The sequence below is a fragment of the Panthera tigris genome, chromosome B1, assembly GCF_018350195.1.
Source record: "Panthera tigris isolate Pti1 chromosome B1, P.tigris_Pti1_mat1.1, whole genome shotgun sequence".
Classification (NCBI taxonomy): Eukaryota; Metazoa; Chordata; class Mammalia; order Carnivora; family Felidae; genus Panthera; species Panthera tigris.
Genome location: NC_056663.1, coordinates 80217920 through 80794635, shown reverse-complemented (window position 1 = coordinate 80794635; position 576716 = coordinate 80217920). Strand labels below are relative to the sequence as shown.

The 576716-nt window shown below is 39.7% G+C and overlaps 4 protein-coding genes, 2 long non-coding RNA genes and 3 pseudogenes across 18 annotated transcripts; 8 read left to right on the top strand and 1 right to left on the bottom strand.

Moving 5' to 3' along the window:
* The first annotated feature begins 90708 nt into the window (after positions 1 to 90708).
* On the top strand, positions 90709 to 95445 carry LOC122237661. The gene is made up of 3 exons (XR_006216257.1): positions 90709 to 90807; positions 91370 to 91407; positions 95137 to 95445. It is a non-coding gene; the product is annotated as an uncharacterized LOC122237661 (long non-coding RNA).
* A 61729-nt stretch (positions 95446 to 157174) lies between these two features.
* Positions 157175 to 171740, top strand: LSM6 (LSM6 homolog, U6 small nuclear RNA and mRNA degradation associated). Of its 2 annotated transcripts, XM_015541919.2 has the most exons (5): positions 157175 to 157297; positions 158951 to 159040; positions 165698 to 165813; positions 169440 to 169553; positions 171516 to 171740. In XM_015541919.2, exons 3-5 carry the CDS (start codon positions 165720 to 165722, stop codon positions 171548 to 171550), a joined length of 243 nt encoding a protein of 80 aa, XP_015397405.1. In that variant the 5' UTR covers positions 157175 to 157297; positions 158951 to 159040; positions 165698 to 165719; the 3' UTR covers positions 171551 to 171740. The 2 variants fall into 2 exon arrangements, with proteins under 2 accessions (XP_015397405.1, XP_007091822.1); XM_007091760.3 differs by lacking the exon at positions 158951 to 159040 and having other exon boundaries at positions 157177 to 157297.
* Positions 171741 to 176169: 4429 nt separating this feature from the next.
* Positions 176170 to 176341, top strand: LOC122238300 (annotated as a pseudogene).
* Positions 176342 to 182151: 5810 nt separating this feature from the next.
* REELD1 (reeler domain containing 1) lies at positions 182152 to 204506 on the top strand. Of its 4 annotated transcripts, XM_042983825.1 has the most exons (10): positions 182152 to 182280; positions 186398 to 186556; positions 190456 to 190587; positions 191002 to 191252; positions 192968 to 193208; positions 196230 to 196452; positions 198569 to 198732; positions 201693 to 202005; positions 202529 to 202592; positions 203405 to 204506. In XM_042983825.1, the coding sequence occupies exons 5-10, from the start codon at positions 193001 to 193003 to the stop codon at positions 204011 to 204013; spliced, it is 1581 nt and encodes a 526-aa protein (XP_042839759.1). In that variant the 5' UTR covers positions 182152 to 182280; positions 186398 to 186556; positions 190456 to 190587; positions 191002 to 191252; positions 192968 to 193000; the 3' UTR covers positions 204014 to 204506. The 4 variants fall into 4 exon arrangements, with proteins under 4 accessions (XP_042839759.1, XP_015397370.1, XP_042839760.1 ...); XM_015541884.2 differs by lacking the exons at positions 186398 to 186556; positions 190456 to 190587; XM_042983826.1 differs by lacking the exons at positions 186398 to 186556; positions 190456 to 190587 and having other exon boundaries at positions 190980 to 191252.
* Positions 204507 to 224042: 19536 nt separating this feature from the next.
* SLC10A7 (solute carrier family 10 member 7) lies at positions 224043 to 473462 on the bottom strand. Of its 9 annotated transcripts, XM_007091757.3 has the most exons (12): positions 473106 to 473462; positions 463809 to 463891; positions 457678 to 457814; positions 452925 to 453000; positions 397828 to 397866; positions 293196 to 293231; positions 274298 to 274381; positions 264965 to 265130; positions 263964 to 264015; positions 253375 to 253448; positions 227499 to 227644; positions 224043 to 225205 (listed from the first exon to the last, which is right to left on the bottom strand). In XM_007091757.3, the coding sequence occupies exons 1-12, from the start codon at positions 473203 to 473205 to the stop codon at positions 225176 to 225178; spliced, it is 1023 nt and encodes a 340-aa protein (XP_007091819.1). In that variant the 5' UTR covers positions 473206 to 473462; the 3' UTR covers positions 224043 to 225175. The 9 variants fall into 9 exon arrangements, with proteins under 9 accessions (XP_007091819.1, XP_007091820.1, XP_042839757.1 ...); XM_007091758.3 differs by lacking the exon at positions 397828 to 397866; XM_042983820.1 differs by lacking the exons at positions 224043 to 225205; positions 227499 to 227644; positions 253375 to 253448; ... (3 more) ...; positions 293196 to 293231; positions 397828 to 397866 and adding exons at positions 427613 to 428065; positions 429854 to 429963.
* A 76-nt stretch (positions 473463 to 473538) lies between these two features.
* LOC122237660 lies at positions 473539 to 474636 on the top strand. The gene is made up of 2 exons (XR_006216256.1): positions 473539 to 473780; positions 474492 to 474636. It is a non-coding gene; the product is annotated as an uncharacterized LOC122237660 (long non-coding RNA).
* Positions 474637 to 508158: 33522 nt separating this feature from the next.
* On the top strand, positions 508159 to 508557 carry LOC102949046 (annotated as a pseudogene).
* A 34821-nt stretch (positions 508558 to 543378) lies between these two features.
* Positions 543379 to 545062, top strand: POU4F2 (POU class 4 homeobox 2). The gene is made up of 2 exons (XM_042982678.1): positions 543379 to 543663; positions 544121 to 545062. The coding sequence occupies exons 1-2, from the start codon at positions 543379 to 543381 to the stop codon at positions 545060 to 545062; spliced, it is 1227 nt and encodes a 408-aa protein (XP_042838612.1).
* A 23569-nt stretch (positions 545063 to 568631) lies between these two features.
* The window catches only part of LOC102948469, a 21425-nt pseudogene continuing 13340 nt past the window's right edge, over positions 568632 to 576716 (top strand).

Sequence of the window (576716 nt, the reverse complement as noted above, 5' to 3'; positions counted from 1 at the left end):
ATACCAATTAAAAAACAGCAGATGGCAGAGCAGATTAAAAAACATGACCCAACTATGTGCTTTCCATAAGAAACTTACTTCAAATATAATGTCATAGGCAGGTTGAAAATAAAATGATATTATATACATACATATATATGTGTATATATATATATATATATATAGTGTAAAAATTAATCAAAGGAAAGCATAAGTGGCTACATTTATGTTAGATAAAGTAGACTTTAACACAAAGAAAATTTCCCAAACAGAGAGGGATATTATATAACGATAAAAGAGTCAATCTGCTAAAAAGACATTGCAATCTTAAATGCATATGTACCACACAACAGAGTTGCAAAATACATGAAGCAAAAACTGATAGAACTGAAAGGAAAATAGACAATCCTCAATTGTAGTTGTAGAACCTTAGCATCTCTCTCTCTCTCTCAACACTTGATAGAACAACTAGACAGAAAATCAGCAAGGATTTAGGAGAGCTCAATAACATCATCAACAAATAAGGTCTAACAAAAATTTATAGAATGCTCTACCCAACAATAGTGTTATACACATTCTTTTCACATGTCCATAGAATATATCCCAAAGCATACTATGTCTTGGGTTCTAAAACAAACATCAGCAAATTTTTAAAAACTGAAATCATATAGTGTGTGTTCTCAACCACAGTGGAATCAAATTAGAAATCAGTTACAGAATAACAACAACAAAAAAATTCATACACTTGAAACTAAACAACACACTATTAAATAACCCATGAGTCAAAGAGGAGATCTAAAGGGAAATTTAAAAAATATGTTTAACTGAGGGGCACCGGGCTGGTTTATTGAGAGTCTGATTCTTGATTTCAGCTCAAGTTATGATCCCAGGGTTGTGGGATCAAGCCCCACTCAGTGTGGAGCCTGTTTAAGACTCGACCTCTCTCTCTCTCTCTCTCCCTCCCTCTGTCCCTCTCCCTCCCTCACATGTGCTCTCTCTCTAAAAAAAAAAAAAAAATGTTTAACTGATACAAAATAGAACATATTAAAATTTATGGCACATAGCTAGCACATGCTGAGAGGAAAATGTATAGCACTAAATGCACAATTTATAAAAGAGGAAAAGTTTCAAATCAATAATTCAAGCCTTTACTTCAAGAACTTAGAAAAAGAAGAGCAAAAGTAACCTAAAGCAAGCAAAAAGAAGGAAATAACAAAGATTGCAAATGAATAAAGTTGAAAACAGAAAGCATTACAGAAAAATCAAAGAAACAAACAGTTGTTTTTTTAAAAAATCCATAAAAGTAACAAATGTCTAGCAAGACTGACAATGAAAAAAAAGAGAAATGGCAAAAATCACCAATATAATGATTGAAATGAGGTATCACTACAGACCCTGCAGATATCAAACAGAGAATAAGGAAATTGTACAAACAACTCCACATACATAAAGTTGATAATTTAAATGAAATAGACCACCTACACAAAAAAACACAAACTACCCAAAGCAAAAACTTACACAACATGAAAAAGATAATTTGAGCAGCCCTGTAATTATTAAGAAAATGTAAATAGTAATTTTCAAACTCTCAAAAATGTAATCTTCAAGCCCAGATGGTTTCATTGTAGAAGTCTACCAAAGGTTTAAAGAAGAATTAACACCAATTTTACACATTTTTTTCCAGAAAATAGAAGAAAAGGGACCACTGCCCAGTTTATTTTATGAAGCTAATATTATACTGATACCAAAACCAGACAAAAATAGTACAAAAAATAAAAATACAGACAAATACCTCTCATGAATGCCGATGCAAAAATCCTTAACAAAACATTAGCAAATAGAATTTAGTGATATATAAGAAGAATTATATACCATGACTAAGTGTGATTTATTCTAGGGGTGTGAATTTGGTTCTGTATTTGAAAATAAATCAGTGTAATCCACTATATTACAAGGCTAAAGAAGAAAAATTACATGATCATATCGATTGCAGGAAAAGCACTTGACAAAACAACACCTGCTCATGATAAAAACTCTGAAAAAACAGAATAGAGGAAAACTTCCTCAACTCAATAGTAAGCATCTACAACAAAAAAAACCCTCTACAGCTAACATTATATTTAATAGTCAAAGACTGAATGCTTCCTCCCTAAGTTGGGAATAAACCAAAGATGTATCTTTCACCACTGTGAAAGAGTGCTGGAATTTATAGCCAGTGCAATAAGGCAAGAAAAGGAGATAAAAGGCACCAAAATCAGGAAGGAAGAAATAAAACTACCTCACTGACAAATGACATGATTGTCTACATAGAAAAATCTCAAAAGTATACAAGAAAGCCAAAAACCTTCTTAGAATAAGTGGATTTAGGTACAAGGTACAAGAATAAGTGAATTAGGATACAAGATAAATGTACAAAAATCAATTATATTTCTATATACTAATAATGAATACATGTAAACTAAATTAAAATATAATACCATGTAAGATTATTTAAAAATACTTATGCATAAATCTAACACAAACAGTACTTATATAACAACAGGCACACAATGCTGATGACAGGAGGAAGAACCCTAAATAATGGAGGGACGGGCCATGTTTATGGATTGAAAGACTTACATGTAGTAAAGATGTAAATATTCCCCCAACTGACATACAGGTTTAATTAAGTTGCTATCAAAATCTCCACAAGATTTTTTTTTGTAGATAAAGGTAAGATTATTTAAAAAAATTATATGGAAAAAGCAAAGAAATTGGAATAGCTAAAAAATTTTGAAAAAGAAGAATAAAGTGGGAAGAACCAGTATATCAAATTTCAAGAATTTCTACATAGTTACAATAATTTTAAAAAAATGTTTAATTTTGTTTATTTTTGAGACAGAGAGAAAGAGAGAGAGAGACAGAGTGTGAGCAGGGGAGGGGCAGAGAGAGAGGAAAGTACAGAATCCAAAGCAGTTTCAAGGCTCTGAGCTGTCAGCACAGAGCCCTATGTGGGCTCAAACTCATGAGCTGTGAGATCATGACCTGAGTCAAAGTCAGACACTTAACCAACTGAGCCACCCAGGTACCCCTACATAGCTATAATAATAAAGACTATAGTATTGTGTAGCTTTAGACATATAGATTAGTGGAACAGAACAGAGATCTCAGAAATAGATACACAAAAATATGCTCAAATGATTTTTGACAAAGGTACAAAAGCAATTCAGAGGAGGAACAATAGCCTTTACAATAGTTTTGAAGCAAGCGGGCATTGATAGGTAAAATACTAAATCTCAAAGTCACTCTCATACCTGATATAAAAATTGACTCAAAACGGATCACAGACTTAAACGTAAGATGTAAAATGACAAAACTTTTAGAAAGAAACATAGAATAAAATCTTCAACATTTAGGACTAGGCGAAGAGTTTTAGACTTGATACCAAAAGCATGATCCATAAGAGTAAAAAATAGATAAATTGGATTTCATCAAAATGAAAATTTTTATGTTAAAAGGTTGAAAGGCAAGCTACAGAGTGGAAGAAAATATTTGCAAACCATATATCCAACAAAAGATTAGTATCTAGAATATATAAAGAGCCCTCAAAGCTCAACAGTAAAAAACAAACTACCCAATTGAACATGAGCAAAAGATATGAAGAGCTACTTCATTAAAGAAAATATACAGATGGCAGTAAGTACATGAAAATATGTTCAACATCTTTAGCTATTAGGGAAATTAATATTTTAATCACGTTGCAATACCATTATAGACCTATCAGAATGGCTAATAAAAAAATTATGACAACACTGAATGCTACTGAGGATGCAGAGAAACAGAGTCACTCATAGATTGCTGGTGAGAATTTAAAGTTTGGCAGTTTCTTAAATACTACGATGCACTATGATATGACCTAGCGATTGTGCTCCTGGGCATTAATCCCAGAGAAATGAACACTTAAATTCACACAAAAAATTCTAAATTAAGGTTTATAGCAGCTCTAATTGTAATAGACCCAAACTGGAACCAACCCAGATGTCCTTTAATGGGCAAATGGTTAAACAATCAGTGGTATATTCATTTCATGGAATTTATTCTGTGGCACAGAATGAAAAGTAACAAAACATTGATATATACAATAACCTGGATAAATCTCAGTGGGATTACACTGGTGAAAAAGGCAAATCTCACAGTTACATACTCTCTGATTCCCTTTATATAACTTTCTTGAACTGACAAAATTATGGAAATGGAGAGCAGATTAGTAGTTGCCAGGAATTAAAGAGAGGATGGGGATAGGAGACTGTGATGTGGCTGTGAAAGGGCAATGTGAAAGACCCCTGGGGTGATGGAAATGTTCTGTATCTTTTACCTGTACCAATGTTGGTATCTTGGTTGTGATTTTTTTTTTTTTTAAGTAGGCTTCACAGCCAGTGCTGAGCTAAACGGGGCTTGAACCCACAACCTTGAGATCAAGGCCTGAGCTGAGATGAAGACGCTTACCAACTGAGTGACCCAGGTACCCCAGTTTATGATTTTCGTAAGATGTTATCAAGGTCACAGAAAACAAGTGGTGAACCTGTTGGAACCCAGCCTTTTGTCTTATCCCCTATGCCATAGTGCTTCTCTGTATATCTATTTAAGATTCCTCTTTTCCTTTCTCTTTCTTTCCCCTCTGTTCATTTCTTTTCCATTCTCTTCTTTCTCTTTCTTTCCTTTCCTGAAAAATTTGGTCCTAAAGCTGTTTCGGTGGGGCAAAACAAGGTGGGGGAAGGGGTGGGAGAAGGACTTGTGTTTCAGGATGGGCTAATTGAGCCTGAGCAGGGTACCCACACGGAGGACAGTCCTGCAGGAGGTGTTGGGGGCCGAGTGGGCTGGGGAGGGCGCATCTGTGCTACCGAGGGAGCAGCAGAAGAGCTGAGGAGTGTATTATATATGGTAGATTGGTCATAAGTAACCAGAAAGCCAAGTTTTTCACTATTGGAAAATGAATTTACAAGTACGGAAAAGGAGAAAATTAGAACAAGCCCTATGACGTTAGGTTGGCAGTATGAACTCATGGTTTTCAACATATGTAGATAGATTTATTAAAAAAAACAACAACTGTATGTGTGAATCTATGTATGTTTGTATGTGTGTTTAGATACATACACAAATACACAGATATATTCCCTAGCTCTGTCCCCGAGAGGGCCTGGCACAGTGACACTGCAATAATATGAGCACATGCAGCTCCCAGAATGCAACTTCTAAATATCATTCTCCACTAAAAGGAAACAAAGCTCCTTAGAGGAATGACTGATTTCAAGGCTGGTAGGAAAAGTACAAGATGAGTCTGGAATATCTTATTTATGCCAGAAAGCAAGGAAGTGTTCAAAGAATGATAAGAACATGTCAAAAGGACACAGAAACCAGCCTCAAGGGGATCCCAGTGGCCAAATCTAGAACAATTTAAGCATGTAAATAAATGATGACAGTAATGGATCATAACCAATTGAACACAGAAATCACAAATCCATTCCGATATAAACTGGTGAATGAATACATTCATTACAAGTTTGATGAGTGATAGCAAATTTACTTATTAATTACATAAGCAGAAGAGCAACTTTCAAGTGAAGAAAACGGGCAGATACCACTTTAATCAAGCAATCAGAGCAAACATCATCAGTAACAGGATAAATTGAAATAGTACACCACTGATATGATGCAATAAGAGGAAGGTAGCATCATTTCATTGATTGTCACCTGAATCCAATCATGAGGAAACACCAGACAAACCCAAACTGAGGGACGTATACAAAATGACCTGTAATCTTCAGAAGAGTCAAGGACAGGAAAGGCAAGCAAAGACAGGGGCCCTGTTCCAGAGTGAAAGGGACTAAAGCAAACTGGCCTCTGAACACAGCCTGGGATTCTTAACAGGATTCTTTCGCTAAGAAAGATTGATGAGACATTTGGCAAAACTTGACTGAGGTTTGAGGGTTAGGTGGTAGTAATGTACCAAGATCATTTCCTAACTTTGTGATTATCTTCCCATTGTGTGGGAGAATTTCCTTGCTTGAAGGAAATACACAAAGAATTAGGAGGTAATGGGCCATCAGACCAGCAACTTACTTAGACATAGTGGGGCTAAAGGGATAGAAAGATTTTTTTTTTCTTTTTTACTCTATTCCCAGCTTTTCTATAAGTTTGGAATGTTTCAAAATTCAAAAGAACACAAGGAGAAAGAAAAAAAATGCCAGCTGGTTAAACCACAGGTATTTAAAATTCAGTAAATCTTAAACAGAAATGATCACTCTTCCAAATGCTCCTTTTCTGATTCTCGATTTTCACAAATGTTATTTTTACCTAAGCGCTTATTAAAGCTGGAAACCTTGGGGTCATTCTTAATGTCTCCTTTCTCTTACTCCCACATCTAAGCTTTATCTATTCTGCCTCAGAAATCTCTCTGAAGTTTAGCCCATCTTCACCACCCTCACTACCACCACCTTGGCCTCATTCTTGGTCCCTGACATCACCAACCAGCCTTCCTGCATCTGGCCTATCTCCTCTACAGGCCTGCTGGCAATTATCTTACTAAAAGGAAATCTTCAGATCATCCTTCTGCTTAGAGTCCTCATCTGGCTCGCCAGGGTATTCAGGATAAAGTCTAGTGTTCGTAGAGTAGTTTTCCAAGACTTCCTCAATCCTAACCAACCCCTAGTCATATCTCCTGCCCCTCCCGAAAAATTACAGCTGGCTGCCCAAACTTCTCTACCTCCCTCCTTCACTTCAGGTTTCTGTGCATGTTGCCCACCCCCCCACCATTGCCTAAAGCGCCTTTAAAGTAGAGGACATTGGAAGGCCCACACACTAAATCTGACCTCCAGAATATTTTGTCTGGCCACCACAGAGGTTTCTAGAAGGGTGAACATGTATCCTTCAGGTGGAGCCTTCTCTACAGCACATCACGAAGCCCTCCACATCTGGCCACACCACACGTTCCTTGGAGTTGGATCTTTCAACACCCATCTCTCTTGAAGCCTTTCATGGCTTTTCCCTCATCAAGGCTCTATTCATAGCCCCAGAATAGCACCTATCACATTATCTTGAGGCGTCTGCAGCAGATTTGCTCAACTGTGTGAGCTTTCAGCAGGAACTGTGGCACCAACCTACATTCTACTGGGGAAAATACAGACATACATTGGAAAGCACCGGGTAGGGATTCAGAATGGATTCACTCCTTGCTTGGAACGTTTCCGAGCCAGAACAGTATAATCTGGAACACTCATTTTCAGATGATCCCAGGTCATATATCTTTTAAGGAAAGTTCCAGAGGGAAAATTACTTTAAAAGTGTCTTTCATCTTCTTTGGGAAAGTGGTAATCCTAAATGTTTGGGCTTGACTGCGTATTTTGCTTAATTATGCTTTTTGGTGGGTTGTGAAGTAGAATGTGAGCTCTTTCTAACTTTGGTGCCGGCTGATTCCAATTTTTTCAGGTCTGCAGGCCTTTGGACAGAGAGCATGCAAATGAAGGAGCACCATCACTGTATATGATTATCCCAAACCAGCAAGGCAGCAAACATATTCCTGTTATAATAATTAAAAAGCTTTTTGGTTATGTGAGTAAACATCAAACTTCAGCCCAAATAGAAATGAGCAAAAGGATTTGCATGATTTTGCCAATACTGTATGAAGGCTTTTTTTTTTTTTTTTTTGGTCATTTAAAAAAATTGTAATTATGTTCTCTCACTACACATCTTTAGAGGGTTTGACAAATGAAGAAGCACAATAAGCAGACAAACAGAAATAAAGAAGCAACAAAAGTACTCACCAGGTGGATTCCCTGGGTGCATTCGTAGCTCTGTTTGTTCACATCACAAATTAGAACTCATAAAAGCCAGTTTCCACAGAGATGGCAAACAGATGCCAGGCCCATGTGGCTGCCTTTAAGAATGATCTTCTGCTTCTGACAGTCCTCTCTGTCCACCTCCCGGACCCCGTAGATTAAAGCAGGCTCCTCGACTCCTTCCTGCAGTGGGAAGGAGGGAGGTGGGCTAGAAGAGGAAAGGGCATCACAGGGGGTGGCTTTTGTATTAATAATGGAGTGGCAGTCAGTTCCTAAATCGGATTCCTTGCCTATCTACCTGGAAAGCAACACATTTCAAAGTCAAATTCTGGTGAGAGTCAAAGTTAGCAAACTTTATTTCTTCATTTTACTGTTTTCTACTGGATAGAGTTGGTAGAAGTAGAAAGTTTCAATTTCTCAAAGCCTAAAAAAAAAGTTTTAAAAAATTCATTGTATAATTAAAGATGGTGATGGTAATACCTAACTATGGGACAATCTTGGGGTGCCTGAGTGGCTCAGTCAGTTAAATGTCCAAGTCTTGATTTCGGCTCATCATGATCTCATGGTTCGTGGGATCAAGCTGCACGTTGGGCTCTGTGTTGACAGCACAGAGCCTGCTTGGGGTTTTCTCTTTCTCTCCCTCTTTCTCTCTGCCCCTCCCCAACTTGCGTACTCGTGTGCACTCTCTCTCAAAATAAACAAACTTAAAAAAAAAAGATGGGACAATCTGTATAGACCTTTTTATGACAAGTGGGTTTATCAGCTTGAAACTGCTGAGCTCAAATAAACATAATAAACCTTGTCTCTCCATTTGGTTCTTTATAATTACCTAGCCATTTGTGAGATATCTATATGTATATCTATATCTGTATCTATACCTATATCTATCTATCTATCTATCTATCTACATATATATCTAGAATAGAATACTCTAGACACTTCTGCCTAAAAGCTATTAGGACCCCTTTACTTGGGGAGCATGCCGGTAAATAGCATGTAGCTGACCAACCTTGCTTACTTCTTAATGTTCCATAAACCTGGGTTCTGACATGCTGTTACATGCAAAATGCACCACCAACTTCATAACCTTCATTATATTTGACACTCATTATATTTAACCCTCATTATATTTAATATGCCTATTGATTGTGTGGTAAACCCTGATATCAGAGATTTTATGGAGTGGCAGGGAGTAGGAGGGAGAAGTTTATCTTAAAATTGGGGTAGAAAGATAAAAACTTGGAGTTTGTTCTTATCAAATTAGTTCAAGTAAAAAAGAAAAAAAGGCATTTATTTTAAGGACCTGGAAATGGGGTCTCTGGGTGGCTCAGTTGGTTAAGCAACCGACTCTTGCTTTTAGCTCAGGTCACGATCTCACCGTTTGAGAGTTCAAGCCCCACATCAGACTCTGTGCTGGCAGTGTGGAACCTGCTTGGGATTCTCTCTCCCTCCCTCTCCCTCTCTCTCTGCGTCTCCCTTGATTGCACGTGCTCTCTCTCTTGCTCAATAAATAAATAAACTTAAAAAAAAAAGATCTCCTAGAGCCAGGTGGTGGCAGGAAGCACAGGAAGACTACACATGAACCAGGTGGTCATGAGACGCCAGGATCTCCATACTGGTGCTCTCGTCTCTCTGCATGTCTCTCCACTTCCTCTTCCTGCAGATCTTCCCATTCGCCTCTCAACTTCCACTCCCCCATAGTTTCAGCTTTGACTTCCTAGGGAGTCAAATTTAAACTCCATTTAGCCCTTACCCATTGCTCAGAGACTTATCCTTAACGTGTTCCAATGGCAAACCTCAGTAGGAGAAATCCAATTGGTTCAGCTTGGGGTATGGGTGCAGCTATGGTCTCTGAATATGGGAGGGGAGATAATGATTCTCACTGCATGAAAACCATGGATGCACAGGGACTTTTTCGTATCTATAGATTTTGGAGTTAAATGAAAGGTGGTCATAAGAACCTTGGCTTATATGTGAAGATGACCAAAACAGTTGTTTACTGCTCACCTAACTTACTCTTACTGTTTTAAGTTGTTAACGGTCCATCATCTAGGCTATAAACTAGATACTCTGCTATCTAAAATGTCAGGGATCTAAAGCTACAGGACATTGGGTTTCTGCAATATGCAATTTGTGTGGCACTCTTTTTACTTAGGGTTTTAATTTAACGCAACAGTATACAGTGAAACAAGGATTTTCTTACATTGCTGGTGGACGTGCCAATCGGCAGAATCCTTTTAGAAGGCAATTTGAAAGTGTGTATCAAGACCCTTAATGTGTCCATAGCTTCATTTTGAATTCCGTTTGGGGCTTACTTGAGCTGGTTACATAGTTGGTGCTCAGTGAAAGCTTCTTGAGAGATGAGTTTACATTTAATTTGCTTTTTATGTCATGTCCTTTCATGTTTTTCTGTGTAACCTGCTTTACTGCATATGGCATATCAATCTTGTGTTTGAATGGGTGGAACAACATTTGCAAAAGCAGGTTAAAATGTGTGCCTGCAATTTGTACAATGGAATATAGACTGCATGAAAGTGGAGCTTTGTGTCCGAGTTGGCCTGTGAATACAGGTTTATAATGTGAGCTTTAGGACGTGATGACTGAGAGTAAATGTGGGTAAAGGGCACTGATGAGAGGTTGAGGTTTTATGTCCACTCTTGAGTGAAATTTCACCGTCCCAGAATTTTCTTGGTCTGGCTCAACTCAGTTTCATTGGCAGCTAGAATTCATCACCTTATCCAGCGTGCAAGAGGCCCATCTCTTTCCTTCAGCACTGGCTCTTTTTCAGCAGTTGGCAAGAAGGCTGTGTAGTGTGATATAGTCTTAAAGCTATAGGCGTAAGAGCTCCTCCCCTTTTCCCACTCATACTCGCACGCGTTTTATGGTTGTTCTAGCCTGTGCCTTTGGAATTTTTATTTACAAAGTCTTCCAAGAGTGAGATCACCAGTTAGTCCTTCCCGGGTTAATACAGCAGGAAATCTTTTATTGCCTTCATTTTTATTGAGATATAATTGACATATAACATTGTATGAGTTTTAGGTGTGCAGGTGACGATTTGATATATGTACACATTGTGAAATGATCCTCATGATAAATTTAGTTGACATCTATCACCTCAGATAGTTACAAATTAATTTTCTTGTCACAAGAACTTTTGAGATTTACCTTCTTAGTAACTTTCAAACGTACGATACAGTATTGTTAACTATGGTCACCATGCTATACAGCATATCCACAGAACTTGTTGATCTTACAACTGGAAGTTTTTACCTCTTGACCACCTTCACCCATTTTGCCCATCCCCCACCTCCTGCATCTGGCAACCACCAATCTGTCAGCAGAAGGTCTTCTAACCTGGTTCTGGGTGTCATCTTACAGAATTGCACAAAGGTGGTCCCTGATCTTGGAACGAACTTGTCATAACACATTCTGGTTGCACACACCAAGGTGTAGATCATTCTTTGTTTACCTTAGGACTGTTGTTTCCAGGACAGCAGTGGGGATTGGTGAGTGCCGAGATTCTGCTTCCCCATTGCAGATTAGCTCAAGTACACTGCCATTTTTACCTATTAGATGACAAACCTCACCTGAAATCCCCATACTTCAAGGGTGTGCAGACACATACATATGCCTGGTAATAGCGTTCTTATGCGACATGTTGAATTTAGATATTTTTAATGCTATGTGGAAATTCATCACTGAGTAGAAGAACTCAACGTTTGACTGTGAAATTACTTAAATAACTTAAAAATTCAGTATTAACTGAACTCAGAGTTTTTATTGGGTTTCTGAGATTCCAATGAAATCGTTAACAACATCTGTCATGAGAAGTGCCAGCTGCTTTTGGCAGGTTTGTGTGATCTATACTAAAGAATATTTTGCTAAAGGCTGCTGCAGATTTCATACGTGGACTTCTTTTTCATCAAGATTCCCATACCAGTATGTTACAAAAAAGCAAGTTATATTGAGTTTGGGGGGTTCAGGAGAACTTGTGAAGAGTGAGGAAAAGAAGACGATGATTTTGCCTATATTGGCTTTGAAATAAAAGTTTTAAGTAGGCACTTGCCAAAAATCAGCATAAAGGTGAGTTGTTGTAGATCAATTTATTCTCAGTATTTAAATTGTAATTCTAACTCACTTCCCAGGATTTTCTGCCAAAACCTGTATTTTTAAAATTTTTTTAAAGGTTTTTATTTTTAAGTAATCTCTACATCCAGCATGGGGCTCGAACTCACAAACTGATCAAGAGTCACACAGTCCACTGACTGAACCAGCTGGGTGTCCCTAAAATTTGTATTTCCTAAGAATTGATGATAGAGTGACAGTATGAATCTTCTAGGATCCAGTCAGTTCTTGACCTTGGTGTGCAAAAAGTCCTTTTCTCCCAAGGCTAAGGGGGTAAGTGTAGGCTTATCTCCCCGTTCCAGACCCTTTAGGGTTCCGGGAAGCCTTGGCCTTTGTATCCTTTCGTCCATGAGCTCCGACAGAACTGCAGACAAATCTGGCCACTGGGTCATGATGCAGAATTCTGGCCTGCCAGGATGGTGGAGGGGAGACTTCCTATTACCTACCTGCTTTTGTTGTCAATTCCTAAGTTCAACAACAAAGGAGACCTTTCCACTCTGTCCCTGGACCTCATTCCTTCCTGGAAGTGAGGAAGCTGTTGGCAATAGTACACACATTCAGAACAAGGACAGCCTGCATTCCTTGAGTCTTGTGATAACAGAAGGTATAGAAGGTAACCACAGAACTTTCCCCGGGAATCACTCTGGGGCACTGAGGCAGATTTGAAATTAGTGCCTTATTGCTGAAGGTCAGGTTAATAAGAGATATCCGACCCTCATGCCAGCTGCACACGTAGAGTCCTGTCAACCCCACATTATGCATTCAGAGTTGTAGGGAAACAAATTGGAATCTCAAATTCAATATGCCCCATTTTTAAGTCTTGCTAAAGTAAATGCGTTTGGAAAAGGTAAATGTTTTTAAGTCTTTCTGCCAAGGGCAAGGTGTTTCAGTTTTTCCTTTGTGGTAAGTGCAGCAAGAGACAAAGGGAATGCCTGCGTTCAGCCTGGACAGTGTTATACATCTATACTTAAAGTCATTACTCTGTCATCATGCAGTCATAACAAACAACATTGAGCTTATTTTCCTAACTGCTTGGGAGCCACATAAATAATTAAAACTCATATAAAGATATACTGATGTATACAGCTTTATGTTTCTTTGCTTGTTTGATTTTAACCGTTTTCTGACATAACGTCTTACACGTGGATATAAAAATATCTCTTTTGTATGTGAAAGTGTTTATCCTCTGGAAAAAGGTTAAATTAATGTTTTCTGGCTTTTATATATTTCAATGGTTTTTTTAAACTTTATATTTATTTTGCAGAGGAAAGCTCAACAAAGTCCTACAAAGCATTTCTTTAACTTGCAATTGACTGTGATTATTCAATGCTTACTTATTCTTCAGCTAAATGCATTAAATACTATTGTTTCAATGTCCCTTGCTGTGTCAAACTGTTATTTCTGGCATTTCAATGTAAGCATCAGGTCAAAAAGAATAGAGAACACCAAATAAATTTCTCACCAGGAATTCCAACTTCCTTTCTCCTATATGTTCACGCTTCTGATTTCCAAGAGAAAAAAAAAGAAATCTTACAGGTAGATAAAATTGTCTGAATTTGGCTAGCTTTTCTTCTCATTGCTTTAGGAACACTAAATATGTAATATTCTATACTGTAGTGGATATTTCTGATAGTAGATGCTGCCTATAAATCCTCTTGGTTCATATTAGAGAATAATCTTAAAATAAAATATATTTTAAGTCCTGAACTTACCTACTCTTGAGTTCTTCCTTCTATAATTCTTCTACAGGGAAATAAACCACCATGACATCTCATTTCCAGAACTCTCACTGACTGGTGCTTTCCAAACTTTGATATCTGGATGTCTTTAAAAATGTTTAATCATCGTAATGCATAAAACAACTTGGAGCAGTCTGACATTGTTTGTCTTTGTGTGGTTGAAAAAAATGCAAAAATAAATTGTTTGTATAGTGCTGAAAATAGAGGTTGGGATTAAATTGACCTCAGGTTAATGATAGGATGAAGATCAACTGTCAAGTAGCAAGAAAATGCTATCGCCTTGGCAATAATTAATGTTGAACAATGACTGGAGTTCAGATTATTGTAATGAGAGATGATATGCTGTTCTAACTGTCCAGGGGTCAATGTTACTTGGTTTCCTATGGTTAGGGGTAAATAAGGAGGACTTCCTAGTAAAAACAATGTAACTGGATACAATGAGCCTGCAGCGACCCAAGGTTCATGGGAGACATTGTTAGTATGTATAAAGAGTTTATAAAATATGTAGCAACCAATGTTTTATGGAATTTGGTGCCTGAATGGAAGGGGCGGGGGAGCCCGTGGAGCAAGGGAGCTGTTTATCTAACCGGTAAAAAACAGACCAAGATTACAGTTTCCAGAGTCCCATATGTTGGCTATTATCCTGTAATTCTAATGAATCTTTTCTTGAATCCTTCATTTTCTGAATGGCACCATTACTTCCCATAATATATCATCAGTTGTCCTTGCTCTGATAATGTATTACATTAATATATCATTAAAGCAACAGATGTATTAGAGTAATACATTATCAGAACAAAGCGCTCTGGTGGTGATGTATTTCATAAAAGATGGCTCCACCTTGGACAGAACAGATCCAGAAGCAGAGTCAGTTCAACAGTACAAAAGGTAAGCCCATGGCGCATACTCATTGGCACCTAACATTTGGCTCCAGCGGTAGGTTGTGACCCGAGTGGAATGTGTTTCTATTGAATCGCTGAATCTTCAGCAAAATCCTTGAATATGGTGAGTCTCATTTCTGAAAAAGAAACAGAGTTTAATGAAAGTCTTCTCTGAGAGAGGATCGTTTGTAGGCAATGAATTGTCCAACGCTGCTTTATTTCTGGGAAGGCAAGTTCGTCTGCGAGTGCAAACCTAAGTTTCACTGGTCAGGGTGGCATCTGTCCCATTTGCTGACTCAGAATGGCAGCTATATTTGCTTCCCCTGCCACCTCACTGCAAGCATCATTTTCCTTCAACACTTTACCAAAGTCCTTTAACCTGGGACAAGTGCTTTTAAAATCAAACATTTTGTTTATATGTAAAGAGAACAGTTGCTCAATACTTCCAGAAACACCAAAATAGAAAAAAGAAGAAAGAAAGAAAGAAAGAAAGAAAGAAAGAAAGAAAGAAAGAAAGATGAAGAGAGGAAACCAGTATACTTCATCTCAGACGGGCGTATGTTAGTTCTGGCAACTGGCCAGAACAAAGAAGCCCAGCTAGGAGCAAATATGGAGTGCTTCAATACTCGTTTAGTGCGCTTTCAGACGAAGGTGGACTTTTGTTTTAATGGTTTGTCTATTATCAACTTCAACCTCTCTGTAATAGATGTAGGAATTCAGGATACGGGGAGGGTTGGACCTGTAGGGTGCTCAGATCACATGTGGGTATGTTGACATGTTTATGTGCAGAGAGGACCACGGCTAGTGTCGTGATCAGTGCTGGGATTTGTATGACAAAACCCCAATCACATTACTGCTTTCCCTGTGCAGAAATCATATTTCTTGTTCACTGCCACCTTTTGCAGCTCCTAGGCTTAACCTGCAAAAAGCCCAGGGAAAGAAACAGAATATTTATAACTCCAAGACAAGCTGGCCAGAAGCTGCAGTTGATGGGAAGATTTCCATCAAATATGGTGTGAGTGAGGAGGGGGTAACACCTTCTGGGTATTGACCTCTTCCATTCGAATGAACCTGAGAGAAAAGGTTATTCACCTAAATTCTTTCCCTTTCAGAATTCTCTCACAGCTGTGAAGTTATCAGCCTCTTTGTCCCTCCCACCTAAGAGAAAGCAATATTCAGCTCCCAAGAGCCTGCAGCAGCAGCCAACACCTTGAGAAAATAACCCCCGTGTAAAGAGTGGCATTCCATAGGGGTTTTCCTTTAGCACTTGAAGGAAAGATTTGGACATGTCCAAAGGGAGGAGCCTATAGACTTGCTGATGTTATTTTACAGTAATTATTGTGACTCTTTGTCACGTGACTTTTTCCTAGACTCTTGGTATGCGATATTCGTTAACTAACTGGACATTTTCTAAGCGGATGACCTAGAGGAACAGAAGGATCTATCCCTTAATGGATTGACTATCTCTTTTTTTTTTTTTCTCAACGTTTTTTAATTTTATTTTTGGGACAGAGAGAGAGCATGAACGGGGGAGGGGCAGAGAGAGAGGGAGACACAGAATCGGAAACAGGCTCCAGGCTCCGAGCCGTCAGCCCAGAGCCTGACGCGGGGCTCGAACTCACGGACCGGGAGATCGTGACCGGGAGATCGTGACCTGGCTGAAGTCGGACGCTCAACCGACTGCGCCACCCAGGCGCCCCTGACTATCTCTTAATAGAATGCCTGATATCCCAGGAGAGAGAGGTGGAGGGAGAGAACTGTTGTCTTACCAATTCTAGTTCCTTGCCTGGAAGTTACAGGGTAAAATACACATGAGTAATATACCTGAAAGGGAAAAGGATTTGGAGTGATACTCATTGCAAAATGCAAACACCCTTAACTTAAAGACTCAGCAACAGGCTGTAAAAAGAGACAATTATCTCCCATGAACTTGAGTCCTGTTTTGTGTATATTTACCATGACCTCGCCGCTGTCACTTTGTACTGAATGATATAAGAAATAATTGAGTGCCATTTTTTTACATTTCACCAGAATAGACTCAGTCTCCACAAAGGGAGTGACATATCCATTCCCTGAGGTACCATAGATTAATTCATTGATTTTAAATATTTTATAAAATACACCCATCAAAAGGCTAGAAGCATATATCCATCAATTAAAAATTAAACAATCAAGGCAAAACAATACACACACACACAAACTCAATCATGCTATCCATTTCTATAAATAAGCCATCAACAGGAAACCAAGGAAAGACAAATAACTTACATCAAGACTGCAAGTGAAATACATTTATCAGGCCACTTAATAAATGCTTTTTGACATTTAAGAGCCTGTTTCTATGTGGTCCTGTACCAAGAAAGATTTACACATACATAATCTGTGCATCCTCGGAGCTTATAGTCTAAGACAGCTGAGCAGAGTCCATTGATGTACGCTATACCAATAGGAAGTTATTTTTTAAATACAAAAAGATAATGTGAGTATGTTTTATGGGTTTTCTTATATTACATTCTGAAATAGGCAGGTAGATGAATAAGAAGACTCACATCACATAAGTATGCAGGGACTCACAGATATCACTTAGGTGAGTACAAATAGTTTCCAACTTCCTAGGGCAATTTGGCAAATGCATATTTAACGCTTTGAAATTTTTCATTCCTTTTGGTCCAGGGATTTGTTTTTTACAAAATAATCATGGAGATTGCAAAGATTTAGCAACAAGAATATTCATCTCAGCATTGTTCACAACTTCCCACATTTGTAAACAGTGTAAGTGTTCAAAAACACAGTATTGTTTCAATCCATTATGGAACACTTACATAGTGGAAGCCTGTGACGTTTTTAGCAAAATAACGAAGAATACCTAATTACATCGGAAGATGAAAGAAATACTCTCCAGAACAAAATTTACTGAATCATCATGTTTTGGCAAAAAAAAAAAAAAAAAAAAAAAAAAAAAAAAAATGCACATGTTACACATATAGACGCTAATTTCTGTGTCCCAAACTGCAAGGAAACACATCAAAATATTAATGATGATTACCTCTGTGTGATGAAATTATGGATGATCTTATTTTATTTTTTGCTTATTTGTATAAGCTTCATTTCTAAACTGAACCATTTGAAACCAATGAAAATGTAGCGAGGTGCACGAAAACAAGTGTCAGTATGGCTGGGGATGGAGGTGGCAACGAGATGGATTTGGAGATATAGGCAGAAGCCAGAAAGAGTCTGGAACGCTAAGCTAAAAAACAAGACAATTTCTCCATGTGTGGGGCATTTTACTGAAGTCGTGTAAAGTGGAATTAGTGCCGTGTAAAATATTAGCAGTTCAAAACTGAAGTTCAAAATTTAAATCTCCCCTCCCATTAAAAACCGTCCTCAAGAATTACACAGCACAGGGGCACCTGGGTGGCTCAGTCGGTTGAACTTCCGACTCTCGATTTCAGCTCAGGTCATGATCTCAGGGTTCGTGGGACTGAGCTGGCGTCGGGCTCTGCACTAACAGCTTGGAACCTGTGTTTGCTCTGTGGCCACACCGCTGCACCACCTTGGCCGCCATCATTCTTTGTAAATGCCCGGTGAACCACCGCTGTTCACCTGCGTGGGAATGCCTGTGAGAGACCTGATGGCTTCTCCTCTGTTATTTGAACATTTGCTACCATTATAATTTAAAATCTTCTTTATATCTACCTATAATCCTATAACAAGGTCACCCAAGAGTTCATTAAGTGGTAGAGCTATAAAACACTCAGGAAAGTCGGAGACTTTGGAACAGAACTTAGATGTGCTAAATCTCCATTGAGAAGGCCAAACAACCACCATGATGCTCTGTAGTGTTAATTTAAGAGAGAGCACTTCAAAATATTAGAGAAAATACAGGGAAAATAAAAAGGCGTCTTAAAGCAAATATACCTTACAACGCTTGCAGATTTATGCACTCCAAGATTGCATTCCCCCTCCTGTATACGCTTTATATTCAGTCCTGTGGGAAAAGCAGGATTGAATTATGTAAGTTTTGAATTATATGAGGTCTCCAGGAATACATTCTTTGCATAAAATGTACAGCAGGGATGGGGTGGGGTGAGGGTGGTGGTGGCAGAATGGAGAGCAGACGAGATTTTGAAAAGAAGGCAGCAGTAGTAGGTTTCTGGGTTTTAGAAACCTACTCAGGCTTCTACTTAAGTAGGAGGAGGAATTGAAGGGAAGGTAAAGATGGGGTCCAGGGAAAAACTGGAAAGGGGCAAGAAGGAATTAAAAGTGGCTCCTTCAAGGCACTGGGGGAATTGATTTACATAGACCATGTCACTTAACTTTTACCACCTGCAAGACCTTATTTCTTCTTGACAAGAGAAAAAAAACAAAACAAAACAATGGAGACCCCCCAAAGAGCCTTGCATGGAAAGATTCTTTTATTCATTCATCAATTTGTTTTTCATTCTTTTGATATTTCTAAAATGAGAATTTTAATTATAAAAGCAATGCATGCTCTTAAAAAAAAAAGCAGTTCAAACAATAATGAAGTATTTAAAACAGAAAGTGGAAGTTCACCATCCAATAACTTCCCTGCTGTCCCACCATTGAATTCCACTCCTTAGAGAGAACTACTGTTAATCATTTAGCTGTGACCTTCTAGACATTTTTTTTTTACTACTGAACCTTATTTTTTAGAGGTGCCTTTGTTTCACAGCAAAATCAAGCAGACAGTAAAGCCCTTGTCCCTACACACGTACAATTTCCCTCACTATAGACATTCTGAAACAGTGGGACATTGTCATCATCGATGCACCTATATTGTCACATCAGTATCACCTGAAGTCTGCAGGTTACATTAGGGATTACTCTTGGTGTTGTAGATTCTCTGGGTTTGGGCAAATGCATAATGACGTGTATCCGCCACTATATGGCACGCAGAATAGATTCAGTGCTCTAAAAATCCTCTGTGCTCCACCTACTCAGCCCCCCAGCTCCTGGCAAGCACTGATCTTTTTACTGCCTCCATAGTTTTGCTTTTCCAGAGTGTCATATAGTTGGAATCATACAGTATATAGCCTTTTCACGATTGCCTTCTTCCACTTAGTAATCTGCATTTAGGGTTCCTTCATGTCTTTTCAAGGCTCGATAGCTCATTTCTTTTTAGCACTGAATAATATTCCATGGCCCGGAGGTAACACAGTTTATGTATTCATTCACTTACTCAAGGACAACTTGGTTGCTTCCAAGTTTTGGCAATTATGAATAAAGCTGTGGAGACTTCTGGTTTCTGGTTCTACATGTAAGGAGCTTGGAAATTGGCACTCTAACCTAACAACAAGTAAAAAGCCAAATGGACTAAAAAAAAAAAAAAAAAAAAAAATCAACAACTCCTCTTGGAGATAGAGGAGGACACCAGGCAAACTGCTCTCCCCTACAACTGGAGAGTCAGACAAGCGAATACAGCTCACCAGAGCAGAGATTTCACCCGTGAGTGGCAACCTCCACAGGACCCAGTGCCATGGCCAGAAAACCTGAGTTGTAATTGCCAACTGTTGGAAGCACAGGAGTTAAAAAAAAAACTCCAGGGGTATCCAGGCATGAGGAAGCCCCCACAATATTGTGAGTTTTACCTCACAGAATTGGGTCAGAGAGCCTGACCAAGTTCTCACAGAAAGTATTGGGGGGGGGGGGAATTCCCTTATCCCTCCTGCAGAGGAAAGGTAAAAAGAATGATTTTGAAATAATGCCAGAGCACCTTGTTCTTAGCCATACCTGCCCTCAGGAGATACTAGTAAACCTACACTGCTGGGGTATTATCAGAGCCTAATCGACCTGAGGAAGGGAAATACCCTGATTCAGCCCACTCTGTCTATCCTGATACACTTCAGCGGCGGGTGGGGGGAGGAGAGAAAAAACAGAAACACTTGTGATGTTCACTGTCCAGAGACATAGGCTTGCTAAAAGACTGAGACCTAATCACAGGACTCTAGAGCACTTCTACGTGTATCTATGTGCATCTTTACATTTAAAGTGTGTTTCCTGTAGTTAATATACACTCAGCAAGTTAATATCTTGCTTCTTGATCTGCACTAACAGTTTCTGTCTTTTAATTGGTGCATTTAAACCACTGACATTTTAAGTGATTATTTATAAAGTTGGGCTATTACCACCACATTATTACTGTTTTCTATTTGTTACCCTTTTTCTTTATTCTTGTTTTTGCTTTCCACACTTTTTCTGCCACCCGTGGTTTATATTGAACATTTTATATGATTCTATTTCTCTCCTCTTTCAGTATATTAATTATATCTTTTTAAAAAACTTATCTTAGTGATGCCCTATAGACTGCAACACACATGTACAACTAACTAATCCAAGTCCAAGTGTAAGGACCTTGTAATAAAATAATGCTAATTCCCCCCTGTTGTCCTGTATGTCATTTGTGGCATTCACCTCACTTATAAACATGTATATATTCATGACATATACATAAGCTTACATAATCAAATACATTGCTGCTACTATTATTTTGATCAAATTATCTATTAGATCAATTAAGAATAAGAAAAACAAAAGATTTATTATACTTTTACTTATTTATTCTCCAATGTTCTTCCTTTCTTTCCATACACCCTAGTTTCTGACATATGTTACTTTCCTTTTGTCTGAAGAACTTTGAACATTTCTTGCAAGACACATCTACTTGTAACAAATTCAATTTTTGTTTCTCTGAGAAAACCTCTATTTCTCCCTCACTTTAAACATGTTTTAAAATGTTTATTTATTTTGAGAGAGAGGGAGAGAGAAGGGGCAGAGAGAGGAGAGAGGGAATTCCAAGCAGGATCCATGTTCGGCACAAAGCCTGATGCAGGGCTTGATCCCATGAACCGTGAGATCGTGACTGAGCCAAAACCAAGAGTCTTATGCCTAAACGACAGAGTCATCCAGGCACCCCTCCCTCACTTTTCAAGGATAATTTTTCAGGGTACAGAATTCTAGGTTGGTGGATTTTTTTCTCTTAACACTTTAAATATTTCACTCAACTCTCCCATGGCTTCCGAGAAGAAGTTGGGTATAATTCTTACTTTTGCTTTTTTTTTTTTTTTTTTTTTTTTAGCTTTTTACTTGTGAGTATGGAGTGGCAGCTTCTAGTCTTCCAAGATGCAGGTCGAGAAAACAGAAATTTCTACCTTATCCTTTTTAAAATAGACTCACATAATTTCACTCATAGTTGGACCATCCTTTACCAGTTGTCTGTTATCATGAGCACTTGTCATTTTTTTGGCTACCCAGCTTCTATTCCTTGTTCTTGATTGGCACCTTGGTTTCCTTGTATTTAGTCTTGGTGGAACTTAAATCCTTTGCCAACCTCTCACTAAAGAAGTCAAAGGGGCCAGTCTTTCCTCTCCTTGCCCTAGGTACAGAGTGCTCACCCAATCAGATGCCCTCTGCTGCGATTTTGATCCAAGGAAACATGTTGGAATAAGCTGTAGGAGATCCTTCATGCAGGCAACCATGTCCTGATTAAACTATTCCTTCTACTGGTTATTGTCTGTGGTTCCTGTTTCCCTGGGCCTCAGAATCACCTGGAATTTCAAACAGGCACCTCAGCCTTCTGTTGATCTACAAGTGTCTGAGAGCCTCTAATAAGTCAGCCAGACGTTTCTGTTCTTTCTACCCTAGAACCCTAACCTGTGCTTCCACCTTTTCATGTCATGCTTCACACAAAAACTTATATGGAAACTATACTTTTATGGCTCAGGTGGCTAAAGCTTAGACCCCTGCTAGCTGTCCCAAGAGCCGAAGTAACCAGTCTCAACAATACCTGCACCCGCACTCGGCTCACCAGTGGACAAAACCCATTGGATGACAGCTCTGCCCTCACTTATATACCTGTTGATGTAGATTTAGATTTTTTCCAATTTTACACTATAAGAAACTATACGATAACAGGTGTTATCAATTGTTATCAATTGTTCTTTCGATTCTCAAATAACTTAGTGCATTTAAAATATCCCCTACATTTGATCCATAATGGATTTTCAGAAATGCATGTATTACAAACCAAAGCATTATCTGTATTTCTCCCTGGCTCACAAAGAGTATTCCTACTAGCTGTAGGCAAGTGGGAACCCTACTGGATGATGCCAAATGCTTTGCTATCATCTGTGAAAAGGGATGAACCACATCACAGGGAGAACTCAGGTTGCAAGGTCTCTCTGGCCTAACAGTCAAAATTCTTTTTGTCTGGCAGTTACAGGTATCTATCAGATTGTCACAGACTCCTGTGTCCTGTCCCAGTTGTGAGGCCTTTGTAGAGCTGTGGCAGACAAGTGATGGCAGCCCCAGTATTTATCAAGGACTCATTTGTGGCACAGTCTGCTCTAGGTGCTGTACTTGTCACATCAGTCCTGAGAGGAAGATCCTAGTATCGGTCCTCATTTACATGTGAAAAACCGGGCTAAGAGAAATTAAATAACTTTCCCAGGGTTACCTGCATTGTAAGCACTGGAACTAGGAGTTGAACCCAGAACTGTCTGCTTCCACAGACCTCAGGAACAAGTACGTATAAAACAGACAGCTTTAGTTTAGCATTTTAGGATCTAGTTTGCCAATTTTATATCTCTCAGATATTCAGGATTGGTATCAGTTTTGTTGTCTCAATGAAAACACAATGATTGTTATAAAAATAGAATAATTTATTTAAAGAACTGAAAAAAAATCATAGGCAAGTATTAACAGGAAAGAAAAGGAAGAAAAATATGTCACAGTAACCCCACTGTTCTAAGATGATCATCCTTAAGGGGAGACTGGGTGGCTCACTTGATTAACTCTTGATCTTGGCTCAGGTCTTGATCTCAGGGTCATGAGTTCAAGCTCTGCTGTTGGGGCTCCATGTTGGGCGTAGAGCCTACTTAAGAAAAAAATTGATTTTATAATACATACGGAATTACAAGTTAATCATCCTTAATATTTTGATGAAATTCTTATTTGTATTTATGCTAAAATATTATTATTTATTTTATAGAGTTAGGATATACTGTACATACAGTTTTATATATTCTATTATATATGCTTTCATTATAACACATTTACTGTATTTAACATAATGTTCAAAGCTTGATTTTTAGTGGCTACATATGATCCCACGGCCTTGAGTATACTATCATTTATTTAGTCACTTCCCTTTTGTTGACTTTTAGCTCAATATGGATTCTTTGCAGAAATAGCTATTGCGATGATGAACATCCCTGTGTTTTCGATCCTGATTTTCTGAAACTTTCATCAACTCAGAAAATCCTGAGCATCTGTGCTCATGCCATTCCATGCAACGCTGATGACAAATTGTGGAGCTGATAGACATAGCCTATCAGGCCCATTCCCCTCCCTCTTTGATGAAAATAGAAGCCATGTGAAAATGAAGTGGGAGGCAGATCAATAGATGTTCACACTTAAACCCTAGGCGTGGCATCCAATGCCTTCTCATTACCACCCTTCTTCAGCTGAATTGGGTATGCTAAAGGTGGGTCCAAGCATCATACATGAATTCAGGGAAATGCATCAATTATGGATAGAGTTCACAATGAATGGATGCCATATTTTAAAATTTCCTTTTCCTACTTTGTTCCATTTTGAATCTTAGAACTTTTATCATCATCATCATCATCATCATCCTTCCATAATGTACTCTCATCTTACATGCTCTATTTTTTTTAAGTGACATTTAAATTATATTTTGGAATAATTTGTGATGGATCAGTTTCCAATAAATGTGGTGGAAAGTTTGTTACAATTATTCTTAATATTTTATAGTCTTAGGAACTCAAAGACCCCAAATCTTTTTGTGATTGAAAACTGCATCATCTTCCAGACTAATCAACGTATCCTACTCGACATGGTTTACTCACTGATAGGACATTCCTTGGACCCTGGTCATTGGACTCTGGCTCACTGGTATTGGGTCACAAATGGTTTTCTTCCTTCCTAGCAGTTTCTACAAACAAGGAGAACAGCCTCCTCCACCTTCATTCCCTGTGTCTTTTTTTTTTTTTTTTTTTTGGCACATTTGTAATAGAAATTCCCTGAACCACTGTTTCCTAAAGTATATTCATGTTCATGGAATACTTTTCTTTCTTTCTTTCTTTCTTTCTTTCTTTCTTTCTTTCTTTCTTTCTCTTTTTTCTTTTTCCTTTTTTCCAAAAATGAGGCTCTAAAGAGGCGGTGTACTATAGTGGCAGGGTTTGCATGGCACTGGAGCCAGACTTTCCTGGTCTGTACACTTGCTCTGTCTCTCACAAGCTTTAATTTCCACATCCTTAAGGTGAAGATAATTGTACTTACCTCTTACCATTGCTATGAGGACTAAAGGAGGTAGTAAATGTAGGTGGGATGCTTAACATCTCGATGGGCATGTTGCATGTGCTAAGTTTGAGAAACTCTGGGTGAAACATGTTTGCTTATTTGTATATTGCAAGGATTCCCAGAACCTGTTGGTGGGCCAATATGCTTTTTTTTTTTCCTTTTTAATTAGGCTTCATGCCCCGTGCAGAGCCCAACTTGGGGCTTGAACTCATGACCCTGAGATCAAGAACTGAGCTGAGATCAGGAGTCAGACGCTTAACCAACTGAGCCTCCCAGGCGCCCCCCAGATGCTTTTTCAATCTCTGAGAAGGGTTCCCCTTAAACTTAACAAGAAAACCTCCTTAAAGGAGTGTTTCCCAGGACTACTATTCCAGAAAGCTCTTCTGGGAACCACGTATCCAACGAAACACTATGATATTGGTCAGTACTCTCTTCACTTTTACATCCATGATGTATAACTTAAGATTATTTTTAAGTGGTCTGACTACACCACAACCTATGTAGTGCCTCCTCTGATGCAGTTCACATCTTTGGGTAAGTGTATGGGGATGAAGGGAAAATAACTTGCCCACAAATGAGCCAATGTATGTGCCATACATGCATCAACACGTTCAGATGGATAGGACCATCTGCATAGGGCTAGTGTCAGTAAGAGAGGACAAAATTTTTAATTTTGCTTTAATTTAATTTACTTCACTGTTCTGCAAGAGGTTCTATGTTTAGAACCAAATATAAACTCTTACAAATATTTTATGGGAACCGGAATCTCCTTATAATCAGTCATATATGGCCTCTGTGACCTTCTTGAGTATGCATGATTCTCCAAACACCATTTCAATTATTTCTATTTTTAAAAAATTTAAGTATGGTTTACACATCATAAAACTCACCTATTTCAAGTATACAGTTCAAAGATTAAAAAAAATTTTAATGTTTATTTATTTTTGAGAGAGAGAGAAAGAGAGCACGAACAGGGGAGGAGCAGGGAGAGAGGGGGACACAGCATCTGAAGCAGGGCTCCAGGCTCTGAGCTGTCAGCACAGAACCCAATGTGGAGCTTGGACTCACAGACTGAGATCATGACCTGAGCTAAAGTCTGACACTTAACTGACTGAGTCACCCAGGTGGCCCAAGTTCAAAGACTTTTTTAGTAAATTTACTGAGTTGTGCAACTACCAGCGTAATCTAGCTTTTGTCACGGCAGTAGGGTGCCTCATGTCCATTTACATGCCCAGGTAGTTCCCAGTCCTCCCACCAGCTCTAGGCCACCACTAATCTACTTCTTGTCCCTATAGATTTGCCTTTTCTGGACATTTCACATAGATGGAATCATACAGTATGTGGTCTTTTGTGTCTGGCTTCTTTCAATTAACCTCAACATTTTTGAGGTTCATTCATGTTACAGTGTGCATAGTTTGTTTCTTTTTGCTGTGAAACAGATTCTACTGTATGACCACAGCACATTTTGTTTATGCAGCCATCCATCAGTTCATGGACATTTGAGTTGTTTCCACTTTTTGGCTATCATGAACAATGCTGCTTTGAACATTTGCAAGTGAGTCTTTGTATGTATGTAAACTTTCAGTTCCCTTGGGTAGGTACCTAGTAGTGGAATTGCTGAATCTCAATTACTTCTTATTTGACTTTGGGAAGTGTCTGATGAACAAAGAAATCCAGTAAAAATAGATCCATTTCTACCTGATCTACGGAAAATAAAGAAATGTTAATGAGGACAAGGAAGATAAAATTAGGCATGAAAGGTTGCTGATTTCCTTAGGAAATTTATGTTGCTACATGTGATTTGTTATAAATCTCTTATCCCCAAAGTGAATATTCAAAGCTGGCCTTTGAACAAACCTGTAGTAGATATGGTGACTGCCACTCAGCATGTGTTATGTGTTCCAATGCCCGCTTCTTGTGCCTTCGTGTCCCACACAGGCCAGAAAACAAAAATATTTCCCAGACTCCCATGCAGTTGGGTTTCTGGTTGTGAATTAGGTTCTTCTGATTAGGTCCTGAGACTTGGAGAGCAGAAACGTAGCAGGGCCTTATTCTGGTTACTTGGCTACTGTTCCTGACAAGCATGGGGCTCATTGTGTTTTCTGCAGCAATGTTCCTGTGTCCAGGCTCTAGTTTTACAAATGTCGAAGAGCAGGGCGCAGTAGCAGTGGCTTTCTGGCCTCTGAATATAGCCAGTGTGTTCTCATAGTCAGCAATTCTGTTCACTTCTATCTTCAGGACTGTAGGAAGCACCCCCTCCTGTGGGCTAGTTCAGTGATACTGTGCAGGGAGACCCAGCACAGGACCAACTTCTTAATGACTTGTAAGGGCATCATTCTTGTATTAAATTCCTTCTGCTTGACACAACTAGGGTAGTTTCTGTGTCTAACCACTGAATGCTACTAATTCCAAAACCTATTAAGTATTTCTTGGTAATACAAGATAAGGTGTCTGATTCAAATTCCCCAGAAGCAATTTTTTTAGTGAGATAAGAATTTATGAGCAAATGCTCTATTAAGAAAGTTTTTCCAGGGAAGACTAGGAAGGGTATGGAAGAAGCAAATGGGGGAGGAGAAGATGGGAAGCAAGGATAGGACCTCAGGAAAGCTCTGCAGAAGGTAATTTCCAGCCAATCCCACCAAGCAAGTGATGGTAATTGTAGGGTCAGTGACACCTCAGATTTGTCCTGATCTGGTGCTCATATTCCCCCATTGGTCAGCCATTGGTTAAGAGCGGCCTCAGGGGAAGGGAGTCTTCAGGCACTCCCAGCTCTGCACTTGTGAGCAATGTGGTTCTAGTAGCAATGCTGGTCCTCCAAAGAACTGCAGGTGCTGGCTGTTGGAAGTGAGAGCACGTCAAGGGTAAGAAGGGTGCCCAAAAATAGTAGGAAGGGAATTAAGGGAGTCTGAACAGTGCTCCGGGCTACACTGGGCATTTTTTAGAGCAGGGTTGAAATTCTAGAGCACTGGAAACCTTCTGGCACAGCTGTTCCCCTTTTATCTTGGTGCAATTTGGGGTTAATCCTAAAACCAAAATGATGTCAAAGGGACAATGTTAGCCATACAGAAGATCTTTGAGTGAATCTTCACTTTATAATTAGTTAGGATTTTCTTAACAATGAAGGTTAGTTTGTCATCTGTTTTGGTCTCAATAACCATTCACACTGATTATGCATCTGTTCTTATCAAGGCACTGTTAGATGCTAAGGGTATGAAGAGATGTAGAGCCCCGACTCATTGGTGAGGCCCACAGAGATCATCATGCTTCAACCCTGTCTCCTTCTCCCACTGTTTCCCATTTCCCTGCTCACATCTGGTGCTCCAGCCATATGGAATGTTGGTAAACAATTAGAATACATTGTTCTTTTCCCTACTACATGCCTTCTATCATGCCATTTCTTTAGCATGCATGCCTTTCCTTGTTTCTTTGGCGGTTTTCTACACGTTCTCCAAGATCCGGCTTGTGGCTGGAAGGAACCCACCCACGTTCCCAGCTCCTTCCCCCTTGATCGTTTCCCCTGTAAAGGAGACAAACGAGCACTTCTGCAGTCTCCTTTGCTGCCATGGTTGACCATGTACTTAGTCCTAGCCAATGAGGCAAAGGGGATATCTATGTCTCTTGAGAAAGTTTTTGCTTTTTTAACAAAAGGGACAGACACAAGAGGAGAGCAGCTAGGGCTGCCTCTTCCCCTTTCTTCCTTTCTTGAACGTGGATGGACCCAAGGCTGGGACTATTCAAGTCATTTGGTGTCATGATAAAACATGCATGAAGGCAGGTGAAGCAGGCAGATGGAAAGAGCCTACTGGTAGCCAGCAGCTCCTGAGCCAGAGCCAATAACCACCCACCTCTGAGTTCCTTGTTATATGAAAGAAAAATAGACTTCTATTTGTTTAAACCAGGGACTGGTGAAGTATGGCCCCAGAATTGGTTGCCTTTTGTTTTTTTTCTATTATTTTCAGCCAAAGCATTCTTAATTGAAGCATGACTGAAGGGTCACCTCTTCTAGAATCTTCCCTTCAGTCCCCCATGCTACTAATGTATAATGTACATTTGTAGATTATTTTACTGCAGTTATACCACAGTGCTAGAATAGCAGATTTCTCCCTTCTCCTATAGGCTGTGAGCCTGTGAGAGGGAGGCCTTTGTGTTATTCATGCTAAATTTTTAGTACCATTCCTGCCCCATGCTCAGTTCTCAGAAAATGATTGTTGAATGAAGGAAAGCCATAGTCTCCCCTCTGCAGTGCACACTAGGGATTGCCTCTCCAACTACCAAGTCATCCTGCAGCTGCAGTATTCCTTCCAGCTTGCTGACTGCCTTGTGTGGCCACACTCCCTCCTCCTTTACTCCCCAAGGCACCACGATCATCAGGCTGTTGGGCATAGCCACGTACAGTGGAAGTCTGAGGGTAATGGATAAAAATTTTACCACAGCCCAGAACAGGAGCCAACTTAAAATGAAGTTTAATATTGGATATTACTGTCTGAAGTTTCTTAGTACCGTGTACTGTAGAGAATCTGGGGAAATCTCACACTGGTTGTCTTTGTCCTCAGGTCTTGGCCTGCTGCCATGTTGCTTGCTCTCCTTCTTTACCCAGAGATCTTTTCTTTTTTCTGCCCCCTCTGGCCCCTTCCAGAGTGTGCTACCTGTATTTTCCTACCTCACTACATAAATACATTAACCAATTTAACCCTCAAGGGTTTTCCAAACGGACTGGATTTATTTTTGAATATCAATGGTATCTTGCTAAACAAAAGTGTGATCTATCTCTGAGGACATTTGGCAGAAGGTTTGAAATTCATTTTTCTTCTACCTCTGCAGCATCAATTTCTTCGGCAGGTTTTACTGCACCCTATAATCTGTGGACTAGGGGTGGAATGGAGGTGGAGTGTTTCTTTTTCTTGCTGCAGATGGGAAAAAAAAATGAGATGATTTATCCTAGAAAAGAGTAAGCTAAGAAACAATTTAATAGTCTTCAAATAAAAATTTTATTAGTATCTTGAGTGAAGAGAGTGGTAGCTCTGATAATCCCAAATTTATGAAGAGCATTGAAATGCCCATGTTTGCACACCTGACTTAGCTAATTTTATAATGAGTTTGCACCTGCTTGCTTTTTGAGACTATGCTAGCTGAGTCAGAAAAGGTGATGGTGCCATGGTAGTATGTAGGATGGCAGGGTCACTTAACATAGGATTTAAACAAAAATGTCATGGAGTGGACAATTCAGAACTAACTACCCATGAGGAGATATTCTGCAATAATTCTTCCGCCCAGAAAAAACGGAAGAGGGATGAGGGAGGTGAGAGGAGTGAGAAAGCATAGGGGATGAGCTGACCACTCTACCTCTTCAATGCTTATAGTGCTAAGATTTTCTGCCATCCCTGTTGAGGTTCTTTCCCTTTAAGTAAGAGTCACATAGCCTTTCCATGCCCGCTTGTGATGATCTGAGTTCATTCTGCTGAAACTATGGGTCTAGAAGCTGGTAGTAGAGTCTAGACATGCACAGTCAACTTCAGCCGACACCAGTGTTCCTTGGAATAGCTTCCACCTAGTAACAGAGACCATGCTACTCTGTGCTTGACTTTCTTCTAACTTCTTCCCATATGTTGTTTTCCCAAGGATGGAATTAAATGAACACACAACTGGAGGGAGGAGGAAAGAAAGACCATTGTGTTGCCTCACAGGAATAGCAATGATAAATACCAGGTTGCAGGGCCATTCAAGACTCCATCCCCTGCAACATACTCACTGCCTGTACCCCATGTGTCTACCTGTTTTAGGAATGAGTGATACAGGGTGTATCCAAAGTTCAGCTTAGCATGGGTCTGAAATCTACTCCATCCAAGACAGCAGATTTTCTAGATTCTAGAAGAATTAAAGAGATAAAATTAGGTTTGCCTTGAGTGGAGGGAGGCAAGGGGATTAAGCACGTGGGTGGGGAGGAGGGAGTGAAGGAACCACATGACACATTATGATAAAGGCTATTGTCAAGGTCCTAGCTTTGGTTAGAGGCTCCCAGGTGTTTATGATATTATTAAAAATAACTAATTAACCAAATAGGCAAAATTAGGTTATAGATGAACCTGCAGTAATGCAAGTGCACCATAAATTAAGGATTATGATCGATCCATGGTTGCATTCCAATCTAAGGGAAGGAAACACCATTGATTGTGGTAGGTGATCCTCACGGTGAGTTTGAGGGATATGTATACAATGCAATTTCACTCAATCGTCATCAAGAGTCCACGGATTTGGAATTTACACCCATTTCACAGGGGAGAGAACTGAAGCTCAAAGAGATTAGATGATGGGTTCAAGGTCATGGAGTTAGAAAGTGGAGTCATCTGGTTTGTAACCTGGGTGTGACTCCCAAAGTCCATGCTCTGCCTGAGTTGTGCCACTCCACTGGCCAGTGGGCCCGTGGAGAGAGAGCTGGGTGAGATGGGGAGTGATCACTCCTCTCTCATGGGTCCCCGTCTGGTGCCAGTTTTGTGGGCAGTGTTTGTGCTCTTATAAAGATTAAAGATTCTTTAATAAGATGAAGCACCATTACAAGAATAATCGTGCTCCACACTGCAGACAGACTCGACACACCACATTTCCCAGAAATCTTGTTTTGAATAATAAAAATGTTTTTCCTAAGAACCAAATTTTGTAAGTTTTTAATATCAAGCAATATTAAAACCGTGCTACGCTGTTAGCCAAAATGTCAAAAACAACAACAGAAATAACAGCAATCCCTACAATAGACATAAGGCACTCTCAGGACTTGCTAGAAGAAAATATAGTGCCAAACAAGGCTGGGTACACAACCCCAGGTCATGTTACCTCTCTGCACAGGACTCACAATAGTGTCCTTTAAAATAACCAGTCTTGAGCCATTTCTGCATTACAATTTTTTTAATGTTTATTTAATTTCTGAGAGAGAGAGAGAGAGAGAGAGAGAGAGAGAGAGAAAGCACTCATGCAAAAGGGGGAGGGGCAGAGAGAGAGAGGCGGGGGACAGAGGATCTGAAATGGGCTCTGTGCTGACAGCAGAGAGCCTGGAACTCACAAACCATGAGATCATGACCTGAGCTGAAGTCAGACACTTAACTGACTGAGCCACCTAGTTGTCCAGAGCCATTTCTGCATTTTGAATCAATTTAGTAGGTTTCAACCAGAATTTTTAAAAAATAATGGAAAATAGAGTTCACCTATATAGCGAGGGTGAGTATTGTTTTATAAGGCTATGTTTCAGTCACATAGGGGTGTGTGTGTGTGTGTGTGTGTGTGTGTTTACACATGTGGGCATGTGTGCATGTATGGGCATTGAGTTGTGGACCTCTGACTGTGGGTAGTGGTTAAAAAGCTTGATGGCCCTTCCGCATGACACCCTCAGAGCACTGATGGACGCCTCTGAGGCACAAATGAGAAGGCAGGTGAGAATGGACCCAGATCTTCTGTGCGCAGGAACACAGGCTGGCTCACATAGAGGATTTAAATCCATGACCAGTGCTTTGCAGGGTTAGAATTAGATATTGAAGCAAATCGTGAATGTGTGCCATTTTCAAGATGGCACCTGGGTGTAATTTGGAACATGAATGGTCAGCTAGAGAGTTTGGCTGGACATGGCCATTTGGACCAAGTAATTGCATGAGTTATAAGACGGTAGAGAATTGCAGACCCTTAGAAATATTGTAGCCTAACCGCTACCTCACTGCCTTTAGGTGCATTGGGAAAGAATTTCTATTTATTATAAAAGGTGGTTATTTATTACTTCTTTTAAGAGTAATTCAAGACATGCATAATTATCTCCAAAATGCGAACAATAACAACAACAGCAATATCTCCCATGTTTATTGTCCACTAGGTGCAAGGCACCCATAGGTGCTCTGCCTGCATCATCTTTAATCCTGTCAGAAACCTTACAAGGCTGCCCTTATAGAAGTGTTACATATAAAAGGATGATAGCTATTTGTGGTTCCCAGTTGTTAACAGGAAGCTGGTTGCCCAAGTGCAGGGTTCACAGGATGCCATTAATTTGGTGACTTTATTTAGCCCGTCCTCAGCTTTGTGAGCTCAGATGCCTGCTTCTGACAGCAAACTGAGTAGGTCTCTGAGACACAGGTCATGCCATCCTAACTCACACAGGGGAGGTATGGATAACTGGAATGCTTATTGATTTAATATACGGTGGGAATAACTATGACACAGCCTGGACCACTGGAGGTAAGCATGAGCAGCCCATGGGAGCTCAAAACCCATTAGAAATCTGCTTGGTAGACAAGGCATTAGAGAATGGGATGAAAGGTGGTGAGCCGGGTTTAATGTTATCAGGTCAGGAACACCTGAAGCCTTTGGAGACGAAGGTTGGAGGTGAGGTTTGTCAATCGTTAACCTTCACCCAGGTGAGGTTCTCAGTGAGAAGGAGAACACACCCAAGGAGCTGTTTAGGGATCAAAGTAGTAGTCTGTGCACCTGAAGTTCCCATGCCCTGAGCAAAAGACTTCAACTTGGGCTTGAATCCAATGTGCCGATTTTTGACAACTCCCCCCAAACTGAAGATGGGCAGGGCGACTGTCATGGTGGGGTGGACAGAGAGAAGGCAAAAGGCAGCCTACTGAATATGTAAGGCTCAAGAACTCCAGTGCTGGACGGGCTGATCAAAGAAAGCAAAAGAGCATGCCATGCATGAACATCGCCCCTGACTCCATGGCTCATCTCTTGAAACAGGAGGTCCAGCAGTTGACAGGAAGTCCTGAGTCTGATTAGTTCCTCTTCCTTTGGGGACAAAAGAGTAAAAGGGGGAGGGAAAGGAGAGAAAGATTGCAACTCTTCTCTACATTACTGTCTGCAAGTTGGGTGGAAGAAGTTCCTCATCTATGAGCCTGAGAAGGGAAATAACATTCATGGCCACAAAGGAGCTACATTGCCTTTGGCCTGGAATACTGGATGCCCTTGACCAAGTTGCTTTTTCCCCCTGAGTTGTTCTTAGATGACTCTGTGAGTTTGGCTTAGAACTCCATGAAGGTAGGGTAAGTGGGATTTGTTCACTGTCCTTAGCTCAGTGCTTAGCAGACCCAAAATGTGGATGGAGTACACAGATTTGCTTTCTCTCCTCTCTCCTTTTCCTTCTCCCATAGTATATAAGCCTGCTTCAGATTGACCACTAGTCCTTTAGCTCTGTTAATACCTTCAATCAGATTACTATGTTCATCATGATGACTTTGCACATCTCTGCTCCATACAATATATATCGATTTTGTTGTTTAGCTCATGGAGGACAATCTCATTTTCCTTCGTTGCTGATATCAAGTTCTTTAGTGGGACATTTCCCTGTAGATGTCAAGTGCTGACCATCTCATTCCATTCTCCCATCACTTGAGAGCAGAATCAAAGTTAAGATCCAAGGTCACAGAAAAAAAAACCACAAGTTACTCGATGTGCTGTTTGAACCACTCCTGTTAGACATTAGTGTTTCAAGAGAACTCATCAGAGAAATCCAAGTGTTCCCAAAATTCCATATGTATTTCCACCTCCCGAGGCAGTCATCTTACCCAAGAGAGAAAGCTGTTTCCAATTTACACACGGTAAAGGGCACCTTCTGATATTTTCCCTTGGGGGCCCAGAGTTTAATCTTACCACTGGTTGAACACTTTTATTCCAGTGGCTCCTTTGCTTAAGTAAGGAATCAGCACTTCTTAGCTGGGTGAAAGGCAGCTCTAGTGGGATTGCTGCAGAGGCAGCCCAGGGACAACCTGGGAAGTGAGATGCTGTTGCTGGGGAACAGAGACACCCAGCTGCACCCACTCCAGCCAGGAGCCACGCTATCTGCTGTCCCTCACCCTCACGGAGCCAAGCCCCGCAGGCAGAAAGGCGGATTTCTCTAAGCCTCTTTCTTCCACTTCCTGTTCTTCCACTGCTTCCGTTGCCTTCCCACAACTAATCTGGGCTTTCCCCTTCCTTTTGTCTTCTCTTTTATGTTCTCAAATGACAGGATAACTTTCAAAGCCTTTCTTTCTTTCCTCACTCCATGCACACACCCCCTCAGCTACTCAAATGCACAGAGTTCACCCTCCAGCTAAGGAGACAGTGCAATTTTCCTAGCTGATTTGGCTCTCAGCTGCCTGGGACAGTTAATTTAATCTCTTGGTGCCTGTGTTTCCACGTCTGTAAAGAGAGGGTGATACGAATAGTGCTTAGCTCATAGGGTTATTACAGGAATTGAATGAGTTAATACGTGTAAAATGCTTAGAAATGTGCTTATCACATATGAAAGTGTTTGTTGGGGAAAAAGCAAAACCCCAACATGTCATAAGTGGGCATGAATGGAGAAGAAAGTAAAAATGAGCCTCAGGACAGGGATCATATTCCACACCCTGTTCCCCTGATTGAGGATGGGGGTTTGGCTGCATTTGTATTTCTTTTCCTACAATACCCATATATTTAACCCTGATTCTGTTCTTTTTATGTAAACTGAGTTTAGTCCAGAAGTGTTTGCTCATTTCTGGTTTTTTTTTTTTTTTTTCCATTTGTTCATACTTGCTACCATTTTCTTTTTGTAGAGTGAAAAACCTGGTCCTTTTTGTAAAAAGGTATCTCTGGGCAGTTTTTAAATAGTGTTTATATTAATGACTATTTATTTATGCTCATATGATCTAAAAGCCATACGACTGCCCATGCATTATATAATTCAAGTCCCAAGGTATGGGGAGAAAAAATGTTAGGAGAGCATAGAGAAGAAAAAAAGTACACATCACCAACCCACGAATACCCCCCCCTTCCCCATTCACTCTTTAATTACAGAACTGTATTTATGTACACATTTAGATAATTACATGTTTATATGGCTTGTCTCCCCTAGATCATAAGCTAGTGTCTGTTCCATATTATGTACTCTCAGTGCTTACATCAGTGCTATACTTACCTATGGGTATAGAAGTACAATTTGCTGACAAACTGAGCTTGTTTATGCAAATCAATATAAATGTACCATATATTAAGCTAGTTTTAAAAATATAGAGTCCATCAAATTTACAAGTCTTGAATGACAAAAATTAAAGGAAAGAATGAAAGAAAATGACAGTAGTTTGCATTTTTCTAATCACATTTTCTGCAGAAAGAGAGGCGATCTTAAGCATACTCTTATTCTCATTTGCACATGGAAGGGATATATATATATATATATATACACACACACATGGCATATATATGTGAGGCATATATACGTATGAGATATGAACATGTACACACATAGACACACACATATATATACACATACCTACCTAACGTGTGTATTAAGATTTTTGTTTTGTTGCATGACTTCTAGACATGCCCAAAGCTTGTATCATTTCCATATGAACAGACACATGTGTATCACAGAGGGTAGACTGTAGGTTGGGCTGTGTCTGTGCTGGGGAATCTCTATAGAAACCAGCTGGCTTGCCTAGGAAGAGGATTTTTGGTCTCGCATTAACCATGTGACTTTTTACTTCTTTGTGCTGGAGGTCATGGTGGGAACTCTCAATGTAGGGTTATGGATGGCTCAGCTCGACCCATTTCTTGCCTTTGGGAAACAATTGTAAGCTCAAAGCCTATAGCTGGAAGGCAATTGGGTTATATTCATACAAGGACGGCCCAATTTCCTTCTGTGTGATCAGTTCTTTAGAAAGCCAAAAATAAGTTGCTATGCACCATCACCAAGCATGGGCAAATTGGTACAGAAGTTATAAAAGAACCTATCTCTTTAGTGACACTCATGTCCCACTTATTTTTTATAATTTAGTAATTTTTCATGATCTTTCATAATTTAGTAGGGCAGAAATTACCAAAAAATTACTATCAAATAATACTGACTCTCTTACAGAGGCAGATGGAAATTTTTTAATTTTTACCAGATATGGGGTTACAAATTGAGAAATTACCAAGGAACCAAGGGGAACCTATGTACTTGTTCCAAGCAGAGAGGTTATATTAAAATAATTTTGACATTTAAAAAAAAAGAGAGAGTGAGAGAATCAGTCACATGGCTGAATCAGATACATGGCTAAAGTCAAATAAGACATTCCCATGTCAGCACATAAAGCAGGATTCCGCCTAGTTCTTACTCTCGAGGAGTCCATTAGAACTTACTGCATATTTTATAAGCGATTGAGCTATTAGGATTATTTTGAATAGTGAGGGTATCTGCCATTGAAGGTTATTAAAAAAATCCATATCTATATATAAATTAGCTAAGTGTGATATTAAAGTTGGTTTCTATGAACAAAATGTAAGAGTCAAGCTGAGAAGGACATGGAACATTGTGCCTGACCCATTTAATATGGAAACACACGAGAACGAGTTAGGCACTCCAAGCCACAAACAGTAGCTGAACATATTACCGATTTATTTCTGAGCAGAAAGGAGCAGTCTTTTGTGTAAACACTAACCCATAAGATGAGCGGATGAGAAAAATCACCTCTTGTGGAAAGAGCACTCACTCTGGGCAAGACTCAGTGCTCAGTGGTTTACCTCAATGACTTGCCAAATAATGAAACTACTGCTGATTATCAGTCCTAAAGGCCTGTTAGACACTTCTCTAAACTCCCAAGTAAATTTTTGTTGAGCAGCTCCTAGGTGTTAAGTGCTATGGGGGGTAAATAATTAAGCAGACAATGACTCAAACACTAATCCTGTCCCCAGTGAGCTTTCTCTCAAGCCAATAGGAGGACCACACATCTGCTCAAGTAATTATAATTCAGGAAGGAAGTGGTCAATGTAATTAGGAGAAGTTATCATCTTTAAGTTTCATTGCTGTGGTGTTCGGAAGGAGAGATCATAATTTAACTGGGTTAAAGCATTGTGTCATCTAGGATTACCAAATTGATGGGGACTAGTTTGTTTTTGGATAAATCACTCCCACTGTCCTTTCTTTTCAGCAATAGTTTCTAAACATTTCTGATTGTACAGGCCACTCACAGATAACAATTTGAGTAGCAACTTCCAAGCATGTATATTTATATTTTGTTTTATATGTGGATGGCTAGGTGAACATATTATATACAAATTAGATAGTTTTAAAGGATGAGCTAAGTTTGAAATAAACAATATTTGAAAATATTTCATTTTTATTCATGGCATAAACTTTTAAAAATTCTATTTTAAAATTATTTTTTTAGAAGTTTTTTTGAGAGAGAGAGAGAGTGTGAGAGAATGGGGGAGGGACAGACTGGGAGGGGGAGAGAGAGAATCCCAAGCAGGCTCTGTGCTCTCAGAGCAGAGACCAATGCAGGGCTCAAATTCACGAACTGTGAGATTGTGACCTGAGCTGAAGTCAGACCCTTAACCGACTGAGCCACCCAGATGCCCCTTAACACTTCTATTTTTAATCAGTACAGTGTGGTTAAATATGTTTCGTTATTTTTGAAAATCGTAATTGAACATTTTGTGATACAGCAATTTGAAGGTCTGCTTCTAAGTTCAGTTTGCTTTGTCACTGGCTTTAATGGTCAACATAGTTGAAAAAGGCATTTCACAGACACAACATAAACGCAATAGATACACGTAGAGTGAATTAGATGTGTGATAGCAGACACATTTCGTATATCTGGAGGTCTTCTTGATGTTTCTAGTTTGGTGGGAATAACTTCTTATTCAATCCAATTAGATCATCCTTGTTTTTCCTGGGTGACGTGGCTGCAGAAACCTTGTTCTCGGGACACAAATGTCAGCTCTGCCATTATCTGTTTGATTTTGCTTGCCTTTGTAAGATCTTCAATTAGAGGACTTTTTTTTTTTTAAGTCATTTGTGTATTTTGTGTGGACTGCTTTACATAAAATTAGTTACTGTGATCTATGAATCCAGTTAACCGGGCATAAATAAATGGTCACGTGTTGCCAGATGCTGGAATAGCAAGAGAAGTGGGATGCCACAGTCGATGCCCCCAAGCCCTGAAGCCCCTGCTATGGGTAGAAATGTCCCCTATGGTAAGTGAGGCCTGGCCATCTGACATAACTTCGTAGTGTTGGTGCTTCGGTCAATCCTTCTATTGAATATTTGTAATGCATATTTCCCTTATTTTTAAGGTAATCAATTTTTTAAACGTTCTAATATTTTCCTCTCACACCCCAGTGATTGCATTGAGAATACTATTTGGTGCACGTTCACGCCCCACTTTGGAGACCTCCGAAGTCTGTCCTTTCCATAAGAGAGACAGGGGTCAGGGGAAGGGCTCGACATCCCAGAATGGAGCCTTGAAGTGGTGCCCTCTCCCTGGCAAATAGAATCCCACCTATTTACAAAGACCATTAGGTGGCAACTACAGCACTTTCTTTTTGGGGACCCTTTGGACCAAATAATCATTTACTCCGTTCTGTTTTCCAAGTCTCTTTAAAGTGTTCTTAAACCTGTGCTGGTAGATTCATTACTTTGATGGATTAGAACTCTCTTCCCCCCCACCCCACATATCAATAGTACAACACCGAACATGAGGCTCCTGTTTGTTAACCATCAGCACTGGGAGCTTGATAAACAGTTTTAATACTAAATGCCAAATAACTGTGTTTGTAGATGTGTCAAAACAGATGGTCTGTGTTGTTCTTTTCTTACTTCTCAGACTCAAAATGAAACACTGCCCTCTCTAGGATTTCACTTATTCCAGGGACAGCCCCTGTGGCTTGGTCTCTGGGGGACTTGCTAATGCATCACGCCTGTTCTGCTCCTCCCAAGGCCAGAAAGCTGCTGCCTTTCATTATTTAATGCTTGCCTTTGACCAGCCTCTGGACTCCAGCCGTGTCCCTCAGCTCTCTTAACTCCATTAGGTAGTGTCTCACATTAGGCATTTCTATTGGCCTGAGAATATTTGTATGACATCGAAACCCCCAATTCAGCTCTGAGTTCCATTGGGTTAGTTGTTTGGCATCTTTTAAATGGGCTCAACACCTAGATCCATGGTTATTAACCTTTCTTGGGGCCATAAACTCCTTTGAGGATCTATGTAATGTTTAATCAGAAAAATGCTCAAACACATAAATTATGGATAGAATTTCAAAGGGGGGGTAGTTCATATCCCTTCTGAAGTTCATCTAAACTAGTACTTTTTTTAAAAAAAACTAAATTTCCTGAATTGATGTCTTACAAACCAATTCATAGTGGAACTGATTGGTTTAGTTTTTAAATTTTTATTGCGGATCTTTTTCAATGGGTTAGCTTTGAACAGTTATAAAATGTTTATGGTATGTCTATTTATATTGCCTTGAACAGTTAAGGACTATTCATTGTGGTATAATGTTTATCTTTAAAGACATAGTTACAAAGGTCCCTGCTTTATAATTTGGTTGTCACTGAAGCCTGTACACAGGCTGTTAGTTGTTTACCCAAAATCAAACTCTCCCCTTCTTCCTCACTAAGAGAACCCTGATTTTGTTGGGGGTGGCAATGTACCCAGCTGAAAATCTACATTTTCTAGCCTCCCTTGTGGACAGAGGTGGTCATATGGCTAGATTATTGCTGCCTATTCAGTTCCTTAAAAAGGCTGACTCAGCTGGAACTGCTCTTTTGCCTCCCCTTTCCCACTCTAATCTTTCTTTTTCTTGCCCAGAATACAGATGTTATGGCTGGAACGCCTGCAGCCGTCTTATGGTCATGAGGCGACCTTGGGAATGAAAGCCATATTCTCTGTCACATGGCAGAACAGAGTTTGAAGGAGACTGAGAAATTTATAACCTTGCAGACTTTAACTAACTTTAGGCTTTCTTGCTTTGGACCTCTGATCTTCAAGTTACCTAAGAGAAAAAAAAAATCCTGACATTGGTCAAACAAACAAACAAATAAATGGCTATGTATGTGTACACACACACACACACACACACACACACACACGTACACACCTACATATGCACACATACACATACCCATGCAGCTTAACACATTTCTTAACTAATATAGCCTCTTATAGATTTATTTTTTTTAATGTTATAAAAGTTAAGTAGCAAATTATCCCTCGTAAAAAACTAATGATTTCAGCAAATTCAGCAGTCTTCTCAAAATGAGTTAGCAAACAACCTATTTGTAGGGTATCACCAAATACATATATATTGGTGTATAGCATACAAATAATACATTTTTGCAAAAACTTCCAGTTTAGAAGTATTAATGGCCCTTGATGTCTCCTCCCAGTTCCTTTTCCTCCCAAATCTACTTCCCAAGAATAACCACTCATATCACCTTCCTATTGCTGTTATAACAAATTACCACAAACTTAGTGGCTAAAAAAAGAACCCCGCAAATTTATTATTAGAGGCTGGAGATCCAATATGGGTCTTACTGGGTTATCATCAAGCTTCTGCAGGGCTGAGTTCCTTTTTGGAGATTCCAGGGGAAAATGAGTTTCCTTGCCTTTTCCAGCTCCTAGAGGCTGCCTGCTTTCCTTGGCTCCTGGGTACCTTCCATTGTCAGAGTCAGTGGTGGCTGACCAAGTCTTTCTCATATTACATCACTGTGACACTCCTCTGCTTTTCTCTGTCACTTGTAAAGACATGTGTGTGACTACATTGGGACCACCCGGATAATCCAGGATGTTCTCACCTCAAATACTTAATTCAGTCATACATGCAAAATTCCTTTTGTCATGGGGCTCTGGGAATTGAAATGTGGGCATATTTGAGAGCCATTCTTCTGCCTACCACACCACTGTGACAAGTTTAGTGCATCTCCATGAATACTTTAGAAAATGTATCCAATTATGCATTTTAATATATTTTATCAAAACGAGATTTCATACTAGTCTGCAAATTGCTTGTTTTCACTTAACAAACATATAAAATACAACTTTCCACATCAGAATTGATAGATCCAGTAAGCTGATGTTCTAAAGGAAAAAGCTTCCTTCTGAAATTTTGAGAAAATATATTTGTTTGTTTTTCTGTAGAAAAAAATAAGAAGGAAGAAAGAAATTTCTAGGCATCTATCCTAAGGCTAAGTGAAGTGAAAAATGAAAGCATGTGACTCTTTATCTGGGGGTCATGAGTTCGAGTCCCACATTGGGGGTAGAGATTACTTAAAAAAATGAAAGTAGGAATTTCAAGAGAAACATTCTCATCTATTTACATATTGCAGGTGAATGTGATATTTCAGGAGGCAGTTGATACCCAATTTCATTCAGCTTAGCTCTGTTGAAAACACTGGAAGTTGTCTGCAGTGTGTATTTGTGGTTATTTGATTGCTTAGCATCCATTCCCCTTACCAAAGGCATCTGAATTCCCTTGCAGAATCATCTCCCAGCGGATAAAGTTTTGGGAGATTAAAATAGGTGCTCTGCCCACCTCTCAGCCAAGGGTGGCCACGTGACCCAAGCCAAGCCAATCAAATGCTCCCTCTCCATAATATTAAATTTTGATCAGAGCATTATGAACTAAATGTTGTGTGCCAGTCTCCTCCCCACCACAATTCCCACCCCCCCCCCATTCATATGTTGAAGCCCTAACCCCTGATGTGATGGTATTTGGAGATTGGGGGCCTTTGGGAGGTGATTAGGTTTGGATGAGGTCATGAGAGTAGGGTCCTCACAGTGGGATTAGTGGCCTTATAAAAAGAGGAAGAGAGAGAGAGAGTCCCCCCCCAGTTCCATGTCCATGTGCCAAGGAGAGGCTATGTGAGGGCCCAGCCAGAGCTGGAAGAAAGTTCTCACCAGGAACCAAATCTACCAGCACCTTGATCTTGGAACTTCCCAGTTTCCAGAAGTGTGAGAAATAAATGTCTGTTGTTTAAACTGCCCGGTCTATGGCATTTTGTTAGGGCAGCCAGAGCATACAAAGATAGAGAATGACAATGACACTGAAAATGGTTGACATTCACGCAACACGCTGTGACTCTAAAAAGATTAAAAACAGGAGTACTCAGTGAAATAGAAAACAAAATCCCTAAAAACAACACTGAAGCAGGTCTCCAGAATTAGATCAAAGGATGATGTTAAGAATGGTCAGTCCTACCTTGCAGTTGACAAGAGCTATTTGTTGAGATCTCTTGTTTTTATCATTGAGGTAAAAAGGCCAGGGTAATCCTAGGGATTGCTTAGGTACTCCTGAGAACACCTTATCTTTGGTAACCTGCTATTATGATTTAGGGAGGTATGTTCCCCAGTGCACCGGAGGGGTGGTACCCACCTGCTTCTGGAATCTGTGGCCAGGCAAGCAGTGGATCACAGGTAGGCAGTATCTGAGCTGGGGGTTGAGCTGAGTTTCCCAGCAGGTGGGAAAAATCCCAGTAAGGGAGCATATATTCCTTAAAAATCGATGACTGAGAGACCAAAAAGGAAAAGCGATAGAATGCTTTACCTAATTAAGCAGTGATTTTATAGCTCTTTGATAAAACAGCTCAAAAAGTAAATGCACTACATTCATCAGAGCTCTTGGTTGTAAATCCTGGAAACCCCACTTGACTTACTTTGGGCAGGGAAGAGGAGCAAGAAGAAAGATATTAGAGCTCGCAGAATAGAGAGAAAAGAGGGAGTGCCAACCCCCAGAGGCAGTGGAGGCCAAAGAGGGCAGTGGGGGCCTCAAGGATTCTATCCTTTGTATCACCTGTGTCTGCCACTTGGCCTCCATCTCGCAGACGTGCTTTCTCCGCATGCTGGAGTTACATGGCTGTTTCAGGCATCATCACCAGAAAAGAAAGGGCTCTGCCTTCTCTCCTAGCTCCACTTTGAAAATCCTGGAGAGGGTTGCTAACTGGTTTAGCTTCCATAGCCGCTTGGAGCCATCACGAAAGCCAGTGCATAATACATGATGATTAACCACATTCCTGCCCATATGACAGGAACAGAGAAGTCAGGGCTCTATAATTAGCAGTTCACACTAGAACCGCACGGTTGAAGTAGAGAAAGAGCAGTTTCCTCTACAAGGTGGGGGAGTTGTTTTCAGGAGAAACAAGAAGCAGTACCCGGTAGACAGAGATTCGACAAAACCTGTATACGGAGGCAAATATGCCAAGAAGTATATTTGAGTGTTCAGCAGGGTTTTCCGAAGAATCTGTATATCATTTGGCCTCAGAAACTAACATTCCATCAAAAGAGGATACAAATAAAATAGAATTTATTCAACAAATATTTGTATAGTTTAAAATGAACAAAGATTATTTACTCCTGAGTTTTGATCACTGTCTGGCTTTCTCAGGAGGGCGCTGACGTTTTCTTCCTCTCTGTTGACTATGGAGTCCCTTCTAAATTTGGCTTAACAATATCCCTGCTAGAGGGTTTTGTACTATGTGCGAGAGAGAAAGGAAGAACACCTCTACAGTTGCCCCCATTGTGGATTTCTTTGTAAATTCTATTCTAGAGGGAATACTGCATGCGTTACCAAAATAAAATGTAGGAGTCTGTAGAGCTACACTTTGAAAATGTTTAAAATATCAAGACGTGTGTGTGTGCGCATGCACACGCGTGCACGTGCACATGTGTGTATTGTACCCATATATGTGAAAACTCTTCTGTAAAGTGAAAGATAAAGGGGGTTCAGTAACCTAATAGCTCAACAACTTTTAAAGAAAAAAACGTATCTATTAAATTTGACTTATAACATTTATTTCTCCTGCATCATGAAAACGTTGATTTCATTAATCATAGTAGTTGGCCAATGGTAGCAATTTCAAAACAATCCCTTGATAGTTGATAGCCCTGCCAACTATTTCTATAGTTATTAAAATATTCCTTTTCTTACAGTGCAAGTATGTATTACTGCATTTTTTTAAAGTTCAGTTTTCTCATTCTTTATAAACTAGTGAAAATAACTCTTTTTACTGCTCTTTGTATTTTACCATTACTACAAATGTGTATTACTCAGGCCTATCAACCAAAATTTTATTATTTCTCCTCCGTAAAGTTATTTTTGTGGCAAATAACACATGAGTATAGGCAGACAAACTTGTAAGGAAAACTTACCATCTTCGTTTAGGCTTCCCAAAGAGCAGACCTTGAGATAAGGACTGGGCTGCATATGGTTTGACGATCTCAGGAGCTCGTGGGATGGAGCGGAGAAGGAAAAGAGAAAAGTAAAAAATGCATGCATTAATGAACAAGCTACCACTTTGGGCAACTGGGGCTCACCTCCACTGGAGGTCCTCTGAGAAACTGTGTAGAACGTCTCAGAAGTCATCAATGTGGAAGAGTGGAGGAGTTGGAGCATTTGTCTCCTGACTCTGAAACCTCAGTGGTTAACGTTTGTCTTTGAAGGCATTAATCCCGCTACTTCCAGGCTATCCTAAGTGTGGGCTGAGAGGAGCCTAAGGCAGAGAAGCAGAGAGTTATGACACTCCAGGGAGAAGGCTGTCCAGTGCATGGAAATGTTTGCTACTGCTGCAGGGGGACAAAGAGGTGGACCAGGGACATGAGCTGCATGGTAGTGGTGATCACCACATTCACACTCCTTGCTCTGATTAGGCCCTCTTATACCTACCTCAAGTTTACAGTGTTACTGACTTTCAAGGTTATGCCTGTCTACAATCTCCAAAAAAAGAAAAGACTGAAAATAACAGAAGTAGTGGGACACTGCACAGTCTTCACTGCTGTACCTGGTCCCAGGGCCATGTGCAATACCCATCATCTCTCTCCTCTTCTACCTCTTCTAGATTTCCCTTACCCCTAGCTAGCAGTGACTAGTCTAAGTTGCTTACTCAGTGGGATGACCAGACCTTTATTTCTAAGAAACTGAGGCCTGGCTTCCTTGCTACTCTCAGGCTCTGGTTGCCTCAATTGCCCTTCCACTGTTATCACGGGCATAAAAGCACTAAGTGGTACCACAGTGAATCCCCCAAGTCCCAGACATCTTCCTCCCTGCCCCCTTGTATAGCAGCAACTCCAACTCCTCAATATATTCATAGTCAAGTATCCCCACTAGCTTAGTAATTCCTATTTTGCCTGTTGATCTATCAACATGAGGATCCCAAGGTCATCCAGTGGCAATGATTTAAATCCAGTGAAACCATGACTATATCCTTATTGGAAGTGTCCCCCTCTCTACACACATGTCCTGAGATCAAGGTCTTTGATGAGGAAGAGCCTAAATTTACGAGGATTAGAACCACAAATGTTCACTAATGGGTCACTGGGAGTTCAGTGCATGGAGCCATCCCTACTTGGATCCTTTAGCCACCATTCCTGTGTATTGTAGATACTGGAAACATGGCACACATAATGACTACATATAGAGATCATTATTTTAACATATATGCCACATCCTTGAGAACAGTGTCCCAATCATGTGAGGTGTCATCCCTAGGCTGATGGCTATGCTGAATCTTTAAGAGGCTATTTAAATACTCTCTCAGGTCCTTTCAAAACCAGCAATCTTCTAATAAGCAGGCCAGAGTAGTATTTGCAAGGGTAGTAGTTTTTGCCTCAAAAATCCAAAGTAGCTCACCAAGTGCTGTGCCTCTTTCTTGGTGGTAATAGATGCAGTGCATCCTTTTAGATGAGATGTCTTAGACCTTTGGGCCCCTAAAGCCTTCCCTGATGTGGCAGGCTTCAGAAATGGATAGGGTTTATCTCTCAACCTCGGGAATGAAGTATTTTACTCCAGCAACCAGCATACTTGCTCCTTCCTAAAAGTTAAGTCCAATTATCATGCTCTCATTAATACGATGGGACACTGTGATGTACAGAATGTGAAGATGATCAAGGTCCCTGTAGACGATATTGTAACAGAAAGGAGGAAAGTTAACATATCTCTAGGACCAGGTAGTGAATGATGAATAGAATGTATTCATAAACAACAGCCTTTGGCATTTAGCAGAAGGCTCTTGCTAAAGCAGTATCCATTCACAAGAGAAAGATAGCAATGTTCATTCATTGCCAGTATGGGTATCCTACTAAAGCAACCAGTCCTTGCTTTTCATGTGCCTTGGTTTTTTTTACAGCGTGGTGGCCTTAGGGTAGTTGGTCTTTTTACATGGTAGCTCCAGTTTACAAAGGCAAACATTTCTGTGAACAAAGCAGAAGATGCATCACATTTTATGACTCAGACTTGGAGATCACACAGCCTCACTTTTGCACACTGTTGGTTAAAGCATGTAAAGTTGAGCTCAGATTCAAGGGGAGGGGAATTAGACTCCATCTCTTGGAACAGCAAGGTTGCAGTGGAGAAGAGCCATTGAGATGAGGGATATTGCTGCAGCCATATTTAGAAAATAAAATCTGTCACATCTCTCAAAGTATAACTCAGGCTATGCTGAGACCTGTCCCTAGTTTTGGGACTAGAGACAGTGAGGGGAGGTAGGGGCAGACATTGAGGTAGACAGGCATAGTCTGGGAGACATCTGCTTCATTAAGGACTTTGTAGGGTCTCTAGGCAAGGGGATGCTGTTCTCTTTAACTAACAGAGTAAAGGATAGTTCTTGTAGCTTGGCTGGTTCAGGGAGACCTAGAGGTTTAAGGTTCTCTAGTGCACCTACCCCACAGGCCCTTATCTCAGTTTCCAGGGACCATTTCCTCCCTCCCAGGGCTTTGACTCTTCCCTAGGAGGCCTGCCGGTCCTGTGCCTTCAATCTCCTTTGCAGTTTGGTCATCCTTACAATTAAACCCTGGCCCAATTTTTCAGAACAGTGCTCTCTGGCTGCAGGAAATAGGGATCTCCAAGGAGGTTCTCTGGCTTTCATTCCATGTTCTGAATTGATAGTTGGATGATGTAAACCTATCATTCTCCTTCCTCAGTGCTTCTGGCCAGTGAACAAAAAGCCAGACACCTCTGCAATTCCTATGATTGCCACAACCCCATATCTTTCAGGCGTAGACTACTGCATGATCCAAGCTTCTCCTTTATCTCATCCCAGCACACAGTAGGTGAAAGCTTTGGTAATTGTGATTTTATGGAGTGCTAGGGTTTATCACCGCCTAACTTACCACCACCAGCAGAGGCTTTCTTGCCTCCATACCATTGAGAATATACTTTCTAGGGTCACATACAGTACCAGTTGTCTTCCTTTGAGTTCCTCCAAAATCAGACCTTGAGACAAGGTCTTAGATACAAAGAATTTATTTTGGAGAGGATACCAGGAAGCATAACTGAGAGAGTGTGGAAAGTGAGAGAAGAAAAAGGCAAAAAAACCCCAATTAATAAATAGGTTACTCCTATGAACAATTTAGGTCCATCCCTTTGGGAACTTCTGAGGAACCATGATACCTCAGAACAGTTTCACCACAGTATAAGAAAGTTGGCTATTAACCCACTTATTTCTATTCATTGTTTGGGAGGTGTTAAATCCCCAGCATTTCCAGGCTACCCAGGATACCTTAAGTGAACAAACTCTTGTGGTTCTGGAGAAAATCCTCAGCCAGAGAAGCAGGATGAGGCAAGAGCTTGAGCGGGAAGTTGTTAGCATGGCTTAGAAGATGCTGGTTCCTGCACCTGCAAAAGTGAGTCAAGGGGAGATGTGGCAGGGTATCAAGAGCGTCTGCTATACCTACTTTTCAGTAATTCATATGAGAAAATCAGAAGGCGGTCTTTGTCGAATGCATGCATTTATCACACCTCCGTCCCTTAGCCTCTCTAAAATGACTGAAAAGGAATATATTTTTTAAATTAAAGCCCTGAAGGATAAAGAAGACAGAAGAAGTAACAGCAGACAAGAGCTAGCAACAAAATGTTGGAAGACAGAAGGCAGATGGATGAGTGGTAACAAAGTTAACAGAGTAGCAGGAAAGTTTGCTTTGCTGTGGAAACCATCAAAAAGCAAATGCATCCCTGCTATAAAATCCTGCAAAGGCTCAGAAACTGAACTTTCCTCTGTAGGAAGCGGTATAGGGTGGGGCTGAAAAAAAGACTATGGTTGGACCTTCCAAATTTCTGTTCTCTCCTGTGCAGGCAGGGGCCAACACCATTACCGACCCAACTGGCAACTAGAGGTTTAATTTCTGGAGAAATGGAGCAGGAGAGTCTTCAGGCTGGATGATACCAGGTTTGGTAGAGGATGGAAGTAAAACTGAAAAAGGAGGGTTAGGTAAGGTCTACGTACCATGTACTGAATAGTGAGAACCACCCCCCACTCTCTCTGTCCCTCACAGTACCAGGGCACTGATAGCTAGATTTCTATTCACCACACAGGAGATTGGAAGATTCATGTCTGATGAAACCAACTGGTTGGAGAAAAGACTTTATGTACTTTTGAAAGTCTCCCATGGAAATGACCAGGTGCCTGACTGATAATTCTAGAGTAAATAGTAGTAATTGACAAGCACTGCAAATGAACACAAAACTGTCGTCTGCTAATTTTAGTGCATTTATTTTTAATTTTTAAATTTTATTTATATCCAAGTTAGTTAACATACAGTGTAATAATGATTTCAGGAGTAGAATTTAGTGATTCATCACTTACATGTAACACCCAGTGCTCATCCCAGCAAGTGCCCTCCTTAATGTCCATCACCCATTTAGCCCATTCCCCCCCACCCAACTCCTTCCTGCAACCCTCAGTTTGTTCTCTGTATTTAAGAGTCTCTAATGGTTTGCCTCCCTCTCTTTTTATCTTATTTTTCCTTCCCTTTCCCTATGTTTATCTGTTTTGCTTCTTAAATTCTACATATGAAAGAAATCATGATATTTATCTTTCTCTGATTTATTTTTTTAATACAATATATTCTAGTTCCATCCATCTTATTGCAAATGGCAAAATTTCATTCTTTTTGATTACTTAGTAATATTCCATTGCATATATATTCCATATCTTCTTTATCTATTTGTTAGTTGATGGACATTGAGCTCTTTCCATAACTTGGCTATTGTTGATAGTGCTGCTATAAACAGTGGGGTGCATGTGCACTCCTGTATTCTTTGAATAAATACCTCGTAGTGCAATTGCCGGGTCATAGGGAAGTTCTATTTTTAATTTTTTGAGGAACCTCCATGCTGTTTTCCAGAGTGGCTGCACCATTTTGCATTCCCACCAGCAGTGCAAACGTGTTCCCTTTCTCCACATCCTCGCCAACATCTGTTGTTTCCTGAGTTGTTTATTTTATTAGTGCCTCATTCTTTTTTTTTTTTCAATATATGAAATTTATTGTCAAATTGGTTTCCATACAACTCCCAGTGCTCATCCCAAAAGGTACCCTCCTCAATACCCATCACCCACCCTCCCCTCCCTCCCACCCCCCATCAACCTCAGTTTGTTCTCAGTTTTTAAGAGTCTCTTATGCTTTGGCTCTCTCCCACTCTAACCTCTTTTTTTATTTTTTTCCTTCCCTTCCCCCATGGGTTTCTGTTAAGTTTCTCAGGATCCACATAAGACTGAAAACATATGGTATCTGTCTTTCTCTGTATGAGTGCCTCATTCTTAAATATGAAGTCAGTCAAGTATCACCTGACATGTGAGGAAAGTTTCTAACACTAACTATAGAGATTAAAACTACTAAGCAAACAAACGAACAAATGTAACAGAGTAAACAAAGACAATGCAGTAAAAAGAATATTTAAACACACTTGTTCCTAATGACCTTAGAAATGTAAGATAAAATAACTGCATTGATGAAATAAGAACACGACAAATAACAAAAAAAAGGAACATTTAGAGAACAAGAAGTAGCTCTTGGAAAACAAAAACAGAATTTCAGAAAAATTCAATAAAAGGGCTGGAAGATAAAGTTTTCAGGAAAGAAAGCAAAGGACTAAGATATGGAAAAATAGGGGGTCAGGTAAATTAGAGGATCAAATCAGGGGACCCATCATTTACTAATAGGAGTTCAAGAAACAGAAAATGTAGAAGACAGGGAAGAAATCATGAAAGATGTGACTCAAGAAACCTTCCCAGAACCAAAGGATAAGAGTTTCCGGATCAAAAGACTCGTGATAAAAGTTTGAGTAATAAAAGATCAACTTCTGGTTCATAGTTGCTCTTTCCAATATTCATGTCCTCATAGAATTCTTGGCAACTCAGTATCTGTGTGGGTATTTCTTCTAGAATCCTGGCCTTTCAGTACCTTCACCACCTTTCTTTCAATTATTTACCTAATTTCCACCATTTTCCAGCCACCTTCTTCTCTCTCATTGGATCTGAGATTTATCAAGCCCAATAACTGCATTGATTTTAACTTAATCTCAACTTCAAGCTTCCCACTTTCTGACCACCACTGCCTGTTTGTCCAGTTCACTCTCACTAGCATCCCAACTCCAAAAAATATTTCAAGACCTTTGTGACCTAAAATTGATTAATCTGATTCTATTACCTTTTCCTAGTCCTTCCTCCACCTCATGTCCTCATCCATCTTAGGGTCTATGCTCTATCATTATAAATATTCCTTTGCATATTTTCAATTCTTTTGCTCCTCTCTCCTTCCATTGTGTTTTTCTCCCTCCTTTCCTCCCTCCTTTCCTTCCTTCCTTCCTTCCTTCCTTCCTTCCTTCCTTCCTTCCTTCTTGCCCTCTTGCCCTCCTTTCTTCCTCCCTCCCTTCCTTACTTCCTTCATTCCCTCTCTCTCCCTTTCTTTCTTTTTAAGATTTTAAAAATCTTAATCTCTACAACCAACATGGGGCTCGAACTACAACCCTGAGATCAGGAGTCACATACTTTACCAACTGAGCCAGACAGGCACCAACCCCCATAATGTTTTCTTGATACAGATCCAATCCCAGTTTAATCCTACTCTCTGCCTCTTCTGTTCTCACATATGCATGCAATTTAACATGGGTGCAGGAAAATCCATATCTGTGTGAGGCGGTCCCTATAATTCAATGTTATTCACCTCCAGTGAGCCTTTTGTCCTACTCAGAAATCCTACCATATTTCTGTGTGTTCATTGTCCACTTTCCTCATTTATTTCCCCTCCCACTCTCCTTTTTTTTTAACCAAAAAATTTTTTTAAATGTTTATTTTTGGAGAGACAGAGAGTGAGCAGGGGAGGGTAGAGAAAAGGAGACACAGAGTTTGAAGCAGGCCCTAGGCTCTGAGATGTCAGCACAGAGCCAGATGTGGGGCCCAAACTCACTCGCTGTGAGACCTGAGCGGAAGTCAGAGGCTTAACTGACTGAGCCACTCAGGTGCCCCTCCTCTCTCACTCTCCTAAATGACTATTAACATCTTCTCTCCTACCCTCATATAAAGTGAATGACCTTACTTCCCAAATCACTGAAAAAAACGAAAGCTATATTTCAGGTACTTTTAAGTACCTCTGCTCATTTTCGCCACCATATTCATTTGCATCTGTTGGTATACTCTGCCTGTATATAGACTGTCCAAGCTCTGACCTAAGATAATCCTTCCATGTTTACTCTAATGTTTATTTTTGAGAGAGAAAGAGCAGGGAGGAGGAGCAGAGAGAGAGGGAGACACAGAATCCAAAGCAGGCTCTAGGCTCCGTGCTGTCAGCACAGAGCCCCACACGGGGCCTGAACTCACAAAACGCGGGTTCATAACCTGAGTGGAAGTCAAACACTTAATCGACTGAGCCACCCAGGCGCCCCACTCTATGTGCATTCTAGATTCCATTCATTTACTAGCATGTTCTAGCAATTGTCTCCTCTCTCTCCCATATCATCAATTTCCCCCCCTCTCTTGTATTGTTCTCACCAGTTAACAAATGCACTATAATGTCTCCCATTCAAAAAATTAAAACTTCTTCCTTATATCATATCTCTGCTTCCCTTTAGGACAAAATTTAGAGTTGTCTAAATTTACTATCCACCCCAATCATATTTTAACTCTTGCAAGCAGATTTAATCAAAATCACTGATGACCTCCATGTTGCTAAAACCAAAGGTTAATTCTCAGTCTTTATCTTTACCAACTAGTCATCCATCACCCTTTCTTCTTGACACTATTTTCTGATTTTCTTTCTACCTCTCTGGCTACTCCTTCTCAATTTCCTTGATGGGTTCTTCCTCTGAAACCTGGTCTTTAATATACTGACATGCCCCAAATCTCAGTCCTCAGACCTCTTCTCTTTTTGGATTCCCCCTTTCCTTTGCTGATCTCACCAGTTTTGTCATTATTTATATGCTGATGACTTTAAAGCTTATATATCTAGCCTTGAACTCTCCCCTTACCTCCAGGTTCCTGTTCCCAGACATCTGGGTCTCCACCTGAGATCTTCACTCAGATGTCTACTAGGTATCTCAAATGGAGATGTCCAAAGCTGAGGTCTTGCTCTTCCTACAGACTTCTCCATTTTATTTTGATTATTAGTTTTAAATATTTATTTCTTTATTTTGAGGGAGAGAGAGAGAGAGAGAGAGAGAGAGAGAGAGAATCCCAGGCAGGCTCTGCACTGTCAGCACAGAGCCTGACTCGCGGCTCAATCTCACAAACCATGAGATCATGGCCTGAGCTGAAATCAACAGTCAGACACTTAACCCACTGAGCCACCCAGGCTACCCCAGACTTCTCCATTTTATAAACAGCAGTTCCTTCCTTCCATTTGTTCAGGATAAAAACATTGCTGTCATATTTGACTCTACTCTTCCTTTATTCCACATACAATCATAAGCATATCCTGTTGACTGTACACTCAAAGCCTAACCAGAAACTGAACACTTTTCAACACTTCATACCACTAACAGGAACACCCCTAGTTGGGTACAAGCCCATTATTACTTGCCTGGTTTACTGCAGCAACCTCCCCACTGGTCTCCTTGCTTCTGCCCTTAGCCCACTCAGTCTATTCTCAACACAGCAGCCGGGATGATCCTTTAAACATATAATTCAGATCATGACATTTCTCTGCTCAAAACCCTTCATTGCCTCCCCAGCTTATTCAGGATAAAAGCCAAATCCTTATAAAAACCTCCAAAGCCCGATATGATCTGGCCACTGACTACCTCTTGCAGAGAGGTACTTCTTACCTCTCTCCTCTCGTGCTTGCAAATTCTGCCCCAGCCTCTTTGGGCCCTTGTTGTTCCTGCCCCTCACCCCACAGACTCTTCACACTGGATGTCTAGTATCTGTCTAATACTCTTCCCTCAGTGGCCCACTCCCATACTTCCTTGAGCCCTTTTCTTGAACTTCAAGAAGAAAGATAAAATAACAATGACTTAAGAATTTTACTGGAAAAGATTTCCAATCTGTAAATCTCTACATATCTAGAATATCAGTCAAGTTTGAGGGTCAAAATGATATTTGAAGGCATGCAAAATTTCAACATATTTCCCTTCCATTTCTTTTTCAGGAAGCTCCTAGAGGATGTGCTCCACCAACATGACATAATAACCCAAGAAAGAGGAAATGGCATCAGACACAGAAGAGAGGCACTGGGAATTCCCAGGATAATGGTGATGGGAAGTCTCTTCTAAGAGGAGGAGAGAGGTCTCTGGCAGGAAAGTACCAATGTGGGACGAAATGGAACTGCAAGATTGTGTGTTGTATTTGAGCATAGTAAGAACAAGGGTGCAGCTTTGGATTTTGGGGATGACGCATGTGAGTTACATGGGAAAACACATAGTTATCAACATGTCTCGACCATTCACAACAATATTTTCATAGTCATGAGAATGACTTAACCAAAAATTGCGTACTAAGTATGTTGGAAAGATGTCAGAAGACTATGTGGAAAAGAAGGGGTAGAAAAGAGCTAGAGCCTCAATTTCCAGATTTAGAAGTTAATATGTTACGTCTAAAGGTTTAAAAATTAAGATCTATCAATGGAGTCATGTTATTTAAGAATATAGAGGTATAGCTAGCTAAAAGATTTGGCTCCCTCTGGGAACAAAAATCAGGATTGAGAGGGAAGGGTTTTTCTTTCTAAAATTAGAAGCCTTGGGGCACCTGGTCGCTCAGTTGGTTGAGCTTCTGACTTTGGTTAGAAGTGATCTCACAGTCTGGTCAGTGAGTTAGAGCCCCGTGTCAGGCTCTGTGCTGACAGCTCAGAGCCTGGACCCTGCGTCAGATTCTGTGTCTCCCTCTCTGCCCCTCCCCAACTCACATCTCTGTCTCCCTCTCTCTCTCTTAAAAGTAAATAAACATTAAATTTTTAAAAAAAAAAATAAAAAGTAAATAAAATTAGAAGCCTTGTAATAATTCATTTTTAAAAACTAAGTTGTGATGGTCAATTTTATGTATAAACTTGACTGGTCATGGGGTGCCTAGATTAAACATTACTTCTGGATGTGTCTGTAAGGATGTTTCTGGATGAGATTAGCATTTAAATCAGTGGATTTAGTAAGGTAGATAGTCTTCCCTAATTTGGGTGTCATTCAATCCTTTTAGGTCCTGAATAAAAAAAGGCAAGGAAGAATTTACTCCTTTTCCTGTTTCACCACTTGAGCTGGGATATCTCATCATCTCCTGCTCTCAGACTAGCTCAGTGCCTGTGGCTCTCAGAACTTCATATCTGGACTGAATCACACCGCTGGCTTTCCTCAGTCTCAACCTTGCAGACAGCAGATTGTGGGACTCCTCCACCTCTAAGCTAGCATGAGCCAGTTCCTCATACCTACATATCTACACAATAAATCTACATATATTGCCTATATATATCCACTATTGGTTCTGTTTCTCTGGAGAAACCTAACTCTCTGTGAATTTTACATACAATAATAATTTCTCTGTGAAAATTAAAATAAAATAAAAATAAATTAAAATAAAATAAATAAGCCCTCTCCAAACACCCTCTTCTCCCCAATCATATGAGAATTATATAAATCATACTTAAAAAACCGGATACGTAAGTGGGATAAATTTCTCATAGAAACAAAGGAAATTACGTTGGTGTGCTATAACCCTGTGACTATCTAATAACCTAGTCAGCTAACATTCCTCCTTTCTTCTGGGAAATTCATCCTCTTTGTTTTAGAGAATTTCTCCTTTCTCCACCCCAAATACTCATTTTTTTTTTTTTTAATTTACCTATCTCGACATCCTACTTTATGTATACAGGGTCAGGTATAGGACTCAGTCAGGACAATCTGAGCCCTGTCCTGGAAGTTTTTGAATTGAATAGAGAAAGGAGGCTCTGTAAATGCCGTCCCAGAGCTGCCAGCAAGTATGTCTTTTTCTGTGTGAAAAATCCTGTTTAATATTTCTGGTTTACAGTGCTGCGTGTAAGGAGCTTGGAAGTCACCACTCTATCCTAACAACAGGTAAAAAGCTGAACAGACGGAAAAATCAAAACTCTCCTTGGATCTGTAAAAGAGGGGAGGGCACAGGGTACAGGGCAAACCATTGCCCCCAAGATTGGAGAGTCCAATAAGTGATTACCCAGGGAGTCTCAGGTGACCAAAGCAGAGACTCTTGAGCAAAAAGTACTGTGGGAATCAGTGCCAACGTAGGAAACCCTTAACTGTGATTAATGAAGTTGCTCGAGGCTCAGAGTGGACAACACTGGGAGTTAAAAATGTCAAGGTGCCCAATCACAGTGGGCCCCTCATACTTCTGTGAGTTTTCCCTCCAGGAGTTCAACCAGCTTCTTATAGTAAATATTGGAGAACAATTCCTTCATGCTATTGGCATGGAGAGGACAAAAGAAACCATTTTGAAATATGCTGGATAACTCTATTCTTTTTTAATAAGGTCTGACCTCAGAAGAAGCTAGTTAGCCAGAGCCAAGCCACTGGGGAATCATCAGAGGTTAACTAAGCTGGGAGAATGGAAACACACAATTCCTACTCACTATAGTTATCCTGTTCCACCCAAGGGGGAGAAAAAAACTGAAAAACAATTGTGATGTTCACAGCCTGGAGGCACAGGCTCAGTACCTACAAGCCTGAGACCTAATCCTAAGAGTACAAATCACTTCCCCTCCCCCACACCTCACTGACACAGTGCTAAAGGCCTATTTATAGCAGCTCCTTTCACAGTACATTGTTAGACTATCAAGAAAAAGTAACAAGACATATTAAAAAAAACAAAATACAATTTGAAAAGAAAGAGCAAGCATCAGAACTGGGTATAGAAAGAGTGTTGGAATGATCGGATCAGGATTGTAAAACAACTATGATTAATATGCTAAGGGCTCTCTCAATAGAGTAGACAGCATGCAAGAACAGATGGACAGTGTAAGCAGAGAGAATGAAATCCTAAGAAAGAACCAAAAAGTGCTAGAAATTAGAAACACTATAACAGAATAAAGAATGCCTTTCAAGAGCTTATTAGTAGACTGGACATGGTTGAGAAATGAATTTCTGAGCTCGAGGATATCTCAGTAGAAACATCAAAACCGAAAAGCAAAGAAACAGAGACAGAAAAAAACAGAACAGAGTATCCAAGGACTATGGGACAATTACAAAAGGTGTAACATATTCATAATGGTAATACCAGAAAGAGAAGAAAAAGAGAAATAACAGAAGAAATGTCTGAAACAAAAATCACTAAGAAGTTCCTCAAATTAATGTCAGACATCAAACCGCAGATCCAGGAAGCTCAGAGAATACCAAGCAGGATAACAAACAAACAAACAAACAAACAAACAAAAACTACATCTAGAAATATCATTTCCAAGCTATAGAAAAATCAGAGGTTAAAAAAGAAATTCTGAAATAAGCCAGTTTGGGAAGAGGGGATCTTACCTATAAAGGAAAAGAATAAGAATTACATTCAACTTTTCAGAAGTCATGCAAACAGGAAGAGAGTGGAGTGAAATATTTAAAGTGTCATAAGAAAAAAGTACCAAACTAGAATTTTCTACCTTGTGAAATTATTGTTAAAAAATGAAGGAGTAATAAAGAGTTTTTCAGATAAACAAAATTGAGGAAATTTGTTGCCAGTAGACCTGCTTTGTAAGAAATGTTAAACATCCAATAAAGGACTGTTATCTAAAATATACAAAAAAACCCAAAAACCCTGTTATTTGTTTTTAACAATAAGAAAGCAAAAATCCTGATTAGACAATGGGGAAAAGATCCGAACAGACAACCTACCAAAAAAGATACACAGAAGGCAAATAAGTATATGAAAGGACGCTCCACACCATAGGTCATCAGGGAACTGCAAATTAAAACAATAATGAGATACCACTACACACCAATGAGAATGGCCCAAACTGGCCACAGCAAACTGACAACATCAATTACTAGTGGGGATGTGGAGCTACAGGAACTCTCATTCCCTGTTGGTAGAAATGCAAAATGATAAAGTCACTTTGGAAGACAGTTTGGCTGTTGCTTACAAAACGAAACATACTTTTATCATACAATCCAGCAATCATGCTTCTTTGATTTACACAAAAGAGCTGAAAATTTATGTCTGCACATCAACCTTCACACGGATGTTTATGGCAACTTTATTCATAATTACCAAAACTTGGAAGCAACCAAGATGATGCCTCAGTAGGTGAGTGGATAAATAAACTATGGTACATCCAGAGAATGGAGTATTATTCAGGACTAAAAAGAAGAGACCAATCAGGTCATGAAAAGACTTGGAGGAACCTGAAATGCATATTGCTAAGTGAAAGGAGCCAATCTGAAAATGGTACATACCACATGATTCCAACTATCTGGCATTCTGGAAAAGGCAAAATTATGGAGACAGTGAAAAGATCAATGTTTGCTGGGGTGAAGGAGGTGAAGGAGGGCTGAATAGGCAGAGCACAGAAAATTTTTAGGGTACTAAAAGTAGTTTATTTTATACCATAATGGTGGATGTATGCCTTTATATGTGTCCAAATTCATAGAACACACGACACCAACATTGAACCCAAATGTAAACTGTGGACTTTGGGTGATTACAGTGTGTCAGCGTAAGTTCATCGCTTACAACGAATGTGCCACTCTGGGGGAGGGTGGAGGGGAAGGTATGCATGTGTGAGGACAGAGAGGATGTGGGAAATCTCTGTACCTTGCTCTTGATTTTGCTGTGAACACATACCTATTCTCAAGAAATATCTTGTTTGCAATAGGTAGTAGGCAACAATGAATGAGACATGCAGAGAAATCTGGGGAAGAGATGAAGAAAGAGCCATAGCGTGGGAGAGAAATAAAAGCCTGATAGCATTCAAGTTCTTGGTTCCAGTTGTCCCAGCTACTTCCCTGTGTTCCTAATTCACAAGCCAAAAAACCTTCCCTTTGCTCTGTTGTTAGCTGTTACAGTTTGGATTTACAGCAGTCTCCAAAAGCAACGGTAATATACATGTTACTCAGGCAGAGGTAGCACCATCAACAAAACATTTATCGTTCCCTGACTAACTGAGGGGCACCGTGCTTGACACTGGGTCCACTCTCAAGGAATTTATGCAATCAGGACACAAAGACCAATAGAGTCCTGCAGAGCTTCAGTTGCGAGAGATCTGTGTAGGTAACAAGAGCATGCAGAGGGAGGTATAGTAATCCAAGAGTAGGGAACCAGGTCAGGAAAAAAGGTGGCTCCAGAAGGAGGAGGAGAAAAGTGGGAAGTATATTTTGGGCAGAGGTCGGTGAGAGCTGGGCTTGCAAACACAAATGCTCACTAGGGCCAGGCATAAAATGAGTCAGGTTGGAGGATTGTGGGGGACCTCGTTGCTCCTCTGCAAAGCGCTGCTGTGCCCAATAGATGAATGTTACCAGAGGACACCTCGGTGTTGTCCAATCTTCCAGTTTTTCAGGAAGAGTGAGGAATCTTCATTCTGTTAGGAAATGTATTACTTTTAAATGTTGACAACAATTTTTAAAAATTAAAACAGTATGTGAGCCCAACCTAATACATGTGTTGGCTGACTCTGGACTGTGGGTCTTCCATGAGAGACTGATGCTGTCAGCAAAGGCATCACAGGGGGAGGCGTGATTGTAAAAAGGAGACATGGAGCAGATGGTTTGTATAGAAGAATAATAGGAGAGTTTGGGGGTTCAATGGGGCCTCAAGTCCTGTTAACAGGTTAGTCAAGAGGAACGTGTGCAGAACAATATTTTAGGAAGATATATTTGGTAGCTGGGTGAAGGATGAGTCAGACATGGGAAAGACTAGAATACTGTTTTATTTAAAGATTTGATTTCTGTGTTTTTTATTGTAAACTGGGGTCCAAGTTATTTCCATATGAAACAGCAAGGTTTTTGCCCTATGAGCCTGCAGTAAAAGTGATCTCTTTGTCACTTCCTGACAGCAGCATTGAAATGACAGGTGATTCTGTGAGGAGGTGGAGGGGAGGATTTACATTGTACAAAGTCTTCGAGTACAAGCTAATAAAATTCCCATCAGGTATTTCTACACTTTCCCCAAAGCCCCTCCTTGATCCCCAGCACTGAGTCTCCTCTCTCAAGTCTGTCCTCTTCCATCACTACCTGTACATGGCTCCTCCCAAAGAGCGTTGCGGTAACACAACTGTCTATCACGGCACCCAGATCTTCCTTCCAAAGAGAATTTGTCATGAGCTGAGCTAGCCTGAAGCCCCTAGCTGCAGTACCTTTGGGATCCACCACAGGCATGCTTTCCACAGGTTGCTCTCAGCCAATAACTGAACGTGAGACCTTTCTAATGGCCAATATTTACTCTGGGGTCCTCCGCTGTGCTGGCTAAGATTTTCTTGGAGCTGCACTTCAGTTGATACCTCTTTCCCTTCCTTCCTCCCCATTTCCTTTCAGAGTCAGACATGCTTCTTGGTCTGAAGGTTTCCCCTACCTACATCTGGTCCCTCACCCCTGTATCTTTTACAGTCTTTTCCTCCAATAAATCTTCTGGGCTTCTACTTCTATCTTGGCACTTGCTTCTCAGGGGAACAAACTGACGCACTTAGAACAAGAATTAGTCCAAGAAGGTAGATAGTAGTATGGTTTGGGGACAGAATCCCTCACTGCCTGGCTGGCAAGGAAGACCTCATCCTGTATGGAGTGTGGGGCATGGATCATCTCTGGCACAAGACGGTAGTCTGATTGCAAAAGCTTTCATTGGTATCAGGCCTATTAAAGTTATGAGGGGAACAATTCATACAAGGACAATGGACTTCTGGGCTTTGACAAAGTTTTCCTATACCCTGCAAAGGGATTATGAAAAATAAACAGGTAGACGCTATGTGTGAAAGACAAAAAATAAAATAAATAAATAAATAAAATAAGGGGGAGGAGATACAGACACTTCCCTAAAGAGAAGTGGATGGTGAATAGACCTGTAGAAAGATGCTCAGGATGGTGAGTTATTAGGAAAATGCAAATTAAAACCAGAATGAAACATAACTAACTATACACCTAATAGAATGGCTATGATTAAAAATACAGGTAACTCAAGGTCCTGGCAAAAATATGTAACTACTGTAACTCTTATAGACAGCTGATAGGGATGCAAAGCGGTACAGCCTCTTGGTTAAAGTTTGGCAGTTTTTTTTTTAATAAACTTAAACATACAAATTATCATTTGACCCAGAAATCTCACTCCTAGCTACCTACTCAGGAGAAATGAAAACAGCCTTTACATGAAGACCTAATATGTGAATGCAGTAGTTTTATTCATAATCGCCAAAGACTGGAAAAACACAAATGTCCATCTGTTGGGGAATGACTAAGTAAATTGTGGTACATCCACACAATGGAATACTATTAACAAAAAAAAGAACAAGCCACTGATACGTACAACAACATGAATGAATCTCAAATACGTTATGGTAAGTGAAAAAAAAAAAAACCAGATGCAAAAAACCTCTTGAATAATTCCATGTATATGACATTTTGTAAAAGTCCCGGGGACAGACAGATCAGTGGTTTCCGTGACCTGGGGTTGGAGAGAAGATTGAATACAAAGTTACATGATGAGGAAGCTTTTTGGGGGAGTGATGATAATAGCATGCATCTCAGTCGTAGTGGTTGTTACATGACTGTATAGGTTTGTCAAGATTGATCCAAACATTCATCTAAATTTTACTATATGTAAGTTTTACTTTAAAAATCTGAATTAAAAAAAAATAACACCTAAGTATGAAAGCCAAAGACTCTTTTTGGTAACTTACAAAGCAGCGCATGTCTTTGGCAGTAGAACGTGGACATGGCCGAAGAGTAAAGTCAGCAGTTAACAGAGTCACAGACCCACAGAGATAATTGAATGGTCAGGCAAAGCAGGTGTGTTATGCTGAGATCAGGGCTCTGGTTGAGAAAAGTTGGAACCCTCAGTCATGGAATGGGGACATTTGGTGACTGTCCCCCAAGATTATGGCTTTGCAAATTCCCTGAATTATCTGAGCTGCCAACATGCTCCACCTCTCCATATTGAGAGCTAGCTCTTTCCCCAGACAGGAAGATACTACAGAGGTCCCTTAATACAACAAGTGACCCCTTAGGACAACCGCTTCTTGTGCCAGGTGGAGAAATATGGTCAAGTGCCAGCGTCCCCCTGCTGAGATGTTCTGGGCATGATGAGAGAAGACAGTACATTCCAAAGGGGCTGGAGGCATTAGCCAGTATAGACTGACAGCAGCCAGGGGTATACTCATGGCATTTGATGATGAAGGTATTTGATCAAAGAGGCAAGAATGTAAGATTGGATAGGCAAGAGTTCATTGTCCTGGAGACAATTTAGCATCCTGGCAAGGACCCTGGGAGGTAAGGCAAATTTGTGACTGGACGGTTCTTTGAAACAGAGAAAGTGACGACCTTCCCAGAAAGTATTTACCATGGAAGAAGTAAATTTGCTCTGAATAAGTAAACAGACAAAATGACTCGGTTAGTTGATGTGACCAGAATTGGCATGACTGCCACATGAATGGAGGGGCCATCTAACCAAAGATGGCAGTCACATATGGGCCCAAGGGCATGAATTTCCCATAATATAGCTATCGCTGCTTCTGAATGTCCAAGCTTCCAGCAGCAGGTACCAGTGCTAAGTCTGCAATAAAGAACATCTCTTAAAAAGACCAAATTGCCGCTTGGTAGAAATACATAGGATCCTTTTGAGGACAGGGTCTGATTCAGTCTCACAGTATAGACAGCTATTCCAGTATGAGTTTGCATTTCCCGTCCACAGAGCCTCAGCCTGCACTACTATTTGGGAGCTTATGGAATGTCGGATTCACAGGCGTACATCCGTCACATTATAACATCCAACAGGACACCCACTTCACACTTAAGGAAGCCCATGACCATGGGTCCTGGTTGTACCAAATACCACATCATCCATAAGCAGCCACCCCAAAGAACACTAACCTTTTAATGGCCCAACTTCCAGTGCCAGCAGGTATAATACTTTGTAAGAGAGGGTGTCATCCTCCTTCAGTGTATACACTGAATCGGAGACTTTTTATGGAACTGTGTCCCCAGTAGGAAAAATAGATGGTCCCAGGAACGAAGGAGTGGAAGCAGGAATACTTTTATTTCTACTATCATTTCTTAACATTGTATCATCCTTTCTAATAGCTCACAGGGATATTGATTTCCTGGCCCCTCCACGGTGGGCTCCACAGGGTTAGAACTCCTGGTCCCCAAAGGGGGTGCATTCTTGTCTGGGATGTGGCCAGAATTCCACTGAACACAAGTTAAGGCTGCTTCTGAGGCTCCTTGAGCTCTTTGTCACCAGGGACCAGCAAGTGAGAAGGGAAGTCACCTTCTTGGCAAGGGTAATTGATTCCATCAATAGGAGGAAGTAAGACCAGTATACATGATGGGCACGGGAGGAATACTTCTGGTAGGTACTCAGGGGATCCACTTGTGTGACTCTTAGTACTCCATTGCCCAACTGTATTGTAAAAGGAGACGTACAACTGCCCTGGCCAGAGAAAGGCATGCTCAGACCTCGCAGTAATGTGGTCTGAGTCACATCCCCAGATAAGTCTCCAAGACTTGCAGAGGTACCAGCTGAGGATGAAGGGAATTTACAATGGATAACAGAGGAGGGGAAAATTGAACCCAATTGCAACCCCCCAACCAACTACAGTGATGGGGTCTGAGGTTCGTTATGCTGACCTCCCTCCTCTGAGTTTCTCCTCAGGAAGCAAAGTCCACAGTAACTGTAGAAGAGCTGCTGCCCGATCTTGCATGGAGAAGAGGGTCACACGGCTGAACTGCAGTGGTCATGGATTTGGTGGCCGCTCCCTCTCTCTCTCTCCAAGAGAGCTTGCTGCAAGAACTGTATGTAGTTAGGTGACAGTCTCTAGCTGCAGAACGTTCTGGATCCTGTGCAAGATTCACACACACTGTAATCATGTTCTCTTGAATGTGCATGGCAGGGGTACTATAGCTTGGCAGTTTCCACCCAACTCAGGGCCCTCTCACAGGGCCCTCTCACCCTCTCACAGGGCCATCTCTGCCCTGTGCCTCCCTGCTGGGCTGGCCGAGACTTTCTGAGAGCTGAAGCACAGTCCTAGGCTCTTCTCACCCAAGTCTCCTTCCTTTTCTCATTCCTCTCAGAGGTGTTAGACCTACATCACAGTCTTGAAGGCTCTCCCTGCCTTCAGGGAAAGCCTACTCCCTCTGTTCTGCAAGAGCAACATCATCATCAGGAGGGAGAAGTCTCTTTTGTTGGGCAAATGCCTGCACAGAAGCTGGACTTTAATGGGATCAAGCACGAGAAAGATGGTACTTCCCCCAATAAGCCTTCTATTTCTAATTCTGTTCCCCAGAAGGAGGACTGACAATCACTCTTTCTTATGCTACCAAAAGGAGGAACAAAAATTAATATTTTGCCATATTTCAACATTCAGAACACACAGGTATTAAAATTGAGGGGACAGACTTCATTTACACAAATGTAACCATTTATATTTTAGGGGAGCACCATCCCAAAAGTGAGTGCACATGTAGTGTATCTGCTGGAGAAATTTCCAAAAGTTCTTCAGTTTTTAATCTATTCTTTTAGATCTCATCAAGTTTTATTAATGTCCACACTCCTTATCTTAAAACACACAAGTCAATTTTTCTGTTCCACAACATGTTAAGAAAAATTCAAATTTCCATTGAATTGAAAAGGAAACTGCTGGCATTAAAAAAAAATAATCTGACAGCTTTAGAGGGGCTTGCACTATTATGTTTAATTGGTTTTGAGTGTTTTCAAAAAAATGTGTATTTATTTATTTTTGAGAGAGTGAGAAAGCGAGCCCGAGCCCGCATTCACCTGCATGCCTACAAGTGGGGGAGGGGCAGAGAGAGAGGGAGACACAATCCCAAGTAGGCTCTGAGCTGTCAATATAGAGCCTCACACAGGGCTCAAACTCACAAGCCCCGAGATCATAATCTGAGCAGAAACCAAGAGTCAGATGCTTAATCGACTGAGCCATCCAAGCGCCCCTTGAGTGTTTTCATGTCCCAACCAGATTTTATGCAAATAGAGAACAAGGTTTATGCTTTATATTTTATATATCCCTCTTAGGCCCTAGGTACTCTGCCTGTGCTTAACAAGTTCTCAATAAACAAGTGTTTTTCTCTTCCCATGTCCTCTCCTCTTTCAGCACCTCCCTAGGGTAATGGTCATTATTCCTTTCAGGGTCAAATCATTCCTTCTCTTGTTTTCCTTCTCCCAATATGCCTAAATATTTAACATGATTATTTTTCAGGGCGCCTACTTGGCTCAGTCGGTTAAGTGTCTGACTTTTGATTTCGACTCAGGTCATGATCTCATGATTGTGAGTTTCAGTCCTGTGTCAGGCTCTGTACTAGGTGCAGAACCTTCTTGGGATTCTCTCCCCGCCCTCTCTCTGTCCCTTCCCAGCTTGTGCATGCTCTCTCATAAATAAATAAATAAATAAATAAATAAATAAATAAATAAATAAATTGTTTTTCCTTATAAAAACAAATGTGCTAATTGAAAATAGTGAAATCTACCCAACTACATATAAAGAAAGCATTAATAAAGTCTTCCCATCCCTTCCATTCATCCTTCCTGCCCCTGCCCCAAGGGTAAGCAATGGCCAACATTTTTGTGTACCCTAGTCCACATCTTTCCTCATGCTCATACAGAAATGTGAAAACAAGTGTACTAATGCACAGTGTTTTTGTTTGACAAAGAAACAATCACACTTAAGCAACTTGTTTTTCTCATCTATCTCAGTGAGACTATGGCCCCTTAAAAAAAAATTGTATCATATTCCAAATTATTGGTAAAACCACAATTTATTCAGTTTGCTTATCTCTGAGTCCTAATGACATTGAGCATATTTTCATAATGTTATAAAACACATAGGGGTGCCTGGGTGGCTCGGTTGGTTAAGCATCCAACTCTGAATTTTGGTTCAAGTCATGATCTCATGGTTTCTAAGGTAGAGCCCTCGTACAGGCTCCATGCTGTTAGCATGGGATTCTCTTTCTCTCTCTCTCTCTCTGCCTGTCCCTCACATGCATGCACATACTCTCTCTCAAAATAAATAAATAAATTCAAAAAAAAAGATATATAGGGGTGCCTGGGTGGTTCAGTCGGTTAAGTGTCCAACTTTGGCTCAGGTCATGATCTCACGGTTCATGGGTTCGAGCCCCACGTCGGGCTGTGTGCTGACAAGTCAGAGCCTGGAACCTGCTTCGGATTCTGTGTCTCCCTCTCTCTCTGCTCCTCCCCCACTCATGCTCTTTCTCTCTCAAAAATAAATAAACATGAAAAAAAAAAAAGACATATAGTCACTTGTCTCCTATGAATTGCATGTTCATATTCTTTATTTCTTATGTTTAAATCTCTAAGCATCAGAATCTTATTTTTGTGTAGTGCAAGCTAGGGGATTTACATCTGTGTTCTTCCCCTTTAGTACCATTAAAAAAACCCTCAAATATGTATAGAAGTATAGAAAATAATATTCAAAGCAAAAATGTCCTCTCTCAGACTTGTTACATTTTAATATTTTGATATATTTATTTAAGATTTCCTTATTTAACATATAAAGAAAGAAAGAATGGGGTGACAGTCTTCCATCTTCCCTCTTTCCAGAGATGTAATCACTCTTCAGAAGTTAGTGTGTTGGGGCACCTGGGTGGCTCAGTCGGTTAAGCATCAGACTATTGGTTGCAGCTAAGGTCATAAGCTCATGGCTTTGTGAGTTCGAACGCTGCTTCAGATTCTCTCTCTCCCCCTCTCACTCTCTCTCTCTCTCCCTCTGCCCCTCCACTGCTCACACTCTCTCTGTCCCTCTCAAAATAACTTAAAAAAAAAAGTGGGTATGATTGCCATGTATGTGAACTTTTGTTACCTATACATGTATTCCTAAATAATATAAAATCTTTTCATGTGATTTTATACTTGTGTATATATATATATATATATATATTATATTATCATATAAATTGTTTTAAAACCAGTTTATAAAAAGGATTTTTTCTTAAAAAAGCATTTAACTTGATTTGAGATACATTATCAAACTATTTTAATCATAGTAGTTCTGTTAGCATCTTAGGTTTTCTTTGTTTACAATGGTATCACATGCAAATAAATATACTTTCGTCTTTTTTTTTACATAATATGAATACTGGTTGTTTTCTTTTCTGTTTAATTAGCTAAGTATTCCAAATAGTGTTGAATAATATTATTTACATTATGTGAAGAGCACAGTGTACAAGGATCACAAAATGTGGTTCCAGCCCAGCAATATCAGTTATCCCCTGGGAATTTGTTTGAAATATGACCTCTTGGGTCTCACCCCATCTTACTAAATTTGAAACTCTGGGAGAGGGACCCAGCAATTTGTGTACTCACAAGCCCTCTGGCACACAAAAGTTTGAGCACCACTGGTCTGAAGGGCAGTACAGGCTGTTTTATTTTTTTAAATCTCATTTAAAAATTTTTAAAAAATCTTCTTTTGATCTCAATTCTCCCACCAGCTATCACCTCATTTCCCTTTTATTTACAGAAAAAAACTTTTTTTTTTAAAGTTTATTTGTTTTGAGAGAGAAATAGAGAACAAGTGAGGGAGGGGCAGAGAGAGAGAGAGGGAAAGAGAGAGAATCCCAAACAGGCTCCGTGCTGTCAGCGCAGAGCCTGACGTGGGGCTCAAACCCATGAACCGGGAGATCATGACCTCAGCCGAGATCAGCAGTTGGACACTTAATGGACTGAGTCACCCAGGCACCCCATACAGAAAAAAAAAAACTTCTCAAAAGAGTTATGTTCATAGCCTCCATGTTTTCTCTTTCCACTCATTCTTCAAGCCACCTAGAAAGTGGTGGGTTTTTTTTTTTTTTTGTGCCTACACTCATTGAAACTGCTCTTGTCAAGTCTCTGTGAACTCCATGCTGCTAAATCTAACGGTTGTATTTCATATTTCAACTCAACTGACCCATCAGTAGCATTTGGCAGCGTTGATCACTCTTTCTGGATGTACTTTATTATTATTATTTTTTTAGGATATCACATTTTTAGGCTTTTCTCGTACTTCCTGGCTGTTCTGCATCAGTGTTGTTGTTGTTACTGTTAGCTTCTCTTTTACTGCCTGCCATTTATTTATTCATGTATGCATGTATGTGTGTATGTATGTATGTAATCTCTACACCCAACGTGGGGTTCGAAATTATGACCCCAAGATCAAGAGTTGCACACTTTTCCGGCTGAGCTAGCCAGGTGTCCTGCTACCTGACCTTTAATGTTGGAGTGTTCAAGTGCTTAGCAACTGATCTTTTCCTATTTTCCTCACTCACTTCCTTGGTAGTCACATCTGCTCAATGCTTCAAATGCCGTCTTTGTTAGAGCTGCCCAATATAGTAAATATAAATACAGGATGGACACTGAAATTAGAATTTTAACAAATAATAGAATTAGAATTAAGCAACAAAGAATTTTTTAATATACATGTGTTTCAAATATTACATGGGACATGCAATTTTTATTATATTAATTATGTTAATATCGTTAATTATTAACAATAGTTATAATAATTCATAATAGTTATATTAAGGGATTAATTACATGTCCCAAGAAATATTTAAGACATACATGTACTAAGAAATTGTTTGTTGTTTATCTGAAATTCAAATATCATTAGCTGCCTATGTTTTATCTGGAAATACTGATCTATGGGCCAAGAAACTCCAAAATTATCTCTCCTTCCCAGATCTTTCTTCAAAACTCCAGAAGTGGACAACAGTCTACTCTACATCTCCACCTGGATATCCGGTAGACATTTCAAACTCAACGTGACCCCAACTGTATTCCTGTATTCCCCATCTTCAGATCTGCTCTCACCATAGCCTTCCCCTATCCCACTTGGTGGCAATGCCTTCTTTACACTCTCTCTGGACAAATTCTTGGACCCATCATTTTCCTTTTCTCTTTCTCTTGCAACCCATATCCATTCAGTCAAGAAGTCCTGTTTGTTCCACCTACCAAAGGTATCCAGATTCCAACCATTTCTCACCATCTTTACTCCACTGCCTTCCTGGTGCAAGCCACCATCATGTCCTACTTCCAGTAGCCTCCTAGCTGGTCTCCATTCTTTTCCCTTTTTCCTACTATAGTCTCTTCTTATTACAGAAACTACAAGGATTCTTTTAAAATGGAAGTCAGATGTTTCTCTACTGCTCACCCCTATCCAATAGCTCACCCTCATGAAGAATAGAAACCAAATTCTTCTCAATGGCCTACAAATCCTTTCTCTGCCATCATATCCTATTGCCTTCCTTTTCATTTACACTCTTTTAACCATACTGACCTCTTGCTATCGTTCACGTGAGGCATAATCCCACCTGAGGACCTTTATACTGGGTGTTCTTTCTGCCTGGAGGGCTCTTTGCCCAGATATTATGTGGATAATTCTCTTACCTCCTTCAAGTCTTTGCTCAGGTGCCACCTTCTCAATGAAAGCTCAAACTGATCACTTTATTTAAATTTGTGATTTATTCAACTCTCTACACACCCACATATCTGACATCTTTTACTCTGCTTTATTTCCATAGTACTTATAATTTTAACTTATGCATTGTGTTTATTACTTGTTATCTGTCTCTTTTCTCTTACTGTTGCCCAGAATGGTCAAAGGAAGTCAAAGGAAGTTTTCGCTTTTGTTTTTAATTCTTTAAGTGGACTTGCCCAGTCTTCCTTACACCTACTTCCTTCCTACACACTTTCCATTTTTTTTTTTTTGAAAGACAGACAGAGAGAGAGAGAGAGAGAGAAAGAGAGAGAGAGAGAGAGAGAACACATGCACATGTTAGTGGGACAGGGGCAGAGGGAGAGAGAGAGAGAGAGAGAGAGAGAGAGAGAGAGAGAGAGAGAGAGAGAATCTTAAGCAGGTTCCATGCCCAGCACAAAATTTGATGTGGGGCTCAATCTCACCACCATGAGATCATGACCTGAGCCAAAATCAAGAGTCGGACACTTAACCAACTGAATCACCCAGGCACCCCCTGACACACTTTTCTTGATAGTAATAAGACTCTAATTTAGCTTGGCCTCCCTTTCCAGCAAGATAATGCAATTCATTCAAGGAAATAAGGTGCTGACAGGTTTTTATATCAGGTGAGTATGCTGCATCTCCAAGGACCTCAAGATTAGGTGATGCCCAATACATTTGGCTCCAGCCAAACTAACATGACTCCTATAGACATTTCTTCACAGAAACTTATATAAAATATGTTCCTCTGCAGAATTTGCTTCCAGTTGTAAAAGACCCTAACTGCCTAGCTACAGGTTTGTGTTAATAAAATATTTCAGCAAATTAATTATTATGAGGCAATGCTTTACAAAGTGCGTGGCACATGGTAGGTACTTAATAACTATGTTTAGACACTCACATTCTCTCTTCCTTAAAATGTACTACTTATTTAATCTAACATCTTTCTTCTAAGAGTTCGTGGCTCAGCATAGCTCAGGTGAGTTTATAACCATGACTCCATTAATTCAACTTATGAAGTCGAGAGTTACCAACTGCTATTACCCTCATTTTGTGGAATGGGAAATGGAGTTACATGTAAGTCACGGTGATTTGTCCTAACTTCTCTGTATCACTGTTATAGGTTTTCTTTTCATCAAGTCTTGGTTTCTTAAAGCCAATATTTGGTTGCAGTTTCATGAGAGCCTTTAAGTGAAACTAGCTGTAAGAAATCAGCCTAGCAAAAATACTTTATATTTATTACACTTCCCTGGGACCCTTGAGTATTCAGCATCTCAGTACTCAAGAAACGAGCAGTAAATTCTGAGGTCCATTTCATGCTGAGGGAAATGATTGAAGTCATCAGTCATTAAAGGCGATGAAAGTGATAAATTCTGCCCCATGTTTCAACTGTTTATCATCACTGCCTATGCTCATTAATCAGCAAATTAGAAGATAGTGTCTATATTGATATTACTATTTATTCAAATCATTTTTTAACCACTTCCACAGTCTTTTAATATAACAAAAGGAGATTTTTAAAAATTCCACTGAATTTATTAAAAAAAAGATAAATATAAATTCAATTCAACATGTTAGCAACCTCACAAATTACATGGAAGCTATGAATATCCATTCATTCCAGAGTTCCCAAACCTGGCCACATCTGAATCATCTGTTGATGAAGAAAGAAAGAAAGAAAGAAAGAAAGAAAGAAAGAAAGAAGGAAAGGGCCAAGTTCTCAAATATTTTGGATTCAGTAGGTTTGAGTTGATGGCTCAGGAATCAGTGTTTGAAAACCATCTCCCCTCTGACTCAGGGACAAGCAGGTTTGGGACCCACTGAGTTAAAATAAACAGTGTTAGGATGAAAAAAGAGAGTCAGCCTGGAACTTCTCATCAACTCGCTGGTTATTAATGGGCCCAAGCTGGACAAACCAATTTCACTGGAAAGTCTTCATTCAGAATGTCAGATAACTTAACATATTAGATTTCCTTTACAAACCGCTGACCTATGCCATGTGAGGCCAGTGTGACAACTTTTGTAAATATGCAGGAAAAAGACTGTATCAGACCCATATCTTTTGAAACGACCATCTTGCAGCTCCCTACCTATGAGCTCACAGGTGCCCTAAGTTTTGCCTTTCTCCCTACTAGTCATCTTCTTTCCCCAACCCTCCCTCATCTCCCCACCCCTCCCCCCAGCTCCCTGCCCCACCACCTGGCCCCAGAGCCTTCTACTTCTCAGGGTGAACTGAGCCCAAGTCTAAACTGAGAGGGCACGTGTGAAGTAACAGGCTTCAAGCAAACAAAGAACTCATGCAGGCCCTGAGTACCCAATTTATTTTAATAGAGTCTTTTTAAATAATCACCCCACAAAAGATCATATTTTTCTTTGCTGTCTTACTCCTTAATCCTTTCCCTCTACTTAATTTATACATTGAATCATTACTGTCTTCTGATAGCTATTCTATATTTATCATTATTAAACTCATTTTATTGATCTCATCCTTTGCTCTAATTTGTCATGATTTTATGAATTTTAATTCAATTCTTTTTGCATTTGTGATCCCTCCAGCATTATACTATCTTCACATTTTTATTAATATGGTCTCCAGTCTATCTTCTAAGCTGTTAGTTATTATTATGATGTGATGTTTATGAGACTATTTAAAAATATTATGTCACTGCAGCACCTTATTGGGGAAAAAAAAGTCTTACCTTGACATTAAGCCATTAATATTAACTTTTATGTTTAATTTTTTTGCCAGTTTAGCATTCATTTTACAGCAGAGTTCCTTGATTCACGTGTCTCTCATTTTTCTCTGAGTGTTGTGTAAAGACAAATGCTTTTCTAACACAGTGAAATAATACCATGAAATGCCCACTTTGAGACTGTATTTCCTTTAGCTACAGAACTTGTCCGTCTATCAAATAGATAAATTCTCAACCTTCTTCACCTACATTAGTTAAGGTAAAAAACAAAATTCAAGGCAACGTTAAAATAATATAAAGCCTTTGACATAAAACTACAAATTCTAGACATTTATAGGTAAAGCTTACACTACATCCTAAATTCATTCTGCAGAATCTAACTTCTAGTCAATACAGGATTTTCAAGTTTCCCCAAAGAGCTGCTCATCTTGGATACTTACTGTCCATAAAAGAAGTGTGTTAAGATAAATTAATGGATTAAGATATAGATATCCCAGAACTTTCTGGCAATTTTAGTCGAAATATTATATTATATATCTACATAAAGATGATAAACCTCAGTAGTGACACTCTGCATTTGTTCGCACCTTGTAGTCGCAAATTTCAGCTCTTTCTAAAATCATTAAACTTCAGAATACTTGAGAAGCAAAGTTAAGCAAGGTTACTCTCGATTTCTGTATTAACAAACAGATGGGTGAGGAGTGTTTATACATCCCAATGGTTTTAAACCTAGAGATCCAGCCCGCCTCTGTCTCTGGCACTGTTGTAAAGTTCTTTTTGCACTGCTCTCTCCTGGCAATCACAGGACTTGCTTCCAAACTGGCCTCTTGACATGGTGACCAGTTTTCAGGCTGAAGGCCTCATCATTCCCACTTGCCCAGTTTTGACCTTTTAATTCCCAGTGGCCTAAAATTCATGATTTAGAATTTCCCTCCGACTGGGCTTGTCAACTACTTCTGGTAATTGCATTTCTGGGTCCAGCCCCTAAGGCATTTCATCTCAGCAGGACCTGGGGTCTGGCACCTGGCTGTGTTTACCCTGGATCCTTCTGGCAAATCCAGATGGCATTCATGCAATCACAGCCTAATTGGCCTGAAATGAAAAATGTGGTTATTTCAAATCAATAAGTTTTGTCTGTACAGCTGAACCATGTGGTGCTGCCCCTAATGATTATAAGACCTTAAAGACATCCTCTCCCACACCTGTGAATGTGAAAAAAAAAATGGCACTTTATGGTATATGTTTGATTTTCTAGAGTAGAAAAGACTTGAACTGTCACTGAACTAAAAGGTACTTCAAAAGGCAATCTGTCTAAGGCTTTCAATTACTGGATAGGCTGTATGATGCAGACTTCTAAAGATGGCCTCCTGAATTCCTTTTGGTCTCATCAAATATTAGAGGCAGGAGGTAGGGACCTCAAAGAACATGTAATTGACCTTTTCATTTAACAGAAGAAGAAATCTAAGTCACAAAGAACCTAAGTTTTCTAGAGCTCAAACTAGAACTCCAGCCTTGATCTAATCTCTCTAGTACTCTGCTTGACCTTAGTATGAAAATGTTACAACTTTTCCAATGATGAGTAAAATGAGGCCATGATGCACTAGCAACAAAATACAAGCATTGTGTGGAAAATAATGTAGCATATGTTAGAAGGTTCTGGAATTCTTATGACTTGTACTCTAGTGGAATAGGACCATGACATTTTAAAATTGGGAAGAACACATTATCTTCTCCATTCTATCCTGCATAAGAAGGCAAGGGATATGGCTTATGTTTATATTAGCTCAGAGGTCACTAACCAGCTATTTGTTCTTAATTCTATCCAAAGAAGTTGCCACATTTGAAGGTCTCATGTGAATGTAGCTGAAATAACTAAATGGAAAAGTCCGGTTTGAAAATTCTCAAGTTCAGCCACTGGAATTTTATGTCATGGTTCCGGATAGTTTCATTCAACACCCTTAGCCAATAAAACCCTATCTATAAGGCATACTAAAGGAGTCCAAATTCATTTAAGAATTTTAGGCAAAGAGGATAAATCTCTACATTACAGATAAAAAGATGACAATACACACATAAATGTGGTCCTTCTGCAAATGGTCAAGCCTGGTGTTTGGTTTATGATTATAGATTGAGTGACAACCTTCTGACATTGTCTGTTAGGACAGCCACTACTGTATATTTGCCACTCTTCAGACACCTGGATCCAGTCCTCTGTGTTACTGGGTAGTTTCTTTGGATTGTTTCTCAACCAGCTATACTCGCTCTTAGATTAATCAAATCTCAGAGACCTCAGTGATGACGTAGGAATCATTGACTTCACCCAGGATGATCAGGTTGCAGCCACTTGCAGGTATGAGTATCCTAGGGAGGAAACTGAGGAGGCCTTTCTGGAGCCCTGAAATTGGGTACCTTGAGGGTTATGCTAGACCAGTGCTATCCAACAAAAATATAAGAGTCCCTTATGTAACTTAAAATTTTCTGGTAGTAATACTTTACAAAAAAAGTACATAAGAAACACATGAAATTAATATTAATGATCTATTCTATTTAACGTGGTACAGTATATTCAAAACATTATCATTTCAACATGTGGCAGAACCACATTTTACGTACTCAATAGCCACATGTGGCTAGTGGCAGCCATAATGGAGAAAACAGTGCTAGATAGTTCTCTTGGCAAGTCACTTTCTTCCCTTAATCCTAGTAAGCTCCCACCCTTTACAATGAACTTACCATGTTGGAAAAATCATGGCAAGTCAGGATTTCCCAACTGCATTAATCAAGGTTCTCCAGAAAAGCAGAACTCATAGGATGTGTGTGTACATATATATATATATATATATATATATATATATATATAAAATTACAGATATAAATGTGTGTGTGTGTGTGTAATTTTAAGGAATTGGTTCATACAATTATGGAGGCTCACAAGTCTGAAATCTGCAGGGCAGGTCAGCAGACTAGAAACCCCAGGGAAGGGTTGATGTTGAATCTTGAGTCTAAAGGCAGGCTGAAGGCAGAATTTGCTCCTCTTCTGAGAACTTCAGTCTTTTTCTCTTAAGGTCTTCAACTAATTGGACTCATCCGACTCATTAAGGAGGGTAATCTGCTTTACTCAAAGCCCACTGAGTTAAATGCTAATCACATCTAAAAACAAAAGCAAAACAAACACATAAAACCTTCACAGCAATATCTAGACTAGTGTCTGACCAAACATCTGGGAACCATAAGACAGCAAAGGTGACACATAAAATTAACCACCACATCAACCAAACATATAATATATATTTAAATTATATATATATGTATATATATATGTATGTATATATATAATATGTATATATATGTGTGTATAATATATAATATATATGTATGTATATATATGTATGTATATATATAATATGTATATATATATGTATATATATATATCGGTATCTATATAAAACATTTCATGACATCATGGGAGAGTATAGAAGATGGTTATTAATCTTTTTTCACGTTTTCTTTTATACAGAACTGATAAATACAGAAATCACATACTCTACTTGATTGCTTTTGCTGTCCTTCACAAGTTAAGATTTGGATAATAAATATTTTGGGGGTGAACTGGAGAAGGTTGAAGGCAGGCCCTCCCCTCCCACTTTGTAACCCGAAGGGAACAGATGTTTCTTTTGCCAACTCCCTGGGGCCGGGTGGCGTAAGGACATAGAAATCAGGCTCAGCCAATCAGGTGTTCCTCTGCAGATGCTGACTGCGGTGCGGGAGGATGGGAGATTGCTCAGGGAGCTGTGGTGGAGTCCAGAGCCCAAGGTGTGGGTGTGAATGTGCAGCGGTAGCAGCTCTCAATGCCAGTGATGTGCCATCACGGTCTGTTCCCGTGATTGAGACTGGGTCTTGGCTGCACCTTGTGTTCTTGGCTTCTGCTCACCTTATAATGCTAGGAGCTAGCAAGTATCCTTCCCACAATTTCTTTTTTCTTCTAAAGTAGCCAGAGTTCATTTCTGTTGCTTACTACCAAGAACGTGGACATAGCATGGAATCCTAGCTATAGGAAGTGAGATATATGTGATACCTCAGATCAGAAATGAACCGTAGGGATCTCTACTGGCTCAACAGAATGGTTGTCAAATTACTTGGTCTCAGAACCTCTTTTGGAAGTCTCAGAACACTTCCAAAAATTAAGGACACCAAAGAGTTTTTGTTTATCTACATTATGGCTATTGACATTTATCCTATTGGAAACTAAAACTGCAAGTTCAAAATGATCTATTAATTCAGTTAAAAATAAAATGGTAAACCTAATTACTTGTTAACATATATAATACCTTCAATGAAAAATGGCCTTTTTTCCAAAACAAAAAAGAATAATTGAGAAGAATGCCATTGTTTTAGATTTTTGCAAATCTCTGGCACAATAGAAGACAACAGGATTCTCAGATACACTTTTGTATTCCCTCTGTTGTATGTTCTTTCAGTTAAAATACGGAGAAAATCCAGCTTCACCCAGACGTATAACTGGAAAAGAGAAGAGGATGTGGATAGTCTTTTCACATAGTAATTGTGGATATTCTTCTTCGAGACCACACCAAAACTTAGCAGGTGGTAGTTCCTTTTTTTTAATGTAATTTTTTTAAACTTGTATTTATTTTTGAGAGAGAGAGACACACAGAGCATGAGTTGGGGATGGGCAGAGAGAGAAAGAGAGAGAGAGAGAGACGCAGAATCTGAAGCAGGCTCCAGGCTCTGAGCTGTCAGTGCAGAGCCTGACGCCAGGCTCGAACCCACGAACCATGAAATCATGACCTAAGCTGAAGTCAGTTGTTCAACCGACTGAGCAACCCAGGTGCCCCAACAAGTGGCAGTTTCTTAAAGATTTGTTACATCATGGAATCTGAAACCATATCAATAAACATTTCCTGTTGCGTGGTAATACAACAGATTTTAAAATGATTTCTCAACAGGCATTGGTTATTCGGATAATATTGGTTTACTGCGGTATGAAGAGCCTCCAAGTGTTGACATAATTCACTATAGGATATCAGAACCACATTCATTAATGTCACCACCAAACTCCTGTAAAAGATCTTTATGTATTAGGAAGTTGTCAGGCTGACAGTGGCAAATATAGATTTTCAAAATTCTGATTTTCACTTGAAAGCTCAAATTTTATCATTGGCAACAAAAACTGAGTTGTTTTCCTTCAAGTGACAGGATCATTTCATTCACTTTAAAAAAGGAATGTCTAAAAAAAGTAGGAATGTCTACCATAGGCAGAAATCGCAAAAACTATAGTTTGAGGATAATCTTTTCAGGTAAAAACGATGTTCTATGAAGAAAAAAAAAAAAGCGGTCAGTTCAGCTGCATTTGAACATTTTGGTAGTTTGTTTTTGTTGTTGTTGTTGTTGTTTGTTTTGTTTTGTTTTGTTTTTTTTTTTTTGAGACAGTCATTGTACTTTGGAATGCAGCAGAAATGTCTTACGGGTATTTGCCACTTTAGGTACAATATTTTTAAAACCTGAATTTAAGAGTCTAGACTTAGTAAAATTGATAACTTTTGCTGCTTCCTCAAGGTCGTTTTTAAATGAAACTGGTGTTTTCTGCGCCTGCGAATGGGGGCACTAAAGGATGCAGTGACAGCCAGGACCGTTTAGAGTCACTGCCTTGACTCCTGCTGAGGCTCCACCTCCCATCACCTGGGCGCAGTCAGTGCCTACCCCAACACAGCGACAGAGGCAGATAACAGCGCTGACTTCATAGGCCCCCCAACTGTTCTCGGGGTCCCCCAGGACTCCGCGGACCACACTGGGAGACGCGCAGGGCCAATCCGTTAATGAGTGCCCAGGCCAACCAAATGAGAGGCTTTGTGTCTCTGTCATTGCAGAGGCAGGTGAAAATAAGACCTGTCTTCTTAGTTTACACTCTTTTGTTGTAATTGTATCTAAATAAAGAGCAAACTGTCCTGCTTTCTGGCAAGATCCTTTTCTATCGTACTCGAGGTATAGGCCAAACAGGATTTTTTTTTTTTCTTCTTTTTTTAAGCTGGACTATCTGGGTCCTTAGCACCTTGTGACCAAACTGGCTATTTTGCCACTTTGACCTCTCAGACTGTGGCAGGTTGTGCCATAAAGTATCACTAAACTCATTTTAAGGTTTGCGGCTGGAGTGTCAGGAAAGGTTAATTGACTTGAGCCCCTGTAATGATCTGCGGCTCTGCTGGGTTAGATATCAGAGATTCCAGGAGGCGGTATCCCTGCAGCCTCTCCTGAAATCCAGCCTCCGTGGGTTCTGGCCCCTTGATTAAAGGCTTTTAATGTGCGGTTAAATAAGGCGCGATTGTGAGGGTAGAGACGACCTGTGTACACGAGCTAGCTTGAAATGATACCACAGAAAGGATCCTGGCCGGGCGGGGGTCGGGGGGGGGGGTGGAGGGGGGGTGGTGCACGCTAGATCTTCTTGGGTTGGCACTAACAAGCAGGCCCCCAGAAAAGGCTCTCTTTGCAGTAATGATGTATTAGACCAGGGGCCATTTGTAGACCCTACCTCAGGTTTAGGGAGTTTATTACCGAGTATCCAAGAACCTACTTTTTTCTCCCAGGAAAAGACTGTCAAAGTTTGCCGACCGTGTCTGATAAAGACTGGAGTGAAAAACAAAACAAAACAAAACAAAACCCAGTTTGAAAGGAAAAGTTAACTAGATAACAAATAGAGTAATCGCAGTTTTAAACATCCCCAATTAAAAATGTATGATATGGGGCGCCTGGGTGGCTTGGTCGGTTAAGCGTCCGACTTCGGCTCAGGTCGTGATCTCACGGTCCGTGAGTTCGAGCCCCGCGTCGGGCTCTGTGCTGACAGCTCAGAGCCTGGAGCCTGTTTCAGATTCTGTGTCTCCCTCTCTCTCTGCCCCTCCCCTGTTCATGCTCTGTCTCTCTCTGTCTCAAAAGTAAATAAACGTTAAAAAAAAAAATAAAAAAAAATGTATGATAATAATTCTAAAGCGATATATCTGGTAGCCACATACCTAGCAAGTGATGTGGTTTGTATTTTTATTTTACGGAGTTAAAATGTGAAGGATTGGTGTATAGGAAAGTCTGGATACACAAATCCTTCAAAATACCTCTCACCCATGTGTGAGATGAATAACACACCGTTATGTAGCAAAATTCCTGCATATCTTTTTTTAATAAAAAAATTAAAAAAAAATTTTTTTTTAATTCCTATCTTGACTTGGGGATGTAATTCAAAGAATTAGAGTCCTTGGCCTGGCGCAGGGTCAAGGGCATGGGAAAGCCAAGTACTGGTAAAGTTTGGAGGTCATGAGAACCACCTTCGCTGCTGGTGGGGTAGGAGTAAGTCCAATATGGAAACACCTTGGTAATATTAAAAATCTGAATATGCACATATCTTGAGACCAAAAATCTCAATTCTAGAAACATTTCCTGGAGAAATCTTCACACATGTGCACAAGGGGATATATAGAAAGAATAATCATTGCTATTATTTATAATATTATATATTATAATTATACATTATTTATAATTTATAGTCATTTATAATAGCAAACATGTAGAAAAAAAATCTAAATAGTCACCATTAAGAAATGGAGAAATAAAGTGTTGAATAACCAAGTACTAAAATATTAAATAGTTAAAAAGGGTAAACTACAGGTATATGTTGTGGATCTATCAACATAAATAAATTTTATAAATTTAACTGCGACTACCAAAACCACGCTACAAAAGGTACACATACATCATAATACCATTAATGTAAGAAGGTAAAATGAGCAGCAAACAGTATTTCCTGTGGATATATTTGTAAGAATTAACTGTACAAAAGAAAGGTGACATCATGGATGGGAAGCTGTGCCCCAATTTTAGGCTAGATTTTAATTTTTTTTTAACGTTTATTTATTTTTTGAGACAGAGAGAGACAGAGCATGAACGGGGGAGGGTCAGAGAGAGGGAGACACAGAATCCGAAACAGGCTCCAGGCTCTGAGCTGTCAGCACAGAGCCTAGGCTAGATTTTAGAGATTTTAGAGAGAGAAGAAGCAGGAACTGGATAGATGACTTAATTTTGTCTATAACATTTTATTCTTAATTTAAACGAATCAGGGGCACTTGGGTGGCTCAGTCAGTTAAGCGTCCAACTTTGGCTCAAGTCATGATCTCACGGTTCATGAGTTTAAGCCTGTGTCAGGCTCTGTGCTGAGGGCTCAGAGCCTGGAGCTGCTTCAGATTCTGTGTCTCCCTCTCTCTCTGCCCCTCCCCTGCTCAGTCTCTGTCTCTCAAAAATAAACATTAAAAAAATTTTTTAACGAATCAGAGGTAAATATGGCAAAATAATAACATTTATTAAATGCATAGTAGGTATGTGGTAATTTGATAGATCATTTCTATTTTTGTGTGTATAATTTTCATCATGAAACCACAAACAAATATATAAAAAGGGGAATGAGCCTGAGGGTCAGAGAGATCTGGGTCCTAATTTATGTCCTATTATACACTAGCTGTAGGTCTGCAGGCAGGTTATTCAATCTTACTAAACTGGTCCCCTCCCCCATATCTACCTACCTCTTGGGAATATTGTGAAATTTAATGGAGCTCACTTAAAGCATCTGGCATACAGCATACAAAACCAATGCTTAGGTCCCTTCCTCACAAAGTCCTGTTTGGTAACGTTGGTTCAAACTTGATGATTTTGTGTAAATTAGAAAAAGGCTCTAAATGGGGACAGGGGTGTAGTGGGACAACATAGTCTTCCTATTTTCCTTATTCTGGCCTTCCTTTTCTCTTAACGCCCTACCTTGCTCATGTGTTTAAATGTGTATGTGCATACATATGCACCTAAACAGTAGTATACAAGTGCTTTAGAGTAGGGGCTAAGTTTTGGAAGGTGGGGAAGCTATTTAATATCATGTAATCCTGAAGCATCTCTAGACTTCTGATTTCCAAAGACTTCTATCACAGCGAAACTGGAAAGCAGTGAAACTTTTCATGTTCAGTAAAGTGCTTGCTGGTTGAATTCTCATGGTGTATGCATTCATTTTTATGTAGGCTCTCACAGCAATATAATGAGGACAGTTTTGTATGGTCAGCTTTCAATTATCCTTGCTATGGAGATATTTCAGAGAGCCCAGGCAAATCCAGAAACTATCTGAATCAATAGTTTCAAATTTTTTCAATTGCCATTTGAACTAGCAGAAAAGATAATAGATTCAAGTGCATACTCCTTTTTGTTCTTTTTTTCATGCTAGAGAATTTATTAAAGAAAAATGTAAAAGTCAAAATAGCAGCAGCAATAAAAGTTATAAAGAAGTGATTGAACAATTAACAGGTCCCTGTTACTTTGGGGATCTTGTAAAATTCCTACTGAAAATCAAGCTGACCAATATGGTTGTCTTCAATTCTACACTGTGTATCTCAAGACTGAATAAAGCTCAGAGCTTCTTATAACTAAGCTTAGTGAACAGAGGAGGAAGGCATGGAGAAAATAGGTGGGAAGGAGGCTGGATCACCAAGGACTGCCATGAATATTGTGCACTGCACAACTCCAGAGAGTGCCATTCATGTGAACAACCACGTGTGCATGCAGAGTCCTGAAAAGAGATATCAAAGTAAGGAACAGATAAGACCCCCTAATGGCACAGAAGAGTCTCTGGTCTCTACAAATGCCCCACAATCCAACTCTATAGGTAAAGCCCATTTTTACCTCACCACACAAATAAGTGACCCATACGTAGAATCAAAGCCCATAATGTAGATCACATATAGGACTATTTCAGTAGGATACCTCCCAAGAACATGGGAGTCAAGAGAATGAAGCTAATACAAACCAACATTTAATAAATAAGGGTCATTTCTGCAGATGTTACCCAAAAGATTGAAATTGGGTAGCAAATAGGTGTGATAAACAGCCAAATCTAATTTTAAAAGGAGATTTGTGTGTTGAGTAGTTTCCTGTATTTATAGTAGTTTCCTGTATTAGAAGTTGGTATTGGGATGAAAACATGTACCTAATGAAGAACCCCATCTTTCCATTAGTAGACACATCTGAGGGGTATGGTTGAAATTTTTTGTAGCTCTGAGAATGAGCTTACTAAGTGGATAGAGAAGAAAAAAATACTGTACAGAGTACCTTGAGTTTCATTGCTCTGGTTGGAATTGTAAAGTGAGTGAACCCCCAAGGGTCCTTCTCTTTATATATGAAACCAAAGGGGAATTCATGAGTTCTTTTTGGCTTTAAAGTTGTGTGATTCTATCAGCAATGATGGATGATACATAAGAAAGAGGGGCAGAAAGAAATCATTCCTTCCCATGAATTAATGTTGTTCTTCTTTGTCACTGTATTTGCGTGTGATTAAATTCTTTAATTTTGGTAGAACAAAATATTATTCCACATGCTTTGCTTCAAATCTGTAAGCAATAGAGGGCAGTTGTTTAAAAATGTGACTTGGAGATCAAGTTCTTGACCTAATATGGTCAAAATCTATTTTGAACTCCTTCATTTGAAAGTAACAACAACAGATTAAGGACAAGTTTACACTGCAAATTGAAAGTGGAAATGTGTTTTGACCAACATTTAATATTTTCCTCTTCAAGATTCAAGTTTGGTAAGTCATTAGAGGTTCAGTATTAAGATAATGTTACTGCCTTGTGCAGAAAAAATTAGTCTAGTCTATATAATGGAATAGTAAGCATTCAGAAAGCTCCACTGCTTGTTTTCATGGCACATTGATGGCTACTGGCTTGTGACTCATTAATAGGTCAAGTTCATTGTCAGTAACCACCATGTTATCCTAACCTTTACTGATGACCACAGACAAATGAACCAGAAGATAAGGTTCTTTCCTGGATCATTAAATTTTTCCATTTTGGAAAATTTATATCTTTCTGGATATAGCAAAGTAGCATTAAGCACTGTAATTTCTAGAGCTGAAGTAGAGATTTTATAGAAAGAAGCCAGAAGGCTGCCAATACAGTGGTAGGGTCATGGTGATGTCCTCACTGTCTCAAATCTGTAATCAGAGTTTCAGGTCTAGAATTGGTTCTATTTACATATCTAGATTTGATTGGGCTCAGGGTAACAGCAAATAACCAAACTCAAAAGGGATTGATATAAAAACCAATATTCCAATTTCTTAATTGTAGAGGTAAATATTAGTATATCATGAACAGATTATTTGTACTCCATATTCAGGGGCTACTCTTTTAAAGAATTTCAATTTCTGGAAAGTTAAGTGAATTTTACCAAGATGCTCATTGTATCAGCCAGGGTCCAATCGAGAGAGAGAGAGAGAAAGAGAGAGAAGAGAAAACCCACAGTAATTCAAACATTAAATGCGAAGATTTATTAACTATCACAGCGAATTGGAGTTACAAGGAATTAGCTCAGAGAGAATATAAACAATTCTAAGGCATACAGGAATAGCAGATATAAGGAGCAGTCACTAACCTTGGGGCTGAGATAGAGCACCAAGGAAGACACAGACCTTATTGGAAAGGGTGCAGCCATGTCTCACTGGACGGCTCCACTTCTCACTGGAGAAGTCACTGAGATGTCTTGCGAGTAGAACTTGTTAGAAACGCCCTCTGGGGTGTTGGGGAAGCCATCCACAGGGAGGCACCACACCTTGGAATTTACCGTGAAGTCACTCAGGGAGGTGCAGGAAGAAGCTGTTGGCCAACTGGGTGCTGTTGGCTGCTGCATGCTGCTGAAGTTTGGCAGAGGGGAGGCCACACAGAGGGAAGTTATGTGGAGAAGAGAGCAGACCAGAACCTGGAAGAGAAACCACCTTCTTCCTCTGATATTTCTCTTGGTAACTTCCACTGACATACTTACCATCGTGCCAGATGGAAAAGGAAAAATATTTATAGGGTCCTTCTCCATTCTCATAGAGTAGGTAATTAAGGGTGGATTTAGAACTGAGAGGTAATAAATTGATAACTGGAACACTTACCAAGTCAGTCAGCATGAAATGAGTTCAAAGAAAGGTAGGCAGTTTTGAAAAATATGTCATTCAAGCCATGAAAAATCCAATATATTCTCTCAGTCCCCAAACAGTGCATACCTTTCTGCCTGAGAAAAATGTCTATGGATTCCAGATTCACAACTCTCGGGTAGTTATGGATAAACCCGATCCAACCATTGTCCTGTTTTCGAAATTCTATGATGGCCATCTTCTTGCCGTTTGGGCAGTGGGTAATACCACCAAACTCGCTTACAGTTTCCTCAGGTTTTTATCACTTTCATGGCATATGTCCCTCATATTATAATCGTATTACTTTGGTTAATCTTGGGTGTTCTCTCATTTCTTCAGCCATACATTATGATCTTTAGATGACAACTATAGATGGCTAACTCCTCCAGGCCAGCATTTCAGATCAGAGATTACCTTAGTTCCAAGTTATGAAATATCTCTCACTCCTGCTTCCTTCATGCCTACAGAATAAACTTTCATTCTTTCCAAACTGACCTGAGAGAGGTAACATCATTTATCTTCTTAGGCCTGTAAGTGTTTGATGTCAGGAAGGACTAAAACACTTAGTTGCCTTCCCATCAACCTTTCTTATTCCCTGGAAATAAGCTTTGCAAAACAGAACGAATAAGACAAAAGGAATACATACTCATAAAGAAAAGTATTTACTAGCTGTGTACCTTCAGGTATGTTGTGCCTTGTTTTTTCATGATGCAAAATGTGGATACCAACCAATACCGACCATTTTTTAGGGTCATTGTGAAAATCAGTTGACATGTGCTAAAGCACTTAGGCGAGAGCCTGGTACACTTGTGAGTGATATGCATGATTTGATGTGCAAACTAAGAAATGACTGAAATTATGCTCATTTTGAAAGAAAAAGGTCAGTGAGAATGAAGAATTTTAATAAATTTTTGAAATATAAAGAAGGCACTTACTGTTGGTCCTAGACTAAGTTTACTTCTTTCGACTGCAGTCAGATATGCTCTATTTATTAAGCATAGCGAGAACTTGTGAAAAGTTGTAAGATCTGTCCATTCAGGGCCTAAAATGCTTGAGGGAAACGCTGTCTCCAATGGGTTAATGATGGATTGCCATGCGTGGTGCAACATTGAGAGTCACTAGATGGCGCTGTAGAGCAATTCAGCTCTGTTTTGTTAAAGGTGATTTTAAATAGTATTTTAAAATTAGATTATTCTTAAACATTTTGCACAGGCACAGGTATTTAAGTGAACTAAAATAACGTGGATATTTTCACCACGTCTTTTACTTTCAAACAGCTGGTGTGGCAAGAGTGACTGACCTTGAGAACAAGTGGACCAGCAGGACTAGCAGACATGTAGGGAGGTAACCGAACACAAACCAAGGTCAGACCAAGTCACTACTTGGGATCGCTAAATGATGCCAAGGCAACCATGGCTCAAGGTCAAACCTTCAAAGCTAGGGCCGGTGTCACCAAAATGAAAGTGTGAGCCAAAGAAACACTTGAAAAATAGTGCATTAAAAGAGTATGATTTCGTATTTTATTTGTATGTGAGGTTCCAACACTACACCTGATATTTTGCTAAATATCACACCAACAATGCTAAATTGAAATTACAATTTTTTCTAGTGTTACTTTGGATTAGCATTTCCACTTTGTAAAGGGCAGTTTTAAGGGATGTAAAGCAATGATATTTAAAAAAAAATTGTGTTTAGGATATAGCAGAGCATTTTTAAGGTGGTAGTGAGTCAAGTAGTGAGGCATGAAGTCAAGCAAGATAGGAGTTGGTTTTATATACAGATGTTAAGGAAGGCTATAAAGAAAGGAGAGAAGGTGCAGGCCATGTTTAGACATTTGACTCACACTACAGTGCAGTAAAACTAGTCGATTCAGCTCATTGCCTTCAATCTCCTCAATCAGTACAGCCTTGCCAATTTTTGAACCAGCCAGCGGAGAGCAAGAATGACTGGATGGCCGTGCTGCAATCCATTTATTGTACTACACAGAGCTATAGCCAGATTCCAACTATGCCATAACACCGGAAAGGAGCAGATTGCACTTAACCTATAGATTAATGGCTTCTGATGGCGACTCAGACGGAAATCAGGGAAGGCAGCTGCTGTGGCTCAGACATTAGAAATGGCGGGAAAAGGAAACAATCTAACAGCCTTGGAATAAAGAAGTGGAGATAGGAGATTTACAAGGTCAAGGAATGAAGAGGAAATATAAAGGAATTTATAAGGAAATTATTCTCTGGCGTCAGGAAATTAACTGCTGATTCTTGCCTCATAAGTTGGAGTCTTAAACAATCAAAGATGTCTGTGGTGTGTTGGGAGGAAAATCCGTTTGATTGTGTTGTAATTCAGAACGCTTGTTGACGCCCAATGTATGACGTTTCAGTAGTCTGGACCTTAGAACCTCATTGGTTTTAGTATGGTAATCTTTTTAGTTTCTATAAAAGTTCACCACAACTGAAACTTGATACTTCATTATCTTCAGATTAGTAGACATTCAGTTTGAGTAAAATCCCTATTGTAGAGATCTTCTTTCAATGTACCAAGGGCAAACATGTAATTCTTAGGTATTGCCTCAGCACTCAAGGTTCAATGATAACTCAGTTAAAAAAAAAATTCAGTTACTGAGTATAATGATGCAGAGAGATGTTTTTCTGTTGCGTCTGGCATGAGAATCCTATATTTGAGGAGATTTCACTGGGTAAGACTGGACATTTGCTCGGGAGGCTCCCTGTGGTGGGAGGTGAGGTGAGGTGAGGTGGGAATGAGCAGATTGGAAGGTGCTAGGGGAGAGAAGGAGATGCTGGTGAAGGGGCAAGAAGGGACACAATGCTCACTGCACCGTCTCCTGTGGCCCATGTTACTCAACACATCATATGCTTGGTGCAAGTGGGCCCAGACTTTTTAGGGAAAACCCTGAAGGGATTAGGGCTTGTGTCTAGCTGGCATGTTTGAATTTGGGGGCAAAGGCAGAAGCAGCAACCAGGAGGAAGTACGATGTTGAGACTGATGGTTTTTATTTACCGCAGTCATTTAGATTTGACACTGAGCTAGAGAGTGGCAGACCTATCGCACCACACTTACCTTAACAGAGTATAAAATTCAACTCTTATGCAACGAAATTAATGAACATGGAAGTTCCTTGCTTTTTTTAAAAAAATATATTTATTTATTTTGGGAAAGAGAGTAATAGAGCTCGAACACATGAACAGGGGAGGGGCAGAGGGAGAGAGAGAGACAGAGAGAGAGAGAAAATCCCAAGCAGGCTCTATGCTGTCAGTGCAGAACCCGACAATGCAGGTCTCGAATCCACAAACTGTGAGATCATGACCTCAGCCGAAATCAAGAACTAGACGCTCAACTGACTGAGCCACCCAGGCAGCCTGGAAATTCCCTGTCTTTTAAGACTGAATAGTATTCCATTGTATATATACATCACATTTTCTTTATCCATTCATCTGTCTGTGGATATTTGGGTTGTCTCCACATTTTCACTACTGTGAATAAGGCTGCAGTGAATATGGGATGGGTACTATCTCTGCAAGGCCATTAGGCAAACAACATAGATGAACCTTGAGGACATTATGCTAAGTTAAATAAGTCAATCACAGAACGACAAATACTACATGATTCCACTTATATGAGGTGCATAAAAGAGTATAAAGTTCATAGAATCAGAGTGACATGGTGGTCATCAGGGGCTGGGGAGAAGGGATGTGTGGAGTTACTAATCAATAGACACAAAGCTTCCATTAAGTAAAACGAGTAAGTTCTGGGCATCTGCTGTATAGTATTGTACCTATAGCCAGTGATACTGTTGCACACTTAAAAATTGTTAAGAGGACAGATCTGATGCTAAATGGTCTTTCCACAGTATAATAAAATAAAAAGAAACTAATGAACATGGAGACTAGTAAGGCTTTCTTTCTACTACAACTCACTCCTCTTTAACTATGTGCAACCTGTATGTCAACGAGGACAGCTACCTCCCTGCAGCTTGAAGGTTGGGTAAACTGAATCGCTGATAAATTACCCCTTCAGTTTCTGTATTGGTGAATTGGGGACGTGATAGAGCCTCCCCCTGAGATGTGGTGATAGTTAACATAAAGCCTGTAGACTATCACCTGTCATATAATTGACTATAAAATATGTATGAGTTCTTATTATCATTAAAAAATGCATGGGGGGGGGCGGTGACTGGGTGGCTCAGTTGGTTAAGCGTCTGACTTTGGCTCAGGTCATGATCTCACGGTTTGTGGGCTTCAGCCTCGCGTTGGGCTCTGTGTTGTCAGCTCAGAGCCTAGAGCCTGCCTCAGATTCTTTGCCTCCCTCTCTCTCTGTCCCTACCCTGCTCGTGCTCTTTCTCTCTCTGTCTCTTAAAAATAAATAAACATTTCAAAAATTAAACTTAAAAAAAATGCTTTGGGGAGTTCTTATTCAAAGGGTGTAAGGTTTCAGTTATGTTAGATGAATGAATATGTTGTATGACATAGCATCTATAGTAAGCAATATGATATTATTCATCTTAAAATTTTTTAAGAGGGTAAATCTCACATGAAGTATTCTTATTCCCCAGCACCTAGAAAAGGGACACACTGACACTCTGGGAGGTAACAGGTACAATCACCGTGATTATACTGATAATATCAAAGGGGTTAGCATATGTCGAAGCTCATAAAATTGTACACATTAAATATGTGAAGTTCTTTGTATACAACTTATATTACAATAAAGCTGTTACAGGGAAAAGGACTTAAGTCTCATACCCTCTGCAGTAGCAACAGATGAAGGAAACATTATCCTCAGTGTTTCAATTTTGTGCTTTACTACCATGATTTCTGAGCCCCCAGCAAAAGTACTAAATCCGGAAAAAACCTTGGTATTCTAACATAGGGAAACAACCGGAGGTCTTAATGCCATACAGTCTACCTTGCAGCTGTGAGGACTATGGGCAAATACCAAGCACTGAAATATTCTAAGACAGATGAGCAGAATGGAAAGATATTAGAGGCGAAAAAAAATAATCATTTTAATGACATCCAGTTATAATTAAATAATACAGAACCAAAACTGAGCATTTTTTTGTTACGCCTTCTATGAGTAATGTTTGTACTTTGAAACTTCTAAAATATTTAAGGCAAGAAGAAATGAAACGCATGGCAACCAGTTAAGGTCATACATTTAGGACAAAAATGATAAAATATTAAAATGAAGGAAATAAATGTTCTCACCGAAATACTGAGATTCTGTGGAGATGAATTATTCAAAGTAGGAAACACACGTGACCTCCAATCTATTATATAACGGGGGGAAAGGGTAGTAAAGATCAAGTGTAGAACAATGCCAAGAGATGAGGGAATGGCAGCAGGTGGTGCTTCATAATATTCTGACTTCATGCTTAGATTCAACGGAAGGGACTACGCGGAAAGAAGTGGTGTGGATGGATATTGTGGAATGAAGTGAGAAGTGTAGATACTGGGGGCTGGAAAATAGTCAGCAGTTAGGACCCCTCAGTGGTTGGCGTAGAGCAGGTTATGTTGCAGTAATAAACACCGTCTAGTCTCAAGGCCTAAAACAACACTGCTTGAGTTCTTGTTCACAGTAGGTGTCTACCATGAGTTGGTAAAGATCTCTGTTCACCAGTTACTTAGGGAATGAGTTTCAAGGTGGCCAGTGGTGCAGCCACTATACTATCTTGAACTTTGCCGATTTCTGTTCCAGAAGAAGTGAGAGCCCAGGGTTTCAGATCTTATGAAATGCTAAGGTCCAGAAGTGACACATGTTACTTTTGCTCACAGCTTCCTGGCTAGGACTATGGCAAGGGGATCAGAAAGTACAATCTTACCCTGTTCTCAGAAGTGAAGAAGGAACAAAAAGATTTGGAGAACAACTCTGGTGATTCTCATATAGCTGGACATGGCACTTGTTAGAAGAAAAACTTGTTTGCCTGGCTGGGGGCTTCATACACCTTTGGTCAAAAGAAAAAGCTCTTGACCCCAGCACTTATCATGAGCAGAACACTCATGGCTAGGATGTTCATAAACTCAGGGTGACTATACGGACAGGATTTTAGCTTTAATTTTAGTACTATTGCCATAAATGTAATGGAAATCCAATAGACTATGGGCACAGGCAAGGGCCTCAACAATTATCTAGCTCAGGGTCTTGAACTCAAATGGCTACAGGATTAAGGCAGGTAATGTTAGTGAATGGAAAGGGCCAGGAGTCATACGAGAGAGCATGACGGGGACAGGGTGACAGAAAGGACACCTTCTGTCTCAAGGGAGCAGCTGCTTCTCAGCACCAGCTCATTGTTTTCAGGACGGATTGTGAGGTGAATGTTGCCTGACTTTCTGATTTTTTAAGAGGAGCTTGAGACCCATTTTTTTAATGTGGAATTTTATGATTTTTGAACATTGATTATAAATTTCAAAATTTCATGACACCATTTGGAACTAACAAACAGGACTAGAGTCCATGGTCTACCAGTTTGTGGCATCTATTTAGCCAGTGTTTTCTACCCCCTGCAAAGTGGCAGTGGCACAGTCCTTTGTTAGGTCAAAATTGAACTCAGAAACCCCATTTGTAGAGTGGATGTGTCTGGACAAGTGGAAACAGAGTAAAGGTCTGGACCCTAAAATTCACAGTTCTTTTCATTCTTCTCCCGGGACTCAAGAAGCACAGTTTGGAAACCAAGAAATGAGTGAGAACCTCTCCTTTTGCCAGTGACGCTTCAGACTGGGCTGGAGGTCAGGGGTCTCTCAGTCTGGTTCCCCTCTGAGTAAGAGAAGGCTGTGGAGAGTGTTCACCAAAGGTGCTGACCAAAAGTGCCCGTTGGAGCTCTCTGTTTATTTACAGATTCACTGGGGTATTTGCTAGACATTATTTCACTTGGCAAGGTCATCACCACCCTTACCATCATGAAATGTGTCCTGAGAACACTCTTGTGTAGGACACTCTGCTGGCAACGGGTGAGGCAAACTGGGCAGGTGCTCCCTTCTCCAAGGGACCATTTCCTAGGATGCACATTTCCTTCTTGGTGAGCCCAGAAGCAAACACCCAGGTGCTGTCCTACAGAGAAGAGCAATTAATAAATTAAGATGAGTAACATATTGTGGAGCATTAGTGCAGGTGTTCTTTGTGTAGTAGGACATGGAGAGTGGGAGCACTATGACAGACTTGGTGGCAGGAGTGGGAAGGAGTTACATGGAATCATCGGTATAGGAGAGTTTTAATAACTTAATAATTATGATTACTTTACAAAGAATTCCCTGTATCTGCAGCCAGACTTTCAGGTCTAGAGGTATGTATATATCTATATGGCACGTAAATGTGATACATCTATCTATCTATCTATCTATCTTACACACATATATATAATTTTCCCAATGGGTTTTCTTTTCTTTTTATTTTTTAAAAATTTTTTAACATTTATTTATTATTGAGAGACAGAGAGAGATAGAGCACAAGCAGGGGAGGGGCACAGAGAAGCGGGGAGATACAGAATCCGAAGCAGGATCCAGGCTCTGAGCTGTCAGCACAGAGCCCGAAGCAGGCTAAAACTCACAAACTGCGAGATCATGACCTGAGCCAAAGTCAGATGCTTAACTGACTGAGCCACCCAGGTACCCTGCAATGGTTTTTTTTTTTTTTTTAAATAGAAGATATATGGGACACCTGGTTGTCTCAGTCAGCTGGGAGTTCGACTTTGGCTCAGGTCATGATTTCATGCTTTGTGAATTCAAGACTTGCGTCAGACTCTGTGCTTGACAGCTCAGAGCCTGGAGTCTACTTTAGATTCTGTGTTCCCCTCTCTCTCTTCTCCTCCTCCACTAGCACTCTGTGTGTCTCTCTCTCTCAAAATTAAACATTAAAAAATTTTTTTAATGAAAAAAAACCTAGAAGATACACAAGTTATTTTTTAAATTCACTTATGAATATGTGCATGGAAAAAAAACAACTCACCAGTCACCTAGTCCAGCAGTCAGCCAGTTATGGCCTGTGGGCAAAATTCAGTCTACTACCTGTTTTTGTATATAAAGGTTTACTGGAACAGAGTCATGTCCATTCACTTCTGCTCTGTTAACAGTTGCTTTCATGCTATAGTGGCAGAACTGAGTACCTACAACACTGACTGCATGGCCCACAAAGTCCAAATATTTACTGTCCAACCCCTTTACAGAATACGTTTGCCTACCTCTTACCTCCTCCCACCAACCAAAGATTATCAAAATTATTATTTGGCCTATTTCTTCTAAGTTTTTTATGTACACACATACACTGGGAAAAAAATTCTATTCTATATTAGTGCCCTTGAATTTTACGCTTTCTGCAAATGATGGAAATATTCTATATCTGCACTGTCCAAACCGATAGCTATTAAGTACTTGAAATATGTCTCATGCAACTGAGGAACTAGAGTTTGAATTTTATTTAATTATAACTAATTAAAATTTAAATGGCCATGTGTGGCTAGCAGATACTACATGGAACAAAACTTTCTTGAAATATTTTTATTTGCTTAATATTTCATGATCATTAATTCAAATCATTACATATTCTTTATAGAACCCCTAGTTACAACTGCATAATATTATAACGTATGGAGTGTCATCATTTACTTAACCAAGCCTCTTTCATTGAACCTTAGATTAATTCCAAGTTCTCACTATTGTAATCCAGTTCTCTGATGAACATAACTGGGCATCCGAATATTTACACATGTCTATGATTATTGATTTAGGATAAATTTCTAGATGCAGAACTGCTTGTTGTTGACTGTGCATAAATGATCAAACATACTGTTAAGTTTCTTGAAACATATCATCAAATTGCTAGAGACATCCTTTTACTTCACATACTTCTATGTCTATATTAAAGAATTATCTTGAAAATGCTCTTTCTTGTATATTCCATCTAAACTAAAGCATCCCTTTGGATTTCAAGGGGAAAAAACTGAGTAGGACACGTTGTGAAGACCCATTGTGTGCTGAGAGAGGTGGGGGCGGAGGGCAAATAGAGTGTTTTTCTCCTGAAGTTTTCTACACAGTTAAGTCTTCGGGCAACTTGATTAATGTGGGTAATCACTTCCGAGTTTAGTGCTGTGGACAAAGTCCTTAGCCTGTGGCAGATCTTGACATTGAAATATTCTTGCTTGGGGGTGATTAAGACTTAAATGAAGTTGTATGTGGGAAAGTCAAATAGGTACGCAAACGGGAAGGAGGAAATTAGCTCCTTTCCTTCGTCCACTTCTCATCCCTCAGGGTGGAAATGTTTAGAAATAGGCAACAGGGAAACAGAGGGATGGAAGAATAAGGAAGTTAGAGGTAAATAAGAGGCTCAGACACCAACTACAAGTGGTATAAACAATGGTCAAATGTTGTGAATCAGAGCAGGCTCTTCTGGTCAGAAAACCACGGGACTGGATTTTACTCTGCTATCTCATCACGTAACTGACTTTATCTCTCTGAGCCTCAATTTTCTCACGAGAATAATAATAGTACTTTATGTCTAAGGTTATTAAAAATAATCTATGTGAAAAATTCAGTGCAGGCCTTGACTCATATTTATAGCCTTTGCAAGGACAAGGGAGGCCAACAGTGGGATAAGGCTATCTTTCTCTCACACCTAAAGCCAGGGGCTGCCTCCTGCGGGTCCACCCACTCCTTCACTACAAGCCTCACCAACAATGGCGGGCCCTTGGCCTGGATAGCATATGGTTTGCTCAAAGAGAAAGGGCACATCTTGCAATGTGCTTCACCCAGGTGTTCCTGAAAGTCAAATAACCTGTATTTAGGATGGCCGGGGCTCCTCGCTGCCATCAGGATGTGGAGTGGAGGTGGCTGTCCTCTTCCCTGCCTTAATAATTACTTTCTTCCTGATAACTGATCATAATGGGTCAGGTCAGACTCACCTGGGGCTGCCTATGTGTTTAGATGTTTCCCCTTAGTGTTTGTTCTTTGTTTTTTAAAACGTACCAGGTTTTTGTTTTTGTACTGTAAAGGGGCTCTCATCCCTACCAACAAATACCAACAAAACGAAGCAGCACTGTTGTAAAACTTCGAAAGAGAGCACATTCATTCCATCCGCGGACTTTCTGCTTCCTTAAAATAAACAAAGGCCAAAGGGATTGGGAACATGCCCAAAGGAAAGAATAAAGCCAGTGTGAAACACAGTCAAAAGCAGGCTCACCAGAATTATTACCGCAGGCCCCTGCCCCCCCACCTGGCCACCACACACACGCTCCCTTTTTAGCCGATCTCACCGCACAGTACTAATGTTTCAGGAAAGGCTTGGGTGATTTTTCTTTAGGAAATAATGGTCAATGCTATTCATAAACTAGCCAAGCTCTAGCTGTCCCTTGACTTGGTAATACATTGTATTGGCAACGATGAGGTTACATAACCCAGACAACCTTGCTGTGGCCACAGAAAATCTTCTACCGCTCTGTTCAAGGCTCATAGTGCTGATATTTCCCCAACTCAACAGTGGTTGGGGAAAGCATGAACCAAATGTTTGAAGCAAAGAGAGGACGGCCATGCAGCTCCCATGAAAAGCAATTGCAACTCAATCTGAGTATTACAACAGTGGGTTTAATTACTAACAGGAGAAAGTTGACTTCTTCCGTGTGGAGGAGTTCAGAAAGTGAGTTAAAAGGTTACATTTTCATAAAGATGTATGTGGGTAGAGCATGCAAAACCAGTTCGTGCTTGCTTAAGAACAGAAACCCTGGCTGTAGATGCTCTTTCAAGTTCGAACATGGAGAACAGTGATCGATTTTGTCCCAAACTGTCTGCCTTCATAAAGCTTCTCCTGGGTCTACACTGGGAAGCAGCCACTGAGCTGCTTTTGTTGTCCTTATCCACCATGTCCCCCTACTCTATTTACCTAATATAGTTCCTGGCGAAACAATTAATACGTTCGCACGTGAAACCAATTATGATAGAATTAAAGCTTTGCCTGCTCCTTTCTGCAAATTGAATTACTGAGACTCAGATTGAATTCTAAAAAATCTCTTCTTGAGTCATTCCAGGAGGAAAATGAATCACACGTGTTGTGAAGCTTCAGCATCATGGTGTCCTTATGTTGCCACATGCTCCTGGGTGAACCCGCATGACAGAAATCAGAAGATTGGAGCGGGGACCTCAGCTGGATCTTTATGAGAGGCTCCAGGGAGCACGGAACTCAAGAACATGACACAATTCGTCTTGCAGCTGAGATTCAGAGAATCTGAAGTTCACCGTTTGTACACTTGTTTAGTTATGCCTCCTTTGAGAAATTAAAACGTCTGTCATATCGTGGGCATTTGTGGGCTCCAAATCATAAAGTAGGCTGTCCATAATATTCTGAGTGGCTGTCTTTACATCATCCCTTTAAACTGGCAAGTCAACATTCATGTTGCTGAAGAAGTAGCTTTGGGAACTATTGTCCCGAATACAAACCAATGATGGAACGGACCAGTCCAATAGCATGGGGTGGTGGAAAACCTCAAATACTTGTTTTCAAAAACTATATATGAACTGAATGTGTGTGTGTGTGTGCGTGCTGGTAAGCATTAATAAGTTGGCATTGGGCAACACAATTAAAATTCACTTTATGAGAAGCACACATTACGTTAGGATTTTTTTCCCAATGGTGTTTCATAGCAGGATACTTTTATCCCAAATACAGTGAAACAGTGACAGTGAAATGCTACAGTTCTTGTTTGTAGAACCTATCAGGTCTGAGGCACCATGGGAGACACAAAATAATCAACCCCAGACCCCACCTTCAGGATATGTACAGCCTATTGGAAAAAAAACATTTTTCCCAATAACAGAGAGAACTAAAATACAGCCAGTTTCCCTATGCGCCATCAAAAATAGAAAGCTTATTCTGCTGGAACACATTAAAATTAGCTTAAAAATACATATAAGCAGATGCCAGCATCGTAAACTTAAAGTCTCATGAAACTGGAAGTCCCTTGTTCAAACGGACCAATAAACTGAGACAAAGAAAATATGAATGGCTTGCCCAGGGTTACATAGCTATTTACGGGCTCAGATGGCACCAGAAACCAGCTTTTTAACCCTCTGATGGAGACTTCTGTGTATTCAGAGAGCACCAGACAGGGTTTCAGTGAGGCCCTTTCTGGCTCTAAAATTCAATGACTCTCTGAGGACTCCGTGACCATGCCACCACGCCAATTATTCCTTTTAGTAGATAAAATCACTCAGTTGAACAACAATAATTATTTCATTAAGATGGAGGAAATACCACATTTAATCACTAAAAATGACCTAATAGGGCAAATTTTTATATTTAGGGACACTTTTTACTGAAGTCCTTAACATATAGAGATTTTAGAGAATTCCTTAACAAGGAAAGCAAGTAGTCTATTATTTCAGAACATTTCACTGCCTCTTCACTTTGATTGTACCACTGAACACACATAGCAAACTGTACTGTCGCTTCCTTGCACTAAAGCATGTGTAAAAATTGCCCTATTTTTACACTGCTGTTCTAGTTGCTTCTAGGACTTATTTCCTTTTATTTGGAATGATGCTTTAAAGTGAGCATCTGATGTCAACATTGTCACCCACTGACAAACTACTGAGTTCTCTCTGAAGAACGCAAGGCAAAGGGAGCCCTCTCAAATCAACGTGTGATGCTTTGTCAGTATTTGCTATGTGTCCAGCCTCAAGTCAGGCCTGTGAGATAAAAAAAGAAAGTTTTTGCCCGTTTTTATCATATGTGGCCAGTTGCCTTTGCATTAACGTTCTCCCAGCCCTGCTTGCTAAGCCCTGGGAAGTAAGAAATTGTGTTAGAAGACAGCCATGATAGTGATAAAATGTGACATTTGTATAGATAGTACTCTGAAACTTTGTTTCAGTGCACTTTCCTACACAGTATCTCAATAACCCTAAGGTAGACAGAAAACAAATACTATTATGAGAAAACTGAGGCTCAGAAAATTTAAGTGACCTGCCTGAATTTGACAGAGGGCAGACCCAGAACTAAAATCCAGGTCATTGGAAGCCTGGTGTGGGGCCATTCTTCCACGGCCAGAAAGTGTATGTAAAGAGATTGCTCAGTTTCGAGGTACCTTAGGTGTGGGAAATATTTGTGTGTCTATCCCCTTGATGACTCCAGGAGGAGATCTCTGGTTTCCAGGTATCCCCAGCTGCTGATGTCTCATCTGTCATGGGTCTCGGCCACATCTTACCCTACAATGTTCGTGTACTTCCTTGCATTCTGGTCTGTCTTGTTGGTACTTTGATATGTCAATCACGGGCTACCTTATACCCCCAATTTCGATTTTTGGATAAATTGGAGAAAATTTTTAGAAAATTTTGGACTCAAGATTTTGAGCCTGACGCCCATAGTCTCAATCCCAAGCTATGCCTACATTTCTAAAAAGATCTCATTGGATTAGGAAAACAGTATCATTAGCATTTATTGGGCACCGAAAATGCTAGGCATTTTTCTAAGAACACTGAGTGTCCCCAGCAGGCTAAGGGGACAGAGACTGCAGGCAGTCTAACTCCAGAACCCACACTCTCAGATGTGACGGCACCATTGTCTCCCACGGTATACTTTCAAGTTTTGTGTAACACTAGCATTTAGAAATCTTTTCAATATTCTGGGATTCTGGGTTTTCTTCCCCTGCTGTGACATAAGCATAAACTAAGAACATACCTAATGAACAGCTGCAATTGATATTTTCATCTTCATTAGGGATTAAATATCAAAGAAATTGTTCTATTTAGCATGATTTATGATGTCCTAACTTTTCCAGTAGTTCATTTCAAACAGATTTTTTTTTAAATAGTAGGAGAAAACATTACCATAGGAGTTTCTAAAAGTATATGTGGGAAATTAACTGCAAGTATTAAAGAGATCACTCACTCAGGATTAGCATTTATTTTTAACCCCCAAAGAGCAACAATTGGAGAAAATGTGACTATTTTTTTGTCTATTGTATTTGGTGTACTTTCCTCTTTGAAAATAAGCCCATTAAAAAGGGGGTATAAGAGAAAAGCTTAGGTATCTCAAGATAAATTATACTAAAAGTTTTTTTTAAGAAACAATTTTATCAAGACAAGTTTGCATATTAAAGAAAACTACCACATGAACATATTAGGGGAGTGTAGCCATTAGGCATGTTTTTATTATGCAATAATTTATCCATGGACAGTTTATATTTCACATTCATATTACAGTATTTCTTCCCTGTCACTGGGAGTACTTAAGTAGAGTTGAATGAATGCTCATCCATCTGGAAAGTTCCAGAAGGGATTTTGCAGTGGGTAGGAAATTGAGTTATGTTGGACTACTGGGTCCCTTCTAATTTGAAGATTCTGTAATTTCCAGCTTAGACAACTGAAATAAGATCAATACTCCCATGGACCTCATTCGATGATGAAATGTCAGGCCCTAGTGGTGGTAGGCATATTGGGCTGTCCTGGGCTCTGGAGCCTGCCTGCCTGGTTTTGCCACTTGACTCCACCACTCACCAGCTGTGTGACCCCAGGACAGGTTATGTCCCCTGTCTGTACCTCGGTTTCTTCATCTGTAAAATCTGGGTACTTGTACCTACCTCACAGGATTGTTGTGAAGAATAAATGAGTGGATGGAGTAAAGGGTTTAGAACAGTCCCTGGCAGATGGTAAGCATAACATAATCTTAGTCACGCTATTATTTTCAAAGAACAATGGGGCTAGATTGTTCATTTTGAATGAACAATATTGTCTGGTCCTCCTTATTGTTTCCGACATGAAACAAATGGCAGTGTATTCAGAGTTTAATTAAGGCGGGGTTAGGGCTCATATCTCGTGTGAAGTAAAGGAAATAAGGAAGAGAAGCTGAGAGGCAAAATGAGGGATTTTATTTAAAGGGAACAGAGAAATGTCTGATGTGCATGGAGAGAAATGAAAGTTCCATGGGCTTAGTGACATTGAGATCAAAAGTGCGATAGGACACGGAGAGAGAGCTTGTGATACATACTCTCGTCACACATACATACATATATGCTCACACACACTCACACACATGCATACACTCACACACTCACACATACACACACACTTTCTCTCTGTCATACACATATACACATACATGCACACACACGCTCCTTAGCAAACAGTTTGGGAATGACTGGTCTACTGTGTTTTAAGGTTTCCACGTTAGCACAAGTATTCGGTTCTAATATTGACCTATAGCTTCCGTGCAGTGGCTCATAGCCACGAATCTGCCCTGGGCTCCCACTACAGTACCAAAGCCTGGGTGAGGTGCCACGGAAGCTAAGACGATGTTGCCCGTGGTGCTCAGTCTAGAAGGAGCACCCAGAAGGCAAACACCCATAGATTTCACTCAGTGTGGCGAACGCTATAGTCAACTTCTGTGAAGGACACTATGGGAGCTCAGAGGAGGCCACCTGACCCATCTTAGAGGGACAGGGAAGACTGCCAGAAGGTGAAAGCTTATTGGCTTATGAAGAAACTAAATCAAATCAAACTAAACAAAGCAAAATAAAGCCCCAAGAAAATTAGACTTCTGAAATGCTTTAATTCCCTCCATCAATTTTGAAATTTGACAGACTTGGTTCTGCTCCTTATTAGTTTTGTGACTTTAGGCAACTTATTTAAATTCTCTGAACCTTAGTCATCTCTGAGACAGTCTCTAGTTCATTGGGCTCTTTTAAGAATTGGGAAAACAATGTAGAAAAAACTCCTATCTCTGTGCCAAGGAGCGTGTACAGGTTTACTTTGAATATCGGTCGTGGCATTAAATCAATCATACTACAATCCAACAAAAGAGGAAGGAATGACTTGTTAAGTTTAGAGTAGGAAACAATGTCAAAGAAAGCAAAACCAGGGCAATAAGCTGAGTGTTAAGGCTCGTGTGTCAATTCCTGCCAGAGCCACTAATTCAGAGCCCGGACGGAGAAGAGCAGGTTGAAGTCTGCCACATTCTACCTGACAATATGCCTATGGGGACAGGGGGAAGGCTTGTGGCAACTCACTGCATCTATTATCCTCCTGTTGTATTACAAAGATCCAGCCCCAACTAAACATTTGGAACTTTCATAAGAATCCGTCTTCTCAACCATCCACAACAGGTAAGTGCAAAATATCGATCTGTTTCATTGGCACCATCCATCATTTCACCATGACATAAAAGATGTAGCCAAACTTCCAAACACCTGGAAATCAGTTTAATAACAGCTACCACTTATTACAAGTCTGCTATGACTTGGGTACCCTCCATATAATGTTTCTAATGCACATTGAAACTTAAAAACAATTTTTTTAATGTTTTTATTTATTTTTGAGACAGAGAGAGACAGAGCATGAGCAGGGGAGGGGCAGAGAGAGAGAGGGAGTCACAGAATCGGAAGCAGGCTCCAGGCTCTCAGCTGTCAGCACAGAGCCTGACTCAGTGCTCAAACCCACGGACTGTGAGATCATGATCTGAGCTGAAGTCGGACGCTCGACCGACTGAGCCATCCAGGCGCCCCACACATTGCAACTTATTAGACGGTCTGTTTTTGTTTATAAATGAAGAGCTCAAGGCACAATCCGTTACTTAACAAAGGTCCCATTTCTTCCACGTGGGAAACCACCAGAAGGCAGATCTGTCTGATGGTAGAGCTGCTGTCTTCATCACGGGGCGGGTACACTTCTCTCTCTGTGATCAGGGAATAAAGAAGCCCCCATGTCCATGCCAAGAAGTCTAGGAAGGCTGTGCTTCCTCCTTGTGCCTCTGTGATGTTACTAACAATGTTATGCTAAATATTGTGTACTATGCATGTTAAGTCAAGAATTTTCCCAAAGAGAAAGGACCACCCAAAATGGCAGAGGAAAGACTAATTAGAGTTCTTCAGAAGATGAGTGGAGTTAAGAACGTGGTCCTGCACATGAAAAGATGTTCATCATCACTTACTATCAGGGAAATACAAATCAAAACTACAGCGAGATATCTCCTCACATCTGTCAGACTGGCTAAAATCAACAACTCAAGAAACAACAGGTATTGGTGATGATGTGGAGAAAGGGGAATACAAACTGGGGCAGCCACTGTGGAAAACAGTATAGAGGTTCCTCAGAAAGTTAAAAATAAAACTACCCTACAATACAGCAATTGCACTACTGGGTGTTTACTCAAAGAATACAAAAATATTAATTTGAAGGGATACACATACCTCAATGTTTATAGTAGCATTATCTATAATAGCCAAATTATGGAAACAGCCTAAGTGTCCATCAACTGATGAATGGATAAAGATATATATACACATATATATATATATACATATGCATACATATATATGCATACATATACATACACATGCATATATATGTACACACACAATGGAATATTACTCAGCCACAACAAAAGAATGAAATCTTGTCATTTGCAATGACATGGGTGGAGTTTAAGAGTATAATGTTAAGCGAAATAAGTCAGTCAGAGAAAGACAAACACCATATGATTTTACTCATAAGTGGAATTTAAGAAACAAAACAAATGAGCAAACGGGAAAAAGAGAGAGAGAGAGAGAGAGAGAAATCAAGAAACAGACTCTTAATTACAGAGAGGGAAAGAGGGTTGAGGGAATAGGTTAAGTAGGTAATGGGGACTAAGGAAAAAAAGAAAAGAAAAGAAAAGAAAAACCCTAAGATGTATTCACTTCTAAAAACAACAACAACAAAAAAGGAATAAAAAAAGCGTGGTCCTGACTGGGGCTGTCCTAACCCAACAGTGTTCGTAGTCTTAATATAACTCTGCTTTGCAAGTGATCCAAGATATAGCTTCTTTGAAAAGAGAAGGAGATCTCTGGTTGTGAAGAGGTGTATTCACTTCTTGGGTGGAGTGGAATCCTTTTTTTTTTTAAAGTGGATTTTAAAAATTGATACTTTGGTTCAAATCCCATCTCTGCCAGTTAATAACTATGATGTAACCTCTCTAAGCCTCATCTACTCACTTGCTAAGTGAAATTAATGGTATTTACTTCACTTTCTTATCCCTAAAATAGTGATAATAATGCCTAACTTTTAGCATAGTTGCAAGAATTCAAGGAGAATAAAACCTGGCATGGAAGAAAACGTTCCTCAAATATCTATTATAATCTGTATGTTATTCTTTTCATTAGCTATGTTATAGAATTCTGAAATTTTTTTAATGTTTATTTATTTGAGAGAGAGAGAGAGAGAGAGAGAGAGAGAGAGAGAATGAGCAGGGGAGGGGCAGAGAGAGAGCCAGAATCCCAAGCAGGCTCCAGGCTCTGAGCTGTCAGCTGGACCTGGGGCTCGAACCTGTGAACCACAAGATCGTGACCTGAGCTGAAGTTGGACGCTCAACCGACTGAGCCACGCAGGCGCCCTTACATTATAGAATTCTTAATAAAGTGCCTGAATGTGGTAGATGCTCAATAAATGGCAGCTATTCATATTAACAGGCAACATTACTACACTGGTGCTGGTCAATTGGTGGAATAGAGTGGGATGGAATGAGGAAAAAGCCTAAGGCCATATGCAAACATACAAATGAAACAACGATACAAAAGCAGACCTGGAAGGAAAAAAAATCTGAGCCTAATTCTGTTACCAGAATGTAGTTGTCAGAAATCTTTACATTGTAAATTCGGCCTTTAGAGATTTTTAAAATTACATCGTTTACTGTTTTGTTTTACCAAAGTCCATTTGAAGAATCCAGTCTTCGTTGGGCCAAGGAAGAAAGGGAAATAAATTTAAATTTCTATTTGTTTGGTTTGACAAACAAACTAGTTTTCTTTGTGAAAGAAAAGAACAGCCCTGTTCAGGGTCAAGTTCTTAACTCTACTCACCTCTGAAGAATTTTAATTGGCCTTTTCTTTCGATTTGTGGATGATGCTTTGTCTATGTCTGTTGTAGGGGAAATAGGACCATATGCTCCAGAGGTGATAAAGACAGAAAGTAAAGTATCCCTAATAAAGGGAGAAGATTCAAGGGAGAGAGTCGGAGGCTCCTCGTGCATTTATCCTCCCCCAATACCTCTAGGAGTGGTTTGCCCATAATAGGTACCTGGTTTTTTCCTCGTTGTTTTTTTTGCCCTATCCTGGGTTTCAGTGGAGCTTGCATTATTATATGGTCAAACACCCAGCCACCGCTGTCAGGTAAGATGGCTGGAGCCACGGAGGGTCAGCTGTGAGGGCTCCTGAAACACCACATCCTTGTGACTGATGCAGGACAGCCTAGGCAGCCAGCAAGCACTGCATCCTTAGCACTCTGCTAAGGGTGCTGCCATATAGTGGGAACCCTGACAGGTGAGCAGAAGCCATGGGGGAATGCTGATCGAGAGGTAAATGTGGGAATGCTGGAGAGTTCTGGTAAGTCACCACAGTAATGGATAGTTCTCCTCAGGAAGTGAGGCTCACAATTTATATCTGTCTATTTCTGTATTTATTATCTATCAATCCTATCTATAATCTATTATCTATCTGTCAACTTTATCTGTCTGTCCGTCTGTCTGTCTACTCTATCTATCTACTCTATTCTATGTGTCTATCTACTCTATCTATCTATCTACTCTATCTATCTATCTATCTATCTATCTATATCATCTATCATTTATATATCATCATGTATCATCTCTATACCTACCTATGTATGTGTGTGTGCATGTTTGGTAGTGGGGTGGAGTGATGTAAGGTAAGTCTGTGGACACTGCTATTTTTAAACCTACCTGGAATTTGCCCCTACTACTCAAGGGGTGGAGGCAGAATTCATCTTCAGAGAGACCGTCCTTTTGATTAGAAAAGTACTGTAATAGGCTTTTTTGTTAAACAAAGATAAGGCTATGCTTCTCTTCTGAAAGAGAGAGATTAAGACAGAGAAAAGCTAAGCTGCTCTCCAGAGAAGTTTTAGTGAATAGATTTTTTTTTCTTTAATAGGCTTCCTCAGGGGAGGCGGAGGCCAGGGGAGGGAGGTGACAGGCAGGATGGGGATGAAGAGGATTCCTAGAGGAGAAGTGGACTTTAGGATCAGAATGGCAGGCAGTTCAGAAGAGAGTGTAGTTGTAAGGGATCCCTTTGACAAGGCTATGAACAATGGACTTTAGGAGCAATGATACCAAGTTTTGTATTTCCCTTTTCTGTGGTCGGACTTCTCAGATTGTTCCCAGACCCTCAGTAAAGTTTCATCACACTCTATGGCTGGTGTCTGCTATGTCTTTGGAACAAAGGGAGTAGCTGGCATCCACAAAGGATGGATAAGTCACAGGGAGATGAGGTCAGGAGACAAAAAGAGTTGATTAGTAGCAGAAACTAAGCCAAAGCTATGAGCTTCTCCCAAAGTTTCTCAGAAATTCTTGGTAAAGAACACTGGATATCTTGTGGTCACACAGAATGGGGTTCAGATTATTGGAGGGGAGATACTGTTATAGATATTTGTCATTTGGGGAACCATGCAATACATGGACCCACTTTTAATGTTCAGGAAAGCTCAGAGGCTATATGAGTCTTGAGAGTTAGAGACCTGCTCCACTATGATAATCGAGCAGATCAGAGACCTGCTTTCCCAGCCCCCACCCTTGGAGGGGTGTGGGACAGGGTTGGTCAATCAGGTACCTGCCCCATACCATGAATTGGAAGCTAGTGAGTCAAAAAAGAGGGGCTGTGGGGAATCCATTCTGGGGAGTGTGGGGTAGGGGGTGGTGTGGAGGACAGCTAAAACGTCCAGTTTCCAGGGGAAGGAGAGAGTGGGGCTGGTAGCATTTGTTGGTGAAGGTTCTCTGAGAAGCAGATGTCAAGATGAGTTAGAACTGCAAGAGATTTATTGGGAAAAACAGCTCTAGAGGATAAAGAGCAAATGGGAGTTGGTGGAGAGCCATTAGACGGAAATGCACGTCTGACAATTGTGAAAGGAGGAAGGAGGAAAGAGCCTTAGACAGCAGCACAACTCGGAAACTCTTGGCCTGGCCAAGGGAGAGTCCCCAGGCCAAAGCTGCTGTATTCATCCCTTCTTATGGCTGTAACAAAGGACCAGAAGCTTAGGGGCTCAAAGCAACACAAATTTATTATCTTACAGTTCTGGAGGTTGGAAGTCTGCAATGAGTCTTACAGGGCTAAAATCAATGTGTTTACAGGGCTGGTTCCTCCTGAGGGCTCCAGGGGAGAAGCTGTTCCTTGCCTTTTCCTGCTTCTAGAGATTGCCAGCATTTCCTGGCCTATGGCTGCGGCACTCCAATCCTCCTTCTTATCTCCAGCTTCCTTCTTATAAGAATTATATCAGGCCCTTTTGGCTCATCCAAAATAAGCTCTCGTCTCAAAATTACATCAGCCAAGCCCCTTTTACCATATGAAGGTCATGTTTCAGCTGATCACAGTTGCCCTTAGGAGGAATCCTGCCTTGGGTAGGAATGGGTGAGCACCAGTAGCCTGGAGAGGCTTAGCAGCTTGATGTGAGCAGCCCCAGGGAAGCATGGCCTCAGTGATGGCAGGCCAGCAGCTGGAGGCCTGTGGTCAACTCTGTTCCTACAGAAGCTTCTCTTAAAGATCTGAGCAACATCACTCCAGGCATGCACATGGTCTACCTTGGTGTCCTGTGTTGGTGGCAAGAGCGAAAGCTCTGGTGTCCAGGGTGTGGTGCTCCCAGAAGCAGTGTCCTCTCCTTATTGTCCTGCGGCTACAATTTTCTCTTTGGTTCTTGTCTTTCTTTGCTTCTGCTTGTTTTTGAGCCTTCTTGTCAAAACTTCCTGGTGTTTCTTGGTCACCTTTGAATAAATGTCTTTTCTACTTACATCAAACCAAAGTCAGTGTGGCTGGTCACTGTTTCCCAATATTTATTTTCCCCTTTTTCCTTTCAGTAACAGAGTCTCCTCCCCTGAACTTCAGCAGGGCAGATGGCCACGGGGCCAGAGCCTAAAATTTCCAGTCTGCTTCGTAGCCAGGCATGGCCGTGTGACTAAACTGTCATCAGGGAAGCATGAGCAGAAGTCATGTGTATAACTTCCACATTGCTTCTTCAAAAGGAACTTGCCTGCATTTCCCTTCCTTATTTTCCTGCTTGTGGGCTGAATGTGTATACAGTACTTTGTGAACTGGAGCAAATTTGAGGGGATGACGGGACAATTCAGAAAAAGAACCAGGCCCCCTGGGTGACTTCATAGAGCCGAGCCACCTATCTATCTTGGATTGCCTGTGTTCCCCTGGACTGTTCTGCTGTCTGAACCACTGTACTTTGAGGTCTCTTTTGGAAGCCAGAAAGCCTGTTGTAGGTTTACTATAACCTGATGAAAGCAGGTTAAAACTCTAATAACCCTGAATAGTTCAGAAATAGAAATTGGAGTGATTCTAGCACCCCAGGAAAAAGGAGAGGGAAGTATTCTGGAATTAGTTGTCTGGGAAGCTGGGGATAAGGGGAGCAAAATTACAATAATAGTGCTCAAGAGTGAGGATTTGTTAGCCTGTGGCACAGAGGGAGAAGCAACCAAATTTGGGGAATCCGATCAGCCACTGCCATTGAATAGAACAGATGGAAAGAAGCCTACAAGGACTGTGGGGTGGGCTGGCTACTTGCAGCAATTCAAGAGTAGCTTATAGAGATGGTAACGACCTCAAATCACTAAATTCTCAGCTCAAGGCATCATTAGAAAAAAGGGGATCATATACAACTATGCTAGAACAATCCACCAGAGCGGGGTTGAAATCACTGCAAGCCAAATGCAATGGTAAATGTTGAAGTTTGCTGTGATCTGTCGAGTTCTCAGCCTTGTGGGTAGAACACTGAACATAAAACACATGGAATTCTGAGAAGTGAAATGGGGATGTATGAAAGGACTCAGAGGCCTCACACTATTTTGATCCCCCAGTTGTCACTGAGTCTCCGGTGGGGCACGGAAGACCATGTGCCCACAGGTAACAGTCCACGAAGCATTATAAAGAAACTAGCTTTTGAAAATTTGACTGAATGTTAGCAACAGAAAGAGTGGAAAGCCTCTGTCTATGTCCTGATGAGCATCAACTATTCGAAGAAGTTGTTCTTGCCTTAGTTGAAATTCCTGTAATAACCTCTCTGAGGGCTTTCTCTACAAAGAAATGTCAATTCTTTATTTCCCAGCTACCAACATCCTCCATTGTCAACAGACCTATAACTAAAATGCCAGCGTGCCTTCTGGGGGGAGGGGTGAGCAATTACAAAGTCAAATATCAAAGGAAAAGGCTTTACAGGACAAAAGAGTCAATTTTCCCCCTTATTTTATATTATCAAAATATTTTTGGAATATTATTGGGAAATGGATTGTGGCATGCTAAGTCAAGGAGGGGGAAAACATACATTTAACTTAAGCAGGGGCACCTGGGTGGCTCAGTCGGTTGAGCATCCAACCTCAGCTCAGGTCATGATCTCACGGTTTGTACGTTTGGGCTCCACATCGGGTTATGCGCTGACAGCTCAGGGCCTGGAACCTGCTTCGGGTTCTGTATCTCCCTCTCTCTCTGCTCCTCCCCTGTTCATACTTTGTCTCTCTCTCTCCTCTCTCAAAAATGAATAAACGTTAAAAAAAAAAAAGAGTTAATCAAGCCAATCTAACATCTATGAGGAGATTGCTAAGACTAATGACAAACTTTGATGTTGGAAGCATATCATCATTCAGCATCCATGTGTAAGTTTCTCCTGTGACTGGAGCAGCACATGAATGGATCTCAGAGAGTCCAGTGGATTACTGTAACCTCAATCCGATGATGACTCTAATTGCAGCTTCTGATACAGATGTGGTCTCCTTCCCTTCATGGGGAAATTACTAGAGCCAATGTGTGCAGTTACAGGTTAAGTTTATTCTTTTTTTTCTCTATTCCAGGGATTGACAGACTTTTTCTGCACAAGGCCAGATAATATATAATATTATATAATTAATATTTTTATAATAAATAATATATATTACATCGTTTGTATAATACATAACATAATAATATAATACAAGCTTTGTAGATCATATGGCCTCTGTTGCAACTATTCAACTCTGTCACTGAAGGAGCATGAAAGCAGCCACAGACCAAATGGACATGGTTGTGTTCCAATAAAATTTTATTACAAAAATAGGCAGTAAGTACCCTGTAGCAACAAGCATATCTACTGCCTGGATCTTGGTTCCTAACATAATTCACCAGTAAAACGAATGACAGCTTCTTGGATAAGTGTTTGATTCTAAGACTAGAGCAAGAAATACACAAAATGAACCAAAAAGTAAGGTGTTCAGAAAAAAAATCACATTGATGGGGGTATATCAAAGAGCTCTCAGTGGCCAAAATGGAAACAATTTGAACAATAAATGAAGTACTACTGGCTTATAACCCAAAGTCTAAGGTAAATATCCATGAGCCCATACTGATATCAAGTAGATGATTGCACAAATCAGGCAGAATTCCAAGCATGCAGACTCCCTACTTAAAAGAAGAGGAGCACGTTTCCCCAGTTTTTAAGTGTGAGCTCAGCATAGTGACTTCTTTCCAAAGAGTACAGTGTGGAAAGACAGAAAAAAAGTAATTTCACAATAGAGAAACCTGACAAACGCTGCTTCAGCCAGGTGATCGAGGTCAACATCAATAGTCATAAATCAGATTGATAATATGTACTTTGATATAATGTGATGAAAGTGGCACTTTAAATCTGCACTCTTCCTCTCCCAAATCCATAACTCCAGTCTAATCATGAGCAAATTATCAAATTCCAATAGAAGGACATTCTATAAAATTCCTGACCATTACTCCTTAACACTGTCAAGGTCATCGATAACAAAGAAAGTTTGAGAAGCTGTCACAGCCATGAGCAACCTAAGAACATATGACAATAAATGTAATGAGGTATCTTGGATGGGATCCTGGCACTGAAAAAAATGACATGAGGTAAAAATTAGGGAGGCTTGAATGAGCTATGGGCTTTATTCAGTAAACAAGTATATCATACTCATGTATGCTAATAATAAGAGAAACTGTTGCAGAGGGGAGTTACACGGGAGCTCTGTACTATTTGATCAATCTTTCTGTAAATCTAAAACTATTCTAAAACATGAAATCTGTTAATAAAATAAAAATAGACAGCGAACCAGATTTTACCTTCTGACCCTACTTTGTTGACCTCTGATCTGTGCCATTAAGCAGAGAAAACAGTCCAGTTTGCTTTCATCTGTTAGGAATAGTAGAGCACCTTTGCATTTTGCCTCAGGGTTATGTCAATTTTCAGGTTCCATGCCACAATACAGTACACAGGAACCTTGAACATCTCATTATCCCATGCGATAGCATAGTGGTCCCCTATGTCGATGATATCATGCTGACAGAAGTTGAAGAATTGAGTAATCAAAAAGAATGAAATCTTGCCATTTGCGTCAACACGGATGGAACTAGAGTGTATTATGCTAAGCAAAATCAGTCAGTCAGAGAAAGACAAATATCACATGACTTCACTTATATGTGGAATTTAAGATACAGAACAGATTAACATAAGGGAAAGGAAGCAAAAATAATATGAAAACAGGGAGGGGAAAAAACACAAGAGACTCTTAAATATAGAGAAGAAACTGAGGGTTGCTGGAGTGGGTCGGGAGGATGGACTAAACGGGCAAGGGGCATTAAGGAGGACACTCGTTGGGATGAGCACTGGGTGTCATATGCAGGAGATGAATCACTGGAATCTACTGAAATCATTATTGCACTATATGCTAACTAACTTGGATGTAAGTTAAAGGGTAAATTAAAAAAAAGTCAAAGATGTTGAAGAGCTGAAATGAAGAGGTATCCTAGATGCCTTGCTTGGTGAGATACATTTATGCAAGAGAGAAGGAAATATGCCCCATAAAAATAGAGGAGGGGCCTACCACTTTGATGAAGGTTCCAAGAGTCTTAGAGTCCTGGACATATAGGAATATCTTCTTCAAAGAGAATGGGCAGACTGGAACATATGGTAGTAGTCCCTGCTTATTAAAACAGGTGCAATCTGAGGATCTGTGGACTTTATTGCCTTCGAGTGTGTTGCTCTGAGCCATTTACAAGATGACCCCCTGAAGGATTTCTAGGCTCTTACAAGATGTAAGGAATATGGAACAGTCTATTATCTCAGTTAACAGGGCTTATTGTAAGATTACGGAAGAAAATAAGAAAACCCCGAAAAAGTAAAGATAACCCAAGCTAACCCCTAGGGAACTAAATATAAAACATTAGCGCTCTTTAGGATGCAGTGAAAGCTCTCATATTACGTCTACCTAATGACTTAACAGTTACCTCTAGCAGTTGGCCATGCTCCTGATTCAGATCTCCACTCTACTTATCTCAACTTATGATTATTTTTTGTTCTTCTAGAACTAATTCTCTACTCTTTCCTGGCTTCTGTTTCTGCTCTTGTTACTACTACAACGGAGTAACTATTTTTTTAATCTCCTGTATTTATCTCAAGATTTTTGTTTACTCAGAGTTTCTACCACCACCCAGTTTTTGCTTACTTCCTTCTTTTTGCGTGTGTGTCTCTTGGCCTCTCCAGCCTGCTGACTCTCTCAAAATGCTTTGCATTCAATCTCTCAGAAACAGTTTCTGGTTGGACTCTTAACTCTTACCCACTGTCCTTTTATGGCCTAGCTCTTGTACTAGACTCCTTCATAGGCCTCTAGCCAAGTTACCATTGGCTAACAAACACCTATCCCTAGTCCAATCAGCTGCAGCCGTGGCCGTGACGTCACGGGCTACCCCACTGACTTATGCACAGGAGTCTTTCAGAAGAGGTTGTGGTTGTGGCAGGCCACCAAAGCGTCTCAGATTGGGGCGTCATAGCCAGTATGCACCAGACAATTGACTTTGTGGTTTTGACAAGGAGGGCTCTGAGCTTTAACACTTTAAAGAATTAACGGGAAAAGTGAAAACTCATAGTTATTTCAAGTTGTCAGATAAACTATAAAGTTCTGATGGAGAGAAAGGTGCTTTGGAAGACCACTGGTATTAGCATACTTTCTGTTCCCTTTTCTTTGTTTCTGTGTGGAAGGTTTTCTCACCATGGATTCTCTTGGTTTATGGTGAGAATATGAGTAGGGTTGTGGAGCAAAAAAACAAAGTGGCTCCTAACCCCTCCAATAAGTCTGCCATGGGAGGCCACCACCATGTTAGTATGCTGTGGAATTACAATTCAGGGGGATACTTTGTTCGTCCCTGATTGAGTTGGCTCCTGTGCACAGTGATGAACTATTTGCCGCTCTCACTCTTAAAACAATTGACCTGAGGGGCGCCTGGGTGGCTCAGTCGGTTAAGCCGCCGACTTCGGCTCAGGTCATGATCTCGCGGTCCATGAGTTCAAGCCCCGCATCGGGCTCTGTGCTGACAGCTCAGAGCCTGGAGCCTGTTTCAAATTCTGTGTCTCCCTCTCTCTCTCTGACCCTCCCCCGTTCATGCTCTGTCTCTCTCTGTCTCAAAAATAAATAAACATTAAAAAAAAATTAAAAAAGAAAAATTGACCTGAACTCGGGAACTATGTTTTTGTTCATGGAAACTGCCCATAGAAATGCTTGGCACCGTTGGTTTGATTTCTGCGTCCCAGCCCTCAATCTGTAGGTGTCCTCAGTCTCTCTGCCCAGACAACAGAGCTCTGCAAGGTGTGAGCAACCAAAGCACATTGTTGGATTTTTCTCCCTGTTTACTACAGCTGGTGTTATCAATCCCCCTTAAGGGTTCATCCCCTTTAAGTTCTGTAAAATTCTCTCCTTATCCGTTCAATGTGAAAAGACACTTTTTTTCCTGATTTAGTCTTTTGGAAATGGCTTTATTGATTGTGTTTTCAGTAACAAATGAGTTTCACTGATATTTCCCATTATGTCCATAAACACTCCTTATCTGTGGTGCTCTTGTTTCACATTAATGTTAAAAGAATGTGAAATGAAATTTTCTTTCAATCACCACTCACATTAACACTTATTTTTTTTGCAATTTTAAACTAAAGATGGATGGAATTTAAAATATAAACTCCCTAGACAAGAGGCTTTCAAATAATCATGACTTATTGTCTTTAGTGTTGAACTTACAATTTGGAGAGAGAAAGACTGGGTGAAGTGAAAATACTTCAGAGACTCAGAAGTCATCTCCAAAAAGCAATCATATATCTTTTTTTTTTCATATAAAAAATAGCACCGTAACAGGCTTAATTCAAGTGAATATCTAAGAAAATATCAGCCTATGCATTTTACACAGCTTCAACACCCAGTTTCATTTCACTGCAAGGGACTATAAATTTTATTGGACAAGCACACAAAAAGCCTGTCATATTATTCATCACACTAAGAAGCAGGTCATAGAACAGCAAAGTAATATCACTAACAAGAAGCAGTTTTCTGTAGTAGACAGCAGTTCTTACCCTGTCATGGATTTATCTTATTATTGACAGCAAATTTGGCTGGCATTGACCATAACTGGTGCTTTACCCAGCCCCATACCAAAGCCTGAACATGAGATAGGTTTATACCATATTCAATGTCAGTCATGTACTTCCTTCACCCAAAGTTACATCCTCCTGATCTGAATGATTAGGAAGGATGTTTAAAACACAGATATCTCTATGCTTTGTTATACAGTGGTCAGTGAGTACTGTTTTGCAATGTCAACACTTGGATAGGGAGATGGTAACTACCTTAATATGATTAAAGGTAGCAGTATTCATTTCTATAGATACAACAGTATTCACTTCTATAGATACAACAATATATATATTGTTGAAGTCTACCATTGGCCACAAGGTATTTCTTTGTGGCTGGCTAACTTTCTATTTACATCATTCAGGAAAATGCCAGGTCAATTAGTACAAGTCTTTGTTGTGCTCACAAATGACCCCATAAAGAGTTGGCATTCTATTTTTCTAGTTCTGTTATTTCTGTCACCTTTTTAAGTTGTATCATAAAGTTTAATGCAACTCTTGTTCCTCAAAGTCACTTGAGGGATGAGATACCAATGAGAACTGGGCATGTACAGAGACAGTAACCAATAAAATTGCATGAGTATTTGGGCTCAAGGTATGCAAATCAGCAGAGAGTGGGATGTGCCCCCTCAGTGAGTAAGTGCTTGGTTGAAGGCCACTGACATGGGAAACCTACTGGGATCAGTGAAGAGACTGGCAAAGCAGAAAAAACAATACCCGCCATTTTTCTCTGTAAACTGGCTTAGACAAGTCAGTCTTTATTTTCTATTATTGTCAAGAAGTATAAGGGCTTGAGATCTTACCTTACTCGCAAGCTAATAAGTTGTGCTATAGTTTCATGAATGCTGGCAGAAGACATGAGACTCTTAGGTCAGAGACAAAGAACTTTATTACTCCCAGCACAGCAGTAAGTATGAATATCAGTGTGTCTATACTAATTATCCTTGCTCCCAAGTCTTATGAGAGTGATGCAGATAGATACCTGCACATGCAGTGGTTGCATTACAGAATAGGAACCCTGAGCTTAGAGAACTTAAAACTTTTCTATGAGGCAGTAAGCATGCCTGATCTTTGCTCCGGAGGGAGCCATTATCTTTATTGTCTAAAGCTGCAAGCCAACCTACCCTTTCCTCTGGAAGGAAACATGTCTTTATCTTCTGAGACTATTTGCTATACAACATCGTTGAAACAATAGTCTGAAATTAAGGACAGTTAGTACCTGTTTCCAAGACAGGCAGGAATGCAACAGACTCGTAGAGAATGGTCTCTCAACAATATCCACCCCTTGTTTTATACTGTCTTGGCTTCTGGAGAATTTTCCCATTAGCATGTCACTACACTGGCTGCTCTTAGCAATCTGAATGATGGAGGCTGGGACCAATTCCACTGAAACTGTCTCATGTAGCACTTAGGAAGCTTCCATGAGGCTACCACAATTATGACTATTATTAATAAGATTCCAAGCAGCAGGATGAGGGCAACCTATAGCATTGACCTCAAACATGCCCCTTGAGTTCTAGACCAACCAACTTAACATATCTCATAAACCATCAGGATCTACTTAGAAAGCCAGGTGGCTTTTTCCTTAAGTTTTTGCTTTGGTCTTTCCACTTGGTCATGGCATTACTCCAGGTACAGCAGGGTATTGTATTGATGGCACAGATTCCTCCTTGGCCCACGAGGAGGAAGTTGAGGGCAATTCTAGCATTTGCCACAAGACTGGTCAGTGAGTTGAGGCTGGCCTAAATGCCTTCCAGGGCTCCAGTGATATCATCAATCACTTCAGTTAAGTGGAGGACATTTTCTACTACCTTTTTTTTTATACCACCTTTTTTTTTATACTACCTTTTTGTACTACCTTTTTTTTATACTACCTTTTTTTTTATACTACCTTTTCTAATGGAATGATCCTCATTTCCTATCATAGTGACAATTGCTTGATAAGTGTGCATAAATAACAAGGTACCTACTTGGAAAGCAAGCCCAAGTAACCGAGAATAGCCTCATTTTAGAGAGGTCTCCACAGCCATCTGAGAGCTACGTGATCTACACAGGGTGTTTCCTTACACATTTAAGTGTCTCTTGTGACACCCCCCTCAAAAAAGTACAAGTCACCATATTTTGAAGAGAGAGGTAAGTTGATGCCTGGCTTCCACAGAAAAAGTATAGTCCTGGGGTGCACATGGTGCCCTGGAAAGAAATTTTTGTTTACAATTGTCAGAGACCCCATGAGGAACCTACATCAGATGTGGGGCACAGGTTGGTTGTGCCTCTAATGTACCCCCATAGCCAACTGGTAAAGCTTAGCATTCCTAGTTCACTTAAAATAATTGAGTCTAGTCCTTGTTTTTGGAGAAAAGGCATCTATACTTACTTCAGCTTCTATAGATACACAGATAAATGATCATGTTGAAAAACGATCCATCTAGCTTTGTTTTGTTAAGAATTTGGTCCATAATATATTTGAATTGTATCAAATGCTTTGAGCATCTGTGGAAATAATCATACAGGTTTTCTCCTTATATGTGGTGGTATGAGAAATTAAAGATTTCTAAATATTGGAATTTTTTTTATGTTCTTGAAACAAATACTCCCTCTCCATTTTGTCATGGTGTATTATTATTTCAGTATGCTGCGGTTCTGTTATGAATATTTTATTTAGTGTATGTTAATTGATATTGATAAGAAAATTTGGTCTATAGTTTTCTTTTATTCCTTTATGTATAGTCTTTTGTTAGCCTTTGCCTGAGTTATACTCACTTCACGTAAAGAACATAGTCTGTCTATAGTATTTGGAATTTATTAAAGTTTTCTTCATAGCTTGCTACATAATAAACGTTAAAATATATTTTATATAGACTTGGAAAGAATGTGTAATTTTGTATTTTGGATGGCTTGGTAATTACGTGTGATTTAAATTCTCTATAATGTTCTCTCCCTGCCCCTGATCCCTATGTCCTCCCTCTTAAGACAGCCAATGTCAACAGTTTCTTACACATTCTTCCAGAAAAGTTATTTATGTATTTAATATCACATATGTGAATACACTTTTAAATATATAAAAAATTAAATTGTTTTATAAACCTTTATAACTATTGTTATTTTAATTTAATATAATTTGGAGATGCATTTATGCCACACATGTAGGTGTACCTCATTCTGAATAGCTTTTTTTTTTCTAATAATGCCTAAAATAGTCCCCCCAGCCCCCAGTGTTTAGATTTTTTTTGGATATATCTTGTTCTTAATATCTAGTGTTCTTGCATAATGATCAGGGAATGTGGCTGTATCTAACATTTAAACTTTATTGAGATTTTCTTCATAGCCTGCTACATAATAAAAATTTTAAATTTTCTCATGGGGATTTGGAAAGAATGCGTACTTTTTGTATGTTGGCTAGCCCGTTAATTATTTGTGATTCAAATTCTCTGTAATGTTATAGGTTTTGACTACCAGACCTGCCAAGTTTTGGGAAGTATGCATCTCCTGTTATGATTGTGGGTTTGACAATTCTCCTTCCATTCCTAAGTTTTGGGGTTTCATATATATTTTGATCACTATTGTTTGGTGTAAAATAGTTCTTGGTGATTTCATCTTTTTTATATTGTATTTTTTCATCAATACAAAATATCTCACATTATGCTAATGATTTCTGCATTACAATCTATATTTTTGACAGGTTTTGCCATTTGATTTACTTTTGTCTGGTATATCTTTGCCTACTTTTATATCCAGCCAGTGACAGTTTGCTTTAAGTATGTTTCACAGAAATAGCACATAGCTAGATCTAACAGCTATAAGAAGGCAATAGGGTGTGCAGTGGAATTTTCTGGAGTCTCCCAGACCAAGATCTAAGTCTTGGCTTCACCATTTATTAGCCATATGAGCTTACACAGATTTTTAAACTTCTCCAAGACTCAGTTTCCTCATCTGTAAAATGGGACAATAGACTCATATTAGTACTCTAGATTGTGATAAAAAGGTGATTCAAATGAGGTTACAAACAAAAGGAAACTTCTGTGATATCTCATAAGGAAGCAATAAAGACCAAACTAGGAGGAAAGGCAAGGCTAGCTACCCCTGTGCTTCATTCACTCTTCTTACAGTCCAGCTTCCTCCATGACTTGTCTCTTGCTCCCACGTTGTTGTCTCCAGAAAATACCCACCTCATGCTCTCTGTCCCAAACTCTAGAATCTCAGAGGACTCTTGACCTCTTTGTGGCTCAATAGAACCACATCATTGAAGTTGGAGGAGTAGTATTTCCTAAGAGAAGGGGGAGGAAATGTGGAAGACAAGCAGTCCACCTGCAGGACGAGGTGAGGACCACAGGTCCTATATGTAAAGCCTCTCCCATGGAGCAGGTGCTTGACAGATGGCAGGCTTCGCTGAGAAATCTATGCTCTTCATAATTATTGTTACATTTAAATAAGGAGTCCATCTCAGCAAAAGGACTGCTTTTCCCTAACTTAGTCATGAAGTGGGAAATAGTTTAACTGCAGTGTTTGCTTTAATGCTGGATGGCTATCATTTAGCTGAGAGATGATCCTTTAAGAAACAAAGTTTTTGGCTTCTCTGAACTTTGAAAACTGGGCTCTGTCAAATGAGCTCCAAGCTTCTTGGAGGGCGAAACCTCCCTCACTTGCTGGGATCAGTTTCTAGATCTAAGTTATGCCAGAGATGTCCTACTCCAAAGCCTTCCATCCTTCTCATCTGTCACCCTTTCCACTAGGGCAGATCTGATTCTGAGAGTCAGCTATCCCAGGGAGTGGAGACCCACTCAGAACCTCCAGGCAGGGAGTTTGCAAAGCTTTTTCTCAGAAGCTCTGTAAGTCCAAGGTACGAGTCCTAAATGTCTTCCTAAAAAGGCGTGTCATCTGATACTGCTGAGTATCACATGAATCACGTGGAAATCAGGCCCCATCAGCTCCTTTTCCATTGCAATGAATAGAGCTGTAGACTGGGATGCTCTGATGAAAACAGTTCATTAAGTCTGGGGATCAGAAACACAGTTGCTTGGAGGCTTCAACCAAAAGGGGGTAGGTCAGGAAAAAAGAAGAAGCTGAGGCTAAATGTAGCGAAGGGCTGAGGGGGAATTAAATCTAGATATACAAACTAGTTCTGATCTCGGAGGCAGGACACGGGTTCAGGGTCCAGACAGAAGCCCACACCTGACACTAGCAGGTAGCAGCAGCTGAGACCCAGATCAGGATTCTTGCAATAGAGTTTCTGGACTTCTGGCTGGTGGCCAGGGAGCCGAGGGTGGAGCCAGGTGAGTGAGTGACAGGTGCCAGAATGGCAGGTGAACAGGTGGCAGCTTTGCACGGGCCAGTCCCAGCAGAGGGCTGGCAGGCTGGATGGAAAGGTCAGGCAGTACCCAGCCACACAAACTTCCCCTTCTCTCACCCCTCTCCTCTGTGCAGCTCCCTCTTGGGGCTTCTGCACTGCTATGTCTCTCATGCCTTGCCGGTGGGTGGCATATAGTAGGTCCTCAAATAAACATATTTGAAGAGTAAAAACAGACGAATTGGGCCATCGTGGTAAAGGGTCAAGAAGTGTTACGGGTTGAATTGTGCCCCCTCCCGTACACAAAAGATATGTTGAAGTCCTGGTGCCCAATATCTCCGAATGTTACCTTATTTGGTAATAGTCTTTGCAGGTGTAGTAAAGCTAAAATGAGGTCACTAGGGTGAGCCTAAAAAGGGACAATTTGGGCATAAACATGGACATGCACGGGTGAGTACATGAAGGGACATGAGGAGAATCCTGTATGAAGATTGGAGTGATCCTGCCACAAACCACGGAATGTCTGGGGCTACTGGAGCTGAAGGAGACACGGAAAGGTCCTGCCCCTGCAGGTTTCAGAGGGAGCACAGACCTGTTGATACCTTGATTTCAGCCTCCAGAACAGTGACACAGTAAACATCTGTTGTTTTAAGGCACCCAGTCTGTGGTGCTTTGCTATGGCAGTCCCAGAAAACTAAGACAGGGAGGGGGTGGCTCTGCAGGCTTCAGGTACCAGAGAGTCACTTCAATTATTCTAGAAGCATATGGCTACCATAAAGCCAATCACAGATCCCCTAGCTGGAGGCCTGGGCTGCTCCTGAGTCAGGACAGATTGGGAAATGCATGGATGAAACTGCAGATGATGGTTCCAATGGCGTGTGCCCGAAAACCACGGTGCCTCACCACTGGGAACTGAGCTGAGCATCATGCAGAACGATGCCTTTGGGGCGAGGGAGGTCATTTCTGACTCTCTGCCGAATTGGTTGTGAGTGTCGTGAAGTCAGAATTGTGAAGGAAAGCACTCAGAACTGAATGAGTAATCAATCATGTGCCACCCCTGTTTCAGAAGTAGAAATCATAAAAGGAAAAGCTGGACAGCACACTATTTCTAAGCAGCGTTTGGAATGCCAGAAGTAATTGAGGAATTAGGATTTTAAAAGTTATTAGGAAGGATAAACTAACAAATTACATGGAGAAAACTGAGGAGGAAAATGACTTGCTTTCTTCTTCTGACTTCTAATTAGCCACAACGAGAAAATGCTTGAAAAATTCACTCCCACAAAGCTAGAACCTTTCGAAGGTCCTTGTGAATAGTGCTATTTGTATGGAGAGGTACTCACTGACAGTCAGTCTAGAGAATTGATTGGACTGATCAAAATTTATGTGACTTGCATCAAATATAGGTAAATATCCACATGGATAATTTATTTAAAATGTTGTTAATGTTTACTTATATTTGAGGGAGTGTGTGTGGGCAGGAGAGGTGCAGAGAGAGGGAGACACAGAATCCGAAGCAGGCTCCAGGCTCTGAGCTGTCAGCGCAGAGCCTGACACGGGGTTTGAACTCACGGACCATGAGATCGTGACCTGAGCTGAAGTTGGACGCTTCACCGACTGAGCCACCCAAGTGTCCCTGGATAACTTATTTTAATGACTACTACTGGGAATTATGGACACACGTTGCTATGTGGGAAGCATAGAACAAATCTAAGATTAGAAGACATTGGAAGTAAGCCCATTAACCCCACATGATCTTGCTTACCTTTCAATAAAAGCAGTCCAATCAACTTCTTCCCGTTCTCTCAGTACCGTCTCCAAGTGTAATACCAATAATTTTCTTTTGGCTTTCATTGCTGAATTTGATGCTTTCCTTTGGTTTGAAGTAAAAATCCAGGACCTTTGGATCCTGGATCAAAATAACCTTATTCCCAATAATTTCAATTTATCGGAGACTACGAAGATTTTGATTTGGTTCCCACTCTCCTATCTTGATTTTGTTCCTTTTAGGCTGACTTTTTAAAAAGGTTATACAGAAAGAAAGAAAGAAAGGAAGGAAGGAAGGAAGGAAGGAAGGAAGGAAACATTTTTACAATCAGGAAGGGAGAGAGGATATAAAATTGGACTTAGAGCAATGGCTTCTCCTATTTCTACTTGACACAGAAATGCAATTGTTAATAAAATGGAGTCAGTTCAAAAACTGAGGAAGGCTGAACTGATGGACCCACATTCTGGAATGTTGACTCAAAAATGTCAATTCAAAATGGATTCAGATAATGATGCAACAATTCAAAGAGTGAGTTTTTAAAATCTTCAAACAGGTACTTCTTAGAGTTCAACTGAAGCCTCTTAATATTTGACTTTGTATGTTATTCTGAGACATAGGACTTCATTGAGGTACAAATTTCATCCCCTGTGAGATTGTCACTTACCGGGACCTACATCTTGATGACCCATTATCTCTGTTACTAAATGTTTGAGTCCCTCACCTTAGTTTTCTCCTGGGCTGTTTATCACCAGGCTGTCACCAGAAAGTCACTGCCAGCCACAGAGGGAAACCTGGGGTCTGTGCTAACATACATTTAGAACCCTTTCCCAAATCTTTCTTTCTCTCTCTCTTTTTTTTTAATGTTTATTCATTTTTGAGAGGCAGACAGAGACAGAGTGTGAGTGGGGGAGGGGCAGAGAGAGAGGGAGACACAGAATCCGAAGCAGGCTCCAGGCCCTGAACTGTCAGCACAGAGCCCAACACGGGGTTCAAACTCACGGACGGTGAGATCATGACCTGAGCCGAAGTCGGACACTTCACCAACTGAGCCACACAGGTGCCCCCAAATCTTTCTCATGCTAGTACTATCACGTTTCTCCCTTCTGCATTAAACTTGGGTTGTTACCAAGCTGTCCTTTTGATGGGAGGATTCTGCTGTATCATATATGAGATTGACAAGACGATGCTGGATGATAAGTATGCTGTTGATGATTTGTCTGCTGGACCAACTTTCTGCAGAGCTGAATGATCCTATAGGGTGGCTGGAGCATCAAGGACAAACAGAAGGAGTCATTCCCCATGTATGGGGGGGTTACCTGCATCTACCCTCAGCACTCCCCTCTGTGATTAAGCTGGGAACCTCACCACTTGATGGCTCTGATTTCTATGTTTGCCCAACGTGCTTGGCTAAAAAGTTACCCTAACCAAGGAACCGCTTAGATGAAAAAAACTCCTTGTACCCTAGTTGGCAGATAGTAGCTATTCCTTTTGAAAGTCAATAGCCTTACCCCTTCCTTCTCCCCCTCAGACCCATACCTTCCTGTTTTTTTCAGCTATTTGGGGCATTTAAGAATAAATCCAACCCTGACTTGCAGCAGTGACATTGATACCATCTTCCTTCCCCCCGTGGCACAGGAACTCAGCACAATTGACTGTTTGGATATTTCTGGGCTAAAATCCTTCTCCTACCCAGATCTGATGTGCATACTGGTTCCCCAGCGTGTCTGCACTCATACCCACCAATTAGTAGGGCGGGATGCCCACTTAAACAAGGTGTGGAGCCAATTTCAACAAGGCAACATGCCAGTCCAGTCCTGGCTCAGACGGGAACTGAAGCAAGTGACACCGCGTGTCCACGAAGATCCTTCCTGGTGGACAGTGCTGCCAAAGTAGGACCTCGTGTTTCACTCCAGGGAACTGTGGCTGTGGCAATCTTGAATCACCACGTGTTTTCACTCTGTGCTTTTTCTTGTTAGAAAAGAAAGTAGTATTATGGGATTCTGTGAATTTAGGATTCTTCTTTTAAATTGAAAATTTCTCCTGTACAAGCAGAAGACATAAATGTGGGTGTTATACAGCAGGGAAGGGCATAAATAAGTGTGGGGCCATCCTTCCTCCCTGACACTGAGAACTGCCCGACAGTCAGATGAAGCGTGATCACAGGAAGACAGCAGAGCCCTTGTTGCAGGCTGGTGTGAGGACCTAGAAAAGGCAGCTCTGATGGTTGTAGAGAAGAGAGAAACCGTGTAGAAAAATGCTATAGAGTTGTCCTTTCCCAAGTGGTCCCTCCTCCAGCTCATGGATAACGACTTCAAATGAATCAAGGAGGCTGAAGGAATAGAAGGAACAGGTAGCCTATCAGGGTGGGAGGAGGGGGGTAACCCCTCAGTAGTCTGATGTTGAAATAAAAAGGAGCTGCGAAGCTTTGCTCTGACCCCTCTCTGCAAAAGACATTTAAAAAAGCCAGTCCATCGAAGAACCGTCCTCAAGACGGAATGAACTTTCCAATAGTGAGGCAAATTCAGGTAAGTGTCCTGGAGTCATCTGGGCACAGAAAAACAAAGGTCATAATGTCAATAGTATTTTCTCCTTTAATAGGTAGGTTTCATATTATATATATATATATTATTAAAATATATATTATATATATGAAAATATATATTATATTTTTTATATTATATATTATATATGTAATATATATGTTATATATACTATATATATGTTATATATAGTGTGTATATATACTATATATGTTATATATAGTACATATACACTATATATGTTATATACAGTATATATATAGTATATATACATATATGTATATATACATATATGTTATATATAGTGTATATATATATACTATATATGTTATATATACACTATATATGTTATATGTTGTATAGTGTTATATATAACACTATATGTTATATATAGTGTGTATATATACTATATATGTTATATATACACTATATATAGTGTTATATATAACACTATATGTTTTATATAGTGTGTATATATACTATACATGTTATATATAGTATATGTATATATTATATATGTTGTATATAGTATATATATACATTATATATGTTGTATATAGTATATATATATACTATATATATACTGTATATATATATACTGTATAGTATATATATATACATATATAGTGTATATACTATATATATGTTATATACTATATATATGTATATATATGTATGTATGTATATATATGTATATACGTATATATATATACACTATATATAGTATATATATATACTATATATATAGTATAGATAGTATATATATCACCATGTATGTTTTCACTCTGTGCTTTGCACATATATATACTATATATACGTTATATATATAGTATATATACGTATATATAGTATATATACGTATATATACTATATATACTTTATATATAAAGTATATATACGTATATATACGTATATATACTTTATATATAAAGTATATATACTTTATATATACGTATATATACGTATATATACGTATATATACTTTATATATATAGCATATATATATACTATATATACTTTATATATAGTATATATATATTATATATATGTTATATATAGCATATATACGTATATATGCTATATATATTTATATATATACTATATATAACGTTATATATATATATAATATATATTTATATATATACTATATATAACATTATATATAGTATATATTAATATATATACTATATATATGGTTATATATAGTGTATATATATATATACTATATATATGTTATATATAGTGTATATATATATACACTATATATATGTTATATATAGTGTATATATATATACACTATATATATGTTATATATAGTTATATATATATATATATAGTATATATAATACACTATATATATGTTATATATATATAGTATATATATATACACACTATATATAACATATATATAGTGTATATATATATATGTTATATATAGTGTGTATATATATATATATATACTATATATATGTATATATACTATATATATGTTATATATAGTATATATATATATACTATATATATATGAAAATATACTATATTTTCCCACTGTTTTCTTGAAATAAATGCATGATTGCTTTTTTAATATGGAAAAAAATGCGAAATCAAAAATTTCATTTGGAAAAATAAGATGGCAAGGTATAAAAACAAAACAAACAACAGCTACAGGAATTTGGGAGACATGTGCAAGGTTCAGTAGGCATTTGGGGCAAGTAAAGGCATTCGAATAAAATCTACATCAGCAAGGGGGAGGAATTAAAGCCTGATGTGCAGCTGGGTTCCGTCATGGAGTAGAGCTAAGGAAGCCCACATTCACGGAGGTGAAGCAGAATTGTGGACTTGTGGCAGCTGACCTTCCCTGGGAGTGTTTTGAATTAAATTCAATAAACATTAGCCGGGGCAAACCCTGTGCACAGCTGCGGGTACTGCCAAAGCTCTGGGCCCGTGATGCCGAATGCACTGCCCTTTGGGGCCCTCTGTCAATGGTGAGCCGTTGTGAGGACCACTCACACCACCTGGGTGTGACATTCGAGAATTCTTCCTGCAGTTGTTAAATACAGGCATTATTAAAAACTAAATTATATAAACTTGCCATTAAATACATTATTAAAAACAAAAGCAATAAATACTCTAAGCTAATCAATTCCTAAGTGTTCTGCTATGATCTATGTTCTTAAGGTTTACTTGTACCTATTGTATCTGTATGATGAAAATGTTACTTAACAATGTGCTGTATCTATTTATTCCAAGCTCTGTGCTTGATGACATTATGCTGGAAGCTTAAAATCAGCCATAGTAAGAATGTTTACACCATGAAAATCAACAAGTTCTACAAATTTGGACTTTTATTGATTTTTTTTTTCCAGAGAGCTGGTTGTTAAAATTTATCAGGACGCCAATGCTTGAAATTCACAAACACCAAGCTTTCACGTTCTGTGATAAAGTGAGCAGCTCCCTCCCATTCCCTTTTGTGTTATTCTGCTGCGTTTTTTCAAAGTTGAGCTCTGCTTTGGGTGTCCACAGTCTCAAAAGAACTGTGGGAAAGGCCCTCTCTGTCTTTTTGTCCCTCCCAAGGACTCAGGCACAGGGATGATGTTAAAATGGAACATGGAGAGGGAAGAACACCAAACTGGATGAAGAACTCCCTCCTTCTGAGCCTAAGGGGTTGTCACTGACCCACACCAGGTGCCTATCTCCTCTTTTAGAATGAGTTCTTCCCCAAGATGCTCCTCAGTCCGTCGTGTTCATGCACACTGCCACCAGTCCTGCTTAGCCTCGAAGCTCCGAGACTACAGGTGAAGTGAAGCGGGCTGCAGTGATGCCAATGAGAACTGGAAAAGAAAAGAATACAAAACAAAACAAGATACGTCTGAGCAAGGAGGACTCTCATAGTCCTCCTCATATGTCTCATAGTTACAGGTGATGAAAGAGAAGATCAAGTGAAAGATGAGACAGTTTAACATTCCTTGGCCACACTGGGTTCCATACCAGGAACTATCAGCATTGCAAAGAAGAATAAATTCTGTCAGGGACTTATGCCTGAGTGCAACATTTCAGTTTGCAATGCTGAGAATAAGGGGTGACAGTGATCAAAGTGTGGAAGTGATTGTACTGATTCAGAATGCCTCTCAGAGACTAAAATACTTCTCAAAAACACAGTAGTGCCATAGGGAGAGTTTAAATATCCATTTATTTTGATTATCTTTCTTTTGCTTCTTAATACTTCTAGGGCATCAGACAATCAGACAGTGGAGGGTGCTGGTCATGGACTCCTTGAAATACCCTCCTCGCTCAACTTTTGTATCTGTTACGGAGAGAAGGAGAGAGAGATTTACTTTAAGGAATGGGCTCACAGAATTGCGGGAACTAGCAAGTCTGAAATTTGTGAGCCAGGCCAGCAGGCTGGAAACTCAGGCACTTCTTCCTTCCTTCCTTCCTTCCTTCCTTCCTTCCTTCCTTCCTTCCTTTCTTTCTTTCTTTTAATGTTTATTCATTTTTGAGAGGCAGAGACAGAGTGTGAGTGGGGGAGGGGCAGAGAGAGAGGGAGACACAGAATCAGAAGCAGGTTCCAGGCTCCGAGCTGTCAGCACAGAGCCCGACGCGGGGCTCAAACTCACAAACCGAGTGATCATGACCTGAGCCCAAGTAGGACGCTTAATCGACAGAGCCACCCAGGCGCCCCTCTCAGGCACAATTTCTATGTTACAATCCTGAGGTGGAATTTCTTCTTCTTAAGGAAATCTCAGTCTTTGCTCTTAATGGTTTCAACTGGTTGGACGAAGCCCACCCACATTATCAAAGGTAATCTCCTTTACCTAAAGGCAACTGATTATAAACAGTAGATTAATCACATCCACAGAATGCCTTCATTGCAACATCTAGACTACGGTTTGACTAGGCAACTGGGCACCGTAGCTACACTGACACAGAAAATTAACCATCACAGTTCTAAGCAGGGCCTCCTCCCAGGCTGTTGGGATTCTTCCCCACAAGTCCCTCTCCAGCCTCTTCTTCTTCTGGCTACCTCTCAAATGTTGCTATTCTCTAGCATACATCTAAGTTTGGGGTACAGTCTCTAAGAGTTAAAAGAAATTTTATAATGTGTGAATAAAGATGGAATTGTCAAAGCCCTTAAGACATCTGAGTAAATTCTGAAATTTAAGACACGATTTTATTTGTTCGGAGGTGGTATAACAACAGCAATTTTCATTGGGATGGAAAATTAAAATAAAGAAGAATCAAAATAAGCACTGTTTTTGCTCCTTCAACTCTGTGGCCATGACATATATAGATTCCCCAAAGTGTCATCTTTAGCGCTCTTCCCTTACCACTCAACATTATTTCTTTGGGGATCTCATCCATGCCCAGCCTTCAAAGACACCAACATACCAATGTCTCCAGAATAATTTTCCAAGGAACATTAGGTCCCATGTTCAAATAAGTTTGAGAAATGCCAGCTGTACACCTCTTGTTCCTGCAGATTTGCGGTACACTTCGTCAAACTAAAGGCTCTGTGAAGTCCCGCAGTATGAGGGAAACACTGTCCTAAATCTATATTCTGAGCCTAGGCCCCTTTCTTCAGTTTCAGAATGCTGCTTCCAAGCACTTACTGTTTATTACACTGAGCTGTCCTGTGGCAATTCAAACTCAATGTGATCAAAACTGACATCATTTTGTCTGACCCAAAGCTTCTCCTCCTGTGTCCCTTTTCTCCTATAATTTTTATCTCTTTCCATAGTTGATGCTTCAGTTGTCAAAAGCAATGACCTGGGAGAGCACATAGATTTTTTCTCTCCCCTCATTGCTCCCCATTTACCAGTTTACTTACTTAGATCTGTCGAATCTCCCTACTTAGAATGTCTCATGGGCTCCCTCCTCTCCACCCACCATTTTTCCTCTATCTGTGACAGTAATCTCCTCACCACTTGCGCAGAAGGATAGTCTTAAAACACAGAATGACGACATTTCTCTCGTGATCAACACCCATGCTCCTTGTTGACTCTAGAGAATGTCACACTCTCATCTTGGATGGTGTTGCACGTTTACTTTTTTTATTTTTATTGTGTAAAAGTTCATTTATTTATTTTGAGAGAGAGAAAGAAAGAGCATACAAGTAGGGGGGAGGGACAGAGAGAGAGGGAGAGAGAATCCCAAGCAGGCCCTGCACTGTCAGCTTGGAGTCCCCCGCCTCAGGGCTCGATCTTACAAATTGCACCATCATGACCTGAGCTGGAATCAAGGGTCATTTAACTGAGCCACCCAGGCCCCCCATGGTGTGGCATGTTTAGTTTAAGATGAAGCGCTAATATTTCCTTAGTTCCTTCTGAGTGATTTAAAGACAACTCCTCTGCCTTCCTTGTACGTATGAATATGTCTCTTTTGGATTTGAAAAGGCATCGACAGTGTTAAAGTGAACTTTGGGAAGCAAAAACGTGGAGGGCATTCTTATTTATTTATTTTTTTAATTCGAGTATAGTTGACACACGATGTTATATTAGTTTCAGGTGTACAACAGAGTGATTCAGCAAGTCGAAAGTTATGCTCTCTGTAAGTGTAGCTACTGTCTATCACCATGCAGTGTAATTATAATATCACTGACTACTTCCTATGCTCCGCCTTTTATTCCTGTGACTTATTCATTCCACAACTGGAAGCCTGTATCACAGTAGAGGGTTTTCTTTGTTTGTTTGTTTGTCACTGGTGTCTGACCACAGAAAACTGAGAGCTGTTTAGGGAATCACTGGATCAAATAGTCTGAATCAGGCTCTTAATTGACTTGGGAAAATGGAATAACTAACGCCATAACTATGTTGAGCCTTTGCACATATTAGAAAAAATTTGACTGCTGTTTAAGAAAGTGATGTTTTAAAATTTTTCTAATGATACAAGTTGTTAAATATGGGGGAAAAAAGCAGGTTTCAACTTAAAAGTTTCGCCTTTACACCCTCAAGCGTTGCAATGAATACACGTTTCTGTCCAAGGAAACAAAAATTCTTCAAGAATACTCCCAAACTATTAAAAGAGTTTATCTCTGGGGAGGCTAAATTGGTCGTTTTTGTATTCTTTTATCTGCTTACTTGTGTTTTCTAACATGTCGACAATGAATATGAATTATTTTTGTCATAAGAAAAAAAAAACTGTGGGCTTTTAAAAAGTCCTTTAAAAAATCCTGGCAGCTTACTGTACTGACCAATCTTAGTCTACTTATGTCCAAGATGACCTCAATTTACCTTTCATGTCCCTAGGTTTTGTTTTTCTTCCAGAAAGCAGCATGTCAACTTAAAATAGTCAATAGTACACTTTCAGTGGCCGTGTGGTCTGGCATTTAACAAATTTTCAAGGAGAAGGTAGTACAACCCGATCACGATGACAGCCCTTCTAAGAAAACTCTGGCTCCTCTGTTTGAGTTTAAAAGTAAAAATTGCAATAGTTTAATCTCAAAATATATAAAGGATGCATGCTGAGAGGCATAAAAGTAATTTAAAGACCTCTTATCTAGGCTAAGACTGCTATTTCCTTGGATTTACTCATGTACCAATTCATTCTAACATCATGGATATTTTACCAATTCTGCATGGGTTCCCCCACCCCCCACCTTTTATTTACATAAGTGGTCTCATTAAGGCTGGAATGCTTAATGATTAACTTCCCAATTGTTTTCAAATAGATTTCAGGTTTAAGTGCCTAAAGCGTTAGTTTTTCTTTACAACTTTGAGTGGGTGGGCTGTATGTTTTTACTGATTTATTTTCATGCTTTTATTTAAAACGTGCTTTCTCTTTCAATATTCTAAAACAAAAGTAATTCTGAATATATTATACATGACTTAAGATCTTATCTTCACCCCAAGAATTTCGAAATTAATTAAGTTGCTACAATGCAACCGAGAACAACACCCACATATTTAATTCAATAATTGAATTATTAGACTCAATTGAATATCTTCTTATTTCATTATTTTGTTCAACAAATTGGATAAATTTTATAACACGTGGCTTAAAAATTCCTGAAATAAGTCTTAAGGTCTTTTTTCCTCTAAAGGATCACAATAGAGAACTCTCACTTCTCCACATAACACACACACTTAATATAGTTCTCTGGCATCTGATATCTTAGCACCCCAAAACTTCAATAAACACAGTACTTTTAAAAATACAACTTAGAGAAATGTAGGGTTTGTTCTTAGGGGGTATCCAATAGAATATTCTTCAGTGATGGGAAAGTTCAGTCCGTGCTGTCCAACACTGCAGCCACCAGCCACCTGTGACTACTGAGCCCTTACGGTGTGGCTAGTGTGCCTAAGGAGCGGAATTTTAAATTTTATTTAATTTTAACGAATTCAAATTTGAATAGACACACGTGGCTAGCTGCTATCGTATTGGACCGTACAGCCTTAGAGTTATAGTTGGTTATGTTCAGATAAAAGTATTCATGGATATTTGCCACTTAATAATATTCCTTTTGCCCTAATAAAATCAATGTTGGGACTTGCCTGATTTCCCAAAAAGAGTAAATTAGCTGTTTTCATTACCTCTTTACTTCCAATTCGTCCCTGGCAGATGGTAGGAGATGAGAGTTCCATCTATTTCCCCTGAGAACACATTGGCATTTCACTCCATCTCAGCAATTGTCTCCTGGAGCCCTAGGGACTCTACTGATGAGCCTCAGCCTGATTAAAAAATGAAGTCTTTTATTTTCTGCTTATAGGAGAACAATGAGCCAATAATAAAACTCTTATTTTTATATATGACTAAAGAGTATTTACTTGAAATCTACTAGTAATTATTAGGGCCTACTTTTGAGGATCTAGGGGTGATAATTAATTATATTTCTGTCCCCACCTGTATCAGTTAGGGTTCCAACAGGAAACAGAAGTCACGCTCAAACTTACAATTAAGGAGAGTTTTGAAAAGGACACTTTACAAAGGTGTGGGCCATGGTAAAGGAAACCGGTAAGGTACGGTGCAGCATCCTAGGGTTAGCAACAGAGGTGAGCTGTCCCACTACTAGACCTGACACGGCAAGGGGAGAAGGAAGTTTCTGGAACCATTTAAGAGTTGCTGTAGAAGATTGCTTGATAGGAGCTGTGGTCTTTGTTAAAGGAACAGCTAACTCTGGCAACCTTACTTTTATCTCATCCTCTGATCTCTTGGTGCATCCCATTGGCTAAATCAACTGGAAACTACAAAACAGGGAAAACCACAGATACAGTCTATAAAGACAGCCTTCCAGACCTCAGACAGGCAAATAAACATGGGTAGGAGATCTAGAGAGGCAACAGAAAATACCCAACCACCCCTCCCAAATTTGGAACTAATTCAGAGCGGCACAGATGGTTCTAAATCAACCACAAGAGACCCTAGATGAATATAAAAACATCTGCTTTATTACTCATGAAAGCTAGGTTGAATAACAAGGCTTAGATGTGTGCATTGGACCTAATTTATGCATCTCCCCAGATTCTCTCGACCCTACCTGCTCTCACTGGGAAGCCCTGCCCACCAGTCCTGTCACCTAAGATAACCAACACCAGTTTCTAACACCATTAGCTATCAGGTTAAGGGCTGCCTCCAGGATGATTCAACATGCCTACCACTGCCAAGAGCTACAGGAGCTTGACCAATGAGGCCTGGAGGCTCTGAATCCTCCCACTTACTTCTGGACTCAGAAGATCCTCCCACTTACTTCTGGACCCATGCAATGGGTCATGGAATATGGCTTCCCCAGCAGCTTCCTAGGAAGTAGGGTGACTAAGTGACAGAACCCACAAGTGTAGGCGTTACCACTTCATCTGTCAAATGTTGACCAATGAAAGACAAGAGACCATATGGGGATGAGGAACTAGCAAATAAATTTTTCTTTCTTCTCCTCAGTAGACTATTCTGAGGCAGTTTCCCCAAATACCTATTTGGAGACTGAAATATTCAAACAACTGGCTGTGTTTTTTCTGTGAAACTCTAGACATCTCAGTAATGCACCATCTTATATTTGCTGTTTCTTTTCTCTTGCCTGTGGACTGCTGTAGATTAAATATGGCTGCAAATTCTTTGCTACTTTTTCCACTGAGAAGTAGAGCCTAGTTTTTCCTTCCCTTGAATCTACACTGGCCTTAAGGGCCTTACTTGAGCAATAGAGTATAGCGGACATTCTTACATTTCTGAGGCAAGGTCATAAGAAGCCTTGAAACTTCTGTCCGGTTCTCCTGGAATTATTTTTCTTGGGATGCACTCTCTGGATACTGACCCATGATCTGAGAGAAGCCCAAGCCACATGGAGAGTCCTTGTGGCAATAGCCCCAGCCGAGCTTCCAGCCAAGAGCCAGCATCAATTACTAGTGATCTTGGACCAGGTGCTACATATGAGTGAAGAAGCCATCTTGGTAGTAGATCTTCTATCCCAGCCATCGTAACTGATGCCCCATCGATCAGAGATGAACCACTCAGCTGAGTCCTTCCTGGATTCCTGACTCACAGAATTGAGGGCAAAATAAAATGGTAATTTTAAGCCACTGTGTTCTCAGGTAGTTGTTACACAGCAGTAGAAAACTAGAACACTCCCCACAATGGGCTAGTCTCAGAAGTTGTTTCCTAATAGTTTGTGTGGATACTTCTCACATGATCAAGCAATTGCCTGTGTTTTCCTATGAAGCTGTGGCCAGCTCAGTAATGGACCACCTTGTATTTGCTGTCCCTCTTTCCCTGCGTTATTTCCCTTTTTCATGACTCTGGCTGCCCTGGGATTACTGACTGATAAATAAGGCATTAGCATACACACTGCCTCAGATTTTGTTTACTAAGAAAGTTAGTAGAATCGTTCTAGAAAGGAGACTGTCAGAATCAGATTTTGGATTTGATATAGGATTTGATTGTCTGAAAGCAATCAGGTAAGTGAGGTGGTGATAGTCCTGAGAAGTGGCATAGCCTGAGAAGTTGCTAGCTTTTTTCACCTGTGGTTTCACCTGTGTACATCCCAGTGATGTACACGTAGAGGGCAAGACTTTGGAAAATCATGGAGCTACCACATTCGATCCAAGGGGCAACAACTGTGGTGTAGATGTGGCTGTTGTGGGGCATTTGAAGCCTTGCTAAAAGAAAATAATAGACTCAGGTCATCTAATTATCAACTTAAGTCATGCTCTGAAAGCCAGAGGACCTCATAGCAGCATTAAATGAGGCTTTCATCTCCTGCAACTGAAAAGCATATGCACTTACAATTTGTTCAGGGTGACAGAGTTGTAAAAGAAACTTGATGTGCAGCCTCAACAGGCCTTGTAGGTCAAATTCAGGGTCTTGATAGGGAAAGAGTGGGAAATTGAAACCTGGAGTGGAGATATTTGTGTAGACAAGCTTGAATCTTCCTGGATGGCAGAAACAGCCTTGTCGTGGATGAAGGACCACCTTTTGCCTAGAAAGCATCAGTGATCTCACTTGAAGTAGATGCCTCCCAAAATGATGCTTGTTCTCAAGATTTCCTCAAAATCCGTTCCCCTCATGGCCCCCAAGCAAATATAAAGAGAAGTACAAGCTGTGCCAGGGAAGAAGTAAACTACTTCCCAAAGGAAATGTTGCACCTGACAAAATGTGCAGGCAGGAACTGTGGAAACACTGTGGGTGTGAATCTTGAGGTTATTAGATGGGAGGAGGCAGGCAGAGGCTGGATAGGTGAGAGCAGATTGACATGGACACTTACCTATGACTCAGGATTCAGTGTTCTGACAAGGATGCCTGGGGCTGGTCCTTACATGCTGCTGCAATGGCTCATTTAAGCCTAGTTTTCATGAAAGCCTAACACGAATGAGTAGAGATATTGGAAATTTCTTGACATAGTTTTGAGATAGGGGGTAGAAGTCTCAAAAGGTGGGTGTGTGGGAATGGATTCACTTTGTAAAACCTGCCACTTATGTTTCCCAGAAGGACTCCTCTCATGATGCAGTTGAGGATTGCTGTGAAAAAACAGCGGTGGTGGTTGTGGTAGGGCACCAGTATCTTTGGGAAGCTCAGTGGTGGCTGTCCTCTGTAGGCTAGGTTCACAGTGGGAGATGTTACCATGGAATTGGGCCCCCTCTTATCCATGGTGGTAAAAAAAAAAATGTCTGGACTGTCAAAAAGTGGGTGGCAGCCCTTAACCACCAAAGGAAAGAGAGACCTCATTAACATTAAGAGCTGCAATGCCCCAGTATGAACAAGACTGCCTACTTTCAGGGATGTATGGCAATGGGAAACTGTCTAGGGGGATAACTGATTTGAATAATTAAAAAAATCAAAAGCTGTTGAGCAAAAGGCTATCACTGTCTGCCATGATGGAGAATTGCACTCTATATTGAGTTTCCAGATCTAAGCCAGTTAACAAACCCAGAACCCATTGATTGAAGGAGATGCTGGATCTCCTTAGGAAGGACCCTATAATTCCACTGTAAGTATATGCAGTAATTATTCCTCTGATCCTTCCCCAGAGGGAAACTGAAGCAATTTGCCAGGGTAACTATACACTAGGGAAAGAGTCAAACCTTGACTTTTCAAAGACTATTAGTTACAGTGTATGAGGTGATACCGATATCAGGAGGTCTGAAACACCTGCACAGTCCCCTGGCTAGAACAGAGGCTTATGGAGACCAAGCCCACCTAACCGTGGGTCCAGTGGTTTTGGATACCCCCTTTGCGATTATTTCCATGGTTCTCAAATGCATTATCAGGACAGATATACTTAGATTCCGGCAGCACCCTCAAATCGATTACCTGTCCTGTAAAGGAAGGGTCATTGTGGTAAGATAGGCTAAATGCAGGATTTCTCAGTCTCAACACTATTGACATTTTGATCCCGACATTTCTTCACTGTGGGGGCTTTTCTGGGCATCATAGGATGTTTAATAGCATCCCTGCCACCACCAAACCCACTGGATGCCAGTAACACCTTTTTGTTATGACAACCAAAAATGTTTCCAGACATTGCTAAATGTCCCCTAGGAGGGCAAAATCACTAACGATTGAGAACCACTGGGCACGTCGAAGTCCCTGAAACTCCTGCGTCTTTTGCAAATTACAGAAGTAATATCACGATCCTTGAAGAATTACAGAGATTGACACCAGCATCAAAGATGGAGGGGTTACCATAATATTCTCTTGGATTCTTCTCTTTGGCTACTGTAAGAATTAAGAGGGATCATAGAGCCTGATAGTGAACCATTACCAATTTAACCAAACGATAGACTTAGGCACAGCTACTGTGCCAGATGTGGTATCTTTACTATTGCCACCAAGCCTCTAACACTTGAGATGTGACTATTGATTTGGCAAAGATTTTCTTGTCCATAGCCAGCAGCAGAGAATGAAGGAAGTGGTGTATCTGTATGTGGCTGTGAAGAACTACGTAAGGACTGAGGTTTTACGTTATTTGCAAACTCACAAGCTGGCTGCCTACTGTTTTATGGATGTTAGCAGAAGACATGAGACTCCTGGGTCAGACACAGAGGACTTTACCACTCACTGAAAAGGCAGTAGCCAGAATTTCATATTCATTTGCATTGGTTCCCCACACCTCCTAAGCCTCACAGTGTGGGGAGTGAAGGAGATGACACAAATGGGCGGAGATGGATGCCGATTCACTCAGTTGGTTGCCTTACAGGAAAGGAACACTGAGCTTGGGAAATTTGTTTTTATTGTAGGGCTCCTTTTTGCCTGGGAGAAGATATTGCCTCATCCCTCAAGGTTGCTCACTATAATCATAACCCTGAGAAATGGCCGGGACAGACTGGCCAGGGCTTTGTGTTCTTGGCACACCCAGAAACCGTATGCAGGGGTATTTGTAGATCATGGCAGGTTTCCTCTCCCAACAGTGGCAAGGACACTTTTACAGTCTTGCCTTAGAGCTGTGTCAGCTCTCTTCCTGTCTGTCATAATCTACTGTCATTGGGATGACGACTACCTTTACATTGCACAGAACATCATGCTGGTCCACAATATCAGTAAGACCATGCTTATGAAACATAATCAGTAGGAGACTGCACAAGCCCTAGGTACCTAATAAGTCACATGCATGCCGGAAGGTGGAAGATTAATTCCACAGACATTCAGGGTCTCCACATTGGTGAAGTTTTTAGGGGTCCAGTTGCCTAAAGCATACCAGAACCACCCCTCTAAAGCAAAGGAAAAATTGTTGCCCTTTGTACCTCCTACCCTTAGGAGGTACTATGTACTTTGGCCCTCTTTGGATTTTGGAGGCAGCTATTTCTCTTGAGAGTATTTCTCCACGATGGGCTCAGTATTATCAGATTCATGAGTCTCAAAATTAGGCAGAAATATTGTCTGATGAAAATGGTACGGTCAGGATCAGGCTCTAGTTGACATAGAAAGCCCACTAAAATTATAATAGGTGGCTTAGACCTTATGTAACCTACCTCTGTTGCACCAATGGCTCTCCCTTAACGCTCCTGGGGATGTGAGCTACAACCAGCTCATGGAAGAAGAAGGGACTTGGGCCTGATTCACAGAGTCTGGCTTCCTGAAGCCACGGTTGTTCCTTCTGTTTCTGAATGCAACCGCCTTGTGGCCCTGCACAGGATGTGCTGTCCTCCTCCACAGGCTGTGCACACCTGTGACCCATAAACTGCTGTCGGTCTCATCTGTCCAGCACTGGGTGTCACGTGTTCAGCCATCCCCACACCTCTAGGATGAGAATCTCTTCCTCTTCAACAGGGTGAGAAGAGGTGATTAACACAGGATTGGCCCCATCCTCTGCAAACTTAGGTTATACTGGAATAGAGGTCTTTGTTCTAGGAAATTAGGGTCCTGGTTCAGAGAGAACAGTGAGGGTTCCACAAAACTATGAGCTGCAACAACCCCTGGCCATGTTGGGTTTCTCATGCTAGTGGAGCCGCAGGAAAAAAAAAATAAATAAAGGAAAGAAAAAAAGAAGGATGGGGGAGGGGGGAAATGGAATAGCTATACTGGCTGGTATAATCCACCCTGATTATTAAGAGAAGCTAGGGTTGCTATTGTACCTTAGAAGCATCTTTCAAATATGTCTAGGATAAGCCCATGGCTGCCTGTCTTATGGACAACCTTGCCCACTCTTAACATTCCCAGGGGTCTTGTCTGTCCAGGTTGAGACCTCTGCTCTGATACTACCTTCATCATGAGCAGCAAAATGAAAGCCATAGCACCTTTGGTCCCTACAACCAAACGGATGGAACCCACTGAGCATCTGACTGCTCCTACCCAGTGGGAATCTGACTTCCCCACAGGCTGCCTGGAAGAGTGGGTGATACAACCCAGAAATGTAAGGGACAAACTTACAATGAGACACACACGTAAGGGGTACCTGGGGCAAACTTTGAACAATGAGAGACAGTATACAGTATCTAATTCTTCTCCCTTCTCCCACCAAAGAACTTTTTGAGATGGTGGATCCACACAGCTTGTGGCAGGTGACACGGTAATTGGCTGTGTTTTAACTGTTGTGTGAAGCTGTAGTCAGCTTAGTAATATACCACTTCATATTTGTTCTCCTTCATTTTCTTCCTTGTGTGTTTTCTCTGATCCCAGTTGCCTTGGAATTGCACCCCTTCCCAATAAAATTTAGCATGTAGGTCTCCTCTCAGATTCCATTTTTCTAAAGAGCTTATGCTAAAACAGTATGCAGTAACAGGGGCGCCTGGGTGGCTCAGTCGGTTAAGCATCCGACTTCGGCTCAGGTCACGATCTCACAGTTTGTGAGTTCGAGCCCCATGTCGGGTTCTCTGGTGATAGCTCGGAGCCTGGAGCCTGCTTCGGATTCTGTGTCTCCTTCTCTCTGCCCCTCCCCGACTTGTGCTCTATCTCTGTCTCTCAAAAATAAATAAATGCTAAAAAAAAAAAAATAATAAAAAAAACCAGTATAGAATAACAATAGGTTTCTGAATATTTCTACCACAATAAAATTTACTCTCCTCCCCCAGTAAAAGGCAGAAGTGGAAAAACATGGTACTGACAATGGAGCCAGACCACTTTTTGCATGGTGGAGAAACATAGGACAGGGAAAGAAATGGTGTTGTCAGAGATGCTTAATTCTTTCTCCCAAGCTCACCAATCTAATTATTACTTCTCCTCCCACTGGGAAATGTAAGCAAGGGGTGATAAAAGCCCAGGAAGTATTCTATTTTACATTGCCTAAAGGTTGTATGAAGTCAGGGGAATTGATTCTCCTTCTACCATGGTGACTAATGAGTGGCATTTATACCTTTTGAAATTTTCCCACAGTGTTTAGATATTCTGTTCTTTCTTTTTCACTATTTTTTCACCTTGTTATTTCTGTTTTAGAAGTCTTTATTCATCAGTCTTCAAGTTCACTGACTCTTTCCTTGGCTGTGTCCAGTCTATCACTAAGCATTCTTCATGTTTGTTACAATATTTTTGATTTGTAACATTTCCTTTCCATTCTTAGAATTTCCCTCTCTCTCTCCTTACATTACCCATCTGTTCTTGCATGTTGCCCACTTTTTCCACTGGAGCCCTTAGCATAATACTCATTATTGTTCTAAATTCCTGCTCTGATAATTCCAAAGTCTCTGCCATATCTGAGTGTGGATCTTATGCTGGTTTTATCTCTTCAAGGTGTGACTTTTGTCTTTTACTATGTCTTATAAGTTTTTGTTGACAGGAGGACATGATGTACTAGATAAAGAGAAGGAAGTAAAGAGGGCTTTAGTATAAAGTTTTATATTTATCTGGCTTGGACTTAGGATATGTTTACTGTTTCCTGTAGCTGTAGGTGTCAGAGACTAAAATTTCCTCTGCTGCTCTTGTTTTTGTCCCCTCTGCTGTTGTTGGGTTTCCCTAGAAACTTCTTCTTAAATAAAGCCTGAGATGTGCAGTTATTTCAGTTGTAATTCCCTGCTATTACACAGAAGACTTATTGATGTGTTGGTAAGAAGTGAGAGAAGGAGAAGCATTCTATAGTCCTATGATTAGGACCTGTATTTTAGTGAGTCCATGCCCCTGGGCTATGACCTTCACAAATACTTCTCAGTTTGTTTTTGGCTTTTTTTTTCCCCCTCCTTCTTAGACGAGACAGAAAGGCTAGAAAGGGCTGTAGTTGAGTATTTCTCTTTCCCAAGCCAATCAGACACTGATAAAACCCATGTTGTTAGGCTTTTGTAAAATAGTCTCTTTGAAGATAGGCCTTATTATGGAGAACAGAGAGTTCCGGACTTCTGCAAAGTGGCTTCATTTACCATCCTCTTGCTTGAAGTATAGAGAGATTTTTCTCCAATCTTCATTGTAAGTACCTGGTAGATCTCCTTGGAAGTGAAACTCACAAAAGTGTCAAGGCCTCCTAAGACTGTTCCCCACCCTGGCGTTTGTAACCCTCAAGCTTGTTCACAGGGAGCCTTCAGTGACTAATTAATTACAGTTTAAGCTTTTTGGCCCCAGTACTTGTTTCCCCAGAGGTTTCTGCTCTGGTAAGCTGTGATTCTGTGTGTCCACCTGTCCATCTCTCCAACTCTGGGGACAGAGGTATGACCTCAGTTCTCTGATGGATCTGAGAACAGTTGTTGATATTCAGCTTGTTTGGTTTTTTTCTTGTTTTGTGACTGGGTATGATGACTTCAAAGCTTCTTACATGCTGGATCAGAAACCAGAGGTCAAGACTTTCTTTTGTTTGTCATTTACAGACAAAATTAGTATTGTAATAGAATTTAATAAAGGTTTTGACTCAGTATTTTACTAATAATGCTGCCTACCATGTCTTGCAATATTCCAAAATGTTGTGTATAAACATATGCAGATGATGACAAACAGAAAATGGAGCCAATAAGGCTTGAAAGGTAAGGGCTGGTATGGTATGTGGGCCATGAGGTCTTGTGCTCTGCTGTAGTGAGCCATGGTCCAAGTTTAAGAGCTCCTCTGGTATGTTATGACCTTGCTGCCTATGTTCCAAGGCTATTGCTTGTTTCCACATTTCCACTGAATCTTAAATCTCGCCCACCTATTGTCACACTTAGAACCTAAGAGATAACAACAAAAGATGCTCCAGCCATATGCACAGTCTTGAATATTGTGCCAAGATTCCAACCATATCTTTATTTCCTCTCCTACTCCAATAAAATATCCAGAAACCCTCATCTCTTTCCCTTAGAACAGAGGAAAGAGATGGCCTGAGAAATTTGCCTTGTGTGTTTTCTCTTAGCTTTCACCTGGCCTGCTCCCATCCCCTAGATCTAAAGGTAACTCCTGAGCAAAAGGCAATCCAAGTCCTACCAAGAAAGAGAAGGGAAATTATGTATTCCTCCAAAGGTCCAGCCTCTAATCCTTGATAAATGGGAAGTAGGACATCCTTCTCCAGTGGGCTATTAGCGTCTGTATATACCGACTGCAACAGAATCAATTGCATTAAAATTGCACATGCCTGGGCTCCTGTCCAAATTTACCAAACCCAAATTTTTGCAATAATAATGCACTCCCCTGATCTTCTTGTGTGCATCACAATTTGAGAGCCACTGAGTTAGAACAGCACAGGGGTGGGAAAGCAAGAATGAGGAGTAGAAGTCATCATTAAAATTCGAATACAGATTTGTACCTATTTTTATGTCAGATTCACCAGGCAAGGATGATAGCCCATGGTCCTATGGCCACATGTCATCTTTTAGAGCTTAAAGCATGATCCTTTGAGCAGCCACGAATAAAAAGTAATTTCCATTATAAACTGCATATGTAAGGTAATTTTACAGATTCTGAAGTCTTACAAATGAGATTTTAATACAAGACACATGACTAATATGGATTCTTACCTGTTTTTTTAATGTCTATCTATTTTTGAGAGACAGACAGAGAGAGAGAGCACACTCGCGGGCAAACGAGTGGGGGAGGGGCAGAGACAGAGAGAGACAGAGGATTTGAAGCGACTCCCTCCATGCAGGACTCAAACTCACCAAGTGAGAGATCATGACCCAAACTGAAGTCAGAAGCTTAACTGACTGAGCCACCTGAGGCACCTCGATTTTTATCTGTTTTTAATAATATTACTAGTAGTGATAGGGGCTATCGTTTATTGAGTGCTTAACCCTGCTTTTGACATCGTGGTAAGTGGTTTTCATTGATTAGCTCAATCAATTTTTACAGAAATCATGTGAGGTAAGTAAAATGATTATTCCCATTTCACATATGATGAGACTGAGGCCTAAAAAAATTAGGTAACTTTTCCAAATCCTATAACTTGTAAATAGCAGAGATAGAACACAGCCCAAGACTGCCTGCTTAAGCTCATAACCACTGTCTCACTGCAGTAAAATTAATTAGATAATAACATATTTTTTAAAAAATTACAGTCCTTTGTGATATTGGTCAATTCTGACCCTTGTCTCTGCTGTTTGGCTCCTTAAACACCATAAATCTTTGATACTTAATTTTGAGTGTGTAGATGGCTGAATGTGCCTACATTTAATTAAAGAGAAGTACATTTAATTGCGCTGGCAAATTTTAAATGCTTGGCTATCCTCTGAGCTGGCAAAATCTTCTGTTCTTAGGTTAACCCTCACACTGCCAGAAAATTTGCTTAATGAATGAAAGTTTGGTTGAATAGTGAGCGCCTACCCAGCCTTTGAGGATTAGGGTTTTCGAGGAGAAGCAAGCAGCAGCCTCATTCTCTGATGAAGTAGAGGGTGCTTTTGGAATTTCCTGGGAAACTCAGGTGGCCCTTTCCTGCCTTTCCCAGGGACATGGGATCTATCCAGTTCCCTGGATATTTGATAGAAACCCTCCATGATCAGTCAGGAGTGGGTGGCAGTTCTAATTAGGGAGCTTAGGCCAAGGACATTTGAATATCAGCCTCTGAGAATTTAAAGCTCCTTTCAAAACCACACAAAACTATACAAAACGCTAAACCTTTCACAAAAGACCACAAGTTTCCAGCATTTGCTTGCTGCCTGCCATTTCTCCAGGCACGGTAATCATGCACCCTGCTAAAGGTGGCTGTCAATATCACTTTCAAGCTCTGAGACCCATTCAGGGTTCTATGGATTACGAAGAGAAAAGAAGTTGGTCCACAGGCAATCCCACTTTTATTTTAACACTCCCTGGTGGATGTTCATTTCCCTTCCAGCTTCCTTCCTCACCTTTTCCCTTCTCAAGGTCAGCCCTGTCTTGATGGTACCTGGCTTCAACCTGCTGCGGTTAATGCACACCCACAATAGGCTTATGACCACAACCTCACACTGAGCCCTCCCACCTGAGTCGGCAGAGTCCCTTCTTTTCTGTCTCATTTGTGACCTTTCTCTGGGTTAGAAGGTCTTTGCTGCAGCAGCCAGGTCAGCCTCGTTATGGTGATTGTACTGCAGAAAGCGGCTTCTCCCTTGTTAGAAGTGACATCACTGTACATTAAAGACATCATATCTCCTTTCATATTAAAATGCCTGTCAGCTCTCCTGCTCAAAGGTTGTAAATCTGCCAGAGGAGACTGAGCTTGGGGAGTTTTCATTATGAAAATAGGAAGATAAACACTCTGTTTTACTGTCAAAGGGAAAGAAGTAGACTCCTGGTAATGACATTACTTTAAAAAATAAATATACATTTTATTAACTGAGTGTTATATAAGCAAATTTTTAAAAGATAGCTTTTTTTTTTTTAAAGAAAGTTTTTAAAACCCAGGTTTAAAAAGCAGGCTGGCATAGCTCAGATAGGAAACACAGCTGGAGAAAGATTTATTAATGCATGCATTTCACACTTGCTCTTATAGTAAATCATTAGACATTTTCAATGATTTTAGCACTTCATTTTTACTTGCCTAGTCTAAGAAGTGACAAAAGAATACTTAACCCACAATTCACCTTTAATTCACAAATGAAGTAGCCTTTGTGTCAGATTGAAACTCTTTCTTAACATTAAAAAATTTTTTTTTAATGTTTACTTATTTTTAAGAGAGAGAGACAGAGTGTGAGAGGGGGAGGGGCAGAGAGAGAGGGAGACATAGAATCTGAAGCAGGCTGTAGGCCCCAAGCTGTCAGCACAGAGCACGACATGGGGCTCGAACACACAGACCGCGAGATCATGATCTGAGCCAAAGTCAGGCGCCCCTTTTCTGAACATTTTTGAAGACTGTCACCAAATCATCACTTGCTGGTAGAACTTGTCTGGCTGCCTGTCCCATACGTGTGTATAAGTAAGGGGAGTTTAAGGTGTCTTATTCGTAAGGTAGGGGTTCATTTCTACCTACCCACATAAAAATACAGAGAAATTGCTGAGGGGTCTATAACACTTCCCCACATCCAAATGCCTTTGTGAGTCTTCAGGCTTTCTAGTTAACCCTTTCTAGCCACAGAAACATTTAGATTTGCTGGAATGTCTTACCATCAAAGATTGAATTAAATCCAATTACCATGAGTGAAAAAGACAAGCCTCCAGGGAGGTAGCTGGAACCCCGACATCCACCTGTAGCCCTGTGGGATGTGCTGTGTTCATAAGTCACAACTCTGGCCTTGCTCTCCCGGGCCTGCTCAGTGGCCATCTCAGGAGAGGAGGGATCCTAGGAGAGATTAGTCAACAATATTTGCAAATGCCAAGAAATAAAACTGAGCCAGGGAAAGCCTCTGTAGTTCCTCGTAAAGAATCCCCTTTGGCAATGTTGTGAGATAAGGAATCTGGGGACGCTCAACTATCAGCTATCTAGCGAGGCGCCATGATGGTTTGAGTTATCTCCTCCGCCTGAGAACATTTAGACCATGTTACAAAAGTTAACAATTTAAAACTAATGGCAGTGTGTTGCAGCTGAGGATGCGTGCCTTAAGAACAAAATGCCAGTTCAGACTCCACCCCCCCACCTCCAAAAAAAAAAAATTACCCAAGTGGAGTCTGGGCCAGGGAACTGCGATTCCAAACGCACTCAAATCTTCCTTCTAAGCATCAAATCCAACGAGGGAATCCCTGACTTAACACTCCTTCTGGATTTCACAGTTTGGCTTGGAGCTAAAATGCTTTTCTTTCTTGGTATGTACCAACACTCTGCACCGACTGCGGGGGATGTTGGTTGCAGTTCCTTTCGAAGTCAGGATCACACTCACATAAAATGGCCCAGCGCCTGAATCGCTCTGCACCACTGGCCCCGGAGTTGTTTCAGACCCCTTCAGGTCCCGTGAGACCGTTTAGCGTAGAAAAGCAGCGGAGACTCACTAACTGAAGTCACCAACCTACCCAGAAATGCAGTGTCCTTGGACTCCACAAGTTTAAAATCAATGAGAAGCTTTATAAAACAAACAAGAAGTAAGAAACTATACATCCCCAAGGCCATGAAGGAGTGACTTAGTTACTCTGAACTGGTTTCCCTTCTGGGGAACCTTTATCTTCTTTACCTACAACCCAGAAGTGGATTGAAACCTCCACTAGTCATTACTTGGCTCTCCAAATGTCTTCCTCCATCGGCCTTGTTTACTAAATGAAATCGCAGCTGAAAGGGGACAGGCCACCACAGTGGGCATCACTGCATGGGGAGGAGGTCAAGTTGCCTTTGCCCTGCTGCTCCCAAGCCCTTCATTGCTGGCCTGCTGCCAGAGGCGAACGTTTGGCTGGATATTCGGGACCCCATACAGAAACTACGGCACTGCTACAGTCAGCAACGTTGGATCTAGTTCATGTATGGGATAAAAAGCAGTTTTGCAATAAGGCTAATTTTTTTAGAAACAGAAAAAGTGTATCTTTCCCATGTAGCTGAAATTCTGTAGATAGCTTTAAAATCACGGGCATTGAGGCCAGGGTCCCAGGCTCAATTTCCACAAAGGCTGGTTCCAGAGTCATAAACTGTACCTCCCTCCTAGAGATACCTCTTCTAATGCACCATGTTATAGGTGTGTTTCATGCATCAGGATGGTGAGTTGCTGACAAATAAGAATGAATCAGCACACGTATTATTAACTGTATATGAAGCATGAGTTTTAAAGCATGTTTTATGGAATGAAGACAGTTTTAAGAATGTGGCAGATTGTATTTTTCAAAGGGGGTAGCAACAAGATCTCCCATCCCACATGTTCTTACAATATGACTTTGAAACTCCTCCCATTGAGAAGGGGGGTTGATGGCTCCCTTCAAAGTAGAGGTTCTGACCAATAGAATATAGCGGAAGTGACTCTCTGTCACTTTTTTTTTTTAACGTTTATTCATTTTTGAGAGACAGAGCATGAGTGGGGTGGGGGGAGGGGGCAGAGAAAGAAAGGGAGACACAGAATCTGAAGCAGGCTCCAGGTTCTGAGCTGTCAGCATGGAGCTCAACGCGGGGCTCAAACTCATAAACCACAAGATCATGACCTGAGCCAAAGTCAGACACTTAGCCAACTGAGCCACCCAGGCGCCCCAACCCTCTGTCACTTGTGAGGCTGGGTCAAAGTCTTCCACTTTGTTCGCTGGAACACTCACTCAAAAAGTCTTCACCCTGTAAATTGTCTGATTACTGAGGTTGCCATGCTGTGAGGAAGCACAACTAGCTCTGCAAAGAGACCACAGAGAGTGGCCACGTGACCACAACTAGAGAGATGCCTCACCAGCCCCCAGCTGCATAAGCCCGCTGTCAAAGTAGCTCTAGCCACCATCTGACTGCAACCTTGGGAGACCTTGGGGGAGAAACTCCCAGGTCTGTCCCAAACTCTCATCCAATGACACTGTGAGAGATTACAGAATGATTTTTATTTAAGTAACTAGGTTGGGGGGTGATTTGTTATGAAACAATAGATAACTGGAAAGAAGTTAGCTATTGGGCCCATGTCTACTGCAATGCACGGGTTAGTATCTGTGCAATTTAAAAGAAATTGAAGTGGTTAAGGAGCCTAGACTCTGGGTGTCAGCTGCCTTGGCTCAAATCCCAGATCCACAACCATGCGACCTTGGGCAAATTGCTTTCCTGAGCCTCAGTCAACTCGCTTATGGACTGGTGATAACAATTATAGTAATTCATAGGATTGTATGAAGATTAAATTAATTCACATTCATAAAATGCACACAACTGTATCTGACAAATAAGAAGTGTTACCAGGAGAATTCCAGGTTATGTAGGGCCTGAGGCATATACAGTTTGATACCTCTCTCTTTTTTTTAGGTTTACTTATTTATTTTGAGAGAGAGAGAGAAAGAACGGGTGCATGCACACACACCAGTCGGTGAGGGGCAGAGAGAGACAGAGAAAGAGAATCCCAAGCAGGCTCTGTGATGTTAGTGTGGAGCCTGACTTGGGGCTGGGTCTCGCAAACTGTGAGTTCAAGACCTGAGCCAAAATGAAGAGTCAGATGCTTAACAGACTGAGTCACCCAAGCGCCCAACAATTTGGTGCCTTTTAAACACAAATACATAAAATTACAAATACTAGGAATATTCAGGGTTAGGCATGTTCTAGGCGCTCTCCCTGTCTCCCAGGAGCTTATAGTCCACAAATAAACGCAGAAAACTAAACAAATATTTACAAACTAGTCAGATTATTTTTGAAAACAAGTCTTTTGGCACTTATTTATTGTGAAAGGAGTATAGATTGGCATTCCTGGAGAGAAATATGGCAACACTTACAGCAAATTGTCTTTTAAATTGTGCAAATCATCGGAAACAGTGACTCTACTTAAGGGGATTTATCTAAGGAAATACTCAGATAAGTATTCAAAAAAATGCATACATACATACATATTTAAATATATGTTGTTATTGTAGCAAAGAATTTAAAATACAGTTGTTTAATAATGAGGAGATTAAATTGTGGCTGAGAATTATGCTGCTATTAAAATGATTTTATATTCACTGTCATGTAATGATCTTCACTAAGTAGAAATAAATGAGAAAAAAAGATGATACAACAATGAGTGTCATACTGAGCAAGACTGATTGAGAAACAGAGATGGGAGTGTCCTGCGAAGTTCTGTGTTCACATGCTGTTTTGCTTGGAGTAGTGAAATAACAGGCAAATTTTGAGGGTTTTTTTTTAATCTCTAGTTTATCTGCAGAAACTGTGTCATATTTGTGCAATAAAAGTAAATACATTAAAAAAAAAAAGAATGACCACATCTCACTGAGGGCTCCCCTTTTTCCTTGAGAGTAATAAACCTGTCTCATTAAATGTTCATATTTACCCTCACTTCTTGGTCCATCTTCAATAAAAACACATATTTAATAAACCACCAGTTTTTCCAGACTTGGAAAAACCTTCTGGCTCAGACTTAGATGTGTTGGAATAGTAGGTGAAATGCAAGTTAGTTAGCCAGGACAGGACATGAGCTAACAAGACATACACCCTTTCTGGAAGGCCTTCTGCCCTCCACAGCCAAGCCCATGGATGGAGCGTAACTACATTCTAAAGTGTGATATAAAATGCTGACAGTATTGGTAGAAGATAACACACCATCTCTGTGGTTTAATTGGATCGATTTTCCTGGAAATAATCATGCACATTCATCTGGAATGTCTTTGATGCCCTCACTTTCATGACAGCTACCACTTTTCTGATTGTCTGGGAGGGTAGAGGACTTTAAGGCGTTAGGGATGGCTGTAAGTAAGAGGCTTCAATCTTTTGCCTTATAAATATCAGATCATTCAAGTTAAATAAAATCTACCCCACACCATCCTCATGTCCTTCTTCCCCCACACCCTGCTTTTTCTAGCAAACAGTTGCTGTTTTGTTCTTTGATGTGAATGAGATGCACAGAGTCTAGTGTAGTTCCTCTTGGCCCTATCCCACAGGAAGGCTGGTCGGTAAGGCTGTTCTACACCTTTGGCAGGTGGACCTATATCTCCTGCTTGTCTGGGAAGGCCATCACACCTCTAAATCCCTGCGCTATCTCCCCATGCCTGGCGCCGATGCCATTACTCTGTAATAAGAGATTTATTATATAGGCTACTAAGGACCACTGTGTTATTAAGATGCACACGGGCAAAATCGTGTATCTGCTATTATCACCCGATCAGAAATGAGTTTATGAGGTCTTCGCCATGATGACATTGGACTTAAAGACTGGGGAAGAGACCAAGAGCACATGAATTATCTTGGGGAACATTTAGAGGGCAGGAGTGCAGAACCCAGAGCCAGTTAGATGAGGACACTTGACAGGAACACCCTCGTGAGAATTCTAGTGGTGTCAGGGGATGGCTTGTGAAATTAGGGAAGGAGCTACACCATGGCAGGGAAACTTTGGGAAGACAATTGAAGACAACTGCTTTCTTCAAACGGCTCATCCCTATTGGCCAGCACTGACTATCCACATGGGAGGCTGGAGACACTCTCCTAGAGCTTACATTCCCATACCAGGAGGCAATGCCCTTTCTCCTGATGGACCTTTCTCCACAGAAACTTTGCTTCTCTTGTGTTTTCCAGGGGACATTCTTGTTCTATGCTGCTGCATCTGACTTGCCATGTCCTTCTCAGATGGAGGGCTGAGTGAGCTACGGCGGCCTACCTAATGATTGCTAGCCTTAACGATCCTTGTAAATCCCTGTCAGATGCATATATTCAGCTTAGTACTGGCGTGGGTCCTACATATGGTCTAAGGAGGAAAATCACAGCCCCAGTTTTGTTCAGCAGCTGCTCTCGGGCGAAAAGTTTCACTCTTTCTAATATGGCACGTTGTGCAGGTTTGTGTAAAATTCATGGCCTCACACTTTGTCAAATAATACCTCTAAGTTAGGCGAGCATTCTTGGGCCAACAGAAAGTTGCCAGTGGTTTAGGAATGAAGGAACTTCAAAGATGGAAGGAAGCCATGCAACAGAGCTTAGCCAAGGCTTCCTCTGCTCCAGCTAGTGGTGACTAAGAAAATACTATTCTTTCAAACACATACACATACCCTAAGAATAGAAAAGTTGTCTTCATTTATGTTCTGAACGAGCAATCAATTTTCTCTACAATAGAATTCCTCCACAATCTCTTTTTCCTTGATTTTTTGAATTTTTATGAATGTACTATTGAATTTTGTTCACAATAACTTATGCTGGAAAAACTTCTTTAAGTTATTTGGGGATGGAGGAGCCAAGATTTATAAGACTCTAGTTTTCCGTCATGTGTAATTAGGGAGAAATTTATATGCTGAAGGTGGAACTGGTGTATTCCCTGTCTAGTTTGGAAAGGGAAAAGCAAGTTTGAGTGAGATCTTTGCTGCCCCTGAAAATGAATGGATGCAAAAAGTCAGATTTGGAGAGCAATCACCAGTTTCAGGCACTTAGTCATTGATGAAGAAATGTTTATTAATTAATTGTGTGATTGAGGGCGGGGTAACAAGGCTCAAGAGGTGCTGAGATTCTGACTCCTATAGAGTCCACGCCGGGAACGTCATCTCCTTTCGTATTTTGTTTAAGATTTATTCAAGCCACGGTACTCAGAGGGTCTTATCCTGGGACCAACTGAAGATTCACTGATCTAGTAATTTACTCATTCATTTACATTTAGGAGAAACTTCTCTTTGCCAGGTACTGGCACACATACATAAAACTTACAAAGGGAATGAGTTGTCATTTGGACATAGCGTTAGGATGGATCCTAGTCTAGCAAATATCTATGCCCGTTATTCAGGACCTCACACACCCAGTGTGATAAGAGTAAAATCAGGAACTGTAACATCTGTCCTGCTTTTGACCAGATTGGAAGCTGTGTTTGTCCTCCCCACGTTTTACGTTCTTTTCACCCGGTATGTCTCAGTTCTTCAGCTTAAATCAAAAGGTCTTGCTTATCCTTCTAATAAAGGCAGCCGGGATTCTTCTCAACTGAGTTTGTAAAGCAGACCCTCAAGGTAAGAGGATATTCTTTTTTTCTTCTAGTTACAATTTATGAAGATGATTGTCTGTTCCCCAAATTCTTTTGGGGACGGATGTGAAAAGAGGAGAATGTTGTATTTTTGAGACAGTTGAGCACCCTCTCTGTGTGGTGACCTTCTTGAAGTGTGTCCAGACATTGGTGCAGTTTTTGTCACAATAGAAACAACTATACCAGGGCGCCTGGCTAGCTCCGTCAGTTAAGCGTCTGACTCTTGGTTTCGGAGCAGGACATGATCTCATGGTTCGTGAGTTTGAGCCCCACATCGGGCTCTGCACTGACAGTGCACACAGCCTGCTTGGGATTTTCTCTCTCTTCCTCTTTCTCTGCCCCTCCCATGTTTGCTCTTTCTGTCTCTCTCAAAATAAATAAATACACTTTTAAAAATTAAAAAAAAAAAAAAGAAACAACTATAGTCTTTGCTCTTGAGAGTTTTAGGTAACAACACACGTGTTTCTTATGGCAGTGACTTCAGTGACAGCAGATACATCCATCTCTCCTGATATTATATAGAGGGAAAGTCAACTACTTAAGAAAAACAAAATTGAGGTGAAGGAACTTATGCTAATGCTCTGGTAATTTTCAGATACATTATGTTTACTAATCCAGAATTTGGGGGAAAACATCCATCTTCCAATGCTGAAAGTTACAGGGAAGTAGCATTTGGTCTGAAATTTTTGCAGTCTCCCTGGATGAAGGCCTGAGATTCTGGAGTTGTTCTTGAACTTGACCTTGCTAGTTTATAATATGCTGCATTTTAACTATACCACAGTGCTGGTAAAAGAAACCGTTACACCAAAAAAGCATATGGATTTGATAACCTACTCTGGAAAATCAAGGACATCTGGGTTTCTTGCTGTAAACATTTTTTTGAAAGTCTAAACATAAAGCACTGGTCCAATTCATTAACATTTTGGAATGAATTTCGTTATGATATGTCATAGTAGAAATGGATTGCGGGTTTTTTTGTAGTTGAAAAAAAAAATCAAAATTTTCACATTATCAGTGAAAACCACATTAGAAAGGAACATTTTGAAAATTGAATTAATTTTAAATAAGCTTGGTAGCAGGTATTCTAGCAGAAAAAATCCCTCAAAGATGTCAAAACGCATTTTTAAGAGTTAAAAGGACCACATGCCTTAGAAATTGTTTGCTGATATCTAAAATATTCCTAAATTTTTATATACGGTACTTTATTTCTTTGAGCTGGCCATACAGTCTTAATTAGTTTCACTGTGGTCAAATTAGCTTCATTGAAGTAGATGTACTCCCCAGCAAGATGAACAGCAGCCTTCTATAGCACAGATTTCCAACATAAACTATAATTCATGAGGGCCAACACAACTCTTTTCTTTGTAGCTGGGTAACCATTTATGTTTGAGGTGAAGATGTTAATATGGAAATTTTGTGAGCTAGGAGAGAGGACGAATGCTATCATTCTAATTTATGACCTTTCATATGAGGCCAAATGTAAAGGCAACTTCAATTGTTTTATATCTCAGGGCCAGCACATAGCAGATGTATGAAATTTGGAGTGTTAGACATAAACTTTTATTACCAAATTATAAATAATTTCTCCCACTTATAATGTTCACCTTTCAAGTTCATCTTGATTAAAATACAAGGGCAGCGTCACACCGATTTCACTGAATTTTACAGCTGAGAGAGGTTTTCTAGAGTTCACAGTGGAGCATAAAGCAGCATGGCATCTGGAAGACTCTCCTCACAGGGGTTCAGACCATGAGCCCATCTCCTTTGTAATTCAAAATGTTGGTCAGTAAGATCTGGGCATTTATTTAAACATCTTGAACATCACATTAAAACCAAATGCCCATGATGTAGAATATATCTTATCTCTTGATAAAAATAAAAGGTACACTGTCTTTACCGAGAAATTTGTCCATCAATCAACAAGCTTATATTCCTTCTTGGAAGATTGATTGATTGATTGATTTTATAATTTAACTTTATTTTTTATTTTTTAAAATTTACATCCAAATTATTTAGTATATAGTGAAGCAATGATTTCAGGAGTAGATTCCTTAATGCCCCTTACTCATTTAGCCCATCCCCCCTCCCACAACCCCTCCAGCAACCCTCAGTTTGTTCTCCATATTTATGAGTCTCTTTTGTTTTGTCCCCCTCCCTGTTTTTATATTATTTTTGTTTCCCTTCCCTTATGTTCATCTTTTTTGTCTCTTAAAGTCCTCATATGAGTGAAGTCATATGATTTTTGTCTTTCTCTGAGTGACTAATTTCACTTAGCATAATACTGTCCAGTTCCATCCACGTAGTTGCAAATGGCAAGATTTCATTCTTTTTGATTGCCGAGTAATACTCCATTGTGTATATATATATATATATATATATATATACCACACCTTCTTTATCCATTCATCCATTGATGGACATTTGAGCTCTTTCCATACTTTGGCTATTGTTGATAGTGCTGCTATAAACATGGGGGTGCATGTGTCCCTTCGAAACAGCACACCTGTATCCCTTGGATAAATGCCTAGTAGTGCAATTGCTGGGTCGTAGGGTAGTTCTATTTTTAGTTTTTTGAGGAACCTCCATACTGTTTTCCAGAGTGGCTGCAGCAGCTTGCATTCCCACCAGCAATGCAAAAGAGATCCTCTCTCTCTGCATCCTCGCCAATATCTGCTGTTGCCTGAGTTGTTAATGTTAGCCATTCTGACAGGTGTAAGGTGGTATCTCATTGTGGTTTTGATTTGTATTTTCCTGATGATGAGTGATGTTGAGCATTTTTTCATGTGTCAGTTGGCCATCTGGATGTCTTCTTTGGAGAAGTGTCTATTCATGTCTTTTGCCTATTTCTTCACTGGATTATTTGTTTTTTGGGTGTTGAGTTTGATAAGTTTTTTGTAGATTTTGGATACTAACCCTTTATTTGATATGTCATTTGCAAATATCTTCTCCCATTCTGTCGGTTGCCTTTTAGTTTTTTTCGCTGTGCAGAAGCTTTTTATTTTGATGAGGTCCCAGTAGTTCATTTTTGCTTTTGTTTCCCTTGCCTCTGGAGACATGTTGAGTAAGAAGTTGCTATGGGCAAGATCAAAGAGGTTTTTGCCTGCTTTCTCCTCGAGGATTTTGATGGCTTCCTGTCTTACATTGAGGTCTTTCATCCACTTTGAGTTTATTTTTGTGTATGGTGTAAGAAAGTGGTCGAGGCTCATTCTTCTGCATGTCGCTGTCCAGTTTTCCCAGCACCACTTGCTGAAGAGACTGTCTTTATTCCATTGGATATTCTTTCCTGCTTTGTCAAAGTTTAGTTGCCCCTTCTCAGAAGATTTTACAGTACAGTGCTGAATAACAGAGACATTGGCCCCCACCTTCATAGAACAGATAGCTTAGTGGGGGAGAAAACAAATAGAGACACACACATAGACACACAAAGTTATATAATTATAGCATTTACGAGTGGTACAAAGACGTATAGTGTACTATGATCATGAACAAGAGGAGGAACCCAATCTAGTCTGAGGGATTACCAAGGCTTTCTTTAAAGAATTTATGTATGGGCTAAGACCTAAGCATACTTACAAATTAGTCTGGTGAGGAGAAAGGGAACTGGGCTCCAAATGATGAGGCCAGGTTTAGGGCTGTCACAAAAACCCAGAAGATGATAAGATTTGAATTGTTTAAGGAGAAGGGAGAATGGAAGTGAGTGACAGTTTTAATGCCCATAAGAGACAAGGCATTGGCTCCATTTGAGGTAGAGAGTTGGAATTGAGACTGCTGCATAAAAGTGAGATGTTTGAAAGGCTGCATTGGAGGAGGAGGAGGAGGAGGAGGAGGAGGAGGAGGAGGAGAAATTCAACAACTATAGAATATTTTTCTTCTCATCTTCTTTAATAAATAATTTTCACATCCCATGATAAAAGATAGATGATAGTGGTCCAAGTACCCAAAACTAGGATGTGAGAGGTTAGATGTTTTTATTGTCCAGTCTGAAGATCCAGGTTGGCTCCCAGTGCATACCAGCACTTCATACCAGGTAATACATTGCTGGAACAAGACTAGCCAGTGTTCTTGGAAGCCTAACACTGATTAGGTACTAAAATCTGCTTTGGAGACTGTTGGCCAGTCCAATTCCATATATATATATATATATATATATATATATATATATATATACACACATATCATTAGCAGCATTAACATGATACGATCACCCATGTGTTCACAGTCTTGCTGGGTGTTTTATAAAGTAAGCTAGCCACAATATCTTCTCTTATGAACATGAAACACTGAAGAACATAGTTTTTTAAAAGCATAAAACTATAGACACTTGAGACAAATAATGAAATGGCAAAAGTTCACCTTAGTATTTCATACCAACATTTGCCTATTTAAAATTTTTTTTTAATGTTTATTTATTTTTGAGAGAGAGAGAGAGAGACAGAGAGACAGAGACAGAGACAGAGACAGAGACCGAGTGTGAATGGGCAAGGGGCAGAGAGAGAGGGAGACACAGAATTCAAAGCAGGCTCCAGGCTCTGAGCTGTCAGCACAGAGACTGACATGGGACTCAAACCCATGGACCGTGACCTGAGCGGAAGTCAGACGCTCTACCAACTGAGCCACCCAGGCATTCCAACATTTTGCCTATTTTAAGAATAATAGTTTCAAGAGAATGAGAAGACAGGCCATAGATTGGGAGAAAATTTTTGCAAAGACGTATCTGATGAAGAACTTTCCCAAAATAGGTGAAGAACTCTTAACATTCAACAATAATAATAAAAAAAAAATCTTATTTAAAAATGGGCAAAAGAGGGGCGCCTGGGTGGCTCGGTCAGTTAAGCGTCCAACTTCGGCTCAGGTCATGATCTCACGGTCTGTGAGTTCGAGCCCCGCGTCGGGCTCTGTGCTGACCGCTCAGAGCCTGGAGCCTGTTTCGGATTCTGTGTCTCCCTCTCTCTCTGCCCCTCCCCTGTTCATGCTCTGTCTCTCCCTGTCTCAAAAATAAATAAACGTTAAAAAAAAAAATTCTAAAAAAATAAATAAATAAAAAAAATATAAAAATGGGCAAAAGATCAGAAAAGACATCTCAGCAAAGAAGATATACAGATGGCAAGTATTAGCATACAAAATGATGCTGCACATCATATGTCAATAGGGAATTGCAAATTAAAACTGCAATGAGATCCACTATACACCTATTAAAATGGCCAAAATCCCAAACCCTGGAAACACCAAATGCTGGTGTGGATGTGGAGCAATAGGAACACTCAGACATTGCTGGTAGGAATGCAAAATGGTATATTCACTTTGGAAGACAGTTTGACGGCTTCTTAAAAAACTAAACACACTCTCATCAAACAATTCAGCAAACACGTTTCTTGGTATTTCCCAAAGTGAATTAAAAACTTATGTCCACACCAAAATCCATACACAGATGTTTATAGCGGCTTTATTCATAATTGCCAAAACTTGCAGGCAACCTATAGGTCCTTCAGTAAGAGAATGAACCATGGTACATCTAGAAAATGGAATATCATCCAACACTAAAAAATGAGTTATCAAACCATAAAAATACATGAAGAAAACTTAAAAGAACATTTCTAAATGAAAGAAGACAATCTGAAGAGGCCACATACTATATGATTCTAACTTTTTCATATTCTGGAAAAGGTGAAACCATGGCAAAAGTAAAAAGACCAGGGGTTGCCAGGGGTCAATGGAGAGAGAGGGATGAATAGGCAGAGCACAGGAGATTTTTAGGGCAGTGAAAATACTCTGCATGATACTATGATGATGGATACCTGTCATTATATGTTTCTTAAAACCCATAGAACGCACAACACCAAAAGCGAACCTTAATACAAACTATGGACTGATATTTGGGTGGTAATGATGCATCAGTATAGGTTTATCAATTGTAATACCTAAGCTAAACTAAACTGTGTAAGCTAAAGTAAATCATGTCAAACTGTATGTATGCCCTTAGGGCTCCTTAATAAATTAATGTTTGTGTTCAGGATTTTGAAGACTCGTTCTTGGTGGACTACCATTCAGAAAAAGTCTGGCACGTGTTTTCTTTGTATAATAAAAGGTAAAGAAAAAAAACTTGTGAAATATGGAGAATTGCCTTGTGAATCAGTAAAAGCCAATTATAATTGCTAAGGGGATTCTGGGCACAGCTACATTTTGATAAGTTTGTTGGCTCATGAACTAATTCACCGTGCCCACCCCATTTGTCTAGTTGGGCCCTTATAGATATATGCCCCTTGAAAAAGTTTGCAACTACCTCTGCAGATGAACCATGACCTTAAAACTCCTCATTGTTCCAAGCCCACCACACCAGTCTTAATGACTCCATCAGGGTTCTGTGGTAATGGGGGAAAGGCTATGAACCAAACAATTCTTTTTTTTTGAATAACTGAAACACCTGGTGAGTAACGTGGTACAATTTGATGTCTTTTGTGAAGAAAGCTTTTGGGGACAGGGCCTTATATCCTATTATGTTTATTCTTTTCTAATTTTTTTTTCAAGTTTATTTATTTATTTTGAGAGAGACAGCGTGAGTGGGGAGAGGCAGAGAAAGAGAGGGAGAGAGGGAGGGAGGGAGAGAGGGAGAGGGAGGGAGAGAGAGAGAGAGAGAGAGAGAGAGAGAGAGAGAGAGAGAGAGAGAGAATCCCAAGAAGGCTCTGCGTTGGCCAGGGGCCTGAACTCATGAAACATGAGATCATGACCTGAGCTGAAACCAAGAGTTGGACATTTAACAGACTGAGCAACTAGGTGTCCCTATTATGTTTGTTCTTTACAGCTAATGGTTTAAATGATACTTAACTTTTTCTAACATTATATTTTATACTGTAACAACTTCAAATACAGCCTTTTCAATGAATCTGTAATGCTTGGTTTTTACCCAAAGAGAGCTTTTAGAGAAGGATTATAAGGAAATCTTTCTTTTTAAATGTTTATTTATTTTTGAGAGAGAGAAAGAGAGAGAGAGAGAGAGAGCAAGCACAAGCTGGGGAGGGCCAGAAAGACAGGGAGACACAGAATCCGAAGCAGGCTCCAGGCTCCCAGTGCCGAGTGCCAAGCTTGGAGCTCTGAGCTGTCAGCACAGACAGAGCCTGAGGACAGGCTCAAACCCCCAGACTCCTCGATCATGACCTGAGTCCAAGTCTGATGTTTAACTGACTGAGCCACCCAAGCACCCCTAAGGAAATCTCTTTTTTCCATCAAATCACACCCAGTTGTTCTCTGTCGGCCATAGCAAAGAACCTATCTCTTTAACTAGGAGATATTTACAAGAGGGGAAACTCATTTTTATCATAGGAAAAAATTCTGCATCTTAGATCCATAACACTTAACAGGGTTAATCAAGAATCTTTTTAAAGAGACAGGTTTTTTGTTGTTGTTGTTGTTTATAGTGTTACAAATCATAAACAGAATTAAAGTATTAGTTTTCAGCTGATGAGGGCATGTGTGTAAGGAAACAAGGAATCAAGTCTTGGTATAACAGTTTTCTTTTTCTTCGCCCTTTCCATTAATAGCAAGAATATTGAGAATTCATGCAAAATTCCAAACCAAGTTCCCATAGTAGCACTTAAATAGTGTCTGCACACCATTTCCAATTAGAACTAGATTGTAATGTAACACAATTTATGCCATTATAATACGGAGTTACTTTAGTGATTTCGATTCTTTTTGTGGCAATTAACGTTGCCATGGAAACAATCTTTTGCTAATAATGACTTCATCTTCACACACTTAATCAAAACCCAAAAGTGGGGGAGCCTGGGTGGCTCAGTCGTTAAGCGGCCGACTTTGGCTCAGGTCATGATTTCGCGGTCCGCGGTCTGCGGTCCGTGAGTTCGAGCCCCGCCTCGGGCTCTGTGCTGACAGTGCAGAGCCTGGAGCCTGTTTCAGATTCTGTGTCTCCCTCTCTCTTTCTGACCCTCCCCCATTCATGCTCTGTCTCTCTCTGTCTCAAAAATAAATAAACGTTAAAAAAAAAATTAAAAACCCAAAAGTGGATTTAAAGATTTGAGGCTGCCTGTTTTATTTATTCATTTGCATTAACTTAATTAAGGACCTTTCTGGGTACGCGTAGTCATTACGCTAGCAGTAATACTCAGTTTAGTAAGACTTCAAACTATTTCTTGCATTTCTGCGTAAAAGAAATCCTGGCTGAAAGATCACTTCCAGTTTTCCCTTTTTAAGGGTGTTTGCTTTCTGTTAGAAGAGTGAGCACCAGCGCTTTCTACTTTGACCTCCAAAGCACCAACCTCGCCTTTAGGCAAGATTCTTGGATTTGCGCGTTCCAGCGAAGTCCGGCCTTTTCGGTCCTCGCGGGCTGCCGTAGCCAAGAAAGGCAGCACTCTGTTCCCCAGAAAAGTGCCACCTGCGGCCGCAGTTTCACTTTCGGTTTCACCCGGGTGGTCCGCGGAGGCAAGCTAGTGGCGCTGCTGGAGAGGAGGTTTGGATCCCGGCCACCAGGTGAGCCAGGTGGCTGTGCGGGCGGTTCGAGGCCCCAGTGTTCGTTCGCCGCGGGCGGGTTTGGAGAGTAGCAACCCGGATCTGGGCCAGGACGGAGCGTGGATTCCGGGGCCTGCGGATGGCGGGTGCCCGCACGATGCCGCGCTCACGGTCTCCTCTACTTCTGGAAAGGCCAGGAAGTCAGGAGATCTGTGGTCGCCGGCCCTGAGACCCCCGCACCCCCGCCCCCGGCACCCCTCCGGGGGGCGTCTAGACCACGCAGGGATGAACGGTAGCTGCCTGGCCCCACCGAGTTGGCTTTCGAGACCAATCCTGGTGTAGAAGTTCCCGAGGGAACCCCGACATTAGCCTGCGGATTGGGCGAGAAAGCGGGCCCGGAATACACGGGCAGGCTTCGCTCGGTTCCCAGGGCTACACCGACCACGTCGGGATGGTTCCGCTGACACGCAGGAATTGAGAGCTGGACCAGCCCACCTTACCCAGTCCATCTTACCCAGTCCTCAGGTTTCGGATGTCCACAGTTGTATGGTGTTAAGTCCTATCACCAGGACTTTTGTGTATAGGTGTGCGCGCGCTCGCTCATAGCAGGTATTTTTAGAGTGTCTAGAATTAGGCTGATGCAGATAAGGTTGGTAGTAGTGACTTAGTGTGCCACCCACGCCTTAGTAATACAGGATTATTGAAAAATTGAAAACACATAAGAATATGGTAAAGGAAGTAACATTCACTGAAACCTTTCCGCCTGCCATTTATTTGTGTATTTTACTCTTGTATGTACTACTTTCTATTCGAGCTTAGACTCCCTATTTTATCAGTTAACAGTATATACAGTCGTCCACTTTCATTTAAAAGTTCTTTCTAAAAACTTCTAATTTTCTATTTTTTGATTGGCTGCCTTTTCTGCCGTTGTGTAGGGCCCATAAATGCAGCCATTGCCTGACTGTGAGGCGTTTAGGGTGTTTGAGAAGTTTTGCTTCACTTAAAAAAATTTTTTTAATGTTTATTTATTTTTGAGAGGAAGAGACAGAGTGTGAGCCGGGGAGGGGCAGAGAGAGGGAGGGAGACACAGAATCCGAAGCAGGCTCCAGGCTCTGAGCTGTCAGCAAAGAGCTTGACGTGGGGCTCAAACCCGGGAACTGTGGATTATGACCTGAGCCGAAGTTGAGCGCTTAACCGGCTGAACCACCCAGGCGCCCCTTTGCTTCACTTTAGCATCCCAGGTAATACTTTGTTAAACTTAAGAAAACAAAAAACTGTATTTCAGATTATTTACTTGGACTAGATTCCGAGAAGTGAAATTATTACAATAGATGCTGTGTTCTACTAAGGTCTTTTTAGATCTTCATACCCTTTGCCAAATTGTTTTTCAGAAAAGTTTTAGTAGTTTACATCATTCATGTATGATAATGCCTGTTTTCACCAAAAGAGTGATAGCTCATAATACAGTTCTAATACATCAGCCTCTCTCTCTCTCTTTTGTGGTGGCATCTCACAATTCCAATTGCTTGAATTTTGTGCAGGAGTGTAAGAGGGTTATTTGGTGTGTGTGTGTGTAAATGTATTATTGGAGCAGAAGTCAGCATAGGCTGGACTGAGTGTTAGAGCAAGATGATCTCTTAAGTGATCATCTAGCATAACTTCCTTATTTTGCAGATGAGGAGCCTGGGGCCTTGAGAGGTGAAATGAGGAGTTATCCAAGGCATACAGCTAAATTAAGTAGCAGAGCTGGGATTAGTCTCCCAAGTGAGTACTCCTTATCCTGCATTGGGTGGTCTCTCACTAGACTGTGGCATATTTGGTATGAGAATTTTAAAAAAAGGTTTACATCACTTGGATTATTCTATCCTTTGAGAATTGTACCAAAGAACAAAGACTTAATCATCTGAGGGAACTGTAATACTGAAAAATGGGAAATTGACCATTTTCATGACCAGGATTAGAAATCCATTATTTATAATGGCAGCCCCTTCAAGATTTAGTTTTTAATTTTTTTTTTTAATGTTTATTCATCTTAGAGAGAGAGCACACAAGTGGTGGGGGGGGGGGGGGGTGGGCAGAGAAGAGAGAGAGGGACAAAGGATCCGAAGCAGGTTCTGTGCTGACAGCAGCAAGTCTGATGTGCGGCTCGAACTCACAGACTGTGAGATCATGACCTGAGCCACCCAGGTGCCCCCAAGACTTGTGACAGTTGTTTTCAGATTCTCTTTATGTCAGAATAAAGGATCTAATAAGTTGTATTTTGTACTCTATTATCTGGTTAGAATTGAGCTGTTCTCATTTATTATACCTTGAAGGTTTTTTAAAATTCTTTGTTGCTTTAAGACCAGTTGACATTTTGGGCCAAAAAATCCTGCGTTGTGGAGGGCTATCTTATGGTTTGTAGAACGTGAAGCAACGCCCCTGGCCTCCATCTACTAGATATCAATAGCACCACCCTTCTCCAGAATGTCTCCAGACATTTCCCAGTGTCCCCACTTGCTTACAGGAATTACTTGGGGAACTTTATAAAAATGTGACAGTGCCCCTTGCTCGGGGAGTCTGATTAGCAGCAGGCTTCAGGAATCTGCATTTTAACAAGCATCTCTGTTGACTCCATGCAGTTGGTTCTTATGTAACACAGAAACATTTCAGTTTTCTTCATTCTTCTTTTATTTGATGGTCAGTAATAGAGTTATTACTGTGCTGTAGCTATTTAAGTGCAGAGATGACACCATGCTAGTTACTATAACCGTAGTTTGTGGGTCAGGGAGAAAGAGACAGGGATTTTCCTTGGCACTGACATTAAATGCCCCCCACAGGCTTGGCTAGTGAGCTTACGAACCAGGGATACTATTTTCCCTGCCTCTGAGAAGCTTAGAACCTACCGTGGGAGACTGGTCAACAGGAAGACTACAGAACGGCCTGAGAAGTGGAAAGTGGTACCCTGAGGGCTGCGGTTCCTGGCTCACATGAGAGGGGTGAGGAAAGCAGCCCCTTACTGTGTGGGGAGGAGGGATTGGTATGAAGCCTTCAGAAGGGGGCCAGGTATGCCCCTGTCTCAAAAGGGAGATGTTTAGGGAGCTGCTCTCCGTGTCTGATGCCCTCTCCGTCCAGGGCTGTGTGTGTTTACTTGGGTTGTCATGTTGTGTTTCATTGTGATTTTTTTTTTTTTTTTTTTTTTTTTTTTTTTACTTTTCACGTTTTTTTCACCCGAAGCTGTCAGTGTGCTATGAGTAGGTGAAAGTTTACTGGTGAACATTGCCAAGAAACCAGGATTTGCATGGTTTGCAAATCTGCAAATCATCTGCTCAATAACGCAACTCTTGAAATCACATCAGATCTCCTTCTGAACCTTTAACCATTGTATTTCTTCACAGGCTATTTGTCACTTGAGGCATTTTCCCTCCAGTGCTCCTACTCTCCACCCAGATCTCCACTTACATCTCCATGCACGTCTGTGGCCATGCTCCAGGCTTAGCAGGAGAATCTAGACATATTCACAAGGACAGCTTTGAAAGGGCTTAGGCTTTGGGACCAAAAGCCTTACTTCTGCTTACCACCTTGCAGGGTTACTGTGTGAATTGCTTGTGAATCTAACATACATAGTTGGATGAATAAAATTTGTTTTTTTCCCCCCATTCTTTTACCAAAAAAAAAAATCTCTGCAGGGCAGTTTGCAGACGTTCTTATACTGGGCCTCTCATCTCAGTAGCTTCTGGCAGAAAATATACAGCCTTTGACTTAATAGCCATTTCTGAAAATAGGTCATTTAAAACAAGCCTGAGTAGGAGGCAGGGGAGGGAGAGAGCCATAGAGGTGATTATGGCTTTAATTTTGAAGGGAGAAGTTTTATCAAGGTGACCCCTGCAGAAAGGAGGCCTTTTTCTTCTTATGTGTTTATGGTTCAAGAGGCTTTTCTCTCGCTTCAGAAATGGTCAGAACTGTTCCTTCTGCTGTAACCAATTTAAAAGATGAACACTTAAAATTACGTGAGCCAAGTGATGGGAAAAATTGTGATGTTGAGACCAATTTACTCACACAAAATGGATTTATGGGCCAGTCATTAAGTAACAGGGAGTACCCAGGAAGCCTAATGAAGATGAATGTAAAAGACGTGGCCTCCTAAAGTGATGGATAAAATGTGTTTGAAGCAACCACCCTCTTTTCAAATAACTTTTAAAATGTGGTTTTTTTTGTTTTTGTTTTTGTTTTTTTTTCTAAGAGATTCTGCAGAACTAAGATGTCCTGGAGAATAAATGCAAAGCTTGGTATTAGTCTTTCCTTTCATGTGGCTCACAGTCCTTTGAGGGAGAAAGGACTTGTATATAAAAAAGTAGAGAATATAAAAGAGAGTAGTGACAGATGATATCAAATCCCAACCAAATGGGAAACGCATCCTGCCAGAACGAAGTGAGCTGGTCACCTCCACTCTGCTGTGGAAGTTGCAGGTGGAGCTCATGTGAATCTCTCCTTAGAACCCCCTTGTGTTTCCCTCCACTGACACAGTGTTCCCCATACTTGCCAGTTCAGAAGAGTCTGCTGGGCATGTGCAAGCCGGTTCCAGGGTTCTTTCCCGCACCCGCCGAATCAGAATCCCGAAGTGAGCCAATTGATTGCTGTTTAGGAAACTGACTTAGCGGCTGGAGCCCAAGCTCTTTTAGCCTGACTTGCCCTGCCTGCCAGAAATGTGGCCCTTCTCCCTTCTGCAGCTACATTTTGTCTTCCTTGCCTGTGTAGCATTTTCTCCTCAAACCCAAACACACAGTCTGCTGCCTTTGCCAAGATTTCTGTCCTTTCAGCCAGTGGACTCCTTTTCCTTCCCACTCAGTTCAGATGTCTCCCCCAGGAATCCTTTGACCCACCAAGCCTGCGCTAAGCGAGCTTCTCTGTGTGCTGCTCCCTGCACAATTCTGTCCAAATACATTACAACTGTTTAAAAAAGTTCTCCATTGGCCTGTCCTTGTGCCAGCTCTGGAGCGCAAAGTCTGAGGGCCCAAGGCTATGTGTGTCTCATTCGTCTCACACCCCCAGCCTCTGCGCCTGACACTTGGGCACTCACTTAGGCGCTGTACAAAAGTTAGAAGTGTTGAATGCCTTCAGGAAGAGATTGATGTTAATTGGAGTAAAAATGTGGCTTAATGGCAGAGGTGTGATCTTTGATGAGCTTAGAAGGAGATTATCTATGCTCTTTAAAAAGGTGAAGAAAGAAGATGAGTAACATTTTAAAAATAATTAATACCAGCAGTTGTCGAGGTTTGTGGTCTTTTTTTTTCTGTCATTAACTTAACTTTGGACAAGGTAGTTAATAATATTCCTGTCAACTAGATTTTCACGTGACAATGCATCGTAGTGTTATTTTTTAACACAAGATAAACAGCTAGTTTCATCTCAAGTCTTGTACCTAGAAAGTGCCATAATGGGATTTCCCATCTAATAGGAAATGAGCCTGACTCATGAGTTGAGTCTCTATCAGGCCTTTGGGGTTAATAGTCTCTCTGGCCTGTTCAACCACAAAACAGCACGTGTTCAGGACATAAATGAGGCAGTTTATAGACGAATGGGAAGATTCGTTTGTTTTTACTAAACCCATCAAGAGTACTGAATCTGTTACAAGGTTTACTTTGTAATATTTTTTCTTGTGTTCAAAACAACATAAAATTGTTGTGTGGTCTGAGTCTTGAATGAATAGTGATTGTACTGAATAGCGGTTGTAATTCCACTTATCTGTTGAGACTGTAGCTACAAAAATAAACTAGCAATCCAGTGGAAAAGTTAAATTAAAATTTCCTGAATAAAATAATTAGCTGATCACATTTTTAAAGTCTTTCAAGTCTTGGGGAGATGGAGTAGGGAATGGTCCAAATAACAGCTCCAAATTCAAGAATACTTTGTGAAATTTGCATTTTCTTTTGTTTAACTTAGGATGTTGACTTTTCATGGTTACAGAAAATTATTTTACTGAAATTATACTCCCTTTGTTTACTCACACTCTTTGAACAAGAGTTTAAATTCTTCTAGATTCTAAGTTTTTTAAGGTCAGAACCTGTGTGAATGAGATGTTTGTGAATTTCTTTGAAAATATGTGCAGACAGACACGTGTTTGTTGAAGAAATGAAAAGCCGACAACCTAGCATTCTACCTTACCCAAACTGCTGAGCCAGCACAGATTCACTTTGAGAAGATCTGCAAACAATGTTCCTAACCCTGAATTCAGGTCATTGAGTGAACAGATTTGGAGTGAAATAAGCTGGGCTGTTTCTGGAAGAATGTGTTACGAAAATGTTGATTGAAAACAATTTGAGTTTTTGAGCAGAATCCTTCAAATATTGTATCCATACTGATTTTTAAGTGTCAATACTATATGGCTACTAAAGAATAGCTTCATTTGACTGAAACAGAAAAATTAATTTTCAAATTCCTTTTGCTATCAGTTTTTGCTTAAGTAACCACAGTTTTGTTACATTGGTTTACCAGAATATTTTGAGCCAGATAACTGTTATATAACAAGATGGGTTTTGAAAGGAGTCTTTGGCAACTATGTATGTTTGATCTGGGTATATAATACTCTGTATTTCAGAGTCCTATTCTTGAATAAGACTTTTTCTTACTAAAAGGCAGCGTATGGAATGGGAGAAGATACTTGCAAGAGACATATCTGATAAAGGGTTTAGTATCCAAAATATACATAAAAAAAACTTCTAAAACTCAACACCCAAAAAACAAGTAATCCAATTAAAAAATGGGCAGAAGACATGAACAGGCATTTCTCCCAAGAAGACATACAGCTGGCCAACAGACACATGAAAAGGTGCTCATCACTGATCATCAAGGAAATGCAAATCAAAACCACAATGAGATAATCATGTCACACCTATCAGAATGACTAAAATCCACAGTGCAAGAAACAACAGGTGTTGGCACAGGATGTGGAGAAAAAGGAACCCTATTGCGCTTTTGATGGGAATGCAAACTGGTACAGCCACTCTGGAGAACAGTATGGAGGTTCCTCAAAAGTTAAAAATTGAACTACTCTATGAAAGTATTTACCAAAGAATATGAAAACATTAATTCAAAGGGATACATGCACCCCAGATTTTATTTATAGCAGCATTATTTACAGTAGCCAAATTTTGGAAGCAGCCCAAGTGTCCATCAGCTGATGAATGGGTAAAGAAGAAGTGGTGTATATATACAGTGGAATATCATTCAGCTATAAAAAGAATGAAATCTTGCCATTTGTAATGACGTGGATGGAGCTAGGGAGTATTAGTGATGCAAAAGTGAAATAAGCCAGTTGGAGAAAGACAAATACCATATGATTTCACTCATATGTAGAATTTAAGAAACAAAACAAAGGGAAAAGAAGAGACAAACCAAGAAACAGACTCTTAACTGTAGAGAACAAATGGATGGTTACCAGAGGGGAGGTGGGTGGGGGGATGGGTGAAATAAATGATGGGGATTAAGGAGTACTCTTGTGATGAGCACCAGGTGATTAAAATAAAAATTAAAAAAAGATAATTACATAGAGTATATATATTATAATAGAGGAAATCAAAATCTCTGGCTGCATTAGCAACTTTCAGGAGGCTCTATAAGGTTATGATTAAGAGCATGGGCTGGTCATCCACTTACTAGCCATGTGCCAGAGCAGGACCTCTGTGTCTTTTTCTTCATCTGTAAAACGAAGATTAAAAACAATACCTGCCCCATAAGGTAGTGAGGTTTAAATGGATTAATACATAAAAGCGCTTAGGTAAGTGCTGACATACAGTACACTCAAATACTAGCTCTCAATTATGATTATAATTATTTTGAGAAATGCTGTTTTGGCATCAGTCATTTGTAAATATGTCTACATCATATAACATAGACTTTAAAATATGACTGATTTGAGCTTGAATGTCGGTTCCATCACATTTGGGGGGCAAATTATTTCAACTTTTTGAGCTGTTATTTTCATTAGCAAAATGGAGGTATTAAGACATTCTTCCCAGGGTTCCTACAAAGATCAAATGCGATAGTGTTTATAAGGATCTTAGCAGAGTGCTCAGCATAGAGAAAGCATTCAGCAAATGATGGAGGTGGCCGTGGCTGTAATGCATATACTGACTGTGTGTGAGACAGTAGTGACAAGCGATTAAGAATAGGGGCTCTATTCATACAGGGGGCTGTGGTGAAGCTGTGTCATAGGGTCGCTGTGGGTTACCTGAGTGAGATAATGCATTCGTTTAGTATTTCGCTGTACGTACTGGAAACGTGTCAGCTGCCCTGTTGTGATAGCAGTAGTGAATGATGTTGAGTCTTCATCTGTGGTCCTTTGATACTTGACTTCCTGCAGATACGTTAAAGGTTTCCAGGCTTTTTGTTGTTGTTGTTGAATAATTAACTTTTGCCTTCACTTTTATTACCCCCTTTCAGATTTTTGATCAGGATTGTTACAATGAGTCTACGGAAACAAACCCCGAGTGACTTCTTAAAGCAAATCATTGGACGACCGGTTGTGGTAAAATTGAATTCTGGAGTGGATTATCGAGGTAATGTTTTCATGCTTCATCCTCACTGGTGCAACTAAATAAGTAAATATGACTTAACTGGTTTTTATTAATGTCTTAAACATATCCAGGAGACCAAAAAAGTATGGGTTCTCCGTAGTTTTTATGCCTATTTCTTTTCTACCCCTGAGATAGTTCCTTTTGGAGACAGTGCAGGTAGCAGAGTGTGTGCTTCTGACTTCCATTGTGATTTGTGTGACTGCTGTCTCCTGTCTGTGCTTTGAGACTGTGTGTGCCTAAGCTCCCTGGTAAGAGCCAGGGTTCTCAGTCACCTGGGGCATAAATAACCAGGTACAGAAGAACACCTTAGCCCAGCAGCATTCATTTTTGCCAAAGTATTCACGAATGACAAGCAGCTGTTTAGACAGTATCATTTTACAACATGAACTTCCCACTCTTACAATATGCTTGGACTCCAGATTACACCTTTCTTTTCTTTTAGAGAATGCTCTTTTTAAGAGGCTGTGACACTACTGAAATTAACTTTGTGGGGGAAAAATGGTATCACACATGCCATTTTTAAAAAAAATTTTTTTTTTTAATGTTTATTTATTATTGAGACAGAGAGAGACAGAGCATGAACAGGGGAGGGTCAGAGAGAGAGGGAGACACAGAATCTGAAGCAGGCTCCAGGCTCTGAGCTGTCTGCACAGAGCCCGACGCGGGGCTCGAATTCATGGATCGTGAGATCATGACCTGAGCCGAAGTTGGATGCTTAACCGACTGAGCCACCCAGGCGCCCCTCACATGCCATTTTTAAAAGTTACTAAATTCCTAATCTTCCAAAATTTAAGTATGTTTAATTACCTGGAATATTTCACGGGTGCAGATAATGAATTCATTAGCAGAGTAAAGCCTTTTGTCTCTTTTCTGAATGATGATAGTAATCTTGAATTTTTTCCTCTTTCCACACATGCAAATTTAATATTACTGAGAACTTACTGTGTGTCCATTACGTGCTAATCATTTCAATTTCCAATTTATCTTCACGTAAATCCTTTGAGATCCCTGTTTATCCCCATCTAGTAAGGGAGGAGCTAGGACTCCCAACTCAAGCTTAACTTAAAAGCCTTGTTAAGAAATCACTCTACTGTTTTTGTATGGCTTTAGTTTCTTGATATCAACAACATACCTCCAGTTTAGTTTGATTTTTGTAGTAGAACTAATGGATTTATACTGAATACTGAGATAGAAAGTCTCTATGTACCGCTTTACACCCATAAACTTTTGATGAGCCCAAAGGAGATACCAGACTTCTAGAGATTTGAACATATTCGCCAGTCATTTAGGATAGGGACGGTATGTTCACTATCTTCTCAGAATCCACTTCATTGGGGAGATTAGCCAGCCTAGCCTGACTTTTTTTTCTCTATCCTCATATTTTTTGAATATGTATTTCAAAAAATACATATTCAATTTTTTGAATTTGTAAAGGTAATATATGTGTTTTTCCTTTTTTCTTTTTTCTTTTTTCTTTTTTTTTTTTTTTTTTTAAGCAAGTTCAAAGCAAATAATGAAGAAAAGTATATAGAAGAAAGCAGTCGCTCCAAATTTTCCATTGAGATCATCAGGCTTACCAATTGGGACCTGTGTCCATATAAGCATAATTTTATATAAATGGAATCATCTGTACATACGCCCTTATTTTCTTTTTTTACATTAAAAAAAATGCATTCAGTTCTCTGACACTACAGAATGTTTAATGCTGCATAGGAGTACCTTATGTGGATGTGCCACCACTTTGTTTTTGTTTTTAACTAGTTTCCTGTTAATGGACACGTAGGTATTTACCGAGTTTTTGCTATTTTAAGTAAACAACTCCGCTTCTTTGACATGTATTTTGAACACTTGTCCAAGTATTTCTTTAGAAGAAATCCTCTGGGCTAGGATTTCTGTGTTAATGAGCTTGCCAAGTGGCCCTCTCGTCGGGGCAGATGGGTTTATTCTTCTCTGTGTTCTCACCAACCCTTGTATTAGCCTTGTTTTCAACTTTTCCATTCTAATTGGCAACAAGTAATAGTTTCGTTTTGTTTCTGTTTCTTTGTTTACTAGTGAAGCTGAACCGCCTTTCACATGGCTAGTAACCATAATGATTGAATTAAAAAACCCAGCTCTCTGTAACAATTTCTCTTGAAGTTTAAAGAAAACTTTGTTTCTTCTGTTATTCATAGTAGTTTATCCCTTAGAGAAGGGAGGGGGTTACAATTACAACCTCCTGGAATCTTTTTCGTAAAACAACCTTTGCCAGGAGAAGGGATATTTTTATTAGTGAATATTTCATTTTGGAATGCCTTTAGTTAAGTTTAAAATAGATTTGCATATCATGTTTCAGAAGTTTCTTGCCCGTTTAGGATTATGGTTTTGATGTAGAATGATACAGCAGGAAATAAACTACAAAGTTACATCCTAAACTTTCTTTTGATAGGAAATAATTGTTAGTAATTGTCCATAATCTATTCTGGTTCTCTGAAAGTGTGCAGCTTCTAGCAGAATTCCGTTAGGTTAACGTCTTGTGTTCTCATGACACACACAATTGGGAAAAGAAACTTTTTGTTTAGAGGAAAATGGGGGCAGAGGCAGAGTGAGGAGCATATTAACGAAGTGGAGGCCAAATGAAGCCATCGACTTGACTAATTGAATCAAGTTTGTACTGTTTGTTTTCACTTAATTTTTTTTTCTAGAAAATACCACTTTAAGTTAGAGACCCGGACTTAGAGGCTTATATATTTTCACCTTTTGGAAAAAACAAAAAACAAAACAAACAAACAAAAAACTTGCCCTGATATATATATATATATATATATATATATATATATCAGGGCAAGTTTTGCACAATTTATGCCATTTTAACACCATTAAAAAGATTCACTCAAACAGCTTTTCCTTAAAAGCTCCTCAGAACATCTTGGGCCACTTTTCTATATTAGTCTGGATTTGAAAATATTCTAACTGTGACAAAACAGAAAGGGATGTGTTATAATGCAATATGTTGCCCTCTCTTCTCAAGCTGCTCTTCACTGTGAGTCACAGCTTTAAGATGTGCCTTCAGGAGCACCTGCTGTCTCCTCTTCTATTATTTTAACAGATTGCGGAGACTTCCTCTTAACCCTGGAGTACATTCATCTGCTGCAGTAGATGTTGCGAAAGAATGCAATAAATCTGCCAGACCCATATTTCACTTAGTGGCTGAAGTAAGAAATGCCACTGGAAGCAAGGAGTCTTGGCCAGTGGTCATTTGTTCCTGCATAATTGCCCACTCCTGATTTTAGCTTTCAAAGGATGGTGTCTTATTTGGAACATGCTTGTTCTGTTATTTTTGGGGAGGCTTTAGAACTTGCTGTTGTTATCACACATATCACGAAGCAAGTGATAGTTTGATGTTTTCCCTCTTAGCGGTGGGTATATGACTGCTTTCACACTGTATGCTTCTTAGCCTTCCTTCACAGTGGCACAGAATGAACCGATCTGAGTTTCATTTACAGTGTGAATTTTTATATTAAGCATGTAAGAGCTAACAAATAAAGAGATTGTCAGCTCTAAGGTATACCCTGTAATTTTCAACTCTGACTTGCTTTAAGTATCTTCTCTTTGACTAAATCTGCCTCCAGGGGTCCTGGCTTGCCTGGATGGCTACATGAATATAGCCTTGGAGCAGACGGAAGAATATGTAAATGGACAGCTGAAGAATAAGTACGGGGATGCATTTATCCGTGGAAACAATGGTAATATTCTCTCACTGTACAGTTGTGTAACATCCAAAATAAGCCTTTTTGTTTATAATCAGGATCCCCAGCAGATTTTCTACATAATTCAAAAGTTTAGTTTTAGTTTTGCCTTGTTAATTTTTAACTTCTTATATCTCAGATCTTCACTGTGACCATTTTTTTTAAGATGCCTCCTGGAGTTTTAGAATAGGCATTCTCACCTTCCCTCTCTTTACTAATGAAGAACCGAGGGGCATTAGTATACTGACCCAGAACCCGGTACTTTTGAATACAGTTGATTCTATTCCCCCAACACCGCCTCTCACAGTGGCAGTTGGAGCCAAAACGATGGCCCCTGTTTCCCCGCTGTCTTTGGTTTGCATCATTTGGCAGTCAGCTTGTCCTGTGTGTCCTTTTCTGTCTTAAACATTCAAATGCCTGTTGTGGACGTTTGCATCCTTTAGTTTGGCAAAAAAAAAAAAAAAAAAATGACAAAATAGGAAATAGGGTTCTAAAGTTACTCTGCTAGTATATTGCTATGATTATTACAGTTACTTTTAAGTACCTTGTTTTAAACAATTATCATTAGAGTCGTATTTGAGTTTCTCAGGGGGAAGGGAGAGACATCAAAACCGTGGTAACTGCCCTTCGACCCATCCCCACTCTTTGGTCCCATCCCTCAAATGGAGTTCAGGTTTTTTATGGACGTGCATTCTTTGGTTCTGGGTAATTTCTTCATCCACCTTTCCAGCTGTATCTCTGCTCTGAAGTAAGTATCCTGACTTACTGTAGGTGTTCTGTCTCCTGTTCTTACAGTACCACATTTTCTCACGTCCTCTCTTTTTTTTACATCTTTTGCTGGCTTTTTAGTCTTCCCAACATGGAAAATTTCCTCTCTTTTTTTTTTTTATATTATTCTTATTTTACTCCCTCCATTTACTAGAAATGTTATGCTCTCTCCCCATCTCCAGACAGCTGATAGCAGTAGCCGCCTGTGAGTGGTGACAGGCTAGATCCTGTCACATGCACACCACATCTAGCGCTTGTCCAGTTTCCCAGGCGTGTTTTTGCTGTCATTCTGATGATTCCCGTCATGTAACTTTTTCCACGATGTAATCAGCAGTAGTTCTCTTTAGCCGCCCCCCCCCCCCACCGAGATTTACATCTTTGTCTCTTAAAGAGGATCCCCACTTACTTGTTTAATTTGTGCTACGTTCTTTGGTCAAAATGCCTTTTAATGTCACTTTGAAGAGCCGTGTCGGAGTCTCAGTAGGCAGGGGGGTAGAGGGTGGGAAGAACACCTCCGGTGAAAGCCTGAGCAGAGTCCCCTAGTTCTCACATTTCGTCTTGTTCTCATGGACTACCACATACCCTGAAGGGTCCGGTTTAAGTGTTCACAAGAGGACTAGGTGAGCAAAACTTTGGGTAACACCAAAGGTTGATATTTTAAAAGGGAACTCAGAATAAAACTTTTAGTATTTTAAAAACAAGAACAGAAGCAAAACAAAACAAACAAAAAAACCCCACAAAAACTCCTCAGCCCTTGTTTATTGCGTTGTAATTAAAGAATAGTAAACAGCAAGTTTAGAGTTTTTATTGGAGAGATGGATGGAAATGTTTTTTATTGTTAATCTGAAGTCTCCCCTGGTGGCTTTACTGATTTGCTTTCCTACCAGCATAATAAATCTGTAATTATAAAACATTCTTAGATTCCAGGGATTTTCACATCCCTTCTGTTTTGTTCTCCTGGTCTCAGTTTGCAGTCACATGTACAGCCAGCACTAGAACACAGGCCTGTAAGACATCAGACGCACGTCTAGATTCATGAAATTAGTTTTTCAGTCCTAGACGTTATCGTGTCGTATGAAAATTCCCTTTAAATTTGCAGAGATGTTAGGCCAACATCTATTTGCTTTTAGAACTTGCTGTTGTGAGACTTAAGCACAGGTTTTTTTCAACATATTTATTTTTTCTTTTCAGTATTGTATATAAGTACACAGAAGAGAAGGATGTGAAGACGCCAGGAGTACAATACTTTTCGTACTGGGGTATATTTTTTTATGAGATTTTTGGGGGGTTCCTTTGTGACTTCCACTTGTCCCATTTCATAATAGTTGGTGATTTTTCACTGACCTGCGAGGAAGAGAAATGTACAGAATTGTGATAATGTAATTGCGACGCGTTCCTTCCTATTTAAGTTTCAGTCGTTTCCTTTTACCTCTGTGTCAGTGTGCAGAAAGCAAAAGAATAAAAAAAGAAAGAAAAGCTGTTTCCCTGTACGTGATTTCAACCCAAGGCTGCAGCGGTGTCATATGCTCTGATTGCTTTACTTACTTGTCTGATGAAAGGATGCATGCGGCGGTAATTAAAACATTTTAGAGACGTCCTTCTTTAGCCCATCGCCTTCGATTTGCCACACAAAATGCGTGAGTGGAAATGTTCGACAGAGGCCTCCGGTTTCAGTCTGAGGCTGAGCAGGGTTTGTGAGGTCAGAAGTTCAGCCTCTGATTCTGTCACCTGGATAGAAAGTAGAGCTGGGGATCCGCAACAGCAGTGGGAATCTGAATGGGGTTGCGGGGGAGACCCAAACTCCAGTTAGCAAAAAGCACCCCAGTTAAGCCAGGTCTGTCTGCAGTCACCTTGCACTGCCTGTGCAGTTAGACTGGTTAGGTTTTCTTGCCTTCTTTCAGGAGCATTGGCATCAGTGTCCTTCTCTAATTTTTATGAAACACAGCAGGGGAGGAGCCAGTCACGTACATATGTCTGTCTGGCAGTGGTTTCCATTAAAGCAAAGCCTGGAGTTTGTAAACTTACTCAGGTTCCAGTTGCTTCACCGTGATTGAGGGAGAATTTCTCCTCACCCCCGCTGGGGAGGGGCTCCTGGGAAGCCTTTCTCTCAGATCCAAGCTGTGTGGGAGTGTGATGTTGTCCAGGAGCAGAGCACCAAGCATTCACGTTGCTTGGCACAAGGCGGCCCCCTCTGCATTATGTGACTCCCGCTGAGAGGGTTTTCACAGTTTATTAATGAGATTTCCACAACCCCGCTTTATTCTCTGAGCAGTTTATGCGGTCTCTAGGAACAGCACATGTATCTGGGCACTGAGGTTGAATGAATACCAGACAATTGTGTGGACGTTGTATTGGCCTTCCTCCTCTCCCTCCCCAAGCTGAACAGCATTCCTGTTCCAGGAGCCAGTCGTGTGATTTCAAACAATTGCCTGGTTGAAGGATGTTGTGGGGGGCAGGAGAGGGAAGGAGGGAGGAAAGGGGTGGTGCCAGTTCCGGGGAAGTATATGTGGCATTTTGTCTTGCTTTATTTTAAAGATCAGAGTAATTGGAAACAATTATTTTTTAATAACTGAGGAAAGGTGAACAGGAACATTTCACAGGGTTTTACTGTGTGCACACCAAAAAGAAAACACTTTATGCTATGCTTCAATAATTTATCACTTCTTGACAGGGGCTTGAAAGGGTTCAGTCAGTAAGTACAAATCACCAGGACAACTTTTTTTTTTTTTTTCCCCAAGTGGTGTATCAATCATAAACAACCCCCAGATCTCGGTGGTTTGAAACAACAAATGATGCTCACTCATGCTCCACGTCCACAGGGGCCAGCCGGTGGGATTCCCGCTCATCGTGGTCACCTGGGGGCTCTGACTCTTGTTTCTACCATCTCGGTGGGACTGAGGTTCCGTGCTACAGGGGAGGGGCATAAGCAATCATACCAGCTCTTAAATGCTTTCACCGGTGGTGACCCGCCCCCCCCCCCCCCCCCCCCATCACTTTCCCTCCATCTTGTTAGCCAAAGCAAGTAACATGGTCATGGTTTACTCTCAGTTTCCTGGAAAGTGTAATTTTTGTTTTACAGACCCAGGAGAGAAAACCAGAAATGTTGGTGAGCAATGGCAGTATTTACCACAGTGTGAGTGTTAGGATTCTCCAGAGAGTCAGAACTAATAGGTTGTGTATGTAGATGTGTGTGTGTATAGATATATACACATACGCAGAGAAAGAGAGTTACTTTAAAGAATTGGCTCATGTGATTGTGGGGACTGACAAACCCAAAATTCACAGGGTTGGCTTTTAGGCTGGGGACCTGGAGAAGAGCTGCACCAGAGACAGTCTGCTGGCAGATTCCCCTTCTGGGGGAGGTCAGTCCTTTTCTGTTAAGGTCTTCAGCCAATTGGATGACACCCACCCACATTATGGAAGGTAATCTGCTTTACTCAAAGTCTACTGATTTAAATGCATCTCATCTAAAAAACACCTTCACAAAAACATTTAGAATGTTTGACCAAATATCTCGGTACCATGGCCTAGCCCAGTTGACACATGAAATCAACTATCACAGCATATTAACTGTACCCTTTGCATTATAAATCTCTCTCACAGAAACGAAGTATACCCAAACCCAAAGTGCATAGTCTCAAATTTTATTGCTCATGAAAAAAGAATCCTTTGTCTGCTAATAGTGCGATTGAGGAACCTGTGTTCCTGGGGCTTTCACTACCTCTTCGTTAGATTCCAAAGAGAACTAGTGATTGGTTCCTTCCATGGTTTCAGAAGCTGGGTCTGGATAGATTGCTCTGGTTTTGTGGTTGCAGGACAACTTAGAAATTCCCAGCTAACATGTTCCTGAACTTAAAACAAAAATGCAGAAGGTGAGAACAACCTTCACATAGAGCAGGTAAGCATTACCTCAAGCCACATATTGTGGGGAGATGGGCTTGGAGTCTTTTGCGTGTATCAGAACCGTGCTCTGTAAACCATTTCAGAGGCACAGGGGTATACTCCTCTAACACCAGTGGACCCTTACCACTTTTCGTATGTTAGGTTTGTGTGGCGCTCACTTTCCAGTGTATTTGGAAGTATTTACAAGCACAAATCTATCCCGAGAGGGTGAATGTGCCGTCCATCTGGTTCAAAGATGGCCTGTTAGTAGGACCTCATGTTGGAGCGTGGCAGAGTTCGCTTCACACCCTCTGGCGGATCTCTAAGATGCTGGGACTGCCCCAGTAGAGCACCCGCAAGGGGGCCAAGCCCCGTCTGGATTTCATTAGTCACCTGAGCTGAGCCCCACAGTCTCCCGTTGTGGTCACTGAACAAGGCAGTCCCCTTTTTTTCCAGACGCGGAGCCCTGAAGCAAAGAAGTAAAGTGACTTGCCCCGGGTCACTGGGGGAGTCGCTGCCACCAGAGTAGCAGTTCCCACTGCTATTTGATCGGGGTCTTAAATGTCAAACTCCTGTCCGTTGATTCCATCCAGCGTGCATGGAATCAATAAATCAGTTTTCTCTTCTCTTCATCCTCCTGGTAATCTAAATAGGAAGGTCCCGAGGTGTGCTCATGGACTGCCGTCCTCTGCATTGGGAGATGGGGTGGCTGACAGTGATTTGTTGTCACTCTTGCCCAGGTATGACAGGAAAGATCAGTAGGCAGCCAGCAGCCCTTTACACACGGGCCCAGGTGAAACCCGCCCCTTGGCTGGTGTCTGCAGTTTGCAGAGTCTTGCTTTTCTTGAGATGCCTGTCTCTTAGAATTTGTTTTTCTCTCTGGAGTGTCCCTGTTCCTAATGACTACATGACAGGCTGTTTGCCAGCAGCCCTCCGCTGTGTCTTCATGTTAGAAGCCGCATCGTCAGGCGCAGGACGTACATAAGAGAGATGGCGACAGGCTGTGTGTGACCTCAGTCACCCTTCCCTCCCTGGCGCAGTTCTGGCTGGATCCGCTGTCCTGTGTCCCAGGCTCATTTGCTCAGGTGTCTAATAAAGACAAATAATTTGGTGCCATGTCAAGAGTGAGGCCTTCCAGGCCACCCGACCACCCTCCCTGGAACCCATCACTGTCCTTAAGCGTACTTAGCACACACATGTCACCCCCACCACCCCATGACACCCCTCTGTGCCCTGACCCCGAGCACATGTGAGGCTTACTTAGAATCCAGCAAGGTTACATCGTGTTTCACATTAAATATGTTTTGTTTGATACGCTTACTCAGGACGTCACTTTTGCTGTTCATATCATTATTCAGTTTATTATAAAAAAATTTTTTTAAATCATGTTTTTTAAAGTTCTTTTATTGAAACTGATCACTTTGGAAACTGTGAGGACAAAGTCCAGGATGATCACGAGATGTAATAGGCCTTGATCAAAATGCCGTATTGTTTCAGAAGAAAAGAGAAATATCTATGTAAAGAAATATTAAAATAGAGGGTGAAGGAGAATAGGCACCTTCCCCCCCACCCCCGACCAGTTAGAAATGTTTCCCTCAAGGGGGCACCTGGGTGGCTCAGTCAGTTAAGCATCTGACTTCGGCTCAGGTCATAATATCGTGGTTCGTGGGTTTGAGCCCCACATCGGGCTCTGTGCTGACAGCTCCGAGCCTGGAGCCTGCTTCGGATTCTGTGTCTCCCTCTCTCTCTGCCCCTCCCCTGCTCATGCTCTTTCTCTCTCTCAAAAATAAATAAAAACACTAAATTTTTTTTTTTCTTCTTAAAAGAAGAAATGTTTCCCACATGGATTGGTTTCGCCTGGTCAGGGAAATGAAAGTGTTGTTTTAACCAAAAGGGCAACCAGGTTAAATAATCAAGCAATCAGACAATTTAAGGACCCTTCTCTTCATTAAAAACCATTGCAATCGCTTCTCGGCCTTTTGGCTAAGATCAAGTGTAAAAACCATTGCAAACTTTTAATAAGCTTGCTTTTTTAATTGTCATTCATTTTCCTTTAGTGAATGAAACTTCCCCAAAGCCAACACGTTTTCTTCTTCCTTCCCCATCTTTCTTCTGTTTTATGGGAAAGAAACCACTTGTCAGACTCCATAGTTCCCAAATTATGGGACACCACCCCTCCCAAATTATACAGGCATCATTTCTCTCAAAGTTGCCCTGATTCTGAATTCATGTCAGTTTATTATTCTAACAAGCTGACCCTTCCTCAAAACTTCTGTGTGGAGGTGAAGGGGGTGTGTTAAAGTCACTGTTGAATTTCAGTGGAAACAGGACCCCTACCAAGTCAGTGACTCCTTGGAGGGCTGGAGGAAGGAACATCACTGAGCTAGGTGCTTTGGGAATTTAACGAAACGTGAAGGAAGAGAGATTCCTCTCTGCCTCGTTGAGTAAGAGACACATTACTCCAGATTAAATTGGAAACAGGAGACAAGTTAACTTTAGAGCCATTGTAGACTGGAAGCTCCCTGAGGGTAAGGCTGTGTTTCGGTGTTTTGTCTCCAACGGCTGAAGGTGTGTGGTACATTGGTCCTCAGTTTGCTGTCTTCCTGCTGACAACTGCACAGAAACTCAATCTTGATGCCCTTGAATAATTTACCTCTGTCTTTGGCAAGCATTTTTGCTTCCAGATGGAAATACTCTCACCCTCAGTATCAGGCCCATTATTATTACTTGAAAGTTTCGAAACACTGGCAAGGAGGCAAGTTACAGTGCAATGGGGACCTTAACATCCGCGGGAGGTTCATCCTGCCACAAAGAGACCATCTGACACATCTTGACTTGCCCTGCTGATGGTTCCATTGCTTAGAAGTTAGAAGACATACCAGGGAAGGCTGATACTGGACCCGTAAGGAGGAAAGGCACCAACAGGGAAGTGATGGGAAATTGGAGGAGAAATGACTTTGCCACCCTGGTATGTGTACCACGGAATAAAATAAATGTTGAATGTAGTCAGACACATCTCCCAGCCTTTATGAAAGTAGATGTCAAAAAGTTCAGAGAAAATGTCACCTGTGGGAAGAGACTCTAGACATTTAGAAACCTTTTATTTTTTATTTTTTTAAGTGTATTTATTTCGAGAGAGAGAGAGAGAGTGTACATGCACGAGTGCACACAAGAGTCGGGGAGGAGCAGAGAGAGAATCCCAAGCCGGCTCCACACTGTCGGCACAGAGCCCAGCACGGGGCTCGATCTCACGAACCGTGAGATCATGACCTTAGCCAAGATCAAGAGTTGGACGCCTAAGCGACTGAGCCACCCAGGCGCCCAGGAACCTTTCTAAAGTCTCCTTCTATACACAGACTTCTAAAGAGAAAGTAAAGGCCAGCGCCTTCAGAGTTCCATATAAAAATATGGAACAGCCAGTAGGTATTCAAGGCTGGCTTTCTGCTGGCCACTGTTCTAAACTCTTTACAACTCTTAATTTTTCCCAACAACCCCACGAAAAAGACATTAATCCTTCTGCAAATGGGGAAATCTAAGCACCAAAAGGAACTTGCTCAACATCCCCCAGCTAGTAAGGGGCAGGGGTGGGATTTAAGCCCCTCAGGCTGGCTCCAGGGACTTTAAACCATCACCTGAATGTGTCAAGAAGCCCGAACCCCCAAATGAAAGGAGGCTTTTTAGAATAAAGTGAACAACGAAATGACAGGCCCTCTTGTTAATGAGGACAGCATGGCATTAACAGGTGGCTAGAAGACCAGGCTGATTGGGCCTTATTTCCTTCCTTTATTCTTTTTTTCAATGTTTATTTCTTTTGAGAGAGAGTGTGCACAAGCCAGGGAGGGGCAGAGGGAGACAGAGGATCTGAAGCACAGAGAGCCAGGTGTGGGGCTCCAACTCACAAACGGTGAGATCGTGACCTGCACCGAAGTCGGATGCTTAACCCACTGAGCCACCCAGGCGCCCCACCTTTCTTTGCTCTTCAAAAGGAGTAATCTCCAAACTGAAAACCCTGCTGGGAGAGAAACAGAGTCCACACAAACACCGAAGACTGTGGACCCTCTTAAGTCAACTCAAGTCTCCAGTGGCGCCCGATGCAGAGGCCGCTGCACAAGACAACTTGCTGGCAACACCGTGGAAATGCCGCGAGGAGCCTGTGAGACTCAAGAACTGAGAGATGAAAATACACTCTGGCTTAAAAAAAGGAGGAATAAAGGATAGGGAAACAGTAGGCCAGTAAAGATGTTAAAACCTTGCACTGCTCAAAAAATTAGAACAAGGCTTAGAAAAAAAAGGTGATTTTTTTTTTTTTTAGAAGGCAGGACAGATTCGCTTGAACAAGTCTTCTCAAGACCACATAATATTTAATCAGCAGAGTTTCTAAACTACTGAGCTACAGGAATATAATTGTCATGTCCTCACCGTCACCATCGGTGTCGTCCTGGCTAACAACTACTGAGCAGTTTCCTCGTGCCACATGTTGTCTAAAGCGCTCAGCATACATCACCTCATTTAATGCTCGGGACCAACCACCCCCTATCCTAGTAGCGGCCTCTCTTCGTCTTAACGCGTGGAACACCACTTCTCAGCCTTGTGGACAAAAATAAAGTAGAGTAGTTGTTAATATGATCAGAGGATGTGCGACTGATTCCTGGAAATGAAGAGGGATGTATGTGTACATAAACACAGCCGTGTGGGAACAACTGTGCTTATGTTACAATCTGTTCTTGCTTCTATACAGTTTAATATTTTCATCAATTACTCAGGTAAAGGGAAAAGAAAGAGTTTTCAGGTGGTGTAGTGTAGGTGGGGAGAGATAATGCCAGAAATAGAATCAAGAGTGAGAAAGCCCAAGGAGCTGGAATAAGAGTAAAAGCAATAAACTGGAAACAAAAAATCACTTCAATTTAGGGTTTGGGTTTTTTTTTTTTGTTTGTTTGTTTTAAGTATATAACACAGCTTGGGGAGACCCAGAATTACTGAATCCCAATGTTGGAAGGAATTCTTGGTTTTCCCACCAAGTCTACGTCAGTGTTTCGAGTTCCACATGATGGGAGATTTAGTGGATAAAGATCAGTAGTTTAAAAAAGTAAAATAGAGAAAAGTCAAAGTGCACCACTTACAGGAATTATTAGTATTATTGTGTGAGCTTCTGTTTCCATTTTATTCTTGGTTGTGTATGCCCTTGGTGGTGACATAAAATTTATTTTCTACTAGAGAGTGTGGTCAAAAAATTTGAAAGCCACTACTATGGCCAGTTCTTAAAATACTTGTACTTCATTACTTCATTAATTCCCCTTCATTAATATATGGGGAAATATAGAGATTTGCACTTTGTACAGATATGACTCAGAGGAAGATATTTTTCCACGTACTGTTGAATTTAAATGTGTCTCACTGTAGCTTGAGCAAATTGGTTGTGTCTCAGCCCTGCCACATACTGGCTGCATGATCTTGCTCACATCATTTCACATTAAAAATTTGTTTTCAATTTTTATTTATTTTTGAGAGAGAGACAGACAGAGTGCAAGCAGGGGAGGGGCAGAGAGAGAGGGAGACACAGAATCTGTGAAGCAGGCTCCAGGCTCTGAGCTGTCAGCACAGAGCCGGATGAGGGGCTCAAACTCACAAGCTACGAGATCATGAGCTGAGCTGAAGTTGGATGCTTAACCGACTGAGCCACCCAGGCAACCCTCATTTCACCTTTTTAATCCAAAATATCCTAATGTATAAAAACGGAAATATTACCAATATCAAAGCAATAACACCTTCCAGACCTAATGTGATGGTAAAATCTTTTTCTTTCTTCCTTCCTTCCTTCCTTTCTTTCTTTCTTTCTTTCTTTCTTTCTTTCTTTCTTTCTTTTTCTTTCTTTCTTTCTTTCTTCTTTCTTTCTTTCTTTCTTTCTTTCTTTCTTTCTTTCTTTCTTTCTTCTTTCTCTTTCTTTCTTTTTAAAGAAGGCACTTTAAAAACTGAAGATTTTTACAAATGCTATTCTCCCTTAGAGCCCTTAAATTCACCTTGGGCATTCTTGTAAACCTTTCAGCTATTTGAAGACAGTTATTATGAACCTTCTCCCCACAAGTTGAATCTCCCTGTCTGTTCAGCCACTCTTCAGAAATGTGCGGTTCAGAGTCGACAAACCATTCTGGCACTTTCTTCCAAATGCACTCCATGTTGTATATGTTTCTTCTGTTTTATTTATTTTTCTCCTGCGTACTCATTTTAAAGTGAGCAGTCAACCTGAGAAATAACACGCAAGCTGTGTGTTAGGCACAGGATATTATTGATGATTACTTGGCTGTTTCCAAACTTGTTTTTAATGCTGGGATATACTCATCTTCCACAAAAATAAAACAGGGTGCCCAGAATCTAATTCCCAATGTAGACTAAAATCTCAGAATATAATGGAACAATTATGCTCCTTGTTAGGGAGACAAAATTGCACTAAAATTTTTATTTTGGCTGTTTTGTTTTTTAGTGACTTTTCAGCTAAGAGCTCTAATGTGCTTTCTTGTTGTTTTTGTTTTTAGTTTTTAGTTTTTTTTTTTTAAATGCCTGCTGGTGAGCCATATCTTCTCCATCTTGGGTTTATGCCATTGGTTTTTTTCTGACCTAAGAAAAGCACTTCACATTTGTCCTTGTTTAATTTCATCTTGTTAGATTCAGCTCATTGCTCTAGCCTGTCAAGATCGTTTTTCATCATTATTTTGTCATGCAGTCATCTGCCTGCTCCTCCCAGTGGCTGGTCACCCACAGGCCACAGTCGCATGCCTGCTACACCTTCCTCCCATAGCCCTGGAGAGAAGAAGCCACAGGAAACCCCTGTCCAGGTGACATGATGGAGTAGACAATGAGTGTCCTTTAGGGGAAGTCACTCAGACCGTTTACAATTCTTCTTCTTGTCCTTGTGTTATTTTAGCCCATTTTTCCCCCTATGGTCTATAAAGATAAGAAACAGGCAATTGATTATATTTACCTTTTTTACCTAGCTGCTAGGAAGCTCAGAGACTGAGCCAATCATCCATTTTTAGTGGGTCTAAAACATTCCGAACTCCATAGAAATAAAATAATAACACATGTGGTAGAGCTTTTTTCTAAATGATGTGTTTATATGATATAATAATATATGTAATTTTAAAGGATTTGGCTACATAGAGTATACCCTACTTGAAACTGTTCTATTTCTTATATATCTCAAATTGTGTTCTACCTATACACACGACATAGAAGGGCAAAACATTAAGGGGCTGCCATATTTAAATTTTGTTTACATTTAAACTGTGTTCAAATAATTAATATTTTCTACTTAACTATAGATCCTTCAGTAATATGGGTGCAAATCTGGCTTTGGGAGGGACATACAGGGACTTCTGTGGCAGGAATAACAGTGATGCTAACAAAAATCTTGCTGTTCCTTCAAATCATGGGGTAAGCAAATACACCAGCCTGAGGTGGAGTGACACGAGGGGGTGAAAGTGGTGTTAGTGGCTCGGCCTACAGTAGATCTTTCCTTAAATTTTTAAGGGTGCTGTTGTCACGTGGATTTTGCTCACTTTACCACAGCATTTTTATGTGAAGGAAGAATGAAGCCCGGGTCTGGGAATCAGGAAGTCTGCTGTTTCTCTCTCCTGCTTTCCTAGACGGCCGTATGGTGGGAGGCAGAGTGCATTTCTCTGAAATGCCTCAAACTCACCAAGATGGGGGCCACCCTCGTGTGTTAGAGGCGTGTGCAGAGGACCTCAATAGTTCAGTAATGACTCTGGGTAGTCAGATTCCCAGGAGTAAGTTCTGGGGTAGTATTGAGGGGCCGAGAGGCTGACTTCTGTGGCTGTTTATCAGGAGGCCAGTGAATGAGGCCTGTCACTTTTAGGTGTCTGTTTAGTAGAACAAAGAGCTGTGGTAACAGATTGTGACAGAACTACAGGTGGTGTGGGAGGAACGCAGGCCCAGCTCTGGAGTTGAGGGTCATAAACCAAAAGAAGGAGTCTGTCCTGCAGAAATGATCTATAAAAGTGAACCAGAGAATCACGCTTGGAGTTCGGTCTTTGCAGCTGCCTTGAAAAATATCTAAAAAGTAGGTAAAAAAAAAAAAAAAAAAATTAAAAAATTTGGCGAAGTCTTTCACATTCAAGGATTTGGTATTCTCCATTGCCAAGGTGGGGGAGGGTGGGGCTAAACAAATAATTTGCTTCTTTTTGATGCAAAAATAGTAAGAGGTTTGGATCCCTTCTATGAAGGAGAATAAACTCTGTTGTGACTGCTTCCATGATGGGAGATGAAGGGGCATTATAGGGGGTGAGAAAATGAAAGGTGGTGTTTAGGTACTCAAACATAATGCTATGTTCTTTATTTTATTTTATTTTATTTTATTTTATTTTATTTTATTCCATTCCATTCCATTCCATTCTATTTCATTTCATTTTTATTTTACTTTATTTTATTTTATTTTATTTTATTTTATTTGTTTATTTTGAGAAAGAGAAGGAGAGAGAGAATCCCAAGCAGACTCTACCCTATCACACCCTAGCACAGAGCTTACGTGGGACTCAATCTCATGAACCAGGTGCCCCCATCCTTAGAATTTTTAAATGCTCCCCAATTTGAGAAGATCTGCTGTAGCTGGAAGGGAGTAAAGGCATCTGGCAGAGTTCAGTATGGAGGACCCCTGAAGTCCAGTTCCACTGCAGTGGCTTTTCCTTGCATGCCTTGAAAGAATGGTTTGCCTGTTTATGGTAGGTTTGCAGTGTTAATATGCGAGGTCTTCAGTGAGAAATTCTAATTAGGCTTCTTACTCACTCAGAGTGGCCTTCCAAGCCCTGGTTCTAGAAGTAGGGAATGGAAGTCTTGCCTCCCATCCTTCATTTGCTCTCCAGAACCAGCGCAAGCCGCTCCCTCCGCATGCTTAGCTCTCATGAACATCTGATGGCAGATGTAATAGCACAGGGGTTAGGAGCACAGGCTCCAGGAGCGCCTGGGTGGCTCATTCGGTTGAGCGACCAACTCTTGATTTCAGCTCGGGTCATGATCCCAGGGTGGTGGGATCGAGCCCTGCATTAGTCTCTGAGCTGAGTGCGGAGCCTGCTCAGGATTCCCTCTCTCCCTCTCTCCCCCCACCCCCCCACGTCTCCCCCCACCCCCACCCCGGACCGCTTGCACACGCATGTGCTATCTCTCTCTCTCTCTCTAAAAAAAAAAAAAAAAAAAAGTATCTTCTATTAGTAATAACAATAAATGCTTGGAAAAAAGGAGCCCAGACTCCAGAGCTCCTCTGCTGTGCTGTACAACTCAGCTCCTTCACTTATTAGCAATGTCACATCAGGCAGGTTACTTAAATCTCTCTACGTCTCAGGTTCCTCATCTGTAACATGGAGAGGATATTCGCGCATATTCTGTAGGGTCGTTGCGAGGACCAGATGAGTTTGTACAAGTAAAGTGTCAGGTGTGTGCCTGGCACGTGGTAAGAGCTCAATAAATGGCAGCTATTATTCCTACTTCCCTGGGAAAATTGGAAGAAGGATGATTAAAATAAAGGACATGCTAGACACTTAAAAGCTGACTTACAGTGAGCATGGTATTGTGCTCTGCATGGCAGCTGCGCAATTTGAAGATGATTCCCAGCCTCCAGGAGTTTAGAACTAGGTTGGTAGGAAAGAGCACCACAAAGCCCAAGTCCCATGAGGATAAAGAGTGCCCGTGGAGTCGGATCCTAAAAAGATGCCACAAGACCATTATATATGTTAGAAATCCCCTGAATTATTTCCATACTGGGCTTTGAGACTAATTTCTGGCATCCAGTTGCAAGATGTGAACGTTTGGGTTTTTTGAAAGGGAAAAGGAAATTTGGATCCCCTGATACTCTTTTTCTTTACTGCCGTAATAAATACGTGATCATCTCTCCCCTAATCGTTTATCCCATTGTTCTGTGATTAGCTGCTGACACCTTAGTCTCCATTGTCAGCCCGTCTGACACTCTGTGTTACTCATCTTCGTATCCCCAGCCCCCCGCACATGGCCTGCACTTGATAGGCATTTACTTAAAGGCTGGCTAAAGGAGTAAATGAGTGCTGAGGGCGTCCTCAGCATATCTAAAATTGAACACCATAAACTTCCCTCTTTCATCGGGTGGATGTCGGTTATATTATTTGCTCAGGCTTCCTAAATACCAATCTTTTTTCTTTCTTATTTTTAAACCTCTTTGGCCTCCGTACAAACAATCTCTAAATCTTTCTGATTCTTCCTTTTGCTTCCATCTACTCTCGTCAACATCCCTGTCTCTATCACCCTATATCAGGTGCCCCTTATTCTATTTCTGGATAATGACCACAAACACCATCCCATCTGCCCCTTCCACTTTCAATACCTTTCTTCAAGCGATCCTTCCTGCTTGGAATGTTCTGTTACCCCTCTCTATCCAAACCCCACCTCACCTCTAAGAGCAACCATCTCTTCTTGCTTCTAGTTGAACTACCCCTCTCTGCTCTAAGTTCTGGTAGCCTGGCTTTATCTCCTTTCCGACAACAGCTTGCATTTACTTCTGTGCATCCCTGTGCTAGCACATCTGGTTCTTGCAACATTCTTGTGAAGAATCTAACAGTGTGCCCATTGTACAGATGGGAGACATGAAGCTCACCAACATTAATTAACCTAAGGTGACAAAACTGGTTGTCTGCCTCCAGAGCTCTTTCTTCTCCATCTTACTGCCTCACCCCCAGTAAAACATTAACCTTCTAGAAGTGAGAAGAGATCCTGCTGATTCTTTGTTGTATCACAGATGGTCTTAGGTATTGCTTTGCAAATAATAAGCATTCAAATAGCGATTAGCTTTAATGGCCTCTTTGTCTGTATTGTTCTTTAATAGGGAGAATGGAGGAGAGGATAATTGGATAGAAAAAGGAGCACTATGCCATCCTTTTTTTTTTTTTTTTTTTTTTTTTTATGGAACAAAGTGAACCATAGTCTGGAGAGTGAAGCAAAAGTCACCAAGCCTGCTAAATGTACAGAAATGCCCATTGAGTCCCCATTTCTTAAGGAAATTAAAGTAGAGTTTGAAGAAAATGAGAATCTTTCTCTTTTCTTACACACGTTGTCCCAGCACTCCAGAAATCTGTAGGCTTAAAAAAATTATCTAGGTAAATATTAAAATGCTCACTACAATAATGACACTAGAATAGCCAATATCTATGTAAAAACACTAGTCCACTTCAATGGAAATTCATGACCAGGGCATGAATTTATGAGTGACCGAAGGCACTTGCTCTATTTCTAGAGACTGAGCCTGACAGAATGTCCACCTGTCAGCTGGAGTTAAGGTCCCGGAGGCAGGACTGGCATAGTGAGCTCTGTTGCCCTGCTGGTCCCTCCTTTCTGAGGACTCAATGGGCATTTGCCAAAACCGTTTTAAGGCTGACTCCTAAACCAGTAGTGACGCAAGATCATGCCCGTGCAGGTAGTGTTTATACGCCAGTCCGTAATTATGTGCCATACCGCGTCATCTCAAGGTGTTCTCAGAGTACCTCATTCTTCTACCTTTATGGCTAAAATAAAACTTTAAAAATATGCGTAATTCTCAACCTGGAAGAAATCTAAGAGATTATTCAATTCAAGCCTCTTATTTTATACCTGAGGTGACCCAGAGAAGTTAAGTGATTTGCAGAAGAACAAGCTTCTAATTTGTAACCGTAGAACCCACCAGGAGACTGATCCCGTATTTCCTAATATAATCATTCTAGTCAGGGCCATGGGATGTTAATGTAAGGATTTAGTCATGTTATATCAGGTGCAGCTAAATTGCTAGTGTGAAATGACTGGAGCAGATTCAAGCAAAAACCCAATGTTTTCTCACTTTTCTGGTGTACCTAGCTTGGTTTTCTTCATGCTGGAATGGGGATTGGACTCCAGAGGAGCCTGGGATGAGCTCTGTCTTGCTCCTGCTTTGGTCCTTGTTTTTCCTCTTGCTCTCTCGTGATCACTCTCTCTCTCACACCTGTCAGGGGCCACATGGCACAGGGGCCCCTCCTGTCTGCATAGGCTCTGTTATCTCCATAGCTCTGCCAGCTTCTGTTTCCCCAAACAAAATGTGTTTTAAGCCCTTCCCACGCTAAGGGCTAACTGCTTATTATTTATTCTTCGGTGAAACCTCAGGAGAACTTTGGGATACGGGTACAAGAATTACAGTTATCTTTATTTTGTAGATCAGGTTCCAGAGGTAGTGGGTGGCAAAGCTGTGATAAGGAGCCCTGTCTACCACAGCCTGAAAGCTGTGTGATCTTTGACAAGTTATGTAAATGCTGTGACTCCTTTTCCCCACCTCTAAAACGGGATGATAATGAGACGGACCTCATAGTGTCATTGTGAGTATTAATGAGGTAATTAACTAACCAGTTTAGTAGACCAATTCTTGTACTACATAATCACCGTGTAAATGTGTTATTATTTGTATTTACTATTGTTTCCCCTCAGCTGTACTGCTTCTTACCTGTCTTGCTCATGGTACGACACAGCCTGACCCCACATCATGACCTCTTTGCTCAACCACCTTCCTTGGTTTCAACCTGTGCTGCCCGATATGGTAGCAACTCAGAAGCTATGGTTTCTGAGTACTTTCTTTTCTTTTTCTTTTTTGTTTCCTGAGTATTTTAAATGTGGGTAGTCTGGACTGAGATATGCTGGAAGTGTAAAATATATACTGCATAGCAAATACTGTGCAAAAAGAAAGCAAAATACCTTGCTAATGCTTTTTTTATGTGATTGCATGTGAAATGATAATGTTTTCAAAATAATGAGTTAGATCAATGTATTATTAGAATAAATTGCACTTGTTTCTTTACTTTAAAAAAAAAAAGATAATTAGAGGGGTGCTGGGTGGCTCAGTCGGTTAAGAGTCTGACTCTTGATCTCGGCTCAGTTCATGATCTCATGGTTCATGGGATTGAGCCCCACGTCTGCAGAGCCTGCTTGGGATTCTCTCTCTCCCTCTCTCTCTGCCCCTCCCCTGCTTGTGACTTTCTCTCTCTCTCTCTCTCTCTCTCTCTCAAAATAAACAAACAGTTTTTTAAAATGACAATTAGAAGAATTTAAATTACATATGTGGCTTGCATTATGTTTCTTTCTTTTAAAATATAATTTATTGTCAAACTGGCTAATGTACAGTGTGTAAAGTGTGCTCTTGGTTTCAGGGGTAGATTCCTGTGGTCCATCGCTTACATACAACACCCAGTGCTCATCCCAACAAGTGTCCTCCTCAATGCCCGTCACACATTTTCTCCACTCCCCTGCCCCCATCAACCCTCAGTTTGTTCTCTATATTTAAGAGTCTCTTATGGATTTGTCTCTCTCTGTTTGAAACTATTTTTTCCCCTTTCCCTTCCCCCACAGTCTTCTGTTAAGTTTCTCAAGTTCCACATATGAGTGAAAACATAATAATCTGTCCTTCCCTGACTGACTTATTTCACTCAGCATAATACCCTCCAGTTCCATTTATGTTGTTGCAAATGGCAAGATTTCATTCTTTCTCATTGCCAAGTAGTATTCCATTGTATATATAAACCACATCTTCTTTATCCATTCATCAGTTGATGACATTTGGGCTCTTTCCATGATTTGGTTCTTGTTGAAAGTGCTGCTATAAACACTGGGGTCCATGTGCCCCTGTGAATGCTTGCATTATGTTTCTATTGGCCAGTGCTGATATAGAGAAACCTTCTATGTTCTCTGTGAGATTCTCAGGAGAGGATGTGGTTCAGCCTTGCCCGAGGAGGAGAGCCTCCCCACCATCAGGTGGCTGCTCTGGTACCAATCGGCTCTGTGGAGGGAGTGGTGCAGAGCATACTGCTGACTCAGGGGAGGCTGGGGGTGTGATGGCAATGGGGGCCACATCCAGGATAAGATGTCCTCCTGGTATCCAAGGAAAAGTATTACATGGGAAAGTGGCAGGATTATTATTGAGCCATTTACGTTTGCTCTACCTCTTTGCCATACCCTCTCTAACCTGCTAGTCGGCCTTTTAGGACCTCCACATCAGGAGAATTTGGGTTGCAGAACCAAAGCAGAAGTGTCAGTAGATTGCCCCTCCACCTATGTGGGGTAGACTAGGCCAGGTGACCAGGGAGGGGGAGGGAGACTAGGTGGGGAGTGAAGAGGTTAACCACACTCCTCGTAGTAGCAGGGATCTGCCCTGCTTGCAGCAGTACCCAGTGGAGGGGGTGGCCGAACTTCAGGGAGGAGAGGCCACCCAGTTCATCTAGGGAGCCCCTCAGTTTGGCTGAACTTGAACCCTTCTTTTCTGGGAAGCATGTGAGCAAACAGCCTTTAAGTGACCACAAGAGCTTAGAAAACTAGGATAATAGCAATGGAAGTCCTTCACCCTAATATTCTAGGCCTACCAGATTCCCTTATGACTCAACAAAAGATGGAGATTTCCTCCCTCCTGCTGGGACAGAGGCTTAGAGGAGCCAGATTTACTCAGTTTGATTTCACTCTGCATCGGGAATACCAGAGGCCTAGGCCAAGGAAGCTCAACTTCCTTTGGTGGTTATAAGGTTAATTGCCTCATTCATACTTGCCATGACAAGCTAAGCAAGCCCCCTAAAATTACAGGGATAGGACTGTAGTCTCTGAATGAGTGCTTTCCTCGTTAAGTCATTCACTTCCTTAAGATTTCTGGAATGGAAACTAGGCCTGATGGTCCAGCCGTTGCTGTCTCTGGAGCCTCCTACTCCATATCACCCCACAGGGTCCATGCTAGAATTTTCTCTTGGCACCCTACATTCAGCTAGTCACCACACCCTACCAAGTCTACTTCCAGAAGATCTCCTGAGTCCATGCCTCTAGTCCCGCACCATCATTGCTCACCCTCTCATTTCTTACTGGCCTGCAATACAGCAGGCTCCTCCACACCCCTAATCTCTGGCTCTGGCTCTGGCTCCCCGGATGTTTCCAGAACTGCCTTTGTGGAACTCCAGCTGCCTGTCTTGCTACTCTACTGCTTAAACAGCCACAGTAGCTCCTTTCTTTCTCACTGGATATGGTTTGACCTCCTCACTATGATATGAAAATCCCTTCAGAGTTTGGATGCTTTCTTCCTCCCTTGCAACCTTCTCTCCAAGAACATCTCAAACACTCCAGGCCCTGTTCAGGACTCCACAGTCAAATTTCATAGGTGGAAAAATGAAAACAAACAAGCAAACACACAAAAAGCCCCTCAAATGAGTTCCAGTAAGGGAGAACTCCTCAGAGAGCTGTCAGGAATGAAATTCAGTTGTGACTTGCCCTGTCACCCTATTCCAACCTTAGTTTGTCTTACCCTTTCAGCTTGAATGATCTGTGTTCCTTGAAAAGTCCAAATTCTCAAGGTAGCTGATTGGTTGCTGCCCAATCAGTGGGTCTCCTGGTCTCCGATAAGGTGGCCATCTCTGGCTAATCAGTCATGGTGACACGGGAGGTTGTTGTGTGGCGTGTGTGGGCTCTTCCACGGGCTGAGACCTGGGCAGATTCTCCAGAGCAGTACTTCTAGGCCTTAGTGTGCATATGAATCATCTGGAGAGCTTGTTAAAAAGCAGAAATGAACTCAGTGGATCCACAGGAGGGCGGGAGTGGAGCTGAGAGTCTGCATTTCTAACAAGCTCTTGGGTGATGTTGATGCTCCTGGTCTATGGACCACACTTTGAACAGGGAGATTCTACAAAGGCTGTACTCAGGACATGGAGTAAAAAGTATTCAATACATTCCTCTTATTCTAGAGTGTTCTCTAATCTTTATTGCTATGAAAAAAAAAATTCTGATCGGTGTTTAAGGTACAATTTAAATGTAACTTCTATGGAGGTTTTTTTTCTTTTCTCTCATGGAGTTAATCACATGTAAATCCTTTGGGATATCCCAATGATCATTTGCCTAATAGCTACGTGTATATATCTGTCCCCTCCGTTTTTTGTTTATTCTATTTAATGTATTTACATACGGTTTTTCTTTGTGTAGTTTTGATGTGCAGTCTGAGTTTTAACCAGCTTGTACAGTTGTGTAACTACCACCATGATAGGTTCAGAAGAGTTGCCTGGCCCCCAGATTCCCTTGTGCTGCCCTCCCTGCAACCCCAGCCCCTGGCAACCACTGACCTGTTTCTGTTCTTATACTTTTGTCTTTTTCATAGTGTTATATAAGTAGAGTCATACACCATGTAGCCTTTTGAGTCTCCTCCATTTTGCTGTATTTATGGACCTGAGATAATATGTAATTCATCTTTGTTTCTGCCCAGATAAATGCCTAGCATAAATTTGGTGTTCTGCTACTCCTATTAGAGGTTCGGAAATTTCTCTTGTATTGGAATCATCTGCAAGGCTTGCTGAACCACAGAGTGCAGGAGCCCACCTCCAGAGTTTCTGATTCAGTAAGTCTGGAGTGGGGTCCAGGAATTTGCAATTCTTACAACTCCCAGATGATGCTGATGTTGTGCTCTGGGAGCCCCACTTTGAGAACCATTGACCCACAGACTCTGTGCGATTATCAAACATCTCAGGAGATTCGTATATGCCTGCAAATTTGTGAATTCCAGCCTCAGTGCCATTGAAAGGGGAGGGAGTGTGCTTGTGGTACTTTTTTATACCACACGTGGCTCTCTGCTTTACCAGGGATAACTTCTTCAGCTCACAGTGACTCAAGAAGCAGAGAACACCGAGATTTGTTTGATTCAGTCATTCTCCCCTTGGGAGGGAAACCAAGACGAACGCATCAACTCCTGTAGAGGATGCCAATGCCAGTCATAAGCTAAACCAGTTCCAGTTCTCTCTGGTTCTTCACACAGGCTCGAACAACGTTGGTGTGGAAACCGTGTGTATGTGTGTGCCATCTTAGAGAAAGCCAATGCGATTAAGGCTGGATCTGGACTCTGAGGGACAGCTCCTGTGGATGCTGAGGATTAGCGGTAACAGCTGCTGTCCTGCCCATTAGAGGAGAAACAGAAGAGAGAACAAAAGGCTTATTTAAAGGATGCATCACTGCAACTCTGAGTGGGGGGAGCCTTTCCATCAAGGCTGAAGGAAAGTGTGATACTAGGTAAGTGGATGTCTTTCTGGGTTAGGTAGACGAGGTGCTGGTGGGAAAGCAGAAATCTCAAGGTTTAAGGAGGAGAGGGTGGTAGTTGAGGCTATGACCGTGGTCTGTGGGACGTGCCCTTCCCCCCTTCCCCCCTTCCCCTGTAGGCATCTGTGTTTGATCTGACCTGGGGAGAGGAGACCACCTTCTGCCATCTACAAAGGCTCAAGGGACATTTCCTTGTGGCCCTTCTGGAAGAAAATGGAAAAGGCCCTGTGTCCCCTCAACTGAGAATATGGTTTTACAGCTCATTGTTCATTATTTCTTAATGTGTCTGGAAAACTGTAGGAATGGTCCTTTGTGGTGTAGAGGTTTTTGACTTTTTTGCCTCATGGAAGGCAAACCTAGTAGAGAAAGGTATTGTCTGAATTATTTGGGGTCACGTATTTATAGCTACTTTCACTAAATTTTAAGTCTTTTATTTTTACCTTTTAAAACTAGCTTATTAGAGAGGGGGCTGCTGTTGCCATGTACTGCTCCTTAGATCAACGTATTAGCTGCCCTTTGAAAATTCTTGTGTATATAAACAATTTCAAAAAACCTACTTTTAAAAGATACCTGACCATTCTGAATGGTTTTTTTTCTTTAATTTTTTTTTAAGTTTATTTATTTTGAGAGAGAGAGAGACAGCGTGAGCACAAGCAGGGTTGGGACAGAAAGAGGGGGGAGAGAGAATCCCAAGCAGGCCCACACTGTCAGCACAGAGCCCGATGCAAGGCTCAAATTGATGAACTGTGAGATCATGACCTGAGCTGAAACCAAGAGCTGGATGCTTAGCCCACTGAGCCACCGAGGTGCCCTCTGAATGCTTATTCAGAGAGCAGTTTTCAACCTGTCATATTTGCTGTCTCTCACAATATTCTCATCTGAGAACTCATTTTTTACACAATTTTTAATTCTTTCTGTTGATGGCATTAGAGCTGGCAAACAAAAATGAAACTTACTCTATAAATGTTATTTTATCCAATCATTTGATTCTATTCCTGAGTCCGTTTTTTTTTTTTTTTTTTTTTTTTTTTTTTCTGCCAGTAAAGTTAACAATGGATCAGCTTGGGTGTAACTTTCTTTGCTCATCTTCTCTGTGAAAAAGTAGTGAAATAACTAAAGCCAGTCAACAGAAGGGAGGGCAAGAAGATATCAAAGTGTTGCAAATTTAACAGTTACCTCTAAATAATAGATAGTTGGCAGAAATTTTGTAACATTCAGCTCTGTAATTTACAAGTGTAGAGATAAGATACTAACCCAAGCCACCATATGCCATGTGGCCTGACCATACTGGAGTACTGGGTGATTCACTTCCACAATAATGTATTCTAGCTCACACTGCCCTTGGAGATCAGACAGCTTGTAAAGAGTTCACATTAGGAAACAAATATTTTCTGGTCTTATTTCCTTGACTTAATCAAATCCTCCCTTTGAAAAGAAACAGTCTAGTCTTATAAGAAAATTATAAGACAGGCTTTAAAAAAAAATATTTAGAAATGAAACACTTTTTACAGCCTGGCACATCTTTTTGATCTTGACCTTGAACCCTTGAAATCTGGGGAGGCGGCACTAAAGCTATCTCAGGTTTAAAGGCAGTGTGGGATTCAGGTCGGTTAAAGGCAGCGTGGATTCAGAACAGTCACATTCAAAACGACGTCATATTATTTTCTTACATAACATCTGGATTGAAGCTGTTACTTCTCGTGACGCAAGATAAGGGGAGGATGAGGGTCCCTGCTGCCCTCACAGGCTGGGCTTGTGCAGCTCTCTGCCTGGCTTCCTGCTCAACTGCCTTTTCTCATGGTGCCGGCTCGGTGGCCTGTCAGGACATGCAGCCCAAGCACCTTCAAGCCCAGCCTCAGAACCCCGGCACGCACCACATCACCATTCACACCAGCAGATCTTCCTACTTACCGGGAGACATCGTTCCAGGTATGTATGGGAGAGCTTTGAGAGACCCCCAAGCCCTAGTGACAAATTCCAAGTTGTATTTGTCCCAAGCATGTGTTTTCTTGGCTAAAGTTTGACTTCATCCTAAAAAGCAATTATTGAGCCAAAGATACGTATGAACTATTTGTATCATGGAAACCACATAAATAATCTCTATATTGATACTCATTTTTACAAGCGGGCACAAATAGCATTACAATAAAAAAAGTATCCATCCTTCTAAGATAAATATAATTACCCCAAACAAACTTCATGTATTGTGTGTGTTCGTGCGTGCGTGTGTGAAATAGACTTTAGCTTCTCCTTATTTAAAACGAAAGTTATTTGCAGAGTGAAAAGAGTATTTCCTGCTATTTTAGTTTAGGTGCCTGCAAAAACCGAGAAGGAACTTGAGTGAAGGTAGTTTATTTGGGCGATGATTCCAGGAAGTACAGATGAGGAAAGGGAGACAGGGAAGAGAGAGACACCAGTAAGAAGTGCGACACTAGGCAGGTCACTGCCGTGGAAAACTGGGACTCAATTCCAGTGGAGACCATCTAAGAAACCACACAAAACACACCTCTGAATCATCTCTCAGGACGTTGGAGGGACCAGGGCACTTACGGGTGGAGGGTAGTGTCCCCACCACGCATATACACTCACACACACACACACACACACACACACACACACTTCAGAGTCATGCCTGCTTACCTCGGACCAAGCTCCCAGCAGAAAAAGCAGAGAAGAAATCTACAGGTACTGAAAGCAGTAGCTGAGTGTAGACAGAAAAGCATCTGTGCAACCACATGTGAACTCAAACATATCAGCAGTGTTTGCTCTACCCCCTTTTGATTTTGCTAATTCTTTTGATGTCAGTTAGGGGAAATAAATTAAAATAAAATTTACTCTATAAATATCATTTTATCCAATTGTTCTGCTCTATTGGTATGTGTGGGGAAAAAGTATGTGAGTAAAATATTGGCCCTCCACAGCAACATAGTCCCCAAACTGAAATACAGGCTATTCTAACAGAGCTTCCCAAACTTTATCATATCACAACACAGCTAGAAAATGATAATACGTGTAATGCATGCTGGGGCAAAGGCAAGAGGCTACTCAAGGCTGGGGGCAACTTTTCTGGGGCTCCAACCACCACAGTACGCACCCAGGCACCAGCATGAAGGGATCAATATATCAGCACCCCTGTGTTCTGTGGCTAAAGGAAAGAAAATGGTAAAAAAAAAAAAAAAAAAAAAAAAAAAAGCTGTAAAAAGTGACCCAAAATACTGTGACACCCAAAACTCTAATAAAAGGTGACCTGAAGGAAAAATGATTGTATTGTTATTGGAAGTAAAACAACATACACAATAAAGAGCTGGAGGGAACACTTCATGGATCCCACTTTATTGTGCTAGGATCACCCTGTTTTCTCTTCTTTTCTTTTTTTTCTGGGACCCCACACTAATCCATGAGCTCCTTGAAGGCAAGGACCGTGTTGTCCTGTTCATGGATGTATGCTCAATGCCTAGTACAGTGCCTAGTTTTAAATAATAACTAAATATTGTACAAATGTTTATTAATGAAAGCTCAATTGCAATGGAAAATAAAATGATCGCAGACACTAAGTTGCATTTAGCAAGCCTATAAAGTTATACCCATGATTTTAGCAACTCATTTAATTACAAACGAGCTTGCCATATTATTTATGTCTGTAAGAAAAATTCCTGCAAGTGAAATTGCTAGATCAAAGGGAGACTGCATTTCTGGGCTTTTTGGTGTGTGGTAAAATATATATAACAAAACGTTTGCCATTCTAATTGAAGTACACCATTCAGTGACATAATTTCACAATGTTGTACAACCATCACCATTATCCATTTCCAGAACTTTTTCATTACCTCAAGCAGAAGCTCAGTAGCCATTAAATAATAATCTCCATCTTCCAGACCCTGGTCACCTCTATAATCTTTCTGTCTTTATGATAGTTTACCTGCTCAGGTACCTCGTATAAATGAATTATACAACATGTTCATTTTGTGTCTAGCTAATTTCATTTACTGTAATGTTTTCTAGGCCTTTCCATGTTGTAGCATGTATCAGAGGTAACTGCATTTTAAATATGGAAAATATTATTAGGTTACCCGCCCCTCGAAGAGTTGGATGGTTTATGGTACTAGCAGTAGTGAATGAGTGTCCTAGTGTTTCCACAGTCCCATCAATAATGGTTAAAATTACACATTTTAAAATTTGTGAACGTGGTAGGTTTAAAATAGTGTCTCATTGATAATTATTTTCTAAATCATGATTGACCTTGCTTTGTTTTCTGTTTGTGTCCTTTGCTAATTTTAAGGTTGGTCATCTTTTTATTGACTCACTAATACTCTTTGTATTTGCCTGTTTTGTATCTTTACAAATACTTTTCTTAGTTTATACTTTGTCTTCTGATTTCTCCTATGTTCATATTTTTTTAAACCTTTTTTTTCTTTCTGGCAACTGGGTTTTTCTCAGGCGTTCCAAACTACAATATTTTTACAAACCACATTTTTCCTAGTTTTTTCTATTTCATTTTTTTTAAATAATGTTTATTTATTTTTGAGAGAGAGAGAGAGACAGAGAGAGAGAGAGAGAATGGGGAAGGGGTAGAGAGAGGGAGACACAGAATCTGAAGCAGGCTCCAGGCTCCCAGCTGTCAGCAGAGAGCCCCACATGGGGCTCAAACTCAGGAATTGTGAGATCATGACCTGAGCCGAAGTCAGATGCTTAACCGACTGAGCCTCCCAGGTGCTCCCCGCTCTTTATTTTTAATTTTTTTAATGTTATGTATTTCATTTTTACATAACTCTGATCCAAATCAAATTTGTTTTGGGCATGAAAGAACACTTCAACTCCCCTCCCCTTAATGAATTATTTACTCTCTGAGGGCTTGTCTTAAGCTTTTAGTTTTGACAATACCCATATAAAATCACCAAATGGAACCACACGTTAAGAGTGCTCACCCTGAATGGATGTGTTCCGTTGCAGTGACCGTGAGAAGCAGTCGGGATTTCATGGGATTTCTACTACAGGCTCGAAGAGTCTCTGATCATCAAATAGCTGGCACTTTTGTTTCCATCCCTCCTCATTCCAAACCGATGGCTTGTTTTCAAGAGGCTGACACGGTCACCCACTCTGACAAGTCCCGGAAGAGAAACCTGGCCTTCGAGTGGCAGGCTCCTGCCCAGCCTGTGGGGGATATTAGATTCCTGTAAGAGTGAGTTAAGTGTTGCTTCTTAGTAATGGAGCCTTACACTTCGAAGAGAGGGGGCTTCTCCTCTCCTTTCCTTCATGCTTTGTCCCCTACTCCAGCCACCTAATGACAAGGACAGGGTCATGAGGACTGCCCCAACTAGACAGCCTATGCAGAGGCTAGCTAACAAGGAACTTACCCCCAGCTTCCCACTTTGTCGTTATCCATGGCTCAAGAGTACGTGATTTCCCTTCCTCTCTGGGCACAGATGCATCTTGGCCGACCTCTCCAGGAAATAATGGCCAGACAACAAAAGAAGGGCCAGTGGGAGAGTGGGGAAAACTGAGAAAGACAGAGGCTGAGGCATACAGACAAGTAGACACTTCCCTGGGCCCAGGGAAAGCCACTGAGGTCTCCTTGCCTTGCCTGTGGTCTAGCAAACGGGCATAATAATGACAGCACATAACTCAAGGGTTTGTATAGGGATGAAAGAGCCAATATAGGAAAAATGCTTACAATGGTTCCCGGCAACAGCAAACTCCATTTATACATCATTACTCAAAATGAGACACTTGCTTTGCCATTCTTTTCAGACACTTGTGTTTACCAAAAAAGAGATTTTTTTTTAACTCTTGGGAAAGGGTATGTGCTCCTCAGTTTCTTTCCCCCACACCCCTATATATATATATATATATATATACATATATATATATATATATATGGGAGGCTTATATATATATAAGGGGGAGGCTGTGCCTGAAGGTGGAGGCATCAAGACTCCATGTTGTCTTCCCCTCCAGATTTTGCCTTTGGCACTGGGAACAATGAAATATGAGCACCCCTGCCTGCCCCCTGTCCCCACAGTGACCCTTTTCCATCATTTCCTGGTGGACTAAGTCAACAGACAGGACAGCAAGGAAGAAAACCCTGTGCCATAATGATTTTGCCCATTCGGGAAGGCCAGTATCCATCCACTTGACTGTTGGTGCAACCCAGCTTCTGCCTGGGGCTTTGGTTCTGATCCAATGCAAGGGAATGTGTGTGATTTAGAGTCCTTAAATATGTGGAGTTGCTTTTATTTCTCAAATCACCTCCATTTCTATTTCCAGATTTGCCATCATAGCTGCTCAGTGCTACATAGTAAATAGTTTAGGAGCTATTATTTCCATTTGACAGTGAAGGCACTTGATCAGAAGCCTCTCCCAAAGTCACACTGTGTTGGCTCACCTCCCGGATCCTTTCCCATGCTAGAAGTGACGATGTGCCTGAGGCCTGAGCCATGACTCTTACTTGTACCCTAACACTTTGGGTGGCCTCAACTAAATTAATCACATTTTTATAACTGCCTTCTGAATATTTAAAATGAGAAAAATGCTAGTAGCCAATAATCCCTACCTCAGTGAAATTTTGGGGAGAATAAATGAAAAACTGTGAAGGTGATTTTCACAAAAGAAAGCCTTAAGTATTCAAAATATTAGAGTACCAATGATGTATCTCTAATGTTTAATGGAATCTACAATTACAATGGAACCATACAATTGTACAACAGAATTATGAAAGTTTCAATTAACAGAGTAATTCAATTAACAATAGACCAGGAATGGCTAATAATAAAGTTAAAATGGAAACTTTTGAGTCTAAACAGTTCAAGAAGACACCTTTTTGTCAAAATGAGGTTTTTAATGACTATATTTATTCAGGAGGGTCATTGATTTATACATATCTTTTCCTGTGTTAATTATTTGATGCTGTTGAGTTTTGGGTTTTTTAAAACAAATTTTTAACATTTATTTATTTTGGAGAGACAGAGAGAGACAGTGCGAGCAGGGGAGGGGCAGAGAGAGAGGGAGACACAGAACCCAAAGCAGGCTCCAGACTCTGAGCTGTCAGCACAGAGCCCAATGTGGGGCTTGAACTCACAAATCGCAAGATCATTACCAAGGCCGAAGTCGGACGCTTAGCCGGCTGAACCACCCCAGGCACCCCGAGTTTTCATTTCTAAAGAGAGTGGAGTCACCCAAAGGACAATACAATCATCTCTTCAGTTTTTCTATTCATTTAGACTTTTATTCTTCTTCAGGTATTATTTAAGGGAAACTAAATCATCGAATCATTTTGCTTTCTTTTTCCACAGTTTATCAGTGGTCCAGTCATATTTCGTTTACTGGGAGAGGATTGAATCCCCTGTGATGTCTCAACAGACACGCAGCAGAACCCATCGTGATGGCCCCGTGCAGCCCAGCTCACCGATGCCAACCCCTGGGTGGAGGCCAGAGGGAACGGAAGGAATCACCCCAGGTACAGCTTGCCATGGGACTCAGAAGCCTGATTGGCATCATTATTTTTATAGCTATCTATTTTCACTTAGAAATTATGGCCACTGGTCCCGGTTCTGGCAACACAAGCAATAAACACCTGCCTCCACCGGCTGCTGCAGTTTTCGGGGACACAGCCGCAGTTGGGAGGGGACACTTGCCCGTGCTGTTTGTTGTGGCAAACAGACTTTGTGTGGTTCAACCTCCCAAATCAAAGTGGGCCCTGGGGTGGACAGTTAGATTCCGCTACAGAGCCAAAAAACAGCACCTACCACCCTCTACCCCCGCACCTACCGGTCATCACAGTGTCTCAGTGGTTTCCTTCAAACCCCTGGAGCTACACAGGGAGCACAAGAAAGAGATGATCTTTTCTTCTTTTTGTATAAAACCTCATCCAGCTTTAATTGTTACTTTCCATGGTAGGTAGCTGGCTCTTTGCAGCCTGGGTTGGAAAAGGGAATCAGGAATGAGAGGCTGCTTGGATGGCAATGGACTTTTTCTTGGCTCACCACATAACTTGAGACTCCATTGGCCTGTGAACTTCTGAAACAAAACAAAATGAAACAAAGCAGGGGCACCTGGTTGGCTTAGTCGGTAGAGCAACTCTTGGCCTCAGGGTCATGAGTTCAAACCCCACAATGGGTGTGGAGCCTACTTAAAAAATAAAACAAACAAACAAAAAACTAACCAGCCAGAGAATAAAGTGGTCATCTGAAAATTCCTGGTGATACGAAACTCATTTCCATTATTTATTTCTAGTTAAGTGCTCCAAATGGATGCACTCTTAAATTCATCCAGCCACTTGCACAGAAGATCCAATCTGTAATCCTCACGATCCCACTTTGCTTTATTCCGTCCTTTGTTTTTGGCCAACATGATGGTGTCTGACGTTGCTCAGTCTGGCAGACCCAGGCACAGAGCTCACCCTGGGCCACTCTCCCTACTGCCCAACACACTCCTCCAACGTTCCCAGCAAGCTACTCCTAAAAGCAGATTAAGATCTCAGGGTCTGGCAGCGTGGCCTAAAGAAGACCCTGCAAACTCAATGCGTGTTTGAAGTCTCATGTTTTATTTTATAAATCATGCAAATGTTGCATTTTAATCCCAAGCATGTTTGTTTTAATATGAAGATGAGTAAAAGTGAGGTGTCAGGAAGTTGCATCATGTTGGCCTTGCAGCCTGTCTTAGGATGTTACTGGGAACCTTGTCCCTTGGGGGGACCGGTGGCAGACTCCCATCTGAGCAGCTAAGGGTAAACTCCTTATTACACTGCACACATTCCTCACCTTCTGGCCTAGCCTGTTTTCCTGCCCATTTCTCTACACAGATCCCAGTGTTTCCCAAAGGAAAAAGTAGTGTATGTGTGTGCGTGTGTGTGTGTGTGTGCCTGTGCATTGAGATGGGAGAGGGGAAGGGGTGTCATTTAGCAAAGTGAAATAGATTTCTTAACTGTGAGAGACTGCAGTAGGCAAATTACAAATTATGAATTTTCGCATTAGGAAGATGGTATATTGTATTTCCCAAACTTAGTTCCCAATAGACCCTCAGAACACTTCAGGGCCTGATCTTCATGTTTTGCCTTCAGACATTTCCTCAAACAAGGCTCTTCCTCCTGGTAATCTGTTTATCTTTCAAGGGGAGGTTCAAATATCTTCTTTGTGAAACTTTCCCCGTATGTCTGGGGAGAAAATGTAATTGTCTTCTTAATTCTGGTTTTTAAGCTCTCATCACACTGTAATTGATAAGGTCGGGCATCTAAGAGTCTCTCCTCCTAGATTTTGAGTTCAGAACCAACAGTTGCTACCATGCAGCATTTCTGTATCCCCAGGCTTCACAGGAATGCCCGTCATACAATGAATCTGCGGGAAATGGCCGAATGCCTTTAGAGTTCAGGCAAGAATCTAAAACTGTCAACTTTTGCCACGTTCCGTATGTCTGTTAGGCTTCTTTGCTTTTCACTTCATCCTCAATGTTTCTGAGTGATGAAGGCTTTGGATAAGAGTGGCACAAAAAGGAAAAAAAAAAAAGCATTCCAATCCAGTTAGAACCCTGGCCAGAGAAACCTCAGCTAATGTGTTTTTGTTTTGTTTTTGTTTTTTGCAAACACCATCCTTGGCATCGTAACAGTTATCATGGTAAGCCCTCAGGGTGCCTTGCACCTGTGCCAGGCACTGTGTTCCATGATTCTACATCAGTGATTTTATTTTACTCCTCAGCAGCCCTATGCTCTAGGTACCATTATTGGTACCATTTTGCAACAGAAGAAACTGATGCTCTGGGAGGACTTGCCCCAAACCAGGAGGTAGCAGAGTGGAGAATTGAACCCAGACAATAATCCGACTCTAAAACTGGTCTTGCTTACTTGCTGCGCTGTTTCTAATTTTTATTTCTAATGCTCTGGGCCGTCGTGTTGGCCAGTCATGGATGGGAAATGAGATGGCGGAGAGCAGGGCAGGGGCAGTGATCTCATCTCTGCCCATGGCACAGGCTCAAGTCATTATCATCACCAGGTTATTGTTTCCTCTTAATACTATGGCAAGAAAGATCGAGGACTTTTAAAAATCTTTGATTTGTGGAATTCTGATTTTTTTTTTCCTACCTAGAAGCAGTTTTGGGTAGAGGTAAGGAAAAAAAAAACAACAGTGGTCATAGTGGTTTCTATATTCCTTGAGTGATGACTGTTAAGAATGTACAGGTCCAGAGGGCCAGAGGCTTACTATTTATAAAAATGTTAGAAATCGAGTCCTTTGCCACTTGGCCAGGGGCTTATATCACTGGGCAGATGATCGTTTTGTTGATATTTTTGAGTGTTCCAAACTTAATTTTTTGTCCCCAAGGTACCTTGGTCTCTGGTATTTGCCCCATTATCATAGTTGTTTATTCTAATCAATATGAGGAAAATGCTCTCACTCTCTTTTGTGGTGTCTTTGGATCTCTGCTTAGCTCCCAGTCCCCCCACCACTCTTCCCCAGCAACGTGCAGACATCTTTGCTGTTGCCCTAACTAGAGCTACAGAGGAGAACAGCTTAGATTCTTCTCCTGCCAGTTTTTGGGTGATGGAATTTCCTGGGGGCACAGAGACTCTGTTGCAATCATCTTCACACACAGCTACTGCAATCAGCAATGGCCAGCAACCCAGAGGGGACAGCAGCCCAACCCTAGAACCATCCTTGGATGTCCGTGGGCTGGAGAGACTCATGGCTCCTGGGAGATTCTCCTCAGAGGGCATTGCTTCCAGCCCTAGCACCTACTTCAGGTAATGGATCAGGGGTGGACCATTCAGTAAGGTGGTAGGATGAGGCCAAACAGTGGGGTGCTGAGAAAACATACATTTCTTGGTGTCTGACAGAAAAGACCTCACCATATTTATTCTTAAGTGCACAAGAAACCCTGATTGTAGAAGGGCTACTGGTCAAAAGGACTGGGTATGAAAATCACCTAGGGAAACTGTATTCTCCTGGCCAGGGTGAGATCCCTGAGATCCTGCTATAAATAAAATAAGATACAAATATACATTTTATAGCTTAGATATGTAAATTTATAATATATAAATACATATTTTATGTAAAATAAATAAAAGCATTCAGTGAGTCTTTGTTGCTATCCTCACTAGCCTCTTCCCCATCCCATCTCCTTTTCCTCTTCAGCCCTCAGCTCCAAACTCAGAAGTCTTTCCAAAGAAATCTGATTTTATCAGCATACATAGCAATGGTAGGAAATGCTGCTTTTTGATCCATATACTTAGTGACCCCTTCTCAGCCCTCTGTCCTTCTCTTTAGGACTCAGGATGATCCAAGCTTTGGTTCATTGGAAACTTGCCTGCCCTCGGATAGGGATGAACAGGTAATAGCCCTGGTTGTGCATGGTTGATGAGGCTGATATTTTGATCCCAGTGTGGGAAGTTCCAGGCTGGGAAAGCAAAGCTATTATACTAGTAGCCAAAATTTGAGAGAAGGACTCAAGGGTATGATATATATTCAGCATCTTTATACCAATCAATACCAGCCTTTCTGTTATACACAGTGTCTCTGAAGTTATTGACAATTGTAGAAATTGATAGTTTTAGTTATTTGTTTTCCCACTTAGCCTCAGTTAATAATTCTTGTCTTTCCACCTCTCCACCCCCACTTTATAACATTGGCCTCAAAACACCATGTATGGTTCCAGAGGTTAGATCAATGGGTGGTATAAAATATACATGTCCACTGATTTACTATTCCTTTGAAGTCTTAAAAGGAACACAAAATAAAACATGGTATAATATTCCTACTCAAATTTATTGGAACCTACAGCAAGATTAAATGTCTTCTTTCATGGGTCCTAGCATAAAAAGACAGTCAAAGCTTTCTGCCATTGGAGATGACAATCACCCAAATTGGTCTGGAAACCTCTTAAAGGACCCTAAGTTTATTCTTGTAACTGGCCTCTATGCTCTCTTTGTGGGGTTTCCATTGGCTACCTCATCCCCATCAACCACAAGGGCATATCTATCTACTTGGGCATTTTATTCTGAGCTCTTTTAGGACCAGGCACAAGGTTGGGTTTTCAGCTGCTGCCTGGGCTTCTTGAAGGATCCCAAGTTAATTGGGAAGTTCAGTGGCAGCTTGGAAGAAGACTAGATCCTTTGACTTCTTTTTTTCCCTTTGCTTTTCTAGGACAAGATGGAATCCTCTAATAGGACTGTGATGAGGTCCCGTCTGTCCACTGTCCATCTTACCTATCCTCGGCATTTCTGGTCCTCTGAAGCATTCACTGGGAGTGAGGCTAGGGCAGCCACCTCAACCCCTGTCTTCCACATTTCTACCACTTCTAGGCCACCTGCTGCAGGCAGCCAGTCAGAGACATCTAGGCCTTCTGCCAGCTTCTTACCTCAGTCGAAGTACAAGGAGCCCAGAGTGGGGGAGGGAAATGGAAGGGGCAGAGGGGGATACCCCAGGAAGCCCAACCCAAGGCCTGAGGTTGAGCAAGAGGGACACAGTGCCCCTTCGGGGCTCCAGCTCAGGACTTCCCAGCTGGGAATCCTGCTTTGCCTTTCAGCCACCTTGGGCATGGCCCTGGCTGCTGGCCTTCGCTACCTGCATGCCCAATATTGCCACACTCAGACGGAAGTATCCTTCAGTGAGCCTGCTGGGGATGCTATTACCAGCAGCGATGGAGGCGAGACTGTGCATGTCAGGAAGATCGGGGAGAACAGTTTTGTTTCAGTTGAAGTGGAATACAACTGGATCACTTCCTCTGTGGGTAGTGAGAAAACAGTCCTCTGAGAAGATCGTGGTACTAGGCAGGCCTCTGAGTGGCTGTCCCTAGACCCTGCGGTGTCTCAGCCAGAACAGAGCTAATGAGAATAGCTGATGAGGATAGGGGCTCCCTGTGCCCCCATCAGTGAGCAGTTAGTGGAGGAAGCTGTGAGCAGACCGTTTTATCAACAGAGGGAGTTCTGCCCGAGCTTTGTTGTCTTAACATCTGTAATTTAGCTGCTTTTTTTTTCTTTTCACAATTAGACGTTCTGTTTGAAGAGTTAAACTCCACACAATGAATATTGTATAACCTGCTCATTAACTAGACTCCTGTGGCCACCAAGCTTCCTCTGTTGCCTTAAGGAACCTGCAGAAATAGAAATTCTGTCCCTCCTCAGTATGTCAGCCTCATCCCTTCCAACTCTTTGAAAAAAAAAAAAAAGTAATGTTGGGGTTGTGTCTCTTGCAAGAAAAAGAACCGTGGCCCTCACTTTGCCTCTCCAAACCACCCCAGAAGTTTCATTTTCAACACTGGCTCTGCTTCGGTTGACTAGGTGAGTGCAAGGGTATTCAGTCTTCTTGGAAACTCAGAAGCCTGGCAAATCCCCTTGGAAATTGATCTGAAGCAAGGAGAGTTTGAGAGAGCTCGACTGAACACATCTGTGGGAAAACGTATACATGCTGCATAAACACCAGAGTGTGGTAAGCACGCCTCTTCATCAGGTGTAAATGGATCTGAGACTTCCCATCCATTTACACTTGATGGGAGGCTTATGAATCCTAACAGCTAGCAAACATATTGCCTTTTGCCAAAGGTCAGGCTGAAAAAAAACTGATGATCCCACAGTTTGAAGAAGAGCCTCTACTCATCTTTTCAGGGAGAAAAGGAAGACAGCATTGTGGACAAAGTCCATTTTCCTGCTCTTGTGATTTACGAAGATCACTTTGATTTAGGACGTGTCCCATAGATACTGTGTGGGGTCAACAGGTTTGACTATAACTTTTGAATATACTCACCTAATATGACATGTAGAAATTAGCTGCCTTTTCAGAGCTAGACCTGCTACAGAGTCACAAAGCATTTTAATGTAGAAACGGAAAAACACTACACATCTGGCAAGGGTGTTTATTCATCCAGCACAGGTAGATCGTACAGGTAGTGTGCTAACTTTGCATACATTTTCACATTTAACTTTCACAATAACTTAATGAGGAAAAAGTGTAGTGACTTGCCAAAGAGAGAGAGGCTTTCATGACATCTCAGTTCAACAACAAAAACATTTTTTTAAAAAAACTGGGGTGTGGGAAAGAGCTAGATCCTGCTGTTTTTCCAGCCTCTTATAGCTCACTGGGCACTAATACCACGATTGTTTCCTCCTGGATTCTGGGCTAGGCAGATCTGTCCCGTCTTTAGTTAAGTGCCTCATTAGGACCAGGGAGACCTAGGTAATTGCGTGTTCACAAATGAAAGTGTTCTAGGAATGCTGTGGAAATGAGTGAATTTACTGTACTCCAATGGCAGCCACAGATATCCTTTTACATATCTCGCCCTCCTCAAAAGAAATCCTCCCCGAGATGCAGACGAGGAACCCACCAGTGGAGAGCTCTCCTCTGACCATCACATCAGATGGCCAAGTGCACTACACATACACCTTCAAGACCTTACCTGTCCAAGAGGACATTTTCCTGGGAAAACAGACTGTTGTCTATTTGTTTCACAACTGTTTGTGAAATAAACTATCCCCAAACTCAGTGGTTTAAAATAGCCGCGACCACCACCACTTGTTGTCCATCACAGTTCTAGGGTTGGCTGGGCTCAGCTGGGCAGTTCATCCATTCCATGTGTTCTTGACTGAGCTGGAACACCCAAGGTGACTCACTCACGTGGCTGGCAATTAGTCACTGGCTGATGGCTGGGGCTCAGCTGGGGCCGTTGATGAGTGTAGGCAGCAATTTGTTCCTTCTCTTCCTGGTTTCTTACATCATGATGGCTGGGTTCCAAGATGGGTATTCCAAGCAGACAAAACCAGAAATTGGGCGGTGTCTTGAGGCCTAGCCTCAGAAGTAACATGGTTTCACTTCCGCCACTTTCTAGTGGTTACAGCGAGCCATGGGCCAGCTCTCCTTCAGAAGGAAGGGCGATGGATTTCATTTTTGATGGGAGAAGTGGCAAAGGATGCGAAGCTATGTTTAATTCAGTACCTCTCCGGTTAGACTGCCGACCTGCCACAGGACTTATGTGAGAGTAGAAGGAAGGGACATTCATCCCCAAGAGGTGCCCTGGGGGACTTGTCCTGGAAAACATCGAAAGGGGTGAGGGAAATCTCAGACATCAGAGTTAGGTATTTCCTCTTCTCCGGTTCCACGGACAAAATAGTAAAGTGGTGCGGAAGAGTCAGCCAGGTCTCTGAGTCTCAGCTTCCCCATCAGAGAAAAACAAAATTATTTACCTGCTTCGGTTGTTGTGAAGATTAAATGCATGTTCGACATTTAGCCATCTATATAACCAACTGCTTAATGTCACTTTGCAGCCAACACCATCTTTAAATCTAGTCCATTTAGAGAAATTCCGTGGTCAACAAAAACGTTACTCCCTTTCCATGACAGCTTCTCCCTGTCGGCCCCTCCTTCTCCTGCCCAGCGCATGGAGGTGGTCACGGCTTAAGTTGTCATGGTAGCCACTGGCTACAGTTCCTGCTGGGGGTTACACATTTTTGCTGAGACATTCTGAGTAAACTCTTTTTTTGGCAGGGGCAGTGGGGTCCATAGACCTGTAGTCATGAGACATAAAACCCCTCTGTTACTGTGAACTTGAAGGTCCTCTAAGCCTGGCTTCAGAGAAGCCCCAGAGGGGAGCCAGGAGGAAGTGTTAACCTGAAGGCATTTACTAAAGCACAAAGACATTAAAAGAAAAAAAAAAAAAAAAAAAGCAAAGCAACTCAAATGCAAAGTCTTAACATAATTTTTTTGTTTTGTAGGAACAGCTACAGAATTGTTGGGCCAGCCACTTCTCAGAGAAGGGGGTTTGGGCTAAATACACATTTAAGGAAAAATGGCAGAAAAACAATTGTTGAAAACTCTATTTCAAACAAATGTTTTTACCTCTATTGTGTTGTGTTAATTCAATAACAGCAGATCGAGAGTAGGAGAGTAGGGGAGAGCCTCAACCTTTCCTATGTTGAGAGGCTATTTCTGGTATTTCTAATTGATTTCTCACCTTGGATACAATATTTTCACTAAATCACAAACTAATGCTTAATGATAGCGTGGCTGAGCTATCCTACTATTGAGGCTGTCTGGATTTTAATTTGCTGTGACAATGTTTGTTGCCTTTAAAAAAAATCCTAATTAACAACAACAACAAAAATGGGTCGACAAACCAGTAAATATTTAAATAAGTGTCGTGTTTTATTTGAAACGTTGTCTAGAGATGGCTGACACTTTATGAATAAATTACAGATATACCCTCTCCCATTCTGGGACTTCCGGTGTTCATCAGTGATCCCAGCCTCTCTGGAATACAGGCTCCGTGATTTGATTTCATTCTACCCCAGACTATCCCCTTCTTCTAAAAGTGGTGTGCAGCAAGGAATTTCTTTTATTCAAGTAAAATGAATTTGCGTCCCTTATTTTATTAAACTTGAGAACAGCCTCAGAAGAACTCTGCTCCTTCTGCAAGTGGAGGCTTTCGGGTGTTGCAAACCCAGGAACGGTCACCTCTGGTTTAGAGCACCAGGAGGGCCTTTATGATAAAAGGAAGTCTGATGTTTAGTTTGTTATTCCATTTTTTACATGCAAAAGGAAAATGTGAATGTGTTGAGACTCTGTTGATAATTGAGTGAAGCTTCCAGGACAACTGAGCCCTGTCGAATGTTTTGTTTTGTTTTGTTTTGTTTTGTTTTTTGGTGGCTTTTTGCTTTTAAAACACAACTCAGTTTTTTTTTTTTCAACATTTATTTTTGAGAGAGAGAGACAGAGTGCGAGTGGGGAGGGGGAGAGAGAGAGAGACACACACAGAATCCGAAGCAGGCTCCAGGCTCTGAGCTGTCAGCACAGAGCCTGACGTGGGGCTCAAACCCATGAACCATGAGATCATGACCTGAGCCGAAATCGGACACTTAACCGACTGAGCCACCCAGGTGCCCCAAAACATAACTCAGTTTATGCCACACTGTCTCTGAGTTCTCCGGTGGCTTTCCACCTGTCTCCGAATAAAGTCTGAGCATCTGATTGGACTGACCAGGGGCTGTGAGACCTGGTCCCCTGCCCACCTTCTTCCTGGCTCCCCACCTCCACTGTGCAGTCATGAGCGCTCCTTGAACACTGCACCACTTCATTCAGATCACTTGCTCTGGCTGTTCTTGTTGTCTCAAATCCCATCCTCTCTGACCTCTCCTCAAGCCTTCAGAGCTTTGTTCCAATGTTGCCTTATCGGAGAAGCTCCTCCTGGCCATTGCAGTCTTTTCTCGCTCTCTATGCCCCTCCCTGCTTTACAATATTTATAGTACTTATCACTTCCTGAGTCTTATGTATTTATTTGTGTTGTTTATTTTCTGCCTCCACCCGACTGGGATGAGACAGAGACTTTGTTTTACTCATTGATATTCCCCCAGCCCCTCGAGTTGTTCTTAGTACATCGTAAGTAATCAATCAGTAAAAATCATTCATTCATTTGCTAAATGAATGAATGGAAAGTTCCGGCTTTGTGTTGCTACCCCCAGTTCTTGGTCTGGATTGAAGTTGAATATGCAGCACCTGGGGCAGTTCTAGGCAGGGTGTGTGGGCATCAGGAAATGCAGGTTCCTGTCTAGAGGTGAACTAGAGTTCTGTGGGCCGCTGTCTCCAGGGCAGGGGATGTTCTGTGTCTCAGATCCAAGGCTCAGGGAAGTTCTTGGCACAGAGAGGCTGACAATAGACTTAACCTCCCAATCTGAGCTGGGGCAGAAGGAAAGCTGAATGGAGGCTTTCTAAGTCAGAAGCTCCCTGTGAGCACACTTTCTTCAGTGTAGATAGTCCGGCACACGGTTTCTAAGCCCCCATACTCTCAACATTTTGGGCTGGACAATCCTTTGTTGTGGGGCTGTCCTGTGCATTGTAGGACGCTGGGCAGCACATCTGGCCTCTAACCACTAATGACAGTAGCTCCCTCCTCCCCAGTTATGACAGCCAGAAGTGTCTCCAGACATTGCCCTATGTCCCCTGGAGGCCAAAACCAACTCCACTGAGGAACTGCTGGTCGAGTAACTAAGAGCTGCCATTGTAGGCCCCAGGATGAAGCAGGCTTTCCTAAATCATTCCCATATTCGGGGAGAGAGTGGGCAGTACTGACAGAACCATAGGGTTTAACCGTAGAAATGGCTTTGAAGGTCATCTGACTCAGTGGTTTTGACCTTTTAATTTCGCTTATTGGGTGGAACGATAAAAGTTGGATTTTCTGCTTAAAGCTTGAGGGTATCTGCCCTTCTTCCTTCCCTCCCCCTTTCTCCCTTTCAGCTCACCTTGAGGCACTGCCTCAGAAATTTCACCAACAAGCAAGGTTAAACATTGTTAAAAACACCTCCTTCTTACAGGTGAGGGGAAGAACAAGGCCGCTGAGAGCTCACAGTGGAACAACAAATTAGAGTCTCGGGCCGTCCACGGACTCCTTCCTTCCATCCTGATTTCCAACCCACTTTTCTTTCCAACACACTTGGCAGATCATTTGTTTTCTTGGAGCGTGTGGGGTGCTGTAAATGTTTCAATAGATCCAGAGAGAGCCTGGAATCAAGCAGAAAAATGCCTGGAATGATTAATCTGCATGTGCCATTAGACCCAGGATGATGGGATGTGGGGACTGGCCACTCATGGTGGGCTAGGCCAAGGCCTGACCTGCTGGGCTGGAATGGACAAGGCCCCAGCAGTGGGTGATGGGGAGAAGACAAAGGGAAAAGGAACCACTGGGTCCACACAGCAAAGGTGCTGGCTGTCATTGTCCCACGACCCAGCTAGGAGCCACTGCTGTAAGAAGCTTCTTTGGTGTGCAGACAGCATCTTGAACTTACCGCTTCTCTTCCTCTGGACTCTTCATTTTCCTTCCTTCGAATGGCACCTCAGGAGAATCTTCATCCAGCAGCTGATGATAGACAGCTTCTGCACAGGGTTTTGTTACTTGATAGAGGAGAGGGGCTGCCTGGAAATATATTCCATCCGATATTAAAGAATGTATTTTCCTGATTTATAGTCAGGCTAGGCAGGGTTGTCTGAGAGGCAAGGAACCAATGGGAATGTCCATTTTGACTAATGATTAATTATTACATCTAAAGTGATGTTTTCCCATCAACTGATAGCCTGGAAAAATAGACTACAGCTTGCTAGGTTAGCGCCAAGGGTCACAGATGTTGCCTCTGCATTTTCAGATTATATTATCCATTACAGACAGTACCTTCTCATTTAGAAACATAATTTGTTGTTCTCTCAGACCAAAAAAAAGAAAAGAGAAGAAAAAAAAAGGCTGACATTTCACATGCAAGCCAAAGATTAGAATCACTGCACAGGACGGCATATGGAAGTACATTAGGATGTGGTGTCCCTGAATCAAGGACACAAGGCGGCTTGTGCGGAGAGAGATGTAGAAGGCAGTGACTTCTGATCTTTATTATGCAAATGTGCAGCCCCGAGAGCCAGGCTGTTTAACCTCATCAGGGGAAATGTCACTGATCATTTCAAGCTCCAAATGTAGCACAAGCATTAGTACTATTATGTTATTATTATTATTATTTGCAGGGCATTATGTAAGCCCGAGCCCTCCGATTAAGCAGAGCCCGTACTTGCCCAGACCCTCGGGGGTTGCAAATCAACTCCTCCAGGTATTAAAAAACAAACAAGCAAGTAGATCAGTTTTGTTCTCTCTCTTTAATGTTTGTGGATGGGACGCTTTGCAGATCGGGTGATGGCCAGGCATGGGTGGAGATAGGGAGGATCCCAACGGCCAGTTTCCACCCCCGGATGCTTAATGAGAGGCTGCCTCCTGTTTCCCGCAGGTCTCGTGCACCAGTGGCAGAGAGGTCAAGAAAAAGCTTAAATAAAGCGTGGCACTGGGGCAGGAGAAGGGCTAGATCAGGGGGTGGATGTGGTGAGGAGGACTGGATAGAGAGAAAGACTCTGCAGAGATTAGAAAAGGAGGGACCCTGATGGGGGTGGGGGAGAGACTCCTCTACCCCAGCTCAGGCACCACTGCTACCTTCCAGAGCCATAAAGAAAACTGAAGGCGACCGGATCTAAGAGGTGGAGACAAAAAGAGCTTGGAGTCAAGCAACAAAGAAAAGGAAGTGGAGGAGAAGAGAAAAAGCCGGCGGCAGTGATTAGTGGCCCAGGGCGACAGAAGGCAGAGACTGAACCTCTCTGACCTCCAGGTGTCAGGACCTGAACTGGCAAAGCCTCCGCTTCCAGAAGACATTCAGCAACAGACATACGGCGGGCGGTAGTGAAATTCTGGAGGAAACAAATGGGCGGTTGTGCGTTTCCCCTTTTCCTCCCACAGCCTGGTACCAGGGGAAAGGTCCAGCTTTAATAAGTCAATATTAATAAGTAACTTTAATAAGTAATAAGGAAGGAGACTGGCTCATTGCATAATTGGAAAGACTAGAAGCTTCTCCACAGACCTTTAGAGTTCCTCTCATCTAGCCCCAGATCCTTTAGATATGAACTCTGCTATCAGGATCCCAGTCCAATTAAATCAGACTTCTTGGGAGTGGGCCCACGTCCATATTTATTAAAGATTTCTAGGTGTTTCGAATGTGCTGCCCTGGCTGAGAGCCGCTGCTTTAGGTTTTGATGAGTATAAATTCCATAAAGGCAGGGATTCTTGTGTGTTTATTCTCGGCTATGTAACCTAGCATTTAGCACAACGCCTGGCACACAGCAGAACTTGCATATAGATTCCCTACGTGAAAGGGTTGTGGGCGAAACAAGGCATTTCTGCAGCAGAAACAAGTCTGTATATAAGTAGGCCCTTCAAGGCATCTGTGGAGGGAGTTACCTCCCAGGCCGCCAAGAGCCATGCTCTCAGGATCATGTCTGTCCCTCACTGTGTGAGTAGACATGCAGCATGCTCCCAGTTCTTCCGGAGAGTAAAGCAGAAGTTGTACCCATGGGACCAGCAGTCATCTTTATAGAATAGCTCTGGGGAGGCAGCAGGGGCCCCCTTCCATGGGCAATGCTTCCTGAAGTCTTTCCCTTGTGTTCTGGAGGAAAGCCTCTTGTCTGTTGTCCAGCCGTCTCTGGGGTTGGTCACCACTGAGTAGGAAGATGAGAGGTTGAACATAAAAAGGGAGGGCTCCTAAGTTGGAGACTTCATTGGAGCCCGAACTAATTCAGATTCATTAATTCAGATCACTTAGGCAAACACTGAGCACCTGCCATGTGGCAGGATCTGCGTTGGAGGGGGCGGGCACAAGGGGAAGTCTGGTGTGGTCCCTGCCTCTAAGGAGTGGCCAATGGCAGGGTGGCAATATATTCTGATATCCAAGCTGGGCCCTAGACACAACACCAAGCTGGAGGTTATTACACCCAGCCCCTGACCCCAATCCACCCCTTCCCTCTGTATCAAGCTTAAGAAGTCCTTTTTCAAAGGGAATCTGCCCCTAATGGAAGCCTAATATGTAGATGGGATCAAAGCACAGCTACCCTGGGGGAAGAGAAGTCAGCTCTCCCATCTCCTTTGCTTGTCCTTCTGTCCCTCTTCCTCAAAATACTTCCCGTAAGGCCTTGGGGCTGAGAACTCAGTCTGAACTTGACTGCTGTAAGAACCCTGTTTCCTAGATCGAGCAAGAGTCCTTCAGCCAGATGTTAGGAGACAAGGGAGAGTGGGCAGTGTCCTCTTAACCCACGTGAGACGGTGCCGTGTGCCCATATGAAACCTTTGAGCTGAGAGACACTTTGGGATCTCACTGTTCATCCCCATTTCCACCAAGCAACATGGCATACGCAAGAAAAAAAAGAAAATATTTGGGAGTAAGAAGGGCCTTAATTCAAACTCGACAGCGTGACTGATGGGCTCTACTCTGGAAAGTCCTCCCATGTCTCATAGCTCAGTTTCTACATGTACAAAAGGGGGACTGCATGAATTACTTAGCAGATTTATTGTGAGGGATAGACCTTAGGGCTATTTTGAAATCCTGTTGTTTGAATCCTACGAAGTTATCATTTCACCGTGGGACTCAACTTTTCAAAGGTACCGGAAGCATTTTCTTTATCTTTGTATTCTCGATCTCTGACACGGTAAATAGCTGGCACGTGATAGATGCTTCTCAGAGACGTCTGCCCGAAGACTTCATCCAGGTAGGGATATCCCCTCATTATTCATTGCACTCAAACCGTCATCACACTACCATCTGCGTGTAGGCTGATTGGGTTATCTTTCCCTCCAGCAGCTGAGGAGTAGTCAGTGGTCACGTCTGGTGGTATTTTCTTCCTTCCTGCTCCTGCTCGGGTTCCGGTCAGTGATGAATTTTGCACAAGTGGAGGGGGATCTAGTCACAGAGTCAGGAGACCCGTCCCTTCGGCTGTAGGATGAGAGGGGCCGCATGAAGGGAAGCTGAGGAGGAACACTGGGTGTGGGCTTAGCTCTGAGTTGGTCTGTTGGGGGAGCATCTGATCAGCATCTCTTCAGGACAAAGGCCAGACTGTAGCACTGTCAAGAGCTGGCGAAACAACACATTCAGTGGGAGGTGTAATCAGTGTGCCATCTCAGTCCTTTGCTGCTCGCTCAACTTTTAGTTTCCTTCAAAGCCTCAACGTGATATTTCGTGTGTCATCTATCTCCACACTGGACCGTAATTCCCATGAGATCGGGGCCTTGTCTGTCTTGGTGGTCAGAGTCTCGAACATGCCTGGTACAGAGGTGGTGCTCGAAATACATTCGTGGAATGGAGAAATAAATGAATGGCAGCTGTTTTATTACTACTAGTAGAAGCAGTGGTTACGAGATGAATCGGAATCAACCCAAGCAGATAAAAGTGAATCATCTTTGGAAAGCTCACCAGCCAGGGTAAGAAGGGTCAGAAGCCATTTGAGTTAGCTTCTCGCCGAATTTGGCCTGGGAACCTTTCTTTAGGACTGATGATTTCCTCAGGCCTCCACCAGGAGGCCCTTCATGCTAAACTGAGCAGAGTGAGTGAGGTTTTATGATTGGACAAGGGCTGCCCGGGAGCCTGTGCTGGGGCCCTCGCGGGGAGCGCGGTGGGGGTGCACCGTCTCCCTGGGCTCTGCACCATTCAGAGGCTCCAGACGGCTCGGGCTCTGAGCCAAGCCGCTCGGTTCCAGTGGGAAAGCTGACCTTGGCCAGGAAGAATCAGGAAGAGGCACAAATGACTCATTGTCCCACATCCTCCAAGGTAAAAACCCAGCAGTGTGTGTGGCCTTTGGTGCTGGACGTTATTGCAGGCTTGGCTTCCTCCACAGCCAAAATAAAAGCACTCAGCCAGCCAACAACACATGCGCAGCCTAGGAATACGACCAACGGATCTTTTTCGTTGTCCTGTTCCACATATTTCTCTGCACTTAGAGTTTCAAAATACTGGGCATATAACAGGATGGTCTCCACTTCCAAAAGTAGAGCACGATTTCCTTTCAGAGACTTCAGACAGCCTTCATTTCCAATCAAGGCCATGTGACATTTCATGGCCTTGTGGGAGAAATTTGATATGTTTGCAGGTCACGTGTGAAGGAGGTCTCGTTTGAATGTGCTTTATTTTTATTCAGGAGTTTGGGATCCAAGTCACTTGTTTGTAAGACCTGCTCCTGCCACCAAATTTCCACTAGAGGGCACTCTTGGAAAATATTTATCGATATATTTTTTTATTGCTCTAAGAAACGCTGTTTTTTAAAAAGAAGAAGAAAAATCAGTCCGTCTAAATTTCAGACCCAGCCCTTTGCCTTCCTTGGAACTATTCCTAATTCTCCCAGAAGCACAGCCAGAGAGAGAAGTTGGGGAGAGGACAGGCCGCTGCTTCCCTTCACCTGTCCTTTTGTCCACAGGGGATACAGCTGGCCAAGCCGCTAAGCTGGCCCATGGGCCAGCACCCAAATCCCCTCTGCTCCGCAGGGGGCCCATCCCAGCAGACCAGGAATCACCTTGGAAAGGGGCTGTGAGAGTCGAATTTCGGGGCCTCTGGTTGAGTTCAGCCTTTGCTGAGCTCCTGTCCGAGGAGTCTATCTGCTGCCCTGCCCTGCAAGCTAGCAGTGGCAGGAAATTCTCAGAAAAGCGCCAGGAAGGGTCAGGGGGCAGCTGGGTGGCCAACAATTAAAAATAGGGCTTCCGGGCAGGCAGCCATGGAGATCTCGCTCGATATGTAAATAAGTGTAAATAAGACCGAGTCTTGGTGATGGAAGGGTGCTGTGCATATTTTGTGCAACCAGGGCTGTCCAGGGCAGTGATGAGTAGTTTTTTTTTTTTTCCACACAGCCCATGTTAGAAAAGTAAAATTTTTTTCCCACCCAAAAAGAAACGGCTCCATTGAGTTCCACTGGTACAGGTCGGGGAGAGATTATTACACTTTCCTTACTCGATGAGTAGAAAAATGACAATGGGTACATGAGAGTGGCTTTTAGCCACTAAAACCTCAATTCTGGGGCATATCTGATACCCATCTCTGACATTTATGTCACCCTTTCAAGTTCAGGTCATTCACTTGAGTGACCTCATTTTATCCTGGAAACGGCTCCGTAAGGTGGGTATTCCCATCATCATCCCCATTTCAGAGAAGGAAACCAGACTCGGGGAGGAGCAGTGTTTTGAAGAAGGACACACGCAGTGGTTGGAGCTGGGGTAGAAGTGGTTCACTTTCTTCCATGTAACATTTCACTGAGCTCCTGCCATGCGCCTGGCTCAGTGCTAGCTCTGAATAGGATGCTGCTGCTTCCTTTCTCAAAGACAGGCTCTCTAAACGTCAAGGCGAGCCCTTGGCCTTCACTTGCAAATATTCCTCATTCTTCCAGAAGCACAGCTAGAGAAGGAGGCCAGAGAACACAAAAGCACCTGCTTCTTTTTGTGTACATGGGTGTCTCCCAGGGTGGAAAGAGCTTCGCACAGCTTGGGCTGGGTCAGCAGGGAGTGTCCTTCCCTGGGGTGTCTCATTTACTGGAAGATCAGGGCTGGTCCAGGTGCCCAAGACCACAGCTTGCTTCAGGCCCAGCCTGGCAGGCAGGTGTCCCTCCCGCTCCTTTGGGAGCCATTCCCTTCCGCTGACCTTGGCCCCTCTGTGCACTCCCACATGTGAGCAGACAAGCACTCGTCAAAAGGCTTCTCCCTGTCCAGGGGTTTTGTGCTGCAGGCTTCTTGTTCCATTTCCTCTTTGTGGAGGGGAGCTGAAAGGCCACCTTTGAAAGTGGTCCGGATGGCTCTGGGGAGAAGCAAGGCAGCCGTGACTCCTGAAGGGTTGCCCTGTGGCCTCAGGACTGCAGCGGAGGAGAAAGTCGGAAAGGCAATGAGCAGGGGGGCTGTGGGGCAGTGGTGTTCCAAGCATGCTCTGCAGACCCAGCTTTCGCTGTACTCCATTCGATTTTTTTTCCATGAGCACGTATGACTTTATAACTAAAACCATGGGTGTGCGTGAACACACACGTGCACACAGCTTTAAAACCCAGCTTCTGTCCAGCTTGTCAGGGAAAGTAACGCCATATGCTGTAACAGTGACTGCACATATGGATACAGCCCTCACAGAAATTCAGATGCGGCAGGGAATCTATATTAAAACTGCTGGTATATGTGAGCAGCAACAGATACAATAGGGGGTCATCTCTATTTGATAATAATACCAGTGTGTCCAACAGAGAGTGGGAACAGGATGCACAATGCAAATTGGGTGTTTTAGGGCTTCTTTCTGTTTCAGAAATCTCTGAGGAGAGGAAAAGAAGGCTGAGAAGTGAGAAAGGCAGATGCCACGGTGGTCCTGAGCCCTGTGCTTTTCTCTGTGCTATCGTCTCTTTTCCCCAATTCAACTAAACAAGGGGTAAAGTCAAGCTTAGGTCTGGGGACCCCAGGCTCTGGTCCTAATAAGCAAGGCTGGAGGGACACAGGGAAAGAAGGGGAAGTGGGTTTCCCAGGGACAGAAATGTGGCTGTGGGTTCCCTGGTTCTTTGCTCTTAGAGACAGCTCAGAAGGTCCCTTCACACACGGTGGTCAGGTTGCCACAAGCCAGGTGAACTCTAGAGTAGTGGGACCCACTGCTTACACTCTGGAGGGTCAACAGAGGGGACCATGTGGTCTGCCTCATGCTGGCCAAATGAATCCCGGGCAGCAAACTTGCTGAGGATGCACCCAAAAAACTGAGTGGGCTCCTTCTGTTCATTGCCAGAGAGTCTTAGGAGGACTGGAGCTTCTTGGATGACCCAGAAGGGGTGTGACTCTGTGGATCTGCCGGAAAGAGTTAAAAAGAAGAGATCCTGTGATGATGAAATTCTCCAAGGATGGCCCTGGAGTGGTATTGCACTGACGGGGTTCATGGCCATAGAGGGGAGGGGGCTTGCAAGTATGTAGCCAAGTCAGACCATGTTCTGCATTTGTCAGAGCCATCCAGGGGTGTGGTGTGAGTTCCTCCTACTTGGCTGAGGTGAGGAAAGCCCAGGCTGTGGGTATTTGGTAGACACCCTTCTGAAGGTTGGGCGGGGCCTGTTTATGCACAGGAAGGGAAGAAAGATTTTTCTAAGCTTGAAATGCCTTCAGACCAGTGGCTTCAATGTTTTCACGAGGGAAAAAGAGATGAAAATTAAATGTCCTGGAGGGAACTGTCTCCCACCACCCCTTATCTAGGCACTTTGGGGTGGAGCTGTGGTGCCAGCTTACCCTGTTCAGCAGATCCACACTTTCCACTGGACATACTCAGCAGCCCAGGGGTCCCAGCCCAGCCTGGCCCAGCTGAGCCAAGGAGAAAAATGCCTCTTTAGACAGTGTTCTGTTATGATTTGGTCGCTCATTTCTCGATGCTGCAGAATGAGATTTTCTCAGCTGTTCCATTACTTCAAACGACTTGTTAAACAATGTCTTCAGACAAAAAAACACAAGCAGATTAATAAAGTGCTCATGAAAGGGCTGAGACAAGGAGGCTGTCAGACCCACATGCAGAGAACACTGAAATGCAGGCTTGCCTGACCTCAGGGACCTGCCTGACACAAGGGCGGCTGTCGCCTGACTTCTACTCTGTCTCCACAGGGTTGAGAGCTGCTTAGTGCCAAGTGTGATGTGGACACTTGCCTGCTGGACGGAGACAGAAACTCATTTTCCATCTGTCAAGCAACCTGACACAGAGTCGGTAATGATTTTCTGTCAGCCGAGGCCTGGCTGGATTTGAACCAGTGACCCAGAGGTAAAAGGCCCTGATGTAGGGCTCCCTTTACAATAACTGGCCTGCCTGGCCTCGTTATGCCTGGCCCAGTGCTCTCTCTTGCATCTGCCCATGCACTCTCTTTAGCTAGTTGAGTTTTGGTTAGATCCTAACTTAGCATTTGGGGCTGAGTGGTTAAAGTCTCAGGAGGGCAAGCAGGGATGCATGTGTGTCTTGGGAGAATGAGAAACAGAAAGCAGATGAAGGGCACAGAGGCAGGGACTGTTTGATTAGCCCTGGGCCGAAAGCTACATGCTTCTCCCTGGCTGGGTGTCTCATTCTGACCTCAGGACCCTTGCACACATAGCGGCCAGACAGATGGCTCCCACAGCAAATGGTGAAACAAGGAATGCACATTGGGAGAGATACTGAAATCTAGATACTCTGGCCTTGAATCTGTCATCATTATTTTTATTGATTGTTCTCAGGGGAAAAAAAAAGTCCTTTCAGAAACATTTGTAGATTGGTTAATATGATGCTTTCCATTCACCGAATGATAATTGATTCACATGCCACTCTCCAAAAATAATCTGAAGACATCTGTCCCCCAGAATCAAAAAAGCAAGCTGGAGGGCCTTACAAGTTAACTCATTATTCAACAAGCATTTATTGAGGTTCCTATCATCAGGCAAGCATTCTGCTGGTTATCAGGGTTACAGAGATAAACAAAACAAGGTCCCCATCGAAAAAATGAATTATTTAGAGGGAGAGAGAGATATGTGGACAAGGGTAATTTGGCACAAACCTGACGAGTGGTAGCATAGCAAGTGAAGAGATTCAGTAGGCAACTGGTAACCGATCCTTGTGTCTCATGGTGGTGGGGGCTGTGGTGGAATCCTAAAAATGGGGAGTCATTAGTGCTGAGGTACCGGCCATGTCAGCAACCCGGGTGGAAATCCAGGGTTCCTAATCTGTAAAATGGGAACAATTAGATCAATGTCAGAACTGTCATAAAGATTAAATGGGGTAATCCATGTGAAGCATTTAGCAGAGCACTCAGCACATGATAGGTGATTGATAAGTGTCAGCAGAGAGTGCCCTGGATCGGAGAAAGGTACTCCTGGAGGGGGAAAAAAAACCCCAACATTTAAAAAGGTATTTTAAGACAGTGGCAGTGGTATGAAGAAGGCAGAGATGAAGAAGAGGATTCGTAATAGAATTAATAGTCTGTAATAGAATTCAGACCTACCAGACTACTGAATATGAAAAGTGCAGGTAAAGGTGGAGGGGAAGTCTCCAGGCCTGGTTGCTGTGCCATCATAGGAGGCTGGCTTGGGGAGGACTGAGTGTGGAGAAAGGAAGAGGTGGCTGGCCTTTGCTTCAGGGCATAGGGGGTTAGAGGTGCCTTGAGGACACCCAAGTGTGAACGTCCGAATGTTGTCAGACGTGCACTCAAGGCTACAGATCTGGGAGCTCTTGCTGGTTTACAGAAGGTGGCTGATGCTGTGACAGTGGCCCAAAAGTTCCCACTGGAAAAGGCAGGAGGGTGGGAGGGTGGAAAGAAAAATCGGAGACCAGAATTCCTGGAAATGGTTAACCTCAAGGGGGTGAGTGCAAAGGGGGCATGTGAAAGGGACAGCCAGCCTTTCCAGGGCCATGGTGGCACCCAACCGAGTGGAAAGGGAACATTTCAGCCTGGATGCGGTGAGCTTAAGGAAAGGCCCTCTGAGAAAGCTTTGGCCACCGTGCCTGCTCTGGGAGCAGCTCCCAGTTCAGAACTCATCCCAGGCAGGCATTAGTCAATGCGAATCAATATGGAGGCAGTTCTGTCTGTCAACTGCTTTATCCGATGGTTCTTAGCCAGACTCAGGGTTTTTGGGGAAGTTGGGCAAAATTTCTCCTTGGAGTTCTTTGGAGAAGGCAGAAAAAGGCAAGACCTGGACGGCAGTGATGGGCAGGGAGGGCCTTTCAAGCCTTGCCAGAAGCCGGGGATTGCAGCAACCATGTTAAAATTCAGAATCAGGTACCCTCATTAACTGATGAAGTAAGACTCGTGCCCTGGTCACTTCCTGACTTGATTAGTGACATTTAATGGACTTTGTAATAGGTCTTTTGCATAATTAGAAGTCATGCAGAATCGAGCCCGACGCCTGACTCTACGCGACCAGTGCGGTTTACCCAGGTCCCATCCGCTGTTTCGCAATAATAGCTGCCACTTAACTGAGTTCCTGCCAAGTGGCAGGCGCTGTGACAAGCTGTTTGCGGGGATTATCTCATTCGATCCTAGCAACAAACCTAGGATGTCACACAATTCTCTTTGGCTTCATGAGCAGAGAGGTGAGCTGTACAAATGGTATTTTGCCCCATCGTCAACATGCGTGGGACTTCTCAGGTAGGGCTGTGGGGGCGGTGGCTGAGGGGGAGGGGCACCATCAGAATACACCGCACGTGAGAAGCTAACGGCAGTGGGGACCAGGGCAGGAAGTCGTGGGGAACATGAACTGGTGGAAAAGATACAGGATGAGTTTTGAGCACGTTGGCAAAACCAGCCCAGGGCACCACACCAACAGCACTGTGAACATCTAGAGTCAGAGTCTAGAACTTCAGCAGTGCGCACAAATCGATACGGTTGCAAGGATTTCACATTTGGAACATTGGGCAACGAGGGAATGATTAATGTCCATGGCTGTGGCCAGGATCGATCTCTTCGGTGTGTTGCCTTTTCCTATCAGCAGACTCTGAGGCCTGGTCTCACAATTTCTGAGTTGTTGAAATCATGGGGGGGACCATCTATGACTCAGCGTGGTTCTGTGATTTCAGCGGTCTCATCTGCACCCATGTTCACAAGCACATGGGTGCTGATGGATCCTTAGTGATCGTCATTTACTTTTTTTTTTAATTTTTAAAAAATGTTTATTTATTTTTGAGAGAGACAGACCATAAGCAGGGGAGGGCAGAGAGGGAGACACAGAATCCGAAGCAGCTCCAGGCTCTGAGCTGTCAGCACAGAGCCCCCCGTGGGGCTTGAAGTCACAGACTGTGAGATCATGACCTGAGCAAAGTCGGACGCTCAACCGACTGAGCCACCCAGGTGCCCCAATGATGGTCATTTACCATTTAATGCAGTTTCTCATAATGGGCTCTGTAGACAAATTTTCCAGGGTGTATGAGAAACTTTTTTCCCCTTTAAATGAGGTTATGTTTAACTCACATTTGAGAAACTGTCATATCTTGTAAATAAGATTAGTTGGCTTACTAGAGAGAATAAAGTCTTGTAAGACCTTTTTGTTTATGTCTATATACAAACCAATGATAGGATAATCATACTAATCTGTATCTAGTCTTTATAGTATGTTAACACTTCTATAAGGAAAACTATTTTTTATGCATATAAAGTATTCACTAATTCAGATCGACCCAACCTGATTTAGCCTGAATTATTGAGGGCTTACTGTTCTGTCAAAGCATAGAAGATGAAAGTTGTTTGCTTATCACATCTGCAATGTCACCTTGGAGAGTTAATATTTACACAGCTATGAAGTAGTGTATTTCTCTGAGTAGCTCGATGTAGCTCCACAGTTTTATTCAGGATCGGAACAGCAATAAAAAAGTCAGTTTTTCCTGTAAATTAGTAATGATCTAAATGTAGGGACGAGCTCTCTCATAATTTTGAAGCTTCATGTCCTACCCATTAAGATAACAATTGAGAAAGTCAACATGTATATTCTAGACACTATTCTGAGCCAGGCACTGTGCTAGGCACTGTAGAGAAACAGAAATGAAGGCCACACTGCAGGAGACAAATGAAAGTAATGACTAGACAACGCAAAGGTTTCAGAAGGCTTGAGGGACAGGTTCTAAGGGCATGTTACAGGGAGCAAGTCTAGCACTGGCTGGGGAGGCGGGAAAGCCTCATGGAGGGGGTAGCATTTACAACAGCCTGCCAGGGCAAAGAGGATTGTTAAGCCAAGGAGGCAGCCAAAGAAGAACAAAAAAATATGGAATTCTATACAAGGTAAGGCGCTCATAAAGACACACTGCGTTTGGAAAGGGCATTCCAATGTTTCATCTTTTCTATCCCTTGAGAAGATGACAAGGGGGCCTGAAATTCGAACTGCTTAAATTTGGTCCCTTCTCTTGGGTATGTTTGTCTTTCGGTCCTCACTCCTGTTGCAGAGAAAACAATGCTAACAAAAGAAGCAAGGGCTAATTTTGGATGTTAACATTATGCTGCGGTGGAGGTATTGATATGGGTACCTGGGAAGATTATGAAGCTTATGTGTATTTAACCACAAATGATGTAATAATACTGGAATGAATCAAGAGAAATCTAGAGAGACTTAGAAGGCCATAGGAGTGTATCTGAAATCAGGTTAAAAATAAGCCACAGGTTCTCTTGTGATTTTGGAAACATCTCTGTTTAATCATAGAATTATTTGCATCTTCCATTCATCATAAATAACCCACTTCATTAACTTCACCAATCCTTTTGTAAAAATTTGGTATTTAGCATAAACAAACACTGAACATTAGCCAGAGGTGTGTTAAACAAAATAGGGAAGAATTTTTTAAAAATACAAAACTGAGAAAAGGACACATGAAAAGATTAACAGTATCACCCATTAAAAAAATCAAATTTCATAACAACCATTAAAAAAAAACAGGTGGAAAAACGAGTGAACATAAATACAATGTATTTCCTTCATAAACACATTTAGATAAAAGAATGCATAAATGGATAGCCTGACAGTGCATAACACAGAGCAAAATATTTTGAGATGAATAATTAAATCCCAATAAGCATGAATTAAAAATAAATTTTGATTTTATTTTTTATTCTTTATGGAAAAATATGCCACGGTATTTGTGTAAAAAAAGAAATGGGCATAAACCTATCACTAAAGCCACCAAAATGCACTATGTAGAGATTATTTGAAAACAAAACATTTTTTAAAGCAAAAGATAAAATGTTATAGCATTTTCAGTTGAACCTTATCCCATTAATCACACCTACTATAGGTGTTAGATAATAGAGGTAGATAAGTTGGGGCAAAAAAAAAAAATCAGTATTCTAATCTAGAGAGAAAGATTTTTATAGCTCAGATGGACAGACAGACAAGTCCATCTCCTCTGAAATTCAAAGAAGCTTGAGGGAACAAAACATGAAAATCTTCCTGTGCTCCATATGTAAGCATCAAAGGTATCGAGCAAAATTACTGGAGTTTTAGATATAGGGACATTCTTGGCAAATAGCCTGTTGAACAAGGATTTTTGCAGAGTCTGGCACTAGCCTTAAAATTTACAGTGAGGATAACTCTCGTGAAACTTACAAGGTTCAATAGTATTGAAATGGTCAGAAGTTACAGAGATGAGAGCTGGTCGGGACAATAATATAAATTTACAGTACTGATAAAGCCGGTAAGTTTCTATGGAATGATTTTTGTGTTGCTGACCAGATAACAACTAAACAGCTGTTGAGGACAGAGTCAGCCTCTGTGAGACCCAGGATGCCAATACCATCTATCAGATCAAGGAAGGACACGCAGAGAGGATGTGACAGAATGCTGTGCAGGAAGCAGAAGAAAATGTTCCCCTAATTGTATATATTACTTTCTTCTCTAGTTGGGTCCAGTAAAAGTTTGCTCAGCCACAGTAGAAGCAAACATGAACACTCTTTTGAAAGCCGATGCCCAATTGGGACATCATTTTATTTGGTATTTTGGTTAATGAATGTTTTTGCATTTTCTGTGCCCAGTTTTCTTTCCGTATGTGTATATGTAACATTTGCTTGTATCCATGACCTTTATATTTTTATTTATTCATAAGAGCAATATGGTTTAATTCTAAAAAATTGTTGCAAACGTTTGTCAAATCTGCCAAGGAAATTTTCGTCAATAACTTGTCTCAAGTGCCTTACGTGTGCTTAATTCAAGGATGTAACAGGCTGCTTCCGGCTAAAAGGGGCAATTTGTGCTCAGACATCTGTGTAACAAGAATAAATTCTGGTCTCAGTTGTGGAATGTGAATATAATCTACCATTAATTGTTGCTGTTCTCCAACTGACGGTAACATTTTTGTGTCTTACATTTGCTGTTACGAGTTTGGGAGTGTGCTGGAAAACAGGTAAGAAAGAAATTATGGCAGAAGAAGGGAAAATATGTGAAATATAATTGTAAAAATCCTGAAAACTGAGTCCTGTAGTTTACCTCAAAACTTCCCTTACTTACAACTCAAACATCAGGCTCTTTCTTTGAAGCAGCTTATAATAAATTTAAGACATATAACACCGCCATCTCTTATAATGGGACTGAGGAGTTTCTGTGTGGAAACTATTTGAAGGAATGTCTAAAAAATGATGTCAAGAAATGCAGATAACTTATGCTTTTCAGCATCTATTCAATCTATGACCCCTGCTGAGTTGATAAGGAAGAGGCATGTCACAGTTGTAGAAAAAAAGAATCACACAGTAAATCAAAGTATTCATGAATAAGACTTTGGAAATTTTCACTGTCATCAGGAGGGCATCTTCCTGATGGGGTGACCTCATTTCAAACAGCACAGTAACTAGAACAGAGTTGTATTGCACCAAAGGTGGCACAAGGAAAGCATGTTTGCTTTTTGTCACGGTGACAGTTTCCTGTGGTAGGAAAAATAAATAAATAAACCACTCCAAAATACAGCACCACCCCTGGCAGTAACCAACGAAGTAGGTTTTGGAAATAATGCTCCTGTCAAATACATTTTAAGGCACTTAAACTGTTATATCATATTTTTGTGTAGAAAAATAAAATATGCATCGAAGCAACATTCACAAGTACGTGTCTTCGGAACTGTTTGTGTGTACAATCCTGTACATATATACATCGCTACACGAAGGGCGCCGTCTTCATTATACTGTTGGCCTCGTCAACTTCACTCCCTGTAAGAAAGGACAACGTGATGTTCAGAATTGGACAGTATCTATGAACAAAATGAAAGCATCAATCAACAGCAGATAATTTATGCTACTAGAAGGAAGAAGCAGCCCACCCCGACAGCCTCACATAACCAGTGATCCAAACCTCCAGACACAAACAGACCCATCTGCCCACCTCACCGGCCGGCAGACTTTGTCATCTCCCCAGCCTGACCTGGCTACTCACACTGTCCCACCAAACATAGATGGTCGCCATGCATCTCAATCACTATTATTTGTAAAGCAGAGGAGACACTCATGGATATGATTGACAGTTTGTATTTATTTTGTGGTCAAATGGGATGGGTAAATATTCCAAGCCTTCTGGATTATTCTAAGGTAGCCGATACCTCCCTTGTTTGGAGGAGTTCCCGTGCAAAAGGAAAATGAACAGCGTTGTCCAATTTTGCCTCCCTTTTGGAAATGCTTCAGTTACTCTGCAGAATAAATCCCGGAGCTTTAAACCAATTTTCTGTTCACTACAACTACATGTTTTTGATAGAATATTAGGATTTTCAAATAACTGTCTTCATTCTTTGTCAAAATGTATGGGTATGGATTCTGACCAACAGCGCACATACACATCGATAAATATAAATGGAAGTTTTCAAGAGGGATAAATAGTAAAAGAAATAAAAAGGTACTAAACCGCTCCTCTACCAACTCAGAGTGGGCAGATCGGAGCCCATAGTGGCACCCAGTACAGAATGGGAATGGCTAACGTTCTGGTAAATGACAGAATAAATGAAGGTGCTGGGTGGGCTAGCTTTTTCAAGTAGGATCCTGGGGACCTAGGGCGCTTCGTATAAAAGCGATGTTCTATTTTTGTCTGGGAGGTTCTTGTGGTATTGGGGCAAGATTCTGGAGGCCAAATAGACCAGGGTTCTAGTCCTCACTCTAGCACTGACGAAGCCACCCATGTAGCCTTGGGCAAGTTGCTCAGCTCCCCAAGCCTACTTCCTAACCTGTACAGTGAGACAACAGAGCTCGCCGCCAAAGGTGTTGTACATAGTAATGGGCAGCGATGACAATAAGGATACTTACAGCCGCTAGCTTTTATCAAACACCTGCCATTTAACCCTCTGTAACTCTAAAGAGTAGATATTATCCTTAGTCTCAGAGTGGCAGAAACTGAGGTACAGAGAAGTGAAGTACGTGCCCGAGGTCACCCAGAAAGGAGGTAGCACAGCCCGTAGGCTTTTCAAGGTCTACACTTCGAACCAGGTAAATGTTGGGATGCGCTTGGCACACAGAGCTCAACGGGTGTCGTGTGGCTCTTCCATTTTCAGGACGCTAATGACACAACATAGGGCACTCCCCTGCCACTGGATGTCTCTTTTTGCCTATGCTTCTCCTGATAACAGTTGCCATGCTGTGTATAGGCTCAGAGAAGTCCTGTAAGGTCTGAGCTGCTGGGAAGGAGACAACTCTGTGGATGCTTCAATGGTATATTGCAGCAACTAAACTTTGTGTGAATCACCTGGCCGATTTTATTTGGGCTGATAATTTAGGAAATAAAATCTACAGATATCAAATAAGTAACAAGACTCTGAGCTAAGTGTAGTGAAGTTGACATCGTGTTTATTTTGTTAATTAAATTATTTAAATGCCCAAACACATAGTTTTGCTGTGCAAAGAAGTTATTAGGTGTCTAGAATATTAAAAAAATAGACATTTTAGATAAACCCAGGTGCTGTCACATTTATTTATTTAATTTTTTTAAAGTTTCATTCATCTATTTTGAGAGAGAGAGAGGGAGAACACGAGCAGGGAAGGGGCAGAGAGAGCGGGAGAGAAAGAATCCCAAGCAGGTTCATGCTGTCAGCATGGAGCCCGATGCAGGGCTCGAACTCATGAATCATGAGATCATGACCTGAACCAAAATCAAGAATGGACACTTAACTGACTGAGCCACCCAGGTGCCCCAGGGGCTATCATATTTAGAAAGGCATGTGAAATCAGGACACATATGAAAAAGACAGGGTGGGGGAAAGATGGTGAACACCTGAGAGGAGGGGTACAGATATTTTGAGTATATTCACCTTTACCCATTGCAATTTGCCCTTCAATTAACCCTCAGTCTTCCTTTTCAAATAAAATGGATCAATGCATCATTATTATTACTGTGATTAGTTAAGAAAATATGTACTTGAGAATGAGAATATGCTAGCAAAACTTAAAGAATATGAACAGCTAAGATTCAGAAATAGCATTTCAATCTAATTTGGATTTAAATGAGATCTTGCCAGAGTCTTACCTTCTGCCTTGACACCATCCAAGACTTTATCGTTGGCACTAACACACTTCCCAGAAGGATCTGAACTGGGTGGTATATGAGCAAGGGCACGGATATTAGAGAGAGGTGCTCATGGCCTGCGAACACTATCTTCAGCATTGGAATTCCTGATGAACAAAGAAGACAGAAAATCTAGAGGCAAATTCAGTCTGTCATCAAACTAAAGACACACTCCAATAAAACCGGAACTTTGTACGGGGTCATTATCATCTTTCCCCCCGAATGTATTCATAGGGAATGTCTCAAACACGTAATCAAATCTTTCCATCTTCCTTTCACTACATAGCTCTTCCCAGAACAGATTAAAGCTGAAAAGGTGATCAGTGTTCAACGGCACCAGTAATTCCCACTGCAAATTAGCAGCCTGCCTACCGAGGAGAGGGGAGAAGAGTTGCTTCTCAGAAGGCTGAAAAATAATAGTAAGGCAGAGGTCCAAAATGGATCCTTCCGTGCTTAGTAGTGAAATAGACTGCTGGTGTTTAGGAGGGAGGCCTGCTTGACACCATTTCAAAGTCCCAAAAGTTCACTCTTGAGAATCAAAAGGATATGGTAAGATAACATACGATATATATCGTTATAAGTAGGAGGATACTTTTGCCAAGTGAATGTTAATGAAGTCTTTGCCCCTTCTCCTTTGGCCAAGGATCCCAAAGCTCTTTACGAGCTACTGTGTACGGCAAGTGAATTCCAGAATGAGTGCTGAACGTTTAAGCCCCACAGTGAAAGTCTTAATGGAGCTCAGGTAAATGAACACAGCTTTGTGAACCTACCACTCTATAATACCAAGGGCAAAGTCTGCAGATTTTGTAAACAGCTGCCTATGTGTGTACCTATTAGGCTTTTAAAACAGAAATCAGACACCGGCAATTTGACTATTATTACCAATTGTTTCAATATGGCCCAGTTGTCAGAATTACTGTGTATGTATGTCTGCTTTTTCAACGGAATGGCTTTAATAGCTTAGCTTCCTTCTTGTTTCTTTGAGAACAGCCTCTGGAAAGGACTCAAGGTCCTAAACATGCACAATGATGGCACATAAATAACTTTTTATTATAACCCACTGAGGAAAGCTCTGCTTTTTCAATTATTTTTACCTTCTAATAAATTTCAAACCTTTATGCAAAAATGTATTTCATAGCCGCTTTCTTTTTCATAGCCTCACAAATCATTGCCGTAAACTGAAGACACTTAACTCATCCCCAACGATCTCTCTCTCACAGCTCTGAAAGGACATGCTTAGATTTTTGTAGTTTCTGTCTTCTCACTAATAGAAAAAAAACAATAGAGCTTTCTTTTTAAAAATATATACTTCATCAGGGGCACCTGGGCGGCTCAGTCGGTTGGGCATCCGACTTCAGCTCAGGTCATGATCTTGCGGTTCATGAGTTTGAGCCCTGCATCGTGCTCTGTACTGATGGCTCGGAGCCTAGAGCCTGCTTTGGATTCTGTGTCTCCCTCTCTCCTCTGCCCCTCCCATGTTCACACTCTGTCTCTCTCTCAAAAATAAATAAACATTAAAAAAATTTTAAAAAAATATACTTAATCAACTGACAGTTGAAAAGCAGCATCTGATATTACAGTCCTGGGAAGTTCTTGCCACGTGAAAAGACCAGAACATTCTCCTCCTGTTTCCAGGAGAGATTATTTGGCCCAAAGGGATGATGTTAAGTAGCCGGTGGGTGCAGGTGGAGTCAAAGTAGGGCTGAAGGGAACGAATAGAAATACAGAGACATTTGTCCCCGTAAATGATCAGAGCAAAGACTCTGACCCAAAGTTCGAGGACCATGGCTGCTGGGCTAAATCACCTGAGTTACCCTTTTTTGGCAAAGACTCAGGCTCTGTGTCTTTCTTCGGCAAGCTTAAGTAGGCTCTGAAGGGAAGCCAGAGATACAGTCACGGGGCTGCTGCTGCAATAAATAAACAAATAATCGCTGCAAGGAGGCATCTCCTCAGGCCTTGCCTGAGATAGGAGGCATCTCAGGGCAAGCCACATCAGAGGTTCACCTTAGTGTGAGGAATTAGGTACAGAGATGTGGCAGTAATGACGATGAGAATTGTTGTTATGCAATGAGTGCTTACTACATGTCACGTGCTGCCAAAGTGCTCTCCCATATTAATGGAATTAAGCCTCCCAATAACCCTGGGAGGCTGATGAAAACTATTGTTTGCACTATTTTACTGATGAGGAAAGAGACACCTCGTGGTCAGGAAGCTTTTCCAGGTGGGGGGGGTCTGAACTGCAACCCAGGCAATCTCGCGTTCCAGTTCTCTGGGCTAGGTAAGGGTCAAGGCCTCCGAGGTCTTCAGTTCAAGATGCCATGGGGACAGCAGCTTCGTTAGGCAGAAATGGAACTTTTTGGTATGTAAACGCTTTCTAGTCCAGAAGTTCTTTTGGAATTCATTCCCCTTGGATGCTTCCCAGAAGCAGAAGACGTCATCAAACTCCCCTGCCACCCATACCGGATGTTCCCGTGATTTCACATGCTCGAGGAGCTAGGTGATGGCTAGGACAACCCCAGTAGTGTCAAGGGCACGCGGACAGAAAGATGGAGCCAAGCCTTTACTCGCAGGAAGCTTCCAGTGTACAAGTGACCTTCTACCTTCACACCATTTGTGTGAAGTTCTCTTCTGGGCCGGTTCTTCAGCTCCTAGATCTAATCTTCAAACACACCCTTCTGTACACTGCTCCAGGATGGGGCTGGGACTCTGCAAACATCACCCGTCCTTGGCAGCTGACTCCGTGGATGGTTCTGCCAACCGGGGCACTAGAGGAAGGCTGGAGGAGGAGGAGCTTGGGGTTCCTGATGGCCACAGCGCCTTCAGGGAGCGGCAGTGGTTGGCTCCAGCAGATAGGTCCTTGTGCCCCTCCTAAGAGGCCTCAGCCCCCGTTTCCTCCTCTAAGCTTCTAGGCTCTGACAACCCCCACTTCTTCCCTTTGTTCACCCAGCTCCCGCTGCTACCTGTGGTTATTACTCCTTTTTTGTCTTCACGGTCCCCTTTCCCCCTTTCGCGTTTCCCCACACTGTTTACTCTTTCCTATGTGAAAGAGTGTTTTCCCTTTTTCCTGATGGACCTGGTGGTACAGACGCTTTTCTTACGCTGCCTTGTAGTGCACATATTCACTCCTCACGAAGAGGGGTCCGTGATGACTAGCAGCTGCCACGGACATGTGTCGGGTTAAACGGGGATTTCTTCTCACTTTATGTGCCTGCAATACCCCCTTGTTAATCATTAATCACATTTCCTATCACTATCACTCGAAGTGACTAATGTTAAAAATATGATTGAACATGACGTAATAGAGGAAAAAAACTTAGCTTCCAGAGATCAGGACCCAAGTCCCTTTCACATGTCCTCGCTTACTCTCGTATGGCAGATGTGCAGCTCCGTCTCTTGGTGAGGGGAGGGGGACCCCAGCAATTCAGGTCATATGTTATTCATTTCCGAAATCTTCATTTTCTTTCAGTCTCTCTCTTTTTTTTTAATGTTTATTTCTGAGAGAGAGAGAGAGCGCGCGTGCGAGCAAGCGAATGGGGGAGGGGCAAAGAGAGAGAGGGATACAGAGGATCCAAAGAGGGCTCTCCGAGCTGACAACAGCGAGCTGGATGTGGGGCTCGAACTCACGAACCAGGAGACCATGACCGGACCAAAGTCAGAGGCTCAAATGACTAAGCCACCCAGATGCTCTCTTTCCTTCAGTCTTAAAATCCACCTTACTTTTCAATCATTTGATTACTACTTTCCTTTTCAATTATTTCAATTATTCGAGTTTTTTCTCCAATCTCTTATTTATCTCCATCTTTCCATCTCTCTTTTTCCCTACTGATCTTTCAGCCTCCCGCCCAACTCTAGTAGACCCTTCACTCTGCATTTTCATTGCCTCGAAGGTCAGTGTAGAAAGAAATTGGGAGAAGCAGAGCGAGGGTTCACTTTTGCATGTTGGAGTGTCTCATGCTATGGTGGCCATCGCTTGGAAGCAGTGAGTTCAGTACGTCAGTTCCAGGGCATCTGTGTCACGTTGCCGGCACTATTAGGATGGCAACGCAAAATTCAACAGAGACGTAAGGAACCTGTAAGAGCCACGATTTCCGTCAGTTGATCATGAACCTGGCAGAACGCAATCTTCAAGCCAAATCAGAACACCAGCAGTGGCTCTTGTTCCAGAAACCTATGTCGCACACCACCTTCCACCCTCTTTACTCACTTGTTTAATAACTCGCTCGATCATTCGTTCGTTCAGTTAGCACTCATGGAACTGATTAACTGCTCTGTGAAAGAGCGAGGAATGCCGGGAATGGAATGTGACATAACCCGCACTGAGTGGCTTCCCAGGCACCCCTGTGACCGCTCACACCTCCTCCCCATAAACTTCCTTCAGGGCAATCGGTTCTCCACTGCATTCCCACACTATGTCTCACAACCACACGAAGGTCTCTCTGACTTGAGGTCTGTTCTGTCGAAGCTATTTTCCGCTCTGTGGCCAGAGTGAGCACAAAATCGGGTTACATCAAATCCCTCGGGAGTTTGTCACACAGGGGAGACTCCTAGGTGTGGTGCACAAGGACCCTCATGACCTGGCCCCTGCCCGTCCCTGTGTGTCTCACACTCCCCCCACTCCTCACTCTGTGCTCCAGCCGGGAAGAGCTCCGCGCTGCCCTCCTCGCCCTCCCTGCCACGTGCCCAGGCCCCAGCGCTGTCCCCCAGCCTTTGCGCTCGAGCTCCTTTTGCCTGGAATGCCCTTCACCCACTTCTCGAGCCCTCTCCTCCAGTGGCCCTCAGTTCTTAAGTCGCCTCCTCTGGGATGCCATCTTCAAAGCCGCCCACTGGCCTTCAGGTCCTCTCCACTCTGTGCTCGCCTGACCCGCAGCACACTCCAGCCTCGTGCTCACCGCGAGTACTACCACTGTGGGTCCTTAGGAGCTGCCCTCACTAAGGTGGCAGCTGAGGGTCAGCAGCTGTTTCCTCTTCATCTCTGAGCACACAGTGGGTGCCCAAAAGGAGTGTGTCGAGTGAGTGGATTTCTATTTTTCCAGATCCCACCATAAATTTACCGTGCAGACTATCACTCCGTTTTCATTATCTTCTTTAAGTAGGGGGGAAAAATGGCAATAATTAAAAAAAACAAAAAACAAAAAACAAACTTACTAGAAAGAGTTTTCTTTTTAAAGTAAAATTTAAATATAGGACTCTTTTCATCTTGCTATCACTGCAGTAATATAAATGAAGCAAATTAATTTTAATGCTCCCAGGTACTGATTCTGTGTCACCATGGTTGACAGGATCCAACTAGACTTTATGAGATGGCATTTGACTTTATGGAAGTGAACACTATGCCTGCATTTACAATTTTACGGGGGCTTTAAGCTGTCATGCTGAAAAATGTTTATAAAACATTAATCAAAAAATGCCTCTTTAATACAATGCATTGTCTGAAAGATGTTAGAAGGCGCATATTGTAAATGGATTCTTTTTCTGACTAAAGTAATTTCCACCAAAAGCATTTCCCCATTGCTCTACAAGTACACTGTGTGGATAGATAAAGAGCACTTTCCCAGCACATTACTACCTGCTCCAAACACTTGGGAAATCAGTAATGTACAGCATGCCATATTTCCATGTCACACACGACACATTCGTCTAAAATTATCCAACAGAGTTTGACACTGCGGCACATTCCATAAGCAGGGCTTTCAACTGACATCTGCCAAGTAGGAACTTCAAGTGAGGGCTTTCTTCTTCTAACAAGCGAGTAAGGGGTTTCTTTTATCCTATACCCAGGATGGAAAGGATAAAACAATAGGTACAAGAACAAGTTTTTTTTTTCCTTCCTATTTTAAATATGTTTATTTTATGTTCTCTGAATTAGAAAATTCCCTTTGTATTAGTGTTCAAGCTTCAACAGTTTCTATGTTCTATTGGATGGGCAGTTTTTAATTGTTCCTTGGGAAACATTTATCTTTCCAGATTAAACATGGACTTTGATTTAGCCCACACTGAAGGCAGAAGGCTGCTCTATTGTTCGCGACATAAAAACTATCTACTTCATATCATAGTTCAGTTTACTTACCTGTAGGTGCACAATGTTCTCACCATCTGTCCATCCACCCATCCATCCATTCCTTCGTTAAAATATACTTTTTGGGCCTCTGCCCTGTGTGAGTCACTGTTCTAGGTGCTGACCATATAAGGTCAGTAGCACCGCCAAGGCCTCTGCCTTCCTGGGGCTCACCTTCCTGTAGCTCTTGCCCTGATACCTCAGCTTTCCTCCACCAGAGGGACAAATGTCAGCATGGTGAGTGTAACCCGTTCTGTCACTGGCTTCCCCAGTTTCTACAACTCAAAGTTTGGGAATTATCTTCGACCAACCCCATTTCTCTTCTTACCCCTAGATCAAGCCACCGAAATCTGTAGATTCTTTCCTCCGCCTGCCACTCCCCTTCCCCCTCGGTTTTCACTGCCACCTTCCTAATTCCGTACCTCATAAAGGCAAGCTGAGATTACTCTTATAGCCTCCTGACATAACCCATCTTCAGAGTCTTCCCTTCATCAATCCTCCAAACCACGGCCAGATTAATCTTCCTACAACCCACATTAATTAAAGCCAATACCCTGCTCAAGAATTACAATGACTGTCCAGTGCCCATTCATCACGTTCTCTACCTATTCAACTTCAGTGAAAAACAGTTACTACCAGCACCATTTTGTAAGTGCTTACCGCGTGCGAAGTGCTTTGCCTGCATTATCTCATTTAATCCTTGCAACAGCCCTATGGAGTGGGGGCAATTTTCCCATTTAGGCATGAGGGAACTGAGGTTGAGAGCAGTTAAGTGGCTTGCCTGACATCATGCATCATGCATTTCAGTAGAGGCGGAATTGGACCTCAGTCTATTTACTTGTAATCACTGAGCTATGCCAACTCCATTAAACCAAACTTTCAGTTGTCAATTGCAGTTCTCAGCTCAGGTCTAGCACTTTCTTGTCTTTGTGAAAGCCCAGCCTCTGCTGGATCTTGCCCTTTCTCTCTATGCACCTAAATCCTATGGGTTCATTCAGGCTCAGCTTTATATTTCCTCTATCGTGAAGGTGGCCTCCCTACTGATTTCTTCGTCTTTTGAGGCAAGAAGATGCTCTTCCTCCTGCATCAGATAAACTAGCATTTGCTTATGTTGCCATTATTTTCTTTGGTGTAGGTTTTGTTTTCCCCTGACCATAGGCAGAGTATAGCATTCTTCTTTTAAACTCCTGCAGTATTTAAGCACAGGACTGGTACTTAATAAATGATTGATTACTTAAGAATAGATACTAAAGTAATGTTTCCTATTTAAGAAGACAGGATATGGAACAAATAAATACTAGCTGCTTTGCTAGATTGCAAAGAGAGTGCATTCCCACACTCCTTGGGGAGAGGACTGTATTTCCTAGGACAAAATACACTTGCTATTGCAGGAAGGAAAGAAACTGGACTGACTGAGGAACACGAAATTTGAAATGAGTACTAAATTGTGGAGTAGGAGAGGAAGTATGTTGGAAAACAGCCTCTGCGTCCCTCGAAGTCTAATATGACACTCACATTCCCACTTAGCAAAGATAGCGTGTATTCCAATCACCTGGATCACTTCCTGTCTTTCAGGGGTTCATTCGCCTGAATTCACATGACTTGTTTTCCATTTAAATGCTTTCTCAGACTTTTCACTGAGGTTTGGAGAAAGCTGCTGGCAAATCTGGAATCCAGTTGCTTCTCTCTTCCGTCGTCATGGTGATTTCCCACTTTTGTTTAGTCTGTTCTTAGTTAGAAACATCCATAAGTTTACTATCTAAATGTCCTACACATTGTTATTGAATTCTATCTCTTCCTCAGTGAATCTCTCAGAAAAGCCCATGTTTGCCTTTAAAAGTCATTGGGATAGATGGTCTCCCCAGTCATAATGTAACCCAGGAACGCAGTCGCTGTTTAAGACACTCTTCTCCCACATCACTAAATGCCAATCTCTGTGTTCCCTTCTCACACACGCGTGCACACACACACACACACACACACACACACACAGTCTTTCTCTTTAGAGACAAGTACTCACAAAACGTCAAACTCACTGGCACTAATTTATCTCAATTACTAAACAAGGGAGCAATTACATGCCATTTCTAGAGCACAAAATGATACCATGATAAAGTGCAACAAGTTTTAGAATTTGGTTAGAAAAGGCTTTCAGGTGAGATTTACCTAAAGCGAGCTAATTTTCAGTAATATAGCTGTCATTTTCATGCAGCCATTTATAATTTATTATATCCAGTAACCTACGTGAGGCAGGTCAGTGTAGGAGTTAAGAAGCCTGACACAGAAGTCAAAGAGCCCTGGGTCAGCACGTGCACCACTTACCACCTGTGTGGCCTTGGTTGGGCAAGTTATTTAGCCTCAGTTTTCACATCTGTAAAGTGTACCTACTCTGTAGGTTTGGGGCTTTTGCCTTTTTTAATGGACAGTAAGTGAAACAATGTACAAAGTCCATTACGTGTCAGACAATCTTCTAGGTGCAGGGAATAAATGGGCAATCGCCCCCTTCCACTGCCTTCAAGGAGTGTATGCTGTTACTCATTTAATAGGGAGAGAAGATAGAGGACACCAGGCCAAATCAAGGCAAAGAGCAAATTCCACGCAGTCACAAAATCATGACACACGGCAGCGAGAAAAGGCAGCACTGCTGTCTAGGGAAACAGTTGTTAGGCAAATGGATTCAGTGAACATTTGTGTTATTCCGATTTTTGTCTCTGGTTTGGAGGGGGTAAAACGAAAGGCCATCTGCTTCGAGGTTGAATGGTTATGGCTTGGCTTGTAGAGGCCTGCTAGGTCCGTCAAGAGCTACCCTAAGGTGTGGCCTTTTGGAGCAGCTGCTATTTAGTCTGCACAGCCCCCAGAATTCTATTCTGCTTACAATCCTGGCTATTCTAGAACTCCTCCCCCAATCCCCTCCCCCCAGCCTTCCAAACCCATCTGGAATGTTCTGAAGGCTGGCAAGTCAACTTCCTGCAGATTCCCTCAGGACTGCGGACAGGATGTCACAGATCTTCTCCTCACTCCCATCTAAATAACTGGTCTTTTGTGCAAATTCTCCAAGGTACTTTAATATGCAGATTACACTGCCTCACCCTTGCCAATGATTTACATTTCACTTTCCTCCCTGGTCTTTTTGTGTCATTCCATCTTAACTGCAATCTCCTGCCCTATTATCTTTGGCGTTACCCCACTACAGCATCAGAAAGCCTACTGCTGCTTTATGACACACAGAAGAAGACATTTGTGTCCTTTTTATACAAAGAGGCATCCAAAATGAGGTACGACTAAATAACATATGCAGATAGGAGCTCTCTCGCACTTTCCCCACTGCCCCAGTGGGTTCACGGAACCCACACAGATGTTGAACATTTCCAAACTGCTCAATACAAAGGCAACAACAGCAGCTCCGGGATCTCTGATGAACCCCCTTGGCTAGGCCTCTGGCAGAAAAACACGGCAATCCTGCACCAGTTTAACAGATATCTACTAATGGAATTTTAATTTCTAACCTCCGAAGCCCAAAATATGTCATAGGGTTATCTCTGTAGCTGGCGTATGAGAGGGGAAGGGACACTTTACAATCCACACAGGAGACGTCAGCAAACGTGCGTCACAAACTGGCCTCAAACACCCCCTCTGCTTTCCTCTCAGGGGCTCATGCTGCTCTCCGGCCACCCTCCCCTCCACACTTAGGAAGACTTTAAATGTCAGACGTCTTTTCTGATGTGAAACTTTAGACATTTATCCTTGATCTTTCAAAACCGTAATTCAAGAATATATTTTTTTTTAATCCAAAAGGGAGAATTAGGTCTGCAAGAGCAGGACAATTAACAAATATAAGGCCATTATTATACACATTATACACATCTAAGGCCATTATTAAGAAAAAGGAACCACCTTTCCAGTAATCAAAAGCTTTAGAAAAGAGAGCGCAGTATCCATGTTTCAGTCTTTCAACAATCCCACCTCGTACAGAACTTCAGAAGTCATATCTGGAGTTCATAGATTTTTTTTTTAAAGTTTATTTATTTATTTATTTTAAGAGAGAGAGAACGCGCATACCAGCAGGGGAGGGGTAGAGAGAGAGGGAGAGAGAGCATCCCAAGCAGGCTCCACACTGTCAGCGCAACTCGAACTCACGAACAGTGAGATCATGACCTGAACTGAAATCAAGAATCGGATGTTTAACCGACTGAGCCACCCAGGTGCCCCATTGAGTTCATGGACGTTTTTGACCTTCATTTGTGTGTTGGAAAGGCACTACAGGGTACAGAAGATAATTACACAGGTTACTATGTGTCAGGTACCATTCTGAGAGGGTGCAAACATCAGTTCATTCACTCCTCATGTTTCCGGTGTGAGTAAAGCTACCATTCTTGTCTCCACTTTTCAGATGAGGAAACCGAGGTCGCAATCAGTACAAATTTCCCCAAGGCCACGCACAGCTAGTGACCGGACGTAGCTGGGATGTGAATACACACAGACTGGCTCCAGCGTCTGTGGTCTTCAACCATACTCTGTGCTTGCAATGCCTGAAATGCTTATTTGTTGGGGTACTTAGGAACCCCAGAGAAAAGAGATGCTTGATAATATTAACATCGAAAACAGAGGGTGAAACCTAAGAAAAATAATATTTACACAAGAGAAGTCTGAAAGGAAAAGAGAGGTACGCCTTTCAACAAAGGTGCCTATGTGACCGGCCTTTTACTTGCTTCAAATAAAAGGTGGCTTATGATCATTTTGGCCCTTTAGGAAAATAATAGATTGTGTTTTAGTCTTCAGTTACCTGGGCTGTAATCCCATCGCTTTGCTGAAAGTTTTATGTAAATAAAGATGCAAGAAAAGACCAAAATGAGCAGCTGGTGTTATTTCTGTTCTGAAACAGGTACGTTCTGATTGGAAAAGACGTTTAATGAATGGCCTGAGCCGACTCACCAGATGCTGACAATGAAACATTTAACTCTACCAATTGAAGGTTTCTGCCTCGGAAGATTAGGTACACCTTCACCTGTCTGACAGCGTTGTAGGAGTAATTAGCAAGCAGGGAATTCAAGAATGAATTAAAGAACTGAGCCAGGGAGGCTTCATTCAAACGCCGGCTGTGTCTTCCAGGATGGGGTCACCATATTTATGGAGACAAGGTGGACAGGAAGTAGATGGACATGACTTTTTTTCCCTTTTCTAGGCTGTGAAGGAAGAGTCTTTTGTCTTCTTACGAGAAAATCTGGCTAATATTCATGCTCACAGGACATGAAAACATCAAAAATAGATTGAGACTTTCGTATGACAAATATAACACAAGGTCATCAGAATATATTTAACATGATCACCAATACAGAAGTGGCCCCTGGTTCAGAACAGAACTCACCGAACTCCGGCTCTGGAAAGGCTTGCTTAATTTTACAGAAGTTTTTAGATGCGTTTTTATATAAATGAAGAAAAACACTCCAATCTTTTCAGTCCGAGGCACATCAGAGAAGCAGATGGATGTGACACGCGCTTTCGTGGATTCTGACACAGCCGCCACCCTCTAAACTTAGTGCTCCCTAAAATTTTGCACTGATAATGCTCTTAACAGTGGACGGTGGAACTTCTGGAAGGCTTTCAAGTCTTAGTTAAGTGGTATATGTGATCAGCTGTGACCCAAATGCACATTATTTTTTTAAGATACATTCTTTCTTTTGTCAACATGGCTGTTAATCACCCTCTGGCAGTAATTTTCTTCTTGATGATACAATGTTTATGATGAACATCAACATCAGAAGAGATGTCTTCTGACACAAAAGAATTAAAGAACTGACACAAAACAAGGCAGTTTTGATTTGGGGATTAGAAATTAGCATTATTTATCTTTAAATCCAACTGTTTTAAAAATGTTCACTCAGGTTTCTGTGGTTTAACTTAGCTAGATGATGTCCCACTAACCTCCTCCTGCTCTTTATCTATTCTGAATATATAAAAATTGGAGAGTTAAGGCCTCATTTAGAAGGCTGTTAGGCAGAGGAAGAAATTAAGAAAGCCCTTGGAGCCATTTCTGGAAATAATGATGTTTGTCTAATCCCCTCAGTTCTCCTTAACCTCTGAGTACTTCACACATCTAAGAGAATTGTGGTTTTCACAAGTCAGTACAGACAAATGGCCACTTTTATCAACAAATCAGTAGGGATAATCTTAAATTGCAGTCTTTAAAAAAATTTTTTTTTAATGTTTATTTATTTTTGAGACAGAGCACGAGCAGGGAAAGGGCTGAGAGGGAGACACAGAATCCAAAGCAGGCTCCAGGCTCTGAGCTGTCAGCGCAGGGCTTGAACTCAGAAACCGCGAGATCGTGACCTGAGCTGAAGTCGGACGCTTAACTGACTGAGTCACCCAGGCGCCCTCTAAATTGCAGTCTTTTTGAAACACAGTAGTGCATAAATGCACATACACGCAGAAAGTAGTCTGATGCGGTAGTTCTCAGCCCCTGCTACACATTAGAATCACCTGGGTGGCTTTCAGGAACTATGATGCTGGGTCCATCCTGAGAGATTCAGAGGTAATCGCTGTGGGGCGAGGTCAGGGCTTCACGGTTATTGGACAGCTCCCAGATGATTCTAATGTGAGCTGGGCTGAGAAGCCAGGTCTGGTAGAAGGGGGGAGCAAGAGGACTCTGGAGGATGCTGGAGGCACAGATGGGCCTGTATGCTGTAGGCTCTGCTCTTTAGTCACTATGTGGATTGGGGTAAATATCTGACCTCACTGAAGCAGAACTTTCTACCTTGGACAGTGTGCTCAATAATACCTACTGTGCAGGGCTACTGTGAAGCTTACATGAGATAAAGGCAACTTATGTGCCTAATACAGTGCCTAGCATTAGCAGATAAACAGCGGAGCCTTCTCCCTTTAATGTTTCAAAGTGTCTTCATATCTACTTTCTGATTTAATGTTCCCCTCAGCCTTATAAGGCAGAAGAAAACAGGCCTGCAAGTTTGGATGTCAATATGTTTGGCTGATTTAGAATTTCAGATCATTTTACTATCAAAATAATTTCATATCCTCTCTAACCTCTGGAGTGCCTCAGGGCTCAGTCCTCCGAGCTCCTTTCTCCTCTATCTCCATAGTCCTTAGTGACCTCATCCAGTCTGAGAGCTTAAAATAACCTCTATGTGATGAAAGCCCCACACTTACAAGGCCAACTCTCCATTGGATGTTAAGAGATCTCAAACTTAACATGTTCAAAATGGAACTCTTGACTTGCCCCCACATCCCTCTTCAGCCACCAAAATCTGTTCCTTTGCCATCTTCCCGAATCCAGTAAATGGCAACTCCATCCTTCCAGCCCCTCAGGCCAAACACCTTAGAATATCTTTAATTCTCCTTTCTCTTATAAGCATATCTAGTTTATAGGAAGCCCTATAGGCTCTGTGTTCAGAATATGTCCAAAATCCAATACCACTCCCACCTTTGAATTGCCTTTGACCTTAAACTCCTATCTGGATTAAAGCTTCTTAATTGGCCTTCCTGTTTCTCACTGTTGTACCCTTCCATCCATCCAACTCCAGGCTTTTATTAACACAGCAGCCATAGGGATCCTTTCAAAGTGGAAGCTGGATCTTGTCTACTCAAGATCTACTAGTGTACTCAAAACCTTCCAATGACTTCCACTCTCATCCTGAGTAAAATGTAGGTCCTTACAGTGGCCAACAAGGTCTTACACAATATCACTCGCCCTTCTCCTACCCCTTGTACCATGTCTCCTATAGCTCTCTCCCTCACTCATTCTGTTTCTTGAATACCGGCCCCCTCCTCATCCTCCAACTTGCCAGGCACACAGTGTTGCCCCAGGCCCCACACCCTCACTGCTCCCTCCACTTGGAATCTCCTTCCCCTAAATACCCATGTGACTTGCTCCCTGTTTCCTTTAGGTCTTCGATCCAACACCCTCTTTCAGCCTAAAACCTTCCCATCTCCACCCTGGCACTCCTTATTTTCCTTCCTGGTTTTATTTTTCTGTATAACACTTAACCATCATCGGATATGTTCTGTGCTTGAGTGTCTGTTTAATCCCACTAGAAAGGAAGCTAGTAAGGGCAAGAACTTTTTTGTACTTTGTTCACTGCTGCAGCCCATAGGACCTGGAACAGGACCCAACATATAGTAGGCACTAAAAAACACTTGGTGAGTGAATGAACGAATCAAGAAAATTGTGTTTCAAAAGCACCTTTTCATCGGCACCATTGCTTCCTGTTTTTGCACTCACTGCCAGTGTCAAGGGTTTTTTTTTTTTTTTTCAATATATGAAATTTACTGTCAAAGTGGCTTCCATACAACACCCAGTGCTCATCCCAAAAGGTGCCCTCCTCAATACCCATCACCCACCCTCCCCTCCCTCCCACCCCCCATCAATCCTCACTTTGTTCTCAGTTTTTAAGAGTCTTTTATGCTTTGGCTCTCTCCCACCCTAACCTCTTTTTTTTTTTTTTCTTTTTTCCTTCCCCTCAAGGGGTTTTTTTTTCATTAATATTTAGAACATCTGCTCTAGCAGTACTAGAGTGCTTGCACCAGAGTAGACCAGTCATAGCACACAGAGAACCAGTACATGGTGGGAACGTGCAGCAGGGGCAGCTCTGAGAAATGTCGCTGCTACAGTATCGTTGCCATGCTCAGCTTCAGGAGAGATGACATTCCAAATGAGCTGGCTTTCTGAGGCCTCCGCATCTTCTGAGCTGTGTCCAATTTTACGTCTCCTCTTGCCCCCAAGGTAGCTTGTCAAAAACCCACCTGGTACCCCATGGCTTTAAAAAGTGGGCAGCTAACTCTAACTTCTGGCTGGAGTTGTCTGGATGGGGCTGTAGATGGGGACAAGGAGGCTGTGGGTGTCCCCCTCGTTTTGCAGCTGCAGGCTCGTTTATTCCTCACTGTAAAGGAGCATGGAGCTGGCTGTCATTAAATACACACAAACCGGTTTATAGTGTCTGGCTCAATTAAGGGAACTTCTGGAAGAGACACAACCCAATAAATAATTGGAGAGATGCAACTCTGAAATGACAAATGTTATTCACAGGTCTCTGTTTGCAAGTGGAGATTGAGAGATATGAACTTCAAGTGAATGAGATCTCCTGGGTGAGCGTCTTCACTTCAAACACGGTAAACAGCTGCTGTCCTGTGATGCACATTTTAGGACTGCTACAGGCAAACTTTCTAAATATGAATAATAATAATAGTAAAGACCAAACCCCTCGGCAACTGACAGTGAGTGTAGAGATATCAGGAAGCACTGGGCCAGGGGCCGCTGTCAGCTCTCCTGGACGGGGTGAAGGCCTCCTCACAAAGGACAAGCTCCAGAACGCCACAGCGTGTTCCCCTCACCTCTCGTGCCATTTCCCTCTCAGAAGCGTGGCGTGTATATGACTGAGGGTGCATGATTTGGTTATTAATGGGTACAATTAATCTCTTTAGAGCTACTTCCATGACTGGTGGTTTTTTACTTGGAAATAAAGAAAACTGGGAATTAAGAGTTTCCACTAACTTAATGCCACTAAGTTGACCTTCAAAGCATGTAAGGTAAGGTACGTAGTTTTCAGTGCCACTGCAAGCCCAGTCCAGCGGCAGTGCAGCTGGTGCAGGTAAACGACGGCTCCTCTTGCTCCCACCCTGCCACCGAGACTGAACGAGCGGTGGACGGCTGACACATGATTCTCAGGTGTTTCTAGAATCCTGGGTGGCATGATGGAAAGGACCTGGTCTTTGACATCAGAGACCTGGTTTTAAATCCTGATCATGCCCTCTGCCAGCTATATGATCGGATGATCTAACCCTAATCCCCTCAGTTTCCACATCTGCTGAAAAGGAGGTTAAAACAACTGTCTCAAAGGGAGGCCACCTCAAAGGTGGAGGTTTTAGTGAGGCAGGGCTTGTCAAGTACCTAGTATGGTCGTCTGGCATAGAGTCAGCACCACCCAAATGATTGTGATTAGGGTTTCGATTATGGTTAGAAAGAGCACTATGAGATAGTATTGTGGAGCTCAGATTTAGTAGTTTACAGGACTGGGCAGGGAAGGGGCTTGCCACTGAAACACCCAGGGTGATGTCAGAAGCATTCCTACAACTTTTGAGAATGGTAGCTACTGAGGATTGCCACAGGAACTGAAACTTCCAACCTAGGGTGTGGCCAAGACTCCACTGGCCTTCATCTGTCTACAGATTCTGGATAAGGGCTTGTGGTTCTCCTCTCCTCTCCCCCTCCTCTCCTCTCCTCTCCTCTCCTCTCCTCTCCTCTCCTCTCCTCTCCTCTCCTCTCCTCTCCTCTCCTCTCCTCTCCTCTCCTCTCCTCTCCTCCCCTCCCCTCTCCTCCCCTCCCCTCCCCTCCCCTCCCCTCCCCTCTTATTTTCTTTTTGAATCTTTCCATGGTATGAATTACACTGTAAGATTTTGGGGGGGAAATTCATATCTATTTCCTTTCATCAAGGGACTTCTATACGGACAACCTTCAAATACCAGGCATGCTGAAATTATTTTCAATATGCTTAAACTTTACTTTAAGCTTAAAGAAAGCAAGCCTCACTTCTGGAGGCTTCTGGAGTGAGCACTGGGGGTGTGGCTGCTGAGTGAAGGGTTTTCCTCTGATCAGGCTATGCCTTGTGAAATACTGGCATACTTCCACATCCAAAAGCTGCGCTTTGACCACATTCATACAAAGGGAAATCAAAAGGCCTTTGAAGTTCAGACAAAAATATAGGTACAGATTGGGAAAACAGGAGCAAGTTTTCATCCTTCTTAGACATAACCACAATATCATACACTGGAGCCATGGAACGAGAAAGTGAGTGGCCTTGAGAAATCAGTGTCCAAGCCTACTGAGTTGTTTGTAAAATTTTATTTTCTTAGAGTACTTGGGAGTATGTCATGAGCATCTGTGTCCTAAGTATCTCCTTTTGGCTAATAATGAAATAAAAAGCATCTACAATTGGGGCACATCATGGCCAGACTAAAGTCAAAAACAAACACAAACAAACAAACAAAAAAACCCAAACAACCCAAACCAACCAAGCCAAGCTGACCCAAACTAGTTTCCATTACCATCAAAAAGCACTTACACAAAATTTGCCTGAATGCTCTACTATGTCAAACACTTCCCTAAAGGTCTGGGCAGGTGAGCCAGCATTCTGGAAACTGAGAGGTGATTCTCGATGCATGTATTATGATGCCTCTTAAACTTTCGTGTGCAAAATACTCTTTTTTGGTGTGTTTCAAAAATCGGACTTCAGGGTCTTATTCTTAAAAATTCTGAATCATATGAGGTGCAGTAATCTCTTTCTTCTTCTTCTTCTTCTTCTTCTTCTTCTTCTTCTTCTTCTTCTTCAAAGGAAGTGACTTGCTGTAATTTAGAGGGCCACCCTTGTTGAAATGTTGATCTTAAGGTATCCCTCTGAAGGGCTCAAGATTCTAAAGCTGAGTACCTTTCAAAATCAGAGAATTATTGAATGCTAGAACTAGAAGGGCCCCATAGATCATCTAGCCTAAACTGTTCATAGCTAGTAGCCCACAGGACTGGTACTAGAGCACAATACTCTCTGTAGAACTGTCGTTTCAGCACAGCACAGCGGCTGAGGGCGAGACCTCGTGTAAGTTCTGGCTCTGCCCCCTGGGTCATGTGACTTGGGCAAGCTGCTGATCACTTAGGAGCCTCACTTTCCTTATCCAGGATGATTGCGGGAGTGATGTGAGCTGGTGTGTGTAAAGGACTATTTGGGAGGTGACCTCCACCAGGTTGGTCACGCATAGGTTCCAGATTCTTTCTGGCAGATAATGTGTAGTGGCCACAGAAATAATTTTTAAAAAAAATTTTTTTTAGACGTTTATTTATTATTGAGAGACAGAGAGAGACAGAGCATGAGCATGGGAGGGGCAGAGAGAAAGGGAGACACAGAATCCGAAGCAGGCTCCAGGCTCCAAGCTGTCAGCACAGAGCCTGAAGCAGGGCCCGAACTCACAAACCGCGAGACCATGACCTGAGCCGAAGTCGGACGCTTAACCGACTGAGCCACCCAAGAATTTTAAGAATGGGTGAAGATGAGCTAGGCCCCCACAAGCTTGCCAGCAGGTTTGAATGAAAGTAAGCTGCCACACATACAGGTGTTTTTAACTCAACACATATTCGTAGTCACACATAGAAACAGTTTATACAACCTATCCTGTCAACTCAAGGCCCTGGCTCTGACCTTTCAAGCGCTCTCACTAGCCCCTCTCAAAGCACACACGGCTACGTTCCAGCACAGGATTCCATGACCCTTCCAGTCAGCCTCAGGCAACCACACATCCTCCTAATAGTAGTGGGGCACAGAACCACGTAGGGATAAGCCTCCAGCACAGCCCGGAGGATTTCATATTCAAGCTACTGGGTTTGCTAGATTCTTTGAGGCAAGTAGGAAGTGTCTCTAAAGTTTTCAGGCAGTATACTTATTAGTCAGAGTGCATTTATAACATTTATCATGCAAAGTAACAAGTCAGTAATTTCATCAATACAAACCCATTTCAGAATTCATTATACTCATTAGCAAAATCTCTGGTTGACAGAGATACAGATCACAAAAGCATGTGTTATAGCTGCCTCTGCAGTATTTCCTTTCTGATAAAATAGTAGCCGAACACTCCGGTGAGAATTTTCCATTAGAGCAACTGGCTGTCCCTAGAGCTGAACTCTGAACTAACTAGTGCCTACATGATCCCACACTGGACACAAAAGTATTTTCAAGTAAATTACTTCATGTAACAAGCACATAGCACAGTGTTTGCCTATTAAGTACTCAAGTACTGTTAGCTGTTATTTTTATTCCCACTACTATTGAAAACATGATGAATAGAGACACAATTAAAAAGTAAATCCAAAAAAAGGTACAGAGACTCTGTAACATAAGCTGGATTAATAAAAATCTAAATGCAGGTGATCTTATATTACCATAAATCAAGAATTATTCTGAGTCTTAATTTAGCTCTGGTCTCCACATGGTATCAGAAATTTGGGTTAAAGTTCAACTGAAAAAAGACAGTGGACGCTTAAGCCTATATGGTAACTATTTGAGGAAGGGAATAAAATCTTACCAAAAAGGTATAAGGTAATAGTTTCCAGCCTTGGGTTATGACCCATTAAGGAACTGCAAGTCAATGTAATGGGTTTTATCTACCACTTGGATAGAATATGGAATGCATCATATAAAATAAGAGTGAATGGGGTTTTGTAAAACTTTTTACACACAAGCAATGTGTACTCGATGACACTGTAAAATGTATCTCTAACTGTAGGTTGTTAATTTAACACGTTTGACAGTCTCTGGCATAGGAAACGAGGAGGAGGGGAAATGTGGGTAGCAGGGCACTGATCTCCAGGTGAACAGCTCCTGGCACATCATTAAGATTAATGGTACTTGAGGGTCAGGCTAAATAAGACAAAACAACAAAGAAGTTTTACTATTTTTCATTTCATACTTGCCGCCTAGAACCTGGGAACTTCTTAAATCTTTATTACCTAAGTCTAGATGTATTAGCAACGATTTTCAGACACCAAATTCAGAATCAAAAATTCAAAGCAAAACAATCCACAAACCTCTGAGAAACATAAGCATACCACTTTGAGCACTTACATTTCTTTCTTTATATGGATCAAAAAATGGTACAAAATGACAGACACTCCCTCACTTTTCTTCAGCGCAGTAGCAAAATCTACTCTGTCTATAATTTCAGTGGCATCTTTAAGGATCCGTCAAATGCAGAGGTCCCCGAACTGCCTTTCCTTATGGAACTGTAACTCCAGTGGCAAACCACAGGACAGATACATATTTATGGCTACGACCCAGACACAAACTTCTATTTTCTGTCTCTTCTCTGGACTTCTCTTTCCACTTTATAGTTTACTGTCATACAGCACTGTGGCTCTTAGTTTGCAAGAAAAAGTGCAGACAGTGATGCCTCACGTGAAATGGAGAGGCTGGCTCATCAAGACTCACTTTAAATAGAATATAACCTTTTGTTACTATAGAAGGTAGAAGGAATGAATGCCAGTTTCTGACTGGGCCGCATGGAAATATATGCCTATGGGAACAATTATAGATATTAAGTATTTAAAACTGTTTTATAACTAGCAATGTGATCAGAAGTGATTTTCTTCCTTAAGCAATTAATAAAATAATTCAAATTCACACCGAGAATGCACATTTACAATATTTGGAATCAGTATAGTACTTTTTGGTTTTCCAAGTGCTTTCATATCTTATTATACAATGCAGTTCTGGAAATCAGGAGGCTGGGCATCCAGTCTCTATTAGTTATATGATCTGGGGTTAAGTTTGTAAAAATTTTCCATGCTCTCATTTCTTTGTAGGCAAAATAATGTTACTGACCTGCTAATATTCAAGGTTTTCGGGTCATATGATTTAATGAGCTCAAAGCTTGCTTCCCAATTGTGGGGCAAGTTTTATTAAGATAATAGCCTCTGTTGGGGCGCCTGGGTGTCTCAGTCGGTTGAGCATCTGACCTCGGCTCAGGTCATGATCTTGTGGTCTGTGAGTTTGAACCCCACGTGGGGCTCTATGCTGACAGCTCAGAGCCTAGAACCTGCTTCGGTTCCTGTGTCTCCCTCTCTCTCTGCCCCTCCCCTGCTCACACTCTGTCTCGCTCTCTCTCTCAAAAATAAATAAACATTAAAAAAAAAAAAAGATAATAGTCTCTGTGTGCCAAATAGAATCACAGATAAGCTTTAGGGGAAAAGAATAGCAGAAGTGAAAACTTTTATATTTCAATCCCATTTCCTCTTGAGAAAATAATGCAGATGTTATTAAGTGATCTTTCCAGCCCAAGTTATGGGTAATCCTGTAGCATTCTCCAGTAGCTTCCAAGGAAAACTGAAAATAAGATCCGTTGCAGACTTTGTTTCTCCTATGAAACTCTTTGGAGGGTGAAGGTATTTTTTAACCTCTTTTGGAAGAAGCAAAAGCCGTATTTGGAAGAAGCAAAAGCCGTATTTCTTTTCCTGCAATAATGTAACATTATTTACACAACCGTTCGCGAGCTCTTTTCCCTTTCACACACAGCAGGGCAGTGGTTCTAGAACGGAAACAGTCACTGAGCACAGACTACGGAAACTTAAGCCTGGGAGGAATGTCAGGTATCGTTTTGTCCATCTTCTCATTTTACAGATGAGGAAACTGAGGCCCGCAGCAGTTACATGATTTGTTCCAGCTTTTGGTGAGATCAATGGAACTGGAATCCAGGCTAGAATCAGGTATGTGTTCTCTCCACTCTGCAGAATCCCAGGTCTACCAAAAAGTTATATTCTTTTTGCTTAATGCATAGTTTCTTGTCACAATTCAGCTGTACAACTGCAACCATAGATTCATATAGTGAAGTCTAAACAGTGTGAGGGAATCCCTGCCTTGATTCGCCCTTGTCCATAGTGTCTATAAACGGTAAGACATATGGTGGGCTTTTAATAAGCATTCATCATGATTCTCTAAACTTTAAATAGCATTCTTCCACTTCAGAAATGCTTCTAGAAATAAATGACTGAGAATCTCACAACTGACTGTCAATAGTCAGTTGACATGCTATGGGAGTATGTGCTTTCATTTTGCTATTTAAAAACATTAAAAACTAATATAAACTTATATGAAGGGATCTCAAACCTCCTGAAACATTCTCTTTTGAGGTGTCTTGAGAATGTTTTTCACATGTATTGGAACTCTAGATAAGCAAAGTGATTTGAATACTCAAGAGAAAAAGATAAAATAAAATAGAAGTAAACTACTAATTCCACAGAGTATCTTGGATCGAATTTCTTTCTGATGAGATCTATTGACTGACTGTGCACTGAGCCGTTGTTAACCAGGGTATATACCGTTCTTCAATCTCTGCTACGTAAAATACCTTGTCATTATTCTACAAATATCAACATCAAACTAGAGGAGAATTTGGGAGAGTTCACAGCTTTTAAGGTAACCCACTGCAAGGGATGCTGTCTTGACAAATATAAAATTACCTCCAACCCTGAGCTAAAACTATAGGAGAGCAGCATGCAAGCCCCGGAGTATTGTTTTAGATGAGGCACAGTGATAGCTCGGTGCTTCCTTCAGGCCTCCTCTTTCTTCCTGAACGAACTCCAGGGAATGGCATCATGTCAGGCTTTCCAGATGGATTATGTGAAGCCATAGCTCAATGTCATTTTCAATAGGAAGCCTCATAATTAAAGGTCAAATAGTCACTTCATCTGCAATCAATCAATAGAAAAAGTACTAATACGAAGAACTAATCAATCAATGGCAAATGCACTAATAAAAGCAATGAATCAAATACAGCATCTGCGTAGATGCAAGTACACTGAAGAGATTGAGACAGGGCAAAAGCAAGAACAATAAAATAAATTGAAAGGGTATGTACAAGAGAATATTTCAGAAGGCTCCTCAAGTGAGGGTTTTCATCTGTGGCTCATTAGTTACCTGGGTACCACTTGGTCTACAATGATTTATTCCTAAATACAAATACTACATATAATAATGAATGGTATTTCATAAGCCTTACTGAATGTATTCTATCTGAGGTGTTAGATGTGTGTGCACATTTGTTGCGTGTGTGTAAAATCACTAGAAGAAATACTTTGGTAGTGATCTCACGAGGGACAGATAAACTTTCTCAGGGCCAAAGAGATATATTATAATCTATTATATTTTATCTTTGTGTGAGAGGTGAGAGATAGTATAATTTTGAGTGATATGATCTGAAATATGTTCCTCGCTTTCCGGAATGTGAATTTTTTCACACTTAGTGTGATGTTCTTCCACTTCCATGCAGAGAAGAAGCTCCCTTAGGATAATTACTATCATTGTCACGGCAGATCCTCTGTAAGTGATGTCAGGTCCCCAATAGAAGGGAATGTGCATTGCATCTTGTGAAAATGGATACAGTAAATTCATAGGCCATTCTAGTGATAATTGAGCCAAGACCCTTCTCTACAGGTAAAGACTAGGGTGTTGCTGGAACAAGGGCAATCCATGTCACCCCCCTGAGATAAGGGAAGTAGCAAAGAGGTAAATGCTACCTAGGAGACTTCAGGAAGGCAGCCGGATATGATCAAGCCAGGACAGAATAGTCAGTCAAATTACCTAATCTAAGAGGTAAGGAAACTGAAGCCTGGGCATGCCTCACTGGAAGAGTGAGGATAAGTATTCAGGTCTCACAATTCCAAAAAAGCTTAAGGCCATCATGTTATGAAAGTAACTGAGGATTTAGACTACATGGTTAGTTAGATACCAGCTTGTATCTTATTGTAGTATCTAAGGGTCTACTTCATGGGAGAGCACTGCAAAAACAAAGTGCATATGCAGACATTTTGTCCGAGTTAACCCAACCCTTTTTAGCAAAACAGCTACTTCTGATTAGTGTTCAGAATACCCGTTTGCCTGAAAATCAGGTTTCAGAAAGCATCAGGAACAGAAGAATATGGTGTTGAGATTAAGAAAAATAAAAAGACACACACACAAATATCCAATGGGTAGGTATTTTGCTCATCGAAAAGAAAAGAATACTGGTCAGGCTTCAGTAGGCTCTTTGGGTAGAGTTCTTTGCTCAATACAGCCAGCTCCAGCACAAAAGAACATCGTGGAGAGACAAAAAAATCCATTTTGGTTTTTCTGACCAAAAAAACCCCAAGGAGTGTATGGGATTTACAAGCCCACTGCAGAAATGCAGAGTGTATATGGTGCAGCCACAGCTCAGCATCTCCTCTAATCCACTCTACTGGACATGGGCTCATTTGATCTCTGGCTCTGGACATCTGAGGCGTCTGGTGGCCCTGGCCTCTGGACTCCCTACCTACTTTTTAGGAGCCCTGGAACACTAGACATCACAGCGCAATAACAGTGTGGGGAAAGAAGTGCAAGATGATTTCTCTGAAGTCAAAAATTAAACCACACCCATTACATGAAAATCTATAGGACCAGGGGTCGGGGGACTGGAACCGTGGAAATGGTAACATGGTCATAATTAATACAGTTGATAATAACAAACAATAACAGCTCCTGCTTGAAAGAGTGTCTGCTGTGTGCCAGGTAGCGCACCCGGCTCTGTAGGTGGGCTGTAGAATTTCCTCCATAGTGATCTACATACACAGCAATTATGGCACATTCTACCATGTACTGACTATGGATTATGTACAAGTACTGTGCCAGCTACTTAACAAACTTTAATCTTAATAATAAACTTCATAAACGTGAATATGATTCTACCCCATTTTACAGATGAGAAAGCAAAGGTTCAGGGAAGTTAAGGGATTTGTCCAGTCACAAAGTCAGGATTGGAACGTGACTTCCAAAGTGCTTTCAACTTCAACTCGATAATATTATGAAGAAAACCTAACAGAAATACTGCAACGTATAGACATTAGATACAGTAACCCTTGAACAACATGAGTTTGAACTACAAGGGTCCACTTACATGTGTATTTTTTTTCAAATAAATATGGTATAGTACTGTAAATGTATTTTTCGTTATGATTTTCTCAATAACATTTTCTTTTCTCTAGCTCATTTTATTACAGTATATAATACATATAACATACAAAATACTATGTTAATTGACCGTGTTATTGGTAAGGCCTCTTGTTAACAGTGGGCTATTGGTAGTTAAGTTTTGGGGGAGTCAAAAGTTATACATGGATTTTTGACTGTGCAGGGGGTTGGTGCCCCTAAGGCCCCTCTCCCTGCATTGTTCAAGAGTTAACTGTATATCACTTCTTCAAATAAGCTGAAGCCCTAGATAGCAACTGTTCCTTAGTTTGTCCAATTTTGAAGTCATTTTCCAAACTTGGCAAGACTGACAATAGATTCTATCAAACAAACGTGCATGGGGTTAGTAACAACATTATGGAACGTCTTTGTTTTCTAACTTACAGACTGAACCTTTTTAACATGAGCATACAGAGAATTGTCATGCTTTTTCACTCTTTTAAGTGACTCTTTTAAGTGAGTCACATGCCAAAATATAAAGAAATTTTTAATACAACTTTTTACCACAATGTGCCTACTACCTCAAGGAGTTTGTGAATGAAGCTGTCAGTAAAGTTCCTGGTTACTTTATGACTTTTAATGACTAAAAACACAGATTCAGTTGCCCGGACAGATTATTGGGATAATGCCAATACACTGGATAAAGCATAGTAGAAAACAGCACTTTTCTTCTTGATCTACTTTTGTCTATTAAATAAATATTTATTTCACTTCAGGCACTAATCAGATTGGGTTAATGATCACCACATTGTGTTTCTTCATGGAAGTAACATTCTGAAATGGACTTTAAACTAATGTCAATACCAGATTAGGATAAGAGTATTTCTACCTTCCTCCAATCTTCCAAAAAAGTAAGTTAACTTTTCCAGGGGCAACTCTAGAGCTTTCCAAAGCTAAGTTTTTGCCCATTCCTTTTCAGAAGAAAGTCTTCTCCTTCCCCCATCCCTACTACCTCCTTCCCCGGCTTTTAATGTTAACACACTACTCTGAAAACCTTTTATGAGAATCAAAAACATAATTACAAATTACGTTAAGTCCCACACTATTAAATTTAGGCCTTCAAAAACTGGTCCAATCAGATAATGGTATTTCAGAGCAATGACCCGTCCTCATCTTGCTATTGTTCTTTATCTAACACAGTGTATAATACTCCATTCCAGTTAATTTGAAGAAATGCTTAAATGTTAAAATCGTAAGATGTAACTGAGGGTAATATTGGTTAAAAAGTTGGTTTTCGACTCTGTGAATCACTTACCCAGTGTGAGAGATTTGTGTGTAGAACAGAAAATGATAGCCACAGTGTCTGCTGGTGTGAAACCCGAATTATTCCTAGGGGCAAAAAGAGTATTTTACAAATACATGCGTAAAAAGCCTACTTAAACACATCCCAAATCAGATGTAGTACCTACCTTCATGTTAACATCTTTTGATCAGTCCTGGTGACAGAAGTGATTCTATCCCCAAATGTACAGAAGTGTCTGAATTTATTTTTAGCGAATCATTCCTGAGTCATTTACCCATGAAAAAAAGGTCTTAAAACTATGTGGGGGACACCACCTCTCCCAGCTCCCCCATGATTCTCTCCCCATCCCTCATGCCTATCCTCTGGCAACCCCAAACTGTTCAAAATTTTTTTCATTTCAAATGTTCTGTATGTGGAATGATATGGTACATAACCTTTTGGGACTGGCTTTTTTCACTCAGCATAATTCCCTAGACATCCATCCAAGTTGTTGTGTGTATCAAGAGTTTGTTCCTGGGGCGCCTGGGTGGTTCGGTCAGTTAAGCATCCGACTTGGGCTCAGGTCATGATCTCGCGGTCCGGGAGTTTGAGCCCCACGTCGGGCACTGTGCTGACAGCTCAGAGCCTGGAGCCTGCTTCGAATTCTGTGTCTCCCTCTCTCTGTGCCACTCCTCCACTAGGGCTCTCTCTCTCTCTCTCAAAAATAAATAAACATTAAAAAAAAGTTTGTTCCTTTTATTGCTAACTAGTATCCCATGATATGTATGTAGCCTAATTTGTTTAACCATTCACCTATGGAAGGACAGCTGGACTGTATCTAGTTATTGGTTATTAGAAATAGAGTTGCTCTACAAAAATATGTGGCGGAGGTCTCCAAAGATCACATACATAGTCAGGCTGTGGTGCAGGGCTTTGTGAAAATCATGCAGCAGGGAACTCCCTTAGCAAAGTTACGAGGCTATCACTTGACAGTAATTCCAGTGGCTCGAAAGCATTAATGTATCTCCGTAACTGCTTCCCTCAAGAAGGAGCATACCTTTCTGGCAGCAAACATAACCTTTTGATGAATACATGCTATGAACAAAAACGAAACATCATATGTTTTAGCAAAAATAGTAAGTTTTCATTCCTTGAGCAGTGACTGTGTATCAGATATTCCTCTAAGATGTGCACATTTGAAGACAGCTACCCCATAAGGTAGGCGACACAATATCCCACATACAGATGAGAACACTGAGGCACCCAGGAGGTGTGTAGCTTACCCAGGACCCTAGAGCTAGTAAGTGACATGGCCAGGATTTAAATCAAGTCTGGCTTCTGTGCCTATGCTCTTAACGGCCGTGTTCTACTATTGGTATGTAATAGGTCAAGCATTTAAAAATAAATCTCACTTAGCCAAAATCCATTAAATGTTATGGAGGACAGTACTGGTGAATATCAATTTTCAGATTTTCCATTTTAGAATATAAATATTTAGAGAAAAAAAAAGATTTAGAGAACCAGATGCTAAAAGAAATGTCATTTTACTAATATTATTATTATATTATTATTATCATTATGCTTGATATGTTAGAAACTACTCCTTCCTGCAGAATCATCAGGATTTGAGGTACAGTAAGTCTATTCATTCCCTGTCCTGAACTGAGACAAATGGAATGAGTTAGCAAATGGAAAATGCTCCAGAACCTGACTTTGTGTGTACAGTGGCAGATCTAACAGTTTATCCAATTTTTAAGGATCTCTAAAGAAAGCAATCTCACCCCTTTCCTTAGTAACCTCATCCTCGCATATAACTTTTGTTGGGAGAAAAATCCTCTCTAAATCCATCCATGTATCCTGATTTCTTTGTTATATACTCACTGGAGGGGAGAAGGGCCTTCTCTTCCTCGTCCCCTGGGCACAGGTTAAGAGAATGTGGAAATGGGCCTTTGGTTTTCTCCCCTCTGAAAAGCCATGCGTGCTCATGCTTCCTAACTAACTAGTCTTACCTCCAGCTCTTTTTGGATAACAACTTCCCAAACTGAGTTTTTGGTGTCTCACCTCAGGGGAGGATTCTCCACAGATGTGTATCACTTGAGTATAATAAGATGACCTTACTGTTTCCACATTTTATTTTCATATTTATATTGTGATAACACTCTTATTTTTTAAACATTGAACTACATGGCTGACATATTCCTTGATTCCTTTGTTCATCATGTAGGCCTAATGTGAAAGCAGCTGTGTGAGGTTCTGTCAATGCATGAAGGAAAGGAGCACAGATATACATATGCATATGTATATATATTTAAATTTTTTAAATGTTTATTTTTGAGAGAGAGAGAGACAGAAAGAATGGGGAAGGGGCAGAGAGAGAGGGAGACAGGCTCTAGGCCCTGAGCTGAGCTGTCAGGACAGAGCCCGACACAGGGCTCGAACCCACAAACTGAGATTATGACCTGAGCTGAAGTTGGATGCTTAACCGACTGAGCCACCCAGGCACCCCTGTATATGTATATTTTAAAGTTTATTTATTTTGAGACAGAGAGAGATATAGGAAGGTCAAAGAGACAGAATCCCAAGCAGGCTCTGCACTGTCAGCGCAGAGCCTAATGCAGGGCTCGAACTCACGAACTGTGAGATCATGACATGAGCTGAAACAAAGGGTCAGATGCTTAACAGACTGATCCACCCAAGTGCATCTATCTATCTATCTATCTATCTATCTATCTATCTATCTATCTTTTTTTTTTTTTAAGAGAGGGGGATTGAGAAAGAGAAAAAGAGGGGGTGGGAGGATTATGGCACCAAAAAAAAAGGTTATCTCAAGCTTGGCAGGGAATGGGGGATAATGATGGAGCACACAGAGAACCTTCTTGAAGGAAATTACAATTGAGCTGGGCTTCAAAGGTCAGGTTTAGATACGTGGCGGTGTGTATTTTAGGCAAGGGATAGTGAAACTGAAATCTGGGAGTCCAGGGGCAGCTGGCAAAGAGCAGTCTTCAGGCTGACTTGTATGAAGGGACGATGGCTGTGACCATGAGTGTGGACTTGACAAGATGGGCTAAGGAGATGGGAGGAGTAACCACTCAGTGTGGTATAAGACTGGCAATGATGAGGCTAGGCAGGAAGCAGAAGGCTGTAAGGGCCTGAAGAATCACAGTGACTGCAGAGATGGTGGTAAGAGACATGAAGACAGAAATAAAAGAACTTGTCAAATGTTGACTTCTGTGAAATATTTCCTCCCGGCAGCTTAAAAGCACACACTTTGGGGGCAGACGCACTTGAATTTCAATCCAGACCACCCTTTTCCTTATATATAAAATAGGGATAATACTGCCGGCTCCTGAGGGGAGGATAAATACCAATGTTTGTTAAGAATTTGGCACATCACGAGTGTTTAACACATGCTGGCTGATATTTTTTTTAAGGTTTTCATTTATTTTTGAGAGACAGAGAGAAAGAGAGGGAGAGAGAGAGAGAGAGCGCGCGCGTTCGCGTGCACATGAGTGGGGGAGGGGCAAAGAGAGAGAGGGAGACATAGAATCCGAAGCAGGCTCCAGGCTCTGAGCTGTCAGCACAGAGCCTGACGCGGGGCTCGAACTCATGAACTATGAGATCATGACCTGAGCCGAAGTCGGACACTTAACCGACTGAGCCACCCAGGTACCTCTGCTAGCTGATATTTTTATTATTACTGTTGCTTTGAGAGAGGAGGAGGAATGAAAGAGAAATGATAAGCTTTGAGCACATAGGACTAAGAGGAACATGAGGGCATTAATGGAAATGGGGAACAGAAGAGGTGGCCCAACGGGGTCTGGGGAGGAGGCCAAGGAGTTGAGTGAACAGAATTTGCATTAGTGACAGGGCACCATGTTCTCAAGAAATCTGGGGAAGAGAAGGAAAAGGTCATGGGAATTTGAACATGACCATGCAGAAAGAGGGATGACATGGTGGGTAGAAACAACTGATGAAACCAGGTCTCCAGAGAGGCCTAAGAGGACCAGGCTGTGGGGCTAGCCTGAGAGGGGCTATTTCCCAGCCCATGAACTGGACACTAAAGAAGACAAGCTGAGCAGGAAATATGGAAAAATTTCTTGTAGAGAATGGGAAAGTGGAGGCAATTTATGTCAGAGATTTCATGTTCTTTGTAAATAAAGCATGAGGCACTTTGCTCATCCAGAGAGTCTGAGCTAATACTGAAGCCTGGGAACCTAAGAAGTCAGAAAAACTTGAAATGGGCAGACTGAGGAGTATGAAATATAGTCAGTTCACAACGAATAGAAACCTTCCACAGGAACGACTGCCCACCTGTGCTTGAGGAACATGTGACACAACAAACCACCTAGTTTGGGGCTGTTCTCCAGCAACGCTTATGGTGTTGGTCACGCTACAAAGGCCTTTTTGGTCTGTTGCTGCCTTTGTTGCCAACCCATTGCTGCTGCATGTGGACTATGCAGTTTGGTTTTTTCCGGGAGAGTCCGGCAATATACTTCTCCTTTAGTGAACTTGGTTCTGCTTCATATCATGCTCTTTTCCAGGCTATCGCACGTTCCCAGTGTGTCAAATCTCTCTGGCCAAGAAGGCTCTGATTTAACCTGGCGTTGGCTGACGTTCGTCAGAGCAGCACTTACGGCGTGGCGAGAACTGCTTACTTGTCCTGCTCCGGGTAACGTGGCTGAAGCCAGGCCTGCACAGGGAGGTTTCCGGCCTGATGGGAGATGGAACGCCGCCCTGTCATTCTACGGACACAGGGTGCGTCAGCAGGGAGGGGGTGTCAGCACATAAAAGTGAACCGTTTAAGGGTAAAAACCAATATTCTCCCTAAATACTCTCTCTGGAAAGAAACTGACTGCTCCACATCACGGGTCTTGGGGAAAGCCGACAGAGCAGGTGCTCACTGAAGCCTCCATTCGTGACGAGGAAGACGATGGTGCCCATAAATCACCACAGCGGGAAGCACGGAGCGTTTTCCAGAGCACGTTACTCCCAGTATTTCCATCTTCTCAGAACAGCCTTATAAAGTAGAGGGTGTTATCATCGGCTGCTTTTCCGAAAAGGGAATCTGAAGCACAAAGAGGGTAACTAACTTCTCTAGAGTCATACACACCTAGCAAGTAGGCTGCTCCGAATCAGAGACAAGTTCGCTTTCCGCAAAGGAAATTAAAGAAACGAAAACAAAACCCACCACGGAACTTGGTGGATGAGGGCAGCTATCTTGGTCAGTAACCTTCCTTCAGCCACGCCCTGTCAAGGGGCAACTTCATGGCAGAAGACGCCACCCAGGAAAATGAAGCACCCTTAAATAAATGTGCGTTATGTTTAAGTGGTAACAACTACAATTATTTTCGGTGATTAACATCTCTATTGTGTCCGCGCACACTCTTGAAAGGAATCCCATTACTATTTATTTTCTAACTCTACCTTCTCTCTTTGTAATATTGATTTTCTTTTTATCCCGTTTTTATAATTCTTTTGATCACTTCGGCTTCCCTTGAGCTGTTTATTTCCTTTTCTTCCCAATTGGTCTTTTTATTCTCTCTTAGAGAGCTTTCAATCAGTGTTTTCCACATAATATTTATCTTGCCTTTCTCTGCAATACTCACGAAGGAGAACATGTCAGAAGGTTTTACTAGTAGAATCACAGAATGTGGAGCAGAAAAGGTCCTCTGAGGGAGTTCCATGTAAGCCCACTGTGTTTTAGAGGAGGAAACTTCCATGTGAAATACTTTCCTTTGTTAACCTCTGTACTTGTGTTTTATCTTAACTTAATTTCAGGAGAAGACCTCATCTGTCATTAGCTGTGTGCCACTAAACAAGTTACCCAGAGCTCTGTGGCTTAGTGCCTCACGTGTGAAATGGTAAGACTTACTGTTAATACTAATACTTGTCTTCCTTCCCTCCGTCCCTAGCTCCTTCCTACTATACGCTCCGTCCCTACCTCTGTCCCTCCATCCCTCCGTCCTGGCTACAATGAGAGGCCGTTTGAGACATCGAATTAAAAATGTACTGATAAGGGTGAAAACACCTATACAAATATTCAAATATTTGCTTCTTTTTCCCCCCCTTTCTTTATGGTTTCTTTTGTCACTCTAGTGATACTCTGGGTTTCTGTTACTCTAGTTATCAGCTTTCCAAACTTTTACATATTTTTTTTTCCAACGTTTTTTTTTTTATTTATTTTTGGGACAGAGAGAGACAGAGCATGAACGGGGGAGGTGCAGAGAGAGAGGGAGACACAGAATCGGAAGCAGGCTCCAGGCTCCGAGCCATCAGCCCAGAGCCTGACGCGGGGCTCGAACTCACGGACCGCGAGATCGTGACCTGGCTGAAGTCGGACGCTTAACCGACTGCGCCACCCAGGCGCCCCAAACTTTTACATATTTTTTTAAAGGCTCATAATTACTGCTTTCTTTTTCCAACCTTTTCAACATTTTTTTACATACTGTGACAGCTTCCCAAAGTTGCAGAAAGCTTAGGGTACTATGGACAGCTGCTATTGGTGTGATGAATCAGCTCTCATTCCCCAGCATCTGTGACAGTGTAATGCCAAAGAGAATGTGTTACAAAGCTAGAAATGCTAATTTCTTCTCTTCCATCGTTAGTTTTTGAAACAGTATAGATAAATTAGTTTGGTACAATAAATATTCGACAGTTGCTAACATTCATTGAACACTTACTGTATGCTAGGAATTAGGATGAGGACTTCGTGAGTGCATTATCCAATTCACCAAATGAGCCTACGAGGTAGGCACTAATACTATCCCCATTTATAAATGAGGAATGACAGAAATCACAGAGTTATTAAACAGGATTGGAACTCATGTCTGTCTGACTCCAGAATTGGAATTTTTAACCCTGACATTATTTTGTGGACAGATAAATAAGAACACAGCATAGTAACTCTCAAATGTTCTTTTATTTTATTTTATTTATTTATTTTTCTCAAATTTATTTTAAATACTCAAAGTAGAAGTGTACTTTCCAGACACTAGAATGGTTAACACGTCAGGTCAGTAAATCTAAGAAATGTTAACCAGGTGGGAGGAGTGTTGTAAGAAAGTTGAATTTTCCAGGCTGGGTGTCTCCTGGTTTATGCTAACCTTACGTCATCAGGGGTCAGTAGCATGCAGTATACAAAAAAAGACAGACGAGGAGGGTGCCTGTGCGGCTCAGGTGGTGAAATGTCTGACTCTTGATCTGGGCTCAGGTCGTGATCTCACGGTTCGTGGGATCGAGCTCCGCATTGAGCTCTGCGCTGACAGTGCGGAGCCTGCTTTGAATTCTCTCTCTCCCTCTCTGTCTCTCTGCTCCTCCCCCCCACACTCTCTCTCTCAAAATAAATAAATACACTTAAGAGAAAAAAAATACAGACTGATGTCCATGTTGAGATTTTTGTCTGTTGATATCTGGACTGGTTTTAGATTTAGTAAGTTGGTAAGAAATAGATGAAAAAGAAACCACAGGCTACTTTTACTAATTTTAAGTAGAAACGAATAAAAAGGAGGAAGAGAAAATGAAACTCAATAGAGTATAAACTGGTGGGCCTGAGTTTAAACCCCTGGTGTCTTTGACTAATTTGTTTGTGTGAGTGAACTGGAAGAATCCAGTTAAATACTATCTACCAATTCCCTAACCAAAGCAAGCACTTATGAATTTTAAAAGTAACTGAAGTAGTTTAGTGCAGTGGAAAAAGTATGGGTAAATGGCCAATGGCAATGGATTTCAATTCTACATGTACTATTTGCCATCTTTTATTAAACTACCAAAATCTTGGAGCGCCTGGGTGGCTCAGTTGGTTAAGCACCCGACTCTTGATCTTGGCTCAGGTCATGATCTCATGGTTTTTGAGATCGAGCCCCGCGTCACACTCTGCGCTGACAGTGCAGAGCCTGCTTGGGATTCTCTCTCTTTCCCTCTCTCTGCCCTTCCCCTGCTTGTGCTCTCTCCCTATCAAAATAAATAAACTTTGAAAAATTAAAAAAAAACTACTAAAATCTGATTTTAGGCAAGTTATTAAACTAAACTACTCTTATGTACGGGCCTCATCAGCAAAATATCAATAAAAATGTAGAGTATCATAGTCTTTGCTGTCAGACTTATATGAAAGAACATATGCATTGTCCCTAGCACAGTGCCTGGCACAGAGCAGGGCTCAATAACCATTGGTATCTTTCATTCCTCCAATAAAATCCTTAGGCACAATGAAGTCTCCTATAGTGAAGGGGGAAAAAAAAAAGTAAAAACCATCTTCTAAATTTTGTTCAATTGAAAATTCCCCAAATTCTAATGGAATGCTTTGGGGGTATATAATCATTTTACTGAGGAGCAGGATTATAGCCACTCCCTATTCTGCTGTTTATCAAAGAATGTGCATTCTGACAGTGGGTCAGGCAGGTTCAAAATGCAACAGAACTTCATTGAAGGCAGAAAGAAAGGGTCTTAAAACCCCAAGGCCTTATGAAAATCCAGTCTACTCCATACTGAAAATTCTCAGTTTTAATTCAACCACTTGTCACACCATTCCCAGCCCCACTCCTTCTTCAGCAATTCCTGTAGTGGCCACTCTGTGCTTTGCAAGATGTTTTCAGTCACTGACAGGATATATGCATCCTCCCCAGTCTGATGGGATAGAATGAATAAGTGCGTCTGATTATTACTTCTGCCACAAGGATCAGGAAACAAACAGCTGGGGAAAGGCAAACATCTTTTCTAGGATGACATAACAAATCATTTACAAAAGAACTTTAAAATAGCTCCTACTCCTAGACTTACCCAATTAAGTCCCATTTTCTCGGTGCCTTAATGGCTCCAGGCTTTACTCTTACTTTATAAATCACAACCACAAGCTAGGGAAAATGGTTCAAATTACACCAATCAATAAATTTTTATTGACTGTTTACAATCAGCCAGCCTCATGCTGTACCAAGTGCTGTAAGAGCCAAGTGCCTAATGTGAAGCCTGAACCCTCCACGGCTCTGACACTGTTTCAGGCCTCAAAGACAACCCTTTTCCTCATGGCAACTTACTGCCATCACCTGGCAGTCTGGCCTAAGTCTGACCCTCTAGTTACTATTATTACTTAATCTTTTTTTTTTTTTTTTTTTTTTAGTTTATTTACTTATTTTGAGAGAGAGAGAGAGAGAGAGAGAGAGAGAGAGAGAGAAAGGAGAAAGTGCGAGCAGGGTAGGGGCAGAGAGAGAGGGAGAGAGCCCCAAGCAGGATGCACACTGTCAGTGCAGAGCCTAACAAGGGGCTCAATCCCACAAACTGTGAGATCATGACCTGAGCTGAAATCAAGAGTTGGACACTTAACTGACTGAGCCACCCAGGTGCCCCTATTTTTCAGTCTTTTTCTACTCCCATTGTCCCACCGTGTGTGTGTGTGTGTGTGTCCACATTTGCATTATTGTTTTTTTCCCCACCAAGAACCTCCTCTCTGCATCTTGGTTTGCTGAATACTTAGCCATTCTTTATAACTCATGTCAAATCCCATCTCTTCCATGAAGCCTTGCTCCACCACTCTCGTTGGAAGTGCCTTCTTGAAGTGACTTCAGGATGGCTCACTGTCCATCCACTAAGAGTACGTATATCTAGTCTGCAAACTCATGCAAGATCAGAATCATCTCTTCTTTGTGGTATTCACTATGGTAACTTTCTCATACCGAGGGCTTAAGTAATGTCTGTTGAATATACAATACTAGTGTAAGAAGCTACATTAGAGGTGAGCCTTGAAGAACAAGAAAGATGGGCCAGGACACAGAGACCAATTTAATGAGGATAGCCTAAGCAAAGGACAGAAATGAGAATGCTTGAGGTTCCTCTAAGATACAGCAAAGATTTTACCACAACCTGAAGCTTATACAGCATGAATGTTGGTAGTGGTTCACTTAGCTCCCCAAAATGAACTTCATTCTATAGGCACTGGAATCATCGAAGATCTCCGATAAGAGCTATCCTCAGAACTCTGAGTGACTAGAAACAGTACGAAATGCATAAGACAAGTTCACTTTAGAAATGAAGATACCTATAAGATATCCACTGCAATAGTCTAGGGAGAAAAGAGGCAACAAGAGCCTGAATTAGGGAAGTGGCTCTAGGAGCACAAACAATATTACACAGGTAGGATCAAGACATTTAAAAAATAAGGATGCAAAGGATTCCAGTCTGAGAGACTCTGTGGATGGTGATCCCATTAAAAATGAACAAATGAGAGAGAAAGGGGAAGTACTGGGGGGAAAAATTCATTCCATTTAGAATAGCTTGACACTGAGGTCTTGTTAAGACAGGTGAAAATATCTAAACGGTGAGTGATAAATAGTGCTGGAACTGAGGAAAAACATCCAAATGGCAGGTCCCACCTTGAAAACCATCATCAGGAAGCTGACAGCTCGAGCCAGCAGAATGGAGGAGGCTGCCTAAGCACGTGACGTGAATAGATGACACAAGAGCCACCGACAAGCTCTTTGGGAAGGTCTACAACCTGAGGGTGGCAGGAGCAAGCCGGAATGTCCAGAAGGTAGGAGAAAAGCCAGAACAGCAGAGCAGCATAGAAGCCAAGTAAATAGCATTATATGTCACTTAGAAAACCAACAACCACCAGAGATATTGTTATCACTTACCTTGTTGAAAAGAGGAAGGTTAAAAGCATAAAACTCAGCTGAATAGAAAATACTGAAGAAGAAAAAAAACAAAAAAGATTGAATCTAAATTAGGGCTATAAAAATATCTGTAGCATATTTACTGGTCTGCTTAGTCTTATCTGAAACTTATGGAAGCTCAACTAGAAAGACAAACATACATTGCTAAACTGATAGAATCATTTAAGTTAGTGGGACTCAACCTGTTCTTCCTGAAGGAACGTATCCACAGATATAAATTATGATGTCTACTACTCTGCAAATCTGAAACCCTCTTTAAGACATGCTGATTTAATTTGTTCGATTTAGAAAGTGCTGGTTTTTGCTATGAGTATTTATAGGAAATGGCATAGCTGCAGTAGTGTATAATATATATTTTGGAATAACTTGTATTGATCTTAATGACAAAAGATTCTTAGGTATTATAATTACAAAAGTTGTCTTTGGTATTACAGGATCAACGGAATAAAAGGTTGATTTTTGATCCTGGCAGTTACTTGCGTTTCATAGTCTGCTGCTTCTGAAAATGACATGATATTACCTTGGGTATATATTTGAATAGAAAAGATGCCATAATATTCACATTTTAACTAATACAGCCAATTATTATACTTAGAAAATAATAGGATCAGATATTATACATCCTACTTGTAACCCACAATGAAGGGCAAGATTAGCTTAAAGTTACAGTAAAATAAATTGGCAAAAGAGTGCTCCATCTAACATTTGAATTTGACAGATATTGTGGCTTCTTTCATCTGGCATCAACTACTCTAAATCAGACACAAAAAACAAAGGGCATTAAGTCATAATCATAAATATATAACTGATGTCTTATTAAAGAACAGATACCTATGATAAAGCCGCTGAGCATATATAATACGAAGCTCAGTATTCCTTGCTAATCAGATTAACACAGATCACTACACTCTGCTTCTGAGAAGCATGAGGGGTTGGCAGGGATATTTCGGCTTCCAACTTACTTATGAACAGTACGAGAAGAAGGCTGAATTTATCCAGGTCAATATTTGGGTTAGAGAATGTGTCACAGAAGGTTGTGTAGATGATCGTGAGGAGCACGCAGCTGCTGACAGCACCAAAAGGCGGCTTCTTTCTTTCAAGCCAATCCTTGATGTACCTTCGGACGATCTGAAACATAGAGATCAACAGGTTGCCTCTTTTCGAAGATGTAGAGAGTTGAACTGGGCATCACAAAGTGATTCTGACAGCAGAAAGACATAAAGGAAAGAGAGTAATTTGGATGATGGCCACAGTGGATTTCAAAGCTTCCCTGCCACATCACCCTTCTTCTGGGGGATTTAACATTTGTAGTGCAACTACCACTGGTGTCCATAATGAGAGTGTATTTTCAACTGCATTCAAATCCATCCTTAATCATGCCAAATGCTCTTTGCTAGCTGTCACTGAGACATGCCCATTAAGCCTCCCCAAAGTTTATCTCCTCTGTTGATCCTAATGGATGTGTGTAATTATCACAGTCCCCTTGGCCTCAACAGACAATTCCAAGTGCAACTTTGGGAATCTTAAAAATCTGACATCTTCAAGAATTTCAAGACAGTAGATAATCGAAAGTGATCCATGGAACATATTAATATTTAAAATGCAAGCAATGCACCAGAAGTTTTTAATTAAATTATAACTCATGCTTGAAAAGCAAAAGTGCATGTGTTGTGGGAGTTTAAATAATTCAAACTCTGAATATCTAGAGTTTTTGTGAATCCAAAGACAAATGCCATTTGCATGCTTTTAGAATTCCAGAATTAACACTTAAAAATGAATAAACCTGTCCTAAGTTTCCTACAAAAGTTACACAGCAATCCTCTCTTACTTAAAAATCAAATCAGAGATTTAAAATCAGGACAGGCTGAATATTGCCTGGATATGAAACTGGATAACATTTGCCTGGATATAAAAGTGAACCACTCTATTTAAAATCGTACACTTTTGAAAAAAGCTGAACAAACCCTGTAAGAAGGACTATAGTTGAGACATATTAAGTTTCGAGTCACTCGTTATCCTGCATAATTGAACATGAGATTTCACAACAGGCTGAATTACCATGATCCATTAGCAATAATGAGGTCAGGGAACTTCTCCTGACAATGCTGATGGGGTTCTGTCATCTTCTGCTCTGTGGCTAAAAAGGTTTAATTCGCAATGGAGCATACCTTCATGGATACTCAAGAACAGAGTAAACTACTCTCAAGAGAACCTTTTGACAAATGGCTATTAGATCAACTTCATCCATTCTCAAGGACTCTGTAAGTGAAATACCAGTATTAATAAAGGGAGACCAGTTGGAATCAAGTACAGGTACAAAACCTCGGTGGTTGGGTGGGGTGGGAATGAAAGAGAAAGTCTTTTATATATATGTAGATAAATCGTGGTTAAATATTTTAAAAAACAGATCTTTAATTAAAATAATAGCTGGATTTATTTTAAAAAATTATGTTTTTTTTCTTTTTGTAGATGTGATCCCAAACCACAGTGATTGATCTGGTGTTCATTTCTTTCTATGAAGTTAACATGCAGTACAGTATAGGGATGCCTGACCGGCTCAGTTGGTAGAACATGTGTCTCTTGATTTGGGGGTTGTGAGTTCAAACCCCATATTGGGCATAGAGACTACTTTTAAAAAATGTAGTAAGGTATACAGAAGTAAGAGCAGTTCTGTCACAGAGTGTTATGACTGATGCATTAGAACACAAATTTTGGAAAATAGTGCTTGAGCTCCCCAGATGGCCCCATGTTGAGATATGTCCCCATGTAGGTGGTTGCTTATTAGAAGACTACAGAGATTTCATCTAAAAGGTCATTTTATAATCTGTTGTGTTTGGTAGCATAAATCTAGTAGTTGCTCAAATTTTTTACAACTCAACTCCTTTAGGAAATAAAATAAATGGAAATTACACAGAACTATTGAAACTGATGCTGTCCTCCAATCTTGTTTGCATATACAGTGCTTAAAGATACAAAAGTCCTCTCTGCAATAGTTATAGAATGTATGATCCCAATTCCCAAAGTAGAAGTGTCTCCTCCCACCACTGACCTCTCTGACAAAATAAAAAGATAAATATGAATGAGGTATAACTTTGAAGTCAAAGCCATTTTAAAAACCAAGAAGACAAATCTCTAATCAATCGACTTTATAAGCTGCAATTTGGCTTAGTCAACCTAATTACATCTTTCTTCAAGTTTTTTTTTTAAGTTCATTTATTTATTTTGAGAGAGAGAACGCACACCCGAGCAGGGGGCAGGATGGTGGGGGGAAGCAGAGAGAGAGAGAGGGAGAGAAAGAGAATCCCAAGCAGGCTTCACACTGTCAGCACAGAGCCCAACGTGGGGCCTGAACCCAGGAATCGTGAGATCATGACCTGAGCAGAAATCAAGAGTAGGATGCTCAACTTTCTGAGCCACCCAGGTGCCCCTATTATGTCTTTCTTCAATACGAAGTACTTACAGTCTCATAGTATAGTGGGACTCTTTCAATATGTCAAGAAACATGGACCCCTAAGTCCTGCATCCTCCTAAGCCAAAATATCTTTCTTTTAAACACATCAATGTGCTAACGCTAGTTACTTAATGTCGATACAGAAAATAAGTAGAAAGTTGGAAATTAGACAGACCCACAAGTGAAACAATAACCCTAGGGGAAAACAAATTGTCTTTCACTGTTTTTAGTCTTATAGTGATATTTGTCTGTGTTTCCTAAGTAAACCATATTATATCTTGCCAGGCTCCAAAGAGATTTTCTATCTTCTTCTAAAATTAAGTTCACAAAGCAGCTGCTTTTGTACCATGTAGCAAGAAAAAGGTTAAAACCTTTCATAAACTACTGGGTGAAGTAGTGTTGATATGCCTTAAAGATATGCTTTGGATATAAACTTCGAGAAACCTCCTCTTCTCTTCATTCAGCCATTTATACTTTTGACAGAATCATCCTCCATTTGTCAAGAATCCATGTCATTTTAAAATTCTCCAAATTTCTTTGCCTTGTAGAAACAGTTAATAACCTTATAGGAAACAAGCCTTTGCTAGAGATAGCAACCCAACCTGACAGAGATGCCTCAGAAGAGGGGGGAGTGGGGAAAGTCAGGATGAGGTGGGAAAAGGCATCTTCCTAAAGTGGTCAGGTGTAGCTTTTCTTCAGAATTTATTCTAATTCATCTGTACTTTCTACACAGCTCAAAGAAACTCAGACATTCAACATTAGTTGACAAAACCTCATTGACTTGCTTTTCCCTATGGAGAGGGAAGGAAAAACATCTTCCCCAAGGAGCTATTTATTGTCTCACTTTCTTCATTTTGATTTGATTTGATTTTTATTGTTTAAAATTTACATCCAAATTAGTTAGCATATATAGTGCAACAATGATTTCAGGAGTAGATTCTTTAGTGCCCCTTACCCATTTAGCCCATCCCCCACTCCCACAACCCCTCCAGTAACCCTCAGTTTGTTCTCCATATTTATGAGTCTCTTCTGTTTTGTCGCCCCTCCCTGTTTTTATATTATTTTTGTTTCCCTTTCCTTATGTTCATCTGTTTTGTCTCTTAAAGTCATCATATGAATGAAGTCATATGATTTTTGTCTTTCTCTGACTGACTAATTTTATTTTAAATTAAACACCAGGAAGGGTTAAAGGGAAACTCAGATCTGACCCCCAGTACTTCTAATAAGCGAAGCCACATATCAATTACTTTATGACCTCCAAGCTGGAAACCTGAGAAGATATGTCTTAGGTGAAGAATGCTAATATACTGAGATAACAGAGAAGTGTAATATTCATCATTTTAGTTTTCTCCAATTTTTTCCAGGGTATTTTCATGCTTTTTTCCTTCTACTCTGTCTTTATACTTATAAATTGATTTTTGAGTGGGGATATATGACAGATAATTTTTCATATTAAGTCTGAATTTTAAAGATTTATTTTGCTTCAAGGTGACTTTAGGTTGTTTCTTCAATTTTTATCCTCGATTCCACTGAATCCATATATTTTCATAAAGTGTTTTGTGTTTTCTTTAATAGTCTGTTGAAATGTAGAGGTAGGTATACAAAATCGAATCCAATTTATGTAACACTTTTCTTTAAAAATATTTTCATTAAATATTGAGTAGATTAAGAATAATATCTGTATACTTTCTTAAAAAGCATAAACAATAAAAATACATGGGAACAGTAAACACCCATCATCTACTTAAGTATTATTTAATTTCCGTCTCACGAGAGAAGTTGTGCAGATATTATCCTGCTCAGTTTACAGTCCGTAACAAAGGCACAGAGAGCCCAAACAACTTGCATATAATGTTAAAAGGTCAGTGAGGGGGATATGAGCAGGAATATCACCTCTGCCTCCTCAGGAAACAACAGCATAATGGTTAAAGTTATAGACTTTGGAGCTTCTTTATAATCTTGGGCAAATTCTTTAACTTTCCTGTGCCTCATCTGTAAACTGGATATAGTAGTAGTCACAGGGAGGATTAAGTCATTAAATAAACAAATGTCTCAGAAACAGGGCCTGTACATGGTGAATAATGGCTGTTCTTATTTCCAAGTCCCAGTTTGCTGATGTTTCTATCACAACACTGTTTACCAGTATATCCCACTGCATAATGTAACAGCTTCTTTTCTCTCAAAGCCATTCAAGTGAAGTAATGAAAATAGTTCATATCTAATATAATTTTGTAAGTACAAAGTTTTACTAGCATTAATAACATTACCTTCAGCTTTAGCCAAAGACTATGAAAAGCCAACCTCAAAAGTTTACAGAAAAAAAATGGGGTTTAGTGTGCTGTTTTGAAAAGTATTTTTCAGAGGTGGTGGGTATTCTGTTTCATTAACATTTATTCGTAACTCTCTCAATATAATGCATGAAATAAGTATTTGTCACAAGGATTTAGATGTATTGAAGGTTTTATAAAGAAAAAAGAAATATACAATAACACCATTGTATTTATTTCTAGACACATTGCAGTCAGTCAATAATGATTTCAACCGAAAAGAAGTACTGTATGGAGAAAACACACAAAATAAAATTAAATTAACTCTCAGAAATATAAAAAGTAAAAAATTAAATGATAAAGTTTTATCATCACTAAAAGTTGAAGGAAAATATTTTCAACTCACCCTTCCTGGTCTTTTTCTTCTCCCTCTTCTTCCCATTGTTTATTTAAAAGGTAATGATAAAAATCTCATTTTAAAATTTAGATTAAAAAAGACTAATTTTAAAATGATAAAAATCTCATTTAAATAGAAATATTTACTTTCATAATGTGGCGTCTCTAGTTATAATTGAGAAATGAGACCACCTTGCCTCAGCTACTTCCTCTGAAGAAGTATATATGAGCCTTTCTAAGATCCTCAAAGATCACATCACAAAGTCCAGGGGAATCAACTGATTGCAAACAAATACAGAGATAAAGAAGCAGAAAATGTCCCCAGTATCACAGAGCTTATATTCTATTTAAGAAGATAAATAGGAAGCAAAAACAATAAACAAATCAACAAGAGGGAGATAATGATCCCTACTAAGTAGGATGATATGAGAGTGACTGCTGTGAACAGGCAGCCACTGGAGGAGGGGTAAGGAAAGGTCTTTCTGCGAAGGTGAAAGGTGAGGTATTCCAAGCAGAAGGAACAGTTGGTGCAAAGCTTCTAAGGCAGGATCAAAGTTGGCATGTTTGAGAAACAGAAGCAAAAGGTCAGTGAAACCCAAGTGAAATGGGCAAGTGGAAGAGTATTAGGGGAAGTAAAAGAGACCTGAAAATAGAAGATAGGGTGACATAATCTTGTAAAGAAGCAGAGTAGGATTTCTAGGAAGTGTTAAGTGACATTTTAAATTTGGGGTCATAAATCTGAAACAAGAGGAGACCAATTATGTGTTTTTCTCCAGTAGAGCTGGAGATCTAGGTAAAATAGCTGCCAGGGGTTTCATGAAGATAAGTTCAAAGTTTTTTTCAGCCAATCTTTTTATACAGCTCACACCGTACTATTGAGTGTGAATATACTAATAGAGTATATTGAATATACTAATATTGAATATTAGTATTCTAGCTATACTAGTATATATAGTATACTAGCTATCGAGTATACTAATAGAGTCTCTGCTTCTAGGAAACTCACAGGTCAATTATAATCTCTCCTGATGAATTTATGAATCAAGTACAATGGGAGAACTGGCATTTAGTCTAGATCAGGGGAGTTGGAGCAGGTTGACTGCACACCAGAAGGCGTCTATATACTGAGTCTTATGGGATGAATAGCAGTTTGCTGGTGGAAAAGATGGGAACCATAAGCCTTTGAAAAACAGAGAGCAGTGAAGGGGAATGAGCAGGTGAGAGAGTGGAGCACATGTGGCCTGGCACGGGACGTGCCATCACGAAGGGGATGGTGGGAGGTGACACTGAGGAAGCAGGGTGGGGCCAGACTGTGAAGGGTTTTGTGAGTCACACAAGGAATGGGCGTTTTTAAGGAGAAGAACAAGATAATCTGATTTGTTTTTTAGGGCTATCCTGGAGGCAGTGAAGACACTGGTTGGGAATCAGAAGAGGCTTAGGGCAGAGAGACACTCTGAAAGTGCAATAATTTAGACGAGAGATGACAAAGTGGTGGCATCCTCTCTGGCAGTGTGAATGAGGTCCCAGAGGCCAGATTGAACGATTTCTGAGGCAGAAATGGAGACGTTTAGTGACTGCCTGGATGTAAGGGAGTGAGGATGTACAGACAAAGAGGAGGCAGGGTGGCTACTAAAGCTGGAGACTGGGGGTGTGATTGTTAATTCCTAAGACTAGAATACAAGAGGTGGGCAGGTATATGTAAATGTTTTCCTCTTTGAAAAAAGCCATTAAAGGACTGTGGTACTAGAAGATAGACAAAGGGTTTTTTGGTCCATATGTTTTAAGCCAAACATTTATTAACAGAGATATTTCCAAGATCCACTAAGAAAAGAATGTATGATCCTCAGGTTATATGGAATTATTTTCAGAACCGAGAAAACAAGTATGGGTTTAAACTAACAGTATCCACAGCTTGAACTCTCTAGAGCTGAGAAGGGCAGGTGGGTTCTGTTATGCTTCTATAAGACAGCATTTCCCTTACTGATCACAAAACTCTCACCTATTCATTCCCTTGCTCACCCATTCCACACTTATTTATTGGGTGCCTATGGTTTGTGTATGTAATGGTAAACAAAACAAATATGGCTCCTGTACTCAGGAAGCTTATAGTCTAATGCAGGAGACAAACAGTTAACAAGCAAACAAAAGGTAAGTATATATTGTGGCAAAGGTCAAGAAAAGAATCAAGGTGCTACAATAAAGAGCAACCAGGGAGGGGAGCCTGGGTGGCTCAGTCAGTTTAGCGGCCAACTCTTGATTTTGGCTCAGGTCATGGTCTCATGGTTCGTGGGTTTGAGCCCCACATTGGGCTTGGCAGGGGACATAATATTTATCCAGAATACCTGTGACGTGAGCAGCACTGTAGGAGAAGTAGTTTTCCAAGTATCATTTTATATATATATATATATATATATATATATTTTTTTTTTTTTTTTTTTTTTTTTTTTTTAATTTTTTTGAGAGAGAGATAGAGCACACAAGCAGGGGAGGGGGCAGAGGGAGAGAGAAAGAGAATCTTAAGCAGGCTCCATGCTCAGTGTGAAGCCTGTAGCAGGACTCAATCCCACGACCCTGGGATCATGACCTCAGCCAAAATCAAGAGTTGTATGCTTAACCAACTAAGCTACCCAGGCACCCTTCATTCTATATTTAATTAAATGGTATTCTTTGACTACTTTTAAGTCTTTCCCTTTAACCCTAAACTTAGTCCATTTTCTAAGTATAGCATGAAAGTTAAAAAAAAAAAAAAATGGGGGCATGTAGTGGATGCTGTACGTTTGATTGAAGTGTTTATTCCCATATCTGCAGGGCATGTTGGTTGTCCCAAAGATCTCAGTTGAGAGCCTCTATGGGAATTGCTGCTAAGACAGCAGACTCTCTCAAGGTTATACCTCTGACGGGGAGTGGAGGGAAGCAAGTACCTAATGCCTAGTCAGTGCAAGAGTATAAAGACTGGGCACTCTTGTCTTAGACAGGATGACTCTGAGGGATCAGAGCAGCTAGAGGCCTTTGCTGGAACTACATCGTCCTGCACCTCCTCCCTGTCCTACTTTTCTTACTTTCCCAAAGGTGTTCACCCCAAGGGTATTCCCCCAGCCAACTTCCTGCATGGAAACCTGTGTCTCACACGGTTTCCCAGAGAACCTAGCTAAGACAGTATGTAAATATTACATGTCTGTACATGTAACACATTATTTATAGTTAATATTTCAAATTATTTATAGTTAATTATTTACGGTTAATATTTCAAGGAGTTGCTTCTTGTTTAGTATTGATAGGGAATTTGAAAACGACGATGCCAGGCTCTATGGTGAAAACTTTCTATGCATCCACTTTTAATTTAATCCTCATAACAACTCCTTGAGATAGGTACTATCATTATATAATTTGATAAATTATGAACCTGGAGCTAAGGAGATAAAATGACCTGCCCAAGGTCACACAGCAAATAAAAAGTAGAACTAAGAACTAGAGTCTAGTTGCTCTTAAACCAACATTTGTACTTTTAACATACAGTGCTTTCCTGAGATTCACTGAGATTCACTCATTTTAGTAGTACAATTCTGTGCTCCATTACAGTGTTTTTAAATTTGCATGTTATAATTCAATTATGTGCTTATTATTAACTTGCTATAAGAGGTTAAATATAAGGATTTCTCCTATTAGTCTAATTCAATAAGAATGACAAAGGAAATGAAATTTTCTAAGATCTAATTTTAAGAGCTAATAGAATTAAATGTTTATTTTATTAATTACATGATCACAAGTATGATCACTGCTATTGAAGAGAGCTGTGAGGAAGCCAGCCAGCCAGATGCTTTTTCCCCAACAATAGTCATAAGTGCTGAGACTTTATCAGAAGGAGAATAAGGAAATGATTTACTAAGTATTTTTAAGCGAGCTATGTAGTTACAAAGCAGAGATAATAAATTAAAACAATCAAGATTCTGTGCAGGCATCCCTATATAAAGCTCTCTGCAAAGCAGATTGATATTAAATAAAGAAATAAAAATATGGGTATATTGTGATTGATGAAACCTTGTGTTTCACGGTCTTATATTTTCTTTTAACTGTCTCTTCCTCTGGCTATCTTTTGCCTCAGTTGTCCTGACATTACATGAGAATTCACAATTTGATTCACACACAAAAAAAGAATAGATGAAATTGGAGGGAGACCTTACCTGTCCAATAATGAGAGGAACCACAACAGTCATAAAAAGCTGAGAAAAAATAGATGTGAAAGGCACAGAAGAGGATGAGCCAAGCTGCAAAACAAGAATATAAGAGGAGTTAGAATTACTTTGAAGTGGTTACCAAATATCGCTGTTAGTTAAATGGCACAGTAAGTGAATTCTCTCACAGCCACCAAAAATTGGGTAGCTACATACAAACAGCAAGTGAAGTTACTTTTAATTTTCTGAATTTAGCACACAATAGACTGAGTAATTTAATACATAATTTTTATTGGGAAACTACCATTGAGGGAAAATGGTAACTATGTTTTTGCAATTAACTTGAATTGCTTATTATTAAATACATTGCTGATTAGTAAAGTCATTCTTTGTTCATACTGTCCATAATCATGGCAATCTATTTCACCTATAATCCACAGTTTGTATGCTTTCTATTTCACTTGTCTGTAGATCCCTAAGACAAACATACTGTGTCTCATTATTCTCTTATCAAGATCACATTTCTATGTATGCAAATGAAATAGTTTCTAACTTTTCTACTTCAAAACAGAGCCAATGAATCTCCTATACCTTTAAAATTTACTCTTACACAAAATCTAGGAAACGGGAATTCTTGGAACATAAATTATTTTTCAACGTAAAGTTTCAGTGTATCTCTCTTTTTGCCTCCCTCCTCATTTTTTGGTTCGTCCTTACTAATGATGGCACTCTGGGCTTCATAAAGATTTTACTGTCCGTAGCATAGGTAGTGTTTATCTGTAAACACAGTCCTATACTCACTGTTAGTCTCAACCACCAAGAATTGCAAGCTTCCTATTAACTTTGTAATGGCTTTTGAAACCTCCTTCTGGCTTTCAAACCTCTATGGACAAACAATAGCCTGTTCAATAGATGTTTATCTCTTTTATGAGGCCCTTTTGCAGCCAGGTTCTTTCAAGCCATCAAGTAATCTCCCTGGAACTTGGAACTTTTACCCTTCCCCTGCAGACCAAACCTCAATTTTTATATTTCCTATGTTTAATTAAACTTGGAAATACCTCTTAAAAGATAATTTTTGTGAAAGACTTTGAGGTAGTAATGAATGAGGGCATAGAATAAAACAAATGAAACAAATGAAACGTTTAGATAAATGAAGTCATTAGCTCAGATGAAATGATGTGGGGTCAGTGTTTTCACTGACTTCTAATTCCTGCATGAACTAGCTTACCAAAATCTTATCTACACCATGGTGGATTTTATGAAATTCTGTCCCCATCCTTGGCTCCAATCTATATGCACTCAATATGCCAAGAATGTATGTTCTGCCCACCAATGGCCTGCATTCACTTAATACTAGCTTCAGCACTGACCACTGGCTGTGAGTTTAACTCACAAAAACTGTAGTCCCTAACCTTTTCCTCCAGAACCAATATAAACTAAAGAAATGAAGAAAGACAAACAGAAAAAGTGAAACTGGTGAAGAACACCTAGAATTCCTGGTGTGTTACATGCTACATGGATGTTAGAGGTCTCTTTTTATGAGAAGCCAAAGTATTAAAAGCCAGTAATTCCACCCTATTTTAGAACAACTATGTCTTTGAAGTGCAAGGTATTTAATAAATATACCCTTCTTTCCACAAATATTAACTCTAAAGATGCTCCTGGGGTAAGAATTGAAATTTTAAAACTATATATTTTATAGAGAAACTGAGGCACTGGATGAATTGAAAGATAAAATTTAAAGAACAAAGTTTTCAAGTTCAAAAGCATCCAGCTCAATGCTCTATCCATAAGGTTCACAATATTTGGAGAGAGGCAGTAGGATTCAGGGTGATAACCTTCAAGTAAAACCTGTCAATTCTTGCCTGGAATCTCATGGGTAGATAATCTCACATATCCCTGTTCCCCTCCCTCCCTCCCTCCCTCCCTCCCTCCCCTCCCTTCCTGAGAAAGAGAGAGAGAGGGAGAGAGAGAGGGAGAGAGAGAACTCTCACTCAAGCATGGGGGGTGGGGCAGAGGGAGAGAGAGAATCTTAAGCAGGCTCCATGCACCCAGCTCTGAGCCTGACATGGGGCTAAATCTCATGACTGTGAGATCATGACCTGAGCCAAAATCAAGAGCTGGATGCTCAACCAACTGAGCCACCCAGGTGCTCTTCTGTTCCCCTTTCTATCTCAACTCTACTGTTATTTAATGTGTCTTTAAAATGTCTTAATGAATAACCATATCAAGCTATATTCCCTCTGTAAACCCAGTGCTTATTGACCCAATACCTGGCAGAGATAATAAGTTTGCAGATAATAAAGCTGTGCACGACTAACAAGATGAAGTAATCTGTAAATATAAGGTGCTAAAAAGTGTCACACTCATTCAAAACCGTATCCGTATTTTTTCTAAAGTTACAAAAACACAAAACTTAAGTATATTTTAAAAACCTCTTATTATCAGTGGTGTTATACAATCACCTGGTATTATTTTTTCCACTGCTTATTTATCACTGGTAACACAATTAATTCTAATATGCACCTAGAAACAAAGGGCATCTAGACATGATGAGAACCACGTGAAGGAAGGAGGTGTGTGTGTGCGTATAAGAAGTAGAGTGAGCTTTGCGTGTTCTCTGCCCTCAGCCCTCCTCCACGCCCTTCCTTAGCTCCTTAATGCTGCTCTGGAGGGAAAGACCTAAAACTTAATAGAATCCTACCCCTGAAAGACTTGGAATCCCATTCTCTCTTTTTAAAGATGTGAAAACTGAGGTCCAGGCAGAAATGACTTGTAATTAACACCTCTAATACTTGCCTTATGATGTGAAATTGGCTATGCTTCTCAAACCCGTTCAAGCAAGTCTTCAGCCAAATCTACTCTGTGATCATAGTTCTCCTACACTGGAAGGCTTGCTTGTTTAACAAAAAAGTATTGCTGGAGAGCAGTAACCGCAGAGATCAAATAGAGAAAAGTTAAAACATCACTTCATTTATTAAGTTAATTTGGGGGTTATTTTTAATCCCAATTCTATCTAAAAGATTGCATTTGGAGATAAGAGAGGTAAAGGAAAATTCACGTCAGTTTTAGCTTTAAAATTTGTTATATATTTTAATTTCTCCATCCATCACATAATAGACCATGTCCATGTTCAATGTTTAGAAGGGTTGTGTTCCTAGAAGGCAATAGAAAAGGTGATCTCCAAAGTCCCTTTGTCCTCTAAAAGGTCTGTGATCTCTGGTCTACTTGGTTGGGAACACAGGTTAGAGGAGCTTCCCACTTTGTCAGATCAGAGGCCAGAGCAAGCTGGCCAGGGATGCAACTAACAGGGTTCATGAAGCCAGACTAGGTACGCAGTGATGCTGGGGAAGAAATCCCGCAGGATGGCTCTCTTAGAAGTGGTTCTGAAAGGAAGGAGATCTCAGTACTGAGGTCTAATTTGGCATGAGTCCTTTCTTTTGAATCGGCAACAGACCTGTCGTGGTGGTCAATGTGAAGATGCAGAGATGCTCTTGGGGACGTTTCTGATGCTATGAAGTACAGAAGAAAGAAGAGTGAGCATCTGGCATCAGGTAACATATGAGAGCATGACCAGAAAAGCACAAGACCCCATCATTTTGTATGCAGAGTTGATTTTAACTAAAGCAGAAGGAAGTATGTGCGAGGGATATTCTGTTCTTCACATTTTAATGAGGAACCTGTCATGGTTTCTATTGTGAAGACCAGTGTGTTTATAAGAAGCATCAATAATTTGTCCATTTGGATAGAGTTGCAGGTGCAAGATAAGGATGTATCAGGCCAGTGCTCTGTGCTTCATTGAGCTACCCTGGCAGATTTAAAGGTGATAGTCTCACACTGCCAACCCGTATTTTAATATACAGTGTGTTAAATGAACAATCTGGTCACTGGCTAATTTCTTTTAGAGATACAATGCTTTGAAGCAGAGAACTCACAATTAGGTTTGTTTTATTTGTTTTAATATCATGGAGAGAAGAAATGTTGCAGCGAAAACTAAACATGTGAAAATTCAGGACCTTTGTGTTTGATCATTCAAATAGTTACTGGTGCCTCCTGTGAGGCAGGAGCATGTTCTAGGCATTGGGAATCCAACAGCGAACACAACACAAAACCCCTCCTCTCCAGGAGGTGCTTTTTAAAAAAAAATTTTTTTAATGTGTAGTTTTGAGACCGAGACAGAGCATGAGTGGGTAAGGGGCAGAGAGAGAGGGAGACACGATATCCAAAGCAGGATCCAGGCTCTGAGTTGTCAGTATAGAGCCCTACGAGGGGCTTGAACTCACAAACTGTGAGATCATGACCTGAGCTGAAGTTGGACGCTCAACTGACTGGGCCACCCAGGCAGCTCCAGGAGCTGCTCTCTAAAAGTTGAGGAATGTGTGCATGTCTACCCAGCACCAAGTGCTCACGCGCTCTTTGCCATAGAATACCTTTCCTCCCCACTCGCAACTGGAAAAGTTCTGGTCCTTTTCTAAGGGTTAATTCACGTATCACTTGTTTAGGAATGCTTTCCAAACCCTCCTCCTCAAACACAGACTCGGCCGCCCCCTCTTTTGTGGCTCTGCGTTTGCACTGTTCCTCTCAGAATCCTTAGTCTTGCTCTTGTGTACAAATCTGTTTCTCTCACTACATTGTATGTTCCAGAAGGTCAGGGACAGGATCTCATTTATATTTATATTCCCAGAGCCCAGCAGAGTGACTACGTTTTACATCTAGGGCAGTGGTTCCCAAACTCTAGCCCATCAGAAATACCTGCAGGGCTTCTTAAAACACAGATTTCTTGGCCCCATCTTCAGAGAAGGTTGGGGAGTATGTTGAGAATTTGCATTTCCAATATGGTTCCACTGAAGTTGGTGCTGCTGAGCTTATGGTTCACCCTTTGAGAACCACTAATCTAGCACATAGCAGGTATCCAACAATTTTGAGTTCAATTAATGAACTCAATTAACCAACAATACATAGGCAGCAAAAGAGGCCTGACAATGTTTTCTTTTCTTTCCACCCGTCCAACTAAAAATTACAAAGCCCTGCTTAATTCACAGTCTCAAGAAGAGGATCACATTGCCTGGCCTCCCAACAATCTCCTATAATTACAATAATGGCAATTTTACTTGTAGACTTTCTATGTGCCAGACACTGCTCTAAATGCTTAATGTATGCCAAATAATTTAATTCTCACAGCATCTCCTTCAGGCAGGTCTTACTAGTACCACCATTTTCATATAAGCCAACAGTGGCACAGAACAGTTGGACTTAGACAAGGTCACTAGCTAGAGAGTGCCAGAGCCATGACCTAAACCTGGAAGTGTCACTCCACAGCCCTCACACATCATTCTTGCACTCTGCTGCATATTTATTACAGAAGATACAGAGCAGTGAAATGGGGAAAGGGGCAGGGGTAGAAGCCAAACCTGGGATCCCCCTTTTTTGCCCTTGTGAGAGAAAGACAGGGAGGGTGTGTGTGTGTGTGTGTGTGTGTGTGTGGTGCCTACATGGAGATGGGAACTGGAAAGCAGGCAGAAGCAAGAAGAGGGAGAAGGAGAAACAAAAAGAGAGGTGGGAGAAACTTGGGAAGCAGTAATTGATGATACAGTCTTTCTCATCTGGGGTTCCAGATCTGAACTACAGAACACAGGAGATTATTTGAGTGACTATTTTCTCAACTCTCTCAAGGATGGTACCTAAATAGTATCTGAGTAAATGCATCAGAAAGAGTTAATCCAATATATACAATGGCTGTCTTAGGGCATTAGGGCTTCATTATATAACCTGGCAGAGAAAGGCTGAATGGAACCAGGGTTGACAGTTATCAATCCATTCAATTTAGAAACTGATTTGGAAAGAATCTGGGGGTTCAGCCAGTAAAATATTGTGGGGCCAAACAAGGCTCAGAGAGACAAATGAGTAACAATTCTTGATGGAGACGCTGAGCGTCTGTAAAATCAGAGTTATCAACCTACAGTTAGAAAACAGATGGTGTGTTTTCAATCACTTCTGTAAGTGAGCTGACCTGTAAATTGTCATTAATGCACCAGGTCTTCACTTGCTCTGCTGTGTAATCAGCCTTTTATCTCCTACCAGGGAAATCCATTAGCCACTGGCGTCTCTACTATTTGTGTCTCTTCTCGGCTATTAAAACATTTTTGTATTAAATAATTCACCCCTGATGATTGGTCTTTGCTTTCATTAGCACTGCATTCAGGGAAAATATAAGAACAGATATTTACAGTTTATACTGTAGAACGGTGAAGGGTAAATCTCTTCTGTGAGAAAAGCGGGACAAAGCCACTTTGGATAGGGAGCGGTGTTTGTTCACTTCCTGCCCAATTTCCACCCTCCGCCATGGCCCGCAGAACCCAATCCTGGGGAGGGGGCAAGGGGGTCACTTACTAGTGGCTCTCCTTTCTTGTGCCTCTACACAGACACCCTCATAAATACCGGTGTCCTTCCCATCACAAAGACAAACATCCTAACAGAAGAAGGGAGAGTGTCCCCAGGCCCCAGTCCCCCAAATCCTTTGAGATTTCCATCTTTCCCCAGAAACTATAGTTTAGCCTTTCTTTCATTCAACTGCTGCCCCTTCTCTCACAGAGAAACCTGCAAACTACATTGATGACTTACACAAAATCAAGGACTTAAATGTATACCAGCTGATGGGCTCAACGTAAAAATGGCCATGATTTTTATCAAAATTAAAATATGATTGTTAATCGTGATTCAGCTGCATGCATAAAACTAAAATTGGGTTACTGTCTGGAAAGTATATACTTAGTAGAGGAAATGAGCCTTTTTATATCTAGATGCATGGTATTTTTCTTTGAGAAGTAACAAACAAAATAGGCTTTTAATAATTTTTTAAAGATAAATTATGTAAAACATTTCTTTTTATTATATGCTAATTTAAAACATAAGATGAAAAGATTACCTTCCAATCACTGACGGAAACTGTGTACAATTGTAAATTCTGGTTACTCAAACCACACAGGATGTTCAGTGAAACGTGCCTAAAGGAACTGCAAATTGGCTGTGGGGAAATGAGCTATCAGGACATGGAAGGCTGGAGGGAGAGATACTCAGAGGCATCTGGGAACAAACTTTGCTCCTAATTTGGCCACAGAATTTGGTCTTGTCAGTCTATTTGGTTAGGGAACCAAAGAGCCCATTGTTGCTAAATAGTCCCTCAAGTGGAGTAAACATCTAAGTTCCCCCAGAAGAGTGCCCTAAGCCGGGGGACCAAAAGGCAGGAGTGGCCTAAGGGAGCTGTTCCCTTTTACTCTGGCCAGACCCCACCTGCTCGGGGAGCACCAGCAGCGGCAGCTGCTGTTGGAGAGGGAACCAAGGGGCAAGGGGAAAGCCTGGCTAAGGCAGTGCTGCGGTCATCCGGTGTCCCTGCCTGGCTTCAGTTAAGTCTGAGAAGTCCCAGACCAGCAGTGGCAGTGGCCTCTCTGGGTCACTGATCCTGGAAAGGGAAGAGAGGTTTATCAGTGTCACCTCTAGAGCATTTGGAAATAGCTTGCCAGGCACTCCCCCGACCCATTACGTTTCAGCGAGATCAGAGGGGAGAGGGAAGTGCTGGCATGAGCATTTACAAGAGATCCCACAGATGATTTTGGTTTACAAAATCCTCTCTGTGTGAGAACGACTTCTGAGGGATTTCCACACACAGCCCAAAGATGAGCTACTCTCAGGTTCAGGAGGAGATTTGTCTTCAGCTGCTTTCGGAACACTTGGGCACAAGGTAGGAAGACTGGCTCAACGTGAACGACTGGGGCAATCAAATGGACAGTTGCTCTTTAAGTGCTTCACGTTTTGTCACTTTACGCATCACATGTGTGTGACCGTCAAATACACAACCCATCTTTGGGAACATATTACAAAATGTAATCAGACTATTGTACATGACACTAATGGCTGTATTCACTGTTTCTGTTTATATTGATGGGATTAAAAGTGGAATAATTTTCTATCACAGATGGCCAATTATGAGGGCAACTAATGAGGACTGTAGCTTTGAAAGTTGCCACTCAATCTGTCTCTCCCATGCTGGGCCCGCCTCGTACACGAACTCCTGCACCATGTAGTCTGAACCAGGTACGTTAGCAGTTAGAGTTTTCCTCTAAATCTCTCCCATGTTCTAATTTGTTCTTGTTTACCCAAATAAGCTTTAAGTTCCTTCAACGCAATAACTATGCCTTATTCTTTTTTGTCTTTCCTATGTTACCTAGGATACACATGTTCCAGAGATAATCATCGATGGTGATAAGAGGTCTTAAAATAAGAGGTGTCTCCTAGGAGGCATGCTTTGTGAGCACAACTTGGAAAGGCACGTGCAAGGGGGCACAGCGCCTGGCTGAAAGCACCTGATGTTCTTTACTACTTGTAGAGAGTCTCAAGTCAATTGCAAAACCTCTTTGAACCTAAGTTTTCTCATATAAAGTGAGGATAATACATTGAAAGGTAGCCGTGGGATTCTTTATGAAGTACGTATTATAAATACTTGTTAAAAATTATTCTACCTCGGGGTACTTGGGTGGCTCAGTTGGTTAAGTGGCTGGCTCTTGGTTATGACTCAGGTCACGATCTTACGGTTTGTGGGTTCGAGCCCCGCATCGGGCTCTGCACTGACAGTGCTTGCTTGGGATTCTCTTTCTCCCTTTCTCTCTGCCCCTCCCCTCCTTGCTCTCTCTTTCTCTCTCTCTCTCTCTCTTAAAATAAATAAACTTAAAAAAAATTATTCTACCTCTCCTCCCGTTTCCCCCTCTCCTCCTGGAAAAACAAGGTTTCTTATACAGTGCTGTGGGAATTAAAGGCTATTGGATTTAAGAACCACTGACATGGGAAGTAACAGAAGACAGTCACATCAATGGGACGTATAGGGAGCTCAGAAACAGAATGTGGTGTGCATGCATGTGAGTGTACATCTGTTTGTGTGTGTGGGGGTGCATGTATGCATATGTCTAACTATCATAATGCCTTATAAATATTTGCTTGAAGAGAGGCCAGATCCCCAAGAAATCAAGTCATATCAACTCAGTTGAGATAACAGCAGCACTGGTGGCGTTTCACTTACTTAAGGGGTTGCTTACATGCTATCGAATGGGTAAGGGTGTAGACGAATGTTTATCAAACATCCTAAAGTATTGAATTGACCATCCCCACATATGAAGATGGTCTGATCTATAACTCTGAGGACATGACTTTCAGAAGTGGTCAAAGTTTGGACTCCAAATGTTTCCAGAGACCTAGATGTTCAATGACCTTTATGGCTATGGTGGAAGTGAGGCCTTGGTCTGCTGTTTTAACCGCACAAGCCTAAAGTGTTACTGACCTTCCCCTGCCAAGCATAAACTTATTTAAATAAATTGGTGTTCTACAGAATTATGGAGTTTGAGACCGTGAATATGGTCTCCAATATATGGTGTCCTTAGATCACAACCGCAGTAAATTAGACAGAGCTGTTCTATGGTGTGAATACAGTTATCCCTGACCTTTGTCTTAACTTTCACAGGGAGTAACAAAGAAGTTTAAACATTGTTTCCTTTCACTCCTCAGAATAAACAAGATGTGGTTGGGAAGCAGATGTGGCAGCAGCTAAGGAGGCTGGAGGGGAACACAAGTCCATAGAAGCAGGGGCTTCACGTCACCTGATGGGCTGTCCCAGTACGGTACACGTGGGCTTCAAACTGGCTGCCTGATCTTACCACCTAAATGCTGAACTCAGCCCTACAGTCTCTTTTCGTCTTAACTACCACACTACAGTTCCAGGCTTAAAATTCTCTCTCCTTCAGTATTCTCTATTATTTGCTGCTGAACAAAGACTATTATAATGGCTGGTAAATAACCATATCAAGGAAAGGAAAGACATGCAAGTTTTTAAGTGACGTTAGACATAACAGAGAATCAGCACCATGCATATGAGAAAATATGAAGTAAGCAGGAGATCCTTTGAGTTTCCATCTACCTTCTCTTTTTCCTCAAATTAAAAGTTTTCATCCAGAACAAAATTCATTATAACCCCGCTTCTCACTTCTTCTATTAAATAAAATGTTTTCTATTTTAGTAATCTCCTTTGAAATATTTTGATACTTGTGATACTTACAATTTCGGGCTTGGATTTTAATTATCTATGAATGTATTCTATTTCCTCTATGAACACATAAATTCTTTGAGAGAAAGATCCATATCAGATTGAGCTTTGTAATATTCACAGTGCACAGCAGGCATTCACACATTGAATACAACCATGGATGTTTTGCTTAATACTACTGAAAAAAAAAACAAAACAAAACACTATAGGAGCGCCTGGGTGGCTCAGTCAGGTTAGCATCTGACTTCGGCTCAGGTCATGATCTCACAGTCCATGGGTTCAAGCCCCATGTCAGGCTCTGTGCTGACAGCTCGGAGCCTGGAGCCTGCTTTGGGTTCTGTGTCTCCCCCTCTCTTTGCCCCTCCCGTGCTCATGCTATGTCTCTCTGTCTCTCAATAATAAATAAACGTTAAAAAAAATAACAAAAAAGAAACTATAAATTCTTTTTTGGAGCAAATACAAGGTAAGACTTTATGCATCAGGCTGAGACCCTCACCTTCTAACCATCCATTTACCATCTGAACTGATCTAATCATTCATTACTCACCCACCTTTCTATTTTGCTCCTTCCAAGAAATATTTATTGAATATTTGGCACTGGGGGCAAGGTAATGAATAAGGCATGCCTTGTTCCTAGCCTAGGAGAACTTAAAATCCAGCGGATGCTTAACTACTTGTAACATTGTTTTGTAAGGAAAATTAAGATGGAATGTTCCAAGTAATACAAGTATAAGTGCAGTTTTGAAAGCTGGGCAAGGCTTAATTTGTCCTTACAATAGGAACCCCAGGGACTGGTACATAACAACTGATAACATAAAGACAATAATTTCTGCCCCTGCCAATATCAGAGGTATATTATCAAGAGAATTGAGGTAGTATATATCAAAACACTTCGAATCTTAGAAGCAAACAAATGGTAATATTTCAGGGAAAGTTTTATCGCTCTCACTGTCAGCCACAGTAAACACTGGATTTATTTACATGTAAGATTATAAAATTATAGACTATAAACGACTACAGAATCTTAAAGGTTTAAGTTTTAAGACTGCCCACCATTAAGGTCTGGGCAAGTTGGATTGTTGCTACATCTCAGATAAGTGCTTCTGCAGAACCTTGACATCCTTCCTGGAATTATTTTCTATTTTCCTTTCTAAAGCGTCACATGTAAATAATTAGCACTTGCATGGTTCTTTATAGCTTACAGCACACTTTCACATAAATTAACTCATTTCAGCTTATCATAATCTTCATAATCCTCATTTTACAGAGGAAAAAAACTGAGGCTGAGAAGGATTAGGGAGAATCCACTGCTACACAACAAACTGGCTGCAAACCAAACCAAAATTTTATGCCTTCTCACCATACATACCATGCTACCTTTCCACACACAGACTGTGAGGGAAAATGAAGCCAGTCCCTTCAAAATGGCTTTATAACAAAGGAATGTGTGCCTAAAGGTGGAGCATGTAACAGGGAAGGAAATACCAGTCTTAAAGGTAGCCCTAACCCAACTCTTGGGACAGATGCATTCATCCATCTGTCCAACTGAGATGTGATACAGTAAGAAATATAAGTTCAGGGGGGGCGCCTGGGTAGCTCAGTTGGTTAAGCATTCAACTTCGGCTCATGTCATGATCTCGTGGTCCATGAATTCAAGCCCCGTGTTGGGCTCTGTGCTGACAACTCAGAGCCTGGAGCCTGCTTCATATTCTGTGTCTCCCCCTCTCTCTGCCCCTCCCTTGTGTGCTCTCTCTCTCTCTCAAAAATGAATTAATGTTTAAAAAATAAAAAAAAAAAAGAAAGAAAAAGAAATATAAGTTCGGTCTTCCTCCTGGCATAGAGCTTCTAAAACCTTGTAACTTCCTGAGTCATAGCAGTGATGGGAACAGCTTTTACTATAATATTTGCTTTTTTTGTCCCCAGTTCCTGGCACAGAGGGTTCAGAGAGTTCCTGCATTGGTGAATGTATCCACATGTAGGGGGTTAGTATACCCCAAACTCTATAGGGACAGAAGATCCTGCATTTGGGACCCTTCTAGACCTTGCTCTATGTACCTCTGCATCTGACTTTTCATTTGTATTCTTTATAATATCATTTATGATAAACTGGTAATGTGTTGTGAGTACAGAAACAGCCTTCCTTTACCAACCATCCATTCAAAAATATTTTTAAAAATTTTTTAAAAATTCATTTTTATTTTTTGAGAGAGATAGAAAGTTAGGGGGAGGGGGAGATGGGCAGAGAGAGAGAGGGAGAGACAGCCTGCCAGGGAGCTTGATTTCTTGACTATGAGATCTTAACCATGAGATCTTGACCTAAGCTGAAATCAAGAGTCGGAGGTTTAACCACTGAACCACCCAGGCACCCCTCAAAAAATATTTTTGAGTGGCTTCCATAGACAGGCACTATTTTGGGCATTGGGGTTACAGTAGTGATCAAAACAGATAAAGTCCCTGCTCCTCTGTGATGCTCATGTTCTAGTTGGGGAAAACAGATAATAAACAAACTGACAAATGATTAAATATCATGTGATCATAAATGCTAAATGGAACAATTAAGTATGGTAGGTGGGGAGGTATTGGCGGAGAGAGGGTATATTGTTCCATATGAAGTAGTTAGGAAAGGGCTGTCTCCTAAAATGACATTTTATTAGAGACCAGAGATGAAAGTGAAGGAGAGAGCCATGTGGAGATCTGAGGGGAAAATCCAGGCTGAGTTAAAGCCAAGTGTAAAGACTCAGGATGGTTCTTGGTGCGGCTAGAGCATCCCATTATGTGTGCCCATTCCATTCAATCTCCCACATAACTATTTCAAATCTTGGCCTCTTTCACCAAATCTCCAATACTTGTTTGCTTTTTTTTGGTCCTCTACCCCTAGCTTCACTTGCCATTTCACTGGGAAAATATAAACAATAATAAGAAAATGTATACAAGCTCCTATAGTTACAGGAACCAATTTACTTGCGTATTTGCCCTTATACCATGGCTTCCCTCCTACTACTATGGATAAACTATCTGTGCTTAGGGGGCCACACTCTCCCTTTGTGCACTAGAGTTCACCCTCTTTCTCCTATTCAAGGACATGTGTCCACAAATTCACCCTTCTTTTTTCTGTCTGAATTGTTTCTTCTCTAGCTGAATTAATATCAATGCAAATATCCTAATAATTTTGCCAACTTAGAAACAGATCCTACATTAACTTTGTTGCTGCCCCATTTTCTGCATCCTTTATAGCAGAATTCCTCAAAAGAGTTGGCGATTATCACTGTCTTTAACTCTTTTTCATTCATTCTTGAACTGACTTTAATTAGGCATTTACCTCCACATTTCTGCTGAAATAGCTCTTGTTAGGGTCCCCAGTGACCTCCATCTTGCTAAAACCAATGGCTGATTCTCAGACTTCATTGTATCTGAACTATTACCACCATTTGAAGTAGTTGACCACTCTCTCCTTTTTTGAAACACATTCTCTAAACTATTACCACCATTTGAAGTAGTTGACCACTCTCTCCCTTTTTGAAACACATTCTCTACTAGCTTCTAGGACACAAAAATCTCTTGGTGTTCTTCCTAAGCAAACTGGATATCCTTGGTGGTCTTTGCTGACTTATTATTAGAATGCCTCAGAACTCAGTCCACTAATACCTTCTCTATCCTCTCTTGGTAATCTCATTCTGTCTAACTTCAAATCCATCTCTATGTTGACTTCTCCCAAAAGTGTATCTCTTATCCAGACTTCTGCCCTGAATCCCAGACCCATATAGTCAACTGCTTACTTGATTTCTCTACTTTGATGTCTCAACGGCATCTTAATCCAAACATGTGCAAGACTGAGCTCTTTATGAGTTCCTTCAACTTGCCCAGCCCTACAGCCTTCTCTTTCTTCTCTACAGTAACTCCACCCCTCCAATTGCATGGACTTAGTTATCCTTGACTCTTCTGTGTCCTCATAACCTTCATTCAATCTTTCAGGTCTTTCAAGATCTACTTCCAACTACTTTCCACCATTTACTCAACCACCTTGGTCCAAGCTAAACTGTCTCTTGCCATGATATTGTACTAGCTTTCTAATTGGTCTTCCTGTCTCCACCTTTATCTCCTGACGATCTATTCTCAATCCAGCATCCAGAATCATCCTTTGAAAAGGTATGTCAGAACATGCTACTCTTGTGATCAGAACGTTTTCAATGGTTTTGTATCTCTCTCAAATTAAAATTAAAACTCCTTAACAAAGGACTTCAAGGACCTACATCATTTGGCCCCTGTCATGGCTCTGACTTCATCTCTATCTACTCTCCTCCTTGCTCACTGCATTCCAGCCACACTGGCCCACTTGCTGTTCCTTAGGACACCATATATGCTCTCAGGACTTTTCCACTTGTTGTTCCCTCCACCTGGAACACTCTAGGCCTTTCCTCAAATATCATTTTCTTAGTAAGTCCCACCGTGACCTCCCTATTGAAAACAGCAATTCCCCCAACCCATTCTGGCACTTCCTCCTTCTCTCTTCCTCTCCTTCCTTTTATTTTTCTCTTTAGTATGTATCACTCATATATTGTATTTTCACTTATTTGTTGGTAGTTTCTTTCCACTAGTATATAACCTCCACAACAGCAAAGATGTATCTTTTTGCTCATTGCTATATCTTTGGTACCCAGGAAAGCACCTTGCATATAGGAAGAATTCAATACTTATTACTGAATCAGTGATGAATAAGTTTAAATAACTTTGAGTAATTTTTCTATAAAACAAAGGACAGAAATGGAATGTAGGCATGATAAGATGAGATTTAATTTTTAAGATATGTAATATTACAGAATACTTATATGTTAACAGAAACGATCCAGTGATAGAAAATTTGGTAATAAAGGACAAAGAAGGAAATTGTTTTGAGTTGTATTGTTAAGTAGCCAATAAGAGATAATACAACAGGAGTGACTGGCCTTAGATGAGGGCAAAGACAGTTTATCTGCAGAAATAGGAGAAAAGACAAAGAATGTAGATGCAGGTTGGTGGGATCTTGTAAAATTTCTGATTGCTTCTAATTTCCTCATCAGCTAGTTTCTTTTCTGCATCAGTTGAGATGAAAAAGGAGAAGAGGCACTGGAGATTTGAGAAGCAAGGAGAAGGTATGAAATGACTCTCTAGAGAGTGGGAATGAGGATTAATTAGGGGAAGGTAAGTATGATCACCAGGCTCACAGTTAGTGGTCATGAATTTCAAATGAGACCAGTCAGCATGGTAGCGTGTGTTCCAGGCATGTTCAGGTACATATGCAGAAAAGGTATAGGGTTGGGTATTAGCAGGCCTGGCACTTTGCCATGCAAATATAAAGCAGTAAGAGATGAGCAAGGTTGTCGATGGTATACACAAAAAAGTAATCATAATGATAGACCAGGAGATCTAGGCTAGGTAAGATGGGGTGTGAGGGGATGGGAGTGAGGGGAGAGTATGTTAGAGGCTTTGCTAAGGCGATAAGGTAAATAAACTGGCCATTCTAGCAGGTCTGAAAAGACTTTAATTTGGGGAGTAGGTCACAAAGACAGGAGCTATTGGTAAGAGAAAACATTTGAAAATAGGAGTATGGAAGGATGCCATTACTGGCAGTAACAAAGTCAAGGGTGTGACTATAGGGGTGATTGGCTGAGATGAAGTGGAAGGCAATCTTACTGGAGAAGAGGTCAAGAATTTAGAGGCCAGAGTATTAGGAGGGATCAATTATGTGAATATTGAAAAGCACCAGGAGGGGCGCCTGGGTGGCTCAGTTGGTTGAGCGGCCGACTTCAGCTCAGGTCATGATCTTGCGATCCGTGAGTTCGAGCCCCACGTCGGGCTCTGTGCTGACAGCTCAGAGCCTGGAGCCTGTTTCAGATTCTGTGTCTCCCTCTCTCTGACCCTCCCCTGTTCATGCTCTGTCTCTCCCTGTCTCAAAAATAAATAAAAACATTAAAAAAAAATTAAAAAAAAAAAAAAGAAAAGAAAAGCACCAGGAATTAATCCAAGTGTACTATTAAAAAGAAGACAAGGGAAGGTACTAATATTTTTTTGGACTCCTAGAGAGTGACCTGGGGTTCTACCGATAATTATAGCAAGGAGTGGTAGCAGGCAGTGTAGGCATATTGGCCTAACCTTCAAAGGAATGAGAATATTTTGTGGAGAAGGCATGGGAAATGATCTGGAATTGGTAACGAGGTGCAAGAAAGACACCTTACCCCATTTCAAGGCTCAGTGATATGAAAGGCACCTGCAGCAGAAACATGAGTCAGAGGACAGGTTTCAGTTGGAGCAAGATGGTGAGGTGGAACATTCTAAGAGCTCAAGAATACAGAGAACTGAGATTTCATCAGTAAAAAGGTGACACAATTCACTTTGCAAGGGCTGTATTTGTTTCCTCAGCTTCTCTAACAAAATATCACAAACTGGATGGCTTAAAACAACAGAGATTTATTGTTTCACAGTTCTGGAAGCAAGAGCATGCTCCCTCTGAAATCTACAGGGGAGAATCCCTCTTGTCTCTTCCAGCTGTGACATCTGCCAGCAGTCCTTGCTGTTCGTTGGCTTGTATGTGCATCACTCTAACCTCTGTCTCATCATGACGTGGTGTTCTCCCTCTGTTGGACTCTGCTTCTTGTAAAGACACCAATATTGGATTAAGGGTCCACCCTGTGCCAGTGTGACCTCATCTCAAATAATTATATCTGCAATGACCCTATTTTCAAATAAAGTCACATTCTGAGGTCCTAGGGGTTAGAACTTCAACCTCCCATCATGGGAGGACATGATTCAGCCCATACCAGGGGTGCTAATAAAAAACACTACATCTTTTATGGAATGTGTTCCAATTTAAGTTGCTCAGGTTTTTGTCCTACTTGGTAAATGAAGCCTGGCAATTCAAGTGTTTAAGCAATGACCTTGGTTTGTAAAATGCATGACCACCTACACAGACAAAAAATGTTATATACTGTTCATGTGATTTAAGGTCATATAACATAGACGTGTCTATTGATGTTGTATGATGATGTCACAGAACCTGTTGGGACAGCTTAGTTAGCTAGCTCAGAAGGGAAGAATTAAACTTTGAAGTTGAGGGTCTTGGAGTCTCTTTAACTATTCTTGTAGCTCTATCATTTTAAAATGTTGAACTAACCAAAGCTCACAAGCCTATGGGTCTAAGAGTAGGGGAAAGCTTGCAACAGTGTGATGTCATAATGTTAACGAGCTGAGAACATTTCTCATTATGGCTGGAAATGGGCAGAAGAAGGAGAAAAACACTCATCTGGTTCTGTAGTCATGAGCCGAAACAAGGTCCCAGAGATTCCAGACCCCGAGATACCCAAAAGTGCTATCCTCAGTCTCGGCCCCACAGTTGTGGCTGTGACTTCTTCCCAGCTCGTCTTACAAGCATCACATGAGTAAGGGATGCTACTCTTCTGCAATGGAGAAAACCTAGACTACAAAGCCATTTACTGTGCATTGGATTAGATGCTCAGCTTTCTACTTGTCCTCCGACCTCACTGCAGGTGGTGGTCTCAGGCTGGCCTGCATCCTGTGCCTGTTGAGGGCTGCTCCTCCCAAATCGTGATCCAAGGTCTTAGAAGAACACTGAGGGGTGATCCTAATTCCTCACATCTAGTAAGCAGGTAGGCACACGCCCAGTTTTCTCTTCCGAATGAATGCAAAGCAATATTCATTTCGATATTAATGTGACTCACTGCAAATTCTGAACTGATGAAATCCAAATTAATGAGGTTTGTTATGCTGAGGGAAGTGATCTGATGATTTGACTCTTTTTAACCTTGTCAGCATGGAGCTAGCATTTCAGAAGGGATGGGGGAAGCGAGGTTTATTACTTGAAGGTAATGTCTTTCATGAAAGATGCAGTATCCAACTGTTTAGTAGGGCATCTCTTCCTCTCCACTTCCTGCACAGCTTGTAAGAAATGAAGTCCCTCACACTATTACTCTAATTGAATTCCAACTTGGGTAATTACACTATAATTAAATAAATTTTCCCCATAGTTTTAATTCACTGACAAATAGTGCTAGTCAAACAGCTACATTTCACTCCCAGAAATGATCCCCAACTCCATTTCAGTGATGAGTGGAGTGATTTATATTTGAGAAATGTGTGTATGAAAAATGCACAGTTCATAAAATATTGTAGGTATCATTCATGATCACATATGCTTTTCTCAGCATGAGATAACATTAATTTCTATTATAATCTTTCATCTAATTTCTCATATGCATAGTGCCAAAAGAAATGACAGTTAATTAGCATTTCTTATTTTCAGAGCAATTTTTGTTTAGTTAATCAGTAGCTTTTTTTATTTCTGGAGCACATTTCATTATCCCTGGCAGACAGACGAGGTAGGTGTCATTGTTTCCCATTCTACAGATGAAACAACTGAGGCAGTATTCCCCAAAGTAAGGAAGTCGGTTGCTACAAGCCATGGAACCTAAGCTTCCTCTGGTCCCCTGGTTCTATCAAACGTTGGGTCACCAGCAATCACTTTAATTTTAGCAGCAAAAAAATAAAGAGCACATATATATTTGTGCCCTGCATCACAGGTCATTAATTTGTAATAATTAATGATTCAGCCAGGAGTCAGAGGCCTAATCAGTGGATCATGAGAACACAGAGATTCTTTGTGTCAACATGTTATTATTTGGTACAGTTCAACTGGAGGAACAGTTCAAAACGTGAGGCAAAGTGGTGCAAAAGGGTTCAAATTTCAATTTTTTTTTCCTAATGACCTCTCTTAATGGGTTGTAGGTGGCTTTTAATAAAAGGTATTAAAGACAACATCAAAATACTCACAAAAAGCAGCAGAAGCAGGGGTGTTACAACGATGCCCTGAAAGAAATGAAAGAGATGATGATCATTTATCAGCCTGGAAAGCAGGACACTTTCTTTGCCATTTTAAACTCTGATGCATGGAAATGTTGATCCTTCTCACTTCCGTTTAATAAAATTGAGGTGATAAAGATGAGGGAGCCCCAGTCTTGGCTCTCCCTACCACAATGCCTTAGCATCTCTATTATAATTACTCATATTTGGCATCACTAAAAGTACCAGCGCCAATCTTCCTTAAACTCGTCTGCCCCTTTTAAGACTGAAGTTGCCTTCCATGTTATATATGGATCACTCGGGTGAAGCTGGCAAGCCTTCTCACTCCAAGGCTTTCAACTCTAACTTGGATAAAGTGCCCCCTTTCAAGAGAAGACAGGTGGTTCAGTCCCAGTTGGGGTCCTCTCCTGAGCAAAGACCACGTCAGTTGTGATGAATGAGATGTCGTGATTTTGTAATGTGAACCAATCTCCCCTAGGAAATGAGCTGGGATCTCAAAACTCATTTCACTTGATTAGACTCCATGTCTCCATGGTGGAAGGCAAGTCTTTCATCTAATTCAGCCACACAGGACCACCTCAGTCCCTCTGCCTCCCCTAGGCAGAAAGGAGCAAAAGATTTGTTTTCTGCAGTGACAGGAAACAGTTTGAGGCTGTTGTCAATGAGGCAGGATACAAGCTTTTAGGTTTCTTGAAGGTAAATCTTTAAAACTAGGTGTTTGAGTTGGGAGTTAACATGACAGGTTTCAGTTTTAGAGCAGCAGATGATTATTCGCACCTCTTAGTTCTTCCTTTATCTCTCAGCACTTCATTATGATTTATACAAGAAAAAGCATTTCATATTTTTATTAATGAATTCTACTTGGAACTTTAGTATTCCAAAGAGCCTGTTCGTGTGTGTGTGTGTGTGTGTGTGTGTGTGTGTGTGTGTGTGTATTGTGTGTATTGTGTGTGTGTGAGAAAGAGACAGACAGAGACTACACTGTGGCCAGGATCTAGGTCTGGGACCATTTCATTACGTCTGGAAAAAAAGTCCTTTTGGTATTTATATGAAATCCTTTCATCATTATAGTAACTAAATTCTTTTGGATGGGGCCCAGGAGAGACTGGCTTACCTTATATGAATATTGCTACTATGACTTTCTTAGTCATATACCACATGTGAAGATTCACCCATGAGCTTGTTTTATTGTTAAATAATAGAATAAATGCCTCTTTATTGAGCAAACGTTTGCAGTTGGCAATAAGGAATACATTTTAAGTATCATATTTTTAATCTGTTTGCTAAAATATGTGTTGGGGCTTATCAACTCCATTGGTGTCTATGAAACAGGCTCTCATCAGCACGTTTAGGAGAGCTAAGTGTGGAAAATAGCAAAGGAATTTTGAAGAGCTACTGTCCTTCAATGATATGGAATGTACTCAGACTTTAGGAGGAACTACAGACTTTACTAGGCCACATGGAAATGAAAGTATCTGGCTGTTTCCGTCTACGGGGGAGCCATTTGATTTTAAGTCAATTCGTTTAAACATTTATTGAATGTCCACTTACATGCAGCACTGTTCCATTAATTAGAAGAATTAGAGGGGACTGATCTAGCAGAAAGGAAAATAAGGATATTCCAGAAAGAAGGAAGGGAACTCGCAAAGCTGTAAAAAGTTGAGCAGGTTGGTAAGAAAAGTATGAAGTGGGCGTTTCAGAGACCAGGTCACCAAAGACTTTGTGGCCAGAAGAGGGAGTTCAGAGTTGATCCCATCAACAATGGCAAACTACTGAAGAATGTCAAGCAAAGGTACAATGAGGTGGTAAATAATTTAGCATATGGAGAATAAACTGGACTTAGCTTATAAGCTAACCAGTTTTACCTTTGTTATGTATCAATTCATTCACATCCAGATAAAAGAAAATAAAAATATTAATTATGAAACACCAATAACACTAATAACACTTCTAGGAAACAAGGTATGGTATCTGTGACAGGATAAGAATTTTCAACTAGGAGGAAGGCTGAGCACTGTCACCTCTCTGAGGACAACTGTCTCATATGGAGAAGGTGGAGCCACAAGGGTGTCGTATAGTACTTGGGGACCCACGTTCTTCCTGGTGACCGCTTAATTTCCCACAGAATAGTAACAGTAGGAGTAACAATACAGGACTATCAATAGTATTTTGCTTTCAGCACTTTCACGCAACACATTTTTTTTATTTTTTATTAAAAAATGTTTTTAGTGTTTATTTTATTTTTGATAGTGAGAGAGACAGAGCGTGAGCAGGGGAGGGGCAGAGAGAGAGGGAGACGCAGAATCCAAACCAGGCTCCAGGCTGCGAACTCCGAGCTGTCAGCGCAGAGCCCTACGCGGGCACGAACCCACAGGCCATGAGATCATGACTTGAGCTGAAGTCGGACGCTTAACTGACTGGGCCACCCAGGCGCCCCTTATCAAGCACATTTTAAAATCTGACCTTCCCCGGTGCACCTGGGTGGCTCAGTCGGTTAAGCGTCTGACTTCAGCTCAGGTCATGATCTGGCGGTCTGTGGGTTAGAGCCCTGCATTGTGCTCTGTGCTGAAAGCTCAGAGTCTGGAGCCTGCTTCAGATTCTGCATCTCCCTCTCTCTCTCTGCCCCTCCCCTGCTCACGTTCTGTCTCTCTGTCTCACAAAAATAAATAAGAAATGTTAATAAAAAAAAAAAATTAAAACCTGACCCTTCCCTATTGAAGGAGGTAGGGTACATAATAGTCCCGTTTCATAGATGAGGAGACTGGGGTTCAGAAAAGTCAAGCAAATGGCCCGAAATCACACTGCAAATAAATAGCAAAAGGCAAAGCCTGGATTTGAGCCTGCTTTGCCCAATTCCAAATCCAGAACTGATTCCACTACACCACTGGTCCTCAGTGATAGGTTTCAGCAGCCAGTACGTTTTTCCACAGAGTTCTGTTTAGGACATATATGGAGTGATTAGTTGCAGTATGATCTTGGTCTCAAGGTGATAAGCAATTCTTAAAGATGACTTTATTGTGGAAGGCAGTGCACTATTATCTGCAGATTTTCCTGCCTTAATATGTCAGCTGTATAGTTACCAACACACAAAAGTTTCTTTGCAGTTCTTCCAAAGACTTAAGATGTTTGTTCCTAAAATATTAAAAATTTCCTAGCAAACAGGATGTATTTTCTAATTCTGGATTCAAGATTCCTTGTTACTTTCTCAAAAATGTTGTTCAATTTCATTAACTAAGACTGAATCGTTAGTGCTGAAATCTGTTTTTCAACTGTATTAGGAAATGAATCAGTCACAATGCCGCTAATCCCAGTAAGCGCACCGTAAGTTTTAGTGAAGTCACTATAATAATTATCAAACTACTAATAGCCACCATTTACAGAGCACTGATCTACATCAATGAGGACTTCATGAATGTTATCTTCTGGAACCGTCACAACAAGCCTGGGAGGTAAGCACCATTATTATCCCCCTCTACTATGGAAGGAAACTAAGTCTCAGAGATACTGAGTGAAGTATGAAGAGGCAGTGCCAGGAATTCAATCTCCATCTCCCTGGCTCCACAGCCTGTGAGCCTGACTGGTGTAAATAAAACCTTTGCAGTTTTACCCTATTTCCTCAGGGTTATACTTTAAGAGTAAACCGGAGAGGAGCTTGAAACTCAGTATGTCTTTTTGATGACATGAAACAAATTGAGAAAGAAGCCTTTGTGTGACACGGTTGATACATTTTTTCAAAGTCAGGTTTTTTACAAATATCAATGGTAAAAAGGGTGAACTGAAAATGTAAACCGTAACAGCAACAATCATTGGAAGATGGAAAGTCAAATAAACACGTTATTTTCTCTTGGGTATGCAGAAGGCTCAATTTGATGGTCTCTTTTCTCTTTTCCAAGTAAATCCTATGCAAATGGATAAAACCAAAGAGGTGGTGGAGGAGCACTTCTAGCAAAAGATGTTACTCCCTCTGCTTGCAGATTCAAGGTCAAGACACAGTTTTAGCATCCTTGCAATTGGGAGGGAGTGTTAAGCTTTCTGATTGCAACACCTGAAGAAGTCAAGTCACAAAGTGACTGGCTTTGATTGTCTCTTTAAAAAAAAACCTTCAGAAAATCCATTTACACCTCTGATGTGACTCACTGGGTGAATATATTTCAATGGCTTTAGTGGAAAAGAAAAAAAAAAGTGTCAAATCTCAGACACTAAGATTTAGTCACATTAAATTACAAACCAAAACAAAACCCAAATAACAACAAAAACAACAACTGTAAATGCACCTTGCTCTCAGTTGTAGTACTAGCTAAAAAGGCAAAACTTAAGTGAATTATCATTTTTTAAACATAGAAAACGTTATCAAAAGGTTTTACTGCAACAACTATTGTGATTGCACAGAAACAAAAACTGACATGGTAGGTTTCTGTCTCCAGGATATTGAACGTTAAGTCTTGGAAAAGGTGCTTTTTATTTTTTAATTAAAGGGCAATAAATAACTCAATGTTTACAGAATGACAGAAACTCAGTTTTGCAAGGGATCTTAGACCTACCCTGGTCCAGTCCTCATCTGAAGTGTGACCCCCTCGGTCTCCCTCACTGGCTCACCAGTGAGGTGAGGTCATGATGGCTGTGCTTTTGCCAGAGAACCCACAGAGAGGCAATGTTCTTGTTCTGAAGACACACATTGACCTGGATGAAGCTTTTTCATAGCAGGGAAGCTCTTTCTTATAATTGATCCCACACCACCTCCCGATCCCACACCACCTCCCCTGTCTCCCTGTCTTCCTCTTGGAGCAACTTAAGGCACATCTCACCCCTCCTGCCTTGTGATGAACTTTGAACTGCTGCTTTGGAGTGATATAAATAAAATCTCTGCACTCTTCAACTACTTCCTCAAACTTGTATTTTAAGAATAATACTGAAGGGAGCATTGGGGTCCCCACACTAAGTTTCTTCAGGCTAAAAGTCCTTAGCCACACCTCCACCACAACAGTGTTCCCCAGAGGGTAGGGTTTTGAGGCTTCTTAGACATAATCTCATTCAGGTAAATATAAGAGTCCACAGCATTCGCTTAATGAAAATTGACCAAAACTTGGAAATGTCATCCTGGTGCATTGTCTCACAGGCCAATCCAAGGATTATTCAATTACCTAGAGAGACATACCTTTGTTTGGTTTTTGTTTACTACTGATTAGGGCTCAGAAATTACATGCTAACTTATTAAGTGTTGTCCAGTAGATTTAGAAATAATTTCCGTCTAGTAGAAAAAACAACCACCACAAAGGTTATGGTCTTATTACCCTATAGGTACTAGCCAGTTTTGTACTTAACATACCAAACTTATTTCGGTATTCTTTTCTGATGGATTATATCATCCCCACTTCTATAATCTTTTAGAAATCAACTTTATTATCCTGCTGGCTCCCTTATTACTCAGTTAAGTAAATGTTTGACATGTGCTCATTCTATATGTTTTCAATTTTTGAAAATTCTACTTTGACAGCTCCTGTACTCTAAACCTTGAATTTAGGTTAATGCAAAGATCACCTTTTATTTTTTAAAGGATTAATGCCAACTAAAACTCCCAGGTTGTCTTCACATTTTGTCTATGGTCAGTACACAGTGATATCTTGAAAAGTTACGGAGAAACTTATCCTTTAAGAATGAAATTATATTGGTGGCTAAGTTAGTTAAACGTCTAACTTCAGCTCAGGTCATGATCTCACAGTTCGTGGGTTCAAGCCCCGCATCAAGCTCCACGCTGGTGGTGCAGAGCCTGCTTGGGATTCTTGCTCTGTGGTCTCTCTCTGCCCTTCCCCTGCTCATGCTTTCTCTCTCTCTCTCTCTCTCTCTCTCTCTCTCTCAAAATAAATAAATAAACTTTTTTAAAGAGAATGAAATTATGTTGAGCCAATATGGAATGAGTTAGACTGGCCAATACATCCTAAGCAATACAGTATAAAGTAGCAGTGGGAATTTTAGAGACATCCAAATTTAAACAAAATGGTCAAGATACATGGTCTCTAGAGAATATGACCTGATAAACATGAATGTCAGAGTAGATAACTGTATAAACTTCATAAACTAAAGAAAAAGGCATTAGAAGCCTAGCTGGAAAGAAAGTTGTGGTTGATTGGTGGGTAAGGGCCTCTTTCCTCTCCTCTGCCTGTATGTTCCTCTTTAAAATTGGACCTTTATAGAATAAATGCCTCAACATCCCTCAATTAAGCATTTCTCAGTATGTTCATCGCTCGGCCAGGGAAAGAAGGTATCCTAGCAGCTGACATGAGCATTCTGGTCTGTTCACTAGGCACAGAACACTATAGTAAAGGCACCTGCATCAGACTATTTGAGCTGGAAAACACCAGTCACTAAAAACATTCAGTTAATTCTCTCTAATCTGAGTCCATGTTTGCCAAGAAAATTTGAATCATAATTTTGTTTTTCAAGTAGCATTTTTGATAGGAACAGAGCACAGTGGCTAGTTGACCCTAGGCTCCTAAAATACACCCATATTGAGGTGCACTAAACACAGTGAGTTTCTGGACCTGAAAAGCTGTGGATCTATTTCTGGATTGTGGTGACTCCATTTGAGCATGTTACCCTATGAGGCCTTGCAGAAATGACAGCTGGCTCTTCTCAATGATGTACATTTAATTAAACAAACATTTACTGAGTGCTAACCATGTATCAAACATCATGGGAGCTGAGGAGAAAAGGAGTCCAAAGTCTCCTAAACACTTACAAAAAAACTTCAGTCATTTTGAAGTGGACTTTTACATGAAGCTCTAGAAAATAGTTTCTGTAAACTCCTTGGCTTGTCTTTGAAGGCTATCTTGGAAGACCTTTGTTTTTTCTATCCTATTTTCTCCTCCTACAACCACTGGTGAGCATTGTTTATGTTACTAATGCACTTAGAATAACTTTTGGTTTTTCAAGCTATGTCTCTGATATGATATGTCCATATTTGATCTTTAATTTCCGCCATGGTCCTTGCCCATACAGAGTTCCCATTATAGAAAGCGGCTCTATCCATCCTTCTGGAACTTCAACACCTCTGTTGAGAGATACCTCTACCATCTTATTCCCAAGAGACTGAGGTTTCTTCAAACCAAAATTAAGGGTCTTATATATATTAAGTGTGGTTAGATTTGGCCTATTATCTTTTGAAATTTTTGATCTGTCACTGATAAATTCAGCAAATACCTACTTAGTGACTATGGTGTCAGGCTCCATTAGATGAGGAATAGTGGTGAATGAGACATGCACAACTGATACCCTTGGCGCTTTACAGAAGACAGAAAAGTGATAATGATAAAATGGTGAGTGTTTACAATCACAATCTCAGCATGCAATGAGAATGCTTAGCAGGTAGATGAGAGCAGTTCAGATGAGAACTGAAAGCAGAATAGGAGGGAGTCATGTCAAGAAGGCACAGCCCAGGAGAAGGGGAAACATAGGGAGGGAGAGAGAGAAAACATAGAGAGAGAAAACATAGGGGGAGAGAAGGGGCTGTACAAAGGCTTTGGAGGCAAGAAGAACATCAAGAAACTGGAAGTAAAGGGCAGAGTGTGAGGAATGCCATGTGAGACATAAAGCTAGAAGCCAGATGGAGAAGGAGGGCCTAATAATCCATGGTAAGGAGTCTGGCTTCATTTCCAAGCAAGGGGAAGCCACTGAAAGAATTATGGAGGCATGGTTACAGGGGAAGGGCCTGGGACCAAGGGCTTGATGATATATATCTGTGTTTAGGTAGAAATCACTCTGGATGTACTTTAGAGAAGAGTTTAAAAGGCTGAAAAATTAAAAGAAGGGAGACTAATGAGGAGGCTCTTCAGTAACCCAGGCAGGAGTGGATTTAGGCTAAGGTGATGGAAGTTTAGTGATCACGACAGAGATATACTCAAGAAGCAGTTGAAATGTAGATGGTAGATTAACTAAATATTGAGGGAGAGGTGATGATAAAAAACAAGGAGGGAGGACCTCTCAGTCTTCTAAATGAAGTGATTTTTTGGCCCAAAGAGTGGACACTTACTGTTCCACTCAGTAAAAATGGAACAATTACTGAGCCACAGTAGAATTGGGATATATAGATTAATTTTTCTGGGGGAACATGATGAATCTGAGGTGTCTACAAGGCCTTCAATTAGAGACACTTTAAGTAGTTGGATATATGGGACAGAAGCTCAGACTGGTGTGGACAGTGGCTACAGATGAGTGATCCCTCACTATATAGTTGGTGGCTTACTATTACAGAGAAGATAAGAAGTTAAGGAATAGAGAATACATATTGAAGCTCAGAGGAGGCCTAGCAGAAAACAGCTGGAATGACTAGTGTGGAAGTTAAGCTGGAGTAGATTGAGCACTAAGAAGGAAGAAGAGAGAGACAGAGACAGTTTGGATACTCTTTCAAGAAGTCTGGCTGTAGAGAGGGGGAGAGAGATACAGCTATAACCTGAGGGAATATGAGGGAAAGGAAATTTGTTGGTGTTTGTTCTGTGGTTTTTTGCTTTATTTTAGACAGGAGAAGCTTGAGGATTTCCAAAATTCATAAAGAAGAATCCAAGCAGGCAGGAGAGTGGAGCTTTAGAGAATAGAAGGGAATGTATGTATTACCTGAAGGAGGAGGGGGCAGGGAAAGAGTCCCAGGGCACAGCTGCAGGGTTTAACTTCAGGAAGGAGGTGGGCTGACACCTCTTCATTGTAAAATGGGAGAGAAGGATACATTAGGTACAGATGAAGACAAACCTGTGTGTCCTTGATATTAGAAAGTTGAAGGAAATTCCATTCAAGGGCTTCTATTTTCTATATTAAGTAGGAGGTGTTTGAAGTGTTTTACCAAGCCAAGGGGGAGACAGGTTCAGGCAGGGGAAGTCAGTGACTGGAAACTGGTGCTATGACTAAAGGGAGTGGGTGTCTAAAATAGTGAAGGGGCTGGGATTTCACCATCCCGTGAAGTTAATAAGTTAGCCGGCCATCATTTCGTGGGTGCTGGAAGAAGACACATGACTCCTGGGTCAGAGCCACAGGACTGTATCACTCACAGGATAGCAAGCAGCCTGAGCATCAGTTTCCCTCACCCCCAAGTCAAGTAGGGCAAATGGGCTCAGATGGATGCCTGCCCTACAGTGGGTTGCATTACAGAAAAGGAATACTGAGTTTAGGGAATCCAAAGCTTTTAAAATGGACAGAAAGCATGCCTACCTTTTGTTCTAGAGGGGAATACTATCTTTATCTTTCCAAGGCAGTGAGCAAACCTGCCATTTTCTCCAGAGGGAGATGCTATTTCTATCTTTCAAGGCCATTCACTCTAGAAACATCCCCGAAAAGACAGTTGAGAACAAAGGTCCGTCAGTGCCTCCAATCACAAGATGTACAGAAATGTGAGAGACATGTGGAGGATGGTCTTCCAACAGAGGAAATTTTCAGCAGGCCAACCCAGTTCATACTGGTCATCTCAACAGTTGAGCTATCAAGCTCATTATTGCTCCCTTCAAACATCATCATGTATACAGTAAGATGACAATTAGATAGTCATTTTTAAGTGACCAGAAAAACTTCTCCAAGATGACACTGATCCTCTAACATTCCTTGGACACTATGATTAAAATAAGTAAGAGTTTAGCCAACTGAACTGACTTCCAAGTCATAATTCACTCTCTCTCTCTCTCTCTTTTTTTAAATTGGAAACTTTGCTAAGTTTATGTTTGAAATCTAGATCCTCGCTAGACTGTACTGTGGTCTACGGACCAGCAGCACTGGCCTCAAGTGAAAACTTGTCAGGAATTGCTGAGCGTCAGAGCCCATCCCAGACCTACTATGTCATCATCTGCATTTTTAACAAAACTTCCAGGATATTTGTTGACACATTAAAATTCAAAAAGAACTGATTTAGGGTCTACAGAAGGGGTAGGCAAACTTTTCTGTACAGGGCCAGATAACAATTATTTCAGGTTTTGCTGGCCATACAGACTGTTACAATTAGCCAACTGTGCTACTATGGCTTGAAAGCGACCAAAGTTAACAAGTAAATAAATGGGCATGGTCAAATTTGGCCCACGGGCTGTAGTTGAGACCCCTGCTCTAAACTGTTTTTGGGTTAGCAGTTATATATTTTTTTTAATTTTTTTTAAACGTTTATTTATTTTTGAGACAGAGAGAGACAGAGCATGAACGGGGGAGGGTCAGAGAGAGAGGAGGACACAGAATCTGAAACAGGCTCCAGCCTCTCAGCTGTCAGCACAGAGCCCGACATGGGGCTCGAACTCACAGACCGCGAGATCGTGACCTGAGCCGAAGTCGGACGCTTAACCGAATGAGCCACCCAGGTGCCCCAGCAGTTATATTTTAAAAAGAAGTAAGCAAGTGTAACAAGCATTTACTTTTAATAACTTGGTATCTGGTGAACCCACGCCAGCTTCTAAACATCACAGCATGTTCCTCTGTAACTGCTTATACCACACTACTTAATTGCCCATTCTTTAATTTTTCTCTAGACTGAAAACAAAATTACCAGTTAATAGCGTGTAAAATCTACTTTCTTCTCCTTTTTGATATTTGCAGTGACATTTGCACATGCCCAGCTGCTGATTCTACCCCTTTTCTTTATGATTTCTCAAAGACAGCGATTCAGCAATCTCAAATGTTAGTTTTCTCAGGACCCTGTGAAGTAATTTGTCTGGGTCAGAAGATAGAGTCTGCTTATCTTGGGCCTCCTTTCCTTTTGCCAATATTTACTTTACCATTTCTAATCTGAAGACTATTCTCTTTGCCAAAGATGATGGAAGCAAAGGGAAGGGCCAGGCAGAAGGGGGACGAATAAATAGCAGGATGCTGAATCGTAGGCAGAATGTGTGGAGGTAAGGGTCCTAATATCCAGAGCCATATGAGAAAAGAGATCAACACAAGAGCAGAAAAGGGAAATAACACATACATCGCTAGTTAGAATAGAGTGATAGATGTTAAAAGTTGAAAAACAGTGTTCAAACTCATGATTTTTCTGTTTACTTTTTAGCTGAAAAAGTAAATCCTCTTTTCAGACTATGTAAACTCATAGACTTGTATTAAAACTATGAACTATTGTTTTTTTCTACCTAAATTAGGAGTAATACAGACAATCTGAAATTCAATTAAAGCCTAAACTGAGATGCACGTGGGAATTTTCTGCATTTTTCAAGAACCTTTCATATAAATGTTTTCTACGCTTATAGATTTAACATGCAATAAATACTTTTCCAAAGAAGCCTCTTAAAAATGCTCATTTGTAGAGTATAGATCGGACCAAAGAGGTGGCAAAGGAAAGTAAGTCAAAATTTCTCATTTGATGACACAAGCTTTCATAGCTGAGCAGTGATTTGTCAAGGTTCAATCTGGCCTGCAGGGCCCCACCGTGGGCATACAGCTGCCATCTGGTGTGTCGTGCTTTTCTTTTCCCTGGGAATACATGCGGCAGTCTATTAAGGATCAGCAGCAGCACAACCAGCATTATATACGAGAAGCCCAGCTCTCTTCAAATGTCAGGAGGATGGTTCCACATTACCCAATGGTCAGCCAAGTTTCCTGAATCTTATACATAGGAGCTAGTAGTGTTTCTTGTTTAAAAAAAATTTTTTTTTACATTTATTTATTTTTGAGAGACAGAGCACAAGTGGGGGAGGAACAGAGAAAGAATGAGACACAGGATCCGAAGCAGGCTCCAGGCTCTGAGCTGTCAGCACAGAGCCCGATGTGGGGCTCAGACCCACAAACCGTGAGATTGTGACCTGAGCGAAGTCAGATGCTTAACTGACTGAGCCACCCAGGCACCCTGTATTTCTTGCTTTAAATCACTGCTTTGGTGACACCAAATATTACCATCATGACAACAGCCAACATTTATTAATGTAAATTATGCACTGGAAGCTGTGCTATGTGCTTCACAAACAACACCTAATTTTAAATTCCAATAAGTAAACTGATTGTCCCAATTTTATAGGTGAGAAATGAGAAACTTATAGATAAGACTATGGCTAAGCTGTAGGAAGTACAAGCAGGCAGAACCCCAGCCAAAGAAATAAGAATAACAGTTGAGAGGTCAAGAGATGGTCCAAGGGGAGGAAAAATTGTTAGAAAGGAAAAAATAGAGCAAAGGAGGAAGTAGGAAACTTAAAAAGATATTCAGGAAATGGATGGTAGGAAACCAATGTAAAATATGTAATATAGGGGCACCTGGGTGACTCAGTCTGTTAAGTATCCGACTTTGACTCAGGTCATGATCTCATGGTTCATGAGTTTGAGCCTGGAGCCTGGTTCTGCACTGACAACGCGGAGCCTGCTTCGGATTCTCCGTCTCATTCTCTCTCTCTCTCTCTCTCTCTCTCTCTCTCTCTCTCTCTCTGCCCTCCCCTGCTCATGTTCTTTCTCTTTCAAAAATAAACATTACAAAAGAAAAAAATCTATAATATAAATTAAAAATGGGTTCAAAGATTCCAAATACAATCTGCCAGTGGTGTAGGAATATATGAAAAGAATGCTTCAAGGAACTCTCTCAGGCCATGAGAATAGCACTGAATATTTATTACCCATTGACTTAAAAGATTTAATGTGTATCTGCCATTTGGCTCATTGATGCCTTTAATAGAACAGTACACTTGGCATGTATGAGGTACTCAATATATTTTTTGCTGAACAAGTGAATGAATGTGTATCCACAATGCTTCTTTCAGGGAATAGCATATCCATTTGATAAGAAACACACACTTTCTGAAATGCTTTAGAACTCTTATGTCTGTAATAATAAGAAGACTAGCTGACATTTACTGAATGCCTACTCTGTAGGATTCCAGAACTGTTCTGTGCTCTTCATATGTACTAACTCATTCAATTCTCACCACAAGCCTACGAGAAAGGCACCATTATGATTCCCACTGTACAGAGGAGAAAAGGGAGATATACGGACAGAAGAACTATACAGAATTCCCAAGCAGGAAGTGACAGAATGGGAAGCATTCTGGGAAGCTCCAGAATCCACGGTCCCTCCCAATCATGTGTTTACATAGTGATTAGGAGTTCTTTGAGAAGTTAGAAATTGCAGAGAATTATTTTTTTAAAAAAATATTTATTCACTTTAGAGACAGAGAGAGAGAAACAGAGAGCATGCACAAGCAGGGGGACGGGCAGAAAGAGGGTGTGGAAGTGGGCTCTGAGCTGACAGCTGCAAGCCCAGTGTGGGTCTCAGACCCACAAACCACGAGATCATTACCTGAGCTGAAGTCAGATGCTCAACCGACTGAGCCACACAGGCACCCCAGAGATATCAGAGAATTCTAGCTAAAAGGGATCTCCAGAATAATTTGCTATCTCACTTTACAGATTACAAAAGTTGAGGCCCAAGAAGGCTGGCTGTAACTTTCACCTACAGCCTCAGAGTTAGTTGGAAACATTAGGAAAGAGACTGTAAGTGGCTTGAATTCCCTGCCCACTTCTTCATGCTGCCTCCTATAAGTCAGCTGAATAGAGAAAAACTCACATATAGAAGACCTGAAAACTATCACTCAACACTATATTATTTATCATATGTATCAAGCAAAAAAAGACATAGAAAATAAAATTAGAACAGGTGCTACTTTCCTCCCAAAAAGGCTCATGAATTTCGAGCAAGGCTATGGGAGAACATTTGTGCAAAATTCTGCAAAAGCAGGAAGAGATGTGGGGTTGGAGGAGAGGGAAAGTATGAGGTCAGTGAAGATAGAGAAAGGAGGCAATGAAAAGTGATCTGTGGAGATTTGGGGAAAGGGCTTTTAATGATTGCCTCTGGATGTTAAAGTAAACATATGGAATAATTATACATTGATTTTCTTTTAAATACGGCATTCAAAAGAACAGTGTAATCAAAACTAGGGTTTAGACTTACAGCTTGACCATAAACAAACGACAAACAAAGAAACAAAAAAAACCAGTCTATGTCTACACATGTGAAATGAATGGGTTTGGCACAGGTCATCCATTCCTTTTGGATGCGTCTAAATGACAGCACACACCGCCGTTAGATCTAGCTGCGACGATCAATACGGAGTGTAATGATGGACACAATGAATGGAGACAGCTGCACTCCACTTGCCTTGTCTCATATATCAATGGTCTGCTTTACTCTGGTTTTTATAATATTCCTTAGCTAAAAGCCGTTCCTACAGCTTAGAAAACTGGCCCTGAACTTTGTGATTCAGAGAGGCATGAGGTGGGAGAGGTGGGGGAACTTATCAAGGGTCCTAATGAAGGCCTGCTCTTCACATGAACATCTTTAGTCTGCAAGCCCTCTCAACCCTACCAAGGCAGAGGCAGTAGGATTCTGATATTCAAGCTGACTTTTAGGAGTCATCTTTCCCAACTCACCCCCCACCATCAACATGTACTTTTAACAGGTTTCTCCTAAGTAACATGTTTATTTTTGTATCAGTGGGCAGGAAAGGAAAAACATACAATGTGATATTGGGGTCTGAACAAGATGGATCCTAGATCCTGAAACTCTCTAGGCCAGTGCTACCCAAAGCATGGCAGAATTCCTAGTGGGAGAAGGAAAAAACAATGATGAAGTGAGGAAGAACACTCTCTTATCATTTTATTACAGCTGGTAAACAGACGTTGTCATATTATGATCATGTGCTTTTTCTGGTATAAAAAGTTCAGTAATTAATACAAGTAAATCACGTCTACAAAATTGAATTTCATCTCATAACCCAGGAAAATGCAAAGGAGCTAGCTTGAAATTTTTTTAGTGCTTAGACTTTTATACCCCAAATTCCCAGGGTAAATTGCTAAAGAGGGTCCTCATTTTTGGCTACATAATTATGTACAGCTAATTCCTCTTCATGTTTCACCAAAGACTCATTCCTACACAATTACTTCTGGATCAACACTATTGGGTGTTGCCACTAAAGTGTCTTTAAGAAGGAGGGGTGCCCGGCTCAGTCAGTAGAGCATGCAATTCTTGATCTTTGGGGTTGTAAGTTCAAGACCCATGTTGGGTGTAGAGATTGCTTAAAAAAATAAAATCTTTAAAAAAAAGAGTTTTTAAGAAGGAATAGCCAATGTTTCTACTCAGAAACGACTGTAAGTATGTTCATATCAGATATTTATTTTTAAATGTCCTCTGCTAACCACTTCTATATCCTTGGAAGTAAAAATACCAGAGAGCAAGAAGTGATTATCTGGTAAATTACACCAATGAATTTAAGAGTCTTTAAGAAAATTGAAAATCTATGTCAATATAATTTTTCTAGTTGCCCAGTAGAGGGCAACTTCTACACACTTTGACAGCTATAAAAAAAAAAAAAAAAAAAAATCTATGCACACCACATCAGTAAGACCCATTGTTATGTTTAAAATAAAACAATACAGTTATGTCTGTGAATGGATTTTCACTAACAGGTAGCTATAAAATGTCACGAAATTTTAAATATGTAATTAGGAATTGAGTATAATTAACAATGAGTAATTAGCATTTTATTATTAATATAAGTGTTATTGCAGGAACTTTAAAGTGGCAACCATTTAGGTCACTATGATAGAATTATCAGTAACTGAAATATAAAAGGCAAATGGTGAGAGCAGTGTTCTTTAGTAAACATTTATTTATTTATTTATTTATTTATTTATTTATTTATTTAACATTTATTTATTATTGAGAGACAGAGACTCACAGAGCATGAGCAGGGGAGGGGTAGAGAGAGGGGGAGACACAGAATCTAAAGTAGGCTCCAGGCTCTGAGCTGTCAGCACAGAGCGAGATGTGGGGCTCAAACTCACAAACTGCGAGATCATGACCTGAGCCGAAGTCAGTCGCTTAACCAACTGAGCCACCCAGGCGCCCCCTTTAGTAAACATTTTGATTGAATTTCATTATGACCGAGTTCCAAATACAGCTAATGTGAATGCATAAAGTCTTATTAAGAACAGACCAAAAAAAGGCCATAACACAAACATCTCAGAGTATAACTGAATGCTTTTGTTATTAAGGATCTTGAAATAATACTTATCAGTTTTCATGTTTTAAATGGCATCAGATAGAAGAATGTAACCATATATATATATACATACACACCATATATATGTATATATACACACACCATATATATATATGTGTATATATATATAGAGAGAGAGAGAGAGAGGGAGGGAGGGAGAGAGAGGGAGAGTAAATTTCTACTATAATACATCTCCTTACTATAGATTTGGACACAATATGATTTGTTCTATTCACTCACTCATTCAACACTTATTTACTGAGCATTTATTATGTGCCAGATACTATTCTAGAAGTAAAGGATACAGTGTGACAAATCTGACAAAATTCTCTACCTTATTGGAGTTTATACTTCCAATAATTAAAAATAATGTGTCATAAAGCCTTCTGAAAAGATAGATCTAAAACACAGATGCTTACCATGTCTCATACTGCTAGTTTCTTTATTATTAAAAAAGGCTTTGTTTTTATTACAAAGAAATAATACAAGGAAAAATGAAATGGTTCATAATTTAATACTCAAAGAACTCTTGCTGATGGTAAATAATGTAATACGTGAATGTAATTGGAAAAATTTTAATTGTATAGAAAAATAAATACTGAAAAGTAAAATTTTCTAGTACCTCACTCACCTCCAGAAATGTTAACAGCTTCCTGTGACTCCCTCCAGAAAAGAAAATAATATATCAGTATTCATCCATCTATCCATCCCTCTACCTACTCATTCATCCATCTGTCTTTCTTAAATTGTTCAAATGTATACAGTTTTCTTAAGAGAATCGTACTCGACACAGTATTTTGCACATAGCTTTATTTTTCTCACTTCACTGCACTTCTTGGAGTGCTTTCCATGAAAGAATATATAAGTGTACCTCATTCTTTTAGTTGACTCATTTTATTTTTTTTAATGTGTTAAGTATTTTAGAACATTCCATCTCTAAATACCTCAAATTCTAGTTTGAAAAGAGATTATACAATTTTGTCTGAAATTGATAAGAACTGTCGTATGTGGTGTTAATTAGTATAGTTTAATCTATGAAGACTGGGAATTCATGAACTTCAAAAAGAAGCCTGGAAAAATGACCTTTAATATATTATAGAGCAGCAAATTAAAAAAATAAAAGGAATCAGCAGCTGTTTTGGATGAAAAAGCTTACCAATAACTCCATGAGATCACATACGATGTAACAATTTTCTAAGGAGTATCTTTGGTTGTGAACTAGAAATATTAGTAAAAATTTTTAGTAGTACATTTTTATAATACTTCTGTTATAAAATCAACATTTAAAATTTCCACTTAAAGTTTTTAATTGAACATATAAGTATTACTTTCTCTTATTCTATTTTTAATACTGCTTAAACCCCATGTTTACTTCAGTGCCATATTTGATATTAAAATATGATCAGAATTTTTAAATTGACAAAAATATTATGCAAAATAAAATACAGAGCACTAGGTGGTGCTGTGGGACCTTCCAGATAAACCAATGTTGCAAAGTTCACTAGATAAATTAGTTGTGGAGCTGATTCTGTATATTTAAATGTACATTAAATACTGTTTCTAGATAAACCAATGCTATGTAAATAATAAAAATGAACAATGCAAAAAGCAAGTTTTGATAGATGACCTCAGGAAGACATGACCCCTTTTATAATTGCATACCTTAACTCCTATGTTAGGCTGTTTAAACATAATTATATAACAAATGTCACTTTTGAGGCATGCTTCTCAATTAATTGATATTTTTCACCTGTCCTAATGATATTTTTTCATAAGTCCAAGAGTAAAAAACCTAACAATTATATATTCTTGTCAAATAATTTTATATTAAATATCTATTAAATATCTATTAAAAATAATGTGTCATAAAGCCTTCTGAAAAGATAGATCTAAAACACAGATGTTACCATGTCTCATACTGCTAGTTTCTTTTTTTATTATTAAAAAGGCCTTTGTTTTTATTACAAAGAAATAATAGAAGGAAAAATGAAATGGTTCATAATTTAATACTCAAAGAACTCTTGCTGACATTAAATAATGTAATACGTGAATGTAATTGGAAAAATTTTAATTGTATAGAAAAATAAATACTGAAAAGTAAAATTTCGTATGCCACAGTACAGTCATTTTCTTGGGCTCTATTTTTCTGTTCTCCCTAGATGTGACTACTTGTTGTAGCAATGTTTGTTCAAATGCTGAAATCAGCCAGACAGAAAAGGCAAATGCATGAATCAGGCCACATGTGAAATGGTCGGGAAACCGTAAAATAATACAAAAAACAAAGAGTGTATGCATTCAAATTCAGATGCAAAACAAAACCAACACACACACACACACACACACACACACACACACACACACACACACACACCACTATACAGGTCAAAGAAAGCACATCTGTGGTCACATTGTAGCCTGTGAGCCATTCTTTTGTGGGCTATGACCAAGCTCCAACATGTCCCCAACCACTTATCTTTGAGTGACAGGTCTTAAAAGAAAACTTAAGAATTTCAGTTCAAATGAAAGGGTGCAAATGATGTTTTAGCCATTTTTCTGGATTTTTTTTTTTTTTAATCACATATGTATGTCTCTCCTTAAAGAAAGAAATTCCTGGGGCATCTGGATGGCCCAGTAGGTTAAGTGCCTGACTGTTGGTTTCAGCTCAGCTCATAAACTCATGTTACTGAGTTCCAGCCCTGTGCTGACAGCACGGAGCCTGTTTGGGATTCATTCTCTCTCTCTCTCTCTCTCTCTCTCTCTCTCTCTCTCTCTCTCTCTCTTTCTCTCTCTCTCTCTGCCCTTCTCCCCCCCATAAATAAATAAACTCAAAAAGAAATGTTTTTAAAGAAAAAGGAAGAAATTCCTAATGATTCAGGTGATAAATTGTAGCCGTCAAGAGCATCAGTTCTCCTTGCTGAGCTTCTCATTTAAAGAAAAGCATAGATTTAGTGGCCTTTTTCCACCAGTATGGCTCTTCTGCTCCCTACTTTTATGACTGTGAGGGGATGAAAACAAAGTATTTAATACTGAATGGGTAGAAATACGTGATCAGCATAAACTAAAAAAGAGAAGAATTTATTTTTACTTAATAGTGATGGTGTAACTTACATTATAGGTACAAGGTGTGATTAAAAGGAATGAAAATGAGGGGTGCTTGGGTGGCTCAGTCATTTCAGCATCCAACTTCAGCTCAGTTCACGATCTCACATGGGTCACGAGTTCAAGCCCCACATCATGTTCTGTGCTGACAGCTCAGAGCCTGGAGCCTGCTTTAGATTCTGTCTCCCTTTCTCTCTGCCCTTCCCCTGCTCGACTCTGTCTCTCTCCCTCTCAAAAAAAAAAAAAAAAAAGGAATGAAAATGAATTTTTGACAAATGCAACAAAACTTGTCTAAAAGAGTATTGTTCTTCAAGGTTGTCTTTGAGAAAAGCCAAACTCATTTTTAAATCATGTATCAATTCCAAACATTTTAGCTGTCTTCAGAAAGGGCCTGTGTGCCACATAAGAATACAAAACCATGTCATTACTGAACTGGAAGAGACCACAGAGATAAACAAGTCTCTTGTTACTCTAGCTATACCTCACAAATCAGTTCTTCTTGAAAGATAAACACAGCGAAGCTGCAGTCTCTAGGCGAGGCTATGTCATAGAAAGCTAAGTGACCTGATGCTTACAGGAAACCATGAGGGAATCACAATTTACTTTGAATGGGGAATAAGCCTTATGCCAGTAACCAAGGCAAAAATATCACATTTCAGGAAATTCAAATGTTGTCTAAACACCCACAAGAGTCTCCACTGAACACTAAAAATCATTTGGAATTTTTTGAGAATTTAATGGGTTCAAACAGATATATCCAAGAAGTGATGAAAAGCAGAAGCAGATCAGAGCCACACTGCCTGAATTTTTGCAGTTCACTTTTTAGACTGCCTGAAATGCCATCTTAGAAGAGAGTCTTTACTCTCTTGTATGCATTTCGTTCTTGTATTGAAGGCCTTCTTCAAGGGCAGCAGTTCCTACAGCATGGTCTGGGTACCCAGGGGTCCCTAAGACCACTGTGGGAGGTTGGTGAGATAAAAAAATAAACGACATTTGTGATAATCCTGGGACATTATTTGCCTTTTATAGCCTCATTCTCTCACAATTGTACAGTGTAGTTTTCCAGAGGCTACATGACATGTTATACTGAAAGATTTAATACAGAAACAGATATGAGACTCCGACTGTCTTGTATTAAGCCAGACATTAAAGAGATTTGCAAATGGGAAACAATGAGACTCTTCTTGCTAGTTTTCTTTTTGTTTTGAAAAATACAGGTTTTTTTCTTTTTTTCACAAAAACATATGTTTATATGTCAGGTTTTATCAGGTTTATTGTTTTTAAATGAATGAATAATTTCCTAGCTTTAATTTCAAATATGATAAATACCGATAGATATAACCAACATAAATAAAAGTCCTCTGTGGTCCTCAACAAATTTTTAAGAATGCAGAGTGACCCAAAAAGTTTGAGAACAGTGTTCTTCAGGTAAGCTGCTCACATTTTTGTCTCAATCAATTCTACCAGTGTGCTTTTCCTCTACATACTTATATGAGCCTGAAACTTCTTTCAGAATGAGGTTTTATTAGCAGCAGGAAGGGTGTAACGTTTTAGAGCAGGAAGCACTTTCATGGGCAAGGCTGGGCTAACTAGCTTGATGTGGAGATGGGAACCAGTGGCCTAAGAGCTATGGGCCCAGGTGACATGACCCAGGGAGAAGAGGGGATTCAGGAGTCAGGAGAGTACAATGGCAAATATTTTGATTTCAAAATTTAGCCTGGGACCATTGCTACATCATTTTTCTCCACCTTCTCTTACCTTTTATACTTTGGGCAATTCCAACCCAGTCTCCAAACTAAAAAGCAGTCCTTTATTGATTTCCCACTAGTCTTGAAAGACCAGTTTTGGCCTACAACATCCTGTATGATCTGTCCCTGCCTACCTCTCCATCTCTGTCTCTCCTCGTTCTCTACCTGGCTCTTCCTGATCCAGCCACTGGCCCTAGGTCCATTTCCTCAACTGGCTATGTTTCCTTCCACCTGCAGACCCTGGTTTCCTTCAGTCATCAAGGAAGCCTTCTTGCCGATATTCATTTCTCCTGGTATCATGGATCTCCTTTGTGGCACTTAACCACAGTTGCAATTTTACATTTCTTTGTATGATTTTTAAATTAATGTGTGTCTCCTCTACTAGGCTGTAAATTTTAGGAGGGTAGGGATCATGTTTATTGTTATGCCATCTTGTATTCCCTGTACCTAGTAAAATGCCTGGGACATACTGGGGGCTCCATTAATATTTTTGAATAAAGGAACAAATGACTTCTTTCTTCTAAGACATTAATAATCACGACTATAATAGGTAGAATTTGTTGAACATACTGCCAGACACTGTTTTTTTTCATTTGGCAAGTGTTTTGTAATTCTGAGAAAAAAAAAAAAAAAAGCCAATGGATAGGTACAATCATTATCCTCACTTACAGATGAAGAAACCAAGTCATACAGAGGTTAGTTAATTTGCCCATGGTCATACAGCAATTTTTGAGGTCAGAATTTGAACTCAAGTGGTTTGATTCTACAGCCTGTAACACTATACAGTAGTCTGTGGGCCTAATCTCCATTTATTTTTTTATTTTTTTTAAAGTTTATTTATTTATTTTAAAAGACAGAGTGGGAGAGAGAATGGGAGAGGGGCAGAGAGAGGGAGAGACAGAATCCCTGGCAGGCTCTGCACTCCAATGTGGAGGTCAAACTCATGAACCATGAGATCATGACCTGAGCTGAGATCAAGAGTTGGACCCTTAACTGGCTGAGCCACCCAAGCGCCCCCAACCCCGCAATCTCCATTTATAAGGGTGGGATTAAAACAAAACCATGTGCCAAAGAAATCAACAACTGACTTAACAAACTTTAGGAAATGAACTTTTGCAAACTGATGAGTGATTCTAATGGGGGAGCTGTGGAATATGTTCTCAAATTAAAAGATATTTTTAAAAAACAGCAAAGAGCCATTTGTACCTTAGAGCTTTAGTATCCTTTATGTTTCATTGGTTAAAAAAGGAAAAGATCATTATGAATGCTGTTTTCTGAGAGTATAAGAGTAGTCCAAGAAATAATGACAAAAATGATGCTCTCTTCCAGATATCTAGAACTAGGTAAGTATACATATTAGAATTTGGAAAAAAATTCTTTGCTCTTTTCAGAAATTATATTTTTAAAAACAAGTTAATCAAAATCAATGAGCCTAAACTTTCAGAATTAAATAGATAAATGTCCCCCTTTATGGTTTAATTTGGTTTAACTTGAATTAAAAATTTCAGCTATGTTTATATCTTAACTAATACGGGTTTTATTTATACTCACCTGGTCATTTGAAGTTACAAATTAGTCTCATGAGTCTTTCAATGCAAACTATAACTGCAATTCAAACCTATTTTTTTCCTGTTATTCCAGCATTCGTAACTATATTACTATAGGAAAAACAAAGTGAAAATCTAGGAATCCGAAAAATTCTGACGCTTTATCATCTAAAACCTGACAACCCATTTTTTTAAAAATGTTTATTCATTTACTTTGAGACAGAGAGAAAAAGAGAGAGAGAGCTCAAGTTGGAGAGGGGCAGAGAGAGAGGGAGAGAGAATACCACGCTGGCTCTGTCCAATGCATGGCTTGATCCCAGGAACCATGAGATCATAACCTGAGTGGAAATCAAGAGTCAGATGCCCAACCAACCGAGCCACGTAGGTGCCCCCAAAAAACCTATTTTTATGTTTAAGTTTAATTTTATATTATTAGAATCTTTGTAGTTTCATTCAACAAACAATTATTACATATCTACTCTACGTCAGGCATATCCTAGAGATTGGGGAAATCATGATAAAGGTGACATGGTCTCTACCTTAAAAGATTTTACAGTCTAGTTGTGGCAAAGTAAAAAAGGCAAAGGCCAGATAATGGGGCAAAGAAAGGCTGCTTACCTCCCCTAACTGAACAGGGGATTCTGAAAGAGATGACATAAACTAAGCCCAGAATGATGAGTAGAAATGGCCAAGTGAAGGGTGGAGGCGGAGGGTACCTAAAAATGGTCTGGGAAGAGGGGTCTGTACAAAGACCTAAAGACAAGAAAGTGTTCTCATGGTGTTTAGAGGAAACAAAAGATAAGGCATAGTGACAGGACATAACAAATGCCACTCCCAGGACAAGAATTTCACAAATTCCTCATGAAAAGATAACCAGTTACACTAGCCAATCAAAGAAACATAAAGGGCAATTCACTTAAGGCATACCTCAATGGGTGCCATTTGGAATTTAACTTTCCTTAGCACTAAGCCTTTTTTCTTTAAATATTATTACCAAAATGTCAGCAAAACCAAACATTACCAGTGCTGCTAAGCTGAGAGATGGCTGGAGAGGGTAACAAAGTTAGGATCTTAAGACTGCCCTAATCTTCTTTTGCTGGCAAATGCTTTGTTCTCTAAAGAATGTTTATTACTAAACTTATTCCTTCCGGAATTTTTGTTATTTGGCAAGGAGTTATTTCCATTCAGCAATGGAAAACCCAAAGACCCAAAACCCTTCACTGTATGGTAACCTACATGGCTTGTGTACTGGTGCTGTCTGCTGAACCCAAAGTCATCAATTATGTATAGAAATGTACAGCTACAGCACTAGCCAGGGTCACAGGCCTGTCAGGGATTTCTTAAGAGGAACAAAAGCATTTGCTTGTGTCTTCTCTTAGAAAACACAAGCTAGGTGAAAAGAGGAAATCTTGAAAGGAAATGTGAGTCACCCTCAATACACAAATTAACTTCCTGTAATAAGTGAAACATGAATGTTAAAAAAGTGCTGGAAATGGAACCAGAAATGTAACTAGAGGAAAAGCCTCAGAAAAATAGATATAAGAAAGGCCAACATTAGTTTATCAAAGCCACACACTTTTCAATACAAATCCATTCCTTATATATTTGAGAAAAAATAACTAATGGGGGTCACTAGGCTCTAACCTCTCTGTACCAAATTCAGTGGATTCCGTGTTTAGAACAAGGAGTACTCACGTTATTTGAAATAAAATGTCTTGTAATCCCCAAACCTGGCTGGCTTCTGAGGTGTGAGTTCTCATTCCAAATGAATGAGGCATGTTTACAGACTGACCAGGGAGCACTAGGGCTATGAAGATTACCATGAAGAAAATGCAATCTAAGATATCTTACGGAATTTTCCCTATTATACCAAACACAACAAAAGCTTTCACTGGGATTTCAATAAATTTAGTTCTACACATTGCTGCAGAAATTTAGTTATTCTCCCTTTCTCTAGTGAATAGCTGGGGTAGCAGCTGGTGTGTTTTGTATTTAAAATGTGAAAAAAGAACTCTCCTTCTCTCTCAGTACCAAACATAAATGTGCTTGAGAAAATTTGGAAAAATGATTTACTTTAAGTAAAATGACTTTATTTCCTTCACTGTGAGGTGTTTGAGATGCTTTTAAACATCTAAGAGTAAGAGTCATGTTTTCAAAAAGCATATCGATTTCTTCTGCAGGAAGCTACAATGCATAAAAACATATCCTTTAAATTTATGTAAATTCCAATGCACATGCTTGAACGTATATCCTCATTCTTCAACACTTTCTGGGTAGAATTTTTAATGCCTGATCTTTATGAAATAATTTAGGTGACATGTAAGTACTGTGAGGTAGCCAGACAAAGATATCATAATTTCGTATTACTTTAAAGAGTGTATAACGGTCTCATTTTGTCATTACCATACAGGTTAGATCACATGTCATGTTATTCAGCCAAATTCTGTAAAATTGAAAGCATATTTAAAACAATGCAAAGACATTAGGGAATGCCTGAAACGGATGAGAACCAAATCAATTTCCTTATTTCTTAGATTTAAAATGGGAATAATTTGTTGATCATTCATAGGAACTGTAATTTAACAAAACAGACTCCAATGAATGCTGAAATATTTGATTTTCTTAGCTCTTATTTTTTACACAATTGATTTCTGTCAGTATGGATGTGAAAAATTCCAACATATTTAAACACACTGCAATTCACATGACCTGTGACACGACACAAAATACCTGACATAACATATCCTAATAACTACTTGTTACTAATATGGTCTGTTAAACGAGACAAAGCTTCAGTTCCACAACTATTATCTGTTTAATGTATTGACTTCCATATTATGGTTTACATACACAGTTAATTGAACATTTTGCAAACTCAGTGAGAAACTGAATTGAGACTATTTAAAAATATCTTTCACTATGAATTTTTAAACATCCTATTACACACATAATATATGAAGGAAATCGTCAGTCACCTGTCTACTATGTTACAGGTGCTTTACATAAATTATCTCACTTAATCCTCAGAAATATATTATTTATTATTCCTCTGAGAAGGTAAATAACTTGTCCAGGGGTCCCATGGCTAGTGAGACCTCCTCATGTCACTCTATCACTCAACAACATTTGACTTCCTCCTTCTAGAAACACTTTGTTCCTTCGGCTTCTGTAATATTACAAACTCCTCTTTTACCTTCTCCTAGATCTTCCTCTCTCAATTCAGTTCTCTTATAAGACCTTTCCTGACAATCCTTCATACAACACACACAAACATACACGCACTCACGCACTCACTCATGCACTGTGCACCCTTATCTACCCTCCCCTACCACTTTCTTTTCCTTTATCTTGCTTTATTTTGTTCGCAAAACCTGTTTGTTTATAAAACCTATTTGTTTTGTTGTCTGTTTCCCCTACTGTTCACCCATCTCCACTGCCCAACAAAGCTCCCAGTTTGGGATTGACAAAATTGGGATCTCATTTGTCTCTTTCCCCCCATATTCTCAGTGACTACAACAATGCCCAACACAAAGTAAGCCCTCAATAAATGTATTGAATAAATGAATGACTAGAAGTTGCGGAGCTGGGATTTGAATCCAGGTATTTCTAACTCTAGGCCAATACTTATTTTACCACATCTGGTAAATTTTAATTTCAAATATGGCATGCCTTTATTAAACGTTTCCAAAGAGTGGGGCACCTGGGTGGCTCAATTGGTTAAACATTTGACTCTTGGTTTCAGCTCAGGTCATGATCTCACAGTTTGTGGGTTTGAGATCCCATGTCAGGCTCTGCACTAACCACATGGAGCCTGCTCAAGATTCCCCCCCCCCCGCCCCCCGCCAACCTTTCTCTCTCTCTGCCCCTCCTCCCCACCATCAAACGTAAAATAAACATTAAAAAAAAAGGTTCCAAAGAGTAAACTCACATTCTTTGTAATGAATCCTAGAGCACTGCCCCTCTCTGCTCCACCCAAAGCCTATAACTGAAGAAAGCTGTTGTACTGAAAGAAAGAGAATGAGGGACCACACAGTTCAGGAAGAAAGAAAAAAGGAGCTAACATTTATTGCATACTTACTTTGTTCTGAGAAATATACATACAGACATATGTATGCACATGTCTATACTTGCATGTGTTTATTTCTGTATATGTATAACTCACTTTTACTTTATCCTAATGACAATAATATAGAGCAGGTAATATTAATCTGTTATTTTTAGATGTGGACACAGAGCTTCACAGAGTTATTCACAGTCACTCAAGAATGTTCCAATAATCTTTGTGTGTGGGAAGGTATGTGTCTGACAAAATCTCTATTTCTCAATCTTTTTTTGCCTACCTGAAATATATTTGAAGTAGAATACCGAAAAGTAAAAAACAATTGCAAAACATTTAATATTCCAGATTGCTTCATTTCATTCAAAAAAGACTCAAGCAACTGGTAAAGAAGGTGGAACAGATAGAATGAGTACTTCTCTTTGGGGCAGGAACCATTCATCTATCCTCTAGCTTAAGTCAACAATTTTGCTCCACTATAGGTTCACTGTCCACTTTCAAGCTAAACAAGAAAGGCAGAAGTAAGATTGATAGAAGCAATTTCTTTGGGGAGAGTTATCACTGGAGCACATAATTAACCACTTGCCTCTCCAAGGGGGTTCCTGCCCAAAGTAGTGAGGAGATCTTCCGAGAAGCAGCTGGAGAACTGTGTCCCCTGGTCTTTGGGATGGGGAAAAGGGAATACCAGAGAGTGTTCTCTTCCTAGAGAAACTTGAAGCTGAGAGGTTGGGAGGGGATGGAGGCTATGATGGGAGCAAAGTATAAGTGTTCCACTGGCAAGGCAAAGATGTGTCAGTTTCCCTCTGGATCAAGTGTCCCAATAAACTGGTCTTGAGTCACTCTGCCCAGGACTGTACTCAGAGAGGGAGATCATTAAAAGCCAAGAGCTGTGGCTGGAGTTGCAAGAGGATCATTGCCTGTGCCAGGCAATGTTGAAATAGGATGTTCCTAATGAAGTAGGATCACTCAAACATACACAGAAGCACCCCAGCAAGAGAAAAAGCTAGCCTTTGGAGATGATGTGCCATAGTCAGCAGGAATCAAAGCCTGATAACAACCAAAGACACATCAGGCTCTGTGCATTCTTCCCTAGTCCCTCCTTCCCCCATGTGCTTGATCCTAGAGGGAACAAAAACAGTGGCTCAAGAGTGGGAGAGGAAGTGGGCTAAAGATGAGAGAAGAAAACTAGTACAATTCTCCCTTCTCTACTGCAGATTACTGGCTATGAGTTGATGGGTAGTGAGGGTGGCGTAGGGGGAGCTTTTAACTGAATATGAGACTGAAGTTTTGACATTAGACTGGATTAGGCTTTTTCTTTTTTTATTGAGGTATAACAAACATAGTATATATTTTTTGATGTATCTCATGCATATATACACATACTTGGGTAACCTGCCCCCCCCCCCCGCCACACACACACACAGATACAAATATAAAACTTTTCTTGTAATCTAGAAAGACTTCTCTTATTTCTTCCTAGTCAATACCCACCCTGCTAAAGTTACCACTATTTTCACTTTTATCAACACAGGTTAATTTTTCTTATTTTGAACTTCATATACATGAAATCATATATAGGAACTCTTTGTGTCTGGCTTCATTTGCTCAATCTTATGTCTGTGAGAGTTAAATATGTTTTTGGGTGGGGCAGTAGCTCATCTTTTCCAATCATATTTTATATTTTATAAGTACTATATCAGAATATTTACCCATTCTCTTGATGATGGATGGACATTTGAATTTTTTCCATTTGATCATGAAAAAAAAGTTGCTAAAACCTTGCTGAACATGTGTTTTGGTGGACATATGTACTCATTTCTGTTGAGTAAATATCTGAGAGTAGAACTGCTAAATCACAGGGTAGGCCTATGTTTAGTGCTAGTAGATATTGCCAAACATTTTCCCAAAGTACTTGAAGCAGTTTCCACTCCCACCAGCAACATACAAGGATTTCAGTTATTAGACATCTGCATTAACACTTGATACTGACAATCTTTTCAAATTTTAGCCATTCTGAAACATGTGCAGTGGTATCTCATTATAATTTGCATGTTCCTGATGACTAATGATGAATCGTTTTCCAGATGCTTTTTGAAGATTTGGATATCTTTGTTTATGAAATGTCCATTCAAATATTTCCCTATTTTTTATTGTCACCTATGTTTTTTTTTTTTTTATTATTGATTTGTATGAGCTACTTATATAGATAGTCTGGGTACAAGCCTTTTGTTGGATATCTGACTAACAATATGATTATTCTAAATATCTTCTCCAATTCTCATGGTTTGTCTTTTATTCTCTTAACAGTGGTTTTTGTTGAACAGGTGTTTTTAATTTTAATGAATCTAATTAATCTTTTCATATATAGTTATGTTTTTGTGACTTAAAATGCTCTCCTATGTTTTATTCTAGTGGACTGGACTTTTTAAATAACTGAAAGAGGCTGGAAAAACTATGAATTCACCCTAAAATTTTATCTAAAAAGAGGAAAGAATGATTTTACAGAGCTAAAGTGTGCTAATGAGGGCATGTAATAATGTTCTCTGCTTGTGCCTCAGAGTCTAGCTCATTCAATAAGTCAGTTATACATGGTTTGACTATGAAGATTCATTTGAGAAGTGTATCTTTTCTTAAAATGAATAATCCTAGTGAGTATATTAGACACTCCTGATTTATTACCTAAGTTTATTATAGATTTGACATAGTTATTATGCAGAATCAGAAGACTTTCCATTTGTGAATATCTACTGAATGCCTTAGGGCAATCTACACAAAGACGTACTTCTCTTATAATTTGATTTTCTTAGTTTGTGTGTCATATTGAAAACTTGTGGGCGAGAATTTAGAAATATTTCCAATCTACTCTGTCACTGACTACCTAGTAGATAGCCCATCCATATCCATAGAGTTGATTTTCCAAAACTACATTACAAGGTTGGATTTGGACTTCTAATCTGTCTTTTGGCATCCACCTAATGGTCTAAAACTAGAAACCTAGGAGTCATCCTTAACTCCCTCTCCTCTCACCTGCTATATCTATATTCACCAAGGACCCTCCATTCTACTTCTGAAATAATTTTTCAATAAGTATTTGCTTTTTGTCATTCTCACTGCCACCACTTTACTCTAGGCCAATGCTCTTTTTCCCTCAAATCACCATACCACCTTCTCATTAGTCCCACACCTCCAGTCCAGCCTTGCTCCCAACCATTTTCCATATGCAGTCAAGGTGGCCTCCCCAAGTTAGTAATAGCTAAGTTGTCTGTAGCACTTACTCTGTGCTTGGTAGTTTAGAACCAGGATCTCATTTCATGTTTATGACAACCCTAAGAGGGAGGGGCTATATTTTTCTTTCTGTTTAAATGGGATCACTGAAGCTTAAAGAGGAAGAGTAACTTCCCCCAAGGTCATTTAGTAGGGAAGGAGTCTACAGACCTGATCAGATCACTCACCCCATTTGCCCTTAAATTCACTGAAAGAATCACATTATTTCTCTGTGCTGGGCCCTGTGCATGCTGTTCCCTCTGCCTGGAACATATTTCCTTTACTCTCTACTCCCTGTACCCCTTTTTCCTAACTAATACCTTATCTTTCAGGCATTATTACTCCTGAGGTCCCTTAGAATTAAGGTATCTACTTACATATTCTCATAGTTCCTTATCTTCTTCTATCACAACATTTATCACATTTTCTGTTAATACTTGTTTAACTGTCTTCACTAAATGCAAATTCTATGGGGGGAGGAGTGGTCTATCTTGCATATTCCTGTTCTTGTGACAGCCACATAATACCTGACACTTGGCAAATATTAAAGGGAAAAATGTTGGCAGGATATTTTTGGTTTACTGATTATTCAATGAATAATATAATGAACCACAAAACTGCAAAATAAACCATCCAATAGAAATGACACTCTTTTATCAAAGAGTTCTCAAATAGATCATCAGGAAGGCTGTAAACTTGCCATAAGTTCCTTGAGCGCAGTGTCTGTATCTTACCACTTCTGTCATGCTTTCTACACAATGGCCATTTATTATATGACTGTCAAGCAGAATTGCTCACAATGATGCCTCTCTTTGGATGATCTTCTCCATCCATCACTACAGGCATAGCTCATGCCTCCCCTCATTTACAAATATAGACTGGTATGGATCCTGGAGCCAGACTACCTGTGCTCAAATTCTAGTTCCACTCATGTACGACCTTGGCAAATGATTAAACCGTCATGTATCTTCTTCTGAAAATTGTACAGAAGAATTGTACCTATTTCAGAATGTACAGAATTGTACCTATTTCATAGGGTTGATACAAAGATTCAGCGGGTTCATATAAAGTATTAGAATGGTGCTAGACATAGAGAAAGCACTGTGATGTTGCTGCTGCTACTATTATACTGAAATGAATCCTCCGAACTTCTTGAAAGCAAGTGCCTTAGTTATCTTTTTACCTCCTTCAACATTGCCCACACATCACTGGCCCGCAATAAATATAACATTGATAGATTAAGAGATTACTGCATTTCTAAAAACAGCCAATGCCAGATAGAGTCAGACAAAGATTTCTTTTCATGTAGCTCAAAGGTATGCTATTTACTTCAAGCCAAGTCAAAGTTGTGTTTTGTAAATAAGTTGTAAGGATGGATTTTGAAAGGCTTTAGAAGAATTCTTTGAATGGAGCCAATTAAAATGGAGCTGCTAAAGCAAAAGCACCAAGAGGAGTAGGTCACTGATTCTTGCTTGCTTTCCCAAGATTCTGACAAGTGCACAGTTTAAGGAAAAAAAAAAAAAAAAAAGCCAATGCACAGTAGAAGCTGCTTCCATTTCCTTTTTTAAGACTTCTTCCATCAGAGAATAAGTATCCAATGAAGTAGGACACTGCCCCACCACAAAAAAAAAAAAAAAAAAAAAAAAAAAAAACAAGCAGAATGTCAATCTTGGGCAGCAACTGAAATCATGAGATCCATAAATTGAGCAAAGTATTGGGGGAATCTGTAGTTCTATCTCTATTGTACATTAAGATCACATTATTATATTTTAATATCTACTAAATATACAAAATATAAACTTTATCAAAACCTATGGTTCATTAATAATATCTTTTATACTCTTAGAAAGAAAGCATAAAGCAAAACACTATCTTACATGTATATAAGCAATGAATTCAATCAATACTAAGACAGATAATCGCTTTCCTGTTGTCAAGGATCTATATGTATATTATTACTTAAAATTTTTATCTGGATACCTAGCTATGAAAGATACAGTAAATATTACATATTTAATATTAAACTTAAAAGGATACATCAAAATATTATTTAGTACCTTATAATTGATGGTAGCTGACTTTATGACTGCATTTAACATTAAAGTTTATCTCTACTTAAAGCACAGCTACATCATTAACTTTAGGCTCAGAAGCTTCATAAAGCACAATTTTCTTATTCTTGATGAATAATGCTTCAAAATTATTACACTTAGTGTTAAAAAGCAGGGGGATGGTTACCAACATCAATATCTGAAAGTCCTACTCAGGCTCCTTAAGGAGGGTAGGTATACAGTTACTGTTTCTCAATACACAGCAATTTTACTTAAATGAAGCAATGCTTTCAGCACTCAAATTGTAGAATCGGAGAGGTCTGTTTGATTGAGTCTCATCTCCATTTCCTACTAGCCAAGAGTTCTTAAGCAAGTTATTTAATGTCCCTATGTCTTCTTCAGTAAAATTCAGTACAGTTTTATATACTTTATCTGAATATCTTGGGGCAAATGCATTCAAATTATATAACATTTTACATAGATATATTGTATCTAAGGTATTTTTACATACACGTATACACACACAAAGTAACCATTCCAGTGGGCTCTGAGGAAGCACTCAATAAGCAAACACATTACATATTTCTGCCACAGAGCACATTAGTATTCATACTTAATGAGATAAAATAAAGCAGAAAAGGAGCCCCATGTCATTTCCGGTCAGATACTGCCCTGACCCAAACTCTTTTGGCTCTGCTCTTGGTTTTCAGAGCTCTTCTGTTTCTGAACAGAAAATGTGGACAAGGAGTGGAAGACCTGTAACTCTTCCTTCCTGGGCTGTGCTAAGTGTTACATGGTAACATGCATAGAAAGCACACAGTCCATATTAAAGCCACATTTAGCGGTCATTGCTGTCTCTGTCATCAACATTATTATAATTTTGACAAACTACAAAATACATTAAAGTATTCAAAGTGATGATTGCTGACTGACAGAGTTCTGAGTGAATTTTATCTTGTTATCTACACTTTTCTGTATTTTATAAATTCTATGTAGTGGACAGTTACTATCTTTAGAATAAAGCATCTTTATACAACTTAAAATATTTATTGTGCCTTCATTTAAAAGTATTTACTTTCTTAAGTCATTGTATTTCTTCCTAGACTTTCTTTGTCTTGCCTTTTTTCTTTTATCGTACAAAGAAAAATTCTTCTGAGGTCCCTGTGTTTAAAATGCTCTTGGGTTATACATTCATTAGAGGCAAAGTAACTTTATTCTTTGACTCCATATTCATATTTTTTTCTCTTCTGACCAAGCAAGGCTATTTTGGGGTACTCATACTAAAAACAAGGTTGAGCTAATCTACAAGGTATTTCTTCAGTTCCTGAGCTACTGGAATAATGTATTTATAGATCTGTGAACTGTTTGAAATCATAAAAATAAGACATAAAAATGAATACCAAAATTCTCACATCAATTCTAACAGTTATAGTCCTTGTCTTCATAAAGAATATTTTTAAATTATAACTAAAATCAAAGCCAAAAAAATGACAGGCAAAAAACAAAACAAAACAAAACAGAAACAAACAAAACAACACATACACACACACACACACACACACACACACACACACATACACACTACCATAAACTTATGTTAGCTTTCCCTATTATTGTATAGTGCAGTGGTATCCAATGGAACTTTCTTCAAATGATGGAAATGTCCCACAATCTGTACTGTTCAATACAATAACCAGCAGCCACATGTAGTTATTTAACACTTGAAATGTGGCTAGTGCAACCAAGGACCTCAATTTTAAATTTTATTTAATTTTCTAATTAATTTAAAAGTAAACTTAATTAGCCACATGTTAGTAATGAATTAGTGCAGGCCCATAAAACTCCTGTTTTTGCAGCCCTATTGAATGGACACACTGAATGTCACTTCAATTTTAAAATGATCTGTAATATTATCCATAGGATAAAATTTGAGAGGTCTTTTCTATAATTTTATTTGGAAAGAACCATTGAAAATCAAATTGTCACAGGCTCCATGAATGAAAGTTTCTGCTTCATTGTGCTATGTTGGTGGTAGTTGGCTACAGAATTTATCACTTCATTCAACATTTGTGCTTGTCTGAATCTGTTCTCTGGTTTTTTATCTACCCCACATTACCAATTATGTCCAATAAATAAATATCCCCAAAGTGGCTTTAGACGGGCAACTGTTAAAAACAAAACAAAACCACCACCACCACCACCAGAACAGCACGGCCAATTAATAAATGAACCTCTTCCATCAAAGAACAAGGCAAGTAACAAAAGCCAATTAAAAATCTATCACAGTCCAAAAAAAAAAAAAAAAACCCTTTAAATTCCATGTCAGTACACTGACCCTACTGCTCAGTATTAAAAACTTCACCCAATTTTTGGAAACCTCCAGAAAGCTTCTGTTTCGGCATTCATTATACTGCAGCTCACAATTAACACTGCCAGACTCCTTTCTAATCAATTATTCACTAAGATGTCTAGCATTTCTTTGGAGCCCCTTACCTCAACATCACAACGGTTTAAGAGATGACACATGTCTGTGTACTTTTCAGAATAAAAGACAGACTTTAAGCAAGTTTTAACACTAAATGAGAACAAGGGTAAGAGAAGAGAAATCAACCCTTTTAGTCAAAGTTGAGCTTCCGGCGAGCTGCAGGCAGTGCACAGCATGAGAGAGTCTGGCTCCAGAAAGTGCCCATGTGTTGACAGCTGAATAAGAGTTTGAAGGCTTAATGGTACAAATGTTCTGTCAATGGTACTGTTACACAGGGCTTTACTTAACCAGAACTGCCAAAAATCTCCAAAGCTGTTGACAACCAATGATGTGAAGTTAATTCACTCTAGGCTCTGACATTAAATTAGCAAGTTGTTATTTTCACATAGGTAGTAACCCTGTGCTGACTTAACAGAGGAGAACAAACCATCTTTTGGTCCAGCCTAAAACTTGAAAGGAGCAAGACCTAAAGACCATAAAAAATACAACTTGTGTCCCTCCCTTCCTTCTTGAATGAATCCACTAGATACTAAAGTGTTATTGTGTAACATTTTTATCAAGTGCAAATTCAATTTACATCACAGGTGAGAGATCTCCAAAAGGAAAGTTGTCCCAAAAGTATGAATATTGAAAATAATCTGGGAGTAAATCAGAATCAGCAACAGATAACCCCTTCCAGTGTCTAGAATAAGATGTAAAAATAAAGAGACTGCAGTCTATAAAATTATTTCCATTATTAACATTCAGTGTGTTGGAACTTTAAAGCTTTCCGTAGGCATCTCAGTGTTAAGTAAACGATGACAAGTTATTTTGAAAGCTACCCAGCCATGCCAGTCCTTGTCTTGCATACCTATCAGGGGGCACTTATTCTGCGACTTAGCAGTCTGTCTTCTATTAAGATTTACTATTCAGGGTTGATATCACCAAGATGAAAAAGCGAGCCACTGAGTAGAACTACATCTCTCACATATTCCCCCAGCAGGTATGCTATATTAGTTAAGAGCATAAGCCCTGGTGCCAGACATCCTGGGTTCAAATGCTGTCCTACCACCTAATATCTGTGTGACTCTATTCAAGTTACCTAATCTCTCCGGGCCTCAATTTCCAGTAAAATGGGGATAACACAGTACCTACATATCTTAGTGTGATTGCAAGGATTAAATAAATGTACACATGTTAAATGCCCAGTACAGTTCCTGGTACTTAGTAAGCATTTAAAAAATGTTGGTTAACATGGGCACCTGGGTGGCTCAGTCAGTTAAGCATCCGACTTCAGCTCAGGTCATGACCTTGCGGTTTGTGGGTTTGAGCCCCACATTGGGCTCTATGCTGACAGCTCAGGGCCTGGAGCTGCTTCGGATTCTGTGTCTCCTTCTTTCTCTGCTCCTCCCCTGCTCGTGCTCTGTCTCTCTCTCTCTCTCAAAAATAAACATTAAAATTTTTTTTAAATGTTGGTTAATATACTATTATTAGTTTTTTGAAAAGATACAGCTAAAACCGACAAAACAGCTTCATGTTTAAACATCAAATATCAAAGTAAATAGAGAGAAGAAAGGTTGATAAAAGAAATGGGGTTATCCTCTTTGGAATCTATCTTTGCTGGTAATATTGACAGCTAAATTCTTCTATCCTAAATGATGTTTCTATGAAACATTCACCGTGTGATTCGTATAACATGAGGGCTCCACAGCAGACAAATGAGGCTTATTCCTGAGGCCTGATTACTGATAGAACATACAATGAGTAATGTTAGAGGCATTATCTTTGTTATTACGATGAATGATTTATTCTGTAACATAGCTCAGGGATCCCAATATTAACATATCTTGCAGCAATCAATCATATTCAATTTTGACTTTCAAATCTTTGGGAAACATCAAATGATACTAAGCATACAGCTTAATTGTATAGACTGCTGATGTGGACAATAATGCCATTAGTGGGGCCCAAAAAGCTAAATCAGCAGTATTGAGTATGAAAATAAAAGAGGTTGGAGTTCTGAAGAAAAAGAGTTAACCCACCAATTTAAACAAGATAAAAACACTAAAAATAATTTGCAAAACAATTTTCCTCATGCATTTAATAAACATGTGTCAGAATAAACAAAAATCACAGAAGCAGAAAGTAAAAAAAAATCAATTAAAATAAAGTCACGGGGCATGGCAGAGAATTATTTCTGGCAGTGATTTGATATAATATGGTTAATACTTCTAGTCAGCCAAATTAACACAATTTTGCCACTGTAGATTTACAGTCGCAAAATGCACACTCCCCAGAGGCTTGTTCCAAGAATCAGAGTAACAAATTCCTTTTAGACAGAACAACTTGACCATTTTCTTCTGAACATAAGTAATGAAAAAAAAAAAAAACACCTCATCCCTCAGAAAAAATTAATTTGCTATCCATTCACATTTGGCCATCTTTTCCCTCCTTGATTTCCCCTTCAAAGTCCTTGAATAGAAACCGGTCCATTTGTCGCTCCATTTGTATCAACAGATATGCTTTTATTTCTTATCGGTCTGCCTATTCGTATCATGTGTACTCCACCATGCTATTGATTGAAAGAGGCTCAGGCAAGGTGGTGTCAGCTTCTGTTCCTAAAGGGAGTCCCCTGAGCACACTGGTGAGGCACTTAAGGTCAAGTCAGAATTGTCTGTTTCTATATTAAAACTGCAGGGCACAAAGAATGTAGAATTCTCAAGCATGCAAAACAAATACCAGCATTCAACCTTTTTTTTGTTTTTATCTTTACCCACAGAGCTCAGAGGTACTTTTCATGGTGAAAAACTTGGCTTTGTAGAAGCAAAAATGAGTGTGAGCCATTTTTTCTTACATTTCATGCTTTTCTTTTCTCTCTGCTATTTATCTTTCCAAATGGTTACTCCAAAAGGAGAGAAATCATCATGCAAATAAAGGTATTACATCACATCACTGCTAGAGAGAAAGGATCTAGTAACTGCCCTCAAAGGTTAATTTGGCCTTTTCCTGATCACTTGTGAGGTATCTGCACACCTGAAGGAGAAAATAAAGTTAACCACATTTCACCCACTGTGTACTTAGCGCCATAAAAATTCCCTAGATCTGGTTTACAGGAAGAACCTCAAAATTCATTCATCACACACCTTCCAGAGCACATTATGTGCAGTGCTTTTTCTGGAACTAGGTTTCAAAGATGGATCTAATGTGCTTGCCCTCAGGGAGTTCACAATTCACTGTTTCCAGTGTAACGTGCTGTGATATGACATGAAGAACACGTCAAAGGACAGAACGACACGTCATGGTATAAAGAGCTTGCAAGTTAGACTGGGGATCAAATGCCTTTCTCGGCATATTGGGGAACTCTTGGTAAGGGCATCCACCTTCTTGAGCTTCATTTTAGCCACATATAACATAGACATAGTATTATTTACCTTATAGAGTGTCCTCGACAGATGGTTAAGAGTTTGTTTCCCTCCTTGTATACAAGTCAAGAACAATTCTTTGGTCTAAAGGCAGTGAGGACAATGGGAGAAGGGGCCAAAGAAAAGGCAGGGTTGAGTCTGGCTTTTGCAGAACAAGTTATATTTCAGTAGAGAAAAATGGGAAGGGAGCGCCTGGCTGGCTCAGTAGGCAGAGCATGGGACTCTTGATCTCAGGGTTGTGAGTTCAAGCCCCATGTTAGGTATAGAGATTATTTAAAATCTTTTAAAAACAGAGAGAAGAATGGGAAGTAAGAGATTCGTAGCAAAGGGAGTATTATGAGGAAAAAAGAAGCTGTAAAAAGTACATGATTTAAGAAAAAGCACATGGTATGTTCAGAAGCAGAGCACAGTGGGTAAGAGGAATTAGAATTATGACGTCAGCCTGATTGAGCTGGGATCACGTTGCCTACTAGGATCACAATAACTTGCTTATCTGGCAGGTCACTTTTCTCGTCTTTTGTCCACATAAAAGTATGTAAGTCATAGGGGATACTGAGGATTAGATGGAAATTACATATGTAAACAGGGATTCGTGAATAATAAATGTTATTGCTACTATTGTTAGACCTATTATTACCAGAGAAGTCTAGATGGTTCAGGATGGCTCAAACATAAGGAAAATGGAAAAAGTGTAGGTTAAGAGTGGTATTTCACATTCTGCCTTTTGATTCCCAGGTATCTAGTTACTTAGTTAGTACTCTTGAAGTAGTATTTTACTTCAAATGGATGATGGTAACTTTGATCAGGCTACTTTACGTCTCTTCCCATTGCAAAATATATATTGGTCAAGTGGTTCTTAAACCTGGATGTGCATCAGGACCCCCTAGGAGTCAGATAAAAAAAAGAAAAAAAAAAGCCTGCATCTATTGGGTCTAAACCTAGAGATTCTCATTCAAGAATTCACTGCTTACTCCTTAAATTTTTAAGGTGGAGCTGAGAAAACCCTTTAAAAAAAAAAAAAAAAAAAAAGCTTCCCCAATAGTTCTCATTAACAGCCAAATTTGAAAACCTTCATTGTAGTTTACTCAGAAGCCAGGTCAATGTTTTTCTTACTTACCCACTGAATAAAATAAAAATCTAGCTTATCTAATAATAAGAGATTCATAAAAGCACTAGCTTACCTTTTATTTTTAATTAAAAAAACTCTAATTTATTCAAAGAAGACATGAATAACTTCTTTCTTAATTAGTTACTAAAGCGTTTTGAAAGGATGATGCCATAACAAGGCAAAAAAAAAAAAAAAAAAAACAACAAAAAACAGAGAGGCAAGTTAACTTGTCATCAAACATTTAAAAGGGAAATATCATTTGCTGGGATTAAATATCACAACACTGCCGAAATAAGTTGTTTTACTATCGTTTATTCTCAGTTACATGTAACAATGTAAATGATGAATAAGAAACCCAAGTAATTCCTCTTGGTTTCAACATTATTATTAGGAAGATCTAAATTTTGGTTTTGCCGGAGTCCCTTTGTTCTTTCAGTAGGTCTGTCTTAAAGAATATCAATCAGCCATCTCAGAGAGCTCCATTTGCTTCACAAAGTAATTGTTTATTTTATTAAAATCATTTATGGCTTCTTAGTGTACCTAAGAGTTTATTGATCATTATTTAACAGGAGGTCCTAGAAGAACATTTTAAGGAACAGGCTGATGAGAAATATAAATGAATACCCCCAAAGTTATAATATAAAAATAATTCTATGTGATTTGTAAATAAATTCAAGGGGAGGACAAAATATAAGGGCTGGCAAGGTAAGACCAGGTCAAGAAGTGCCATATTAAAAATTTGGACTTTACCCTAAGACACAGGAGGAACTATTCAGGTTGGGTTTTTTTGTTTTTGTTTTTGTTTTTTTATGTTTATTTTTGACAGAGAGAGAGCATGAGCAAGGGAGGGGCAGAAAGAGAGAGGAAGACACAGAATCTGAAGCAGGTTCCAGGCTCTGAGCTGTCGACACAGAGCCCGATGGAGGCTCAAACACATGAACCGTGAGGTCTTAACCTGAGACAAAGTCAGACGCTTAAGGGACTGAGCTACCCAGGTGCCCCTATTTGACAATTTGATGGTAAAACTTACATATATGGCGTCTCAAAAACAAAACAAATGAAGAAAGAAACAAACAAAAAGCAGAGTGAGACCTACAAATACAGAGAACAAACTGTTGCCAGAGGGGAGGGGGGTTGGGAGGATGAGCAAAATGGGTGAAGGAGAGAGGGAGATACAGGCTCCCAGGCATAAATGAATAAGCCATGGGAATAAAAGGCTCATCACAGGGAATACAGTCAAAGGTACTGTCATAGTGTTATATGGTGACCGATGGTAGCTGCATGCACAATGATAGATATTCAGGTGATAAAATCAATAGGATGTATTGATTGGTCACCTGTGGAAAGCGAGGGCAATACATGAAGCAGAAATTACCACAAGGCTCTCCCTAAGAAAATGGGAAAGCTGTGGTGTTATTCATTGGCCTTGTATTCTAATGGACCTGGCTTTGGATCTGGCTTCTCATTTTTTATTTTGAGGCTTTGGGTAAATTACTTGATCTCTCTGAAACTTACACAAAATGGGGACAATAATACTTCACAGAACCAGTAGAGATTCCATGAGATAACATATTTAAAGGACCTAGTACAGTATCTATCACATAATAGGTGTTCAATACATGTTATTCCCCTCTATCTTATAACACAGATACTCTGGGTGTGGCTGTTATGAAACGTAAAATGTACTCATTTAAATTCCTAAAGGAACTAAAGGAACTAAATTTGTTTCAATACATGAAGCTATTTTAGCACAGTATTTAAAAACACTATGATTTATACTTCTCAGGAGACACAAGACATTTAAAGGAATATCTTGATGCTGAAAAATAGTATGTTCTCATTTCTGGTAACACAGATACATTGAGAGAAGCCTTTGCTTCTAATGTTGTTAAATTACTTCAAAAACAAACAGTAAGGGTTAGACAGGAGCTTTATAATGGAAGACTGATCTTAGGAAAAACATCCTAGTTTCAATTCATAAGAACAGAGTTTCTGAACCTTGCTTTCGCCTTTGCACTGGCTGTTCCCTTTGCCTGGCATGTTGTCCAGAAATCTTCATGACTAACTGCCTCATGGCCCTCAAGTTTTTGCTACTCCTCAATGAGACCAACTTGATCATGCTCCGTAGATTGCAACCTCCCCACTCCTGCCTGGCACTTCTGGCCCCCCTTACCCAGCTAACTTTTCTTCTCTTTGTTTGTTTGTTTGTTTTTTCCTTTGCTCCTTAGCACCTACCTCTTTTTTTACAAACTGTTCAATTAACTATTTATTTTCTTGTTTATTGTCTGTGCCTTCCTAATAGGGATATAAACTCCATCAGGCCAGAGACCTAAAACTGTTTTGTTATTTATTTGTTATTATTATGCCAAGTACCTAGACTAGTGCCTAGCACAAAGTAGGTATGAAATGAGTAACTGTTGAATAATAAAAAAATTTTAAATTGCCAGAAAATTCTAAATTCATAGGTGTATATGCCAGTATTGTTAAGTAAGCATGCTACTAATATAAAATAAGTCATCAAAACTGATGGGGGGGGGGAAAGTCTACTATGTGAAGTGGTTGTTGAAACCAAAAATTTCTATTCACTGGTACCTAGCAATGCTCTCTCTAAGAGCATCTGTGCCAAGACCAGTGGAGTACTGGAAAGAGTATGTGTTTTAGGGGGAAAGACTGGCTTTGGAAGTAGGTACTTTGACAGTGAGGCATGAGCTGGTAAAGAGAACAAAGATCTGGATTTAAGAGTCTGCGATTTTGCTTTCAAGCATGTAGAGATGCTTCCTTATGCCAAAGAAGGGCATAAATATCCACTTTCTTATCAACAGTTTATCAGGGATACTATCTGCTTAGCCATAGAAAAGATTATAATAATTTATATCTGGCCAAAATGTCATTAGTGTTCTCTCTCTCTCTCTCTCTCTATCCTGCACCCCCTGCACCTTCCTCCCTCTGTTCCTTTCTCTCTTTGTTTCAGAAAACATAGGAGAATGATGATAATATTCTGGTCTTCAATAAAACATAATTCACAATAGAGCTGATTTTCTAATTCACAGAAACTGTGACTCACAGAGATGACCAATCTTTCTTTTGAGTGAACCCAGCTGCTTTGAAGGGTACAATCAAGCAAGAGTACTGGGGCACCAAGGACAGCCTAGGCTGGAAATGACTTCATGAATTTCCAGAGAAGAAATTCAATTACATCATAATGCTATATCTATATTATAGAGTACATGAAAAAAGGAAAGGTGTTTCAATAATTCCATTTTGCATGGATTTCATGATAGATTTGTTTTCTAGTCTAAAGATTTCCAGGAGATAAGAGTAAAATAAATGGGGTTTATGCAACTCTAGAGAATACAGATTAAGATAGAAAAAATGCCAAACTAAATAAGCCTAAAGTCATTTAACAAAGCAATGCCTGTTGATTGATTTATATTTGGTTTTGTAATGGGATTGCACACAGAGTCTACTGTGCCTAACTTCCTGCACTTCACATTTTAGCCCCATCCTTGGCAAATGAAAGCCCAATGGGAAGGCTGATGATAGAAGATCAGATAATCTGCAAAGCAGATAATCTGCTTCTCACAATTGAGTATTAGAACAGTCTAGCAGGCCACCTGAGCCCCCATAATATACCCTTTCCAGGCCCACAAACAGAGCCTTTCAGGTTATTGACCTGAGCCCAGAGGCGTCATGGAGGCTCACAATTAAAAGGCTTTGACCCAACTTCTGACCTCAATGTCCGCTTCCTGTGGAGACTGTCTGAACTGGTCTAACAGAATTGCAGATTTAGGAATGCTCCCCACATTAGTTTCATTCTACCTTCTAGCTCAGAAAACCATTAGGGTCCTATTTGTTCAGATAGATGTTGGTGCAACAGCTCAAAACACTTCATGTTAGTCTTTGTTACACAGATGGCTATGATGTTCTCAAAAATTACTTATCCCTTCTATCAAAAGTGACAATCTTTATTTTAAAACATGTAATACGTGTATTTGCAGCTTTAGCGCTGTGCCTAATCAATGAATACCACATCTTTTATTGATGCAGATTTATCAGAAGCCTCAGCAAGATCATAGTAATAAACAGGTCTTTGAGAAACAAGATCTTCAGTAACCTTAATATTGTAATTGCTGTTGCTGTTGCTTGCACAACAAACATGTTCACAACTAGGATAGCTAGCCTAAAAGGAAGCAAATATTTTATCTCATTCAATTGCCTGTGAAACTGCCTGGATGACTGAGAAGCTCAGAAAAGTGAGAAACCTGCTTCTTCAGAGATGGAAACCCCAATCTTGACAACCTCTTGGTCAGAAGAAAGCAATCTTAAATGGAGAATGTTGATAGTAGCAATTAAGTACTTTGCTCTAAATCAGTGTAATTCTTGTCTATATTTTTATTCTCTCCAAGAGCATGGCAGTAAGAGACTGTATTTTTTCACTGATATCTCCAGGCCATCCTACCACTGAGTTAGATATATTCCTCCTGGGTGAGAGATGTAAAATTTCTGATAGCTTGAAGACTGGCCCTACCTCTTGTCAAATTACGCCGTTCAGAGTTCACTCGGTGATTCATACTACACAAATATCTGCTTGCCAAATAACCATTTATGTGTGTGTGGTGTGAATATGTGTACAAAAATATAAATAAGCCAAAGAGAGCTAACCTCTTATGTCTTAGAAAGGAGTTGGAGCAAACTTTGATGGGAAGACAACCATCCAAAGGACATGAGCTTCAGATACAAGTATATAACTAGTCCATTAAAATTTTCTCTGAACCTGAGTATATTCTATCAGTTGTAATTTCTCCAGGTCAATCTACAACCCTATCAAAAGCAGAGAAACAAAATCAACAGCAGTAATAAAAAAAGAAGAAGAAGAAAATAATACCCTAAATCTTTCAAGCATATGTGGATTTTCAAACAAGGCACATTGGATGCTTAAGTTAACCAGGACCTCACTAATCAACCAGCAAAATGGTAGTGGGTTTCTGATGGTATGTTAATTATACTTGCCAAAGGGTGATTATGTAATTTCTGAGAAAGTAGAGTCTTGCTCTATAAAAGTTACTTGCCATTAATGTGCAAACCACTATCTTTACATTCTGTGTCTTATTTTTTTTTCAAACCAGACAGGTTCTGCTAGCATTTAATTTTAGTTTTAAAGCAATTCATTTCATAACATATACTTAGTTTAAATCCAACCAATACTTTAGAGCACCTACCATGTACGGAGCACAGAATTAGTTACTGCTGAAGAGTACAATGATGAATTGTATCAGAAGCCGGAAAACAGAAAATTTGCCTTTTTAAAATGAATCCATTTGATTCTTCTTTATAATTATTGTACCAGTACACAGAAATAGATAAACTGGTACTTTTATATTATTAGATCATAGGGTGTGTTTTTCTACTTTTCCTTTTTTTAGCATTACTAACTATATTTAGGGAATAAAGTAATCAATCTACCACAAAAACATGTAATTAGCTAATATACTGTTCATCTCAATTCCCAGAATTTCAAAAACTAGATAATGTAACCGGATAAAAATCTAAGCATTTATTTAATTTAAACAGTTCCAGAATCCCTAAAAAGTGAAGAAATGTTGGCCTTCATTTTGGAAAACTTCTCAATTTATTCCAGATCACTCTTTTATAATTGGAATTTTAGCAGAAGCAGATCGAGATTTTGTGGGACCAGAAGCCTACACGATTTAGGGCTCTTGTCTAAGAAAAGAAGGCAAAATCAGTTCCAGGCCCTTCAAAGGGGCCCAAGCAATGGACGAGCCCTAAAGCTTCAGCTTCATTAGCTTCTGAACAAATCCATCTCTGGTTTGCAGCCATCAGTAACAAGCTTTCATTAATGACATGATGTAAAACAGAGCAACAAGTATCTGAAACTTAAGTTGGGGCGGAAATATATTTCTCTGAAATGTAATTATAGGAGCTATGTGGACTTCTGTGAAAATGAACTCCTAAAGGCACCCCCCAGAAACCTACTCTAACATTACCATGCATGGCATCAGGAGGAGGCTCAAGGTTAATCACTCATTTCCCTTTCCAATCTGTCTCAATTACTGTTATGGGATGCTTCAATTAGTCATTCCCATTCTCCCCAGGGATAGGGGGAGATTGCAGATAACTCACCCCAAATAGACTTACATAATTTGAATCCCTCCACCCTGCTAAAGAAAAATCTTCACTAGAGAAAAGCAAGATTTGCTATCATCCACTCTGTATTTTGTCAATGCCACTCTCTCATCAGACAAAAAGAAGCCATAAGTCTTCTGGGATGCAAGGCCTTCTTTTCCCTTCCCCCGAAGGAGCAAGTTCTGTTTCTACCACACACTCAGCCCAAGACAGCCCTAGGCAATTGTTCTTAAAACTACCCTTGGAAGGTCCTTTCCAGAAGCTAGCCCCTGAGACAGACAACCATGTTATCAATCACGGAGACAGCATTTATACTTTTATTCTACTCCTGTTCTCTACGTGTCACAAGACTGCTTAGCCCTAGACTCTAAAATCTGCAAAAAGAGATATTCAATGACTCTTTAAGAAGCATGTGTGGTATCAGTAGTTTACAGAAGACTACATAGAAAATAATGATTGCTAAATCTATGAAGAGTAATGCCTCTCATCATAGAGAAGGCATCAATCTCTAAATTCATGGGCTAAGAAAAAATTCTAACCCAACAAAAGGCTTTGTTGCAAAAGTCGTGTTTTTTACCCTTGCAAAAAAAAAAAAAATTTCAAGTAGTCTAGGTACTACTATGATATGGAGATTACACACATTGTAATCTCCATTGTGCTACGTACACACATTGTGCTACGACAGCAATAGTGTAAGGTAACATCGACGAATGGACAAAGATTTCTAGTCATGTTGGTATTTCGGTAATTGTTTATTCCTCACAGAAGAACTACATTTGCTCATGGACTGTGTGAAGTGGTCTATTTCTGATCAGTCATTTCCTCCTTTGTGTGCTATCACTGCACTTTGTGCTCATTGCACTTACATCACAATGCAGTTGCAGTTCTCAGGACTATTTCACCCAATAGACTATAAAGCCCTGGGGGCTGGAAAGGTGGGAGCACTGGGGCTGTTTTCATTTCTGTGTCCTTAGGGATGAGTAGAATGCTGATATATAGTAGGCACTCAATGAGTGGATTTACTGAAGAAGAGTCAGGGAATGGATAATATTAAATGGTGAGATTTATATATTTTAAAAATTGACTGAATTGTGCTCTTCAATTAAATGGGAATGGCAGGAAGCCTAATAGTCTAGGAGTGAACATAGCATATTGAAAAATTTTTCAAAAGCTACTATAATAAAAGCCATACAAAAGATGCTCTCAATGGAACCAAGCAGGGCTAAGCTTGAAGTGATTCTTAATACATAGTAACATCTCCTTCCAGAAAAACATTGTAGAACCCAGAGATGAAACATATTCCAGGGGCACCTGGGTGGCTCAGTTGGTTAGGTGTCCAACTCTTGGTTTCGGTTCAGGTCATAATCTCACAGTTCGTGAGTTTGAGCCGCATATTGGGCTCTGTGGTGACAGTGCGGAGCCTGCTTGGGCTTCTCTCTCTCTCTTCCCACCCTGCCCCTTCCCTGCTCGCTCTCTCTTTCTCTCTCTCTCAAAATAAATAAACTTAAAAAAATATTCCATATGTATTTAAAATTATATAATTTATTTCAAATTTCTTATAAGATTGTCACCTTATTTCTTGACTTTCCTTTCATAATGTTTGTACTTTTGCACATAAGAAAAACACAAAACTCAGTCTTGACTTATGACACTCTCCTCTATTATAAGCCCAAAACATTTCAAGATATAATTACAGACATACTATGATAGGAATAAGATACAATAAAATAGGCAAAGAGGGAAAGGTTAGGACCGGAGGTCCCTGGGTGGGGGAAAAAAAAAAACACATATTTTGGAACAATGCTGAGAGACTTTGACCACAGCAAAGCCCCTCAGGGGTAAGGTGCTTCTTAAGAATGTAACAGACACCACCTACTCCCCTTCAGGTTCCCCTCAGGAATTTGACAAAATACTTAACTAAAATAAGTAAACCATAAACCTTACATTATATGAGGGAGAGTATGACCATAGTCTGACTCCTCACACAATGGAACTGACCTAATCAGGAACAGCCAACCCAGGCATCTAGAGTTATCAAGCCAAAAAGGGTAGGGCCTGAGAAAGAACTAGGAGGAAGGGAAGGGTAAGTCCACCAGAACCTTATAGAACAGTCCCTCGCCTACAGTTGTGGGCACTCACTTTCAAATGTCTCTTCTCTGTAAAGAGAGCTTTTATACCATTCTTATTTTCTTACTTTCTACTCCAATAAACTTTTGTCTGCTGCTCATTTTATTATGTGTCCATCTCTTTATTCCTCAAAGCAGTGAGACAATGAATCCTGGGTGTTGAGGTAAACAAATCCTGCAATAATACCCAAGAGATTATTACAAGTTTGATTCCAGACCACTGCAAGAGAGCAAAAATCACAATAAAGGGAGTCAAATGATGTTTTTTTTTTTCCCCATGCATATAAAAATTATATTTACAATGTCCCATGGCTTATTATGTAGGCAATAGCATTATGTCTAAAAAACAAAACAAACCAAAAAAACCAAAACTGTATGTACCTCAAATTAAAAATGCTTTACTGCTAAAAAATGCTAACCATAATCATTTTCTGGTGGAGGGTCTTTACTCGATGTTGATGGCTGCTGACAGCTCAGGGGTTGGGGGAGATTGGGGTGGCTGTGGCAATTTCTTAAAATAAGACAACAATGAAGTTTGCTGCACTGAGGACTCTTCCTTTCCTGAATGACTTCTGGGCAGCATGAGATGCTGTTTGATAGCATTTTACCCACAGGAAAACTTCTTTCAAAATTGGGAATCTGTCTTCTCAAACTCTATCGCTGCTTTATAAACCAATTTTATGTAATGTTCACAATCCTTGGTTTTCATTTCAACAATCTTCACAGCATCTTCACAGAATATATTCCATCTCAAGAAACCACTTTCTTTGCTCATCGTTAAGAAGCAACTCCTCATCCGTTCAGGTTTGATCATGAGATTGCAGCAATTCAGTCCCACCTTCAAGCTCCACTTGTAATTCTAGTTCTCTGGCCATTTTTACCGTATTGTCAGATACTTTCTTCACTGAAGTCTTGAACCCCTCATGAGGGTTGGAATCAACTCTTTGCCAGCTCCTGTTTATGTTATTTTGACCTCTTCCCATGAATCACAAATGTTCTTATTGGAATCTAGAATGGTGAATCCTTTCCAGAAAGTTTTGAATTTACTTTGCCCAAATCCATGAAGGAAATCACTATCTATGGCAGCTATAGCCTTATGAAATATATTTCTTAAATAATAAGACCTGAGAATCGAAAGGACTCCTTGACCCACAGGCTGCAGAATTGCTACTGTGTTAACAGGAATGAAAACAACATTCATCTCTTTGTCCATCTCCATCAGAGCTCTTGGGTGACTAGGTGTATTGTCAGTGAGCAGTCATATTTTGAAAGGAATCCTTTTTTTGAGCAGTAGGTCTCAGCGGCGGGCTTAAAACATTCAGTAAACCATGTCGGAAAGAGATGTGCCGTCATCCAGGCTTTGTTGTTACATTTATAGAGCACGGGCAAAGCAGGTTTAGCATAAATCTTAAGGGACCTAGGATTTTCGGAATGATAAACAAGCATTGGCTTCAACTTAAAGTCATCATGTGCACTAGCCCCTAACAAAAGGGTCAGGCTGTCCTTTGCAGCTCTGAAGCCAGGCATTGACTTCTCCTCTCTAGCTAGGGAAGTCCTAGATGGCATCTTCTTCCCATACAAGGCTGCTTCATTTACAATGAAAATCTGTTGGTTGGTGTAGCCACCTTCATGAATGGTCTCAGCTGGACCTTCTGGAGAACTTGCTGCAGCTTCTCCATCACACTTGCTGCCTCACCTTGCACTTTGATGTCATGGAGACGGCTTCTTTCCTCAAACCTCATGAACCAACCTCTATTAGCTTCACAATTTTCTTCTGTAGCTTCCTCACCTCTCTCTCAGCCTTCACAGAATTGAGGAGAATTAGGGACTTCCTCTAAACTAGGCTTTGGCTTAAGGGAATGTTGTGGCCGGTTTGATCTTTTATCCAGAGCATTCAAACTTTCTCCCTATCAGCAATGAGGTTGTTTCACTTTCTTATCATGCATGTAGTCACTGGAGTAGTGCTTTTCATCTCCTTCAAGAACTTTTCCTTTGCACTCACAACTTGCCTGTTTGGCAAAAGAGGCCTAATTTGTTGGCCTATCGTGACTTTCAACATGCCTTCCTCACTAAGTTTAATCATTTCTAGCTTTTGATTTTTTAAAATTTTTAAATGTTTATTTATTTTTTAGAGAGAGATAGAGCACAAGCAGGGGAGGGGCAGAGAGAGAGGGAGCCACAGAATCCGAAGCAGGTTCTAGGCAATGAGCTATAAGCACAGAGCCCAACGTAGGGCTCGAACCCATGAGCCACGAGATCATGACCTGAGTGCAGTTCAGAGGCTGAACCGACTGAGCCACCCAGGCACCCCCTCTAGCTTTTGATTTGAAGTGAGAGATGTGTGACTCTTCCTTTTACTTGAACACTTATAGGCCATTATAGCATTATTAATTGGTCTAACCTGAATATTGTCGTGTCTCAGGGGACAGGGAGGCCCAAGGAGAGCAGAGAGATGGGGGAATGGCCAGTCAGTGGCACAGTCAGAACACACACAACATTTATCAGTTAAGTTCACCACCTTACATGGGTGCAGTTCATGGCACCTGAATACAATCACCATAGTTATATCAAAGATCACTAATCATAGATCACCGTAACAAATACAATAACAATGAAAAAGGGTGAAATATTGTGAGAATTACTAAAATGCAACACAGAGACACAAAGTGAGCAAATGCTGTTGCAAGAATGGCTCAATAGAATGCCCGTCGCAGGGTTGTCACACACCTTCACTTTGCAAAAAACACAGTATCTGTGAAGTATAATAGGTGAAGCACAATAAAATGAGTCAGACCTTTGTATTAATTAGCATTGGGAGGAGGCAAAGAGGAGGATTAAATATCATAAATGTTGGTGAAGCTTTCCTTGCCACCTTCTAACCTCCTCCTGGCACCACCTCCCTCTTGCCCAGCTTCCACAGTTTCTTTCTGCACGCGGGCCTCCAAAACCACTGAATGTTCCCTCCGTCTCTTTCTCTGCTCTGCTCTGCTCCATCATCACATAACATAAGTGAGCATTTTTTTATTGCTTCAGCGGCCACTTCAGAGTGTGCTTACAGTCATGAATTCAGAGGATAATGGGAGGCAACTAGACAAGATTAATTGGTTCAAGCTGATTCTAGGAGACTGAGTATTTCTCTAATAATAATAGTAAATACTTCACATAATGATCATTTTGATGCAAGTATTGCGCCAGGTGCTTTGTATAAAACAATCAACTATTTCTCTCAGCTCCCTATAAGATCGGTTCTATTATTGTCCCCTCTTTTGGTCGAGAAACCTGAGGCTAAGAATGGCTAACAGCTGAGTGCCAGTGTCACTGAGATTCAATCTCAGTTTAGCTTCGGAATCTGTGCTCTTTATGAATAATGATGATGATACTAAAGACATCAGCAAAGTCAGAATACTAACAGTTAGGAGCACTTATCAGGGGCCAGGCATATTCTAAGTACTCTACAGATATTCCTTCACTTATTTAAGAAACAACACTAGACTAGAAGCCAAAAAGACCAGGATTCTACTCCAAATCCTGGTACTGATTAACTGCAAAACTTGGAGGAAGTCACTTCTACCAATCTGGATCTCAGTTTCCACAGATATACATTGAAGGTATTGTACCAGACGATCCCTCAAGTCTAACATATTTATAGTCTTCCCACTCAGAATAAGCCAACGGAAGAGGCCCTTGAGATGAACACAGGGGTACTAGAATAAAAGTATATTCTTGCTGTCAAAAACTGTATATACTAAGTCAAACAATATCAGTGATTGGGACCAGTAAAGATTTCACATGGCATTCAAAACTGTTTGGTGGATTAACACAGAATACAAAATAAAATTTGGTAATTACAATGGGCTGAATTATGCACCCCCACCCCAAATTCATACATTGAAGTGCTAACTCACATCATGACAGTATGTGGTGATAGGGCCTTTTGGACCTAATGAAGGTTAAATGAGGTCATAAGGGTAGGGCTCTAAACAATAGGGCTGGTGTCTTATAAGAAGAGGAAGAGACACCAGAGATTTCAATATCTCTCTTTCCACCATGTGAGAACACAGCAAGAAGACGGCCCTACAAAGGCCAGAAATAGTTACTTTGCCAGGAACTAAATTGGCCCGAACCTTGATCATGGACTTCTTAGCCACAGCAAGAAATAAATTTCTGTTGTTTAAGCCACCTAGGTTATGGTATTTTGTTAATGGCAGCACAAACAAAGACAGTAATTAAAGGGGAAAAAAAATAAATCCTAGATTAAAAAAAATCCTAGCTCTAAAGGAAAACACTGCTAAATTTAATTGCACATTGAAAAAAAAAACTTTATATGACAAAAACAATTATACAATCAAAAGGTACATAACTGGGAAAATATTTGCAAAATATTTGCAAAATGTAACAGAAATAGATTATTACTATATGAATAACATATAAAATCAATGTAAAAGAGTAATGGGAATTTTAGTAAAAAGATAACGTATTCATAGCCTTAGTGCCTTGTCCAGTTCCTTGAGAGAGATAGCTAATGATTAATTGAACCAAATACATAAATTAACGTAATTTTAGTTTTATTAGTTTTTTTTAAAGCATACAACTTACATAAATATAAGGGTTTAGACAACAATAGGTTGAGTTTTTAGAATTATTATAGAATTTTATAGAAATATAAAATCAGAATATTATATTAAAAACAAAAAAGGTATGTAAAAGCCAGTGAACATTTTAAAAATTACTCAACCTCACCTGTAATTGACAATAAATAAGAAATGCTACAATAAATACTTGATACATATATATCTAAGTAAGATTATATTTCTCTTAATAAATTTATAAGTTGGTAATGTCTAATGTTGGTGAGGAGGAAAAAACGGTAGAGCCTTTTAAGAGGAAAGTTATTTATCAAAATTAAAAATATAAATACTTACGGCACAGCTGTTCTACTTCTAGGAACCGATGCTACCAATATGCTCCCAAAACAAACATCAAGATAAATAAACACTAATGTTCATGACTACTTGTTTATAACAGTAAAAAACTAAATGCAACCTTATAGGCTCATTTATGGAGGATGAATTCAATCCTTTTGCTATATCTTGTCAATAGACTCTTAAGCAGATGTTAACATAGAATGAAGGAAGATTGCACTGAGTTAAAGAAAAAAAAGCAAGGTGCAGACTTTTATATGACATATTACCATTGGTGTGAATTTTTAAAAGCATACATGTACACATGGGCATACACACACACATACACACACACACACACACACACACACACACACACACACACACACTATACCGGTATCGTCATATTTTTCTGGTAGCAAACATGAGAAAGTTAGCAATGGCTTTCCATAAGGAGATATGGGAGGGGGATACTTTCATTTACTGTTTTGTTTTTGTGTGTGTGCCCATAATATATATTTATGAATATAATTCTGAAAAACAGAGCATTTAAAAAGGCTTTAAATTATGGGTCTACCTTCAATTTCTATGACTCAATGACTCTTCCTTGAAAAGACTGAGTATGGCAAACACCTCAATTAAGCCAACATTTCTTCCTTTCCATAGCAAATATAATTTTCTTTAGCAATTTCTCTTTTACAAACAAACCACACTGAGTTTGTCCTAAGCTCTGCTCTTTTCTCCATGTTCTCTTAAATGCAACCAGCTGCCAAACCCAGCTGATACTCTTCCATTCATGCTGTCAGGACCCTAGCTCAGGTATTCATGATCATTTACTAGGCAACAGTAATAGTGGAAGGAGATGTTGTTACTGAGCTCTTCTATGTGGCAGGCACTTCACATATTCTGCTTTCAAATCCCTACAACAATCACAGAAGGTTAGTGTTAACATCTCTTTTATCTGGATACCCACAATATGATTACACCTAAAAAATGGTGTAATCAGGTGATGAATAGTAGTGTCTCATTACTTGAAATTAAATTCCTCTTAACACCTAAAAGGCTGAACATATTTTTATTCATTTACTGGCCATTATAGTCTCTTGCAGCATTTCCTGCCATATGTTTTGCCTATTCTTAGGCTAGTGGTTTGTCCTTTGCTTATTGATTTTAGCAGTTTCTCATGTATTTTAATCTCTTTCCCTCAACTTTTTAAAAAATAATTTCAAACCTATATTAAAATTGCCAATAGTATAATGAACATCTATATATCCTTCACCTATATTCATCAGTTACCAATTGCTAACATTTTGCCATCTCGCTTTTAACCCTCCACTCCTAAACTCTCTGACTCCCTGGTGGATTTCACAATATTGTGACACTTCTCATCTAAATACTTTAGCATGGATTCTGTGCCTCTTCATCCTTTCTGCTAGGCTGGCCCTTCATAGATCCTTTCTCTAGCCTAATGAACTCCCACAACTTCCTGTATCATATATTTACTGTTTCTTTTCCTTGGAATGTATTTCTGCCATTTTCCATATATCCAAACTTTATCCATCCTTCAAGGCACAACTCAGATGTCCCTCGATCCATGAACCCTTCCCTTTTTTTTTTTAAAGTGTAATTTTTTTTAATGTTTATTTATTTTTGAGACAGAGAGAGACAGAGCATGAATGGGGGAGGGTCAGAGAGAGAGGGAGACACAGAATCCGAAGCAGGCTCCAGGCTCTGAGCTCTGAGCTGTCAGCACAGAGCCCAACGCGGGGCTCGAACTCATGGACCGTGAGATCATGACCTGAGCCGAAGTCGGACGCTTAACCAACTGAGCCACCCAGGCGCCCCAACCCTTCCCTTTTTAATTTTCCTTCTGTTGCCTGTGCCAGTTTTATATCACTTATTTCTTTCTTCTTGGCACCACAGTTATTTGTGCATATGTCTCACATCCCTAATAGTCACAAGCATGTAAGGACAGGAAGTGTGTCCAATAGTAACTTACATTTTCCACAGATCTTAGCAGAGCAACTTACAAATAGGAGATACTCAATAAACATCTGCAAAACCAAACAGCAAAATCACTGAATAAATTTATGTTTGTGAGAAAATCAGAGGGAAATTAAGATTCTATTTCCAACCCTTTCAACAATTCCTTGTGATTTTCTATAAGTCACTTAACTCCAGCAGTGATAATATGGATTATAAAATAATAGCTCTTTAATTTTTTTCAAGTCCAGGCACTTCATATATGCCATTCACTGTGTCATTTAATCCTCATAACAGCCTTGCGAGGTAGACATTATTACCAAATTACAAGAGGAAATGGAAGTAGAGAGAGATGAAGTAACATGTCTGTGCAGGTGGGGTATTGGTCTATGATTTTTGTCATCCTTATCTTTTTATTGTTTGTATTGCTCACTTGACCTGTAGTAGGTGTTCAATAAATGTTTATGAAATGACTTGTTTAAAATTAGGTGTAAGCAGATGTCTACTTAGAGATATATGAATTCAATGAGTAATACTATTTAGCCAAAAAAAAAAACAACAAAAAAACACAACCAAAACAGATAAATAACTCATACTTGATACCAGATAATTAAAGAAAAGCTGGTATTTTCTGTTATACACAAAAAGTCACAATAATCTTTGGAACTCTATAATAGGTTGATTTAGCTTTTAACTTCTTGATTTATCATGAACAGCAGCAATACTTAGAGAGGTACGTGCTTAAAACATGGAGAATTAAGGGGCTTTTTCTTTGGGGGGGCTTCTGGTGAGGAGCTAGGTGACTTTAACTTTTATAATTGTTTTTGTAATTGGCAATTCCACCAAAATCCATCAGATGGGTATCTGTGAGTTCTCTATTAAACATTTTATGTTACCTTGGAAAAAGCGCACATCAAGAGTCCAGTGTCAGGGCGCTTTGTTATCAAACAGGGGATCTGGCTCCCAGCTCTCACAGGTCTGAGACTCACTGGCTCAAATACAACCTTTCTGTCTGAACAGAGCTGTGAGACCTAAAATAACTGGGCTATAATTTCAGTTGTTTTAAAGTCTGACTCCAAAGTAACTAGGCTTTGATCTTTAAACAAAAAAAGAAAAAAAAATTGCATAAGCAATTTTCATCAAATTTTGTTTCCCTGAATTATACATTCTCCCAAACACCACTGTGTTTAGTTTTAAACACATACTCTTAATGAAATCTGTTAACTCATTTAAAAACAGTAAGCGGTATCAAGAAACATAGTAGACCAACACTCCCAGAGAGAACTTTGGTCTCTTTGGTCCAGCTTCAGTGTCTCCACGGCCAAAGTCAGAGGATCAGCTTCTAATATAACATTGGAAGAAAAGAATATAATATGATTGATACATAGATATATAGATATGAACTCCAAATTTGGAATTAGGAGGCCTGATAAGCTGACCTCCTGGCTAGGAGACACTGAGCCCATCACTTACCCAGCCTCTATGAGCCTCAGAGTCCTTAGCTATAAAATGTAGATGACCATTTCTCCATGGGCAACTGCTAGGATTTGTGATATAACGGAGATAAAAGCACTCAGCAGTTACCTAGCTTAACAAATGCTCAATAAATGTTAATAAATGCAGCCTATGGGGTCTCAAATCATATTTTTTTAGGGATTATGATAATGAAAAGTGTAATAGTATATGACACCGTTAAAGTTTGAGTGTTTGAGCTTTAGTCTTTTAACGGTAAAATTTGTTGAAGACATCCTAGATTCTGCTATTTGAAGGAATATTTTTACTCATATACCTTATCCAGAAAAATCAATCAACAAATATGTGTGTTTATTGAATGAGTAAATGAATACATGGCTAAAAAAAACGTTTTTGGGTTATAAGCATACCTGCTCACAAAAAGCCTTACTGAAACTGACAAAAAGCAATCATAGTGTTTTATGATTCCAATTACTGATAGTATTGCTAATGCTAATAATTACTAAGGACTTCAAGTTTGCTAGGCATCGGGAAGTTGTGGGAAAAGGATACAGAGTACATGAAAGATAGTTATTTAAATTAGAATCCTAGATCTGGGAAGGTTCTCAGCAGCAGAAGTCATGAAAACATGAACCATTTTCCCTTCTACTTTATCAGATTACTTGTAAGTTATTTAAATTTACTGGGTTTAAATGTGCCTGCATTTCAAGTACTTTTTGCTTTTAATTATAAGTTTAGAGTTAGCAGACAGAAATACGGAAAATTCAAAATGCAAAAATTGAAAGTAAATGGTTGTAAATATACAGAATATAAAAGCAAGAAGAGCTTTGGGAGAAACTAATGCTCAGAGCAACTTGAAAAGGAAAAAGAAACAAATTAACAAATCTTGACCCATTTTCTTTAAGGAGAGAGATCCTGAAGCTGAAAAGGGGTGCTATCATCCTGCTAGTTAAATGTTGACGTGTTGTATGATTGAAATGTCTAATTGTTTATAAAAATGTAACAAAACGTGTCATCTTCACTCATAAGGAAAATCTCTGCTTTACTCATAAAAGGACCATATATACTCAAGCCCTTAGAATAATAAGTAATTATCTCTATTTTTTATCTTTATTACAATTGTCATATACATATTAATATAAAGTATACCAGAGCTTTTAAGTGTTGGCCCATCAAACTTGAACATGGCAAATGTGTGAAGAGGAAAATAATGTTAGGTACCCATTTGTGACTGTGCAAATCAATGTCTCCAAGAAGAACAGTCTGGACTATGGGTTATTCTTGTTACCAAAAAGAAAAATGGCCTGTGTCTGTGTGACCAAGGGGAAAAAAAAAAAAAGCGTAAAGTAAAAACACTGCTAAAAGCAAACAGAATTCTTGAACTCTTTGACCTATTCTGAGTTGAGAAATAAAGTATACCTTACGCCCTCAGTTCGTAGTCCACTCAAATATTTGGGGCTATGGAGTTGTGTTCCACTGAGTAGCTGGTCAGTTGTTAGGGACTGAGCCACACAAAAGGCACATCAAGTCGTCTCTTCTAAGAGTCAATGCATCTTCTGTAAGGTCCCCAAACATCCCTAACTCTCATCAGTAATTGTCATTAAAAGCTCTCATTATGTGAAGTAAGTGTAATTATAGCATCTTGCCCTCACAGGGTGTACAGCAGTGAGAAGGCTGGAAGGGTTCATAAATTAGTGCCAATTCACTCTCCCTCTATCTACCGTGCAATCTGCTGTGAGAGAGAAAAATCGTATTAATACACATTAAGGCAAAAGCCCAATGGCCCCTACAAAATTAACCTAAACACTAACTGTGGTTATTTGAGGGACTCCCCATTTCATTATGTGTCTCAGAAATAAAAGAGATAAAGTTTGCTGCCATCAATAACACTGAACATATCTGCTGAATCCCGCAGATTCCAAAACATTAATAATTCAAAATCTTGTGGGAATTTTGTCATGGTGGAGATACGACTTGTCTGCAAACAGAGCTCAGGGGATGCTCAGTATGATCTATTCTTCTATATATGCACAACTGCTGCATTCATCATGACACAGAGGAGAACACAGCATTCGCCTGTATCTCTGCAATTGAAATTTTGGGATGTATATTATAAAGTTGTTATGTATAACACAATAATTCCCAATCTCACACGAAGAGTAATCATCCTGATATGTCATTATACCTTACAGATTAAAGGGATTGGTAAATATATTTTCTCTCCCTCATCTCTTAAACATTTATGCCATAATTCAAAAAAGCATTGAGACTGAATGATCATATTCAGAAAATAAGTTGGGCTCTCTCCTTATTGGGTGACAGAATGTGTGTGTGTGTACGTATACATACGTGTGTATATTTATACTGACATATTTGTATATATATGTGTACACACACACACACACTCTGTGTTTTTATATTTTTGTATATATGTACATACACATATACACACTCACATATCCATGATCCCCAGATTTACTTAAAAACTAGAAATTGACAATGTCAATTACATCACTTGACTGCTGTTCTGAGACCAACACCTAAGAAGATGACACTAGCAAAAATACCCACCAATATTATTCCCCAAAAGGTCCCTTTAGAGACTAGCCAGACCCTTAATTCTTGATAAAAGATTTTGAACTGCTCTCAATACTAAGGCCAGAACAATCTTTCTAAAACTCAGATCTAATCATGTCATTTCCCTGTGGAAATTCTTCCTATTGCCCTTAGAATAAAACCCTAAATCCTCTTTAACAAGGCCCAGGAGACCCTGGGTGATCTAGCTACCCCAGCCTACCTCAGCCTCATCTCAAGCCATTTTCCACTTCATTTTCTGAGCTCCAGGCACAATGGCTTTCTTTCAGTTCTTTGAAAACATCATGGGCAATCCTGCCTCAGGGCCTTTGAACATGGTGTTTTCTCTTATGTAATGTTCTCCATTTAGCAAATTCCTACCGTTGTTCAGATCTCAGCTTAAAAGCCAAATGCTCAGAGAAGGCTTCCCCTACCCCTACAAAGACTAATAGGTAATAATTACTAAATGTTCCTGTGTAATAGGCATTGTACCCAACTTTTTACATGCATTTTTTTTCATTTAATTTCACAACAACCCCATGAAGTTAGTATTACTATCCCTATTTACATATGTGAAGATGGGTCCTAGGAAGATGAATATATGGAAGATCACACAACTTAAAAAAGGTGGAAGAGGAATTCACTGAGATGGTCCCTCTGATACATTCTCTCTTCACGTATATACTCTTAGGTAACATCATATAATTAGTTGCTTAATGTTTGCTTCCCACATTAGAACGTAACCTTTATAAACGTTGAAAGTGTATCCACCTCGTTCACTAAGATATTGTGCTGGTGCTGGGAACACAGGGGTCAACAAACATCTCCTGTTGAATGAGTAAGTGCATGACACAGAGTCATTTCTAACACAAATAAAAGAAAGGCTAATTAAAAATGCTCACCGTAAGTCATTACCTATCCAATTCAAGGATAGGTGAAGCTGAGATAAGCGTAAATTATTCAGAACTATATGCAGTCCAATGAAGTCGTAGTAAATATCATCTGAATGGGAAATGCATGCAGTGTGTTTTTAGGGAAAGGCAACGCTGTGTGCACATCTAACTCTATACTGGAGCCTACCCATAAGACCAATTACTCAGAGCACTTTTTGAAAATGCAGTTCTTTATAGATTTCAGAGTACGCTTGATAGCTCTCAACTCCAAAGCATAAACACATTTAAAATCACAATGAAAAATGATGGATAATTAAAGTAAAATTGTTTTGGGGCACCTGGGTGGCTCAGTCGGTTAAGTGCCTTGACTCTTGATTTCCGCTCAGGTCATAATCTCATGGGTTTGTGAGAATGAGATCCGTGCTATCAACTCAGTGCCTACTTGGAATTCTCTCTCTCCCTTTCTCTTTCTCTCTCTCTCTCTGCCCCCGTCCCACTTGCACACATGCTCTTTCTCTCTCAAAATAAACTAAAAAAAAAAAAAAAAAAAGGTAAAATTGTTTCAAACTCTCATCAATCTATCTCAAGGAATACAGCTAATCCTTGCATCTAAACAGTATTATTCCATATTATATTGGGAAATCTCATCAGAATGATTGCAAGTTTTCTTGAACCTAATACGTACAACCAATTCCACTGACTCTGGGGACTGATCAAGGTCAGCCCTAGATTTCAAATTTTCAAAATCCATGGTTACATCATGAATAAAAACCTGAGTTAAGTATTTATTTCAACATTCTACCTCATTACCTTTTTCATTTATCAGTGCTACAACTGATTAACAAAATAAACAGGTCCTGTTTTATATTCTTCTTTTCTACCTTTCTATAACAAAGTAGTTAATGAGTATTGACATGGCTAAATATGAGGCAGCTTACCATAAAAATTTTTTTCAATGAGCACAAATATTATACTTTAAATTATAAACTATAAAGGCCAATTATACTAGATAAGCACTGATGAGTACATCAAGACAAAAGTGTATAACTTTACCTTTAGCAATATACCTATTTAGACAGCCTACAGAGCCCACCATGTACAAATACAATACCTATGAACAAATGGACAAATGAAAATGTGGAGGACCTGGAGAAGATTCAAAGACATCATCCTTCCAAGTCCCTTTTCTTACCCATAGGATCACATTCCTCCATACTCTTATTCACATGACGACAAAATGAATAATCTATATTTTTCAAAAGCCATGCCTTATTAGATGTACATGAACTTTGTTCAGCTATCAGAAATGTTTAAAGGGAATATTGGTCTCTGATCAACAGTTCTACTTCTTCTATGGAGTCTTACCTGATCAATTTTATCTCCCCTCCTCCCTAAATCACTGAGCTCTCACTCCTTGTTACCATGTCACCTGTTCCTCACGTGCATGCTCGTTAAAGCACACAATTTCTACTACCTTGTATTTAAAGCACAGTTTCTACTACCTTATATTTCATATATTTATGTGTTCATATCTCTCTTTTTAAAGTAGAAGCTCATTCAGGGTAGGTTTTTCATGTGATTCAATTTTGCACCCTCCTGTCCTGTCACAGCACTTATCATAATGGATGCGCATAATAGATAGAACAATTCACAAATAAATGAATATGGCTGTCTGTGAGTGATCTGGTGTCAGGTGCTAATACGTATTTGATCCCAACAATATTAACATCAGACATGCTCTTTAGTGCTAACATGTAATAAGTGAAAAACCAGAAATAACTAGTGTATGTGTATTGCACAGCATGAATATCTTACTAAAAGAGGGTTTCTACTTTGGTTGTTTAATATTTCAATGTACTTTCTATCCACTGAAGTCCCCCCAACCCTACACTTGTAGATAATTAAATATGTCATTCATTTTTCTTTGCTCAATTTAGACTTTATAGAACTTAACATTCATAAAAATCAATAAGATATCCTTATAAAAGTAAGCCACTTTGGCCCTTGAATTCAAGACACCGATCATTCTTCTTTCTGCTACACATCATGGATTGTTTGCATTATAGGTCAACCTACAGAGTTTTTTCTCTCCACATACTTCCAATATTATTATTCCTTCTCTCTGGCCCAGAGCTACTAGCCAACATGTTGCATAATCCTGTCTATCTGAAGAGAACCGATAAGGTAACTAAACTCTGATATCATTTGATATTTTGTTCCCCACCTTAATCACCCCTATTAGTCTAATTTCTTGACCACAAAGAGAAATCATGATATTAACTTTTAAATGAGGCGATAACTAATTAAGCCAAAGTAACTCAAAGGGTTTAGAATATTCAAAGAAACAAAGATACTGATAGAAACACCCATATCAATGGAACGAGCATATTTAAATAAAAATTTTCCTCCAATGATGGACATTTTACCAAAAATAAAATACATTATTTCATGCATTATGTTTTGAAAGTCAAAAGCTCATGAAAGTAGAAAAGGTTGATAGTTTCAGATTACATTACTCTAAATAAAGAAGGAATTGTTGCTGACATCATCTTAAATATATTGCATATTGACATGTTTTTAAAGGAATTATAGTTGTGTGGCACAAGTCAAAATCAAATTTAGTTCAATCAGCTGCAGCATATTTTTAAAAAATAAAAACATATTAGGGATACAAATATATGAAAAGGCCTTTATCAACCTTGCTTTTTATATGCCAAATTTTTAAATCCCTACTTATTTGCAAGCAAAAAACATGTACATTGGTGAAACTGTGGGATTATATATTTATAAAAAGAGTAATTTCACACACACAAAAATTCCTGACCACTGCTTCCTCAAAAGTTCACTGAGAAAAAGGCAGGTAGGGACCTGTTTCTTTAGAATTCAGTACAAAATGTTTAAACCCATACAAGGAAAAGTCACTAAGATTTAAACATAAATAACAAAGGAAAAATGAGAAAAAGAAATAAGAGAATTAAGTCAAACACTCTGTAAACTGAATTCAGACTCTAAGGTTTTACAGGCCATTAATCTAATATCTGCCAAATTAGATTTTCAAATTCCATAATATTTGATTTCTTTTCTAAAACTGGTTTACCCTTAATCCCAGAAGTTTTTCTTTCAAAGATAAACTACAATTCTAAGTGAGATTTTTATTCAACCAGGAGCTCTATTGTTGATTTTTTAAGTATTTATGAATCATATTTATGATTTTACCCTCCCTAAACATTACTTTTGACTTTAATAAATTTTAGACTTGTGTAAGAACTAAAAGATGGTTTAATGTGGATTAAATAATATTCATTTAAAAACAGGGCCACTTGTATACTATTTGTCAGCTAAAATAATGTCAGAAAAGTTTTTAGACAACTGGGAATTGCTTCCAAGTCAACAACTACAAAGCAACACTGAAGCCATCTAGGAATTTCAGTATAAGATAGATCTCCTTTTGAAATACAACCCTGAAAATATATAAAATTGATCACAGGTAACTTTCTGTCTTTGCTCTAGGATTACAACCTTTAGCTGGAAAACACCATGACTATGTTCCAACCTTTAGTACTAAAGAATCTGCACAGCACAACAGCCTAGGAAATTTAGCTATTGGACAGCTTGATTGCTCCCTCACACCCCGCTTAATAGAGCTTCTCATTAAGTCACAAAAATGAGATCATTCAGCAAAAGTCCTTCAGTATGGCCCGTCCACTCATGCTAAAGTGGTGTTGAAACAGGAGTCCGTGGGTTTGAGAGCGAATAAAAGATCTCAGCAGGGCATGGAAGGATGTAGTCCTTGTAGGGTAAGTAGATCTGGGGTAGCATCAAAACAGGAGAGCAGTAGAAACACCTTTAAGAATTCTCTGGAGTATAATTTAACAATACAAAATAAAAGTGGAAACTAAAGATGGAAGAAAACCTGGATAAAGCAATAACTAAAGAAGTTCCTTCTGGGCAGAGACTCTGGGGACCAGAGTTGAAGCACAGTTAGCTCTTCAGGCAGTGCAGATGCATATAATGTCACAAGTGTTCACAGTGTTATTGATAAAGTATTGGTACTTTCTGCAACATCATATAGCAGAACACAATAACTCCTAGGAGCACCTTGAGATTTCTGGAAGTATGTGAGTATGTGCGTACATGAGCAAATACCTACAAATGAGTACCTCTTCTGCTAGACCTTCAATTAAAAAAAAAATTCTATTCTGTACTGGAAAAAAAATAGACAAATCTCTTTATATAACTCAGCATCCTTGTATTTAATTTGATATATATTTTGACAATGAAACAGCAATTAGGATGTAAGGAAGAGCCACGTGAAAAAAGGTTGTCCAACTAGACTAATGCCACTTTGGACAAATCTGCCACCATGACTGTTCTGTGACCTGAAATCTTCTTGAGCACAGCCTCTCCCTGCCCTCCCCCTACTTCTTTCTTTTTGCTTATACCATACCCTTGGGGCATAAAGTCATTGATTTGCCCTGGAGATATGACTATGACATACACCTATTCTTAAAGATTCTTCTCTGGAGTGGTCCCTCAGCATATATTCCCAGCCTCTAGGGCTATAAAACAGGTCTTAAGGGAGGTGGGGATGTGAAGACCTACTCCTTTTGTGCCCACCCAAGACAGGTTGCTCTCCATAAATCCCCTTAATAAACCATTTCTCATCAAGCTGGACTTGTTGGCCTTTTTCTCTGGTCTTATGGCTCCTTTGGCCTTTGGAGGTCATTTTCCATATACCTTCCTTTCATGGAACAAAGGTAATAGTTATATATACTTACACACACACACACACACACACACACACACACACACACACATGCACAATGAATGTGTGGCATCCATTTATAACTTACATATTTGATTTCTTTCTGTTTAAAGTATAGTAAGAGAAGAAGTACCCAAAAGGTTTTTTTATCACAAAAGAAGTCAAAGAAGACAAATTAAGATCAAGAAAACCAGAAACTCCAAAGGAGAATCTATACAAAATTACACTGTAACAATAGTGGAACATTTGTTATAAGAAAAGTAGACAAGCCTTGGACCAGTGATCAGGAAGCCCTTTAATTTGATATAATAAGAAACAGCTTTATGGACCACAGTGTGCTAGAATTACTCTTTTTCAGGAAAGAATCTCTGGGTGATGTCAAAAGACAAGAAGGATGAAATATGGCTTTGTAAAGGCTGTTTAGAGATGGGAACACAGACAAGTCCATCCTGAAGAAAGAGAAAAGACAGAGAAAAAACAGCCAGGCTGGGAAAAGCAAAACCTTGCATGCAAATGTGTATCATACACTGCTAACTTATAAGACTCACAAATCCCCAGGCTTTTTGTTCTATCCTGAGGCCTGCCTGGAAAATGGTTTATTTATTCTATAGCTATTTAAACTGGCACAGGCTAGGTGCCAGACACAATGTAGGTATCAGGGACATTAGAATGAAAAAGACAGGCAAGGTCTCTCCTCTCTTAGAGCTTACACTCTAGTGCAATTGACACACAACAGACAAATTAACAAGATGACTTCTGATAATGATAATGGCTTTGAAGAAATAAAAAAAGTTGGTGTGTTAGAAAGTACTGGGGAGGTACTTATGAAAGGCCACCGGGGAGATGCCTTTTCAGCTGACACCTGAGGGACAAGAAAGAGCCAATCCAGTGAAGACCAGAAGAAAGAATGTTCTAGAAAGAGGGATGGCTAGTGCAAAGGCCCTGAGCCGGGGGGAATGGCTTGGTGTGTTTGAGGAGAGACTCTGTGTTGCTGGAGTGTGCTAAGTATGTGGTATGTATTAGGTGGGGCCAAGGAGGAAGGCAAGGGTAGCTACTAAGACTTTACTGGTTGGGATAAGAAGTCTATAAATTCTCTCTGATGGGCAACAGAAGACACCAGAGGTTTTAAATATTTATTTATTTTTGCAAGAGAGAGAGAGAGAGACAGCACGAGCAGGGGAGGGGCAGAGAGAGAGGGAGACACAGAATCTGAAGCAGATTCCAGGCTCTGAGCTGTCAGCACAGAGCCTGACATGGGGCTTGAACTCACAAACCAGGAGATCACGACCTGAGCCAAAGTCTGATGCTTAACCGACTGAGCCGCCCAGGTGCCCCAGGAGACACCAGAGGTTTTAAAACTAGGGAAGAGTTGGGGCACCTGTGTAGCTCAATCAGTTAAGTGTCTGACTCCTGGTTTCGATTCAGATCATGATCTCATGGTTCAGGAGTTCAAGCCCCGCATCGGGCTCTGCACTGACAGTGTGTAGCCGGCTTGGGATTCTCTGTTTCCCTCTCTCTGCCCCTCCCCTGCTTGCTCTCTATCTCTCTCTCTCAAAATAAATAAACATTAAAAAAAATAATAAAAAAAAATTAGGGAAGAGTTGAGAGAGAGTATGGTGACATAAAATGAGGTTTATATGCTAAAAAGATTACTTTAGCCGTTATGTGAAGTCAGAATTTTAGAGAGATCAGAGTAGAAGCAGGTGAGACTGATTAGGGAATAACTACAGGGCAAGAGTTGATGGTATCTGGTATTTGGGTAGTAACAGTGAAGATGAAAAGAAGTTGATGAGCTCGAGATATATTTTGGGGTAGATCCAATAGGATTTACTGATAAGTTAGATATGGGGTTGAGGGGAAGAGACAGTGGAGAGAATTCCAGGAACACTCTTAAATTCATTTAATGAGTAGAGCCATTTATTGAAATGAGAAAGGCTGAAGGAGAAGCAACCTAAGGACGGGGAAGGAGATCAAGAATCAAGAATATTTTGCATGTGGTAAATCTAATAAATGTCCAAGATTAGACATCAAATAGGCCTTTTCATATGAGTCTGGCATTTAGGGGAAAAGTTAGACCCGAAGATATCAATTTGGTAGCAGTGCATTTTGATGTTACATAAAACCATGGAATTGGCTGAACTTTCCTGAGTTACTGTAGACAGAAAAAAGGCCAGGACCCACCACCAAGCACTGAGACCTTCTAATAGTTAGAATTTAAAGCAGAGCAAAGAACCAACACAGGAAACTGAGAAGGAATGGTCAGTAAAGTAGATGGAAATCCTAGGAGAGGGAGATATCATGGAAATGAAGAGCAAAACATGTTTCAAAGAGGGTATACTCTGAAGGTATAGAACATTCTTATTTGTCTTTGAGTAAGACCAGAACAGAGAAACCACCACTGGCTTTGGCTAGATGGAGGTAACTGGTAACCCTGATAAAAACTGAGTTAAGTCCTTCGTAGAGTGCCAGGGAGTCTTGATTAGAGTAAATTGAGGAGGGACAGTGCTTATAAGGAGTGAAGATTGGGACAGCTGTTTTAAAACTCAGAGCTAATATCATTCTCAATGGGGAGAAACTGAGAGCTTTTCCTCTATGGTCAGAAATAAGACAGGATGTCCAGTCTCACCACTTTTATTTAATATAGTACTGGAAGTCCTAACCACAGCAAGCAAACAACAAAAAAATAAATAAAAGGCATCCATGTTGACAAAGAAGTAAAATTTTCACTATTTGCAGATAAGATAATACTATATATAGAAAACTCGAAAGACTCCACAAAAAACTGCTAGAACTAATACACAAATTCACTAGAGTCACAGGATACAAAATAACTTACAGAAATCTGTTACATTCTTATACCAATAATGAAGCAGCAGAAAGGCAAATTCAGGTATCAATCCCACTTACAACTGCACCAAAAACAATATGATACATAGGAATAAACCTAACCAAAGAGTTAAAAGACCTGTACTCCTAAAACTGTAAAACAATGAATATGACACAAAGAAACAGAAAGACATGCCAAGCTCATGGATTAGAAGAACAAATATTTTTAAAATGTCTATACTACCCAAAGCAATATACACATTTAATGCAATCCCTATCAAAATACAAACAGCATTTTTCACAGAGCTAGAACAAATAATCCTAAAACTTGTATGGAACCCAAAAAGACCCCAAATAGCCAAAGCAACCTTGAAAAAGAAAAGCAAAGCTAGAGGCATCACAATTACAGACTTCAAGTTATATTACAAAGCTGTAGTGATCAAGACACTTTGATACTGGCACAAAAATAGATCAACGGAACAGAAAGAAAACCCAGAAACAAACCCACAACTATATGTTCAATTAATCTTCAACAAAGCAGGAAAGAATGCGATGGAAAAAAGAATGTTTTCTTCAACAAATGGTATTGGGAAAACTGGACAGCACCATACAAAAGAATGAAACTAGACCACTTTCTTACACCATACACACACACCAAAAAAATCAAAATGGATCAGAGACCTGTGAAACCTGAAACCATAAGAATCCTAGAAGAGAACACAGGCAGTAACCTCTTTGACCTTGGCCATAGCAATTTCTTTCTAGATATGTCTCCTGAGACAAGGACAACAAAAGCAAAAACAAACTCTTGGGACTACATCAGAATAAAAACCTTCTGCACAGCAAAGGAAACAATCAACAAAACTAAAAGGGGTAGTATCCAAAATCTATAAAGAACATATCAAACTGAACACCCAAAAAACAAATAATCCAATTGTAAAATGTGCAGAAGACATGAATAGACATTTCTCAAAGAAAACATATAGATGGCTAACAGACTCATGAAAAGATGCTCAACATCACTTATTATCAAGGAAAATGCAAATCAAAACTACAATGAGATATCACCTCACACCTGTCAGAATGACTAAAAGCAACAACACAAGAAACTTGGGGAAGATGTGAAGAATGGGGAGCCCTCCTGCACTGCTGGTGGGAATGCAAACTGGTGCACCCACACTGGAAAAGAGTATGGAGGTTCCTCAAAAAGTTGAAAGTAGAACTATCCTATGATCCAGCAATTGCATTACTAGGTATCTATCCAAAGAATATAAAAATACTAATTCAAAGGGATACATGCACCCGATGTTTATAGCAACATTATCTACAATAGCCAAATTACGGAAACAGCCCAAGTGCCCATAGACTGATGAATGGATAAAGAAGAGGTGGTACACACACACACACACACACACACACACACACACACAAAGAAACATTATTCAGACACAAAAAAGAATGAAATCTTGCCATTTCCAAGACATTCTTACGTGTACAACTCAGGCATTTGATAACTGTGTTTTTCACACAAATTCCTAGAAGGGGAACTGACCCACCAAGAACAGGCTGAGCAACACAGTACTTCTTGTTGTGGAATCTGGAGTTAGAAATGTGCAAGTTTATATCTTGACTTCATCACTGAATAGCTGCTATAATCCTGGGGGAAAAAATCAAACTCTTTTTAGTTCTGGTTTCCTCATATAATTCAAGAGTAATAACACTTATTGAAAATAAAAAAACACAATACATGCTAAGTGTTTAGCACAGCACCAAATCCATGGTTGCTTTGACAGATGCTATTATCTTTTTTTAAAGTTCATTTATTTATTTTGAGAGAGAGAGAGAGTATGTGTGTGTGCGTGCCCGAGTGTGACTGGGGGTAGGGCAGAGAAAGGAGAGAGAGAATCCCAAGCAGGCTCCACACTGTCAGCACAGAGCCCAACGTGGGACCCAAACCCACGAATTACAAGATCACAATCTGAGCTAAAATCAAGAGTCATACACTCAACCAACTGAGCCATCCACGTGCCCCAACAGATGCTATTATTATAGTTATTGTTCTCAGCATTTCCAGTTTAGATCCGCATCGTGAGACTACCAGCTACAAAGCTCATATCTATTTATAGACCTATCAACAGTGTATATTGCAAAGTCTTTCCATTCTCACCCATAAGTCAATCTTGTTAAACTTTACTAATTTCAGAGATGGAAAATATTTAGTTTTATTTGCACTGATATGATCAACAATATAGTTACATATCTTTTCATAATTTTATTGCTCACCCACAGTTGTTCCTCTGTGAATGGCCAGTTTAAGATCTTGCTCATTTTTCCATTGATATACGTATTTACTTCCTTGTTAGCTGCAAGAGCTGTTTATTTGTTAAAGATGAAGGGGTGCCTGGGTGGCTCAGTCAGTTAAACGTCCGACTCTTGGTTTTGGCTCAGGTCATGAGAATCTCATGGTTTGTGAGTTCAGGCCCCACGTGGGGCTCTGTGATGACAGCATGGAGCCTGCTTGGGATTCTCTCTCTCCCCGTCTCTGCCCCTCCCCCATTTGCATGCGTGCATTCTCTCTCACAATAAATGATAAATAAATAAAATATAGTAAATAAACTGACAATAATAAACTTCAAAAACTGAATAAAGATAAAAACATCCTTGTCTATATTTTGTTTCTTACTTACAGTGAACTTCAGATATGAAAGCACTTCCTTTATAAAGGATGAATTCACTGTAAGAATAAACTGAAGATGTAGTCTTTACTGATATGTAATTTGGGTTATCACTAGTCTTCTTTCCCAACTTCACATGAAAAAAGCATAGGGATTATCTTTCTAGATCAGGCCCCACCTTGCCCAAACAGTGCAAAATTCTGTTTCTAAAGGATGTCCCAGAACATGATAAAAAATAAGAGCCATGCGTGGCATAATAATACAATTATTCAAGATCTGTTCAGCGTTTACAGCCAGATTTGCTATAATTTAGTTTCTCGCTGTTTCTGAAATAAATGCACCAAAAACTCTTTAAGATGACATTTCTGCCTCTGTTAAGTGCCTCTACTTCTTAGTTTTCAAGAGTTCTAAGCATGCCCTTTCCTCTGTCTATTTCCAGACCTACCATCTTGGTCCATGTTCCTATGGCATTCATGACTTGATAGATTTCTACTTTACAGGCCAAAGAGTCCTCATCTTTCACTGTGTCCTCATATGTCAATTCCTCTTCTCTCCCTCCGACTCCTCTGATCATTTTATAATGATTTGGTAACCACAATAATGAAATTTACTGAGAAAACTAAATTTTGAGATGCTGCCATAACTAATGGAGTCAGAGAAATGATGAAAAGGGCTTTAATGAGGTTTGAAATATGGTTGGAATATTACAGATAGAAAATCAATTTAGAAAATGCTGTCAGCCTCATCCACAAGGGAAAAATTATTTAAACACACACATCTAAAGGACAGAAATAACTTTGAAGGCAATGAAGAACTGACAATTGTTTTACAATAGAGAAAGCTCATTCTTTCTTTATGTACCTATATCTACCTACCTATCTGTCTATCATCTATCATTATTTTGCTATGATTAAAAACCTAACTTGGTAAATATCTAAATACCATGAGTATTCAAATTCTGCAAAGACTAATAAATAATTAAGCATTTGACAATTGTAAGTAATTTACCCTTAATTTTAAGTAATCTTGGAGGTAGCAATACCGCTTACAAATACAATGCGTAATTTTGGTCATCCCCTACAATGGATTTTATCTTCCTCAAGAAAAAAACCTAAATTTTGTGGACTCAGGCCTGAGGAATACTTTGGAGAAAAGCATACCTTTTCCATAAAGCCATTTATGCTACATACTGCACATATTGTAAAACCTTGTACATCAAAGACAAATTTGTGTTTAAACAGATTATCAGGTTATAGAACAATTAGAAGCCACAATTCTCTTAAAATAACTCTAATGAGACCTGAAAAACTGCTTCAAGTCTGTGTTATTTAAGCATTCGGCATATTCTCTGTTCTTAATCTTTGAAAATTAGATGAAAGCTATGGCCTTTCTCTCTAGAAAAATCCATATACAATTATAGAATAAATTTTGAATATAAATTTTCAGAACTGACTAGGATCCCAAGCCTCCAGGCTAAGGACTACTCTAGAGGAAATATTGTTTTTAAGACTATCGCCAAATACCTAATATATGAACTACTCTCCCGTTTCTACCTTAGGCACTCCATCTATGTATTTTGGAGCATAGAAGAGTTAAAGTTTCACACCTTCATTCCATAAGCTCTTCAACCGTGTTTTGCAGAGCAAAGCCTTGGCAACCGCCTGGAACTCACTGCTGACGCAGCTCCTACCTGCTCTCCACTCTCTGCTATGGAGAGGAGCATCCTGACCAATTATACTGGAGACTGGAGACCTACTGATGTGCACCCTCAACAGTGTGACACATTAGAAGACAACTACAACCGATGTGCTTGGAGCCTGGTTCCTAGGATTCTTCCTCACAAGCTGACTATGCAACTCTGGTCTCTCACATATAAACCTGATTCACTTAGGTGATGGGCCCTTTCCTGTCCCCCACTTTCCTTTTACCAACTACTGGGATAACCAATGTATGCAGAAGTCAGACTGCAGTGAGGCTGAAAATACGCCTGGAAAAGGAAGTCAACTTTCCAGCTCCAAGCTTCTTTCACAGTATATAATAATCTCACTATTAAAAGGGGGGGGGGGGGAGAAACAGTGACTTCTGAGAGTAACAGATTCACATGTATTCAAATCCAAATATAGCATATTCCAAGATCAAACATAATTTTTTGAAGCAAACAACTACTGGGTCAGATTCTATGACATGCCTATCTAATAGCCATTCCCATCTTCTCATATGCTAATGAAATCATGTAACACTTCTTTCTTTGGGGCAACAATATGTCCAACTAGGATATGACTCATGGCTAGTCCACTAGTCATTTCCAACTAATGTGAGCCTTAAATGCACCATAGATAGCCAAGATACTGACTTCCCCCTAACACTCAGGGCAGATGGGCAGGGCTTGGAGCAGCAAGAGCATTCTCTTCACTCCCAGGAGGTATAACAAATGTTACATTTCCTATGTGCGCCACAAAGGGAAGAACGTCAAGAAGCAAAGGAGAATTCTGTTCCCTTTGATAGATACTCAACCTGTCTCCTTTCCTTACAGCTAGCAGTAACCCTCTGATTGAGTTATAGTCAATGAAATATTCGAGAAAGTCTGCTGAAAGCCATTTGTTTCTGCTTCTCTTACCTATTAAAAGGGCAGAGATGAGAGGAAACCTTTCTAGCAATGCCTTTCCCCTTCCATCATACCTTGAAAAAGGACACGATGCCTGAGGCTACAGCAGCCATCTTGCTACCACAAGACAACAAAGCATGCGAGTAAAAGAGCTAAGTAGAGCAGAGCAGAGAGATGGAAAGAGTCTAGAAATTCATTACTTTGTTGAACATTAGAACCAAAATCAGCAATTGTCTACTTCCCATCTTCTTGCTTAAAGTTGACCGATGCATACTAGTGGATGGGAGATTTCAAGTCAATTTTTTTTTTCCTCTGAAGCATCCTATAGTTCTCACTTTGCAGGAATATCAGCTTTCTTATCATCTATTAATCCCTTCACCATGTTTAGTCACCACTTTGAGTCTGACTAGGATGATGCCAGGTTTAATGCTATCAATTTCTATCGTCCTCTTCATAGCTCAAAACTTAAGAGTCTCCTAGAAATTTTAGTACATTATGGCGATACTGTGTGTAATTCTGCAGCTAGATGGAAATTCGCAGGGCCACTATAGATTCTCACATTCAGGGTGTGTTAGTTTGCTTAGGCTGCCAGAACAAAATACCATAGACTAGGTAGCTTAAACAACAGAAATTGATTTCCTGCACACTTGAGGCTGGAAGGCTGGTACCAGGGTGCAAGCAGAGTTAGTTAGATGTGCAGAGAGCTGCCTTCTCACTGTAACCTCACTGGCCTTTCCAATGAGTAAGTGAGCTCCCCTTGTGTCCCCTCTTCTTCTTATGAATACACCAGTCCTATTGGATTAGGGACCAGCCCTTGTGGTTTACTTCCTAAAGGCCCTAGCTCCTGATACAGTCACACTGGAGGTTAGGATTTCAACATATGAATTTGGGGAACGACACAATACGCTCTATAACACAGGCCTTGGGTTATTAAAAATAAATAAATAACAAACCCAAAACCTCTGAACTAAAAAGCTGGGAGCAAACATGTTTTCATACATTCGGAAAGATAATTTAACAACTGTTCCCCAGCATATGGAACACACAGAGAGGAGTATTTTAATGGGTATATATAGGTAAAGGCTCAGGAATATTTAGGCACTGTCAACCTATCTATAGATAATATAGGTAATATGAGCCAAAAACATCAACTAGTATTTCTTCTAAATGAAAAGCACACTCCAAAAAGGCAACTTTGGAAATCTCTTTTAAAGAAATAAGTGCAATAACACGTTTGTTCCCAAGTAGGAAAAAAAAAAAGATGGTGTTTAAAAATTGTACATTAACAAAAATGCCATATTTGTCAAACTCAAAGCACTACATGATGTATGATTCAATTTATGCAGTGTTCTGGAAAAGTCAAAATTATGGGTACAGAAAACAGATCAGTAGTTGCCAGGGGCTGGGAGGGTGTATAGAAGCAATGCCTCCAAAGGGGCACAGGGAAACTGTAGGGGTGATGGAATGTTCTACATCTTGATTATGGTGGTGCTCATATGACCATAAGAATTTGTCAAAACTCATAGAACTATGCACTAAAAAGAATGAATTTTACTATATGTAAAACATACCTTAATTTTTTAATGGGAGAAAATGGCACATTTGTGGACTGATAAAAAAAACCAAAGGGTTATTCTGTACTCAGTTAATCCACACTCTGGTAACCAATCAAGAACTCTAGAAACAGAGCAATCACTCATATATTATGTAAAATTTTAAGATATAAATGTCTATGGCAGAATAATCTTGTGTTGTGGGGTACCATTATATGTGTTCAAGAGTTTTATAGTGATACAAACTTAATATCTGAATTATATCAAATTATTAGGTTTAATTTACCAGAAAGGGATCACAAAAAGTGATATCCATTACTGTGGAAATAAGCAATTAATCTTAATATTTCATAGCATAATTGTGCCTTCCAATGGGAAGAAGGGCACAAATGATAAATTTGATAATGATAAATTACAGATGATAATAGCTTACTTAACTTTCAAGAACATTTCATGTTTTACAAAGTATCTTATACATACTGTCTCATCTAATTCTCACAGTACTCTGGGAACACTTAATAGGTGAGGCATTATTATTACTTTCCCCAATATACAAGTGAGAAAATAGAGGCCAAAGAGGTTAGATGACTTACCCATAGTCTTAAAATTAGTACAGGTAGAGTCAGAAAATAAGCAAAGATATTCTGACTCCAAATCTAATACTTTTCTCCAAACATCAGTTGGCTAATTAAAAGGAACATATCTCAAAACTATTCCCCAAATTTCTAACTACAAAGCTAGCTAAAATCTGAAAAAAGCTACATCAACCCTCAAACACACTACACCTTGTTAAATGGTTCTATAAAATTAAAATGAGAATATAGCAGAGGCGGGACTATCTGTAAGGCAAGCTACTGTTCCCACGAAAAAGGAAATACATACATAGTGAGTTCCTATGACGTGCCAGGCCCACTGTTTCATATTTAAATTAAAAAAAAATTTAATGTTTATTCATTTTTGAGACACAAAGAGAGAGCATGAGCAGGGGAGGGGCAGAGAGAGAGAAGGAGACACAGAATCCGAAGCAGGCTCCAGGCTCTGAGCTGTCAGCACAGAGCCCGATGCAGGGTCTGAACCCACGAACTGTGAGATCATGACCTGAGCTGAAGTCGGATGCTTAACCAACTGAGCCATCCAGGCGCCCCTCATATTTAATCTTATAACAATCTCCAGAAGTAGTATTATTATTATCCCCAGTTCACATTTAAAGACATCTGGGTCCAAAGATGTCAGTTTAGTTGCCAGAGTCACACAACTCTGATAGAGACAGGATTCCAATACAAATCTGCTGGAGGCTGAAGCCCTTTGTTTTTGGAACCAAAAGAAGGTATTTTAAGTCTACACATTTGGACAGCAAACTGAGTCAAAATTTCAGCAGTTCCATAACTTTGAATCTCAATAAGTCAATCAATTAATCAAGGCATGCCTTATTTACATTTTCTTCACCTTTAAAATGTGGAATAAGTGTGTTTTCCTCCTAGACATATATAAAACCTTTTTGCGTAACCTGAAATGATCTGAGTTCGCCAAAAACAGGCATTCAATACTAGTGTCAACCTTTAGGTACCAGTGTGGTGCCCTGTAGCAAGGTCAGCCAGGCCTTGAGATCAAAAAGCAAAATGAACCAAAATGAGAGTAGAAATAATTCCAGGAATTATGACATTTTCCTTAAAATGTAACTCTGCTTTAAAATTATACATTAAATATTTTAAAATATCTGTTTTGCCTTTAAAAAAAAAAAACAAGATTCTTAATCATAAGATTACAGAAGAAATGGCTTTTTTTTTTTATCTTTTTATCCAGAACAGAATGATGCCCATGTAGGCATCTGAGAAACATCTCATGGTGAGGTTGATGGTAATGATGATTGGATAGCTACTTTTACACTTATTTGTCTTTAGTGGCTTTCATTTTTTAAAAAAGTGAGGGGGAAAATAATTTCTAGTTTCGATTGCTTTATATGGTCACGTAAGCTGGTGAGTTATCTGTTCCTGAGTGTGTTTTTTTTTTTCATGGAGAGATGTAAGTCATCCACTTGCTGGCATAAAACTTACAAAACGAAGTTCATTTTGCCTGCCAAGTGCAGATAAAAGCAAGGGGGGGAGGAAACAGTTTAAATGTAAAAAGCACCTTTTCCCTAACTCCTGAACTAGTTCACACAATAAAATGAATAATTCAACTAAAACTTCGTGTGTGCAGAGCGCTGCATGCACACCAGTGGCATTTTCACTTCAAATTTGTACAGTCTTTAGTCAACACCCTTCATCTGCATTTCTAACACCTGCTTCAGTCAGCTGTGAAGTAGGCTGTTATCTCTATGGTCGCCTTTCATCTTTACTCTGTCCATCCAATACACACAAAAAATTGCATTATAGAACATAATTACTCGGCCTAAAAGAGACAGGGATAATTCACATGATCTCCCGAAAGGTATTTTCCTCTATCGTATCAAAAGGTAATTTTAAAACAAGTTACAATTTATGTTGTCATTCTTCATTGTTGTGTGTGTCTCTTTCAAGCACTGATTTAACTTTGCACAGCAAAAAAAAACACAAAAAAACAAAAAAAACAAAAACAAACAAACAAACAAACAAACAAACAAAACACAGCATCTACACTCCTCTGCAACGAGAATCTGTTTTAGGAGCAAAGGAAAGTAAAAAATTAAAGGCAATGGCTGGTACCATTTGTAGAGTGCACAAATCTCTCTTCTAAGTTTGTTATTATTGTGCTGTTATTAAAATGATGCTCTTCCAACTTAACCTGCCAATCATGGCCTACGTTAAAGTTTTATGTATACCAATGTAAACACTAGACAAGTCTTTTGACTATCTACTCAAATTGTTTGTCCTGTATTAAACAACTTCATAAGGAGGACTTAAGCAAAACACTTAAAGCCTGAGGTTTTCTGATTAAGAAATTATCTTAGGAAATGAGTGAAATGGGGAGCAGTTGGGAAAAGAACTGGACTAAAATGGAACAATTTCTGGTATACCATCATTCTGTTTATTTCCTTCACAGCACTTAATTAGAGTGTGATTACTTTACATACTGCCCATCTCTCTATTTGGATGTAAACTCCATCTGGGCAAGGATTGTGCCTTGCTTCGTCACCACTCTATTCCTAATGTTTAGATTAGTTCCAGCCACACAGTAAATACTCAGTAAACATATTTTAAACAAATGAATATTTAAATCCTCTACCAGATTGAATTAGAAGGGACTCTGAAGGACCATTTAAGCTTCTGTACTTTCTTAAAAAATATATATGCCCTGCATATATGTATAAGAAAAAAACCCTCAAGTATCTAGGATCATATTTAGAGAATATTTTCTATATAAGCTGATGTTCTCAGCCAAAGAAGATCCCTTTAATATAACTTTAAGACAATTTATTTTTTTAACTTTAAAAATTTTTTTTTTTAGAAATCCAATGGCTGGTGAGAATGTGAGGAAAGATCTCTTTTTTTTGAAACAGACAGAGAGAGAAAGAATGCATACAAGCAGTAGAGAGGTGTGGGGGGGGGCGGGGAGAGAGAGAAAGAGAGAGAGAGAATATCTCAAGCAGGCTCCAAGTTCAGTGCAGAGCTCCATGCAGGGCTCAATCCCATAACCATGAGATCATGCCCTGAGCCAAAATCAAGAGTCAGATGCTCAACTGACTGAGCCATGCAGGCACCCCTAGACAATTTAATTCCATGTCTTTTAAATACGAGTCATTCAAACATATGTTATTATTTATTTTCTACCTTGTTTTTATAAAATAGGTCTCACAAAATTTAATCATTTCTGATGCCTCACAATCAAAATTATATACTAAAACTCCTTACATTCCATCATAAAATATAGTGGTTGCTTGATGTTAGTAAATAGGGCTATGTATCCCTAAATATGGGGACATATCAATAGATACTCATTTTTAATGATTTTGTTGTCTCTTTTCTTGCTTTCAGTTTTTATTATTATACCTCTGCCTACCTCTCTCTTCACTACAGGTTTCTGCTCCTAATAAGTTATAATTTATTACTCAGGATTTTCTGAAGTCTATATATTTCTATTAGAGATTAAAGGTTAAATCTGGTAGGGTTAAACACCAATCGTTACCACAGAGAGAAATTCAGGATGTGATGCAAGGGAACTCTTAATGGCCCAGGGAACAAGTGGGCTATACTTCTAGAACTGCAGGAAGGAAAATTCAGAAAGCTATTGAGGACGAATAGTATAGGGAGGTCAGATACTAATATCCTTGCTTGGAAGAGATGGTGAAATAGAAATATCCAGAATCCAGGAGCTAATCAATGGCTTACTCAGGATTGGCCCTGGGGAAAGTACAAACTCCTGGGAAGTCTCACACTGGGCTTTACCCAACACTAGGAAAAAACAGCAGTGGTAAAAGGACGTGTCTAGATAAGTAAACATTAACTATAGCTCCTGCACAAGGGATCCAGACATTCCCATGTGTCCCAGAAAGGAGACACCAAGGTGCCATTTGAAATACATGGCAACCTAGGACTGATCCTAAGGCTTTTTTTACAACCCTTCTAGCTTAATTCAAAATTCTGCCAGGGGCTGGCATTCAAGTTCATCTGTGTTAGGGACTTACTGAGAAAATGCTTGTGCAGTGAGAAATTGCATAGACATTTGGCCATGAGCTTCTATAAGACTCTGTGTACTACTCATGAATAAAACACCCAACAGTGGAGACTGGACAAAAAGGGAAGCAAAAATCAGATGTGGGAGCAGATACCTCCATAAAGTCTTAATTTAACAGTCCCCAAATCAGTACTTTCATTCCTAATGAAAACACCAAACAGTGAACTGTTGAGGAAACAATAGATAGAAATTAAGTGATTTCTAGAGAAGGATTAATTTAACAATTCAGAGGAGATTAAACTTTTGGACTCATGAAGGAAACAAAAGGCTAACCTTTATGAATAAAAAGACCCTCTCCAGAGGATGAAGAGAGTATGAGTCAGGATGGAGGACTGAAACGTTCAATTTATGGAATATTTGAAAAGAAACAAAATTTCACTGCTTTCTGTGACTTGAATTATCCTATGTTTTAAAGTGGAACTCCTTCAGCAAATGACATAATGGAAAGTAGAGTGTATGAGAAATAACAGGAACTGGATTCTAGCTGTGGCTCTTCTTATCACTAGCTAGATAAGCCTGGACAAACCAATTGACCTTTTTGACTCAATTTCACAACTTACTAAGTGACAAAAATAATGACAGCTAATATTTATTATTTACTAATGTGCCAGACACTCTGCTAAACACTATTTAGCACTTTTTGCTAAATATTGGACTATTTCATTTAATCTGCACAACACTAGATAAGGTTGACATAGCTGCTATTCCTAGGAATTGGAGACGCAGTGAGGGGACACAAACCCAGGCAGTCTGACTCCAGAATCAGTCCCGTTTGAAACCTGAGCCTCATGATATTGTGCCTGCCTCACAGGAGAGGTGTGGGGGGCTTGCCTGGGAAAATATATGTAAAAGTGCTTTGAAACCTATCAGATGCTATACATATATAAGCAATCCAAGGAACAACCTGTGAGAATGCCCTGACATTGTAATGAACTTGATTCAGTAGCTACTACCCTTGGTTGGGGTCACTACAATCTCTCGGCTGAATTACTGCAACCATCTCCTAACTGGTCTCCTTGCTCCTGCCCTTAATTCTGTAGTCCATTCTCCACAGAGTGGTCTTTAGGTGAGATCATGTTCCTGCTTTGCTTAGAGCTCTCAAATGTCTTCCCATCTGCTATGAACTGAACTGTGCACCCCTGGCCAAATTTCTGTGTTGAAGCCCTACCCTCCAGTGTGACTGTATCTGGAGACAGAGCCATTAGGAGGTAATTAGGGTTAAATGAGGTCATAAGGGGTAAGGCCCTAATCTAAAAGAGATTAGTGCCTTACTAGAAGAGGAAGACACTATCCATATTTCTCTCTCCAGCCCTCCAACCTCCTATGTCAGGACATGGCAAAAAAGACACTGTCCACATTCCAGGAAGAGGTCCTTCACCAGGAACTTAGTTGGCTGACATCTTGGTCGTGGACTTCCCAGCCTCCAGAAAACTGTGAGACATAAATTTCTATTGTTTAAGCTACCTAGTCCATGGCAATTTATTAGGGCAACTCAAGTTGACTAATACACTATCGCACTCAGATTTAAAGCCAAAGTCCTTTCTATGGTCCCCAAGGCCCTACCTATATAATCTAGACCCTTGTTACATACCTGAATTTATCTCTATCGCCCACCCTGTTGTGGCCTTTCTCCGACCTGAGTGCCTTTGCACTGTGGGTTCTCTCTTTATGGAACATTATTTCCCCAAATATCCTCAAGGCTTGCTCCCCTACCTTTTTCAAGTCTCTGCCCAAACATTCTAAGACAGACTGTCACTTAGCACCTTTTAAAAAAATTGCAACCCCTCTAGCTTCCTCCCTTTCTGGTTTCATTTTTCCTTCATTTACTCCATATTTTATATATGTATTTATATTTATATATGTGGGGAAGAGGGAGGGAGGGAAAGGGGGAGAGACATATATAGATGACATTATATACATATTTGATACATATTACATATATTTCAGTTGCAAATCTATATATTTTATAGTTGTCATATCCCCTCAACTAGAATGTAAGCCTCATGAATTTTTGTCTGTTTTGTACATTTTTGTAGCCTCAATACAGAGCAGAAGCTCAGTGAAGTCTATGTTGAATGAATGGACTAGAGGAACTGCAACTATGCCCACATGGCAGCTGTCCTGTGGGTAAAGAAAAGGCAGCATGCCAGAAAGCTGGAGATGAAGGCAAGGCTTAGATCAGGCAGGGCCCTATAAGCCATATAAGAGATTTTGGTATTTATCCCAAGAAACACTGAAGGATTTTAAGCAGGAAAATGACATGATCAATTTACATCCTTCTTTTTTTTAATGTTTATTTTTGAGAGACAGAGAAAGAGTGCAAGCAGGGGAGCAGCAGAAAGAGAGGGAGACACAGAATCTGAAGCAGGTTCCAGGCTTTCAGCTGTCGGCACAGAGCCCGACACGGGGCTCAAACCGACGAACCGTGAGATCATGACCTGAGCCAAGGTCAGATGCCCAAGTGACTGAGCCACCCATGTGCCCCAATTTACATCCTTCAAGATCATTCTCATTGCTAAATGGAGAATAGGATGGAATAAGCCAAGAAAGAAGAAGAAGAAGAAGAAGAAGAAGAAGAAGAAGAAGAAGAAGAAGAAGAAGAACAACAACAACAACAACAACAACAACACAACAACAACAACAACACAGAACAACTTCCATTTTCAGGGTTAATGCACATGTTGGTGTTTCTCTATGCAAGGATGTGTACACCATTAATTAACACAATACTAATGTAAAAATAAGTCCTAGCTCACCTTGTCACAACTGTATTTGCAAACTTTCCAATACTACCTCTCAAAATGTAAATGTTTCTTTCCTAAATCTTGTTGTTCTGAGATATCCCTGAAAGAAAAATGTACTGACATAATGACTTTCAGCAAATTCCAATTACTTAGACCCCAATTCATAACGTAATCAGTACTTCGAGCTTGTACAAAACAGATCTCTGAACAAGATTCATAAAGGTCACGAGCAGCCTAATTTTCTGAGATTCTCTTAGCTATAAATTTGGCTAAGAGCTGGGATAGTATGGGAAGGAAGATAAGTGAGAAAAACACTGGTGATTTAACCTCTAGTGTTCCCTTAAGGACAAACATTTGTCACCTTGACAGCAAGGTGAAAGGTTTGCAGCGAGTGTGCTTATAACAGGACTCTCTCTTCTCTCTCCTCCCCAGAGACCTGTGATTTCTGAACAGACATTATCTGAACAGATGATGATGATGACACCGAGCCACAGGAAGGGCTGGGGAGGAAAAGAGGCTGAGAACCACATAACTCAGAGCCTCAAACTGAACCCCTGCCCCAGGGACCATCACAGAGATTTACCATTTGCTGCTCTTCTTCCTAAGGTTCCACTTGAGGCTGGAGTAATCAACCCTATAAATTACCAGGAAACATTCAAACAGTGTCCAATGTTAACAGCATGGATCCCACTGCTAATAATTATGAGTGTGCTATAAAGCTGAAGTAGGTTCTAGCCATATACTAGCCATATACATCTCCACTTTCTATACGAACCTCTAACATTTAGGGTATACAATTCTAATGTGGATGTCGGCTGCAGGCTTAAAACAGGTGCTAAGATGAGTCTGAATTTTACTCTTGATGAATACATGTAACCAAATTAGCATTAATATGATGACACCCATGCATCAAAATAACAACAACAATAATAACAATAATAATAATAATAATAATAATAATAATAATATCTCTATTTTGGCCTAGAAGCTAAATTGCTTACACTATTGTCAAAGTGAAATAAGAGGAGATGTTTTGAAAGCTAAGAACTTTTTAAAAAAGAATTAAAGTTACTAACTTATGAGCATTTTCGGTTCTAATTTAATTTCACAATCGGGCATTTATTTCTGTGCTCCTTCGATGAATGGAATTTTGTCTATGATACTATTTTACATTTTTACTTTAAAAGATATCTTCAGGGGCGCCTGGGTGACTTGGTCGGTTAAGGTCCGACTTCTGCTCAGGTCATGATCTCACGGTCCGTGAGTTCGAGCCCTGCATCGGGCTCTGTGCTGACAACTCAGAGCCTGGAGCCTGTTTCAGATTCTGTGTCTCCCTCTCTCTCTGCTCCTCCCCTGTTCATGCTCTGTCTCTATCTCAAAAATAAATAAACGTTAAAAAAAATTAAAAAAAAAGATACCTTCAATGGGGGGCGCCTGGGTGGCTCAGTCAGTTAAGCATCCAACTTCAGCTCAGGTCACGATCTCATGGTTTGTGAGTTCAAGCCCCTCATTGGGCTCTGTGCTGACAGCTCAGAGTCTGAAGCCTGCTTTGGATTCTGTGTCTCCCCCTCACTGCCCCTCCCTGTTCGTGCTCTGTCTGTCTCTCAAAAATAAACATTAAAAAAAGATTTTTTAAAATATCTTCAACTGAAATTACTATAAAATCCAGATTGAAGCTATCACCCATTTTAATAAATATTTACTCTTCACCTAATCATCACTGACTCTAAGTACTGTCAGAAAAACCGAAATAATTTTTAAGAAGAAAATAAACATTTTAACAGAATGAACTCAAACAAACATAATTAATAGAAAAGTAAGGTCCCCTCATATGCCCCAAAGTGTGTGGGAATGGAGCAGAGTGGCAGTGGAAAGTTGTAGGCTGGGACACAGAAAGGATGAGATCATAAATTTAAAAAAAAAAAAAAAAAAAAGGGAGGAAGAGGAGAAGGGGAAGGAAGGATATTAATATTATTATTAATGATCAACCTAAAAGGATCTATACTGGTTTAAGATCCATGTGTCTTCCATCCATAAAGGAAGAACATACCAAGCATGCCCACCCCTGGGTATCTGCCCCTGGATGTCCCAGTACCACCATGTAACTAATATCTATCAAATCAAAGTTAATCATCTCACTCAAAATTATTCTTTTGTTTAAACTCCCTGATTTTGTTCATGACACCACAGTTATTAATCCTAAGATTTTTGGGTCCCCAGTCTGTTTCTGTTCCTTACATTTCCCGGCATTTCTACATAAAGATATTCCAGACTCTTTCATGAAAAACTTGGCCAGTAAAAGTCTCTAAGAAGGAAAAGTCTCTTATCTTTAAAAGATGAGAGCCCTTGGGGTGACTATGTGGCTCAGTTGGTTAAGTGTCCGACTTCAGCTCAGGGCATGATCTCACAGTTGGTGAGTTCGAGCCCCACATCAGGCTCTGTGCTGACAGCTCAGGGCCTGGAGCCTGCTTCAGATTCTGTGTCTCCCTCTTTCTCTGCCCCTCCCCGACTTGTGCTCCGTCTCTCTCTGTCTCTCAAAAATGAATAAACATTAAAAAAAAAAAAAAGATGAGAGCCCTTACCTATTAGATTGCTGTTAAAATGAAGACGTGGCTGGGGTTTGCATCAAAGTAACACCAAAGCAGACAGAGGTGTAGAGGAAATAAGCCTGGAGTGAGTTAACAACTATTGAAGCTAAGAGATGAGTACACAAGGTTCACTAACAATATTTGATTTGATTTCTAAAAGCTTCAAAGCCTCTAACAGAAAAAATGTTGTTGTTCTTAAAGAACCAGATGTTTAGGAAAATACTATATCTAGGGAGTAGATAAAAAGTCTACATATGGGATTATACAGAGGGTTTTGGCCATAGGGATGAAGAGGGTCTTGGTGACTCGTTTCTAAAATAAACCAAATAGTATTAGGAGGAGCCACTTATGAATTCTTGTTAATGTACCAGACACTCTGCTAAGCATCTCAGAGACTCGATCTTATTTAATCTCTTTAACAGCATTGGGAGGTAGGTATCCCTGGTTCAAAGCTTGGGAGTGAAACTCCTTGTGTACAGGGCCTCACATACAGCAGGCATAAGGTTAATATTACTTTTCTAAGTAACTGAATAAATGACTAAAAAAAGCTTTTCCTTTTTCTTTTGTGCTTGTGGTTCTTTGTTAAAGAAAAATTGAAAGGCAGTAGTCAGGGTGTTCATCATTGTTTGTCTAGAGTTAGAATAGCCTACTTACCAATCTTTCATGCACAATCTCACCAACAAACACATTGCTATCAGGACATTTCTCTTAAGACACCACTTCTGGCATGATATACTCCTTGAAAACTCCTCAGTAATGTCTCACATGGTATCAAGTTCAAGTTTAGCCTTCCATTCAAGGCGCTTCATAATACAGTCTCACATAATTTCCACCAGTCAACAAGAACTGGCTTACTCTGGTAAGCATCCCTCCTTTCACTGTCTCTTGCCTGCGACTGCCCATTCATTCATTTACTCATTATATATTGGCTACTGAGTACCAGGCACCATATTTGCCATTATATAGATAGAGATAAAAAGAGAGGTAACAATGTGTATAACAGGTATGGTCCCTGCCTTTGTTGGACTGTATCCACTCTCAAGTTGATTTTCTCCACTTGGGTTGCTCTTGATTTTTAAGATCTTACATTTAACATGCTCCAGGGATCCCTTCTTAATAATTTTATATTGTCTTGCTCTCCCTTTCTTAATTGATGATAACATACTTTTAACCACTCGAGTCTATTTTTTTCTTGTTTTTCTCCAAGTGTTTAACTTAAGCATATCTCATTCCCTCAATTACACTAAGTCTCTTAAAAAAAAAATTGCGTCTTATAATCTTCATCACCCATTGAATGTAGGTCAACTGAATTCAATGATATGTACACAGCATGTCCTTAATAAATAGCTTTTGGTGTTGAAAAGAGTTTGGAATACTAAGTCAAACTAACAATAACAACGACCTAATTTATCTTCTAAATAGAGATACAAAAAATCTCTAAGCTAAAAAGGTGTAATTATACAAAGAAAGAAGAAAGGAACAAAAAGGAAAATTTCTGTTATATAGTATAACCGTCTCCCAGTCATATATAATACAGTAGGCCCTCGAACAACATGAGGGTTAAAGGGGCCAACCCTCCTTTGCAGTTGCAAATCCGAGGTATAATTTCTGACTCCTGAAAAACTTTACTAATAGTCTGCTACTGACAAGAAAACTTACTGATAATACAAAGTCATTAGCACATATTTTCTTTTTTTTCTTTTTTTTCCCTTTTTAAAAAATGTTTATTTAGTTTTGAGAGAGAGAGAGAGCGCATGAGCAGAGGAGGGGCAGAGAGAGAGGGAGACACAGAATCCGAAGTAGGCTCCAGGCTCCGAGCAGTCAGCACAGAGCCTGACGTGGGGCTCAAACCCACGAGCTGTGAGATCATGACCTGAGCCAAAGTCAGACGCTTAACTGGCTGAGCCACTCAGGTGCCTCTAGCACATATTTTCTATGTCACATGTATTATAGCATAGTCTTTTTCTTTAATTTAATTTCTTTAATTTAAACATCAGTCTTTTTCTTTAAATCTTGTATTTTATAGAACATAATTGAGACCATACATTGGCCAAATTTAATAGGGTTTTGCTAAGATGTCAATAATATTGATGAAAGTAAATGGAGTCTTTACTTATTTAACTTTTTTAAAAGAAAAATTATTTTTCAACAGTAGCAAAGATTAATATTCTGTATAGAGAAACTACACATGCATACACACACACCCCTATCTTTTACATTTATCTAAAAATAACAGTACTATAATTTAATCATGTGTAAAAGTGTAACGAAAAGGAATCTAATAAATTAATTGGCAGGCTTTCCATGTCAAATGTACCTTCCTCGCAGAAATCCAGCTGTGACAAATATTAGACAGGGTCTCCTTCTATGTATTACTTGCCCATTTTGGATTATAGCAGACTCTGTCCACAGGACACTAACATTATAACTCATCACAAACTAAGCCTATGAGATAGATTTTTGAATAGAGAATCAGTAATAGTAAGATCCCCTTACTCCAGTCTGGAATAAATCTCCGTATGTTCCTCAATTCTATTTATTCTGCAAAGCTTCCTCTCATCCTATGCCTTGTGGAAGGTATACTCCATTGACAAGAAAAGTCTGCAGTGAGAGCTCTGTGAGGGGGGCTGAGCCTGCGGATCTGTGTACTCCTCCCAGAAGCTACACTGAACCATCTTTAAAATACTCAGTGAAAAGTGACCTTTCCTAATGTAAGAACAATTATATATAGGAATATGGATGAATAAATATATATTTGAGTGTGTATAAAAACACTCCAAGAAGTTCTTTCATGAGTCCACTGAACACATAAGAATTCCATAAGTAGATATTATATATCTATATATTCTACATAAATATGTAATATATAATAGAGACATTATATATAGATATATAATATATTCTATATAATATAGATATTATGTACAGATATATAATACATTCTATATAATAGATATAGATACTATATATACTATAATATGCAGAATAATAAATATATATATTCGATGTTACCTTAAAAACATACTTTTCCAAACTAAATATTTTTTTTCTAAAATGCTAAGTTCTTGACAAGTGAACTATATTACCCAAATATTCCCCAAAGGGACTTTTCTTTGAAACTGAATTCTCAGATCTAGTTAAATTACTTTGTCTTTATTCTTTTGTTTTCACCTTCCTCCAATTCTGGAAGAGATATCTATTTCTTCTGAGCCCCTACAGAGTATTGCTTGGACAAACTTATCTCAGAATATGAATTAGACAAATGAATATTTGGCTAACAGATGGCATGGTTAAAACCGTTAAATGACTAGAATGATACATTTCTATCATGTATTAAATGTTCTAACTGTTCTAATTATATTATAGGATTTCCTTGAATAGTGACAGTCTTTGCCTAACTAACAGCACAGAATCTAAATCAAAATTATAATTCAAAACACCAAACAGAAGTGGTAAAAAGATCAATGAAGAAGAAAATCAACAAAGATTGATAATTTCCACAATGAACTGTTTGGGCTTGGGACTAGTCAAAACTCCAAAGAAATAAATGAGGCAAAATTAGAAGAATGTAGTATAACTATCATCAGGTTAAATTTATTCAATGATAAATGAATATGATAAAATCCACCCTTCTGGGTTTCATATTTGAACATCTATTCTTTCATAAAATGATGATGAGAATAAATGGTAGTTCTTATTTGGCAAAATAAGAAACTAAAGACATTAGGCGCTCCCCAAAATTTCTTTTGAAATTTACTGATGAGTGAAATTCAAATGTTAGAAAATCACTGACCTAGTTAAACTACCATATAAGAAAGACCTCTTATTGAAAATAATCTTTCAAATGTGAAAGGAGTTAAAGCAGATTAAAAAATTGTAACTGCCCCATGAGAACAGTTGTTAAATGCAGAGGAAGGCACGCAAGTTAATAATAAAATCATATTCAGACTCTGAAAACAAACAGACTTCCGGGCACTTCTAGTATAACAGTATACTATTTTCTGAAGGACAGCTCTTAGACACATAAGGCTGCATTTACTTTCCTGGCACTGTCAGTACTTCTGAAGGAGTGATGTTAATTTATTAAAACAACGTGGTGTTGGAAAAAGCAAGAAATCTACTATTATGAGGAGTCAAAATTATGAAAATTATAATATAACCATTAAAAAGTGTTTCCACTGTGCGCCGGAGTTTTTATAATACACGAAAGTAAATAGTCCTCTTAGTAACTAGACGGGAACTGCAAATGAAATTCATGAGAACTTTGTCCTAAGTAAAACGCATAAGTGCTAGATACTTAAATAACTAGTATCTTTAACAATAAAATCCCTGTCCAGCTGAATATATGTATATGATCTACTTCAAACTCACTGATGACGACTAGAATAGTAAGTTGGGCTATTACTTCAAATAAATATAAAACAATGAACACACACAAAAATATTAGGCACTGAATTATATTAAAATACATAACTTCAAAATAGCTTGCCAATTAAACATCTCTCCAGTGCTGTTTAACAGAATGTTCTCCAATGATAAAAATGTTCAACATTCTGCACTAATACAGCAATTAGCAGTCACATGTGGTTACTGAATATGTGAAATGTGAGTAGTGTGGCTGAAGAACTGAATGTTTAATTTTATTTAATTTTAATTAATTAAATTTTATTTTTTTATTTTTTTAAATTAATTTAAAATTTAAATAGCCACATGTGGCTTGTGGCTACCATGTCAGTCAGTTCAGCTATATAGACAATACAAAATGGAAATACTAATGTATCTCCCTTATCTCTGAACTTGGCAATAAAGGAAATGCCTTTAAAACAAAGACATGTAAAATCACTTTAAAACATTAGAATGGTTTCAACATCAGCAAGACTTCACTCTAAGGTATGGCGGATCAATAAAAGGGCAAACCAGTTAGCAATGGAACCAGTGAGAAAATACCTAAAAGAAACCATTAAGAACACATATCTAAACACCATCTAGGAAAGAAGATCTCTGGTCCAAATGGTAAATCTGTCTGCTTCCAAGGGCACCATACCCTTGTTGTGGAGCCAGACACATTAACTTACAACCGCCTGACAGAATCAAACTTGGGAACTACGTCTCTACCTCTCTTTCCTCTAATTGCATTCCTACAAAATAAAATTCTTATCAAAATATCTTTTCATGTGGATTTAATCATGAGGACAGAAGGCATCAACTCAGCTGTCTAAAAGTTTCTCATAATTATTTTTTCCACTCTTGATTGCTTTATATATCATTATCTGTGAATATGATCAACATTGAGTCCATCCCTGTGAGATGGAGACACAGAATCAGTTTCTGAAACAGGACCATAGAAAATTTACAAAGTATATGCCTTCCTGGTAATCAGAAGCCCAGTATCTTAAACAATGGATGATTCAAAAAGACAAAGGAAAAAAAAAAAAAACAGTAATATTACTGGATACGATTTTGCTTAGGAGAGACATCATGCCAAGAAAAGACTTAAGCCAAGAAAAAAAAAAAAATCTCAGATCTTGGAATTTCCAGCAGAGAATGGAAAACTTCCTTAAGAATTGGGTAGCACCCAACTTCTCCTTCTTTAAGGAGAAAAACTTCCCCTTCTAATTTGTTTGTATTCTTAAAAACATGTGCCAAAATATATATTTTAGATGATTCACTACTTACAGTTCCCATATAGAAATGAATGAAGGTCGGGGCACCTGGGTGGCTTAGTCGGTTAAGCGGCCGACTTCGGCTCAGGTCATGATCTCGCAGTCCGTGGGTTCCAGCCCCGCGTCGGGCTCTGTGCTGACAGCTCAGAGCCTGGAGCCTGTTTCAGATTCTGTGTCTCCCTCTCTCTGACCCTCCCCCGTTCATGCTCTGTCTCTCTCTGTCTCATAAATAAACGTTAAAAAAAAAAAGTTAAAAAAAAAAAAGAAATGGATGAAGGTCAACAATGTCTAGAAAAACTAACAGAGATGCAGAAGGCTATTGGAGAGTTTCATTAGTTTATGATAATTTTGCCATGAGAAAATCTGCAGTGATGATTATGGCACCAGGTTGGTAGAATTTGAAAAAAAAAAAAAAAAAAGCCAGACATGATGGAAGATTTGCTTCAAGATTAAGGGTTGTTTGTTGAGATTGCTCCCTGGGGATACCTCAATGTTACTTTTCAAATATATCTTGAAAATTCACATGAAAAAGAACAATAGCATTCTGTTACAAGAGGAAGTATTCTTCCTAATGTAGAGATTTTCTACTGTTACACACTTAAACCTTTTTTTAAAACCACTTGTGAGAGTTTTTACTCATTTTTTTTTTTAGAGCTGGAAATTTAACCTTCTGACTTCAACAACTGTTTGGCTTGAAACTACATGAGATATAAATCTAAAATTCTATACAGACACTTATTTAATGATACAGAATCAGGATTCAACCATTTTGAGAGAAAATGCCTGTCAACTAAAGGGCAAAAGACAGGAAGGCTTTATATTTCTCTAATGTTTTTTATGATCTGTACTCATTTTTTCTTCTTCAGTTTAAAGAAGTAGAAGTAAACGAAGAAAAGAAAGAGGTAACACGCCAATCTACTTTTTTTTTTTTTTTTGTAAACAAGAAACAACCTTTCTTCTTCCTGATTTTAATTACTGAAAAGACCAAAAGCTGTTCTTCTCCAAATCTGTATATCTCAGCAGTTATCTATCAGGAACTCCAAATGACTTATGAGGCTGCTATAACAAATACAGATGGTATGAATGTACTTTTTGGGTTATCATAAGAAAATGGGACCAACTTTCCCAGTAAAAAATCGAGTCTGATTAACTATACATCCCTTCCTGGAGTATCTTAAAATTCTGTCTCTTCTTTCTCCATTATATAGAGGTACATCACTCTCCAAACCTCCTCCAACCCAAGTCACATCTCTATTTTCTATATCTCATTTAACAAATTTTAACCCCTGACAAGATAAGACCAAAGTCAAAGCAATAGTCTGAATTCTGCACCTACCAACCCCAAATGCAGAGGGCTGTAACACGATGCTTCTAAAGAAAGAACTGCATTAGCTTTCATATGCTGTCATATCGTGTTGCAAGTTCAAGTTATTTGCTTCCTCATTATCACCTTGGCTTTCTTATTTTCTTTCTTTTTCTCTTTTGGTAGTTTCTATTTTCTAAGTACTTTTAATGACTCTCAGATATGGATTTTATCCATTTTTTTTTATACACCATTGATTGGTTTTCCTGTTTTTCAGACTTAAATTTTTACCTCTCCTCTAGGATACTGTACAATTTTTCAGTATTGTCTAGTAATTCAGCTCTCACTTGTCAATTTAATTATATATTTTACAAGTTGTTAAAATATAAACTTTAATGATAAAATACTTTTCCTTAATACCAAGAGCGCAACAATTCTCTACAATGCCATATAATGGCAATCACTTATTACATCCTCTTATTTATAAATCTGTAGCTCTTTATATATGTAGTAATCACACTTGTAGCAATCTTTCATGGAAAAATTTCTGACATTTAAAATCAATTATTTCAATGATAACAAGATATGGATTGGTAACAAATTATATAGGGATAATCTGCCATTATCTACTCACAGAGAGTTATCATAAGAAGAGAGTCTTACAAATTACCCAATATCAAGTTTAGATGTAATAATGAGTTTTCACTCCCATTCTAAATCAACACAGCGAATAGAAAGCAATATAAATTTTGGCTGTATCATATGTTTTATTGAAACTAAAAGCTTCCAATTTAAAATCATTTTAACATAAGTAAGAAAAATGTGATAATGAATTAAAATGATACCAGGATTTCTGTCAAATGAATTCAACATTTAACTGTAATCACTAACATACATTTAACTGTGTATCATACACAAGATATTTTACAATCTTAGATAGAAGAAGAGAGGTTAAAATAACATTCATTGAATGATTTCTATTTATGCGTTTAACAAATAATTTTTGAGTGCTTACCATGTGCCAGATACTATATGTGCCATGGCTAGAGCAGTGAACCAAATGAACCCAAACAACCAAAACCAATACCTGCTTTCATTTCCAAAAAGGGAGACAGACAGTAAACATAAGTAAATATGTAATATATTACAAGATACATATTTTAGGAAAAAAATTAAAAGAACAGGATGATAAGAACTGCCAGAGGTGGGAGAGAATAGAATTTTAAAGTAATTATGCTAACCAATTATAATCTTGATGGAAAGCCTTCCTAAGAGCTAAACAACCATTAAAAAAAAAAATGCTGGAGGCAGTCTTCAAGGGGCAGATGGTCTTTCAAGAAGAGATGGATATGATATGGAAAGGATGAAATAGTGTAAGCAAAGAGGCAAGAGGAGAGGGAGGAGAAGAGTGAATCAATAGCGAACAGGGGAAGGAAAGAAAGGTGCCAGAGAGAGAGGGGATGGGCTGCACCAGGAGGAATCAGCACTGAAGGGCCAGTAAGGCGGTGAGCAAGTAAGAGCCACTGAAGGCACTGGAGCATGGGGCTGACATATGAAAGTAGTTAGGTGAAGACAGCTAACCTCACAACAACGTATAGGGTGGTGGTGAGAAAGAAGGTAGAATGTATCATCTTGGCTTTTGGAAATTACCAGAAGCACAATAATGTTAACAAACATCATCTCTCCCAAATGAATGGATAAAAAGAGTAACAACATAGGCTTTCAAATGAAAATAGGAACATTTTAGAAAATAACTACTTAAAAGACAATTGCCTGAAAGATAAGAAAACTAAACCACAAATATTGGCCACTACACCAAACAGCACTATAAACATGGTGGAAATTTTTAACTTAATTACATTACTTATTAGAAAAATCACAGAAAAAGCTACCCAGAAGAAGTAAGTTAAGTGTAGTTCTGTCAAAAGAGAAAGAAAACATATTAACTGTAGATTCATAGTATAACTGTCAGTGGACGTGTAAAATCCGAATCAATGCTCATCTCATGGAGATCTGTGAGGCTTTGACTTTAATTTCCAAGACACTGTGTTCACATCCTGAGATTGTCCTCCCCTGACCGGTAGAGCCCGTTCAATGATAAAAGTTAAAGTCAAATGGATCAGGTTTTTTAAATTACAAACTTATTTTTGGAAAGTCCCCTATTATTCAAAACTCTATTTCACCTGCAATCTTCCAAATAGAAACATTTTACTGTCGATTTGTGTGACTATCTGCAGATTAATTGATAAAGAGCAATAAGAGGTTTCTTTTTTTTTTCAATATATGAAGTTTATTGTCAAATTGGTTTCCATACAACACCCAGTGCTCATCCCAAAAGGTGCCCTCCTCAATACCCATCACCCACCCTCCCCTCCCTCCCACCCCCCATCAACCCTCAGTTTGTTCTCAGTTTTTAACAGTCTCTTATGCTTTGGCTCTCTCGCAATAAGAGGTTTCTATAATTTTTACTCTTCTATGTACATACCCATTTACACTTCAAACAAATAATCTTAAGTAACTGTATTAATGTCATGTGTAATATCCTAAGATGGAGAAATAACTTTTAACAGTCATGAATACTGATCTAATTATTTTCAGGGACAAGCATACATGTCACTATGTAGATATGAAAGTAACACTACAAAGCTGGGCTTACGAGGAAAAAAAAGAAAACCAGTAAGGACAGTAACAACATAAATTGACTTCTTTAGCTAATGACACCATAATCAGGTGAAGTGCTTTCAAACTTACTCATATTTACTGAACTCTCATATAACAGGCTTTGCTTTTTAACATATATCAGATATACACTGTGTCTATAAAACTGGAAGAAAATACATGTGAAATTTTACCTGACATTGTGATTAGAAAAGGGCTTAATAAGTATAAAGGCTATGAAAAAAAATCCATTAAGGGAAAGGTGAATACATTTGACAGACATGAAAACTTTAAACTTCTACAAACATATGTAAAGTAATGAATCCCAATTTATACGTGGCACCATATACACACATGAACTCAAACTGGAGCAAAGACCTCAATGCAAAAACAAAACCTCTAAAACATCTAGAAGAAAACATCGGGGAAAAATCTTCGTGACTTTGGTCTGAATAAGGATTTCTTAGAAAGGACACAGAAACCATGAACCATAAAAGAAAAAAAATAGATAAATTGAGTTTTATCAAAATTTAAAACTCCTGCTTTTTGAAAGATACTATTAAGAAAGTGAAAGACAAGCCACAGACTGGGAGAAAACACTTGCAAATACACACCCCTAAATGACTGCTGTCCAGAATATATTTACAAATTCACAATGTAATTATAAGAAAACAACTCCATAAAAAATGGGCAAGAGATTTGAACAGATATACAGATGGCAAATAAGTACATAAAAAGATGTCCAACATCATTAGCTATCAGGAAAATACAAATGAAAGCTATGATAACAAATTACTGTACACCTATTAGAATGGCTAAAATAAAAAATACTGCTAATACCCTGGGCTGGCTAGTACCCTGTGCAGCGCTAAATTCCTCAGACATTCCTGGTACGAATGGTACAACCACTCTGGATGATGGTATGGTGGTTTTCTGCAATGTCCAACATACACTTACCATGTAACTCAGCAATCCTACACCTAGGTATTCCCCCAGAAGAAATGAAAATATACATCTACACAAAAACCTACACACAAATGCTTATAGCAGCTTTATTCATAATTGCCAAACACAGGAAACTATATGAAGTTCATCAACTGCTAAACTGATAGTGCAATACTATTCAGCAATAAAAAGGAGTGAGCTACCGATAGACAATACAACAGCAAAGGTGAGTCACAAAAACAAATACGAAGTGAAAGAAGCCAGAATCAAAAGCCTACACATGGTGTGATTCCATTCATAGGACCTTCTGGAAAAGGCAAAGTATAGGGCCAAGAAAGAAATCCAGTGATTGCCAAAGGCTGAAGATGGGTAAGGGGACGACTGACTACAAAGAGGCAAGAAGAACTTTTGGGAGGGATGGCAATATTCTTTATCTTGAGTGAGGCGGTAGTTACATGACTGTTACATTTTGTCAAAACTCATAACTGTACATCTAAAATGGGTCGATTTTTCTGTATAAAAATTATATCTTAATACATCTGACTTAAATTTTAAACTTCTGTCAATTAAAAATCATCTCCTCTCACCCCTCCACACAAATAAATTAAAAGGTTGAACACAGTGGCTCCTGAGTGGCTCAGTCGGTTAAGCATCCAATTCGATTTTGGCTCAGGTCATGATCTCAGTTTGTGAGCTCAAGCCCTGTGTCGGGCTCTGCTCTGACAGCACAGAGCCTGCTTGGATTTCTCTCTCTCTCCCTCTCTCTCTGCCCCTCCCCTGCTTGTGCTCTCTCTCTCTCAAAATAAATATTTTTTTTAAAAAAGGTTCAAGACAAACAAGCAAAAATATTTGCAATATGTGAAATAGAGTATTCATATCCTCAATATAAAAAGACTGTTTTGAAACCAAAATAGGCATCCCAAAAGAAACATAAGTAAAGTATATGAATAATTGACAACAGAAGGATCTCAAATGGCCAATAAACAGATAATAAAACATCAACTTCTCAAAAAGTTATAATTAAAGTAAAACAAGGGTTTGCTAAAACTTTTAAAAAGTAATAATTAGAGTTGGTGATGATAAAGAAAAATGAGTATTTCTGAACGTCTACATATTCGGATGATAATTTTTTTTTAATATTTCTGGATGGCAACTTAGCAACATCAAGAATCCTTTAAAAGTTTGTAGCATTTTACTCAGTTTTTGTTCTCTTAGGGACTCCTCCTAAGATGGATAATTAAAAGGGAGAATCACAAATATTTATGCACAAAAATATTGTGGAAGCTTTTTTTTTAAATAATAGTAGAAGAATATAGACAACCCATATGACTGTCAATGGAGAAACAACTAAATAAATATCATACCCTGTCCAAAAGAGTATTATTATTATTCATTATATAAAGCAAAATCAAGTAAACAAGGTAGAAATAAGAATATGAGGAAATGTGTATAGATGTTGTTAAAGGGGAAAGGTAGAAAATAAAATCGTCTATATAATGCAATTCCAATTTTATTAACTATATGTACAAAATACATAGGACATACACCAAAATGCTCAGAGTAGTTATATCTAGGTGATTCTATCTCTATTTTTCAAAAGTTCTATAATAAACATATAATAACCACTGTAGTAGCTTTTATGAAGTTAATTCTTAACACAATGATGTAACTCGATGTTATATGTAATAGAATAAGTTATACATACAGTAAGATACTTTTGTAAGTCAGTTTTTGATGTAGTTACAAATTGAATCTGGTCTCTGACAAAACTGCTTTTAAAAACAACCAAACTGGCAGACACACAAACTTAAAATCCAGTTTTCCTTACAGCTGTAATCAAAATGGAATGGTTTTGTTTGTTTGTTTTGTGATAACTGGAGATGATCGTCTACTACCTTACCCGACGTTCTGTAGTTATAAGAAGTGGTCACCAAACTTTGTGGGTCCAAATCATCAGTTGGCAACTAAGAATCGGTTTGGGGAACTATACTGTGAGAAATGCCATTTAAATCCAGCAAGTTTTACTCTCCTTTTGGAGTTCTAGAACCTCACCCAGAGCCTAGCACATAGTAGGAAGTCCACAAATGTTTCATTAAATAAAACTGATATAAGGTCAAACAGTGACATGAAGTGAATTAGAGCTAAAAAAGCTGATGTCTCATTTTTTTTTATTTCAAACTACAATCTGCCATTTCCAATAACACAGACGATTATTTTTGAGAAGTACTAAATGTTTACTCAAAAACCTGAATCCTCAATGGAATTTAGGTGTCTAGCATTGCTTTCATCATAAAGATCAGTAATCAAACGAAACATTCTTTTTGGTTGGCAGAATCCAAAAGTTGATATAGTTCATGCAACCTCAGATGCCCTCCTGCTTCTTTCCATATGTCCCAATTTATTTTGGAATGGCAGTGGGGTCTTGAATCAATGAGGTATATTAATAATGGAAAATTATTAATTTTCCCTCTCCCCTGCCTGCCATGGGATTTGACATTCTCACCTTGAGAATCTATAATACAGACAAAGATAGAAGAAACCTCGTTTGGCTCACCACATTATTATCCCCAGATCCCCCAAATATTAGCTTAATAAATAGAGTAATCAAGTAAGCTTCTGGTGTGGAGGAATGAGAACTATCTCCCACATTATCATTACTAATTATGGGTATCTTCTACTAATGGTCATAAACTCAGCAGTTCTGTAGTTGGCTGGATTCACATTAAGGAAATGTAGTCATTTTAACCAACCTAACCACTAGGATCATGTTTCTTAGGAGACCATATCCTGCCCTCCCCCCATTTACATTTATTTATTTTTATCTAACTGTGTATAACAGCAAGTATTTTCCAGAATGGTATTTTAAAAATTAATAAAAATAGAAATGAAACTACATGGCATTTGTTAAAGGGTAATAAAATAACTTCAGTCAATTGGCTGGTTCTACACCAGATTTCTTTAAATAGTAATGAAATCATTGCTTTAAAAAAAAAATCCATCATTATTAAAATAAAAAAAAAAAAGTTGCCTCAGCCTCCGCCAAAATTAGATTTGTAAGTTGCTGGTCATTCCTATAATTAAATCTATGTCACAAATTTGCAAGAAAAATGGTCACTGTGACTAATGCATTTACTTGCCACACAAGTCCTGTCAGATGACACAGACAGAGCTTAAACAGAGTAAGGTTTCTATACATTTTTATTAAGTAACAAAGACCATTTTTAATCACAGCACTTCAAACACTAGTCTGCTTTAGAAACAAACCCAAATGTAGCTACAGCAGGGTTCTCCTTGCCAGCATCATAACTTATTTACCTCTGCAAACATGTTTGGCTCACATGCATACCGCTCTTCTGGACAAATGTTACATGGGAAAGAACTCTGACAAAGAAACAATAACATGTTCAGGTTGCTAGACTCCCTGGTTAGGACCTTTCTTCTTTTGACCTCCCCAGATGGTTCTAATTCACCTCTGATGAAATGACTAAGAGATGACTTTAGAGAGAACAGTGCTGAGCAAAGTGGAAGTCAAAGCAAGATGACATAAAGGACACATGAGCAAAGAAGTAGTGACGAGACCTTCTCTCTTTTCAAAAACTCTTTTCAATCTTTTAGATTGCAGGAAGAGGCTGTTTTGGGTTTGGGACCAGTACTAATTTTACTTTATTATCAAAAAGAGGACAGGCTATGAGCTCAGAGACTTATGAAGGCAGCAGTTTAGCTACCAATTAACAATAGTTTTTTTTTTTCCATTTGATTTAATTTCAGTGACCTTCTATTCATGACAAAATCGTTTTATGTGTTGATGTCAAGTTTCACTTTTTAAAAAATATTTATTTTTGAGAGATAGAGACAGAGCGAGAGCGGGGGAGGGACAGAGAGAGAGAGGGAGACACAGAATCCAAAGCAGGCTCCAGGCTCTGAGCTGTCAGCACAAAGCCCGAGCCCTCGAACCACAAGCCCATAAGATCATGATCCAAGCCAAAGTGGAATGCTTAACCAACTGAGCCATCCAGGTGCCCCAAGTTTTACTTTTTAAAAAAGTTAAATTTTAAAAGTGAGTTTTAGACACCCCAGTCTGGCTCAGTCAGCGGGGTGTGCAACTCTCAATCTTGGAGTTGTGGGTTCAAGCCCCACTTTAGATGTAGAAAGAACTCAAAAAAAAAAAAAAACTTTAAGTGGGTTTTAACTTAATACAAATAACATATTGACACGGCAAAGGTCATAAAAAGTGCCTGAAATTTGGAAGACATTGCTTTGAAGGCAGTTCTTGTCTTCCCTCTTTTTAAAATCTTTTATTGTTATTTTCTTCACATATTTGCTTCAGTGTCTAGGAGAGTGCCTTGAATAATGGACTCTGAGTATATGTGTGTTAATTTTATATCCTACCTTCCTATTTTGTCCCATACTAATAAATAACCCAACTGCATCTTTTTAAAGAATAAGTAGTCTGTTCTTAGCAATTCAGCTTTTATAACATTCATTTGCCCAAAAAGGTGATTCAATGAAATATATAGCATAACGATGGGCTCTATTTTATCAAGGGAGAAACCTACTTCCCATTGTCTGAACAGAGTTCATAAGGTATTTTAAAACCCAAAATAGGTTATTTTAAATTCTAGTTTTATCAAGTCCTTAGCAGTAAGGAACGAACTTGAGATAACATTCTATAAGGTGGTACTGAAAAGTGTTTAATTGTCTGCTCTGGAATGTAAGCTCAATGAAAATAAAAGCCTGTTTTATAAAAAAAGTCATGAACTTTTGGGGGAAAACCAAAATCACAACTGAGTAATTTGGGTTGGTCAGGATTTTAAGCAAACAAAGAAAAAAAAAATCAGCGTAGTTTCCAGTGTTACACAAAATGAGTATTCCACAAACATAAACAAAACTAGAAATTGACATTCTAGATTTAGGCGAAAGGAAAGCTAATGTAACAGTTGAGTCTTCTCTGGTTACAACACTTAACCCTCTTCATTAATATTTGAGATTCTTGCTCTGATTTTTAAAAAGCAATCAATGAATAACAAAGTAAATGTGCTTCCTCTCTGACCATGCTAAGTGTGGCTTACTACATTTTTGTATAAGAAAGCAAGAATAAAACAGGTGGTAAACACATATCCTGAGTTATTAAAACATGTCATTTGTGTTTGGAATTTCCTTTCTTCAAGCAACTTTAAGAGTATCATTTAACTATTCAAATCTTACTACAAAGCTGGGTAGTAATGGCAGACCAGCCAAAGCTGAGAGGGAAGGCAGAACAACAATAGAGTAAGGGAAGAAAAATATATTCTGGCTAGTTATTCAGCTTAAGGCAAGGAGTTCCTTTTAACCCCTATTTGTTTTAGAATAGCTTCTGCTCATTCCCGTAATGAGCAGAATTACTTTAAAAGAATTATTTTAAAAGAATTACATAAAATCAACCCATTTCTTTATACTTTAAATGAAGAGATTTAGAGAGTAAATAATAACTCTTACAGATATTTTTTAGACTTGGTGCTATACATTCACAAAGATGATTTAATTTTGCTTATAACTCTTTGCTAATGTTTCAGAATCCTTACATTTATGAATTGCTATGATGTCATATAACACAGTTATTAGAAACTCAATTTGGCATGATCAGCTTTGTCACTCACCAAGGTTTCCTCAGGAATTACCAAACTCCCTCAAGAGTTACCAAAAATAATAAAATAGGCTGAGGAGTCTGAAAGGCAAAAGCTCTACCTTTTCCTGTCAAACTTTAACCTATAATTCTTGAAGACATGGAACCATTCAATTTAGCCCCCAAACCAAAAATGCCAAAACTCTAACAAATCATGTGATCAGATTTTTTCCAACACAGTTAAATCTTTTTAAACTAAAGAGAGGATTTTTCGATTGCAATTGTTTTAAAAGTTGCCAATATCTATTTTTTAATCTTTCTTTTGATGAGGAAGCAGCACATGAGATGGTTGAACTTGAAATGCCTGATGTTATATAGAAAAAATATATATATACATATATATATATATATATTCTTTTTACAACAATTTAGTTATTCAGAGAGGTGGCTATCAAATTTTATTAAAATCTCATCAACTGAGAAAACTTAAAACAGTTATTATACCTCACAATTATTGTAAACAGAACAATTTAAATGAGAGGAGGAGATAATGACATTAACTTCTTAACTTAAAGCAATCCTCTGTGGCATGATTTTAAAATATGCTCTTGGTCTGAAATTTATGTAAATTGAATTCATCTATCATTGGTTATTACCAGCCTAGCTACATTAGAAAAAAACAAAACACAGTTTTCTGTAACAATTAGTTCTTAAAAACACTGTGTTTTAATTAGACCTGGGACATTATTAAACTAGCTATAAATATGTACAGTATTTTATGGGGTATACCCAGATGTCTAAAAATCAACAAAAATGCCCTCAGAGTTCTTTCTTTAAAAATTCATCTAAAAAAAAAGGCTTTCATTCAAAGTTTTAATGGAATCTGAAGTAAATGCCCTTTTTAGATTCTATTTACGTAACTACAAAAGAAATGGTCACTTATAACTAGAGAATAATCAGAGAACAATCATTAGTCAGAGATAACCAATTCTTCATTTTATGGATGTCCATGGCCATGCCAAAAAAAAAAATTCATGGATGAGCTTGGAAAAAACTTAGATCATACAAATATTTTATATAGATTATCCCATTTAATGCTCACCACAACTATATAGTTTAGGTACTATCTACTCCATTTTATATATAAGGAAGGTTATGTGATTAGGCTAGTAATTCAGTCAAATGAAGATTTAAGCCATTCTGATTCCAGAAACCATAGTACTACCCCTCCTCCTAAATTTTAAGAGTAAGTGAATATTTTTCATTTATAAAGAGAATTCCAAAAACACTGTAACAAGTACTATCCTTTACGAATTACGAAATAAGAAACAAGTGTTGGTGAGGATGTGGAGAAACAGGAAGGTTTGTAAACTGTTGGTGGGAATGCAACCTAGTGCAGCCACTGTGGAGAACAGTATGGACTTTCCTCACAAGGTTAAAAATAGAACTACTGTACAATCCAGTAATCACGCTACTGGGTATTTACCTAAAGAATAAAAAAACATTAATTCAAAGAGATACACGCACCCCTATGTTTATAGCAGCATCATTTATAATAGCCAAATTATGGAAGCAGCCCAAGTATCCAGTCCAAGATCGACTGACCGATCTACAACGGAATATTATTCAGCCGTTAAAAAGCATGAAATCCCACCATCTGCAACAACATGGATGGAGCTAGAGATTATTATGCTAAGTGAAATAAGTCGGTCACAGAAAGACAAATACCATATTATTTCATTCACATTTGGAATTGAAGAAACAAAACAAACGAGCAAAGGGAAAAAAAAAAGAGAGACAAACCAAGAAACAGATTCTTAATTATAAAGAACAAACTGATGGTTACCAGAGGTGTGGTGGGTGGGGAGATAGGTTAAATAGGTGATGGGGATTAAGGAGGGTACTTGTAATGAGCACCGGGTGATGTACAGAATTGTTGAATCACTATATCGTAAGCCTGAAAATAATACAACAGCATAGTGTAGGCCCGAAAATAATATATAAGTATGTTAACTATACAAGAATTAAAAAAAAAAAAACTCGATAAAATTTTTAAGTAAATTAAGTGAAAAATGAAAAAAAAAGAATAACAAACTAAAACATGAAGATTACAATTCAGAATTTCCTTCCTCTAAAATAAGTCCTTTTCCCAAGCCCAAATCAAACACCAACTTCTCCCTGAAGCCTTCTCATATCATTCAACTGAGATTAATCTTTTCTGACCTCTTGGCAATTGCTGTACACTGCTCACATGAAGAAAGTGCTAGCTCCCTTTTAATACTTATTCTCTTCTTTCTTAGTAACAGAAATCCAATTTTTAGCTCTTAGCAACCTGCCACATGTCCCAACCTCTCCAGTGGCTAAGTAGGATTGCTTGAGTAAGTTCTGCAATAAGATATGACTGCAAGTATGATGTTGGAATTCTAGGAATGCAAATTAAACAAAGCAAACTTAGATTTTAGGAGAGCTCTGTGCTTTCCCAGGATAAAGACTTTACTAACCAGGTATCTTTTTTGGCTGGAGCTCCAGCAGCTGTCTTGGACCATGAGGTAAGCTTGAGGAAGGAAAGTGCAGGCTGTGGAGGATGGAGGAGAAAGATAGGTATATCCATCCACAATGAGACCATGAAGCCACCATGCAACACTTGGACAGCCTCCTTCCAGATTTTACATAGTAGAAATATAAACTTCTATCCTGTATGCCACAATTATTATTTTTTCTGTTAAATAATCTGGAACTAATTCTAATGGATTTAGTCCAGACTCATACATAGTTCATAATCCAATTTGTTCATAATCCACAGTTCGTAATCCATAATTGTAACTACGGGGGCGGGGGGGAAGAAATAGAATTATAATTTCTTATAACACTGGAACAAAATATCTCCAGTCATAATTTGCATTCTCAAACCCTTTCTGGTAACTTTTAACTTTGAGAAAGAAAGGGGGTAACAGGGGCTCCTGGGTGGCTCAGTCGGTTAAGCAAATGACTCTTGGTTTTGGCTCACGTCATGATCTCATGATTCGTGAGCTGGAGCCCTGCATCGGGCTCTGCGCTGACAGCGCGGAGCCTGCTTGGGATTATGTCTCCCTTTCTCTCTGCCCCTCCCCTGCTCGCTCTCTATCTCTGTCTGTCAAAAATAAAAAATAAACATTTTTCAAAAAGCGGGTAACAGAGGGGGAAGGAAATATGGAAAAAGACACTTCTGCCTCTGCCATCACTCATGCCAGTTCTCCTCCTTTCTTCTCTACTAGCTAAATCCTACCATACTTCAAGGACCAACTCAGCAAAATGGCTTCTGTCTGACTTTCCAATTCAGAGTGCCTATGGCCTGTGCCATTTCACAGTCCTACATCATCTAGTAACATCTTTGGTTTGACCTGTTAACTTTTACATTGTATTTTTCTGTGAGTCATATCCACAACACAGTGGGACCCACATCATGTATCTTGCACCCTCCACGGCTATCAGAAAACCATCTCTGTGTAGTAGGAGATCACTAAGTACTTTTGATTAGTTGAATTAAAATAAAAAAAGAGGAAAAAGAGCAGAAGACTAACGAGTGAGAATGCACAACTTCTTAGAAGTGCAAGAGTAGAATAAAGATCCTAAAGAGTCCCTAGAACAGGTATTACTTTCCTGGACCTTATCAAATAATCAGGCCTGGGAGAACACATATTCCGATATGTTCACTGTTCACACAATCAGTGCAAAACTCAAAACTATACTTAGTGAGCTTGTCCTCCAACTAAGGGACGGTGTATTTAAGTATTTTAGTTACTTAGACAATTGCCTCAAACTTATTTTCTCAATTACTGTAGATGTTTAAAGAGTAAGAGATTCAGCTTAGAAGTCATGCTTTGGTAGTGGATGTATATGATTCCAAACTATATAAAAAATCTGGCTTCCAGCAAGATCATATTTTACAGATATTATTTTGTCAATTGTGACAAATAATGAAAAATAATACTTAGATGAAAAAAACGATTTAACAAAATACTACTGAGTCTGGAACAAGTAGCTCAAGAGCTCATTTCCATTAAATAGACACTATTAACTCTCTTCTAAAACCCAATAATACGACATCAGAAATAACATTACTACTTCTTTAAAAATAAGGTCTACTCTAAGCATAAATTTTGCAGAAGCTACATCATTTAAAGTTCTAGAACATCGGGACCTTCAAAGCTGTGTAGCACTACATAGAATTAACATCATGTAACAACACGTTTAAAAGCTCCAGCTACATTCAGATGCATACAGTAGTGACATAAAGAGCATTTTAAACAGAAGTAACTGATATTTTGCCTAGACTCGTGAACTATTTTATACCCTCCTGATTTTATTCTCAATTATTTGCAAATCACTGTACTTCATATCTGTTCATGAACTATGGACCTAAAAACACAATATTCTAATTTATTTTCATGAATTTGGCAAAGTTTTAGGGAGGGCATAAATAAAAGTAATTAACAGAAAACTCAGTTTCTTTCTCATTCTTTCATAAAACAAACCAAGTCTTTGTTATATCATTATTTAAAAAACGATTGAAAACGCTACAACAGAATCGTCCTTAGAATTCTATTAGCTCTACTTATGAACACTGAACTATTTTCTAACCTTTATACCATTTATAGTTCACATGTCAAAAAAATATTGCATTTTCCTCCAAATTACTCATTAATTATTTCCTCATTTCAAATTTTTTTCACACAGATTTCTCAGAAGTATCCATGACAGTAGCTTCTTTGACAGTGAAATGAACAAAATAAATGACATGTCAACAAGTAAATTAGCATTCCCTTTCTGACCAGCTGGGTCATGTTTCCTTTTCAAAATCCTTAGTCCCATGATACAAAATAATAATAATCTAAAAGACCTCATTAAATGATCAATATATTGACATAACTTCTATAAGGAGATACACAGTGTTTTAATTGATTCTTGAATCCATTAAATGGAATATTAAACCCAAGCCTCCAAATTATAATGTAAGAGAACATTTCCTTTACTTATTAACTAATTTCTTCAGGGTATGGTTAACGGCACATAAAAAGATTCAAAAACTTTTATATTTAATCCAATAGTAAAAAAAGTCCCAATTTTCACTAAATCTTTCATATAAACAACATCACAACAAAAGTTATTATAGACAAGTTAAACCATATTTACTTACCAAAAAACTTCCAAAGGCTGAATTAAATATTGCAGCTGCCTATAAAGAAAATAAATAGGGGGAAAAACTCACTGAAAGTAAATAGGAAAAAGAAAAGCAAAGATTATCATTCTCCCATCCCCCACTATTCAAAACCCTAAAACATTGACTCTATAAAGCAAAGTTAGTCACTGCTTACAAAAATTGCCAGTGGCCTGTACTTTACTAAGATAGATGAGCTGCAGCTTAGGAATTCATAAATAATGGGTCTCAAAAGCAAGCAGAAAAGACTTGCCAGGAGATGTTTTGAACCTATATGACACTACCAAAGAATCATCACCAATAGTAAACTGAAATCTTGTTATTGGTTTTGTTAGTTGACCTAAAACAGAGGTTGATATATTTGTTAAAAAAATTTTTTTTCATGTTACCGGGCAAAGAAAAACCAGAATTGTAAAGCAAACATTAACTACTCTGCATCAGGGAGCATATGTCTTACGAGCTACACCCACCAAGTGAGATCTGTTGTTCCCATACAACACACATTAGAATGTGAACAATGCTGCTAAGACGATGTACCATTAATGCTAAAGGAGAAACAAGCAAGAAAAACTTCCACTTGGTGTTCAAAATTCAAAGAAGAAACATTTGACTTTGCGCTTACCTAAACATCCAGGGATTACATAGTAGATGTGATACAGTTCTTAACTTTAAATCAATCACTATATTCCATGAAGCTACACCTGAATCCTGAAAGCTTCTCACATTACCCAAAAAGGATAAAAACTTGTATAACATCCAATCTGATGGGGGAAAAAGGAGAGAGAAAGAAAAAATAATAAAAGGCAAAAGGAAGGGTAGAGAAAACCTATTGACATCTCCTGTAGATCAAGAGCAGAATTAAATTAATCATCATGGACATTAGCAGCCACGTCGTAGTAAGAAAAGGATGTCAGTTTAGCAAGTTTGAATAAAGTCCAAAGCCAGGCTAAGAGCTGTAGCTGAAAATGCCTTCTGCTCCAGAAGAAGATGCAATGAGAGTGCATGGGTAATGAGATCCCTGGCTCCAGAGAGCTTAGCTCTCCTATTCAAGTTCATAATTAATTCAAAGCTTTGATAATTTCATTAGATTTCTTCTTTGCTGGCCCTATCAATAAAAGATGGCACTGGACCAGAGCTCCTCTGTGGCATAAACATAGGCACAGGCACAGACCAAGGAAACCTTTGCTTCCTGACAGGGACAATGGCATATGGTGTTCCGTGTTGTACAGGGAGTAGTGGAAAAAAAAACTTTGGCTAAATAAAACATTACAGATGACAACTGTAAACTATGGCAACATATTTAACCCATCTTCCTGGAATTCCATTATGGATGATTCAGGAGAAACTTGTGTGTGTGGAGAAAAATAAGTAAAACTATATAAATAAATGAGTCGTAGTGAGATCAACTGGAAACACTGCCTTCCTTCCTACAAAAGAAATGCACCTTCCCCACAACCACCGTTTATTTCTAGACCCTATTTTGTGCTTAAAATGGATTGATCTCTTTAGTAAAGGAATGAGGTATTCTGCTTTGAGCTTCTCTCTTCCAAATGTGTTTCTTTCGTGTTCACCAACCTTATTCAAGGTAACTAACGGTTTTGGCTAGTATTTAAAAACAAGCAAACAAAAAAATCAAAAACAAACAAACAAAAACACATGGATTGTTAGAAGTAAAAAGACTCAGAAGTCAAAGTAAAATAAATCAACTACCAGTCATCAGATCAAATTACCATTTTCCCACTCCAACCAATTCTTTTTAACCCAAACACAAGCAATATATTGTATGTGGATTGGCATTTTATAAAATAATGGCGATGACAGTGACGTGCTGTCTTAGGCACCCGAAGATGCTGCAAGCCAACTTCTTAGTTGTTCTTCTGCTGGTGCTGGTGCTGATGCATTTGAACCCACCTATCCTGTCACTTGGTGCTCCCATGCAATGAGCTCTGGCATTCATTTGTGAAACAGCTAATTTGTGATCCAAGGAATACTCTGCATTCTGGGTATCTCAAGAACCATGTGAAATTGGACACTGAACCAAGGATCTTGAGCTCAATAGTGACAAATAATCAACCTAATAGTTGACTTAATTCTACTCTTGCAGCATATAAAGGAATTATGTTTTCCAGAGTCCCAAAGAGTGATGATAAATATTTAGAGAGTGTTTCACTCATACATAAAAGGCATATATGTCTTTAGACTTAAGGAGGAATTTCCAGCTCTTCAGCACGATGTACAAGGCCTTCCATGAATAGGTCTCTGTCCATCTTATTTCTTGCCTCCAATTTTATATCCCGACAATACTAAACCACTTGTGATTCCTCAAACTCATTGTGCTGTTTCTTACCACCTTGCTCCCTGGCCTAGAATGCCCTTCCCTCTTCCTCCACCTAGGTAACTCCCACTTATATTAGCAACTCCTTCCAAGCAGCTTTCAATCACCTCCTCCAACACACATATATCCTCACTTCTAAGTGGACTGAGTGTCTCCACACCTGCTGCCACAACATCCTGAGCATACCTCTGCCATGGCAATTGTTACACCATTGAAATAACCTATCTATTTACATGCCTCCTGGCCTTCCTAGAAACTAGAGTCTTCTGAGGAAGGAATCTGATGAAGCTCATCTTAAGCACCTACATGTTTATCTGCTGAATTGCTGAAATAAGTAAGATTTCCAGAAATGTCTAAAGTCTACCTCTTCTGCTAAGTTTTCCTATATGTTTGGCAGAATACAAGGATTGGCAGAAGACTGGATCTGACACCTGGCTCCAAGCCAAGCAAAAGCAATGACAGATCAAGACTTCAGTCTCAACCCAATACAAGCATCTCTTTCACAATATCTTGTTTTATTTCCTTTAGCCTCCCTATTTCCTTTAGCCTTTACCTAACTGTTATATACAGTTACATAAATATGCTTAAATAAACAATGTTTTAAAATTTACTACTGCTATGTAACAATAGAGTTAGTGAAATAAAATCTAGAATTACCAAGGAATACTCTGCAGCCATCACACTTCAACAAAGCAGGAAAGAATATCCAATGGGAAAAAGACAGTCTCTTCAGTAAATGGTGTTGGGAAACTGGACATGGACATGCACTTTCTTACACCATATGCAAAAAATAAAGTCAAAATGGATGAAAGACCTAAATGTAAGACAGGCAACCATCAGAATCCTAAAGGAAACAACAGGCCACAACCTCGTTGACCTCAGCTGCAGAAACTTCTTACTAGACATGTCTAAAGGCAAGGGAGACAAAAGCAAAAATGAACTACTGGGACCTCATCAAAATAAAAAGCTTCTGCACAGTGAAGGAAACAATCAGCAAAACTAAAAGGCAACAGACGGAATGGGAGAAGATATTTGCAAATGACATCAAACAAAGGGTTAGTATCCAAAACCTGTAAAGAACATATTAAACTCAACACCCAAAAACCAAATAATCCAGTGAAGAAATGAACAGACATGGATAGACATTTTTCCAAAGAAGACATCCAGATGGCTAATAGACACATGAAAAGATGCTCAACATCATACATCACCAGGGAAATACGAATCAAAACTACAATGAGATATTACCTCACACCTGTCAGAATGGCAAAATTAACAACTCAGGAAACAACAGATGTTGGCGAGGATGCGGAGAAAGGGGAACTCTTTTGCACTATTGGTGGGAATGCAAAGTGGCACAGCCACTCTGGAGAATACTATGGAGATTCCTCAAAAAATTAAAAATAGTACTACCCTATGACCCAGCAATTGCACTACAAGGTATTTACTCAAAGGATACAAAAATGCTGATTCAAAGGGGCACATGCGCCCTAATGTTTATAGCAGCACTATCAACAATAGCCAAAGTATGGAAAGAGCCCAAATGTCCATCGACTGATGAATGGATAAAGAAGATGTGGTATATATATACAAGGGAATATTACTCTGCAATCAAAAAGAATGAAAGCTTGCCATTTGCAACATGGATGGAGCTAGAGTGTATTATGCTAAGTGAAATAAGTCAGTCAGAGAAAGACAAATACCATATGATTTAACTCATATGTGGAATAAGAAACAAAACAGATGAACCTAGGGGAAGGGAAGGAAAAATAAGATAAAAACAGAGAGGGAAGAAAACCAGACGAGAACTTTAAATACAGAGAACAAACTGAGGGTTGCTGGAGGGGTGCTGGCTGGGGAGATGAGCTACATGGGTGATGGGCATTGAGGAGGGCACTTGCTGGGATGAGCACTGGGTGTTATATGTAAGTGATGAATCACTAAATTCTACTCCTGAAACCATTATTACACCATATGTTAACTTCTTTACATTCAAAAAAAAAAAAAAAAAGATGATCTGCATATACCAATATGAAAGCTGGCTAAGATATTTAAAGTGAAAAAGCAAGCTTCAAAATTATGTATAATTCTTTTAACTTTTTTTCCCCCCATACCATCAAGCAATTCTCTGATACCAGTTAGGTGCCCTACAATTCAACTCAAATCTGCTACTTTCTACCTTAAGCTAGTGTCAGATCCCACAGGTTAAGGATTCAGTCCCACAAGACCGTTCCCATTTCAGATGTTAATCACAAAGGCCAGGTTGTCACCTGTGCTTCTGACGCACTGGCTATAAATTGGAGGTTCCCACACCGTATCCTCGAGTTTGATTACTTTGCTAGAGCAGCTCACAGAACTCAGGAAACGGTTTTATTCACTCCATTGCCACTTTATTATGAAAAGACTATACAGGAACAGACAGATGAAAGAGGTGCATAGAGCAAGGTATGGGGAAAGGGCACGGGGCTTCCCAGCTCTCTCCAGGTGTGGCACACTCTCAGCACCTCCACATGTTCACCAACACGGAAGCTCTCCGAACCGGTCCTTAGGGGTTTTACGGAGGCTCCATTTAAGAGGTATGATTGATTAAATCATTGGCAGTTGCTGATTGAACTCTATCTCCGGCCCCTTTCTCCTCCCTAGAGGTGTGGAAGCAGAACCAAAAATTCCAATCCTTTAATCAGCTGTTTGGTTCCCCTGGCAACAAGCCTTATCCTTAGGTGAGCTGGGGGCTTTCCAAAAGTTACCTCATTAACGTAACAAAAGACTCTTAGGATATGATTCCTCTCTCCTACCTTCTAGAAGCCATACCTGAAAGGATTCACTGATTTTTAAATGTAGCATTTCATTTGTTATTATTGCTTTTGCTAGAAACGACTTAAATACCCATTTCCTGTCTATAATGCTCTATTACAACAAGAATTTTACCTAACTGGTACAAGATCATGTCCTCAGTGCCTAGAACAGCACCTGGCTTATAGCAGACCGTCAATAAATATTACTGAATCAAATGATGAATGAATGAATGAATACTTATGCAAACTGAATGCCCTGCACAGTAATGTTTTCATTTTTAACTCATGAGTCCTATCTGTAAAGTGTATACCTTGGCGCAATTACTTTGATGGATAATTAAAACAAGACTAGCTGGAAAAAAGTTCATATAAGTGTTTTTTTAATACTGAGTAGACTTTCTTTATATCACATATTTTTAGATACTATATTGCTTTTAGTATCTACCCAATTTTACCTAATATCTGTTATTTTATATGTTGTATAACATGTCTTTTTAAAAAAAAATTTTTAATGTTTATTTATTTTTGACAGAGCATGGGCAGGGGAGGGGCAGAGAGAGGGGGAGACACAGAATCCGAAGCAGGCTCCAGGCTCCGAGCTGTCAGCACAGAGCCCGACGCGGGGCTCAAACTCACAGACCGCGAGATCATGACCTGAGCCGAAGTCGGACGCTCAACCGACTGAGCCACCCAGGTGCCCCAATATAACATGTCTTTATTAAATTATTTTGGTAAATTGAGTAAGTTCAAGAACAAATTCATTTCCTTATAACCTACTTGAAATAAAAAGGTAATTAAAAAAAAAACTGAAAATAATGGGGACAGAGAGTCCTCTAACTCATAAAAGCAAACTCTGCCACAGCCGAATGCCTTTAAATGTTATGAAGTTCTACCTTACAGTAAGCCTGAAACCTTTACCATCTGTTATGGCGGTGCCCTGACAGTGTCCCATGCTCTGGAGTTACACAAATATGTAGTCTTTTTTTTTTTTTTTAAATGATTGCACTTCAGATATATGAACACTGCTGAGTCCTACCCAAGTCTCCCCCAAGTCTCCTCTTATGACGCTATGTCTAAAATTTTCATAATGCTGGTCCAACAGCCCTCTTTTTCCTTCCATCATCAATCCACTAAATAAAGAAATGAAATGCATTGTTCGCATTGGGTGTTAATGATCTATTGCAAGTTAATTTCTGAAACTTCCGGTTTCCACTGTTGCATACCCTGCTTCCCCAGTCAACATAATCAGAAATGTTTACCAAAATGTTAAAATGGGACACTTACGGTTGTCTCAGAATTTCCAATAATGCACCAAACTAAAGAGAATACGTGGCAAGCACCGCACTATTCCTACAGTAAAGATACCAGACATAGACATATAGTACCCACGAAAAGACATGAAAACCAGGCCAGGGACCATTTCACATGCAGGCTGTATAAAAAAAAAGACTAGAAATTCTAGAAGGGATTGATAAAAAGGAAATCTGCAGGAGTAAGAGGGTATTTGGACTTTTCCTTTAGAGGAGAAAGCCGACCTGCGGCCCCATGCAGGATGTTTACAGGGGAGAAAGCAGTCACCAGCAGAGGGCACTGTGTGAGAGTTCTCGGAACCTCATGGTTAATTCCCTAGAACTCGGGAGGAGAATAAGGCTGTGTAATGAGCAGGAAACAGGCACTTGCTTCCAGAATAGAAACAGCAAAGTTGGGGAGGCTGCCTAGAACAGACCACAATGGTGGGACAGAGAGAGAGTAAGCAACTGGGCAAAGTGTACTTCAACTCTGTGATGGGATCAGGTTCTGTCAATTCCATATGGGCCAAATACATGCCTCAGAGGACTGCCATCAAATGTTAACTCTTTTTGAGAAAAGCAGAACAGCAGGCTTCAAGGGCGAGGAGTCCCTGGCAATAAGGGGCTGAGGGGATATGTTCTGAAGCAGGAGCTGGAGGTACAGTCTGAAGAACTCCCTCCCTTAACCTGTCCAGCAAAAAGACATAGCTTGTGGGTATCCACCATGACACAGGGCACTAAGGGCCGGATAACATCAACACCAGTAAAGTAAGACTGTCCCCCACACTGTAATGCATTTGTTCTATTCACCCTGACCCTAAAGAAGCCGGAAGTAGGGAGGGTGAGAAGGTAAAAAAAAAAAAAAAAAAAAAAAAAAAGGTAACAGACCATGCTCTCTTCTCTACTGGTCCTGCCTCTACTATTTTTATATTTTTATCATATATGTATACATTCATTAAGGAAAAAAGTACAATGTTTTGTGTTTTTAAAACACAGGTTAGGCCTAAATTGGGAAAGAAGGGAGTATGGAGTTTTAAGCTAGACTGCCCTAAATTAAATACTAACATGTAAATGCTAATTACTACACATATGACTATTTTTGCAACTAAAAGTGACCAGAAAACCGTGAGATCTGCCAGGGATGCTGCCAAAGGAGAGAGGAGGGGTGGGGAATAGGAGTATGTAAGATGGCATTTCGCACACACAATCCTTAAGTTCCCACCACTCAATACGGAGATTAAAATAACAACACAACATCTTCAATGTAAAGCTGAGCTAAAAGAAAACAAGAAAAGTCAGGTACTAGACACATGGAGGCTGGGCAAAAGCAGAGTGGTAAAGCAGGAGAGGCGATGCTGCACCCTCCCGGACAACAGGCCTATGTCCTGGGCCCTGGGCCCTGGAAGCAACAAGTAGCACAGCTTCTACCTGCAGAAGGTGACAAGTGGAGTGGAGGCACCTGTAGCAAGCAGACAGACAGAACCTTGGAAGGACTGCCCCACTACCACAAGGGCACCTTGACAACTCTACTTACAAAATCAAGAAAATAACACAAGGCCTGCTGCGTCCACGGTGTGCACAGAACTGCACTGCCCCTACCATCTGATTCAAGAATCCCAAATTAAAGACTAATTCAAGAAAGCAAAAGACGGGGGGCACTTGAGCGGTTCAGTCGGTTGAGCGTCCAACTTCAGCTCAGGTCATGATCTCATAGTTCGTGGGTTTGAGCCCCACTTCGGGCTCTCTGCTGTCGGCACAGAACCTACTTCGGATCCTCTGTCCCCCTCTCTCTCTGCCCTGCCTCCACTCATTCTCTCCATCTCTCTCTCTCTTACTCAAAAATGAATAAACATTTATTAAAAAAAGAAAGAAAAGAAAAGAAAAGAAAAGAAAAGAAAAGAAAAGAAAAGAAAAGAAAAGAAAAGACAAAATCAATGAAAGATCAGTAGAACCCCTAAGGCCTTAGCAAATGCAAACTTCTCTTTGGAGTCACTTCAACAATCCAGAACACAGTGGATTCCCACTTGAAACAACCCCTACTGAACAGAAGTTTAAAATACAAAATTACAAATGTGAGAAAGCTGAACATGACAACAGCACCATTACAAAGCAGTTAGGAAAGGAGGAGAAACAGTATTTCATAATATACTAAGAAAAGAAAATACTACATGAATTAAACGCCTAGAGCTGGAAAGCAATACTTGAAAACATCTAGCAAAAAATGAAACTATCTTTATGCCTTCAAAAAAGGAAACAATTGTGGTTTGTTTGTTTTTTTTTAATAAGACACAAAAAGGACACATGAGAAAGGAAAAGCTAGGGTTGCCATGCAACAAAGTTCTGGACAATGAGATATAAATTGATACATGCATGCTTCATGGTGGGGGTTAGGGAGGTTAGTTTCTGGCGCTGTCCTTCTTCCTTCTTCCTGCCTAGAGCAGTGAAAGCTGGCATCCAGAAGAGAAAGACCAATAGCAGTGCAGAGACAGCCACTCTAATGTCATCGAGCCACAGAACAAATGCCAGCAACCCCCACCTCCAGGCATCTTAATATATGAGAAAATAAGTCTCTGCTTGTTTAAGCTACTTGTAGTCTGATTTTCCATTACCTGAAGTCTAACTGATACAATAATGTTCCTAAATAAGGCAGAAAATAATAAAGGACTAATTGGGCAGGTTAGATAAATCAAAAATGCTTCCTCTAAGATATAAGTTTGAGTAGGCATATTCAGTTTTATTTAGCATAATGTCTTATTCCCATCGCATATAGCACAGCACATTATTGGGGGAAAAAAGAAAAAGAAAGCAAGAAAAGGAAAAGAAAATTGACTACCAGTGATGAATCAAAGCTGTATTGTCCTGCCCTGGAAAAGTTCCTCAATTATGTGAATTTATATCACTCCAAGCTCTGATTCACAAGAATATAGTATTTTTAATGTATAGTATTTTTAATATTTTAATTTTTACTTAAATTTAAATTTTTATTTAATATTTATTTCCTTTCCAAGCACAGGTTCAGTTGAAAAAACATAAAGACATCAAATATTGAGTTCCAATCCTTGGTCTTTTATTAAACACAGAAACACAAAATATTTTCTTTTTACTTGTATTTTGCAGAGTGCTATAGAAGTGCTAAGAAGAAGAAGAAGAAGAAGAAGAAGAAGAAGAAGAAGAAAGGAAGGAAAAATGAAAGAAAGAAAGAAAGAAAGAAAGAAAAGAAAGAGAAAGAATTAGGAAAAGTTTATCCCATTTGCTTTAAAAGCCAATTGTATTTGGCTTTCTGAGAAGCACCTTAGTTGCTAGGGCTAACTATTTAATTACCACTATTTTCACTGTATATATCTTACAACAAGTAAAACTGAGTTATACATTTCTATATTACATTTAAGTATTATTGAACCATACCACGGAAAACTAAATATCTGGGACATCAATTAAAATATGAATTTATACACCATGCTCAACATTAAAGGGACACTCTTCATTTTATTCCCTTATTTATGTTACTGCACTAAATGAAGACTATAGAACTACTACAAGGCATTCACCAATTTAAAGAAAGATTACTTTTAGAACATGTACCATTAAAATTCACCATCTTAACAACCATTTTAATTCTTTGTTTCAAAAACATTGCAGGAATGAACAGAAGTTCATATAAATGCAGGTTGCTAGTAAATGCATCCAGCTGCTTTTCTCAGAGTAAGCTACATTTCTTGCCTGCTTCTACAGGTTCACTTCTTGCTACCAATGGAAAAAAAAATTATTTAATATCCTTAATCTTGAGGTGAATGGGGGGGTGGCTATTCTTGTTTGTAACTATTCATCTCAATTCAGGCAAGGAAAAAATATATTCAAGTTCCTGTTTCTGGGTGCTAAATTGAATCAGGTGTCCTCTCCTCTTAAGAAAATTAAGTTGCTTTTGTGCAAGAGTGTTTTAATGAGAACAGAGCCCGCCGACAGTGATAAATGGGAATGACACCAGAGAGAGCATGTAAGCAGGACAATATGTGCATGTTACAGTCTTACAGCCTATTTTTCACTGACTATTCTGAATGACTTCGCTGTTTCTTAAGGGGCCTATTAATCTCAAATTTAGTTATTACACAACGTTTATTTGAACATATATTCTGCCGATGATGACAGTTAATAAAGGAAATCTTTCACAAGCTGTATTTTTACATATTGTTCCAACTACAGCTCCCAGTCATTTGATGGTATTGATGGAATAACCTACATTGTGCTGAGGCTTTTAAAAAAAAGGCACATATATTCAGATTCCTTTCTAAGCACATGGGGACTCTTAAATAACCGTTAAAATGCATACAAAAAAATCCTTCTACAAAATGGTAAAAGTAAAAGGATACCTTAACTGCTCAACAAAAAATATTTAATATGAAAACTGACCCTTCTAGGAAAAACCAGACACCTTTTAACACTTTTAAAGCTTGGGTGCATAATACGCAATAGTTCTTGCATAGCAACCTAACATTTTCACAATATGCATGGAATAGAGGAGGGAAGACAAAATCAATTTTCTTGAGGTGCAAAAAGAATCAAGTAACATAGCTGCTTTGATTCTCTTCTTGGTATGCTTTTTTCATAAAATGCCACATACTTAAAATAGTGGTGATCCTGTATTTCTTATTTTCGGTAGGATACTTAAAGGCTAATGAATATTACTTTAACATTTTCCTAAAAATATATTTATTAGCTCAAATAACTTCACCAGTTCAGACTGTAATGATTGCTCCAGGAGAAATTTGTTACTTTAAGTATAGCTGCTTCATAATAACACCTAATTATATTAGTAGGAAATATTTATGCCAGTTCAAGATTTTTAAACCAGCCTCATAATTGAGATGAATATATACTTAATCAAACACTTGCAATTTCATCCTCCTGAAATCTCAGTCTTTGAAGGTATTCAATTTCAATGAAGTCAGAATTTTCAACTGGTAAGGGCCCTTAGATACTATGAAAATCCCTTTAGAAATGAAGAAATAGAACTCTAGAGAAATAAAAGGATCCTTCCCAAAGTCATATTGGCTAGTGGCAAGGCCAGAGTAGAACTCATCCCCAGACATTCCCTGTACCCTATTACACTCAACGCTGTCTATTTCACATATTTTTTAACAGATATTTATAAATATGTAATATAAAAGGGCATATACCCAAACACTAACAGTGGTTATGCTGGGGTAATAGGATTATGGATTTTTTCCTGCTTTGTGATTTTCCTTGATTTTCAAGATTTTTTCACTGATTATGTATTTATTAGAAAAAAGCATACAATAAATGTAATATTATTCACAACAAACATTTTCGAGGTTCTCTCTTTAATCTTTAGGCAAACCTTAATGCTATGTACATATTAGGTGCTCAATGTCTGACTAAAAATTGAATGAAATTGAGGAGAATACCAAGAAAAAACCACCTAGACTTACTTGCTATAATAACACAGAATGCTTAGGAGCAAACTGTGTATATAATTCAGATTACCAACTATTAAATTGAAAATATATATTATTTATTTAATAATAGCTTATTAAGCACCTGTAAATTTCTAAGAAAAAGCTGAATAAAACTGACTTAAAATATTCTGTACTACTTGACATTATATCTTTTTTAAAATTCCAATTCTCAATATCCCTGAAGTTTAATTGTTCTTATCTTTTGGGTTTCCTATGTCCCGCTAAAAAGGAATAAAATAAATGCTCCTTTAATTTATTCAACACAAATTTATTAATTTATTACTCTAAGCACTAATAATTCAAAAATAAATGCCACAGTATCTGCTCACAGTATTGGGCTAGACATCATAATGGCTATAATACAATAAGATCAATGGGATCACAGATATGGCAGCACAGAAATTAACTACTAAAATTTCCTTTAAAGTGGACTTTTTCAATACCTCCTAGTGATGGACAAGAAGCACTTTTCTGATCAATTAATGGAAGCCCTATTTAATGCCAACCCACGAACTAAGCTCTCAGCACACCAACAGAGAAATTGGCCAAGAATTCCCTTAACACTTTGTTTAGAAGGGCATCCACAAAACGTAAGTGACAAGCTACGTTGAATCGTCTAATGTTTCTTACAAATTTTAGACTCTAGCTACCTACCTCTGTTATTTCTGCTCTTTTCCATCCATTAGGTCTGGGAATCACAGAGCTTCTTAAGAGGGCAATGGATCAATCCCTCAGCAATAACTCTCTCATCAGCTTTTCATTAGCAATAAAACAGCTTTCCTACCATCTTCTGGGAAATAACTTACCATAGATTCACAGAACTGAAATGGACTTTTGCAGATCATCTAGTCAAGGCATTTTTCAAAAGTAGTCCTCAAAAAGGACTATACTGAAATCACGAACAATAGGAACCTCCCTATCCTATTCTTCATGTCTTTAGGATCAGAGATTGCATAATCTTTTTTAAAATTCCAGATTTACAATCTATATTTTTCACTATTAATCTACGTTTTTCACTATCAAGTACTCTCTTTTTCTGAATTAACTTTTCATTTGAGATCATCTTTTTATGTTAGGTCTCCTGAGAAGATTAAAAAAGAGCTGTGTTATTTCTGTTACAAGTAGTATGCTGGTAAATGTTTAGTAACTGGCTCTCAAGATGAGGGGAGGAACATTAGTTTGTAATATTGGCTGATTTTTATGTAAATATTCCCACCATGGCCAATTTCAAGTTACAAACATGTCGTCACTGAACACCAAGATAGGAAGGGATGGCATAATCCCCAAGATATAAGAAATGAGAAAAAAATGGGCAAATTAAACACAAAGTAAGTACAGGAAGGAAATTAAGTAAAGACATGAACAGATGAATGAAATCAAAACCATAAAGGCAACAGAATTCAATGGAATCAAAAGCTGGTTCTTTGGGGGAAACGATCAATAAAACAGATAAAGCCTTAGAACAGAGACTGGAAAACTTTCTGTAAAGGGCCACTGTTCAATTTCAACCCAACTGGTCTAACACCATCTGAATATTCTGCAATACAGTTCTGATGCTACCTCCCTGGAGTTAGCACAGACCCCACAAGCCCAAAGCTCAGTCCTCCACAAGACTGCCCTCACTTCAGCAGGCAGGTGCACTACAGGAGTCCCAGGCCACCAGCACTTCTGACCAAGTGGCTATAGATTCAGGGGTTCCTATGACCCTGGTTGGTTCAATAATTCAATAAAACAGCTCACTGAACTCACTGAAAGTGCTATAGTTAAGATTACACTTTGATTATAAGCAATACACAAAGAAGGGGGTCTGAGGACTTCTGTGCCCTGTCCCCATGGAGTCAGAGTGAGTCATTCTCCCGGCACATCAACATGTTCACCAACCAGGAAGCATCAGTGAGCTTCAGAGTCCATAGTTTTTAATTGGTGTTTCCTTATATGAGCACAATTGATTAAATCATTGGCAATTCAATCTCCAGCTCCCTCTCCTTCCCTGGAGGTGGAGTGACTGGAATTTCTAACCCTCTAGTTACCAGCTTGATCTTTTTGACCAGCCCACATCCTAAAGTTACCTAGGAGCCCATCTAGAGTCTCCTAATTAGCATAATTAGCATAAGAAAACCATTCCAATCACTCAGGAAGTGCCAAGGGTTTTTTTGAAGCTCTGTGTCAAAAAGCTGGGACAAAGATACATATTGTTATTATGCCACAGCAACATAATAAATATTTTAGGTTTTATAGCCCATATGATCACAAATTCTTAATTCTGCTGTTATAGCACAAAAGCAGCCATAGATAATGTATAAGTGACTGAGAGTGGTTGTGTCCCAATAAAACTTTATGGATACTAAAATTTGATTTTCATTTAATTTTCATGTGTCATGAAATTTTATTTATTTATTTTTCTACCTGTTAAAAAATGTACAAACCATTCTTAATTCATTTACTACACAAAAACATGCAGCAAGATGGTTCAGCCTGCAAGTCATGGTTTGTCCTTTCTGCACTACGAGAAAAAAAGGAGGTAGAAATGACCAATATCAGGAAAGAAGCAACATACTGAGATCCTTCAGATATTTAAAGGATGAGAATATTGTGAACATATTACTTGATTTCAACACTTAATATAAAGCTGCACTAATCAACAGTGTGGTACTAGCTTAAGGACAGATATATAAATCAATGAAACAGAATAGAAAGTCCAGAAACAGATCTATATAGATATGGCAAATTGATTTTTGAAACGGGTGCACAGTAATTTAATGGGAGTGAATAATCTTTTCAGTAAGTGGTAAGTGACATCTCTAAGCAAAAGACAAAACAAAACAAAATTTTAATCCTTACCTCACACCATACATAAAACATAAGTTGGAATGGATCATAGAGCTACATGTAGAAGCTAAATCTATAAAACTTCTAGAAAAGAACATAGAGAAAATCTTTGTAACTTTGGTTTAGGACAGCATTTCTTGGGTAGGATACAAAAATGGTAACTTTAAAATTTTTACATGATAAATCGGGCTTCATCATAATTTAAGACTTCTTTCCTTCAAAGACATTGTTAAGAAAATGAATAGCAAGCCACAAATTGGGAGAATATATTTCCAAAAAATATATCTGATAAAGAACTTGTACATAGAAGACATTTTTAAAAAATTCTTGCAACTAAATAAGAAGACAATCCAATAAAAAAGTGGGCAAAAGATTTGAACAGACACTTCGCTAAAGAAGAGCTATGGATGGCAAATCAACAAAAAGATGGCAAATCAACAAAAAAAACTCTTTTAAAAAATCCCCACATCTTCATTTTATAAAACGCGAATAACAACAACCACTTCACAAAATTTTTGTGAGGATTAAATGAGATGGCAGATATAAGACCCCTGGATATCCTACAACCATATAAAGTAAGGCCCAGCAGGCCTTCTTTACACAGGTCTTCATTCTCCAAGTCTCTGAAGAATTTAGGCTGTACATGGAAACAAGGGACATCATGGCAGGAAAAAGTTCACTAACGAACTTACCATTTCTAAAAGGACTCCCAAGAAGACATTTTCCCTTCCCACATGCACACCCTAACCTCTTCACAATAGTTATCTATCTCTCTACTTCAACTTTGGTTGGTTTACTCTCACTGACTGCACAGTATTTTAAACACCTGACATATAGCACAAATAAAACACAAATACGCTTGCTAAATATAATTGTGAGTCCTACAGAAGATGCGGGAAAGTCAATGATATCAGCACAAAGTTAATGACAAGAAAGAAATTAATGACAGGACAGGTGCTTAAAAGGAGAGTAAATTGGACTTTTTTTTTAAGTTTATGTATTTATTTTTGAGAGAGAAACAGAGAGAGTGAGCAGGGGAGGGGCAGAGATAGAGAGGGAGAGAGTGTCAAGCAGGCTCCGCACTGTCAGCATGGAGCCCGATGTGGGGTTCGAACTCATAAACCATGCGATTATGGCCTGAGCCAAAACCAAGAGTCGGATGCTTAACCAACTGAGCCACCCAGGCCCCCCTGGACTATTTTTGAAATGAGAGTATCTATGAAAATTTACAAAACCTCAACTCTTTTCGCAAATTTGTGTTGCAAAATAAACAGGAGGAAAAGATGTGACATCATGCCATCTTAACAATTTTCTTGGGAAAATTAGTTATCCCTACCTTCCAAAACACTTGGCCCTTTCCTCCTTCACACCAAGAATCAGTGAATAGTTACAATATAACCCAAATTTTGTTAAGCGAATCATAAGTTTATTCCATAATTTAGTTTCATTTTTTCAAAATAAAAGCTAAACATATTTTTTAAGTACTAGTAAATGTTCATTCTTTTTTCAAAGTTAATTGGCTTTAAGTGATTTTCTTCTGTATCATTTACCATTGAATGACGTGGATCTTCTCTTTTATTATTCTAGCTACTCAAAATTTTATGGGGGGCAGAAAAGAGCAATTCTTTTTTTTTATTTCCTACAAAGGCATAGTTGAAGTGAAAAAAAAGTTTCAAGGTACAGATTCTCCAGAATGTAATCTGAATTTTCTATGAATAGTAGAGTAATACAGGTAGAAATTTTAGAGAACATCTTCCCAGTTCCCTAATTTTACATACAAGGGTTGGACTGAAGCCCAGTGTAGGAAGCGACTTGCTCAAGATCACACAGTTTGTGGCAGTGGCGAGCCAGGATTCGAAGAACTTCCAAACACTCTTCCTTCTCTAGGCCATTAATCTTTATTTGATTCCAATATATTATGTAGATAAGAGATGTGTGAATATCAAAAATACACGAAATGGAAATTGTAATAGACACACTCAAACGTAAAACACTAGTCAGCAAGCAGTGAAGCACTAAATCGACTTCAAATTTTTATTAAGGTTATCCTTCTGTTAGTGATTGAAGGTATATTAGCTTAGTGGGCCATGCAATAGCTGTAGCACCACAACTAATGGACTGCCAAGAGATGATTTAATAAAGAGGCCCAGCTGAACAATGGTGTATAAGTAACTCTGACAACCTGAGGCTTTCTTCTGGTCAAACGTTTTATATCTGTAAGTGACTTTCTCTAAAAAAATTACCTGAGAAGATACTCTCAGAAGGTTTCACTGTAATAACAGCAGCCCAAACATTCTTATATAAGTTCAGATTCTCCAAGATCTTAAGATGTGATTAAAAAAAAAAAAAAGTTTAAAGGTCTTGTCCCCAGATCCTTCCACAGGCACCATTTATAACATGGTTAGAGATCTAGTTAAACAACACATTCAGCAACAACAATGTGTATTTCTTTTGGTTGAAGTCAAATAAAGAAATAGAGCAACTTTTTAAATGTTGTCATCAAGACTTTACTCTAAAATATGGCATATATTGGGCAGTGGGGGGGGGGAGGGATAAAATTAAAATATTTGTCAAATACACATTTCTAGAAAATATTATGTGGACTCTTCATCTTTACAACATGGACTGACTCGCACTGAAAAGAGAATACAAAAGTAATGTAGGGAGAAAACTATCAAATGAGCAAAGATTTGTAAAAATAATAATTCCTACGATTGATGAGAGTTCAGGGAAAAGATGCCTCTGCATCCTTTAGAACCTCGCTGGGTTCTAAAGCAGCCAAACCTTACAGGTGTCCATACACACCCCTTGACCCAGCAATTTCAGTTTTAAAAACTTATCTAAGAAACTAATACAGATCCAAGAAAAGATCTAGTGAAAAGGCTCTTCATCATTTTATTTTTTAATAGCCAAAACTAGCCAGGACTGAAACAAAACATTGCATGTCCACACGTGAGAATAGTAAATGGTCTATAGAAACACTGTTGTAGGACACTATGGAGACATGATCACGATGTATTGCTAAGTGGGCAAATAGGATTACAAAACAATATGCATTATATGATCTCATTCGATTAAATATATGTGCAAACAAAAATGTCTAGAAGATACACATAAAAATATCAATATGGTTATTTGACCGGTGGGATTATGGTATTTCTTTGTTTTGTTTGCTTACATTTTTTATATTACTCGGAATATGGTGCCTTTGTGATAAAAAAAATTGATACTAAAAAATTTTTAAACAATACAAGAACATAATGTTTGCTAGTCATTCTGTAATGTTGTATGTTACTAGATGTCTCACATAGTGAATTTAGGACAGTGGATGAATGGTAAGCCTTTTCCTTGATAAGCCATTGGTCAAAAATTATGTTTATGTGATAGTGTGAACCTAACCCAAAAGAAAAAAGTCACTTCATTGAGAATAACAGCAATTTTACGTTATTAGAAAAAGCACCCATGACAGCCATTATCAAAGTAGTCATTTTAAGGAAATTAAATTGCAAATAAATGAAGACATTTACGTGGAATAATTTTAGGTTGCAGGCGAGATGGATGAAGATTTACATACTTAAAGCCACAGTGTCTTAAGTATAAACATAGCTTTTGTTTCCTTTAAAAACGAGTTTATTATTTGCTCATTTAAAAAATGTATTCCCTTAACTACTCCTTACGGTAGCACAGATAAAGTTTGAAGAACTCATTCTAGATGTAAAGCCAGATTCATGATTCCGTTTTTTTAGGATGCTTGCTTCTTAGGAAACAAAGACAGAGCTTCCCATCAGAATTTCAAACATTTCTTACTAAGAGAACATTTTAAAAGACTCTGAAGTTTGTTTCTTAAAAAATTATGCTTATAGAATCCAATAAAATATTAGGCAGTCAGTATGTGTAATTAACACACATGCACGCATGTGCACACTGTTTTGTGCACCACATTCATGGTATGACTCATTCAAAACAGGTTTATGAAGTAATTTTTCCTCTTCCAGACAAATGTAAAAATAAAGAAATTACTTAAAGAGAAATAATACCCTTGCATTTAAAACTGTGTTTAGATCACCTTAAAAGAGATTCTTGATTTAAAACGTGTTCCCAGAAAAACTTAAAAATAAAATGAATCACAATGTTATTATTCCAGTAGCCTTTTTGAAAAACTGTTTTCAGATTCAACATCAAATAATAATAATTTAAATGCTTTATGCTCCCAATGACTGAGAGATAGGACTGCTTACATACTTTTTTAAGACTATAAATCTCAAGTTTTAGTATTCTTTAGAAGTTAGGAAAAAATAAGGCATTTGTTTTTCTTCTAATGCTACTCTCTACTTCCATTAGTACAGTGAAGTTATCATAGAAAAGCACTACTTAAATATGAACTGTCTATGCACTAAGTGCCTCTTCTATAATTATACATAAAACACCGCCTTGGCCAGCACATTATAACAAAGACGCACACACACACAGAAAACAGCTGGCTGGAAAGATCTCTGTTGCAACTACCTTAACATCTTCTCAGTTCTTCAAGATTTCCGTTCAACTGAAGTCTTTATCGGACACCAAGTGAGTTACCATCTACTGAAAAACTCTTTAAGAATATAAATGAGAAGGTTACTCAAACCAGCCCTCCTTCTTTAACCACAATTAGCTCAAATTCTAGATCCAAATTGTGAACATAGTCTTAAGATTTTGATTCCTCCTCTTCTACATTTCCCTCATCTTTCTAATCATAAAGTGGAAAGAGGTTTACATTTTTTAGAAAAAAAAAATATGGATGCTTTTTAAAAATGTATTCCCTTAACTACTCCTTACATCTACTTTCTAATCCCCAACTCACTTAATTAAATTCAGCGTGAATTTAAATTGCAATTAACATCTTTTGAGGGATTACATGTTCTAATCGCAATTATGCAGTGAATATTTGAAACACATACATTTTGTTATATTATCTGAAATGCAAATTGGAGTCCAAAAAGATGTTTAATAAAAATGTATAGTACTGAAGACTTTATTACGGAACCTAAGGGACTAGAAATGAGATTAAAAAGAGTAAAAGCAGTGATACAAGTACAAAAACAAATTGCTTCACCTCCCAAACCCTTGGAAATGGCCCCACTTGGCTCCCGTTTAACCTAGCTTCATCACAGTTTAAAAACTCCCTTCCAAGAAGTGTTATGAACCAAACTGAATTTCATTTTCCCCCCCAAGATTAGTAGCTCACAGGGTCTTAAATGAGAGATGATGCATGAAATTCTATGGGAGCAAGAGGTAAAAACTGTTTTTCTGACCCAAGAATTTAGAATAAAATGATTTAACTTCTTTTATTTTCCTTTCCATCAAAACAGCATTTTATAAGCAGAAGGAAAAAAAGCTGACATTTGTTAAGCATCTTCTATACCAGACAATAGGGGTTACTTCACTTAATTCTTAAAACAACCCCATGAGGTAAGTATTATTCCATTGTACAGATGTGAAAAATAAGCTTTAGAGAAAGTAAGTGGTTGAGAGAAATAAGTTGAAATAAATCAATGGTAAAATTGGGACCCATGCTTAAACCCATGCTCTTATAAAAGGACAGTGTCATAAGTGTGAGACCAAAGGAGGAGAGCTTAGGGGCGCCTGGGTGGCTCAGTCAGTTAAGCGGCTGACTCCTGGTTTCAGTTCAGGTCATGGTCTCATGGTTCGTAGGTGCGGACCCTGCTTCAGGCTCCACGCTGACAGTGCAGAGCCTGCTTGGGATTCTCTCTCTCTCCCTCTCTCTCTGCCTCCCTCTGTCTCTGCCTCTCTCCTGCTCCTGTTGTCACTCTTTCTCAGAAAAGAAGAAGAAAAAAAAAAAAAAAAGGAGTAAAGCTTAGGACAAAGCACCTGTCTTTAATTGCCCATTTAACCATAATCCTCTCAAACAGGTTGTGGGGATTTCAGTGGCCCCAAGACACCTTCATCTCTGGTGTGAGCTTGACTAGAATGCTTCAGGAAGTTCTTGGGGCTCTCAGAGCTCTTTCTGCAAATCCATGGGCTTGCTAAAATCCAGGTTGACTTCACTGTCTTTTCAATCAGTGTCTGGTGGTCAGAGCAGGCTTTATCATGAAGTAAAGGTCTGGTTTATTAGTTCATGTTCTGTTTCCTTCTGGTACCTTTCCTTTTTTAAAAAATTGAAGCATAATTGACTTATAACATTCTATTAGTTTCAGATATATAAAATATTGATTAGATATTTGTATACATCGCAAAATAATCATCACATTAAGTCTAATTACCATCTGTCATCACACAAAGTTACAAAAATGTTTTTTCTTATGATGAGAACTTTTAAGATCTACTCTCCTAGAAACTTTCAAATAGGCAATACAGTATTATTGACTACAGTCATGATGCTGTAGGTTACAGCTCCATGACTTATTTTCAGTAGACCCTTGAACAGCATGGATTTGAATTACATGGCCCACTTATATGTGGATTTTTTTTTCCAGTGAATATACTGGAAAATTTTTTGGAGATTTGCAACAATTTGAAAAACTCACAGCTGAACTGCATAGCCTAGAAACACGAAAAAAAAAATAAGAAAAAGTTATTATTGTGAGAAGACAGTATATAATAGTGGAACATAAAAAATATGTGTTAACCAACTCTGTTTTCAGTAAGGCTGCCATTCAACAGTAGGCTATTAGTGAAGTTTTTAGGGAGTCAAAAGTTATACACAGATTTTTGACTGCATGGGGATCAGTGCTTCTAACACCCATATTCTATAAAGGTCAATTGCATTTTATAACTGCAAATAACTTTACTGTCTGAGCTTCAGGGTCTATTTATGCACTTGCCAGACTGTCAGTTCCAAGATTACATTTATCTTTAAGGAAACTAATGCAAATTTAGGTTCTGCCTTTCGTGCCCTTAAATTGTCAGCTTTCTGTTAACTATTCGCTATTCACACCATTTTTGCTATCACACTTTACTAGTAAAAGAAGGATTAGTTACGCTGGCTCTTACTTTTTCCTTTGACATTGTCATCATGAGATAATACCAAGTTATTAAGCTGCCTACCCATCCAATCTTGAAAAACAGGGTTAAAAAAATTGCTAGCATGGTTTTCTCTTATTTATCCATGATCCATCCTCCTAGATCTATATGATATGATTATGCCTAATGAGACACAACCTCCTACACAAGAATAGGTAAGGATACAACCCAAATATTGGAGAGAGGCAGTTGGGAAATGAAGGCTATGTTTCAGTACATAATTTACCACTTAAAACAGCTGTAAGATTGCAGGCACTAGAGGGCACTAGATTTAGCTTATATTGGTCTGAATCCAGCTCCACAGACAGGAGACTGAACAACTTTAGCCATATTAAACTTCCGTTTCCTTGTCTCACAATGGGTGTAATATTACTATCTGCTTGTAAGCATTTGTGAGAATTCAATGAGAAAATTTATATAAAGCATTAGCATAGTTAGTACTAAATATTAGTTATTATTAATTGTATCATCATCAATATTATCTCATTACTAAGTGGTGAGAACTATTAATCAATGACTTGCCAAATTAGGGAACCAAATAGAGATAAAATTTCTGGTGAATTTGGAAAAATGGAGACAAATAAGCATTTTTAAAGTGGGAAGAAGAGAAAGGATGGATATGGGGATGTAAGGCAAGCCTTTTAAAAAAGTTCAGTGTTTATTGTTTATAATATAACTCCCTGTGGTTTTAGAATCATAACCTATTATGTAGACCTCTTTGTTAATATTCAGAAATTCATGAGACCTAAGGAAAAAGTCAAGAAAAGTTGTGTGTGTGTGTGTGTGTGTGTGTGTGTGTGTGTGTGTTTATGTGTTTTCTTACCATCTTTGGGGGAAGAGTCTGAAAGAAGTCTGGGGGTAGGGGGGTGAAACCTTTACAGAGCAGCAGGTCCTCACAATTCTAGTTAGGATTGGGGCTTGGAATAAAAGAATAATCTAGGGTGTTTCTAAAGTTTCCTGAAAAGCAAAGGGTGAATGTGGAACACAACTAGAGGGAGAACATAGTCACTGGACAGGCTAATGGCTTCTAGAAGGGCAGAAACCAACAACCCCTCTGGCAAAACATTTGCTTCTTTCCTATAAAGCACACCTCCACCCAATCATCATGTCTCCAACTCTGGCCTTTCTTGTGTCTCTGGCAGAATAACAATGTGGGGAGGGCATAAAGAAGTGGGATGGGTTAGTGGAGGTAGGAAGGGGCTCAGGAGAGGCAGAAGTTACCACTTTGTCAGAGAGGTTGGAAAGGTAACTCAGTCAGCAGCTTCACAAAGCTGCCAAAGGGACACATGGATAATGCTTCCTTCAGAGCAGTACTAAGTAAAGGTAAGAAAAAACAAGGTACATTAGGATCCATGGACTTATATCCGAGTGTTATTATACTATTATTATACTACATTATTATGTTGACCCAATATTCAGTCAATGAGCATTCGATGAATTCCTACTGTGTTTAAGGAACTAGGTTGTTTTTGTCTTTTTCTTTTCTTTTCTTTTCTTTTTTTTTCTTTCTTCTTCTTCTTCTCCTTCTCCTTCTCCTTCTTCTTCTTAATAAGATACGACTTCTGTTCTCAATAACATTCAGCCTATAAGGAACTATAGGATGTGTTAAATCCAAAACTATTTTAAAGAAAACCAGGCATTGGACAAATGTTTATTTAAGTCGAATAGACTACATAGATTTTCTTCAAAGTGGACTTCCTTTAAAACAGAGTTTATAATTCACTCTGTGACGGACTCCTTTGTATGTACAATAGGCTATATTCGGGAGAGATGTAGGTCTGTATTCTGACAATCAGCAGTGATGCAGCCTGCACTGCTGATTGGTAAAGAAGAAGGAAATTTTAAAAAGGCATACTCCTTTGAGTATTCTTTACCTATTTCATGGTCTTATTGATTACTATAATGTCTCTTCTTCAAAGTCTTCACAATTAACAACTATTGCTCAAACTTAGGGCATTATTTAAAATTCCATTATTAAGCAATGTGCTTGACTAGAGCTCCTCTTGAAATATTCCTAGGTATACATCAAATTCTGAGATTTTATATACTGTACATATCATATACAGCCAGAGATATACTTACATATGTATATATTCATGTGTTTACATGTATATTCATGCATATATATAAATGTACATAGCTACATACCCCCCCCAACACACCATATACATAACCAACTAAATGGGTAATATGAAGATATGGTATAAAAGAATTTTTCTATAACTACAAAGAATTGCTTAGACAGAACTGGTACGTTCTCCCTGTATTCTGTACATGTAAAGTTAAATGCATAATCACTTTTCAGAAAGGAGTCTCTTTTCTAATATAGCACAAAGTATCTACCTCAAACTTTAACAAAGTTTTCAATGGAGTATTAAAATGATTAATGGATCATTTTTAAATCATATGAATTCTTTTCATCATTTATATGATAACCATCCTACTAGCTTATGGATCCTATACTACACCCAACTTTTTACATTTGCTGACCTTAAGAATCTCTCTGAAGTTCCTCCTTTCAACTCTGCAAAGCATTATTTAATGCAGGCTGGGCTGTTGATACGAAACATGCATGGACACTAATTCACAATGACCATCATTTCCCAATCCCTCAGTGTGCTAGGCACTGGGAACATCATCTTTATATACATCTTCTCATCCAGTAAGTACTGTGCCAAGTGAAAAAAACCATGAGAGGTATTTAAAATAATTCCCAGCCATATACTGCCATTCTAATTAGTTTAAATAAACAAATGTGTTAGACACAGTCACATATATGGGAATACTTGTAAACTTTTCCAAATTTAGACATCCACAAAAAATATTTCCAGAGGCTGTCTGGAATATTGGCCAAATAGATTTTCTTTTCCATTCAATTTCCTTTCAGCATTTGAAATGTGGCTTATTATAAAACTAATTGTTTAAAAACATATCCTAACATTATGTTTTTGTGTCAAATTCTGGTTGAAGCTAAAGTCATTCCCATTTGCTGAGGCTTGATAAAAAAAAAAAAAAGAAAGAAAGAAAGAAAGAAAGAAAGAAAGAAAGAAAGAAAGAAAAGAAACATGTAGAGGAAAAGACAGAATCTTCAATCCATTGAATGTATACAACCATACATATTAAAATAATGGTCTAATAACTGAAATTTATAGTTGCTATAATAGCAATTCCGTATCATTATTATGGTGAGCATTGATGAATACCCACTCTACATCAACAAAATTATTTATATTCATTATCCTCTCATTTAAAATTCATATTATACCCATTTTACAGTTGAGGTAGATACGAGGTAAAGTGGTTTACCCAAAATAAGATAGCTAATAGTTAGTAGAGCCAGCATTTGTACAGGTCCGTGGACAGGAAAGCCCACACTCTTCACTACATTATGATGTCGATGTTAAAAAGCTCAGTTGAAAACCAAATGCTACTGCAATTTGAACCATCACTCATATTAAACTCATAGACCCATGAAAATACCTTCTACCCCACCCAAGCACTTCCTCATCTCTACACCTACCCACTCCCAAAAGACAGGTTTATGCAGTTTTCCAAAGCTTCACCAAAAATAAAGAAAAATAGAAGTGATAGCAATACATAACATAAATCCTTCAGCACCTTAAGACATAACTTTCCTGTAAAAAAGAGTGGAATAAGTGAAGGACGAGTATTAAAGAGTAATGAATGTGCAAAAAAAATGCACCACTGTCAGCACTCCACCTGGGTTCGGATGTGTTAGAGCATCTCAGTTGAAAACAAATCAGCCTAAGTGCCTGTTTTGGAAAACGTTGCCATGTACTATATGGCAGTGTTAGGAAGGAAAGCAAGCCTAGAAATTAATTAAGAAATGAGTGGTTTTACAGAGTGCTGCAAGAAAAAAGAACTTTCTAATAAACTTTCTCTGTATAGAGTGAAATCTTCCTACAGATTTCCTTCCTTCATTTACATATCTGTACAGGCCTATTCTTTTTTTTTTTTTTTTTTTCCTCCAAGCCCCTTTGCCCTTTCAATCATGAAGCATATTACTCCACTGTCAGTGCAAAGCAGTTCCTAACAACAGGGAACCCAGCTGGGATAGGAAGAGGGCAGCAGGCTCATGCATTAACATAATAATCCAACTGTGTTCCCATAGGCCCTTAGGGCAGACAGCATATTAGGTAGGCCTCCTGTGCAGACCCTGGTGGAAGCTGCCTGATCACCTGCCTATCAACCTGTGGCAGCTACAGCCGGCTCAATAGCACCAGCTCCTGCCAAGCGGTGGTGCCCAATTACCTTACTACAAAAGACAGAAATCCATTTTTCTATGTCTGTTTAATGTACCCAATGCATTTCCTTATTTACGATTTGAATCTATGTTTCTGTGTTTGCAGGGGGATTGACTTATTGCCTTTTAACTTTTGAAAGTCTGGTTGTCTAAAAGCCATATCGCTTCAGTAGGCAGGAAATGAGACTGAAAACCAAATTTCAAACACCAAAGCTCAGGTTGGTAAAGCTAACTGCTTGGTCATCAGTTGTCTAAAGCATTTTTTTCCATCGATACAGAGGACTAGAGGTGTGGGGGAAGATCTAAATGGCTGTCATCACTATTTCTCAAGGGGACAAAGGTCGGGGAGATCCTACACCAGTGTCTTTGCGAAACGTAGGGTTTTTATATCCGAATCCAAGCATGTTCTAAGGTTCCCTCAAAGCATAAGCCTTTGTGTGCACTGATCCCCTCATGAGGAAAGTGTGCGGGTTGCTACAACTGGCTGGAAGAGTAGAGAATCACAACAGATATGGCAAAATTATTTTTTAATCTCTAATTATCACTGAAAACTTCAAAAAAAGAGCTGGCCGATTTGTATGCTTTTTACTGTTTGCATATATGAAAGTGTGTTTTATTTTCATGCTGCCCGGTTCCTGGAGTCTGTGGTTTACTCTATGTGTGGTTTTCTTTCCAAGCTACAACACCTATCAAATACGGAAAAGCCAAGGGGTATATTCCACTAAAAAGATATGTATACATTACACAAGATGATCTTTAAAACATCATAAAGAGATGTTTGAAATTATAATTTACTTCAGTGAATTAAATGCAGTGGTCTCATTCCTTGATAAAACTTCCCCTTAAAAAGGTCACAAAGAAAAGGCATAATTTGACATTTATAGGGTAAAAAGTACTTTTTAAAGTATTCCAAATAACGCTGTCTAAAAGAGCACAAGATTGGGGTGCCTAGGTGGCTCAGTCGATTAAGTGCTGGACTTCAGCTCAGGTCACGATCTCAAGGTTTGTGGGTTCAAGCCCCACATGGGGCTCTGTGCTGACAGCTCAGAGCCTGGAACCTACTTCAGTTTCTGTTTCTGTCTCTCTCTCTCTCTGCCGCTCCCCCGCTCCTGATTGCTCACGCTCTCTCTCTCTCTCAAAAATAAATAAACATTAAAAAAAAATTTTAAAGAGCACAGGGCTACCAATTTGGCTAGGGAAACATTTTCTACTGATCATGTATTTCTTTAGAAAAAATGAGTTTCTAGAAATGTTGTGTTTTGGTTTTTTAATGGCTATTTTAATAAAAAATGAATCCTCTGGTCAAACAAAAGTGCATTTATCTAACATTTCTATGAATTTTAAATGTTAGGAAACTAATACTATTAGTTAAGCCAACCAACCCGATGTGCTTCATGTTCACTCTAATAATTAAGTAAAACTTAAGTATCAAGGGCCATATCTGCACGTGGCACTGGTTTTCACTGCCAAAGTTACCTCTGTTACCTTAGCATTAACAGTCTGTGCATTAGGGTAAGAGATGATGGTGACCATTCTGCAACCTGTCAGTTCTTTGGTTTACTTCCATACATACCAGACAGGGTTTTACTCAAGGTAAATTCCCTCATCATGAACAAATTTGTTTGCTCTTTACCAAACAACCATGGGGAAAATTCAAATAAAAGAGGAAAAAAGAAAAAAACTAATTTTTTTTTTTTTACTGTGACTCAATCTTAGCTGTTTAATGTTCTCTAAATAATACACTATAATATATGTTGATGGAAGAGAAAATACAAAATACTAAACTCAATAATAAATATTAATGCTTATATAAGTGTTAAACAGCAAAATTATACACATCCCCTTCTTGATCTTTTGGGGATTCCAGAGGCTCTTTATTTTTCATAAATTCTTACATTTTGACAAAATGTAATGCATCTTCCAAGTCATTAAATACAGAAACTTGATTTTTGATTAAAAAACAATAAACAACAGCCATGTAGTGACAGGATAAATGGTAGCCTAGACTTTACTATTTTAATTCCTTTAAGGCGTAAGCTTCCAGGGTAACAAAAGAAAAGCATTTATATAAAATAGAAATCTAGCCATTCCATTAGCAAGAACTTGACTTTAACTTAAACAGTAACTCATATGGCTAGAATAACTTAGTCTATGAAGGACAAAGAAATGAAGGACAGAATTGTAGTATCATTTCTAGCATGAACAATTCAACTTGAGATGAGGTTAAAATTTAAAACAAAAAAAAATAAACATAAATGAAGGAACATGTTATTTTAAATGTAAGTGGGAATAAATAGAGATAGAAAATGGTGTGAAAGAATCCATAGTTATGTTTAAGTATGATAAATCAATTTTTAAAGCTGCCCCCTGCCCTCCCCACAGCAGTTTTTTAAGGCTGGATGTTCCTGTATTTGAAATACACCACATCTTCAATTTGACTCCACTAGCGCATTCCCTACCCTCCAGAGAATTACCTAGAAAGGACACCCTCTTCTCCCTATGGAAAACTATTTGATTCTTAAGGATTTTATCTACCTAGTTCAATTTGGGTGTGTAGATATGGCTTCAGAAATGGTCTGCAGCTGGTGTATTTTGACATTTCTGTTACGGATAAGATTAAGTATGAAATATCAAAATTACACGTTAAAATAGATGCCATTTTACTTTGTTTCTTCCTGAATAGCCCTTCAGCTGTTGAGGCACATACATTTTTCCCCAGGCAAAATCCCCAGGCTAAAATAACTAAGCCTCATATCTTCAGGAAACCCAGCTTCCCAAACAGTATTCTGAGGTATCTGATTATCTATTGGCTGTCGTTTCATTCTATATTTAATCATGTAAATCTTACCTGAAAAAGGAAAAGGACTCCACTTAAAACACTTCTGCCAACTGCTCACATTGGATACAATCAATGACAATGCTTAATTTTCTATTACTTCTTTTCAAGATGTTGTCCTTTATTTTAACCATAGAGTTAGAAGTCACAAGGATTCAAGATCATTTTTGCACTCAAAACATAACTTTGTTTCCAGAACTGCCGGCTTGAGCAGTGTGCTACCAGTCATTTGCCACTGGGGAAAGGACTCTCCCATCTGCTAGGATCTAATCCTATCACTTTGCGGCCTCAGACTCTCAGGCAATTTAGAACCAAAGACCACCATTGGAAACAGTGACAGATGATCCAAGGGTTATTTCTACAAACCTCAGGTGAGGATAAATGTTACTTTAAGAGTAAAGAAATTTAGGGGCGCCTGGGTGGCTCAGTCGGTTAAGCATCCAACTTCGGCTCAGGTCACGATCTCATGGTTCGTGGGTTTGAGCCCCGCATCAGGCTCTGTGCTGACAGCTCAGAGGCTGGAGCCTGTTTCAGATTCTGTGTCTCCCTCTCTCTCTGCCCCTCCCCAACTCGTGCTCTGTCTCCCTCTGTCTCAAAAATAAATAAACATTTAAAAAATTTAAAAAAAAATAAAAGTAAAGAAGTTTAGGAAACAAGTTAAAAAGGTAAGTACGGAAGCAGGTCTTAAGATCTTTCAAACCATTGCAGATTAAAAACAAATGTTTAAGACCATATGCTTAACTTCAAAGCTTTTAAAATTAAGAGAAATTAAAATGCATATCGAGTTATCACATTCTAACAAAGCCAACTTGATTTATATTGCGAGCATTTTTATTTAGCACATAATTCTATCACAAAAAGTTTATAGATTATTACCTCAATACCCACTCAAGTACTAAATCATTACACATTAAGTTATTAAAAGAATTTTAAAAAGAGAGCTTAATTGCCTGTTCTTACAACTTTGCTCTTATTTCATATCGGAACCCATCCTGGAAGGCTATCGGCAGACTGCTGAAACACAATTAAGAACTAAAAGATGAAGAATAGAGAAAATATGACAGGGTAGAGGTGGAGGTAATCTACAAAGAAATCTATGAGTAAGGTAGGTAGAGTGAATAAAGAAAAAGCAGGAACTAGAAAACCAACACTCTTCACCTCCTTAAATTTGATAATGCTTATTTTTGCAAGCATAATTCAACATTTCTCTGTACACAGTGTTGAGGGAGAGATGCCCCAAAAGATGATACTCACAGTAATGGCCCATAACGTAAATGGGAGGGGAAGAAGAAGAGGGGGAAGGGGGAAGAGGATCAGTAGTCAATGAAGCGACTCAAGATGAATACATTAACATGACCAGCAACATTGGCAACTTCTGAAAGATTTAAAAAAAAAAAAATTAAAAGAGTTACCTTTTGGTCTTCTCCTTAGCAAATCCCCATTTTAAATGTATATACATACACAAGCATGTGTGTCTTGGGGGTGAGGTGGGAAGGGGAGGAAATGAGGACTTCCTTGAAAGGAAGAAACAAGAACAGCCCCCTGAACCACAACAGAATGGAATGCTCCTTCCATCATTGGACCTTAGTCCTGGAACCATGACTCTCATTCCTTCAAATCAAATCCTGCTATATAACCACCTCCAAGGAACTGACAATAATATTGTGATACTGGGAAGTGTTTTGTTACTCCAAATACTACTTGTTTAAAGTAAGCCAGTAACTGGAGCTTAGAAATGTTTATGGCACAGTTGTCATAACTGAACTCGATTTGCACTCAAAATAGGAAAACAAATAACCAGACTCCCCAGTGATAATAAATGGTATTGTTGACGATGGGGTAAGCAGTAACAGAAACACAGGTATAAGGAGCGAAAGCGCAGATCACCCTTTGTCACTAAAGTAACACAAATTCTGCTCTTAAAAAAAAAAAATACAGTTGTCTCTCCAGTTCTTTGTGCAGGAAGCCAATTTTATTCTTGCTTCAATACTTAAATCTAGAAGCAAAGAGATAAATCAATTAATCCTTACAAACTGCTCCTAGGAGCTTCGTTTTCCTCAAGGGGTTAAAAGAAGCCTTGACCACTACACAAAGAATATGAAATCTCTGCACTATATTGCTAACACATATCTCCAATTAGGTCTAAAGACATTTTTACAGCTTTTATGCCAAGTTTCTATTACTAGATGTTAAAGAATGTGTTGTAGCACTTAAAAGCGCTGAAGCTGGCTCTTGGTAACAATGGTTTATGATTATATCTCAAGGAAAGCAGGAATAAGGCTTTTACACGATTTTGTTGTTACACGATGATGTTGAACGGAAACAAAAACAAGTGGCAAGGCCAACCAGAATCTTTTGTTCTCTATTTCGATACTGTCATCTAGAGGCTAACACATCAAAAGTTATAATTAGATGTTTCCCCATCCCTTGGAATAAATTCAGCTAAAAGCTTTCAGAGGCTTTAGGATTAAAACAAACTCAAAAGAGCAAATGTATTCATATTTTCCAAATTTGTCTGCATCTAAACAATGTAAAACTGTATCTATAAAGCAAACAGGTAAAGGATAGCAATAACGTTTAATTAGCATTTCATTATAATACCAATGTGAAAAGAAAGAGGTCAACTATTAATAAGGTACAGATTTCCCACCACTGGGATTTATCCTGAATTCATTTTAAGACCAGGAAGCTGTGATCTAAAAATCTCCACTCTAAAGCAGTTAAAAGTTGAAATAATTGTACTTTTAAAAGTAAGGCTTAGAGCTTTAAGAAGAGCTCTTCACACATTAAAACATGTAGCTCCTGACTATTAATTTGTAATTTTAACCTAGAACCAAAATGCCACTCATTTCAGGATAAATGATGATACACTGGACAGCATATCTATTTTGGATAAGAATAACAGTACTTAGAGATTTCAATCAAGCACATGGGTTCCTTTTCATTTCTCTTTTTTGATATGTATACTTCTCAAAACCATACAAAAGAACACATATCAAAAAAGAAATATACTCACTAAAATTTAAGGTTACGCCAACAAAAGGGTTAATTAGAGAAACAAATTTTCTCAGACTGTTAATAATGGGAATGACACATATTATGTGCCCATAAGTAATTCTCAGGTATCTTTGATCTTCAGCCCCACGCGGTTTCTGTTGCCTACCGTAGCCTGGCCTCTGGGACTCTCTCAGAACCAGACATCTGGCTACTTTGTTGTTTTAGACTAATCTCCTCCCAGGAGAGCTCAAGAAATGACACCAGGCAAGGAGGGTCCTGGCAAGGGAAAAAACATTATGGTATTAGGCAGATTTTTTTTTTTTTTCCAAGTGGACGAGAGTATCAAAATTGTCTTCAAATTTCTACAGGGGTCTTAGAAGCTCTTCTGTTCTGTGGTTTTACTCTGGCGTAATTTTAATAGGATATAAATATTGTATCTGTATGGCCTATCAACTATCTTTAAGAACTCACTGAATGCGAATCATAGATTATTACAATGTGTAGGAGAAAGTTGTGGGGAAAAATACAAATCAGATTAATTCTTCACCCATCTGTTAGGGTTGGGTGATGACTAATAAAACAAAGATTTTAATTGTCAGCTGAAGGGTTACACCAAAATAGTGGGATGATGTCTAAGATTTGCAAATACAGTTGCATACCTCCCATTAGGCCAACTCCCTATCATATTTCTTCTTTTAATTGGGATTTTTTGAAAGAATCTTCCCAGCTACCAATCTACCAGAAAGGTTTTATTGAAACATACCTCTATAAAGTGCCTCTGAGGAAACCAAGAGGGAGCAAGCAGTGATACAAGTTTAAAAAACAAAACAAACAAACAAAAAACAAAACACTTAAGTCAAGGACAAATGTTATTTTTGAAACAACAAAGATCATCAATATTTTCCCCAAGGCAACAAATAATCATCAACATCTTAATTCCTTTTTTAGGGATTATTATTCAATCCTAAAAATCTGTACATTCTGAGAAAGAAAAACTAATTTACTATTTGTTACACATATAGAATATAAGCCAAGTGGGATAACCACTTCATCTGTGAACTTTAACATTTTATCCTAAAATCACATTTTATCTATTTCTAATATATTCAGATAACACATGAAATCAAATGGTACACTACAATATGACATTTATGTTCTTACATAGGATGGCAGGAAACTCACCAGATTAGCTAAAATATCTAACATATTCATCTCATGTGGCATATCTGTTAACATAAAGCCCTTGTTTTATGTTTCAATGGTCATTATAATATCAAAAATACCAAACTATACAGTGACTTCTACCTTGGACTGTATTGCATAAACTAATGATTCAAATACCCTATTTTATCATAACACTATCTACTCTGTTAACATTCACTGTAATTACCACGACAAATGAAAATTTTCAGAAGATGAACGTAAAAAAGACAATCCTATGCAATAATAATTCATTTATGCTGAAATAATTCCCCAAGTAAAGAAAAACAATATATCAGTGTGGAATAAGCAAGTCAAAAGGAGACAAATACTGTATGATTCCAATTGTATGAGGTTTCTTTCTTGAGGGGTCAAATTCATGGATATGGAAAATGAGAAAGGGTGTTGCCATGGGCTGGGGAGAGGGAGGAATAGGGAGTTTTTATTTAATGAGTACGGAGTTTTATTTTGGGATGATGAAAGAGTTCTGGAGATGGATGGTGGTGATGATTACACAACAATGTAAACTGTAGTGTCAATGAGCTATACACTTAAAAATGGTTAAAATGGTATGTTTTATGTGAGGTGTATTTCACCATGTTTTTTTTTTTTTAATTACATTAGCTTCAAAATAATACGTAAACTCAAAGATAATGAAAAATCAGAGCTCATTTATTTTGAATATCTGTCCTTGACAAAAGATGCATAAAGTTTATGAGAAGCATTACCAATCATACTTTACTGTATGTATTCTTATCACCGTCACTCAAGAAACAAAAAAAGCACAAAATCAGTCTCGAATACATCAGCAAAAAGGATTCAAGACAGAATATTTCCAAAAATTCCCCTAAGTGTCTAGAGTTTTGTACTTAGCATTAGGAATACTGCTGCTAAATAACAAAACTATTTCTCAGTATTAATCCACATTTCCAAAAGAATCAAAAGAGGTAAAAAATTCAAGACAATCATTGAGCTATTTTTTATAATACTGCACGTTATTAAGTTATAACGGACGCAGGAATTACTTTAGCTCTTCAAGTGGCTTCTAAATATATTATTTTGAAACACATTCAGTGTAGCTCCAGTATTAAGTGTACTTTATTATATCTCATTATTTGAAAATTATATATTTTACATCAATTGTGATCAAGTTTAGTTGCAGACAAAAAACTACTCCAAATAACAATGCTTATACAAGAGAGGTACGCTTGTAAAAGAAGCCTGGACGTAGGCAACCCAGGATATGGCAACGCCATAGTCAAAAGAACCCAGAATCCTGTTCTTGATGCTCCACTATCATTAGCAGCCTGTCTCTCAATCTTAAGACTGTTCTTCAAGCTGTCGCCATCAGGTCCACATTCCAGTAAGCAGAGAGAGGAAGGAAAAATGAGGGCTGCACCACCCACTTTTAAGGAGACATCTTGGATGTGATATGCAATACTTCCGTTTACATTTCACTGGCCAGAATTTAGTTACATGGCCATTGGAACACCACAAATTCTAGTAAATACAGTGTTTAGCTGAGTGGCAGTGTGCCCAGCTGAAAGGTTCTGCTCTAAAGAAGGAGGGAGTATAGATATTAGAAAGCAATCAGGGGTGTATGATACATATATTAACCAGCATAGTCACTTAATCAATACAGTTTTTTTAAGAGAAAAAATCATTATTATTGGTATCTAATTAGTATAATTTATACAAAAGAATGGGAGTTGTTAAAAAAAAATCACCAAAAATTCAACAAAATAAGAAATTTAAAGTTGGGTCAATTTGAGAAAATAATATTCAATTAGACAGATACAGGAAATCAATTCATTTCCTTGCAACATACTTTCCTTTACTTCCTTGAGTATGAATTGAGCACTTATGAAATAAATAAATTGGGCAGATTCTCCAAATTAGCTAATATTCTGTGTTGACTTAGACTGAGTCAATGCAAAAACAGAATACAGCTTTGGTATGGATTGAGGTAAATGGTCTTCCGCCATCCCACCCCCAACCTTTGCCACAACTGGCGGGGTGGCGGGTTAATGTCAGAAAAGAAGCCAAAGAGTGAAAATCAGGATAACCAAACCAACATCCCCCAAGACCCTCACACCTAGACCAAATGGAGAATTATTTCTACAGAATCATACGAGATGGAGTTTAAAGAGATTATATGATTTGACTCTGACTAGAGATTTTAGAGAGTTATAGTTATAGCTCAAGGTCCTCTCAGGCGGCCATCCATCTCCTTGACTTCTGCAATTTCCAAATAAAGCTGCAGTGATTCATTTTGAGAAGGCTTTGGAAGCAGCACTTTAAAGAGTAGGTAGCTGCCTAGAAGGAAGACCTGAGGGTACATGACACCAGCGGGCTTTGGGATGGGCCTTGTGGTCACAGCTAAGCAGAGTCACACATTAGTTGCACACCCCACAGGAAGCTTCCTAACATCTTGGTGCTGAGGGCAGAAGGAGTCCCGTGGACCCTGCGAACACCTGCTGTACACAGAGCCAGGGTAGAAGGCAATCGCCTGTCATAGAGGACCTTCAGAGGCTACAATTACCAGAGCAGATGGAGGAACCCTGACAGCTTCTGGAAGAAGAGATAGTGCCAGGGATGTGCATGCCTCTGTCATTAGAAGGCCAAGTTAAGGATTTGGAAACCTGAGACGTCCTGCTCTAGGCTGAAATACAGTTATGCCCCAAGGAAGAAACCACACATTAAGAGACGACACTGAAGACAGTGACAATAACAAAGGTGCCAGGGGATCATGCAGAAACCTACTAAAGAGTCCAGTTTGGTTAAGACTTAGTGGAGGAACTAAAATTCACCAGAAAAAAAAGAGGGAGAGACAATGATGAAAGATAAATAGGAAAAGGACAGGAACGAAAGAAGGGGAAAGTTCAAAAGATAAAGACATAGATCTTAAAAATATAAAGACAAAAGTGAAGAAGCTTTAAAAAAATCAAGTAGACTATCATAGTACTCTCTCTTCTCTCTTCCCAGCCTTTTGAGGCAAAAAGAAATAAGTGAAGCAATTTAGGCAAGGAAGGGAGAAAACACTAAATGTTTTTTCAAGTATCATGTTAAAACTATGGTTTTCTAAACTAAGGTGGAATATATCACATTTAACTCCTAACTCCCAGAGTAGTAACACAACATGCAATAAGACAATTCAATACCTAACTCAATTAACTATATCAAATAGACTTTCTAATCAACAATTTTTTTTAAAAGCCAGTCATCTAATAGCATCATCTAATAGCAGTAACCTAATAACAAAGTAAGTGTAATGGTTTGTAATTTGCAAAGCATGTTCACATATGTTAATTTAATCATTTCCCCAGTTAGCACTAAACAACATGTATCTACTGCCAGGAAATATTTTACATAACCTAATCAATAGTATGGATTTAGGGAGGAAAGTAGGTATGTACTAATAGGGTTTCTAACATTGAAGTTAATTTGTTATTTTTATTTCAATAACATTTAAAGAAAAAACATCTACACTGTGTCTTATAGTTTCAGATACCAGCTAGAAGGGAATATTGGTGGCTGTGTTCCTGGGGGGGATTGGCTTCCTGGTGGTAAAGGTTGGATCTGTGGTACCAAAACAATTTCGAAAGCCTTCTCGTGTTTGAAGAACAGAAGGAAATCTCAGATTTGCTATCACCTTCTCATCCAGTAGGGAATGGAAACTGCTGAGATATATTTGAAGATTTTCTCTGTGACTACGGCAGTGGTGATTTTTTCTTTTAACTCTACAGCTGCCATGATGCGTACAGGTTTGGCCTACCTGTGCCACAGACCCACCCACACCATCAGTGTGGTTTCCGGTTTTTCCGTTCAGATTTTGTATCCATGGGCACAGCAAAGTGGCAATTCTGCCACCAGGTCACTGTAAGGAAGTGCAATTGTCAGTCGTGATGCGACCGCATCCTCACTCAGCCTGCATTCCTGCTCCCACATGCAGGTAACAAAGTGTGCTGTGTCAGCCAGATCACTGGGACAGGATTTGTGAGCAGCATCCCTTCCAGCTTGGATCTTAGAACAAGTTTACTTTCACCTCACTCGGAAGCACTTTCAAACAATTTCCTAACCGGTGGGAGAGAACTTGAAAGCGGATCACTTCCAAAGACCACCTTTCCAACCAGAATTTGTGGGCCTGGCTCAAACCCTAGCGACCTCTCCAGCCCCCTGCTTACTGACCCCACCTACTCATTCACACTCACTTGTTGCTTATGCTCCTGCCAATTTCCCCCATTTCATTACCAGTCTTTGTGAAGGCAGAATACCGCTGGATTCTCTTTGTACTCTACCTCCCCACTCCTCAAAATATTAGTTCAGTGCTCTGTAAATTGCAAGTGTTCGATAATGTGTTTCAAGTTAATAGTGCATTGACATTCAATCTCCCAGAACAATTTCAAACCGTCCACCTGTAATGAAGAGCCAGCATAAGATCCAGGTGTTCCTTCCTGGAGTTCTGTTGTTTTTGCTTGAGATATTGTATAATGGAATGAAAGCGGCCTGGAGGAGTCCATACTTTCCAACTGTGTGACTTTAGTCAAGGCACCTTACCTATAAATCCTAATTTGACCAGCTACAAATATCAGGGTAATATATTACCAGTCTTACCTACTTCGTACAACTGTTAGGAAGCTCAAAAGAGAAAATACACATAAAGGTATTTCAAAAAATATGCAAAATAATTTAACTGTATTTATCACAATAGAAGATGACCTAAAGAAGTATTCTTACATATATTTTAATTGTTTATACTGAAACTTCCAGAGAGAAAAAAATCACTATTTATTTTAAGGAAAATAATTTTTTACCACATCATTTGTGCCAAACAAAAACATTTATCAAGTACCTATGAAGGTTTTCTAGTGTCAAAATCATTTTTCCCACATGAGATTTTTATTTGACTAGATAGTTTAAGACCATCCAAAATAAGAATGGGAAAAAAAACACACTCAAGGTCCCATTCAGTTACTAAAATGTCTGTGTACATTTTTCATCTCTGAACTGATCTGAAAATACAAGATCAACCTTATAGAAGTCTTTTTTATGTCCTTCTAAACATCATGCCCACCATTTTGGAGGTTGCCACCATCTAAGTGGCTGTGGCTGCTGATGTTTAGATGAAGCAGAATAGTTGTGAATAACTGGGAGAAGTAAAAATATTGCAAGACATTGCCAATTAGGTATCTTGATTTTTCTATAAAACTGTATGATATTTACACAAGTTTATTTAATATAGGATGAAGTAAAACAAGATATGAATTACTGCTTTAATAAGACATATTTAAATCAAGACCTGGATAGGTCTAGATTTAAACACATTCCTTCAAAAATATTAATCAATTCAAATAGATTTACTATGCCCCTGACATATGCCGAGTGCTGCACTGGACACAGAGGATACAGCTGTGAATAAGAAATATTCACAAACACTGTTTGCCATCAAATGGAAGCCTTGGTGAGATACACAGACCTTTGCTGTGCTGCCCATGCCTGGATGGGGTACCCACCACAGGGCCCTGGCAGAGATGGGAAAGCATTCTGAAGGGAGACCTCCTGTCAGGTAGAAACATCAATGCCTACACAACTTCGTAGGGATCATTTTTTCTGCAACTATGGCTTTTGGGTCTACTTATAGGTGAACCTTTATTTTTCTCACCTAGGTAGCACAGGCCACATAAGCCACATATAGAGGGAGACCTTTGAGTGCCATCTGTCCTAGCTCCAGTGTTAACTGAGGGACTGGCAGAAAAGGGAAAGATAGGCACATAGACACGGAAAGCAGAGCACCTGGTTTACAATCACAGCTCTTCTTCTGGGCTACACAATGCTGGGCAAGTTTCTGTATCTCTTTTTGTGCCAGTTTCCTCATCTACAAAATAGGAATAATAGTACCTAACTCCAAAGGCTGTTAAAAGGATTAAGGGAATTAATGCATGTAAAGCACTGAGGCCAAGGACTGACATGTACCAAGGGCTATAAAAGCACTGGCTATTATTATTTTGATGACAAGAGCCTACTGTGATCTCAGTGGTCTCTTACTGGGTGGGTTAGCAGCTAGCTAAATCCACTTAGGGCACAGGAATTGCCCACAAAAGTTAACAGTGCTTACTGGACTGTGCACTGTTACAGTCTGAGTCATTCCATCATCCTGCTGTGCCCTTTTTATTCACCCAGGTCAGAAATAAGGAAAATGCAGAACAAAGCTAGTATTTCTTCACATCCCTAAAAGGCTTTGTAAAAAACCTGAGGTTTGTTGGGATGAGCCCTGAATGTTGTATGTAAGCCAATTTGATAATAAATTATATTTTAAAAAATTATTTTGAAGTAAAACAAAACAAAACAAAACAAAAAACTGAGATTAGGCTCCTTCCAACCAGCAAAAGGCTCTTTTATTTAGCGAACAAGCTTCTAACTCAATTAACTTCTTTCCTCTTTCTCTATTGATAATCAATTTATAATGAATTGGGCCCAAAGTTCTAAAACTTCATCAACCATAGGCAAACTGTTTCTTAAAGTAGACTCTTTTGGGGGGCACATGGGCGGCTCAGTGGGTTAAGCAAGATGGCAAGTGGGTTAAGCCTGACTTTGGCTCAGGTCATGATCTCACGGTTCATGAGTTCTAGCCCTGCATTGGGCTCTCCACTTATAGTGCAGAGCCTGCTTCAGATCCTCTCTCTCTCTCCCTCTCTCTCTGCCCCTCCTCCACTCATACTCTCTCAAAAATAAATAAAAATAAAAATAAAAAAAAGTAGGCTCTTTCTTTAGCCCTCAGAAGTATTTCAGGTGTGCCTGAGTGGCTCAGTCAGTTGAGTGTTCAACTCTTGATTTGGGCTCAGGTCATGATCCTAGGGGTCATGAGATCAAGCCCTGTGTCAGGCTCTGCACTGAGCGTGGAGCCTGTTTAAGATTCATTCTCTCTCTCTCCCTCTGCCCCTCACTCATGCTCTCTCTCTGAAATAAACAAAATTTTTAAAAAAGCATTTCAAACATAATTTGAAAATGAAAACTTTTTAAATAGAACTACATAATTCCTCCAACAAAAATTCTATCTTTGGTTATTTACTAAAAGATGATGATATCAAACCAACAGAATTCATGTCTTTTTATAGACTACTTGAGCATAGGTAGATTTTTTTTTTTTATTTTAATGCCGGCTCTCATTTTTCATGTGAAAATGTAATATGTACTCCACCTTTAATGGCAAGTGTGCAAACACAGAGCAGAGCAGTTGGTAGTTAAAACTACTGAGGAACTGGAAATATCGTACTTCAGAGGAACAAAAACAATAAATGCATGCCAGTAACTGCAGATCACAAATGTAATAAGTATTTATGATGGCTCATTTTGATAAGGACTCAATGTAAACTCCAGTGAGAGTTAAGGCATATCAGTCCCTGTTGTCCCTAAAAATGGGAGCCATAAAATCGAAGAGCATTTTTCATAGGCTAACTCATTATGCATTAAAAAAATATTAGTATGTATAAAAATATAAATATGCTTTACCTCATACAGTTAATTTCTCAGACTGTTTTTGGAATTAAACTATCACGGCCTGCCTATTTGAGAAAGTGTACCATTTTCAAAGCAGTGTGAACTTAATGTAATTGTAATTAGATGAGAACTTTGTAATCCCACTGTCTCAGAGTCCATGTCTGAAGGATCATTAAATAAGAAACACTATGGGGCATCAACTGAAAACTTTCCACAATAAGTTCTCTCAACAAAATTTAAAATTTATTTGCATTTATGCATATATGCAATATGCATTATTGCATTAATGCAATAATCTAGACAGAATATTGTCCAAGTCTATCCCACTTTATTCTGGCACAGTAAGTTTATGAAAAGATCCTTGAAGGAGAGACTGAACACAAACTTATGGAAATTACTGTCATGGAAGTGACTTCATCATTACTCTGAACAACTTTGTCGGGACCGTTGTATGACTGTGATAGAACTAGAGTCATTCTCTAGCTTCCCCAAATGCTCCTTTGCCATTGTTATTACGGATACTCTTGTACAGCATTAAAGGGATCAGAGAAAAGCAGTTCCTGAAAATGAACCTCAAAAATTGGTTGGAGAGCCAAATACAAGCAAAACTATCTGATAAAGGGTGAATGTCATGACAGAGACACAAAGGAAGTACCAGGGAAGGCAGGAAAGATTAATTCTGACTAGGCGGCTGCAAAGGCTTGCCTTCTGCGAAGGGAAGTGGTATTTGACTTAGGCCTTGACTGATGAGTAGGACTTCATCTGGTAGCTAGGCAGATGAAGAGAGCGGACTGCTCAAATGAGCTGACCACAAATGGCAGAAGAATTGATCAGGAACACAAAGTCCCCAAGCAGTCTGAGGGCCAACACCAAAGGAGCCTTCTGCAAGTAACAGGCGGCCAGGAATCCCCCTGGGAATAAACCAAAGGCCAAGAAATCTGTCCAGAGGATCAGAAGAGCTGACTCAAGAGGAAATAGGATGGCAGCTTTCCACTACAGGTTAGGATAGTGTTCTTCAAACTGTAGTTCACAAAGTCAATTTAGTGAATACTGACTGGCATTTTCTTTCCAAAATAGAAGAGGAGAAAAGAAAAGGAAGGGAAGGAAAGGAGAAAGGTGGGAGGAAGTGGGGAGAGGGGAAATGAGAAGAGAAAGTGAATTATACATAGAGTAACTATACTTTAGAAACTTCTCAGTTTCTATCTGTGGGTTGTAATTTTTTTAAAAAATTGAAAATCACTAATTTAGAGGGCCCTGCAAGTCCAATATCTTATCACTTGATTAGAATGCAGCTCAGCCCCACTCAATATATTCAGACCATTAGTTTGGACCCAAGTGTTCTTGGTCATGAATAATCTGCTTGAAAAATCTTATTGCACTAAGCAGAATGTTCTCATTAGGTACTTAGGAGACACAATCTGATATCTTCATAATGCAAGTAAAGTTTAAAAGGATAATTTTCAAAGTTTGTAGCAATGCAGGAAAGATTAAGCTTGGTTCCTTTAGTCTGATAGATGCTGAATATTCCCATATGAAAGATACATGTATAATACCATCCTGTTTCATAAAGCATATATTCTCATAAGGAAAGTTAAGCTGAGAAAGCATGAAGATCTACAATTAATGCAATACAGTTAATCATATTTCACCAACAAGCAAACAACTTAAAATAACAGATTACCTCCTGTCACTTAAATAGGTCCTTTTAGCATAAATATAGACAACAAACTGATGGCTGCCAGAAGGGAAGGTGATAGGATGGGGAAAATGGGTGAAGGGGAATGAGAGATACAGGCTTCCAGTTATGGAATGAATAAGTCACAGGGTTGAAAAGCACAGCACAGGGAATATAGACAGTGGTATCATAATAAAGTTGTATGATGACAGATAGTAGCTACATTGGTGGTGAGCACAGCATAACATATAGACTTGTCCAGCCACTATGTTGTACACCTGAAATTAATGTAACATTGTGTGTCAACTATACTGTAATTTAAAAATTGATAAATAATTCAAATATACACGTCCTTTTCTTTTTCTTCCCCAAAGTATTTTCATCTAAAACAACTCTGTCACCTGATACTAATATTACAGTGTGTGCTAACTGGAATTTAAATAAAAACTTGGAGAAAAAAATAAATAGATACAGATAGATATGTATAAATAGATACAGATTTATTGTAGATAAATACATAGACCAATCAGCCCTATTTATACACAATCAATTAAAAAGCTGAAAAAGAGAATACCCAAGATCACAGAGCTGGTTAAGGACAAGGCCAAGGGAAGAAGCTAAGTCTTCTCACATCCAACTTATTGATATTTTTGAAACTCCATGGTTTAACAAATTATTGGGAGCAAGTATCCTATTTCCAGTAGCAACAACTTCGTAAGTATATACAAATACATGAGTAACCGGAATGTAGTCAATGCACAGTAAGCCACAGAACGTGAAAAATGTACACACCCACAATCTGGAAATAAAGGTAAAAATAATCAAATTTTCTATAATAAGACAAATACAAATATTAATCGAATTAGATTAGCTAACAAAGAACTTGTGCGTTGTTTAAACTAGTGTTTCCTCAAGATCACTAATAAACCCAGGGTATTTCCCGAGAAAGTTTGATAATTAAAATGTAATTAATTCAAATAAACCAAATTGCTGAAAAATGTTTTATGTTGGTCCTAATATATGCAGACATTCTGATACTGAAAAAGAATTAGATAACAGATTTTCAATGCTTATGTAGAACTGTTCAAGGGAGACATGGTACCTGATTGTTCTTGTGGTTGGTTGGTTTGTTGACTTGGAACAGAACCAGGGTGGTTTTCCAGACTTTAGAGAAATATCCTGCAAATCTGTTCAACCCCCTTTATCTGGTTCTAAATTCCCAGAGCAGGGCAGCTGGGTGGCTCAGTCGGTTAAGCAACTGACTCTTGGTTTCGACCCAGGTCATGATCTCATGGTTTGTGAGTTCGAGCCCCACATCAGGCTCCACTCTGACAGCATGAAGCCACCTTGGGATTCTCTGTCTCACTCTCTCTTTGCCCCTCCCCAACTTTTTCTGTCTCTCTCAAAATAAATAAATACACTTAAAAAAATTGTTTTAATAAAAAATAAATTCCCAAAGCAATCTTTCTACTACTACTATGTTTCCCCATTCCTTTTCATTCCCAGAAGGGGTAATCTTAAATATCTGACTAATATTCCTGGTTATGGTAAGAAACATTTATATAAAAATATTGAAGACCTATAATATAAACTAATACAAAGTAATAAACTGGGATTATACAGTTTATTAAATTTATTTACACACTCACCATCTTATAAATTTAAACACTAGCCATCTTATATTGCAATTTACTGTTTATGTTTTATATCACTTACTCAACTGAAAATTCTATGAAGGTACTATATATATAACAAGCTATAGCAAGCACTCAACATATATATTTTTAATGAATGAGTGAAGTGAGTGAATAAGTAAACTCAGGCGATCAAATTCTTGAGAAAGCAATGATAACTAGGTGACCCCATCAGTGACAAAATCATCATCATCTACAATGATGAGGCCGGTGCTTGCTTGATATCCTCCTGAACAATTTATGAGTACTTCTACATACGATTTCATAAGATCCTTGTACGCAATCCCATGAAATAAAGATGCAAATACTCCTCAGATGAGGAAACCAAGGCTCACAGAGAGAGGTCCCGGGCTTACCTGGTGACCACTTAGGCCACTAGGTGAATAATGGTAACAACTGCTTTGATTCCTGGACAAGTGCATCCTTTGCTAAAGGTCAGATGGCTTAGCAACACAGGGGGTGATGTTGCGCCACAGCATGTTGAGCTGGTGTTGCTTAAACACTTCTCACCAAAGATCAAGACTGGTCCTTATGTCTGAGGCAGAGACAGACTGAAAGGTGGGGTTCAAAAGACTTCAGCCATGGAGAGAAGCACCCAGTTACAGGAATCCAGCAATGCTAAATAAGGTGTTCCAAGATCAGATCCCTGGAAGACATTCCCATTAGGATGGAAAAGGAGCTAGACAAGGAGAAAAGGGATGATGAGAGACAGAGGAAGAGAAATAGGAGAGAAGAGCGTCAGGGAAGCAAAAGGAAGAGGCAAGCAGCCATGGTGTCAAAGGCTAGTTAAGTCATGGTGGACAAAAACTGAGAATTGGCCACTGAATATGGTGAACACAAATCACTGCCAACCATTAAGGAAATGCTTTTGTTTAGAGTGGGAGAATGGAAGACAATTTGAGAGGCATTAAGGGGTTAAAGGGGAGAATTCTAAGTTACACACAAACAAAATTCTGGAGAAATCTAGGCATGTTTCAAACAAGTTTTATAGCAGCTTAAAACAAACACAGCCAACTCTTTGCAGGGCTTCTAAGAATGCCAACCTCACCCAGAAGATGAGACCAATGTTAAAAGGTATACATGGAAGAAGAGTAGTTAACATACAATTTCTCGCTGCTGCTGCTGCCGTTGCTATCCTATTCTTTAATCTGTCAGAGAGGAAGAATGGTCACCATTTCCCAGAGAGCACAGGAGGCTGCAGGGAAATAAGTGCCCATAAGCCAGCTTGCAAGAGGGCTCAACACAGAAAGCCTTTTTCAGATATGACATTTCTCCAGGAGGCCATTAAACTTCCACTGCAAGCAAAAGCAGTAGCGGACCCCATTTAACAGAAGAGAAAGGCAAGGCACAGAAAAGCTGAGTGATTGCTGAAGCTGAGACAGTGACTGACAGGTCAGATTTCCTTCTCACTTCAAGTTGGCTCTCTGCTGATCAGATCTACTCTAAATGCCTTTATAAATGTTTCAATGAATCTTATCTTCATGCATTGGATTAGCAAGATCAACTCCCCACTGATAATGCAAAATAACCCTGAAATGTTTCATGCCTGACTGATAAGCCAGAAATTGAACTTTCTGTCTCCATTTGGACTGTGATGATCTTGATCTTTCACCTCTAGCAAAAATCTTCTCATAGCTATAATTTTAAAGTTAGTAATGAGTGCTTCATTTGCTTTCCAAGCAGACAGAAAACCTTTTTTAAATACACTCAGACTGCCATGACCTTCGTCTATGACTTAAAGAGTTCACCACACGTAATAATTTTCTTTGCTCAGGAGACATTCTTAAGTTTTCTTTGAAGAGATTTGGGCAATAGCCCCATTGATGAAATTAAACACACACACACACACACACACACACACACACACACACACACACATACCTTTTAACTTAATTACCTCTCTACTATACCTGAAATCAAAACTTTTCTTTAAAATGTGTTTGGAATGCTACATGACTACCAAGGAGTTCTAAAATCCCTCAACCTACTAGTTAAAATATAATAAAAATGCCAACTAAATATATTTACATTAAAAGGAGCATACTGCCTTAACCGTAGACTAGGCAAGGAACAGCCTACTGCCTAGAAGAAGCAAACACAGTCCAGATTTCTAAACTGAAGTTCTGGCTGTCCTACATAGGTGCGTGGGGCTCAGTTCACTTGGGGTGCATTTTAAGCTTTTTCTACACTAAAAAAGGAAAACAATAATCTGATAAAGTGAGCCAATACAAAGCCATTTTACTGTTTCACCTATTTTTGTGAGGTTTATAACATGAAATAAAGGTTTTGAATAGTGTGATATCACACTAAATGTAGGCTTTTGAAAGCAGGCCTCATTCTCCTTTTTACTCCCAGTGTCTACATAAAGTGAGTGTGGTAGCTAAAGGGTATGTCTCTCCATTGGATGGGTGCCCCATAATGTGGGTCGAGATCCGGTAGAAGCCAGTGGCGCCAGAAGTGGAAGAATCCACCTGAGGCAGGACAAAGGAGATAGTCTATTGACTACACCACAAGGGAGTGGCAAGCAGGACAGCAAAGGAGAGGCTGTCTGCAAAGAGGCAGTGGGAGGGGGCTGCTTTTATGGAGGGAAGGTGAGGAGGTATGGCGACACAAAATTTTCACTTTTTTGGTAACTGTGCCTAGTTGTCAGTAGCCCATTGGTCAACTAGGGCCTATGGATATTTCAGGGTGGGTCGCCTGATGGGCCTGTCTGTATTCAGCCAGGTGGTCACCATGGCCCTTTGTGCATTCCATTGCTTAAGCCTGTTTGCCTAAAAGCGGCCTCCATAGTAGAGGCTTAACTTCTGGTTGAGTACTATACTCTATTTCTTTTTTTTTTTAATGTTTATTTATTTTTGAGAGACACCGAGTAGGGGCAGGGCAGGGGCAGAGAGACAGGGAGACACAGAACCTGAAGCAAGATCCAGGTTCCAAGCTGTCAGCACAGAGCCCGAGGTGGGGCTCGAACTCACAAACTGCGAGATCATTACCTGAGCCAAACTCAGACACTTAACTGACTGAGCCACCCAGGCGCCCCTAATCCATAATTTTTAAAAGAAGAATCCTGAGACCATCTACCACACATTCTAGTTGAACAGGTCCTAAGGTGGAGACAAGGATATTTTTTTTTCTCCTAATCATCCACCCATAATGTTGGTATGGGTGATCTATGGAATTCACTTTGAGAAACAAAATAAATAAATAAATAAACCAACATAAATAACATACATATAATCAGCACACTGCTTTTAGTGGTGAAGGTTCCTTATTTTCATAATTCAAATTACCAGGCTTAGCCTTAAACACAATTAAGATAGAGTTTAGCATAAAATACACTCAGATCTGACAGGAAACTCCTTCCTACCCTGCCCTGATTTTTATTTATTATGATTCTTAATGCTCTCCTTTTCTTTTTATTTTTTCTTTCAGGTATTTGAAGGCAGAAACCCTTAATTATATTTCTCTCCTACTTGGTTTAATGTTCAAACTCACAAAACTTCACAAAGTTATATACAGCTTTGCAACTTTACTCAGAAATTAAGACCTAATATTTACTTCACATTTTGAGGCATGGGTGATTAGCTGAATCATTCCTTTTCTCAGCTTGCAATCATTCCTTTTCTCAGGAAAACAGTGTAACTATTCCCAAATTCTACCTTTCTAGCTTTTTTCATTAAACACCAGCATAAGTGATAGGGAATTGAAATACCTCTGTAACAACAGCATGAAAACTACATAACTCTATCTCTTCAAACTTGGAAAAATAATGTGCCAGTTTCTTAAAGAAGAAACTTCTTTCATAATCCCTTCCATAGTTACTATGAGGCAGAATCTCCTTGAATCTAAATACAATGATTTCTTTAGCCAGTCCCATAAGGTTTTAAACATTTATAAAGCTTTGGGGGAAAACATTGTATTTTTTACCATAGAACTTTACATTTGGAACAGAAATTTATTTATTTACTTATTTTAAAGTTTATTTATTTATTTTGAGAAAGAGAGAGTGCGGGCAGGGTCAGAGAGGGAGGGAGAAAGAAGAGAATCTCAAGCAGACTCTGCACTTTCAGCACAGAGCCTGAGGCAGGACTGGATCTCACAGACCCTGAGATCATGACCTGAACCAAAAAAAAGAAAGCAAGAGTTGGAGACTTAACAGAGGATCCACCCAGGCACCCCTGGAACAGAAATTTAAACCAAACAAATGTATACAGCGTTAAACAAAGAATAAATGTTTATCTCACGTCTCCCATGTTAGAACAAAATAGAAAACATGTTGATCTATCACTTTCTTACACTTGGCAATGAAATTAGGGTCCATCAGGTCTTATTACTCTTTCTAGTACTTAAAAAAGGAAATGAAAGTGCATGTGCATGCACACACACACACACACACACACACACACAAAACCACATAACCACCAATCAGACCATTTCAACAGCACACCTTATAATCTTGCAGTTTTGAAAAGTTGCATTTAAAACTTTTATATGAATAAAATGAATGAATAAATAATGAATGAATAAATGAATGATCACAAAAAAGAATTTAGCTATGTTTCTAATATTTAAATGAAAGTAGTTTAAAATTTAAAAGCCACAAAATAAGACTGTGAGTCAGCTATGCCCTTAAATAGTCTCATTTTAATACCTAAAGGATATGCTAGCATTTCAGCATATAAGCATTGTTGTGCACATATGCTGACTTCCTTCTGCTGCTAAAACTTATTATAAACTCCAGTTGGCTCACTGAAACAACAATCTAACTTATAAAAACAGATACTTTTTTTTAACTTTAACAAGAAGTAACAAGACTATGTCTTGCCAAAGTGCAAGCTGTGAGTTTAAGGAATGTGCTAACTTTCAATTCATGACAAAACCTTTTGGTAATCAACAGTTTTATGGAAAAAGCATTTAAAATGAAAGGTGTATAATAAGTAACAGAAAAAACTTCCTCCTAAGTTATATAACAACTTCACAAAATAAAAATAAAATCATTCCAAATGACACTACTATATCTGCATTCATCCCCAAAATCATTAAATACAAATATGCTACACAATCTCACATTTCCTTTAATACACCAGAACATATGCTACACGTGTATATTTATATTAAAGATGAACATATAAATATATGAGAGCATAAACTAAATGTAAACAAGTTTAACAACACAAAATCTGGAAGGAAAAAAGTTTTCTTATATGTTATAAACACTGCAGAGAATAGTCAGTTTTAAAGGACAGTGCAACATGGAAATGTGCCCAGCAATTTTCCTACCACATTGAAATCCACAAGGGTATATAAAGCTGCTGCGTACAAGGCAAAGCAGAGAATCATAGAGAAGTAGAATCAAAACCTTTACCTGATGGAACCTGATAGTGGATTCTGCTTTTGGACCTGTTCTTTTTCTATTTTTTTTTTAATTTTTTTTAATGTTTATTTTTATTTTTGAGAGAGAAAGAGAGACAGAGCGTGAGAGGGGGAGGGGCAGAGAGAGAAGGAGGCACAGAATCTGAAGCAGGTTCCAGACTGAACTGTCAGCATAGAGCCTGATGTGGGGCTCGAACTCTGGAACAGTGAGATCATGACCTGAGCCGAAGTCGGACACTTACCCAGACTGAGCCACCCTGGCGCCCCTGGACCTTTTCATTTACATGGACCAATAAATTCACTTTCCACCCTTAGATTAGATTTTTCCCAATACATTATACAAAAGATTAATCTTCCTTTACATTTCCTTCAGCTAAGTCTTATATTCAGTTACCTTTTTTTTTTTTTAATTTTTTTAACATTTATTTATTTTTGAGACAGAGAGAGACAGAGCATGAACGGGGGAGGGGCAGAGAGAGAGAGGGAGACACAGAATCGGAAGCAGGCTCCAGGCTCTGAGCCATCAGCCCAGAGCCCGACGCGGGGCTCGAACTCATGGACCCTGAGATCGTGACCTGAGCTGAAGTCGGATGCTTAACCGACTGAGCCACCCAGGCGCCCCATATTCAGTTACCTTTTAACATTACTTTAGAAAAACATTAAACTTAAAATCATCTAATACCTTTCCTCGCAGATCACTTTCTTCCACAATCTGATGTAAATATTGAAAAAGTCCACTCATTTCATATCAGAAGATACGATCCAACTGGACTTTGCAAGCTCAATTTTCAATACCTATGAAAACTTGTAACTTACTCCCAGGACTACAAAAATGCTTGATAATGATAAAGGTGTACAATATAATCATTTACGTACTAGACCAATGACATTAGAAAACAAAGGAGATATCTATAAATTCAACATTATTAACATGCAACATTAATGTAAATCATTTAAATATCTACTGGGGAATGAACATGTATATACAATCTCTAATGCTATATGTTAATGTCAACAAAATGAGTGGACTTTGAACTTCTGCCAACAGTCATCTGAGAACAAAAGGGTTTTTTAGTTTAAAAGCTCTTAAGGGGGGGCGCCTGGGTGGCTCGGTCGGTTAAGCGTCCAACTTCAGCTCAGGTCATGATCTCACGGTCCATGGGTTCGAGCCCCGCGTCGGGCTCTGTGCCGACAGCTCAGAGCCTGGAGCCTGTTTCAGATTCTGTGTCTCCCTCTCTCTGTGACCCTCCCCCATTCATGCTCTGTCTCTCTCTGTCTCAAAAATAAATAAACGTTAAAAAAAATTAAAATAAAATAAAATAAAATCTCTTAAGGGAATCACATCAGAAAGAAAGACATAAATGACGACTTTGAGCCAGTTAACACTAGGTCCTGAAAAGACCCTCCTCTCAAATTCTTTCAAAGCAATAGAAAGAGAATCACAGCAAGCACTAATCCAAGACTCCTGTAACTCCTCTAGCTCAGTAATGATGTGGAAACTAAAAAGAACTTCCCAGCATAATGAAACGCTGGTTAAATCCAACTCTCTGTCAATTCCATTCCTGGACCAAGAAACTAAATGCAGATAAGAGAAACACGTAACGATGAAGTCTGGCTTCATTTTAAATGCATGACCATGGGTCTCAGATCCTTAGTGCTTCCAGCAATGCTACCATATTCTCCAGTTAATTCACTCTCTTCACCCTGATGGCATTTGCACACTGTCTCCTCTTATCTCAAACATTAATACCACCTACTCCATCATCAGTCTCAGCTGCTGAGAAAAAAAAAAAAAAAAAAAAAATGAAAACCAGAAGAGAACTGAGAAAATCAGAAGAGCCCTAAGGAATGAGAAGTCATCAGGACTCCCAAGTGCACCCTTTCTACCCATCTTCATGGATCTCTAACCACACACTCTTATTATGAATAAATGATCCAAGTTCCACTGAAGCTCATGCAACCTGATACCATTCTCTTCCATTTGATCCAATAAATTACTCTAGCACTCCCTTAAATCAACAGCTTCCTCTCAACTATATAATCCCCACCATGATAGAAACACACTGTCACTTCTGTATTTAAAAAAATCTTGACCTCATATCCCTCTTTAAATATAGCTTCATTTCCCTCTTCCCTTTTATAGCAAAGGACCTCAAAAGTGTTGCGTATACCTTCTGTCTCCTTTCTTCCTATTTTTTCTTGAGCCCATTCCAAACAAGCTTTTGCCCTTACACTCCAACAAAACCCCTCTGGTTGAAGTTACCAATAACCTCCATGTAGCTTAATTCAATGGACAATTCTCAGAATTCATTGTACACAAACTTATATCAGCAGATTTTGACAGAGCTGATCATACCTTCCTCCTTCAAACATTTTTTTTCACCTGGCTTCCAGGATACTCCCTATTTTTCCTTCTGTCTAATCTGTTGCCTTTCTCTGTTCCCTCTGCTGGTAACTCCTCATTCTAACCACTTAATGTTGGAGGGTCCCAGTGCTCAGTACTTGAACTTCATCTCTTTTCTAACTATGCTCTCTCTGCATACAATCTCATCCATCTTTGTTTTAAATATGATTTAATAAAGAAACAATAGAAAAGATCAATGAAACCAGGAGTCAGTTCTTTGAAAAGATTAACAGAACTGATAAATCTCTAGCAAGACTCATTGAAAAAAGAGAGAGAGATGACCCAAATAAAGAAAATTACTAATGAAAGAGGAGAAATAACAGCCAACACCACAGAAATACAAACAATTGTAACAGAAAACCTATATGCCAACAAACTGGACAACTTAGAAGAAACGGATAAATTCACAGAAACATATAACCTACCAAAACTAAAGGAGGAAGAAATAGAAAATTTGAACAGACCAATTGCTACCAATAAAATTGAATCAGTGATCAAAAAAATCTCAAAAAACAAAAGTCCAGGACCAGACAGCTTCACAGGAAAATTCTACCAAACATTTAAAGAGAGTTAATACCTATTCTTCTCAAACTATTTCAAAAAATACAAGAGGAAGGAATACTTCCAAATCCATTCTGAGGCCAGTATCACCCTGATACCAAAACCAGATAAAGACACCACCAAAAAAAAGAACCATAGGCCAATACCTTCATGAATATAGATGCAAAAATCTTCAACAAAATATTAGCAAACTGAATCCAACAGTATATTTTAAAAAATCATATACCATGATCAAGTGGGATTTATTTCCAGGACAGAATGGTGGTTATCAGAAATGCAGAAAAAGCATCTGACATCCACTCATGATAAAAACCCTCAGCAACCCCACCCTTTCACCTCCTCAGTCAAAAGTCTTAAAGTCATTCATGACCCCCCCTCTCTCATATCCCACATTCAATTCATCAGCATATCCTGTGCCTCCAAAATACATCCAGAATCCAACCACCTTTACTGCCTTCATTACCATCCTGCTCTTCAAAAGACACTGGTAACAAAATGAAGACAAGCTACAGACTGGTAGAAAATATTTACAAAGCATATATCTATGAAGGACTTGTATCCAGAATATATAAAGCTCACAAAGCAAGCTTTTCATAAGAAAACAAACCACCTCCGTTTAAAACAAAGAAAAAAAGGCAAAAGATTTTACACTTCACCAAAGAAGACATGTATAGCAAGTAAACACATGAAAAATATTAATGCTCAACATTATTAGTAGCTGGGAAATGTAAATTAAATTAAAACCACAATGAGATACCACTAGATACATATTAGAATGACTAAAATTATAAAGACTGACAATGCCAAGTGCTGACGAGATGTGGAGCACTGGAACTCTCAGACACTGCTGGCTGAGATGTAAAATGGTAAAACCACTTGGGAAGATAGTTTGGCAATTTCTGAAAAAGTTCAACATACACTGCGGTCCAAGAAGAGTGCTTGTATATTGACAGATGGTCCACCTCACAAGCTATTTATTGATGATTTATAACTATATGTTGGTAATTCTTGCCTTGGTTGAAAGATGCTAAAACATACACCGCCAGATGATCCCAACATTCCATTCGTAAGTATTCCCAAGAGAAATGAAAGTGCACATTCACTTAAAGTTTTGTACACACTGTTCATAGCCCCAAAGTGGGAAATGCCCAAACGTCCACCCACAGGTAAATGGATAAACAAACTATAGTATATCCATAAAAAAATAATAATACTCAGCAATAAAAGGACTGAACTATTGATACATAGAGTAAAGATGACTCTCAAAATAATCATGCTGAATAAAGGAAACCAGAAAAGAAAAAGGTGTACACACTGTATAACTCCAGTGTATAAAAGTCTAGAAGATGCAAACTAATCTACAGGGACAAGAAACGGATCAGTGGTTGCCTAAGGAAGAGGAGCACTAAGAAGGGCAGGAGGGAGGGATTACCAAGGGACACAGGAGAGTTTTGAGGGTGATGGATACATTCATTATCTTGATTGTGGTCATGGTACCACAGGTGTACACAGACATCAAAATATTAAGTTGTTTAGATGTATGCAGTTTATTGTAATATCCACAATAGCTCAATAAACCTATTTTTAAAAAGAATATAGCAGGCACTTAATACACTTAATAAATATTTTCAGAATAAATCAAGCAGATGAAAATAAAAACAAATGCTAAGAAAGCGAAATCTTAAGAATGAATTGAAGTAGAAATACATATATTTTTTTGAAGTAGGAATCCCTTATATTCTCCTTCATTCAATAGTATTCTTTGCTAAATGAGAAATCAGAAGTGGAAAAGGAGGAATAAGCTACCACCAAGTCCTTCAGTATGAAGTTGTGGTACCTTTCAGCCAAGAGGAGCCACCTCTGTGTAGCCCCTGAAATGGATGACTGCTGTCCCAAAACGCAAGCACTCCGCCCCAGTCCCCCAGCACTTGCATAATCTCTTTGAACTCACCTTAGAAACCCTGCCTCATTTCTCCTTTTTACATCGCCTTCACTTGCCATTAAATGTATATGGACCCAGGGCCCCTGGGTGGCTCAGTCGGTTAAGCATCTGACTTGGGCTCAGGTCATGATCTCACGGTTTGTGAGTTTGAGCCCCGTGTCGGGCTCTGTGCTGACAGCTCAGAGCCTGGAGCCTGCTTCGGATTCTGTGTCTCCCCTTCTCTCTGCCCCTCCCACACTCATGCTCTGTCTCTGTCTCTCAATAATAAATAAACATTAAAAATAAATTTTTAAAAAATGTATATGGACCCTTTTTCCACAAATGTAGTTTGCTACAATTTTTTTAAATGTTTATTTATTTATTTTTGAGAGAGAAAGAGCACAATCAGGGGAAGAGCAGAAAGAGAGGGAGACACAGAATCCAAAGCAGGCTCCAGGCTCCGAACTATCAGCACAGAGCCTGATGTGGGGCTTGAACTCACAAACTGTGAGACCATGACGTGAGCCAAAGTCAGACGCGTAACCGACTGAGCCACCCAGGCGCCCCAGCTACAAACTTTTTAAGAACTAAGGAATGGCCATAGAGCTGTTGTTGGCTCATTAGTCTTAGATGAAAAGTACCTTTCCTTGGATTGCTTCTTTTGTCTCCCAATTTCTCACCGAGGTAGAAAACTCAGTATCTCTATTTCATTCATCTCCCTTGCTCTTCTCTTTGAAATCCTCACTTTCACTCATCATCATTAATTTTAGCACCATCCTAATTTATGAATCTACCTACACTTCTTTCATAAGCTGCTATAGTTATGCATTCTCTGTGATATGACTTCTTCATTATAAAATTTAAAAATAAAATAAAATATGAAACAAAAGCACAGCATTTAGCCCTATGACTCACCTCATTTCCACCAACTGCCTTGGTTAAAATCACTGCAGAAGACACAGGGGGAGGCATGCAGCCTACTGTCTGCAAGCTGGAAAATCAAACAAAATGCAATTATCAGTAGGGTTTTTTTTTTTCAATTATAAACAGCAATGCTCAAACTTTCAGCTCATAAAAAAACATATTTGCAATCATGTGCTTCTTGAATTCAAACAGTAGTAAATTCTAGTACCTATTCTAAATTTAGTTTTTACTAAATTATGAGTCCACTTCCCAGATCATGACAAGAAATCTATTCTCTTAGTTTAGAATAGAAAACACATTGTAAAACTAGGAGTAGTAAATCTAAATACCAAAGATATAAAACATACTTACCATCTAAAGGATGGATATACATCCCAGATGGATAGAATATACATTCTAGACATGGTGAGCAGCAGCTCACTAAAAGTAGAAAGTTCATACAGGGAGGGAATAGAGGACACGGAACGCCTGACTTAAACATATTTTAAGTCCAGATTACAGATATTTCTACTCCCTTTGGTAAGAATTTATCATCTAAGCTTCATGCAATGAATTTATATTACCTCTGAAATAAGAAAAAAAGAAAAAGTTTTAATTTATTTTGACTGAAAACACAAGAACACACATTTTTCATAGAATTTCCAGCTCAATTCATATCTTTTAAGGTCTATTTTCCCAAGTGATGCTTAAGTGGTCTTTCCTATTATCGATTCCCAGTCTCTGAGCCTTCCTTATGACCATCACTATTATCATCACTGATACTTACCAAGCATTTACCATTTGTAGTAGATACTACTCTAGACACTTTTCTCATTGATTCCTTGCAGGTATTTAACATAAATTCTCTTAGTGGGGGCCTCAACTCATTCTCTCTTTACTCACCTAGATTCAGACTTATGTCCCTTCTACTAGTAAAAGTGGTAACCTTAAAAAGTAACAGGTGATCTCTTACTCACCAAATACAGTATCCTCTTCCCCATATTCATTCTCGTTCCCTTCTTGCTTTTCAAAATATTCTATTCTTTTGGTTGCCATAGTACTTCATCCTTCTAACTTATCTCCTTTCTTTTAAACCAGCCCCTTCTGACTTTTTGCTGACTCTCTTGCATTCTTTTCAATCTTATTTTCAAATCTGAATCTATATGAATATATACAATTTTACATTTCTAGCCCTAACCACCATTCCCCAAATTGTTGCTGCCTGTGACTGCCACCTCTAACTGAACATGTCTAATAGTTTCTAAAACGTCAATTTCATCTCTGAATTTACTTATTTCTGTCAATGGGATAGTTCGTTGTTGTTGTTGTTGTTGTTGTTCCTAATGATCCAATGTGAAACTTTGGAGTTACATGTGGCTCCACCTGCTTCTCATCAATCAATATATTACAACAACCAACTTTCCATTCTTTTCCATGACTATTGCCATCATCCCCCTTCAGATGGTTTTTTCCCCAATTTTGGATTTTTGCAAATGCCTACTGAATGTTCTCTCTACCTCCACTCTTTCCCTTTTACATAGCAAGGTAAAGAGGACGTGCTCAAAATATTTATTGCAATGACTGAAACATGGCCCTGAGGTAAGAGTCTGCAGCTCCCTCAAGTTAGCAACATACTGTGTACTCTCAAACTAGGGTGGGGAACGCAGAAAAAGTGAGCTAGGAAAAGCTTTCCATAAGGGAGTTAGGCTAAGTGTAAACTCCTTTAAGCTCAATATCATGAGGTGATAATTGTATCTTAGCTTCCTGAGACTGCAAGCCCAACTCTAATAACACCCAGTATGATGCCATTAGATTAATCTTTCTTACTGACCATGTTTTAGTACATTATTCTCTTGTTTAGTGCATTTCAGAACTTCCCATCATCTACAGATGCAGCCCAAACTCCTCTGCCCAGTAATTCAGACCTTCTGTAACGTGGCTGTAAGGAAATTTTTTATTCTTGTCTCCCACTATGTTTTATTTTTGAATTCTCTACTTTAGGAATTCACAACCTCTGCTGAACCTCTTACCTTTTAACCTATTACATTACTTATCTAACAAATCATATGCTGCCCCACTGTGGTTGATTACTATTTTATATCTCTCACATACCCGACTACCCTGGACATTCCCTGAATACAAGGAAAATGAGTTAATATCTTCCTATTCCTTGAGTGCCCTTTTCATGGGAAACACTCAGTAACTATTGGTTCTTAATATGCATCATAAAAAAAAATTTTTAAGATATGCATCATACTTTGCTGCTCTAAAATGATGTCATGATACTTATGTGGCACTTTATGCTTTTCACTGAAAATTTTATGTTCATTCTCTCAAACTCAATCTGGCCAAGACAGCGGTCTTGATTTCCCCTTCTTATACTACTCTGTTTCTCCTCAGCTAAGTAAATGATGCCACCAATTACCCAGTGGCTCACACCCAAAACCCAGAAGTCATCCTTGATTCCTCCCTGTCCTTCTCTCTCTACATTCTATCCACCCAGAGGTTCTGAGAGCTCTAATTTACAATACACTCTCCAATGTCCGTTTCTCTCTACCGCACTGCTACCTTACCAGACTAGCCTCCAAACTGGTCTCCTACCTTTCTCTCAGCCCCTCTGCTATCTATTCTCTATGCAGCAGCCAGAGCACTACTTTGAAAATATAAATCAGACCACGATACACCCTCATTTAAATCCCACCGGGAGCTTCCTGCTGCATGCAGAAAAATACTTGAATGCTTTCACCAAGGACCTGTAAGGCTCTGTGGGACCTGATTCCTGCTTACCTTACCAACTCCAAGTCCTATTATTCTTCCTCTGTATCTCCAGGATCTGGCCATCCTCGTCATTTTCCTGACCCTAGAACATACCAGGCTTGTTCCTGCCTTAGAGCCTTTGCACATTCTACTTCCTTTGCCTAAAACATTCTGCCCCTGAGAACTCTGCCATCTAAATTCATCACTGGCCTACCTACCCAACCACTTTTAACTGTATCACACTGTGTTTTACTTCCCATCACTGATCTCTATCTTGGTCATCTACTTACTTGTTTATTGTCAATCAACCTAAGTCTTCCCAATGTGCAAAACTAACTTGCACTTTCCCATTTTTGTTCACTATTCTTTCTCCAACACCTATTATAACACCTGGTACATAGTGGGAACTAAACAAGTGACTTGAATAAATGAATAAGTGATCTCAATTGAGATCCTCAACATTATTATCAAGCAGACAGTAAAAGTATGACTATCCTCACTATTTATAGGCAGGAAAATTGAGGTTCAAGACTATTACATGACTTCTTCAGTTAGGGATGGGGTCAGAAAGCAACCTCCAGACTCCAAGTTCAGTATTTTAACTATTATACCATGCTACTAAATTATAGTTAGTTTTAAACCACTTCAAATAATTTTTTAAATTCATTAAATCCTTTGAATAAACATGATGGCATTTTTATGGAAGAAAAGTGTCTAATAAAAATCTATTGTTAATTCAACTGTCATAGCAAACATAAACAGAACAAGTAAAAAGGTAAATGTTTGCTCCTTATAGATTTTTTCTTTCCTGTACTTCTAAAATACTTATATTCAGCCACTATCTGCCTACGTTTGGTAAGATATAGAATATACAAGTTAAAGTGCCCAAGTGATGGCCTACATTATACACATGCACACATATCTTATATCTTCTAGTCCCTTCCATCTTTCTCCCAACACAGCTCTTTAAAACTTCCAGAACAGTATCCATCCCAGAACCTTAAGATTAAACATTTTAAGATTGTGTTATAATTAAGAGTACACTTACTTTGATGATCACTGGGTAATATATAGAATTGTCAAATCACTGGATGCGTAGGTGGCTCAGTCGTTAAGTGTTCAACTTTTAATTTTGGCTCAGATCATGATTTCACAGTTCATGAGTTCGAGCCCCACAATGGGCTCCATGCTGACAATGTGGAGCCTTTTTGATATCCTCTCTCTCCCTCTCTCTGCCCCTGCCTCTCTCTCTCTCTCTCAAAATAAATAAATAAACTTTAATTGTCAAATCACTATACTGTATACCTAAAACTAATATCACACTGTAGGTTAAAAATACTGAAACTACAATTTTTTTTAATGTTTATTTATTTTTGAGAGAGAGACAGAATGCGAGCAGAGGAGGTGCAGAGAGAGAGGGAGACACGGAATCTGAAGCAGGCTCCAGGCTCTGAGCTGTCACCACAGAGCCCAAGGTGGGGCTCGAGCCCACAAACAGTGAAATCATGACCTAAGCCAAAGTCAGACGCTCAACAGAGTGAGCCACCCAGGCGCCGTGAAATTACAATTTAAAACAATTTACTAATAAAACCCTTAGAAATCAGAAAGAAAAAAAAAAGATTGTGTTATAAAATTCTTTGATGAACCTTCTTGATGAACACTATCATTTTAAAGGATAATAATTTTTAGGGGTACCTGGGTGGTTCAGTTGGCATGACTTCATGAGTTCAAGCCCCGGCTCCAGCACTGTACTGGCAGCATGGAGCCTGCTTGGGATTCTCTCTCTTCCTCTCTCTCTGCCCCTCCCCTATTTGTGCTGTCTCTGTCTCTCTCAAAATAAATAAATAAATAACTTAAAAAAATTTTTCAGGGATAATAATTTTTAAAGTGTTCTTTTTTCCTTATAAGATACCACACATAAGCCCTTTTGTATATAGTTGCCACAGAAACAATAACGTCACTACAGATGCCTCATTAAAAGTGGGCCCTTCAAAATATTTAAACGTACCCTTTCAAAAGCCACTCATTGATGGGTGTGATTGATAAAAGCTGAAGAAAAAGCCATATTGTTGCTGGGAAGAATGCAAGTGTAAAGATCTGGATGAAAAGGTGCAGTTTTATATGCACCAAAGCACTGGTCAGCTCCTGCAAAAATGAAAGACACAAAACAGCAAAGGTAAGAATATTATTTTTCCCAAGAAAGGCTGCTACTAAAATAACATCAAATAAATGAGTTTTTAATTTGGGATTATTTCAGAGCTAAAATTTTTACCTCTAAGCATGATAGACAGACTTGCGGAAAAAAAAGAAGTATTTTTATATAAAATTTCTGAAATATTCTAATTTCTTTGAATATATAATATACCCCAACAATTCAGATTTGTAAAATTCTGGACCAAAACTGAGCTAAGTGCCTGTACAGTAGTATAGACCTGAGGACTGTTGACACTATAAACAAATAGGCATGTAACTACTTAAGGACCTATCTCATTTTAATGAAATGATTAATCTCTAGCAAGGCCTCACTTTGGCAAGATGTTACCAAATCTACACACAAATCATAATTTTTAAAAATGTTTTTCCCAGTAATATTCTATAATTCAAAATGGCTTTTTCCCCAAAATCAACTTTCTGGATTTCCTTGCTAATGCTTACAGAACAGCAGCAATGTGCCATGCTCTGAGCCTGTCACTTTATGTATGTTATCTCTTTTAATCCTCACCACAGCCCCCATTAGATATTATTATCCTATTTTACTGAGGAGGAGACTGAGGCTGAGAGCTACTGAACAATGAGGCTCCTAATCAAACTCATTTCTGGTATGCTAGCAAACCCCTCTCTTCTTCATCATGTCACACTACTGCCCCAGAGGGAAGAAATTCACACTGAACACGACATACCAGGCACGTTCTATGCCTCACAGCTGAAAACAGATAATGAGATCAACTTTGGGGTTCAAATAGGTACAAATTCAAAGGCCTTTGTATTTGAATTCCTTCAAGCTATGTGGTTATTCCGTTGAAATAAAACAAACTCAGAAAGTAGTGGAAAAAGTAGTACAGTCCTATAAAACATGCAAGAAGCCATTAAAGCACCTCAAAGATGCCAGAGATTCCCCTGTTAGAAACATAGCACTGTAATGCCTACCCTAGTTCAAGTAAGACATTCAAGAGATCTTTGGCCTCAGAGACACTAACCAAAGCTCATCAGTTTAATGGACAGGACTCATTTCCCGTGTGAAGACACACAGCAGTCACAGAACATCCCAAATGACATCTAAGGAATTTCTGGCAAATGGAAAACACCGGGCAGACCAGAAGCCACACCAGGTCCATGGATCAGATCGAAGATTAAAGGAGCCATCCTAATACAGTATCAGAATTTTTAAAGTTCCACCCCAGAGAAAACTTGAGCACCAGCAGTGCCAAGAATTCTCACAGTTCTGAAACCAAATGCCACTGAGATATACTCAGAGGTATTTGATGAATGCCAAATAAATAAGATTCTAATTTTTTAATAGAAACAAAATGATCAGCCAGAATGCAATAACTAAAGCATTTGCATATACTTCAGGTAGGAATATGAAACAGAATAACTTTTCTGAAAAGTAATTTGGGAATTACTGAAAAGTAATTGGAGGACTATAATACAATTCACATTCTTGAACCCCCAAAATGTTATGTCTAGGTACTTGATCTAAGGATATAATAAGTGGTACAAGCATTTATATGCAGAATTGATCACGACAGCATCATCTATTATAGTAAAATCAGGAAACGAGTTAAAAGTCCAAAAACGGATGAATAATTAAATAAATTAAGGTACAACCAGGCTGTTATAAGATTAAAAACCATGTTAAAACTGTGTTGACAAGCATGTGGGAACACAAGGTCCTTCCCAACTTAACCGATAGGAATATAAATTGGCACAATCTAAGGACAGCAATCTGGCAACTCATTCCTTCAGTCAACAAATACTGAGAGCCCAGCACTGTTCTAGGTACTTGGAGTATCTGTCACAACTTCCACTGCATGTATCATGTGACTTAGCAATTTCACTTCCAGGAAGTAATCCTTCATATTTTCTCCCAAATGTGGGAACATGGGCAATTTTTAGGTTATCCTTTGCAGCAAAACCTAAATGTCCATAAATAGAGGACTAGTAAAATATAGCATGACACATTCATACAACGGAATGCTTTCCAGCATACAAAAAGAAACAAGGAGTTCTCTACGTGTTGATATGAAACAGTCTCCAAGATATGTTTTCTGAGTAAAACAAGACAGGGTGGCAAGCAGTACAAAATACCTCAGCTTGAAGGGGTGCAATACACATATGTTTTACACAGAAACTATTAACATTAGTTATGTCCACATATCTGATAGAGGGGAGAAAAGAAGACTTCTCATCATGTACACTTTTGTACCGTTTGATTTATGTTCATAAAAGTAAGCAAAATATAAATTTTATTATATATGAAGAAAAATTAAATCAAAATATTAAATTATATAAAAAATTACTATACAGTGTCACATAAGAAAAAAAGATTATATATGTGTACATGTACATGATACTATGCAAGTATATATATATATATGTATACTTACATATATATAATTTTTTTAAGTATTTCATTTTTAAATATTCTATGTATAAAACATGTTTAGGAAAAGAGGGACCAAAATCACAGAGATGTTAATGCTAGTTATTTTTATTCTTTCTAATCTTTCTACAATAGGTAAATACCAGTTTTATAATCAGAAAAAGTTATAAAAAACAAAATTTAGTTTAAAAATACTAGCTGATCTAATATATGACAATTATAAACAACTGCCATTGCCTCAGGACAATGGAACAATAAAGAATCCAGCAAATTGAATCACAAAGGCCAACAATGTTGGGTCATGAGAGGCCTCTTAACAACAGGGAGATAATAGGCATGAAGTATCCCTAAGATTTTAAGACTATCACAAAAACCCAGGGCTATATATTTTCCATAACTTCTTCATACAAACATAAAGATAAAATAAGGTCACAAGGAAAAGAAAAAACAAGTAAACACTGTAACATCCAAAACAGTATTACTCCATACATACCCATACAGAGTTTAGGGCCACGTACTCAAATAAATGCCATCATGAATAATTGAAAAGTTGATTCTGCATCACATTTTATTTATTCACATGTAATACAGGTCAAATTCCATTAAAGTAAACTTAAGTAAAGATACTCCAAATATTTATTACACCAGAATTATCACTGACAGTATCGAGAATTGCTTAAAATCAGGCACTCTGAGATGTAGAAATATTTTCATTTACACACCAATTTCCCTTCTAACCCTTATTTGACCTTCATTTGATTCACTTTCTGAGAAATCAGCCTCATAGTTCTAGGCTGGAAACAAGCAGCATGAACGTAAAGTTTAGAAGTTGCTATATTTACTTCTAAGGTAATAGAACTTCAAAAAATAATCTGTTTAGGAAAATAAGGAAAGACCTGTATAATCTGCCCTACTCAGGACCCTTTCCAGGCCCTGAGCATCTTGCCCATCTTTGGTTCTATCCCAGTGCCAAATACAGTGCTTTGTAGCCACAGGCACCTCATAGGTATTTGTTTATATGAGATTGATCCTGCCACGGTCTATTAAGTGACAAATCCTCTGAAATGGTAGCTCCTAATTAGCTAAACATCAAATATATTTCAAATGTGACCTTACTTGACTTGAATACAATAAATTTTCAGAAGACATTTCAACAGATATTTTAAAATCTAGAAATCAACAGTTATAAGACTTAAGATTTAGCATTAAATCTTTTTAGTATTAACACAGAGTTCTTTATGATTTTAATAAATGAGCAAAACAAATTTTAGAATATACATCATTCCATCAATGAATGGGTAATACTATGTGAAATGTTCAATATAAATCAAACTTGAATGGGACCAATGTGAATGCTCTCAAATAAACTCAAGTCAATAATAACTTACTGTCTCCTGCCTGCAAAAACACACTATTCTAATAAGGTTCAAAAATAGTAGTCCCAGCTGAAATAAACTTAAGATTATTAACTAGAAAACAAATAACAACAAGATTGCTACCTGCTAACTTAAAACCATTGGTTCAGTTGCCCAGGAAATTAGCAGGACTTAAAGATGGTTTAACACTATACAATGATGCAATCTAAAACATCTTCAACTGAATGGATCTTGAAAATGACAATGTAATACAGTGAAAAGGGGCATTGGTGGAAGAAATGGCTTTGATGGCTACTTAGATACCGTGATAAAGCACAGGATCAAGGCATTTTATCATTAGATCCAAATTAGCTGGAATACTCTGAAGGTTTCCTAGGTGCTTACAGAAGAATTTGGTCCTTAGAGAAATGCTGATAGCTGTGACGTTCTTCCTTCTTAAACTCCTGCATCCCACAAAGTTGGCTGCTTTACAGAATCATATTAAGCAAGAAGCTAAGGAGTGAGAGAATCAAGTCTCTTGCCAGATTTCTCATGGCATAAGTAACAGCTGTAGCCGTTAAGCAGCCACCAGGGGACATAGTTAGAGCAACATCCCAAGTAGAGGACTTGGGTAAGGCAGCTGCTCACAAAGGGCATTATCCAAGACCAGCAGGAAGACCTCCAAAGAAGAATAGTCCAGCACCATAGGGGTAGCAAGTATTTTTCTGTATCACTAGGCCCCACATTTGAGAACCAGTAGAATGAAGGTGGTGACAGAAAAAGCCTGCGCCCTGTAAGCACTGATCATAGTCCTTTCATGTCAATGTAATGTGTGAAAACTAGAATTTAACATATTTAGGAAATCTCATCCTATGTCAGTTATTTTCAATAGTAGTGAGACTATTCAGGATTTTTGAGACATAATTTCACAGATACCACACATGGATCCCATCTATCTAAAAATAATGCTCCAATAAAAACATTTATACCAACCAGATAACTACAGAATACATAAATTTACTAAAACCGTATTTTTTCCATGTTGCTACTAGGATGGTCCTTGTAACTAAATTTGGTCGTCATTCCAATCACACTTAAAATAAAAAATAAGTAAAGCAAAACATGATGCTGAAACAAAATTTTAACTTATAAAGCTATTTCCAAAAAAAAAAAAAATCCTTGCATAGTAAGATTTCCCTATCTACATAAGAATAAGCATCTTAGAATAACAACTTTAAAAATCCTAAGTAATTTCTTCAAGAGCAAATAGGTATTTTTTCCTATATTTTTCTTCTCCTTTTTTGTTATAAGCCAAAAGAGAATCATAAATTCTACTTATTCCTCTCTTGAATGTTAAAAATGTCTGATTTCTTTAATTCTGGGAGAATTCCATGTTCAGCGACACACTGATCAATAAATAACATTAACTATATATCTTCATGATAAATTGTGACATATATGAAAAATCCCAATTTTTTCTTAAAATACTTATTAATATTTAATAGATATACCAGCAAAAAATATACATTAAAAATACAAATTGGTGGGGCGCCTGGGTGGTTCCGTCAGTTAAGCCTCCGACTTTGGCTCAGGTCATAATCTCACTGTTGGTGGGTTCAAGCCATGCATCAGGCTCTGTGCTGACAGCTCAGAGCCTGGAGCCTGCTTGGGATTCTGTGTCTCCTTCTCTCTCTCTGCCCCTCCCCTGCTCATGCTCTGTCTCTCTCTGTCTCTCAATAATAAATACATGTTACAAAAAAATTGTTTTAAATACAAATTGGTTAAAAGTTGTAACAGGCATCACTTGAGCAGCATGAGTCCTGAGAACAAAAGTTATGGAAACCCAACTAAACATCAACTCAAATGTGCCACAGCAGTCACCATCATATTGACCACCATAATCTGAGGAAGACCTCAAGTGGATGCTTCATTCAGTGCAGTTGCTGTATTAAAAACATACCCATTATAACCACACCCTCAGGGTCCATTTTGTTCAACTACAAAATTTCTATAATAGGTAGGTTCAAAACACAAGTCCTTTGCTGAAGTCATCTTCTATTGTAGTGAAGCTTTTGGACCATAGTTACATACATCTTTACAAAAGGATTCTGATATTTCAAAATAATAAGCAAAAATTAAATTTTTCTCCCTGCTTTTGATATGCCCCATAGGTGACAGTACCTCTGTTTTTAATGATAGTCCACTGTTAAAGAATATTGTTGCAACAGCAATGTAGGAGACCGTTATTTCTGGCTTCAGTGGTCCTAAAGAGAGAGAAACAAGTTACTGTTAGATAAGAATTTCCAGTAGATAACTTGGTATGAAAGAAGAATCCATTGAGGGAGGGCAAATAGTACTTCAAATCTTAGTGTTACCCTTACTATACTACTGTTCTGAAGAGTTAAGTATTTGCTGTGATGCAGTCTAGCTCCAAAAGAGATTTTCCAGAAGGCAAGGACCATGCCTATCCAGTTCAGCACAGTATCCTCAGACCAGCAGAATAAAAATAAACTGCTCTCATATAGGAGAGCAAATAGGCAACATCCCTCAGTATGACGTCTAATTGTATCTACCACCTTATCAGTGCTTATACAACAATCAAAATTTCCCAAACTAGGAAAAAAAAAAAAGAGAGAGAGAGAGAGAGAGAAAGAGAGAATCAACGGAAGAAGTTCCCTTCTGTTTAGCAAATATTATTTTATTCCTTCTAGGATACCAGAAATAAAAATCTATATTCACACATACATTCAGTTCAGCCCACGGGTAGTCATTCTACAAAGATGTACTGAGCATTTACTATGTGAATGAAATAATACATATAGAGTAATACAGTAGTAACAATATGTTAAGTTTGCAATTATTATTACACTGTGCCAGGCCCTGGCTATACTGCTGTGAACCAACAGGCCTAATCTTTGCCCTCTGGAAAATCCTCTCTGGAGTTAGGCTGGCATCACCCCAAATGTGTTAACACTATGAGGACAACAGCAGCAACCCTAACTAATATTTACTTCATTTTGTCACCTGTATACAACTCTCTTGAAGATCTAATATATTAGCCAAAGAACATGCTTTATATATATATATATACATACATATATGCATATGTATATATATGCATATATATATATGCATATATGTATGTGTGTATATATATATATATATATATATATATAAGTTTATTGTCAAATTGGTTCCATACAACACCCAGTGCTCATCCCAAAAGGTGCCCTCCTCAATACCCATCACCCACCCTCCCCTCCCTCCCACCCCCCATCAATCCTCAGCTTGTTCTCAGTTTTTAACAGTCTCTTATGCTTTGGCTCTCTCCCACTCTAACCTCTTTTTTTTTTTTTTTCCTTCCCCTCCCCCATGGGTTTCTGTTAAGTTTCTCAGGATCCACATAAGAGTGAAACCACATGGTATCTGTCTTTCTCTGTATGACTTATTTCACTTAGCATAACACTCTCCAGTTCCATCCATGTTGCTACAGAGGGCCATATTTCATTCTTTCTCATTGCCACGTAGTACTCCATTGTGTATATAAACCACAATTTCTTTATCCATTCATCAGTTGATGGACATTTAGGCTCTTTCCATAATTTGGCTATTGTTGAGAGTGCTGCTATAAACATTGGGGTACAAGTGCCCCTATGCATCAGTACTCTTGTATCCCTTGGGTAAATTCCTAGCAGTGCTATTGCTGTGTCATAGGGTAGGTCTATTTTTAATTTTTTGAGGAACCTCCACACTGTTTTCCAGAGTGGCTGCATCAGTTTGCATTCCCACCAACAGTGCAAGAGGGTTCCCGTTTCTCCACATCCTCTCCAGCATCTATAGTCTCCTGATTTATTCATTTTGGCTACTCTGACTGGCGTGAGGTGATATCTGAGTGTGGTTTTGATTTGTATTTCCCTGATGAGGAGCGACGTTGAGCATCTTTTCATGTGCCTGTTGGCCATCCGGATGTCTTCTTTAGAGAAGTGTCTATTCATGTTTTCTGCCCATTTCTTCACTGGGTTATTTGTTTTTCGGGTGTGGAGTTTGGTGAGCTCTTTATAGATTTTGGATACTAGCCCTTTGTCTGATATGTCATTTGCAAATATCTTTTCCCATTCCGTTGGTTGCCTTTTAGTTTTGTTGGTCGTTTCCTTTGCTGTGCAGAAGCTTTTTATCTTCATAACGTCCCAGTAGTTCATTTTTGCTTTTAATTCCCTTGCCTTTGGGGATGTGTCAAGTAAGAAATTGCTACGGCTGAGGTCAGAGAGGTCTTTTCCTGCTTTCTCCTCTAGGGTTTTGATAGTTTCCTGTCTCACATTCAGGTCCTTTATCCATTTTGAGTTTATTTTTGTGAATAGTGTGAGAAAGTGGTCTAGTTTCAACCTTCTGCATGTTTCTGTCCAGTTCTCCCAGCACCATAAGAACAACATGCTTTTAAAAGATGTAGTTCTGAGAAAATGCCATTTTGTACTTATATACCAGTGGTTCTCCAGCAGGAGCAATTTTGCCTCCTATAGACATTTGGCAATGTTTGGAAACTCTTTTTTGTTGTTATAATTCAGCAAGTGGGGGGGTGTTACTGGCATCTAGTAGACTGAGATCCGGAATTCTGCTAAACAACCTGGAAAGCACAGACAGGACAGCCCTCCCAACACCAAAGAATTACCATGTCCAAAATGTCAATAGTGCTGAGGTTGAGAAACACTGGCATATGCCAACATATCAAAATCTGATCATTTCATATTTGACATTCTATTCAGCCCTCTTGTGCTGAGCTGAATAGCGTCCTCCAAAATCCATGTCCCCCCAGAACTGATGAATGTGACCTTATTTGGAAATTGGTTCTTTGCAGATGCAATCAAATCAAGATGGGGTCTTACTGGATTAAGGTGGACCCTAATCCAATGACTGGTATTCTTACAAGTATAGGTAAATATGAAGACACAGAAAGATGGCCATGTGTAGACTGAGGCAAAGCCTGGAATTGTATTACCATAAGCCAAGAAACACCAAAGACAATTGGCAACCAGCCCAAGCCAGAAGCCAGGAAGGATTCTTCCCTAGACCTTCAGTGAGAGCATGGCCCTTAGCTTCAGAATTCTAGCCTCTAGAATAATTTCTGGAAAATAAATTTCTGTTATTGGAAGCCACCCAGTTTGTGTTTCTGGTGTGGCAGCACAGAAAACTAATACACTCCCTTAAGCAAAATAACAGGACCACATTCATGGCTCTTCCATTCCCTGCAGCCCTCCACCATACCCACAGGTACTGCTCAATAAGTAAGACCAAGCTCGGGAAAAATCACCATTCAGTCAACAAATGCTTACTAAGCATCTACTATATTTTAGGCATTTGTAGTATCTCAATGAACAAAAAGAAACAAAGATCTCCTCAAACATGGCAAGAAATTCTTATATATACGTGGTATTTACACAAATTATTTTGTTGAGATCTGAGAAAAGGGAGCAAAAGGAAGAAGGCAAGAGCAAAAGGCATTACATTTCAGGGCAGTAAAAGTGCTCCAAAACTTAAAAAGAGGTGCATTTTTTATACTTGTGAGTGAATCTGTCTCTGCAGCTCACACTTAGAAATAATATTTCCTCTACAACTGAGGAAGATGATTCAGGAACAGATTTTAAAGTCCAGGAATCCAGCTTGTTTTGGAAGTAAACGTCTTCCACGAATTTTAAATACCTTGTTTGTTCATTTGTTTGTTTGAACTCATTTTTATTTTCCTCCAATTCCCTGCTTTTTATGAGACCCTATTCTTATCAAGTACACCTCTGCCCACAGCGGTACCCCAAAATTTCTATAAAGGATGGGTTAAAATTAGCAATGTGGTTGTAAGGTAGAGCCAGGGAATGTGGCCAAAGATGTATCTCCACAGCAAGCGCATGGCATTTACTTAGATTGCATGTTTCTTTGGGGGCAGCTACAGCATCTGCTTTAGTTGGCCAACAATTATATGTTTTAAGAAGCTAACCCTTCCCACATTCCATGCATAAATACATAAATACACATGATAACTATGAACTACTTGGCATGATTCCAGGCTTTTAGTGTTTTAAAGCTTAGAGATGGGGCACATTGTCTTTTATATTAGATGCACATCTAAACAACTTTAAGCCATGGAAGAACATGGTGAGGACATTTCATGGCTTCCTACAATGTACGTTTTATTTTATTTTTTAAAAAAATTTTTTAATGTTTATTTCTGAGACAGAGAGAGACAGAGCATGAGTGGGGGAGGGACAGAGAGGGAGGGAGACACAGAATCAGAAGCAGGTTATAGGCTCTGAGCTGTCAGCACAGAGCCCGATGCGGGGCTTGAACTCACAAACCATGAGATCATTACCTGAGCCACCCAGGCACCCCTACAATGTATGTTTTATTTTTTTTATTTTTTTTAAAATTTTTTTAACCTTTATTTATTTTTGAGACAGAGAGAGACAGAGCATGAATGGGGGAGGGTCACAGAGAGGGAGACACAGAATCTGAAACAGGCTCCGGGCTCTGAGCTGGCAGCACAGAGCCCGATGCGGGGCTCGAACTCACGGACTGTGAGATCATGACCTGAGCTGAAGTCAGAGGCTTAAGTGACTGAGCCACCCAGGCGCCCCTACAATGTATGTTTTAAAAGGGAAGAAGGAATTAATTCTGATTTGGAGAGACCTAAAGCCCCTTTGAGATGTGATCAACTATCAAATTGCCCAAATTGGGAATGGAAACCTAGAAGTCACACAGGGCTGAAATAAACATTTGGTAAATATTTGCACAGAGGTGAGAGTTGAGACTACATATAAAAATGAGATATGAAAAAAAATGAGATTTGGCCCCTCTCCAAGACAATGATTACATCCTCCAAGTCACCAAAATAGATCTGAATAAGACCTGGATCTTCAGGTGGCTATAAAGTTCAAAGTAGAAATACAAGTTTTAACTTTTCCTTTAAATAAAAGAAAAAAAAATGTTGATCAGTAAAAATAGGATAGGAGAGCAAAATCAGGAGAAAAATTACCCAGAAAAACAAGGTAATTTTTGGGCTCCTCAAATCCATGCTTTTAAAGGAGGGGGGGTGGGGGGAGATAAAAGAAAATGATTTGGAATGCTTAAGAATGCAAGGAACTATTACCATTTTATAAAATCTACTCATCACCAAGTAAATTTCATTTATAAACCTATAATCTAAGATATTCATGCTAACACACTTAAGCTTTAACATGTTTCTGCTTATGCTTTTTAATGGAAAAACGAAGCAGTTTCCTTTTAGGATTTATGTCTTATTAATGTCAATAATCTAAATTAAGATGCAAATAGAACTGAGAAACTTACTCTGTACTTCCAAAGAAGTAAACCTTTCTCTTCCCGAGAATGAATAGCACAGTGTTACTCTGGTCAACTCAAAGGTGTGCATAGCTCAGCACTTCCCTGGGTTGCACTGGAACAGATTATCAGCACCTCAAAATCTGCACATTTACATTTACCCTGGCTCTTTATTTTCAACTTTCTTCTACATATTTAAAAATGAAGGGGCGCCTGGGTGGCTCAGTCAGTTGAGCATCCAACTTCAGCTCAGGTCATGATCTCACAGGTTGGTGAGTTCAAGCCCTGCATCAGGCTCCGTGCTGACAGCTCAGAGCCTGGAGCCTGCTTTGGATTCTGTGTCTCCCTCTGTCTGCCCCGTCCCTGCTCATGCTCTGTCTCTCTCTGTCTCTCAAAGATGAATAAATGTTAAAAAAATTTAAAAAAATAAAATAAAATAAAATAAAATAAAAATGAAATGTACCTGAGTAAAAAGAACAGTGAATTAAGAATTAAATTTTCGAGGCTAGTACATGTTATACTTTTTCTCATTTGGAAAGTCATTCAATGTCTCTAATTTTAGGGTTTCCATTACCTATAAGTTTCCTGCAATATACAACTCACCTATTGGCTATACAGATTGTTTTCAAAGGGAGGTCAGAACACAGGTATGATATGTTAAGTGTAGAAATCTTGCATTTACATATAAAGAGTATAGTCGTTAAAGTATTGATCCAGGTAAAGATGAAGCAAACATCTTAAGTTTAAGACTACCAAAACTTTTCCTATTTAAAAGAATATCTAGAAAACCGTTCTACTGAAAATTGTTCAGGGGTGCCTGGGTGGCTCAGTCAGTTAAGCATCCAACTCTTGGTGTCGTCTCAGGTCATGATCTCAGGGCTTCGTGGGTTGGAGCCCTGCACTGGGCTCTGTGCTGACGATGTGGAGCCTGCTTGGGATTCTGTCTCCCTCACTTTCTTTCTTCCTCTCTCTCTCTCTCTCTCTCTCTCTCTCACTGCCCCTCCCTGACTCGTGCTGTCTCTGTCTCAAAACAAATAAACTTTAAAAAAAAACTGTTCAGTCAGTATGAAAGCACTAAAAATCACATCCTTGGGGCACCTGGGTGGCTCAGTCAGTTGAGCTTCCAACTTTGGCTCAGGTCATGATCTCGCGGTTTGTAAGTTCGAGCCCTGCGACAGTCTCTGTGCTGACAGCTCAGAGCCTGGAGCCTGCTTCGGATTCTGTGTCTCCTTCTCTCTCTGCCCATCCCCCGCTTGTTCTCTGTCTCTCAAAAATAAATATATAAATGTAAAAAAAAATTTTTTTTAATAAAAATCACATCCCCAAGTGTACACAGCACATAAATGGAAACTTTGACTAAAAATTACAAGTACAAAGAGGCACTTTAGACCATTCCAAAGAGCAAGATGCAATAGAAACATTTTCAGCAACCATTCCTCTCCTTGTGCCTAGATTTTTGTTGTTTTAACTTGTGAAGCGAAAATGTTATTTGGTACTATTTGGAGGTTTATTTTTATTTAAGAGGTTTCACAGGTGGGAAGGTCAATTAAAAGCTCAACAGAATTATCATGAACTTAGCCTGATAGCCTATATAAGAAATCCCAAGAGGCCTGGGTGGCTCAGTCAGTTGAGTGTCTGACTCTTGATTTGGCTTCAGGTCATGATCCCAGGATTGTGGAATCTAGCCCCACTTCAGGCTCCCCACTGAACATGGAACCTGCTTAAGATTCTCTCTCTCTCTCCCTTGGCCCCTTCCCCTGCTCACACTGTCTCTCTAAAATAAAATTTAAAAAAAGAAAGAAAGAAAGAAATCCTAAGCAATCATTTGTTTTACTTTTTTGGAAAAAGTAACTTTTATACATGGACAGTTATCAAATCATCTGAGTACACTGTTATTTCATATTTGCTGATTCTGCTCTGCGTTTTTAGGCTAAAACTTAAGGCATGGAAAATACCTTTATTGCATAGAACCCTTCTTTACAATAGTTATTCATTTTAAATTATTTTTTGCCAAGAAAATGTGTATGGATTTTGCAACTAGTATGAAATAAAGGGAGAGCCCTGATGTCCAGTGCCTCTTCCTTGAGCACTGACCTCAGGCCTCAGTATCTTCATCAACTGTAAAAGTAGCATGTTAGTTTAAAATACTTAAAGGTTCCTTTTAGTTCTTAACATTCTACTCTTTTTTTTTATGTTTATTTTTTTAATTTTGAAAGAGGAGGGGGGAGGGGGGAGGAGGGAAGGGACAGAGAGAGAGGGAGACAGAATCCCAAGCAGGCCCTGTACCGACAGCTCTCAGCCCAGAGCTCCACACAAGGCTCACCAACTGGTGAGACCATGACCTGAGCCAAAATCAAGAGTGGGACACTCAACCAACTGAGCCACCTAGGCACCCCTTATAATTATTATCTTATAATTAATTAAAGAAATGAATTATCCTGGATTAATGGCACAAGTACCGACAAAAATGGGAAGCATTTCTAAGATACAATAATACACCAAAACTTCAAGAAGCAGAGTCAGAAGGAACAAACAAGATTATAGAATCCATCTTGCACACACCACTTCGAGGAAGCCCTAAGGAAATGATTCCGTGTTCAATAACCCTTCTTCTCACAGCATCCTTGGAATGTAAGATAAAACGTATTTCACCTAACCTAGCGTCTGCAGATTTAAAACTTGAAGATAATATATCACCTGTAATTACACCTTAAGGATAAGCAAATAATAGATCTAACACCATAAAATAGAAAGTGTGCTACTGAAGCTAGTTAAGTGTGCATTCCAGATCACCACAAAGACACCCTAACTTGAATTCTGCCTATCCAGCTAGTTCCAGGGACAGAGGGTACTCATTTGGCAGAACTTGAAATACCAGCATTCACAAGTTTGCCAAAAGCTCCAGGAGAAGCTAGGTCAAAGATCTTCAGAAGAAGAAACCATGATGAATATCAGTTTTATTCTCAGTTACATATTCTACACATTTTGTACTAAGTTGAATATAGAAAAAAAAATACACAAAAAAGTTTTAATCCTCACAGTCTTTGTTCAAAAAATTCCTTTTAAAATGTTCCCTGAAGCTACTTCTAAATGGAGAAATTGAGGGTGGATGCTTGAATGAACCACTGTTCTAATGAGAGATATTTCACTCCCTTCCATCATGTTTTAACAAAAAGGTACATATAACTGCAAATATCCTTCTGAGCACTTCCTAAAAAATTGTGTGCTCACTTCGGTCCTTATTCGTCCCTGTTGTATGACTGACCGTATTAAAACTGTCAATAAAGGTGAAAGGTGACAAGGTCAAAAAGACAATGAATTGGAGAAATTCAATTAATGTTTATGAAGAAGACATGAGTGTGTAAGGGTGAAACCGCAGGGAGGAGAATAAAAGACTAATGATATTTCCACCAATGCCTACCTCCACATTACACGGCTCCTACTATTCAGAGATCTGAATATGATTTTAGCCTGCCTACACTTCCTTGCCAAAATACACACTGCACATAGTCTAACACTGCCTGTATCTGTTAGAGTACTAGCAACTGAGTCCGGGCAGCACACGGAAGTAGTGTCCTGTAAGGAAAAAGTGCAACGTGTCAGTCGGCTTGGGAGTTTCTGGAGCGGTGGCGATTGCAGCAAATCATCATTCTGCAACATGTGGGCTACGAAGTCTGAGTCGGAGAATGAAGGGGTGTCCCTTTTTCTTTCCCCACCCCCCCCCTTTTTTTTTTTTTTTTAAACATGGGGCCGGTAAGGAGGAGGGATCCGGAAATAGACAAGGTAATGGTGGCCACTCCAAGATAGATAAGGAACTCCTGGCAACCTAGCGTCCCTTGGGATAGGATGCTACTATGAAGGCAAGAGGAGTTAAGTTTCATTCTCAGTAACCTCACTCCCTAACACTAAGGATACTCATAGATTGTTCGCGGAAAAGGTAACCTGCGTTCAAATTCATTTGCCCCATTCCTAGCTACAGTCTCCAAGGCTGACAAATTAAAACAGCAGCAGAATGGGCCAAAGGACACCCTGAGCTGGTCAGTGCCCTTGAGAGAAGCAGACACTTCCCAATTACGGTTTCCCCTCCTTTCCAAGACTCGAAAATTAGTTCTGAAGTGAGAATCGCGATGGAGCGTTCAGAGGTGCAGCACTTACCCCCATTCACCCCTATGGACGGCTCCAGTTTAGCTCCGGCGATCGCCAGCACTATTCCAATCATGAACCATTCTTTCCTCATTCTCTCCAGCAGCCTCATGTTTGTTAGGGTGGGTGGGTTTTGTTTATTTGTTTGGCTTTTTTTCTTTTTAAGCTACGATCGCTTAATCCCCGAGGCGTCTCCACACTTTCCACGGTCCCTCCAGACATGCAGCAGAGCAAGTCAAATTGCCACTTGTAAACTAAAGACCTGGGGGTTGCTCCGGCGGCTTTGAGGAGGGCTGGGAGTAGTAGTATCCAGTGACAGGAAAGTCTCACTGAGCGCCGCCATCACTACCACGCGCCTCATAATAGACGCGCATATTACCACGGCAACTCTGGCCGACGCTCCCAAGTGCAAATGCTCTGAAGCGAACACTTGGGCCAGGTCGGCCAGCGTAGGCGATCGTATAAGGGAAGCTGGCTGCCCGGTAGGGCTGACAGACTCGCTTAACTCCAGGACCTGCAGAACCTCAGGAATGACTGCTACAGGGAGAGACGTTAGGCTTCACAACCACTTAGCCTTATCGAGCGTCTCGCTCCGACAAGCCTTTAGGCACAGCTTCCCACTCTCCTGGAACACATCCACGGAGAAACTTCCTTTTGCTTTGCCATGAGCCTGCGGGAAGGGCTAGCGTGAGTTCTCATTCAGCAGCTGCGGCGGCGGAGTGCGGGGTGGTTTTTTTGGGGTGCGCTTCTTCGGGGCATTACGGCTCTTCCCCGACGCCGCGTTGACGTGTGCGCCGGGGGAAGGGGAGGCCACTCTGAGTCTTCAGGTTCTTGGCTGGAGCTCCGGGAGTTAGAGGCGCTCCGAGCTCTGGTCAGAAACGCGGCTCCTTCTTTAGGAGAGCTTTAGCCCAGAGGACGGGTTGAAAATTGGGCGCGTCGAGCCGACGCCCAAGTCTGCAGGACCCCTTCCTTCCAGCATCCGCGACATCCCTGGAGGGCGGGCGGGACCCACCAGGCCAGTCGCCAGTGGGACGCTCGGCCCGAGCCCCGTCGCCCACACCGCCCCCCCCCCCCCACAACCCCCGTAGCGGAGAGGGAGGTCTGCAAGGTTCGTCCCCTCTCGGGCGCTGGGGACCAGATCTTCCTTGGGGGGGCACTGGTGAGTGCTCAGGCTCCCTCCCTGCGAAGCTAAGAGGCAAAGTGAGGTCTGAGCAAGGGAGTTTGGAGGGTGCGCGAGTGCAGGGGCTTGCTTGACTCTCAGGGCTTGCCCACCCAAACAGCAGGACACGCGTGGGAAGGGGATCAAAGGCCTCAAGGCAAGAATGGTGAGGAGCCGAATTGAGGGGAGCTCCTGACCTTTTCCATTGGCCCTCGTGCTGTATTCTCTGCTTCCCCCAGTTTCTCCCTTGAGGTGTGTTCTGGCAACCAGTGACATTGATCGTTTCATGGATGGACTTTTCCTTCTAGACCCAGCAGGAGCTTCTGCTGCTCCCAACATGCACCTAAATAAATGACCAAATAAAATACTATCTAACATTTCGAAGTAGTGTGGTGTCTGATGCTTACTTAAATGGGTAACTACGGAACCTCAGGTTTGGAAGAGACTTCTAGGATTGTTCAGTGATGCCGGACTTTGATTCTGAATTTATTCAGAGATTGAAAGAGACTCATTTTGTAATTTCATCTACTTGTTTAGCTCTATCTGATGACATGACTTGCTATCCAAAAACGAAGCCAGTTTTCGCAGTTATGCTACCAGTTGTAGGTTACACAGTGTGGAGTGTCATCTAATTATACATCAGGCAGAATGGCAAGAAGTGAAACTCAAGATAAAAAGAACTTAATAGGGAGACACAGATGACATTAAACAACTTAACTTGAAAACAGAAAAAGAAAGCACATGAGATGTGATAAAATCTGATGCTCATTATCAGGCAGTCACCAGATAAGTGGAGATGAAAGATAGTTTACAACACAATTATTTGCTTAATTTACTAGGTTAAAGAGTCCTGCCTATATTTCAGTCATTGAAGGTATGATCTTGTATTTAAAAAAAAATCATTAAGCATTATGCTTACAGAAAATTGGGCCAGTTTAATTTTATCACTGTTTGCAAGTCCTTATGTACTAAGAATTCCTTGATCTGTTTAAAGCAGAATCTAACTCATAGAAGGGTTTTTTGTTTTGTTTTTAATGGTACTTCAAGGAAAACAGTGTGCTGTGATTTCTGTTCTGTTAGTGTAAGGCCTATATTAGTTTCCCAGGGTAACTGTAACAAATACCTAAAACTGGCTGCCTTAAAATAACAAATCTATTCTCTCAGAACTCTAGAAACCAGAAGTCCAAAATCAAAGGTGTTGGCAAAGCCATACTTCCTCTGGACGCTCTGGAGAGAGAATCCTTCCTTGCCTCCTTCAGCTTTGGTGATCGTTGGCATAAATTCCTTCCTTATGACCACATCCCTCCAATCTCTGCGTCTCATCTTCACATCATATTCTCCTCTGTGTGTCTGGCTACTGGCTATATCATTCCAGTCTCTGCATCTGTCTTCATATCGCCTCCTCTCTCCTGTCTGTCCTATGTTTCCTCTTCTGTGTGCTTCTTATAAAGGCAGTTGTTATTGGGTTTAAGGCCCACCCAGGTAACAATCCAGAACGATCTCATTTTGAGATCCTTAATTATCCCTTCAAATATCCTTTTCCCAAATTAGGTGACTGTACTCTGTCAAATATTGTCCCCCGCAATGTCCACCTGGAACCTCCGAATGTGATCCTATTTGAAATTGGGTCTTACAGATATGATTGGTTAAGATGAGATCAAACTGGTTTAAGATGGGTCCCAAATCCAGTGACTGATGTCCTTTTAAGAAGGTCATGTGGTGGGGCGCCTGGGTGGCGCAGTCGGTTAAGCGTCCGACTTCAGCCAGGTCACGATCTCGCGGTCCGTGAGTTCGAGCCCCCCGCGTCAGGCTCTGGGCTGATGGCTCGGAGCCTGGAGCCTGTTTCCGATTCTGTGTCTCCCTCTCTCTCTGCCCCTCCCCCGTTCATGCTCTGTCTCTCTCTGTCCCAAAAATAAATAAAAAACGTTGAAAAAAAATTTAAAAAAAAAAAAAGGTCATGTGGTGACACACAAAGAAGATATGAAGAAGAAAAACTTATTGAAGATGGAAGCAGAGATCAGAGGGATGTGTCCACAAGCTAAGGAGTGCCAAGGATTCTGCCTTGGAAACAACCACCAGAAGCTAGGAGAGACTCGTAGAACGGATTGTCTCTCAGAGCTCCCAGAAGAAACCAAGCCTGCCTGCACCTTGATTTCAGACTCCTGGCCTCCTGAACTGTGGAAGAATACATTTCTCTTGTGGTACTTTCTTGTGGCAACCCTAGGAAACTAATAATGGAATCATTCACAGGTTCCAGGGATTTGATGTGGTCCTATCTGGTCTGTCCACCATTCAACCCCCCACAAGGCCCTTCTTGCTCTGTCTTCCATTACTGTTTCTTCAATAATTACATCACTCTTTGCTCTCCTTCATTTTTTCCCTGTCATTTTTTCCTTTCCAATGTCTCTTCACTTCAGTTTTTTCTCTTTATTACCTGGGCCACTTCACCTGACATCATCCCAACAAAAATGTACATGTGAAAGGAAGCTTCTCTAAAAGACACACGATAAATGCTCTTTGTTCGATAAATATTATATTTGTTTATTGAACAAATATTTAATGGCCCCCACTATGAGTCATCATGTGTGAGTGTCGTGCATTCAGTTATGAGCAAAAATGACAACACCTGCCCTCAGAAGTTTATAATCTAATAGAGGAGACAGCTGTAAACAAATATATCATTACAAATTGCTAACAGGAAGGAACAGGATGTTGTGAATCATCTAGATTGGGGAAGGCCTCCTGAGATCAGAAGGATGAGCCGGCAGGTGGGAGAAAGCTATTGCTCAGCAAGAAAGAGCTTGACACCATGGAATTCAAAGACCAGGATTGCTAGGTGAGTCAGTGAGGGGTGAATGATGTGGGAAGGGTAGAGAGAACTGGCCAGGGTTCAGATCGTGTGTGACCTCTCATGTCATAGTCAAGGATTCAGATTTTATTAAATACTATAGGAAGCCACTGTAGGATTTTAGCCTGGCTAGTGATGATATGCACAGTCTGCTGGAAAGTTTCCTTTAGAAGCAGGCTGTCTACAAATGGTTCAGGAACAAGTGACTAAGTGGATGGAGCTGGGAAAGGCAATTAGTATAAAAACTTTTGAACAGAAAGAATAAAAAACAAATGACCAGTCACCTCTAGGGAAATGGCAAAGCAGTCTAAAATGACTCCCAGGATGTCTGTCAGATAGATACCTGTGCCATTCACTCAGCCATGGAATCTTTACAAAGTAGATTCGGGGAGGAGATTGTAAATTTAGTTCACATCTTGTGTGCAAGGCCACTGAGGCATATAAAGAGATGCCGGCAGGCAACTAAAATGAAGGTTTTTTTTTTTTTTTTAAGTTTATTTATTTGGAGAGAGAGGGAGCATGAGTGCATGAGCAGGGGAGGGACAGAGAGAGAAAGAGAGAGAATCCCTAAAAGGCTTCCCTCTATCGGCACGGAGCCCAGTGAGGGGCTCGATCTCATGAACCGTGAGGTCATGACCGAGCTGAAATCAAGAGCCCAGCACTTAACATACTGAGCTACCCAAGTGCACCCCCCCCTTTTTAAAAGTTTATTTATTTTGAGAGGGGGGGATGGGCACAGTAAAATGAAGGTTTGAGCTCATGAAAACAGAGTTGCTATAGTTCCTGGAATCTTCAACAATAGCTTATGGAAACCATAGGCATTAATGGAGCAAATATTTACTTTTAAACTTTGCTACCTACATTGGTTACTCAGTCTCTTTGAACACAGTTTGCTTACTTATATTTATGAATGTTTACTATGTGCCAAGAACATGAGTATACCTTATGATCACTCTCATGGACTTTGTGTTTAATAAAATGGTGATAGGAATTCTAGCTCATCAGGCTGTTGAAAAGATTCAGTGGGGGTACCTGGGTGACTCAGTCAGTTAAGCCTCCGACTTTGGCTCAGGTCATAATCTCACTGTTAGTGGGTTCAAGCCACGCATCGGGCTCTGTGTTGACAGCTCAGAGCCTGGAGCCTTCTTTGGATTCTGCCTCTCTCTCTCTCTCTCTCTCTCTCTCTCTCTCTCTCTCTGCCCCTCCCCCACTCATGTTGTCTCTCTCTCTCTCTCTCTCCCTCAAAAATAAGTAAACATTTAAAGAACTTAAAAAAATTTTTTTAATTTAAAAAAGTAAAAAGAATCACAATAAAGAAGACAAGTCAACTACCACCCTACAGAGATCTCACCTTCTTTTCAGACATATGGCCCTGCTCTGCTCAAAGATCTTTAACGGCTTCATATACCCTATAGAATAAAATTCACATTCCTTAGTCTAACATACACAATCTACATATCCAATAGGTCAGAGTGGAAGACTTAAACAAAGGAGGTTTGTTTTCTCACAGTTCTGGAGTCTGGAAGTTCAAGATCAAGGTGCTGACAGTAATGGTTTCACTCTTCTTGGCGTGCAGAGGGCTGCTGTCTTCACACAGTCTCCTCACACAGTCTTTTCTCTGGGCATCCACATATCCCTGGTGTTTTTCCTCTTCTTATAAGGACACTAGTCATGTAGGATTAGAACTCCACCCTAATGGTCTCATTTTAACTTAATCACTCTTGAAAGACCTTAACTCCAAAGAGGTTACATTCCCAGGTCCTGGAGGTGAGAATTCAACATATGAATTTTGGGAGGACATAATTCAGCCTATAATAGTTGACTTCTAGAATATGACAGAAGTGAACATGGCACTTCTAAGATAGATTTCAAAAACAAACAAACGAACAAAAGAACTGTGGCTTCTCTCTGGAATATTCTCTTCAGGTTGTTTCTTTGGGGAGGGAATCCAACTGCCATGAGGCCCAGTGGCAAGGAGGTGATCTCTCCCTCCTATAGCCAGCTAGAGCCTAAGGCTTAGAAGTGGATCCCTCAGTGGAGTCTCAAGATGGCTGCCAGCCAGGTCTCCACCTCAGCCAGTGGCACCCAGCTAAGCCATGCCCAGATTTATGACTCATAAAAACTGTGAGATAAATCATATTGTTTTAAGATGGGAAACTTTGGGGGTGGCTCATTACACAGTAATAGATACCTAATACCTAAGGCAAAAGCCCTGTATGCTACAGGGAGCATACACAACTCAGTCAAAAAGTTTTGCTGTGTTGTCGAGCACAGGAATTACCTGGGAACTGTAGAGAGATGTGGATCAAAGAGGAGTCTCTTCTTTTGAAGATGAGTGATATTGGAGCATTTCCATTTGCTGATAAAATGATCCATTAGAATGGGAGACCTTGATAATGAAGAAGAAATAGGGGCTATGATCGGCAGAATAATGACCTCAGCCAAAGATGTCTACTTCCTAACCTCTGGAACCAGTGAATATGTTACCTTACATGGCAAAAAGGGACTCTAGATGTAATTAGGGTAAGAACCCTAAGACAGGAAGAATATTCTGGATTATCCAGGTAGGCCCAATGCAATCATAAGGTGTCTTTAAAAGACAGAAGAGGGCTGTATGTGTCAGAGAAGGAGATGTGAGATGGAAGGAGACTTTAAAGTGATGGGATGACTAGAAGGGGTGCCTGAGCCAAGAAATGCAGGCAGCCTCTGGCAGCTGGAGAAGGTAGGAAAATAGCCCCCAGACCCCACCAGCCTCCAGAAGTCGAGCAGCTCTCCTAACAGGTTAGCTTTAGCCCAATAAAACCTATTTCAGATTTCTGACCTCTAAAACTATAAGATAATAAATTTGTGTGGCTTTAACTTGTTAAATTTATGGTAATTAGTTACAGCAGCAATAGCAAATTCATTCATACAGTGGCTAACTTGAGTACTTGAGAAGGTAAATATTGACCCTTTCAATAAAGATGAGAGGGAGGATAGAATCTTTTTGTCCTCAAGTAGTGGAGTCCTAGAGGAATTTAGAACACAGGAAAAGCCTTATCCCCACATCATATTAACCTGGGACATGACCATTTGTCCTTTAAAAAGATTGTTTCCATATTATAGGTTAATATTTCTTTAAGAGATACATAAAGCAGTGTATAAAGACAGATCCAAAAGAAGAGATATTGCATTGACTAGGTGCATATTCTGATTATCTATGGCTGTGTAACAAACCGACCCAAAACAGAACCAGCTACTTCTGTCTCTTTTAAGAGTATAGCTAGCTTTCCAGTTATCCACACTCCAACCACAGTGTTACCCTTGACTTCCTCCTTTCATAGTATATAATCAGTCACTCACCAAGATTAGTTTGGTTTTTTTTTTCTTCAAAATTGTACTTACTTGTGTCCAGCCCTTCCTATTTGTTATATTACTAACTCTAGTTCAATTTTTCATTTCCTTTTACCTTGACCATTGCAATTGCCTCTATGGAACTGATCACTCCACTCTGTAACTCTAATAATACCACTTCTCTGCTCAGATAATATTTAATATCTTCCTACATGGTACCTGGAACACAAGAGATTTTGTGTTCATGACAGCCCCCCTGAATGTGGTTAGCACCGGGATGCTGACAGAGTCAGATTTCTGAGCCTATAAAGCTAAGAAATAGCCCCTTAATCATACTAGCTTCTTAGTGGCCAGCAAGGTTGTCTTCTTCTGGTAACTCTTGAATGGTAGCTTGCCATTTAGACTACAGTAAGTATTATTTTCCTCATATTACAGATGTGAAAATGAAGAAAGATGAGCTATGCTTTCCCCATGACCAATAAGTGGCAGATTCAGGCTTCAAACTTAGGTAAGCTTGACCTCAGAACTTCAGGCAGTGGGCCTTAGTGATTAAGAATATATCTCCAAGCATCCAACAGCCCAAGTTAAAATTCTGACTCTATTACTTACTGCTATTCCCATGTGACTCTCGGAAAGTCACTTGACATTCCTTAGCCTCAGTTTCCACATCTAAAAATGGGGGTAATTGTAGTACCTACCTTAATGGCTGTTATAATCATGAGTAAACATATCAGAAACATAACCAATGTAAAAAATATTGTGGTAGTGTTTCCTTTATATCTTGACCCACATCAAATTGTACAACTTCTATGAAAGCTTTTCCTGCTCTCTTGAGCCAGAAATAATGTTTCCCTCTTGTGTGTTCCCTCCCTTCTTGCAGTTATTAGTTATTTATTAAAGGTATTTGTGTATATACTTTCCTATACCATATTAGAAGCTTCTCAAGAATAAGGATTATAGTTTTTTCATATTACTGTCATCCACACCAGCTAACATCAGACCATGAGATGTATTAATATGTGATATATTTGTTGACTTGAATAGTTTGTGTAGAACCTGAGGGTATAATGTAGAGAGAAAAAAGCAGGATTCACTTTTTTGTTATTATTATACCATAGATCAAAAGTTAAAATTTTCCTGGGTTAATTTTTTTGTTTCAGTTCCATGTCACCCTGTCAATTCACTTGTTAGATAGCATATATTCTGAGTGTTTACTGTGTTGACACGGCCCAACCACATATTTTGGGTTACGCGCGCATGAGTGTCCAGTGTAGACATGGCATAAATGTCTCCCATGATAAGTATGGGCTAAGTAGCAAGGTGTATACCAGACAAATGAGACCCTGAACCTAATGAATATCTAATAACATGAATTGAGTGACAGATGAAAAGCAAATGAAAAGGTTAAAATTTAGCTTCTATTAATTCTTTAGGTTCATAATCAAACAACTAGTTCCTCCCATATGCTTCAGCTTGGCTATCTATACTGTCATACTTCACCCAAATCTTACCAATCTTTTCATGTCTTTATGATGCTTTTAATTCAACTAGCTCTCACACTCTCCACCAAGAACTCCTCAAGTGTTGGGGCACCTGTCTGCCTCAGTTGGTGAAGCATGCAACTCTTGATCTCAGGGTTGCAAGGTCAAGCCCCACATTGAGTGTAGAGATTACTTAAAAATAAAACATCAAAAAAAAAAAAAAAAGAACTCAAGTCTTAACATAGACTTATAAGCAAATTGGAAATGTAGAACTCCATTCAAACAAGTTAAATAAAAAGCCCCCTGGAGATGTGTAGAAACATAATTTAGATGGGAGTGTTTGGTTCAATAGTCAGTGCATGTATTTCATTTATCACTAGTGGATAATTTGTGAAAACTACAATGGCATGATGACATTATTTTATATTTTTCTTTTGAGAAGTTAAATAAGTTGTATGTTTGCTTCTTTAATTATTTGAAGTAATTATAATTTAAATGAAAAGATCCATAAGGGCATAATTCTTGACATGTGATGTAATCTTCAAACCAATATATATTTAAGAGCAATTGTTTTGATTGGAGAATGCTTTTATGCTAGTGAATATTTTTAGCCCCAAAATGTTACCATGAACAGAAATGCTGAGTTATTTTCCTGTATTCTAAATATAGCAAAGATGAAGATATATAGTGCCCTCGCCAATTACAACAGAATACTACCAATACATGCTTAATTTGAAAACATATTGTAGCCAGCTAGCTAATTTTCAAAATAAATATCTGGTAATCAGCTTCTCTGACTGTTGCTAAAATGCTTTACGGAGATAGAGTACTATTTTATTCTTTGATAAAGAACAACTCACAGGCTAATATTAAACAGTTATGAAAATTCCAACTCAAATATAGGAGGTCATGTTTTACATTAGAGTAGGAGTATAACCACTTCTCCTTTCTCTGCACAAGAATTTAGGCACTTAGCTTCTATTGTATTTGTGTTAATGAGAGTTATGCATGTAGATTCCCTCAATTCGAATGCCATTATGCCTTCTTCACATTGATAGCAACTGGGTTTGTCAGCATGGAAGATGTAATGCTACTTTCTTTCCTTAACCCATAGTGTGTGAATGTGTCTCTTTGCAGAAGACCTTATGCTCCCGCGGTTTGTGGAAACTCTCCATCTAATAGTTTCTCAGTCTCTTAAGTGGAAATCTGTCTCAGGAAATTAAGGACAAAGAGGAGAGTAGACAGCAGTGGATGATAAGCTATTGGGAAGCACAGTAAATAATGGAGGGAAATGCAGCCCGAAAGAGAGGGATCATTTAAGGCTATTAGATGACAAATCCACTTCAATGCAGTTATTATACCTGTAAATATAGAAAAATGATAATGTTGACAACTCTTCATCACACAATCTGTGTCATTAATAAATGATGAAGGATAGAAAGAGTCAAAGAAATAAAGCCAACACTGTGCATAACAATATCACAGAAGCACTTGGAAAAACTAGCTAAGCTAAAAACAAAGACATAACTTGGCATCATTAATGAAGAAAGACTGAGATAAGAAGAAAAAATGCAGAAGCATGTGTGTGTAGAAACTAGCATGAATAATATAGGTTCTGTTGCTTAAAATAAATATATAATTTTACCTTGCAATCATCAGAAAAAAAATGATGTATGATAATTACCTGAGTATTTTATTTAATGTTGGCTTCTAGGGAAAAGAGCACCTGCATTCCTCTAGGACAGGTCAAAGATCATTCTTAGAGTAGCTCTCCACTTCCTACTCCTGAGAGAAATGCCAAACATATTAAACTTCTCCAGAGGGCATTTTTATCTCCTCCTAGAAAATTATATATAGCTATGTCTCTGATTGTCCTGTAAGATTGGGCATTCACTGGAGTAGTAAGTCCAATATAAGAACACAGATTTAAAAGAAACTTGAAAAGCCTTATGTCTCTGTGATTTTGAGACCTGTGTACATTCTGCTAGGTTCTTGATGCTCCCAAAGGCTGCATGTTTCAAAGAATGGATTGGGTTGGCTGATGCAAGGGCTGTGTAGTCAGAATGGGTGGTAGGGATTGCTGGCCCATCTCCCCTTGTTCATTTTCTCCTTTTTTCTTTGTGGTAGAACTCCTCATTCTAGCTAGGCACATACTGCCAAAGAAAGATTGCAGTTTCCTTGACAACTGGTAAATGGGCATATGAACAAGTTCTGGCAATGGAGTGGAATTAGAAGGGCTTTCTAATTCCTAGATTTCTAGGAAGAACGTCAAAGGAAAGGGATGTTCACCTCTTTGTAGATTTCTCTTCTTGCTAGCTATATGCAGATATATGCAGATATAGAGGTTTAAATCCCAGCATCTTTCACTAATACTGGCAGAGCACAAAGGGGGAGCATCTTGGAGCTGCCCTCCTTGCTCTGCCTACCCCCAGATTGCATGTCTATAAGAGAAAGACAAACTCTAGCTTACTTATCACTATTATTTTGAGTTTTCTATTATTTATAGCCAAGCCTAATCTTCATTAATGTGTTAATAAGCAATTCTGAAAACTAGAAGTAGTGATCTCTTGATCTAAAGAGTAATCAAAAACTGAATTGCTAATGCTGAGTAATGCCCAACTGTTGCTTCCCACCCATAAAATGTTTTGAACTTACACATAGTAGGAACTGAATCATTGGTGAGAGATTGGTTATTTTGTGGGTTTTTTTGTTTTAATTTTTTATATCATTTATTGTGAAATTATCAATGTCAAATAAAACATTGATCTTCATCATTTGCTTCTATTCATCTCTCTTCTTCATCAATTCTTCATTTTCCCTTACAAATTGTTGCATGCTACTCTTGACTCAATGAAAACATTCTAAACACTACAGCTAAAAACCTGAACATTCATCTATAGCTACCTACATGCTCATTACATGCAGCTGTAAGAGGTTTTTTCTAGAGGTTTTTTCTCAGCTAACCTCTATCACGAGTTCTTGGAAAACATGTGTCACAACGATCTTGGTACATCTTCAAACTTCATAGGCTTTACATTACCTCAAAGGCCCCACCGCTGCCTGGCCAGCTGGCTAACAGGGCTTTATGTACTTTCCTCCCTTGACAGCCTTGAAGAAAAGTGATTTATTAGTAAACAGAAAACAAAGACTGGATTTTGCTGTTGTGATTGGCCTGCTTGTCTTGGTAAATTCGATTTGTGGACATTGGGAGAAAGAAGAAGTCTGGCCTAGAGGCCAGAGCTGTATCTGAAGACACCTTAGAGCCACACCAGCCAGACTATTCTAGAAATATTTTTTTAATGTTTATTTATTTTTGAAAGAGAAAGAGAGAGAGAGAAAGCTGGGGAGAGGAGGGCAGAGAGAGGGGGGGAGACACAGAATCTGAAGCAGGCTCCAGGCTCTGAGCTGTCAGCACAGAGCCTGACACAGGGCTTGAACTCACAAACTGTGAGATCATGACCTGAGCCGAAGTCAGATGCTTAATGGGCTGAGCGCCCCAATATTATTTTTTAATAAATTGCATCTCTTAGTATCAGTGGCTCATGAGTTTTATGTGCCCCTGGGTACAAGGATTGAAACTCTTGAACAATAAGGAAGGAAACAAGTGCCATTACCCTTTTCCAAGGGAAGTGGAATTTTCTTCTTCTATTTCAGGGGCTGTTGTAATTGTGTTTCCCTGGAAAGAAAGAGTTGAATAACCAGACCAATGGCCTTTCCTTATCTGTACAGCTTATCAAAGCAGAGCTCTTAAGTTCACATCTCCAAATTGCATGCCTAGTATTTGTATTCTACCAGCAGTGGGCAATACACAAAAGCCCTTGTTTTTGCAAGCAAATAAAAACAAATTCTGTTTTTGTAAATAGTTACATTGAAACTTAGAGCTGTGCCCAATTTTTTAGTATTGTATATCACTCTTTTACTACAATAGTAGAGTTGAATACTTGCAAAGTGATTTTATCTCCCAGTGAGCCAGAAATATTTATTATCTGGCCCATTACAAAGGTTTGCCTCAACCAACGGAATGGGAAAAGATATTTGCAAATGACACATCGGACAAAGGGCTAGTATCCAAAATCTATAAAGAGCTCATCAAACTCCACACCAGAAAAACAAATAACCCAGTGAAGAAATGGGCAGAAAACATGAATAGACACTTCTCTAAAGAAGACATCCGGATGGCCAACAGGCACATGAAAAGATGTTCAACGTCGCTCCTTATCAGGGAAATACAAATCAAAACCACACTCAGATACCACCTCACGCCAGTCAGAGTGGCCAAAATGAAGAAATCAGGAGACTATAGATGCTGGAGAGGATGTGGAGAAACGGGAACCCTCTTGCACTGTTGGTGGGAATGCAAATTGGTGCAGCCGCTCTGGAAAGCAGTGTGGAGGTTCCTCAGAAAATTAAAAATAGACCTACCCTATGACCCAGCAATAGCACTGCTAGGAATTTATCCAAGGGATACAGGAGTACTGATGCATAGGGGCACCTGTACCCCAATGTTTATAGCGGCACTCTCAACAATAGCCAAATTATGGATAGAGCCTAAATGTCCATCAACTGATGAATGGATAAAGAAATTGTGGTTTATATACACAATGGAATACTACGTGGCAATGAGAAAAAATGAAATATGGCCTTTTGTAGCAACATGGATGGAACTGGAGAGTGTGATGCTAAGTGAAATAAGCCATACTGAGAAAGACAGATACCATATGGTTTCACTCTTATGTGGATCCTGAGAAACATAACAGAAACCCATGGGGGAGGGGAAAAAAAAAAAAAAAAAAGAGGTTAGAGTGGGAGAGAGCCAAAGCATTAGAGACTGTTAAAAACTGAGAACAAACTGAGGGTTGATGGGGGGTGGGAGGGAGGGCAGGGTGGGAGGGAGGGCAGGGTGGGTGATGGGTACTGAGGAGGGCACCTTTTGGGATGAGCACTGGGTGTTGTATGGAAACCAATTTGACAGTAAATTTCATATATTAAAAAATAAAAAAATAAAAAAATAAAAAAAAAATTAAAAAAAAAATAATAAAAATAAAAAAAAATAAAAAAAAATAAAAACAAAGGTTTGCCTCTATAAAAGAAGTTTGCCTCCCCATCCCTAAACTATGAAACCTCAAATAGGAGAAAGTTAAGGTTCTTAAGCTTCACCTTTGACTTTTAAAATCTTTCTACCCTAAGATAGCCCCCTGGATCTGTCTACTCTTGGGTACAGCTTACAAGCTTTGCTAGGGAATAAATGGAAATTTATTACTAAATCCCACTGGCAAATTTGCCTGCATCAACCCCAAACAAGCAACGCTTTCCTGAAAATGCAATATAAAGACCTGCACCCCAAAAGTATGTTGCTGGAAATTAGTACCTTCATCTAGTAAGTTATGTCCTGGGGTAGCCAGAAGTTGTTATGACATGACATAATTTTTGTTCCTTTCTGAAATGTAGGAAAAATGCAGAGGAAATAAAACCAACAAAAGGTCAAGAACACAAACAGAAAAAAGATCAAGAAGATAGATATATGGCTGAATGAAATAAGTAAAGTTAAAGAGAATTAAGACAATTTAAAATAGCATAGAGGAAAAGCAGCGTGAGTGTATATGGAGCTAGACAGAAGTAATCCAGATAAGGCGAACAGTTTGACTTTCCTGGTTGAGTCATTCATTGCTGGGTGAAAGTTATTCACATGTTTCTGCCCTGAGTGCCTAACCAAAAACGGTTGTTGGATTCTATTTGAATTTGTCTATTTGGAATTTTAGAAATTTAAAGCCAGATGTGAACTTTAAAATAATTTTAGTCCAATATGCCCATTATAACAACAAGAACCAATTGTGTTCCTAAAAAAATCACACCCTGCATAGTGACAGAACTGATTCAGGCAGTCACAGTTCCTGATCACAGCATTTCTCTGTACACTACACTGAGACATACCCTCCCAGAAGGGCTGTTTAGGTGGTAAAGATTACTAGATACAGAACTCAGTTTGGGGAAAATGTAAAACCTTTGGAGATGTAGAGTCATCTTAAACAATTGGAAGATAAGCCTTTAGGAGTTCACTTGAAAGATAAAGTGAATTCATAAATATACAGGTGCTAGCTGCAAAATGGATGTAATGTAGCAGGACGTTGATAACACAATATACAATCCCCCCCCGCCCTTATTGGCAGAGGATATTTTCTAAAACCCCCAGTGGATGTGTGAAACTGTAGGAGTATAGTACCTCAACCTATACATACTGCTTTTTCCTACACATACATTCCTATGATAAAGTTTAATTTATAAATTAGGCAGAGGAGGAGGTTAACAACAATACCTAATAATAAAATATAAGAATTATAACAATATATTGTAATAAAGTTATGTGAGTGTGGTCTCTTTCTCAGAACACCTTACTGGACTGTACTCACCCCTCTTCTTGTGAGGACGTGAGATGATAAAATGCCTACGCGATGAGATAAGTAAGGGGAATGTCACAGACTTTCTGATCTAGCGTTAGGCTACTACTGACCTTCTGAGGGTATCAGGAAGATCATCTGCTTCCAGACTGGGGTTGACCTCAGTACCTGAAACTGCAGAGAGTGAAACCACGGTAAGGAGGATCTACAGTATCTTTAAATTAAGACTAGAGAAGGGAAAAGCTCTTCTAATATTTTTCCTCTTTATTTTTGTGGTAAATGAATTAATCAAAATGTTTGAGCATTTCAGTTATTGTGTCTTTTTGCTGTATTTTTCCATGAATGTGTGCTGTCTACCTTTTACTCTTTACTTCCACTAATTAAATTTTATTATCATTCCTTTATTTCCGCATTCTGAAGTGCCTGAGCATTTATTTTCCTTAAAGTGATCTCACCTGTATCCCATAGTCTCTTACGGACTATTAGAGATGGAAGCTAGAATGAAATGTGAGCCATACTACTAGATATTTAGGAATATTAATTAAGTCATAATAGTAGTTCTATTTAAGCGCTTCTTTGTGGTTGCAATAGCACATCTTCCTGACAAGTTTACTTCTTTGCCTTTGCTTGAGTGGCACATGATGTTTTTTTGCATGTTCCCCTCAGCTGGGTACCAGCTGCATTGTCTCGATGGCTTTCAAAGGAGACTAATGGGCCTAATCCATAAATACCGACTAGAAGTCAGAGTAAAGGCAGGAGGCTCTGTTTATTGGCCATTACTCATCAACAAATGATAGCAGTGTTAAACAATAAACACAGAGCGCTGAGAATATCGTTAACATGACTTACAAAATAAATGTTTCTACGATATATCAGCATTTGGTAGCCAAATCCGCAGATGGCTCTAGGACAAGATTTGTCATCCGCTGCGTTTTAAACAACAATATCTTTTTAAAAAGCTATTTCTGGTTCTCTGCTCCGATGGACTTGTAAGAAGACTGGGATTTTCTCAAAGAGGAAGATTGTCATTTCTACTGTTTTTCTGCCTGGCTTCATTGGGTTAACTTCATAAAGAACTGAGAATATATGACAAATATTTGGATCTCTTCATAACCTGGGCCTCTACACTTGAGGTATATGTTATAGGAAGCATGCCTACACCCACTGACCACTTAATCGAAACAAGCAAAGGGTAAACCTTGAGACTTTAAGAAATGAATAACCACAAAACAAAATAAACCAGTTTTTATAGTCCTTCCTAGAACAAAGGGAAAAGCAATAATAAAAAAAAAAAAAAGGTTTTGTAAACAGTCTGTTTGAACCGCTCCCCTTTTCTTCCCTGAAATCATATGCCTCCTTGCTTGGTACCACACTGCAAACAGCTGGAGTCTATCACACGTCTAGCATTATTCCCACTTGTTGAATTTCCTAAAACCAGATGGTCCAAAAACAATAAAGAAAGAAAGAATAAACATGTTTTAAATGATCCCATTTTCATGCTTTATCACTTTCTCACCATCATTTTAGCCATCTACCTAAAGATTTATTTTGGAGGCTAAGTGGTGATTACAGATGAATATACTTCTAAAACTCATTTGACATGCCTTACTTTAAAACACTTAAGAATACGAGACAGTGAAAGACTGGAGGCCTCAAACTCCACATCCAGCATCTGAGTCAATTACGTAACCACAGCTACAGGTCTGTTTCTTCACTGGTAAGAGCAGCATTGTTGCGGAGCAGGGTTGATATCTGGCAAACTTATGTTCTCAAAAATCATAAGACATTCTTATTTTTACTAATTGCATGAAAATCTCAAACTACCTCATTAAGAGGCAAGTGACCCCTCCACTTTCCAGTGAAACATGCCCTGGTTAAATCCCTACATAATAAGGTTGTCATGAATGTTAAATATAGATAAAGCACCTAGCAGTAGTTAATGGCCAATAAATGTTAACCCTTTTCCCTTTCCATTTTGTCCTTCTTCCTGTTCTTTTTTTTTAATTAAAAGTTTTTCTTTTTAAGTTTATGTATTTTGAGAGAGCATGCAAATGGGGGAGGGACAGAGAGGAGGAGAATCCCATGCAGGCTCTGCACTATTGCAAAGCCTGACACAGGACTAGAACTCATGAACCATGAGGTCATGACCTGAGCCAAAGTCAGACTCTTAACTGCTAAACTACCCAGGCACCCCTGTCCTTCTCCCTGTTCCTAAAGAGGAGAAAAGTCACTAGTGTTCCTAAACATTAATATTTGTGGAATAGACTTAGGAACAGGATAAGAGAAAAATCTCAGACTTTTAGTGAAAAATGTAAAATGATGACAAGACATCAATGCCTTTCTGGAATCTCTGCTCCGGGCTCATACCATACAATTTTCCTCTCTTTAAAAATTTTTTTATTTGAATATAATTGACACATTAGTTTCAAGTGTGCACATAGTGACTTGACAAGTGTATACATTATGCTATGCTCACCACAAGTGTAGCTATGGTCTGTCCCATTATATCACTATTCCAGTATCACTGATTAGATTTCTTGTGCTGCGCCTTTTATTCCCATGACTTATTCGTTCCTTAACTGGATGCCTTTATCTCCTACTCCCCTTCATCCATTTAATTTGTCTCATTCTGAAAACACAGAAGCACCAAAATGTTAACACCTTCCTTAAAGCTACTTAAAGAACAGGGGCACCTGGGTGGCTCAGTTGGTGAAGCGTCCAACTTCGGCTCAGGTCATGATCTCACAGTTCATGAGCTCGAGCCCCGCATCGGGCTCTGTGCTGACAGCTCAGAGCCTAGAGCCTGCTTCAGATTCTGTGTCTCCCCCTCTGTCTGCACCTCCCCTGCTTGCACTCTGTCTCTCTCTCTCTCAAAAATAAGCATTAAAAAAATTTTTTTTTAAGTTACTTAAAGAACAGATGCAAAAAGAATATCAGAGTCTCCACATTGGAAGTTCAAACTCTAAAAACAAGCACATTATTTTTGAGCTATTATTCAGTGATTTGTTTGTGTATCAGCAACCAGTAGTGAATCACGAGTTATGTTTAGGTTGTGAGTGTTCAAACAGAAGCCCCATTACATGCTCAGATCAGGAAGCCAAACAGGCTAAACGAAGACCTCACAGTGGAAAGCAAAGAATGAGTTTGTAAGTGGGCAAGTGCACACGAAGCTGCCATGGCTGTGGTTCGTTGACGAGCTTTTTTTTTTTTTCAGTGGTTGACATCATTGTCTTCTGCCCCTTACTGAAATGTTTCCAATGCTGAATCTGTGAAGCTTCACTCTATGCTATTCCCGAGTCAGGTTCCCTGATATAGTCACCTGGGGTATCTGTCAAGGCTGCACACCCCAACACTCATCTGCTTCCTAGTTCTCCCTCTTGCATTTGTTGCTTTGGCTGTCCATTTACACAGGCTTCACCACTGCTAGGTCATTGCCCTCTGCACTCAGGATGCTAACTTAGTGTGTGATCTCTAAAGGTCCTAGGTACCTCTTGCTTGGTAAGAGTACCAAACTCATTAGTACCCTGTGACGATGTTGGAACACTCCACACCTATATACCGTAAGTGGGTAACTTACAGCATTTGCCTACACATAGCTCCAAATATGCCCCAGAAGCATGGCCCCGTTCCCAGACCATGGCCATCTGAGAGATGACAGTTTTGCTCTTGTCTGCAGGTTGAATGCTTTTCAGAGTCACTCTGATCTGGTTTCAAGAGAAACCCCAATGGATGGCTTTAGCGTGTTCCAAGGGACTATTGTTAATCACAAGAGCAGGCTTGGATCCTGTTGCAATTCAACATCCTCAACATGCCTCTGATCTGAGCTTTCTTGAGATAGACTGCAATGCCCTTGGAGGTTCTAAGACAGGACACACTTCCAGATGTTCCTAGATCACAGAGAAAACAGGACCAGGTCACTGCCTTTAGATGCTTCCAAATAGCACAACAGGATTAACTGTACGCAGTGATCCATGCTAACATTTAGCCTTATTTGCAATAAGGACCCAGATATGTGAACAGCCTGCTGCTCCTTGGCAAAGTGCACTTCAGTTTCAAGCTGATGTGTTTACTTTCTAGGGTTGAAATTGTTGTCAGCAATTTTTATTTTAAATAGAAGTTGCAGTCACTGGCCTTTTAGAATACTTCATATTTACAAAGGTGTCTTTTATAAGAACATCCTAAAGTGCTGTATGAATATCATTTCATTTATCCTTATAACATCTCTGTGAGGGAAAATAGCCCATATTACCCTCCCCCACGGTCACCAGACCCAGTGTTCAAATGAAAGCACACACAGAAGGAGGCTTCTGGAAGACCAGGATAGAACTCATGGTGGAACCAAGAATAGCCTATTATGGTTGTGTACAAATGTTCAGACTGGCAAAGGGTTGGGAAACATAACTCTATCACCCCAAGAGAATAACACTTTCTTGAGGACAGAAAAAGGGGGTAAAGGAAGAGAAGTTTCCTGAAATGAACCTGTTAAATTAGGAGCATTCTACAAGAACTATAACTTTTGATCTGGTAATGACGTGAATTCTTGATGTATTCTTGTTCTCATTTATTCTTATTCTTACACTATCTTTATGACCAATGCAGACTTGAAATTGGTTAGTCTCGGAGTCTAGCATTCATTTCATCAAAATGAAGCCGGTTTGGAAATTATCACTAAATGTAATTTTTCTCATTCTAAACCTGCTTACCTATGTAGAGATGTTGTTAAAGCCTCCATTTTTGTGTTCTTAAAGTTTTATTACAAAATTATATTTTATGTAATATAGTTATATGTATAACATATACAGTTATACGTATAACTATATGTATTACTATAACTATATGTATACTAGTTATATGTAGTACATTACAGTCATGAAAGTCCACATGAATTCATTTGCTTCTTATCATCCTGTAGCATAGATGGAGCAGGTATTATTACCCCTGTTTTACTGACAAGAAAACTCAGGGTGGTTTCTAAGCACATTTACCCAGGGTTAACTTTGGGTTCAAATACAAACAAATAAAGCAAGTTATTTGATTCCTGATATGAGCTTGTACATAGGCAGTTACAGAACGTTCATTCTTTCCTAAGAAGAGAATGTATGGAATGTAATATTTTAAACCTGATAAAACCATTTTTCAATTGTTAAAATCTAACGATACAACCAAGGAATAGAAAAAAATGGATTCAAACCATGAGATCACGACCTGAGCCGAAGTCAGATGGTTAACAAACTGAGCCACGCAGGCGCCCCATACCCTTTTTTTTTCTTATCATATTTTCCTGTAACTCTCCATCCTTTCGTCAAGCCTAGCATAAAAAGCACTCAGATTTTTCCACTTCTTCAGGTCTTACTTCCTTATGAAGTTTTCCATGCCACATAAAACCCATGTTAAGTAAGTTGGTATGCTTTTCTCTCATTAATCTGTCTTGTGTTGTAGAGACTCTGGGTAAGAACTTACAAGGTGGAGGAAAAAGGATTTTTTCTCCCTTACAGTAGATGTCACTGTTATTTCTATAGATGGCAACCAGGATATTCTTTTCACCATATTCAAAACCAAGACAAATCCATGGTGTTGTGATACATACACATCTTTAGATGGCTTTGGGGGGTTTGTTGGAAACCTTGGGCTTGTGTGCTTCATGTCCTTAGAAGAAACTGGGACTTAACTCTTGTGCCAGGAGAAACAGACACTGTTTGTACATTCTGACTCTTTGTATCAAACCCAACATTTCTAAGCCGAAGTATCCAAATTTGACAGATCTTCTAGTTGGTATTAAGGGCCCATGAACAGGAGTAGAGTTTGTAAATGGTCTACTTTATGTAGTTGGGGCATAATAGCAGCATAGTATAAATCCCTTAAGCAAAGTTTTAAAAGTCTGCCAAATTTAAAAAAAAAATTTACCAGTTGTCTGGAGTATATACTGAGCCTCATATTTGAAAACAGAATGTTAATTTGTAAACTTTAAGAAACCTATTTATATACTCTGTATTTTTAAAAGTTTTTTCCTGGGGCGCCTGGGTGGCTCAGTCCGTTGAGCGGCCGACTTCGGCTCAGGTCATGATCTCACGGTCCGTGAGTTCGAGCCCCGCGTCGGGCTCTGTGCTGACCGCTCAGAGCCTGGAGCCTGTTTCAGATTCTGTGTCTCCCTCTCTCTCTGCCCCTCCCCCGTTCATGCTCTGTCTCTCTCTGTCTCAAAAATAAATAAACGTTAAAAAAAAATTTTTTTTTAATAAAAAAAAATAAAATAAAATAAAAGTTTTTTCCTTAAGTGTTACTATAACATTAAAATTGTTATTTTACTGATAATTCTCTAAACTTGTTTTTATCTTATTATGTAGACAAAATATGCTATATTGTAGTCAAACAGAACAAACAAAAGCTTAAGAAAGAAACTAAAATTCACCCAAGATAACCACTATTAACACTTTGGTAACTTATAATCAGGCATATATACACAGACCATATACAAAATTTTGAGTGGCTAGGATCATATTATACACATATTTCATTGAGAATACTTTTTAAACATTTTGTTAAATTGTTTATCTCCCTTCTCTCTCTTTCTCTTATCCATTGCTCCTCATCACTACAATAAAAAAAAATGTTAGGGGCGCCTGGGTAGCTCAGTTGGTTGAGCGTCTAACTATTCATTTCGGCTCAGGTCATGATCCCAGGGTCGTGGGATCGAGCCCCACGTCCCACTCTATGCTGACAGTGAGAATGGAGCCTGCTTGGGTTTCTCTCTCTTTCTCTGTCCCTCCCTCTCCTCCTCCACTCTCTCTCTGTCTCTGTCTCTGTCTCTCCCTCCCCTCCTCCCCTCCCTATCTCTCTCAAGACAACAACAAATGCTAGAAAACTGTTTCTCACTTAAACACATAATGTAAAAATCCCTCCAAATCAGCTAATATAGACCTAACACATTCTCTTCCATGGTATGAATAAACCCCAGTTTACTTATCTGTACCCTTAGAGATGAGCACCCCTTTGTGTTTCCATATTTGCCACTATGAACAAAGTTACAGTAAACATCCTTGCACACACCCCCTCATGTGCTGGTAGGTTTATTTTTATGGAATTGTTCAGGGAAAGGGTGTGTGTACTTGTAACCTTTATAGATATATCCAGAATTGCATTCTCAAAAGATGGTAACAGTTTACATTTTCTCTTGGTATTTAATCCAATCTTTATTTTTAGCATTTATATGCACACTACATACATACAATTATATGTAATTGGGGTAATTACTATAGACTTATTACATTATTTGCAATCCTAGAAAAAATGAGTAGTTACTAAAGTTTTTGGCCTGGCCCATTGATCTTGTCACCGGTACTTTAAAAGTAAGGAAAACAGGCTTTCAATACCTACATCTCCTAAGCAATGCCAGGCAGTCGAACAGAACTATTGCTGACAGTCTGAGAGTCACAGTGGGAAGTTACACACTTAGTTCCACCAGTTCTTAAAGTTAAGAATGCTGTCTGAATTCCATTTAGCAGAGGAAAACAGCTCCATTTTGCCAGCATGGCTTTCTGATTTTTATACTGCTGCTGTGATATTTGCTTCTAGCACCTAAAATCAATATAAAAATGCATTTTAAATCATTGAGATTTCTATACTAATATTTGCATTGTAAACCAAACTGGGGTGCCTGGGTGGCTCAGCGGGTTGTGCACCTGACTTTTGACTTGTGCTCAGGTTGTGATCCCAGGGGTCATGGGATTGAGCCCCTGCATTGGGCTCCCCACTGAGCATGGAGCCTGCTTAAGATTTTCTTTCTCTCCCTCTGCCCCCTCCCCTGCTCATTTGCATCTTCTTTCTCTCTAAAATAAAAATTAATTAATTAATTAATTATAAAATAAAATCAGCTTAGAACTATGAGTCTCAGCTTCTTGGTAGTATTCTTATTTTTCAAGTGTGGGGGGAAAAATCAAGATCACTCATCAAAGAAATGTAATACCATAAAGCGAATGTACTGATATATGATGAATTATTTATAATCTAAATATTATACTTAGGGGTAACGTTCCAAACACATTTAGGCTCAGGTTTCATGGCCATGTTCGGATTGATTTTCTGACCTACATCGTAATTGGCATGTATTTGTACAGGTGGAAATTGGCATCTCCTCAGTTATCCTCCCAAGTACAGAAAAGCTGCTATCCTTTGACTCTTAGGCCAAGTTCTGAACTGTAGACTGGGCAACGGTGAGACATTACATTGTATTCAGCATCACCCACTGTATTGGCAGTCAGTTCTTCAAATTAAAAAGAAGCCAATTATCTTCTGTGATCAAGGTTGAAAATGTCTAAAGATGTCTTAAGTCATTTTTTAAAAACTGCTATAGTGGTTTTTTGATCCACATCATAAATCGCTATCCATCCCCAAGTATGTTAGAAAAACAGTCAGGATGTAAACAAAGCACAAACTGTGTTTTCAATCTTCGGTCCAGTAGCTGTGTAGAAACATCTGTGAGTGAGCCTCAAGTGAAACACCCAGCAATATTCACTGCACTGACGCCAGTCCCCAGTGAGCTGTATATTAATGTCTGGCTGGTAATTTAATGGCACCTCTAGGCATAAACAAAGGTTTATTAAAATAGTAAGTAAAATATTCCTGAACACTGGTTTGCTTTTTAAATTTTCCTGTTCTGCTTTTGGAAATTAAGAAAAAGCCTATATTGTGACACTGAAAGACACTGATTGAATCAACATTTGCCATCATTTTATTTAGGTTCTATTTAGCATAGCCTACAGCAAATAATCGTCCTATATTTATATTCAGAAGCTTTTATTTCTGGGAGAAAATCTACAATGGTGATGAACAGAGTCTCCTTCTCCAGGTTTTTCTTTATTTACCCTTATAGTTTCAATTCTGCTCTCTTCCTGAACAGCTCTCCAATTACTTCACAATGCCAAAATCCCTGGGAGCTTTTTTTATTTTTATTTTTTTCAGGAAAAAAATCAAATAACGAAAGCAAATTACTCTTCCAGAGACTGCCTCATGAAACCATCTTGGATAAGCAGCTTTGAAGTTCTTATGGTCTCCTTAAAACAATTGCATCCAACATGGCATCTGGTGGTCCGTAAATCAGAATCATTTTTATATTTTCAAAGAAAATAGTCTGAAGCTCTTGGCAACCCCACTCGGCATTTCTTTATAGAATCCCAGCAGGTAGACTACACTGATATCTTGGGAAATATTGACTTCAAAGAATGTGGTATGCTTTATCACTACACTCAGTTTAGGATCTTTTATCTAAAAGAAACAACAAAACTGTATCTAATGGTCTTATGTGTTTCATCACCTTCTACAAATGACAATACAACACTTTTTGGATGGACTAGAGCTCATTATTCTAAACGTTCTCCTAAATAGCGATCCATCTCATCTAAAGTTAACCCAATATAATAAAGCGAGTGACTTGTAAAACTTCTTCACCAAGATCTTTTTATGTGGATTTTGCCTTAAATTATGAAATTCTCTTTGGTACTGGTACTTCACCAATGGGTAGCGCTGAGTGTACAACTGGTCAACATTTCAATAACTGATAAGGATAGTTAATCATGAAACTTGAAACACTTTTTATAATAGAAGTTCATAGTGACTTCTATCACAAGTTTATTTTCCCTGTAGATATAGTTAACAGGTAGCAATTGTAGCTGTGGGTGTTAGCAAGTCACTTGGACTTACTTTGCTGAAATGGTTTTAGCAGTCATGATCAGTTTAGGGAGGATTTTCTGACCAAGGAGGATATATTTAAGGACCTCTGGGGGACATCTTCCTTCAGCCCTGTGAGCTAATATTTTAATCTTAAACCTATTTCGTATAATGTCTCCAAAAGCAAACATTGTTTTTCTATATTAAAAGGTATATTTTTCTTTTCTCTTTTTATATATTAAATATAATTTATTGTCAAATTGGTTTCCATACAATACCCAGTCCTCATCCCAACAGGTGCCTTCCTCATAAAAGAGATCTTTTTCTAATCTTTATCCAGAAAACCTAGTTTAAAATTATAATCCTGGACACAACCTGCTGCAGTGAGCAATACTTTGGTGATTTATTTCCCCTCCAAAAGTATATACTTATTCTTTATACTTTTCAACAATGCAGAGTATGGGCAAAACAACATCACTTTATGAGCTCTATCCACTGGTTTTAGTAAAAATAATTGCTTTCCCAATAAAAAGAATGACAGGAAGTTAAGAAATAAAGGATAGACTGCTCTCAAAAAGAAGAAAATTGCCCTAACGTGAGGATAAAGTTTAATTAGGGAAGCTCTGTGGTGCCCCAACTCATAAAACTCATTTTATTAAATTTATGTCCCATATTTTTGCCACACTATATTGCTTTCTGCACTTAAAATCCAGGCATGAGGATATGAAATTATTTTCCCACTCAGTCATTGGCTTCAGGGGACAGGGTCCTGATTTCACCAGGGTCTTTGGTCCGCTTGCCCTTTTGTTCCTTATTCAAAAATTTCAGCAAATTTAACCTCTGAGAAGATACCCTTTCCTGTTAGCCTCATAGTTTGACATTTCTGTTTGCATATTAGGACTCTTCTCAGAAGTAGAAAGTCTTACAGCTGAGTTCAGGAGCGAGAGCCAAGGTGAAGTTTCACTGCCAACGTATCTCACACAGCGGAGCCAGCTTCCTTATTCAGGACTAAGCATCTGAATTCTACTTTTTTTAGCGTCCATTTAAGATTGACATGCTTGTCTAGCTCTCTCCAGCACCCACTCTTGAGTGCTATCTGGTTCATTCTGCTAAATGTCTTTGTCTCCGATATTAAATCATTCTCTTGAAGGGAAAAACTCATGTGTTTCAGAAGTCCTGGTTATCTGAAGGGCTTCCTGCACCCATGACATCTGGATAAGGGATTGACTCCCCTCTCCTTCATTTGCAGCGACCCCGCCTGACCAGAACATTCCTGTGTCGAATTTGGTCCTGTGTGAGAAAAAGAAATATTCTCAATTTATACCTGGATTCATCCATTAGCCAGCTGCTTGGAACTCGTTTTCTAAACTGTTAACAGTCAGAGGCTGAAACACATACATAGGCATTTTTTGGGATCCAGCAAGTACTACTAAAAATGAGGAAGGCAGGGTGGAATATGCATGATTTTTAAAACTTCCAGTAAAGCAGAAATTCCTGGGCATTGAAAGCCCTGCCCTTTATTCCCTATCAAGAGGCAGTGCTGAGGAATAAGCAGATAGTATGCACCCTGAGCCCGCCCTCAGCCTGGTGTTAGAATTCTCCCCTTGTGGAAATACTGCAGGGTCCAGACAGGACTCAGCCTTTGCAGAAACAGCAGAGGGTGACTCATTACTTGTTTTCATAACTGGGTGATGATTCAGAGATGAGCATAAAAAGGTAGGGTCAAAGGGTTGGTTTCTGGTTCATTCTAGTTAACTATGGCAGAGATTACAGCCCTATGTGAGCATCCAACACAGCTCTTCCCTTGTCTGGGGATACTGAGGGGCAACCGTTTCTCTGTCCATTTATGGAAACAAGCAAGCAAGAAAGAAACAAGCACAATTCTTAAATAAAGGATCTTTAAGTAGAGGATTTGCAAACACGATCCATTTTCTTTCTGTGTGGCCTATCTTCTAGAAAGTGGCACACTGATTTTGGTCTACCTTGTTTAGGAAAAATAGACACTGATCACAATTCATTAGTCCCATCTGCCTTCTATAAGAAGAATCATTATATTGGTTGCATTTGGGGGTCTGAGGCCTTATAAAGGGTCTATGAGATACTGTGTGCTAAATACTAAAATTCACATAAAAATAGTAGAAAAGTAATTTTATAAAATCAGTCAAAATGCCAATAGTGAAAACTTAAACAAAACACTTCAAATGCTAGAGCCGAGGAAAAGCGGGTTTAATTGAAGGTAAATGAAGTGTTGGAGGGCAACATGAAATTCTGAAAATGACTGGTGTGTATTTGCATGTCGTCAAATTTCATACCAAAATTTATGGAGTTCATTTTCTTTACTGCAAGAGTTACATGGCACTGCCAGGACAAGAATGGCAAACGCGCGGCCCGATAGCCAACGTGGTCTTAGAGACGAATTGTTTCGCCTCTTAAAATTTGAATGTGAATAGTTTGGGGTGGGACAGACGCACTCCACCGGACCTGTACTTCTACACTCAGCTGCTTTGCACATTGATGGTGTACTTGGGTCCCGAAGGTGTTGTTGCTGTCATTGTCCTCGTTGTTTTCCCCCTAGATTATGTGACTTTGGGAAATGTTAGGCGAGTACATGTTAAGAAAAGCAATGAAAGAATACCAGGAGACGAGAGGTGAAATTGCAAGAGTCAGAGAAAGAAAAAAAGATTTGGATGGCAATATTTATTTAGTTCCCATTATGCACTGAGCCGTATCCAAAACACTAGGTAAAAACCAATAGATAAAACAAAGCCCTTGCTCTCATGGAGTTTATATTCTTGTGGGGAAAAGTATAAAAACAAGTATTGTCAATGGAGATGAGAAACATGAAGAAAAATAAAGCAAAACAGGAGATACAAGTGATGGGGATGAGGGGAGGAAGATGCTCCTATGTAGGATGGCCAGGGAAAAACTTGTTGGAAAGGAATGACTTTCTAGGCAGAGTAAAAGGAAGTGCAAAGGTCCTGAGACCAGAGTATGGGCAGTGAGTTATAGGAGAAAGAAGACCAGGCTGGAGAAAGAAGATTTGAGTGAGGATGTGATAAGACACAGTAATGGGTCAGATGATATAGGACACAGCCATACTAAAAACTTTGGAATTTCCTCTAAGGCAGTTTTGAGCAGATTAAATGCATTATAAGCATATGATCTTACATGAACTCCAGAAGAATGACTGCAATTGTGTTGAAAATATAGAGGGAAAGGCAGAAGTTAGTGGGCAGTTAGGACGTTCTTGCAGTGCTAGTGGTAGATGGATGAGAGTAATAATGGTGGGGATGCTGAGAAGTGGTCCGTATATTCTTTGAAAGTAGAACAAATAGGATTTGTTGATGGATATGGAGCATGAAGGAAATAAGAGGAATTAAGGTTCAATCTACTTTTTTGTATTTTTTGTATTTTTTTCTTTAACAAAAGTAACAAAAGAATGATTCAAGATGTTGGGCTCAAGAAACTGGAAGAATGGGAGTGCCATTTATTGCTATAAGCAAAAACAGGCAAAGGAGCATATATGAAGGGTGGGACCATAAATTCAGTTTGGGATATTTAAATCCTATATTTAAGATGCCTGTTAGACTTCCATATAATAGTACCAAGTAGGGGGTTGATTACATGAATACCAAGGTCAGAGGAGAGATCCGAACTGTCAATAGAAATTTGGAATAGTCTATTGATAGTTAGCACTTAAAAGTGAGAGGACTGAGTGAGATCATGTGAAGAGTGAATGATAAAGAGATCTGAGGATGGAATCCTTAGGCATTGTCAAGTTTAGATAAAATGAAGAGCAAGATCATTAAAAGTAAGAATGAGAATAAAGGATGAAATGCTGCATGTTTGAGGAAAGAATAAAGGTACAAAATAGTTTTTAGAAGAATAAGAGAGGAAGAGGATGATTTAAAGGCAGTAGAATCTCCTGGCAACAGTTTAAGGGTCCACTTGATATTAATAGGAACTGAAGCAAGATCTCTTAGCATAAGTGTATTTTCTTTCAGCCACCTTCTACAGTTCAGGGACAGAAGGGAGTGGAGTGGGAGTTTGGACTGGGCTAAAAACAAGTAATGGGAGAGAACAAGGGAATTGGGACATGTATAAGGTAATGATTATCATGTTGAGCCACTGAGTCTTAATTGATGAACGAGATAAATTAGGACATGCGAAAGTGAGAGACAAATGCTAAGGTCAATAGAGAGGTGTTTCTTCTGGGGCTAAAAAAATGATTACAGTGAGATGGAGAGATAAGACGTAGTGGTGGGAGTGTATGGTGTCTGAAATTGATATTATGAAGGAGGACACAGTTACCAGTAGTGATAACATCTAGAGTGTGACCATAAGAGCAGGTGGCTGAAATGATAGGCAGGATAAGGTCATGGGAGGAGGACATCAAGAGTCTGAAAGGTGAGATTATTGCAATGATTTTAAATCACCAAGAAATTGGGAGAAGACTACTGTGAGAGAGATGACAGTGGGCCAGGGATGAGAATCTTCAAGGAATGATGAGAAGAGACGATGAAGTCTGTATATTGATACATGGAGAAGAGGATAACCAACAACTGAGCTTCAAAGGAAGCAGGAATGTTTAGGGAGAAGGCGGGTGGCGGGGGGGGGGGCAGAATCTGGAATTGGCAGTGAACACTCACAACTATAAGAATGGGTTTCACTTAGAATAAAGAAGTGGCAGTAAGGTGAAGAGGACCCTGAGGATATAGGAAATTTTGCTGATGTCCGTGAGTTCCAGAGGGCACAGTGGGAGAGTCTATGTTTTGGGAAGAATGTGAGATTGGGTCATACAAAGGAATGGACAGAGATATTTGGGGATGTGATTTAAAATGATAGGGACACCTGGGTGGCTCAGTCGGATAAGTGTCCAACTGTGGCTCAGGTCATGATCTCACTGTTTATGGATTTGAGCCCTACGTAGGGTTCTGTGCTGACAGCTCAGAGCCTGGAGTCTGCTTCAGATTCTGTGCCTCCCTCTCTCTCTGACCCTCCCCCACTTGCTTGCACTCAGGCTGGGTTATTCTCTTGCTCTCTCTCTCAGAAATAAACAAACATTTAAAAAAAATAAAGTGATGAGTGGTGTTGGGGCTACTTTTGGTGACTCTAATAGCATGGATGTATGTAATTTGCAATTGAAGAGAAATTTCCAAAACAACTTACAAGTTTCAAGTACAGAAAATAATGGGAGAATATGGTTTGTGCGTATACTAAAGCAGTTTTATTAGACAATTTACTACCATGACCAGTAGGTGGTACTGTTGGCCCAAGATAGTTTGGTTGCTGTTTGGCAGGGAGAAAAGGGAATGAGATCACAGATGGAGAATAATGGAGACAAGGCAGTGGATCAGCCACGAGGTAAAATATAAAGTATGCTGGTAGATTGAGAAGATCTTCCTTTATGGATTAATCATTATTCTACAAAATTAATGTTTCTATGGATGGACAAACAAGCTCTAAGTCTCAGAAAGTGTTTTTCTTTTTTTAACTTGAACATAAAGATAATCATGGAAACACAAAAATGCACATTATTATGTCTTTGTTTTTTTTATTTTTTTTTATTTTTTTGTGATGAAAAAAATCAGAAACAGAGGGAGAGAAGAAAACTGCAAAAATTTGCAGGTTATTGAAGACAATTCAAGATGTCAAGCTGTTGTGATTTCTCTCATTTCACTCTGGGACAACCATGTGCACTCATCCTGGTAGGCAAATGCATGAGAGTCACTGGCTATATTCTGATATTTATCTGAAAACACATGCTCTGTAAAAGGCAAATTCAGTGTTTGCTATAAAAACAAACAAACAAATCCACCCCCTTTCCTCTCTTCTCCCTCTTGCTTTGGGGATTCAGAACACAGAGCTCAGAAAGCCAGAGGCACAATGACTTCCTTTTCAGAAGAAGCCGCTGAAGGAGGCAGATGCTGATCAGAGTCGATGAGCTTTGCATATTCATATTCCTTAGTTGTTCAGCATTAGAAAATTCCGGTAATGAGCATGTGAAAACTCTAGCAGCCTTTGTATAGCTTGGGGGTTTGCTATTCTCATGTTCTCTGTGTAGAATTGACTCTTATCAAATGAGGAGGGTGCCCCCCCAAATTGAATCAGTGCTTGTACATTGAAGTTTTCAACATCACCCACAAGATTTTTAAGGGCTTGTCAAAAGAATCTTCATAGTCTCTAACCATGAATAAAAATGATTTCAGATATCATCTCTATTGCACATTTTATTTCATGGGATTAATTTAATTGATTGAGCTGAATAGTTAAGAGTTTTTAAATGGTTGCTAGTAATAAAGAGAAATTTTTAAATTTTTAGAAAAATATACCAAGTACATGCTGCCATAGTGATTTTATTTAAATGGTTGAAACTCTTCTTTAATGTTAATACAGTTACACCTTGATTAAACAATCTTCTAAGGCAAAAACAAAAAACAAACCAACAAACTCCTTTCTAATGAAATCAGCCTTATTAAGAAAAAAATCTGGGGGCACCTGGGTGGCTCAGTCGGCTAAGCATCCGACTTCGGCTCAGGTCATGATCTCGAGGTTCCTGACTTCGAGCCCCACTTGGAGCCCCTCTGTGCTGACAGCTCAGAGCCTGGAGCCTGCTTCAGATTCTGTGTTTCCCTTGCTCTCTGCCCCTCCCCCACTTGCACTCTGTGTGTGTGTCTCTCTCTCTCTGTCTCAAAAATAAATAAACATTAAAAAAACTTTTTTTTAAAAGAAAAAATCTGCAGCTATCACATGAAGTTGATCTGCTTGGTATTTGCACAGTAAAAATGCCATATGAGCCATCTCACATATTGCCAAATATAGTCAAAAGTTAACACTTAGCTCTAGGAAAAATGAATCTTTTCTAAGTTTCTCTTGGATACATCATCTTGGCAAGGTATTCGAGGGCCAGGTTATTGTTTAAAAACTTGTAGAAGATTCAAAGACAGGAGTTTTTGAGCTGAACCCCAGGAAATTTTCTGGACAGAATTGCTATTTCTCCTCTTCATTAAGAATTATAGCACAAGACCAGAAATGTCTACTTTTTCCCCGGCTGTTAGGTAGCCAGTGGGCTTTGAACTACATTTTCCTTAAGGGTGATTGACTCTAGAATAAAGAGGGGCATTCTAAAATAATGTAGATCTTCAATATTTTGTTATAATGGAAATTTTCTCTCTCTGATACTTGAGCAAAGCCTGTGCTTCAAGTGGCAATGGCGTCTGTCACCAATCAAGAGCACCTCTAACTATCTTGTCTCTATCAATAGTTCCCATCTGCAAGCAACTCAGAGCAGCGTTTATCGCAGTGTGCAAAATCACCTATGGTATTTGTTAAATATTCCTGGACCTCATCCTAGACCCAGTGAGTCAGGATCACTGGGGTGAGCTGAAAATCTGCATTTTACAAACTCAGACTTGAATCTCTGCTTAATCTCCTATTGGCAACTATGATGTAACTATGTTCCTGAAAAAGTTTTTAAACAGAACTACTTTATACGCCTGTAGAGCTGCACTAAGACAAGAAAACAAAATGAAATACCGTATGTTCATTTGACAAATCATGAGCAGGCTCAGAGAAAACTTTTTAGTGATCAATCCAACTTTTAGTACTTTCCCAAACCCTTCCTGAACCTTCTTTGCTCCTCCCATTCTCAGCACTTTACTTGAGTCCTACTTCATCAAGAAAATGGAAGTGCTTCTCTGTGAGTCCTGTATTTCCAGATTTCCTGAAAAAAATTCCTGACTTCATTCTTCTCTCTTCCCTGGAATAATTTAGTCCTGCTTAAAATCTCTAGACGATTATGACTAATACGGGCTACTTCCAACCTTTTCTATTACAAATAATGATTTAAAATGTTTTTATAACAATCTGGACTTAGTGTTCTAAACTCTTTCATCCAGTATCACATACCCAACTGTTCCTTGACATTTGAATTGGATCCTTGTATAATAGGATTGAGTTCCTGATATTCCCCTTAAAGTCACTTTCTCTTCTACAGCCTTCACCACCTCAGTTTCTGGCAATCTCTTTCCCCCAGTATCTCAGGCCAGTCACTTTGATGTCATCTTTGACTGCTTTATTTTCCTAGCTACTCACATGAATTCATTTGCAACACCTGGCAGCTCTACCTTTAAAATATATCTAGACGTTGGGGCAACTGGATGGCTCAGTTGGTTAAGCAACTGACTCTTTTTTTAAAATTTTTTAATGTTTATTTATTTTGAGAAAGAGAGACAGAGCATAACCTGGGGGGGGGGGTGGGTAGAAAGAGGGAGACATAGAATGTGAAGCAGGCTCCAGGCTCTGAACTGTCAGCACAGAGCCCAACGCAGGGCTCGAACTCAGGAACCATGAAATCATGACCTGAGCTGAAGTCGGGTACCCAACCGAAGGAGCCACCCAGGCGCCCCTAAGCAACTGACTCTTGATGTCGCCTCAGGTCATGATCTCACGGCTCATGGGTTCAAGCCCCACAGTGGCTCCACACTGTCAGTGCAGAGCCTGCTTGGGATTCTCTCCCTCTCTCTCTCTGCCCCTCCCCTGCTTATGTGCACACTCGCATGTACTCTCTCTCTCAATCTCTCAAGAATAAATAAATAAATTTAAAAATATGTCTATATCTAGGATAAGAACACTTTTCATCACCTGCTTTTACCATCTCTCCCACCCAAACCACTCATCTCTTATCTGGATTATGAAAACCCTTGCTCTCTGCTGCTCTTACTTCTGCAGTCTATTCTCAGCACAGTGGCCAGAATTATCCTGAAAAACTTAAGTCATGTCATGTCATTTATCTGCTCAAAACCCTCCAATGGCTTCCCACCACTTACAGCAAACGGCAATTTGTTCACTGTTACCGGTGAGGCCCTTCTAATCTGCTCCTTGTTCTCTCAAACCATCACCTCCTATTCTCTCCTTTGTTCTTTCTGCAGCAGCCACGGTACCTCCTTACCAGTCCCAGAACATGCCGTCTATGCTTTCTTGACCTTTGAGTATGACTTCTCTCTTGCCTAGCTCCTTCACATCCTTCAAAAAACTTTTTTCAGGTATTCCACAGCCATGTTATTTATTTATTTATTTATTTATTTATTTAAGTTTATTTATTTTGAAAAAGAGAGAATTAAGTGAGTGCGGGAGGGGCAGAGAGACGGGGGAGAGAGAGAATCCCAAGCAGTCTCTGCACTGTCAGCACAGAGCCCAATGCAAGGCTCGAACCCATGAACCAGAACCGCTAGATCATGACCTGAGCCGAGGTTGGCTGCTTAACAAACTGAGCCACCCAGGCGCCTCCACAGTCACTCTATTTTTTAATTTCTTTAACCCTGATACTTTGTATCTTCTTTCCTTAATTTACTTTTTCCTTTTAGCACTTAACTTTATATCACATGCTATATATTTTACTTATTTGTCTTGTTTATTTAGTCTCTTCTTCTAAGGTAGAGTATTTGTTTTGTTTTGTTTTGTTTTGTTTTGCTCAATGTTATTTCCCCAGCACCTAGAACAATGTCTGGCACATAGTAGGTGCTCAATATGTATTTTCTGGGTTTTTAATTAAATAATTCTTTGAAATGCAAACACTGGCAATTCTTGTCATCATTGGTAATATTTCTGGGAAACATCTCATTAAAGTAAGGCAATAAACACAAGCATAAAAGTAAGGGAATAGGATGTAGGGAATCAAGGGAAGCAACAGAGAGGCCAGTTAGGAAGTCATTAGGAAGCCACTGGCCATCATCAAGCAGAAGTTGATGATATCAATGGAGATAGTAAAAAGTAGTAAAGTTTTTGGAAATATCAGCGTCAACAGAATTGGAGGTCAGATGTGGAATGTGATAGAAAGAAAGTATTTAAGATGGACTCCAACATTTTGGGCTGAGTGGCTAGAAGCCTAGAGTTGCCATTTTGTAAGAAGGAACAGATTCAGGGGTTGGGGAGGGTGAGGGGATAGCTAAAATCAAGAAATTTTTTTCACATTCAGTTTGAAATTCTATTAGACATCCGGTGAGGAGTTTCAGTATGCAGATGGTTATATGGATCTGGAATCCAGAGGAAAGAAAGGGACTGAAGATACAAATTTAGGAAGCTCAATAGATAGTATTTAAAGCTATGGGGCTAGGCTTTTCCACATTCCTCCCCACCCAGCCAGAGGCCATAAAGCTGATGCGTGCTGGTGGTGCATGCCAGCTACACCATGGTCCAGCTCACTACTGTCCTCTGCAAGGCCTACCATGGGGTCCACTTATCCATCTGCCTTGCACTGTGTGGCTATACCAACCAGATTTTCTACCACATTGTGACCATCCACAACAGGGATGGCTGTTTCATGGAGCAGCTGGATTCCTATTATCCACTGCCCAACAGTCATGGAGAGAGAATCGTTGCTCTCAACCTGGACCGGATCTGGGATTGAAATGCCTGTGGAGCCCATCTCTGTAAGTCTGTAGGGTAGCTTTTGGGTCTTTCTGGATTTTTCCCTCTGCATTCCATGAAGATCACAAATGCTGAGAGGCTGCAGAGGAAACAGGAGTGGGAAGTCCTTTTAGCATCTCAGAAAAAGGATACAGAAGGTACAGAAACAAAAATGAGCTGACTTCAGTGAGAAGAACATTGGGAAAAAGATCAAAGTCCTTTTAAAACACTTGTGCAGAGCTCTTAGTTTTATTAGATTTGGAGGTCAATAAATGGAGTTTTATGAGTCAAAAAAATTAAACAGATAAAGCTATGGGGTTGGATAAAGTTTTCATAAAATGAATATAATAGAGAAAAGATCTGAAGAGATCTCAAAGATAAAAAGGAATCAGCAAAGGAGCCTAAGAGTTAGAAACAGAATCAAGAAAGGATGAAGTCCCATAGACCAAATGAGGAAAGGATTTAAAGGAGGGAGTGGTTTTCTATGTCTGATAGGTAAGACAGGTAAGAGGAGGACTTTGAGACACAGAGATCATTAGTGACCTTGACAAGATAAGCTTACCAAAATGGTGGAGACATAAGTCTGATTAAAGTGGACTGGGAAAGAATGGGAAAAAGAGGAAGTAGAGACAGTGAGAACAGACTCCTTTGTCTAAGAATTTTGCTATAAAGAGGAGAAAAGAATGAGCCTGTAACCAAACAGAGTTTGAATGGGGCTGAATCAAAAGAGGTTTATTTCTGTTTTCAATTTGGACAATATTACTAACATGTTTGTGCACTGATGGGAATGATCCTGTAAAAAAGAAAAAAGTCAATGATGCAGGAGACCACTCCATGAGTAAATTTCTTCAAAGAAAGAAAGAATGGAAATGGAATTGCTTAATGGAATAGGCAATTGGAATAAATGCCTAAATGGAATAAGTGACAGGATTTTTTCTCACAACAGTAAAGAAAGCATAATAGGAGGTCACCCATACAGGTAGTTTTATAAATTTGGTTAGAGAAGCAAATGGAAAATACTTTCTGATTGTTTCTATTTTCTCAATGAAATACGAATCAAGATCATCAACAGGGAGTTGAGGAAAGGCATGGTAAGGAAAGAGGAATGAGGTGAGAAATAATGATCTAGAAAGAACTAAGCATGATTGGATCAGGGAAGTGAGGTGGGATTACAAAGTAGTACTGAGTGCACATTGAGATTAGTGGGATGAATTTACAGTAAGACCAGGAGAAGAGGGGTGAGATTGGGTTTAACCAAGTAGGAATTTTTTCACATAACCACTACTTAAAGAAAGCAGAGCAAGAGATTTGAAGGTATGTACAAGAAAAGAGATTTTTGAGAGAGAGAGAGAGAGAGAGAGAGAGAGAGAGAGAGAGAGAGAAAGACAGCAGGTGTGCACACACACACACTCAAAAGTGGGTAGGGGCAGAGAAAGGGAGAGACAGAGAGAGAGAGAGAGAGAGAGAGAGAGAGAGAGAGAGAGAATACCAAGCAGGCTCCATGCTGTAAGCAGAAAGTCCAGTGTGGAGCTCAATCTCACAAAGCTCAAGATCATGACCTGAGCTGAGATCAAGAGTCAGATGCTTAACCAACTGAGCCACCCAGGCACCCCACAATAAATAATTTTAATGAAGGAGAATTGAGTCTAAGCTGCATCAGGAGGCAAGTAAAAACACAAGGGGAGTAAGGCTAAGTGAAAGGTGGTCCAACCCATGGATCTGAAGGTTCTGGTGGCGTTGAAGAATCTTTGGTGTCAGGATATTAGAGGGAGTGAAGTGGATTTAGAAATAAAAGATCTTGAAAATGAGTTATAGGAAAGTTGATGACAAGGTCTAGATGACTTTGGGAGTATGTGGTGAGAGAGGTCAGGGGCCTGAGAACTCACATAAATGGAAGGATGGTCTCAGTGATAATGACATGGCTGGAGAGATTGACTGTGAGCCAAGAGCTGTGATCTTTAAGGACTGATGAAGAGGTACCTTGAGGGCTATGGTTGGCTGCAACATGGAGGGATAGTCCATAGAATTGACAAAAGGCATGGGCTTTGAAGGATTTGGCAGGTGTAGGGAAGATGAAAAAGCATGGTCTGAAAGTGGCTGTGAGGGACACAGAGGACAGCTATCACTTCTGGGCACAGTTATAGGAGACTAAAAGAGTCACTACTTAAGGGGGCCAGAGGGGAAATAGTATCCTCGAGGGAGAGACAAGTTAGAGTTATAACAGGATGTGTTTGAGGATATAGGAGATTTTGTTGATTACAGATGTGACTTACAGAGGGAACAATGGAAGGGACTGTGGCTGAAGAGGGAAGAAAGACTGAGTCAGATTATTGTGGAATCAACAGAGCCTTAGGGGAGGAGTCTTTATTGGAATAAAGAGACACCATCTAGGAGTCTTGACCTTCTTGAGGTTGCTGAAGTAAGCAGGAATGGAGACTGTGATGGGATTATTTCTGGTGGGTCCTTGGATAGGCCAGATGAAGAGGATGTGAGTGCATTCAAGAGGGAAGTCAGGGCTTTTGCCTGTAGCCAGCAGAGCTCTAAGGCTCATGGTTCAGTCGTTCTGATGATGGCTTTGAAGCTAACACAAATATGGTAGCACCAGGGGCTGGTCGTCACTTTGACAGTCAATTTATACAATGGGGTCTCAGTTAGTAATGAGCAGAAAGAAGTTCTTGCTGGCCTTCCATCAGTGTGGACAAATGGGTTTTCTCCACCTAAAAGGATAATGCAACACATGTTTTCTCTGGTGTTTTCTAACACATCACTCTCAAGAACACACACATCGTTGTACATAACTGGATGGGAGGGTCAGGCTGATTTCTCTTTAGTGAAAAAATGAATGCTCCACAAAGTAGGGAATGGAGGCAAGCTTAAACAAAAATTACTAACAATTCTTAGTTTTGTTGGCTTGGAATTTGAGAGATGAATTAATTCTGAAGTGGCTTAGTATGAGTTTCATTGAGAAGGAGATGACTTTTCATGGAAAACATTCACTGCCTTATTAAAAGGAAACCCATTTTAAGGGCCGGTCTTGAAGTATATCTCCCAACACAAGAAGATTATTTATATTGCCCAGTGACCTCCCCACAGGGCACTGACACTGATTGGCTCATCTGGTGGTTTCTATCTGTTACATCTCCAAAGAAAATGCTAGTAATAAATTGAGGAATTTAAGGCTATGAATATCTTTTTTTTTTTTTCAGAGTGTGACATTTAGGAGGGAAAAAAAAGAAAATCACTGGAGGGTAAGGGAAAATGGATAGTACTTCTCTCCTTCTTTCCAAATCAGAAACTGCGTCAATCCGCCTTTCCCTTCATGAGTCAGAAAAATAAAGTGATACAAAATCCAGTCTATTCCTATGCCTTGAGGCATGACTATAACTAAACCATTAGGGGATGCAAATTGAATCCTCTCTGACTAAAATTCAGTGTATAACATACTGTTTGGGCCACACGCAGAAGCTACCCATTCACAAACGGGCTTTTCCTCAGAACATTCATGGGTGGGCTCTTACCCAAGCATGGGGAAAACTTTGATTCGCAAGATAATTAAAAGTGAAGTAATACTTAAAATTTTTTCCTTAAGTTGACATTCTAATAAACTGAGAATGTTATCACTTTTAGTCACTCAATTTTTAAAAATAAGACATTTCACTAATTTGATTGTTTATGAAAAACAGCGCTAGTGGGGGGCGAGGATATGTTGCTTCTTCCTAAGATCACTGTTTGAGAGCCTGGAATTAAACTACTGTCAGGCAGGTTTGGCCTGCCTCCGGGTAAATCATAGATAGGATGGAAGCGTTCATTTACTGTAAGCTCCTGTGACTACTTACAAAGGCTAGTGACAATAGTACTGTCGTTCCTTAAAAAAACTAAACACAGAATTACCATATGACCCAGCAATTTCACTTCAGGATATATACCCAAAAGAACTGAAGGCAGGACCAGAGATGCTTGTGGTATTTTGTACTCTTGTTCATAGCAGCATTATTCACAATAGCCAAAAGGTGAAAGCAACCCATGTCCATGGACAAATGAATGATACACAAGAGGTGGTACGTACATACAGTGAAATATTATTCAGCCTTTAAAAGGAAGGAAATTCTGACACATGCAGCATGAATGATCCTTGGAGACACCATGCTAAGTGAAGTAAGCCAAACACAAAAGGACAAATACTGTGTAATTCCACTTATGTGAGATACCTAGAGTGGTCACATTCACGGAGACAAAAAGTAGAAGGCTGGTTGCCAGGAGTTGGGGGGGGGGGCAGGGAAATGGGAAGCTATGTTTCAGTGGAAACAGAGTTTTAGTTTGGGATGATGAAAAAGTTCTGGAGATGGATAGTGGTAATGGGGGAACAACATGAATGGTTTTTTAAAAAAATTTCTAATGTTTATTTTTGAGACAGAGCATGTGTGGAGGAGGAACACAGAAGAGAGAGACACAGAGTCTGAAGCAGGCTCCAGGCTTTCAGCACAGGGCTCGACTTGGGGCCCGAATTCACGAACCGTGAGATCATGACCTGAGCCAAAGTCAGATGCTTAACCAACTGAGCCATCAAGATGCCCCAGTAAAATGGGTTTTATTGTTATTAACCATCTTAAAAATGGTTAAGATGACAAATTTTATGTTATGTGTGTTTTATTATAGTTTTTTTGAAAACTGTAGTTTTCAAAACTCCATAGATTTGCTTACTCTGGGCATTCCATGTAAATGGAATTGCACAATATATGGTCTTTTGTAACTGGGTTCTTTCACTTTCCACAATGTTTCAAGTTTCATTCATGTTGTAGTGTGTGTTGATACTTACTCACTTTTACTGCTGAATCATATTCCACTGTCCCATATACTACATTTTTCTAGGCACTGGAGGGAAGAGGTAATGGAGGGTAGCAGTGGATATAGGGTTTCTTTTTGGAATGATGACAATGTTCTAAAATTATATTGTTTCTAGAGTTGCACAATTCTGTGAATATACTAAAAACCCCTGAAGTGTACACTTTGAAAAGGTGATTTTCATGGTATGTGAATTATATCTCAATAAAGCTGCTATAAAAAAAAACTGAAAGAAAATAAAAACACCAATGACATCTTGGATGCATTAGCAAAAGTACAGAGTCCATACAAATATGGTGAAAAGGGCACCCATTTAGAGTCCAAAGGCCTAGGTTCACGTCATGACTCTGGTATTTACTGGTGTGATTTTGGTTAAGTATTAACTTCTCTGAACCTCACATTTGTGATCTGTAAAATGGAAATAATAAACTAATGCCTACTTTGCAGGACTTGGTGGGGATCAAAGAACATTATGAATATGAAAGCTCTTTATAACTGTGAATTGATGCATTAATGTTAGCATTAATTGGAATGCAGGGGTTATGTGGATGTGGGTAGGAGATAGATAGATGTCTTTTGTTCAAAGTGCTGTTGAGTAAAAGGCAATTGGATTTATTCTGAATTGTTTTAAAGAGTAAAACTGTAAGCATAATTTTAATATGCCTTAACTTTAATTTTAATTTTATTATATCTTAACTCCAATATTTTTTCAAAAGTGTGTCTTCTACATGATGATCAGTCTTTAAACAATGTAACCCCTTCTTTCTCCCCTACCCCACCATGTCTTTTCCCAGATGTTTATAGTCTTCATATCTTCACTTGCCATCATTTCTAATTCCCACCAGCAATGAAGCAAAATTCCAAGGGTTCTAGGCAATGGTTCTCAGCCTTAACTGCACATTTCAGTTACCTTGGGAGCTTTACAAACTACTAATGCCTAGATCTTACTCTTAGAGATTCTTAGAGATCTAGGGCATAGATTGAATGTCAGCATTTTTTTTTTTTTTTAATTTTTGAGAGACAGAGAGAGGTAGAGCAGCAGTGGAGCAGGGTCAGAGAGAGAAGGAGACACAGAATCCGAAGCAGGCTCCAGGCTCTGAGCTGTAAGCACAGAGCCCAACGCAGGGCTCAAACTCATGAACTGAGATCATGACCTGAGCTGAAGTCAGACTGACTTCGGAAGCCAAACTGGCTTAACCGACTGAGCCACCCAGATGCCCCTGAATGTCAGGATTTTTTAAGCTGCTAGGTGATTCTAAAGTACAGGCAAAACTGAGAACGCTGATGTAGAGTGAATGATTGTGTGACCCCCACTGAAACTCAGTTGGGGGTGTTGGGGGAATGGCATAGAGAGAGTCAGTTCTCCTAGCTCCTTGTCTCACACATCTTGTATTCTGCCATGTCACCAACTGCCTGTAAGTAGGTAAGTAACAGCTGCAGGTGAATCTGGAACAGATGCCAAGACAGGATTTCATTCCAGCAATTACTATCCCTGCAAAATCTTTTCTTTCTGTTAAAAAGAAACTCTCCTTTACATTGATATAACTGAAGTCAAGCAGACCTTAATTGTGGTCCAGTCAGTCATCCTGGGAACATAAATGTCCAAGACAGCACTGGAGGGGAAGGGCAGGATTACCATATATGGGTGTCTAAGGAAAATGCAAAATTGCACACAAAATAGGTGTTTCTACTCTGCATGTATTGGCTTTTGCAGAAAATTTCCCTCTTTCCTCACTCCAGTCCCTTATGGTCTAAAACATTTCACTGAAGTTTCCCTATCAATTCTCTTTGATTTTTGAAGTTTTTGCAGTTTTATTTCTTACATTACATCAGGTCTGGAAGAATAGTTTGAGCTTTCTTTCTGGTCATCTCTTTCTAATAATTCTCTTGATCCCTATAGGCCCAAGAAGGAGACTTAGTGTTTAAGATATAGTCATTTCCTTTGTCCCACCTTGAAGATGCTCTCCAAAGATAGCCAGAAAGTGACACTCAACCAGTTCTCCAATTTTTTTAACCAACATGTTCTCACTAGCATTTCATATTCTACTGTGAGCTATTATTAAGAAAAATTGGTCAATGAAAGAATAAGTGACTGTTCTCTTCTCTGAACTTCTTAGGGAGAGTGTAGATGCACTTCCTGTTTGCTGTACCTAAGAGAAAGACACTTCAAGTGTGTGCTCAGAGGATAGGCGTCTATTATGCATCTTGATTTACAAAATGACTAACCATAGTAGAGCAAGTGAGTCTTGATATCAGGGTCATGAGTTTGAGCTCCACGTTCTGTGTAGAGATTACTTTAAAAAGAGAGAGAGAGAGAGAGAGAGAGAGAGAGAGAGAGAGATGACTAACCAAATAACCAGTCTTGAGTTAAGATTGAGCTATCCATCCATTCCACAGGGCCAGTGATTTCCTAACTAAAACTGTAAATTGAATATGAGGGATATTATTATCCTTATATTTAAGCATACTGAATTGGTAAGAAATTTAGTGTTCCTATGACAGTACTTGGATTTCATACTATGTACATGTGTTAGAGATATTAAAAAGAATAAGAATGTTCAGTGAGAAAGTTAATCCCTTAGGTTTGAGGAATTGATAACACAAAAGGAACATTTTAAAGAAAAGCTTAGTTTTAGGTCTTTTAATGTGAAAAACTTTAAGCATGTTGAACTGCTGACATCTCAAACTTTCTGAGGCCAGCTGCTCAAAATATTTATCTCTTTTTGAAAACTCCTTCAAATATAGTTTCAATTCAGGTATATTTGCAGAGGTGAATAATATTTCAATATGCTTGTAAGAACCAAATGCTTGGCCTATGACCTCAGTGGGGGTGAATTAGTTATCATGCTCCCCCCAGAGAAAAATATCTATCTTACTTAAAGAAAGGAATCTTTCATTTTAGGCTCTCTGGAAAAGTTTAAATAGAGAAATATTATTTTCCTTAGAAGGCCTGATAAATAATTCAGACTAGCTATAAATCTTAATGAAAAAAAATCTTTTTTCTTTTTCAGTGAGTCTTAGTCCTCTGTCTATAATGGAACATAGTTGTTCTTTGGCTGTTCCACATCTAATCACAATACTTTCTCGAAATGGTCTCTGATTTTCTTTTCTTTCTCATTCTCAATCTTTGTGGTTCTGGTGAAGTTTATTCCACCCCTGATGCCAAGGGTGGACATGTGACCCAAGTCTGGTCAGTCAGACCAGGAATAGTGATTGGTTCAAGATGGACACATGATCCAAGTTGGGCCAATTAGAGACAATAAGGTTAATTTCAGGACATTGGTGTCAACTAGTACATTTTCAAACAAATTGCCATTATAGGTAACTGGGTCTTAATCTTGCTTTGCATCCTAGGAGCAAAGGTAGGACACATGCCTGTGAGTAATCCCACCCTAGGGGCAAAAGAACTGGATATTTATACCCCACCTCCCATTAGTCATTGGTTTAGGGCTATCGGTAGTGGTGGGAAGGAGTCATTATTTCCCTTGCATTTTGGTCAGAAGAAGCCCTCAAGCAAAGAAATGCATTTGGAAGTTGATCCTGTGTATCCCGAAATATTAAGGGCAAGAAGCATGTGGGTGGGGCACTGACTTACAACCATCTACTACAGCAAATAATGGCCTTACTACAATAGCTTATTCCATTTTACCACTAACTGTTAGTAAACATCAGTTACCAATAATAGTTATTCATTCAGCAAACATCTATTAAACCTTGTACTAAAGTACATACACTGTGCTAAATGCTGGGGATAGAGCAAGACAGAGAATAGTCCATCGCTCAAGAAGCTGATGACTTACCATAGATACAAACAAGTAAGCAAGAGATTATGTGCTAATGAGAGGAAGAGTATGGGTGCTGGGAGCACTTAGATGAGAGGAACCTTCCCAGGTTTCAGCAGCAGGGGAAAAAAAGTGGGAGAGGGGCAAAAAAAAAAATTAATAGATGACAGAGGTTGAAGGTAAGCTGAGATTTTACTACACGTCCTTTTGTATTGTTGAACTGCATACTATGCGCATGTATAAAAAAGTTAACTTAAAAAAAAATAGTCATTCCATTTTAAAGGAGTAAACCTAGTAAGCATCAACATAATGAATAGAATAACCACCTGGGGCACCTGGGTGGCTCAGTCAGTAGAGCGTCTGACTTTGGCTCAGGTCATGATATGAGATGTGATCTCATGTGAGTTCGAGCCTTGCACCAGGCTCTGTGCTGACAGTCAAGAGACTGCTTGGGATTCTCTCTTTCTCCTCTCTTTCTGCCCCTCCCCCACTCATGCTTTTTCTCTCTCTCAAAATAAATAAATAAACATTTAAAAAAAAAGAATAACCAACTGTAGTAGTAATCTGAGTGACTGTAAAGTGTAGTTAAAGAGATTTGGGGATACAACTACAATTTGGATGCTGTAGATACATGCCACATAAAGGCAGGGCTGGAATACAGTAACATCTAGAAAGTTTTGGCTTCACATATTGCACTCTGGCTGGTCCCGGGAAAGAACCATTAGGGTGTGGCAGCAGGAAGCTCAGAGAGCAGAGAATCAGAGAACAAGTACTTGTCATTGTGTCTCCAGCACTGTAGGTACAAGACTTTACAAACCAGACATCACAGTTGCTGGGTCCTCCTGGCAGGGCTTTGAAGGATATTCAACAGACAATTGCTGAAATTAAATCAATTCTATTTGAAATGGATCACAACTCAATAGCACTAACCATTAAGAATATCCCTGGCTCTGATTTCACACTCACTAAATAATCATTTGATTATTATCTGGTTTCCTATGTGAATAATCCCACAGAAACAAAGTAGGCCATTTCAGTGGATTTTCTGTCTGCGTTGATAGTTACATATTTCTTAAATGAATGAATTGGCTCTTTTCTGCTTAATTAGTGTGATTCAGGGACCCTAAATATGATGATTACCTTGGGGCAAGCCAATGAAAATCATATTTCTTGACCTGCAGAGCCAAGTGCAGGGCTCGAAGACACTGGCCCCACCAAGATAAGCACTCTGTGAGGCTCTCTGCCTCCCAGCCCCTTCATCATGTTCCAGTCATACTGGCCTCCTTGCTGTCCTTCAAGAATCAGGCTGTCTCCTACCTCAAGCCTTCATGTAACTCTTGCATCTTTCTAGAACCCCCTTCTTCCAGAGAGGACTTTATCTAAAATAGCACATCCTGATATTCTCTATCTCCTTGCCCTCTTTTATTTTTCTTCATTGTTTTTAAAGATCTCATTTTAGAAAGAATGAAATATGGCCCTTTGTAGCAACGTGGATGGAACTGGAGAGTGTTATGCTAAGTGAAATAAGCCATACTGAGAAAGACAGATACCATATGTTTTCACTCTTATGTGGATCCTGAGAAACTTAACAGAAACCCATGGGGGAGGGGAAGAAAAAAAAAAAAAGAGGTTAGAGTGGGAGAGAGCCAAAGCATAAGAGACTCTTAAAAACGGAGAACAAACTGAGGGTTGATGGGGGGTGGGAGGGTGGGGAGGGTGAGTGATGGGTATTGAGGAGGGCACCTTTTGGGATGAGCACTGGATGTTGTATGGAAACCAATTTGACAATAAATTTCATATATTGAAAAAAAAAGATCTCATTTTATACAACTGCTAGGCTATTTGTTAATTATCCAGCCACCCCACTAGAATGTAAGTTCTGGAGTTTATCTTCCTCGCTGTTGATTCCATAGCATCTAAAAATGATATCTAACATATAGCAGGCATTTGATAAATTTCTATCAAGTGAATGACTGAAAGTTTTTTGTCTTACAAACTATGTATAGTTGAATGACCTGTATGACACATATAATACTTTAAACGTCCATTTTTCATCTTCCTTCCAGTGCAGGCCAAACTGAGAATGTTTAAAAACATAAATCTGTCCTCAATATTTTAAAGCATATCTACATTTCCAAAACCTCTATATCAAACATCTACTATTAAACTTACTAAGGTGCATTCTACTTCTGAAATAAGATTTCAAACAAAATTCACTTTTTTTGGTAAAAGATATGGATCGTGTTACTAATGATCATTTCTGTGTGTATATCCACCAGATTCTCTCCACCATGGAAAATGCTTCCTTAGCAGCAGGAATCTTTAACATGAACAAGAAGAAACTAAAAGTTTCAATAATGGAAAAAGCCTTTTACACAGTTCTAGGTTTAAAGATTTCTTTCTCTTCTTACTTATAGCCATGGTGGACTATAAAACCCTGTCTGAAAGAATGAAATCTTGCCATTTGCAACAATGTGGATGGAACTGGAGGGTATTGTGCTAAGTGAAATAAGTCAGTCAGAGAAGGACAGATATCATATGTTTTCACTCATACGTGGAATTTGAAAAACTTAACAGAAGACTATGGAGGAAGGGAAGGGGAAAAAATAGTTTCAAACAGAGAAGGAGGCAAGCCATAAGAGTCTCTTAAATACAGAGAACAAACTGAGAGTTGATGGGGTGCAGGGGGAGGAGAAAATGGGTGATGGGTACTGAGGAGGGCACTTGTTGGGATGAGCACTGGGTGTTGTATGTGAGCAATGAATCATGGAAATCTATTCCCAAAGCCAAGAGCACAGTGTATACACTGTATGGTAGCTAACTTGAAAATAAATTATATTAAAAAAACAAAATCAAAAACAAAAAAACCCCTCTCTGTTTCAGGAAGTTTATGAGAGGAGGAAAAAATCACGTAGAATGAGTACTAGAGGAGAGACTTTGATCCTACTTCTGCATATGCTGAATTGTTTGCATGTGAACAGGGAAAATCACGGGTGCCTGGGTGGCTCAGTCTGTTGAGCAACCTACTCTTGATTTCAGCTTAGGTCAGGATCTCAGGATGGTGGGATCGAGCCCCATGTTAGGCTCCAGGCTCCACGCTCATCGTGGAGCTTAAGATTCTCTCTCTCTCTCTCTTTCTCTCTAAAATAAATAAATAATGAATAAATAAGTAAGTAAGTAAGTAAATAAATAAATAAATAAATAAAATGAACAGTGGAAATCAGGGACAAGATTAGAAACAGAGAAGTCAAAAATTAATGAGCTCTGCCAAGAAACAGAAAGCCTAAGGAAAGAACTTAGAATGATTGCAGACAAAGTGACTCAAGTTATCTACAATTACTGAATAAATTAGTATTTGAAGGCGGCTAGACAAATGTCGGTCAGAGTAAAATGAAGAATAAATGGTGGGCCAGAGACACAGAAGTAGGACAATGAACCATGAAGGAGATCCTGACAGGCACTGGTTCACAACCTCAGGATGGCAGCTTGGAAGTAAATGACAAATCAACACTGGGCATCATTCCTTATAGTTTAAATTACTTGAAAATAAACTACTGATCTTAAGGTTGCAGTCCATGTATTCATTTGTTGTCTTAGTCAAGAACTCAGCAAACATAATAAGGGAGGTGAGGTGGGAGGTCTGGCCTGACATTTGCATCCTCAGATACAGAAAGAAAGCCATGCCTTATGTAAAATGGGTTTCTAACCATCGTTCCTGTTTAGGAGATTAGTCCCTTCAATTGACATGGACAGTAAATTGTGGATAAGAGGTATTTACTAACTCTCCCAAGAAAGGAAACAGACTGAGAGTATATGTTGAATTTTTCTGAATAATTACCCAAATTTCCCATGTTATTCTATATGGCTGTATATTCAGGCAGAGTTTCCTCAAATTTAAGTATATAATACATTTACTTTGCTTTATTTTATTTTATTTTATATTATTTTATCTTATTCAAGAGAGAGAAAGAATGAGCATAAGCAGGGGAGGGGCAGAGAGAGAGAGAATCCCAAGCAGGCTCCACACTGTCAGTGCAGAGCCCACATGGAGTTCCATCTCACAAACTGAAATCTTGACCTTGAGCCAAGATCAAGAGTTGGATGCTTAACTGACTGAGTCACCCAGGTGCCCCTACAATACATTTCTGAACTCCAAAAAAGTCACTCTATCAAATTTCAGAGCTATGATTCTCAGAAAAACGGTTAGCCAAAATACATTCTATTTTTCTTTTACTAAGAAACTGAGATAATAGTACTGCTTTATATCAATGGAGAGGAATAAAAATTACTTGCTTAAAATTAATTCTGTATGTAAAAAGTCTGGAAAAAAGGGCTACATAATTCCAAAGGTAATTTTGGCATTAAAGCACAATTACTTAAAACTGAATACTGTTTGTAGTCCATATTTACTTTTTGAATATACAAGTATTGCCATTTTAGAAAAAAAGAACCAGAAACAAGGTATCTTAGAATCTCCAAAAATGTTACTGCATTCTGTCCATAACTGACATCATGATTTTCCCTACCACTCTGATAGCAGGAATCTGCATGTAAGCAAGGCATTCAGAATTCTGTGTTAATAAAAGGTAAGTGAGGTCCAGGGCCCTTCACTAGTTTGCCCTCCTCCCCACAGTTAAATTTTATAAAATACCCTGCAGATATAGAGCATGAGAAAGAAAAAAGGAGAAACACCATGTGGTATAAGCTAATAATTATTTATATTCCTAATCAAAGGCTCAGCATTTTACATGCATGGTTCACTACTCTGGCCCACCCAGGCCCTGAAGCTATTTTTCTTTTTTCAAATTAGGAATCCGCTGATCAAATCAAATGCTGATTCTGTATCTAAAGTGATATGTTTTCTCTTTGTGCAAGTGATTAGGTCCCGCTAAGAAACTAATTGCTGCCATTTCAAATTGCACAAGTAGCAAGAGTGCTTTCCCTAAGAAAGAATTCTAGCTATATCCCTCATGTTTTTTCACCATTTTAAAGCCATGCTTTTCTTCAACTCTGTTATTCAATCCATAAAAATGGTGAAGAGTAATTGGATGAAGTAATAAGGCCAACATGGGTAAAATTTAAATATATATATTTCCTTTTGCAAGTGTGTTATCGCTCATCAATCTTCTATGTGTATAGATACATATATACGTGTTGAATTGTTGAGGACAATACATCAACATTGTCTTCAGCTTTCCATATTGTCTGTTCACAGGTTCAAGTTCACTTGGCAGTAGGTCCACTCTCTGCTAATTTTACCAAGTGAACCTAAGTAGTTTGGCCTCTTTTTGTCACGTCCACCCTAATGAGTATGTAGAATAAATGGCAATTTGCTTTATATTATTTTAAGGCCACTTCTCTTTCTCCACCATTGTCTTCCTTCCTAATGTGGGACACTCCACAGCTAGAAATTCATTTTGAGGAACTCTATTAAAATACAAAAGTTTCCAGAAAAGTTGACTCTTGATAATTGTCCGTTATAGCAGCAAGTCAATTACGCCTTAATGTGAAGAATGTATCAGAGCCTTTCTTGAGAGCTGGTTTTGAGGAGACTGGGAGAGGAAAGGCCCTGGAAAAAAAAAAGAAAGAATTGGGCAATCAGGAGAAAGAATGAAAAGAGGCAGAAGATCCAAAGAGTTCTTTGCAAGAACTGTTCAGGCCATCTTCCTACTGAAAATGTCTTTATAGGGAAATCTTCAGTGAACAAGATGTGCTGCCCCTGAAATCTTGTGGGCTCTTGTTACCGGAGAATAACTGAGAGCTGCCAACTGCAGCAACCCCACATGTTTGGTCTCAGAAAGAACATCTCCAATGATTTTCCTCTCTTTTTCTGTTGCCAGAAAACAACTGGGCCAAATGATGGGGACAGTTATTTGGCAAGAGACTGAAGTTGCCAGAGGAATGAAGAATGTAAACAAGCAAAATTAAAATGAGTTCACCACCAGGGATTTTGTAACATCCCATCTGCAAGAGGAAGGAAATTTTAAACTTGCACTTAAACATCTAGTGCCAACTGCATTTAAACTTTTTTGTGTGTGTGTTCACTCTAGTAGAGCTTTATTCATTCATGGCTTCACACACCCAAGTGATTTACTTACAGGTTTTAGGGTTGTACAAAATAACCTAAGATTTTAGAGAAAATGTGTTTCTTTATATTGCTATTCTAAGGCTATAGTACTTTTCAGAATTATTTCCATTCAGAATAATATTTTAAAATATAGCAGTAGTACCTATTTAAGAGCTAAAATAACTTTCAGGGAGAAATAAGTAAGAACATAAAGATATTGTTGAATATATTTTAATATATTGGTAACTTGGCCCTAAAAATAGTCTCTATCCCATGCTGTGTGGTGACACTTTTTCTAGGACATATTTTTAATGCCTAAATTATAAATTTCAGACAATATATTTCAGTGTCCAAATGATAGTACATAAAATGCTTAATCCAACATTTGAACCTCAGATAAAAATTCACTGCATTATGCTTACAAATGGTTAATTTAAAATTTTTCTTCTGGGATGCCTACATGGCTCAGTTGGTTAAGCATCTAACTCTTGATTTTGGCTCAGGTCATGATCTCACAGTTCATGAGATTGAGCCCTGCATTGGGCTCTGTGCTGACAGCATGGAAAATACAAAACATTAAAAGCTTTTGAAAATCACCATTTGTATATCGATCTTTTGTAAATATCTAAATAATACACACTAGCTGATAAAAATATTATCCCTGTAATTTGAACAAGAAACAACTTCACTATATAGTTGTTTTTGTTTTTTTTATATAATTTTTTTTGACGTTTATTTATTTCTGAGACAGAGAGAGACAGAACATGAACGGGTGAGGGGCAGAGAGAGAGGGAGACACAGAATAGGAAGCAGGCTCCAGGCTCTGAGCCATCAGCCCAGAGCCTGATGCAGGGCTCGAACTCACGAACCGTGAGATCGTGACCTGAGCTGAAGTCGGACGCCCAACCGACTGAGCCACCCAGGCACCCCTATAGTTGTTGTTTTTTTTAACACACAGAAAACGTTACTAGTAGAGCTAAGAATAGTTTTTACATGTTAAAATGTATAAACAAAAAAAACAAAGAAGAATATGGAGCTCAGACATATGTAGTTCTCAAAGCTTAAAACAGTTACTATCCGGCCAATTGCATAAAAGTTTGCTAACCCCTTGTTTACAGGGTGCCTGTTTAATTGCAATATTTAGTTCATTCATATTTAATGTAATTACCACTATATCTGAGTTTAAATTAACCATATTACTATTTGTTTTCTGCTTGTTGGCTCTGGTCTTTGTTTCCTATTACTTACTTTCACACTTCTTTTAGGTTAATTAGGCATTTAAAAAGTCTATTTCCCCTTTGTATTAGAGTTTATTATTCTTCTAGTAATTATCTAAAGATTATAACATGCATCCTTAACAGGGTTTATTATACATTAGTATTTTATCACCTCTTGGATAATGCAAGGATTTTAGAACATTTTAAGGCTATTTAACCCTTTCCAACTCTTCTGTGCTATTGTTGTCATATATTTTAATTCTTTATACATTTTTATTTACCCTATATTAATACTTTACAATGCTCTTCATTTCTTCATGAAGTTTAAAGCTGATTTCTTGGATTTTCCTTTTTCCTAAAGAACTCTCTTTAGAATTTCTTTGAGTATAAGTCTGCTGGTAAAAAAAATTTAGTGTTTGTCTAGGAAGTCTTCATTTTAAAGTGTATTTTCTCAGTTATTGGGGTACAGATGGGCAGCTACTGTCTTTCCATGCTTTAAAGATCTCATTTCCATATTTTTCTTGAAAAGTCGGATGTAAATCTTATTGTTACTCCCTTGAAGTTCATATATGTTTTTCCTCTGGCTATGTTAAGACTTTCTCTTTCTCTTTGCTTTCAGGAGTTATACTATGAAATGCTTAAGTATTGTTTTCTTTGTATTTATCCTGTTGAAAGTTTATAGTTCTTTTCTGCATACATCATCTTTTTTCCTTTCCAGATTCAGTCCTGATCCATATTCTAGGCCAGTAATCCTCTCTTCTGCTATGTCTAATGATATTAAACACATTTGTTGAGTTTTTAAATATCATTATTATTTTATACACTTGTAGATTTCCATTTGATTTTAAAATGGATTACAGCTGTCATCTATGTTCTTAAAGCATATTAATTATAGTTTAAAAGTCCCTGTCTGATAATTCAGATATCTGTATTATCTATGGGGTCCATTCTATCATCTATTCTTTTTCTCTTGTTTTTGGTCATTTGTCCTGTTTCTTGGCATGATTGAAAACTTTTTCACAAATGCCATACATTGTTTTAAAAAATTATCCATTCCTAGGCATAGTCCATCCAAGCAGTACTGATTTTATTTATTTATTATTTATTTTATTTTATTTTATTTTATTTTATTTTATTTTATTTTATTTTATTTTATTTTTTTGCAAGACTGATGCTTCCTTTTTTATTTTCCCTCTGCCTTTCCAACCCCATCCTTGGTGATGGTTGTACCCTTTTGAGCATTTCTGAGAATAAGACCATAAGTAAGTCTTAAAATAGAGGGGAAGAATTTCTGTCTAAACTGTAACAGAAGGGTATTAATAGCAAGAATAGCATAACTGTTGTGCAGTAACAGAAGCTGCCCAGATCTACTTGGTGGACTGCATGGATTTGGAATTATGGAGCATCTGTCCCCCCAACCACCTTTTCCCACCCCCCCCCATTCCACCTCTCATTAACAATGTTAATAAAAGCTTAATATTCCAGTTCTGAAGTGCAAATGATTTGAGTATGACTGCTGTTGCAACAAGGCTGGACAGAAAAACAGTGAAGTCCTCTCTATCTATGTGATATTTCCCAGAATATAAAAGATGAGTCCCATGATGATGGGCTCTCACTGAGCTGGGAGGCCCCTCCACAGATCACCAGCACCAAATTGCTGTCCAGATTATTCATGTACAGAGAAGAACAGGGTTGGCCATTGCTCCCTACTTGATAGCCAACTTGATCTGAGTCAATGTCACATGTAGTCTTAGTTTAGTCATTCCATCTTCCTTCAGAAGCTCCAGGTGGGGACAGAGAGCAAGGCAAAAAGTATTGGCAATGTGCTCAGTCAATCAGCTATGATCTGCAGGATCATTTAGGCAACTATGCTGGTCATCATTTTCTAGGAAATGGACACCTCTGTCTATCTGATGACTTTCCATTTGCTTTATACTCTGATACATGGAATATTTTCACATTTGTTATAGACTCCATGGACTTCCCATCTATAGGACTATAACACCCTTGGTGGGGTTCTTATTGTCATCTACCCACTGGATATTAGATGTGCTCCTGGGGATTCTTAGCATCTGCTTTGCCACAGGTGCTGGTCAAGGAACATTGCTTTTAAACGAGGGTAGATTGTGCATTGTACCAGAACCCACATTCCAGGAGCCTACTGCTTTGGACTACCTTCACTGAAATTTTTAAGTCATTCTTTGATGACTTGAGTTGGCCAAGATCAACAGGGCAATCCGGACAGGGCTTGCAGAGCCCAAACTTGGTCTTGCATGAATCCAAGTTGCTAGAAGCACTTCCTAGAATTTACTAATTCCTGTTCTGTTGCCAAAATGGTACTGGACCATTCTCAGACTGGCTATCTGAGAAGTGTATCTCATGCCTACACTTGATTTTCCTATATTACTGTTGCCAGATTCCTATTCCAGGAGGGCTGCTCAGTAAGTAGATTATTACTGCTGGATAGTGTAGTATTTCCTTCACAGAATGGTACCTAGATAGACCTTCATAATGTGGCTAACACTCTGATTTGGGGCTTGAGCTTTGATTTGATCCAGGCCTATGTATTGACTTTTGCCCATCTGTCTTCTAATCACAATGTTACCTGTAGTCTACAGCAGTTGAGGGCAGTGAAGGAAGGGAGGGTATTAGGTATCTTTTACTGTTTGTCTTCCACTCATGGCACCAAAGGTGGTTATTCCACCCTCATTGCAGACTCTATGCCACAATCTCAGGCATCCTGTGGATAGCCATGTCTTCCTCCTCTGAGAGCTTTTGAGACCCTGGCTCCACAACACCAAAACTCTTCTGATCAATGTCCTTTCTTGTTTCTATTTCCAGATAGATGTCATATTCTCCTGGATTGATCTCATGCCGTTCTGAATTAGAGCTATATATCCTTGAGTGAATGACACCACACTTTTCCTCTGCCCATACGGGTCTCACCTATCCTCCCTACTGGTAGTTGTGTGTGGAAGCATGGGTACAATCACTACTGAAAAAGATCACAATCTAGAAAGGCACTAATTATGGTCTAAAAAAGTTCAACAGAAAAGATGGTTGGGAATATGCTGTTTTACCTTTATTCTATAAAATTTTAAAGGGCAAATTTAACATTACCAGAAACAAATTCACATTTTTCTGAATACTCTGAGTATGACTTGCATTTGAAATCATCATCAACAAAGCATGACAATGTCTGAGAGGGTGAATGGAAGTCAGTATTTATGAACGGTAGGATAGATAATGCAGAATCATGAGTAACCAGCATTAAATAAATGGTAGTAGGACACTGCAGAACAATATAATCTGTATTATATCAGTACAAATAGATTCCAAACAGTTGACTTTTTCTTCTGGTGGGTGATATAAAATCATCCAGAAACAGCATAAATAACATGAAGAGGTGGCTCCCAGACATGAACAGGAAGAGTTGGTACCCACAGAATATAAAGAAAGACTAATGCACTGATTAGGCAATAAACAAGTATGTAAGTATCTTATCTCTATAAATCATTCTACATCTTCATCAATAAATCTCTATCTTACATAGGCCCATGAATCTTATATTTCTTAATCAAATGATTATATAGACAAATGCCTACACACAATATTTGCTAGTGGCTCCCATGTCTCAAAGTCAGTCTTGCAAGCAGGGTTTTTATTGAGAGGGCATTCCTTTCTCCTTAGCCTTCAGAGTTCTACTTTTCAGAGGTTTAAAACTTAGCTCTTGGGTCTTCCACCCAACATGGGTTTAAAATTTAGCAGGATTTTTACTTCTAAGTTTTTCAAGAGAACAGGGGATTTCATTCTGCGTGTCTGGCTCAACTGCCCTGCTTCCTGACTACCCCAGAACCCAAAAAATATTTTGTGCAGATACAAGCCATGGGTTTGGTGCTCCTCTGTACTTTAACCAGTCATGCTAGGACAAGAGGTCATGAAAGTTCTTCCAGTTTCTCTACCCTAGAGAGCCCTCTGCCTATGCTAAGCCTTATCTGCAACTAGTGCCCTGAATCAGCAAATGTTCCTAAAGAAGAAAAAAGCCTTTGATCTCAGTTCAACTAGGAAGGGTTCCTTTTTATTTAGAATTGTAGTTCTTCCAAAGTTCATTACTCCCATAGTCTTCCAATATCTTCAAAAATTTCATTTTTTTTGTAATTATCTTTTTTTGTTTCAGTTGCTACAGTGGGAGCAAAAAACTGCTCAAGAGGGTATTTTATAGAATTATAAGATATTAAATTAAAAAATATTACCAATATTCTTACACATAGTACTCCTGGGCGCTCCTCCAGTAAGATTCACACCTTCTGAAATCACCAAATAAGAAGTAGTCACTGGTCTTTATGTTAAAAGTATCCCAACTACCCTCAGAAAGCTTTTCCAAAAATCCCGTCACCATACCTTTCAACTGGGGCCTGAAAATTCTGAAGCTTAGCGAGTATCCAGCCAAGGGGTGAGATAACACTGTTCTTTTCTTGTAGGATCCATAGTTAGCCATGAATGATTCTGTAGTAGCCCACCTCTTCCATCCCAAATACAGCAAACTATTTTTAGTGTCACAGGCATATACTTATTCTCTCTCAAGCTATCCTAGCATAGTGCTTAGTAGACACTCAATAAACACTTGTTTAATAAACAATTGGGATGGATAAAGAAACTCAGTTTACCTGCCTGCCAACTGCATGGTAATGAAATTAAACTTCAACCATGACTGAAATATAACTTTAGATTTTACCTGGACTTAGCACACCTGGTTTTATAGTGAATAGTTGTCTTTCTAGAATCAGTATAAAAATATTGGTGGGGAAACTATGTAGAATAAATAATTTGGACAATTATGTTGATAGTTTGAAAAAATCATTTGTGTTGATTTAACAAATTCAGTTACAAATTAATTTTATAAGAGAATTATATAGCTCTACATTTTATTTTCACTATAGATTTTCTGGTGACCTTTCAGTTCTAAGTAGCACCAAGAAGAAGAATTTTCTAGTCTTTCAGGTTCTTCCATTATGAGTTTCAATCAAAGAAATACTTGAACTTCAATTAGCAACTTGTAGTGAATTACTAAGTAAAGAATATTGAGAGATGTAAAGAGAAAAATATGAATCACATTATTCCTGCTTTAGATTAAAAGCAACCAATCAACCAATCTTATGTATATAGTTTACTGTCAAGGCATTCTTTGGTTGCTGGGGGAATATAAGTCCACATAATAATGTCAGTTTGCACTTGAACCCTTGTCATGAAATGTGGTGTGATTCGATACGTGTGCAACTGAATCCAATGTTCTGATCAAAGAACCAGAAATACCTTCCTGGACAACTGTGAGTAACTGCTTTGTTCCCTCCCTGTCACTGGTTCTTCTTCATCATGCCACTATGGGTTTTTCTTTTTTTATATTTTCTAACTTTGTCATGTGTTTGCAACTAATGGAGTATTCAAAGATTGAAGTTACTGCACCAACTGGAGCATTAGTGCAATCATCATTGTGCGTGTGTGTGTGTGTGTGTGTGTGTGTGAATTAAAAACAATAATAACTAACTTACAAAAATTCTCTAAGTATATATATCATCTAGGAAATCCAAGGCCAAGAATGTAATGGATCCTGCCTCTGAGACTAGAAATATTATTTTAACTCTTTCTTAATAAAATGACTTTTTCCCTTAAACTAACCAAGTATGTATTCTTTTCTCTAATAAAGTATTGGAAAGGGTGAAAATAAGGAGTCTGATAATAAACCCCTTCTTGTCCTATCTCTTACCTGCCTAAGAAGCATCTTGGTCCAGCTGTAGGCAAAGAAAAGCCATATGGATTGCAGTTGAAATGATTTAGGCCATATTTAGAGGATCTTGTGTGGAATCCCCAGCCAAGAGTTTGATAGGCAAGACTGGCTTCTCTGTATAAGCCTGTGAGAGTTTCCACATTTCAGAGATGTACTATAAAACTCGGATGGCTGAATACATCCTTCTCAAGTCAATTAAATACCATTTCCAATCTATAAATATTCACTGCAGTTAGTGATAGTGAATGAGTTCAGTTGATGGTTTGGCTGATGGATCACTTAGTTACAGCACTTTAAATAAGAGATGCAATGAATCTTATATGAAAAAGTATGCAACCTGGGAAAGCTATATGTACAACTGTATCTAAATCTATACACACGTGTAATTCTGGTAATAAGAGGAATAAAAGCTCATTGTAGACAATTTGGAAAATTTAAATCTCTCACAATGCAACACTTAAAACGAAATGCTTATTTTGTCACTGTTTTCTGTGTATCTATATACTTCTTCTGAACACAAAGAATCACTGCTTTGTATCACGTTTGTTTTTGTCAAATAGTGTACTTTCCCATGCCATTAAATGTTCTCTGAAAACATGATTGTAGTGGTTGAACACTATTTAATAATATGGTTGTATTTCAATTTATTAAATGATCTCTCCATTATTAGACATTTAGATGTCTCCAATCTTCACTCTTACAAACAACACTGCCTTTAATTTTTTGTTCATTTTTTATTGTTTTCTTGAGGGATTCCTAGAAGTAGGATTCATAGGAGGAAGTGAACTCTTTTAAGGTCCTTGATATGTCTTAATCAATTTATATCCCAGTTACATTCCTACTATCCAATGGCACTTACTATATTGAGTTGAAAATGTCCTTGGATATATATACCTCCTTGAAAAATACACAGGTTTTCTGTGTATGTTTATGTATATAAAAGGTATTATATTGCAGGACCTGTCCCATTTTCACTCAACTTTTTAAGGCCTTTCTGTATTGCCTTAAGAGTCACTGCTTCCATCTGCTGCCTCTACCTCTCTGCCATTATAAACAACACTGATAGGAACATCTTCAAACACATTGCCTTCTGAATATGTAGAAAAATTTCTTTGAAGTATAACCCAGCTGTGGAATTGGTAGACCAGAGGGTTTTTGCCTGGACATTTTTACTAAAGCTTGCCAGTTTGCTTTTCTAAATGGCCATCCAATAATCATACTTCTATCAATATTATGTTATGGTTTCCATTCCACATCCTTAATAACTTTTGGCATTATCTAACTTTCCAATTTTATAAAGATGATAGTTATAAAGTATTACCTCACTGTTTTATTTAGCATTTGTCCTGGCACTTAGTGAGATTTGGCACCTCTCCAATCCTAGTTAGCGCTAGACTTTGCCAACCTATAAATTGCCTATTTATATCTTTTGCCCACTTTTCTATTAGGTTTCTCTTCATGTTAGATTGCAGGGGTAACTTGTATAATCTAATTTTTCCTTTGTAATTTTTAGCCAATGCAAATATTTTCTCTCAGTCTGCCATCTACCTGTTAACTTTGGATCAGGTACCGAAAAGAGTCAGAAAGGAGCAAGCATTAGTGACATTGTATTGTACAACATTCATATCACTTGCTATCATAATGATCATCCATTCAGCCAGTCAGTGAATATGTATCTAGATACATAGGAACGTCTGCTCTAGATAAGATGTATAAACATTTTGAAACCACAGGAGAAGTTCAACATAGATTCTGCCTTCAAGAATCTCAGTCTCACATAGGAAATCCGACAAAAGAAAAAAGACATATAGAAATGGAAAGTAATAAACTCCATAACTGAAATATTGATAAAGTGGTATGAATCTGTAGGAGGTGGGTTTTGTAGAAAGAACAGGTATCCAGGTGGAGAAATCCAATAAATTACTGGAATATGAAATATCTTTCAGAAGAGATCAGAGTGATATAGTTTCAGGTGAGAGTAAAAGCCGTGAAATTGATAGAATTAGCAAGGAAGAAGCAAAAGTTGGATCCTCATTCTTTGATGGATCCTTAATTGATCAGTATCTTTCAGGAAATGGGAGAGTAGCCGGGGCAGAGGGGGTGGGGAAGAAAACAGTGTCTCAGAAGGTAGATGTGCAGAATACTCTCCACTTGAAAAAAGAAACTGTGTTGAACATGCTCAGGTGTAAATAATGAGTGATTTTTATCATTTTCAGAATTTATTAATTTTTTGTGGAAATAAGTTAGAAGTGTTATTATACTGGTAGGGAAAGCCTAGTCACATAAATGTGTGTCTCCCTGAGCAAGATAAAGCATTTAACCAATAATAATTAACCCCCTCCTTCTCTGAATGTGTTTTTGAGTTAATGAATAAATTATATATAAACCCACATTTTTTATATAACTGCCTTGGGGAGATGGGCCACTGGGGAGATGGGCCACTGGGGAGCTGGCCCTGTTTTATGGACAGGAAAGAGTAGGCAAACTATACCAAGAAAGGACAAAGCCTGGTTTAAACAACGATTCTACTAAGGCTGACACATTCTGCCTTTACAAATCATTTGCTGAGATCTAAGCCAATCCATTTCAAGAATGAGAGAATTGCCAGCCCTCACATTTTGCAGAGATTATTATTGATGATATTGTAATAATGCTTATTATATACAAAGAAATATACTAAGCCCCTTACATACAATATGTCATCTAATCTGCTCAATAATCTGGGAGAAGAATATGTTATTATTATGTACATTTTTCAGAGAAGCAAAATGAGAAGTGAAACCAATAATTGGTAGAGCTAATACAAAACCCCAAGTTTGAAGCTCATGCTCTTGGGAGTAGTGCCACAGGATGTGTAAACTCAATGGCCATCAGTGTCCTAAGGGAGAGCACCATCAGTAGAGAGTTAAGGACACAAGTACACTTTCCAGAGGTGAAGTGATTGGTGAGAAGATGGAAGTGTAAATGCAGCCAGCATTTCCAAAATTGGGTAGCAAATCTTTTGAGAGATATTGAAGGGAAAAAGCTAAAGAAAGTTTTTGTTTTGTTTAAATTTTATGGCCAACGCACCTTGAATATAATTGTGGTATAGAAGAGATAGACTGGAGAAGTGAAATTGAAGATGCAAGAAAAAGAGTAAATTGTGAGAGCAAGATTCTGAAGAAGGGGAGAGGGTAAGAAATCATGAGCACATGGAGGGTTATCTTGAGGGAGGAGGCTAACACGGGAGAATCACAGGAGGAGATGTTGGGTGAAAACAGGAAAAAATGGTTGGATGGCAATTGAAAACTTCATGGAATGTGTGGTAGTAAAGTATTTTCTTAGTAAACTGTGAGGCAAGGTTATATGTTCCAAGTCAAGACAGAAGTAGAAAATGTTTGCAATAAATTCTGTAGGGAATGAAATGGAGACTCAATTAAAACTGAGCAAAACAAATACCAAGCAATACAGAGAATAATGTTAAGGCTGGCTTATCAGTCAGGGTTTAGTTGCAAGGTGCAACAGAAAGTACTTTGCCTATTTTAAGCAGAGAGAGATTTAATGCAGGTAGATGCTTACAAATCTTTGGAAAGGCTGAAGTAGGCAACTCTAGGCTGAACTTCTGGGAATGACTCCCAGAACCACAGTGCAGCATTAGCTTGCCAGGAAAGCTATGAGCTCTACCACAATCAGGAAAGAGGGGAATAAGGAGAACATTGGTAAAGCACAGACTTCAGGAATATACCATTTTTGCAGCATACGACTGTTGCCTATAAAGTACCACTCTTCTTAGATTCACACCAACAAAGAATAAATGATCCACGCCCCTGGTTCTCAGTGACAGCCAGTACCCAAACTATAGGAGAGTCTGAGAAATGTAGTTTTTAGCTTTACAGACTGCAGCAGAGGAAGGAACACAAGAAGATTGAGAAGGATGTTGAGTACCAAGTTATTACAGATATAAATAACATATATTTATTTAATAGTATAAATTTATCAGCAATCTGTAGGCAAAAGTGGAAAAATAGGTAGTCTGATATGGGAAAGATAAGGGAGCAAAGAGATCAAGGTGCCTAGCAGGGTTACTATAGAAATGACTGATCATCTGGTCCAGACTAGTGAACGGAAGCCAGGAGAAACCGATGAAATATGAGGATAGGAATATGACAGATAAGCACAATGTTGATAATGCCTACTTTGGGTTTGCCCTTGAAAGGCAAAAAAAGGGGTGCAATGAGCACATGGAAACTAAATAGCATTTGTGTTTTGAAGAGAAGAGAGTTTAGTACTTTTCAATACACATGCAAGGACTCTTTAATGTGTTATACGCACATCAGGAAAATCAAGGCACACAGCTATAGCATATTCCAGAACACGCGTTAGTTGAATTATGTCTCGATTATCTGTGTGCACACATAAGAGGAGAGAAACGAAGAGGGAGATAACACCACCTATGTGGGTGCAAATACTGTATAATTCTACCATTGATTTGCAGACTTTTGTGTATATGAGATTTACAGGCAAATCATGGTCCATATGTAAATCCAAGAAAGGATAAATGTTTAAAGGTGAGTTTGTTGTCATTGTTGTTGTAATGTCCTTCTGCTGCATTAAAAATATGAGAGTGGATTCCTACAAGGAAGCTAACATGTTTTGTATGCTTAAGTCATATTTATATAGCTAAGAAGTAATTATAATCTTTTCACTCAATCTATTAGCATTTCTCCTTAGGTTTTTCTGTTTCCTACAAAAGGCATGTTGTTTTGTTTCTAATTCATTTGGGAAGGGGAAGGAAGGAAGGAGGCTTCAAATTCTATAGATGCACAAGATTTGACATGGGCTGTAGGTCTCCACTTCCTGGTGGCTTCCCAGCAGATGCCTCAGCCATGACTTCATTGAATTCCAGTTGTAGGTCTGCAAATCTCTCCTTTTGTAAGATTTCCCTTTATCTCTGAAAAGAGGCAGTGAAGTTTGCTTTCCACCAGGCTGCTTTGATTTCCTCCCAGTGCTTCCAAAAGCCAACGGAGTACTCTAGAGGCAGTCCCATGCGTCTCTCAAGCAAAATAAAGAAGAATATGCAGTGAAGATCAGAATGGAGTCACTGTAGCTTCATTCCCAATGTCTTTTTTAATCATGCACCTAGCGCATGACTAAAGGTTTATTGTATGATTATATGTAGAATCTGCTCTAAAGACTTTGGACATTGAAAAATACTTACTGGAAAGAAAATAAACACAATTAGGTGACAGAAAAATACACTCACACTTTTTTTTTTTTAATTCTGGAATGCAACTCCTTTGGTGAAGAGTACAAGAAAAAGCTTGACATTGAATCATTAAAGGATGATTAATCTTTTTTTCTTAATGACCACAAGGAACAGGGAACAAACTGCTGTCTTTACAGGGTCATTGTTTTGTGAAATCCTTGTGGGATGGGAGTGTCTAAACAAAATATATTACAGAGGCATGTATCTCTTATTCACCTATAAATATTTGTCAGTGAAGATGGTTAATAGACAAGCCATCTGGTGCCCCTGATCTTCAGAATTTGATAAAGTCTGTATTGTTATTGCTCAAGAGATTTCTGTTGTATAAACTCTGACATGCAGTATATATGCTGATGGAAGAGGAAGGTCCACGCTAACTCTGAGAGAATTAAAATATGCAGGTGGGGGAAACAAGGAAACTCGTCTCCTTTGACAAATGCACGGTCCTTGGTTAACTTCTCATTAGCAGTCTGCTCACATCTCATTCCCATTAAGAGTATTCCGTTTTCTTTGTCTAAAGTGTTGAGTGGTTATGAATAGTAAGGATAGACTATCTGTAATTATTTTTTAATTATTAATGGTTTTGTTAGATCCTTTCACTTTTACATTACATTTCTGTTAATGTGAGTTAAATCAAAATGTACTTCAGTTTCCAAGCTGTTCCCCAATGTATTTTTCATTCTTTCATAACATTACTTCAGATTCCTATAAGGTGTCTATGAGAAAGCATGCCTTTCTGGAGTCACCCACACCATGCTAATAGTTTCAGGGACTATTCTGTTCTGCAAATCCGCTGGCCATAACATTAGTCATCACCAAATTTCTAAATTCCCAATAGTACCCAATGTTAGAAACATAATGTGTACCAAAATCATTTGATTTTTAGCCTCTCGAAGACTCTATTTTATTTAGTGCCACCAGATGAAGGTCTTTTGACACCTCGTAGATATGAAGACTCTCTACCAAATAGAAACCAAAGGAGAGGAGAAAATGAGTAAGTTTGAAAGGAACAGATATTAGAGGAAGAAACTAGTGTCCAGGCTTTGTGGTCCATCTAAATAACTTGAAGAGTAGTTTAGTCAGAACGAATATTCTAGTATTGTGCCTTAGGAATCTTCCTAAGATGACACTTCCTTAATGACACTTAAGGAAAAAAAAAAAAAAAGAACTTCTCTGGAGAGAAGGAAAAAAAGTCTACTTTTTAATCATTTTTTCCATCACCAGTAGAATGGCCCTTTTTGATGATGCACTGTTCCCTCAGAGGAATGGTCCTGGTTTGTATTTACGAAAGGGTCTGGTTTCAGATCTAGTATTAAGCATCTCACACAAATTCAAATAATAGCCTTAGTGAACAAAAAGAGAGAACGGGTGAGGTGTTTTTTTTTTGGTTTTTTTTTTTTTTTTTTTAATTTTTTAACGACACACAACCCTCAGCCCCAGGGATTCTTGTACCGTTACAGCTGGTGACTTCTGAAAAGAAACATTACTAGATCAGTTCTGAGCAGTGGGAGGAAAGGGGGACCGGTGCAGGACAAAATTCCTGCTGAGGGGGCGGCAGCGACCCCCACGGAATCGAGGAAGGGAGCTAGATCTTAGCCAAAAGCATAGAGTTCACATACACTGCACCGAACACGAACGCTACTAAAAATGACTGGATAAATTATGCAGAGGGATTTCTGGATTTCTTTCAAGTAATTAAGTTTCGATTTCTTGCATTTATTTTAGTTCCAGGAAGCGCAAGGCGCCATGGGTTGCAAAAGTCTTCATTGATTGTTCCAATGCTTTAAGTTTGGTTTCGTGACTGGACTTAACTTTAGGAAGAGGTAAACACACGGGCCAAAGAAATTCACCGCGAAGAAAAATAACAGTTTCACTGGGGCAAGTAAAGACAGGAGTGGTTGCTCGTGGACGCGACGCGGAGATCCGCTCGCCCCTGCCCAACTCCCTCGAAAGTGGCCCACCAGCGGGGGGAGCGGAGAAGCATGTGTGCGTGTGACCGAGTGTGCGCGAGTGTCAGCACACACGTGTCTGCGTGCGTGGGTATGTGAGCGTGTCTGGGCGCGTGTATCCGTGCGTGAGCGTGTGAATTCGCGCCCCTGCGCTCTAGGGAGTGCGGAGCTGGATGCGGAGGACTGAATCCTTCCTTCTGCTACATTTTCATTTCTTGGCGCCTGTTGTGTTGGCTCCAAAGCTTGGTCGACTCTAGAGGGTCCAATCAGCTGTCCCCACGTGCGGGTTCCTGGCCGCATTCAGTGTAAGCGTACTTACCAGGCGGAATCCTGAAGGCGTCTAGGCGCCTCGCAGGCATCCTGCGGGCCTGGGGCTGGCTGCTTCCCGGCTCTCCCTCCTCCCAATCTGCTTTTTTTTTTTTTTTTTTAATTTAATGGAGCTCCGCTTCTTTCCATTCACCGGGGAAAGAGGGAACCGTTACTCTCCTATCTGCTGTCCCTCCTCTCATCCCTTGTCCCCTGCCCAGCCACCTTTCTCAGTGCAGAATTACTTAGAGAAAGCCCCCACGCGGCATGTTCGGCGACTACAGGCCCCCGGCCCTGGCGCGAGTCCCTCCCTTCCCCCAAAGCGCACCCTCCAAAGCGCCAATAACCACTCGCTTTTGTCCTCCTCCCTTCGCCCTGTTGGAAGATTGCAAAAGTCCTAATTTCAATCTAGAAAGGCCAGAGGAGCGCCGGAAGCAGAGGTTTCCGGAGACACGTGCTAACTGCCTGCATTGGGAGGTTGAGAGTGTTAGCCCGGAAAGCCCGGGGAGGAGGCTGTGCCATCGGACATAAGAGGAGCCAGGCATCTTTGGACAAAAGAGGGGTTCCTTCAAATCTCTAAGTGAGGGGTACTTGGGGCTCGCGGGGAGCCAGCGGAGACAGCGAGTTAGAGACGAACAGAAGAGCAGAGTGGACATGATCGGAAGAGGAAAGGTGTTTGAACAAAGCGCAGGCATCACTCCTTGAGCGTAGCCCCTATCTCAGGCCGTAACAAACCCAGGAGAGCCCTCCTTCCCCGCCACTCTCCGCGGCCAGTTCTCTGGGCCCTCCCAGAACTCTCAGCTTCAGGGACATTTCTCTCCTTTTTTCTCCCCTGGAACTGCGAGGCCATGTAGGAGTTTAATCACCCCCTATCTTTCTGCCCCAAGCTGCAGAGTCCAGAGAGAGCTCAGAAGGTCTGATTCTATTCAGAATTAGGGGCAGATTGACTTCCTTGAAGAGTTGGCATGGAAGGAACCTATCCTTTCCTTCTTTCCTCCCCCACGCCCTGTCTACCTAAAATCGAAATGGTGCATGAATAGGGTCAGATTTGTCCTTTCAGAAATCTTCCCTGTAGTCCAACTCAATTCTGTGTGAAATACAAAGAAATCAAACTGCCCTTATTGGATTAAAATTTAATAAAAACACATTAGGTCCGGTAAAATATGAATGCACAGCTTAAAATTTTAATAGTAAATTAGGACCCAGATACAGGGGAGGAGACAGTGATTTCTCCCCTCGGGATGGCTACCGGCCGATTTAGGGGGTGGGGGGAGGGCTCCTACTGCAGGGACCCCGCTGCCAGGGAGCTTGGGTGGAACCTCAAGCGACGACTGCCCCGCGGGGAGAGAAGAAGCTGGTCACATCTGTCCGCATCTGGCAGCGTATGGGACAGAAGCTATTGTCAAACAAAGAGACTTGGCGAGAAGAAAGGCTTTCCTCATACAGTCACACATTTGATTCATTTTTTCATTTCTTTTCTTTAAAAAAAATCACTTTTCTGTTTTCAGTTTACTAGGTAGATTTGTAGGTGTGCAGAGGCACCAGCACAGACAGGTGCTTGGGCATAAAAGTGTATTTTGAGGTCATATGAAGCAGATTTTGGATATTGGGCCATTCGCTCACACCCCCTTGGGTCTATCCCCAACTTTCCAGTTGTTTAGATGGCCTCCCCTACCTGGAGGGCTGAAGTCTTTCTTTCTCCGAGAGCAGCTTCCACACTCACTGGAGCACTTTGCAGCAATGCCTGTGGGCAAAACCAAAATGGGTTTTATTGATATTGCTAAGACGTTCGTGTTCTGGATGCTCCTGGAAGGAAAGATCACAAGATTGCAAGTCGTGGTGATTAAGGAAGAATTGCATTTTCTCTCTATTGCAACACAATCACTGCTGTTCACTTTTCACTTGGAGTGGGAAAAGGAGAAATCTTACTCTGCTTCGACCTGCATGTGTTTTCTAGAGGTAATGGAATACAGGTAAATAAGCTCAAATTACTCAACTACATGCTAATTTATCTCAACTTGGCAGTTAGAATAAAGAGCTTCCTTTTCTCCCCCGTCTGGAATTAGACATATCGCTGGGAAATCTCTGAGAGATTAAAAAAAAGTTATATTAAATTAATTTAATGATATATGGATTTTAGCCATCAGGACAATATTCTTTCAGGAGTTCTCCTGTTTAAAATAGTTTTAGCTAATCGATTCCATATCAAACAAAGTTTGTCCAGTCACTTCAACAGTGCCCTCTTTACTTCATGAATTTATTATACTACCTTATTTACCATATGAAGTGGTGACAAGTGTTTAGCATTTTGGAGATCAGTTGTCAGTTGCCATTAAAATCAAGATTAATTCATATTAACGATATGCATTTCTCAATACTCCCAGGTGACAACATACATTAAAACAACTATTGCAAGTAATTAAGCTCAATGAAGGGGGAGGGGACAGGAAGAGGTTCAAAACATCCCCAAATATTTGATTTTGCAATCCAAGTTCAGCAGACTGTTGCCACAATAATGCTTGGGGACCTCCTCAGGGTTGCTTTTCACTTTACATCTAATTAGGCACCTAATGAAAGAGAAGAATTTTTTTCCCATGTGATTTTTCTCCTTGATATTCTTATGCCTTTATTTAAACACATAAACACACTGTTTAGGAGGTGCAATACCCAAAAGTTTCTTGTGTGTTTCACTTGGTATTATAATCTGGGGGAACTAGGTAGATGCGAACATTTGTCTTATAGTTATTTTCTTCCTCCACATTCACTCTAACCCTTTGCCCCTTACATAGTACTGACAGAAAACATACCCCAAAATATTTTAATTTACTTAATATTTTTATTATGCTTTAGAGATGCTCAACAGTTTATACTAATTAGGCCATCCAAACCCTTTTGAAGATTAAGCAAATTGGACAACCCTTGTTAATTAGAACATAATTTGAAGTTTGAAATTATATCATTGATGAAGTAGTCTAATTAGTATGACGATGTGTTAATGGACCAGTGAGACACAACAGTGGAGTTTGGCGTGAACCTCTCCAAGTCTTCCACGAAAATTCCCCCTCCTATACCAACATTAATAAAAGATTTCTATAGACTTCAGCCTTTCCACGAAGACATACAATTTATAGTACATACAATGCATTAGCCCATAGTGCTGCTCAATTTTTTCACTATTATGAAAACTAATAAATTCGTCAAGCTGAATTAAGCATACAAATCAGATGAGGCATAGCAGATTACACAGTGAAGCGCGGTGTCTCCCGAGCCTAAATGAAATTTCAATCTAATAATTCCTTCCTGGCCCAGTCATAATTTGTTTAGAGATGTTGTTCTACTTCTTTCAAAGCGCTATTCGCACTATAATTAAATGATACTCAAGCTTTTAACTTTGATTTATTTCATTTCTCGAAGCTTGAGACAGTGAGAGCTGTACAATGTCATTTTTTTTATTTCTTTGAAAATTACCGTGGCTGTTGTAGAGGTGGAAATTAAACACCTAAGCATTTACTTGAACCGTCCGGTGCAAGCCACATTCATTCATGTCAACACCCCCTGTCCACTCTCGTGCCTAGACTTCTCTGGTCTCATGCTCAGGAACAGTGCTGGTAGGAATCCTCTTCAGCCACTATTTAGTATTTTCCTCTACATAGGGGAAGAGAAAGACATGTCCAAGGAGAGCGCAGGAAAGCGCAAGGGGTTAAGGACCATGGACAGAACCCGCCTCCCGCCGTTTGTTGCCGCTTCCCCAGTACTCTTGGCGACTCCCGGGCTCTGAGCTCCCGACTTGAACCTGCTGTCCAGCTCTGGTGAGGTCATGGGTGAACCGGCAGGCCCATACTCTCTGCCGCCGCGGGGCTTCCGGGCGCTGACCACTCGAGGCCCCCCCTTCGCCATACTCCTTTCCACTCTGTTTTGTCCCAGCGCGAGCCAGCGCCTCTCAGGCCTGCCGCCTGCTCTCGCACCTGCTCGCTTTCCCCAGGCACCGTGTGCCTGCACCTGCTCCCAGTCACCCCAGTCCGGGTCAGGCCACCCGCGGACTCCAGCGTTCAGGTCTCAGGGCCTTCTCACCCTCGCCTATACTCCGCTCCTTCTGCGCTCTGGGGAGGTGACAGCCGCCCCTAACGTCGAGGGAAGTAGAAGATCGAAGCGGGAGGAGAGGAAGGCGGGGTGTGTGTGTGTGTGTGTGTGTGTGTGTGTAAGACTGTCTCCTATTTTTACGATTGGAACTAAGTGTGTGTCCACTTCTAAGAAAAGTGGTCTGCACTGGGACAAAACTGCGAGCAAAGTGTTGGCTAAAAATAGGTTCTCTGCGCCCAGTGGTTGTGGAAATGAAGACAAGTGGGGCTTGTGCCAACCCCTAAGGGCACGCGAGCGCGCGCGCGCGCGCGCGCGTGTGTGTGTGTGTGTGTGTGTGTGTGCTGGGGCGGGGGGGGGGTTAAGCAGCACATGCGCTCTGTGATCTCTGGCCTTGCCGCTCCCTCCATCAGTTGCCCCTTCCTCTTTTGATTGTGGCTAATGAAGAATAATAAATCCAGTGGCAGGATTTGCCAGTGGATCCACCCAAGACCCAACTCACACTGAACTTGGATACAGAGAGGAAGAGGAGGAAGATCGGGAGGAAGAGAAAAGAGGGAGGAGGTGTGTGTGTGTGTGTGTGTGTGTGTGTGTGTGTCCGTCCGTTGGGGGGGGGGGCAGTAGACAGGGTTGCGTGGGGGGGGGGGGAGGAGTCGCATGCGCAAAGGCGACCGGAGCTGGCTCCACGGCCGTCCAATCCGCTGAGAGCTGCGAGAAACCGAGTGAGAGAAAGCCCTGCAGCCCGGTCGACCCCATGTCTCTTCGGCACCAGGCACCCGCCGGGCCGAGGGGGCGCAACGCTAAGCGCCAACTGCCGCGTGCACCAAGCGGAAGCGCAGACCAGCGCGGAGGAGCTGGTTCTCCCGCGCCCGCTTCTTCTCCTTCCGCCAGGAGTCAGAGGCCGGGGTCACCTGAGCTGCGGGGAGGGGCGGGCCGAGAGGGGGCTGAGGCCTGGAACTTAGCGGTAAGCAGGACATAGAGGGGAGAAACTGCCAGGTAAGAGGCGTTCCTAGTAGTCTGGGGGGAAAAAAACCTACCCAAGGCTGGCTTGGCCCGCAACTTTATTTAGGACTTTCTTTTCCCGGCTTGGTGGAGACTAAGCGGAAAAAGCAGGAGGGGCTGGAGGCCGGCTCTTAGAACTGCCTGGCGACTGGAACACAGACCTGGCCAGTGGGGTGGGGTTGAGATCCAAAGTAAGTGAGAGCTGCTGGGCGCCGGGAAGGGGCGGCAGCAAAAACGTGCGGGCGGGGCCCGAAGGGGAGGTGGAGGGCGCGGCGGGGGAGCGGGAGGCGGGGGTCGAGAGAGCTCCTCGGACCCTACTCTGTAGGGAGCAAAGAGAGAAGGGGCAACACTAGAATCCGAGCTGGAGAAACCGCGCTTCCTGGCAGGGAGGGCGGAGGCGCGCGGGAGGGAGGGAGAGAAGGCGGGGGGTAGGGGGCAGGCGCGGGGAGAGGGGAGTATAACTCGGCGGCCGCGAGGCGCGGGGGCAGTTTCGGGCGCCCAGGTCTGCAGCCAGCTGCAAGCGGAGCCCAGAAACCCCTAAGACTGACAGCGGAGCCAGAGGAGGAGCTCGTAGTCCGGGCAAGGCGCGCAGAGCTGGGAGCGGCGGCGGGAGAGCGGAACTTTGCACTGCCCTTCGCTGCTCCTGCGCTCGCCCAGCACTTCTCAAGAGGGTCCCGGCAGACGGGGTCAGTGCGTGCGCTACGGACGAGCGCCCGGGCGGACTAGGAAGATGATGATGATGTCCCTGAACAGCAAGCAGGCGTTCAGCATGCCGCACGGCGGCAGCCTGCACGTGGAGCCCAAGTACTCGGCACTGCACAGCGCCTCGCCCGGGTCCTCCGCGCCCGCGGCGCCCTCCGCTAGCTCCCCTAGCAGCTCGAGCAATGCTGGCGGCGGTGGTGGCAGTGGCGGGGGCGGTGGAGGCCGTAGCAGCAGCTCCAGTAGCAGTGGCAGCAGCGGCAGCAGCGGCGGGGGCTCCGAGGCGATGCGGAGAGCGTGTCTTCCAACCCCACCGGTGCGTATTTCTGCATAATCACCGCTTAAAGGCACATTTTGACAGCCCCCTTTATCTGCTTGATGTTTTTTTCATGTCTGCACAGCAAATCACCCCACACCTCCAACCAATTTCCCCCCTCTCTCTCTTATGTATTCAGCGGGCCTTTTCTTTCATATTAATTTTTATGACCTGGGATGTTGCCTGTGCGCGTGTTGTGTTGTGTTGTGTTTGCAGGCTCACTTTCCTCCTCCTCGTGCACTCACGGTTTCTCTCAGTGGCTTCCCTCCTCTCCGCCTCACCTGCTACATTCAGGATTATTATTATTATTATTATTATTATTATTATTATTATTATTTTAACGTTTTGGGAATGTTGTAGGCGCGGCGGTGTTGTCGAGCGCTGTGCCGGGGCTTCCGGGGAGAGTGCGCACAATTCCCTGCTGAGCGTAATGTGTGCCTTTTACTTGCAATTGCAGAGCAATATATTCGGCGGGCTGGATGAGAGTCTGCTGGCCCGCGCCGAAGCTCTGGCGGCCGTGGACATCGTCTCCCAGAGCAAGAGCCACCATCACCACCCGCCCCACCACAGCCCCTTCAAGCCGGACGCTACCTACCACACCATGAACACCATCCCGTGCACTTCGGCTGCCTCTTCTTCGTCGGTGCCCATCTCGCACCCGTCCGCACTGGCGGGCACGCATCACCACCACCACCATCATCACCACCACCACCATCAGCCGCATCAGGCGCTGGAGGGCGAGCTGCTGGAGCACCTGAGTCCCGGTCTGGCCCTGGGTGCCATGGCTGGCCCCGACGGCGCCGTAGTGTCCACGCCAACTCATGCACCGCACATGGCTACCATGAACCCCATGCACCAAGCAGCGCTCAGCATGGCCCACGCGCATGGGCTGCCCTCACACATGGGCTGCATGAGCGACGTGGACGCCGACCCCCGGGACCTGGAGGCATTCGCCGAGCGCTTCAAGCAGCGACGCATCAAGCTGGGGGTGACCCAGGCCGATGTGGGCTCCGCACTAGCCAACCTCAAGATCCCTGGTGTGGGCTCGCTTAGCCAGAGCACCATCTGCAGGTTCGAATCCCTTACATTGTCGCACAACAATATGATCGCGCTCAAACCCATCCTGCAAGCGTGGCTCGAAGAGGCCGAGAAGTCCCACCGAGAGAAGCTCACCAAGCCGGAGCTCTTCAACGGCGCGGAGAAGAAGCGCAAGCGCACGTCTATCGCTGCCCCAGAGAAACGTTCTCTTGAAGCCTACTTCGCCATCCAGCCGCGGCCCTCCTCCGAGAAGATCGCCGCCATCGCGGAGAAGCTGGACCTTAAGAAAAACGTGGTGCGCGTCTGGTTCTGCAACCAGAGGCAGAAACAGAAAAGAATGAAATATTCTGCGGGCATTTAGGAGACCCTTGGCCTCTCCAGGGACATCCCCTCCTCGTCCCCTCTTTTCCCTCCCTCTCTCTCTCCTGCCTCTTTTCTTTCCACTTTTGGCTACCAGAAACAATTCCAGTAAATGTGAATCCGGAGAAAGCGAGGATTGGAGAACGAGCAAAGGAGCGAGCAAATGAGCCCAAACCCAGTGAGAATGTGAAACGATTTCTCAAGGAAAAACAAAACAAAACAAAACAAAACAAAACAAAACAAAACAAAAGAAGGGATTTGTCAAGTTGTAGCAAAGTTATTCCTTTTAACCCCACCCTATCCGGAAAAGGCACCTCGGCTTCTTCACAGGAAGTCTGGAGCTGGCTGTTTGCAGGAAGGCAGACGAGACAGCGTTTTAAAAAGGCCCCCAAAATGATCAAGTAAGATTTGTTTTTATTCCTAAAGACATCACCCTTGTTCAAGTTTAAAAGTACACTTTGCAGCTATTTTTCAGAAATAGAAATCGATTCAGGACTGAAACTTTAAACTAGAGTTGATGCTTAATGTGATAGAGACATCTCTAAAGTATTTTGAATTTTAAAAAAGATGGCAGATTTTCTGCATTTACACTGTATATTATATATATATTTTTATTGTGGTTCTTACCCCCTTCTTCCTTCTCTAAAGTGTTAATGCTTAAGAAAGGAGTTGCGCCTGCTGTGTTCACTGATCTTGAAAGCTATTATTAGATTATTGCAGAACAACCCTCTGTAAATTATTAATTTATCTCTCTAGCAACTTAATTTGTGCACATTCTAATTAATTAAACTTATTTAGTCTAAAAATGGGGGAAACGTATGGCTCGTGGAGTTAAACGATTTTATGTTTGATGAGTTTACTGAATTTTTATGGCTTTCCTCTTATACTGTGTTCCTTTTGGCCCATTTGTATATTCTCACTTTGAATGAAGATTGTTTTTCCTTTGTTTTTACTGGTAGTGTTCTGGTTTGTGAGTCGACACTCAGTAATGGATGTCTTAATCGTGTAGACTTGATTCACTGTCCAAAGTATTGTTTACTTCGTTACATATTTAATGGGGATTCCCACATTGTCCCCACTACACACGCGCGCTCTCACTCACCCTTACACACACACACACACACACACACACACACACACCTCTAATGGAAGAGAAGAAGTGAAGCAGTTGGAAGCATGACTATGATGCATCATTTTCTAGCTTTAGGTGCATTTGTTCACTTGGTGTTTGCCCTTCCAGATTCTACGATTTCACCAAGGTATCTCAATCTTCTTGCTTTCAATTGCTTTGTTGGCTACATTTTAACATTTACAAGAATCCTTCGGTTTTTCCTTTTGGAGGTTTGTTTGTAGAAAAACTAATTTAAACTATAAGAAAGACAGTGCACTGCTTGTAAATTCACATTGTTTGGTAGAATTCTTTTGGAACAAAAAATAATTAGGTACATGGTGATTGGTACCTTATCTATTGTAAATATCCCATTCAAAATGATGCACATATAGATATATTCTTACAAATTTTGCTGTATTGCTGTTCCATTTGAGGCTCTCTGAAGTCTTGAGTTCTGTATATGACCTGGTTTCTTGTTTTTGTTTTGTTTTGTTTGTTAATAGATGGTTTATTTACTATGGTAATGTATTAAGTTATTTTTGGTGTTGTTTGATTGTCTTTCATTGAAAAGATGATTTTAATGTTTTATTGGCAAAGTATGCTGCTTTTTTCATTAAAATATACTATTAAAATTAAATGGCTTTTAAAATGTGATGTTGTTTTCAATCATTTACGTGGAAATTATTTTGATAGTTTTTTAAAGCAGAAACATTTTAATGGTTTATTTTAGAGTGGTTGTTATAGTCTGATTTGGATTTAAAAGGGGGTGTTTCTCTAGGAAGGTATAAAAGAACAGCGTTTATAATTGTCTTCTAATAGCCAGAGCTCATCTCACAGGGTGCATTGCTTCTCTGTCTAGATGAGGTTGTGATATTTGGCTCCAATATCTCCCTTGGAGTCTTTTCTCCAGATCTGCAATAATTCTGCAAAGAGAATCTTTATGAGCAGAGGTACTACCTGGGAAGAAGGAAGAAAGGAACTCAGTTTAGTTTTCAGCCAGCACTGGGAGCCTGGGTGTGGCAAGAGTCCAGGCCTGTTTCTGGGAGTAGGATACCCCGGTTGAGGCCTAAGGGCTTGCCCACCATACTTCTCAGTTCAGTCACTGCTCCTGGAGAGCAGTGCCCCAACCAGAGTAGGAAGCATCTAGGTTACTGAGTTATGAAGCAAAAGTACATCTCTCTCTCCCTTCATTTCCATGACCTTTACAAAAACTTACATTCTGCAATAGGAAGAGTGGGTTGAGGAAGAAATCCTGGGTGGTTAGAAAGAGTTGATTTTTGCCCCCTTCCTATCACTCACTCAAACACCAGAGTTGGTGAAAGTCTAATGGTGGTCTGGCACAAAGAAATTCTTCCCTTCGATATACAGACTTTTCTCCTTTTTTGATCCTAGTTTAAAGGTACCTCCTGATCCATTTTAAGCAACATATTAGGTTTCCAAAGTTTTTTTCCCAGGAAAGCTCTGGTTTAGACATTTACATTATTAATGATGAGAAGAGCACCTTACTAATCTATAGGTCCAAAAAGAGGAAGGAACCAGGTGATCCTTTAGGGGAAATTCTGCTGCCCTGAGCGGTGACCTAATATGGAACTGCTTTGGGGTGTTTCTTATTTTGAGGATGAGTTTAGGAAATGTCCCAGGAGTCCATGAAAATTGTTACAGTGGCTCAAGTTGGGATTAAATGTTGTTAAAGAACATTGTGATTTTCAGATGTAACAAAAAGAACCGTGACAGTTAATGGATAATAAGTGAAGGGACTTACTTTTCTTCAACTTAAAGAAGAAACCAGAAGAGACAAAATCTATGTGTTCATTTAGAAACAATGAGATATATTGTATAGATGCTTAAGGAAATATTTCAAAGTTGTAGGAACTTAAAAGAAAGAATTGTGAATCCAGATATAGTGATACTGATGGTTTAATTTTATTCGTAAATTTTGGAGGTTGAAAGTCCCTTCTTCTGTTGTACCTTCTAAGACTCAGTTTTCTTGAAAAGTCTTTTCAAATAGACAGCCCCTAATCACAGTACGCTAGGTCCTGGTTTCAGCACCACGGATAGTAACCACATCACAGTCCTACTCCAACACGGGTTTGACTAAGCATTGTCAGCCAGCTGGAGAACTTTCTGCTAGTTACTTTTTCCAGAGTGGAGAAAATGAATTAAATGGCTTGAGGATGTAGCAAACCAGGCTTGCTGATCTGGGCTTAAAGTTATCTTCAATAAACAACACCTCCTTCTTCCCATATGTGGTTGTTATCTAAGAGTCTAGGATATATTCGTTAAGAGAAAGGGGAGTCCATTAGAGGAAAGACAGACATGTGTGCTAGTGTTTTCTTTCTACAAATATGACATCTTTAAACGAGGAAAGAGATCCTGTAAAAGTAGTAGAAATTGAGAAATATATTGAAGATGAACAAAATAGGCTTCTTTTGGTACGTTTGAAGTACATGATAGCTTTCACGTATGCATGTTTGCCCAAGATTTTTATGACAAAAATGACATAACAGCAACTCAATTTACCTCGACAGTTGAGAGTGAAGGCCTATATCCCCCCCCCCTCATTCACCAAGTGTTTTTTGTCTCCCAAGCTCCTACACTTTGAACACTGTACCACAGTTTTAAATATATCTTCTCAGTGTTATTACAAGGGTAAAAGAACCCCTCTTGTCTACAAGATGGAAATTATATCCATTGTTTAACCCTACTGAACTGTGTTTGTTTTATGGGAAAATCAGAATTTAAAAAAAAGTAAATATACTCTGAAAGTTTTTATTAATGAGAGCTGCAGAGACATATCAAAACAAACCAAAGAGATTTGGAGAAAAGAGGATTGGTCTTAAAAAAGAAATTAAAGGTAAGAGCAGAATGAATCCTGTATAAATTCTTAAGAAATATTTATTTCATATTGACTTTCAAAATACTGAAATGGATAAATAGCAAATTGTGGCTGAAGAGCCTTGTCATATCAATCAAATCCACTGGCATTCGTGACTCATTTCCTAGTTTTTTTCTTCAAGGTCCACAATTACTATTTAATTAGGAAGAGATATTTTATGAATTGACTTAGCAGCACACCTAGTCATTCTCAATTGACATTTCAGAACTATGCTGTTAATTTTTTAACTTCTCCAAAGGCAAATGATCCAATCTTTTTGTTAAATGTAATCATCTAAATCTAAACTAGAATAGAATAAATGTCTAACAGCAAAGATCATGTAAGGCCTGGCTGATATCTAAGTACTCTCTACCAATTCTATTCTGATATTATCTAGAAAGAGTGCAGTTTCCTTTGGATAGTTGACATTAAATCAGCTGGTCAGTTCTTTGTCAGATTAAGTTTCATTGACACATAGCTTGGGGAAAATAATGGAAATATGAAAAAGAAAATGAAATAATTAAGATTTATGTTCAACATAATGCTCTTCTATTTTCTATAAAATGTATTTTAAAATAAACAACAATATGTAACTAAGTATTTCTACTATCAAGGACAGATTTTGAGACTTCTCTTTGCCCAGAGAATTGGAATTTGGGCCATAAAAATGCTTTATTTCAAACTTTAAATGAATTCATTTTGATCTATCTATTGGAGACACTCTTGAGGACATACTGGAAAAGGCATTACAAAATTCACTTGATTTTAAAAGGCATATTATTCAGAAGATGAAACTCAAATTTTTCCAAGCAACCCATGACAGTAAGTTTAGAAATTTACCTTTTAACTTGTTTGGTGAAAACAATTTATATTTCCAGGTAAATGGTGCATTTAGAACTCAAAACTTCACTTTACTTTTCAGTTGGCTTTGGAGGGAGGGGCTGCAACAGAAGGGGGGAAAAGTTAGATTGGTATTCTGATAGGACAAAAAGAAGACAAAGGTTCCCAGACAGTTATGATGATAGAAATGTTTCCGAAGTCTACATTTGTCAGGAGACAGATTTATGGCAATGAGGGGAAAAAAAAATCACTGAATTTTTCCTGCTTTGCCCCTTTAAAGGAGCCTTTCCCAGCACTGAAAGGCTATTATGAGTGAATTAATAAATTACACAGCAAATTATTAAATCCAGATAATTACAAGGAATAAGTAAGTAATCATTAGTTATCTCAGCTAATTACTGTGGGTCAGAGCCAGCCGGAATGTGAAATCCTCCTCGGGAATTGAAATTAACTTTGCACAGTGAGCCTCTCTGCTTGACATCCCCAGTCTGTAGGCACATGGCAGCTCCCTTGTGAGCTAGTCTTTCTATTTAACTTGGAGAGAATAGAAATAAAATTAAGTGGCAATGTGATAATAGGAAGCTGCTCAGAAAGCAAACTGTGGGTTTTATTCTGTACTTTCAAGGCCTGGAGATGAAAAGCTTTATTTACATCAGTTTCAAAAAAATTTAAAGCACCCTTGTTGAGACAGACCCCCCTGAACACACACACACACACACACACACACACACACACACACCTATAGTCATCTGGTATGACAGTCATATTAGCAACACATGAAGAGGGCTCAAGGAGAACAAATATTTTGAGGTGTGTGTGTGTGTGTGTGTGTGTGAGAGAGAGAGAGAGAGAGAGAGGTGGGGGGGGGTAGCAATGAGAAAGAAAGAAAGAAAATGAAAATATTACTCCTTGCTTTCATCCCACAGAGTGGAAGGCTGTCGAAAAGTGCAGCCCCGTCTAATAATCTGTTTGTTTTGTTTGGGTAACAATATGCTTTCATCTTGCCACAGGAAGAACCAGCTTAGTGCAAATGTTGTCTCTCCTTGATCTTTCGCCAGATGCTTCAAGAACTGATGTCACCTTTTTCTCCTTTTTCATATAGCATCATTTTCCAAAGCCTGCCTCCACTACCCTCTCTCCCTCCACTGCCACCAACCCCCAAGGCCTTCTCAAAGGGCAGAGAAGACAGCCAAGTCTGGTGCCTGTTGGAAGTGGAAAATGTATCTGTGTGATAAAGTGATTGTGTGTATCACAGGGCTGGGAAAGACTGGACATCCGAAGAAAACTGCTGTTAATATATTAAAATGAGGGGTGGGGGAATCTAAGAGTTTTTTTTTTTTATCAATTGCAATTAGATGGACAGTCTTTCTGCTCATTCCCTGCTCTAGTCTGGGATGATAATAAAAATTTAATGAAGCCTGGGACGAGCAGAGAGCTCTGTCTAGGGACCGTGGAATAGAATATTTTAACTGTACATTTATACCAACTGTCTGGCTTCAAAGACGTGACTGCTTTTAATCTCGAATTAGAAAACCACAGATTTGAAATTAAATATTAGATACCCTCGGATCCCCTTCCTTTCTGAAATATTGTCACGACTCTGTTTTCCTCCATTGGCCCGTAACACACACATCTTAGGTCTCCAATTACATTTCCGTGAATAATAGATGGCTTTGATAGGGTGCAGTATTCTGGTGCTTTTGTTTTTTTTTTTTTAATAGAGTTAATGCAATATTAATTGGCTGTAGATGTTATAAGAATGCACAGTCCCCTTTTCAGGAGCAAATCGATGAGATAGGGATATGAGAGTCAGCGAAGGCGAAGGCTTTTCCCAGCCTAGGTCACTTCTTTGTGGAGGGGACCTTCTTAGAGATTTAGGTAAGTGAAGGGGCGCTTTGAGTTGCGAGGCCCGGGCTGCTCAGGCTCCTGAACCTGGAGAGAGGACAACTGGTGAGGGCGGAGGTACAGAAAGGGAACTGTGTGTGAGAGAAGCAGGGCGTGCGGACGATTACCGAGAGTCTTTGCTAGGTTTTCATGGCTAAGGCTTCGCAGGAGCCTGGCTTGCCCTGGCTATGCTGAGGAGTCAAGTCTTCGCACCCACCGCTCTGGCTTACCACCACTATGCACCTGCTGGCCATGGGTTGCATATGAGCCCCACCTCCCCTCTCCTCCAGCTTGGGGTGCATGTTGGTGAGAAGCAGGTTGTGAATGGGTGAGGGCTAGAGTCCACAGGGTTGGGGGATGGGGCAGAGCCGTCCACCCTCGCTGGACACGCTGGCCCTGCCCCCCCCCCCCCGTGGCCCCCAGAGCCTGGGGGAGCAGGCGGCTTGCCAAGCGCGCAGCCAGGAACCCGCGAGAAAGAAAGGCCCGGGCGCCTCGCCCCCTTGCATTTTCCTAATCACATCTATTTAAATTCTAGCGCGGTCCGCCGCTCTCTCACTGGGAAAGCTCTGGAGAACTGGACCCATCAATTATTCTGAAAAAATCCCAGACTACGTGAGGCTTCCAGCCTGCGGGAGGGAGGCAGCGGGAGGAGGTGGAGAACCTAGCCCCTACTCTTCTACCCTTCTCTCCGCCCTTCCCAGCGAGGATCCCTTGGTGTACCCTTAACTTCAGGCTTCTGGGACCCGAAGGAGCTAGTGCACCTTCTGAGAGTTTGCGCTTTTATGGACCCAGAGGGGAGATGGTGAGAGTAGACTGGGACCTGGCCTAGCCTTCCTTTCAACTCCTGTGGAGAGGTCTGAGTCCTGTGCGGCCACATCAGACAGATCACCATTTCCCGTTCTGTTACCCGCTCTGCATCGCCGCTACCCTCCACCCTCACTTTTTGCCGGGTCCCTAATGCTGACCGACTGTCTGGGGGCTGCTGGGTGTGGAGCAGTCTCCGCTCAGCCTTCCTGTGCTCCACAGGCCTGCAAGGATGGGACCTTAGGGACATTCCAGTTTAGAAGCCTTTTAGGAACCTCAATTTAAAGTCTTCTAGCACTCACCCCACCCCCTATTCAGGCTCCAGGATGCCCCGAGGCGGAGCAGCAAGCCGAGCGCGCAGCTGGACGCGCAAGAAGAACGCGATCGCTCTAAAGTAGGGAGGCGGGTGAGCCTGGCTAGTAATTACTGCCCCCCAACCCCCGCCCCCCGGCTCGCCCGCCCCCACCTCCGCACTGGGTCTGCAGCCATTACTCCAGCTGTCATTCGGCAGAAAGCAAGCGCCCTCCCCCCTTCCCCCGACTTTGCTGTGACTAACAGGCGCCTGCGCCCCCCTCGCACTCCCATAGTGTCCGAGTCATGGTTCTTAAATTTTTGTTATATTTTTTCCCATAAATACCATATTTCCTCCTTTCTCTGTCCCCTAACCTTCCCATTTTCTGGACCCTAGGAGCGTATTCAAAGTCTTATTTGTGTGTATTGGTGAGTATTTTGTTTTTGTTTTTCTTTGATTGGGGGGGGGGGAGGGAGTTCTCTCATAGCTTCTGGGTTTCCCTGAATAATTTGAGGTGACAACAAAATGAGAAGTCTGTATCAAATAGTTTTGAAAGAAGCCAATTGGCTTCTGGAATTCTTGTAAGATGCCAAAGTCATCTTGTTAAATCAATGCGGTTTGATTTAAAAAAAAAAAAAACCAGCAACAACACACAATAACAAGTTACTGATGGGCTTGGAAGTGATTGAAAGGCTTAAATCAACACCTTCTGCATGAGTGGCTCAGGCAGTGTTGGTATTCTAGAAGGCCTGGGATTTCTGAGTTGGTGGGCTCACCGGAAGATAGATGGTTAATACACACAGGGCCAGACAGTCCTACTCTCCCAAAGGGACACCAGGGTTTTGCTAGATGGTAGTCTATATCTCTGTGCAATTTGGCTAAACAAGGGTGAAGGCTCCCTGATTTCCAGAAACAGAGTATGTCTTCATTTGGGGAATTATTGGCCTGGTGTGTGAGGTGATGGAGGTATGTGTAGGGGGAGAGCTTGAGGTAATTCTTTTGGCAAAAGCAGTCACTTCATGCTCCAAATTTAACAGCAGTCCGGAGTCTAGATATGTAAGGGTGAGGTTTTCTGTGGAGACTCCCTGAGCTTTGCCCAGAATAGCCACCTCCCTGCTCCAACCCTGGTCTCTCAATTTCCTTGTTTTAAACCCATGGGCTTCTATTCGTTGCACTGGGGATGAGGAAGGTGGGAGTGAGGTGTCTCTCCCTTGGCTGCTGAGGTCCAGCAGCCTCTGTGGCATAGCAAAAGCAAGGTCTATTTTAAAGTTGGGCCAAAAACCAGCCTGAGCCAAGTCACTTTACAGCGTTCGGGATGCATACCTCTGTTCAGGGTACATCCTAGCCTCCGTGGGCTTGACCTAAAAACACAGACCCCAGGAGAGGTAGAGATTGTCTTCTTCAACTCTGTCATTTTCCTGGAAACTTGTCATGTAGACAATACACATATGTAGATGGATGTCCACAGATCAACATGTAGGTACACACAGGGCCTTTCCCTGGGGGCCAGCATACCTTGATGAAACTTTCCAAACTCACTCAAAATCTCTCTTTCTCTGTCTAGCCCAAACAAGTAATTCAACTGGAAGGTGCTTAAGACTCACCTCTGTGCGTATTTTTTTTTTTTTTTAATGCACTTGACAGGCTTTGACCTTCTGTTGCCACAGGTGTCCTTCCTGACAGTCCTGCCTTTACCCGGAGCCCAAACGCAGTGACTTTTGGCCGCAGCAGCTCTATCTCCGAAGGTGGAATAGTCTGTGACTGCCAGGAGGGACCCCGGGGCCAGGCCTGCAGCTGGCCTCAGTAGAGGTGAGGGGCCAGAATTAGACAGACTGTTTCTTTTGGAATCAGGGTGCAGTGCTTCCAGCTCTGGGCTCTCGGGACTCTGTGGTGGCTTCCAGAAAGGCTGTCCAGTCTCACCGGTTTTAAGTCCCATTTCTGTACCAACTTGGAGGTTCTAACTAACCATGTGGGATCTGGCTAACTTTCCATCTCAGTACCATTTCTTCACCTGGGACCCGCATGAAAGCAATCACTTTCTCATCCAACTCCGGAGTCTTTGGTCTTTGGGGTGGAGGATGAATAGGGAAGAGAACGCAGCTCCTGGCTGCTGAGCTAGGAGTTCTGATTCCTTCTGAGAGAAAAGTCGTTTCTGAGGGCTGTGGGGCTTCACATCCTTAAATTAGGTCTCTAGCTTCGTGAACCAGTCCTAAATGTGTTAAGTAAGAATCGGTTGGCAACTTGCACTTTCTTTCATCCACTTTTCACTTTGCAGCCCTGAGAGCTTTTAATTACAGTATTGTCAAAGGAGCCCATTCTTCTATTTCCTAAATCATTTCATTGATTTTTTTTTTCCTCATGCTGCCTTCCTTTTCAGCAAGACTTATTTTTTTTTTCCCTGGGATTTGCTCAGAGTTTGAGAGGTGAACAAGAAAAAAAGAGGTAATGCGACAGGAGACTGGTGGTTAATAAGAGAGTAATCTCTACCTTTCCCCAGGGAGAAGGAGAAAGTGCAAAGAATGACCCTGTCCCCCTTCTCCCTAGTGCAGACAGTGTAGACACACAAAAGAGAAAGGGAATCTATAATAAAATAGAAAGGGCACGGTAGGGGGAACCAGATCAGTCCCATTTTGTCAGGTATTCTTAATTAGATCCGCGAGAACCCCAAATACCCAGATAATTGGTAATTAGTCTTGGTAACATGTGTTCGTTCACTGTAAATAAAATTGCAAAATTTCCTGAAGGTGACTTGAACTATATATACTCTGGGCAGGAGAAAACAGTGGAAGAATAAGCAAATCTAGCTCTCTGAGTTGGAATGTAACAAAACATCGTTTCCCATTCTGAAAAGCTCAGCTACTTTCCATCCTAAAACCAGGTGAAACCAGAATTCTTTGGTTTGGTCATTAATTTTGTCATTTACATGCCTCTTAAGTTTTGTTTTCAAAAACAGTTTTTACCATCCAGCTTTAGCACCAGCACGGAGCAGAAAACAGCCAGTGGAAAACAGAGAGGAGTAGGATTTTGCTGTCAGATAAAACGAGAGGTGAGGCTGCTCTCTCGGCTTAACTCCCATTGCTACAGAATCCTACGCTGGTAGGTAGAAGAAATGTCCAGATGTTTCCCGAATGTCCCTTTAGCACTAGAAGTGTGTGTGATTGGGGAAGAGAGTTGGAGGGAGTAGTAGATAGATTTAATGGAAGACAGGAACAATCGTATTTATTGCACCCCAATTTAGAACTACTTTATAACTCAGTAATTAATGATGGTAGGAAGCATCCTTACTTTCCACCATTTAACTCCTGGCCATTAGGTATCAGTTACTCCCAGATAAAATGATTTAATCAGTCTAGGAGAAATCTTTTTAATGCTCAATCCCTCACCCTTCCATTTCTCCCCTCCCCCTGCCCTCTTCTCATTACTCTCATCTTTCAAATGGCTTGGAAGAGGAAATCTTAGAAGTTACTGTCACCAGTAGAAACAGCTGTCTTATTGAGGTGGGATTTCTGTATCAACTAACACTGTCCATGAATTGCTTATAAAAATGATCCCCCCCCCCAAATCCTGCATGTGTAAGGCAGAGAAAACTGCCCTGAGATGCAGTAATGCTTGACTTTCTTGCAGCAGAAAGGCTGAGTTTTTGTTTGTAATTTATAATAAACAAGCCATTGACAAGCTAGAGTTGGCTGGGTTTTCAGGTTTTGCAAACTCACTCTTATACAAACTCTTTCCACTTTAGGAAAGGATGCCATCCCTAAAACTGCAGCCAGGTGCAGCTCTAAGCAACCACAGTGTTACAGAGGGAATCTGCCCCAGCTGACGCCATGTAGATGTGATAAAGCAGAAAGTGGACACAGGTAACACCATCTTAGAGTAACTCCTCTTCGAGTCTTCCCATTTAACTGTCAGAGCAGTAACAGATTGGAAGAAAATCAATTTTAAGAATCAATCCCCAAACCCTTTCATACACTCAGATGACTTGAGACTTATAATGTGGGAAGCACTTATAATGAGGGTAGGGAAAAAAAGCAGAGCTACAAATATCTCCTCCACTTTAATTGAGTAGGTATTAGAGTTCCCCCAACCTTTCCTCTCTGAACTCCTTCTGCTCTCAAATTCTTTTCCACTTTTTCTTCCGACCACACCACTACCATAACCCCCCTTCTTTGCCTCCTCCCCCTCCTACTTCTCCTTCTCCTTCTCCCCCCCTTCTCTTCCCTTTCCCTCTCCCAATCTCTTCCTTCTCCCCAGCACTCTCTTGTAGAACCTGAATTGTGTGCAAAGTTAGAAATGAGATCTCAAGTGATTTCACAATGACAGGATCTAAAACTGTGATCAATAGAGCTCAGATCCCAGGCAAGTTGTCTGTGTCTTTGGGGGGCATGTGGTTCAGGAACATGTAATGCAGATCTGGGTCTAGTGAAGAATAGAGTTGTGGCTGGGGGGTGTGAGGTACAGCTCTAAGGGGGTTGAGTCCGGATGCTCTTTTGGGGAACCTCTTTAACCATGTGGAGGAGATGCCAGGGAAGTTTTTACTCTTTTGGTCAAAGGAGCGCACACAACTCTAGAAGATATCATATTTACTACCCAAACACACTGACTTTTAGATGGAAATACCATCAGTTGTCTCTGCCCAGTTCTATTGCAGATCTATTAATCATATCCACAAGGATTGCCAAAATGGCAAGGCTCTCTTCGCTTTTCAGTTTATACAGAACAGAATCATTTACATAAAGTCCTTAAGGCAAATAACTGTTGGGGCTCTAATTTATATCTGATCGAAAATTAGCCGTCATTATGCGCTCCATTAGCAGCATCTTTAATGTGCTTCTAAGCACCATTTGTCAAGCTGCTTGTTAATATCCTTCAAGTCTTTAAAGTTGAGAGCTCATTAAAGAGTGCGCTCTGTTATTGATGTAATTTAGATGAGTTTGGAAGAGCAAGTACACCATGCCTTGAATGGGCAACCTCCAGAAGCCAGGGCAAGGGGGCATTTGGTGACCAAGTTCACTATGAAGGATTGCCCAGAAGCCTTCATGCTTCTTTGACAGAAGGTCTCTGGGTCCTGCAAAGGTGTTTTTGAAGGCCCACCCCCTGACCAAGGTGTGAGACATTCATTTCTTTGGGAAGGCCTATGTTTATCTTCAGTGTTTTCTTTTTTTCTCATCAATTCATGTTTACTGTGGCTCACTGAACCTTATGGGAAGAGGCGGGAAGTATTAAAAAATGGACCCTAATATAAGGTCCTTCATGTGAGAATTTGCCAGTTTTCTTTTTTTTTTTTCTCTTCACACCCTCATCCCTGTTTTAGTGCCTACTTGTTTACTTCCTGAGGGCTGCCCTGTATTCCACGGAATGGAGGAAGTGAATATCCATTGAGAAAACCATAGGCTGAAAGACAGAGATACTGCCCTTGAACCTATTTTGACTGAGGTACAGTAAACCCGCTTAATTATGTACATATTATTACATTATCTATCAACCACCCCATCAGAAGAGCATAAAGGCCAATAAATTACCTCAGTTATTTATCTAAAAATCCATATATTTTGTCATTTTCTTTCTGGAGGAGATTATGTTAGTGTAACACAATAAAGAAAACCATTAGCACAGCCAGAAAATTGCAATTGAGTGCAACAATAATTCCACTAGCAGGAATAAAGAACAGTTTAGAAAGCTGCATTTTGTTCTGGGTTTTCTGGTAGGTTGTACCAGCCTTCCTTTGATTCAAGTCCTGAGTGTGTCTGTGAATCCTGCAATCAGGGGTTTAGTAAGATTTCGTACACCTTCCCCCCACCCTTCTAAATCTTACATTAAAAGAACAACATTCAAACCATCATGATTTTTGAACCCCACTTCTATCTGTACTCTAAATTCACTTCCCCTCCTGAGACCTTCTGGGGACTCAGATTAATGCAAGATAATGAAAGACACTAGGCATTTTATTCTCTCCTCTAAATTTCCAAGATTCTTTCAGCCTTAGAAGCTTGTGTGAAGATGGCTCTACTTTATCAGATTGAATAAAAATAAAAGCAAGAGTTTAGGAACTGGATGGGGGTGGGGTTGGTCCAGATACCTCAAAGTCTTCTTTAAACCCCTCCCCCCCCTTCACCTCCCTCTTAGGGAATCATCTCATTTCCATCATTTGTTGAACAGCTTATTCTTGCAGTCCACACCTTGAAAGAGTTTATTACTCACACATGGAGAAAGAAGGGAGAAAGAAAGATATAATAAGATCAATCTAAGGACATATTGAGGTCATATAACAGCACAAATATTCTCAAGTGCTCTGTATAATGTGCAGTGGGGATTTTGGGCAGTTTTATTGTGTGGTAGGATCCTCATCTCCGTTGTTTTTTACAGGATTCCTCCAGGCTAAAGTAATAAAGCGAGTAATTAGAATGCTAAAGACAGATGTAAATAACAGGAATGAGACAGCGGTGACAGATGAGCGGCTGGGTCACGAAAGAGCCCAGTTGGTGGAAATGACACCGCTCCCTCGCTCCCGATCCCCTCCCCCACGCCGTTCCCTTTTTCTCTTTCGGCCTCTTCTCCCTCCCAGCCCGTGGCCTTAGGCGGCCGACCGGGGACACTCGGGTCAAAATTGCCTTCGGGAGGCTCAGCGTGGCTGCCGTCCGCGGAGGCCGCGCGGGGAGCGTCCCGAGCCTGGAAAGCCACGGGCTCCACCACGGATCGGCAGCGAGGTGGGCGCCACTCGGGCGCCTGGGCCTTCCCCGGGACCCCTCCCTGGCCGCCGGGACTTGCGGGTCGCCTCAGTCCCCGGCCTCGCGGCCCGCGCCCTCTCCAGCCCCCAGGCCCGCAGCCGCGCCGGCGCCTCCCGCCTGCGCTCTGGCCAAGACCTGCGGGGCATCACCAGCGCGGTGACTGAGCGCGGCCCCGCTACGTCCTCGCAGCAGCCCAGCTGTGCCTTCGGCCCTTTGTTGCCTTTGCTCCCAAACCAGGGCGAAGAGGCCCCGGAGGTGCCTTCACCTCCCACTTGGGCCCAGGAAGCCCGGCAGGCCCGTCTTTGGCGCCCCGGCCAGCCGCAGGGCTGCGGCTCCAAACCTGGGAAGCTGCCCCAGCCTGCCAGGTCTGCGCCGGGGTCCTGAAAGCCCTTTTCCTCCCGTCAGTCCGACGCTGAGGAATGAAGTATCATAGGGCTTCATTTGACTTCCTCACCAAGACTATCCCTCCGGAGCTAGCCTTTCCTGATGTAAACTTCACATGGATCCTGGTAGATCGGGAGAGAAACAACTAACTCCCCATGCCCTTTGACAAATTTGCCTTTCCCAACCCTGACCTACCAGCGACTAGGCTTGTAGGAGAGCAAACACGAAGATTCCTAAATGAATGAGCTTCATTCCCCTCCCAACAATTTAAATAGACTGAGCATCGTGGTCTCGGTTTGTTATTTGGAAATTTAAAAGTGTAAGTGTACTTAACCACAGTCTTTGACATTAGAGGAAGAAGAATCAGGTCTGAATCAAATCTCTTAACAGGTCCTTTAGTTACTAAAGCCCCATAGGTAACTTTCTTGATCTGGTTGCCAGAAAGCTTGTCTTACTCCTACTTATAAGGAGCCATAGTCCTAAGATTGGGGCCTATTCAGGTTTGAGGGGTTATTTTAAGGAGGATGCTAATTGTAGCAATGTTGCTGCCTTTTGGAATGGATGTGGTTAAGAGTACGCAGAAGTGACCATGCATCACCTTTCTATGTTAGCTTTAGAGGATCAAATGCCTTTTTTTAAGCAGCAGTACTCTTCAAATTACAACACATATGCATCAAACAAATGAAAAAACCCAGAGTGAGTTAGATGAGGCCAGGAGGCAGCTCTGATCTCCCTGGTACTGGGTTGGTAGTGGGAGCCGGTACTAGGATAGGTTAGCAGGTGCTTATGAAACACAGTGATAGGCATGTCAGCTGAGGAATTTCTCTATAACTTCCTGGGTTATTAACCTCAGGGGTATGCCTACCAGTCGAGGTAGATAACCATTCTTTCAGATTTTTAAAAGAGGCTAGTAAATGAGTAGGGCAAAATGAGAAATACGTATTTATCAATTTTGGCTTTAATTTTTAATACCTACTTAATACATATATTTTCACAATTTGTATTGATACATGCGATAGATGCATGTCTTAACCTGTTCCCCACCTTATTTAGACCGATTATTATTTTGGTTTGCGTTAACTACTTAATTTAATTTAATTTTATTTTATTTTTAGAGAAAGAGAGAGAACATGACAACGGGGGAGAGGGGCAGATGGAGAGAGAGAGAGAGAGAGAGAGTAAATTAAGCAGGCTCCATGTTCAGTGCGGAGCCCAATGTGGGGCTCGATTCCACGACCCTGGGATCATGACCTGAGCTGAAATCAAGAGTTGGATGCTTAACTGACTGAGCCACCCAGGCCCCAACATTTTATTTTTAAATAACTATCTCTTCCTAAAAAAACAACAAAACAAAACAAAACAAAACACTGGGGGATGGCTATGGAGTAGTTATAAAACTGGTGATGATAAGCACTCTTCCTCTAAGGTCTTAGGTGAAACCTATTAAGTCAGATTTTTGAGACTTTTGCTAAGTCTATATTTCATAAAAGTAAAGTATTTCAGGCATGCCTGAAATATCGGCATTGGTGGGTATTGATGAGGGATCACCATAGAAATCATGGAAAATTGGCAGGTTCTTCTGGATGATATGTATGTTTCTATCGCTAGTAACTAGAGGTCTGATCCATTAGAGGACTGACCTTGGAAAATTGAATTGGGCCTAAACCTAATGCCTATGAAGATTAATGGGTAAATTTCTGCTTATGTGTAGCCTCAGGACTGAAAATGTGGGTGTGACCTAGAATTTTGATCTAGTCAGATCTCTGATAGCAATCTTCACTTATTCATGTGAGGAAGCTTCATACGTGTTGACGAAGACTCAGACCGGTGCAGCTGGTGGTGGTAGAGGATAGTGGTGACGATAGTGCCTCAGAGAAGGTTCTGCTGTAAATATGTGGTATAGCCACCTGCTGGGCATGAATTCCTCATTGCTAAGGTAGCTATGCGACTGAGAAGGACTTAGAGGTCATGTCAGCTTGGACCGCTTCTGTAGGAGATGAGAATCACTTCTTGGTTTCCTTTTCTCTGTGTGAAGGACCTTTACTGTGGGCAGATCTCCCTTCTGTTACAGAAATTTCAAAGGTTAGGTTGTGATTTATTAGTGGGTAATGACTCAGTTTAGTGGGTTATAACCAGCATAAAGAAAAAAATTTTAAAATAAAATACGTTAGGGGTACCCGGCTGGCTTAGTCAGTAGAGCATGTGACTCTTGATCTCAGGATTGTGAGTTCAAGCCCCATGTTGGGTGTTGAGATTATAAATACATAAACTTAAAAAAAATTTTTTTTAATGAAACACAATAGAAACAGTCAATGCAGACCACTTGTGAGAGCAAGTTTTGTTTCATGAAACTTCAGTTTTAGTTTTATTTATGTCTGTATGTTTATATTGGGCCATGGTATAAAATGTATTTCTTATTGTGTGTTTTAATCTAAAACATTTGAAAACCATTGTTGTAGGCCTTACACTTGTCTTACCTTCTGTGAGAACTCTTTCTAGGTTATATCATTCCTTAACAGTGTATAGTTCTTTTTCCCATTACCATTTATTTGTGCCACTTATTTGATGCTTCTCTGATGCTTTGTTGTGTCATAAATTTCACATGTGTACACGTCTTTTCTACCTAATTGAATTGAAACTTCTTCAAAGATGTATATGTTAGGCTTCTCTGTATACTTCATGGCTTCTAATGTGGTGCTGAACACATGATACCCCGTTGACACATGTAGATGGCTGATTATGTGCTTAACACAAGTAAGCCAGATCTCAGCTCACACGCCACTTTTTCAGGGATTCAGTTTTTTTTTTTTTTTTTTTTTTTAAATAAGAAGTTTACTTAAACAACAAGATGCTTGACCTGAAGGGAAAACTATCTAGGACTCATTTCCTTTAGAGTAATTTAAGGGATGCATATCTTAACTTGTTCACTGCCTCCACTCCAGGCTAGATCATATCTCCCTGTTATTGGCTCTCATAGCACTATGTAATGCCTTCTTTAAAAAAATTTTTTTAAAACGTTTATTTATTATTGAAAGACAGAGAGAGTCAGAGTGTGAGCAGGGGAGGGGGAAGAGGGAGAGGGAGACACAGAATCTGAAACAGGCTCCAGGTTCTGAGCTGTCAGCACAGAGCCCGACACGGGGCTCAAACTCACACACTGCGAGATCATGACCTCAGCAGAAGTCGGACGCTTAGACTGGGCCACCCAGGCACCCCTGTAATGCCTTCTTAACACTTACTGGGGTTTGAATATAAATATTTGTGTGGCTAGGTGACTTGTATTTTCCACTAGAGTGTAAATGTCATTGAAATCGGCCAGATCTGTTGATCTCACATGTACCTAGCACAGTATCTGGCACATGGTAGACACTTAATCAATATTTGTGGACTGACTGATTGACCAACAGACTAAATGACTTAAAGAATGACCAGCAGTTCTGGCAGAGGCAGCAGGCCCTTTCATGTTATCAGAAAGACATTTTGCTAATGAATATGAAATGAGAAGGGAAGAGTCAGATCTGATGATTTGAGGAAGATAAACTTTCGCATGGTGACATCTCGTTTTTTTCCCATTATGCTAGCAGCACGCTATTTTGGTTACTTGTACTTTGCTATAGAAATGGGTTCATGTAAGAAACGGCTATGTGAATGACATCTCTGCCATCTTTGAATAACCGATATGGAGAAAATGGATTCTGTTGTGTGAGGCTCAGTTTGTGACCTACATAAGAAACCTCTCTTAGGACTTGTAAGCTGTTTCTCCTTCTTGACACGTGAGAGCTCTACCTCTGTGATTTCCCTCTTTGCCCTGGCTAATAGTGCAGGTCTAAGATTCGGGTTAAAATACCATAGGATTTCACTCATATGTGGAATTTAAGAAACAAAACAAAGGATCACAAGAAAAAAAGAGATAGGCAAACCAAGAAACAGACTCAGCTATAGAGAACAAACTGATGGTTACCAGAGAGGAGGTGAGTGGGGGATGGGGATTAAGGAGTGCACTTGCTGTGATGAGCACCGGGTGATATATGGAAGTGTTGGATCACTATATTGTACACCTGAAACTAATATTGCTCTGTATGTTAGCTAACAGGAATTTAAATAAAAACTAAAAAAATACAATGGTTATTTTTTCTATGTATAGAATATTTATCTTTTTGTTTTCTCGGCCTTTATAACTTACGTTTTTGTCATAATTAATTAATTAAGTAATTAATTAGATTATGTGCTTTCTGGCTTTATTGCACCTATGTCAGCATACTGTACAAAAAGTGGCGTGCATTGTTTTTGGTCTGGGTGCAAATTCTAAACAAATGCAGATTGTAATTTTTCCTAGCTATGTGATGTTAGAAAAGTACCCTCACTGTGCCTTACTATTCTCTTCTATAAAATGAGATCAATACTACTTTCCTTATTGTTTTAATTATTATCTGACTTACAAGTGCAGTGTTTAGCACATTTTAGGTACTCAGAAAATATTCCTTCTCTTTCTTTCCTTCTGTGGTGTGTAACTTCAAGTCCATTTTGGAAGGAGGTAAGTAGGATCCATGAGAACAAATGGGTTTGATGTGTTAAGTTACATTTTCTGTTTTTTTGAGAACTTAGGAAAATAATAATGTTTCTCTCAATTATTTCATCTATAAAATTCAGAAAATTGTAATTATAAATCACATCAGGGAATTATTTTTTTATTATTGATGTATAAATTATTTGAAGATGACTATGTATAGTCTCAAGGATAATCCTGAAAAGACTAGAAAGAGATAACCTGATGTGCTGAAAATGTCATTTCTAGTTTAAGTTATCAGGATTTTGTATTAATTACATGTAGAATTGGTGTGTTTTTTTTTTACTAGTGTTTTAGGTACAAGTTTATCTTGTATTTCTTGAGGAAATTGAAGGTATGGTAATTCACATTCTCTTCTATCCTGAGTGGTTACAGTTTACTTAGGAAAGTGAGAAATAGATACTGCTTCCGTTCTAGGGGGCACAGCGCTAAGGTATAAGTAGTGGCTGCAGTCGTATAAGCTCAGATTTAAACAGCAGCCACATGGAACTGATTAGGTAGGCACACAGGCTTCTAGCAGAAAGGTAGACACAAGGTATCAGAAGCAAGCTGAATATAGAGGATCTAGGAGGTCGATCACCTGGGAATGAGAAACCAGTTTTTGATGTTCCAGGTAGGCTGGAGTTCAGCATATAGAAAATGAAGGGAGTTCAAATATGATACCATCACAGAAATGAAATGAACAAAGAGTACTTTTTCTCTAATTTCATTTATACTTTTTCAGCTTTATATAGGAATCTCAGGCTGAGGTGTATTCCGGAAGTAAGTGCAGTTTAGGGAATTCTACTGCTGTATTCATGGTTTGAATGAGAAATGAGACCTTGTTTTCCCCATTATATGATCCTTTTTTTATACCAAGATTTCTGGAATTGTTATATTAATTTGTAAATTGAACATTTCAGTCATTTAACAAACTTTTACCAAGTTTCAGGTATTTTGAAAGATGCCGGGAATAAAAGACATGGTTTACCCTTGAAAAATGTACACATTTGGGGGGAGAAAGACACCTGAAGACAATGATGAGTAAATGATAAGAGCTGGGACAGAGACTTAAGGACAGAGGACTAGGCAGTAGAGAAACTGGAGCGACAATTTATATTTCATGAGTCAAAGGTTTATACCAACCCACTCTCCCCTTCCCCCTGTAACACACACCTTGAATTGACACAGCAGAAGGAAGAATTTTTCTTTGAAGTCTTTTTGGCTTATGTAAAACTATAATTATTTGGGTTTTTTTAATGCTTTTATTTAGTTTTGGGAGAGAGACAGAGGCAAAGTGTGAGTGGGGGAGGGGCAGAGAGAGAGAGGGAAACACAGAATCTAAAGCAGGCTCCAGGCTCCAAGCCGCCAGCACAGAGCCCAATGAGGAGCTTGAACCCACAAACTGGGAGATTATGACCTGAGCCGAAGTCAGACACTTAACCGACGGAGCCACCTGGGCGCTCCAAACTATAATTATTTGTTAAAATCAAGTGGATAAATGAGATAACTGTAGTGGAAGTTCAAGGAAAGATTCTATTTTGCTACTGAACTCTATGTGCATTTGAATTTCAATCAGCGAACTTTTGATGCATTTTTAGGTTTACAAATGTTTGTTGTAAACATTGCTGAGCTCAATGAAAACAGAACGCAATCCATTACCCCTTATTGAGAATAGATAATCTTTTGGTTTCTAGAAAACAGGACATTAGAACTAGAAGAAGAAAATTTTTCCTTTCCTTATTTTACAAGGATGGTGTGGTTTTATTTTTAGAATCAACAGATTTTTGAGAAATTTAGTTGGTTGCAAACTGAGCAAAATTGCCCTTTTACCCTTTTTGTGGAACTATATGATTGTATTTTCTGTGCTACTGTTTCAAAGATGTTTCACATTTATTATTTGCAAAATGCATCAGTTTAATATTTTGAGAAAATGTATTTGGAAGTGAAACAGCCACTCCCTGCTTTAATGACTGTGGATGTGAACAATGATCATTTTGCAAGATGAGAAGCTCACAGTTGTAATAAAGCTAAGAAAATGATAGCATGTTAATAAGCCTCAGTTATCTGTTTAAAAGTCTTTTTTTTTTTTTTTTTTTACTTTTTAAAAAGATTTAAATTCTACTTAGTTAACATACAGTGCAATATTGGTTTCAGGAGTAGAATTCAGTGATTCGTCACTTACATACAATACTCATGCTTATCACAACAAGTGCCCTCCTTATTATGTATCACCCATCTAGCCCATCTCCTATCCACCTCCTTCCGTCAACCCAGTTTGTTCTCTATAGTTAAGAGTCTCTTGCAGTTTGTTTCTCTCTCTTCTTCTCCACCCCCACATCTGTTTTGTTTCTTAAATTCCACATATGAGTGAAATCATACGGTATTTGTCTTTCTCTGATTGACTTAGTTCACTTAGCATAATACATTCTAGCTCCATCCACATCTTTGCAAATGGCAAGATTTCATTCTTTTTGATGGCTGAGTAATATTCCATTGTATATATAAACCAAATCTTCTTTATCCATTCATCAGTTGATGGACATTTGGGCTCACTCCATAGTTTGGCTATAGCTGATAATACTGCTATAAACATTGGGGGTGCATGTACCCCTTTAGATCTGTAGTTTTGTATCCTTTGTATCCTAATAGTGCAATTGCTGGATTGTAGGGTAATTCTATTTTTAGTTTCTTGAGGAATCTCCACACTGTTCTCCGAAGTGACTGTACCAATTTGCATTCCCACCAATAGCGCAGCAGGGTTCCACTTTTTCTGCATCCCCACCAACATCTGTTTTTTTCTTGTGCTGTTAATTTTAGCCATTCTGACAGGTGTGAGGTGGTATCTTATAGTGGTTTTGATTTGTATTTCCCTGATGATGAGTGATGTTGAGCATCTTTTCATGTGTCTATTAGCCATCTGGATGTCCTCTTCAGAAAATTGTCTATTCATGTCTTCTGCCCATTTCTTAACTGGGTTATTTGTTTTTTGGGTGTTGAATTTGATAAGTTCTTTATAGATTTTGGATACTAACCCTTTATTAGATACATCATTTGCAAATATCTTCTCCCATTCCATAGGCTGCCTTTTAGTTTTATTGATTATTTCCTTCACTGTGGAGAGAGGTCCAAACACTTCATTTTTGGTTTTGTTTCCCTTGCTTTCAGTGATGTGTCTAGTAAGAATTTGCTCTGGCCAAGGTCAAAGAAGTTTCTGCTTCTGGGATTTTGATGGTTTCCTGCCTCACATTTAGGTCTTTCATCCATTTTGAGTTTATTTTTGTATATGGTGTAAGAAAGCGGTCCAGTTTCATTCTTCTGCATGTCGCTGTCCAGTTTTCCCAACACTATTTGTTGAAGAGACTGTCTTTTTTCCATGGAATATTCCTTCCTGCTTTGTTGAAGATGAGTTGACCGTATAGTTGTGGGTCCTTTTCTGGGTTTTCTATTCTTTTCCATTGATCTGTTTTTGTGCCAGTACCATACTATCTTGATGACTATAGCTTTTGTAACACAGCTTGAAGTCTGTCCGGAATGGTAATGCCTCCAGTTCTGTTTTTCTTTTTCAGAATTGGCTTAGATGTTCGGGGTCTTTTGTGGTTCCATACAAATCTTAGGACTGTTTGTTCTAGCTCTGCGAAAAATGCTGGTGGTATTTTTATAGGGATTACATTAAATGTGTAGATTGCTTTGGGTAGTATAAACATTTTAACAATGTTTGTTCTTCTAATCCATGAACATGGAATGTTTTTCCATTTCTTTATGTCCTCCTTAATTTCTTTCATAACTGTTCTATAGTTTTCAGAGTATAGCTCTTTTACCTCTTTAGTTAGGTTTATTCCCAGGTATCTTATTGTTTTTGGTGCAGTTGCATATGGGATCAATTCCTTGATTTCTTTTTCTGCTGCTTCATTATTGGTGTATAGAAATGCAACAAATTCGTGCACATTGATTTTATACTCTCTGACTTTGCCGAATCCATGTATTAGTTCTAGCAATCTTTTGGTGGAGTCTTTTGGGTTTTCTACATAGAGTATCATGTTGTCTGCATACAAAAAGTCTATTTCTTATTTGCTTTGAATATATAATAGTCTGGCCACTGTATAATAATGCAGTCCCCACATTTCCCAGCAGCTGGGGAGCTGGCCTTGACTGTCCATTGCCCTGCAGGGCTTGGCCAAGAGCCAGGCCACAAGAAAAGGCAGTGTGGAAGTCAGGTGAGGAGAATTAGTTAAGCTTTTAATTAACTCACCCTTTCCTATTGTGCGGATAAGTGTGGAGACTCAAACCTTCCATTATACCTCAAATGCTCAAACTAAGCCACATATTGACACAAGCAATAAAACAGTTCACTAAGCTTTAAGAAGGAGAGTAAAGAGGTGTAGCAAGGCTTTAAAGAGCTACTCAGCAAGAATTTGTATGGATATGCAGATGTGGGGCATCAAAGGGCTGGGAGTTCATCTCTAGTCAGTGCTGCCACTCTTCTCAGTGTGGAAGGCATCCTGTTGTTCATGAAAGTAATAGGACATTTGAAAACATCCAACTTATACATCTGTATGTAGCTAACCTGGATTCCACTGGACATATTTAATTTATTTATACCTATGGACTATTGTCCTGGAGGATGGTTCTTAGTCTGGGCATGTTCTAAACCTCCTTTTAAGTCCCCTAATTCTTATAGATCATCGTTTTGTATCATCATACACTTATGTGGCCCCTGTCTCTAAGGTCAACTTCTGAATTTTTAATGGTGGGTATGTTTATTGTTATCACATAATAAGAAGTCCTGAGAGACAACACTCTAAAGCTGGTTAATCTAATGTGAAATCAAAAGGTTATCCACTGAAGGAGAGGGACGAAGTAACCTGTTGCCTAGTGTAATACCAAGCCCCAGCTACACAGCAGAATTGGTCATTTGAGTCTCAGACTCTTCAATAAATGCAGACCAGCCAGGTGTGCAGGTAGGCAAAGTGGGGAGTCAAGGACATGATTGGCAGTTAAGTCAACTGCTTGGGGCTTCTGCTGGGAGTTTGGGGACAGAAGTGAGGAGCACAAGTGTGTGTACTAAAGAGAATCTGATCTTCACTTACTGTCTGGGGGATTTAGTAGACATATGATATAAAAATGGCAAAAGGTAGGGGCACCTGGGTGGCTCAGTCAGTTGAGCGTCTGACTCCAGCTCAGGTCATGATCTCACAGCTCGTGAGTTCAAGCCCTGCATCGGGCTCTGTGCTGACAGCTTGGAGCCTGGAGCCTCCTTCTGATTCTGTGTCCTTCTCTCTCTGCCCCTAACCAACTTGCATTCTGTCTCTGTCTCAAAAATAAACATTTAAAAAAATTAAAAAATAAAAGATTTAAAAAATGTCAAAATGTGACTTACCTTGTGTTATTTTTCAAATATAAATGATAGACTTTAAACTGAATGAGATGATGACCATGTAAGAAATAAGGATAACATAAAAGCAAATAACTTATTACAAATATTAGTCACTATATTTGTACCTCTGTCAGACTTAGTTTCAAAGCAGTTTTTTGTGTTGCTGACTCTGAGGCTGAGCTCTGAGAGACCATGGCAAGGAAGTAGTCTGTTCTCTTTCAGCATAACTAGGATGGGTCAGCTGTTGCCTGTGCCTATTTCTGAAGCTGTCACTTCCCTGTTGCCCTGTCTTGCCCTATTGACCTTTTGACTAGAAGAGAATTCTTTTTTTTTTTTTTTTTAATTTACCATCTTAACCAGTTTTTTTTAATGCTTATTTATTTTTGAAGGAAAGAGAAAGACAGAGAGACAGAGCATGAGCAGGGGGAGGGGCAGACCGAGAGAGGGAGACCAGAATCTGAAGCAGGCTGTCAGCACAGAGCCCGACATGGGGCTTGGATTCACGAATGGTGAGATCATGACCTGAGCCGAACGCCAAAGTCAGAGAGAGAGGAAGACAGGATCTGCAGTGGGCTCTGTGCTGACAGCAGGGAGCCCCATGTGGGGCTCTAATTCACAAACGGTGGGATCATGACCTGAGCTGAAGTTGGATACTTAATTGACTGAGCCACCCAGGCACCCTGAAGATAATTCTTAATGACCTTCCTCATCCTCCTGAGTAGAAATTTGAAGCATGATGTGACTCACAGTGCAAATGGGTTATGTAGAGGTTGGACAAGAAGGGGATACGTGTGGATTGAGAATGGGGTAGGTGAGGTCAGTGAACATGGCCCAGGGTCAAGGGATAGGAAGGTCTGAACTATGGGGTAGGCTTGTGGAGTCAACTGCCAGACTTTGCCTTAATCTTAGAAAGAGTTGTTTCTGTTTCCTTCTATGCAATTTAGATTCATCCTTAAAGAAACAGCTGACCTGCTGTGTAATGGTGTTTGGTCTCTGAATGTTATAGATTTTAGGAAATTAGGGAAGCAAATATTCCTTCCTGTTATAATTGACCAGCTTGTACCTCATTCTGTATGTTCCTTTTCAGTTTGTTCACTTACCCGGAATAGGTCAAGGACATTGGATCTATATGGTATGCAGTAATATTTTGAAATAAATGACTGTTTTTGAGAAACATTTTGTAAGTTTGGGAAGATCAGACGTTCAAAGAATTAAAGAACACCAATCTTACATTTAAGTGCTTAAGTTTTATCATTTATTAAACCTCAAAGTTAATAGTTTTCATCATTAAAATTATAAATGTTTGTTATAGGAAATGTGGTAATAATGAAATATTTAAACTATGACATAATTATATAAAGGATAAAAGATTACTCATGCCTCACTAATCAAAGTCTATTAACATTTTGGAGTTTTTTGTTTGCTTCTTCTATCTTTTCTATCTACTTATTTTTCCAGAATTGTCTATATAGATTTGTATTTTGCTTTTTCACTTAGGACAAGAATCCTGGGAGCAGACAGGCTCCAGGCAACAGGCAGTCTTCTTTATTATGGCAACATTATTCTCTGTTGTGAAGTTATATAATTTACCTATTTGTTTTCCTTTTTATTGGGTCATTGAAGACTGAGTATGATGTTTGGTATGTAAATGCTGTTATAGTATACTTCTTGATACATATGACCTCTGGGGTTAGATTCTATTCTTAGCATGGATAGCAGTCATGAATTTACAGAGTCCTGATATATGTTGTCAAATTACTTTCCAAAAATCTAACAGTTCACACTTGGGACATCTGGAGTTCTGTATGTCAAGTATCCCTTTGCTCCTCTTACAGTGGGAGTACTTGCCTTGTTTTGATCTACCTCACCAGATGATGTGACTGTGGGAACAAGGAGTGCTACCAAGCAGCAGCATATCTTCCCAGCTCTTAAGAGTTGATCTCATTGGGGCATGTGACCCAACTTTGGCCAATCTGACTTCTTTCATTGAGTTTTTATATACTAATGGTTGAGGTATTCTGTCTTCTGGGATTTCTAAACTGTGTGGCTATAACTTGGAGCTACCTGCTGCAAAGATTCCTGACTTAGACTAGGAATCTCTCTGTGATTGTAGAGAAAACGGGCAATACAAAGGGAAATTGAGAAAAGACACTGTGGGCTGGGAGGGGGGGTTATGATGGGACAGGAAAGGAGGGTGGGAGGAAGAGGCGTGAGGAGAATGGAGAAGGGAATGGGGAAAGAAGTAGAAGAACAGAGGATAGAGGAGATAGTTGAGTTCTTCAATTCCTTTATTCCTGGCATTAATGGCATCCATGTCCTTTCCAGTTGCATGAGCCAATAAATTCTTTTATGTGGTTAAGTTAGTTTGAATAGAATTTCTGTAGCTTGTTTCTGAAAGAGTCCTAATATACATTCTCACTTTTTCTATAGTTTCAGTTTGTTTGTTTGTTTGTCTATTTAAAATAATTTTTTATTTAAAATTTAAAAAGTATTTTTTTTAAGTTTATTTATTTATTTTGAGAGAGACAGAGACAGTACAAGTCGGGGTGGGGCAAGAGAGAGAGAGAGAGCACGAGAGAGAATCCCAAGCAGGCTCCGTGCTATCATGGCAGAGCCCAATGTGAGGCTCAAACCCACAAAGCCACAAGATTATGACCTGAGCAAAAACCAAGAGTCCGAAGCTCAACTAACTGAGCCACCCAAGGGCCCTAAAGATTTTTTATTTTTAAGTAATTTCTACATCCAACATAGGGCTTGAACTCACAACCCTGAGATCAAGAGTTGCACATCTACCCATAGCGCCAACCAGGTGCCCCTCTATAGTTTCAGTTTAAATTAAAAATCTATGGTATAAATGTCCTATTCTACCATGCACTGATACCAACTGTTAATCATAATTAGCATCAGTATTAATTACAATGCATATTCATGCTTAAACTAAAAGTCCTAAGTTGGCTAGCATTTGTATCAAGATTAGTGACAACAGAAATAAATACATTTTAAATTGATAAATGAGGTGTTGAATGAGTATTAAAAGTTTAGGGGACATTTACTCTTCACCTTAAATTTAATTTGATAGGTTTATAACTTTTCTTTTCCCTCCAACCCTCTTTAATTCTTAGGTAGAAAAATTCCAAGAAAAGATTGTTTTGCTATTATTGAACACTTGATTTGTTCATGAAAAAGAAAATCATATATTTATTTCCTTCAAGAGCATCCAATATGTTTCTTAGTTTTTTCTAATGTTTGGGTTGTATCTAGGACCATATTTGAGAGTACATTATATCCATTCCAACATGTCCTGAGATGCTCCCAAAGTGGGATGATTGATAGGTGTCATTGACTTGAGCAATTCCTAAAAGTTTTCCGGCATAAAGTAGATATGAAAAGGTCTCTAGGGTAAAAGGGAAGGAGGGACTTGGTTAAACTAGTTGGATTCTCAAAGCCTTTAAAGTGCTAATTTGCTAACACTCCAAAGGGAACTGCAAAAGGCCGAACATTTTTAAACCACGAAGAACCTTTTTCATTTAACATTTTATTGGCTACATGTTTGGTTTTGGAAATAAAGTAGTAAACAGGGTAAGAAGCTGCTTTTCACAGAATTTGTGTTACTTACAAGTCATTTGCTCTGCTGGAACATGACTACAAGTGAACACCCATATATCATATGCCCGCATATTTAAAAGCTATATGTTAAGCTAACAAATTGGTCAAATGTGTCCCATGCTCTTGCCTTGACTGATACATCTGCAAAATGAAAGCAGACCAAGCTTTCATTTAGAGTTTTTGGATTCCTTGGTGTGTTGTGATGGTGAAGGTAGAGAATGCCCCTGGCTCCCTGCTTCTGGGCCTCTTTCCCACTTCTCTTCCCCACCCAGAAGAAGTGTTGCTTGCCTGTTTGTGAACACCACAGTACCTTCAGCCAAAGTCTACCCCCCACCCCCAGTGGGGAAAGCCACAGAACTGAGGGTGGTGGGGAGCAGGTAGGGTAGGGGTCCCCATATCTTGTTTTGAGGGTGGTACTGCTTACTACATTACCTTGCATATCCTTGTCCTGAGGGATGCACTTTGGGAAACTGATTAAGTTCACCATTTTGAAAACAGTGACAACCTCGAGAAGATGGTACCATAGAGTTTTGGTTTAAATATAGCTGGTGTTGTCTTTATGACAAGAGGTGGATTAGAAGTTGAAACAGTTACCGTAAACGATTGGAATTATATTAAATGAATTTACCTCACTTCCCGAAGCCATGTTTCAACTATAACATATTTGTTTTAAATCTGGCAGTAATTGATAAAGACTTTTTTTTTTTTTAACATTTATTTATTTTTGAGAGGGAGAGAGAGAGCCAGCACCGGTGGGGGAGGGGCATAGAGAGGGAGACAGAGGATCTGAAGCAGGCTCAGTACTGTCACCACAGAGCCCCATGTGGGGCTCGAACCCATGAACTGTGAGATCATGACCTGAGCTGAAATCAAGAGTCAGCCGCTCAACTGACTGAGCTACCCAGGTGCCCCTTCTGCTAATAAAGACTTCTGAACTCCAAGTTCTGCCCAGAACATAAGCATTTGGTTGTGTAAGAAGTTGAGAGCTACCATTTAGTTCTTACTCGGTGTTTCAAAATAAGCAGCATATATTGTTAGTAACCTGAAATAATAGCAAATAATAGCAGGGAAAAGAGAAAATGCAGAAAGTTGACAGAAAAACTATAAAAGCACAGCCATCAGTGGCCATGTAGTATATAGGAACAGTCTTACACCCCTCAATCATTGCTCCCTAGGACTTTGTGATAGCTTTATGGTTTCCGTAGATTTAGAATGAAATTATTTTTGTATACTCTTTATTTAAAAAAAGATAATATGGCACAACAGATTTTTTATGTGCTTAAAATTCAAAAAATGTTTTGAGATAATGGCTCTTGTTATTAGTAATATTCACTTATGTGGCACCTAATAAGGAAATTAATATTTATAGTTGCTGAAAACTTCCAGATGAATGGCATTTACTAGCATGAAAATTACCATTCTTACACTTAAAATCCTGCATACATGACCTATTTTTCTTTTGAAGGATGCTGTCCTGGGGCACCTGGGTGGCTCAGTCTATTAAGCATCTGACTTTGGTTTCAGCTCAGGACATGATTTCATAGTTGGTGAGTTCGAGCCCCAAACTGGGCTCTGGGCTGACAGTGCAGAGCCTGCTTGGGATATTCTCTCTCTCTCTTTCTGCCTCTCTCCTGTTCATGTTCTCTCTCTCAAAATAAATAAATAAACTTAAAAATTTTTTTAAAGGAGGCTGTCCTTCTTCAGCACTCTCCTACCCATGCTGCATGGAGTCCTAGGAAGCCTTTTGGAGAAAGGGTATGCTAGGGTTATGCTGGGGTGTACTGAAGGGTATACTAGGGTATACTGAAGGGTATGCTTGGAAGAACTCATATCATCCTCTGATAAGGATTCTTTTGAATATTGGATGGGAGAATCATTCCTGCCCACCGATTGACCCTTTTTGGGGGGCTAGAACAGTTTTTGCTAAAGAATGTTGACAGGCTGGATCATTGCTGACTGCATCTGACTAAAAGTTCCCTTCATTTCGTTTAGAATATGTGGCAGACATTTTCTGGAAGCATTTTGTGATCTTACTCGGGCAAAATGTTTACTTGCCAGTAGATTTAGTGAATGAGAGGGAAGAACAACGAACGTGCAGGCATTATGTATGTGCCCTGAATTTAAGTTGTTGACAGACATCAACTATGACAACACTATGCTACAGATTTCTTTATTTTCTGCAGTTGAGGTTCAGAGACATGAATTATACTTGATTGCACAATATCTCTTCACAGAAATTGTAAGGAGAATGGCATGCCCTAACAGTGCTTCTTTACACAGAACACCCTAGTTCACTGTTTCCCCTCTGGCTTTTCTTAAACAAGCAATTTATTCTCAACAGTTTTAAATTTAAAATCAATATTTCTAATACAATAGTTTTACACTTTTCATCTTTATGTATGGACATGTATTGGAAGAGAATCCAAATGAGTTTAAGCAGTAAAGACGAGGCTGTCGATAAAAACATTCTAGGGAAGTCTATGAAAATGAAGTATTTCTGTTTATCTTTCAGCAACAAAAATATATATGGAAGGGCACATCGTGTAACTTTTATTCATTAATTAGATGTTAAGCAGTAGAAATGGTTTCGGGAAAAGCAAGTGCATTAAATTTTGTGGTACAAATTTTTAAAAATCTATGAAAGTATACATTTTGATGTCTAGCTTTCACTCATATCTTTATTTTCCCTATTACCCCAACCCACTTTTATTAGACTTTTGTATATCCTACCACTGTTTTGTTTTTTTAATTAAATTAAATTTTAAAATTTTAAACTTTTTTTTTTAAACAGTTTTAGGTTTATGACGAAATTGAGAGAAAAGTACAGAGATTTCCTATGTATCCCTGGCCGCCACACAGGTGTAACCTCCTCCATTATCAACATCCTACACAAGAGTGGGACATTTGTTACAAGTGATGAACCTCCATTGACACATCACGATCATCCAAATTCAATAGTTTACATTAGGATTCACTCTTGGCATTGTACCTTCTATGAGTTTGGACCAATGTATAATGACACACATCCACATTATAGTATCATACAAAGTATTTTCATTGCCCTAAAAATCCTCTGTGCTCTGCCTATTCATCCTTCTCACTACCCCCAAGCCCTGGTCTCTTTGTCTCCATAGTTTCGCTTTTTCCAGAATGTCACGTAGGTAGAATCATATAGTATATAGCCTTTTCAGATTGGCTTCCTTCAGTTAGT

Bases quoted from the DNA above. Each gene is read 5' to 3' on its own strand.
- LSM6 (XM_015541919.2), top strand. From the start codon at position 165,720: ATGAGTCTACGGAAACAAACCCCGAGTGACTTCTTAAAGCAAATCATT. The intron at 165,814-169,439 runs GTAATGTTTTCA...ATCTGCCTCCAG, and splicing joins TTCTGGAGTGGATTATCGAG to GGGTCCTGGCTTGCCTGGAT. The intron at 169,554-171,515 runs GTAATATTCTCT...TTTTCTTTTCAG, and splicing joins ATTTATCCGTGGAAACAATG to TATTGTATATAAGTACACAG.
- REELD1 (XM_015541884.2), top strand. From the start codon at position 193,001: ATGAGGGTCCCTGCTGCCCTCACAGGCTGGGCTTGTGCAGCTCTCTGC. The intron at 193,209-196,229 runs GTATGTATGGGA...GTTCCGTTGCAG, and splicing joins ACCGGGAGACATCGTTCCAG to TGACCGTGAGAAGCAGTCGG. The intron at 198,733-201,692 runs GTACAGCTTGCC...ATCTCTGCTTAG, and splicing joins AACGGAAGGAATCACCCCAG to CTCCCAGTCCCCCCACCACT.
- SLC10A7 (XM_007091757.3), bottom strand. From the start codon at position 473,205: ATGAGGCTGCTGGAGAGAATGAGGAAAGAATGGTTCATGATTGGAATA. The intron at 227,645-253,374 runs GTAAGTGATTCA...TTTGTTCATCAG, and splicing joins ACACAAATCTCTCACACTGG to GAATTCCAATGCTGAAGATA. The intron at 225,206-227,498 runs GTAAGACTCTGG...CCTTTCTTACAG, and splicing joins GGATGGTGTCAAGGCAGAAG to GGAGTGAAGTTGACGAGGCC.
- POU4F2 (XM_042982678.1), top strand. From the start codon at position 543,379: ATGATGATGATGTCCCTGAACAGCAAGCAGGCGTTCAGCATGCCGCAC. The intron at 543,664-544,120 runs GTGCGTATTTCT...TTGCAATTGCAG, and splicing joins CGTGTCTTCCAACCCCACCG to AGCAATATATTCGGCGGGCT.